At 42.6% G+C, this 576,716-nt stretch overlaps 2 protein-coding genes and 1 long non-coding RNA gene across 4 annotated transcripts; 2 read left to right on the top strand and 1 right to left on the bottom strand.

Annotated features, from left to right (window-relative positions):
• Nucleotides 1–158,754: 158,754 nt before the first annotated feature.
• Nucleotides 158,755–450,206, top strand: HPCAL1 (hippocalcin like 1). Of its 2 annotated transcripts, XM_030198870.1 has the most exons (5): nt 158,755–159,353; nt 409,025–409,239; nt 414,668–415,066; nt 438,341–438,446; nt 448,969–450,206. In XM_030198870.1, the coding sequence occupies exons 2-5, from the start codon at nt 409,237–409,239 to the stop codon at nt 449,064–449,066; spliced, it is 606 nt and encodes a 201-aa protein (XP_030054730.1). In that variant the 5' UTR covers nt 158,755–159,353; nt 409,025–409,236; the 3' UTR covers nt 449,067–450,206. The 2 variants fall into 2 exon arrangements, with proteins under 2 accessions (XP_030054730.1, XP_030054731.1); XM_030198871.1 differs by lacking the exon at nt 409,025–409,239.
• Nucleotides 450,207–514,802: 64,596 nt separating this feature from the next.
• On the bottom strand, nt 514,803–548,224 carry LOC115467148. The gene is made up of 2 exons (XR_003941650.1): nt 548,151–548,224; nt 514,803–514,977 (listed from the first exon to the last, which is right to left on the bottom strand). It is a non-coding gene; the product is annotated as an uncharacterized LOC115467148 (long non-coding RNA).
• Nucleotides 548,212–576,071, top strand: LOC115467147 (zinc finger protein 2-like). The gene is given in 6 exon segments (XM_030198869.1): nt 548,212–548,294; nt 553,030–553,156; nt 562,969–563,082; nt 573,252–573,380; nt 575,211–575,881; nt 575,883–576,071. Coding segments are annotated over 6 exon segments (1,152 nt in total). The 5' UTR covers nt 548,212–548,282; the 3' UTR covers nt 575,982–576,071.
• The last annotated feature ends 645 nt before the right edge of the window (nt 576,072–576,716 follow it).

Below are 576,716 nucleotides of genomic sequence, written 5' to 3'. Positions count from 1 at the left end.
TAAAGAAGACAAAACTTCAGAGGGCAGCTGGGCCGTTGGCCATACGAACTTCAGGTCACCATCTTACCACTCTCCCATCAATAGCATTTATTACTTCTGCACTTGCACCAAAAGCTCCCAATAATGTGTCATACCAAGCTCGTTTAACTCTACATTTGGGCAGTTGAGGAAAAGTAATATTTAAATGAATAACATTCTTCTGATGATTCATAGCAATATTTATACAGGTAGAAGGTACACGGACTAGGTTGTTAGTGTGTACGCCTGGATTTGAGTCAAGTATAGTAACATAATCAACCCACCAAGTACGGTTCTTGATAGGTGTAGCATTTACACAAAAAAACGTATAGACATTTGCTAATGATACATTAGTAGTATAAATGTCCAGAATGCTTGCAATTTTAGGACAACCAATAATCAAAAATAGCTCCCCAAGATAATCCCTCTGGAACACGTAAATCAAAAGAATAATACCAGAGTACTTTCAGGAGATAATTGAGTGCAAGGATTGACCTGGTCCTGCTCTGGGTGACCAAAACTATATTTGTTTAGTAGAGAAGTTCTCAGAGTGGTAGACTCACCCAAAAACCAGGCGCCACACAAAGTAGCACCTCTAAGGGTGGATAAGTTTCTCTATCATAGAACTTCTCGCTATTATGCAATTTTAGGACAGCACTGTTGTTTTGTCTGTCTCTGGTTTGAGCGAAACTTAGCTGTGCAAGTCATATTAAATTGTCAACACAGGATCTGGGTGCTATTAGTAACCCAAGCAGAAAGTAATTGTTTATTTTGCGGTTGAACATAAGCTCGATCATATGGCTGAACTCCTTTCCATAATTGTATCTTTGTTCCTGTGAAAACCATAGTTACCACAGAGCATGCTCGATAAGCCGCACATGTGTAATTGTCTTGTTTTCGGATTTCACTCTGACTCTTCCATTGCCAAATCAGCTTGCCTTGTCTTTCGGTGGTAAGATGTAGTCGTCCACCCGGGGTAATGGCAATACCCAAAGGTACCATAAGAGGGAGCTGACTCTTACAAGGATCTATAAATGAAACATGTCAACAGATTAGTTACTCTCTAAGATGACATTTATTTGCTGGAACATAAGTCCATTTTTCTCGCCCAGATCGAAGGATCAAGACAGTGTTATCTGCCCCCTGGGCAATAATTTCAGCAGGCTGTGGGGGCCCATTTTCTTGGGTAACACACACCTTTGCACCTGCAGACAAATTAGGGGATATGAAAAATCCAATATATATTATGGTCTGAAGCGTATTGTTGTACTACTTGACCCCTAAAATGGGAACCATAATCTGTCTGAATTTGGAGGGGAATATAACAGTAAAGGGATATCAGTTCTAAAGTTTTGATGGTATTAATCTGGGTAACTCATCTGCAAGGATATGCAATTACATATCCAAAATAAGTATCTACTGCTGTGCATACATATTGACATCCCTGTGAATTGGGTAAAGGTCCTATATAATCCATTTGCCAAATCTGTCCAGGTAACTTTCCCCTTTGTAATTGCCCCTTAGTCACTTGGGGAACAGATCGCCTAGTCTGATGTTGACAGACTGGACATTTTGCAATGACAGTTTTAATAACATCCATAGTTAAACTAATGCCACGATCTGTTGCCCACCTGTAAGTGGCTTTTTCTCCCAAATGTCCACATTTCTGGGGCACCATGTCGCCAAACCTGAGCAATTATCCGGTTCTTCCAAAGTTTCCACCTTGAGAGGTGAAATTTTGCTTTGTTCATCAGCCACTGCGTTGTAAAGGCGTTCTAGAGTATCACCCCTGCAATGAGCATCTACATGAAAAACAGCAACATTAGTATTCTGTACATAATTCCAAATGTCTTGCCACAATTCTTTACCCTACAAATTTTTGGTATTAATCTTCCAATTGTTCTTGTACCAGGTAGGTAGCTACGTGGCTAATCCATTTGCCACAGACCATAAGTCAGTATAAATGTAACATTGTCCTAAATGTTCTGTTTTCAAAGCCATATAAGTAGCATACAACTCTGCATATTGACTACTTGCTCCTTCCCTACTGTATTCCAGTGAACGTTTTATTTTGGGATTATAAGCTACTGCTTTCCACATCCTCTTTCCTCCAACATACTTAGCAGAACCATCAGTAAGCCAAGCATGCTGCTGCTCTTCATTAGTTAATTAATCATAGGCTTTTCCCCACCTAACTGGGTTCTCCACCCATTCCAGGGGTTCTAGCCCAGTTTGTTCTGTTTCTGGAAGTGCTGCGACTTTTTCATGCAATAAGAGAATTCCTCCAATTCCTGATTTCGTTCTCTCCTGAATATACCATTTCCACTTAATTATGCTGACTTCCTGTGCATGCCCTATCCTATGGGTTTTCGGGGAACTATGGATCCATTGCATTATTGGTATTTCAGGTCTCAGGACAACTACATGTCCTATAGTTAACTGCTCAGTATCTACTAGAGCCCAATAACATGCTAATAACTATTTTGCAAAAGGAGTATATTTAATTCCTGCCTCTGGTAACTTGCGACTCCAAAATCCTAATGGCACTCGAGTCTTTTGTTTCTGCCAAAGGTTCCAATTAGCATAATTTTCATTCACTAAGACACTGAGCTCTACCCCTCCTGGCTGCACTGGCCACAAATCTAAGGCAGTCTGTATTGCCTGCTGTGCTGCTTCAAAAGCCTGTTGTTCTTTTTCTCCCCGCTCAAAATCATATTTGTTCCTAGTCATTCTATATAATGGCGCTAAAATTTGCCCCAGGTGGGGTATGTGTTGTCTCCAAAAGCCAAATAATCCAATAAAACTTTGTGTCTCCTTTTTATTACAAGGAGGAACAAATTCCAAAATTTTCTGTTTAGTTTTTGGCAAAATTTCCCTCAGACTGTTATGCCACTGAATGCCTAGAAATGTCACTGTTTGGGATGGCCCTTGTATCTTATCAGGATTTATTTCCCATCCTTTGTCCTTTAAATGTAAAATTAACAACTCCAATTGAGTCTGAACATCTTCCTGTGTTTTCCCTTGAATCATAATATCATCAATATAATGCACAATTTGCATATGATCAGCTAGAGGAAACTCATCTAAATGATCTGCCACCGTCCAGTGACAGATAGTGGGGCTATGAATCCAGCCCTGTGGTAGTCAGGTGAATGTATATTGCCTGCCCTGCCAACTGAAAGCAAATTGATTCCAATATTTCTCATTGACTGGTATTGTAAAAAAAAAGGCATTAGCCAAATCTATTATAGCATACCATCTGCCAGAATGTGTCTGTATTTTCTCTATGAGAGTAATAGTATCTGGGACTGCAGCAGTTAAAGCGGGTGTAACTTTGTTTTGTTTAGTTCCCGATAATCCATGGTCAAACGCCAGGAACCGTCACTTTTTCGGACTGGCCAGACCGGATTATTTCAATTATTACCCAATATATTACCCAATATTCTTCTGTTATTACTAATTGTATACTTTCTCATGTATTCTCATTATTCATGATGTATTGTAAGCCACATTGAGCCCGCAAAGAGGTGGGAAAATGTGGGATACAAATGCAACAAATAAATAAATAGATCTGTGGTGGTAGTTTTAATCACCCCCTTCTCCATTAACTCTTTTATAGTTTTACTATCTCAAGGTGCCCCCCTGGTATTCTATACTGTTTCCCGTGTGGCTGGGGGAATCTCTATTGGGGTCATTTTCACCTTTCCTATAGTAATTGAACGAGATTGGATGTAAGGTTTAACTCCAAATTGCTATCTCCCATCAGGAGTGGCCTAGTGGTTAGGGTGGTGGACTTTGGTCCTGGGGAACTGAGGAACTGAGTTTGATTCCCACCACAGGCAGCTCCTTGTGACTCTGGGCAAATCACTTAACCCTCCATTGCCTGCCACATAGAGCCTGCCATGAGTGGGGAAAGCATGGGATACAAATGTATCAAAAAATATATAATGTTAATATCAATCCTTTTAATATATCTATATCCAGTACATGCACAGGCACAACCATAACTTTGTATTCCCTTTTAGGTAAATTTCCAATTTTTAATTCCAACCCGGTAATGACAGCTCTCTGACCCTTAAATTTACGTGGATTTCCATATAATAAAGTGGCCTCAGCTCCAGTATCCACTAGAGCACGCACTTTTTGACAGGACCTATTTTTCCAACAAATTTCTATATTTACATGGGGCCACAAATCTAAACGTGCTAAGTGGGTGGAAGCCTGGTCATTCTGTCAATCATATTTTCCAGTTTGTTTTTTTTTAAAGATGCTACACTTTTTTCCAGGGGTACAAATCCTCATAGCCCTGCCATTCCTCTTCCTCTTGTGGGGGCGTGCTGGTACTAACTCTAGCACTAGGGGTTCCAGCCTCAGGGTGAGGAGGAACTGATCTGTTAATATTTACCTGAGCTCGCTGACTGCGTACTAGCTTGCCCCCATTTAATCCCCGCTTTTTAACTTTCCCTTTCTGCTTTTTGTATTTATACTGTGCCACCCTTACTGCAGCACACTCTGCAATGGTCTGATATGTATCCAGCTTATCAGCTAACAATTTATTTTGACAATTAAGCATTACATTTTGACTACGCAAGTCACACATTTGTCACTCTAATTCTGCAATTTTCCTATACTGTTCATCACGGTTCTGATGGATTTTCCGATAAGCGGTAAACAGAATCCATCTACGCCTTCTGACAGAATATTGTTCCTTCCCCCATTCTATCATAATTTTTTGCATACATCTAACCACATCTAACGGTTCCAACCCCTTTAAACAGGAGTCCCATTCCTCACACAAACCTGCACATTTTGACCACTCAGTGGCTATTATATCATACTAGGAAAAAAGCCTGTTTCTGTGAGAAATTAAACGGGCGCTAGCAAGGTTTTCCTCAGAGTGTATGTGTGTGTGAGAGATGGAGTGTGTATGTCAGAGAGAGAGAGAGACAGAGTGTGTGTGTGTTTGTGTGTGTGTGTGTGAGAGACAGTGTGTATGTGTGTGTCTGTGTCTGTGTGTGTGTCTGTGAGACTGAGCCGTGGGGGAAGGGGAAGAGGAAGTCTGCACTTATACCTGAAGCGGGGCAGAAGCAGCTCATCTGAATATGGAAGTAATTGTGAGAAAAGTGTGTGTGACCATGTGTGTGAGCAAAATGCATTCTTTTATGACCGAGAGAGAATAATTGTATGAATCTGTAAATGTATGGATGGGTGACCAAGCGTATGAGTAAATTATTTCAGCAGCTCGACAGGGTGAGGCGCATCCCAATTTCCAGACCGGGCTGACTGCGCATGCGCAGCATCCTGACAGGAAGACGCAAGGCCGAAGCTGGCCACTGGACACTCACTCACTGACACGCAGGGGCTGGAGCTGGTGGTAGGGGTGGGAGATCGCTGCACCGTTTCCACAGCCATCTAGCTGCTCGGCGTCTCGGGACTTGCATTCTCTATTTCCGCTGCCAGTCACGACTCGGAAGCTCCACGTTCCACCGTTGTTGGCCCTGGTGGCAACGAGGACTCTTTCCTCCCTATCCCGCCAGCAGTGAGAGATGACGTGGGGGAGGGGCGTCAGGGCTTGGGTGATGCGCCGTAGGGGAGGGGGAGGGGGAGGGGCTTGGTTGATGCGGCGGGGGGGCGGTGGTGAGAGCTGCTTCGTAGGCAGGGGGAGGAGTAGGGAAACACGCTCCGCATGTTTCCCTACTCCCTACTCCTCCCCCTGCATTGACGCCAGCTGAGGCTTTACTCCTCCCCTGCAGTGACGTCAGCTGAGGCTTCGGAGACCCAGTAAGTTACGGACACAGGCAGCCAGGTTTTAGAACGTTGGAGGTGAGAATTATTATATAGGATGGTACTGCATCCCATCCAGGGATCTCAATAACACTCTCCGCTTTATTTTTCCCAATTTTTTGCTTAAAAAATTCCATTCCCCTCTACGAATCCTGCTCACAAGCGCCAACTACTGTATTGCTTCGGTATTGCAGCCTGCTCACTTGATCACCACAGACTGCTCAAAGACTAAAATACTACAGATTCTTTTAGATTCTTATTGGGTAAATTAAACTCTTTATTTGCACTTTAAGTGGAGAGTGTATAAGCCATTATAGTTCCAACCAGGGGCATAGCCAGATACCCAATTTTTGGTGGGCCTGTACCTAAGATGGGTGGGCAGAAGAACCCCGTCCCATCCCACAGGTGATTTGGTCTCTCCTCCTCTCACCTGCATGCCATATGATCTCCCAAACTTCCTCCCTCTCCCGCATACCTTTTAAATAGCAGATTTTTACCGGCAGCGAGCAGCAACTAATACACACTGCTCATGTTGGCCTCACAACCTTCCCTCTGATGCAACTTCCTGTTTCCACATAGGCGGGAATACATCAGAAGGAAGGCTGTGTGGGGCTTGTGTGAGCAGTATGTATCAGTTGCTGCTTGCGAAGATCTGCTATTTACAAGGTATGCAGGAGGGACAGTTCTTGGGAGTTTTTGGCTGGTGGGGCTTGGGAATCCCCGCCAGCCATATCATAGGTGTGCTGCTACTAGGTGGGCCTGAGCTCAAAGAGGGTGGTCCTGGGCCCACCTGAGCCCACCCTTGGCTACGCCACTGGTTCCAACTACACAACGATTTAAGAAATACACACACTAATTAAGTACATTACTAAAGGAAGGCTATAGAAAAGTAAAATAAGAAAGATATATATATACATACACATCATCACTGGTCAGGAATTACATCATTCAGGCCCTTATCTCATCAGCTGAGGGGCCCATTGCAGTGAAAGCCCAAAGTTTCCGTATGACCAGGAACAAGTCTTTTCTGCACAATGCGTCCATCCACAGAATGAGCCCCAAAGCTCTGCTGCAAAAAGCTCCCTTTTTATTAAGCTAAAACTTATCCAAGAATGTACATGAGGTTTCAGTCATATGCTCTCAGTTCAGGTAAACAAACCACTGGCCAGGTGGCTTATCTCTCGAACCTCAAACATACCCCGCCTCCCTCCTGCACAAGCTGGCTTCAGAGGCATTCCAACCTGTTCTTGAGAGGTGCCTTATCTCATAATTTGTTCTTTGAGATATACCAGGAAAGTCACTTTTGGGTCTAAGACAGGGGATTTTAAAAATGTATTATTGATTACAGCAAGACTGAAAAGCAATTTTTAATATTTTCCATCACACTGAGCCTCCCAAAACCCACTACCCACCACTGTACACCACTACCATAGCCCTTATGGGTGAAGGGGGGCACCTAGATGTGGGTACAGTGGGTTTCTGGTGGGTTCTGGAGGGCTCACATTTACCACCACATGTGAAACAGGTAGGGGGGGATGGGCCTGGATCCGCCTGCCGAAGTGCACTTCACCCACTAAAACTGCTCCAGGGACCTGCATACTTCTGAGATGGACCTGAATATGACATTTGAGGCCAACACAAAAGATTTTTAGGGTGGGAGGGGGTTAGTGACCACTGGGGGAGTAAGGGGAGGTGATCCCCGATTCTCTCCAGTGGTCATCTGGTCAGTTCGGGCACCTTTTTGTGGCTTGGTCATAAGAAAAACAGGACCAGGTAAAATTGTCCAAGTGCTCGTCAGGGGCGCCCTTTTTTCCATTATGGGTCAAGGACGCCCATGTGTTAGGCACGCCCAAGTCCCGCCTTCGCTACACCTCTGACACGCCCCCGTGAACTTTGGTAGTCCCCGCGATGGAAAGCAGTTGGGGATGCCCAAAATTGGCTTTCGATTATGCCGACTTGGGCAACCCTGTGAGAAGGACACCCATCTTCCAATTTGTGTCAAAAGATGGGCATCCTTCTCTTTTGAAAATAAGCCTGAATGAGTTGGAGAGTGGAGAGGTGGAAGTGGTCATTTGTGAGAAATAGTGGAGAGTTGCTGAGTGTTTTGTTACCTTTGTCTGTTTTTTCCCAGTCTGAACCTTTTGACCTTTACATTTACATAGTAGATGATGGCAGATAAAGACCTGTACGGTCCATCCAGTCTGCCCAACATAAACTCATAGCATAAGGTATGATGTGTTAGTACCTATGTATACTTCATCTTGATTTGTCCTTCCCATTTTCAGGGCACAGACTGTAGAAGTCTGCCCAGCACTGGCCTTGTTCTCTAGCTACTGAAACTAAATCTCTCCAGGCATACCTGTCGATATCTGCTAGCCCCCCCAGCCACACTCATCCCTTCCTCTGTATCTTGCCCCCTTACCTCATCCAAACCTCCACACCTTCCATTTTACATGCCTACCTGCTTATCTACTGTCTCTCATTCATTCTTTCTCTGTCCAGTCCCAGTTTATCACTGTGCTATGTGCTGCTGCTGTTTGTATGAGGACAGTGTGCTGTTCCTGGGAGAGTGAGTGCTTTGTGCTACTGTGTGTGAGGACTGTTTGATGGTGCAGAGAAAGTGATTGCTTAGTGATGCAGCTGTGTGCGTTTGGATTGTTATTTTGTGGTGGGAGAGTGAGTGTTTTGGGCAGCTGGTATGTGTCTCATGACTGTGTCCTGATGTGGAGGCTAATGCTGAGTCTCACAAGGTGCAGAAGGTGGAGGTATGGTGCGTCTGGAGTCAGTGGGTTGCATCTGTGGTGGTGGTGGGATACCTGCACGCCAACCATGGATGTGCTGAATGATTTGGTGGCTCACACCTTGCTGGAGATGGATGAGAGTTTGGAGGGGAGGCCCCAGAAGAAATATCCCTATCAGAGAGTCTTCAGGCTCCACACCCACTTCCTGGACCTCACTGTCCAGGAATGCCTGATTAGGTTCCGCTTCAACGGGGCTGCCAGACAGCACCTCTGTGACCAACTACAACCCTTCCTTATGCCCTGGACATGCAGGAATAATCCTGTGCCAGTCCACTTGAAGGTCACTGCCTCCCTCAACTTTCTGGCCACAAGCACCTTCCAGTCCAGTCAGTGCTAGCAGTGAATGCAAGTTTCACTCAGCTTGTCATCTCCCACTGCCTTGCCAAGTTCCTTGACGTCTTCCTCATCCACACCTCTGACTATATTACCTTCCCCACTACAGCCCAGGCACTTCAGAACAACATGGCTCAGTTCTAAGCCATAGACTGCTTTCCCCTTGGTCATAGATGTGATCAACTGCACACATGTCATACTGAGCCCCCCTCCTCCCCAAGGCACACGAAGAAACCTATAGAAATAGAAAATCATTTCACTCTATGAACATGCAGGTCATGTGTGAGGCACAGGGGGAGATTATAGATGTGTGTACCCAGGCTCCACCCATGATGTCTACATCCTTAATCTTTCAGGTATCTACCACAGGTTTGACCGAAGGGAGATCAATGGCAGCTGGCTCCTAGGTAAGCAGTACAGGGATTCCCAAGCTACATAACCTCTTCCCTCCTAACCTTCAACACACTCCCTCACTCTAGATGCCCCCACAACCCCAAACCATTACTCCACCTCCACAAGGTCACCATACCAGCCAATATACACACATGTCTGTGATTCTGCTTTCCACAAAGGTAACAGAGGCTACCCTCAGTAAACCTGCCTCATGACTCCCATAGTCCATCCCCAAAATGAGGCGGAGGAGGAGGAGTACGACACGAGGCATAAGAGCACCAACACTGTCATAGAACATACCTTTGTATTTCGATGTCTGGACTGTTCCAGAGGAGAGCTCCTCTATAGCTCTGAAAAGGTGGCCAAAATATTCATGGCCTGCCTCATGCTGCAAAACCTAGCTCTCCAAAGAAGACAGGCCCTGCCAGAGGAAAGTCAGCAAACAAGCAGCAGCTGCCAGAAGATGAGGAGCCCCGCTACCCCTCACCCCTGCATACAGATCTGAGCGTGAAGTAAACGTAAGTGTTCAATTTATTTTGCGTAACACCTCTAATATCCCCACCACTCCTCTCCCCTGCACACACAGCCCCCACCCCCTTCCTCTGCATACACACACACACACTCCCCCCAGCACACATCTCCACAGCATGGCAATTAGGTTGCTTACAGCCTTACTTCCCTTTCCTCCTCCCCATCTCCATCCCCACTGGGATCCACCTCTCCCACCCCATTCACACTGGGATCCACCTCTCTCACCCCATCCACGAGCTGCTGGCGATGCCCAGGCCTAGCAAGAACAGAAAGTGTATCAGTCCTCCCCTGTGAGGCTCTCACTGTCATCACAGTCATCACTCCATCCTCCTGCCTCTGCTGTACCCTAAAAATCAGGCCACCTGATTGGTCAGGTGTCAAATCTATTGCTGGGCCCAGCACCCAGCAAGAGAGTGTGTGCTGACACTGAGGGACCTGGCCTCTCAGTTGTCCTACTGGCTTGGGGTGCTGTGGGTCCCATCCTTGGACATTTTGAAGGTGATGGCAGCTCAGCAGCTGAGGCAGGTGCAGTGAAGCTTGGCTGACCTGTGTGGCCACTGGTGGCACTTGCAGCTGGTGTGGAGGGTGTTGGTGCAGGACTAGTGGCCTCACTGGTTCCAGATGGAGGCTCAGGTGCTTGCTGTGTTGGCAGTCTGCTTGACAAGGCTGCCATGTGGTCCTGGAGATCTCGCCAGATCCCCAGAAGCTGCTGCCTTATATTCTGGGCAGCCTCCCAGCTCTCCTGCTGCATGCTCCGCAGCAGCTGTGTGCATTCTCTGTGGGCTTTGACCCTCTCCTGCAGCAGCTGTAGTTTCTGCTGCCAGTAGTCCACCAGCTGCAAATTCTGTGCCAGCAGTTTGTTCGCAAGCCGCAGCACCTGCTGCCTGTGACAGTAGGGTCCTCTACGGACCAGCTATGGCTCCTCATCAGCCTCCTCTGCCTCTATTGGACCATCTATAAATGCCGTAGGGGTGGGTGTTGCACCACTGTAATGGAAGATGTAAAGGATTGCTTTTCAACCCTGCTTTGATCAATAATGAACTCTGAAATCTTCTGTCTTTGACCGAAAGTAATTTTTCTTGTAAATACAAAAACAAGTTGGAATGCAGAAGATAAGACACAGCTCTAATTAATTTATTATGTGAAGGGAAAGATGGCTCTTGTTTTCAGAAGTTCAGCCTGGCCACCTAGACTTGGAAAACATGTGACCACGTTCCCACAGTATGACTTGTTTACCTAGACAGAGAAGTATTCTGTAATTTCTGTAGCTCTGAACATGAGTTCTGAGCCTAATAAAAAGAGGAGTTTCTTTCAGTGAAATCGGGAGCTCATCTGTGAGTAACATACGTACTGCGCAGAGGATCTGTTCCTGGTCTAAAAAGCTCCTGGTTTTCGCTGTAACGGCCCCCCCCCCCCCCAGCTGATGATAAGAGCCTGGATAATGTAAGGACCAGTGATGTTGTATGTATGTATTATTGCTTCTTTTCCTGGTCTAAAAACTCTTAGCATTGTTTAGATGTAGAGACCAGTGATGTAATGATTGTTTAGCTAATCATTGTATATGTCTTAACCATTGTATATATATACCTTAATCATTGTAGAATTTAGCACCTCTAATAAAGGTTTCATTTATCTAATACGAATCCAAAAGAATCCACGGTAATTATTGAGTAGTCTGTGTCAGTGAGACAGGCTGTAAATCCATAGCAGTACAACCACTAATTGTTTCTGCTCTTCATACCTGCAGGCAACTTTTGGTTGGTATCCTTTGGGTGGTCTTCCTCTCCCATGGTGCTCTCCTGTGAGCCCTCAGCTGCCGACTGACCCTCCTCCTCCTCCTGATTGTCATGACTTGGGGTTGGTGAGCCCTAAGGCCGCAGTCAGGTTTACACTGCCCACCCAACCTGAAGGCCAGGCAGACCCCGACTGGCGGCAAGCGAGTCATGGCCCAGCTAAGGCTGGACTGGAAGGTGGATCTTAGAAGAGCACTTGAGGGCTGGCCTGGCTGAATGAAGGATAGGGAATGGCTCTGAGAAGTGGGGGTGCCCAGGCATGTCTGGGTGGGTGGTGGCTCTTAAATGAGCCCTTTGAGGCTGCCCGAAGAAGTTGAGGCCAGGGAGTAGTTGAAACAGTACTAGAACAGGACTAGAATACAGGCTAGAACAAAGGCTGGAACAGGACTGGAACAGAGGCTGGAACAAAGCTGAAACAAGGCTGCAACACACACTAGACCAGGCTAGATGACCTGTTGCAAAGGCACTGCCTGGGAGTCATGAACTTCTTTATATATTACCAGACAGGAAGTGATGACATCAGCCAGCACCCTACTGCAGGGCTATAAAGGAAGTGCAGGGTTTCCAGGAAGTAAAACAGATTCTTCTTGGCATGGAATGCTACTGGAGACCATGGAAAACAGGCGAGGGGCGTGACACTGATGTGGCTGCCCTGCCTGCTAGCTACTGTTCCAGGCTCACCAACAGACTCATGTCCTCGCCTGCATAGGGAATGTGTCTGTTGCACTAGCTAACCTGGCAGTCTGCTGCAGCCTTCCTGAACATACCCCTCCATGTGCACTTCTCAAACATAGCTGTTGAGGAATGGCATTGTCAGACAACCCAAAGGTGTATGCCTCTACATCCAAAACTAGTTAAATCAGTTTAATTACGGTCCACAATAACTTAGTAGTGGGGGTAAAATTACACATTAAAATAACCAAATACTGTAAACCACTCGGATTGCAACAAATTGTGTACTATGCCCAGACTGTTAACAAGTCAACTAGTTCAACTGGTGGAAACGTTCATCTCTGAACATGTAGGAGGTTTTTGATATGTCCTTTTTCAAAAGGTTTCCAATATTTTCAAATACTGGAAAACTTTTAGGAGTTTACTAAGGTGTGCTAATGGATTTTTACATGCGTTAAATTTTACATCATTAATTTTTTACTCATATTTTAAAAATGTTTTTAAAAATCTGAAAATGATCTGATAAGCAGAAATATCTTGTGCATTTTCCAACTTCAAAGTCAGAATGATAATTTGATGGGAGCTTAAAAAGATTTCCTTCCACATAACAGGCAAAAGGAATTCATGTCTTCTATGAGGTAAAAGCTGCTTCAGCTTCTAACGTTTTACTTTAGAAAATAAAGTTTTAAAACGAAAATGAGGATGGAGATTATTCTTCTTCTGTTAGTTAAACTTCAATAAGGGCAATACAGAACTGCTCATTAGTAATCACATTTCTCACATTCAGTGATAACGCTATGACTCTGAAGAACTGAATAAATGTGTAGATATCATGGAAGTTTTATCATTTTAAGGTTTGTTTTGATTTTATTGCTGCATAATTGGGTTTCTGTTAGCAACCATTTGAAGTACGGGGCACTTGGAAAACCATAAAATTGAACTTAATTTTTCAGTATTAAATGTGAACATTAAGTAAGAAAACTAATTAATTAAAACTTCCCTGACATTTGATGAGCTAACACTCAGAATGTCAGATTCTGTTAGGTAAAAGTGATTCATGCTTGAAGGCCTACAAATTAGGACCAGACAGAACTTAGCTGCCAAAGAAACCATGAAATATATTTAAACACACAGGGCTCCTTTTATGAAGCAGCGCTACCAATTAGCGTGTACTGAATGTGAAGAAGCTCATTCAATTCCCGTGTAGCACCGCTTTGTAAAAGGAGCCCATAAATCCCAAAGCTATTGTGACCTCAACAAATACGAACTTCGAGCTTCTTGGATTTGCCAATAGGCACATTAGATCTGTGCGTAAAGCAGCAGAAATCTGGGAATGGTAGGCAAGGTGAAAATTTACCACCTCCCAGCTACACTGTCAGTGCCACATCTCCCCCTCCTCATATGGTTCACAGATACTAAAGTCTGCACCACACAGCCTAGGGTTTTAGATTCAGCAACCATTCTCTCTGACTTCCCTATTCCCTGTGGTGATATTCCGCAACCTAATACAATCAATGGTACTAAGCCATGCAGACTACTGCAATGGAATTTATGCGGGATGCAAAGAGCAACTCATAAAGAAACTACAGACCGCTCAAAACACAGCAGCCAGGCTTATATTTGGAAAATCAAGATTCGAAAGCGCCAGACCCCTCCGAGAAAAACTGCATTGGCTCCCAATCAAAGAACGTATAACTTTCAAAATCTGCTGACGTGGTTTGCACAGAAAGGTGGTCTGGTTGCATCAAGCTCCCAGGAAGAGAAGGAAGGTCAACTAACATGCAGGGGCAGCAGCAAAGATGCCAAGGGTAGACCATACCAAAGAGGGAGATTTATTGCCCCAGAGAGTGAGAATTTTCAAATGGTGTGTCCATAATATAAATCAAGAAAACTTGCATATGCAACATCAAGAGAATTTCAACAGCAGTTTGTGCTGTTTTGAATTCTCTTGGCTGTGTACAGTTCACTTAATCCATTAAGTTAGTGTATCCATTGGTGGCCTATGGCAGCCCTGACAGCCCATAAGAAGGAAGAGACTTCCTGCAGTTTATTCCAGTTCTCATCTCTAGGCTTCTATCCCTGATTAGATAGACAGCTTGGAGCCAGCTTCAGTTATGAGCAACCTATTGCTTTTTTTCCAGTGTCTGCATCTGCTAGGAAATCACATGTTCACACTAGAAGCTTCCAGAGAGGGTAGAAGCCTCTGGAAACTGAAGGAAAGGTAGGAGGGTTTATGATAATTTGAGGAAGAGTCTGGTGGCAGCAGTTACCTCCCCCCTATGTGTTATAAGCTTCCTGCTTACCTGTCAAATTTGTCTTGGGTTCCATCTCTCACCTTTGACCCATGCCAAGAGGGAGATCCCTCCTGTCCTGCCTGAATCAGAAATCCTGAAAGCAGAATCAACCTGCCCCGACACCCGGTTGCTGGCTTGTTTTAGTGGGGAGGCATAGTGAACCTTCCCACCCCTGTTTAGTCCTGGGGAAAAGAAGAGATGATTTATTCAGAGTACCTGTTTTGGTCGCATCCTGCCATTTCATCCATAGCAGGCAGGAGGAGAAAAGAAGTATTTACCATCTGATAATATCATCACTGCAGAGCCACAGTGTCTAGCCATCCAGGAGCCTTTAAGTGTTTACCAGCTAATTAAATCTTGATCATAGTTAACATCTGCTTAAGTGTGCCAGCAAGTGAATTGTGCAAAGCCAAGCCAAGCCCTCACCAAACCAGTGTGTGGTTAAGTAACAAGAATAAGGAGAAGCAGATGGGTAATTTCTGTGCTTGATTGGAGGAGAAGAGAAAGCTATTGTAAATAGTTGGCCATCTGTGTTGAAGTGGTTGAAGTTGTATCCTCATCAGCTTAAGGACAGTAAAGGTTCTGGTTTTCCATCAAAAGAACAGGTGTGATCTCCATCATTGTGTGAAATGTAAAATCCAATGGAAAGCTTGCCCTGCCTCCTAGGTACATCTTAGTCCCACCCTGATCCCAACAAATAAATAATAGTGTGCACCCCTCTTGTCCAACTATCCCAGGCATAGTCTAGGCAGCCACCTATACCACCTTATATAGGGGGTTACATATTTCTCTGCAAAAGCATAAATATCAGCTTTCATTTGGGCTCTTGAAATCAGATGGAGTGGAAGCATAGAAGACAATTTGAAAAGTAATTTTCATAGGTAACTAAGCAGTTATCTGGATAAACTCTCTAAACTGAAACCTCCCCACTCATAAGTACATAAGTACATAAGTACATAAGTAGTGCCATACTGGGAAAGACCAAAGGTCCATCTAGCCCAGCATCCTGTCACCGACAGTGGCCAATCCAGGTCAAGGGCACCTGGCACGCTCCCCAAACGTAAAAACATTCCAGACAAGTTGTACCTAAAAATGAGGAATTTTTCCAGTCCATTTAATAGCGGTCTATGGACTTGTCCTTTAGGAATCTATCTAACCCCTTTTTAAACTCCGTCAAGCTAACCGCCCGTACCACGTTCTCCGGCAATGAATTCCAGAGTCTAATTACACGTTGGGTGAAGAAAAATTTTCTCCGATTCGTTTTAAATTTACCACACTGTAGCTTCAACTCATGCCCTCTAGTCCTAGTATTTTTGGATAGCGTGAACAGTCGCTTCACATCCACCCGATCCATTCCACTCATTATTTTATACACTTCTATCATATCTCCCCTCAGCCGTCTCTTCTCCAAGCTGAAAAGCCCTAGCCTTCTCAGCCTCTCTTCATAGGAAAGTCGTCCCATCCCCACTATCATTTTCGTCGCCCTTCGCTGTACCTTTTCCAATTCTACTATATCTTTTTTGAGATACGGAGACCAGTACTGAACACAATACTCCAGGTGCGGTCGCACCATGGAGCGATACAACGGCATTATAACATCATATCAGTCTATCCAATCTGCCCAACAGTCACACTCATTAGCAATTCATGATTAAATCAACAATGAATATGATGTAAAATACTTGATCGTGGTCTTTCTGTGTCATTTCTGGGACACAGATCATAAAGTCTGCTTGGCCCTATCCTTTCTTTCCAACTACTGGAGTTGCTGTCAAAGTCTACTCCAGCCTATCCATCATGTCATCCACAGAGGCAAACCTTACCAGATAGCCCTTCACCAATGTTACCACTACGATCTGTCACCTTCTGCTTAACCAGTTTCTAATCCTGTTAGTCACTTTAGGACCCATACTGAGGGAACTCAGTTTATTTATAAGTCATCTATGTGGAACTGTGTCAAAGGCTTTGCTAAAATCTAGGTACACCACATCTAGTACTCTCCCTCAATCCAACTCTCTGGTCACCCCAGTCAAAGAAATTAATCAAATTTGTCTGGCAAGAACTGCCTCTAGTTAAACCATGCTGCTTTGGGTTCTGCAGTCCATTGGATTCCAGAAACTTCTCTATTCTCTGTTGTAGAAGTGTTTCTATTAACTTATTAACCACGGAGGTCAAACTAACTAGCTTGTAATTCCCAACCTTCTCTTTACTTCCGCTTTTGTGGAGAGGATCCACATCTGCCCTTCTCCAGTCCTCCACCAGACTCTAAAGAAGCATTAAAGCATGAGTGAGACTTGGCATCTCTGCGGCAATACATTCTCTTCCCCAGGAGCATGGGAGTTATGGAGGCATGTTCATACTGGAATTGGCGAACACCTTTACGGTACTATCTAAGCCAAATTGAGCCTGCAAATAGGTGGGAAAATATGGGATACAAATGTAACAAATAAATAAATAGGTGAGATATGATGCCTAGCATGAGTACCAGGATGACTTGGCTACATTCCCAGCTAAGTGGATAGATAGGATAAGAATCTTTTAAAGGGAGTCAGGCTTTCATGTCCCATGGCTGGGAAACATCCTAAGTACAGTGATACCGGTATAATCAAGGGTGAGAGTATTATGTACAGTCTGGTTTTTACAGCTAAAAGCTGAAAGATATCCTTTAATATCCATATCTGCAATTTTTACATCTACTATGAGGCTTATTGATAAGTCTCTCAGTTGTTAGCAAGTTTGTATTTTGACATTTTCCTTAAATACATTGGCTCAGCTTTTCTCAGTAATTTTAAATAATAAATGAACCAGACCTACTATGTAATGAAAGGAAATGGCAAAGTGAAAGTACTAAAACAAATCAATAGGCCATTAGCACATAACAACATTCTTTCAAATTCCTTTCCTTTGTTGATGTATAAGGACACAAATCAATTAACTAATTAACTCAAAACTTCTTCTTGCAACTTTTCCCTCCATTTTTTCTTCATTGAAACAGTATTTGGTGAACTTCATTAAAAACAAATCCCTTATTCTAAGTCAGTTTGTATATCTGAGGCTATTGTTTAAATTCTGCAAGTCTGGGTCGATGCAGCACCCCCGTCCTTGGACGCGTGGAAGAATAGCATGAGTGAAATGGCAATGTGGGTACTCGAAGCGCAACAATTTGCTGTCTCTCGGGGCAAGCGGCAGTATCGAGACATATGGGGAAAGGTGCTCTCCTTGTTCTCTAAAACAGGGTCTTGAACCAGGAATCCGGGATAGAAGGTGGGCTGGGGGGAAGCGGGAGGGAGGGGAGGGGAAAGGTGGAGAACCGGGAGGGGGGGGGCTATTATACGGGGGTAGGGGAATAAAAGGAAAACGTTATGACACTCAATATAGGGCTTTGAGATGCATTATAATTTGTTTGGATTTCAATGTTGGAATATCAAGTTTTTTTCTCTTATATGTTGTAATATGATTTCTGATTGACTTCATACAATAATAAAGAAATTTTTAAAAAAAAATAGATTTGGTACTGATATTAGCCAGCCCTAGGGATTTGCAGCTAGTTCAGATCTTTGGAAACCCTTTCCTCTCCCCCCACAACTGCATAGGGTGCCATTAGGGCTAAGGCCTAAATAACAATGCTAGCATGCATGCCAATACCCATTAGAGGGCAACGTTAAAAAGCTGATTACCTGGATAAATCGGCTTTTGGAAATTGCTTACCCTTTCCATTCATAAATATATGCATGAGGATTAATAACCTGCAGGAAAGTAAGCAGGCTTACAGGGAGAGTAAGGACAAGGGAGGCAATAATGCAGATTGTTTTGTGTTTTCAAAAGAGTGGTGGTCATTTTGAAGGGGGAAAGTGCAACAGAAAAAGAATACAGGTGCAAATTTCTGTAGATACTTTCTCCCTAGGCAAATTTGAAAAAAGAAAATATGAGCATACAGGCCAGAAGTAGGACTGCAGAAGACCAGCACAATTAGGAATGGAGGGGAGGTAGTCCCTAAACAATTTTTAAAGGACTGTGTTCGTGAGGAGCTGGCTAAACTAAAGGTGGACAAAGCGATGAGGCCGGATGGCATACATCTGTGGGTACTGAAGGAACTTAGGGAGGTTATAGCTGCTGCTCTGGCTGACCTTTTCAATGGCTCTCTAGAGTCAGGAGTAGTCTCAGAGGACTGGAGAAGAGCAGATGTGATCCCTCTCCACAAAAGCAGAAGTAAGGAAGAGGTTGGGAACTACAGGTCAGTAATTCTGACTTCTGTGGTAAGTAAATTAATGGAAGCACTTTTAAAACAGAGAACAGTAAAGTTTTTTTAATCCAATGGATTACAGGACCCGAGGCAACATGGTTTCACTTAAGGCAGGTCTTTTCAGACAAACCTGATTAATTCTTTTGAGTGGGTGACCAGAGACTTGGATTGAGGGAGACTGCTAGATGTAGTGTATTTAAATTTTAGCAAAGCTCTTTGACATAGTTCCGCATAGACAACTAATAAATAAACTGACTGCACAGCATGGGCCTTAAAGTGACCGACTGGCTGAGTGGAAAGTGACAGAGAATAGTGATAAATGGCGCTCACCCTGAGGAAAGGGATGTTACAAGCAGTGTGCTGCAAGGTTTGTTTCTTGGGCCAGTTCTTTAACATTTTTGTAAGAGATGTTGCTGAAGGGCTGTCTGCTAAGGTTTGCCTCTTTGCGGATGATTCCAAACTCTGCAATAGATAGATACCCCTGATGGTGTGGATAACATGAGCAGGGACCTAATGAAGTTTGAAGAATGGTCCAGCGTTTGGCTGTTAAGATTTAATGCTAAAAAATGCAGGGTCATTCATTTGGGCTGCAAGAACCCAAGGAAATGGAGCAGATTTGGGGATTAAAAAAAACTTTTGTGCATAAATAAGGATCAGGGTTTCGGTGTGATTATATATGATGATCTTAAGGTAACCAAACAGGTAGAAAAGGTGAAGACAAAAGCTAGAAGGATGCTTGGGTGCGCAGGGAGAGGAATGGCCAGCAGGAAAGAAGTGATACTGCCTCTACATAAGACTCTGGTGAGACCTCATTTAGAATACTGTGTACAATTCTGGAGACTACATGTTCATAAATATATAAATAAGATGGAGCTGATCCAGAGGGCAGCTACTAAAATAGTCAGTGGTCTTCACCATAAAGCTTATGAGGACTTTGGAAGAAAGGCGGGAGGTATGATAGAGACAAATGAATACTTGTGTGCATAAATGCAAAAATGCTGCTTGCCAAGCTGAATATTGGGGGGAAACTGTCCAAATCCCCCCTCCTCTGGTATTTTTTATTTATTTATTTTGTTACATTTGTACCCCGTGCTTTCCCACTCATGGCAGGCTCAATGTGGCTTACATATTGTATACAGGTACTTATTTGTACTTGGGGCAATGGAGGGTTAAGTGATTTGCCCAGAGTCACAAGCTGCCTGTGCCTGAAGCGGGAAATGAACTCAGTTCCTCAGGACCAAAGTCCACCAGCCTAACCACTAGGCCACTCCTCCTCTTAATCTGCTTTTCTTCTTTCCTTTCTTTTTCTTCTACTTTTCTGCTTTGTCCTGTTTCCTTTTCCTCTTTTCTTGTCCTTCAGCTGTTTATATGTTGTTGTTTGCTTGTTTTGTTTGTTTTTTTGTAAACTGCTTAGCAGCAGCAATGCACTACAACTGGCACTATATCAAATATTGTCAAATGATAAATAATCTTGCAATCAATTTCTCAAACTGCATTATTCTGCTCCTTGGGAGCACTCGACCTCTAGTAGAATTGCAGGCACCATTTTAAACTTGGTACTGGCAGAAGCAGGTCAGACTGGGGATTTCCTTTGCCCCAGGAACTCAGACCACCAACAATTATTTCCAGTATGCCCAGGGAGGATTACGGTGGGGTGTCCAAGGGAATCCTTCTAAATTGATACATAATTAAGAGTTCTGGGAGTATCTTCGGTCACAGGTTTTGCTGTGAGAAGGAGGGAGGAGGAGGAGGGGGGTCATCTGAACCATGCATCATTTTTACCATGCTAGTCATTTTAAGATCACAGCACAAAAGAAAAGTGGGAAATGGACCAATGACTCCAGGAGAATGGGAGATAAATTTTAAGATGCCACCTGAAAGCATCAGACCATGTGCTAGCGGACCAAAGTTCCCAGGCAAGAAAAACGCAGCTTGTGAAGTTCAATATATCTGGATAATGAACAGCGCTGAACATAAATGGATGGGGGTGACCTCATTATTCTACAGATAGTGGTGATTCTTTTACCTCAATAGTTGTGTGGGCATGTTTACATGTGTTTTGTATTTGTGCTGCAGCATATAAGCATGATAGAGTTCTCCAGTCACTAGAAGGCCTGTTAAGTTCAGGCTTCAGCCCAAGCTATGAAGGTTGAATGAAAAGTAATGCCTCCATCTCTATAACTTGTGTTTAAATGAAAATATTGTAATGAATAACAAATTAAAATAATGCTGGAAACTTGCTCTTTTATTACATATGTTTACTTTTCTACATAGTTGCCGCCATTCGCTACACATTTCTGCCAACACTGGACAAGTTTTTGAAAGCTCTTGTGGAAGAACTACACATCTTGTCTCTTCAAACAATTGCCGACAGTCCTTTCCACCACACCATTCAAGTTGAACTGATACCATAAATAACCTGCATACAGTGGTAAATTTAAATTGGAGGGACTCGAACAGTCAGAAATTCTATCAAGGCATTTTGCTGAAATCACAGCAAGTGCTCAGTGCATGCTTCCATTTCACAAGCCATAGCAAAACTGCCTCTTCACACTACTACTACTACTACTACTTATCACTTCTATAGCGCTACAAGCAGGCATTTCTCTCCAACTGAGGTGAAGGAACAGATTTCAAAGAGCAAGTGAACATGTGTAGTATATCAGGGCTACCATCTGTTGATAAATTATGGAGGTAGAGGCATTGTTTCCATTCAAGCTTCCTACACACTCTGGTAAATCCTTATTGGTAAATCCACTTCCCCCTAGCCTTATGTGTATTCTTTGCACCCCTCCATGCAGTTCAGAATTCTCCATCCTGGGCTCAGAGAGCAAGCAGTCCACAGCCTTTCCACACCCTCTCCACCCCATGAAAACACATCCTCCTTTTATCTGAAGCCCAAGAGCTTTCTCCTTAAAGTTAACCATCCATCATTCTCTGAAGCTCAATATCCAGCCATTCAGTCACTCAACATCCCTCTCTCACTGTTTTCAACATCTATCCATTCAGAGATCCAAAGTTCATCTACTACTACTATTACTACTTATCATTTCTATGGGTCTACTAGATGTACGTAGCGCTGTACACTGAACATATAAGAGATAATCCTTGTTCAACAGAGCTTACAATGTAATCAAGACAGACAAACAGGACATATAAGGGATAAGGGAATTACTTAAAGTGTAGCAGTCTGTTAGCCAATTGATCAGTTTCTATATTCAACTGCTCATCTTGTTTGGGCAGAACTCTTGGTTCAGATATCTGCAAGTAGTAATTTTTTTGTTGTTGTTACTTATTTGTAATAAACAGTTGGAAATCAAGAAAAGTGAATTTTCCTATTGGATGCTGAGCAGGTTTAGCAAACTATTTAGTAATGCATCAAATACAAATTTGGATAACAGTAAAGTGATATTCAGCTACAATCTGTATAGGTATGCCAGTTAAGGGCTCCTTTTACAAAGCTGCGCTAGCAATTCTGGCATGGCAAAGGAGATTAAGCCCATTCAATTCCTATGAGCTTCATCTCATTTACTGTGCTGGAATCACTAGTGCTGCTTTGTAAGAGAAGCCCTAATAGGGTTACCATATGTCCAGATTTACCCGGACATGTCCTCTTTTTGAGGGCATGTCTGGCAACCAGGTGGGTTTTGCCAATCTGCCCATTTGTCCCGATTTCTGGACAAACAGGCAGGCTGGTGGGCGAACGGCCCACCCGCCAGCCTGCCCATTTGTCCAGAAATCCGGACAAACGGGCAGATTGTTAGCCTTCCCTCCCCTTACTTACTAGTGCCCTGGTGGTCTAGTGACCTCTTCCGCCTTCGGGGCAGGAAAGAGCCCCCTCTTTCCTGCCCGGAGCACTGCCCTACATGCATCCTTCCTGTTGGTGATCCTCGGTGCCGATTAAAAATGGCCGCTGAGAGTTGAAATGACCTCGCGAGACTTCAACTCTCGGTGGCCATTTTGAATCAGCACCAAGGATCACCAACAGGAAGGATGCATGCAGGGCAGCGCTCCAGGCAGGAAAGAGGGGGCTCTTTCCTGCCCCGAAGAGGTCACTAGACCACCAGGGCAGTAGTAAGGTAAGGGGAGGGGTGACGGGGAAGGGGGGTGACGGGGTATGTGACAGGGGGGAGGGGAAAATGTGACGGGGCGGAGCGAGGGTGTGACAGGGGGTGGAGCGAGGGCGTGAAAGGGGTGGGGTGTGAAAGGGGCGGGGCATGTGTCCTCCTTTTGGGGGGACAAAATATGGTAACCCTAAGCCCTAAGAGGACAGCCTTTTTGCTGACCTAAATTAATCTGCATGAATAACAGATAGTACCTGAATATCACCAGCTATCCACAGAGTTAAGCAGAATTCCCACACTCCACTATCGGTCCACACCAGCACTATCCAGATAGTGCACCTATCTATACTGGGCTTAATTCTATATATGGCGCCTGAAAACTCCACACCGAAAAAAATACGCCTAGACATATTTTCTAAAGTATGCCTACATTAAGTGTACTTTATAGAATAAGTTTCAGTGTGGATTATAGAATACACCGAGCATCCGTTCATGTGACTAAATTTAGTCAGAGCAGTTATGGCAAGTAAAACTTGGTGTAAATCCCAACGCCTAAATTAGGTGTGGACCAGGTGTATTCTAAAACAACGTGCATAAATTTGAGATATGTCCATGACCTGCTCATTCCATGCCTATGGCCACATCCCCTTTCAACTATGCAACTTAGAATTAACACAGATAATGTTGTAGAATATGCTTAGACAGTTGTGCGCGTAATTCTAATTAATTTCAGTCGGCGCTGATTGGCTTGTTAACAAATTAAGTTGTTGTACAAATCGACTGGATAAGTCACGCTATGTAGAATCTGAGGGATAATGGTTGCATCTCTATGGCTAAGTGCTTCTGAATATCAGGCCTTTAGTTATCAGCAAGTTCATAACAGTACAACAAGAAAAGAAAAACATGCTGAGGGCAATTAAATATAAGCAGTCTTAACCATTTTTACCCTAGACCTCTGAAACAAAAGAGTTCCTAGTTAAACAGTATAAAGAAAGGTAAGATTCCAAAGGGCTCATAGATTACAGAAAAGTCTCCCAGCTTTTCCAGTACTGGTATTTTGAACTTAAGTGTATTCATGTATTTGTCCGTTAGAACAAAGTCATATTGTTACCTCCAGAGAGAAACTTTGATTCCAGTTTATAGCCATGCATTTTTGAACAGTTAGCAAGATAGGAAAAAGATATTACGCTTTATAAATATTTAAATTAAGACTAGGTTCCCATAAAAGTGGGTACAATGCTGGAGTTCAGAATTCAGGATGGAATTCCAAACTAGGCAGGTAGATATGTGAGAAGAGACTAGAAAACGTAAATATGTATACCCTAGGAGAGAGGAGGCACAAGGGAAATATGCTACAGATGTTTAAACACTTAAAAGGTATTAATGGACAAATGAATTGTTTCCAAAGAAGGGGAAGCTATAGAACCAGAGAATATTAAATGAAGCTACAAGAAGATGAAGTTAAACGCAGCATCAGGAAATACTGGTTAAGGGAAAGGGTGGTGGATTCCTGGAATGTCTTCCCAGTAGAGGTGATGGGGAAAAATCTGTTATAGAATTCTAAATATCAGAGATATATAGAGAAAATCCATAAATGGCAAAAGGTTGGAATCCAAGTGAAGAGCATTTACACTCAAAGCAAAAGGGAAATGACATTTGGACTTACAAAGATTATGGGGAAGGATTATTAACATTATAACATCCACATTTTTGTTTTCCATTTCTTTCCTAATAATACCTAACATTCTATTTGCTTTCTTAGCCGCAGCAGCACACTGAGCAGATGGTTTCAACGTATCATCGACGACGACACCTAGATCCCTTTCATGGTCTGTGGACTCCTACTGTGGAACCTTGCATGGCATAGCTATAATTCAGGTTCCTCTTACCCACATGCATCACTTTGCACTTGCTCACATCAAACGTCATCTGCCATTTAGACGCCCAGTCTCCCAGTCTCGTAAGGTCCTCTAATTTTTCACAATCCTCCCAAGAGTTAACAACTTTGAAAAACTTTATGTCATCCGTAAATTTAATTACCTCACTAGTTACTCCCATCTCTAGGTCATTTATAAATATGTTAAAAAGTAGCGGTCCCAGCACAGAGCCCTGGGGAACCCCACTAACTACCCTTCTCCACTGAGCATACTGACCATTTAACCCTACTCTTTGTTTTCTATCTTTTAACCGGTTTTTAATCCACAATAGAACACTACCTCCTATCCCATGACTCTCCAATTTCCTCTGGAGTCTTTCATCAGGTATTTTGTCAAACGCCTTCTGAAAATCCAGAAACACAATTTCAACTGGCTCACCTTTATCCACATGTTTATTCATCCCTTCAAAGAAATGTAATACATTGATGAGGAAAGATTTCCCTTCACTAAATTCATGTTGACTTTGTCTCATTAAACCATGCTTTTGAATATGCTCTGTAATTTTGTTCTTTATAGTAGTCTCTACCATTTTGCCCAGCACAGACATCAGACTCACCGGTCTATAATTTCCCAGATCTCCTCTGGAATCTTTTTAAAAAATCGGCGTTAAATTGGCCACCCTCCAATCTTCCGGTACCATGCTAGATTTTAAGGATAAATTATATATTACTAAAAATAGCTCTGCAAGTTCATTTTTCAGTTCTATCAGTACTCTGGGATGAATACCATCCGGTCCAGGAGATTTGCTACTCTTCAATTTGTAGAACTGCCCATTACATCCTCCAGGTTTACAGAGAATTCATTCAGTTTCTCTGACTCGTCAGCTTCGAATACCATTTGTGGCACCGGTATCTCTCCCAAATCTTCCTCAGTGAAGACTGAAGCAAAGAATTCATTTAATCTGTCCGCTATGGCTTTGTTTTCCCTGATCACCCCTTTTACCCCTCGGTCATCTAGTGGTCCAACCGATTCTTTTGCCAGCTTCCTGCTTTTAATATACCTAAAAATAAATTTACTATCGGGCTCATTTTCGAAAGAGAAGGACGTCCATCTTTCAACATAAATCAGAAGATGGACGTCCTTCTCCCAGAGACATCCAAATTGATATAATCGAAACCCGATTTTGGACGTCTCCAACTGCAGTCCGTCGCAAGGACGTCTAAATTTCAAGGGGGTGTGCCGGAGGCATAGCGAAGGAGGGACTTGGGCGTGCCTAACACTTGGACGTCTTTGACCCATGATCGAAAAAAGCAAGGACATCCCTGACGAACACATGGACGTTTTCACCTGGACGTGTTTTTTTAATGAATAAGGCTAATAATGGATAACAGTGTTGCTGACTAAAGAAAATAAAATTATTAGTGAAGACATAATTTCTCTTTCAGTTCAAATCACCTCCACTGGGAGTCCTTTCCACAAATTTCCCACCCTTTCCCACTCTTTCTGAGCCACCTTTCAGTTGAGAGAGACTTCTCCTGTGATTTTATGCCACGGAGGTATTTAAACATCTCTGTCATATCTTCCCTCTCCCATCTTTCTTCCAAGTATACATATTGAGATCTTTGTCTGTCCCCATATGCTTTATGATGAAGACCACTGATCATTTTAGTAGCTGCTCTCTGGATCAATTCCATCCTGTTTGTCTTTTTGAAGGTGCTCAAGGTGACTTACAACAGTAAAGCAGGAGATTAAGTAATAAGCCATAATACAAACAGCATATTATGATATTAATATATAATTCAATACAAAATATAACTCTACCCCTAAAAACATTTCTCAAATCCCCAGCAACTCCATACCACACCAGAAATTACAATGCCTCATAATCTGTAGGTTCCTATCACCAAGCACCTAGCCGAGACCAAATGCTTGTTGCCATAGCCATGCCTTCTTTAGTTTATAAAAGTGCTAATAGGCTGTAGCTTAAGAGCGGGAGGTGGTGGAGATGAAAACGGTAACGGAATTCAAACATGCGTGGGATATACATAAAGGAATCCTGTGCAGAAGGAATGGATCCTCAGAAGCTTAGCCAAAATTGGGTGGCGGAGCAGGTGGGGGGAAGAGGGGTTGGTGTTTGGGAGGCGAAGATAGTGGTGGGCAGACTTATACGGTCTGTGCCAGATCCGGTGGTGGGAGGCGAGACTGGTGGTTGGGAGGCGGGGAATAGTGCTGGGCAGACTTATACAGTCTGTGCCAGAGCCGGTGGTGGGAGGCGGGGCTGGTGGTTGGGAGGAGGGGATAGTGCTGGACAGACTTATACGGTCTGTGCCCTGAAAAAGGCAGGTACAAATCAAGGTAAGGTATACACATGAGTTCATCTTGTTGGGCAGACTGGATGGACCGTGCAGGTCTTTTTCTGCCGTCATCTACTATGTAAAATGACCAGATGACCACTGGAGAGAATCAGGTATGACCTCCCGTTACTCCCCCAGTAGTCACTAACCCCCTCCCACCCTCAAAAAGCATCTTTAAAAATATTTTGTGCCAGCCTCAGATGTCATACTCAGGTCCATGAGCACGTATGAAGGTCCCAGGAGCAGTTTTAGTGGGTACTGCAGTGCACTTCAGACAGGCAGACCCAGGCCCATACCCCCTCTACCTGTTGCATTTCTGGAGAAAATAGCAAGCTCTCCAAAACCCACCGTACCCATATATAGGTGCCCCCCTTCACCCGTAAGGGCTATGATAGTGGTGTACAGTTGTGGGTAGTGGGTTTTGGGGGGGCTCAGCACACACGGTAAGGGAGCTATATTCCTGGGAGCATTTTATTAAGTCCACAGCAGTGCCCCCTAGGGTGCCTGGTTGGTGTCCTGGCATGTCAGAGGGACCAGTGCACTACAAATGCTGGCTCCTCCCATGTCCAAATGGTTTGCATTTGGACGTTTTTGACATGGACGTCTTTGGTTTCGAAAATCGCTGAAAGTCAAAAATGTCCAGATCCAAGGACGTCCAAATTTAAGGATTTGGACATTTCTGACGGTATTTTTGAAACAAAAGATGGACGTCCATCTTTTTTCGAAAATACGGGTTTCCCCGCCACTGGATTTAGATGTTTTGCAAAGATGTCCAAATCACAATTTGGACATTTCTTCCAAAAATGCCCCTCCACGTGATTTTGCCTCCAACTCAATCTTTTTTTTTAAGTCCCTCTTAGCCTTCCTTATCAGCACTTTGCATTTGACTTGACATTACTTATGCTGTTTCTTATTATTATCAGTCAGTTCCTTCCATTTTCTGAAGGATTTTCTTTTAGCTCTAATAGCTTCCTTCACCTCACTTTTTAACAATGCCGGCTGTAGTTTGGTCTTCCGTCCCCCTTTTTAAATGCATGGAATATATTTGGCCTGGGCTTCCAGGATGGTGTTTTTGATAAGGGAAATACTTGAATGATAAAACATACGTGGGTACTGAATAAGTGAATAGGAGTTAGGAGTTAAAGCATCCTCAAAAAGATAGGCTTTTAGCCTAGATTTGAAGACTGTCAAAGATGGAGCTTGACGTTCTAGCTCAGGAAATCTATTCCAGGCATATGGTGCAGCAAGATAAAAGGAATGGTCTGGAATTATCAGTGGAGGAGAAGAGTACAGATAAGAGAGATTTACCCAATGAACAGAGTTCCTGGTGAGGAGTGTAGGGAGAGATAAGAGTGGACAGGTACTGAGGAGCTGCAGAGTGAATGCACTTGTAAGTCAATAAGAGGAGTTTGAACTGCATGTGGAAATAGATAGGGAGCATAGCGACACTGGTGGAATATAAGCCGTGCCATGTAATTTTGAACAGATTGGATGTTTATGACGCATGCATTTGGCACATAAACATCCATCTCCTAGTATTTTAGAACAGGCTCTTCATCAGCAGATTCTGTTCTAAAATACAGGTGAAAATTGAGATGCCTTGACCTGTATGTCTGAATTCCTACTTCTATGGCCTATCTAAAATGAGGCTGAATATGTATTTTATTTGGGTTTAGGATCAAATTGAATATTATTCTGGCATGATGCTGAATGTGCTCTCAGAGTTCTATCCTGGCCATTGATATATGAAATTAGCAGTGCAGGAGTGAATTCTTGATAAATATGTGAGCATCAGCTTTAGGCTGTGCATGATATTTATCTTGTTTGAGGAAATGATGCAACAGATCATCAATTTTAGCAACCATTCTCTAGTACAAAAAACCCCAGCTGGGATGGAGAGAACCAAGTATGTAGCTTCATGCCCCACCCCCTATTTGCTAATGTACATTAGTCACTTAAGTACTATTTTGCGATATTTCTTCTGACCTTTCTCAAGAAAATGCTTAATTTTATCAGTGATTAATTATATCAGTTGCTCGTTTCCATCTGGTGTTATAATTTTAGCATTAGGGGAAAGATCAAAATCTGTGATTTTGGCAGGATTATTTCTTATATCTACAGTTCCTTTGACATCTCAGTGTGCATGACTCAGAAAACAGCATGGAAATTTAATCTAACAGGTAGGAAACAATTATTGCTTTCCTTTTCTTTTAGAAAGTACAGGGGCTTTTCTCTGGGAGTTCAAGTTAGTGTGTAGTAAGAATGTTCTTGCAGTAGTGTTTGCTGTGTCGATTCCCTAAGCTATTTTGTAATTATGAGAAAGAAGAGAAAGACTACAGCTTGAACTTACCTGCAGGTTTGAGCTCTACTCCAAAGCTGGTACAGATGATGCTCCATGCAATTGGTGTTCCTCGCCTGAAGGCAGCGACAACTACCTAGGTGGGTATCCAGTCTTCCTCAGCAGACTTTAGTGCTGAAGGGACTTCCCTTAGCCCAGAAGATAGGCGGGCTCACTCAAGACCTAGGAGCAGAGCGCCAATGCCTGCAGGTCTTGAGCCGGAGCAAGGTCTGATTCCGGCCTCCCCGGCAGGAGGGAAGCTATTGCAAGGCTGTATTCCCATTGGGGTGAACCAAGAGGAGTCAACAGGAGCTTTGTAACTGTAGTAGAGAATCTTGAGTCTATGCAATTAAACATGCAGTTTGGGAAGTTACAAAAGCTAGCCAAAGTTGATTTGTACATCCTTTGGGAAGCTAGAAGGATCTGGATGTGTCTCTTCAACAAACTGTTCAGGTACGTTTTGAAAATTCTGGCCAAATGAGGGCAAAGGTAGAAGTCCAGGTTGAGGACCTATCTAAACAAAAGGAACAACTTGTTAATATGGAATCTCAAACTGGTGATATTAACAGAACAGAATTGGCTGCAGTAAAGGAAAGGGAGGTTATGCTACATACAATTGAACATTTAGAAAATCAATCATGATGGAACAATTTGAAATTCATATATTTCTATAGATCACCACTGATATCTCTCCTGAAAATGGTTTAGAAAATATCTGCGAAAGTTCTGCAATTTTCCAATGAAACTATACCACCTACACTGAATGCACAATATGGACTAAATTAATGAGCGCTAAGCGCCATCCTATAAATGGGGCTCTAATTTGGGTGACGTTTATAGAATAGCATTTGGTACCAGGATCCGCGGGCATGAGGATTTACACCAACTGAAACCTGGTGTAAATCCTCACGCCTAAATTAGGCGAAGATCTGCTTAATCCTGTAACACTGCATGCAAATTTCAGTAACACCCCTGACCTACCCAGGTCCCTCCCATGGCCATGCTCCCTTTGTGCATCTACGCATAAAAATGTATGTGCACGTCTTTATAGAATAGTGACTAAAAGAGGCTCACATAAATTTTAATTATTGCCAATTAGCAGCAATAATTGTTAGTACCCAATTACTGGTGCTAATTGGTTCACTATGTAATTAAATTTCATGCACAAATTGGTGCATGCCCAAATTTGCACACACAGTTTTTTAGCACCATATATAGAATTGGGGAGGGGGGGGGGGGTATTTGTCCATTGGAGCTAGAGCTGGAAGGTCAACCCCAATACGTCTAGGTCAGGATATGGGAGATTTGGATGTGATGGCTCCTTGGAAATAGTAACTGCTAGAACTACCATGATAGTCACCTTTGCTCTTGAGCCAGATAGGAATATGGTGTTTAGACTGTACTTTAGGAATATTCAAGAGCAATTTTTAGGCTACTCTATATAAATACCTAGTGTGCGGCAACGGCCAAAAAAGCAAACAGGATGCTAGGAATTATTAGGAAAGGGATGCAAAATAAGACCTCACTTTGAGTATTGCGTTCAATTCAGGTCACCATATCAAAAAAAGATATAGCAGAATTAGAAAAGGTTCAAAGAAGAGCAACCAAAATGATAAAGGGGATGGAACTCCGCCCTACATGAGGAAATGCTAAAGAGGTTAGGGCTCTTCAGCTTGGAAAACAGATGGCTAAAGGGTGATATGAATGAGGTCAATACAATTCTGAGTGGTGTAGAACAGTTAGAAGTGAATCAATTTTCACTCTTTCAAAAAGTACAAAAGCAGGGGACACTCAATGAAATTACATGGAAATACTTTAAAAACATATAGGAAGAAATATTTTTTCACTTAAGGAATAGTTAAGCTCTGGAACTCGTTGCCAAAGGATTTGGTAATAGCGGTTAGCGTATCTGGGTTAAAAAAGAGGTTTGGACAAGTTTCTGGAGGAAAAGTTTATAGTCTGCTATTGAGACAGACATGAGGAAGCAACTACTTGCCCTGGGATTGGTAGCATGGAATGGTGCTACTAATTGAGTTTCTGCCAAGTACTTGTGACCTGGATTGGCCACTGTTGGAAGCAGGATACTGGGCTAGATGGACCATTAGTCTGACCCAGTATGGCAATTCTTATGTTCTTATTTCCTGATTTATCTCAAATGACTCAAAAGCACCATAAAGATTTTCTGGGTTTGCGAAAGAGAGCCTTGGCACTTCAGGCGTCACAGATTTTGAAGTTTGCTGTGATGTGTATTGGATTTAGTGATAATAATTGTGACGTCCATGTACTAAGCTGCAGTAAGTCCTAATGCTTGCTTACCACAGGTTAAAATATACTACCACGAGGAGTGCTCAGGCATCCCTCGGTAGTTTTTACATGTGTGTATGCTATCCAGGTGCTAAAAAATACTGGCCACGTGTTAATGAGAAAATTATTGCATGGCCATTATTGCCAAAATAGAAAAATTGCCCATTTCCCAGCAGTACTAAACGTGGCCTTAGCGTGTGGGAAAGACCCACGCTGGGGATAATGCTGGTCACATTTTAGTGCTGCTTAGTAAAATGGCCCTTATGGCTTGATTTGTTTTGGTTGCTCAAGGAGGAGGTCCCACTTCACTTGTAGTTCCCTTGGGATAGCACAAAACTGGCTGTAGTTACCAATGTCACTCTGTCCAGTTAGTTTTTTTCTAATTTCTGTTCAGATAGAAATTAATACTATTTCAATCTGTTATTATTTATCTTGAACTTCTCGATATTGTGGGCTAACAAATATGTTTATTAGGGGGCGTTCTATTTTTTTTCAAGTGAATTTTCTTTTCTGGTTTCCTATATTCAAGTATGTATCCCTTGAATGTAATTTTGAATCTATAAATATAAATAAAGTAAAAAAAAAAAAAAAGTACAGTACTAAGGGGGCACGAAAAATATGTAAAGACATGTTGGTATAGTTGACTAATTATTTGTGTAATATTAATACATCAATTCACTCATTCTATGAGCAATTTTCAAAGCCATATATACAATACAATACAGTATGGGTACTTATTATCCTCGTCTTACCCGAAGCTTTAGTGCAAATTACAAAAGAAATCTCAGAGAAAAGACATCTCTTATAGTAACAAAAATGGAAAGAAAAAAATTTGAAGCCAGAAATGTTTTCAACAATTTCCTGAATCTAAGATAAGAATATTCCGACTTTATATCATGATGCAAATAATTCCAGTGTTTAATAGCCTGATATGCCAAAGAGGCTGAAAAATGCTTTTTATATCTGACTTTATAAACCGATAGAAAATGAAGTAATAAAACAATTCCTAGTATGGGAACCTCTCTTGGGGGTCCTTTTACAAAGGCGCACTGAAAAATAGCCTGAAGTAGTGTAGACACGTATTTTGGGTTTGCGCAGAATCATTTTTCAGCATACTTGTAAAAAAATGCATTTTTAAAATTTTTGCCGAAAATGGACGTGCGGCAAAATGAAAAATTGTCACACATCCATTTTGGGTCTGAGACCTTACCACCAGTCATTGACCTAGCAGTAAAGTCTCACATGGTAACCGAGCACTAATGACCTACGTGCAGCCAATGCCACTTGGCGCGCGTCCGATATGCGCATCCGAAAATAAAAATTATTTTTCAGATGCGCGTATCAGACGCACATCAAAAATGAAATTATCGCAAGAGCCACGCTGTAGCTGGGCGGGAACTCCATTTGGTGCGCATTGGGCATGCGTAGAGGCTTACGCGGCTTAGTAAAAGGGCCCCTTAAGGAGAGAAGAAGCCAATTGCAAGTCCATGAATTATTCTAAAACCACAGTGCAAATTTTGAAAAACAATGTGCATGAACAGGTAGCCAGTGAAATCTATTTAAGAGTGGAGTAGTCCTTGTCACATCTTGAGAAATAACAATTTCCCTGAGTAAATTTGCCTCGTTGAAACATGCTCTCTTGGAACAGAAGTACACTGAGGGCTATATTTGGAGTGTTTATTTAGTCTATTGTCCCCAATATTGATGAGTATTGTAAAGGGGGGGTCCGCTTCCTCTTCTTGGGTGGAGCCAGCAAGCCTGCGGGGCGCCCAGAGTTCCAGGACAGAATACTGCTGATACTGGGACTCAGGCCCAAAGTATTTTATTATCAAGGCAATTTCATACCAAAAATCATAATTATATTCTTCAAAACAAAAGGTACAGCCCTCTTATGCAAAAGAAAAAGGTACAGTCCTCATAAGATAAGATAATCTTCAAAAGAAAGGTACAGTCCAGGTCCCAAAATCCCTCAGCAAACGCTCAGCTCCTCAAAACCACAGGTCTTCTATTAGGGCATTAGCTTTCCCTTCCCCCTCCTTCAGAAGGGTTTAGTAAGAGTTCAGCACACTTCCAATATAGCACAACAGTTCAGAACAAATCTTCATGGACAGTCTTTGCACATCAAACCAATACCACAAATCACCTGCCTTTTCACAGCACAGAGGGAACCCTGTAAGGAGCAGGGTTGGCAGTTTCTCCCATCTCTCAGCACCATGCCCGGTGTGGCCTCCTCCACTGCCTTCATGTGCTGGGCAGGGCAACCTTTGAATTCTCCCACTCCATGGTAGCCTGCTCCTCTCCCTTGGGCAGCTCTAGTGGCAGACTTCGTCCTTCCTCCATATACTCCATGGATTCTCTCTCTCCCTGCGTCTCTCCTCTCTCCTGCAGGCAGATGATCAAAAGCAAACGCCGGTGCTAGAGGCTGTTAGCGCCATACTAGCGCCGGCGTTTGCTACCGCCCCATGATCAGAGCCCTTGAGCGCGTGAAACAATGCGCTCGAGGGCTCTTAGCGCAAGTAGCATGCAAATGAATGCTAAACAGGGCTCTTAGCACAAGTAGCTTGCAAATGCATGCTAATCAGTGCTTAACGCATTCATCCCCAATGATCAGTGTCCAGCGCGCCAAAGATTGGGTCGCTGGCCGCGACAAACCCTACGCCAGCTCACATTTGCATAAATGGTCGCACGTAAATTTAGTCATGGGTCATGGGCATTAGGCATATTCTATAACCCATGTTTAACAATAGGTATGGGTTATAAAATAGTTCTATATGTGGTTTTTTTCTGTGTCAATTTTTTCGGCATCATATATAGAATCTAGTCCAATAAGCTTTGAATGAGATTTGTCCTTTAAAAACAATGAGGGGCATAATCGAACGCAAATGCCCATGTGTAAGAACGTCCATCTCCAAGAACGGGTCCATGAAGGGGTGGGCCGAATCGTATTTTCGAAAAAGATGGATGTTTATCTTTAGTTTCCACAATACAGTTTGTGCCAGGCAAGTGCATTGGATGTGGGCGTTTTTGAGATGTGGGCGTTTGTTTGAGCTGGGCGTTTTCGTTTTTCAGCGATAATCGAAACCGAAGCGTCCCAGCTCAAAAACGACCAAATCCAAGGCTTTGTGTTGTGGGAGGGGCCAGGATTCGTAGTGCACTGGTCCCCCTCACATGCCAGGACACCAACCGGGCACACTTTTAAAAAATAGGAACAAACATTAAATTATCTCCCAAGTGCATAGCTCCTTTACCTTGGGTGCTGAGACCCCCAAATCCCCCCCAAAACCCACTTCCTACAACTCAACACCATTACCATAGCACTTAATGGTGAAGGGGAGCACCTACATGTGGGTACAGTGGGTTCTGGGAGAGGGTTAGAGGGCTCCCATTTACCACCACAAGTGGTACAGGTAGGGGGGGATGGGCCTGGGTCCGCCTGCCTGAAGTGCACTGCATTACTCACTAAAACTGCTCCAGGGACAGGACTTGTTGCTACTGTATAACCTTGGCACAGCAGTTCACACCATAAGACTAATCTCGCTGAAAACGTCCTTTATTTCAATAACCGTGTTTACTCACAGTTAACTGCAAATCAGAGGTTGTGCCCCACTGGCAACGAGTCTCCCTGGTACTGAGATTAGCAGTAGCTCAGAGCTGGCAGAATGGTGTATAATGCCCTCTTTCAGCAACATTCAAGGTAAGAACTAAGTTATGTAACGAGGCTAACACACGAATGGGATCTAAAACGGACTTACAAATATGGCCACTACCTCGTGGACTACCGGAAACAAAACAGGGCACACTCTGACCCAGGTCAGCAGAGGGAAAAGCACCATGGGAGAAGAGCCTACCAACTACCAACATCGTGAGACTGTAACACAAGCTAGTGAAATCACAGAGCCCAATACCCTACACACACCACAATGCAATGCTGATGTGACCCTGCAGTGCACCCGAGAGCCACATCTGACCCAGGGAAATGTGAGAGGATCGAACACATTCTGCAGTCATGGAGGTGGGTACGGAATTTGAGGGTGGCATAGAGGCTGGGAAATAAGGTGTTTGCAAGTGGGTTTTTTTTGGTGGGATGGGGTTAGTGACCACTGGGGGAGTCAGGGGAGGTGATTCCCGATTCCCTCCGGTGGTCATCTGGTCATTTAGGGCACTTTTTTTGGGACCTGTTCGTGAGAAAAAAGGGTCCAAAAAAGTGTCCTAAATTCTCGCTAAAAACGCCTTTCTTTTTTCCATTATCAGCTGAGCGCGCCCATCTCTGCTCGGCCGATAACCACACCCCAGTCCTGCCTTCACCACGCCTCCGACACCCCCCCCCCCCCGTCAACTTTATTCGTTCCTGCAACGGAGTGCAGTTGAATACGACCAAAATCGATTATACCAATTTGGCCGCCCACGGGAAACGGACGCCCATCTCTTCAACATGGGCGTTTTTCTCCTTTCGAAAATAAGCAGGAATCTGTCCTAAGAAAGGGAATCATGTTTCATGGTTTACCAGTAGACTGAAGGAAGAATGACTATATGCATGCCAAAATGAAAGATGGTGGCGTAAATCATGATCAACTGAGTCCTAGATGTATTTATTTAATTAGTTATTAGAATTTACTTATTGCCTCTTTGAAGAAATTCACTCAAGGCAGTATACAGCAAGAAAAGTTAAACATAGGCAATAGACAATTACAGCAATAGATGAGGAAATATCAAATCGCCTTGTTAGTAGTAAACTTAGAACATTGCTCTCTCCTGTCAAACATTTAAATCAAAACAATGTTAGATCTAACCAGTGCATTTTTTCCAGCAAAAAAGGTGCCGGTACTCAAATGCTAGGTCACCCTTCAGGGGTGGGGTGATCACTGAAGGACCCACTCCACAATAAAAAGAAAAACAAAAAAGGCAACAGTCTACTTGCTACATAAAAGTCTGTTATAAAAAGTAGACCGATACACATATATAAAAACAAAGAAATAATTTATTCAAACCAAGATAAAAGCAGTACCCGCCGTGGCCACGTTTCGCCCTCAGGCTGCGTCAGGGGTAAAACTAAAAATCAGGGGTGATCAACATACCCCTTCAAAAAAAGCTGTGCTTGTTAACAGACACTGCTCTGGATCAAAGTGCAACAGCACGTCGGGTACTGCTTTTATCTTGGTTTGAATAAATTATTTCTTTGTTTTTATATATGTGTATCGGCCTACTCCACAATAGCCAGGCCTTCTGCAACCAGTCACAGAATATATGACAAGGCAAAATTGGCATGCAGGGCCTAAGCTCTTTCATTAAAACTTGGGGTTCCTGGGTCAATTTTAGCAGACAGTGGAAAAGGTGCCGGTACTCAGTACCCCCAAGTACCTCCTCAAAAAAAGCCCTGGATCTAGCATTCCCATCTTCAATTGGAGTCAAGATTTTGCCTGATACTTTTCAAAGAAAAATTAATCTGACCTGCTACAACTGATGTCTGTAACTTATCTTCAAACTGTGAGGAGGCCGATATTTAGTGGTAAATTTTTTATCTTATCTCAAACAATTAAATTTTGAAAGCTTCAACAGCAAAGAATAATACTTCTTGCCTACTGAATCAGTCTTCCAACTGAGTCATGAAATCCATGAAAGATAAAATTAGCATCCTAGTTGCTACTATTGGGAATGTATTTTTGTCTCAAGGTGCCTGCTAATGCGGTTAAAACAAACTTGTATCAGAACTACAGTGTTATAATAAAACTAGTTTAGACACTTCTGATTTCATTAACTATCGACCGATATCTCCTCTTGCTTTCTTGGCAAAGATAATTGAGAAAGTGGTTGTAAATCAACTGTAGGAGTTTATTACTACTTATGACATCCTTGATCAATTCCAATTCAGTTTTCAGCCTTTACGGAGTGTTGAAGCCATATTATTTTCCAGTTTGGATATAATACAGTACATTATGGCTTTGATTCTGGCACAAGTTTTGTGCTTGTATTACTTGATGACCTTGTTTGATATCAGAAATAATGTTATTATATGATTTCACAATTTGCGGAGTTGAGCATTGCTATAACTGTATTGTGATAATGATTATATCATTTCTTCATAGTTCCAACTAAGCATAAGACCCCTAAAGGATCTGTTTAATGTCATTTTATTTACTGTCTACCTAAGACCGATTTGCAAGTTGTTTTCCTCATTGGATGTTAGTTATCATCTATATGCTGATGGCATACAGTTTTTGTATATCTATCTAATACATCTATAATACATTTCACCATATATTTCATTGTATTCATTTAGTTGGATACTGAATGACCTCCAATACACTAGTATTGTGGGGGTGATTCTATAAAGAAGGTGCTAACATTTGTGCAGCAAATTTATGTGTCAATAACCAGAATGCTGGTGTATACACACGTATGTATGCACATACCCCCACAAATGCTGCAAATCTGGCTGCATGCTATTCTATAACTATATAAGAACTTAAGCGTTGCCATATTGGGACAGAATGAAAGTCCATCAAGCCAAGTATCCTGTTTCCAACAGTGGTCAATCCAGGTCACAAGTACCTGGCAAAATCCAAGAACAGTAAAACAAATTTCATGCTGCTTATCCTAGAAATAAGCAGTGGATTTTCCCAAGTCTATCTTAATAATGGTTTGTGGACTTTTCTTTTAGGAAATTAGCCAAACCTTTTTTTAAACCCTGCTAAGCTAACTGCTTTAACCACATTCTCTGGCAACAAATAGCAGAGTTTAATTACACATTGAGTAAAGAAATATTTTCTCTGGTTTGTTTTAAATTTACTACTTAGTAGCTTCATTATGTGACCCCCTAGTCCTAGTATTTTTGGAAAGCATAAACAAGAGTCGAAGCAATTCATGTCTACCTGTTCCTCTCCACTCAGTATTTTATAGACCTATATCATATCTCCCCTCAACTGTCTGTTCTCCAAGCTGAAGAGCCCTAGCTGCGTTCCTCATAGGGAAGTGGTCCCATTCCCTTTATCATTTTCGTTGCCCTTCTCTGTACCTTTTCTAATTGTACTATATCTGTTTTGAGATGCAGTGACCACAGTTGCACACATTATTTGAGATGCAGCCCCACAATGGAGCGATACAAAGGCATTATAACATTCTAATTTTTGTTTTCCATTCTAACCTAATAATTTCTAACATTCTACTTACTTTCTTAGATATCGCTGTACACTGAGCAGAGGGTTTCAACGTATTACCAACGATGACACCTAGATCTATTTCCTGGGCAGAGACTCCTAATATGAAACTTTGCAACATGTAGCTATAGTTTGGGATCCTCTTTCCCACATGCATCACCTTGCACTTGTTCACATTAAACATCATCTGGCATTTGGATGCCCAGTCTCACAGTCTCGTGTTCTCTTGCAATTTTTTACAATTCTCTTGTGATTTAACAACTTTGTGTTATAAGCAAATTTAATTACATCACGAGTTATTCCCATTTCTAGATCACTTATAAATATGTTAAGAAGCAGCAGTCCCAGCACATACCCCTGAGGAACCCCACTATCTAGTTTTCTTCATTGTGAATAATGACTATTTAACTTCACTCTCTGTTTTCTACATACATAGCTTTGATAGCACAGGGCTCACAAATGGGCATTGACTAGGCAGAGACTAGGTGGAGCATGGGCAGGGTTCTCACAAACATAACTTGTAGAATACTATCCATTCTAAGTCATCCGGCTAAGATATCTAGATATCAGACTGCTCTATCTGGATAAGTTCAAGGTCTGCACTGACTCCATCTAGGCTCTACCCTGGCACTGCCCATCTAGTACAAGGGGGTCTGTAAGAATATTCAGGGGCACTATCTGGATAATGCCTCTGAATATCCTGGTCTGCAGCACTTCTCCGAATAGCAGAAGTTGTTTATCTAGATAAGTGCTTTTGAATATTGATTCCTCTGGGAATAATTCTATAAAGCAGGTGCCAACATGTATGCATCAAATAGGCATATAAATGATTATAATACTGACATATATACATGTGTGTGCACAATGCAGTAAATTCCCCTAAATCTGGTAATATGTCATTCAATAACCATACACATATCTTTGACAGTGTCATGCCAAATTTTAAAACCAATTAAATGGCACTTAACCAGCTATCTGGCAATATTCAATGGGAGATAGCCTGCTATCTCCCGCTGAATATCGCCGATTAGCAATTGTGGACAGCCGGTTGTATCACATGATATTCAGTTCATCGCTGGCTAAAGACCCTGTTTACAAAGGGGTGTTAGTGTTTTTATCATGCTAATGATTAGCGCACGCTAACCGTGTATATGCCTATAATATTACTATGGGCGTCTACACGGTTAGCACACACTAATTTTTAACTAGCGCTAAAAACACTAGCGTGCCTTTGTAAACAGGGCCCTAAGTTTGGAAGCCAAATTAAGCCACCTAAATAGTTGGAATATCGTTGACCAGTTTAAACATAACCGGCTAATGCTGAATATTGGCTTGACCAGTTAAATTTAAACATAAGTACATAAGTACATAAGTAGTGCCATACTGGGAAAGACCAAAGGTCCATCTAGCCCAGCATCCTGTCACCGACAGTGGCCAATCCAGGTCAAGGGCACCTGGCACGCTCCCCAAACGTAAAAACATTCCAGACAAGTTATACCTAAAAATGCGGAATTTTTCCAAGTCCATTTAATAGCGGTCTATGGACTTGTCCTTTAGGAATCTATCTAACCCCTTTTTAAACTCCGTCAAGCTAACCGCCCGTACCACGTTCTCCGGCAACGAATTCCAGAGTCTAATTACACGTTGGGTGAAGAAAAATTTTCTCCGATTCGTTTTAAATTTACCACACTGTAGCTTCAACTCATGCCCTCTAGTCCTAGTATTTTTGGATAGCGTGAACAGTCGCTTCACATCCACCCGATCCATTCCACTCATTATTTTATACACTTCTATCATATCTCCCCTCAGCCGTCTCTTCTCCAAGCTGAAAAGCCCTAGCCTTCTCAGCCTCTCTTCATAGGAAAGTCGTCCCATCCCCACTATCATTTTCGTCGCCCTTCGCTGTACCTTTTCCAATTCTACTATATCTTTTTTGAGATACGGAGACCAGTACTGAACACAATACTCCAGGTGCGGTCGCACCATGGAGCGATACAACGGCATTATAACATCCGCACACCTGGACTCCATACCCTTCCTAATAACACCCAACATTCTATTCGCTTTCCTAGCCGCAGCAGCACACTGAGCAGAAGGTTTCAGCGTATCATCGACGACGACACCCAGATCCCTTTCTTGATCCGTAACTCCTAACGTGGAACCTTGCAAGACGTAGCTATAATTCGGGTTCCTCTTACCCACATGCATCACTTTGCACTTGTCAACATTGAACTTCATCTGCCACTTGCACGCCCATTCTCCCAGTCTCGCAAGGTCCTCCTGTAATCGTTCACATTCCTCCTGCGACTTGACGACCCTGAATAATTTTGTGTCATCGGCGAATTTAATTACCTCACTAGTTATTCCCATCTCTAGGTCATTTATAAATACATTAAAAAGCAACGGACCCAGCACAGACCCCTGCGGGACCCCACTAACTACCCTCCTCCACTGAGAATACTGGCCACGCAATCCTACTCTCTGCTTCCTATCTTTCAACCAGTTCTTAATCCATAATAATACCCTACCTCCGATTCCATGACTCTGCAATTTCTTCAGGAGTCTTTCGTGCGGCACTTTGTCAAACGCCTTCTGAAAATCCAGATATACAATATCAACCGGCTCCCCACAAACCAGCCACAAACACCCAGATATTCAATGCTGGTCACCATAAATGGCCCGGCATTGAATATTCAAGCTCAGCACTGTCCAAAGGAGGCAGCCCGGCTACCTTCCATGGTCTGAATATTGGCCCCAGTGTATTTTACAAGTAAGCATGCATGTGGGCAGGACTCACATTTAATTATTTATTTCTTTATCTTTCTATTTATTTTATTAGCTCACACCTTTTTTAGTAGTAGGTATGGTAGGTATTTCCCTGTCTCCAGAGGGCTTGCAATCTAAGGTGTCCTTCTATGAAGCTGCAGCAAAAGGAGGCCTGCGCTGGCGTCAGGCCCCCTTTTCCACAGCAGGTAAAAGTCAGCAAAAGTGCTGGCCAAAACTAGCAAAACTTGCATGGGGGATCTTGTGCATTCCTGCTACCAGCACGTCTTCTGAGAGAACATCTTCTATTGTGTGAAGGACTGTGGAATTAAGGAAAACTAGACTGAATCCTGAGATTGTTGATGACTTACTATTCATCCACTGATTAAAATCATATCAGCATTTTAATTAAATTTCTTGTGTTTCTGGGTCTTATTCTAAACACTCACACATGTGATCAGCACATAAATGATAATACCTCTGTTATAGAATTATCCCCGTTATGTTGAAGAGAGAACTGAGTCAAACTTATTATAAGCTCTACAGGAAACAGCACCATCAAATCTTTATGGACAGAAATTCCATGTATGACGGGAGAGGGGTATTCCACCATCTACCTAGCCAGAATGAACAAATGATTAATGAAATGTTAACACAAATTAGGAAACTTATATGTGACCCAATTATTGTTTGGGCAAATTATGTCAAGACATGCTAAAAAGGTAAAGTTCCTAGATGAAATAAATGCCTGCTTCATGGAACAGCTGGTTCATGCAGGGGAGCCATTTCAGTCCTAGTCTGCATGAAATGCAGGATTTGTTAAAAGAGGTAAAGATGTTGGAGCTATTTGGCAATAGAGATAATAAAGTCATCAAATATAACTTATTAACTGGAGGGAGGACACTGAGGAATCTACAGAACCACTTGCAAAGGTTAAGATTTAACATTACAGTAGGTGTGGGTGTTTTCAAAAAATACCATCTTGGAAGCCAAGACCAGATGTATTCCACAAGTAACCTGGGTCTCACCCTTTTACCTTTACTAGCTCAGGTCCACAAAACCCCAGACCCAGGTCATGGGGAAAACTTATTTCTCTCTCAGTGCTCTATTCTGTCACCACTTGTTCATCACTCATATCATCACAGCTTCCATCCTATGAACTTGGGAGTGGGTCAGTGGTCCAGGTTGGAGATCTGGGGTTTGAGAAGGCTAGGAGAGACTCACTTTGGCGCTTATCTCAGTCCACGCGCAGGTGTGTTCACTCTCTCTCCAAAACTCAATCTGCACTCCCAGACTTTGTAGAATGTAAATAACTTTACTCAAACTTCTGCAACCAGCAGGCAAACTCTTCAGAACTCTTTATATACAATGTCCATCTGAGATTATTGGTGATAATCTTAGCCACCCCACATTATTCTTTGGAGATACTCAACATTATACATATTTACACAGACTCCTGTCCTTTACCCATCCCATTGTACCAAAAATAAATCCAAGACTGTTTTTGTTATTCCTGATACCAATCCAGCTCCTTCAGGCACAGACCCTTTAGGCTGCTCTCCTTCCACTAGTGTACCTCGCAGGCCTACAACCCGGCCTTGAACAGGCTTCCCTGGATCCCACTTCCAGGCTGGACTCCCCTTATCCACCTGAAGCTCTATCTCCTTCTCAGTTGCCACTTAGAGGGGCAGCAACTACTCCTGTAATCAGCCTGTTGTTTCTTTTATTCCAGGATCCCCCAATGGTCTTGGTGGGGATACAGGCAACCAAAAAGCTCATGCGACTCACTCCAGACTCTTTTCTTACTTTCCAAACTGCAGCCCTGCTGTCACTCTCTACACAGATTCACTGCAACTTCTCTGCCAACCCCTCCCCTGGGCAGGCCTCCAAATTCACACTCCAGTCCATTGGCAGGCCCTCCCTCCCCCCAGGGAAAAATCTAACACAACTTCTAGTAATACCTATAGCATGAGGTATTACACACATATTAGAAAAGATAGAAGGAAATGGCAAACAACAGCCAACATGGTCAAAGGGTGAGGTAAAAGAGACAATTCTAGCCAAAAGAACATCTTTCATAACTGGAAAAAGGATCTGAATGAAGAAAACAGGAAACAGCAAAAGTACTGGCAAATTAAATGCAAAGAACTGATAAGGAATGCAAAAATAGAATTTGAAAAGAAGCTTTCCATAGAGGCAAAAATTACATAACAAAAACATTTTCATGTATATTTGAAGCAGGAAATCTGTGAGGGAAACTGTTGGACCATTAGATGACCCTTAACTGTTCTAGGCTCATATTCTATAAAAAGCGTGCCTAATTTCATAATTAGCATCTAACTTTAGGCACCAGTTTATAGAATGAGGGGGATAGTCTAAGCTTTATCTCTTTCCACATTAGTTCCTTTGCTCTCTGTTCATTGAGTCATGGTTCTGTCATCGCCTCTCTGTGACCTTTGCAGGCCACACTGTCAGTTTCAATTTCCAGTATGATTATACTGTCAAATAAAGCCACTGGAGACCGAATAATTCACCGAGCAAGATTTAAATTGTTTCCCAAATCATTTCATATAATGGAAGCAATGCATGCAAATATATCATAAGCACGCTCGTTGTGAATATCCTAAAAACCTGACCAGTGGGGGGTAGGGGAGCAATCTGAAGGCAGGTTCGGGAACTATAATAAACGACAACTGATTCATCAAGGCTCTGTTCAATAGGCACAGGACAGGGAGAAAAATCTCAATTCATCTGATCCTTAATATTGGGATTAATGTGCTGGGATTAATATTTATTAGACTAATATAATTCACTTTAGCTCACATCATTAAATGCTCACTTTGTACAGATTCTCATACTTATGTATAGATTGGTAAATTCCAATCTGAATTAACATGTAGGAAATGTGTAGGTGTTAAAATTGTTAGTTTCCATTACAATTCATGTTTTATTGCTTGGTTAAAGTACACACTTCATTTCTTCTTCTGTAATCATAATTTTAGCTAGTGGGTTTCCATATTTAAGAATCCCTGAGTACTGCTGAGATTTTTATGTTAATCATTTTAAACTAGACCATAAATAACACTAAAATACTGTTTTCACTAAGCTGTGGACCTTTTTAGATTTGCTTATTGTACATAATTTTCTCCTGCCTTTCTCCTTGCATTTTGAGACTTCATTATTTATCACTGGTTCCAGGTGGTGCTGAGAAGGTAAGGCATGCTTGCACTGCTAATTAATTATTTTGTCTTGCCTGTCAGTGTCATATATGGCTCACTTTGCTTTGTTCTGTTTAGGGTAATGGGTGCTTTTCTCTTGCTGCTTCTGTTTGATTTGACATCCTTGGCCAAGCATTCAAACTTTCTTATTATGATAAGCAATCCTGTGTTATTTTGCCCAGCTGGCTTTAAGTAGACATATTAAGCTCTAAATTCAGGTCCCCTTTGTCTGTTCTTTCATATGTGCTGTTTGCTTCGGGCTATTCCTTTTGCAGTCAATGTATTGACTTGCACCTCAGATGGAACATGTGAGTCATATTACACAACCAGGATAGGGACATCTGGTTCCAAGGTAAAGGACTGCTTTATGCCCCAAAGGTCAACATGCTGACAAAAACATTCCAAGAACCCAATTCCATCAAGTAGGTGATCGCTTTGTTCATTTACTGTAAAAACAAAAAAACAAAAAACAATGTTGTATTAATCCCCACTTATTCTCGTTCCCCTATATGATGTAACTATTTTTTTCAATGCCAGTAACTGATTATTTCTTAACAGTGCAGATGCCCCCATTCAAGAGCTTTTCCATAATGCTAATTGGCCTTATCAGATAAACCAGCTGATGCCTGGCTGTGTAAAATTAATTTCTAGTTTGTTGTCCATTTAGATGTCTGGCTTTTTCTGACTCACATATTCCTAAACCCTCCTGTTATATTTTTAATTGCTTATTTATTTTTGGTCTCTAATTTTATGACTTCACACTTGTCAAAAAATTAATTTTTGTTTTCACCTGGCAGTTTCCTTCTGCTTATGTGAGTTTCTAGCTCGACTGGAACTAACCTACCAGGAATGCAGCATCACAAATCTTCTTTTGCAACTACTTTGCAGAGGATGGGGGAAGAAGGGATGAGAGAAGGAACACTAATTTTTTAATCTCCGTCAAGGCAAGTCATCACAGCAACAATCCACCATCAAGGGCAATAGATCACAGCTCACTTCGAAAGCCAATATGTATTAGGAACGGGCTGTCATTTGCAACAAAATATTGTTCACCAATAATAGTGGGCACTCAAAGAGTGCACACTATGTGCAAAGAGGGCACACTCTTTTCCAATAGTGTGCATATGATATGCCTCATACATGTTTGTACGTGCACGATGGTTCACACATACATGCACTATTGGGAAAAAGCGTGCCCTCATAAGTATATAAGTACATAAGTATTGCCATACTGGGAAAGACCAGAGGTCCATCGAGCCCAGCATCCTGTTTCCAACAGTGGCCAATCCAGGTCACAAATACCCGGCAAGATCCCAAAAATGTTCAAAACATTTTATACTGCTTATCCCAGAAATAGTGGATTTTCCCCAAGTCCATTTAATAACGGTCTATGGACTTTTCCTTTAGGAAGCCGTCCAAACCTTTTTAAACTCCACTAAGCTAACCGCCTTTACAACATTCTCTGGCAACGAATTCCAGAGTTTAATTACATGTTGAGTGAAGAAAAACTTTCTCCAATTCGTTTTAAATTTACTACATTGTAGCTACATTTTTGGAAAGCGTGAACAGATGCTTCACGTCTACCCGTTCAACTCCACTCATTCTTTTATAGACCTCTATCATATCTCCCCTCAGCCGCCTTTTCTCCAAGCTGAAGAGCCCTAGCCACTTTAGGCTTTCCTCATAGGGAAGTCGTCCCATCCCCTTTATCATTTTCGTCGCCCTTCTCTGCACCTTTTCTAATTCCACTATATGTTTTTTGAGATGCGGTGACCAGAATTGAACACAATATTCGAGGTGCGGTCGCACCATGTAGCGATACAAAGGCATTATAACATCCTCCTCCCCCCCCCCAAATAGCCAAATACATTTCTAGTATTGCTCATCGAATTAAAAAGTAACATCCAATACATGTGGAGCTGCATTTTCAATATGACGTCTAAATCCAATTTTTGACAGTTTGTGAAAAACACCCCAAAATCTTGTAGAGAACATGGCCATTTTCAAACCAGAAAAATGTCCAACTTTTTGTTTTGTAAATAGCCATTTGCTAGATGTTGTTGTGCTCAGTCTGTCTATCTTTTAGGACCATTTAAAAAAAAAAAAAAAAAGTCCAAAGGAAAAACGTACAAAAAGAAGCCATTGGGATGTATGGGGGGGCAGTATTCTTAGTAGACTAGCCACACAGACATCCTGGCAGAACAGTTGGGCACCCTGGGGGCACTGCAATGGACTTCACATAAAAGGTTCCAGATACATATCTCACCGCTACCCCCTTAAACAGTATGGTTGGCCCTCCAAAACCCACCAAAACCTACTGTACCCAATTGTACACCATTACAATAGCCCTTATGCCTGCAGGTGTCACCTATATGTAGGTACAGTAGGCCTTTGGTGAGTTTTGGAGGGTTCACACTTTCCATCTAAGTGTACCAGTTAGAATGAGAAATGGGCCTGGGTCTCCTTCTCTACAGTCCACTGCAACAACCACTAGGCTACTCCAAGGATCTACTTGCTGCTCTAATAGGCCTGGCCATTACATCCGAGGCTGTCATAAAGGCTGGTATGTAATGTTTCTTTCACATCTTTGGGGGCCTGGGAGGGGATCAGTGACCACTTGAGTAAGGGGTTGGGTCATGCCTTAATCTCCCCAGTGGTCACCTCATTATTTAGGGCAGCGTTTTGTGACTTAGGCGTGATTGAAACAGTTGTAGACCAAAACATCTAACTTTTAGCCTTGGACATTTTTGCTTTGTTCCCTTATGGTAGAAAAAAAATAGAAGTTTTAGGAACGCTCAGATCCCACCTCCAACAGGCCCCCTTATGATTTGGATGCATTGCAGAAAAAACCATCTCTAATCTGAGTTTTAAAAATAGCGATTTGGACGTTTTTCTATGAAAAACATCCAAATGCCACTTTTTGCTGTGTTTGAGATGTTTTTCTATTTTGAAAATTAGCCTCATAGTGTAAAAAATTCACTTTCTCAGAGCTCCATGAATTTTGAAGTGCTCTATTTAATTCTACCTGAAACTTGGCAAGATGTAGACACTTGGATATGTGTGTTGGCTCTTTGTATGTCTGTGACCTGTAAAGTAGAGAAAAGGAGAAAGGCAGTTTAAAAGGAGCAATTCCATGACTATTATGTTTCAGTATATCAATGTTTCTATGCTGCAGAAACTGGAACTACTTTTGCCATAGAAATTCATTAGGCCATTTGGGGGTAAACCTTTTTTTTAATTTTTTCATCCCTTTGCCTGATCTGGACCATTTTCAAGATCAGTGTAGCTTTTCACTGGTTTCCCCCTCCTTCCCAAATTCAGTCCCATTTTGTTAAATTTTTATATGGTTATTTTGCCAGCTTGAGTGAAGGCATCCCTCAGAGCAGGGATTAGTGTTTATGTTTTACTCATTTTTATTAAAGTTAACATAATCAGCTGTAACATTTCACATTGCATAATTAAGTTCCAAAGCAACAATTGGCATATCTTCATATTTTGTATTTTTATTAATTCCCCCCCCCCTAAACTACTCCCCCTTCCCTCCCCAAAGCCCCCCCCCCCCCTTTTCTGTGTCCAATAACAAGCAGAGGTTACAGGAGCAGCAGCAGCAACGGGGATTATAGGTTCAATATGCTCCGGGCCATTGGGGTCAAGGTTTCCCAAAAGGGTGCCCATCTGTGTTCGAATTGTTGTCTTCTTAGGGATTAGTGTTTATATGCACACTTTATTTAAAAATAAATCGACATTTGTGTGTAAACTAAACCTGTAATATTGTATAATTTAAGCAGCAGGTATAAACGTGCATGTGCTTTCAGTGAGGTGATTTTTCAAACCTTTTTAAAATTAGTGTATTATGTGCTTACCTGCTACTCACGTTAGGCAGCCTGTTATAAGATTACCCTCTAAAACATCCTGGCAATCTTATCTGACACTGCGCTACCATTAAAGTTCCTTTCTGTTTAGGAATGTAGATACTGCTGGGCCTTAATCAGTTCTCAGATGCTCTTGCATGATTTACTGTTCCTCAAAATAGCTACAAAATTAGCTTTGTCATCACCATAAAACTAAATAAATGGAGGAACCTTTTCGCATGTCAGAGTATCTAATCAATACATTTTGAAAACTGTGTTTAAATCAGCATAAATGACTGCTAAATATATTAGATGATGGTAATTCAGATGCACTGTCATCCCATAGCCAACTGTGTCTGCATTTAAAATCAGAATTTCTTCTCTCGGATCTCAGAAAAGGTAATCCCTCCGTGAAACATATCTCCCTTCTTACATGAATCCTTGCGGTACTCACCTCAAGTGCTGTCCTTAGAACTGCAGAGCAGTTATTCAGTTTGAACAATGGATGACACATTCTTTCAAATAAGATACTATCAAAGTTTCCTGAAACTTGTACATTTCCACAGTACGTCTGTAGTCTGTTATTTGGTGGTGATGATGGACTATCTATTTATTTATTGCATTTGTAGCCCACATTTTCCCACCTCTTTGCAGGCTCAATGTGGCTTATTAATGATGCAACATGATTTTATCAGAGAAAAATCATATCACGTAAATATGATCAATTTTGTTGGTTAATCAAAGAATTAGAGGAGGAACACATGCTGAATGTGATGGATATAGATTTAAATTTAGACACACTGAGGGGCATTTTCGATATGACGTTTAAGTCTGACTTCAGATGTTTTGCACAAAACGTCCAAAATTTGAATAGGAAAAGAGGTCTTTTTCAAAAAAGAAAAATGTCTATTTTTTTTTTTTTTTCAAAAATACTGTTTTGAACAAGGTTTTGTGCATTAGACGTTTTATTTTTTGGTCCATTTTCGAAAAAAAAAAAAAACCCTGAATAAGTGCAAAACGTAGAGATTCATGCTATTGGGACATATGAGCCAGCAGTTTTAGTAGACTGGTCCCCCAAACATCCCAGGAGAGCAATGGGGCACCCTAAGGGGCACTTCTGTGCACTTCATGAAAATGCTGCCAGGTGCACATCTAGTCTTTGCTCCCTTACTTTGTCCCCTGAGTCATCCCAAACCTACCCAAACCACACTGTCCCTCACTACAATAGCCTTTATGAGTGAAGGAGGCACCCATATGTGGGTACAGTAGGCTTTTAGTGACTTTGGGAGGGGTCACAGTTTCCATCACAAGTGTAACAGGTAGAGGAGATAGGGGCCTGGGTCTCCCACGCCATAGTGCACTGCAGTGACCTACATGCTGCTCTAATAGACCTGACTTTAACATCTGAGGCTGTCATAGAGGCTGGTAAGTCATATTTTTATTCACATTTTTGGGGGTGGGAGGGGGGTCAGTGATCACTGGGGGGGGGTATTGGTAGGTCACTCTTGATTACCCCAGTGGTCTTCTGGTCATTTAGGGCACCTTTTTATGCCTTATTTGTTCTGAAACAGGTCTAGACCAAAACATCTTAGTTTTAGTCCTGTTTTGTTCCATTACAGCTGTAAAACATCCAAGTGGTAGGCATGCCCTAATCTCGCCTTTGAAATGACCCCGACGTGCTCCCTTGTGATTTGGACAGACTGCAGACGAATTGCATAGATAAACATCTGCAAAATAGGTTTCAAAACACCAATTTGGACATTTTTAGAAGAAAAACATCCAAATGGTGCTTTATGACAATTTTTGGACATTTTTCTCTTTTGAAACTGATCTCCACTGTCCACAGCAAAAGCTCACAAATAAACTGAGCAGCCTGAGTGCATTTCTGCAGCCTAATTTTGAAACCTACCCATCACTCTGCTTTCTTTTATCTTGTCCCTTCACTCTGGAACTCGCTGCCTTAACATGTGGTAACAGCAGTTAGCATATCTGGGTTTAAAAAAGGTTTGGACAAGTTCCTGGAGGAAACGTTTATAGTCTGTTATTGAGATGTTTATGGGGGAAGTCACTGCCTACCCTTGGTTTGGTGGTATGGAATATTGCTACTAATTGGGTTTCTACCAAGTGCTTGTGGCCACTGTTGGAAGCAGGATACCAGGCTAGATGGACCATTGATCTGTCCCAGTATGGCTATTTTTATGTTATGTTCTTAACTTGGTCTTCAAGACCCACAACCCAGCTGGGTTTTCAGGATTTCTATAATGAACATGGATGAGATCTATTTGCATACCTTGACTCTAGGACTTGTGCATATTCATTGTGGAAATCCTGAAAACCCAATCTCTTTACAGCCCTGAAAAATGGAGGTTGCATACCCCTACTTGCAGCCAAATATTGCAGATACAGTTAACTGCGTCTCTGGACTGTTTTGCATTAAGGGGTAATTCCATAATTGTGTGCATATATATCTAGGCTCCCAGATGATGCCTGATTGGCATATATATATATATATATATATATATATATATAGTGAGATTGCAGGTGAAAGGGGATCCGGGAAGGTGTGAAGAAAGGGGGTACAGGGAGCCGGGGAATCCCAACGGGGCAGATTTCATGTGCACAACACCCACATTCAGAAAGCTGGGCTACCGGAGGCAGAGAGGTTGGCTGGGTTAAGGAAGAAGGGGAGGAACTACCAGTCCCAGAATCCTTCTCTTCCCCACCCGGCTGTGCAAGAGTTAGGGGAGGAGATAAAAGATTGGGAAATGGTCTCTGAGGAAGGTGATGAGGGCCAGCTGGAGAGATTGGGGGGTGGGGGAAGTTGGAGAGGAGGATAAAATGGAGATTACTGAAGGGCTAGAGGAGGAACAGATGGAGATTGGAGCCCTGGCTCAAACCCAAAAAGCTGCTGTAAGAGGGTGGCTAGCTGTACCTTGGAGAGACTGGTGGAAGACCGGAGGAGAGAGGCTGAGGCACTGGGGGAACTCTCTACTAAAGAGGAAACAGGTGCAGTCTGTGGGAGAGAAAGAGAGCTGGGCACAATTGAAACCCCAGCCTGAACCAGGTGGGAATAAAGCTATGTAATCGTGCTGTAAGAAGGTGCAAGAAAGACTGTTGCATACTAAAAAGGTCTGGGCTGCAACCTACTAAGCTATTGGGTTTTTCCCTCTGATAATGTACTGTTCCCTAAGTGTCGTAATCTGAGCTAAAGTGAAGTGAAGTTATATGGACTGTTTTTGAACCTGAATTTGAAGTTATGTGGACTGTTTTGAACCTGAATTTGACTGTGTTGAACCTGAATTGTGCTCTGGGCTGCTGGCCTAACAACCTGGAGTGAAGGATGTTTTGTTTGATTTGAAGCAAGAAAATAAAAGCTCTTACTTATAAACATTGGGCTTTGAATGTGCCTCTGTGAAAGGAACGGAGGGAGGAGGAAGTCCTGGGAGTTCGCAAGGCCTGGAGCCAAGGCTCAGAGGAGCCAGGTTGCTGTGGAGTGAAGGCAACAGTCGTGTGGAGGAAGAGGCAGCTAAGCAGGGTCAAGCCTGGCTGGGTCCTGGATGGGTGACCCAGCTACAATATATATATATATATATATATATATATATATATATGTTAGGACTCTTATGGCCCGATATTCAGCACTATTTAACCAGCCAGGTCAGCTCCTGTCCAGTTAAATAGCGCTTAGCTGGTGAAGTGCTAATATTCAGCACAAGACAGTCAGTTATCTCCAATGAATATTAACATTTAGGACATAGGATTAGATTCTATATATCATGCCTAAAAAATCGGCACTGAAAAAATTATGCCTAGGCGCATTCTATAAAGTATGCCTACATTTAGACATATTTTATAGAATACACCTAAAGGTTCACACAGTTTGTAGAATACGCTGAACACCTACCCACGCAACTAAATTTAGATTGCGGACAAGTATGACAAATAAAACGGTGTAAATGCTGATGCCTAAATTAGGCGTGGACCAGGTATATTCTATAACAACGCGCATAGATTTTAGAAACACCCAGAATACGCTTAGACAGCTGTGCATGTAAATTCTAATTAATACCAATTAGAGTCAAATATTACTTGTTTGCAATTATCGGTGCTCATTGGCTTGTTAACTAATTAAGTTGCTTGCACAAATCCAGTATATGACTGGATTTGCACACGCTATATAGAATCTGGGGGATAGCAGCTAACTGGCTATATCACATGATATAGCCTGCTATCTGTGAATATTCAAGCGCTGGCCGGCTAAGTTTAGCGGTAAAATTGGACCGTATAAATAGCAGTCCTATCTTTGTCCAGTATTAACGTAACCAGCCAGTGCTGAATATTCACATACCTGGTTATATTTGAACCGGCCAAAAAAAAACCCTGGATATTTAATGTGGGTCACTGGAAACGACCTGACATTGAATAGCCAGGGTCAGCGCTGGCGGCAGCTGAATTCCTGGGCGTAAATATTTAGCTGGCATATAAATGTTAGTACAGAAATAAATTAAAAGGAGGGACTACTATTATGTACTATTCCACCAAAGTTATATAGCAAAAAATCAATTAAGAATAGATATATATTTTTTTATCCAAAATTGCTATTTATTAGTTTGCTATTTTTTATCTAGCTCATATGAGATTACAAACAAACATATACAAAATGTTTCTTCGCTAAACAATGGTTATTATATTACTATTACAATTCTTATCCAATCAATATAATATAAACCATAGTCTGTACTCTGAAATCCCAACAGTCTAAGAGTAATACAAAAGTTCATGTATTTCAAGAATGATGTTGATTCCGTTATACCGTTATACGGTGTTGATTCCTTCCAATTATATCCTTGTTCATTCAATTGCCAATAACATTGGCTGAATGATTAATTGAAACTGATGTTCTCAATTTCTCTTGAATTCTCTGTGTACAAAACAAATTTTTTTCTTGCAGCTCTACACAGTGCTGTGTTTCGCCATTGGTGTCCTCGGGAGCTGTTTAAAGGTCGCTATAATATAGCGGTATATAAGCATGATTTATCCGTTGTACATATTTATCAACTGTGGTAGCTGTAAATGTAATATAGTATTAATCTCATATCAACTGATTTACTTTTCTAAACTTCTGTATCAAACATTTGTCTTTACTTACAATTACATGATATTCATCCTATTCCCCTCCCCCCTTTCAGCAACTCATAAGCTGCATAATTTGAGGACTTGTGTTGTTTTAATATTAAATTTTTAAGTTGAATTTGTTATGTGCATAAAACTCAATAATATTGTAAGTTATATATATATATTTTTTTTTTTTTTTAAAGAGCATTGGCGACACCGACCCCCGCCCCCGCCCACCATTGCCGACACCTCCAAGAATTTTGGACCCCCCCGCCGATGACCCTCTCGACCCCCTGCCCGCCGTCGCTGTTGCCTACCTTTGCTGGCAGAGGACCCCAACCCCCGCCAGCCGAAGTCTTCTTCCTTCGATCTGCAGGGCTTCGTTCTGTTTCTGTGAGTCTGACGTCCTGCACGTTGTACGTGCAGGACGTCACACTCAGTCAGAAACCAAACGAAGGAAGAAAACTTCAGCTGGCGGGGGTTGGGGGTCCCCTGCCAGCAAAGGTAGCAGGCAGCGGGTTGAGAGGGTCACCGGCAGGGGGGTCCAGGGCCAAATCTACGGGGGCCCAGGCCCCCGTGGCCCCATAGCAGCTACGCCCCTGTTTCACAGTGCCTGTTTTCATGTGCTAATTGACTTAATGCCCTTTAGTAACAGGGCCCCATAATAAGGAGCATAAATCTTTTGAATACTGAGCCTAAAATGTTGCTATATTCCTATATTTAGGAGCATAAAAAGTGCTATGCAACAGGGATGGCTTTAGAGCAGGAGAAAAACGTTAAGAGCTTAGCAGTGATTTTCAGCACTAGGCTTATACAGGGGCATAGCTACCATTGAGCAAGCATGGAGTCACCCACTGGTAGAGCTACCCTGCTGTTGCACTGGTGCCTTCCTCTCAGGCTCACTGCTCCCTATCCCGAAAGTCTAGCAGCTCTCTCTTTCCTTTACTTCCCTTCCCTACCCATGGATCTAACATCTCTTCCTCCACACCCCACACCCCATTGTGGGTCTGGCATCTCTTCCTCCCTCAGCCACTCATAGTCCTTCAAACACATGTGAGTCACCAGCAGCAGCAGCAGCTATAATAATAATAATAAATAATAAAACTTTATTTGTAACCCACTATATCTATAAAAGTCTAAGTGGGGAACAAATCACATACAAAATATAAAAGGACAGAACAATAAACATTTACACAACTATACAAAATAAAACATGGAAAAGAAAATAAGATGATACCTTTTTTATTGGACATAACTTAATACATTTCTTGATTAGCTTTCGAAGGTTGCCCTTCTTCGTCAGATCGGAAATAAGCAAATGTGCTAGCTGACAGTGTATATAAGTGGAAATTACTACGCTACTCCAAAATTAAAACACACAGCAGATTAAAATGTACATGGTATTAAAATAATATCATACATCAGAGGAAGCAAAAGCCATGAAGACAGGATGCCTCTAGCAACAGACCTTTTCTCTGCCCTGTCCCACTTCCTCTAATGCAACTTCTGTAGGTGGAATGTAGGAGAGAGATGGCCACAGGGCAGGCCTGAAGAAACCTGTTTTCCATGGCTGCCACTGACGATGACCCATATGAGTTTGGAGGACCATGAGGGACAGTGAAAGGGAGAGATATGGAACCCATGGTAGGGGACTGGGAGAAGAAGAGATGTCAGACACATGGTGAGGGGTGACAAGAGAAATGTAGGACCACCCAGGGGAGGAGAGAGAAATTCTGAATCACCATGGGGGAGGGAGAGATCAGATCAGATGTGGAGGAAGAGACTGGATCAAGGGGACGAGATAGAGAGAAGCAGTGGTGATCCTAGGTCGGCTGCCACCCTGGGCGGATCGCCACTGCGCACCCTCCCCCCGGCGCAATGACACCCCCTCCCCGGCGCATCAAGCCCCCCCCCCCCCCCCCGAGTGCATTCTTGGCTGCTAGAGGGTGCAGAGAGCAGCCGCGCGGCTCCACTGGCTCCCTGCTCCCTCTGTCCCAGAACAGGAAGTAACCTGTTCCTGGGCAGAGGGAGCAGGGAACCAGCAGAGCCAACAGGCGCGCAGCTGCTCTCTGCACCCTCCAGCAGCGTGCATCCAGGGCGGACCGCCCCCACCGCCCCGCCCTTCCTACATCACTGGAGGGAAGAGAAAGAGAGAGACTAGAGGGAGAAGCAGGGAGAGAGACCCTAGAATGAGGAAGGGGGAGAGAGAGAGAAAGATTCTGTACTGCAGGGGGAGGGGACGCAGAGAGGAGAAAGAGAGAAGATCATCCTGGGGGTGGGGGTTGGGGGAGGAAGGGAAGAGAGAGGAGGGAAGCTGGACATAGGGAGAGACAGACACACGGAAAAGAGATGCTGGATACAGGAGAAGGGATAGGGACACTGAAGGGAAATACTGGCCAGTACAAGATAAGGACACAGAGAGGAGATGTAGACAGGATGGATAGAGATGTAGAGGAAAGATGACTGGTGGACATGGAACGTGAAGAAATGTAAAATGGACAGGATACTTTGCGAAGACAGAAAGGGACAGAGAAAAGCAGAAAAGAAACACTGGGACCAAAGCAAATGGAAAAATAAAAAGTTCAGGCATCAAAGATAGAAAGAATATTTTATTCTAAATGTTTTAATTGTAATATGTCAGCTTTGGGAAGTGTGCATATCTTATATCTTGCATTTTAGTTTTTATTTTTCTAGTATTTATGTAAGTGCAGTTTGACTTCTTGAAGTTTGCAGTTCAGTTTTTTGCCTTCATATCTCTGTTACTGATCTTTGTTTCATATTTGCTGAGGGTCTGTCTGTTTTGTGCATGTGTGACCACATTGTGGTATTCTAGCATGCAGTTTCTGTGTAGAGATCTATAGCAGTCCTATTTGTTCTGTTTTAGGCTCAGTGTAATATTCACAGTACTGCTTTTTCATGGATAAGGTTGTTGCTCTGAGTCCTGGGAGGACTATTATAGTATGGTAAACACTGATCCCTCTGAGGTGAGAGTGGGAGTCCTCCACCCACAATCCTGCCAGTGGGGGGGGGGGGGGGGGGTTGTTTCACTATGACTTTTTCAATAGTGAGGGGGAGGGGGAGGACAGCTCTGCAGGACTCCAGGGAACCTGCCTGTTCCTAGTGATTGAAAACACAATAATGAAGCACTACCCCCTGCCCCATCCCCCGGGCAGCAATGCAGTTGGAGTACTCCTGCGCCACTTAGAGGGAACTGTGAAGGTAAAGTTCTGAATGTGTTTTAGCACAAATTTGTGCATAGTGTTTTACAGAGGAGGGATTGTGTGTTGGCATTACTGAGGTGACATCTAGGGTGCTGCCTTTTATAGATAGGGATTTTGCTATTTGAGTCTTGGACATTAGTGCTGTGTTATTATGACAGGTTTTCTATGTAGGTCTGGAATGTGTCAGCATATTCCATGTCAAGTTGAGGAAATAAACATTTTCATTGATCACCTTGGAGATTGTGGTTGGCATCTTCCACTCTTGTGTGTCACCAAAAAGGGAAATAAACAGGCCTGTTTCCTCACAGTCTTTCACCCTCAGTAAAGTCTCTTAACCATAATCCTGGAACCTTGTCCCTGAAAGGTTCCATTACTTTTCCCTCTTGGTACAAGTTTCTTGCACATTGTCCCAGACACAGGCTTCACAGTCACTTCTTCTTAACTTAGGCTCTTGTAATCTCTCTCTTATACACTCCACAGGGCTAGTTAACATTCATTCTCTTAGCTCTGAGGTTCAAGGAAACTTCTTCTACCTCACTGAAACTTGACCTGCTGGCAATTACAGGATTCTGGGAGTGGTCTGCACTCAGGTTCCCACTCTCATTCTCTCTGTCTTGGAAACCTCTGTATTGAGGCCTTCCCCTCTCTCATTGATTCGGGGCAATTAACTCCCTTCTGGCCTGAGCCCTGCCCCTCTGACTCCTCAGTATCAGCAGACTATCATCACCTGCTGAAAGGAGGCTGAACTATATCCTCAGTGAGGAAGTGTTTCTTGGGACGCCTGCTACTATGTCACTCACTCCCTCACACAAGGGAAGAGCCCAGATAGTGTAGAAAAGATGGCATGATCTTAGAAGGCATAAGGATTGATCATGAGTTTGACAACTAGATTTTAATGGGGAGAAAATATACAGCATCCTCAAATTGAGACAGGAGATTCTAGTAAGCAATGTATAACGAAAGTCGAGGGACAAGGTACACATGTACATTAAAGCAAGAGAGAACTGATGGTTTTAAAGTTGCAAAACAAGTGTGACAAGTCAGTGGTGAGATACTAAAGCAAGGGTGAGAAACCATGGTCCTCGAGGGCCACAATCCAGTTCGGTTTTCTTTTCTTTTTTTTATTGCATTTTAAGGAAACAACAGGAATCCATCCAGTTTGGTTTTCAAGATTTACATAATAATTATGCATGAGATTGATTTGCATGTACTGCTTCCATTGTATTAAGACTTTATTTCAAAAACATTCGGCCAGAGTTTAAAGGAAATAAAGTTTCAATATTTCCAGATATTTCCAGATGGACACAACAGAGGAGAAAAAAGTTTTTGGATATGAAGCAAGAACTAATCGAGTTAAAAGCGCGTTTTCAACTGAGATTTCCTTGCAAGTGTTTGTTAACATTTAATGATAAGTGATATGGTTTTTTTTTTAACCAGAACAACTAAGAAATTTTCTAAATATGCAGAGCAACAAGGAACAGTCCTAGATAGAGTGGTTTAATATAGGGGTAACCTCCTGCTCGTTTCCTTTTGATTTTGTATGAATGTTTAAACCATCTTCCAATGGTATAATTCTTAATATCTTGGTATCTCTCCCCCCTTTTTTGTGGACTGTATAAACCAATTTTAAAAGAAGAAATTATTAATTATTTCTTTCTTTCTCCTCTTTTCAGTTTTTACCTGTGTTACTTTATTCAAAATTGGTGTATCTATTCAAAGATTGTATCTTTGTAATAAATGAAAACTCAATAAATATAAATTAAAAAAAAAAAAAGAATTCATGAGAACATAAGAATAGCCATACTGGGTCAGACCAATGGTCCACCTAGCCCAGTATCCTGTTTCCAACAGTGGCCAATCCAGGTCACAAGTACCTGGCAGAAACCCAAATAGTAGCAACATATCAAGCTACCAATCCTAGGGCAAGCAGTGGCTTCCCCCATAAAAACTACTACTACTACTATTTAGCATTTCTATAGCGCTACGAAGCGTACGCAGTGCTAAGAACATAAGAAAAGCCATACTGGGTCAGACCAAATGATCCATCTAGCTCAGTATCCTGCTTCCAACAGTGGCCAATCCAAGTCACAAGTACCTGGCAGAATCCCAAAAAGTAAAATGATTCCAGAACCTTAAAGAGTAACAAGGTTCCAGAATCCTAAAGCGTAACAAGATTCTGGAATCCCAGTTAGTAACAACATTCTATGCTACCAATCTCAGAGCAAGCAGTGGCTTCCTCCATGTCCATCTCAATAACAGACTATGGACTTTCATCCAGGAACTTGTCCAACCCTTTTTAAACCCACATACACTAACTGCTGTTACTACATCTTCCAGCAAAGAGTTCCAGAGCTTTACTATTCATTGAGTGAAAAAATATTTCCTGCTATTTGTTTTTAAAGTATTTCCATGTAATTTCATTGAGTGTCCCATGGTCGTTGTACTTTTTGAAAGAGTGAAAAATTGATTCACTTCTACTCATTCTACACCACTGACCACTCAGGATTTTATAGACCTCAATCATATCCCCCTCAGCTGTCTCTTTTCCATGCTGAAGAGCCCTAACCTCTTTAGCCTTTCCTCATTTGGGAGGAATTTCATTCCCAAAGCATTTCACATTTTTTTGCTGGAAGACTTGTATTTAAACGCAAGAAACAGGCACCAATGTGTGCTTTCACTTTTGGGTTTGCTCTGACTTGCACAAATTCGACTCTCACTACCAGCATTTAGGGACTTATTCGGGCTTCTTTCTGCTTCCTAATTATATAAAAACTGGCAGATTTTAAAGAAAGAATCATGAGAAATCCTCTCTTCAAACCCCTTAACTCCGGCTTCAACTTGGCATTATTGTTTTTCAATGGTAAGGGTGGTGTTGTTTGTGTGCTGTTCTCTGAGCATTGGGAGGGAATAGGAACTGACCTCATTAATATCTATTTGACTATATTTGCATGCTACTTATGCTATCTTTCATGCGCACATCATCTCCTATGCTAGAACCCTCTGAGCATTCTGTGATCACTAACATGTCTATCTCAATAACAGGGAGTGCCAGGGAAATAAAATTCCTAGCTGTATTAAATGACTGCTTCTTGGAGTAACTGGTGCAGGAACTGACAAGAGGGGAAGTCATTTTCTATCTAGTCCTTAGTGAAATGCAGGACATTGTATGAGAGGTAACGGTATTGGATCTGCTGTGAAACAGTGATCATAACATGATCAAGTTTGAACTACTATCTAGAGTGAAGCCACAAAGGAAATCTAATGTAGCAGCATTTAATTTTCGAAAGGGTGACTATGATAAAATGAGGAAAATGGTTAAAAAGGCGCTAAAAGGATCAGCTGCAAAGGTGAAAACATTAAGGGCCCTTTTTCTAAAGGGCAGCAGGGCTGCCGCTGCATTGACATGTGGCAAATTGGGCCTACCGCCGGGCTACTGCATGAGCCCAGCGGTAGTCCAGGCCTCTGCTGCATAACAACTACGATGCTAGAAAATGCATTTTTATATTCTAGAGAATATATGCATTTTCTAGCACCAGCGGCCGGTGCTAGAAAATGCATTTCTATTTTCTAAAGAAGGGGGTTTATCCAGTGGCACTGCCTGGTTACCGCCAAGGTAGTGCAGCAGCCCTTATCTCCTCCTAAATGGGTGGTGGTTAATGACTCCCCCAGAAAATGGACATGTGGCAAGTGGTTCGCTTACTGCAGGGCCATTTTCCTTTAAAAAAAAAAAGCCTTTTACCTATTGCGGTAAAATGGGGCTTTGGTGCATGGCGAATCTAAATGCCAATACTACTGCAGGGCCCCTTTTACCACAGCTTCGTACTATATCAGAAATGGACTGTTTAAAAAAAACCATCTTGGAAGACCAGACCAGATGCATTCCATGTATTTTTCAAAGATGGAAACATGAGAAAATCACAGCCAACAAGGTTTTAAAGGTGAAATGAAAGAGGCTATTAGAGCCAAAAGAACATCCTTCAAAGAATGGAAAAAGGACCCAAATTAAGAAAATAAGTAACATAAGCACTGACAAGTTAGATGCAAAGCATTGATAAAGAAAGCTAAAAGAGAATTTGAAGAGAAACTTGCTGCAGAGGTAAAATCTCACAGTAACAACGTTTTCAGGTACATCTGAAGCAAAAAGCCTGCGAGGGAATCCATGGGACCATTAGATCATAAAGGAGCAAAAGGGGTTCTCAAGAAGAACAAGGCCGTAGTGGAGAGACTGAATTAATTTTTTGCTCAGTCTTTACAAAAGAAGATGTAAGAGATCTACCTGTACCAGAAATGTTTTTCAAGGGTGATGATGCAGAAGAACTGAAAGAAATCTTGGTGAACCTGGAAGACGTGCCTGAGCCAAATCAACAAATTAAAGAGTAATACTTCACCTGGAATGGATGGCATGCATCCAAGGGTACAGAAAGAAGTCAAACATGAAACTGTTGATCTGCTGTTAGTACTCTGTAACCTGTCATTAAAATCATCCATAGTACCTGAAGATTGGAGGGTGACCAATGTAACACTGAATTTTAAAAAGGGTTCCAGAGGTGATCCATGAAATTACAGACCTGTAAGCTTGACATCAGTGCCGGATGAAATAGTGGAAACTATAATAAATAATAAAATTATGGAGCACATAGATAAACATGGTTTAATGGGACAGAGTCATCATGCAGAGTGGAGGAGTGACTTAGTGGTTAGAGTACCAGTCTTGCAATCCAGAGGTGGCCAGTTCAAATCCCACTGCTGCTCCTTGTGATCTTGGGCAAGTCACTTAACCCTCCATTGCCTCAGGTACAAACTTAGATTGTGAGCCCTCCTGAGACAGAGAAATATCCAGTGTACCTGAATGTACTCACCTTGAGCTACTACTGAAAAAGGTGTGAGCAAAATCTAAATAAATAAATGGTTTCAGCCAAGGGAAGTCTTGAGTCACCAATTTGCTTCATTTCTTTGAAGTTGTGAATAGCACGTTGGTAAAGGTGAGCCTGTTGACGTAGTGTATCTAGATTTTTAGAAAGCTTTTTGCAAAGTTCTTCATAAGAGACGCCTGAGAAAATTAGAATCATTGTATAGGAGGCAATGTTCTGTTGTGGATTAGGAACTGGTTATTGGACAGAAAACAGAGGGTAGGGTTAAATGGCCATTTCTCTCAAAGGAGGAAGATGAATAGTGGAGTGCCACAGAGATCTGTACTGGGACTGGTACTATTTAACATATTTATAAATGATCTGGAAATTGGAACGACATGTGAGGTGATTAAATTTGCAGATTACACAAAACTATTCAAGGTTGTTAAAACAAATGCAGACTGTGAAAAACTGCAGGAAGAGCTTAACTATTCTTTGAGTGAAAAAAGATTTCCTCCTATTTGTTTTAAAATTATTTCCATGTAATTTAATTCAGTGTCCCCTGGTCTTTGTACCCGTTCTACACCTGTCCAAATGTTGTAGATCCCAATCATATCCACCACCCCCCCACCACCCCCCCTCAGCTGTCTCTTTTCCAAGCTGAAGAGCCCCAATCTTTTCAGCCTTTCCTAATATGAGAGGCATTCCATCCCCTTTATCATTTTGTTCACATTTCTTTGAACCTTTTCTAATTCTGCTATATCTTTTCTGAGATACGGTGCCCAGAACTAAACGCAATACTCAAGGTGAGATCGCACCATGGAGCAATACAGAGGCATTATATTGTTCTTGGTCTTATTTACCATCCATTTCCTAATAATTCCTAGCATCCTGTTTGCTTTTTTGACCACCTCTATACACTGCACAGAAGATTTCAGCATATTGTCTACAACAACACCTAGATCTTTTCCTTGGGTTCTTACTCCCAAAGTGGACCCTAGCATCAGGCCACTATGATATGGATTGTTCTTCCCAATGTGCATCACTTGCATTAAATTTCATCTGTTATTTGGATGCCCAGTCTTCCAGTTTCCTAAGGTCTTCCTGCAATTTTTCACAGTCCGCATGTGTTTTGACAACTTTGAATAGTTTATTGCATGAAAGCAAAAATAAACTAGAGGTCAGATTGTGTGTTATTGCAGTGGGAAAATAGGTAAATTTGAAGGGCCTTGCAATCTTTATCTGTCCTCATAAATTATATTTTTATAATGTTTATTAATCCTCATTTCTTCAGGGTTATAGATAAAACTAGAACAGGCTTGTCAAAGTTCAGTCCTCGAGGGCTGCAAGCATACCAGGTTTTCAGGATATCCCTAATGAATATGATGCGTGAGAGAGATCTGCATTCAATGGATGTAGTGGGCACGCAAATCTTTCTCATGCATCTAAATCTGATTTTGGACGTTTTATGAAAAACCTCCAAAAATCCAGTATTGAACATGACCAGTTTCAAACCAGAAAAGCATCCAACATTTTGTTTTGAAAATGGCCATTTTTGCTAGATTCGTTTGTGCTCAGTGCATCTATTTTTCTGGACAATCAAAGAAAAAGTCCAAAGGAAAAATACATAACAACTAGCCTTTGGAATATATGGGGGGCCAGCATTCTTACTAGACTGGTCACACAGACATCCCAGCAGAGCAGTGGGGCACCTAGGGCGCCCTGCAGGAGACTTAACATAAAAGATCCCTGGTACACATTTCACCATTACCCCCTTATATTGTACAGTGAGCCCTCCAAAACCCACCAAAGACCTACTGTACACCACTATAATATGCCTGCAGTTGTCACCTATGTGTAGATACAGTAGGTTTTTAGTGGGTTTTAGAGGGCTCACACTATCCACCACAAGTGTACCTGTTAGAGTGAGAAATGGGCCTGGGTCTCTTTCTCTACAATACACTGCACCAACCACTAGGCTACTCCGTGGACCTACTTGCTGCTCTAATAGGCCTGGCCATTACACCTGAAGTTGTCATAGAGGCTGGTATGTACTGTTTCTTTCACACCCTTGGGGGGTGGGAGGGGGTCAGTAACCACTGGATTAAGGGGAGGGTCATGCCTTAATCTCTTCATGGTCATCTCATCATTTAGGGCACCTTTTTGTGACTTAAGTGTGATTGAAACAGGTCTAGTCCAAAACATCTAACTTTAAAAAAAACAAAAACAAATGCAATCCAGCCTGTGAAACTTGTACTCCCCAGATCAGAAGTCCTCAGCAAGGATAATACTAGTTTTTTGGATATTGAAATAAATATTCGTACACACCTGCATACACAGCTCTAACACAAGTCATTCCACAGCTTTGCTACCCTGGAAATCAGGCTTATTTGAAGCTCTCGAGCTAATACTACTACTACTATTTATCATTTCTATAGCGCTACAGCTAATACCCACCATTTTTCAGAGAAAAATGTCCAAATGCCACTTTATGCCATTTTTGAGGCATTTTTCTCTTCTGAAAATGAGCTCCATAAGATGCTAAACAATCATAATCTGTTAATAGCTGTAATCTCCCTTCAGTTTTTGCAAGCATGGCATATTGTTGTAGTAATGTGACCTGGCAAGGAGGCAGGGGGCCCTCATTAAATACAGCCAGTCAGAGAATTGCAAGTAAACAAGTTTATTTAAACTCAATGAGTTCCCAAGTCTGTTCTCTCCACAGGCTGGACACTTTAACCATACAATCATTTGGAGCTTTACTATAAGTCCCTGGAGCACTGTCCCCACCAGGCTCCACAGGATAAATATACAGTCACTTCATAACTCTGGTTTTTGTGGTTTCTTTCTGACACAGCTTCACAGGGTTAGTCAACAGTCACTCTCTTAACTTTGAGGTTTCAAGGAAACTTTTCTTTCCCCACTGAAGCCTTTGCTTCTGGCAATTACAGGGTAGCAATCTCTGCTGAGAGTTGCTCCTTTTCCCCTGATCTGTTCAACCTCAGGGCATTTAACTCTAATCTGGTTTGAGCCCCACCCCTCTGACTCAGCCTCAGCAGTCTAGCGCCACCTGTTGTAAGGTGGCTGAACTGCACCAGTGAGGGAGTGCTCTTCACTATCCCATCAACTCCCTCACAGTTGTACTTCTGTAGAAGTGCTGTTTTGAGTCTTCAGACCCTTAAATTTTGCAGAAAGAAATTTTCTCTTCTCTATAACATCCCCCAGTTTGTTGCAGATCTTTATGACAGAAATCTCTAGACACAGCCAGTCCTAAGCATTTACATGTGTAAGAGCTTAGAGGGGCCTGGCATAATTCTGCTCATAGCTAAACTAATCATTTACCAAAAAAATAATGTAAAGATTTTCCTTTCAGGTTCCAGTGCATCAAAGACCTTACTGACATGAAACATGACTATTACAAGTATGCACTGATAAACAGAATGAAAATAATTTCCTTGAATTTTCCATATTCCTTGAAAGAAAAAAAATGATGGCCAATCCTGTCATCATTTCTGAACATCACTGACAACTAACAGAACATGATCATTAAAAGGGAAATGAGGAGAGGTGATTATTGTACCCCAAGGTTCACGATCTGGGAGTTCATGGCCAATCTGAACATTCTGGATTATACGCTGTTTTGGATTATGATATTGACCTGGTATTCTTTTAATTCAAAAGTGCATCTTGAAAAATCAGCCCCCAGCTGAATAAGCCAAAATGGAAAGCTGCCACACCAGATTAAAAAGATGAGGAAGACATCCAAAGTATAAGTTTCAAAACCACTTCCATGAGTAAAACTATTTCCCTTCGTAAACTGGGTGAAATTTGCCCTCTTTCAATATAGCTAAAAGTATGGGGATTATTGCAGATTAGGGGAAGAGAAGTGTGTGCATATAGATTACATTTTTCCAATTGTATTATCCTCAGAAAAAGACTTGCCTATTCTTCACCTGCATTACGTTTCAAAGGAATAAACTATGCACACAATTTCTCTTTGAAATTTGACGCAAAGCCAGCAGGTACAGAATACATGTGCACTTATTCCAGTGCACACAATCTGAAAATTGTTACCTTCTTCCTGGAATGCTTCCTGCTCGTTCCCAGGAAGAAGAAAACCAATCATCCCTTGAAAAAGCAACAGCACGAAACAGGCCCTGTCGGGACATTAAGGCTCCTGGACGCTCTATTATATCCATTACATCTAAGAACTGATAAGTGTTGTAACTCTTAAATTTGGGGCTACAACAGAAGTTTTTAATTGATATCTTCCACATATTTTGTACATTGCACTTAATCACAAGGCATTGAAAGTAAAACTAATAAATAAAAATACGGATGGTAGGGGGTTGTCAATGATTAATACCACGTCACAAGAATAAGGCAAAAAGAAACACGCCAGTGTGTGAGCCTGAAGTGACTATATGAGACTTCCCCATTATCATTACCAATTATGATATGTGTGCAAATGTTTCTACTTTGAGTTTCCTTATTGCGTCTTATGAACGTTGAAGTAGAAAGCCACTTATTTTTGACAGTATCCTAGAAATAAGCAGTGGATTTTCCCCAAGTCCATCTTAATAATGGTTTGTGTACTTTTCTTTTAGGAAATCATCCAAACCTTTTTTTTAACCCTGCAAAACTAACTTCTTTTACCGCATTCTCTGTCAATGAATTGCAGAGTTTAATTACACATTGAGGGAAGAAATATTTTCTCCTGTTTGTTTTAAATTTACTACTTCATTGTATGCCCCCTAGTCCTAGTATTTTTGGAAAGATTAAACAAGCGATTCACGTCTACCCATTCCACTCCACTCATTATTTTATAGACCTCTATCATACCTCCCCTCAGCCATCTCTTCTCCAAGCTGAAGAACCCTAGCCGCTTTAACCTTTCCTCATAGGAAAGTCTTTCCATCCCCTTTATCATTTTCGTTGCTCTTCTCTGTACTTTTTCTAATCCTGCTATACCTTTTTTGAGATGCGTTGACCAGAACTACACAGAGTATTCAAGGTGTGATCGCACCATGGAGCAATACAAAAACATTAAAACATTCTCATTTTTGTTTTCCATTCCTTTCCTAATAATTCCTAACATTCTATTTGCTTTCTTAGCCACTGCTACAAATGAACAGGGTTTCAACATATCATCAATGATGACACCTAGATCCTTTTCTTGGGCGGTGACTCCTAATGTGGAATGCATTAAAACATTCTCATTTTTGTTTTCCATTCCTTTCCTAATAATTCCTAACATTCTATTTGCTTTCTTAGCCACTGCTACAAATTAACAGGGTTTCAACGTATCATCAATGATGACACCTAGATCCTTTTCTTGGGCGGTGACTCCTAATGTGGAACCTTGCATCACGTAGAAGCAATAGTTTGGGTTCCTCTTTCCCACTTGCATCACTTTCTTCTTGCAGGGGTGGCCGAATGCAATTGGCCGCCTAAGGCAGGGATGAGATGCCATCCCAACCCCATCCAGCAAGGGTCTGGTATTGTCCCCCTTCCTTCCCTCATTTTATCTTCTTTTTTCTTTTCCAAAGGGCTGCAGTGGCAGCGATTCCCATGGGCTGCCCTGCAGCCGACACCAGCCTCTTCGTTCTCTACTGCATCCCACCCAAGAAACAGGAAGTTACATCAAGAGGTGAGCCACGGTAGGGAAGAAAGGCTGGTGCTGGTGGCAGGGTAGCCTATGGAAATCGCTACCACTGCCATCTTTTGGAAAAGAAAAAAGAATGTAAACACTGGGAAGAGGATTGAAGAGGGGAGATGCTGCTCCATGGAGAGTGCCACCTGAGGCCCCTGCCTCAATTGGCCTAATAGTAGAGCCGCCACTGCCATTTGGTCACATTAAAAATCATCTGCCATTTGGATGCCCAGTCTCCCAGTGTTATAAGGTCCTCTTGCAATTTTTCACAATCCTCTTGCGATTTAACAACTTTGAAAAACTTTATGTCATCAGCACATTTAGGAGAACTTTTTCTAAAAATTAGCTCAAGTTATCTGCAGTAGGGCCCATAGGAATAAAATGGGCCCTACTGCAGATAACTTGAGCTAATCTTTAGTAAAAGACCCCCTTAATTATCTCACTAGTTATTCCCATTTCTAGATAATTTATAAATATGTTAAAAAGCAGCAGTTCCAGCACAACCCCTGGGGAACCCTACTATCTACCTTTCTCCACTGAGAATACTGACCATTTAACTCTACTCTCTGTTTCTATCTTTTAACCAGTTTTTAATTCACAGCTCTAGCACAAACTGGATATTGCCAGAGCTGTCCGAATATTCAGCAACACTAGCCAGGTATGTGCTGCTGAATATCCGGGCTTGCCAGGTCAGTCTGATTTAACCAGGCAGGAGCTTCTCCTGAACAGACAAATTGCTTTGAATATCAACTTCTGGCTTTTTAGCAATTTTATCCATATATTAAGTGAAAATATACAGCAAATCATTTGTTAGTCACCTGTTGGGAAACATAATTTACTTTCAATATCAGCCCCGCTGTTTTATTTTGTTATAAATTTACTGGATTGTTTGAAATATTTACTTTTATTTCATACAACCTGAGCATGCCTGTATTAAGGCAGGAGAGAAAATGAAGTGAAAACATAGCGTACAAGTTCTTTCCAGTAAGTTCTAGAACTGTTTTACTTTCAGGTGACTTTTCTTTTCACTCTAGTTACTTTTTGCCTCTGAAGTAAACACAAATAAGAGAGACAGACAAACTAGAGAGAAAAAGTTGCTTATCCCAAACGTCCAATCTACTTTTCATAGTCTAGTAAATTGCCCTTTAATTGTGCTCCTTACCATTTTAATTGCTCATTTCTCTGTGCAAACACAGGTGGGAAAGGCAAGATCTATGGTTTCCTTTTCAGTTCCCAAGGGTTCCTCTCTGCTTGTAAATAGAGCGCTTTAAATAAACTCCTCATGCAGCTGCAAATTAACATGGTATTGAATTTGCCTGGCATCCAAAAGAAAAAAAAAGCAAACATCCTTTAAATTACATGCCAGTATCTTCATGCTCTCCCCACGCTGTACCCCCTAGTCCATATTTCCCAGGTTCCATTGCCTTTAAACTCTATTTATAAGATAAAAATATCCAGGAATGGTCGCACCTGGTTTTTGTTAGCAGAGTCCTGGCAAACACTGAGTTCTTTATGGGTTATGTTCTCCATGTACTATCGACCAACAGAACAATTACTGTACACCAAGACGCAGCAACTGAAAAAAAACAAGACCTGCTTGACCCTGAAAGATATGTACATCATTTTCTTTGACTGAAGGCGTAACATAGTGGTTAGTGCAGCAGACTTTGATCCTAGGGAACTGGCTTTGATTCTCACTGCAGCTTCTTGTGACTCTGGGCAAGTAACTTAACCCTCCATTGCCCCAGGTACAAAGTACCTGTATATATTATGTAAACTGCTTTGAATGTAGTTGCAAAAACCACAGAAAGGCAGTCTATCAAGTCCCAAACCCTTTCCCCTTCTTTGGATAAACCTATTAGTCTAGAACAGGGGTTCTCAACCCATTACCTGGGACACACCAAGCCAATCTGACTTTCAAGATAACCTCAATGAATATGCATGAGATAAGTCTTCATACAGTGCCTGCATTCATATTTTTGTAGGTATCCTGAAAACTGGAGAATAATAGAGAGTTGAGGATGCCACAGTAGTGCTACACATCAATCAGCAATTATGAATGCCCTTGATCCAGCTCCCTGACAAAGCCATGGGGCCGCAATGGGATCATCCCATAATTTTGAGGGAGCTCAGAGAGGTTCTGGCAGGTCTTCTCAAAGATTTGTTTAATAAATCTTTGGAGACAGAGGTTCTGCAGAATTGGAGAAGAGCGGATGTGGTCCCTCTTCACAAAAGTGGAGACGGAGAAGAAGTAGGAAATTATAGGCCGGTAAGACTTACGTCAGTGGTTGGAAAGCTAATGAAGGTGCTGCTTAACGAAAAGATAGTGAGTTTCATAGAATCCAATGGGTTACAAGATCTGAAGCAACCTGGTTTCACTGAAGGAAAATTATGCCAAGGAAATTGAGGACATGCACTGGATGTAGTATATTTGGATTTCAGTAAGGCTTTTGACAGTGTCCCTTGTAGGAGGCTCAGAAATAAACTCAGTGAACTAAAGTTAGGACATAAAGTGGTGAACTGGATTGTGAACTGGTTGACTGACAGACAGCAGCGGGTGGTGGTAAATGGAGTCTACTCAGAGGATTGAAATGTAAGTAGTGGAATGCCTCAGGGATTGCTACTAGGGCTGATTCTATTCAACATATTTGTGAGTGGCATTTCTGAAGGGTTAGAAGGAAAAGTTAGCCTTTTTGCAGATGATACCAAGATTTTCAACAGAGTGGATTCCCTGGAGGGAGCTGACACCTTGAGAAGACATCTACAAAAATTAGAAGAATAGTCAAATATCTGGCAGTTAAAATTTAATACAAAGAAGTGCACAGTGATGCACTTGGGGTGTAGAAATCCAAAAGAGCGGTCCTGTGCTAGGGGATGAGAGATTGACACACACGGATCAGGAGAGAGACCTTGGGGTGACAGTGTCTGAAGATCTTAAGGTGGCAAAACAATGTGACAAGGCGATTGCTGTTGTCTAAAGAATGCTAGGCTGCATACAGAAAAGCATAACCAGTAGAAGAAAGAAAGTGTTGATTCCTCTGTACAAGTCATTGGGGAGGCCCAACTTGGAGTATCATGTCCAGTTTTGGAGGCAATATCTCTTCAAGGATGTAAGACTTGAGGCGGTTCAGAGGAAGGCAATAAAATGGTACAGGGATTGTGCCATACAATGTATAAGAAAAGACTGGAGGACTTGAATATGTATACACTAGAGAAAAGGAGAGAGAGAGGTGATATAATACAGACATTTAAGTACTTGCAAGGTATTAATATAAAAACAAATCTCTTCCAGAGACATAGGGGCTGTAGAACTAAAGGTTGCAGGGAGGTAGACTTAGGAGTAATGTCAGGAAATACCTTTTCACTGAGAGGGTAACAGATGCATGAACACCCTTCCAGGAGAGGTGGTCGAGTCAAAAATACATGGGATAGACACCGGAGATGCCTAAATACAAAGAGGATGGAAATGCAATATGGCTGAGGTATTATGATGGGCAAGAGTAGAGGGAATTAAGGCCAATGCCAGACAGACTTCTACGGTCTGTGTCCCGGAAATGGCAAAAGCCAGGTGACGCTTCAGTAATTCCAGTGTTGTAGATAACTTTGTCACATGCTGTGAGTGATGGTGCTGTGCAGCTCAGGTGGGGGGAGGGGAAGGCATCTTGACTGGTAAGTTTAATACTGTCAGTAATACTTGGGGATGATGTGTGGTTATAACCAAGACTCCATCATGTTTGACTGCCTATATGGTTGGCATGGTGGAGACTTGATAACCAGTGTTTAAACATGGGTAACGGGAGCTCGCACAGAATGGCGGGCACAGTTCTGGCCACCTTGTTAGGCAGACTGGATAGACTGTGCGAGTCTTTATCTGCCATCATTTCATTCCATTTAAATGAAATAAAGGCCTCCATTGGGTGATGATAGAAAATTATTGAATAAAGCTGAATAGAGTCTTTTTGGCTTTCTCAGCAATTGCTTGGAATTTCAAAGTAAAATTGTATAACTTTATTTGTTCTTACTGTCTACATTTATGTGCCAAATAGAATGAGATTACCTTTAAACACTGCAAAGTTACAGATTTTTTAACGTAACCACCCAGTGATTTTGTTGAAAATCACTGGGTGGTTACGCTAAAAAATCTGTGTTCAAAAATGTTTGCACTGTAAAACTACCATTATTTGAAGAAAAAAAAAAAGGGGGTACCAGCTTACTGTTAATGGTATCACAGTAATATGGACTTTTGTCTGGGGAGCAATGTTGGAGGCCTATCATAAGCTCCACCCAATGCCACAATCGCTGAACTCAAGGAAGCACTACTGCCAATCAGGTATGGCCTGCCACAGGGACTGATCTACAAGGCTGTTAAGAACTTCCCAAATTGACTGAAAGCTTGTGGTAAAGCTGGGAGTGGACAATTTGAGCATTCACAATGACTGCAAAGTTCTGACACATTGTTAATTGTATCGTTTGAATGACATTTTTTTATTATGTTTTAGCTCAAACATTTTTACACACAAACATTTCTAGTTGGTAAAGCTATAATGTCAGTAACATCAACAAAGCTTATGATAATTAAATATTGTTTAATAGTAAAACATATGTATGATAAATAAGTACGTAAAATTTCTCATTGAAATTTAAAGCAGTTACTGAGAAAACGGCAAAAAGCTCTAGGGGGTTACTTTATTTTTGCCTCACCCTATGTATCTGAGAAGTTTTGATAATAAGTATTAATAAGAGGTGTTTCTGGACCAATGAATGAAACAGAAAAATTTGCCTACTATTATATTTGAGAAGGCTTAAATTCAGAGATCCTTTTTTGCTTCATCATTATTTAGAATGTTGTGAGAAAGTGTGAGATTATATTGACAATATTTTTGGTGGCATTACATTACTGCAAAGCTTATAACTAACGGCAGTTTATACATCTTTGCCTACCTTTTCTTTGGTTGCACAAGTTAATTGTAACTGGTCCATCTGATGTCTGGTCAGGCCACAGTAAAGTGAATTAGAATATTCTGGAGATCAGGAGCAGGTGAGTATATAACAATAGGAACTCTGGGACAATGAAGAGCTAAAGAAGCTTGTCTTGGGGAGAAAAGGGTTTAAATTAACTCTTTTTTTCTGATCTGGTTAACTATTGTGACTCACCTTCAGTCTGCATGTTGAGCCTGGTAATTGGCAACAGATTCCAGGATTTGGGATCTTGGGAAGTATTTCCCATCTGCATCTAGAAATGCTGGTTGTGAGTTAGCTCTTTGATCCCAAATAAGCACAAGTGTTGCGACTTCTTCATTTGAATTATTGAGATGGAAGTGATGGAAACTGCTCTGTGTTGAGGAAAACTATAGTATATTTGCTCTGAGTCAACTTAGCCCTACAGGGCTGAGGCTAAAGGGAACTCTGATTCCTGTTCACAATTAATCATAGTTCATCCAGAAATTGTTCCCCAAGTGCCATTAATACTATTAATCCACAAAGAACAAGAGGGAAGAGGAGTGTAGACAGGAGCTCTAGGTACAAGGATTTTGATAATGATCCAACATTATGATATGTTTTGTTGGCCTGAAGAAAGGAGTGTAGTTACTTTGGGGCCGATAATTAGCCTGTGGAGGTCAGGCTGAATATCTGACTGGTGCAGCTGTCTGGGAAGCAGCAATATTCAGACCACTAACTAGATAGTTAGGACAGCCTTTTTGCTGGGGTAAATATTGAAAGAATTGTATTTGAGTTTTTAATATGAATAATATTGCTGAAGTAATTGATATGGTGATAATGATTAGACTGTATGAGAGATTCAGTGCTGGCTTGTATCCAGATGCTGGCATTGACTATTCAGGGTTATTTTATCCATTGCAGTCATCAATTTAAAATACCCTGACCTCCACAGGCTAAATATTGGCCTCAAAGTAACTACACTATTTCTTCAGGCAAAACAAAACAAACTATAATGTTGGATCATTATCAAAATCCTTGTACCTTGTATATCAAGAGTTGAATTGTAATTAAAGATATTCACTTGCTCTCCTCCCCAAGAGTGCCAGGGTAAATCAATCATCTAAAGTATAATAAGTTACTCCCTGCCTGGGAGGTTGAGGTTGCACTTTGGTATCAGGTCCCCTTCCATTGCAGCATCAAATCAAGTTCAGAGCAGGAATGTGCCGGAGTATAAGGTCCTTCCTGCAACTATGAGTGTGAAGGTGCCTTTTTGTCTCTTTCCCCAACAGATGGTTACTTCTCTTTTGGTACCTTGGCTCCTTTGTTACCATTTCTTCCTCCTCTTCACAGATGTCACTTCCCTCCAATTGAAAGAGGGGACTCCTCCTTCAGGGCTATTTTTGAGGGGGTATTGAATACTGGCACCTTTTCCATTGTCTGCTAAAATTGAACCATGAAAGAGCTCAGGCTCTACACACCAATTCTGCCTTGTCATAGATTCTGTGACTGGTTGCAGGGTGCCTGGCTATTGTGGGGTGGGTCCCTCAGTCATCACACCACCCCTGAAGGGTGGCCTACCATTTGAGTACCGGCACCTTGTTTGCTAGAAACAATGCACTGTTCCTCTTACCCTAGGAGTGACAGGAAAAGTCCATCCTCCATTACCTCAGATTTCTAGCTGGGTTTAACTTAGAAGCTGGGTCTCCAAAATGCTCCTCTTTCTGGGCATAGGGGCACAGTTCTGAGGCCTCCACTACATATAAATCAGCTCAGTCTATTTTACTTTATCTTTACCTTATTCTCTGTTTAGGAAAATTCACAGGAAAGCTTTCTCTTTGGCCTCTCTTTACAAGATTTCTTCCCTTTGATATTCACAGCAGTATTTTCCTTGGTATTCCTTTCTTCTTCAAGTTGTGGTGTTTCAAGGAAACTGCAATTTCAGTTCAAGTCTTGACAATGTACAACGCCAGAGAGAAGGTGATTTTTTTTTTGTTTTTGCTCTGTTTACTTTGACTACATGATTCCATTTTAATTTATGTTTAATTCATTATTGACCTGAACAACCTGTTCTGGGCAGAAGTATAAAATAAACATGGCATTACTCTACACTATTCTAATTTACACTATAAATGTTTCTCCCAGAGATAAAGGCAAAAGAGAGGAGCTGATGTGTGAAATTTCAATAAAATAAACTATTTCAAGGAAATGATGATTAAAATGAAATTTTGCAAGATAATCAGGTAAATTAAACAACCAAGCAGAAATGTATAGGAATAAACCAGCAAATGAGTTTCAAACTGTTTACAGAATTAATCAAGAGCAAATATTAACCATTTATATAAATTGTTGATATTTATTTTCTTTCTAGGAACTGTTCCTTGATTATGCTTGCCTGAAGATAAGTAATCTTTTTCTCTGAGTCTAATTAAGATGCCTATCACTAAGGTGTGTTAGCTGCTTAATGCAAGAATTAATGTGGCTAACAGTGTGGCACTATGAGGCAGATGCAGCAACCAAACGTAAAAAAATCTAAATCGTTAAAGTCCCTAACGATTTTAAAATAACGAAAAATGCACCAAAAAAAAAAGTCACACATGCTGAGATCGGTAGTGAAACGTACAATGTATCAAAGAATCACAATACACATCGGTCTGGACCTCTCGTTAGGACAGCTCCGTGGCAGGAAAAAGTGTTAAGTGAAAAAATAAACAAACTTTGAGCCAATCCCAGCGCATTAGCAGAGCTAAAAGCGCTGTGATTGGTCCAAAGGACCTCAGAAAACACATAAAAAAATAAAAATAAAAAAAGGATCGGGAGGGGGCAAGGGCGCTCATCAGGAGCGTCCTGTACGGACGGCCTTGCCCCCCCCCCGCTGCTCCCCACTTTCCGCTGCTCCCCCCACCCCGAAAAAGCAAACTTGTAGAAGCCCCTGCCCCCCTCCCTTCCTCACTACTCTCAGCTCCGCCTCCCGACATCCTCCGTCTGTGCCCCGCCCCCTTTGGGGATCGTCGCCGCCATTCCCCTTCTCCATCGGGCCCCCCTCCCTCTTACCGGGCCCGTGCAGCGCCTCTCTCCTCTGTCCGAAGGCGCTGCACGGGCAAGAAGAACGCAGAATCAGCTGATGCCTGCCTTCGCGATGGCATCGATAGAGCGTCTTTCTCCTCCTGGGCCCGCCCCTGTCTGACGTCAGTAACCTACGTAGGTTACTGACGTCAGACAGGGGCGGGCCCAGGAGGAGAAAGACGCTCTATCGCGAAGGCAGGCATCAGCTGATTCAGCGTTCTTCTTGCCCGTGCAGCGCCTTCGGACAGAGGCGCTGCACGGGCCCGGTAAGAGGGAGGGGGGCCCGATGGAGAAGGGGAATGGCGGCGACGATCCCCAAAGGGGGCGGGGCACAGACGGAGGATGTCGGGAGGCGGAGCTGAGAGTAGTGAGGAAGGGAGGGGGGCAGGGGCTTCTACAAGTTTGCTTTTTCGGGGTGGGGGGAGCAGCGGAAAGTGGGGAGCAGCGGGGGGGGGGGCAAGGCCGTCCGTACAGGACGCTCCTGATGAGCGCCCTTGCCCCCTCCCGATCCTTTTTTTATTTTTATTTTTTTATGTGTTTTCTGAGGTCCTTTGGACCAATCACAGCGCTTTTAGCTCTGCTAATGCGCTGGGATTGGCTCAAAGTTTGTTTATTTTTTCACTTAACACTTTTTCCTGCCACGGAGCTGTCCTAACGAGAGGTCCAGACCTCTCGTTAGTTTTCCTGCCTTTTTCCTGCGTAAAGGCAATCGGAAAAGGTTAGTGCATGTCGTTTCAATGGGGTTTTCACACTAATTGCTCATCTCCATTCCGTTTTCGTTAGCTGCTACTACCGTCGAAAAATAGGCTTTAGTGCATGGAAAGGATCGGAAATTCTTCCCCGAGGGCTCATTTAACGATGAAAAACGTTTAGTGCATCTGCCTCTATGTTAGCTGTTAGAAAGCTAATTGCCAGATTAAACAGTGATGAGGAAAACACATTGTGGGAATGGAATGGGCAGTTAACATGGAGGTCATTACTATGACTTAATTGTTAACGGGGAAGCTAATATGTTGCAGTTAGCTATGCATTCCACATGATCTGCCATGCAATTAACACACAATATTGAATTAGTTTTATGTTCACTAGACGGTAGCATTCCCAAAAATCCTGGAAATATCCCCAACGAGTAACGCAGGTTTTGCACTTAATGTACCTTAACTTTTACCATTTGCATGCTTTAGGTATAATATCTTAGAGGGTCTTTTACTAAGCCGCAGTAGCGTTTTTAGCTCACGGTAGAAATTTGCTGGTGGTAAACGCCAAGACACCCATTATTTTCTTATAGGCATCTCGATGTTTGCCGCCAGCTGATTTCTAACACGGCTTAGTAAAAGACCCCTTTAGTAAATAGACCTCAAAACCTCTTGTTCTTTATAGGTTTATGACCTAACTTTTTAATGTTTTTTTTCTAAGTATATTCAAGGTTTTCCCAAATCATTTAAGTGATAAGCTTACTTCTGCAAAATATGTAGTTCTTTACTATTAACACTATAGTAATTGTGCCTTTCTGAAAATTCTCTGTACTTGTTGCAGGTGCAGTTTTCTCAACCGATGTTCAGATAAGTAAATTTCAATTCTTTAATATTTGCTGTGCTGTACTTCTTTGATTGCACTGTTGCCTACATTCAGTGGTATGCTGGTAAATGTTTAACAACAGGCTCTCTCCCCGGTTCCCCTCTGCGCCCCCTCCCCAAATTGCAGAGCTGGCTATAGCCGGGGAGAGAGCCTGGGGGGGGGGGGCAATGCATTACTCCAGGAAAAAAAAATTAAATGATCCCAGGTTCCAATCTAATTCATGTTTAATGCGTGATAAAATGCCGTAAATAAATATAAACTTTTAATGTTGAGCACCTGATTCTCAAAGTGAACATATTCCAAACACTATAATGAAAATAAAATGATTTTTTTCTACCTTTGTTGTCTGGTGACTGTTTTTCTGATCATGCTGGCCCAGTATCTGATTCTGCTGCTATCTGTCCTCTTAACTCTATTTCCAGGGCTTCCTTTCCATTTATTTATTTCCTTTCTTCCTTTCTTCTTCATTTCTGGTCCTCAGCTTCTGCCTATTTTCTTCATCCATGTGCAGTTTTTCTCCACTCTTCCGTTTCCCTCATCTCATCTCCTTCCTCACTCTTCCCTCCCCTCCATCCATGTCCAGCATTTCTTCTCTCTCCCCTCCTCTCCCCTGCCCTCCATCCACCCATACCCAGTGACCCTCCTTTCCCCTGCCCTCCATCCACCCATGTCCAACAGTGACCCTCCTCTACCCTGCCCTGCATGCACCCATACCCAGCGACCCTTCTCTCCCCTCCATCCACAAATGCCCAGTGACTCCCTTCTCTCCCCTGCCACCCCCTCCCGAGTTGTTCGGCGAATTCTCCTCCCTCCCTCCGGATCCGGTCCCTCACGTCACCAACCTGACTCTTCGAATTCTTCAGGGCAGGCAGTTTTGCCTGCCCGCTGCCAGCGCTGACTCTCCCCCACTGGCGCTGCCGGTTTGCACTTCAAAATGGCCGCTTCTGGAAGTCTCGGTGGCCATTTTTAAAGCGCAAACCAGCAGCACCAGTGGGGCAGAGTCAGCGCTGCCTGCCCCGAAGAATTCGAAGAGTCAGGTCGGTGACGTGAGGGACCAGATCCGGAGGGAAGGAGAGAGGGAGGGAGGAGAGCCACCTCGCAAGTCGAAAGAAAAGTTAACAACCGGCTCTTGTGAGCCGGTGCGAGCCAGCTCCAGCACACCACTGCCTACATTTTTGTCTGCAGCTTTGCACAGAATGAAGACAAGTCTATAAAGGGAAGCTTATATTTATGGTGCCTATGCGGAGCCTATTAGATACAGGAAAGTAAGGGGTCCTTTTACTAAGGCACACTGAAAAATGGTGGGAGGGGACCAGAGCCCGAGGTGGGGGGCACATTTTGGTCTGCCGCCCCCCCCCCCCCCACTGCTGCCGCCTCACCGCTCTCCACCACCGCAATTCAATACCTTGGCTAGCGGGGGTCCCCAACCCCCTCCAGCCGAAGCCTTCATCCAGCACCGGTCTCGGCGCCACCATGTTGCCTGCCCTGCTCGCTCTTCCCCTCACATCCTGCATGCTCAGTTTCATTAAAAGGAGTGTACTGACTTGAGGGGAAGAGCGAGCAGGGTTGGCAACGTGGCAGCACCGAGACTGGCGCTGGATGAAGGCTTCAGCTGGTAGGGGTTGGGGACCCCTACCAGCAAAATCAGGGGCCCAGAAGAAATTGGAGGGCCCAGGCCCCACATAGCTACACCACTGAATCAGACACTACAGTATAGGCTGTGGTCTGGCATTGTAAGGTCTCATAGTCATGTGCTGCTGCCAGCGAAGCACTTCTCCTTTATTCAGGCCAACCAAACATGCACTGGCCCATCCCCCTTGCCTGGAGCTGCAGCTAAGTGTCTGTGCTCAGAAGCACGCTCTCTCTTCAAGAGGGGGTTTTTTTGTGCCCCAGTCCAAGGGTAAGACTAGCAATGTTAGGAGGAGGAGAAGGCGAAGACAGACAGAGGACTCACCACACAGAGACCCAGGATGGGCTAATGCAAGCCAACAAGGATCCTGAGACTCTCATTACCCAGTTCCAAGCCCACCAAAGATGGCCATAGGCCAACCCTTGTCAAAGGGCTCTGATTCCCACTGCTCAATTTGACAAGGTCCATGGATCGACCTTGAAAGCTATCAAGTTACCAGGTCTCACAGAGAGGGGCATGAGCCATGGACCAAGCCTCTAAGAATCAGACCTCATAGCCTTACCCTTCCAGACTACAACCACTTGCTGGAGGCAAAAAAACAAACAAACAAACAAACAAACAAATTGGAGTCTTACAGGACTGCATCAGTCCTTATAGTAGTGGTGATGTAACTGAAGTTCAGTATTCTCTGCCTCCATCTGCTGGTTGGGGACACAACTGGCTAGTCTGGACTGATCTAGCAGGAGGAAAATGAAAAAAAGGTTTTCATGACTTTACAAAATACCAAGTAGGAAGATTCATTCCTCAAATTGTCCTTTAATGTGTTCTAGAATGCTCTACAAGAAGAGGCAATAGAAGGAGACTTCAAGGAGCTACTCAGAAGCAACATCCAAAAATATTTCTTCATGGAAAAAGTAATGAGTCCATGAAATGGACTCCCAAGCAAAGTTTTAAAAAGCATGGGGATAAATACAGAAGCTCTTTACATGCAAAGAAGTAGATGTGGCTGTTGCTTGATGATTGGGAATCCTTTCCCACAGAGACTGAGAACCCTGCTTCTGCAAGATCCCCAGCATTCATTTAGATTTCTAGAAACAGAGTATTTTGACAATCACACACTTTGTTATGTGCTGGTTCCTAAAGTACAGTGTAGCTAATCAAAGAGCTATATTGGCAAAACCTTCCATACATTATAATTATAGAAAGACTCAAGAGTATTACAAAAATATGTGCAGTGCAAACAGATAAAACAAACAAAAAAAGAATTTATCATCAGTAGGTTACAGCATAAAGTTCTTTTGATTTTACTTTTTCCAATCAGGTTGCCTTCTACTCTTATCTGTGCGCCAAGTCTAAAGAGATGATATCTGGCCAGCCTCGGACATTTGCTCCTTCCTGTATCATGTTAGCCGTTGTCAGATCTCACTCATCAGATTACTGTATTATGAGTAGGGGAAGCGTGAGAAACACCAACACTGAACATTCACAAAAGATGCTGGCTCTTAATCCCCCTGAAATGGATTTTCTCTTCCTGATATCCATGAGCTGAGCATCGTCCTGCAACATAAAAGGGAGCGTCATTCCCCGCAGAGCACTCTTGGAGCCTTTCACCACCAAAACAGTAATAGGCCCGAATCCCTACAACAGAGCTCTAACCCGGGGGGGGGGGGGGGGGGGGTCTCAAGATGAAGCAGCCAAATTCAAATTAAGTAAAAGAACTGTAAGCAGAGAGTAAAATAAGCCAGGAAATGTTTGTAGGTTGAGCGGGGGGGGGGGGGGGGGGGGGACACAGCCAGAAAAGAGCAGAGAAAGACTGTGAAACTTACAGCACCGTTTTAGAAAGGATATAAAAATTGGAAACGAGATGTTCAGGTCGAGATGGCTCAAATTTCAATACTATTTTTTCCATTTATTTACTGTGTGCAATTCCAGTCACCACATCTCAAAAAAGATATAATGGAATTAGACAAGGAACAGAGAAGAGTGACGAAAATAATAAAGGGGATGGGACGACTTCCCTATGAGGAAAGACTGAATTGGCTTGGGCTCTTCAGCTTGGCTGAGGGGAGATTTGATAGAGGTGTATAAAATACTGAGTGGAGTGAAACGGGTAGACATGAATCACTTGTTTACTCTTTCCAAAAATACTAGGACTAGGGGGCACGCAATGAAGCTACAAAGTAGTAAATTTAAAATGAATTGGAGAAAATATTTCTTCACTCAACATGTAATTAAACTCTGGAATTAGTTGCCAGAGAATGTGGTAAATGCAGTTAGCTTAGCAGGGTTTAAAAAAGGTTTCGCTAGCTTCCTAAATGAAAAGTCCATATGCCATTATTAAAATGGACTTGGGGAAAATCCACTGCTTATTTCTGGGATAAGCAGCATAAAATGTATTGTACTGTTTTGGGGTCTTGCCAGGTACTTGTGACCTGGATTGGCCACTGTTGGAAACAGGATACTGGGCTTGATGGACCTTCAGTCTGTCCCAGTATGGCAACACTTATGTACAATATTATTACAAGATTTCTCTTTAACCAGAAATATAGATTAATAATAACACCATAGGCAAATCCAGTCAGAAGTATATAGTAATCTTCCATAGACCACATAAGAGAAACCCATAAGAAATATAGGAGTGCAAAAATGAAAGTAACAAATCAGAAAGCAAGGCTTAACAGAAAATACCTCGCGTATAAATCAAAACAAGCAAAATTAGATCTTTATCAGGTCCAAGAAAGAATGAAGCTATACAGGGGCAAAGAAAACATACTTCAATTAACCATATATAATTTTACATTTACATGGACATGCTAACAGAAAAGATACACCCAAGTCTTTCACTTCTTGACGCACTGCAAGAAAAGCCTTTCTCCTTTCTTGGGTAATTTTTGCAATTCGATATATCCATACTTTAGACCACCACCCCCCCCCCCCCCCCCCGAAAAAAAATCTTGAGAGTGTCTAAAATACTGTTTCATAATAGAATTCAAATGTCAATACTATTTTAGAATAGGATCTGCTTACAGTACATGCTGAAATGGATGTTTAAGTGCCATTTACGTGCAGCAGGAGAATCCATTTTAAAATCATAAACATCTATAATATGAACAAGGAACCATGGCATATAAACATTTATGTTATGAAATGGAGTAAAAGTTTATGTGCCAGAATATTATTAGAAACAAACATTTATTTTCCTCGAAGCTGTCATAGAGCTTGGTATCTGTTGCCTGTTTCACTTTCGGGGGGGGGGGGGGGGGGAGTTATGTCAAGCACTGGAGGAATTAAAAGGGCAACCTTTCCTAATCCCTTCAATGGAGCACTGCTCAATAGGAGCACTTTTCTGGAACCTAGATGTCCTGATAGCAGTTGTAAATCCTGACATCAACCTTTTTGGACAAATACACGCATTCCTCTTCTGAAATGGGGTTGATATATATGTTTATTTTTCTATTCCCTCCACAACATGCTCAGACCATGCCTCCTTACCCTATGCACATTTTAGATTTTTAGACTTGTATATCCGACTTTGTAAAATCAGGATTTAGAGGTTTAAACAATATAAACATCTAAATGCCAGTTTATACACATCTAAAACCCACACAGTGCTTCTCAAATAAGCATCAATATGTGGATAGGTAGGTGAAAAATCATTTTGTCACTATTAACTGATCATAAGGAATTTGAGAATTATTAACCAGTCAATAATCAGTTAATTTAAAAACATTTAGAGGATAAATTTTAAATGACTGATTTGGGTAAAATGCATGTGATTCACATAATCACAATTCCCTTTGTACGTTGATGGTATATCACCATGAGGGGCATAATCGAACGTGAACGCCCATCTCCATGGGCATCTATCTTCAAGGATGGGTCCGCAAAGGGGTGGGCCAGACCGTATTTTTGAAAAAGATGGGCGTCCATCTTTTGTTTCGATAATACGGTTGGTGCCGGGCAAATGCATCGGATTTGGGCAGATTTGAGCTGGGCGGTATCGGTTTTCAGCAATAATGGAAACCAAAGGCACCCAGCTCAAAAACGAACAAATCCAAGGCATTTGGTCATGGGAGAGGCCAGGATTCGTAGTGCACTGGTCCCCCTCACATGCCAGGACACCAACCGGTGTATAAAAGGATGCCGCCACTTTTGTAGAGAAGGCCAGACGAATTTCATATTTAATATAAACAGTTTACTCATTTGTTTAGTGTACAAGCTGATTACCATCAATAGGGGTAGTCAGGAAGCATTTCTACTCAAAACATATCTACACACACAAGCAATATACAGCAAGCTTAAGGCAAATCAAAAATGCTCTAGACAGACAAAGAAAAATTCAAAATGCTTGCTTATTTCTTTGTTCCACTCTCCTTATAATCTTCTCCTGATATCACGTGATTGCAGGCTGTACCATACCATAAATCCTACAGCAGAACATATGCTGCATCTGGTTCCCATTATCCCACAGACTTTCTGGAGCCTGCCTTTGGCTGATGTGGGCCTCATGTCTCAGGAGATTTAGTTTAGTGTTGAAACAGCTTGTTCTGCATGATCTTTGAAGCTTTCCACTTCTATTATTTTATGCTTTTATTCAACATTTTTATGCTTTTATTCAACATCCTCCCTTTGAGGACTGATATTCCAGGCCTCAACACATCTGTTTCAGCTCCAATCTGTTTCCTTACCTCCCTTCTAAATCTCCTCCCCCTTGTTATTTATGATATGCTGTGCCTGCAAGCTCTGCCTTCTCATCATCTTTATACATCTTTCAATATTTCTGCTGACATATTAACGTTCTATTCATTCCTGATTTCAGTTACCATTATCATTTTAAAAGCATCCTGGCACATCTTTGCAAACATGCTAATACATGTTGCATTAAACAGATTCAATTGTACTAGGGTACAAAATTTATATCTCTTTTGAATACAGACAGTGAGTTTCATCAAAGGGAAGTACACTGTCATTCTTATGTTCCATATAAGAACAATTATAAGGATAATGCCCAATTGCATTAGTTAATGTGGCATTAAAAATTACACAAATTAAAAGCATAACATTCATTGAATCAGTTGTTACAACATTCTGCATGTAAGTGCACTTTATCAGGGGAATGTGTTCAGTTGTCATACTATTAATCAGACACCAAAATGATGTCTGTGGATACTTGTCCGTAAGCAAGGCTTGCTTATAAATAGTCTCATTTGTCCAATGAAGTCCCTTACACAGGTATTATTGGGATAACAGACATGATTTTATCATTGTAGTCCCATATATCATAGCTGGCAAGGACAAGGATGATGTCAGTCAGTGGGCACATATGATACAATCAGTCAAATTCAACATTTTGGCCACTGTAACAAGTCTATTCTCATATGTGTTCATTGTCCATTAACAAACACCAACAGTCCAATACCATCATGTTTAGGGACATGATGTTTGTTTATTCTTTGTCCATTTCAATGTTATTAATTCGTCGAATATCTGCTAAATGTATCCAAGAAGTATGACCTTCCAGACGGGCAGCAGTCTGAGTAAGGGCCGTGATAGCAAAAGGTCCTACATACACAGGATCCTTCCATGTTTTATGTGTAAAGTTCTTTCGTAGTACTAAATCACCTACTTTAAAAGCACAAACATCATTAGTAGTCCCTGCCTGTGATGCTACATTTGTTCGGATCATATCACTTGTCAGGTTCAACATAGGTTGTAGCTTTTGCCAGTACTGAGCTGTGCTATATACCATTCTTTTGCTGGGCCTTCTGGTATTGGAAGTGTCCCAGGCGATATTTTAGGACCTCGTTTAGGTATGTTAATATTACATACCATGCAATTCTGCACAACCTGTTGAATCAAGTTATCAATTTTCAAGGTCCAAAACCTTTGTTCAAACTGTTGCCTCATTGTTTCCTTATTCCAATGCATGGTTGCATGCCAACCAGCCAATACCTTAATCGCCTGGCTCATTGGCATACAAGGTAATCCTTCTTCTGCATTAAACCATTCACTTCCCAATTTTATACATCCTCTCTTCAACCATTTTTCACTTTCCTGTCCCTCTGGCTGCCACATTTCAATCTTATCTACATTCGTAAGTGGCCCTTCCTGTGTCTGTCTAGTATTATACAAAATCTTTTCACTTTGCTTAACCACCTCCGTTGCTGCTGCATCAGCCATTGCATTACCTAGTGCCTCAAAGGTTGGCCTTTCAGTGTGGGCCGGGGTCCACACAACTGCAGTTTTTCTACCTTCACGTTCCCTTTTTGCCAAAATTTCAAACAGCAATTTCCAATATGTGTAATGTTGTAAATTTTTACCTGCACTGGTTATCATCCCCCTACGCTGCCATTTTAATATATGATACTGTAGTGAACTTGCAACGTAACCACTATCAGTATATATAGTGACATTTTGAGTCATATCAGTGTGTTGTAAGGCTGTAATAACGGCTAAAAGTTCAGCATGCTGTGCAGTATGATCAGGAGGGGTTTTATATTGTACTTGCATTATCTTTCTTAGATTCTCATCTACCTGCACGCAGGCAAAGCCTGCAACAGTCCTTTCACAAGCTCCATCTGTAAACCATATTAACCCATCAGATAAGGGTTCAAAAGTAAGACAATGAAATGTAGGGATTTCTATAGTATCAATCTCACCCTCTAAATTGACAGGAAAAAGCAGATCTATCGTATTTCTCTGTTCTTTAGTTAATGGTATTATTCTTATATCTTGTCCTAAAAGTACTGCTTGATATTTTCCAAATCTAGTGGCTGTCAATGCCGTCTGGCTAGGGCTCAACAGCGTTTTAATCGTGTGGTTGGTATGTATTACAATAGGAACAAAAGGCATTTGTGCTCTCCATTTACCTACTGCAGCCACTATAGCTGTCAGTAACTTTGGTATTTCTTTCATTCCCTTCTCCACATGATTAAAAGAGCCTGACAAAAAAGCTACTGGTGCATTTACTTCATTGTTTTGATTAATCATAGCTGCCCAACTATTTCCCATGTCTTTTACCCACAAATGCACAGGTGATTGGATATCTATTACTGCTAACGGTCCTGGAGATAATAAATCCCTCACAATCTTAGCCAATACCATCTTATCCTGTTCTTCCAATACAATTAGTGTATTCTTTGGTGTGGCTGCGGGCAGTTTCAAATGTTTATAAAGTCTCATTACTTTTTGTGTATAATTTGGTATCCATTGTCTGCAGTAATTTAACATTCCCAAAACAGCACGTAACTGGGTAACTGTTTGCGGTACCGGGGTTTCATTTAAAATAGATATAACTTCCGGTATAATGACCTTATGTTCTGCTGAAACATTTTGTCCTAAAAAGGTGACAGTAGACTGAGCTATAACACATTTTTCCCTGTTACATTTATATCCTAACTCTCCTAATAACAAAAATAATTTTCTAGTCCAATCTAGGCATTCTGCTTCAGTCTCAGCAGACAGTAGAATATCATCTACATAGACAAACAATGACACCGTGTCAGGCAATTGACTCCTGAAATCCTTTAAATCCATCATTAGTTGTTTTGAGAATACCGATGGACTATCAGTAAAGCCTTGAGGCATCCTAGTCCACCTGTATGCCTCATTCTGTACTATAAATGACGTCAAATCCCTAGACTCTGGATGAAGAGGTATTGAAAAGAATGCATTAGACAAGTCAATAACAGTGTTATATGCATATATATTCTGAGTGTGCAGAAGTGTAGCAGGATTTGCACAAATCGGAAATTGATTTTTTGTAACCTCATTTAGCTCTCTTAAATCATGTACTATCCTTACATTGTTTTCCCCTTTCGGGACAGGAAACAATGGGGTATTGTACGGGGATACTGAAGGTTCAATAATACCACATTTCAATAATTTATCAATGTGTTCCAAGGTTTTGGATACTAATTTAGGTCGTATGGGGTAAGGGTCTTGCTTCGGCCCCTTTGCCCCTTCTATTAATTCTATCTTATGGGGTTTTGCATTTATGGCTAGTCCATATGGTGAATCACTTGTACTCCAAATATGTTGTGGTAATTCTTCCATAACCCTTACTTTATTTTCATTATTCAACTGTTGAACCATGGTGAGCAAACTTGGTATTTCTTTATTTCCAAAATCTAAACACAATCCTAATTGAGACAATAAGTCTCTACCACACAAATTTACTGGGCAATCAGGTGCCACTAAAAAGGGTACCACAGCCTCCCTTGAACCGTGCGGTTGGCATTCCAAGCACACCAGAGTGGGTTCTGTTAGCCTTTTTCTTTGTTCTATCCCCGTAAATCCCACTGTTGTTCTATACTGATTTGAAAGTTTAACTCCCTGTGGTTTTGCACACAACACAGAGGTACTCGCCCCTGTATCTATCAAAAATCTCACAGGAGTTCCATATTTGCCAATTGTCAATGTAATAAAGGGCTCCCTTGTGTCTAATCTGAAAATCATTCCCTCTTCCTGACACTGGTCTGCTTCCAGTCAATAGCATTGGTCTGGAGTATTCTGCCAAGTTGGAAAAGCATTTACAGTACCCTGTCTCTGTACTGCCGCTCCTGGTCCCTGTGATTGCGTCGCTGGCTGCTGTATTGCAGTCTGCGGGGCACTCGCAGGTATCCCTACTACTTGTGGCATTAATCCTTGCTGCGTCTGCATTTGTACTTGGGGCATTCCTGCATTCTGATAACATTCTGAGGCATAGTGACCATATTGCTGACAAATCATATTGTTCAGATGTTATTAAAGATTTTAAATCACCTCTTCTATTAAACCTACACACAGAACTAGCTAGTGACTAATTCAAACCAGATGATCTCTTAACACTGCAGGAATCTCACTTAAAAAAGAGTCAAACAAAGTTAAATTGCAAAGACATTCCACATAGAGAACTAGAAACAGAATAACACATATTTTAAAATAAACAGAGATCAGAATTCCCTATAAGACAAAGAACTTATTTAAATCTAATCTAAAACAATCTTTGAAAAGGAACAAAACAAATTTCAGTTCTTCCTGACCTTTCTAAATCAAAACCAGATGACATTCCTCAACCTTCAGGCTGAACCAAAGGCTGCTTTTTTTTTCTACATCTGCATTCTAAGCTTTTCTTCTTCTTTTTATTTTGTTGTAAGTATTCCAAGAGAGATAATAATTTTGGACGATCAAACGATCCATCCTGAGACCAGCTCAAAACAGAATCTTTTGCATCATATTTGATCCATTTCTCATGTATCTTTTCAATCTGTTTTTTTTCTAATGGGAATAATTCTATGACATGCTGCAAAGGGGTGCATTTTTTTGAACTATCTAAATCTAAATACATAGCATATACAGGGGGCTTTTCTTTCTTATCTGCTCCTTTCCCTTTCATTTTATTCTGACTATTACAATTTCTCCTATAGAGCCACAACCTACAAAAATATACTAATGCACTTAAACAAAGAAAATATACAAAAAAGAAAACTACAAAGCTAAACAAATATATCGGTAATAAGGCCACAGTGTAAGCTTACTCACGCGTCTTCTTATTTCTCTTTTTAGCAAGCCCAGGAGTTATCACCTGTATGTCCACGTCAGTAGTTTGATCAATCCCACATCAGTGGAGCACAGAAATCATCAGGTTTAAACAACGCTTGCTTTACTTTCAATCCTGTAAAAAACTTCATTAACAACAACTTAATTTGTCCTTCGTCTCGCCTTCTCTTTTCCGTGTGCGGCCTACTCCTGGCTGGCTCGCCACTTTTGTATAAAAGGATGCCGCCACTTTTGTAGAGAAGGCCAGACGAATTTCATATTTAATATAAACAGTTTACTCATTTGTTTAGTGTACAAGCTGATTACCATCAATAGGGGTAGTCAGGAAGCATTTCTACTCAAAACATATCTACACACACAAGCAATATACAGCAAGCTTAAGGCAAATCAAAAATGCTCTAGACAGACAAAGAAAAATTCAAAATGCTTGCTTATTTCTTTGTTCCACTCTCCTTATAATCTTCTCCTGATATCACGTGCTTGCAGGCTGTACCATACCATAAATCCTACAGCAGAACATATGCTGCATCTGGTTCCCATTATCCCACAGACTTTCTGGAGCCTGCCTTTGGCTGATGTGGGCCTCATGTCTCAGGAGATTTAGTTTAGTGTTGAAACAGCTTGTTCTGCATGATCTTTGAAGCTTTCCACTTCTATTATTTTATGCTTTTATTCAACATTTTTATGCTTTTATTCAACACCGGGCACCCTAGGGGGCACTTGTAACAATTAAAAAAAATTAAAATACCTCCCAAGTCCATAGCTCCCTTACCTTGGGTGCTGAGCCCCCCAAATTCCCCCCAAAACCTACTCCCCAGAACTCTACACCATTATCATAGCACTTATGGCTGAAGGGGGGCACCTAGATGTGGGTACATGGGTTTTGGGGGCAGTTTGGAGGGCTCCCATTTACCAGCACAAGTGTAACAGGTAGGGGGGGATGGGCCTGGGTCCACCTGCCTGAAGTCCACTGCACCCACTAACAACTGCTCCAGGGACCTGCATACTGCTGTGATGGAGCTGGGTATGAGGGTGGCATACAGGCTGGCAAAAAAAAGTTTTTAAAGTTCTTTTTATTTGGTGGGAGGGGGTTAGTGACCACTGGGGGAGTCAGGGGAGGTCATCCCCGATTCCCTCCGATGGTCATCTGGGCAGTTGGGGCACTTTTTGGGGACTTGTTTGTGAAAAAAAAGGTCCAGAAAAAGTGACCCAAATTCTCACTTCTGGTGCCCTTCTTTTTTCCATGATCGGCCAAACACGCCCATCTCTCCTCGGCCGATAAACACGCCCCAGTCCCGCCTTCACCACGCCTCCGACACGCCCCGTCAACTTTGTTTGTTCCTGCGACAGACTGCAGTTGGAGGCGCCCAAAATAGGCTTTCGATTATACTGATTTGGGCACCCATGAGAGAAAGGCGCCCATCTCCCAATTTGGGTCAAAATATGGGCGTCTTTCTCTTTCGAAAATAAGCTGGCATGGGTGACTGTAATGAGACTAGTGCAGCAGTACAGCTGCTGGTGGCTAGCTTCTGTTAGGTAAATGAAGCCAAGTGCTTAAATCTTCCTGGTCAGATCATAGCCTGTCCACCACTAAGACAGCTGTGTTGCCTCTTACATAGAAACACAGCAACATAGAAAATGACAGCAGGTAAAAATCATATGGCTTATCTAGTCTGCCCATGCCTACCATCTACTAATCTCTATCTCTTCTTCTTCCTAGAGATCCTCTGTGCTTGCCTCATTTATTTTATTTACATTTGTACCCCATGCTTTCCCACTCATGGCAGGCTCAATGCAGCAGGCAATGGAGGGTTAAGTGACTTGCCCAGAGTCACAAGGAGCTGCCTGTGCTGGGAATTGAACTCAGTTCCTCAGTTCCCCAGGACCAAAGTCCACCACCCTAACCACTAGGCCACTCCTCATGCTTTCCCTAATTCAGATACAATTCTCATCTCCACCACCTGTGCTGAGAGACTGTTCCCCACGTTCCCCACCCTCTTCTTAAAGAAATATTTCCATAGATTTATCCTGAGTCTATGCCCTTTTATCTTTATCCAATGCTCTCTCATTCCACAGCTTCCTTTCAATTGGAAGGATTTACAAGGGATCATAAACTACTGCTTCCACCCAACCCTTGTCCTTTTTTCATCATTACTGGAAGCTCCAATAACAACAGAGCTTGGGATCATAACATGCATAGATCAGTAGACCTGTCACTTATTTTTCAAGTACTGCAGACCGTGTTCATGTTATACTGTCTACCAACGTCAAACCCTTAACCCAATCCTAATCTCCAATGAGAGGCATTGAAGATTAGCAAATACGGGAGATATGTGTTCTCTCCATGCAACATAGGTGAGTAACCATGTAGCTGCATTCTGTATAATGTGCAGCTTTCTCATCAATTCTTTTGGAACACCTAAAAACAGAACATTACAGTAAGCTAATTGTGAAATTACTACTGCATGTAAAACAGATGTGTGTAACCCTGGTCTCACCAAAAGTTCCAGGCACCAGATAGCTCTTTGGGTCTGGTACCCAAACCAGGACCATAAACAAAAGTTTTATATTTTTCTGAGCTAGGTACAGGCCAGGTCCGGGCTTGATCCCAGTAGGCCGTAGGGTTTTAAGCCATTCTCTTTATTACTTCTTGACCAGTCTTAGAGTAAATTGATTTCACTCTCACTTGAATGAAACTCTCCAGGTTTTATGTTAAATGTAAAACACAACTTTACTGGAATGCTGCAACAGGCAGATATCCAAACTTCATACTCTTCTTGTAACAAATAGTTCCCGTTGTATCAAAACAGTTCACTTTGCTGAAAGAGGTTTTTGTGCCAATCCAGTTCCAATTACTAAATTAATAGTCTCATTATAAATCCTAGGGTTTACATATTTACAGGATTCCTCTATGCATATCCCATGCATGTTTGAACGGTAACGGAGTTCAAACATGCATGGGATATGCATAGAGGAATCCTGTGCAGAAGGAATGGATCCTCAGAAGCTTAGCTGAAATTGGGTGGCGGAGCAGGTGGTGGGAAGAGGGGGTGGTGGTTGGGAAGCAAGGATAGGGGAGGGCAGACTTATACGGTCTGTACCAGAGCCGGTGATGGGAGGCGGGACTGGTGGTTGGGAGGCGGGAAATACTACTGGGCAGACTTATATGGTCTGTGCCCTGAAAAGGACAGGTACAAATTCAATTCAAGGTAAGGTATACACATATGAGTTTGTCTTGGGCAGACTGGATGGACCATGCAGGTCTTTTTCTGCCGTCATCTACTATGTTACTATGTTACTATTTACAGTATCCACCAGTCCTCCAATATCCATCCTTTCTGGCAGAACAATCCATGGCTGTGTATTCCTGTTTCTTCCACAGCAAGCTGTACCGCTGGGCTTTTACCCAGCTGCTGGACTCACTCAGGACCAGACCTCCCTGTCTGTCCTTCCTCCAGAGATGCACTTCCACAAGCATCTGCCTTGGCACTGAACAGACTCTTTCTGTTCTACTCCTTGGGGGGGGGGGGGGGTTAACCCACATGGAGCTCTCCTCACATTTACTACTCTTGTTAGCAGAAACTCTCTTTGGTCAGCCATAGGTTATTGGGCCTGATCAGGATACTCCCTCTCTTTACGGGTCTTCACAGGGGTGAAGGCAATCAAAGACCCTGTGCTCACTAATCCTGTCACTTATATAATCTTCCAACTGCACCCCAACTGTGACAAGAATTGTCAATTATCTACTATAATAAAACTCACCCTCAACGTCCTGAGGACACTGACGTCAGTGAAGCCAAGCCCTGACTTCCTTCAAAAAGGTTCGAAGGTTCGTGGTGGTGAAGCCACCAAAATCGCTCCGGGCCCCGCCCTCGAGGGCGGAGCAATGGCAGAACAACGAAGGGGTTGGCAGGGAGGGAGGCAGGGAGGTGGGAAATCGCTCCGGGCCCCGCCCTCGCGTCAAACGTCATGACATTGGGGGCGGAGCAATGGCAGAACAACGAAGGGGTTGGCCAGGGAGGGGGAGGTGTTGGCGACAAAAACCTTGCTAGCGCCCGTTTCATTTGCTCAGAAATGGGCCTCTTTTACTAGTTATCTACTAATCCTCCCTTTGGGCTGGGCTTCTCGCCTTCCCACTCATGTTGCTCTCCCTCCCTCCCCCCCCCCCCCCCCGGAATCTGGAGAGTCCTACACCAACTCCAGTGATCCCCTGGGAAAATTCTCAAAGCCAAATTACCAGGGGATTGCAGATGCAAACCTCTTCTGGTCAAGAAAGGACTGGAGCAAATGCAATTGTTTCAAGTGAAAATAACACTTACCAAGCACTTCCTATATTGATCCTCTGCAATTAATCCAGTATCTAGCAAGTTTAAAAAAAAGGTTTGGATAATTTCCTAAAAGAAAAGTCAATAAGCCATTATTAAGGTGGACTTGGGAAAATCCACTGCTTATTTCTAGGATAAGCAGCATAAAATCTGTTTTACTGTTCTGGAATCTTCCAGGTACTTGTGACCTGAATTGGCCACTGTTAGAAATAGGATACTGGGCTTGATAGATCTTCAATCTGTCCCAGTATGGCAACATTTATGTTCTTATGTAACAGTGAAAATGCTCTAGATTTTCAGCCATAATAAATTAAACAAACTTCATCTAATAACTCAATCTGAACTAAATGACTAGGATAGTGAAGTACACATTTTAGCTAAACCCTGCAGAACAAATATTGCAAGGTTATATTCTGATTCAGGATTATAAATTCTACTAGTTAACCCACATTTGTTGAAATTTGTTCTCCAGTGTAATCCATGTCAGATAAAATTATTGAAATTGCATTAATACCATCTTCTCAAGGATCTTACCTAGAAATGGTAGGTGGGACACAGGTTAGTGATTGTTCAAAGCTTCAGGATTCAGTCTGGGCTATTTCAATACTGGCCTAACTACTGCACTTTTCAGCACTACAAGGAAATCTAGAGGTGGTGGAGATGAAAATGGTAGTTAATAAACCAAAAGGAACAGACAGTCTTAATATATGATCATCACAAAAAAACTCTCTCTCTCTTTGTATAGATTGCAATGTACTTAGTATACTACTATGTTCCTGTGAAGTGCAAAAAGGAGATTTATGGGAAAGGGAAAAAGCCTCTGTACCCAAACCTCCACCCACTATAAATCTCAAAAGGGTGAAAAGGAATTACCATGGGTCACTTTTCTTCATCGGCATAAAAAACCCTTATCTTTTATACTCCATATTGCTGAAATCTTCACAGGAATAATTTTTTGAAAGTGACTGACTTATTCTGCAGGTTTGTGTCTACTTGATTTGGAAATTTAAGCTAAGTATTTTTTCACTTTCAAAAAATTGTTTTTGGATCCAGGAGTTTGCTATTCCTGTGAAGATTTTAGCAATATGGAGTATAAGAGATAAGGGTTTTTTATGCCGATGAAGAAAAGTGACCCATGGTAATTCCATGGGCGTAGATTGACTGTTTCATTTGGGGGGGCATATTAGTATATATATATATATATATGCAAATTAATATGCTAATATGGAGGAAGGGAGAAAGAGCTGGCTTTCTTGGGAATAACCATAATGAATATGTATGAGATATCTCATACATATACATTATGGTTATTCCCAAAAAAGTCAGCTTTTTCTCCCTTCCTTCCTCCTTACCCAGCACTCCCTCTTCCTCTCCAGTAGTATTTTCCTACCCCCTTTCCCATACTATGCCAGTGTAGACCTTAGAGATGCATAAGGTCTATATGTAGATCATTCAAGACGTAGTGTGTCATGAATTAGGCTCTAAAACCGTTTCTGATGTTTTGATGCCACCTCAGTAAGTCCAACACACAATCACTCCACTGCAAAACACTATACACAAACTTGTGCAAAAACACATTCATTACCTTACCAAACCATAACAGCACTAATTCCAAGGACAGGACAAGCTACAACCTTATGGGTGGAAAGGCAGCACTGTAATTACACCAGGCTCTAAAACACCAGTACACTACCTAGTGAAAACAAAAAAGGCTGCAAATACTACACACTAGCAGAATACTGCATCTTGATCACACATGAAAAACACACGACACAACAGATATGAAGGCAAAATACTGAACTGGAAAGTTACCTCAAGAAGTCAGACTCAGCATGCAGCAATACTAGAAAAATTGAAACTTGCATGCAAAATATCACAGATGCACATTTCCAAAAGCTGACATATTCCAATTAATAAATTCTGAATTAAAAAATGTTTTCTACCTTTGCTGTCTGATCATTGTTTTTCTATTAGCGTTGGTCCCAGTGTCTTCTGTTTTATGCAGTGTCTTCTTTCCATTTGATATTTTTTCTCTCACCATGTCCACCATTCTTCTGTCCCCTTATGCGTCCTGTCTACCATCTGTAGCCCTGTCCCTTTCCTTTCTTCAGTTTCAACAGCTGCCCTCAAAGTGTTCCGATCCAGCCCTTAAATTCAGCAATTTCCCCTCCATCCATATCCAGCATTTCTCCTCACTCCACTCCCCTCCATCCATATGCATGTACTTCCTCTGTTTTCCCTTCCCTCCATCCATGTCCAGCATTTCTGCTCTCTCCCTTCCACTCCATCCATGTGCATCTTTCCTTTCTTCCCTGCCCTCCATTCCATCCATGTCCAACAACTCTCCATTCTCCCCTGCCCTCTCCTCCATTCATCCATATCCAGCAAATTTCCTCTCTCCCCTGCCCCCATTCATCCATCCATGTCCAGCAATTCTCCTCTCCTCTGCCCTCCCCTCCATCCATCCATGTCCAGCAACTCTCCATTCTCCCCTGCCCTCTCCTCCATCCATCTCCATCAATTCTCCTCTCTCCCCTGCCCTCCCCTCCATCCACCCATGGCCAGCAATTCTCCCTTGTTTCTTCCTACATTGCAGTATCTATCCCTCTCCCTCTTTCCCTCCTGAACGCAGTGGCTATCCCTCTCCCAGTGGCAGGAATATTGCACTAATAATGAACAACATAAGGAGATTCCAATTTTAATCTGGAACTCATCCAAGGCAGACCTGCGGGGTGCTATTATCTCTTACATTAGTGCCCGCAATAAAAAAAAATTACCTCCAGTATTAACTTGGAGGGGGTGCTCTGCGGGGCTTATGCTAGGGCCCCCACTGTAGCTAATAAGAAACATTATTTGGCCACTCAAGCAACCCTCAATTCTTTAATTCATGCTAAAACACAGAAAGGAATGGTAACATATAAATACCATTATCATAGATTTGGCAATAAACCTAGTAAACTGTTAGCTTCCTTGCATAAGACCTGGCAGAGACGACAGCCTGTGTTTACTATTAGGAGGGCAGATGGAACCAGGACTTCCCAGATTGAGGAGCTCATTCAGATTTTTGTTAACCATTTTGAAGACATGTATGGGGCTGAAGCTGAATTTTCCCAAGAACTGGATGATTATTTTACCCAATCGGACATGCCCCGTCTCCCTGAGGACTAAAAAATAGGACATCCCTGGGTATAGATGGGTTTTCCAATGAATTTTATAAAATTTTCAGGGTGGGGCTGGTAGCACCTCTTTGGAGTATTATCAGACAGTGATAGATGCAGGAGCATTGCCCCGCTATGCCAACATAGCTTTGATCTCTCTCTCCTCAAGCCTGGTAAACATGGCAATGATCCTGGTTCTTACCGACCTATCTCCATCCCTAATGTGAATGTGAAGCTGCTCACCGATATTTTAGCAACTCACCTTTTGAAGTATTTACCCTCAGTGATAAGGGGAGACCAGTCTGTTTATAATGTCCAAAAAGCATTGTTAGTGATGGCGCATTGCCAACATGCCAACACCCAGGGCACACTCCGTATTTTAAAGAGATAGGTCATGTGATCTGCAAAACCGCTTGTCATTGGAGAATGTATCTGTGCTCCTATCCAATGGGAACGAATGCATCAGAATTCAAAAAGAGTAATAGAAGATCAAAAGATTACAAACACAGCCTATAATAAAGGTCACATTAAAAAAAGCTACAAAAAGATTCTAAATAAGTTCACAAAAAAGCCTACCATTCCACCTCATGATTCAGTCTTGAGGGTGCCGTGGAGGGGCATAATCGAACGGGGCCAGCCATCTATAAGGGCGGCCATCTTCAAGGCTGTCCCTGTAAAGCGGCGTCCCAACCGTATTATCGAAACAAGATGGCCGGCCATCTTTCGTTTCGATAATACGGTCAGAGAGCCAGCCAAATCTCAACATTTGGGCTGGCTTTAGAAATGGCCAGCACTGGTTTTCAGTGATAATGGAAACTAATGGTGGCCATCTCAAACCCGGCCAAATCCAAGGCATTTGGTCTTAGAAGAGCCAGCATTTGTAGTGCACTGGTCCCCCTCACATGCCAGGACACCAACTGGGCACCCTAGGGGGCACTGCAGTGGACTTCAAAAATTGCTCCCAGGTGCATATCTCCCTTACCTTGTGTGCTGAGCCCCCAAATCCCCACCAAAACCCACTCCCTACAACTGTACACCACTACTATAGCCCTTAGGGATGAAGGAGGGCACCTACATGTGGGTACAGTGGATTTTTTGGGGGGGGGTTTGGAGGGCTCCCATTTACCAGCACAACTGTAACAGGTAGGGGGGATGGGCCTGGGTCCACCTGCCCGACGTGCACTGCACCCACTAAAAACTGCTCCAGGGACCTGGGTATGACATTTGAGGCTGGCATAGAGGCTGGCAAAAAAATGTTTTTTAATTTTTTGGGGGTGGGAGGGGGTTGGTGACCACTGGGGGAGTAAGGGGAGGTCATTCCCGATTCCCTCTGGTGGTCATCTGGTCAGTTGGGGCACCTTTTTGAGGCTGGGTCGTGAACAAAAAGGGACCAAGTAAAGTCGGCCAAATGCTCGTCAGGGCTGGCTTTCTTTTTTCCATTATCGGGCGAAGCCGGCCATCTCGTAACCACGCCCCGTCCCGCCTTCTATACCCTGCCGACACGCCCCCTTGAAGTTTTCCCGGCTCCGCGACGGAAAGCAGTTGAAGCCGGCCAAAATCGGCTTTTCATTATACCGATTTGGCTGGGTTTAGGAGATGGCCGGCCATCTCCCAATTTGTGTCGGAAGATGGCCGGCCTTCTCGTTCGAAAGTAAGCAGGATAGTGCACCAACAGTAAATTCACTTCTGTTCCCCACAAGAACTGCATAAGATTTCCTCCTCTAGGTAAACAAGGGCCTCAAGGACTACAAAATGGAGATTTGCTATCTTTGTGTCTTTTGTCCATCTATTGTACGAGTGGAATTTTGGTAACAGCTCTGAGGATGTGGCTCAGATGATCAGCTATCCTTATGGGGATTGGATCCTCGTGCCACCTATAAACACCAAGGGACATGGACAAAAAAATAAGGTAAATCACACCACTAGAGCCACATTGTGTGTATGGTAATTAAAATTTGATAAGATGACGACTCAGGAGATCTGTTGATCTGTAGTAGCCTCTCCACCACATAAGCACACTTGCCAACAATTTATAGAACAATGTTTCGGCCTACATGTGTTGGTATAATATTATATACTGTTAGAAGAGGATTGTGGGCTTGAAATCTTCAGGCAGACCCAGGCTGATTTTCTCCAGACATCTTTACTACAAAAAGAGTTTCTAAAAATCAGTTGAACATCAAAAGAAATACCTCTGGTCTGAATGCTTCTTTTCGAGGTTAGGCCAAGCCTAGGGTTACCATATGGCTCCAGAAAAAGGAGGACGGATTGAGCCAGCCATATGGTAACCCTAGCCAAGCCAGTCTAGCAGACTTCTCCATCATCAAGAGAGGCAGTTCCCTAATGTTTCTTAGCAGCCTTTAACCTGGTAAGGGCTATAATTGTTCACTTAGACCCCCTCCCCCCCCCCCCCCCCAAAAAAAAACCCCAGACCCAAATCAACAGGGCCTTTTATATTTCCATCCAAAACACACAGAAAATATCAACTGTCTTTGGTGAACACCTAGTCCCACCCTCCACTGTGGTTCACAATATTTTATGATCCTGCTAGCATAAAATAAGGATGTGTTTATAAAGATTTAATACATTGAAGGTTCACCGTTTTTTTTTAGTTCAAATCTTTTTTATTAATTTTTTAAAGTAACAAAAACATGTATACAAATTGATGTTTCATCAGAGAAATACATTACATGCTCAAATGAATAGAACTATAAAATAACAATTATGGAAATAAACAACTGTTTTTGATTGATTTGCTTCTCTTTCTACCTAACATTTACTTCTAGAAGATGCCTAGAAACGCAACTGGTATCAGTTAGTTCTCTCTTTAAAAGTGTCTATGAATTTTTAGAGACCACGCTTGCCTACATGCCTGATTACACTCGGTATTTTTTCACTTTTTAAGAGAGAAGGAAAGTCTACAGAAACATTCGCTAAAGCAGGGGCAGGCTATTCCAGTCCTCGAGAGCCCTAGGCTGGTCAGATTTTCAGTATATCCACAATGAATATTGTGACACCTTTGGGGTGTCATCAGTGCCGCCATGAGCCAGTTAAATAGTGTAAGGTAGCAACGTGGGGGAAGAGTCAATTAATAAGAAAACCCCCATAGCTACATAGATGGTTGAAAAGAATATAAGAACATAAGCACTGCCATACTAGGACAGACCAAAGGTCCATCAAGCCCAGTATCCTGTTTCCATAGTGGCCAATTCAGGCCACAAGTACCTGGCAAGATCCCAGAACATTTTATGCTGCTTATCCTAGAAATAAGTAGTGGGTTTTCCAAAGTCCATCTTAACAATGGTTTAAGGACTTTTCTTTTAGTAAGTTATCCAAACCTTTTTAAAACCCTGCTAAGCTAACTGCTTTTACCACATTCTCTGGAAATGAATTCCAGAGTTCAATTACATACTGAGTGAAGAAATATTTTCTCCAATTTGTTTTTAATTTACTACTTAATAGCTTAATTGTGTGCCCCCTAGTCCTAGTATTTTTGTAAAGAGTAATCAAGCAATTCATATACACCCATTCCGCTCAATATTTTATAGACCTCTATGATATCTCTCCCGTCTCTTCTCCACGCTGAAAAGCCCTAGCTGCTTTAGCCATCCCATTCCCTTTATCATTTCTGTCTCCCTTCTCTGTATGTTTTCTGATTCCACTATATCTTTTTTGAGATGTGATGACAGGATTGCACACAATATTCAAGGTGCAGTCGCACCGTGGAGCAATACAAAGGCATTATAACATTCTCATTTTTTTCCATTCCTTTCCTAATAATACCTAACATTCTATTTGCTTTCTTAACTGCTGCACTCTGAACAGAGGTTTTCAAAGTATCATCAGTGATGACACCTAGATCCTTTTCCTGGTCGGTGACAGCTAGGGAGGTCCTCAGACCTAATGTCTTAAGATAGGAGTATAGCTAAGGGGAGCCTCGGGGGCACAGGCCCCCCAATCTTCTATCAGGCCCCCCATCCAGTGTACAGCATAGGTGCCCGGTATACAACTTTGCTTGTCTTGTGTCTTCCTTCTCCCCCTCCCTAAGCTTACCAGCCAGCATACAGAAGCTTTCTATCTTTGCTTTCCATCAGTGCCAGCCCCCCCCCCCCCCCCCCCGAACTACAAAGCTGACAGCTTCGGGAGATTGCGGCTCTTTCCATGCTGTGGCTGCTTCCTTACAGCCAGCCCCACTTACTCTAAAAGAGGAAGTTGTATCAGAGGAGGTGGAGCCAGCCTGCAGGATGTAGACACAGTGTGCAGACTGCAGAGAACCACGATTCCCCCGCAGCTGTGCTTTGTAAATATCATCGCAGCCGGCATCAATGGCAGCCAGAGGGAAGGATAGAAAACAGTTGCATGCTAGTTGGGGGGGCTTTGGAGGAGGGAGAGAGACAGGAGTAATGGCAGGGGAGCAGGGAGAGAGTCAGAAGCAATGCTGGGGGTGGGGGTGAAACAAAAGCAATGACCAGGGCGAGAGCAGGAGCAATGCGGAGGGTGCAAGGAGAGAGATGGGAGTGAGGAGGTTAGATTGAGAACAGGAGATGGCATGAGCCTAAAGCCAGTAGGTGGACATTGCCACCATTTTCGCTGAGCCAAAACAACAGCAAAAGATTATAACAGACTGCCTATGCATAGTCCATCTGTAAAAAGTCAAAAGCTGTTCCAGTTGGATAGGCAGTGCCTTAAAAAGTAGAGGTCAAAAGATTTTTTTTTTACTTGGCAGCTTTTTAATTTATTTGAAAACTTCCCATATGTAGATATAAATATCATAAAAAATTGATTACTACTAATTATAGCTGGTAGAAACAGCAGTTATAAACTCTAAATTTTGTGCTCATTTTTCTACACTGTTCTATATAATACAGATGGCCAAATGTCAGTGAGGATATCCTGTTTTTTGATGGGAACTTTATCTTAACTGTTATTGTAATTTGCCTTGAGAAGCCTGGTGTTATAAAGATGGAATATATTGAAATCAAATGGAAATAAAATTAAACTCTCCTTTCACTGGGCAACATAGAATCAAATCTTCACTTCATCTGTTTTGTTGAAATTTACATTTTAGATACACAAATGGATTATTCTGTTTTGAGCATGTTTCAGGGTCAAGTGCTTTATTTAATCAAACACATTATCTGTACTGTTTTGTCTCTGCATATTTTATTATAACAGAGGTTTGGCTATGATAAACTGTGCTGCCAAGGGTATAGGGGCAGATTCTATATATGGCATCTAAAAAAAATCAGCGCTGAAATCAGTGCCAACTAAGTGTATACTATAATCTGTACCTAGATTTAGGTGCCAATTATAGAATATCTTTAGCTATCTCATGGAGTATTTTACTAAGGCACGCTGGCGTTTTTAGCGCACACTAAAAATAGGCATGTGCTGAATGCTAGCGCTGCCAATGTATTCCTATGGGCATCTCTAGCGTTTAGTGCATGCCTATTTTTAGCGTGTGCTAAAAAAGCCAGCATGCCTTAGTAAAAGACCCCCTCAGTGCCTAAAACTACGTGCTTCCATAAACTCCATTGAAAACATGGCATAAATTCCAGTGCGTAGATTTAGGTGCACTGTGCCACATTCTATAACTAAGCGGGTAAATTTCAGAATGCCCATGAAATGCCCATTTCCCTGCCCATAACCATGCCCCTTTTGAACTGCGCACATTAGAAGTTTGGTGCACTTCATTACAGAATATTCTTAGTGAGTTGTGTGCGTAAATTCTAATCAATGCCAATGCTTGTTAAGTGCCGCTATTAGTGCTCATTAGCTTGTTAAGCTTAGTGACATTCATTGTTATAGAATCCGCACCAATTTCAGTGCATTTATCTAGGCGTGCTATATAGAATTCAGCAGATAATGTGGAGCGAAGTAGTGTTAATCACAAAAGATGAAGTCTGAATCCCTACCAGGTTTGGTCTTACCATTGAGCAACTTTGGTTTTTGCACATGCCCTGCTTTTCAGCTTCTACTGGCATATAAATGAGACCCTGCAATGCATCAGTCCACATTGCCCCAAATAGTTCCTCATTGGCCATCATCCCTGGTCTCTACTTCTGCTCTTCTGACAGTCTAGTCCAGGGTACCTTAAGGTGTAATGCAAAGGCAGAAGAATCAGACTTAGCAACAACTTATCACATAAGAACATAAGTGCTGCCATACTGGGACCGAAGATCCATCAAGCCCAGCATCCTGTTTCCAACAGTGGCCAATCCAGGTTACAAGTAACTGGCAAGATCCCAAAACAGTACAATACATTTTATGCTGCTTATCCTAGAATTAAGCAGTGGATTTTCCCCAAGTCCATCCTAATAATGGTCTATGGACTTCTTTTTTAGGAAGCTAGCCAAACCTTTTTTAAACCCCACTAAGCTAACTGTTTTTACTACATTCTCTGGCAATTCCAGAGTTTAATTACATGCTTAGTGAAGAAATATTTTCTCTGATTTATTTTAAATTTACTGCTTTGTAGCTTTATTTTGTGCCTTCTAGTCCTAGTATTTTTGGAAAGAGTAAACAAGCGATTCACCTCTACTCATTCCACTCCACTCAATATTTTGTAGACCTCTATCATATCTCCCTTCAGCCATTTCTGCCCCAAACTAAAGAGCCCTAGCTGCTTTAGCCTTTCCTCATATGAAAGTCATACCTTCCCCTTTTTCGTCGCCCTTCTTTGTACCTTTTCTAATTTCACTATATCTTTTTGAAGATGCGTTGATCAGAATTGCACTCAGTATTCAAGGTGTGATCACTCCCCACCCTTTCATATAAAACTTTTGTATTTGGACCTGCCATTCTATGAAGGGCAATAACATTTATAAAATTGTTCCTGAGACTTTTTGTTGTTGTTAGTGAACATGTATGTTTATGGACTTCAATAAAATCTTTACAACTAAAATATATAAATACCTTGCACACACCAGGTTCCTGTAACAGGGCTTTATTACTGCCCCCAATCAATGCATTCCAAGTGCTTCTCTGTGAGTCAAAGTATAGCCCCAAGCAGTGAAAAGCAGAAGCAAGATTTGTGTGTGTGTTTTAAACAGGAGGATTGCATTATATTTTGCCACTGAAAAATATTTAATTGCTCCTTGATAGCACTATGCCTACACAACCACAAAGTATTACCCAACTGAAAATATTTTTCCTAATTCTAAACTGCTCTTTTATAGGCTTGGATGATACAAATATGTATTACTCAAGCCTCACTGCTGCCTTCTGCTAGTTTTTAATCTTTCCTTTTATCAGACTAGAAAGCTAGCCAAAAAAACGCTTTAGAGTTCTCTTCTCGGTACAATCAAAATCATTTCAGCACATAGCAATGCCTGCAGCTGTTGCTGCGTGAACAATTTTTTTGGGACTGATTCAGCAGTAAACTCATTTTCACAGGGAAAACCAGTCACGGATGAATTACTACTGTCTGCTTAATGTTCTAAAGAATTAGAGTACAAGGCTCCCACATCTATTTTCAGGCCATAAACAAACATCTTTTTAAATTTTTACATGAATGCTTCTTAATTGATAAAGATGTAGCTGCTCCCACAACTCATTTTACTTCACTTGCTAATTAAGAGGATAATTTTATAACAGATTGTCTAGGTAGGAAGTCCAAGTATTTGCCTAATTTAGGGATTTGTCTTTACAAAATAGCTTCACAAACCTCCAACAATCATGCCCACATAAATTTACACCTGCTTTGCAAATTGGTATAAATATATGCATGTATGTGTTAGAGGTGAGCATCCGTTAAAGGTATATTTTTATCATCAGTTAAATGTATCTTTCTTTGCTTTTTCTGCCACATACTTCTGTTTGTAAAACCACTGGTGCTTAACAGGCTTCATCTATTTCCATATAACTATAGTCCTGCTAGTGGTATGCATTTCATTGTGGAATTGTAATAGTCTCTTTATTTTTTTATTTATTTTGTCTATGCATTCTTGTATCCCACTATTATTCAAAAACAAATTTTGGTTCAAAGTGGCTTACATTTACATTTTGGTGGAGTTACAATATGTTGTGTTATGTTGACAGGACATCTATAGTTCATGTGGTTATTCAAAGAGCTATTGAAGAGATAGATTTGAAGTGGAAAAGGTAGTGATAGCTTTTGTATTCAGTTGTAGAGTTTTAGTGATATTTGCTCATATAGTTTTTGAAGACGAAGATTTAAAAGGCGGTGAATCTTTGTGATTAGCTGTACAATTGTTTTTGTTTCCACTGTTATGAAATCTTAAGTTATCACTTTTTACCTATTAAGTTCTAGTCATTTAGTATAATCATGTAGTCATGGATTTTGTTATATCTCTTTACATCTGTTCATTTTTAACATTTTAATTGCTGGACATATTTTTAAATTTGTCTTTTTACATGTCAGGGTCCAACATGTAACATAACATTAACGTTTAGGGACCTGTTTACTAAGCCGCGCTGCAGGCATGCTAACTTTTTAGCACACGCTAACGCTAGAGACACCCATAGGAATATATGGGTGTCTCTAGCATTAGCACACACTAAAAGGTTAGCACGCCTACAGCACGGCTTAGTAAACAGGGCCCTTAGGTTTTATGGCCATGGTATTCTAATTCCTTCGACCCGTTTGTGTACGTCCTCCTCTTATGGGGTCGGCCTCTTTCTTTCTGTTTAGTTTCCTGTGTCATTTGTAGTTTTTGTTTTGTTTCTTTTAAATTTTCATTTTGGGGCAAATGTTGCTAATAGTGCACACTATCTGGCTCATTTTCGAAAGAGGACGTCCATCTTTCAACATAAATCGGAAGATGGACATCCATCTCCCAGAGTCGTCCAAATCGGTATAATCGAAACCCGATTTTGTATGTCTCCAACTGCAGTCCATCGCAAGGATGTCCAAATTTCAAGGGGGCGTGTTGGAGGCATAGCGAAGGCGGGACTTGGGCGTGCCTAACACTTGGACGTCTTTGACCCATAATCGAAAAAAGCAAGGATGTCCCTGACGAACACATGGACGTTTTCACCTGGCCATGTTTTTTTTTACGAATAAGGCACAAAAAGGTGCCTAAAATGACCAGATGACCACCAGAGAGAATCAGGGATGACCTTCCATTACTCCCCCAGTGGTCACTAACCCCCTCCCACCCTCAAAAAATCTTTTAAAATATTTCGTACCAGCCTCAGGTGTTATACTCAGGTCCATGACAGCGCATGAAGATCCCAGGAGCAGTTTTAGTGGGTACTGCAGTGCACTTCAGACAGGTGGACCCAGGCCCATACCCCCCCACCTGTTACATTTGTGGAGGAAACATTGAGCTCTCCAAAACCCACCATAAACCCACTGTACCCACATCTAGGTGCCCCCCCTTCACCTGTAACGGCTATGGTAGTGGTGTACAGTTGGGGGTAGTGGGTTTTGGGGGGTTATGGGGGGCTCAGCACACAAGGTAAGGGAGCTATGTTCCTGGGAGCATTTTATAAAGTCCACTGTAGTGCCCCCCCAGGGTGCCCGGCTGGTGTCCTGGCATGTCAGAGGGACCAGTGCACTACAAATGCTGGCTCCTCCCATGTCCAAATGGCTTGCATTTGGATGTTTTTGGTTTCAAAAGAAATATTTAAAAGTAAACAAATTTGGGAAATATTTAAAAGGAAATTGTTGGATTTCTGAAGGTGTATTTTGTGATTTAAAACTGATTTGATGATCTTTGTGACTGAAAGAAACATCATATGCTGACAGATAAAGTATATTCTCTTCAGTTTTGTAGCAGTACTAATTCATGTTTGCTGAATATGAAAAGTTGAGATTATATTGGATATAAAATTTATTCAGCTTGCTGATGAGACCTTCAGAGGGTTGTTATTTGCTTTGCCTGATCTGAAGTTGTGAATTTTTGTGTAGCAGTGCTGAACTGAATTTTTGCTGTTCTTTATTAAAGATCTTGGGCCCTGTTTACTAAGCCATGCTAAGGGCACACTAGCATTTTTTTTTTTTGTTACATTTGTACCCCGCGCTTTCCCACTCATGGCAGGCTCAATGCGGCTTACATATTGTATACAGGTACTTATTTGTACCTGGGGCAATGGAGGGTTAAGTGACTTGCCCAGAGTCACAAGGAAGTGCCTGTGCTTGAAGTGGGAATCGAACTCAGTTCCCCAGGACCAAAGTCCACCACCCTAACCACTAGGCCACTCCTCCGTGCATGCTAATGATTAGCATATTCTAAATGCTACGTCGCCCAAAGGAACATATGGGCAACTCCAGCATTTAGTGTGCGCTAAAAACGCTAGCGCACCTTAGTAAACAGGGCCCCTTGTTTAGCTGGGATGTTAATATTTTTCAAGAAAAGAACAGGGGCCTGCTATGTAGTTCACTGCTGTGCTGAATTTGTGTAGTTTAGTTCCAATGTTTATTCTGCTGTAAATTTCAAAACTGAGGATTCTTAACTGAACTATAAACTTAGCAGTGCTGAACTGTTTATCAGTGCTAATGTTAATACTAGCAGCATTAGAATTTTCACAAGCTTTAAGTGGAAAAGCTGAGTGCTCAGTTTGAGGGAGAGTGCTTTTGGAATTTGTGAGCTGATAACGAAAATATTTTCTGTAAATGGAGGCCTTGCTTAGGGATACTGGCTTATCTGTTGTTTTTTTTTTAAACTAGCTAGCTATACATGGCTTTAGCTTAAGAAGACACTGATTTAGCTTCCATACACAGGAAGATTAGGGTTTTGTTTCATTTTGTTTTGTTTTAAGATAGTGCAGTAGCTCACAGTCGATTCATCAAAGAAGTTGCTGGCTCCAGACTAAGAACAAAGTTACACTTTATTGGTACCTAATGCAAGAAAGCAGCAACGTCACCAGTGAAGAACAGGTTGAAAGTTTAATATTTTTGTTGTATGCACACATATTTTACATCTGTTTGCATAATTATTTTTTTAATTAGAAGTGGACAGTGATACTGGGGTTTAGTAATCACTTGGTCAAAATGTTTATCTTTGAACTTGGGAATCCTTGTTAATCCTGAGGGAGAGAGTTCTGAGGCCCTGTTTACTAAGCCCTGCTGTAGGCTCACTAGTGTGCGCACCCATAAGTGTCTCTAGAGCTAGTGCAAGCTAAATTTTAGTGCAAACTAAAAAGGCTAGCATGCCTTAGTACAGAGCCCCTGGTTAGTTGCAACCTGTGAAAAGAACATAGTTTTAGGAAAGAACCAATTTCACAAGTGTGTAATCTTGGAAATTTTTGGTAAAAATATTAATTAGAAATTCTTATCTGATCCTATGGAGAAAGTATGTTCTGAAGCTGTTGATACTGGTAGTCTGAAAATTGGTTTCAAGCTGAAAATATAAAATACTTGAAAACTGATATTTGGTACATATCTCTGCGCGAACAATAACATTTTGATTACTCTTGAATAATAATTTTAATGTGTTATTCTAAAGTTAAAAATGTAACTGATTTCCATCTGAATTGTTGCAACATCTAACTATATAAATGAGAGGTGACCGACTCACCCGCAAATGCGCAGTAGACAGCAGCTGTCATCAACGTTCCGCGCATGCGTTGGACTCATAGAACATTATTTTAAAATGTTAAACAGAATCAAGTCCATTTCAAGTTTTCACTCTTTCAAACGTTTCAGTACCAGCATTAAATTCAAAGCTCTCTCAAACAGCTTCAGCTACAGCCTGTTCATATACAGTCTAAAACTCATAACACCTCAGAAATTAATAGCTATTGATCAAATTCTGACCCAGATACTTCTCACAGATTCTCAGCTGCCATTTTTCCCCACAGCCATCCGTTTCTTCAGCATATCTCAACACCCAATGCTTTTCTTAATCCAAAAAGTACTTCTCTCTCACTGCTACACTCATGCACCTGCACACAATTCTAGAATACTATCTGCCTCCCCTAAGCAGCATTTACTTTGCAGCATTACAAATTAAACTTCGCCAATTATCTCAACCCATTTCTCAAAAATTGAAATATCTTTCTTTATTAAAAGCACACATTAACACTGTCAGCCTTGTTACGCAGTCATCCTTTTACATGCACACATTCCAACACTACTCCCTTTTAAATCGATCATCCCAGCAGCAACTTAAAGCCAGCAAAATCCCACCATACGTAAAATACATTGCCAAAAGCTTGTACCACACACAGTAGCACTTTCCATATTTAAAACATCACCAACCAATTTACACAAGACACCTGCTTTCTCCAAATCATTCACACCACTATCATGAAACGTCCTCAAACTTTCATCTCCCAACTTCTGTTCTCACCCTCACTGCAATTTCCAGTTTGTTCAGACCAGTGGCTTAGCCAGACCGCTACATGGATGGGGTCCAGAGCTCAAAATGAGGGGCACATTTTGGCCCACCTCCCCGCTGCCCTCCCCTGCCGCCACCACTTCCTTCTCCTCACATACCTTGGCTGGTGGGGGTCCCCAACCCCCACCAGCTGAAGAGTTTGTCCAGCGCTGGTCTCCGTCGCATTGCCTGCCCTGCTTTTCATCTCATGTTGCGTGCGTGCTCGTTTTAGTGAAACTGAGCATGCGTGATACTTTGCGCGTGCTCAATTTCATTAAAACGAGCATGCACGCAATGTGAGGGGAAAAGCAGGGCAGGCAATGTGACGGAGACCAGTGCTGGACAAACGCTTCAGCTGGTAGGGGTCCCCAACCCCCACCCGCCAAACTAGGGGCCCAGAGCCCTGGTTCAGACCCAAATAAGCTCAGAGTTCCTCAAAAATTCAGCCACAAATTATTCATGACTACCATGCCCCCACGATTTGCAGCTCCTGGTCTGTGCATGAGCTTCTCACCTGCTGCACATCTGTAGAATTTCCAGCCTATTACTATCTCACTGCTGGCCCCCTTCTTTCTTCAAACTTCAGGCTCTCCTAACCAATCAGGGAACTGTCTCCAGGGTCCATTTTGCACCAGACATTTGCAAATTTTCTTGAGCGCATCTCATACCTCATCCGGGCACCTCTCTCTCTCCATGAATGTGAAAACTCACTCACTGCGCATGCACAGCATCAGGCCCCATGTTCCCGCAGTACTATGGCACTTATGAGTGCTGCAGCACCAGTGCCACACCAGCATTCCTGATGCAGCCACTGCTGCCATCGTCCACAGCCCCCAGGCACTGAGCAGTCCTCAGCCAGCACACCCTGAGTTCACAGCCAACATTGTCACACCCCGGAGCTCCTTACTACTCTGCACCAGAGCACTTCCAGGTCTGTGAGTAGTCTCAGCCCCGCCCCCAGACCAACTCCGTAGTGAGTACTTTTAAAAAACATTTTTATACCCGCTTACAATAAGAACACAATAAGGACTCTATCTAGGAACACTCAACACAATAAATATTGCAGCTGGATCTAGAACATCAATATGCCTTTTGAGGAACAGAACAAGCTGAAATATTACGGATGCATAAATAGAAACTCGATGCAGTATCTGGACTCGGTCACAAAAAACACAAATAGACCCTTGCCAAGTACAGAATAAGTGACCACAACCTTAAACTATGAATACATAGACAAAAATTAAATATAAATCCCAAGAAGTCACACTCTGCATGCAGTGTGACTCTATAGAAATAGAAACAGCACCCTGCATTCTGCAAAATATAAAGAATTCCGTGCAAATTTCTTGTAAAACTGACACTTTTCATTTATTGAATTAAAAATAAAATTCCTCTTTCTATCTTTGCTGTCTGGTTGTTTAGTTTTCTCTGATCATGTTTGTCCAAGTCTCCAGTTTCTGCTTTCCTCTGTCTTTCCTTAACTTTCTTTCCAAGGTCTCCAGTCCATCTGCAACTTCTCTCTCTTCCTGTCTTCACTTCCTCTCCTACATAGTGGCATAGCAACGGTGGCTGCCACCCGGGGCTCTTCGCCGTTGCACCCCCCCCCCCCCCCCGGAGTGCATTTTAATCGCCGTTGCACCCCCCCCCCCCCCCCCCCCAGAGTGCATTTTAACTGTTGGGAGGCTCCACGCCCCTTCTCCCATCTGTTCCCCCTTCTGAGTCCCCCCCCCCCCCCGTGCCTACCCTCAGCTCCATCCAAAGTCCTCTTCTTCCTGCCAGCTCCCACACCCTACCTTTACAAGGAAATCTCGGAAGCCGAGGCGCAGCACCTCGCGTCTGCATGTAAAAGAAGTGTGGATCGTCTCTTTGGGCCTTCCCTCACTCTGTCTGTCCCGCCCTTGCGGAAATAGGAAGTTGCATCAGCGGAGGGCGGGACAGACAGAATGAGGGAAGGCCCGAAGAGACGATCCACACTTCTTTTACATGCAGACGCGAGGCGCTGCGCCTCGGCTTCCGAGATTTCTTTGTAAAGGTAGTAGGGTGCGGGAGCTGGCAGGAAGAAGAGGACTTTGGGAGCACCCCCCTTGAGCTGACACCCGGGGCGGACCGCCCCCACCACCCCGCCCTTGCTATGCCACTGCTCCTACATCCACCTTTTACTGATCTTTTCCTTTCAGCTTTCCTCCATTCATTTTTTTTCTATCTGCTCAGACTTCATTCATTCTTACTATTCATCTTTAATCTTCCTTTTTAAAAAAATTGCATCTACCTACAACTTTCTATCTTCCTTATTCCAGCCCTCTCATTCTTCATCCTATTATTCCCCAGTTTTTTGCTAACTCCCCCTCTCTTCCAGCACCTTCTCTTTTCCCCTTTCCCTTTTCTCCCCTCTATTTTCACTTTTCTGACCAATATCTTCTCTCTTTTCTCTTGCTCCCTCTATCCAGCACATCCTCCTTCCCCCACCTACATCCAGCATCTCTCCCCATCCCTCTCCCTATTCTCCCCTTGTATCAAGCATCCCTCCATGTCCCTCTCCCTATTCCTCCCATGTCAAGCATACTCTCTTCTATGTCCCATCCCTGTCCAATGTTCAGCACCTCCTTTTGTCTTCTTACTCCCCCCATGTCTACCATCTCCACTTTTTCTTCCTATTTACCTCATGTCCAGTATTTTCCTTCACTCTATAACCCCCCCCCCCCCCCCCATGCATACTCCCATATCCCTGTTTCCTCCTTACCTAATCTAGCAGCTCCTCTTTCTTTCCTCTTCCTGGAAGCCAGCATATTCCCCATTTCATTCCAGTACTTCCCCTCTTCCCCCCCCCCCATCCTACCCAGTATCTCCTTTCTGTCACTCTACCCCCTCCCCCCCAGCCATGTCTACTAATTCCACTTCTCATCCCCTTTCTTATCTGAGCATTTTATTTTTCTAATCGGGTTGGTCCCAGTCTGTTTTCTGCTTTCCTTGTGTTAGTCTTCTCCTAAATTCTTTACCAGGTTGGCCTTTCCATTTCTTTCTCTCTCCACTTGTCTTCTTCCTTTCCTTCTGTACATCTGTCTGGCACTGATCTTCCTTTTTTATGTTTTTTTCCACTTTTATCTTTTCTCTGTTTATATCAGTCCATTTGATTTTACCCTCATTCTCGCTTTCTCTCACCCTCTAGTCCTTAGCCTCCTCCTTTTTCATATCCTATTTCCCTCTCATCCCTCCAGCACCCCCACTGCCCTCTTTGTCTCCCCCCAGTCCCCCATTTCCATCTTCTGTACTCACGCTCTGTCCTAACCTACTCTCCACCGTCTTTTACCCACCTCCAGTCCCCCATTTCCATCATCTGTACTCACCCTCTCAGCCCTAACTTACCCGCCTTTCATCTCCTCACAAGCCCCAACTCCATCCTTGTCTCTCCTTCCTTTGCCTCCAGGCCATTCGTCTCTTACCTTGTACCCCATCTACTATTGCCTCTTGTTTACCTTCTTTTTAGCCCCATTTCTGCCTTCACTCAACCCCTTCGGAAATCTATCCTCTTCCTCTCCTATCCCTCCCAATTACCCCCATTTCTTTTCAGTGTCACTCATCCTCTCTCCATTCTTTCAGATCATTCACACTAGCATTTCTTTTTTCCATCCCCACCTCCCAAGGCCCAGTTTATTTCTCCCTTCCCTCCACCCCGTGGTCTGGAGTCTCTCTCACTTCCCTCCCTGCCCCCCTCCTTCTGCTGCAGTTCTCAGATCTTTCGGTGGCATTAGCTCCATAGGCAGTCAGTGGCTCAGCTGTTGGGGAGGCTAAAGTGGGCAGGACCAGGAGCTGAGCCCAAGTCTACAATCATCTGGCAACATGCAGAAAGAAAGGTCAGTAAAATATGTGTAACAAATGCCAAAGAATAAAATGGCACTAAAATTAAACAGTGCAAACTTCAGTAGATATAAATAGGTCTCTTACTGAAAAAAAGTGTTTGTAGATTATGCCTACACTACCATTGAGGCCTGCAGCTACTCTGCCTCTCTTCTCACTTATAATTCCCAGTTGCCCTCAGCCAACACACCTATTAAAACAATTCAACTGTATTTAAAGATCCCTCAAGAGGCAGTGTGTCATAATTTAAACCATAAAACCCTGCACAATGTTATGACAAACTAAAATTCTAAAATTATATTAAAGTTTTCACTGATTTGCCATAATATAATATGTTACTATGCCACCTCAGTAAGGCCAACACACAATCCCTCCACTGCAAACACTGTACACAAGCTTGTGCAAAAACACATTCAGAACTTTACCATACCACAATAGAACTAACTCCTGAGACTCAAAAGCAACAACCTTACTTGCAAAAAGGCAGAACTGTAAATATTACTCCAGGCCGTAAAACATCAATACACTACCCAAGAAAGGGGCTGCTCAACAAAAAAGGTCATTCTTGCTGCTGGGGAGGGCCTCTTATACAGAGCGCCTATGGTTAACTCTCAAGGCAGCCTTGTCTCTTGCTGGCTCCAGAAGCTTTCTCTCTGCAGCATCCCACCTATGCAGGAACAGGAAGTTGTGCAGAGAGATAGCTTATGGGGCTGGCAAGAGCTAACCATAGGCGCCCTGTATAAGACACCCTCCCCAGCAGCAAGAATGACCTTTTTTGTTGAGCAGCCCCTGTCTTGGGTTGCCATCAGCTTCCCTTCTTTCCCTCCTTCCTGCTCCCCACTAGTGCTGCTAACCTGCATTATTCACTGCCATTAGAGGCACCACAGTAACTGAGCAATGAAACACGGAGGTTTAATGACAGGAGTCTGTATGTCAAAAAGTTGAAGCCCCCCCCCCCCCCCCCCCGCCCAGTTGCCGCTGTATTGGCCAGAATAAAATAATTGCTATCGCTACTGAAAACAATAGCAAACTAGTAAAGTTTTATTAAACTTCCTAGGTTTTGCATTCTCTCTCTTAGGAGGGGGATCAGGGCAGGGGATGTAAGGGGAGTTGGAGAATTTGAGGGGTCTGTGAAAGGGGGGGAGGGTTATATTCAAAATGTATTTGTCAGTGCTTCAGAGCTTGCTTTGTTACTTGCAGTGCTGTATTGTGGATTTCAGTGCTGTGCTATATGCCTTTATTTTTTTCTTATGATGACAATAAAGATATTTCTATATAAAAAGAAAAAAAAAAACGTCCAGCAGGAAGTTGCAGAGTAGGCGGGACGCGCCTGAGAAGAAGCTCTGACGACGTGCGCTGGACGTGGTAGAAGGCTGGCTATGATCGCCGGTGCTGGATTGGAGGGAGAACGCACTTCAGGTCAGTGCAGGGGGCTGTCACGGGCGGGGCGGTCGCGGGTGGACACACAATGTGGTGGTGGCGGCGGCGGCGGCGGGCGGGCGGGCGGGCGGTGGACGGTGGAGAGGAAAGAGGTCTGTGCCCACCCAGTCCACCTCCAGGCCCACCCAAAAATTAATCGCTGGCTACGCTACTGCACTACCAGCAGCGAACAATGCAGGTTAGCAGCACCAGCGGGTCATGTGGAGCAGGAGGAAGTGAGAGAAGCTGGAACTGCGGGAGGTAGGCAGGGGGAGAAATGGACATGCCGGCAAGAAGGAGGGACACAGAGGTGTTTGACTCAGGGAAGGAGAACTAAGGGTTGCTTTGCTTCACAGGTTGTTACAGGAGGGAGGGATAGATAGACAGGAAAAGGTGCTGAACTGGAAGGAGGGAGAGGAGGTTAAATTCTGGACCAGCTTGGGGGGGGGAGGTGGAAGGAAGAGAGAGAGACTGGGGGAGGGGAAGAAAGGGGGAAATATGCTGGATGGACAAGAGGGGGAACGACACTGCAGACCCAGGAGGGAGTCATACTGAACTGTGAGAAGGGGAGAAGAGAAAGGATACTGGCCCCAGGCTGGGGGTGGGGAGTGTGGGAAGAGAGAGTGGAGGCACAAGGAGACAGAGAAGAGGTGCTGGGCTTGGTGGGAGAAAGGATAGAGGCACACAGGGGCAATGCTGGACTTGAGGGGGTAGGGACACAGAAGGGCCATGCTGGACACAAGGGGGTAGGGACACAGAAGGGTTATGCTGGACATGGGGGGGGGGGTAGGCACAGAAGGGCAATACTGTACAGGGCAAGACAGAGATACAGGGGGAAACATGCTGAATATAAGGGCTGGATTAGGCCACTCAGATGGCAGATGCTGACGCTAGAGGAAGGATAGAGCAGGAACACAGAAGGGAGATGTTGGATAGGACGGATAAGGATACAGAAGAAGGATGGTGGACATGGAGAGAGAAGAAATGTCAAACGGATAGGAGATGTTGCAAAGACAAGAAAAAAACAGAGAAATGCAGAAAAGAGACACTGGGACCAAAGTGAATAGAAAAATAAAATACTCAAGACAATAAAGGTAGAAAAACATATTTATTCTGAATTTATTAATTGGAATATATCAGCTTTTGGAAATGCGCATTTCTGATATTTTCAATTTCAGTTCTCTTGTATTGCTGTATGCTGAGTCTGACATCTTGAGGTTTCCAGTTCAGTTTTTGTCTTTATATCTGTTATTGATCTCTGGTCCCTTGTGTCATGTGTTTTCATGTGTCACCAAGGTGCAGTATTCTGCTAGCATGTACAGTCTGTGTAGAGATCTGGCTTCAGTCCTGTTTTTCTTTTCAAAAAAGGTCACTCTTGTTGCTGGTGAGAGCCTGTTATACAGGGCACCTATGGTTAGCTCTCAAGGCAGCCTCGCTCCTTGCCAGCCCCGGAAGCTTTCTCTCTGCACAACTTCCTGTTCCTGCATAGGTGGAATAATGCAGAGAAAAAGCTTCTGGAGCCAGCAAGAGACAAGGCTGGCTTGAGAATTAACCATAGGCGCTCTGTATAAGAGTCCCTCCCCAGCAGCAAGAATGACCTTTTTTGTTGAGCAGCCTGTCCTGGGTAGCATATTGATGTTTTACAGCCTGGAGTAATATTTACCACTATTTAACATACAGTACTGCCTTTTTACAAGTAAAGTTGTTGCTTTTGAGTCCCTGGAGTTAGTGCTATTATGGTATAGTAAGGTTCTGAATGTGTTTTTGCACAAGCTTGTGTACAGTGTTTGCAGTGTTGGCTTTACTGAGGTGGCATAGTAACATATTATGGCAAATCAATGAAAACTTTAATATAATTTTAGAATTTTAGTTTGTCATAACATAATGTAGGGTTTTATGGTTTAAATTATGAGACATTGTCTCTTGAGGGATCTTTAAATATAGTTGAATTGTTTTAAAAGGTGTGTTGACTGAGGGCAACTGGGAATTGTAAGCGAGAAGACAGGCAGAGTAGCTGCCGGAAGGGCTGAAAACTGCAGTGGTGGCAGTGGCAGTGGCAGTGGGGGGAGGGAGTGAAATATGCGGACCACAGGTAGGAGGGATGGGAGAGCGAAACCAGTCTGCAAAGGTTGTGGGGTGGGGAGATGCCAGACAAGATACGTACAGACACTAGGGGGCCTGGGCCCCCAAAGCCCTCCTTATGGCTACACACCTGCCATCAACAAATCTCATCCCTGACACACACCAGGAGTTCAGGGGGCAACAGAAACAGGATCGATCTTCAAAATGGTGCCGCTGACCCCTAGCGGTAGCCTCTCAGTACTACCACTAGGGATTTGAGGGTTTAGCGGTGTGACATTTTGAGGACGGTGGCTGGCAAAGCAGGAGTGAGAGAGGATTGTACCTGTCCCCGTCACATCTGGGACCCTTGAGGTGAGTCAGGGTTCTAAGGAGATTCTCGGGTGGGGGGTTGAAGAGCCTTGGCCATGGAACCCACTGGACTACCGGGGATTTGAGGTCCTCCCCCAAGGGAGGGGATTCTGGGGGACCTTGGTTTCCTTGTGTGCCAGGGGTGTAGATGGAGGATGTAGGGGGTGGTTCTGAAGTGGTTTCTGCATCTAGGCATTCCTCTGAGATGCAGTGTGTCTTTGGTAGGAAGGGCACACATGCATCAGACGCTGGGCACTCCCAAGCAGCCTCTGAATCCCAGCCCGGCTATTGTGCCTGCTTCTGCCTAATTAACTTAATATAAACTATGGTAAACCAGGCTGGTGATATTCAGGGGTGGGCAGTTTGGTGCCTTTTATTGCTGGTGCCATGAGCCAGTGCCTCACCTGGTCCATAGTTAAGACAGCCCTGCAATAGGCTCTCACTGCATGGCATCAGGGTGCCTAAATAGAGGTGCTCACTTATAGTTTACCTGTATGTACCTGGCTAATCAGTTCTTTTTTCCACGCTGTGTGGCGGACATTGCTCCTCATGGAAAGGGAAAAGCATCTCTTCAGACCTTATCTTGTTGGGCAGACTGGATGGACCATGCAGGTCTTTATCTGCCGTAATTTACTATGTAATCAGTTGAGTCAGGTTCTAGTTCTACCCAGAGAAGTGCTTAATACACATTTCCTGGGTGGCGTCCTCTGGAGAAGGAAACACTGAAGAACTCCTGTGTGGCTTTGATCATGGAAAATCAAGGGGGTGAGGCCACTTCTGGTACCCTGTGCTCCTAAGATCAAGCTCAGATAGTACAGGGGAAAATAGTCAATCAGTGGCCTCTGGGTGCACCTTTCTTTCCTGTTTATATCAAGGTAATCAGCTGAGAGGGCTCAGAAGAGCCTGGAGGGAAAGGAGTGAGGGGTTCAGCTGGTGGAAAAGGGTGGGGGGGGGGGGGGGGAGTTCAAATACACATTCCAAGAACATAAGATTTAAAGCAGTGGTTCACAAACCAGTCCTTAGGACACTTCTAGTTAGTCAGGTGTTCAGAATATCCACAACAAATATACATGAGAGAGACTGCCATACAATGGAATTAGTGCATGCAAATTTCTCATTCATAATCATCATGTCACATGTGTATCCTTGAAAACCTGTCTGGCTGGGTGTGTCCTGAGGACTAAAGCTGAGAACCCTTGGATTGAAGGGAAGGGATTTTTGGATATAGTTCATGCCTTTAAGGTGAATTAAATTTAGGTACAGTAGGTATATTGTTGTCCTCAAAGAGCTTACAATCTGTTTGTACCTGAGGGGGAACCGGGAGTGCCCTGTTCCATTGTCACTTCTATCCTGAATGGCCAGAAACGTGTATGATGCAGACAAACAAAAATCAGGGCAATAAAGCAGCAATGTTTGCCTTTGCTTAGATCTCTTTTTACCAGGATCTGCTAAGTATGTCCTCCTGTCCTGATCAGCAGAAAATGGAGAGGGGCTGGGAGACTGCAGTGTTTATCACTAAGGAGCACAGCCTATTCTTCTGGTTTTGCTGCAGCTATTTGTTTGGATGTTGAATGTAGAGATGCAGCTTGGAGAGTTTGAGTGATAAGGGAAAGAAAAAAAGCAGCCAGCAGCTGCTAGTGGCGCATCCAGTAGCAGGAGCAGGGATCTGCCAGCTGCTTTATTTTGGCCCAAACACAATCACGATTAAACAAATCACAGTTAGGATGGGGGTTATTTTGTGCTACTGTACAAAGATGTGCCAAAAATATAGGAGCACATCTAGGTAAAAACTAGTAAAACAAACAAACAAAAATCCCTAGCTCTGTTTCATTACCCCACAACCTCCTGCCAACAAAATGTTGCTCTTATTTTTATTTGGTAGGAGCAATGAGCTGATTCTCAAACCATGGTGAATATTTTGAAATGTAGATTTATGGAATGACTTCCTGTTTCAGAAAACATACTAGAACTGGGATGGTGGTGTGAGAGCTTTCATACTCAAGAACTCATTTGACTTATTTTTCTTCCTTTGAATCTTTGAATACCAGCCAAAAGAAGGGATAAATTAAAGATTTATCCAATGAGGCTTCAGTGCTGGCTTTGATCTGATGGAACGTTTTAGATTTTGCAGTCGGTGGTTTGCAGTGTGTATCTGGGATCCAAATGAATTATCATCTATCTCCTTTTGTAAACAGTAAGTGGTGATTTAGGCACCTATTATAAGCCTATTTTATAAAGGTGACAGAAGTGCCCATGTGCCTTTATAAAAATCTCCCAAGTTCTTCCCTATAGTGCATACGTTTATACCTGCTCCAAAAAAGATGGAAACGTGTGCATGTACATGTGAATATAAGATACACAGGTAGACTGCAACACCAGCTCTACCCTGCCCAAATTACATTGCTGGGAATTCCTATCTGCTGATTGCTTGCATATGCAGTTGCACAATTTTATAAAAGTCTTTTTTCACAAAAAAACAAGTTTTACATGCAGAAAAAAATCTTTATAAAATAGCCTCCTGTAGGATCACGTGATGCTTGGCTAGAGAGAAGCTGTCGCCGGGCTGAGCTCCTGCCTCCCCCGACCAAATATTCACCCATACTTCTTTTTATTTTTATTTTGAAGTAAACAAACAACTCTGAATAGCTTACCTGCTAGGTAAGTGCCTAGACAGATTGGAGCCTCTTGCTGGCTGGGAATGGCGTCTAAGCAGGCGAAGAAAGACGGGACTCGGAGTCGCGTAGCGGAATTCAAGATGGCCGAAGGTTAAAGTGCAAGCCCGAAATCGGTGGGCTCCGCGTGGGCCGCGGAGGTGGCTGGAGGTCTCCCTGATGTTGGAAGCTTTAGTAGACCTCAAATTGCAAAGGATTACAGACCAAATGGTGGGAATTGATGACAAACTGGGCACTATCCAATCGGAATTTTCCCTCTACAAGCAGTGTTTGTCAGATGTGGAGGACAAGGTACAGCAACAGGAGGGGACACAACAGTCTCTGCAGCGTAGAGTGGAACAGTTGGAGGCCAAACTGGAGGATCTCGAGAACCGGACATGGAGGAGTAACAAACGGATGGTGGGGCTCCCTGAGTCGGTGAAAGAATTGGAGCTGCGAGAGGTTTTGGAAGGCTGGCTTCCTAAAGTGTTGAAGTTACAACGTTCGACGGGCCCTTTACAGGTAGAGCACGCCCATCGGTTGGGGCCTGGAAAAAACAACGACCTGCGCCCTCGGGTGGTGATCTTCAAGGTACTAAACTTTGCTCATAAACAGGACATCTTTCGTGCACTTCGGCAGACAGGGCTGTTGCAGTATGAAAATTCCACGATTCGCTGCTTCCAGGACTTTTCCGCTGGGGTGTCCACGCAGCAACGGGCGTTCTGAGAAGTTTGCAATTTGCTGTTCTCCAGAAAGGTCCAATTCGCTCTTTTGCATCCTGCTCGTCTAAAGATCTGGTATAAGGGAACACAGAAATTCTTTACTACGGCGGATGAGGCTTTAAAGTTTGCAAGACAAGAAGTGGGCATTTTGGAACAGATATGACCTGCTGTGTAGAAGACAGCAAGATCTGTACTTGCCTAACTGCTATAATCTTCATGGGGGAAAAATTTTGGTACTCTGATATTGTGTGGTAAGCTGGTGATATATGGACGTTTTGGGGTTTTTTTGTGTGCATGCATGTGTTGTGTAAAACCTGCCGGATGGAGCAGTAGAGGAAGATGCCATGAAGACAGCGAGTCTGCTTGTGTCTGACTGTGGCAGTTTTTGCTCAGATGAGTTTATAAATATCCAGACATATTCATTATAGAAACGGGCTGAGAGTCCTAAGGATGTGAACCTTCTATATGTGTTGTTTCTTCATGGAACAGTCTCTTGGTGGATTTTGATCCGGCAGAAGAGGATGTTCCTTTTCTCCCAGGAATGACAGCTGTCGCTTAGTGGCATAGAAGTCGTTATGTTGGCAATACAGTTTTTTTTATGTGGGACTGGTTTGGGGGGGGGGGTTGTGTGCTCCCCATGGAGCATTTCACACTGTTAGTCCTGTATTAATAAGGGGGGCTACTTGGGTGATAGGGGGATTACTGTATGCATGGGGGTTTATTTTTTTTGTATGTCTGTGTTGTGTGGAACTTGCCAGATGGAGCAGTGGAGGAAGATGTCATGAAGTCAGCGAGACTGCTTGTGTCTGACTGTGATAGACTCTTAGCTTGGATGAGCTTATAAATATCGAGACACATTCATTACAGAAACTGGCTGAGAGTCCTAAGGATGTGAATCTTCTATGTGTGTTGTTTCTTCGTGGAGCCGTCCCTTGGTGGATTTTAATCCGGCAGAAGAAGATGTTCCTTTCCTCCCAGGGATGACAGATGCTGCTCAGTGACATAGAAGTAGTTATGTTGGCAATAATAATATTGAATGTTTTAACATGTCCTATTCAATTCTTATGTACCTGTTATGAATCATTTACCTATTTCTCCCAATTCATTCGATGTTTATTATATCTAATATATGCAATATTTTCATGTACCTTGATTGTAACGCCTTTTTGCATTTATCATTCTGTTAATGGTGATCACCATTGCTGCATAATGTAAGCCACATTGAGCCTGCAAATAGATGGGAAAATGTGGGATACAAATGCAGCAAATAAATAAATAAATACAGTTTTTCTTTAAGTGGGACTGGTTTTGGGGGGTTTGTGTGCTCCCCATGGAGTAAGTGCATGCATTTAACACTGTTGTCCTGTATTAATTAATTAATTTATTTATAGCATTTATATCCCACAATATTCCCACCCATGGGCAGGCTCAATGTGGCGTACAGCAGTCTATAAAAACATACAACCATTCAGCAAACAAACAATCAATGTCGTAAGAGAAAAGGGAAATAGCAAGGAGGGAAAAGGGGAAAGAGTAGCGGTGATCAGTATGTCGCTACGACAGTTGTAAGCCAGAAGGAAGAGATGCCAGGTGGGTTTGGAGCGAATGCTCTACCAAAAAGGAAGGTCTTGAGGCGCTTCTTGAAAGTTGGGTGATCAGGAGTAAGTTTGACCAATTGAGGCAGCCCATTCCACATTTGAGTGCTAAGACAGGAGAAGGTGGATGCATAGGTGGTCTTATACTTGAGGCCACAAAAAACCAGGTAATGGAGATTTAAGTACGAACGAGCTGATTTGTGAGAGTTCCTAGGCGGCAGGTTAATTAGGGTGTCCATATAAGCAGGGGCCTCACCGTAGATGATTTTGTGCACCAGAGTGCAAATTTTAAAAGCGATTCGGTCCTTCACAGGAATCTCAATTTTCCAAAGATGAGCCTAGCCGCTGTGTTCTGGGTAGTTTGTAGTTTTTTTAGGAGCATATCTGTGCACCCCCCATAAATACCACTGCAATAATCAAGGCGGTATATACTACTAATATGGTGGGTGGGGAGGGAAAGGGGGGGTTTAACAATGGTACAAATTGATGACAGATATATTCTGTATATTTCTTATCTTTGTACAAATGTTTATTTTGTCTTGTCAATAAAAAGTGTTCAAACCTAAAAATAGCCCCCTGTATGGGGAGTCTGGGTAAGGCTTGATTTTTCCAAGTGTATTTAAAATGTGATATATCACCCATATAACAATCAGGAATGAAAAAAACTCAATTTACAATAACATAGAAAATCGGAAGAGGAAGATAAAAAAAGAGATTAAAAATGTGTCAGCTGATGCGGGATGACCAATCCAAGCGCACATCTGGGCTTAGCAGAGCGGGGAAGACAGAGGGAAGTTAGCTGCTGAAGGCAGCTGTATATATATATATATATATTGTAACAGGGGGGTCCGCTTCCTCCTCTTGGGTGGAGCCAGCAAGCCTGCGGGGCTCTCAGGGTTCCTGGACAGAATACTGCTGATACTGGGACTCAGGCCCAAAGTATTTTATTGTCAAAGCAATTTCATACCAAAAATCATAATTAATTCTTCATAACAAAAGGTACAGCCCTCTTAATATAGTCTTCAAAAGAAAAAGGTACACTCCTCATAAGATAATCTTCAAAAGAAAGGTACAGTCCAGGTCCCAAAATCCCTCAGCAAACGCTCAGCTCCTCAAGACCACAGGTCTTCTATTAGGGCATTAGCTTTCCCTTCCCCCTCCTTCAGAAGGGTTTAGTAAGAGTTCAGCACACTTCCAATATAGCACAACAGTTCAGAAGAAATCTTCATGGACAGTCTTTGCACATCAAACCAATACCACAAATCACCTGCCTTTTCACAGCATAGAGGGAACCCTGTAAGGAGCAGGGCTGGCAGTTTCTCCCACCTCTCAGCACCACGCCCGGTGTGGCCTCCTCCACTGCCTCAAGTGCTGGGCAGGGCAACCTTTGAATTCTCCCACTCCATGGTAGCTGGCTCCTCTCCCTTAGGCAGCTCTAGTGGCAGGCTACTTCCTTCCTCCACATACTCCATGAAATCTCTCTCGCCATTCATCTCCCCTCTCTCCTGGTGACTGAGAGCCTCCAGGAAATCTGCTCTCACCTTCTCACAGCTGGGGGAATTATATACTGATGGTGAAGCCAGAGAAACTGAGCTTCATCCTTCCCTCACCTTCTAGTGGGGAAGGGAGTAACAGGCTCACCCTGCCTTGAGCCACTGCTCTCCCTGCTGGGACTGGGAATCCATTCCATCTTTTTAGGACTACTCTCCTCACTCATCCTTGAAAGGACTTCTGGGACCCGTAGTTCTGGGCTCAACTGCTTCACTGGGGAATCTCTGGGGCTTGACTTGTCACTATATATATATATATATTTTTTTTTATTTTGTTTGTCACATTTATATCCCATATTATCCCAAACAAGATTGAGTTCATGTGGCTTACAATAAACAGAACATGGCAAATGATAAAAAAATATCCTTTTTAGGAGGCACTAAGGGCTCCCGCATTAAGCACGCTTTTAGCATGCTAACTAGTTTATGCTTTCAGGTCTATTCTTCTCCCATGACACGTCCCAGGTCAAAGGCTAAAGTTAGATCAAGAGACACAATTACCATAGATTGACATCTGTCCAGGGCATAACTAATCGTGGAGGGCTAGAAGGAGAGTTTCGGTACTGTGGCCATCTCTAACGCTGGCCTGAAATGGATGCAGAATGTTGGAATGTTCAAAGACAGAATCTAACTGGGATAAGACAAACACATCCAGAATATTACTAAAAAAAGGGGAGGTTAGAGATGGGACGAAAGTTAGGTGGAAGAGTTGAATGTGAGGCATTTAAAGAAGAGGTGTGACCAGAGCATGTTTCCAGGGAGACGGCATGATCCCAAGTGAGAGGCTTGACTTTCAAACATGGACTCTGAATCTGGCCACTAGGTGCCACCCTTTAGCAATGACCAGGACAGACTCTTTCCCGCCTGAGGGCTCTGAACGCTGACTGAGCAGCATCCCTCCTTGGTACGCCTGACAAAGATATATGGAAATTCTAAACATGAATCTAGGAGAATTAGCAATATTATATTATTCTCTGTACAGATGGAAGCAGGGATGAACTTCCTTAAGCCAGAGGTTCTTAACCTTCTGTGCCATGGACCCATTCTTAGAAAGAGACAGAGAAGGGGAAAAGACTTCATGGTGAACAAACATAATGGAGTCCATTGAATGGGCTCTTCCTAGGATCATAGGTTTAATGGTTTGGATGAAAATTTAGCTAAAAACAAACATTTGAAATGCAAACTATATTGATCATGATCAATTACATGCTTTCAGGGAAAAAAGTACTTCATACAACCAAATTTATTCAGGTTTCAATTTTTATTGAATGTTAGATAGTGAGCTTTAGCTAAATTTCAGTTGGAGATTAGTGAAAAAAAAAGTCATTTTTTTCCTATCCAAGTTCACAGACCCCCTGAAATCTATTTATGGACCTCTTGGGGGGGGAGGGGGAATCTGTGGACTTCAGGTTAAGAATCTCTGCTTTAAGCTGACTTCTGCCTGTAGCTGAGGCATAATCTACTAGGGTGAATTTCTGTTTGAAATCAAGCATGGCAATTAAAGAGGACCTAAAGGAAGTATTGTCCATTACTGCTCTAATTTTGGGGCAGAACATAAGGATCGAGGCCCCAGTTAATGGCCTTTATCATTATTTTCTCCCTGTGCCTGTCTAATTTGATAAGGATTAATTCTAGCTAGTTAAATGATCAGCTCATTAGTTTTCAGCCATTTAGTTGACATTAATGCCATTTCTTTGCCAGCAGCAGCCTTTTGTTCAGCTCATTGATTAGGACTGACTGCACCATTTACTTGCATGTAATCTAGCTTGCTGAATTACAGTTCAGGTAATGTTTTTCACTCTATATGAAATGATATCTATTTAGATGTATTTTTTTGACTACCTTGAATTTTTATGCTTTCCAACATAAAAGAACTATATAAAAGGGAGTGGTGTTAATCTCTCTGTCCATTTTGATTGTCCTCTCTAAGGTCCTCTCGAGGAGTATCTGTAACCATACCTTCTGCAAAAAATATCAACTGATGTGACACCCACCAACCAAAGACTTCTCAGGAGTACCCCCCATGCTCTGGATTGCACTCCCTGAAAGGCTTCACTCAACACAAAGACTCTCTACTTCAGGAAGTAGATGAAAGCTTGGCTCTTCTCCCAAGCATTTAATGGAAGAAGCAACTAACTAGCTAGTTTCACTCACACAAGGACTAACCCCAGCTGCAAATACTGTAGCAGCAGGACTTGCTTAACCACTCCTACCCTAGCTGAGATTGTTTTCATGTACCTTTTGTACTCCACATGCAACTTCCTTTAAGTTAGTCCCCTATTATCTATCTAAGTGCTGTTACTCTATCCAGTGGCGTACCAAGGGGGGGCGGGGGGGGGCGGTCCGCCCGGGGTGCACGCCGCTGGGGGGGGGGGGGCCACGCGCCAGTCAGCGTTGTTTGTTTCCATGCTTCCTCTGCCCCGGAACAAGTTACTTCCTGTTCCGTGGCAGAGGGAGCATGGAAACGAACGACGCTGACTGGCGCGCGACACCCCCCCTAGCGGTGTGCACCCGGGGGGGGAGGGGGTTCTTTCGTCGGGTTGGGGGGGTGTCGCGCTGCACGGGGGGGGGCGCTGCACCCAGGAGGGCGGGGCGCATCAGCGATCCGCCCCGGGTGTCAGCGCCCCTAGGAACGCCACTGACTCTATCATATCTCTCTATATACTCCACCTTCACTTATACCCCTAAGCTGTTTATTCAGTTGTCTTATTGTGTATTGTGTTAACATTGTAAGTAGCATAGTGTGCCATAATATGTACTGTAACAATATTCTTTCTGTTGATATTGTCTGTTGCCTGTGTCTAGATTAATCTTGCTACCTATCACCTTGGGTGAATTTCTTCAAAAAGGTGATAAATCCTAATAAATAAATACCTTCACAAACCTGTTCCCCTATTTCACATATGATCATATACTGAACACATTTCTATATACAAAACATTCTCTTACACTCACACCGTCACATACAGTCCAACTATACACAGTCCCCCATGCAGGTCCAGAAATTTCTACATCAACCACAGAACTCCATGCTCTTTCATACATAAACTATTACTCCCACAAACATCCATACCCCTGTGCTGCTCAAGACATAGCTCCACCACAAACCATGCCATATCCAAACAGCCTCTTCTACAAATTTTTATTGGAAAGAATTTCCAAAGCAATGCATATGCATGCTTTTCATATTTGTTTATTTTCTATATGCCTGAAACTCTGCTTTCTCTTGTCCAAAAACTGAATTAATGAGTGCTTTGAGAGAACTGTCTCAGAGCATCTGTGCTTCAGAAGGTTTGAAAAGACTTAATAAGACTCTAATAATGCTACTTAATGCAAGTAATATTTTTTCATGGTGGCTAGAAGGCCTCAGTAGAATTTCAGTGTAACTGAATTGTGAACAGTGATATCTACAAATTTAGAAGTGCTAAGATTTTTGTAACTATATAGTTTTTACACATCCATATATTTCACTCCCTTGTTTCCACTCTCTTTCAAGATACATAGACATGCCTAGTGAAAAAAGTGGTATCTGTCTTGAATCTGATATGTTCTTCTAGGATAATAATTCTAGAATTCTCTCTGCCTAAATTGTGGCTTCTGTATGTAAGGATTTACTCACATACAGTACATAGATGAAACCTGAGAGGTACACAAAGGACCTGTGAAGAAACATGTTTTAAGCCTGTAAAATGTATCGGATATTTTCCTGCATTAATTATGTCTTGAAATGTATTTCTCCTATTTGGCCAGCAGGTGGTGTTTCTCTGTTGTAAGCTGTTACAGAAAAAAAAATGAATGTTCTCTCTTTAGTTTAACACAAACAGGAAGCAAGAAGCAGTATATTTTTGAAATTTTCTTGTTCTGGGCTCTGATTGGCCCAGGAGCTTATTCTCATTTGGAGAGTGCTGGCTTTTGCTCCAGTCATAGCCAGGGAGAAAATAAAGCCAGATATCTTTGCTGAAGCACAGTGAATTATATGTCCTGATCTTCCCAGGTATTTTTTTAGAAAGTAAAACAAATGTTTAGTTTGTATTATAATTGATCCACATTTCAGTTACTTGTTATTATTTGCTGATTGCACTTCTTTTTGTTAAATTATTCAATATTTTTAACACAATAAATAAGTTTCAGTTTATTGCCTCTTTGTCTGGACTAATAAAGAATCCTGGAGGTTTGTGTGTTGGGTCTAAGAGTGCTTTCTAGGAACTGTGGGACCACTGTGAGTGTGGCTCCAGTAACCTAGAAATCACTGTGGATAATTTGAGACTTGCCCAGAGGCAGCTGGAACCCAGTACGTGGAAGTAGGGTGCTAGTGTAGAGCACAAGCAGCAGGTGCAGGCAGACCTGAGCTGTGGGGATAGACACTCTAAATGGCCATGGGGTAACCCCAGGCGGGTGAGCTAGGCGTTTCGTGATAGGCCCTAATGCAATAAATCATCAGCTAAATGTGTTCAAAAATGCATCAACAGATGGTGCAGTAAACTAAGGGAATGTCAATTGATTTGACTCTAAATAACATAGAAAATGAAACATCACATTAAAAACATGATTAAAGTCTAATATGTATGTTAAAAACAAATATAATACAAAAAAAGTGTGCTAAGAACACATATAAAGTGAGAAAGGTGCTGCACACTGCTACCTCCGATGTGATTGGTGGGACTTGCTTTCCTTCCTGGTTTTGAACATATTTCCTAGATGGAGTAATATTTGACAGCGTTGTACATAAGTAATGCCACACTGGGAAAAGACCATCAAGCCCAGCATCCTGTCCACGACAGCGGCCAATCCAGGCCAAGGGCACCTGGCAAGCTTCCCAAACATACAAACATTCTATACATGTTATTCCTGGAATTGTGGATTTTTCCCAAGTCCATTTAGTAGTGGTTTATGGACTTGTCATTTAGGAAACAGTCTAACCCCTTTTTAAACTCTGCCAAGCTAACCGCCTTCACCACGTTCTCTGGCAACAAATTCCAGAGTTTAATTATGTGTTGGGTGAAGAAACATTTTCTCCGATTTGTTTTAAATTTACTACACTGTAGTTTCATTGCATGCCCCCTAGTCCTAGTATTTTTGGAAAGCATGAACAGATGCTTCACATCCACCTGTTCCACTCCACTCATTATTTTATATACCTCTGTCATGTCTCCCCTCAGCTGTCTCTTCTCCAAGCTGAAAAGCCCTAGCCTCCTTAGTCTTTCTTCATAGGGAAGTCGTCCCATCCCCGCTATCATTTTAGTCGCCCTTCGCTGCACCTTTTCCAATTCTACTATATCTTTCTTGAGATGCGGCGACCAGAATTGAACACAATACTCAAGGTGCGGTCGTAACATGGAGCGATACAACGGCATTATAACATCCTCAAACCTGTTTTCCATACCTTTCCTACTAATACCCAACATTCTATTCTCTTTCCTAGCCGCAGCAGCACACTGAGCAGAAGGTTTCAGTGTATTATCGACAACGACAACACCCAGATCCCTTTCTTGGTCCGTAACTCTAACGTGGAACCTTGCATGACGTAGCTATAATTCGGGTTCTTTTTTCCCACATGCATCACCTTACACTTGCTCACATTAAACGTCATCTGCCATTTAGCTGCCAGTCTCCCAGTCTCGTAAGGTCCTTCTGTAATTTTTCACAATCCTGTTGTGAGTTAAAGACTTTGAATAACTTTGTGTCATCTGCAAATTTAATTACCTCGCTAGATACTTCCATCTCTAAATCATTTATAAATATATTAAAAAGCAGCGGTCCTAGCACAGACCCCTGAGGAACCCCACTAACTACCCTTCTCCATTGTGAATACTGCCCATTTAACCCACTCTCTGTTTCCTATCCTTCCTCTGTAGCCTTTCATGAGGTACCTTGTCAAATGCCTTTTGAAAATCAAGATACACAATATCAACTGGCTCCCCTTTATCCACATGTTTGTTTACTCCTTCAAAGAATTGAAGTAAATTGGTCAGGCAAGATTTCCCCACACAAAAGCCGTGCTGACTCAGTAATCCATGTCCTTGGATGTGCTCTGTAATTTTGTTTTGGATAATAGCCTCTACCATATTCCCCGGCACCGACGTCAGACTCACTGGTCTATAATTTCCCAGATCTCCCCTGGAACCTTTTTTAAAATCGGCGTTACATTGGCCACCCTCCAATCTTCCGGTACCAGGCTCGATTTTAAGGATAAATTGCATATCGCTAACAGTAGCTCCGCAAGCTCATTTTTCAGTTCTATCAGTACTCTAGGATGAATACCATCCGGTCCAGGAGATTTGCTACTCTTCAGTTTGCTGAACTGCCCCATTACGTCCTCCAGGTTTACCGTGAAGTCAGTAAGTTTCTCCGACTCGTCCGCTTGAAATATCATTTCCGACACCGGTATCCCACCTAAATCTTCCTCGGTGAAGACCGAAGCAAAGAATTCATTCAATCTCTCCACTACGTCTTTATCTTCCTTGATCGCCCCTTTTACCCCTCAGTCATCCAGCGGCCCCAACTGATTCTTTTGCTGGCTTCCTGCTTTTAATATACCGAAAAAAAATTTGCTATGTTTTTTTGCCTCTAATGCTATCTTTTTTTTCGTAATCCCTCTTGGCCTTCTTTATCTGCACCTTGCATTTGCTTTGACACTCCTTATGCTGCTTCTTGTTATTTTCAGATGGTTCCTTCTTCCATTTTCTGAAGGCGTTTCTTTTAACCCTAATAGCTTCCTTCACCTCACTTTTCAACCATGCTGGCTGTCTTTTGGATTTCCGTCTTTTCTAATTTGCGGAATATGTTTGGCCTGGGCCTCCAGGATGGTATTTTTGAACAGCATCCATGCCTATTGTACAGTTTTTACCCTCTCAGTTGCCCCCCTAAGTTTTTTTTTAACCGTTCTTCACATTTTATCATAATCTCCTTTTTTAAAGTTAAATGCTAACATATTTGACTTCCTGTGTATAGTTACTTCAAGGTTGATATCAAAACTGATATTATGATCATTGTTATCAAGCGGCCCCAGTACCATAACATCCCTCACCAGATCATGCGCTCCACTAAGGACCAAGACTAGAATTTTTCCTTCTCTCGTCGGCTCCTGCACCAGCTGCCCCATAAAGCTGTCCTTGATTTCATCAAGGAATTGTACCTTTCTAGCGTGTCCCGATGTGTAGGGTCATTTTATTAGTGCTGTGAGGTATTAGTACAGTTTTGGGCAGAGATATTGAAGGATTTGAGCAGAGAAGGGTAGTTTTTACATTGCTGTCTCTTTTCTTGTTTGATCTTGCTATTTCCCATCATTTTCCTATCCTTGAATCTTCTGTATTCATGGGTGAATCTGTTGAGTGGAAGTATGCTTTTCAGTCTCCTGCATTATCCACTTCACTGTTGTAGGTTCATGAAAGAATGGAATAGGTATTTCTGACTGACATAAGTATGAAGCCTAAGCGAGAGAGTATAAATCTGGGAATGGACGAAAATACCAGGTAGGTGAGTAGAGAAGTGTAGTGGGTAAGTCAGAAGAGCGAAAGAGGGGCATATGTGAGCAGGAGGAAAGAATAAAGAGGAAGGGAAGGAAGTGCTCAGACGTGTTGGAGCAGGAGGAGGGATAGGGTAGGATTAGATCTGGGAGTGGGAGCAGAGGTCTGGTAGTTAAAGACCCAAACTATCATCTGGGAGTGATGATCATGTGTTCCAGCAGAAGACTATGAGTGCATATGAGATGTATGCTTTGCAGTGGAAGAAGGGGCAACTTCTGATTGGACAAGTGTGTGAGAACCACAGTGTATTCTTTACTTTGAAGTCAGCAAAGATTTCATCAAGAGCCAAGAGGATGATTTGGGCCACCATTGCTACATCCAAGTCTAAGGAGTCATAGACACGACAATCCTCAGTCTAAGGTTCCCAGGTGCATCCGGAATCCTCGATACAGCCTTAACTTTATGAAAGCTATCCAAGCTATCCAATTAGGTCCTTGTTTCACTTTTCAGCTAAACATAAGAATAGCCATACTGGGTCAGACCAATGGTCCATCTAGCCCAGTATCCTGTTTCCAATAGTGGCCACTCCAGGTCACAAGTACCTGGCAGAAACCCAATTAATAGTAACATTCCATGCTACAAATCCCAGGGCAAGCAGTGACTTCCTGCACGCCTATCTCAATAACAGACTATGGACTTTTCCTCCAGAAAGTTGTCCTAACCTTTTTTAAACCCAGATACACAACTCTCTGGCAGTGCATTCCAGAACTTAACTATTCTTTGAGTGAAAAATATTTCCTCCTATTACTTTTAATTTCCATGTTGTTTCATCGACGCTCCCCTAGTCTTCGAATTTTTTTGAATGAGGGAAAAATTGATTCACTTTTACCCATTCTATACTACTCAGGATTTTATAGAGCTCAAACATATCCCTCCTCAGATGTCTCTTTTCCAAGCTGAAGAGCCCTAACCTCTTTAAGCTTCTCCTCATATGGGAGAAGTTCCATCCCCTTTTGAACCTTTTCTAATTTTGCTTCATCTTTTTTGAGCTACGGCAACCAGAATTGGATGCAATACTCAGGTCATACCATGGAGTGATACAGAGGCATTACAATATTCTTGGTCTTATTTTGCATCCCTTTCCTAATAATTCCTAGCATTCTGTTTGCTTTTTTGGCTGCCGCTGCACACTGGGCAGAAGATGTCAGCGTAAAAAAATCTACTGTTCTTTGCAAGCCCTGTAATAAGTTATGAAATCCAAAAATGGAAACCCTGTCTCTAAATCTGTTTCAAATGAATCTGCCAGATGGGAGCTCAGTTCTCAATAAAGAGATCTGTTGTAGGATATGACTATAATGTCGCTCCTGTAGATAGGCATAACAATCCTTCGATTCCAAGGCAAATGTCTGCCTCAGATGTTGGAAAGAACAAATTACATCATGCCTGTTAACCACTTATGCCAGTTCTGTACTTCCTTTCCTTGTCAAAAGACCTTGAACTGCAACTCTAGTAAAAAGTCACTATTACCCTGTACAGCAAGAACCTGACTCCTCTGGTGCATGTCACTATTGAGTGCTTAAATAGCATCAAACATATCTTAATGGGAAATTAATGTGCTCTGCTTAAACACAGCAAGGAATGCGTTTTGCTGGACATTCAAAGACTAAAAGGGTGAACCAGATTCTGCTTAATCTCTAAAGGGGTAAATTCGGTTGTGTGATATAACCAATCTTTTAAGTGTTGCAGTATGCAGGCTAGATTCTATTTTTCCAAATCTGAAAAGCCCACTCCCCTCTGCTGTCATATACATTTTATGGTCAGGAAAGGGATCTGCACACATATTCATCCCATGGCCCCCCTCAAAAAAATATGTGTAGTGAATGCTTTATAACAGCAATATCTTAAGTAGGTGCAGTGGGAGGATCTGAAGCAAGTGTAACCGTTTTGGAAACGATCATCTTAAAAGCATCCACTCTACCCAACAAACACAGGTGGAGATGCTGCCAGAATTCAAGCTTCTCTCTTAAACCTTAATTAAACAGAACGACATTAGTTTTTATATAGCAAGGATAAGTCTGCTGGCAAGTCAGGAAAGAAACCTCTCTCTCCAGAGGGAGGGCTTCAGACCACAAAATGAGCCAATAGCTATAATTCATTAGGCATTGCAGTGAGCTGATTGGCTCAGTCATGAGTACTAGGAAAATGTCAGTGAATGCGACTTACTTAAACACTTGGGAACCCAAAATGAACCCCCTAAATCCTTCTTAACATCATCATCAGTATCGTTATCAATTTTATACCATCTTTTGAACCAGGTTCATTCAAGATGGTTTTTACAACAATATAAACTATGAAAGCAGGAAAAGCAGAACAAAAAGGACAGAATAAAATCACCCTCACCCACCCAACTGAACCTTAATTATTTAGTAGTGAGGAAAGAAGAATTTGTCTTTAATCCTTTCCTAAATGATAATAAAGTATTCAGTTCTTGCAGTTCTTTAGATAGTTTATTCCAGTACTCAGGACCCATAATAGGAAAAACATATTTCCACCATCTACATCTTGGACAAAAAGCTTTCAATTGAGTTTCTAATAGTTTATGTGAAGAGGATTTAAGAGTACAGGTATGAACATACCGATAGAATCTCCTTAACAAATATACTGGTCCAGTAAGTTCAATGGGAGAAGAAACAACAAAGGTAAGAGAGGATGACACTGCAGTATATCTCTTTGTAAAGGAAAGTCCTTCCTTCAAGAGCCAGCTACCATCACTGAGGCTTTAAGGGAGAAATAAAGTAATCAGTGTGCTATTCTAGGCAAAGTATAATGTAGCTTTAACAGCCAGCTAAGCCATCCCCAATTAGAAGCTTTAGCAGTAGACTCTCAATTCTTAAGCAACAGTTCAGTTGCGTGGAAGAGAATTGTTGTTTTCTGCACATAGTCTATCTAGCAACCTCAGAGGCAGGGAGATGGCCAGAACCTCAGCCACATTGGGAGGAAAAGCTGTAATACTCAAAGGGGAATAAGGGGGAGTAACTCAGGGGAAAATGAAAAGGGAATGACTTGGGGAGATGGTGAAAATTCTTGATGGAATTATAGTAAATTAAGAGGGATCAGTCCTTAGAACAGCTGCTGATCACCAAGGCAAGCTAGCAAGACTAGGATTCTCTCACACATTCCCCGGGGGCAGAGAGGGAGGGCTGGCCCTAGCTCAAAACCAAGACCAATAGGGAAAGCTCACAAGGAGTCAATCAAGGATACTGCAAACTATAGGAAAGCAGCCCTAAAAACACAGAGCTAACTTACACAGACAATGCAATTGAATACAAATATTACTCATACTAAATATACATAACCATTAGTATGGGGGCAGAACAATGGAATCTTGAAGACGGTGCTGAGAGAGGACCTGCTGAGGGGACGAAAATTTCAATGGCGAGTATCATACCTGCGAGAAATTGTAAACTTGGGGTTAAAAATTTAAATGTCTCCTTCCATTGTTCTGTTTATTTAGCAAAGTCAGTTTAGACAATAGTGTAGTCTATAATTCTCTGTTTGGAACTGATATATAAAAACTGTTTTAGTGTCTAGTTTAGTATTTTAGGTTGCATTTTAGAGTTTACCGTAACATCAGTTTAGAGCACAGCTAGTAGTTGAAGGAAGTCTCTGTTTTACAGCAGGGGTTCTCAGGACACATCTAGCCATCAGGTTTTCAGGATACCCACAATGAATATGCAGAGAGAGGTTGCACAAAATGAAGGTAGTGCATTCAAGTTATCTGGCTAGGTGTGGCCCGAGGACTGGGTTGAGAACCCCTGGTCTACAGCACAGCTAAGCACTAAAAATAATAGGAATCTCTATTATAAAACTAGAAGCAAGTTAGGCTCAATTTGTGTATATCTATTTGAAATTATTTGCTAGAGAAAGTAACCCTCAAGTAGATGGCCTCACTACAAAGAGATGAATGCCCACATCATGCCGTGGTGTCCTCAGCCTCAGCCCTTCAGTTTTGAGGTTTGACTTTGGGTGGGCCGAGAACATGCAATGCTGATTTCTTGTTGTGGAGAGGTGAACCCTGACATGGTTGAGCTGAGGGGGAGGGTATGTGAGGGAGTCTATAGGAAGCTGACACTTCCCACAATGTCAGGGCCACCTTAAAACCCCTACCCCGTCCAAGGGGAAGTGACATGGGAGATATGAACCAGAAGGGCATGACCCAGGAAGTATAAAAGCCTGGGGCCAAAGCTAGGTTAACGGAGTCCAGAGGAAAGCAGCAATGGCCACTGCAGATGCCTTCACCTGAAGCTAAGGAACTGCAACCACTATGTTCAGGTAGGCCAAGCTCAGCTTGGAACCTTGAAGAGTTTGGTTTTGACCTGGCCGGCTGTAGGCTAGGCTGTGTGGCTGCTAGAGACTATGATGGTAACTTTGGATCTAGAACTAGGCCAGAGACTAATAAGAAGTGCTGCTGAGGAAAAGACATTTATGTATGTGTGACCCTGCTGTGCTTACAGAATTATCTTGGATATTGTTTCTCCCCCTTGCGAAGTAAACAGAAGCCCTTCCTGGATACCTTTTATATAAATATTATTTGTTTTTCACCATCACTTGTGGACTGTGTGTGACTTGTCTTATTGGGCTCCGCGGTCCGCCCTCACTCACTGTACACAGGGGTATGTGATTTCTGGGGTTAAGTACCTTTTTTTATTGATAAACGGTTCTCATTTTTTAAAAAAGACATAATTAGTCCATAACTGAAGCTGAAATAATTTGCAGAATTATGCAGTTCATACCCCTCTATTTTGTTGGCATAAATAATTCACCTACCCACTTTTGGTATGTTTTCACTCAGCAGTCCCATATGCTCATAAATTAGTAAAGGTAAACAATCTAATTTGTTACAAGTAAAATGACTCCTGTGATAGTTCTCGTGTTAATTCAGACCCCAACATGGTCATGTATAATAGGGATGTGCATTCATTTGACCATCAACAATACAAGCCAGGGTTATTTTAGAACTTTCTCAGAAAAACCAAAGGGTATAGAGAGCTTTGTATACAATTATGTAAACAAAAATATAAATGTTTGTGTGGAAAAGAGAAATTCTCAGAGTTAGGACTCACCCAAGTGGAATGCCACCATAACGCTATTCCTAGAGGGTGGATGGTTTTCTCTTTCATTGAAAATCTCCCAGGTGCTCAAATGAACAACAGTGAGCAAATAAGTGCTCCCAATGCCAATAAAGTGACAATCACAACAAAAGATGTGACAACAATTTTACCTATATTATAAACTGAAGCTCTCTATTTATATCCTAATATATAAAGTATTAGCTCTCACATACATACATTCACTTACACAAGCGTTCACCCCTCATTCACCCATTTCTTTTTTCATTTTTTCATGCTATAGTCAAGGTAACGGTACTTTTGTCACAGTCATGTTGCATTTATATTACTCAAGGCTAAAGTGAAATATAAATTTAAGATGTTAACTTGTACTCATATTTGTATCATAAAAATGTTGTTCCTACAATACTCATGTTCATTTACTTATCTACTTATTTAGATACAATTTGGAAGCAATAATGCCTATAACTATAGACCAATAAACTCCTGTGACCTCAAACACTGATTGCCTTACAAGGCTGGTCTCTATATGTATCCACTACTAATTCTATAAGAAGCGTGCTATAAATTATATGAGAGGGAAAGAACTCATATATGAGAGTATTCTAAAGGAAAGGCGCACTTATCTCAATGCCGTCAAGTGTGTGCACTACACCCGACAGCTACTGCTTTTCCAGGCATCGTGATATTTTCTTCGCTGCTGTTCTCAATACTGTAGCTGGCAGAGTCTGTCTGTGTCCAACACTGAAGGGTTTCAAGATGACCTTCGTCAGGGACCCAGATCAAAACTGCCACTATCTGTAAACAAATATATACTGCGCCAAACTTTTTGTGGAAATAAAAAGCATGTCTGAGCTTAAAAAGTTCTTATTTATATGCTCCCATGGCTGGAAGTGACAAAGCATATGCAATGGGAACGTCTGACGTCATCTCAAAGCCGGAAAAAATCCCGGCAACAACCCTGGCTTGTATTGTTGATTGATTGATTGTTACCAGTGATATAGTGGGGGATTACATATTAAAATTTTTCATTCATTTGACATGGCATGGGAAATGTCAACATGTCCCATATAGTTTCATTCAATCTTTAGCCTTAAATGAAAGAAAAAAGCTAGAAATTTCAGGTTTTTCCTTTGTGATGTGGAGGGGCATTTTCGAAAGAAACGTCCAAGTTGCAATTTGGACGTCTTTGCAAAACGTCGAAATCCAGGGGCGGGGAAAACCGTTTTCAAAAAAAGATGGACGTCCATCTTTCGTTTCGAAAATACCGTCAGAGATGTCCAAATCCTTAAATTTGGACATCCCTAGATTTAGAGGTTTCTGACTTTCAGCGATTTACCTTCACTCCAACAGCGAAGTTTCAAGGAACAAAAGCAATTTTTACCTTCTTTCAAGTAAACTAGCAGTCTGTGTTGGAATAACAACTACAGGATGATTTTCAGTAAAACTCAGTTTATGACACTTTCCTACAAATAACCTTTCAGAAAGTGGAGGTATATTCTCCTTTATTTCCAACAAGTCTTACAAACCCCAGACTAGCAATGGGTTTTCTGAATTCTTTCTTCCTTTTAACTTCAGCCCAAATTTGCTACAGAAGTTTAACTTCAGGACTCTGATGAACTCAGTGGCATAACCAGACAACCAATTTTGGGTGGGCCTGAGCACAAAGTGGGTGGGCACAAAATTCTCTCTCTCCCCCCACACTTCCCAACTCAAAATATAAATACTATAGCTGATGGGGATCCCCAATCTCTGTCAGCTGGGGACCTCCACTAGAGATGGTTGGGGCTCCTCTCCGCCAAGCCCGGCACGCAACAGCAACTCCTCGAGCCACTGATGCCAGCACCCCATACACGCTTAGTTGTTAGTGGCTCCAGGATGCTGCCCCCATCTGCCGGGCTTGGTGGGGGGCAGCTCTGGCCAGCTTCGGCGGGGATCCCCAGCTGGTAGGGCTTGAGGATCCCCACTAGCTACAGCAAGGGTCAGGGCTGCTGTTAAACATGCTGGTGACCAGGGCAGAAAATAAGCCCCTCCCCCAATTCCCTCTCCTCTCCAATCTCTTCATCTGCTGTTACAGTCACACTGACAGACCCTCACAAATTACAGAACAAGGGATCACAAATTAGAAATAAAAATATATAGACAAAATTGAACTGGGAACCTCAGCATGCACTGCAACACTGGAGAAAAAACAAAAGTGCATTTCCTTTTCTACTTAACACGATAAGAAGACATCCACTATGCACATTTCCCAAAGCTAACATATTCCAATTAAAACATTAAAAATAAAATGATTTTTCTACCTTTATTGTCTGGACATTTTATTTTCCATCGTTTCCAATTTCTCTTTCCTGTCTGTCTTCTGCTAATTCTTCAAGCGGCTGTCCATTTGTCTTTTTTCTCCTGTCATTTCATTTCCTTACTACACCTGCCTCTGAAATATTGATCTTTCCATTTTAGCTCTTTCCTTTCTTTCTTTTCTGCCTATGTACACTGAAATTTCATCCTCTTTCTAAATCTTTTCCTTCTTTTTACTTTTCAGATATCTATCACATTTCCATTTCCTTTCACCAATTAGCTCTCCCATTCCCCATCTCTCTCTTTCCCAACCTATCATTCCTTTCCATCTTCAATCTATGCACCATTACCATATTTCTACCCCTGTAATCACTGTTCTCTCATTTATTTTCTTGCCATCTCCACTCCCTGGGCCTCTCCCCCATACTTTCCACCATTCCCAATCTCCCTCCCTCCACCCTTCCAGCCCAGCATCTGTTCCCTCTTTCTCCCATCCTCACCCTCGTAGCCTGATATCTCCCTATCCATTTTACCTCCCACCACCAGCATCTTCCTGTCCCATCTCTCGCCTCCCCCATTGTTCAGCATTTTCCCCTCTCTCTTCCCTACCATCCATTGTCCATCTTCTCTCCCTGGAGCCATCATACCTCTCTCCCCTCCCCCGCTTGTGCATCTCTCCTTTCCTTTCCTCTCCTCCACCTTCATGTCCAACTTTTCTCCCTCTCCCTGCCTTGAGCCCCTGGTCTAGCATCTCACTCCCCCCCCCCCCCCACCCACCCACCCCACAGTATCTCTCCAAATGCCATGTTCCAACATTTCCCCTCCTTTTCTTCCAATTCCATGTCCAACACTTTTTTTTTCCTCTCTGGTCCTTTACCACTCCTATGCAGCCTTTCCCTCCCTCTCCCCATCCCATCCCATCCATATCCAACAATTCTCCCTCTCTTTCCCCTTGCAGCATCTCTCCATCCCTCCCCCCACATCAAGCAATTATTCCTCCACCCCACCTAGCACTACCCTGTCTCACTCCCTCATCCCAACAGTGCTCCTGTCTCTCCCTCTCTCCTTGACCCCCTCAAGCCACCTGCCAGCATGCTGTAGGTTTTTTTCTCTCCCTTCCCCTCCCCCCAGCCACACGCTGACATGCTGCATTTTCCCTGCTCCCCACCCTCTCGCTAGCCACCCGCTGACATGCTGCACATTTTTCCCCTCTCCCCCCCCCCCCAGCCACTCGCAGAGCGCTGACATGCTGCACATTTTTCCCCGCTCTCTCCCCCCTCCTCCACCAGCCACCCGCTGCAGTTTGCTGTCTCCCACCTCCCAGTCACCCAACGGCGTGCTGCAGGCCTTCTTTCCCCTCCATCCTCTTCCACCTCCTTCGAGCGGCGCTGCAGTCTAGCTCTGCACGTCTGCAGCTCCGCTACGTGACTGCTTCGTTCCTTCTTCGGCCGGCTTCACATTTTCTGGCGTGCTGCGGGGCCAATGCAGAGGAAGCATTCCTAGCAGCGCTGCGTGCAGACGGCCCTGGTGCAGCGCGGCTCTGCTGGTGATAACAGCCTGACAGGGGAGGGAGCAGGGAGGGAACAAATCCTGCGGCGTTCGGTTGGGTGGCTGGGAGGAGGGAAAACTGAAGTGAGCGGCAGCTGAGCAGCAAAGAAAAAGTCGCGGTTTGACTTTGGACTTTTTTGAGGTGCACCGTTGCTGGGCGGGCCTGAGCCCAAAGTGGGTGGGCCCAGGCCCATCCAGGCCCACCCGTGGCTACGCCCCTGGATGAACTGAGAATTTTACTCCATTAAAGATCTCACTTATATCTTGCATTCACTCTGAAGCTCCTCGGTACCTCTCCACTCTCATCTCTCCCTACACTCCTCCCCAGGAACTCCATTCACTCGGTAAATCTCTCTTATCTGCACTCTTCTCCTCCACCGCTAACTCCAAACTCCATTCCTTTTATCTTGCTGCACCATATGCCTGGAATAGACTTCCTGAGCTGGTACATCAAGCTCCATCTTTGGCCATCTTCAAATCTAGGCTAAAAGCCCACCTTTTTGATGCTGCTTTTAACTCCTAACCCTTACTCACTTGTTCAGTACCCTTATTTTATCATTCCCACCTTAGTAATTCCCTTATCTCTTATTTCTCCGTCCTAATTAGATTGTAAGCTCTGTCAAGCAGGGACTGTCTCTTCAAGTTCAAGTGTACAGCTCTGCGTACGTCTAGTAGCACTATAGAAATGATAAGTAGTAGTAGTAAGATATTCATTTCGATTATTCCTGGAACATTTGTAGATTCTTTAGTGTCCACAGTCTGTACTATAAATATGCATTTAGAAGTAAATGTTTGACCTAAACATTCAACATCTGCTTTGATACAACCCCGTATGGGAATTCTTAATCCATTAGCTGCAGTTAACTTTATCCAACGTGCGTTTTATTTCTCTATATGTTGAAAATTTTGTACAAAATGTACTTCAGAAATCGTTGACACGTCAGAACCAGTGTCTAGTATACTACAAATTTTTACTTCAATGACTGGGCTTTGCCTAATTACATCATGATTACTTCTCTTTACTGCTAACTTAGGGTTCCTTTTACAAAGCCGTGGTAAAAAGTGGCCTGTGGTAGTGTGGGCGCGACTTTTGGGCGTGCGCTGGGCCACTTTCTACCATGGCTGGAAAAAAGGCCATTTCTTAATGGGCTGGGAAATGGGCGTGTGCAAAAATTAAAACTAACACATACCTATTTATGGCCATTGACTTAGCAATAACCATTCTGTGCGCGCCAATGTGGCCGTGCTGCTGATTACCACCAGAAACGCCCCCTGTGGTAGAAAATAGCAAAATATTTTCCACTGTGGGATTTGGCGTATGCCAAACTCAGAATTACCGCTAGGTGCATGCGCTACCCCAGCGGTAGTGCCGATTTGGCGCATACTACCCACACGTTAGCCTTCCCACACCTTTGAAAAGCCCTTCAGCCTTTTGAATTTGAACCTCAGGTATTGAGGAAGTGTTTTCACTAAGAGTTTCTTTTCTCATTAACGCAGTGCCTGATTTTGTTGTAAATTTAGTTAAGCTGGATGGGCCTTCTCCAGGATCATCTTTCTTATCCACAACTTTACTCTTAGACGTGGTCTTCCTTTCACTCAAACATTCTCGTTGCACTTGAAGCATACCACTTCAGCTATTTCTCTTTCTTTTCTCCGCTGGAGATTTCCGTAAACCAAACTCTAGTTTAGATTCTCTTCTGAAATAATCTTCCATACACTGTTCCATTCTTTCAAGCATCTTAGCCACATTCATTAACCCTGAAACCACTGAACTACTTGGTTCTTTCTTATGCAAAGCTTCAGTCACTCGGACATTCACCTCTGAATTACTCTAATCTACTACTACTACTATTTAACACTTCTAAAGTGCTACTAGGGTTACGCAGCGCTGGGCAGTTTAACAAAGAAGGACAGTCCCTGCTCAAAGGAACTTACAATCTAATGGACAAAATGTGCAGTCAAACAAATTGGGGCAGTCTAGATTTCCTGAATAGAGGTATAATGGTTAGGTGCCGAAGGCGACATTGAAGAGGTGGGCTTTCAGCAAGGAATTGAAGATGGGCAGGGAGGGGGCTTGGCGTATGGGCTCAGGAAGTTTATTCCAAGCATAGGGAGAGGCGAGGCAGAAAGGGCAGAGCCTGGAATTGGCAGTGGTGGAGAAGAGTACAGAGAGGAGGGATTTGTCCTGTGAGCGGAGGTTTCGGGTAGGAGCGTAAGGGGAGATAAGGGTAGAGAGGTATCCTACTCTACAGGCCGCCAGGTAACTGGCAAGACACTCAAACACACCTTATGGACTTCATCTCAAATACTGCATCTCTACTTCAAACCTTATCATAATAGGCGACATTAACCTGCACCTAGAAGACCTTACCTCATCAAGCACCCAAGATTGCAAAGAATTCCTACAATTATGGGATCTTCACATACCAAATATACAACCAACACACACCAAAGTACATACACTAGACATCATTGCATATAAATTCGACCCAGACTTCAACCTTACACTAACAGACACAAAATGGATACCCACACCGTGGTGAGATCACTACAAATCATACATCTCCCTCCAATAGCGAACGAAAACCACAATCAAAAAACAAGTACGAAAAACCTACACCACAAGAGGAACAATAGACCCGGTAATATTCTGGCAACAGATCTACCACAACGGATGGACAATAAAGGCAGACACAATCGAATTCCTCCTAGACTGGGACGATAGATGCAGAACAATACTAGACAACATCGCCCCAATGCAAACTAGAACTTCACACAGAAAGAATTCAATACCATGGTTCAATGAAGAACTGAAAAAACTCAAAACACAAGTTAGGAAATTAGAACGTACATGGAAAAAAAAAGACAATCTCACACTTAATGAATGGAAACAGCTCAGAAGGAAATATAAATACACCATAAGACAAACCAAAAGACTATACTACGAAACTGAAATTGGACCAAATTACAAGGACACACACAAACTTTTCCAACTCGTGAATAAACTACTAGACACCACATCAGTCACGAATAACAGCAAAGATACACCAGGAGCCGAAAGCCTCGCGAAATACTTCAAAGAGAAAATAGTACAAATACCTACCAGCACCATCGAATGCGCTGTACTCCTAGACTGTCTAGACCCAAACCCAGGAGCATACCCAGCAGATAGTATTTGGAATAAATTTGAGATACTATCGGAAGATCTCATCTCCCAAATGCTTAAAAGATTCGCCAAATCTCATTGCAAACTAGATATATGCCCTAATAACCTTATGAAATCGGCCCCCTAACACTTCATAACAGATCTAACGAAACACGTGAATTTTATGCTACAAAAAGGACTCTTCGCAAAGGAGAGAGGAAACATTCTACTCACCCCCATACCCAAAGATGCAAAGAAAAATGCAAGTGAATTAACCAACTACAGACCAGTAGCATCCATTCCCTTAATAACCAAAATAACAGAAGGATTGGTAACCAAACAACTCACAGACTATCTAAGCAAATTTTCAATACTACACGACTCCCAGTCAGGATTTCGTTCCAATCACAGTACTGAAACAGTATTAGTCACGCTCATGACGAAATTCAAACAAACGATTGCTACCGGCAAGAACATATTACTTTTACAATTTGACATGTCAAGCGCCTTCGACATGGTAGATCATGGAATCCTACTACACATCCTTGAATACTTCGGCATCGCAGGCAATGTTCTTAACTGGTTTAAAGGATTCCTAACCACATGCTCATATCAAGTGACATCAAATTCGGTTACATCAACCGCATGGACACCTGAATGCAGAGTTCCACAGGGATCCCCCCTTTCACCGACTATATTCAACCTAATGATGACACCCCTGGCCAAATTACTATCTAACCAAAACCTCAACCCATACATTTACACCGATGATGTAATGATCTACATACCATTCAATCAATACTTAAAAGAAATTTCTAATGAGATCAACCAAAGTCTATATATCATGCACTCCTGGGCAGATGCCTTTCAGTTAAAACTCAATGCAGAAAAAACCCAATGCCTAGTACTTACCTCTCAACATAACACGAACAAATTCACCACCAGCAACACACCAAAATTAAACCTACCAATTTTGGATACCTTGAAAATCCTTGGAGTTACCATCGACCAGCACCTAACACTTGAGAATCACGCGAAAAACACAACCAAAATGATGTTCCAATCAATGTGGAAACTAAAAGAGTAAGACCATTCTTCCCAAGGACTGTCTTCCACAATCTAGTACAATCATTAGTACTTAATCATTTAGATTACTGCAACTCACTCTACGCTGGCTGCAAAGAGCAAATTCTCAAAAAACTCCAAACAGCCCAGAACACGGCAGCCAGACTCATATTTGGGAAATCAAAATACAAGAGTGCAAAACCCCTACGAGAGAAGCTATACTGGCTCCCACTCAAAGAACGCATCATGTTCAAAGTATGTACCCTAGTACATAAAATCATCCATGGCGAAGCCCCAGCCTATATGTCAGACCTGATAGACCTACCATCCAGGAATGCTAAAAAATCTTCTCACACATTCCTTAATCTTCATTTCCCCAACTGTAAAGGTCTAAAGTACAAATTAATGCACGCATCAACCTTTTCTTATATGAGCGCACAGTTCTGGAACGCACTACCACGTAACCTGAAAGCGACCTATGAACTGACCAACTTCCGTAAAGTACTAAAGACCTAGCTCTTTGACAAGATATACCACAAAGACTAAAGTATGTGACATTCTCACACATATCCAGAAATGTAAATTAATGCCTTCTGTTTTATTAATATCATGTATTCCAACACCATGTAACCCAAAATCCTTCTATAATACCAAATGTCTACTCTTTTCTAAATTCCACTATCCATGATGTATTGTAAGCCACATTGAGCCTGCAAAGAGGTGGGATAATGTGGGGTACAAATGCAATAAATAAATAAATAAATAATTAGGGGCTGCAGATTGAGTGCATTTGTAGGTTAGTAGGAGAAGCTTGAACTGTATGCGGTACCTGATCAGAAGCTAGTGAAGTGACTTGAGGAGAGGGGTGATATGAGCATATCGGTCCAGGAGGAAGATAAGACGTGCAGCAGAGTTCTGAATGGATTGAAGGGGGGATAGATGGCTAAGTGGGAGGCCAGCGAGGAGTAGGTTGAAGTAATCAAGGCGAGAGGTAATGAGAGAGTGGACGAGAGTTCGGGTGGTGTGCTCAGAGAGGAAAGGGCGAATTTTGTTGATGTTATAGAGAAAGAAGCGACAGGTCTTGGCTATCTGTTGGATATGCGCAGAGAAGGAGAGGGAGGAGTCGAAGATGACTCTGAGGTTGCGGGCAGATGAGACGGGGAGGATGAGGGTGCCATCGACTGAGATAGCGAGTGGAGAGAGAGGAGAAGTGGGTTTGGGTGGAAAGACAATAAGCTCTGTCTTGGCCATGTTCAGATTCAGGTGGCGGTTGGACATCCAGGCAGCAATGTCGGATAAGCAGGCCGATACTTTGGCCTGGGTTTCCGCAGTGATGTCTGGTGTGGAGAGATAAAGCTGGGTGTCATCAGCATAGAGATGATATTGGAAACCATGAGATAAGATCAGCGAGCCCAGGGAAGAGATGTAGATTGAAAAAAAGAAGGGGTCCAAGGACAGATCTCCTTCTTTGTGACAATCTAGAAACAGGCTCTTCCAAGTTCCAACAATGGCATTTGATTCTCTTCCACCCATTTTACTGCAGCTTGTAGCAAGTCTGGGAAAACCATTTCAGGTGATTCTTCTATATGTTTCTTCATTTCTCTCCTGAGAACAACTTCTCTTAATCCATTCACAAATCTCTCGTTCAAGATTTTCTCTGTATTTCGAGTGTAGGAATTATCTCTGGCCAATATTTTTGTTAGCTTATCTTGTAAAACATAAGTATAATCCCTAATGAACTCTTTATACAACTATGTAAGGTTGTAAAACTCTTTTAATCGTTCAGTAATTGGAACTTGATCTCCATAACTCTGGTCAAGAGTTCAAAAATGTCTTCCAAAGTTCTCGATTCTGTGATCAACTTAAATTTAACTATTCCTTTAGATTGTCCTTTTAAATGGTCTTACAATTTCTACTTGATCTTCAGGTGGAATTCGGATTAAATAGACTGAAGCTGCTTTGAAAATCCTTAGGATTTTCAAAGCAGCTTCAGTCTATTTAATCCATTCTTCCACAACTGGATCACCCTATCTCATTAGGGTACCATAAAAATCAAAGATCTTCTTATTTCTAGGAATATATAGAGTTGATTTGTGTTGGTATCACTGGATTTGAGCCTGACTCTTGAATTCTTGCAGCTTCCTGTGATCTTTCAGAGAAGCAGCCTATCAGTCCCATAGCTTGGGCAAAAGCTTCTCTCTGCTCCTGAAATTGAGCCTCCTGGGTTCTCAGCTTTTCATTTAAAGCTTTCAATTCTTCCATTTTATCTTCAGGTATCAGCTTTTGAAACCAGAGAATGAGTGTTGTGCACACAAAAGGAAAAACACGTATTCTCTTCCCAGTGCTTTCTTTTGTTGGCTGGCGTCTTCACTCCAGACGGGATCGTCACATCAGGTACAGGAACTGGATCCAGGAACCTTGGGAACTCCGGTGTCAGCTTCTGGTACCTACCTAACCTAACTTTTAAATAAGTCAAAAAGAGAAAACTATCTCCCTTATGTATGCAGTATGTGTAATTCCTCTTCAACGGGAACCTTAGTGAAGTTAACTTTTTTTTCAAAATAAAAAAAGTTAACTTCACCTCTTTGTATCGCCTCCTCCCCAGGGTCAAACATTCAACATCCACTTTGATACAACACTGTACGGGAATTCTTAATCCATTAGCTGCAGTTAACTTTATCCAATGTGCTTTTTGTGTAAAGGGGTGTTAAAAATAATTTGTTTAAAAAAAAGTAGTTGTAAATTTACCATGGAAGTTATTATTTTTTTTGCAAATATGTGAAAGTAAATGTAGTACAGAGACTGAAATGTTGTGGATGTCACACATGCTTGCTAAGTCTTCTCCTGTTGCACTGGTAACCCATGGTAAACATTCTAATGCAGTCCTTTGTAGACAGTTGGAAGGGAAGTAACTGAGTGAGTGGACATGTACACCTTGAGGTCTCCTGACAAGCATCCAAAGAGTTTTAAATTTGATTGTAATTGCAACATAGGTTGGCAGGAGGTACCAAGGAACTGGTATGAGTGTGAGTAAGTTTTAGTTTAGCAGTTCCAATCTGGTAAGAGCATAAGAAGAGCAGCCATAGCTGCATGAGACTGTGGAGAGCCCCACGGCGGTTTAGTGAGCTCTCAAGCGGTTGTGTATGAGAGAAAAAAAAGCCCTGACAACTTTCACACTCCAGGGAAAATTTTGTTATAGAGATATTACTACTACTACTACTATTTAACATTTCTAAAGCGCTACCAGGGTTATGCAGCGCTGTACAATCTAACAAAGAAGGACACTCCCTGCTCAAAGGAGCTTACAATCTAAAGGACAAAAAAGTGCAGATATTAGCCCAGAAGTTCTCTGAAGGATTTCTGACCTTCAGAAGGTCCTTATTGGGGCTGAACTGGGAAAGGGGATATACTGAGGGAATCCCAATCTCAGAGTGTTTGTGGAGAAATATTTTTAAAGAAGCAGATTAGAAAAAATAGTTAAATCAGTGTGGGAACCTTACAGAAAAGGTTGATGGCCATTTTGCTACACCAGCTTTTGAGCTGTGGGATGAGGCGGCTCATGTACACTGCTGCTGTCTGAGACTAGGTATTAAGAACACTGGTGCTGATGGTTATGCTGTATTAAAGGGACCTCAGCACGGTGGTTATTTTTCTAGCAGAGAATTACTGTATCTCTGCCAAGGTTTTAATAAATTGACTAACAATTGGTGAAACTGTTGTGTGAGAATAGCCAGACTGTGGTTTGAAAGTGTGGATGTCCAAATATGAAAAATTGGGAGGATTAATTAGGGAACCAATCATCCTTTCTTTTCCTTAAGCTAGACAGGGACTTTATAGAGCAGGGAAGAGAGTCTGACACATCTGAAGCCAGGAATTAAACAAAGCTGAGGTATAGGAATAGACAAATAAGGTCTTCTTTCTTTGGGATGTTCCAGTTAGGAAGTAGGTGCTGCGGGAGCGGAGAATCACAGCTGTGGACAAAGGATGCTGGATTCAGAGGAAGGAGAGGGCTAGCCAACGCAAGAGAGTTTCGAGTCTGCCAAAGCCAAGTAACTACCAGAGACTGTGTTTGTGGGGAGGGACAACAATTTAGATACAATGACACAATCACAAGTAGAGGACCGACACAAGTTTATACTTACCTGGGGTGGGTTGGAACCTGTTTTGTCTGGTGATCCTGAAGTTTCTTGCCTGAGAAGAGAAAACAGATTTAAGAAAAGAATCATTTCTATATAGTTAGTGAGAAACTAGTGTGAGAAACATAGATTGAAACTTATCTGATAGCTGACATTCCTAGTAGTAGCCCAGAAGAGTTGTCTGTGAACGGAGATGCAAAGAATGTTATCCGATTTGAGCCTGATACTGTTGTCACATTTGTGATAACACTGACACAGCTGTTTATATATTAATTGTAAGAAATTTCACTAGTAAAACCTGTTTTACTTAGTTAGGGATCTCTATAGTTTAGTCCGTTTATCAGCTAAAATAAATAATTCTTAAACATCAAAGATGTTGTACTTTCTCCAACCAACTAATCACTGGGATTGGGACACAGAAGTAAATATTCCAACACAAGTATTCCTCTTTGTGAGCATCTAACTGGTGTGAATTCAGTTCAAAACCTGAACCACCCCAGATGTGACATAAACAGTAAAAAATAAGCAAAGGTACACTTCCTTCTTCCACCACTAGGGGCTCACATTATGTTCTATAAGTTAGTGGTGGTATGGTAAAGTAGATTAGGTCCCGAGTAATTTGTTGTAGATTTTGTATTGTAAGTATTTCACAATAAACTTGGAACTGGAGAGGGTTTATGCTTTTATTGAGATGACACCAAAATTAGATTTTTTTTTTAATATGGAGGAGTTCCTGGGGAAATGCCCTTTTCTGCTTTACGTAAGAACATACAACACAATACAAAAAACAAACAGGGAAATAAAGTTAAACCAAAATCATATATGTAAATTACACAGTGTTTGAACAGGGCTGCCGAGAAACTGCGCTGGGCCTGGGGCAGAGCCACCGCTACCAGGCCTGGAGCAGGGCTGCCACCCCCCCCCCCCCCCCCCCCCCCCCCCCCCCCAGAGGATCATTGCCACCGCCTCCACTCCCAGGATCACTGACCACGGCCTGCCCGCCCTAACTGCAAGTACCTTGGCTGGCAGGGATCCCGAGGCCCCGCCAGCAGAAGTCTTGCTCCAGGTAGTGCTGTTCTTTCCTCTGCCGGCTGCCACATTGCCTGCCCCTGCTTTTCTCTCAGGTTCCGCATTCTCGGTTTCAAAACTGAACATGCGCAGCCTGAGGACCCAGGAGCTGCTTGGAGGCAATGCAAGGGGGGTCCCGTGCTGGAGTTTTTCTCTCTTCTGCTCTCCTGTTGGGACGCGATCACCTGGGTCTGTCAGGAGCAGGAGAGAGAGGCCCGGGCCTGGGGACTTTTGATCCCCCCCCCCCTGCTCCCGCTCAGCAGCCCTGTATATGAAGGAATAGAGAAGACCAGAGAAAACACCTCAGAAATAAACTCACCCATGTAGCTTGCCAGAATATGGCTGCTAAAGAGGGTGGATAAGCTTTCTTATCACTGGGTCTCCATACTGCCATCTCTAAGCCCTTGATCTTAGCTAGCGCTCCTCATGGCACCTGTACAAGAATATTTAAACAACAATTTTCTACACACTGTGCACTTCAACACATGCATCTTTTACCCAGAATGCCGACTCTACCTGCCGTTTGCCAAGGTTATTGTGTAGTTTGAAGCACTTCGGTTCACGGGGGCACTCAGGGGAGGGGAGCAATACATCTCCATCCTTTAAATGAATAGGCTGCAGGTCAGAAAGTTTGTTCTTACTGTTGTAAGCGACAAATTGCTTGGGACAGGGTGAGGAGGACTCAGACTGGTGGGGAGGAAAAACGGACAGCAGCTGTTCAGTTGTCCCTCTCTCATTCTCTAATACCCTCTTCCCTAACAATTTCAGTACAAGGGAGGTTCAAAACCTGGTGGGAACAAGGTAAAGAGAAAGTATTGGGGTCAGGCTGGAAATGTGTGTTAATTACATGTTGAGTGAAAGAAACATTTTTCCCGGTTATTTTAAATTTACTACTTAATAGCTAAACATAAGAATAGCCCATACTGGGTCAGACCAATGGTCCATCTAGTCCCGTATCCTGTTTCCAACAGTGACCAATCCAGGACATAAGTACCTGGCAGAAAACCCAAATAGTAGCAAACATTTCATGCTACCAACCCCCAGGGCAAGCAGTGGCTTCCCCATGTCTGTCTCAATAGCAGACTATGGATTTTTCCTCCAGGAACTTGTCCACACCTTTTCTAAACCTAGATAAACTAACCACTGTACTACATCCTCCAGCAAGGAGTTACAGAGCTTAACTATTTGTGAGTGAAAAAATATTTCCTCCTATTGTTTTAAAAGTATTTCCATGTAACTTCATTGAGTGTCCCCTAGTCCTTTGTTGAAAGAGTAAAAATCAATTCACTTCTACTCGTTCTACACCACTCAGGGTTTTGTAGACCTTCAATCATATGTCCCCTAGCCCATCTCTTTTCCACGCTGAAGAGCCCTAACCTCTTTAGCCATTTCCTCATATGAGAGGAGTTCCCATCCCTTTCATCATTTTAGTCGCTCTTCTTTGAATCTCTTCGAATTCTCACTATATTTTTTCTGAGCGACATGATACTGAAAGAACTCAAACATGAAATTGCTGGTTGTTAGTGATTTGTAACCTGACGTTAAAATCATACATAGTACTTGAAGATTGGAGGGTGGCCCAATGTAACATCAATTTTTGTTTTAAGAGTTCCAGGGTGATCTGTGGAATTACAGACCAATAAGCCTGATTTCAGTGCTGGTTAAAAATAGTGGAAACTATTATAAAGAATAAAATAAGGAACACGTAAACATACATGGTTTAATGGGACAGATTCAGCATGGGTTCAGTCAAGAGAAATCTTTCCTCACCAATTTGCTTGAAAGCATAAATAAACATGTGGATAAAGGTGAGCTGGTTGATGTAGTGTATCTGGATTTTCCCAGAAGCTTTTGACAAATTTCATCATGAAAGACTCTTGAGAAAATTAAAAAGTCAGGGGATAGGAGGCAATGTTCTGTTGTGGATTAGGAATGGTTATTGGACAGAAAACAGAAGGTGGGGGTTAAAATGGACATGGGTGCCCCGAATGATCGCATGGAATGTGTTACTAATTGGGTTTCCATCAGGTACTTGTGACCTGGGATGGCCATTGTGTAAGTAGAATACGGGGCCTAGATGGACCGTTGGTCTATGAAAAAAAAAACCCAAAACACTTAACAGCACACTAAAAGTAGAGACGACAGAGGTTTGTTTTATATCACCTGCTTTTATTCAGTTTCCTGCTCAACACTAGACACATCACCAGCAGAAACCTTGAAAATGATGTTATGGCACTTTTAAAGCGTTCAAGGAATCCATTGGAACATTTCCATTCACTAATCCCATCTCTTTAGCCAGATGTTCAGAAATCTCTGTAAGTATCAGTTCACTTACTGGAAGTTGTGCAGCATGGGTCTGTTTATTTAACAATGCCTCTTCAATGTCCGTGTACAGGGTAGTCCGCATGTGCCGACAGCTTGCTGCTGTTAGTGATGAATGAAAATCTTTTAGTATTTGTCCCACTTGTTAGCTCAGTTTTCACAGAGAGGAAATCCCAAAATCAAACTTTTCAGCGATGTCTTTGTACTTGAAGTTATCTAGCATCTTTATAATCTCCATTTTTTAATTTAAGTCCAAATCGACACACTTACGCTTAGCTGCCATTTTAACATGCATGGGTAGACCGACGCATCACTACTAATCGTAGTCTGCGTGAAGCTGCAACTGAACTAGAATCTGTCACGTGATAAAGAAGAGCACTGTGATTGGCTGTTTAGTGGCATGGCTCCTCACTTGTTATATTAAGTGGTAGATTTTGAATCTCCAAGCGGCTAAATTCTGACATGAACCAATATGTGACATTGCGCGGAGGTGCCAATAGGCGGAATAAGTCCTTGTAGTTACAATGGGCACTGACAAGAGGATAAAAAATGCTTTGAAATTATGTGGGGTGTGATATTAACCAAAGTGACATTAAACAGGTTTGACTATATTTTATTCTCCTTGAAGCCCACTCATCTCTCTGCTCACTTCGTAGTAGTCAGTGACCACAAAAAAGCGCTGTGAAAGCCAAGGAGTCAGAAATCAACAGACAACAAGACAGTATGGTAGATAATACATTATTGAAGTACAGCCCAACGCAACCATGTTTCAGCAATTGTCTGCAACAGGGACACTTCAGTCACATTTATAAAACAATAAGGGCCCTGTTTACTAAGCCATGCTATAGTGTTAATGTGCACTAAAAGCTTGAGTCGAGTTTTTCACTGTGTAACTTGGAATAAAGGTTTGATTTACAATATATATCTTCCCCGGTTTCTTGGAGAAGCCTTCCCTTCCTACTTCCTGCTGTGTGCATTTCCTTGCGTAGGATCCTAGTGTACCTCCACCTTCTTGGTGGCATTTTCCTCCTAGATAACGCTGAAACATGAAAATGATATACACCATACTGCACAATGAAAGACATACATAATTTTTTTATCATAAATATTTCAAAGATTCAGTGGACATACCCTGAAAATGTGAGTCAGGACTTAACAACCTTGCTCAGATATAAATGTGTGCTGAAGACACACTGAATGTCAAACTTTTGCTTCAAAATTCTAAAAACACAAAAATAAATGTCAACATACTGTACATTGCCCATCAAAACACATTTCAAAATGTACATTATTGAAAGAAAGTATAGCTTATAACAATGTCCTTTTCATGCTATACATATTTAAAATGAATTTAGTAAAACAGCCCTATTGCTAGTGTATGTACTATCTCTAGCAAAATAATAGGCCTTTTACTAAGCTGTGTTAGGCACTAATGCACACAAGATGGGGTACTGTGGTACAGCATAATGCGGTAATCTTAAACTCTGAGTGTGCTAACTGCACGCTAAAAAGTATCTTTTTTTAAAGGGGCATGTCAGGAGCAGAGAATAGGCATTCCTGTGCTAACCAGTTAGTACAGCTACATTACCTTATACTAACTGGATAGCACACAGATGTGGTGTGAGCCCTTATCACCAACAAAATGGGCGGCGGTAAGTGATCACACAGTAATTTAAAAGATGCCAGAGCGCTAATGGCAACATTCGTGGATGCTAAAGACCAAAACTTGTCCATCAAAACGAGACTACTGCCAGGTACATGCACACCTAGTGGTAATTTCGGATTATGGCATGATGTGCCATAACACTCTGGACAATTATTTTTATAATTCTCTTACCACATGCGGCGATTCGGTGTTAATCAGAAATTGGCGAGTGCCAATCCGGTCACCAGCATGAGCTCTACCGCTAGATCAATGGGTGGCGTTAAGGCCTCACGAAAGTAACTAGGCGCGCACTGGTTTTAATTGTACTCAGGCCTTTTCCCAACCCATGAAAATAAGCCCTTTTCCCACACGCGGTAAAAACTGGCCCCAGTGTGTGCCCAACAAGACATGCTTGCACTACTGCAGGCCACTTTTAACCATGGCCTTAGTAAAAGGACCCCCTAAGAGGAACACTTTAAGAAAAGGCCTCAGAAGTCTGTGGTATGCAGTACTTCATACAGCTCCCTACAGACAATAAGCAAAAATAACAGACACCAAATACTACCCTCCCCCCCCCCCCCCCCCCGTTTACTAAGCCACACACTAATGCCAACACACCCATTCACTTTGAATGGGCTGTGTCGGCATTGCTACACGGCAGCTGCTAGCACAGCTTAGTAAACGAGGGTAAGTGAAACACTAGGAAAAAAGCTTTTGAAGAGAGGAAAAGGCCTCAGAAGCCAGTGGTACACAGTACTTCATAGAGCACCCTACAGGCAATATTTCTATCATCAGCCAGAAAAACCTCTCTTCTATTCTTTAATTTTCAAACTGTTTTCCATCACATTTAATCTATGTTTGATATCATAAAAACTGCACACTTGTCTTCTTTTGAACTTCCCAATGGGAACCTGTTTCACTCCACAGCTTCTTCAGGGGTTAATGTGTGCGTAATTATTTGCCGCTGCTTTTTTTCACAGCAAAAATTTAAAAAGCAGCGGCAAATAATTGTGCACACATTAACCCCTAAAGCAGCTGTTGGCATTAGTGTGTGGCTTAGTAATGGGGGGGGGGGGGTGGGGGGAGGAAGGGTAGTTTCTTGGTGTCTGCTATTTTTGGTTGAACATTAGTGGATGGCTGTTAATGTGAAAAATAATTGGAAAAAAAAAGTAATTTTTACAGCTGCAGTAAAACAGCCTTACCATGGGAAAACCTATGTAAGGGTTGCTAAGGCCACTTTACTGTAGCTTTGCAACAATAGGCTGAATAAAAATTGGGCAATAACGGCTCTTATAACAAGAGCAATAATTCAGAGAGCAATTTCTAAAATAAAATGGCCTTACAGTGGTGTAGGACATTAATCTTATTGTCACACAACATTCAATTTAAGAATAAAACTTAAGAAGTGCCTATGTAAGTTCTACAATGTAAACAAAAAAAGGGCTAAACCCATAAAAAAAAATAGGCATATAAGTTCCGCATCTCCCTTCTGGCTGTATTCCCAGCAAACCATCCTTAGGTTTTAAACTAAGCAGAACTTCTCAGAGATAGGCTTTTTCAAGGAGGGGAAGGGTGTCTGAATCAAAGAGACTACAATGTGTTCCCAAGGTTCACTGAGCAAAATTATCACTTTACCACTTCCTTAATTGTGCCAAACAAGTGACTACCTGAAAGTATACAGCCCCTAAAATGACAAACCGTCTGTAGCTCTCTCTTTAGATGCTGAGAAAGCTTTTGACAGAGTGGAGTGGAGATATTTGTTTCAGGTTTAACTGGTTTGCTTTCTGTCCAAATTTCATACAAATGATAAAATTATTATAGCTCAATCCCAAAGCTAAAATTTTTGTTAATGATCAATTCTCTTCATCCTTCTCCGTTTATCGTGGCACAAGACAGGGATGCCCTCTCTCGCCCCTTTTATTAATTTAGCCATTGAACCTTTAGCTATGTCCATTTGACAAAGCACACAAATTAATGGTCTGAGAATTTGTGATTTTGAAGTTAAACTTTCACTATATGCTGATGATCTTCTACCTTATATTTCCACCTCCTCAATCGCAAATGTTTTTTCAACTATTGATTCTTTTTCAAAATTCTCTGGCTATAAAATAAATTGGGAAAAAACAAAAGTGTCTCCCTTTACAACAACACATCACACATCAAGAACTTTCTAACGTTCCCTTCAAAACACAAACTCAGTTTATTAAATATTTGGGAATATACCTAGATAGGACAAGTCAGGAAACTATAGATAAAAATATCAATCACACTAGATAGACTCTTAAGAAATCAATTTCTGGCTGGTCTCCTCTATTCTTAACTTGGTGGGGAAGATTAAAGACAATAAAGATGACTCTTGCTCCTAAAATTAATCATATGCTCAGTATGTTTCCTATTGCCTTATCTCAGTCTTTCTTCAAACACAGAGACAAAATTTTATCACAATTTCTTTGGAAATCTAAACCACCTTGGATTGCATTAATAATTCTAAAATTACCTAAAACTTCTGGGGGTGTTAAGTTCCCAGATTTCACACACTATCACTCTGCCTTTATCTTAAATAAAGGTTATCATTGGTATAATTTGAATTCCTCCACTCATAACTCTACACGGTTTTTGTTTGAAAAGGAACTTTATACACATTTACCTCTCTATATCTTGTCCAATACCAATAGTAGAGCTAAGTATTGGGATCATTTATCCCCTGTCATTTCAGCCACAATTTCCTCTTTCAACAAACTTTGCTGCACTATTCCTGGGCATCTGCTGGAATCATTTGATGAAATACTTTGGATTAATGCTGACGTTCTAATAGATAAAAAAAAATCCAATAAACTGGCAGAAATGGCAGAATTGTGGTATTTGGTCTCTAAGCCAGCACATTCACAGTGGTACTCTTAAAACTTTTTCTCAGTTACAGAAAGATTTTCATCTTCCAAATTCTCAGTTTCTACAATGGACTCAATTGTCACATGCTCTTAAACCCACCAAATGGATCTTTAACAAGATTGGTAAAACCAATCACCAGATACTGTTCAGTTGCACATAATGCATCTGTATTCTAAGTCCTTCTTATGTACCAAAAGAAACTATAGTTTTCAAACATAAAAAGTATGGAACTTGACATTCAAGATAATTTATCTGATTATCTTTGTAAATTGGTTGGTCAAAGGCCCACAGGCCATGCTGTCCTCATCCATCTCCCAATCCTTGTTTTTCCTGCTTCATCGCTCCTTATGGACACCAAGAAACCTAAGCTTTTTGGATCTACTTCTTCAGATTTACGTTGGTCCTACATATGGTTACCATATTTACTCCCCCCAATAAAGAGGACACATGCCCTGCCCCGCCCCATCACACCCCCTAAAGGTATCCTATCCTCCCCTCTCCTCACTGTACTGCTCTGGTGGTCTAGTGACCTCTTCGGGGCAGGAAAGAGCCCCCTCTTTCCTACCCAGAACAGCTGCAGACTGTCTTGCTGCCTCCCATACCGGCGTCAATTCAAATGGCCGCTTGAGAGTGACCCTGAACTCTCGGCGGCCATTTTGAATTGGCGCTGGACCGGAGGCAGCAAGAGGACAGTCTGCAGCCGCTCCAGGCAGGAAAGAGAGGGCTCTTTCCTGCCCCAAAGAGGTCACTATACCACCAGGGCAGTACAGTAAGGTAAGGAGAGGATAGGACACCCCTAGGTCTGCCCGCCTGCCCGGCCGTGTCCTCAAAAAGAGGATATGTCTGGGTAAAACTGAATGTATGGTAACTCTACTCAGAACCTAACAGATCCCTATTCAGACACTTGGCCTTGCAGTCACACATGCAGAACAGAAATAGCCCCTCTTCAAATTCTTCAAAAATAACCTGAAATCCTAAGAAGCTAGACTCTGCATGCAGCACAATACCAGAAAAACAGAAAAAAAAAACACATTGCTATACATTGCTAAATAAGACAGCAGATGTAAATTCTCAAGTTGGACATATTCCAAACATTAAAATGAAAATAAAATGATTTTTTCTACTTTTGTTGTCTGGTGACTTTGTTTTTATGATCATGTTGGTCCCACTCTCTGATTCTGCTGCTCTCTATCTGTTCTCTTAACACCATTTCCAGGGCTTCCTTTCCATTTATTTCTTTACTTTCCTCCTTTCTTCTTCATTTCTTGCCCTACATCCATAGGTAAAAGCTGGGTCCTCCATGGAGTTGACTGGAGGAGGTATAGAATGGACCCAGCTTTTGCCTATTTTCTTCATCCATGTGTAGTTTTTCTCCTCTTTTTCCCTTTCCCTCATCTCCGTCAGTATGCATCTCCTTCCTCTCTTCCCTCTCCTCCATCCATGTCCAGCATTTTTCCTCTTCTCCCTCCATCCATCCATATCCAGCATTTCTCCTCTCTCTTCCTTTCCATCCATGTTCATCTCACTTCCTTTCTCTTCCCTCCCCTCCATCTATGTCCAGAATTTCTCTTCTCCCCTCCATCCATGTGCATCTCCTCCTCTGTCTTCCCTACCCTCCATCCATGTCCAGCATTTATCCTTTCCCCTCCCCTCCATCCATATGCATCTCTTTCCTGTCTTTTCTCCCCTCCATCCATGTCCAGAATGTCCCTTCTCTCCCCTCCATCCATGTGCATCTCCTCCTCTGTCTTCCCTCCCCTCCATCCATGTCCAGCATGTCTCCTTTCCCCTCCCCCCATCCATATGCATTTTTCCTGTCTTTTCTCCCCTCCATCCATGTCCAGAATTTTCCTTCTCGCCCCTCCATCCATGTGCATCTCTTCTTCTGTCTTCCCTCTCCTTCATCCATGTCCAACATTTCTCCTCTCCTCTCCATCTATGTGCATCTACTTCCTCTGTCTTACCTCCCCTCCATCCATCTATATCCAGCATGTCTCCTCACTCCCTTCCCCTCCATCCATGTGCAACTCTCCTCTCCCCCCTCCATCCATCCATGTCCAGCAATTCTGCTCTCTCCTCCCACCCATGTCCAGCGATTTCTCCTCTCTTCCCTGCCCTCCCTCCATGTCCAGCGACTTGCCCACCTACCTGCCCTCTTCTCCCACAACATCCCTCTTTTCCTTCCTGATGCCCTGTGTTTAAATCTTTTATTTTACCTCAAGTAGCGGCAGCAGTGAAGGCAGCAGGCTCGCCTCCAGCCTTCCCTTCCCTCCTCTGATTTAATTTTCTGTTTCTGTGAGAGCGGGACATTGAGAGGGAAGGGAAGGCTGGTGTTGAGTCTGCTGCTTTCACTGCTGCCGCCACCGCTGCGACATGAGGTAAAAGTTTTAAACACAGGACAGCAGGAAGGAAGTCACGCTGGCCCTATCCGTGCTGTTGCCGTGCAGGTCACTTGACCGAACTGGGAAACTCAGACAAATAATGAAAAGTGGGAAACCCGTCCGGACTCTCAACGGTGCCCTGAAAAAGAGGACATGTCCAGCGAAACCCGGACATACAGTAACCCTAGCTATAAATCATCAATTGGAACCTTAGCTTATCTCATCTTTGAATGCCCAAATCTTAGTTTATATTGCTCAGACAACAGGAATGAACTTTCACAAATCTTCAAACTTCATGAATAGCTTTAAAACACCTAGGGCTATTTACTAAGGCACATACCTATATATTCCTATGGGTGTCTCTAGTGTTAGTGCACGCTTTTTAACAGACGCTAAAAACTTTAGTGCGCCTACAGTGCGGCTTAGCAAACAGGGCTACTAGTTTGGAAATCTTTAGCCTTAGCAACTGATCTTACAGATGAAGACAAAGCTTTATTTGACTTTTTGTTTTGTTATCCAGTGCTTTGAAAGTGATTATCGATCACTGGAAAGGCCAACACTAATCTCACAGTGTACATTTGGTGGAATTGGGTTACTCTGTTTAAGAAATATGAACAAGCATATTTGTTTATCAAGCATCCCTCTTCCAAAAAATTTGGAATTTGAAAGTCCTTTGATGCTTACTTGAAATCTTCTGCTTCGTGTACTTATTTACTAGTAATGCATGGCCATTTCTGCACTGTTTGTATTAATATGTTATTATAACTTTATGATATACTATTGCATAGATATCCTGATGTTTGTTTTCTTACATATTTGAAACAATAAAAACATTATTAAAAAAAGACAACCCGTCTGTACTTAGTAATATTTAAAAACTCCCTATGTGCTCAGTCAGAAGTCAGGAGAGAAACTTTAAAAACATATAGAAAGAAGTAGGTGTGCCTGTGGACGCCAAAGTGAAGCTGGCAACCGCTACGAGAGGGGCTATTGGAGCACCAGAATGAGGCTTGAAATGCACAATAAGACTGGCAGAAAACCAGGACGGATACCGCCTCCAAAACCTTATAGTGCACTGCACACTACAAAAAAAGTATCCAACTCCTCCCCAAATAAAACAGTAACTCGCCAGCACCAAACTTTCTTACCGCCGGCCTCCAATAGTAGTCTAGTTTGGCAGAAAACCCGCCCAACTAGCAACACGGCGCCGGTTCTTGGTGTCCGGGAGCGGCAAAGAGGCGGGGCGAAGGGAGGGCAGGGGAACTTGCTATGGAAAAGGAGCGACAGTAAAAGCAAAGTTGCTGGGTTTTTTTCCCCCTAGTTTTGTTTTCTATTTGCTTAGTGCACGTTCCTGGTTTCCTCTTGGGGTTGCTTGCAGGACCTCTCGAGGAGCTGTTGCCGTCACCTCCCCAGCTCCTAACAACGAGCAGAAGGAGCCCCCAGCGGCCGTTGCACCGCTGCTTGTCTCACTCTCTGCCTCTACTAAGCCTCTTACTGGCGCGCGCACAGACAGCCGTGTGCAATAAGCCACTGGCGTGCTCCCCTCCCCTTTCCTATCAATAAAGCTCTCTAACGCGCGCGCACTTCGCTTCCTGTCATAAAGCTCTTTGCTCGCAGGCACCCTTCTATAGCGCGCTCTTCTAGTGAAACACCCAGTTTTTCTGTTGGTGGGTGCAGTCAAGCTCCCCGTGGTATCATTTCCTCTTGAGGTTTTTTTTTTCTACTCTTGCCTCTTTTCACGACTACTGTTGTTTTTTTTGCCCGGAGACTATGAACATTGAAACCGAGCCCTAGAGGTAAGAGGTAGACTGGCAGTTTCAGAGAAAAAAAGAAGAAGAAAAAAAGCTGTAAGTTGGGACAAGAGGAGCCGGTGGAGAGGAGAGTAGAGGAGGCTCGGTGAGTATGCTTTCCCCCCCCCCCCCTTTCCCCCGGTACCTCGGAAGGCTCAGGGGTTGGTTGGTCATTTTTCGCCATCACTTGCGCACTCTCAACAGGATTGTTCAGGTCCTAAGATACGCAGCTGAAAGAATACTTGAGCTTTTCTTAACGGTGCATTTTTATGTGGGAGAGGAATGGGGTTGTTGTTTTTTGTTTCTTTCGGCGAGTACACGGGGTTCTCTTGTTACTTTCTTCTTAGGTTACGAAAAGCAGTAGGGGTGGTAGATGTGCTTTCTGAATGGTTTGCGTTATCTGTATAAACCCAAAACTGTTCCTTTCCTTATCTTGCTTTCGCTGTAGGTGAATTGTTTAAAGGCGGATTATTGCAGCTGTTTAGCTTTTCACATGTTGTGATATGTTTAAAGTGCTGTTTTTTTTTTTTTTTTTGCTTGCGGAGATTTCCTTGATCCTATTTTGCTGTCGAATGAAATGCAGAATTGTATTACAAAACAAACTAGAATCGTACTTTTTTTCCTGGATTCTCAAACTTTGCTTGATTTCGGGCTTCAGAGCGGAAAAGCCAATTATTAAAATGTGGGATAGATTCGGACTAGAACATAGTAGTTGAATGTTTAACTGCTATTTGCATTATTAACATAACTTTTGTCAGTGAATGTATTTAAGTATACTCCTAAAGTAATATCCGAGGCAAAACGTTAATTTCATAAAACTTTTTTTTTAACGTTGATAGATTTTGTCTTCAGGAGATATATTTTACAATGGCAGCTTTGGCGTTAGGGAGAGATCCTGTTTCATGCATATAGTATTTTAGGTTACATGGTATCCATAAATACGGTATTGCTGTTAATTATGTTTGTTTTGGTCTGTGTTCTCTGATTCAGACATAAAAACCTTTTTAAAGGTGTCTGTAAACTTTTTTTTTTCCCCTTCAGACAACCGTGTCTTGCGCAAAAACCTAAAATTGCTAGACAGAGATGAATTTGTTTTAGATGAAGGCATATGTTCTTTACAGTCATTATTCAGTTGAAATTCACTTACTCACACTCTTGATCTTAATTACAAATCCTACCAGATAGACAAATGTTTCATGTGACCATTCCTAGCAGCTTCAGCGCTAGGTGTATTGTGAAAAATAAAGCTACATAAAAAGACCAGTTAATGTCTTGATTCTGTAAGTGATATGCAGGGAATTGCACTTAGCTATCTGAATTCTTAGGTACATCCCTCCCAATTTGTGGTGTGTTCTATTGTTTTGTTTTTTTTAGGTTGTTGCATACCACAGATTTTTAATTAGGATAGGTACATAGCTAATAATTTTAATGTAGGTTAAGAGCAAAACCTGGGAGGTGGGGGGAGCACATATATAAAAAACCAAACACCTGTTTTTTTTTCTAAAGCTTAAGTGGAGGAGTAGTATCCTAGTGGTTAGCACAGTGGTGGAACCGGGTTTGATTCCCTCTACAGCTCCTTGTGACTTTGGGCAAGTCACTTACTTCTCCACTACCTCAGATACAAAACAAGTACCTGTATATAATTTGTAAACTGCTTTGATTGTAACCACAAATAGGTATATCGATGGAATCCTAACAAGCAAGGTAGTAATAAACATTTGCAGTTATATGTTAGCTACAAAAATTAATGTGGTAATTGCTGAGCCTTTGCATTAACTGTAAAGTGCGCCTCCAAACATCTGCCCATACAGTTAATGCAGAGAAAAAAAAATCTTTACTGTGCATTAGATGGCATTAAATACATCCTTTCATCTGTGTTATCTACTGTAGTAAGCTAGTGCAAGCTAATGGCAAGGGGCAGTCTGTATCCATTCCCTGCTCATTTCCTGCCCCTTTCCAGGCTATGAATTAGTGTGCCAAGCCAGCAAGGTAACAGCATGTTTAATTAATGCTTTTAAGTGCTTTACTTTTTACTCCCCCCCTCACCCACACACACTATATACTCTCCTCTACCTGCTCTGGAACTTGTTTACTTCCAGCACTGTATTGTTTTCAGAGTGTTTTGAGTTGCCTGATGCTCACAAAACTAGCACAATAGTTTTGGCATGAGAGTTTGGGTCCTACACTGTCATAAATAACTGAGGCTTGAGATGGCAAAACAGAATAGTTCTTCTGGAGATGATGCTGACTGCAGACCTCTATAGAAGTGTAAAGGATGTTTCTATTATGCCCTCTTTAGGATTTAGGTCCTAAAGACTCATCTCCTAGGGCTCTGGTACAGACTCCTCAGCATTTTGGTTTCCTAATCTCCTATCCTTTTGAGATTTGGCCACCAGAATTTGAACAGTGTATGGCTAAGTAAGATCTCACCTGTACAGGGATATTATCATCTTTTTCTGTTGGTTATGCATAGACACTATAGGTCAGGCATTAACTAATTTCCCTTAGAAATCAAACAAAATAAAACATGGAAAAGAAAATAAGATGATACCTTTTTTTATTGGACATAACTTAATACATTTCTTGATTAGCTTTCGAAGGTTGCCCTTTTTCGTCAGATGACCTTAAGAGTGGACTAACACGGCTACCACACTCTAATTTCCCTTGAATTTAGGAGCTAGCAGCTGAGGCTCCCCACTCCCCCCATGTTCACAGACATTGAGGAGTGGGGATGAAAGGTGCAGAGATGTCTTCTGAGGTTTACTGCAGCTCCTTTTAGAACCTGATTTTACAAAGGCTGTTTTTTCCATTCTATGTTGGGGGAGTGGGGAGCTTAGTAAAGCTGGCTCTTCGTGCACACCTGCAGGTCACTGGTAGAAATGCACAGCCAGCCAGCCACCCCTCCCCCTAACCTCAGATTGGCCCCCCCTCCCCCCCCAGTCTTCATCTAGTTTCTCCCCTCATCATGTTATCACTTAGTCCCCATCCTCCTCTAAAATTGGCCACCTCCAGCCCTATCTCATCTAATCCTCACAGTGAGTGCCCCCCCAATAAACCAGTTACACCTCTCAGCCATTCCTCCACACCTGCAAATTAGTTAGCTTCCCCCAAGCTTATCTTCTTCCCCTCTAAAGTCGCCCAGCCCCTAACCCTTCCCCTGCAAGACAATTAGCCACTCCCCATGCCAACTAGCAACCCCCCTTCAATTCAGTCTCTCTCCTTTCCCCTCCCCCCCCCCCAAAAAAAAAGATAGTTAGCTTTTCCATTCCTCACCTGGATGTCTGTGACCACTGCTGGAGCATGGATAGCCTCTTCTGTTTTACATCCACATATGCAATCACCACAGGAGTGTGAGCTGCTTCAGTGCTGCACTGCATGAATTTGTGCGAGACTTGAGCCATTGGTACAGGGACTAGCACGATGATCTCACAAATAACCCGAGGTCCTGTACTGTATGGCTCAGACTCGCACAGTTGTGTGGTGCAGCAAGGAAGAAACTCCTTCTCTGGCAGTGATCGGAGCAGCAGCTGTAAGGAAAAAAAAAAGCCATGAAGAGCCCATGAACCAGAAGAAAATATCTAGTCGTTTTGGTGACCTGGTGCGTGGGATTTGTTGATGCCTACTAGGGAGTTAATTCTGTACAACAGGTACTAAACAGTTAAATGCACCTATTAACACACGTATCTACAATAATGGCATTTACTCGCTTGTGTGTAAATCTGCACTTATAGGGCTAGATTCTATATATGGCACCATAAAAAAAATTGGTGCTGAAAAAAATAAGCCTAGGCATATTCTATAAACCGTGCCTAAATAAGGCCTGGTTTATAACTTACGCCTAGGCCCCGTCCATATGACTGAACCTAGTTGCGGGAATGTACGTTTGGCCTAAGTGCTGGTGACTAAGGCACAGAGAGTGTATTCTGTAACAGTGCGCATAATTTTTAGTAACTTCCAAGATCCTGTCCATAGCCACGCCCCCTTCTTGGCAGTGAGCATTAAAATTTACACGCATCAGCTTATAGAATGTTTAGCAAATTGTGCGTGTAAATTCTAATTAAAGCCAATTAGTGTCGGTAATTGCCTGGCAATTATTGGTGCTGATTGGCTTAATATAATTAAGTTGCATGTTCAGTACAGAATACAACTTGAATTGTGTATGCAGTTCGTCACAATATATAGAATCTGGGGGATAGTATGTGTCGCGAAACACCTGGCCACTCACCTGGGCTTCCCTTCAGCCACTTAGAGGGTCTATTCCCAGCACAGTTGAGGTCCGCCTGCACCTTCTGCTTGTGCTCTATACTAGCACCCTCCTCCCATCGACTGGGTCCCAACCGCCTCTGGGCGAGTCTCCTGCTCTCAAGGTGTTCCCCACTGATTTCTAGGTTACTGGGGCCACACTCACAGTGGTCCCACAGTTCCTAGAAAGCACCCACAGATCCAACACAAAAACCACCAGGATTCTTAGTCCAGACAAGCAGAGGCAATAAACTGAATGTTTGTCATGAAAAAATATCTGTGTTAACTAAAGAGGAAACAGTCATTTCTCGGTAACTGCTTTACATATAAACATACACCACCTGCTGCCCAGACTAGAGAAACACACTTCAAGAAATAATACAGTTTTACAGGCTTAGAAACCTACTGTTTTGTCACAGTGTGTATCTGTAAGGATCCATACATATGGGCAGGGCTCCTACCTATATGGATAAGTAACAGAACACTATAAGCTACATGGTTATCTCCGACACTTTTAGGTGCAAACGCATACATCACCTCTATGGTTGGTGTAAGTACTCATGACTAATTGGCATGTGCATATCTACCTGGTTATGTTGGTATTCTATAAAGGAAAGTAGACACCAAGTTTTTTAATGGAATAAGCTTCTACCCTCCTGCCCCCCCCCCAAAAAAAAAAACCAAACAAACTTGCTAACACCATCGCAACAGCTCTGACCAAGCTATGGGGAAGACTTGAGGGTGAGATCAATCCTAGCTGCTTCTGCATCAGACTAGTAATCCTAATTCATTCTTGGATTGGATTGGGGGGTGGGGTGCATTTGTTTCAGTTGTATGCCCTATAGTATATAGCTACTTTATGCTGAGATCTCGGACTACTTTTTGCTCATCCACATTAGGCCGACTGAGGTGGGGGGCCTCAGGCTGTACTGTTTATGGAGTGGCATCTCTCACCTTCCTTCCTTCCTTCCTTCCTTCCTTCCTCAATTCCCATCCCCGAGCCTGCCTACCTATTTTTTGTTGTTTTCTAAAAGTTGGTGGTAGCAGCAATCCCTATATGCTGCCCTGCTGCCAGCACCAGCTTCTCCTCTGTACTGCAGCCCGCCTCTCTTATGTAAGCTGTTTCTTCGGATGTGGGTATCAGTTCAGAGGAGAAGCTAATGCTGGCGGCAGGGTAGTGTGTAGGGATCGATGCTGCAGCCACTTTTTGAAAAAGAAGGTAGGCTTGGGGAGGGGGGGTTGAGGAAGGAAGGGGAGAGATGCCAAACTGCGACTGGGGGGGGGCGGGGTAGGGAGTTGGCAGAGTGTGGAAAGATGTTGGACTTGGGGGGGGGGGGGGGGTGATGCCAGGGTGGCTGGGGCACCATTTAATCCCTGCCTCAGGTGGCAGATTGCGTTGGGTTGGCCCTGCACACATGATGTTTCTTTGGCTTTGTGACCAGTTAAGCCAGAATTAAAGCACTTCATTTTGCAGCATACCTCTACAGGTGTAGCTCTCTCCTTCTGGTGCCATATTTGATTTTTCTTAGATTAGTTTTCTTACCAGACACATACTACTTTTTGTAGTCTGTGATGGAGAGGTCTGTTCTAAGAATGATTTTTTTTTTTTTTTTTTTGAAAGCTGTTATAAAATTACAAGATGCCTAAGGGAAAGTAAAAAAAAAAAAAAAAAAGCACCTGTATATCTTTTAAAAATAGACTCCTATAGTATGTAAATGCTGACACACACATTTTATACCTGCATTGGAGCAGGTGCAGTTTGTGTTTCCTTGCATGCATGCAGAAACACTTTTATAAAATTATGTCCTTGTAGGATATAATTCTACAGAGGGTCTCTAGAATAAAAGGGTAAGCAGGTGCCTATTTTATACAGAACTCTAGTTCAGGTGGCAGAAATTGCAGTTCGTGATCACAGACACCAGTCCTATAGTTGGTGTAGATTTCTGTGCATAGATCTTAGCCAGAATGGACTAGATTCTATAAACGGTGCTGAAAAAAATAGCGCTGTTCTATAAACCGTGCCTAATTGTAAGTGTGGTTTTAGAGTAATGCTTAGTGCCAGGAACTGTGACTACATTTAGGCGTGACCATTTACGCTAATGAAAACCTGGCATAAATCCCCACATGTAAATTAGGCACAAATCCCCCTAATCCTTAACGTGCATAAATTTTAGGAATGCCCCCTTTTTGGATCCACGCAACAGAATTTACACACACCTCTTTAAAAAGATATATGCCTAAATTCTAAATTTTGCCAATTAGTGCTGATAATTGCTTGTTACTGCCCAATTATCAGTGCTGATTGGTTCATTATTCAGTGAGCCAGTCTGTTATTGAGATGGACATGAGGGAAGCAACTGTTTGCCTTGTGATTGGTAGCATGGAATGTTGCCACTAACTGGGCACTTGTGACCTGGATTGACCACTACTGGAAACAGTATGGCTACTCTAATGTTCTTATGCAAATTAGACATGCACCCAAATTTGCATGTGCAACTCAAAGCATCGTATATAGAATCTTGGGGGGGAAATATGGGTAAATTTTATAGTGTTTATGTGCTTCTTTGCATGCTCTGCCCATATGCACACCTATTGGCAAAGCACACAGCACGAAAACGTGGCACATCCTTTTCCATTACATAAGTACATAAGTATTGCCATACTGGGAAAAGACCAAAGGTCTCTCAAGCCCAGCATCCTGTTTCCAACAGTGGCCAATCTAGGTCACAAATACCTGGCAAGATCCCCCAAAAAGTACAAAACATTTTATACTGATTATCCCAGAAATAGTGGATTTTCCCCAAGTCCATTTAATAATGGTCTATGGACTTTTAGGAAGCTGTCCAAATCTTTTTTTAAACTCTGCTAAGCTAACGCCTTTACCACATTCTCTGGCAATTCTCTGGCATTCCAGAGTTTAATTACACAGAGTGAAGAAAAAGTTTTTCCGATTCGTTTTAAATTTACTACATTGTAGCTTCATCGCATGCCCCCTAGTCCTAGTATTTTTGGAAAGCGTGAACAGACGCTTCACATCTACCCCAACTCCACTCATTATTTTGTAGACCACTATCATATCTCCCCTCAGCCGCCTTTTCTCCAAGCTGAAGAGCCCTAGCCGCTTTAGCCTTTCCTCATAGGGAAATTGTCCCATCCCCTTTATAATTTTCGTTGGTATTCTAGTTATTTATTATTTATGCATATTTATATCCCCCTTTTTTCCACATATATGCAGACTCAAAGTGGCTTACAATGTACTGATAAGGCTGTCGCCAGACCAGTTGTTATACAATTACAATTACATGAAATAGGATAGAAGGAACAGGGTAAGAAGAAAAAGGGAAAGGATAAGAGAGACTGAAAAAGGTCTATGGACATGTTATTAGGAAGGACTGTAGGTAATATGTGGAATTTCTGAAGTTGGCTTTCCGAGTTAGGCTGGACTCAGGTAGATTCCAGATGCTGAGATGATTCAGAGTGGTGTGAACAGCTATCGGCAAGGCAATCCATGATGGGGAGTGGTTGTAATACCCATCCAGACCAGGAGAAAAAAGCATGGCATGATTAGAACTGTTTGAGACAGGAAGAGATGTGAAGTGGCCAGACTGGCCATGCCAAAATAGCATGTTGCAAATGGTGCTACTGCCTAAAATTAGTGGCTCCTTTATAGAATTATCCACCGAGCTTTAGGTATAGTTTATATATACTAGATATACCACATATACCAGACTTGTGGATCCAAGTGGTGTACGATATTTAAAAAAAATATTATGACAAGAACCCCACTGAAAATAAAGGATAGCAGCCATACAAACCAAAGAATACATCTTATCATGCTACAGGACCCACCAGCTGATCCCGAGAGTGCCACTACCCTCTTAACCAAGTGCAGGTAAAAAAAAAAAAAAAAAAATTAATTAGTGACTTAAATTTTGTAAATGACTGTGTGTGCCCCATATATTTGGGGGTAGGTTATTCCAAGTCTTAGGTGATAGAAAGTAAAAAAAAACACACAACTGCCATGTAGATTCCAAAAGTGCCTGCCTAGGATTGGATATTCTAAGTGGGGAGACATGGTCACATTTATTGGCTTTGCAGAGGAGTTGAACTGCACAATTTTTGAAACATTTGAAGTTGCAAGAAGGCACGTAAATGGTGGCATGCTAATCATTTATCTGTGTAAATGGGTACTTAACTTGCACAAGTGACCTCTTATAAACAGAGAAAAAATATAGGGGGTCTTTAACTAAAGATTAACTCGTGTCATCTGCAGCAAGGCCCATTTTATTCCTGTGGGCCCTGCTGCAAGTAACTCGAGCTAACCTTTAGTAAAAGACTCCCATATAGAATATAGACTAGTGGAAAAGGACACAACATGCTTTGATGGAGCATACTTTGCTGATTGGTGTGTGCATGGGTGGAGTTTGGGCTGGGTGCACATGTATGCATGAATATTATAGAATATTGTAAGTTGCATGCATACTTCTAGGCATGGGCATATACACCAGTGATGGGGCTAGTGTAAGTGTTTGTGTCTAGACGTACATGTGTTGTCTGATACTTGTACGAGTCTTCTGTGAAGAAAAGTAGGTGCCTACTTTCCTTTATAGAATAGGCTTTAATAGACACCCTGTTATACCTCCAGATTCTATATGGGTCGCCCAAATTTGGGCGAACAGGACAGGTGGGCTTGCACACTAATGAGCCAGTTAACACCGATTTATTGGCACTAATTTGGACTTTCACATGCATCTGTCTATATGCTATCCTATAACGCTGCTACCTAAAGTCTCGTGTGCAACCCAAAAGGGGGCATGGCCATGGATGGGTCAGGGTTGTTCCAAAAATGTAGGCGCAGCGTTAAGTCTGGGGTTTCGTGCCAGGATTTACAACATATTTCAGCATGTGCAAATCCTCGCGCCCACAGTTGGTTGTGGAAGCGGCACTAAGCATTTTTCTATAAACGGCGGTTGATGTGGAGAGCCTTTTTATAGAATGAGTTTCGTGCATATCTTTCCAGTGCCTAAATTTGGGTGCCATTTTACTGAATCCAGCCCATAGTTTACCCCTCTGGCGTGCAGGTCTCTTTTTGGCTATATTGTATATAAGATCAGCTCAGACTTCTTTCTTCCTTCCATTTTATGACATTTCTGATCTTGTTAGCTGAATTCCTTATCTTTCACATAAAGGTTGCCTTTTGCTCTTGTTCAGAGCTCTGTTTTAACTGCAAAAATAACTTATTTGTATGTTTCTTTTAAAAAATCGTAGATGCAACCACTGCTGTATTCTGTCTTTTAACTTGCTGTTAGACTTGTAAACAGCTAAGATGCTGTACTAAATCAGTGGTATATCGAGACTAATTCCACAGCTTGTGTAGATTTTTAGGGTCATGGATTTTATGTTGGGATATGTGGGATATAAATGTTCTAAATAAATATATACTGCTTTTCTGAGGTACAACCAAAGTGGTTTATTGGGGAGGGTGGGGAAGCTTGCATTAGCAGAACAAATCCACCTAAGGTTAAGAAAGCAGGTTTGAGATCTGCATGAAGGATTTAAGGTGTTCACATACTGTATGATAGGTTTACCATTAGATTAACACTGAAAATCTGATGTCTTTTAGAAACAAAACCTTAACATTTGGAAAGTGTAGCACTAGTAAAGTGTACTTGTTTTTTTTTTTTTTTCTTTTTTTATCAACTGCCATTTTAGACTTCAATTTGAGATATGCTGCATTTTAAAATACAGGTGCACTGTGCTTTATTTTCAGCACATAAAACTTAAAGAAAATCTGTACTGCTATTAGAGTTAAACTGAACATTTTCAGACAGAGCTTGGCTTATCTGCAGCTTTTCAGAGCCTGAAGTATGATGTCCGTGTAAATTAATGGTAATGCCCCCACTAAGTCCAAGCCATTTTACTGATAAAAGCATGAACCTCCTTGGCCTTTTAGTATTTGCAAAAAAAATTGTCAGAAAACAACAAGGCAGGTGATCGGCCAGATCCAACGTGGAAGATAAAAACTATTCAGATCTTGTAAAAAGCATGTACCTGGAGGCATTTGGAAAGAGCTAAAACGCCTCAAGGTACATGCTTCCAGGTACATAGAAACATGACAGCAGATAAAGGCCATATGACCCATCCAGTCTGCCCATCCTCTGTAATCCCTTATTCTTCCTGTTCCTAAGCGATACTTATCCCATGCCTTTTTAAATTCTGGAACAGTGCTCGACTCCACCACCTCCACCGGGAGGCCATTCCACGCCTCCACCATCCTTTCTGTGAAATACTTCCTTAGGTTACTCCTAAGCCTATTCCCTCTTAACTTTGTCGTATGCCCTCTCATTCCAGAGCTCTCCTTCATTTGAAAAAGGCTCTCTTCCTATACATAAATGCCCTTGAGATATTTAAACTTTTCTATCATGTCTCCTCTCTCCCTCCTCTCTTCCAGTGTATACATGTTGAGGTTCATAAGCCTGTCCCTATAATTTTTGCATTCAAGACCGCTTACTAATTTCGTAGCCGCCCTCTGGACCAACTCCATCCTGTTTATATCTTTTCGTAGGTGCGGTCTCCAGAACTGCACGCAGTACTCTAAATGAGGCCTCACCAGAGACTTATACAACGGCACTATCACCTCCTTTTTCCTGCTGGTCATGCCTCCTTTTTATGCACCCAAGCATCCTTCTGGCTTTGGCCGTTGCTTTTTCTACCTGTTTGAAAGCTTTAAAGTCATCAAGACACAATCACCTCCAAGCATTGTATACTCTGGACCAGACTAGGTGATGGGTACTGCTTTCACCAGCTGGTTGTTCTGCCCCTGACGCAACCAATATTTCTGGTGAAACATGGCCATGTCAGGCATAGATGATTGTTAACCTGGGAGCCTTTTTAACTGAATAAAAGACACTGCTTTGTAAACAGGATACTAATGAAATTTGTCTTGAGCCACCAATGGAAAGGCATGAGCTAAATATAAATAATGAAGGTAATCTCTTTTCCTGTATTGCTGTCATAACAAGATATATTCTGTGGCTTTTCTCAATTACAATACCATGCTAGTCATTTCTGGTTCTGCAGTGTTGGCACTAAAATTTAATACCAACACTGCAGAACTAGTTCTGTTCATAGTTACCCGTCTTATTTAATGTAATTTTTAAAAGAATGTCTTCTAGTTCAGCAACTTGATTTAACATGCCCTGTATATTTAGCATAACATTTTAATAAAATGCTTTTAGCACAGATTCTAAACTACAAGTTCCTACCGAGGTTGCATATTTTTTTTTATTACTTAAGAATTTTGGTCTTTTTCACTGTTGCCTTTGGTGCAGGAAAAATAAAAAAGGTCTTCATCATTATTAAATTTTCACATGAGCTGTATATTGACGGTACAGCATTCAGTCTTTGCCTTTTGTTTGAACAGCCAGCAGATTATTGAATGCATGTTCATATAGTGGCACTTAGGAATATTTATTGGATGATTACTTGCTGCAGATTGCAGTATGACAGATCACTTGATGTACAGGTGTAGCTGTCAAAGGGGTCTGATTAGTTTGCCAAGGTGGTGGATTGGCTGTACAATCTGATTGGTCAGTTCTCCTTTGGATGATATTTATTTGTAATAAATGAGATGTCCACATTCACTGATTTCAGAATGAGCCTTTCCTGCAACAGATAAACCTGCAGCATTCATATAAGAGGAAGCAACATTTTGTGACGTATGATTACCACGAGGTGTAAAACTCGGGCTTCTTCCTTTTGCTATTGTATTTTTACACAGATTGATGCGATCTTGAAAGCAAAAGTTGCACATTTAGATTATTAGAAAGATACATCTGAATGCAAATTCTCTTGGCCCAGATGTTGCTGTTGCTTGTGGGTTTCCAGCTCATTCAGATACTCCCGCTATGCGTATTACATCATGACCCTTCATTTGCTACCCTTTTGGGTTTTTCCATTCATTTTATTGTCTGTCGTCTTAATTTTAAAAGCCATGGTCATTGATATAAGCCACAGTGACCCTGGACATCGCTTGATCAGCTCCTCGATCCCTGCCTGGGGTGGCTCCTGTGTTTTGCCAGTAGAGCGGGGATGTTGTGGCTGGTGGTGCCCACTTTGAAGGCATACTTGGTTTTGTTCCCTGTCCCTGCCTTACCCCATTCCCCCTCCTCTCAGAGTCCCTCATTTGCTGCCTGCCTCCAACTTCCCTCACAGTGTAAAAAAAAAAAAAAAAAGGGTGCGCTTATTCAGTGTTGCTGTTCTGAGGCTTTCTCCAGAGATTCTGGTTCTGTGCAGCCTGACCGGAGCTCGTTGACTCGGTCTTCCGAGGTGAGAGTGGTGCCCAGCTCCTCCGGGGAGGTTCCCGCAGAGAGCGTCCTGTGCGGGGTAAGTTGGTGCGAGGCCGCCATTTTCTTTCTATATTTCCGTCTTGTCGGGAGATGGCTGCTGAAACAGTTAAGCGCTACTCCCGCTGTGGTAAATGCAGGTCAGCAGCGGGGCTTTGCAGTACGTGCTCCTTGGATGCTCGTGCTAGTACGGGCATGGCAAGCGGTGATTCTTCCCGCTCGATGGAACTGGCAGCGGGTGCCATTTTGGAAACGCCGCGTGGCTCGACCCTTGCTGTTGCGGAGGAGTCTCAGTGCGGGGGGACGCCTCGTTCCGAGGCTGCTAGAGGAGCTCCTTCCCCCGCTTCTCCTAATTTGGGGGCGGAGGGCCAAGGTGAGTTTTTCTCCTCTAATTTGTGCTGTTGATGCATAAGGCCTTTATGTTAAAAAGAGCTATGTCAGAGGCGTCTGACACTACGATTGCCTGTGAGTTTTGCTGAGTGCTTCTGAATCAGTATTGCTACATCCACTGCAAAGTTTTTTTTTTTTTTTTTTTTTTTTTTTTTTTAATGATACAATCATCAGGGTAAGCACTTTTGGTACGTTGCAACAGTAACAATTTTAACTGATGTTTTTATATCCACCCATTCAGACAACAGTAATGAGTGGCTGGATTGCCTGATTAGTGCGTCTGAATCAGTTTTTTTCATGGTCACTGTGAGGTTCTTTTAATAATTTCTTTTTAATGATATCATCAGGGTATATGTGATTGTCACAGAACAGTGTGATGTTTTTAGTTAGTGTTTACACTAAAGTTAATTTTTATTAATTTCTGTTGATTTGAGTTGCTATCTGTTAGAAATAGAAACCCACTGATTCTTACTTTTTAACAAAAAATTACTAAATATTAAGAATATTAATTTCAATATTTTTAGATCATTGTGCATAAGAGACAGCAATTGAGGCTAAGCATTGTGAGATTTTATTTTGCATTTTTTAGGTGGTTGTATGACTACTTTTAGGGGTTCACTCTGCTTTTTACCCCTACTAGGTAGCTGATATTTAGTATGTACGGTCTCTCAGTTATTTTAGTGTTGTATATCTCCACCTATTTGTCTTATGCAGTTTTGTTGATATATATTTTGTGTTGATATTTTTTATCTTATGTCTTGTATTAAAATTTATTGCATGCATATTTAATCTGAATGTTTTTAACTGATATTGATTTGATATTACATTTTATTGTATTATGTTTTTAGATTTGATCTGTTTTTCTTATGATTTGATTGTGGTTTGATATGTTTTATTATAAAATATACAATGTGATGTTTGTTTTATTCATTATGTATTTTTATTTTGTAGCTTTTGTACCCCTGACGTAGCCTGAGGGCGAAATGTGGCCACGTCGGGTAACTTGTAATAAACCACTTCTTCTGTTACCCTCCTGTTCCATTTTTTTGTCTTTTTTTATCTGTTTTTTTTTTCTTTTGGTTTGCTGACGCTAAACATAGACTGGTAAATTCTCCGTCTGAGAGTGGCGCATCTCCCTTTTCCCCCCTGTGGTCAGGATATGGGGAGTCTGACGGGTCTGGCAGGCCCTCATGGATGGATGGTCCAGATGAGGGTTCCTGTTTGCCACAGGACTTGGATGACCCTAAAGCAGTATGGATTTTTCACCGCGATGATCTGCCAGCTCTCATTTCGGATGCCTTGCAGGCCCTTTCTATTGAAGATCCTGCCGAGGGTGAGGCCTCCTCTATTAATCCCAGGATGGCTAGTACTATGAAGCCTTCTAGGGCTTTTCCTGTGCATGACTCTATCCAAGAGCTTATTTCAGCTCAATGGTCTGACCCTGATGGGCCTTGTGGTGGTTTGGCTTGCGGGCCTTTGAAGGTAGCCAGGGCTATGGGTCAGCTTTACCCTCTGAATGAGGATCACTTGGCCCTGTTTGGGATGCCTAAAGTGGATGCGTTGGTCATGGCCGTGACTAAAAATACCACTCTTGGAGGGAGGGGTCGCGTTGAAGGATATGCAGGACCGGCGGCTAGAATCCGCGCTGAAGCGGTCCTTTGAAATCTCAGGCCTTTCCTTAAAGGCAGCTATTTGCAGTTCCTATGCAGCCCGGGCTTGCCTGTCCTGGTTACAGCAGGCCGTCGATAGCCCGAGGATGGTGCGGGTGCCCTCTCTGAGGTTGGCCTGTGTATGGAGTCTGCCCTGTCCTTTTTGGCTGATGCCCTTTATGATCTGGTCAGAGCTTCGGCTAAGCAGATGTCTGGCGGTTTCTGCCTGACGTCTTCTTTGGCTGCGGCATTGGCGGCTGACATGGCCTGTAAGCAAAGGCTGGTGAGGGTACCCTTTCAGGGCCTTCTGTATTTGGAGAGGAATTGGAGAAGATTGTTAAAGATCTAGGGGACTCTAAATCCCAACGGTTACCTGAGGATAGGCCATGACCTTCTTCCAAAAATCCTGTTTTCCCCTCCTCGTCCAGGCCACATTCCCACGAAGCTCTTAGGTATCGCCCGGGAGCTCTGCTGGGTTTTCTCAATGTGCCCGTTTTCAGCAGAGAACTCCTTTCGCTTGGACAAACGTTCCGCAGTGGCCGGCCAACGGCCAGGAGTTCAGGGGTGTTCTCCGCAATGACGGGACGCTGGTCCACTCGTCGATTCCTGTAGTAGGGGGTCGTCTTTCCCTCTTCCTCGGAGTGGACCAAGATTTCTTCGGATCAGTGGGTCCTAGACCTGATCAGAGAAGGCTACCGATTGGAATTCGGTGCCCCGGTGAGAGACGCTTTTATGGAGTCCTGATGTGGCACTGCCGTCGAACGGGCGGCAGTAGAGGAGACCTTGCAAGTCTTGCTGTGTTACGCTCTGCTACACTTCTCCAGGATGGTTTGGTTTCTGTTTCCTAACCTAGCAGCTGTCATCGGTTTGGATCATGGACAGCAGCCATCTTGGCTAGCTCAGGAGGGGGCAGCCATCTTGGAGTAATGAGGTCAGGAAGGAAGCCCATATTTGGATGTAGGCACCTCTGCTGATGGGGGCAGCCATCTTGGAACAGCTGCTCATGGTTGAGCCTAATTCCTGCTCTATTTAAAGCCCTGTTTCCAGTCCTTCCATGCTTCGGCTTCTATTCACTTAGAGGTTGTGGTCTTCATCTGTTCCAGTGTTTTCCTGTGTTCCTGACCTTGGATTGTTTACTGACCATGCATTGTGTTGCTGCCTGCCCAGACTTTCGGATTGCTCTCTGTTTTGCTGCTTCACTGACTCTTTGCTCCTGGACTTTGCCTGCCTGCCAGCCTGGTCAGCGGTTGTGCAACCCCGCCGGTTCCAGAAGTCCTGGTGGCCGCCTGCACCTGGGGGCTCAACTCCCAGGGAATGGTGGTCGCTCCCCAGGTGAAGCTAGGGGTTGTCTGGCTGCCTGATCGAGTGCGGTGCCACTTCATCTTCGCCGTGCTCAGTCGGGGCACAAGGGCTCACATTCACCAGGTCATAACATGCTGCAACTTGGAGCAGTGGTTCCAGTGCCTCCCGCTGAACGCGGCTGCAGTCGCTACTCTATTTACTTTGTGGTCCCTCAAAAAGGCAGATCTTTCAGACCGATCCTCGACTTGCAAAGAGTCAACGAGGCCCTAAGAGTGCGACACTTTCACATGGAGACCCTGCACTCCGTCATTGCAGCGGTTCAGCCAGGAGAGTTTCTCAGGTCTCTGGACCTCAAGGAAGTTTACTTGCACATTCCTATTTGGCCCCTGCATCAGGGTTTCTCCGGTTTGCAGTGTTGGGCCCAACATTTCCAGTTTCGGGCCTTGCCTTTCGGCCTAGCCACAGCTCCCCGTACCTTTTTCCAAGGTGATGGTGGTGGTAGTTGCCTTTCTCAGGCGAGAGGGTATCAGAGTTCACCCGTATCTTGATGACTGGCTCGTCAGGGTGGATTTGGCAGACGAGAGCCGACTCGCCACGACCAGAGTTATAATGGTTCTTCAGACTCTGGGCTGGGTGATCAATTTGCCCAAAAGTCACCTGACCCCCCCCCCCCTCTGTCTCTCGAGTATTTGGGGGTCTGGTTCGACATGGGCCTCGGGGTTCGTCTTTCTCTCCGACCACAGGCGATGCAAGCTTCAGACTCAGGTCCGTCTGCTCCTGTGGATGCCTCGCCCTCGAGCTTGGGACTTTGTTCAGCTCCTGGGGTGGATGACGGCACCATGGAGGTGGTTCCCTTGGCGAGAGTTCACAAGAGGCCACTGCAGAGTGCTCTGCTGTAGCAATGGTCTCCAAATCTCCCAGGAATACCAACGCAGACTAACGTGGCTCCCTGCGGCCTGGCACAGTATGGATTGGTGGCTCTCCGACAGGATGCTGTGACAGGGAATGCCGCTCGTGCTCCCCTCTTGGTGGCTGGGGAGCTCATTGCCAGGGCACCTATGCTCAGGGTCAGTGGACGCCCGTGGAAGCGGGGTGGTCTATCAATCGCTTGGAACCGAGAACGATATTCCAGGCTCTTCTGGCCTTTCACAAGACTCTGAAGTGACTTCCTGTCCGAGTTCTGTCAGACAACACGACAGCGGTGGCCTACATCAATCGCCAGCGCGGCACGCAGTGCAGGGCCCTGGCCGCGGAGGCTGCTCATATTTTCCTCTGGGCCGAGCTCCACTTGCCTCTGCTATCCGCAGCTCACATAGCAGGTCAGAGCAACGTGCAAGCCAATTTCTTCAGCAGACATCAGATCGACCTGGCAGAATGGGAATCTGGCAGAAGTTTTTCTTCAGATTTGTGCTAAATGGGGGACTCCCGGATTGGATCTAATGGCGTCAAGTTCAAATGCCAAAGTACCTCGCTTTTTCAGCAGAAGGAGAGAGTCTCGCTCGGTGGGGTTGGATGCACTGGCTCAACCCTGGCCCTCTGGCCTCCTGTATGTGTTCCCTCCTTGGCCCTTGATAGGGCGAGTCCTACTGCGGATTCGACTGCACCGAGGATTGGTGATTCTCATCGCTCTGGATTGGCGAAGGCGTCCATGGTACGCGGATCTCCATCGGATGCTGGTGGAGGCTCCACTTCCTTTGCCTCTGGTGCCAAACCTCCTGGTCAGGTCTGGTGACTATGCAGGATCCCTGCCAATTGGTCTTACGGCCTGGCTCTTGAGAGGGCGCAATTGAGACAAGGGCTACTCTAACAAGGTCATTTCCACTCTTGCAGGCCCACAAGCAGTCTACCTCCGCAGCTTATGCTCGGATCTGGCGCAAGTTTGAGGCGTGGTGTGTTTCAAGCGATCACACCAACGCGGGCTTCAGTTGTGCTTTTTTGCAGGAGGGCTTACAAAAAGGCCTGGCTTACAATTCCCTTCGGGTTCAAGTAGCAGCATTGGCATGCTTCTGAGGGAAGGTCTCTTGCTTGTCCCTTGCTGCTCAGCCGGACATTGCCCGATTTCTCAGAGGGGCGCTTTGGCTCCGTCCTCCCGTGCGGGTCGCCGTGTCCGGCCTGGAACCTGGGGCTAGTGTTGAAGGCTGTTCAGCGTTCGCCTTTCAAGTCGCTTAAGCGAGCTTCTGAGAGGATGTGACTCTCAAGACAGGCTTTTTGGTGACCATGACATCGGCTAGACGCGTGTCCTGAGCTTCAGGCGCTTTCCTGTCAGGACCCTTTTCTACAGTTCTCAGAGTCCAGGGTAACGGTACGTACAGTGCCTTCCTTTCTGCCTAAGGTGGTTTCAGCGTTTCACCTGAACCAGCCCATTTTTCTACCTTCCTTTTCTAGGGAGGACTTTCTGGATTCCTTTAGGCAATTGCGTCTTTTGGATGTACGCAGGGCTCTGTTCCATTATCTACAGATGTCAAATGACTCAGGACTTCCGATCATCTTTTTGTATTGACAGGTCCGCGATGTGGGGGTCCGGCGGTCTAAGGCCACTATAGCCTGTTGGCTCAGGGAAGTCATTTTTCTGCGTATCTGCTTTCAGGACGGTCTCCTCCTGAAGCATTAAAAGCGCATTCCACAAGAGCGAGTTCCTCCTCGTGGGCTGAGACGTGTGTACTTTCTCGTGGAGTTGCCTGTTCCCACCCTACGTAGGGAATGTTTTTGTACATCCTATCAGTTAATGGATTCATCTGCTGTTGATGACAAGGAAGGGAAAATTAGATTCTTGCCTTGGTAATTTTCTTTCCTTTAGTCACAGCAGATGAATCCATGATCCCTCCCTGTCTGACTTTTTTTGTTCAGATCTTTCATGCAGATATTGTAGCTCCTCGGGAGGAGTTGAAGACAAGTTCTCAGAGTTTCTACATGCTGTTGTATTGCAGGAGGTTGAGATCGTCCCTCCTTTGTTTGGTTATTGTTCTGGTTCTGGGGCATTTGTTCACTGTGAGGAAAGTTTACGATGCTTTACCTTTCTTATTTACTCTGCTTTGGAAGTTTCATATACTGAAGGCAGGAGGAGCTAGACGTCCAGGGTCACTGTGGCTTTTCAGTGTTCTCTATCTCCACCTGCTGGTAGGCGGATACAACCCATCAGTTAATGGATTCATCTGCTGTAACTATAGGAAAGAAAATTACCAAGGTAAGAACCTAATTTTCCATCTAGGGAGCTTACAAAAAGCACACTTTTAAAGTATACAAAACTCCAAATCAATAAAAATCAAAATTGACTATGCTAAATAACAATAAGCTTCCTGGAAAAAGAATGCTTTCAGTTGCTTTTGAAAGTAAGCAGTGACTGATTCATGCATAAACCGAGGCAATGTGTTCCAAAGCTTTGGACCAGTGGTGTGCTGGTAAATGTTTAACAGGCTCACCCCCGCCCCCCCCCCCCCCCCCCCCCCCCCAAAAAAAAAGAACAAACAAACAAAAAACTGATGCACCTAGAGCATTGCTACCCTTCCTTTATTGTGCTTAGCAGGAAGGAAACCCTGAGAATCCCCCACCCCATGGCACTCAGACCCTTTTGTCTGCCCCCAGACCCTATATTCAAACTCACCCCTTTTGATGTCTATGTATCACGTAATTTCATGTGGTGGACCTTAGCCCTTCTTCTGAGGAGCCTGTTGCAGCTGTGTCCTACTCCTGCCATCCACCATCCTTCAAGTCAGCACTTTCTTCCTCATCTGCTCCCCCTCACCCTGTGTTTACCTGTAAAGGCATTTTTCCCTCCAGAGCCAGTAGCATTTCATACACCAAGACCAGCACCAGTCCCAAGCCTACCCACTGCCGCAGTCTGTTCCTGTCACATAATTTCCTCTTCCCGCAGGGGTTGAATGCAGTGGTGGGAAGGCTTCGGGGGTGCCAGCAGCGGCCTGTGTGAAACACTACTTTTAGCGGCGACCTCTGAAGGGGAGAAATTCCTTTACAACAAGTAAACATGGGGGAGGGGGAGGGCTTAGCCACCGGACCACAAGTGGGTGTGAGAGAGGGATATACGCTCTCTTCCCCTCCCCCAATGGCAAGGAGGAATGACTTGCTGCACAAAAGGTCACTTATCACTTCTGTGCCCACAGTCAATAATGGCCCATCTGAATGCTGGAAATTTTACCATAGCAATGCTGGAGATTGAAGGCCAAATGAGGGAGATTTTTTCTGATGATCCCTAGCCATGTCTAAAACTAGTTCTGGCAGATGCACATTTCAAAAACTGACATATTCCAATCAATAAATAGAAATTAAAATTCTTTTTTCTACCTTTGTTGTCAGAGATGTGAAGGGTGGCCCATCCAGAAGAGTGATATGTACCACCCCAATAAGTGAAATTGAAGGTCAATGAGTGAGGTTTTTCCTCGCAGTGCATTCAGGGCCAGATGCACTAAACTTAACGAGCCAGCAACGTGGTTTTTAAACTAATTCTAGCCAGTTTAGCGTGCAAGAAGTAAACCGGAAACATGCACAAAAGGGTTCTCTGAGCCATTTTCCTGTCACGGTTAGCAGCTAACAAAAATGGAATGCAAAGCTATTGTAATGTGCATGCATTGCGATGCACTGCCGTTTCCGACCCCATGTGCAAAAGCAGTCCCTACCTTCACCGTGGAAATTTTTAACAGGAGGTCTGGACCTGCTGGTTCTTCAGTATCGCAAGTAGGAGAAGGGAGAAGAAACAAGGCAGAGACGATGGAGCACACAAAAAAAAAAAAGTACACCGGCTTACACACAGCTTCTTTGTGTGTATGAAAGCCGTGCCATAATTCTTTTCTCAAATGACATTTTACTGGCAATAAATGGGGTTTGGGGGGGGCAGTAAATGTAAAGCATAAAAGTAATGGTGACTTACCAAAATGCAAGGAAGACAAGGGTCCATCAAGAAACAGCGCTTGTAGGAAACGGCCTTGGTTCCACCCCCAGCTGTTCCTCTGCTTTCCTTATTGGCCGGCCGACATCCTAGAATGCCCATATCCCTGAAGATGGACTCTCATTGTCTGGCTGCTGTCCCAACTCCTCCTCCCTGCAGTGCTTCCTGATGACATCACTTCAGAGCTGTGAATTGATTGGATCCAAACTTCCTGGTGTCCCCCTCCACAGAGAGGGGCTAAACCAATTGGACAGCATCAGCCTGGGATGTCCTGGCCACTCACTACTGGAGGGAGACACCAGGAAGTTCAGATCCAATCAGTTCACAGCTCTAAAGTGATGCCATCAGGGAAGTCTGCAGGGAGGAGGAGTTGGGACAGCAGCCAGACAATGAGAGTCCATCTTCAGGAGATGGGCGTCAGCCAATAGAAGGAAGCAGCAGGAACAGCTGGGGGTGGAACCAAGCCCTGATGCTGCTGATTCTTTCACAGAAGAGCAGAGAGCAGCAGAGAGGTTTTTCCCACTTTTTCCCAGCAGCGGGAGGCAGGGAGCTGCAATACAGGTATGCCCATCCAAAAAGAAGCGTTTTTGTGCTTGCATAAAAAAAAAAGGTTAAATCTACTGCTTTATACACGCAGCTTGTCTGCGTCTATGAGAGCCGTCTGTAGCCTGCGCTGAACAGCCATGCATAGCGATTGTTCTGCGCAGGCTCAGCTCACCGACTGCTTACCCCATAATGCATGCAAATGAGCTGGGTCGCAAAAGCAACAAGCAGCTCATTTGAATGCGATTTTCTTTGTGAATCCCTCTGTTTCTAAATCGGTAAATTCTTACCGATTTGGAAACGCAGACAGATCCTTAACAGAACCTTTGTGCATCTGGCTCTCAGTCTATAAATTTGAAATGGTAGTGGAGGGACTGAAGTCCCAAGGCAGGGCTGCTGGCTACATTTATTGAAAAATATTGCCTTCATATGTCGTCATGGATGACATGTTACATATTTTAAACACAATTATTCAACACACAACACTAACCACATAGAAACCTATGGAAACAGTTCAGCTGTATCCTAAGGATCCCTCATCTGGCAGTGTCTCATGATTTAAATTTGATCACACACGTCTGCTATAAGACAACTACCTCAACACACAACAGATTCTGCAACATTTTCTAAAACCCTGTCAGATGTTATGACAAACTAAATTAGATTGAAGTTTTGGTGTCACCTCAGTAAGGCCAGCAAACAATCCCTCAACTATAAAACACTATACAGAAACTTTAGTTAAAAAGACATGCAGAACCTTACCATTCCTTAACAGCACTAACTCCCACTGCACATCAATGTAAATATTTTTACCATGCCCTAAAGCATCTATTGGAAAAAAAACCCCACAAAGCAAACATAACTGCAACAAGATCTCTACACAGGTACTACATGCTAGCAGAGTACCACACTTTATTCCAGTGAACTGGGTTCTGCTGAACCCTAGGGATCCTCCAACTGTCTTCCATAAGAAATTAGATTGTACAATCTTGTATGAATTTATGCATGTTACATAGATTGAGGGTTCTTCAGTGTATGAAAAAATATTTTAGGGGTTCTGCCTTAATAAAATGTTTGGGAATCACTTCTTTAGTTGGACACAAAAAAAACCAGATAGACCCTCAACAATATGAAACAAGGGACCACACATAGTAATAGAGGTATGAAGGCATGAGACTGAACTGGAAACCTCAGGAAGTCAGACTCTACACACAATAATAGAGAGAGAGAAACTAAAGTGCAAAATACCAGAGAGAGGCATTTTTCAAAAGCTGACACCTTCCAATTAATAAATAAATTCAGAATAGAATACTTTTTTCTACCTTTGTTTGTCTGATCATTTTATTTTTCTATTTGTGTTGGTCCCGGTGTTTTCTCTTCTTCCTTTTTTTCCCCCCCTGTCTTGTATAAGGTGGGAGAAAAGATTAAACTCCCCCTGCCCCCACAAAAAAAATGCCTTTTAACAACTAAACAGACGGCATAAAAATTAAATATATACCACAGAACTGGGAAAATGTTGACATATTTAGAACATAACTCTGGACTTCTGCATGAAGGTAGCTCTGTCCTCATTATTCAAATTCTCTTTTAGGGCCCTGTTTACTAAGCCGCTTTATAGGCGCTTTAGTGTTTTTAACACACGTTAACCTTGTACGAGCCTACAAAATCCCTATAGGTACCTATATGGTTAGCACGCATGCTAATTGTAGGTGCTTTAAAAATGCTAACGCGCCTTAGTAAACAGGGCCCTTAAATGGTAATAACAATATTAAGAGCATTTTTTTAAAAATATACCACTGCGTTCCACAATACAAAAAGAGCTAGTTTCCCACAAACTATATCTTTTTTTTTTTTTTTTTTTTTTTTTTTTTTTTTTGGATCTAGGCACAGGAAAAAAAAATTTCTAAATGCTCCCAGGTTTCAACCCAATTCATGTTTTACATGGAACATAAATTTCGTAAATAAGTAAACAGAAACTCTGGAATGTTGAGCATCTGATTCTCATAACATTGGTTGTCTGTTTTAGTGCCCTTTAGCAGGAGAAAAAAAACTCTCTGGCATACTATAACATGCCAGGGGTTGTCCCTATAACTAGCCCCTCCAAATGACACACCAATTACAATTTATAACAAATTTACTACTCTACCTATGAAAGGTTATTTCTGTTGTTATACTTCTGTGTACATCTGTATACTGCACAAGCTGGCATGTTTGAAAATATAATTGAGATTATATAAAAATGCTACCAGCAATAAAGAATGACAACACAGATGCAGCAGCTCATGTTTGCTTTGATTTGAGTGTACAGTATGGCCAGGGGGAAGGCTGCGTTCAGGGAGGGGAAGCACAGACTAACCTCCATGGTTTCAGCTTTTTGACGTGCCATCCTGTTCTCAATTTAACCTCAGTGGCTACCATTGAATCACCTTGGCTTTGGGCCTTCCGTGTAACGCGACCCACCCTCGCAGAGCAGGAAGTTGTCATTGAGGGCGGGATGCGTCATTATGGGAGATCCAAAGCCCCGAGGCAGGCTGATTCAGTGGAAGCAGTGCTGCTGCCGGGTCTGACGCTAAGGAAAAGTTATAGAGCGGGGTGGGGGTGGAGATACGACAGACGCTGGAACCAAGGGGGTTGGAGAAGGACAGATGCTGGTTTCGGGGGGGGGGGGGGGGTGGGGGGGGCCGTTAGGGAGGAAGAAAGGGAGAGGATACTGGATACCGGGTGCTTGCCTATGCCAGACGCCAGAAGTTTCCTCCTCTCAATGCGTGAGAGGAGGGGGCTTTGGCATTGTGAGCTGGAGTTGGGGACCCAATGGTGTGTGACTTGGTATGTCTGTGTGCCGACTAGACACGACTGTTTATGTGAACTGTGGGATCACAGTTCACATAAACAGGTCTAAGCTGGTGCAGGAGGAGGAAGTGACCTGCTGTAACCTCTTTGCTGCATGAGCTGTGCTGTGGAGGGCTCAACAACTGGTTCGCAAAATTCACTAAATAACGCGAAGGGGCTCCAGCACACCACTGCTTTGTACCCAAGACCATAAAATATGTGTATTCCTCTAATCCAGTGGTTCTCAGCCCAATCCTCGGGACATACCAAGCCAGTCAGGTTTTCAGGATAGCTATAATACTCATGAGAGAAATCTGCATGCACTACCTCTTTGTATGCAGATCTATTGATAAAGTTCTTCCTCATGCTCATCAGCTACCTGAATAGAATCAATCCAGCTCTCATTTTACCTGTCTTCCTCTGTTGTGCTACATATTCCAGTTCTCTGTGCTGATTTGCTTTATTAAAGTTTAAATAGAGCAAGCAATAAAAACTATCCTGTTAATTGCATTTACTGTACTACAAACCAAATTTTTAATAAGCAACGCTATTATTTCTTTCTTGGTTCATATGTGTAATGCATACGCACAAGTGATACCGCTGGAAGGTTGCCAGGATGGATGTGTGGTCCTAAAGCCCAGAAAAACTACTACTGGCCACATGCAGGGGCTCCTATGCTCCGTGCAGTTGTGCTGTGTCTTATTTTGGTACTGGAGAAACCAGCTAAAGTGGGGAAAACAGCAGGGACTGGATCCACATTATTCTGCTGTCCCTAGAGAATCCTGTTACAGGTAAAACAACTCAACTTACATCAACAAGCAGGATGAAGGCAGCTACACAAGTGGTGACTACAGTTGCCCCCTGCTGGTGGATAAGTTGGTCAAGACCGCTCTCTGAGTCAAACTCAGGACCTTCCTTGTATCCCCAGTCCTAGGAAGACACTTCTAGAAGCATACTCCCGACACGGTAAAATGATTGGCAAGGTTTAATTCCAGGCAGTCATTCATAACTTCTCTGAATTGAGCAATATTAGCTTACTTCCAAAAATTGTATTTACTGTTTAATGTTCTGAGGGCTTGGCTTTGCATGGGTGCTCAGTCTAATTCAATAAAAATGTAGTCTGTGTCAGCCCAGTTATACCTTGCTGGTTAAAGTCCAAAACCTCAAAAGAAAATTTTACCCTGTTCCTGCTCCATAGGGCTGATTCATTACTCAGCTTTAATTCAGTTCCAGCCAGTCAGCCACAGGCTTTTAGTCTTCCTGTGGTTAGTCTTAATTTTTCTCTCACTCCAAATCTCAGTACTTTACCAAGCTTTTGTACATAAACTCTGATAGTTGCAGCCCCTATTAAACCTCTTGTCCCTTCAAGGCAACAAAATTTAGGGATGTGAGGGAGGTCTCCACCCAATCCTTTACTCATAGCACCATCCCCACAACCTCCTGGCTGCAACAAACAACTCAGCAGGCCCAAATCCTGCCCTGCTTTAAAAAACAAGACTTAAAACACAAAATCTAACAGGCTGTTTCACTTCCTCAAAACTAGAAAAAAAACCATCCCAAAATCCAGCCTGTACAGTTCTAAGCCTCTGGCTTCTTATAAATCCATATTCTCCCCCCCCCCCCCCCCCCCCCCCCCTGTTTTTCACAGAACTAAGCAGGCCCAAACACTGCCTCTCAGGTTCAGTCTAAACCAAGGAGGTGTTTGACGGGAGATGGCTTGAGCCTGTCTGGCCCATTCTGTGGGTTGAAGCCCACACACATAGGCAGTCATAAATCTCACAAGTTTGCTGTTTTCAATAGCGTCTGCGAATATTTGGGGGTTACACAGTGTGGTGGCTATGCGGGAGAGATGGCTTCAACTTTTTGAAGTCATCCTTGGTTTAAAAACTCCCCATAAATTCAGTGCAGGATTCCATTTCCATTCGCTCTTGGATCTGTGACATTTTCAGGCCCTAAGCCCCAGCCCATGTGGGCTCTCAGCAACTCCCCATACAATCACATGAGGATTACATCGGAGTTTCCTGCCCCTCATTGATTCCTAGCCTTCCCACTACTCACTCTCCCAAGAGTGTCTTGCTTGCCTGCCTGCCTCAGGGCTTCCCCTGCATGTAAGAGTCAGCTTGTTACCCATCTCTCTCCCTCTTCAGAAATGGAAATCATTAATTCTCCTTTTTAGGCCAGCTATTTCCTGCTTTTTTCTGGGTGGGGTTTTTGTAATTCTCTGACCCTTTTAACAGCAGGGACTTCTTCAAAAGACTTGTGACTAATCATTAATTCTTCTAGTCCTGTGCCTTGTTTCCATTTCGTGAGACCTTCTTGAGAGATCACACTATGAGCTAGCTGTGACTCCCAAATCATTCAGCCACAGAAAACATGTGACCCCCCCCCCCCCCAAGGGCAATGAAGGACCATGATTTCCTATGAGGTGCTGACCTCAAATGCAGGGGGTCCTAACTCAGTTTGGGAAAGTTCTGAGCTAAGGGCTGCCTGCTCTGAGTTGGATGTTTTAAAGCACCCCTTGCAGAAAGTTTGGGGCTTGATTGTAAAAACTTGCTTGCATTAGAAACTTTGTAGAAGACTGTCCTAAACATCCATCCTATCTTCAGAAAACTTGTCAAGATATTAGTTCCGTGCAATGTTGCTTCTATTTTTTTTCCTGTATATTTGCACTGGCATTTTATTGTGTACCTTATAAGCTGAGTCCAAATGTGTGCTATGAGCCAAGTGTACCTCAAGTATAATGCAAATAATTAACACTTGAAATCTCAATGTTAATTGTAATAAAGTAAATCCAGATTGTTTTAACATGTTCCTAAAATGACAGTGGTTTCAGCAAAGGAGACGTTAAGAAATATCTTTGGGACATTTTGAATGTTCTAGAATCTGGTACAAGTTTATTTGTCCTATAAGAGAAGAAAATTAAGATCAAAGTTACGGGTTGGGAGATGTGGAGGCTGAGAGAGTGAATATTACATATTTACTTAACTTCAGATTCTGAGCTATGCTGTTCGCCATTTTGGTGGAGAATGGCTGCTCAGATTGTTCTTTAGGAATTGAAGAAAGTATTAATGAATCAAATGCTTCCTTATGTAGCAAGGGAGATGCAGAAGAGGTGGAGACAGTTCCTGTTCTGTTACAGGGCAGCATTTTATTCTCAAGTTTCCCTGTAACTGTGTGTAATTTTGAATCTGTTGGGGGTTTTTTTTTTTTTTTTTACATCTTATTTTGACTGTGTGTCTGGTCACTAAGAGGGGCTTCTAGCTCTTATGATAATTCAAATGAGAGCTGAACGGCTTACTATATTCTCTCTAATAATGGCCCACCCCTCTGTTTCAGCATCAAAACCATATAAATTCATCTTCAAAGCCAATTTAGATTCTCAAAATAGCTCACTCCCCCCCCCCCCCCCCCCCCCCCCCCCCCCCCAGAATTTACAGTAACCAGCATTGCTCTCTTCCATTCTCCACCCATCTCCTCCACTCCCACAACGACCAGGTCCTTCTTACTTCTCTCATGGTTTTGGCACTGGGTCAGTGCAGGGCCTTGAGAATGTACCAATGCTCAAGGCCCCACACCAGCCAAGCGCCTTAACTGTGAGGAGAAGTAAGCAGACATCAAGTCATTGTTGGGTGGGGGGGGGGGAGAGTGGAGGAGAGCAATAGTGCCTCCATTAAAAACCCACCTTAGACTTCAGAAAAACCCATTGTTGCTAATAACCCGGCTGATTATTAGGGAGAATATGGTGTATTTCTTTAGACTTTACATAACATAAGAGTAGCCATACTGAATCAGACCAATGGCCTATCTTGCTTAGTATCCTGTTTTCCAAACAGTGGCCAGTCCAGGTCACAAGTACCTGGCAGAAACCCAAATCATGGCAACACTCCACACTACAAATCCCAGGGCAAGCAGTGCCTCAGTAGCAGACTATGGACTTTCCTCCAGGAATTTGTCTAAACCTTTTTTAAACCAGACACACTAACCGCTGTTCTGTTATCACATCCTCTGGCAAAGAGTTCCAGAGCTTAACTATTCGTTGAGTGAAAAAATGTTTCCTCCTATTTCTTTTAAAAGTAGTCTTTGTACTTTTTAGAAGGAGTAAAAAATCAGTTTATTTTACTTGTTCTACACTATACAGGATTTTGTAGACCTCAGTCGTATCTCCCCTCATCTGTCTCTTTTCCAAGCTGAAGAGCCCTAACCTCTTTAGCCTTTCTTCATACGAGAGGAGTTCATCCCCATTATTTTGGTCGCTCTTCTTTGAACCTTTTTTAATTCTGCTATATCTTTTTTGAGATATGGCAACCAAAACTGAACACAATACTCAAGGTGTGGTCGCACCATTGGAGGAATACAAAGGCATTATAGTATTTACGGTCTTATTCACCATTCCTTTCCTAATAATCCCTAGCATCCTGTTCGCTTTTTTGGCCACCGCCGCACACTGAGCAGAAGATTTCAGTGTATTATCTACAGTGACACACATTTTTCTTGATTGCTGACCCCCAACGTGGACCCTAGCATCATGTAACAATTATTTGGATTATTCTTTCTAATGTGCATCACCTTGCATTTGTTCACATTTTATTTTATTTTATTTTTTGTTACATTTGTACCCCGCGCTTCCCACTCATGGCAGGCTTACATGGGGCAATGGAGGGTTAAGTGACTTGCCCAGAGGTCACAAGGAGCTGCCTGTGCCTGAAGCGGGAATTGAAACCTCAGTTCCTCAGTTCCCCCAGGACCAAAGTCCACCACCCTAACCACTAGGCCACTCCTCTTAAAGTTCATCTCCCATCCGGATGCCTAGTCTTCCAGTTGCCTAAGGTCTTCCTGCAATATTTCACAGTCCGCATATGTTTTAACAACCTGAATCATCTGAAAATTTAATCACCTCACTTGTTCCGATTTCCATATCATTTATAAATATGTTAAATAGTACCGGTCCCAGTACAGATCCCTGTGGCACTCCACTGTTCACCCTCCTCCATTGAGAGAAATAACCATTTAACCCTACCCTCTGTTTCTGCCCAATAACCAATTCCTAATCCACACCAGAACCTTGCCTCCTATCCCCTTTTTCTCAGGAGTTTCTCCTGAGGAACTTTATCAAAAGCTTTCTGAAAATCTAGATAAACTACATCAATCAACTCACCTTTATCCACGTGTTTATTCATGCCTTCAAAGGAATGAAGCAAATTGGTGAGGCAAGACTTCCCTCTGCTGAACCTATGCTGACTCTGTCCCATTAAACCATGTTTATCTACATATTCTGTAATTTTATTCTTTACAATAGTTTCCACTCATTTTGGATTCTGTGTGTGAACTTTAGCCATGAATGTTTGGATTTATTCTTTTGATATTTTATAATTGCCTTTTAGTTCTATTTTCATGACTGACTTTTGAGTTTTGAAATTTGAAGTTTGCATACTTAAAAATTGTTTTTAGCATATTTGTTTTAAGTAACTAGAAAATATCAGCTGCTAAGGTCAGGCAGATACAGATAACTTGTTTCTCTGTGTTGCTTCATGTCAGCTAAGTTTGTGTGTGTGTTTCTATTCCACATAGGAGCTATGCGATCACAACTGTGCATGCAATAAAATAACTCCATGCATAAACCAATCTTAAATAGAACATTCAAATACTTAAAAACATAAAATAAGTATTCAAAAGTCTCGGTTAAAAATCACAAAACCGGGGAATAAAAAGTATAGCCCCTAGCTTTTAAGGCTACTGAGCCATGGTAACTCTGATATAAATGCTACCTAATATGCTTAGTCAAAAACTTGCATTAAACAAAATTGCTTAGACATTTTTTAAAGTATGCTGTCTGCCATGGTCCTAAGCTAGGCCTAATGCATTGTCCTGGCCCTGCCAAAGGAAAAAAAACTTCTGCAACCGCAGGAATAGAAAGATGCTGTGAGTCAGTGGACCTGAGAGATCTGGCAGGTTTCTAAATTTTCAAGACCGATATTGAAATAGGCTGCAGACTATAGCGCTTTTGTGAATGACAGAGAGAATTTTATACCTTAGCCAGAAAACCATAGGCAGCCAATGAAATGTCATGTGAGCGGATTTAACATACCTTCACTGTCAATTATACTAGCGTTCTGCTCTGGGAAGAAGGTGTAAGCTGTAAAAACAGTGATAGTCACTTCCAGCCCAAAAGCGATACAGGCTTTTTTTTTTCAGGATATCCATGGGAGATTTGCATGCATACTGCACCAATTATATGCAATCCCTCATGCATCTTCATTACAGATCCTAAACCCAACACGTTTTGGGTTTTCGAGGACTATTGGTGAATACCACTTCACTAAAAGGTTAAATATTTTTCTTACATTCTTGGAGGAATATTGTGGATCTGTATTGCTAGAAAAGGTCTGCTTGGCAAGGTTTGCCTCTTTGACACCAAAAGTTTTCAATAGGAGTCACGTGCAAAAATGTTTAGAAACGGTTTTTGCACATATGTGCACACCTATGAGTAAATGCTAGCATGGCACCTAAGTACTATTGTGCAAATATTCGCTTAATTTGCATAGCACATATTTGCAAAGGGGGGGCACACACCAGTGTGGAGCATAAGCAAGGCTCCCATTTACCTGCACGCCTGGGTTCGTTGCGGTGGCCCCGTTGCGGAGGTGGCCTTCTCCATCAAAGTGGAGGGACGGTCGGTCCGCTGCTGCTCGGGATTTGGACTATTAGAAGCCGTTTGCCCTGCTTGCCCTGATTCATGACTGGCTGATAGTTGTGCCCGTTGTGTGGAGTTGGCTGTTCCTGGGCTAGAGGGCCTGGCCAGTTGAGGCTTGAAGAGGGGGAGCGTTTGATCTGCACCAGCCACTCCGCTTCAGCGGGATCAAGACCAGCCCATCAGCTCAGCCGTTTTATTGGATGCAGTAGTCAGTTCTCTGAAACTAATTATTTTTCTTAGTTTCTCCTGCCTTCCGTTGAGCCAACGTCAGCTGTTCCTGAGTTGGAGGACCCAACTGGCTGCGGCTTGTAGAGGAGGAGCATTCAGTCCTGCTCCAATAAGACTCCCTCCCCAATCATCTGGTCTTAGTTTCTCCTTCCTGCGACAATCCGTGATCTCCCGTTATAAAGCATACCAAGTAAACCTATGCCCTGCATTGGCCGGATTGCACAAAAACTGGTTAACTCCACCTTTGAAGGATAGCACAGCTACCGTTACCAAAGTCAAGCTTGCTCCGCTTTGGATTCTGGATTGTTCTACTGTTGTCCCTGCCATGCTCACCTCTAATATCCTCTCTACTCTCTATTTTGTGACACTCATCCGTTCCTCACTCTCTGCAGTCTTGTCTGACTGCAGTTCCATTCCCGTACTATTCTCCAATCAGAAATTGTCAAGCCTCTCCAATTGTAGCCCTGCGGATATGCTCCCAGGCCTCCATTCAAGTGCTGTTCATCAGCACACTTAATGCAGCAGTACCTCCAAGCATCATTACCTTAAATACATCCTCTGCTTTGAGAGCCAACGAGACCCATATCAAAACGTTAAAGTGGGCTACACTAATGCTAGATCTGTGGTCAACAAGACCGAAACTATCTCTGACTGGCTCACGAATGACAGACTTGACCTCTTCATCACTGAAACGTGGATACGTGACTCTAAAGACCCAATTCTCTTAGACCTTTGCCCCCCTGGTTTCAAAATTATGCACTGGCCTAGACAAGGGAAAGGAGCTGGGGGGGCTAGCCTTGATTTATCACTTGGACCTCAAAGTTGAGACTATAGCTGAATCCATATTGTCCTATCTGGAAATCACTTCAATCAAGGTCCACAGCAGATCTCTTCATGATTGTCTATGTTGTATTCTGTTCTATAGACCACCGAAGAATTGGGCTGACACACCCATTTCATGGACTTTATCTCCACCTCCTGCACCAATTTCTCCAATGTCCTCATCTTTGGTGACCTGAACCTTCATTTAGAAAATCAACACTCTTAATGCTTGTCAGTGCCTGAGTTTCCTCCAACTACTGATCTTCCCGATATGCATCTGATACACATAAAAGGCCACACCCTTGATCTCCTTACTTACAAGTTCCGCATTGATACTATCCTTTGGCTAATACTAAATAGTCTGGCGCTCCATGGACAGACCACTACAAGTTGAACTTTATGATCAACTGGCGGAAGTCTAGCCAGCCACTCCCTGATGAGCCTACCTCTTTCTATACGCGAGGGGAAGTTGACCTGGCATCTTTTTGGAAGCAAATTATAGGTGTGACTGGCAACCAAAAACAGACTCCTTTGATTACCTTACGCGTTGGGATAGCAGATGTCACTGCATCTTGGATGACCTGGCTCCTTTACAACTAAGTCCTCCCACAGTCGCAATCTAAAGCTTGGTTCACTCAAGACCTGAAACACTAAAACCTCCAAACTAGAAGACTGGAAAGAGCTTGGTTAAAGTCAAAAAGTAACTACACATTTAACAGCTTGGAAACAATCTCACCGGAAGTACAAATACGCAATCAAGCAAGCCAAAGAACTTTCTTTCAGAAACTAGTTCAAATGGTTATAAAGGATGCCAGAAAGCTCTACCGGCAACTGAACTCTCTCCTTGACACTTCCCCGATTACGTCACCAAATGCTGACATGCCGTCAGCGGTTCAGTTGGCAAACTATTTTAGGGAAAAAATCCTATCACTTTGCAACTCACTGCCCTTGTGCACCTCTGGCATAGATGAATTTCTCACCAACCTTGCGCCTCCATATGGCCAAGTCCAGCTGACCGCTTTTGGACTACCTTTGCCCAGGTCTCAACTGAGAATGTCTCCCTTGCCATCCGCAAATTTTCTAAAACGCACTGCAAGCAAGACAGCTGTCCAAACTGCCTGCTACAATCAGCGCCAGAGTGTTTTATTGCTGACTTCGCCTCCTATCTGAACTTCATGCTCCAACAAGGGTGCTTCCCCATCGGTCACGGTAGCATTCTCCTTACACCAATCCCTAAGGACCCAAAAGTCAAGCCTAGCATAATAACTTAACTACCACCCTGTTGCAACTATCCCGCTACTAGTCAAGTCTATGGAGAGCTTGGTCAATTCACAGCTCACTGATTATCTGGATAAATACTCTATTCTCCATGCCTCCCAATCCAGGTTCCGGTCTCACCACAGTACCGAGACAGTACTGGTCACACTCCTTTCCAACTTTAAGAAGGAAATATCAATTGGGAAAAACATCTTGCTTCTACAATTTGATCTGTCCAGTGCATTCGACATGGTGGACCACAACCTCTTCTATCTTTACTATCTGAATTTGGCATTGGTGGTTATGTCTTGGAATGGTTTAGAGAATTTCTATCATATCGATCCTATCAGGTCAAAGTCCATTCCTTTATTTCACCACCTTGGAGATCCCACGGTGGAGTTTCTCAGGGCTCCCCCCCTGTCACCAACCCTATTTAATATTATGATGTCTCCACTTGCTACGGCCCTATCCAACCATGGCCTGCACCCGTACATATATGCAGATGATGTAACTATCTACATTCCCTTCCGATCTTCTTCTTTAACTGAAATCTCTGACACAATGCAGAACAGTTTTGCCATCATGGCCAATTGGGCAAATGCTAAATATGGAAAAAACCCAATGCTTCATTTTCTCCTCCTAGCTCAATAAATCTATCCCAGGCATAATTTCTACGCTGAACTACTCCATCCCTATTGCAGATAATTTGAAGCTCCTTGGTGTCATTTTGGATTCGCACCTGACCCTCGATCTTCAGGTTTCAGCTATTATGAAAAGAATGTTCCTCTCCATGCGGTCACTAAAACGTATCAAGCAGTTCCTTCCGTTTGACTTGTTCCAGACTCTAATCCACTTTCTAGTATTGAGCCATTTCGACTAGTGCAATGGGATTACACCGGATGCAAAGAACAAACCCTAAAGAAGCTCTAGTCGGTGCAAACATGGCGGCAAGATTGCTATTTGGTAAATCTCGGTTTGAAGCAGCAAAACCTCTGAGAGAAGCTGCACTGGCTCCCGATAAAGCATATCAAATTCAAAATCTGTGCTTTAACCCACGAGATCGTATACGGGGATGCTCCAGTTTATATGTTCAGCCTGATTGACCTCCCTCCCAAAAATTCCAAGAAGCCGCCCCGTACTTATCTTAATCTCCACTATCCTAACTTCAAGAATCTAAGGTACAAATTGCTCTTCGCCGCCTCTTTTTGCTTTGTGAGTCCTCATTACTGGAAAGCTCTGCCATCAGCATTAAAAGAGACTACCGACCACACTGTTCAGGAAACTCCTCAAGACTTATCTATGTGATAAACTTACTCCTCTGTTCCTTAACTTCTTGCTGTCCCTCATTGTTTCCCCTGTTGTGCCCCCCCCCCCCCCCCCACAAGATGTTCCTTCTTCTCTGTTCCACCCTTGCCTTTGTTTGATGTTCTTGCTTTAAATATTGTTAGCCACATAGAGCCTGCTATGTTGGGAATATGTGGGATATAAATGTTCTAAATAAATAACTTACAATATTCTATAAATTACACATGTCTAAACCACACTTAGATGCGTTAATATCCTGTTACATTTGTATTCTAGAACTGAAAATAGGCGTTTACTGAAGAGACATCCACAGTGTGATCTATGGATGTTTAATTCAAGGAACCCAGTAATAGAACTATTGTACTTTTTTGGGGATCTTGCCAGGTACGTGTGATCTGGATTGACCACTGTTAGAAACAGGATTCTGTTTTGGCACTTAGAGAGGAGACACGAAGTTTGGGGGCTAAATTTCTTCTTTCTTATCCCTGTAAATGCTTAGTAAATTACCTTGATAAGAAATATGTTTTCTTTGAACCAGTGCAACTGAAAGAATTTTTGCAAATGAAAAAAGTAACCAGTTAGTATTCTAAGAAGTAAAAACTTGGATTTATTATGTTAATCCGTGGATATCTCCAGGCCTTCTTTGTTGTTCTATTTCTTTTTTAAAATACATACCACCGATGTTTCTTAACGTCCCCATTTTTATTTTCTTCTTTTTTGTGTTGTTTGATCTAGGTGGTCTAAGAAAGAGTTATATATCTTCATGTTGATTTCTTTAAATATTACCTACTCTGAATTTCTGTTGCAAGATGTAAATGCTTGTATTTAAATTGTGAAATTTAAAATAAATAATTAAAAAAAAGAAACAGGATTCTGGGCTTGATGAGCCTTCAGTCTGTCCTAGAATGGCAATACATATATACTTATGTAAATGCACAGGAGGAGTTCCTCTTTCAATTGAAAAGGAGCTCTGTAATGGGTGAGGGGAGAGGGAGAGGGTCATAATGTGAAGATTGAAGGGGATAGATTCAGGAATAATCTAGTTAAATGTTTCTCTACTGAAAAGATGGTGGATGCATTATTTTGTTTACATATGCTATACCACCTTATTCTGGTAAAATAGGTCAAATGATTTGTACAATAACTATCGGAAGAAGGAAAAGAAATCCTGTTAACTGATTTGAAAAGGAATACAAGCAATCTAAGTCATCCTATTAAATTTATAAAATTAATACATTTTTGAAACATAATCAGAATAAGTAACATTAATAAATGACAGATTAAAGACCTAAATGGGCCATCCAGTCTGCACAACTGTCACATTTATTATCAATTAATGTGTAACCGGGGTCTCGCTGCCACTAGCTCAGTCCCCAGGATTCGAACACAAAACCCCGCAGACCCTGGCCACAAACCAAATTCAGTCTCTCAGTTTTTCTCTAACAGTCACCGGTATCGTCATTTGAGCTTGGGTGTAGGTTAGAAGTGGAGTAGACGTCCGGAGAGTAATGGGGAATTAAGTTAAGTTTCTCAAGGGTACTTTACCAGTCTGGGGCTTGGCGGGGTTACAGGCAACCAAAGACCCTGTGCTCCCTTCTATAATCCCTTTTATTAACTCTCACTCCTCCCCAACTATCAATAATCCCTAAAACACTTTTCCTCTGCAAATTACCCAGTAACCCACCCCTTGGGCTGGATCCCCACTCCCCTCATGACTCCTCCAATCCCCCCTCCCAGTAACTTTGGAAAGTTGTAAATCCCCATTATAACGGGGGATTACACTCCTTCCCCCCCCCCCCCTTGTTAAGAAAAAGATGATTTCCCTGATTGCATCACAGGGAATCATCTTTCCCTTGTCCTCAAGGGCCAGACCTTCTAGGTTTTGTTCTCCTTCCCTTGAAGCAACAGCCCCACACTCACATCATTTATCAGCTTTTTATTTAAACCATATTTATTGTTCCCTTGAAACAACACATCCTTTTTTTTTTTTTTTTTTCAAAAGCACTTAACCACGTTTTCCTTCTAAATGCCCTTGATATTTTCACCCCATTTTCTCGCCAACAGCTATTTTGTATACCTTTACTTTTCTCATGTTCAAGTAAATGTATCATTTTCCCCTCTTTTTTTCCTTTTATACTCGCAATCCATTCCACCCACCATTTTGTATGTGCTCTCACTGATTTTCCTTCCTATTTTGAGTGGTGAACCAGAATTTCCTCCTTTAGGTAACGCTCTCAACACCCCTTCTCTGTAATTTTCTCTTTCATCTCTTCTGTTAGTTCAGACAGGACACCCAGATAACTGCAGGGTGGCAGCCTGGTTAAATATATTTTTTTTTAATCTTTTAAGCATGAGTCAGGATACTCAGATGATCCAAGGGTGGCAACCTGCTCAGCCTCCCCCAATAACACAAAGCACATTTCAGCATTTCCCCCAACTGCTTTTAACCTTCTTCCTTACACATTTTCTTTTCTCCCCACCACCAACAGTTAGTAAGGAAACTACAAACAAACCTGCCCGTATAATTTAGCAACATGTACTTCAATAACATTCCTGCTCTGAGAATGCTAACATAATTTCTTCAGGGTTACTGCAATAAGTCAATGCAATAGTGTTAACTGTTTTGTTCTTAATTGTTCCATGGGAAAAATACCCTTTGGGGAAACTTCCCCAGATGCACATTTCAACCATACCAGCTAGGGTCATGCTTCCACAGGAGCACTCCCCCATGAGCAAATCTGTCCACCCTGAGGAATTGGGCCTGGTAGTAGGAATCCACCGCCTCCACATGGTGTAGTCTGATGGAGCGGCCCACAGTCCAGTCTCTGTATTTCAAGTCAGTGCACTTACTCATACAAGGGTTCTCCATTTCAATAGGGTAGCTGGGATCATGTCTCATTCTCCTAAAAATCTCATCTTGAGCCCATACTTCCTGCTGATCATCCACCAAGCACATAGCTGAGGCCCTCTGGTGGCTGCTGTCCAGGCTCTCCATCCATCCTCACTGGCCCTTGACTTCTCAGCAGCTTGTACAGATGCATGCACTTCCTGCTCTCTGCCCAGCCTCACTGACAGTCACTAGCACACACCAACCTCTATATCCTGGGCTCCTTCCTTACTCAGGGTGACTGCTCTGCCCTGCCTTCCTCCTGCTGGAAATCCTTCCCTGTTATGTCCAGTATGCCCCGGTCACTCCTCTAGTTCCTGGGCAATGACTCACTGCACTTGTCCAGGGACTCTAAGTAGGATTCTCCAGACTTCACAAATATGCAAATAAGGGAGTCATCATATGCAAATTCACTTTATTAGTTCAGTCCTGTGGGGAACAAGTTCTTTCACACTCATCCTTTAACTTGTGCTGCTCCACTAAGCCCCCTTACTTGGGGAGACCTGGGTCTCAGTATCAAACAGCCACCTTAGTGTACAAGTCTCGGCCCCCTGTCCTGAAGGGCTGCAGTAGTCTTTTGAAAATCCTTCCTTTTCAAGTCAGTAGCAAGATCAGTACTTGCCTCTCAGCAGGATTTTCTCCCCCTCTCCAAACAAGTCTTTCAAATTCCACAGAGGTTTCCCACATAATCAGGGTAAGCTTTTGGGGAACCAGGTTTGTAATTCTTCCAGCAACCTCCTCCAACAGTCAGGGTTTCTCCACAGCAAACAGGTCTCACCCAAAAGAAAACAGGCTTCTTCTCTCTTTAAGCAGGTTTCAATCAAAATAACTTTCAAAACAATATGGATTTTCAAACCTTCAGGTGCTGCTCTCCCCAGGCTGTCAAGCTCCCATTCCATTCTGGTTTCTTCTCCCTGCTCAGCCTGATTAACCCCCTCTTCCATCCAATCCATCCAGTCCTCCTCCTTCTCACCCCACCCCTCCCTATTACAGGTGGGCAGCATGATATACTGATTGCGGGTCCCGGGGAACTGGCCTCTTTTATTCTCCCTCCCTCTTGTGGTCAGAGACTGTATATGGCCAGCTAGCCTATCCCCTGGGCTCTCACTGCTGGGACTGGAAATGCATTCTGGGAGATGTAGTTTAGGGTTTTGCTGCTTCATTCTATACATCTGAGGTGTAGCCTTGTCACAACACGGATATTGTAACCCCCACATGTTCCGTTTCAGTTTCTTTGATACTGGTTCACTGTGCTCATTGACCCTTCTGGCTCAATCCAGGGCTCCTCCAACAACTCTGCAGGCACCAACAATGAATGTGAAATAAAATACTTGATCACGGTCTTTGTGGCATTTCTGGGACATAGGTTGTAGAAGTCCACCCACCACTGTCCTTATGTCCCAACTACTGGAGTTGCTGTCAAAGCCCACTCCAGCCTATCCGAATTGTCTTGTCATTTGTAGGACACAGACGGTAGAAGTCTGCCTGGCATAGTCCTCACATTCTAGATTCTGAAGTTGCTGTTGAAGGTCTTTCCAGCCCATCCTAAACTGGAAATAAACATTGGAGAAGGAGGTTTTTCAGAGAGACGTATAAGAGAAGAGACAGGGCAAAGGATGATGGATGGTTGTGTAGAGGGTGAGGGACAAAGGAAGGGGACAAATCTTTGAAGGAGGTGAGAGAGGATGGAAATAAAGTTAAAGGGGAAATGGAATCCTGAATAAGGGACTGGAGCTGGAGAGGGGATGAGTGATGTGGAAGGAGCTGGAGGTTGGGTAAGGGGTGAGAGGCAGAGAAGATGAGCTGGGGAGGCAATAAATACAGAAAAATGAAAATGGGCATTTTGAAAGTGTGTGAAATACTGGAAATAGAGAGGAAGAATAAGACTAAGGTAGGAATGGAAGAACTAGGGAGGTAAGTGCAAGAAGTAAAAAAAAAACTGGTACAGACAGAGGCTTAGGATTGGGGGGAGGAGGAATAAAATTTAGCTACCTGTAGGTTTAAAAAAAAAGAGGAAAAAAGATGGATCAAAGTTTAAAAAAAAAAAAAAAAATAGATATGATGGACAGTGAAAAGCAGAAAATGGAAATTAAATCCTGACAATGGAATCGGGAGAAACCCAACAAGAGGCTATAGTAAGGAAAGACCAGGACCAACCCAAGTGAAAAAACAAAATGGTCAGACAACAAAGGTAGAAAAATGTGATTTTCACTATTTAGAGAAATGAGATGTCTGCTTTGAAAATGTGGATGTCTTGTACACTGTTTTGTACAGGTGGAAATGAATTTTTCTTCTTTTCTCAGTTTTCCCACTGCTCATACTCTGGTTTCTTGGGTTTTCAGATTCATTTTTTGTCTAGGTATTTGTTTCTAATCTGTAGCTTCTCCTAGTAGGTGTAATTACAGAGAGAGATTCTTTAAGATGTAGATTCTGCTGGTGTGTTTTGTTTTGGTTTTTTGAGCTGGAGGTGTTTTGGTGTTCCAGAATATTAGTTGTGCTGGCTTTTTGTAGGTAGGATTAGTGCAGTTCATGTCTGTTTGCAAGGTTTTGTGTTCTTAGTGTCTGATAGTGGAGGGGTTTGTGTTTTCTCTTATTGATGTGACATCAGAGTTTGAATAGAATGTTTTTGTAATTGTACTTCTGCTCTTTGCCGCTGTAAATTTTATTGGTTGATTTGGGAATGCTGTATGTAAATGAATAATTATACTCCTATGGGGGGAAATTCTGTAGCTGGAGTTGGGATAGACAGTTTGCGCGGTTCTTTCTGGGTGGGAAAATTTCAAATTCACTGGGTCTGATTCTTTCTGTGAACTGAAATATTTGTAAAAAATTTGTAATTCTTGGTCAGAATTTCTTCCAACTTTAAACCTATTGCTCCACATTACAGGCACCATTTTGTGTAACCCGGATCTTGATACCACTAGCTCAGTCCCAAGGGTTCAGTCACAACTCCCCACAGACCTGGACCATAAACCAAATTCAGTCTTTCTCAGATTTTCTCCAATTCGCACAGGTATCTCAATTTGAGCTTGGATTTAAGTTAGGGCCAAAATAGAGATCCAGAGAGCAATGGGGAATTAAGTTGGGTTTCTACAGTCCAGGGAGCAAGCATCCTCACTCCCATACTAAAGGATCACACGGTACCAAGAATGTTTGTCTTTATGCAAACTCAACTTTACTGAACTTTTTTTCTGCAACAGGCAGGTAAACCATTTATAGTCATCAATTTGTCTCGGCATTACTCCTTTCTATTTACGATTGTAGATTACAACCTCAACAGCTTCACCAACTTGGTTCACTCGATGTCCCTCCAGTATTTATATATTTACATTGCTTCCTGTCCTTTGCCCATCCATTTGAGCTAACAGTAATCAAAGGCTGCTCCTGATAATTTAGATCAGTCCGGTTCTCCTTCAGCCATAGACCCTTTTGGCTGCCTTCTTACAGTGATGTATTTCTCAGAACTGCACCCTGGCCTTGAACAGGCTTCCCCTGCTCTAGTTCCTACTCTCTGCCTGAGCTCCCCTTACCCACCTGGAGCTCCTCACTCCACTGCTACCTTTAGGGGCAGCAACTACTCCTGAATTCAGCCTTAGCTTATTCTGCCACTCCAGAACTCACCCTCTCCTCAAAGAGTTTTGGCAGGGTTACAGGCAACCAAAGACCCAGTTCTCCCTTCTGTAACTTACTACTACTTAATATTTCTAGAGCGTTACTAGGGTTACGCATAGGGTTACCAAATGGCTCCAGAAAAAGGAGGACGGATTGAGCCAGCCGGGTTTTACTTCCATTGCTTTCAATGGAAGTAATTGACCCAGCCGGGTTTTACTTCCATTGCTTTCAATGGAAAGCAATGGAAGTAAAACCCGGCTGGCTCAATCCGTCCTCCTTTTTCTGGAGCCATATGGTAACCCTAGTTACGCAGCGCTGTACAGTTTAACAAAAAGGACAGTCCCTGCTCAAAAGAGCTTACAATCTAATGGGTAAAATGTCAAGTTGGAGCAGTCTAGATTTCCTGAATAGAGGTATGGTGGTTAGGTGCCGAAGGCGACATTGAAGAGGTGGGCTTTGAGCAAGGCTTTGAAGATGGGTAGGGAGGGGGCCTGGCCTATGGGCTCAGGGAGTTTATTCCAGGCATGGGGTGAGGCGAGGCAGAACGGGCGGAGCCTGGAGTTGGCGGTGATGGAGAAGGGTACTGAAAGGAGGGATTTGTCTTGAGAGCGGAGGTTACGGGTAGGAACGTAGGGGGAGATGAGGGTAGAGAGGTAAGGAGGGGCTGCAGATCGAGTGCATTTGTAGGTTAATAGGAAAAGCTTTACCTGTATGCGGTACCTGATTGGAAGCCAGTGAAGTGACTTGAGGAGAGGGGTGATATGAGTATATCGGTCCAGGCGGAAGATAAGGCATGTGGCAGAGTTCTGAACGGACTGAAGGGGGGATAGATGGCAAAGTGGGAGGCCAGTGAGGAGTAGGTTGCAGTAGTCAAGGCGAGAGGTGATGAGAGAGTGGATGAGAGTTCGGGTGGTGTAATCCCATTTATTAACTCTTCCCCAACTATCAATCATCCCCCAAACGATTTTCCTCTCTAAATTACCTAGCAACCCACCCCGACTCCAAGACCTCCCCCCCCCCCCCCCCCCCCCCCAAGTAACTCTGGAGAATTCTACATACCATACTCTAGTAATCTCCATTGTAATGGGGGATTCTTAGAGGACAAGTGGGCTTCTGTATTCTCACAAGTGGGTGATGCCAATCTGTGTTGCCCAGTCCGGTATTTACCAAGCTAAATGAGAGCTGTTTTGGAGCTCGAGCACCTTCTCGCCCGTTGTATGCAGTCTCCTCAGTTCTTCTTTTTCCATGTGAGGAGAAGGTGTTTGTCATGTCCTCTCCTCATTCGCTCAGTCTAGACAGCTATTTTGTGTGCCTTATGGCTATTTTTTCATCTTAAGTGAACTCTTGTTGGAATTTATTTTACCTTTCCTTTATTTTCTTTAGTTGTTTTGCCCAGTTTCAAGTTTTATTGTTTTCCATCATGATTGGGCAGCTTTTAGGCCCTGACTTCTGCCTGACTTTTTCCGTCTCTTGCCCCTTTTTCAGACATTGCGCCATTTAATTTAGCCAACAAAGTTTTTCTGTCCATGTCCACAAAGGTTCCCAGTAGCTTCAAGCATTGTACCTGGTGCAATCGGACAATCTTGGGGAAGGACACCCATTCTTGGTGTCTGCAGTGGCTTGGGCTCGACCATAGCCCCGCTAATTGTGTTCTCTGTCTTCGCGTGAAAAAGAGGACCCAGTTTTCTCGAGAGGTTCAACGGAAAAGGATTTTTGGAGCAAAGTCTTGTTCCTCAACATCGGGAATCGCACTGTTAATGGGAGCGTTAGTAAGCATGGCTACTACTAGACCTGTAGACACTGGGAGCAGTGAAACATCAAGTGGGTCTCCACCTGTTTCAAGGCCTCCTGCTGTGCAGGGCCCTCTGGACTGTCCATCGTCGGACCCGACCCCGAGGCAATACGAGGATTTGATGTTGTCCTCGTCAGCACCGAGGAGCCTTAGTGACATGCTTTGGGTGAAGGCCAAGAAGCATTGTCATCGGTCACCCTCGATACATGGTTCCAGGAGCTCTGGGGCATCGAAGGACTCTGCACCCAAGAAACGTCTGTGCCGGGAGGACCTCTCCCCCTCTATACAGGAGGTGCTGATGTGCACGTCTTCTAGTAGCCGAGATCCAGCTCCTGCATCGACCCCAGTGGTTCTGCAACTTGCACCTGATCCAGCATCCCAGCTTTTCCCGGTGTTGGCCCTCAGTGAGCACATCCAGGCCTTGCTTCTTGAGCTGCTGGATGGCCTTGTACAATAGTGTACATCGGCATCAGGGTGCTTGCGCCTACCCTGCTTCCTGTTGCGGCTCCACTTGGCCCTCAGCCTGTGGTGTGGCCTCTGGCGCCACCTATGGCACTGGTGTCCACTGCCACCCAAGCCAACATTCCCTCGACATTGGTAGAGGAAGCTTCACCAGAGTCGAAACAGGAGTTGGCTTCTCAGTGCCACTCTCTAGGACATGGTCCCTCGACATCGAGGCAGGTTCAGTCTTGACAATCTCTTTGAATCCCATGAGTGCTCTTCTTCGGTGTCACAGTATCTCTCAATCTGCTGGAGCTGCGGGCGATCTGGAATGCTGCTGCTACTACTACTACTTATCATTTCTATAGCACTATTAGACGTATGCAGCACTGTACACTTGAACATGAAGAGACAGTCCCTGCTCGACAGAGCTTACAATCTTAATATTCCCTTATCTCTTGTTTGTCCTGTTTCTCCTAATTAAAGTGAGGATGATAAAATAAGGGTTCTGAACAAGTGAATAAAGGTTAGGAGTTAAAAGCAGCATCAAAAAGTGGGCTTTTAGCTTAGATTTGTAGACGGCCAGAGATAGAGCTTGACATACTGACTTAGGAAGTCTATTCCAGGCATATGGTGCAGCAAGATAAAAGGAATGGAGTTAGCAGTGGAGAAGAAGAGTGCAGATAAGAGAGATTTACCCAGTGAAAGGAGTTCCTGGGGAGAGATGAGAATGGAGAGGTACTGAGGAGTTCCTGGGGAGAGATGAGAGTGGAGAGGTACTGAGGAGCACTTATAGGCCAATAAAAGGAGTTTGAACTGTATGTGGAAACGGATAGGAAGCCAGTGAAGTGACTTGAGGAGAGGGCTAATATGAGCATGACTACACTGGCGGAATATTAGTCGTGCAGCAGAATTTTGAACAGATTGAAGAGGAGAGAGATGGCTAAGTGGGAGGCCTGTGAGAAGCAAGTTGCAATAGTCTAAGCGAGAGGTGATAAGAGTGTGGATGAGGGTTCTGGTAGTGTGCTCAGAAAGGAAAGTGCGAATTTTGGTGATATTACAGAGAGAAACGACAGGTTTTAGCAGTCTGCTGAATATGTTCAGAGAAGGAGAGGGAGGAGTCGAAGATGATCCCAAGGTTACGAGCTGATGAGACAGGAAGGATGAGAGTGTTATCCACAGAAATAGAGAATGGGGGAGGAGGAGAGGTTGGTTTAGGGGGAAAGATAAGAAGCTCAGTCTTGGTCATGTTTAGTTTTGGATGGCGCTGAGACATCCAGGCAGCAATGTAAGACAGGCTGTTGCTGTTGAAGGTCTTTCCAGCCCATCCTAAACTGGAAATAAACATTGGAGAAGGAGGTTTTTCAGAGAAAGACGTATAAGAGAAGAGACAGGGCAAAGGATGATGGATGGTTGTGTAGAGGGTGAGGGACAAAGGAAGGGGACAGATCTTTGAAGGAGGTGAGAGAGGATGGAAATAAAGTTAAAGGGGAATGGAATCCTGAATAAGGGACTGGAGCTGGAGAGGGGATGAGTGATGTGGAAGGAGCTGGAGGTTGGGTAAGGGTGAGAGGCAGAGAAGATGAGCTGGGGAGGCAATAAATACAGAAAAATGAAAATGGGCATTTTGAAAGTGTGTGAAATACTGGAAATAGAGAGGAAGAATAAGACTAAGGTAGGAATGGAAGAACTAGGGAGGCAAGTGCAAGAAGTAAAAAAAAACTGGTACAGACAGAGGCTTAGGATTGGGGGGAGGAGGAATAAAATTTAGCTACCTGTAGGTTTAAAAAAAAAAGAGGAAAAAAGATGGATCAAAGTTAAAAAAAAAAAAAAAAAAAAAAAAAAAATATGATGGACAGTGAAAAGCAGAAAATGGAAATTAAATCCTGACAATGGAATCGGGAGAAACCCAACAAGAGGCTATAGTAAGGAAAGACCAGGACCAACCCAAGTGAAAAAACAAAATGGTCAGACAACAAAGGTAGAAAAATGTGATTTTCACTATTTAGAGAAATGAGATGTCTGCTTTGAAAATGTGGATGTCTTGTACACTGTTTTGTACAGGTGGAAATGAATTTTTCTTCTTTTCTCAGTTTTCCCACTGCTCATACTCTGGTTTCTTGGGTTTTCAGTTTCATTTTTTGTCTAGGTATTTGTTTCTAATCTGTAGCTTCTCCTAGTAGGTGACAGGGTGTGTGTTTTTCCTTTTGTAATTACAGAGAGAGATTCTTTAAGATGTAGATTCTGCTGGTGTGTTTTGTTTTGGTTTTTTGAGCTGGAGGTGTTTTGGTGTTCCAGAATATTAGTTGTGCTGGCTTTTTGTAGGTAGGATTAGTGCAGTTCGTCTGTTTGCAAGGTTTTGTGTTCTTAGTGTCTGATAGTGGAGGGGTTTGTGTTTTCTCTTATTGATGTGACATCAGAGTTTGAATAGAATGTTTTTGTAATTGTACTTCTGCTCTTTGCCGCTGTAAATTTTATTGGTTGATTTGGGAATGCTGTATGTAAATAAATAATTATACTCCTATGGGGGGAAATTCTGTAGCTGGATGCCACAATTTGGATGTGCTAAAGTTGCATGCCAAGTGCCAGTTCTTGGCACATAAATGCCATTAGGCTAAGTCGGTATTGATTCAGCTAAATGTAGGCACTTTACGCCAGGTCTATAGCAGGCATAACTGTTAGCATATAATTTATTACGTGTACACCCCTTGCACGTATGTGCTAAGTGACTGGTGTGTGTAAATTATAGAATAGTGCGTTAGCACTTATGCACATAAGTATGCATTATAAAGCGTGTAAGTGCTAGTATTCTGTAACAATATATACACAAATAGTGCCTAAGTTTAGCACCCTGTTATAGAATTAGTATGGATATGATTTACATAAAATTGACTAAATGTAAATTGGTGTTGGAATTGAAGGTGAAATTATGGGTGGAGCTAGGATCTTCCCCCCCCCCCCCCCCCCCAAAAGATAAAAGCATTCTGCTGCCCCGGGGAGGGAAGAGAGAAGGTGCTAGTTTGAGGGAGGGGGGGGTAGGGTTGGGAGGAGAAGAGGAGATGCTAGACTTGTAGGAGGCACCAGAAACCCTAGCACCGGCGCTAGTTTTTAACCCCTGTACAGTTGGAAGAAGTAGATGTTTACAACAGAAAATTTTCTCTTTACAGCCCTTTATTTTGAGTACCATAGTGCTTTGCTTTACTTCATGACTGCTGACCACAAAGCTTCAGTTCTGTGATCTTAGGTAATGCACAGGAAGCTAGTTATTTGCCCTTTTGATCTAATCTCTCAATTGTGTGTCTGCTTGAGTATTTTTCTTTTCTGGAGGATAAATGTGCTATATTTAGTCATAGATTTTGTAGCTGAAAAATATGGTTGAGAAATTTTTGCTAATGACGACCACATCAGTCTCTTGTGACCCATTGCTCATAACATTCTGGTTCATAAATCTCATTACTTTCTTCTTTGAATCCTAAGTAGCTGGTCCAAGTAAATTCTGTGCATATCCACGTAACAACTTTTAACTAAGAGATGAAATAGAAGCATGTGTGGAAGATGAATATAGAACAGATTCTCTCATTGTTAAACAAAGGAAGGGACTAGAGAGAGACCATAGCTGGCAGAAATACATAATGTAGAGGAATGCTAGTCGACTTAGCTGAGGGTTTGCACAGAACTGGCAAAACTGAAAATGTGCAAAGTTGTAAAGCTAAGTGGCATATGTTATGAGAGCCTAGAGAGGATTTTGTAGCTCCATTGAACTTTATCGTTCAGGATTGTAGGGATGAAAGTCTTTTGCGTGCACTCACCTACAGGAGTGGTTTTGAAGGACTGAAGTGACAACTCGCACCCTCCCCCTTCATAAAAGTAGGAAGTAGGCAGGAGGCTGGTAGCTGGTTCAGTTAAGCTGATTTCAGTATTGGTTAGCATACTCAATATCCTCTCAATAACGCTATGATTATTCTGAGTCTAGTGGCAGAATCCAAGGCAGCATAACTTTGCCTTAAGGACTCTGAAAAGTCATTGGAGGGCAGGGGTTGTCACTTAAGTGGTACATTTAAATTGAATATATCTTATAAGCACCTGCTTAACAGAAAATACTGTTAAATTGCCCTGGGGCATACACAGTGTGCATTCTGAGCAACTGAAGAATGGGTGGACTGGGGCAGTATTATTTATGCTGATTGTCTACCGGCACATGAACAAGCTGTTTTACAAAGGCACATACGTTGTTTTCAAATAGGCATGATATATGTACCTATGGTGTTCTAAAGAGAAAAACGTCCAAAAAGTGTCATAAAGCACAATTTTGACGTTTTTCTTAAAATGTCCAAACCAGTATTTTTGAAACCTATTTTGCAGACGTTTATCTATGCAATTCGTCTGCAGTATGTCCAAATCACAAGGGGGCATGTCTGGGGGGTTCTTTTGAAGGCGCCATTAGTGCATGCCTGACTCTTGTACATTTGTTTCACAGCCATAATGGAACAAAACAAAAACGTCCTGGACGAAAACCAATTTTGATCTAGACCTGTTTTTAGAACGAATAAGGCACAAAAAGGCGCCCTAAATGACCAGATGACCACTGGAGGAAATAGAGGGTGACCCCCTCCCTCAAAATGTAAATAAAAATATGACTTACCAGCCTCTGACAGCCTCGGATGTTAGGTCTGTTAAAGCAGCATGCAGATCCCTGGAGTAGTTTAGTGGTCGGTTCAGTGCATTATGGAGTGGGGGACTCAGGTTCATATCTCCCTCTACCTGTCACATTTGTAGGAGAAAATGTGACCCCTCCCAAAGTCACCAAAACTCTACTGTAACCCCATATAGGTGCCCCCTTCACCCATAAGGGCTATTGTAGTGGGGGACAGTATGTTTTGGGTGGGTTTTGGAGGGCTCAGGGGACGATACGGAAGCAAAAGTAAGCTGTGCACCTGGGAACATTTTTATGAAGTGTTCATAAAAATGTTCCCAGGTGCACAGCTTACTTTTGTTGTACAAGTGTTGTCCTGGCGATCTCTTGGGAACCAGTCTACTAAAAATGTTGCCACCTCCTACATCCCAATGGCATCTCTGTTTTGCACTTGTTTTTTTTTTCTTCCAAAAATGGACCAAATAACAAAACGTCCAAAGCACAAAACCTTGTTCGAGTGTTTTTGAAAAAAGACAGGGTTTTTTTTTCTTTTTCAAAAATGACCACCTTTCTTATTCTTATTTGTGCAAAATGTTCAAAATTGGACTTGTACGTCATATCGAAAATGCCCCTCCACATGTGTGTTTCTGCTTGGACATCTTGTTATAGATTGCTAGTTCTATAACATTGTGCATGCATGTTTATATAAATAATGGAGATAATGACACCATATTGTATAGCATTAGTTCTGTTTTTCATATGCAAGTAAAATAAAGCTAACCAGCTTGGCTGTAACGTTCTTTCATAATCTTAAATCAGAATCTTACCAACTACAGTCTTTTTCACTTCAGCATTACTATAAATGAAATCTAGTTAGCAGCAAAGGTGCCATTTGTCCCTTTCAGGAGCCTAATTGTTTTTCAACTATCATTTCTCAGGCCTTCACTAACTTAACAGCAATGGAGCTCTGACCTCCACTTTTTTTTTGTTTTTGGCAGCTAATCTTAATAGCAGGTTGTCTCTTTTGCTTTCCCAGAACCCATTCCCCATCCATCCTAGCAGAAAGTTTTGGATTTAGTCCAGACATACCACAGATGTTTTCAGTTTTCTTTTAACGTACCCACATTCCATCACAGGTGGCAAAAAAATCCTTTCTGCAATTAACATTGACTTCAACAAATATGTTTGGCCACCCATTTCATAGCTTAAAAGGGATCAGATGTAACTGCATTTTCTACACCCTCAGTTGACTAAGGGTGTAGAAAATGAACAGAGACATGCACACTTTTATTCCTCTGTTGCTCTTGCCCTTGGTCAAGGAGCTATCACGAATGTCTACATGGGATAATTGTTTTAACAATTCATCTATGAGCAGCTCATGAACCTGAGAATGCAACCCCTCCCAATAGCTTATGCCAAAGAGACTTTCAGCTGGCAAGGTCTTAGCATGGTGTTCTAGAAAGTCTCTCCCATCCCTTCCTGAAACTTATTTTGGACGTTTATTTTTCCTTTTTGTTGCAAGGAAAATAAATTCTTCCATGCCCTCCATCTTGAAGTACATTTTTCTATGTTCTCCAATAGTTTTTAACTTTAGGCCCCAAACTCAGCTCTAAATACATAGATACAATATATATAATATATGCAGCTCACTAGTATGGGTAGAGAATCCAACACTATTCCAATCCAATTTAAAGAAAAGGTGGAAATAGTGAAACTGCTGCAGATAACCTTACCCCCACAATTCACATGGGGAAGGAAGAAACAGTGACAGGTGTCTTCCTCATAAACACCATAAGATGCACCTCATAAACATATTTCACCCCCAACCATTTGACAAAAACATTTACACAGAAAAATTTACCAAAACTGAGGACTAAGCTGCAGGACTCAGGGTCTGCTTTTTAGAGATCCTATGTATTGTCCCAAGCTTTCTTGAATTCAGATAGTCTCTCTCTCTCACCATCTTTTCTGTGAAGTATTTCCATAGGTTACTCTTAAGTCTGTCCCTTTTCACGTTCATACTTTGCCCTCTCATTCCAGAGCTTCCTTCCAATTGAGAGACTCGCCTTCAGTGCATTTATGCAGCTGAGTTAATTAAATATCCACATATTTCCCCCTCCCACCTTTCTTCCAAATTATACATATTCAGATCTTTAAATCTGTCACCATACACTTTGATGATACTGACGACTTTAGTAGCCAGTCCTCTGGACTGCTTCCATTCTGTTTTTAGTTTTCTTAAAGGTTCTTTCTCAAGAATTTTACACAGTATAAGAACATACAGTGGGGGAAATAAGTATTTGATCCCTTGCTGATTTTGTAAGTTTGCCCACTGACAAAGACATGAGCAGCCCATAATTGAAGGGTAGGTTATTGGTAACAGTGAGAGATAGCACATCACAAATTAAATCCGGAAAATCACATTGTGGAAAGTATATGAATTTATTTGCATTCTGCAGAGGGAAATAAGTATTTAATCCCTCTGGCAAACAAGACCTAATACTTGGTGGCAAAACCCTTGTTGGCAAGCACAGCGGTCAGACGTCTTCTGTAGTTGATGAGGTTTGCACACATGTCAGGAGGAATTTTGGTCCACTCCTCTTTGCAGATCATCTCTAAATCATTAAGAGTTCTGGGCTGTCGCTTGGCAACTCGCAGCTTCAGCTCCCTCCATAAGTTTTCAATGGGATTAAGGTCTGGTGACTGGCTAGGCCACTCCATGACCCTAATGTGCTTCTTCCTGAGCCACTCCTTTGTTGCCTTGGCTGTATGTTTTGGGTCATTGTCGTGCTGGAAGACCCAGCCACGACCCATTTTTAAGGCCCTGGCGGAGGGAAGGAGGTTGTCACTCAGAATTGTACGGTACATGGCCCCATCCATTCTCCCATTGATGCGGTGAAGTAGTCCTGTGCCCTTAGCAGAGAAACACCCCCAAAACATAACATTTCCACCTCCATGCTTGACAGTGGGGACGGTGTTCTTTGGGTCATAGGCAGCATTTCTCTTCCTCCAAACACGGCGAGTTGAGTTCATGCCAAAGAGCTCAATTTTTGTCTCATCTGACCACAGCACCTTCTCCCAATCACTCTCGGCATCATCCAGGTGTTCACTGGCAAACTTCAGACGGGCCGTCACATGTGCCTTCCGGAGCAGGGGGACCTTGCGGGCACTGCAGGATTGCAATCCGTTATGTCGTAATGTGTTACCAATGGTTTTCGTGGTGACAGTGGTCCCAGCTGCCTTGAGATCATTGACAAGTTCCCCCCTTGTAGTTGTAGGCTGATTTCTAACCTTCCTCATGATCAAGGATACCCCACGAGGTGAGATTTTGCGTGGAGCCCCAGATCTTTGTCGATTGACAGTCATTTTGTACTTCTTCCATTTTCTTACTATGGCACCAACAGTTGTCTCCTTCTCGCCCAGCGTCTTACTGATGGTTTTGTAGCCCATTCCAGCCTTGTGCAGGTGTATGATCTTGTCCCTGACATCCTTAGACAGCTCCTTGCTCTTGGCCATTTTGTAGAGGTTAGAGTCTGACTGATTCACTGAGTCTGTGGACAGGTGTCTTTCATACAGGTGACCATTGCCGACAGCTGTCTGTCATGCAGGTAACGAGTTGATTTGGAGCATCTACCTGGTCTGTAGGGGCCAGATCTCTTACTGGTTGGTGGGGGATCAAATACTTATTTCCCTCTGCAGAATGCAAATAAATTCATATACTTTCCACAATGTGATTTTCCGGATTTAATTTGTGATGTGCTATCTCTCACTGTTACCAATAACCTACCCTTCAATTATGGGCTGCTCATGTCTTTGTCAGTGGGCAAACTTACAAAATCAGCAAGGGATCAAATACTTATTTCCCCCACTGTAAGCATTGCCATCCTGGGACAGACCAAAGGTCCATCAAACCCAGTATCCTGTTTCCAATAGTGGCCAATCCAGGTCACAAGTACCTGGCAAGATCCCAAAAGAGAAAAACAGATTTTATGCTGCTTTATGCTTGAAATAAGCAGTGGATTTTCCCAATTCCATCTTAATAATGCCTTTGGACTTTTCTTTTAGGAAATTATCCAATCCTTTTTTAAAACCCTGCTAAGCTAGCTGCTCTTACCAGCAGTGAATTCCACAGTTTAATTACATGTTCAATGACGAAATATATCTCTGGTTTGTTTTAAATTTACTACTTAGTAGCTTCATTGCGTGCCCCCTACAATTTTTGGAAAGATTATTCACGCCTACCTGTTCCACTCCACTCGGTATTTTATAGATGTGTTTCATTTTTCCCCTCGGCCCTCTCATCTCTATGCTGAAGAGCCCTAGCCACTAGCCATTTCTCTCCCTGTGCACACAAGCATCCTTCTGGCTTTGGCTGCCACCTTTCCTGCCTGTTTGTCTACTTTAGGATTATTATACACAATCACCCCAAGTCACGTTCCGCTTTCATATACAGAAATACCTCGCCCCCAAAACTGTACTACTCCCTTGTTTTGTTTTTTTTAAGCCCAAATGCTTGATCCTGCATTTTTTAGTATTGAATCTGGTTGTATTTCTCCATTATTTCTTTTTGATTAGTACTCTCCCCCCACCCCCTACACACACACCAGCAACTTTTATGAAAAGGCAACTTTTTTTTTTTAATGATGGACCATTGCACTTCATCATCCCCTCTTTAAGCAACTTTTAGTATTATTCACAGCCTTCATGTCACTTATACAGTCTGTGTGCATTCCTTTTGATTACATTAGTGATGATTCATTTTTAATTATGTCCACTTACCTTAAGCAAGTCAACTTATAGCTCCCTCTCTTCCTTCAACTGAATTTCTATAATACAAGTATTGCTTTGGGGGCATTCAGTGACTCTTTAATAGTGATACTTTATGGCCTCCTACTCTTCAATTTATCATGAATATGTCTGTGTGAGACATTCGTGATTCTGACAGCTCATGATAATTTTAACTAGGAGTTCTTGTATATTAATCATTGAGGGGCTGTTTTTGAATATTCATGAATTTTTAATCTGCAAAAAAAATTCAGAGATGTTTAAATATTAACTGTTTAGAAGTATTAAGTCTGTACATAATAAATTGTTTAATGATCAATAGCTAATGGCTGACTTGTGGGTTTCTCTTGCCTGGCATGAGCTAAATCCCTCCAGGCTGGGTTTCTATTGGCCAGCCTGGGGGGGGGGGGGGGGGGATAGGTTAGGGAACTCACAATGTGTCAGGTGGGGGCTGCTAGGGAGTATGGTGGCAGGCAGGGGACATGCTTCAATTGTCCCCCATCTTTGCAACTGAAGGTGCCTCTTGTAAATCATTCAAGTAACTAAACTTTAGTGAGGTTGCTTTATATTTCTCCTAATTGTTTTAATTCTTTTATCAAGCTTACAGATTTATGGAACAATGTTGCAGAATTCTGAAATATGATTTACACACAGTTGCTTTAGAAGTGCTAGGCACCATACTGCAATTACCGCAATGGTAGATAACCATACCAAACCCAATGAAAGACTTCCTGTTTCAATCACTGTAATTTCAAATCGCTCTCTAAGGATATCTCCATGAACAGCTAAGGAGCTTATCTCTTCCATTTGCACATAGTAGACAAGAAGATAGAGGAGTGTAGTAGTTGCTTATGAGGTAGCCTTCAGTGGGCTGATCAATTCCTGGTAGCTATCTTTGCAGCTTACATGGTGGGAGTTCCAGGGGGTAGTTGGGGGTACTGAGTACCAGCACCTTTTCCATTGTCTGCTAAAATTGACCCATGGACCCCAAGTTTTAATGAAAGAGCTCAGGCTCTATACACCAATTCAGTCTTGTCATAGATTCTGTGACTGGTTGCAGAGGGCCTGCCTATTATGGGGTGGGTCAATCAGTGATCACCACACTCCTGAAGGGTGGTCTAGCATTTGAGTACCGAGGACCCACCAGAACCTCTCTGAGCTCCTTCAGTATCCTGGGTTGGATCCCGTCCGGTCCCATGGCTTTGTCCGCCTCTAGATTTTCAAGTTGTTCGTACACACTCTTCCGTGAACGGTGCTATATCCACTCCATTCTCATATGTACTTTTGCCAGTCAATCGTGGTCCTCCTCCATGATTTTCTTCTATGAAAACAGAACAAAAGTATCTATTTAGCAAATTTGCTTTTTCTTCATCATTATCTAGATAGTGGTTCGCAGCATCTTTCAGTCTCACAATTCCCTTTTTAGTCTTCCTCCTTTTACTAATATACCTGAAGAAATTTTTGTCACCCCTCACATTTCTAGCCATTTGTTCTTCCGCTTGCGCTTTCGCCAGACGTATCTCTCTTGGTTTCTTTCAGAAGATGTTACCATTCTGTTTCATGCTTAAGATCCATTTCGGTGGCATGCACTAGGGTTTGGAGAGTTTGAGTCTGTTTCAGAGTGGGGTGTCTCCATTTTGATCATTCATTTCGCTGATTCTTTCCTTCATGCAAGAAGGCCATAAAGGTTTGGTGGTCAGCTCCTAAAATTTCAGGTGGCAGTATTGGCATGCTATTTAGTCTTGAGGCAAATAAATCACCAGAGCTGGAAACTCATAAATACAAAAACACCTAAGTTTCCAAAAAACAGACTACAGTCACTCTCTTACTGTATATAAAGGAGGTTAAAGCATTTATCAAAAAGTGTAGAGGAAGATCTGTGAATAGCCCGTGCTCCTCACTAACATATAGAGCCAGAGGTGACAGCCATCAGCAGTCAAAAAATCTCCACAGTCACAGAAAGCAGTAACTGGAGTGAAAACTGTAGTCATAAACAGGAGTAATTCGTAAAGCTGCAGAGACAAATAGAACAAAAAAAAAAGCAAATCTTACCTGTTCATTCTCCACAAAATGCTCTGCAGTCAATCAACAGACACCCTGTTTCGCATAGCTGCATCAGGGGATGAACTCCTGCATTCTGACCTCCACTACTTCAAAATGGCAAATCAGCAACAGACACCAACCTCTTGTGTAAGAAAGCAGGAAACCCTGCCTTCAAAAATATCCAATAGCTGTCAATACACCAAGCAATCACAAAAAAACATTTAAAAAATCAAGAAAACCATCAAAAAAATGCCGCTCATTCAATGCAGCAATGCATAAGTATCGTGTCTCTGGTAACATCCAAAAATGAACAAAATAAACCAGGACCTTAGCCACCAAATATTAAACTAAAGTCTCAGCTAACACCAATGCACTAGTCCACTCATCCAATATTTATAATGCAATGCACACCCATGAGTAGCAAGGGAACCCTCAGATGATTTTCCCACTCCTCATGCAGTCAAGGATACTGCTATGAAATGGTACCCAATGAAAGAAACGCTATACCATTTCATAGCAGTATCCTTGACTGCATGAGGAGTGGGAAAATCATCTGAGGGTTCCCTTGCTACTCATGGGTGTGCATTGCATTATAAATATTGGATGAGTGGACTAGTGCATTGGTGTTAGCTGAGACTTTAATATTTGGTGGCTAAGGTCCTGGTTTATTTTGCTCATTCAATGCAGTCATTCAGACCAGCAGGTTCCACTGTGTTGAAAAAATAAATCCTCCTTTGCTCATATTGACGTAGATACCATCCAAAATCTCTTCTTCTGGTAGAACGCGCAACCTATTCAATAACAATACAACGCAGCATATCAAACTCATGCCCATTTGATCTACAATGTGCCACTAAAGGAACCTCCATTTTGCCCAGCTGAATGCATGAGCAATGTTCAATAAGGCGCACTTTCAGGCTCCTAGAAGTTTGTCCAGCATAAAGCAACTATAGATAACATAATTGGCCACACTTCCTGTGACCACGGTCCTCTCCTGTGGATCCCAACTTTTGTCCAGATGTGATTGTGGTATAGATGATCTCCCAAATTTATTATGTTGAAATGAGAATATGATCTTAGTATTCTCAAAGCATTTGTTTCCCTTCAAAAAAGAAAACAAATTTGCACAAAGCCTTTGAAGAAGCAGTATATTTCATCACATATGCCAGAATGTCACTATCCTGTCTTTAGACTTGTATTGTAATAAGGCTTCTGGCTTCTCTTGGAGTATAAAAAGCCTTTCTAGCTCGGCTTCTCTTGGATTATAAAAAGCCTTTCTAGCTGCCCGATGTATCAGTCTGTTAATATAACCTCTACAAGCAAACGTAGCATCTAGATTCTGTGCCTGATCACAATAATCCGTCCTCTTACTGCATATCCGTCTATGATGCAAAAATTGTGCAAAAAGCAAGTTGTTTCTAAGATAATATGGGATGCATACTTTTGAAACATTGCCCCATGCCGCATTGAGCCTGCCATGAGTGGGAAAGTGCTGGGGGAAAAATATAACAAAATAAAAAAAAATAAAAATGTAATGGAGAATTCCTGTCTATAGGTTTAGAATAAATTGTAATAATATACTACATTTTTCACAAAATAGAATGATGTAAAGAAGCAGTATACTGTTAGAATATAATAAGGAGGAAAAAAGAGCCTCACAGAGCTCCTAGACAATATAACCATCTATTGGAGCTAAGACGGATCTAAATCTGATCCTCTGTTCATCACTGGCTCTAAAAAAAAAACCTCCAAAAATACAAAAAGAGCACTTATCTTTGATACTAGAAGACTTCAACCACAGTTCTTCTATCGCTCCAAGCCAACGGTGGCCAGCGTTTCGAAAAAACTGCTTCAGGGCTTAGGTAGCGTCAGTCTTCTGTCAGAAAAAGATTCAAAGTGTTAAACACTGCAAAAATCCAACCATAATATACTGATCATTAATGAACTCACCCACTCACTAGAAGAACGCTCTGACGGTAGTCTCCTGTGCTCTATATTGTATTGCTCACAAAATGGCTCCGGTTTATAATACATGACGTCAGACGCCATGTCATCTATTAGCCAATCACAGTGAAGCATTACTAGGAGCTTTAAAATACAGGTCACACCGCACAACAGTTTAAAAGAAATGGCACCATTCAGTTCTTGAATTGAGCCCCAAAGGTTCCAAAAAATGCAATCGATAGATCCACTTCTGCTCAAATTGTAGCAACATCTGTCGAATATCCCCTCCTCTCGGAGGCTTCCGCACTGTTTGCAGAATCACACATTTGAGATCCTTAAATACGTGTAACTTCTCATTGCAATGCAAAACCAATGGTGAGCCAATTTTTTCAATATGTATAGCACTTCTATGCTCAGTTAACCATGTGGTTAACATACGGGATGTCTGTCCCACGTAGATCTTATTACATGGACATCTTATAATATATATTACATTTTCGGACGTGCATGTTGATAAAGATGTTAGCTTACAAGTCTTGTTGTCAACAGGATTAACGAAAATTGTACTTTCATCCATAATGTCGCAAAAATTGCAATTACCGCGTTTAAAGTGCCCATGCATACTAGATGTCTGAAACGAATCTTGAATTGGGAGCACTGCAGGGCATAAAGATTCTTTAAATTTTTTGCCTCTACTATATGCTACTCGTACACGAGAGCCCTGGAACATAGAATGGGATTGAATTATAGGCCAGTATTTCTTGATACTTCTAACCACTTGGTGTGCTAGAGGTATATTGTGTCACAAAAGTGAAAACATCTTCATCAACATTTGTAGGAGTAATTCTCGGTGTTAAAAGCAATTCTCTATGATTAAATTTAGCTCTGCGGTATGCTGTATGTATAACTCGTTTAGGGTATCCTCGTCGGAGTAATCTAGCTGTCAAATCTTTCGATTGACGTCGAAATTCTTGATCGTCTGAACAGACCCTACGGTATCTTAAAAACTGTGAAAAGGGTAAACTGTTCTTGTGTACTGGGATGGCAGCTGCCGTAGGCTAAAAATGTGTTCCTATCTGTTGACTAACGCTGGCCACCGTTGGCTTGGAACGATAGAAGAACTGTGGTTGAAGTCTTCTAGTATCAAAGATAAGTGCTCTTTTTGTATTTTTGGAGTTTTTTTTTAGAGCCAGTGATGAACAGAGGATCAGGTTTAGATCCGTTTTAGCTCCAATAGATGGTTATATTGTCTAGGAGCTCTGTGAGGCTCTTTTTTCCTCCTTATTATATTCTAACAGTATACTGCTTCTTTACATCATTCTATTTTGTGGAAAATGTAGTATATTATTATGATTTATTTGAAGTAAATTTTTCCATACCTTTTTGACTGATTTTAATAGGTTTAGAATACACATTTGTAACCACCACTTTATGTACAATAAGGCGGAGTGACTGGTAGTCTGTTTTTGGAAACTTGGGTGGTTTTTTTGAGTCTTAGCATGCATCAGGGGGAAAGTGGAGAAGTCGTCTTTAGCCTATCATTCAGATGTGGCCCTTTTCCTTAAGGGTGTGAAACCCTTAAGGGCTTCAGTTCATTGGAATCTGTCTAGTAGTTTGTGCTCTTAGGCGAGCACTTTTTTTCAGTCTCTGAAAAAGGCAGCTAAAGAAGGATTTGACATCAAATAGCGTATTTTTTCATCATTTGAGTTACAGGTTTTATTCTTGGGTTATACTGAAGTGGGGGTTTCTTTTTGTACAGGGCCTTCCTCTTTGTCAAAGTTAGTATCGGTTTTTCTATCGTCCTTTTGAGAGAGAAATGTGCAGATTAGATTTCAAGTTTTAATATTTTTTTTTAGGTACTTGGAGGTTACTAATGAGTTCAGAAGATCTGATATTTGTGTGTTAGTTGCAGGTGTTAAAAGGGTTTGGCAGCTTCTAAGGCTACCATTGCTTGGTATTTTGTTTATTTACTGCAAGATTAGGTGCTTCCAAATGTTTAAGGGCTCATTCAGCAAGGGGTATGGTGGCCTCTTGGGTGGATCTCATGGAGTTTTGCCAGACCTCATTTGTAGAGCCACAACTTTGTCTATTCGCCATACTTTTGCAATGCAGTGCCGGTTAGACGTGGGTGCCAAGAAAGAGGCACGTTTTGGTTTGGTAATACTCAAGGAATTCATATTCCATCTACAATAAGAGCTCTCAAGCTTCCCATTGGTTCTGGACTAGTCTTGTAAAAACAAGGAAGCTGAAATGATCATACTGTTAATTTCCTTTCCTTGAGTCCAGGTTTCTTCCTTGATCTGTGTATTGCTGTTTTTCATATTGTTTTGAAGATGAGTTATTTCTTATATTTTTGGCCTAAGTTCTTAGACCATGAACTTTCAGGGACTTTATTTTTTTTTTTTGTTTGACTTTGGTTTGACATGGTACTGATCAGCTGTGCCTGCACAGTTTGCTCTCATTCTCTCTCTCCTCTGTGACTGAAAGAAAATAAATTTTACAGGGATGACAAAATTTCACCTTATTGTATTGAATTCAGAAGGGTTTTTCTGTGTCGTATTTTTGTGAAGCTACTAGGTACTACAGTGTGATAATTTACAGCCTTTGGATGGCTATCATCCCCCTTTTTGTTTCTAATACAGTTGGAAAATTGTTTCTGGGGGCAAAAGTAACTGTCAAAACTAAATGAAATGGGATCCAATTTAGCATTTGGAGGGCGGGGAGGAAGTGAAAGGACAGTTCACTTGGGGCCATTTTTGAACTGAGGCTCCAGAGAAGTAAGCATACCAAAAAATACCTAAACTTTTTTTTTCTATGGGGGAAGTAGTTCCAGCTCCTGCAGCATAGAAAAATGTGGCGTATATATGTTTTAATCTAAGTTTTATTTATTATGATTTTTAAAATCTTTGAAAGAAAACACCAAGTTTCAAAAGAAAACGTTACAATGAAAAGTATAAAATTAACAATAAGCATTTGATTACTTGGTTAATTAGACCACAATTTAAAGGATCCTTGAATTTAGTCCAAAGGAAGTTAGATACAGGAAATATTATGAAAAATTATAGGTGGTGTACCCCTTTAATTGTTTAGAGCAGCTAAACATTTGGTTATTCTCCCTTGCTACCCTGAGAGTTCAAAAAAACTGCACAATTGTCTTTATCAGGGCATAGACCGTATAAGTCTGCCCAGCACTAACCCCGCCTCCCAACCACCAGCCCCACCTCTGCCACCCAATCTCCACTAAGTTCCTGAGGATCCCTTCTTTCCGAACAGGATTCCTTTTTGTTTATCCCACGCATGTTTGAATTCCGTTAACCGTTTTCATCTCCATCCCGCGGGAGGTGGTGGAGATGAAAACGGTAACGGAATTCAAACATGCGTGGGATAAACATAAAGGAATCCTGTTCGGAAAGAAGGGATCCTCAGGAGCTTAGCGGAGATTGAATGGCAGAGGCGTGGCTGGTGGTTGGGAGGCGGAGTTAGTGCTGGGCAGACTTATACGGTCTGTGCCCTGAAAGACAGATACAAATCAAGGTAAGGTATACACAAAAAGTAGCACATATGAGTTATCTTGTTGGGCAAACTGGATGGACCGTGCAGGTCTTTTTCTGCCGTCATCTACTATGTTACTGTGTTATATTTAAAGAATAAATTAACATTTACAGGGAAATTGCAACTGAAAATAAGCATTGTCTCATTTCTAAGAATTTCTTTCTCCTTGGTTGAGTCCACTTCGAAATGTCAGGAAAAATTAACACTTTCCCACCTAAAAATTCAGTTTGGGTTTTTTGAAAATATAGTCTCAGTAAGTCTTCTTTATCCTGTAGAAAAACAAAAGAGAAGTGTAGCTCTAGTTTTAACTTCTTTAGATTGTTCTAGAAAAGTAGAAATATCTAATACATCCATAGATGTTGCATTTGATCCTCCTGTCTCAACCGATTATCCTGTAACTTCAAGATAGTAGACAAGTAGTATAACTTCTGGACAGGTGGAAAAGAATGCTCTGGATATTTAAAGTTTTCTTTTAGAAATTTATGAAACATTTCTCTTGGTGATATGAGTTTTGAGTATGGAAAATTAAGTATTGGAAGATTTAAATTCCTCGTTATGTTCTCTAAATTTTCAATTTTACGGTATAGAAGTAGTCTATCTCCCGCAACCTGAGCTTGACTCTCTTGGATTTTAACCATGGCCGTTTCCAGTTTAGATTGTCTAGCGAAAAAAAGTTCAATATTTTTCTTAACTTCTCTTTCTTGTACAGTTATTTAAGCAAACTGATACAAAGGAAGAACAAACCTTATGCAGGGTTTCAAGGGCAGTCCAAATCGATTCCAGCAATATTTCTTGTGGTCTTTTTAATGGCTGAATCGCCGAGGCACACAGTGAAATCTCCTCTTGAGCGTAATTAGTTGAAACAACTTCCAGTGTTGCCTCACCCGTCACCATATTCAGAGACCGCTGGCTATCTTCCACTGGTAACTGAGGATTCAAAACCTCAGAGATATTCTCTTTAACACTTCCCTGATTGAGGCACACCTCCCCTTCGAAGCTACACTTTCAGGTAGTCTCGGCACAATTGCCTCGTCTGGTAGTGGAGGAATAGCTGGTCCCGCCAGGCTGAGCGATAAATTGCTCTCTAATCCGGGGCTCTTCCTAGCCCCGGAAACAAACTCCGAAAATCAGGGTTGATACCAAAAAGGCTGAAATTGAAGCTTGACTAGGTGGAAAGGCTTCGGGAGAGGAGGTCCCTTAGCTTCCCCTTCCTCTTCGGCATGCTCCTTGAAAAAACACAGGTAACAATTCAGAGGAAAATTCTGTTCTTAGTGAGAGAGCGTTCTCACAGCCTTCCTATTTCGCCGCCATCTTGGATCCCAACACAACGGGGAATTCCTCTTATTTTTTTTTTCAAAATGCTCCTGTATTCTTTCCCAACCCTTAAATTTTCACTCCACAACTATTCCCAACTGCTAGAACTACCCCTTCCATTTTCTCTCCCCTCTTCCCCTTACCCCCCTCAATTATTATTATTATTTTTTTTTTTTTTTTTTATCATGGATAGAGGCTGCTTTCTGGTAGCATATTTTTCTCCTCATTTTATAACAGGTTGCCCACATTTAAGTGTCATTTGCTCAATTAAATGTATAGAACACTGCCATCCATACAGGTAAGTGTACACAATCCCCATGATCCTATAAAGGCTGCTAAAAAATGTGTGCGCAAATGTAGGCGTGCTCCCAATTTGCACGTGCAATTTAATAGAACAATGAGCCAATTAGTGCTAATTGGCTTTTTAACAAGTAATTATTAGCAGTAATTAGATTTACTTGGGAGTTAATCACAAAGTTAGGCGCATGATCCATGTCTGAAATTTACATGTGGCTCAAAGTGGGTGCGGAAATGGGAGGCTCATGGACGTTTTGGGGTGGATCAGGAGCTTGGTTTTGAGTTACCTTCATAATTGTAGAATAACGGTGCTCCACGCATAAATTTTAGGCACAGGTATTTGCACCATGTTTTTCATTGGTGCAGATGGCTGCACCCTAAATTTATGTGCAACCTCTCTGCTTATGCATTATTCCATAAACCATGCTGAATTTTAGGCACAGCTTATAGAATACCACTTACACAGGGGTTTTTTTTGGCACCAATTTTTTAGGCCCCATATATAGAATCTAGCCCAATGTGCATAAATAGCCAGAGTGTGGTTAACTTCTATTCCATAAACAGGCATACAAATGATAGAGCATGTAAATTCAAGGGGACATTCAATGAGGAAGAATATCTACAGGCTATAGGCATGTCTTAACTGTTGAGCAGGCAACTTATGCGTGTAATGGTGTTATGTAAATGCATTTAGGTGCACTTGTTTACACCATTTATAGACCTGGTGTAAATGTGCAATCCTGCATTTAGATGGGCTGATGCTGAGTTAAACTATAAGGACTCATGCATCACCATTTTTAAAAAAATATAATACCCATATTAGGGCAACTAAATGGGAGTGCCCAGTTGTAGAATTGCCTTTTTTTTTTCTTGTTTTGTTAATGTATGTGCAGACGTATGCTGGTATTCTGTAAAGGAATTTTGATTGAGGATATGCAGTTATACAACTGGTGCTTAGCGTACTTATCCGGCTGCTAACTTTGACCTCCATAGAATTGTTCTCTATATGTATTTATATTTTTATTGGTTTTAAGTAATTTTATTATGGGTGTGGTTTTGTTTGGTTGTTCCTTGCCCAGAACTCTGGGTATTTGGGGTAACATTTGAAATAAAACTTCTCCTGTACTGCTATCCCCTTTTTCTTCTGTCAGACACACAGACAGACAGACAACATGCACATACAAGAATGCTGGCAGGAATTCCATAAGCCATTTGTCATGCGTTTCCCACTTTTGCTTTCCAAACCCTAATGTATACTCAACAGTGTGAACTCCACTTAGCAGTGGCTTCTTATTAGCAGCATTCATGTGCTTGTGCTTTAGTTCTGTAGCTCTCCAGGATACCCTGTCTCCCCCCCCCCCCCCCCCCCCCCAATCTTCGGAAACATTCAACTGGTTGAAAAGGTCAGTTTTCAACTTGTCTGATTAAAGCATGTTTAAATGCCGTAGAGCAGTTTTTGATGTTACAAGTCTGGCATATGGTGCGGCCTCATTGCTATCCACTTCATATTATGTTACTGATATTCATTTTTAGATTACCTCTGTCTAGATTTCTGTTTGATGTCTATGTGTGTGTCAAATTCTGTTACTTGTATTTGATATTTTTTTACTTCATTTTATTCTTTATTGTGAACTACCTTGTGTGAAATGAAAATGAAGTGCCAGTCAGCTACTGAAATCCTGTAATGTATGCAATCTAGACATAAGGGGGGGGGGGGGGGTTAACTTCTCTGCTTTTTTTTTCACTGTAGTTGACACTTTTGCTAGCACAGTTGAGACTTCATCCAGCTATTCATGGTTTTGCTAAGTCTCCTAGCCAGATTCCACATTCTGGTAGAAATATTGGCTGTTGGGGTGGGTTACAAGTCCATTTTTGTACTTGGGATGACTTGAGTAGTGTTAAGTTAATACAGATTAAAATCTATCCTTGTACATCTTTTGGTTTTACTGGCCAGAGGTAATAGGATTTACTGTTTTTATAAAAATCAATATGGACGTAAAGTTCATGATAATATGGACGGGAAGGATAATCCATTAAGGCTCTCTTTTCTGTAGTGCTCTTCTGAAATGTTGGGCTGCTTGCCCAGCTAAGAACAGATGAAAGCCCTGCAGGTTGCTTACAGATCAGGTGACTTTACAACAGAAGAGAGATTCTCAAATCTTTACGTGCAGAAAAATATATCACACTATACTGTACACTTAGCTTAATAGTGATCATGCTGCTAACTTTTGCAGTGCTAATGGATGTAAGTGGTGCTACGTAAATACACAAGGTAGAGCTTAGTCTAATTAAGATAAATAGGGGTAGGGAGGCACAGAGCCAAATGTGTATTTAATGATCAAGATATGGTCTTTAGTTCCATCTCGCCATGACAAATGTAGCTGCTGTTTGGCAAGAAGAACAGCAGAAATGGTAGTTGAGGAAAATGTTAAACGTGCACATTGTGTTTCATTATCACTATTGTGGCTATTTAGTACAGCTATGTCATGCTGATGTTCTAGCCTTATAATTTCCTTTATTCTGGTGGCTATAAATAATGCCTTCTAGTTTAGGCGTGGCCTTAGTTGGTGTTTACACTAACATATCTAGAGTCTGTATATGTAGTTACAGTCTGCATTAAACATAATTTCAGCAAACACCTCTTGACTTTTGAGCAGTTCTTTCAAGTTTTTAAGACCTCACAAGAAATTTTGCTGGGGGGAGAATAACTGTATGACTTGGATTGTTCATGACTTAAATTTTTAGAATGTTTCAAGTGGATCAACCATGTATATTGCAGTGCGTCCCAAACCTGGTCCTGGAGGCACCCCAGCCAGTTAGGTTTTCAGGATATTCACAATGAATATTCATGACAGGGATTTGCATGCACTGCTTCACTAAAAACAAGCATGCGGGAAAGCAGGGCAGGCAGCATGGTAGCGAATATTGCCACAGGAAAGCTGCTGCTGGTAGGGCTTGAGGACCCCCACCAGCCCAGGTATGTGGGGTTACGGGGGGGGGGGGGGTCGAGAGCAATGGGGAGGTGTGGTAAAATGTGCCCCCCCATATACTTTGGGCTCATGCCCCCTCCCAAATCAAGGTCTGGCTACGCCTCTGATGTAGGGCCTGGGGCAGGGGACTGGATCTGAGATAGAAACAGGCCCAGTGCTCAATGGTAGGTATGTGTGTTTTTAGGGAGGGGGGGTTAAATGCTGATGGAAACTGAGTGGAGGATTGAATACCGGGGGGGGGGGGCAGCAAGCATAAAAGTTGATTTGCGGAAGCTGAATGCCTGGGAGCGTGTGGCATAGGGGACACACTGTATCACAGTGCTTCTACTGGTGGCTAGGGTTGGAGGGAGGATCAGAAGGACAAGCCAGGCTGTATCGAGGGTATGGTTTAAGGAACAGGAGACCAAACCTAGAATAGGAAACAAGGACCAGATATATGGGGGTGGGAGCTCTAGGGAGAAGGAACACTGGCTAGAGGGCGATGGGAAAGAGGATCAGGTATTGTGTGGATAGAGGTAGAAATGACCCATAATGAGGGTGAACAGGAAACTGCTGGATTTGTAGAGGAGGAAGAACTTGTGGAGGAGATGGTGCAAAAAATATGTAAGAGTTAAAACGGGAAGAAAAGAAAATAGATTAACATTTGAATTTGAAGGAAAGAGGCAAAGAAGGAAGGATAACATAAAAATGAATAAAAATCTGAATTCAGCAAATGAGAAACAGAAAAGCAAGCAAGACACTGGTTGGATATTAATGATCAAGTAATACCACTTTAAACCTTATGTTGAATAGGGACTCTCTCTAGTCGACGACCTAATGTACGTTACAATCCAATCTGTTACTCAGGAACCTTAACGCAATACCATAATGTATTCTTCTTTACCACGTATGTATGCACATGATGTACGTATACACCATGATCTGTTCCATTTATGTTATGTTACATGTCTGTTACCATGTATGTATACACCTTAACGCAATACTATTTGTAATACTGTTACCAGGAAATGGCAACCGCCATTACGGCAAATGTAAGCCTGCAAATTGGTGGGAAACTGTGGGATACAAATGCTACAAACGCCCAGTTTAATCTGCTCCTTTTGGCTTCCCTCTGACTGGAGGAAAGCAGTAACATAGTAACATACTTGTGTGTGTGCTGGTTTCAGTCTCTGAACAGGTGGGACTAACGAGTCCTGTGCGGTGTTAAAATGTCGCACATTCAGACATGGTATTGCAGCCAGTAGAACGAATCATTCTCTGGTAAGATGAGCTGTTCTTTTCAGCTGGTAAGAGATGGGGATATGAGGACTATACAAAATATTGTGACCTAAAGGACTAAACAATCGTGAAAATATGAAACCAGTCAAGAGCAGGATAGAGAACTACATCATGTCTCTGGAAATGAACTATGAAAGCTTTCCATCCCAGTATGAAATGATATCTGGATCCTGCTGGTCTATGGGAGAAATTGCTTTCCCAGAGCTCAAACAAATTCTCCTGAAAACTTTTTTTGATTATATTTAAATTGCCTTCTGATATTTTGTCCTGTTACCAGACTCTTCTGAGTCACTGCCTTTGTTTACCATTGCAATTGTCTCTCTTTCAGCAGTGATGCACAGATGCAGCTTACAGCCAGATTGCTGCTCAAAGAGAGAGAAAGTTGCAATAGTGAACAAAAGGCAGTGACTCTGAGTTTGATATTAAGTTGAAATGGGGCTCACTTTCAAAAGAGAACAATGTCCAAAAAGTGGCATGAACTGGCAGATGGACATTTTTCTCACAAAACATCCAAATAGTTTTGTTTTACTTTTCCATGCTGTTTTGTTTTCAGTGTCCATATCAGAAAGGGGCATGTCATGGGTGTGTTAAGGGTGGGATTTGAGCGTTCCTGACACTTGGATGTTTTGGTCTAGACTTGTTTTAATAATGAGTAAGCCACAAAAAAAGTGCCCAAATGACCAGATGACCACTGGAGGAATAAAGGAACGACACCCTCTTACTCCCCCAGTGGTCACTGCCCCCTCCCCCAAAGATGTAAATAAAACAGTATATACCACCCTCTGACAGCATCAGATGTTATGGCCAGTCCTATTAGAGCAGCAAGCAGGTCCCTGGAGTAGTCCAGTGGTCGGTGCAGCATACAGAAGAGAACCCAGGCCCATATACCACTCTGCTACACTGTGGTGGAAAGTGTGAGCCCTTCAAATCCCACTAAAAACCTACTGTGCCCACAAAAATATTAGAAATCATTCCTTAGCGTCCCTCCGGACCGGCCCAGATTGAGACTGATGGGGTTGTGCATGCCTTCCAGCAGGTGACTCTTCAGTGAGAGCCAATAAGAGCCCCTGCCTGACACAGAATGATCCAGCAATCTCAGTCTCCAGCAGGTTGGAAGGTGGTGAGCCCTTTAGTCTCTTACTTAATATTTCTGGTATTTATTTCTTTTTTATGATTTTTTTTCTGTGTTTTCTCCCTCTGTGCATTGGTTGTATCCTAATTGTTAGAGGCTGAGATCCGCGGGGGTCTATTTACAGCCTTGGGGGTGTTACACCCGGGTGGCCGGGGTCCCTTGTCCCCCCATCCTCCCAATTCCAGCGTATTTTGCGGAGTTATTTCTGCTTAGGACTCTTTAAGATAAAAGGCTGCCTCTCCCAGCCTAGCTGCCCTTAAGTTGAAAAAAAGAGGGTTTACACAGCTTTCAGCGCTATTGTTAGTCTCTCTGAAGCATTTTGTGTTCGGCTGTTTCTCTCTCTCTCTCTCTCTCTCTCTCTCTTCCTCTCTCCCTCCCTCCCTCCCATTAACAGCAAGAGTGACAAAGGGAGGTTTTGTTTGGATGTTTTGAAGGATTTTGTAGTCGGCTCCTCTCCCCCTTTGCTCTCTGTACTCATGCTGAGTGTCAGGAGTTTAAAAATAAAAACGCGTGGAACGTGTGTTCGGCTGCAGACATGGCAGAAAAGCTCTGTCAGCATCGTGGTGTAGGAGTGAATGGGGCTTGTAAATTTTGTACAGCGGTACGGGATTCCTCTGAGGGAGCTCCCTCGACCTCGTCGGCGCCAGTTTCTGCTGCAGGGGGTAAAGATTCAGCACCCAGTGCTGCTAAATCGGCGGCCCCGGTTTTGGCGGGAAATGCCACCATTTGGAATAGTGCAACGAATTCGGTGGTCAATCTGGCTTTTCTGCAAACATCTTCATAACAGGCTTCTGCTTCCTCCTCTGGCACTGTGTGTGTGTGTGGGGGGGGGGGGTTCCTCCAGAATTTGTACTTCAAATGTACAAAGTGTTTTTATTGCAGCAATCTCATCCTCCTCTGGTAGCTTCAGGGAAAAAAATGTCTGAGGGGCAGCTGGGGTCTGCCCAGAGAGTCTGGGGATAGGGTAGCGGACCCTGATCTTGATCTGGATTTACCTTCCCTGCGGGAGCAGCCTTTTTCTCAGGCTGATTTTGAGGATGCGGGTTCTGTCCTTGGGGAGGCAGAAGCAGAGCCCTTAATTCCTGGGGAGGATTCTTCAGTACTGAGGATTTTTCATAAGGAGGACTTACAGAATCTGATTTCCTTGGTTTCCGCCACTCTCTGTTTTAAGGATACTCCGTCGCGTAAGATGGATCTTCTTATTAAAGGAGTCTGTAATCCAGGTAAGACGTTCCCTATGCATCAGGATATCAGGGACGTCATTTACGCTCGGTGGGATGTCCCTGATCCTGTTTTTTTGGCCTGCTAAGGCTATGGTGCGTCTTTATCCAGTCCCTGAGGTAGACAAATTTCTTTTAAAGCCCCTGTAGTGGACGCAGTGGTCTCTGCGGTTACTAAGCGGAATACAGTACCTGTAGATGGGAGCACCGCACTCAAGGATGTTCAAGACCGCCAGATGGAATCCCTTTTGAAGAGTAGTTTCAATGAGTCTGCTCTGGTAGTTCATGCAGCTATCTGCGGGTCCTTGGTAGCCAGGGCTTGTTTTCGGTGGTCAGAAAGGGTGTTGGATAGGTCTTCAGACGATTTTTCTTCTGTAGATTCGGAGGTGGCCAAGCTAGAAATGGGCTCTGCCTTTTTGGCAGACACTTTGCATGACTTATTGCGAGCTTCAGCCAAGTCCATGGCCTTGAGTGTAGCGGCTAGGCATTCCCTTTGGCTTAGAGGTTGGTCGGCAGATGCGGCTTCTAAGTCTAAGCTTTAGTAAATTTACCTTCAAGGGTTCCTTGTTTGGCGAGGAATTGAACAAGCTGGTTCGCAGTTTAAGGGAGTCTAAGGTTCCACGGCTTCCTGAAGATAGACCAAAGCCAGCAGGACATGGTATGTTTTTTGGTCGGGGACGGGATTTTCATCATTTTCGGCCTGGTAAGGTAACTCCGGTTCAGCGTTCCAGATTTTTCCAGAGGAATCAGTCCTTTTGAGGCTCTTGCAGAGGAGGCAGGGACTCAGGAGCCTCTTTCCAATCCCCAGCTTGTCCGGCACAATGAAGGTGCACGGACACAGCTTCTGATTCCAGTTGGAGCGCGTTTGACGCAGTTTTACCAGATGTGGGTCCAGATTACCTTGGACCAGTAGGTTCTCGAGGTTATTCGAGAAGGGTACGCTTTAGAATTTGTGCGACCTCTCTCCGACGCTTTCTTGGAGTCTCCTTGTCGTTCTCGCAGAAAAGCGCTCGTTGTCAAGGGCACTCTGGAGCACCTTATCTGTCTACAGGCAGGGTCGTTACTCGATCTACTTTGTAGTTCCCAAAAAGGAGGGTTCTTTCAGACCAATTCTGGATCTCAAGACCGTCAACAGGTCTCAAGGTTTCCCCCTTTCGCAAGGAGGTTCTTTGCTCAGTTATTGTGGCGGTCAGAACGGGGGAATTTCTAACGGCCCTCGATGATTCCGAGGCCTATCTTCACGTCCCTATTCAGCCACTTCAGCGTTTTCTGCGTTTTGCAATTCTGGGCAGGCATTACCAGTTTCGAGCGTTGCCGTTGAGTCTAGCCATGGCCCCTCGCACATTCACCAAAGTAATGGTGGTCGTAGCTGCAGCTCTCAAGAGAGAAGGAATTCTGGTTCACCCTTATCTCGACGATTGGCTCATCAGGGCAAAGTCGTATCAAGAGAGCCTCCAGGTCACGGACTGGGTGGTTCAGTTCTTGCAGTTGTTGGGATGGGTGATCAACTTGAAAAAGAGTAGTCTTCAGCCATCTCAGTCCCTGGATTATCTGGGAGTCTTTTTCGATACTCACAAAGGTCGAGTATTTCTGACAAAAGCTCTAATTCTAAAATTGCAGTTCCTGATTCGTCAATTTCTGCGCTCGGTGTTTTCGGATTGAGGGACTACCTTCAGATCCTGGGGTCCATGGCTGCTACAATAGAGGTGGTGCCATGGGCCACAGCGCACATGAGGCCGCTGCAGTGGTCTCTTCTCTCCAGGTGGTCAGCACAAACAGACTCCCTGCTCCAGAATTTACCACTGCCTGCACAGGTGAGGCGCAGTCTTCGTTGGTGGCTCCGCACGCCCAATCTATCCTCAGGGATGCCACTGGATGCTCCCTGGTGGATTGTACTCACGACGGATGCCAGTTTACGGGGTTGGGGAGCCCACTGTCAGAAGCAGTATGCTCAGGGATGTTGGTTAGCAGAGGACTCCTCCTGTCCGATAAACCTCTTGGAGTTGAGGGCAATCCATCTGGCGCTTCAGGCGTTTGGCCCTCTGCTGCAAGGCATGTCAGTTCGGGTCATGTCGGACAACGCCACTGCAGTGGCCTATGTCAATTGTCAAGGAGGAACAAGAAGTTTTCAGTTGGAGCAGGAGGCGGCAATTCTCATGGCCTGGGCAGAGTCTCGTGTGGTGGCTCTCTCGACGGCTCACGTAGCGGAAGTAGAAAATGTCCACGTGGACTTCCTCAGTCGCACCACTTTGGATCCAGGGGAGTGGTCTCTACGACGGTGCGTTTCAGATGGTAGTGGATCGCTGGGGACTTCCCATCATCGATCTCCTTGCCTCGGCTCGCAACGCAAAAGTTCCCATTTTCAGTCACAGGAAGGAACCAGCAGCGCAGGGGGTGGATGTGCTTCTGCAGCCCTGGCCAAAGGGCCTTCTGTATGCCTTTCCACCATGGCCTCTCATAGGACGTCTCCTGCACAGGATAGAGAGTCATCGAGGACAAGTGATCTTACTGGCTCCAGACTGGCCCCACAGACCTTGGTATGCCGATCTCCTATGTCTCCTGGTCAAGTCACCTCTCAAGTTTCCAGAGCATCCCGGCTTGCTAGTTCAGGGGCCAGTGCTTCATCCAGATCCAGCTCGATTTTGTTTTACAGCCTGGCTATTGAAAGGACGTGGCTAACTATGAGAGGTTATTCGGCAAATGTAGTTTCCACTATGCTTCAGTCACGACGTCGCTCTACTTCTCTTAATTACGTGAGAACATGGCGAGTGTTTGAGGCATGGTGTGAGGAATCCGGTGTCTCTCCTCTTCGGGCTTCAGTGGCCAATGTGTTGGCAGTTTTTGCAGCAGGGTCTCAAAGGGTCTGTCTCTATCGTTCAGGTGGCAGCTCTCATTTTCAAGGGTGCGTGCAGGGGAGATCATTGGCGGCGCATTTGGATGTCGTTCGTTTTTTACGAGGAGCGGGGTTTGTATGCCCTCCGGTTCGGGCAATTTTTTCCTTTGTGGGATCTTAATTTGGTTCTCCCTGCTTTGTCTCAGCCCCTCTTTGAACCTTTATCTACCTGCACTTTGAAGGATTTGACGCTTAAGGTAGTCTTCCTAGTGGCTATTGCTTCAGCTAGAAGGGTGTCAGAGTTACAGGCCCTGTCCTGTCGGTCTCCATTTTTTGGAATTTGCTAAGGATAGAGTTGTGTTGCGTCTGGTCCCATCGTTCATTCCCAAAGTTTTGTCCAGATTTCTTTTGTTTCAGACTGTCATTCTGCCAGTGCTGGGTTCTTCTTCTGGTTCGGAGGAACAGCGTCTCCTCAAGTGTTTGGATGTTAGGCGGACGCTTACCTGTGTGTTAGGAAGACTTCCGGCAGACGGATCATCTTTTTGTTTTGATTGGGGGTTCTCGGAAAGGTTTGGCGGCTTCTAAGCCCACTCTGTCTAGGTGGTTGAAGGAAATGATAGTTTCCGCTAATCTTTTAGCGCGCAAGCCCATTCCGGAGGGAGTGAAGGCTCATTCTAACAGAGCTCAGGCTGCTTCTTTTGGTGAGCGTTTTTTGGTGCCACCTTTGGACATTTGTAAGGCGGCCACTTAGTCATCTTTACATTCTTTTTTGAAGCATTACAGATTGGATGTGCAGTGTAGGCAAGATGCATTTTTTAGTGCACGTGTCCTCACAGCGGGTTTGTTGGGGTCCCTGCTTTGTTACTTCCCATCAGTGTCAGTCTGGGCCAGTCCGGAGGGACGCTAAGGAAGGAGAAATTAGACCTTACCTGCTAAGTTGCTTTCCTTTAGTCCCTCCGGACTGGCCCAGAACCCTCCTGTGAATTTTACAATGTCTGTTGTTGTTTTGGGTTATGAAAGCTGTGTTGCTCTATTTTACAGTTTTTGGTTTAAAAAGTTATATTTCAAGTCAGTCTTCTCACGTTCTTGCAGTTTTGCAGTGCCTAAGTCAGTAGGCACAGAGGACAAGTTGCACGAGCCCAGAGTAGGTTCGATGCACATGGCTGCTCAGGTTTCAGATGCACAGATCGAGGTCTTTATTTGTTGCTTTGGTACAGTTTACTGGAGCATTCTATGTCAGGCAGGGGCTCTTATTGGATCTCACTGAAGAGTCAGTTCTCAGTCTCCACCTGCTGGAAGGCGTGCACAACCCCATCAGTCTCAATCTGGGCCAGTCCAGAGGGACTAAAGGAAAGCAAATTAGAAGGTAAGGTCTAATTTCTCCTTCTCAACAAGCATCTGACCCTTGAAGACCAAGTTGCTTCAATCACATCAAAAAAGCTTCAAAACACAATGGAAACTGAGAAGTATTGGAAACTGTTTCCACAGACAGTAAATTCCGTCTTAAAGTACAGACACTGATATTGTCCCAGCTAGACTACTGTAATGCAGCATGCATAGGCTGCAAAGAAAACTACTATGATGGTTTCAGACTGTCCAAAACATAGCAGCAAGACTGATATTCAAAAAGTTGAAGTATGATAGATTAACCCCACTACTCATAATGCTACATTGGCTCCTAATCAAGGCCAGATAATTATTTTAAAACTAGTCCAGTCATCTTCAATATACTGTTTGGCATGTATGCTAGACATGATCAAACTATCACCAAGAAATGAAAACCCAGGAACCAGAGGTTGCCCACTACTTCATCTGCCTAACTGCAAAAACATAATTCCACCAACACTGCAGGATTTAGGTACCTGGGCTCAAAATGATGGAACTCAATTCCCATAGTCCTAAGAAGCATCACGAACTATCTCCAGTTCAGAAAAGACCTAAAGACCTACCTCTTCATAAAATTCTATGAATAAAATATGCACTAATCATTCTGGAACAATAATGCACAATACACGACATAACCTCTAACTGTAACGCATCTTTTTATTTAAGAAAAGAACTAAGACATAGCTTTCTCAAGAAACCCAATGAGTATTCCATATGCACTAATACTTATCTTGCCAACCACTGTAAAACACAGCATCATACAACCTTGTAAATGTAATTGAATCAATATAATCTCTAACAGCTGTTAAATGTAAGCCACATTGAACTGAAACTTGTTTTTGGATAACTGTGGGATACAAGTTTGAATAAATAAAATATAGGTGACATCTGCAGGCATAAGGACTACTGTAGTGGTGTATACCTGGTTACAGTAGGTTTTTGGTGGGTTTTGAAGGGCTCCCCATACAATATAAGGGGGTATTGGTGAGATGTGTACCTAGGAGTTTTTATATGAAGTCCACTGTAGAGAAAGGGACCCAGACCCATAATCCACTCTGTTATACTTGTGGTTGAAAGTGTCAGCGCTCCAAAACACACCAAAAACCTACGGCTGAGAGGGGATATGATTGAGGTCTATAAAATACTGAGTGGTGTAGAACGGGATAGTGTTATCGTTTTTTCACTTTCAAAAAGTAGAAAGACCAGGTTGGCACTCAATGAAATTACATGGAAATACTTTAAAAACAAATAGGAGGAGATATTTTTTACTGAAAGAATGGTTAAGCTCTGGAACTTGCTGCCAGAGGATGTGGTAACAGCAGTTAGCATATTTGAGGTTTTTTTCATATATATTCATTTTTATTCAAATTATATATTACACAACTCTTAGATAATACAAGAAATTGGAAAATCTTAACATAAATATTCAATGTTATCAATAACAGAAATCTTTTCCCCACTTTCGACCACTAAAAGGTAAATTAGATCCAAGAGTTTAAATAAACCTATTAATCCAGGAAATCAATTTATAATTATTGCTACCCAGCTAGTTTACTCCAAGCAATCATACAGTGTACCATGTGTGACTAGACTATAACATTAACCTCTTCTTTAGACAGCAAAAATTCTTCTAACTGCTTGGGATCAAAGAATTAAAATTCCTTGCATACGTCGAGTATTATATCAGTCTAAACAATTTCAAGTACAAAATTTGCACCTAATGCCAAAGTCCTTGGGCGTAGAGACAAAAAGGCTTTTTATGCCTTTTCTGTGTTTCTTTAGCCAAATCAGGATAAATTCTTATTTTAGATCCCAGGAAGAGAGTCTAAATGACGAAAAGAAAGTTTCAGCACAGCATCTCGATCCATCTCCAAAGCAAAGGAAACCACCACAGTTGTCCTCTGGGTAACCTCTAGTGAGGATTCCAAGAAAGATGTGAGGTTCATATTATCTCCTACTTTGGGGTTGAGAAATTCCAGATGAAGGTTTTACATTACTCTGCAAATACTGTGCCCGAGTTATGGGAGGTAATGAGTCCCCAGACATTCCTAAAATTTCCACCAAATATTTTTTTAACCATTTCTATCGGTGTAATCAAAGGTGATCTGGGAAAATTGGTCAGCCTCGGTTTTAATCTAGATTGATTCTCTTAAGAATTCCAATCTATGAAATGTAAAATTTCTCTCCCTAATTGAGACTTGGGCCAAAAGATTCCAGTTTTTGAATTTTTTCATCTAGAAGTTTCACTTCTGAGGTTTGCTGAGCAGTTGCTTGTGCCTGGATAAGGACTGCTTCAGACTATACCTTAATTTCAATAATTTTTTTGGTTATAAATAGTTGAAAAGAAGACTATAAGTTAAATGTCAAGTCCCAGAGTGACTCCATTGTCACTATGACTGGTTTTTCCAAAAGCCCCAAAGAAAAAGCAGGAAGGGGAGCCTTTAATGTCTGGTTTAAAGTACTCACTATCTGTGATGGCAATGGCTGTGCTGCAATTTGTTCATCTAGCTGACTGCTCCTAATCGATTCTCCCCGCGTAGGCAAGTTCCCTCCCTGCGCGTTTGTCTCCTCTACATTGGGAGATTGAGCTGCAGGATTTGACTCCATGCTGTTCCTTCCTGGTTGTGGGGGAGCCGCACGTAGGATGGGGCTCAAGGAGACCCCGTCGACAATGCTGGCCAGCGCTGACACATTGGATCCGACTGCGAGAGAAAAAGCTTGCCTGGGACCGGACTTCAGCCCGAACTACTCTAAAGTTGTCTGCTGATAAAGGTGGGTCCCGGTGGGGGTTGAGGGGTTCTCCCGCACCTTCCCTCTCCTTTTCTCCATTATCCACGGAGTTCCGGAGCCATTCACAGCAGTAGTTGAGGAGAGTATCTGAGCGCATCTGATGCAGTAAAACGCTACGATGCCATCTTGGATCTGCCCATGAAAGCTGCTTTTCCATATTAAAAAAGGTTTGAACAAGTTCATGGAGAAAGTCCATAGTTTGTTATTGAGATGGACATGGGGAAGCCACTGCTTGCCCTGGGATTGGTAGCATGGAATGTTGCTGTTAATTGGGTTTCTGCCAGGTACTTGTGACTGGTCTTGGCCACTATTGGAAGCAGAATACTGGGCTACATGGACCATTGGTCTGACCTAGTATGGCATATTCTTAGATAGCCCTTTTGGCTGCAGGTATCACCTGTTGCAGTGATGTATATTTGGGTACAGTATGGTTTTGGAGGGCACACTATACAATATAAGGGGGTAATGGTGAGATATGTACGTGGGACCTTTTATGTGAAGCCTTCTGCAATGCCCCCAAGGGCGCCCCACTGCTTTGCAGGGATATCTGTGTGGCAAGTCTATTAAGAATGCTGGCTCCTCCTACATCCCAATGGCTTGATTTTGTGTATTTTTCACTGGGGAAGTTTTTTTTTTTTTTTTCCAAAAATGGTCAAAAAGATAGGTGCTAGCTGGTAAGCCTTACCAGTTGGCCCTTCAGCAATATTGCTTATAAAAATGTTAAAAAGAACCAAACCTCGGAGCACACCACTGGTAATATTCCCTTCCTCAGCATGAGCTCCATTTACTTCTTGATACCCAAAGAAACACGTCCTTTATAGGCAAGTTTCTATTAAACTCACAAAAATGTAGGAACCCTGTGCAAAACTATCATGGCTGGCAGATATCTCACCAGTAGAAAAATATGCACTGGGAAAAGCTGAATTGGTTAACCAAATTAAGTTTTCTGGCATTTCCTTAATAATGTTATGCTGTCTCCTTAACTCAGCAGAATTGCTAAATCCTCTCTAGGAGGTGCACACAGTGATATTTTTTATTTTATTTTATTTTTTATTTTCTGCATTTGTACCCCACATTTTCCAACCTAATGATCGGTTCAGTGTGCCTTACAGTTGTCTAAAAGTACAAATTGGTTACAGTTAAGGTTCAGTGAGGTATACTGTTGTCGTTTAGTTACCAGGTTACCATTTTCTTAGTTACACAGTATGGTTTACATTTAACTTTTGTCAGTCTGTACTGCCATTTGAGGTGTCGGAGGATTATTTCAGTTTTGTCCATTTTCGTGATTGTGGAGCTTTTTCTCCGGTTTGCTTTGCTAAGTCGGTTCTTAAGAAAGGAATTTTCTGAATAAGTGAGCTTTCAAGTGTTTTTGAAATAGTAGGTAATTGTTCATAAATGAGTTTTTTGGTAGTGTGTTTGAGTTTGGTGCAGACATCAGAAGCTGGCAGCCACAAAATACGCACGTGCAAACTGCCTGCTAGATAAATACCCCAACCTCATGATGAAAAACCCACCTGACTGGTTCACTGAATGTTTTACCGAACGCATCACATACATGCTTTCTAATGGTCGGTTCACATCAGACAAGGGAGACATTGTTCTCACTCCAATACCTAAAAACACCACCAGCAAGATCAGCGACCTCACAAACTACAGGCCAGTGGCTCCACTACTGACCAGAGGGTCTGGTGGCACAACAACTAATGGAATATCTGACACAATTCTCAGTCCTTCATAACTTGCAATCAAGTTTCAAACCACTGCACGGTACTGAGATGGTTTTCACAACTCTGATAACAAAGTTCAGAAGCCTAATATGCCAAGGACAGAAAATGTTACTATTACAATTCGATATGTCATGTGCGTTCAACCTAGTAGACCATACAATACTAATGACCCTGCTTGACAACATGGGAATTTGCGGTGCATGAGGGTATGATTCAGTGGTTTTCTACGGATCAGATCTTTTATTGTAAAAATGTCGAACCAAATGTCACTCCTGGATCTCTGAGTGTGGAGTGCCACAAGGGTCTCCAATATCACTCATACTACTCAGTCATAATGACTCCACTCAGCAAAAATCTGGCTTCAACCCATTCATCTACACTGATGATGTCACCATTTGCATACCTTTCAATAACAACATCACAGAAATACTGGATAAGGTTAAAACATGTCTTAACCTTATGGAAAACTGGGCCACAACCTTCAAACTTGAGCTCAATAAAGAGAAAAACTAAATTCCTAGTAAGTCTGCATAATCTCTACACCCAACAACAATTCACAGTAAGCTAGCAAACACTCAAAAATTGAATCACAATTAAAAATACTGGGAATCATTCTAGATAAACATCTATCTCAAGAATCATTCTAAATAAACATCTATCTCCGGAAAGCCAAGTATCAGCAGTCCAAAAATGTTTCAGAACACTATGAAAACTGAGAAGGATCAGTGACTACTTCCCCAGACAATCATTCTGGATAATAGTACAATCATTGATAATGTCACAACTAGATTATTGCAATGTGGCATATGTAGGGTACAAAGAAAACACACTAAAATCATTGCAAACTGTTCAAAGTACGGCAGCAAGACTGATGTTTAAAAAAATCGACATACGAAAGAGCCACTTCACTGCTTCAAATGCTACACTGGCTTCCAATCAAGGCAAGACTGTTTTTCAAAACTAGCACCCTAATTTTCAAAATATTATTTGGAGTGGCTCCTGAATGCATGCTAAAACTATCCCCAAGAAACACAAGCCCTGAAACCAGAAGTTACTTCTTCATCTACTCAACTGCAGAAGCATAACTTACAAAACCAACTACACAGCAGGTGGAACTCAATATCCAAGGCCACAAGAAGCGTAACTATCTTCAGTTCAGAAAAGAACTGAAGGACTTACCTGTTCAAAAAATTCTATAGCTAAACACATAGGATAATGGTGTCACATTTCATTTTGTAACTATAAAACACCACTGTAATTTTGCTCCTATGACTGCAATATAATACTGTTTGGACAGCTTCCTAAAGGAAAAGTCCATAGACCATTATTAAATTGGACGGGGAAAATTCACTAGTTCTGGGATAAGCAGCATAAAATGTTTTGTACTTTTTGGGGGATCTTGCCAGGTATTTGTGACCTGGATTGGCCACTGTTGGAAACAGGATGCTGGACTTGATGGACCTTTGGTCTGTCCCAGTATGGCAATACTTATGTACTAATTGTATGTTGTAAGCGACATTGAACTGGAACCTGGTTTTCGATAATAGTGGGATACAAGAATACATAAATTTGTATTTTAAGCCTTGACATTAATCTAGGGAAGTGGAGGGTTAGGTAGGATCTCTTGCCCCTGGTTATGTTACAGATTGGTAGGTCTATTAGGCTGGTTATATAGCTCAGCGAGAGACCAAAAATTATTCTGTAGACCAGGGAGCAGATCTTGAAGGCTATGCTTGCTTTAATGGCTAGCCAATGTAATTTTTGGGGAAGAGTTCTAGCGCTTGTCTTGCTGCTGTATTTTCAGATTTTTGTAATTTCTTTAAGATTTGTTCCTTAGATCCTGCGTAAATTCCATTGCAGTAATCAGCGTGGGCAAGTACCATGGATTGGACAAGGTTTCGGAATATAGTTCTTGGAAAGTAGTGTTTTATACGTTTGAGTTTCCACATTGTGTGGAACATTTTCTTTGTATTGTCTGCTGCCTGGCAGTCAAGGGATGGGTTGCAATCTATAGTGATTCTTACAATTTTCAGTTTGTCTGCTACTGGGAGAGGTGATCCCATGGTGTTGAAGGTTGTAAAACATTTGGTATTTTGAGGAGATGAGAATGTCAGGCAGTGTGTTTTATGCTGTTTGTGATTCTGGATGTGATTTCAGTTAGGCCCCCCCTTTGAAGGGGATAAAGATACATACATCATCAGCATAGATCAAGGGGTTGAAGCCTTGTTTGGATAGAGATCTGGATAGGGGTATCATCATTAGGTTGAATAGTATTGAAGAGAATGGTGAGCCCTGGGAGACTCTGCATTCCAGGGGGAGACATTTCCGAGTTTGACGTCACCTGGTAAGATCTGGTGGTCGGGAAACCCACGATACATGTAATTACCTTCCCTCTGATTCCAAATTTGTTGAGTATTCTTTGTAGGATTTGGTGATCAACCATGTTGAATACACTAGACTTGCCAAACTGAAAGGGGAGGATATTTTTTTCTTATTGAGATCTCCTGTTTGAATTTAGCCAGAACTATAATCGGCACTGTTTCTGTGCTGTAGTGGGTCCTAAAGCCTGATTGGGATTCATGTATTATGGAGAATTTGCAGTGCACTTTTTCTAGCAAAAAAAGGTACTGGTACTTAATGCCAGGCCACCCTTCAGGGGTGGGGTGATCACTGAGGGATCCACCCCACAATAGCCAGACCCCCTGCAACCAGTCACAGAATCTACGACAAGGCAGAATTGGTGTGTAGAGCCTGAGCTCTTTCATTAAAACTTGGGAACCATGGGTCAATTTTAGCAGACAATGGAAAAGGTGCCGATACTCAGTACCCCCCTCAAAAAAAGCCCTGAGAATTTAATTAATTGGTTGGCCACAATGCCTTTCATTATTTTTTTCATTAGTGGTATGTATGCTGCTGGCCAGTAGTTTGAGATTTCTTTGGTGTTTTTCTTGATGTCTTTTGGGATTGGTGTGAGCTGTCCATTGAGAATCGACCTTCCTGGAACATGAAGTTCAAGTGAGATGCGAGTTGGTCGATTAAGTGGTTGGGGGGAATTTTCATGATGTAATTGGGGCATGTGTCTAGTATGCAGTGGAAAATTTCCTTAGTGCTTTTGCTACTATTTCGTTGGTGAGCTGGGTGAAGGTTGTCCATGTCCTGTCCGCTGGGGATACTTCTGGGGGTTAGCCTAGTTCATCTATGAAAGTTTCAGGATTAGTATCATCGTGAGGTAGGTTTTTCCTTAAATTGATGATTTTTCTTAGAAGTATTTGGCCAGTTCGGTTGTCATTGTTCGTTGTCACCACTGAATTGGTGTCAAGTAGGTTGTTTACAAGCATGTATAATTTCTTTGTGTCTTTATAATCCAAACCTATTTGTAGAACTTCCTTTTTGCTGATCTTATTTTGATTTTGTGCTACTTTCCATGCGGTTTCTGTGGATTCATTTTTGTTTTTCTTCCAAGCTCATTCTTGTCTTCTGCAGTGGACTTTTTACTCTTTCAATTCCTCATCATACCATGGGACTGTCTTCTGTTTTTGAGAGGTTTTGGTTAGCATGGGGGCTATTTCATCTAGTACTGTAGTGCATCTTTTGTCCCATTCGGAAAAGAATTATCTATAGTCAGTTGGTGGTGACCACTGATTTTGTATATGGACGGCCAGAATTTATTTGCATCAACCTTTCCTCGTGATTTGTACGAGGTTCTTATGTGTTGATTGGTCCCTTGTTCTTTCCAGTATAGGGTCATGTCTAGCCTGAAGTGGTCAGACCAAGGGGTTTCTGTCCATCTCTGGTTCTGTATTTTGAAGTTCTGATTCATTGTGAATCTGTATGCTAGTAGGTCTAGTACGTGACCCTTTACATGGGTTGTGTTTACTGGTGGTCATTGGAAGTCCCATAGTTGGAGGAATTCGTTGCACACGCTGGTATTTTCAGTCTTCTGGTCTTCTAGATGTAGATTGATGTCTCCTATTATCGTTGTGTTTGGGTTTGATACATAAGTGTTTGGGCCTCGCTCTGTTTCCTGGTGGCCCATAGAATAGTATGCAGCATAGATGGTTGTGCAGGGATTTATCTTTTTATTCTGAATGAGGCAATTTCCAGTTGTGGTGGTATGGATTCCACTATGGTTTCCACTGTGAAGGAGGATTTGTAGATTAATGCAGTGCCTCCTCTTTTTCCTGTTTTCAGTCCAGTTCAGAATTGTATAGCTTGGGGACAGAGGTCTAAGATTATAGGGTCTCCTTTGTCATGGATCCATGTTTCATTGGGGGAGACCAGTCCCAAGTCTTCGTCCAGTATCCAGTCTTTTATTATTTTAGTTTTATTTACTGCACATCTGGCGTTGATGTATCCCACTGGTATTGGTAGATATTTGTCAGCGATACTTTGGGAATTTTCACTATTTGGTGTTCGCTTGGTTTTTTGTGTTGGTTGGATCCCTTTTTTTGTCATCTGCTTTGTTTGGACTGTTGAGTCTCCATCTATTTAGTTGTGTTCTATCCTGTTGGAGAATTGCTGTGCTAGAATTGGCTTGTGGGGTACATTTTGTTACATTGATCTTTTTCAGCAGCGATAGGCAGAAAATAGTTTGATAGTAAATTTTTCCACCCTTTCACTTTTTCTGCCTTTTTTTTCTTTAGATTGTTTTGGTTTAGCTGCTCTTTTCTGCTTCAGTTTTTTTTCTCCTTTGCCCAGTGATTATTTTGCATTCCTCTCACTGCTCCTGTCATTCTTCATATAGTGTTTTTATTTTCCTTTCATATCAGTTTTCTTGTTTGATATCTGTAAATAGGTTTGGAGATATCAAACCCATGTGGAGAAAGAAATGCACCTTGTGGTTGAGACAGTCTGGATATGATCTGTCCTTCAAAAGTCAGTGCTGTTAACATTGCATTATGCCAAAGTCACTACCCCCCCCCCCCCCCCCCCCCACACACACACACATACTTTCTGGTTGGCGCTTGTAAAATATGTTACCTATAGGCAATAAGGAGAGCTTGGAAGTTAATTAGGCTAGGCTAGTGGCATCCACAGTGATTGCTGGTATGTTTTTGTCATGTTTACCTAGTCTAATTTAATTCCTTAGTACTAGAGGACCTTTTCCTGCATAGTACAGAATAGTATCTTGGTACTGATAATTTAATATTAATACCGTTTCTTGCTTTTCTCTCTACCACTGTGATAGCATTAAGCATTTTATTTCAAGTTGTATTTACTTGGGGCATTCTCATACTATTTGCTATAATTCTGTCTAGGGTGGTGATACCCCAGGTTTCTAGCATGCAATGTTGATTTTTCCAGTGGGTTAGTAATTACTTTATTGTACCTTTTTGTATAATGCTTTCTGACATCGACACTATGCAGAACCTATCTTTGAGCAGTTTGGCTTATCCAGTGAGGGGCTGAATATGAACTGGCTGTGTTAGCCGGCTCAAAAAAAGATAGATATTCAATTCTAAGTTCAGACAGGGCCCAACATTGAATATCTGAGAATGCCGATGGCAGCCGGCAAAATGCTCACTGCTGCCAGCTGAATATCAGCTGGCATATCTTTAACAATTCCTGTGTTAGGTCTTCATTCATTCATTCATTCAAGTATTTATATGCTGCTTGGACCTAAGTGGTTTACAGTTTCATTTTACAGGTACATTTTAAGTAGTACATTGTACTACTATTGTACCTGTGGCAATGGAGAGTTAAGTGACTTGCCCAGAGTCACATGGAGCTGCAGAGGGAATTGAACCGTGTTCCCCAGGTCCACAACCTGCTACATTAACCATTAGGCTATGTCTCTACTCTAAGTTTTGATCTATTTATTGTTGCTGAAGTAAAGTAACTTCACATTTGTGCAGGTTACGTGCTTTGCTTATCCAGATAAAAGTCAAGGTAAGGTATACACAAAAAGTAGCACATATGAGTTTATCTTGTTGGGCAGACTGGATGGACTGTGCAGGTCTTTTTCTGCCGTCATCTACTATGTTACTATGTTACTCTTGTTTTGCAAATTCTGTTGCATGTACTGGAGGTGTTTGTGAATTCCTTTTTATTCAGAAGACTCCAGTGGTTGATGGAAATAGTGAATGTTCATTTTCACAGTTCATCTACCATTATCGCTGTATGTGTGTAATATATTTCTGCAACACCCAACATTTGGCATATAGTTTTGGTATGCATAGTTTAGCTGGTGGGCATGAGTCTTCCTCTAATTGCCTACTGGTTTGAGGTGATTCACAAGCTGTGTAAAAGCACAGGGATGACAATTTGGTTGATGGATTGTATTCTTCTATCCTGTTGTAATTATTTTTTTTATTTTTTTATTTTTACCTGGGCTCCCAGAGATTGTTGGTGGTCAGTGCTGTGACTCCAGAAGCAGTTCTGGACTTCATGCATAGAGCTGTGCTGTCTGCGGCTTGCCCCAATGCTCTGAGTGTTGGCTAAAAGTCTGTAAATGTATTTAGATGTGTGTTTGTTTAAACATGTGAAAGGTACACTGTATGTATAGTTTGATGGCACCAATGATTTTGAGATATTTTGATCTGATTGTATAGAAATTTTATGGGGTTTTGTCTATAAGTATAGCTTTTCTATTATTTCCTATGGAAAGTTATTTTCCAAAATAGAGCTTGTGAAATGTTAGTGTCCATGAGGCAAAAACACCCTGTGTTCTGACACCTTATTGGCCAGCAGAGGTCAGCTGGTGATTCAGAGACCCAGTGTCCCTTGGCAACAGCTTGCAGGAAGTGGAGGAGGGGCTGAAGACACTGAAGCACTGTTGCCAGGTCTGTGGGTCTCCCGCCCAATTGGGCGGCTTTCCGTGACCCGTTGCGGGCAATTTTTGCCAGCTGCGGGAAATTGGGCGGCTTTTAAAAAGGCGCGTTGTGGATTTGGGCGGTTTTCTGGGGCTTCTATTGGTCCAATTTGGTCCAATAGAAGCCCCTCAGAGGCTGGGTTAACGACATCGGGGGCGGGGTTAGTGACATCGGCTATGTTGGGGCGGGGTTGATGACGGGGGCGGGGTTTACCCTTTGTGCGGGTTTTGGGTGGGGAAAATATTTTCAAAAAAATAAAGCTCTAGTGGCAACTTGTGTGCTTGTACAAAAAATGAAGAAAAAGCCCTCAGAAACCGTGGGTAAAATATCCAGGGTTTAGTGCGCGGTTATATTGCTCTTATAACCTACGCCACAGTTCTATCATTGGACAAAAAACTTCATTTTAAATTAAGCTTGCAATTTTTATAGCTTTTAAACTTACAATTCTATAGTATAAAATATATTTTTTCATTCTTTTTCCAAATATGTTTTTTTTCTTTTCTCTAACAACCAGTGTTAAACAATAAGGCATAGAATAGTGCACTTAGCTTTTAAAGTTGGGCACTCTTCATTATCTGTTCTACGGGAACCCGTTTCGCCTAGAAACGCGGCTTCTTCGGGAACGGAGTGCTTTAAAAGTGTTTGGTGAAAGCATAAAGCATTTCAAAAATATGGCGCTGTTTGGTCTTAAAAAAATTTTTTCAACTTGGCAACGCTGAAGTGAAAAGGAAAGATGTGTTTGGGAGAGCTCTGAGTGCATGACGGGATTTCTAGGCAGAAGTGTGTGAAAGTAAGTTTTGTTTGTTTTTTTTCTGTGAGCTTTAAATTCCTGAATACAGGTGAAGAGAGTTGAAGGTGAAAAGTGTTGGATTTGAGCAGAGAAAGAAAGTTCTAAAACTGATGTTTTTTTGTGTACTGTTTAAGTATCTGAAAGGGAATTTCTCTGCCAGTGTTTAGTGCTGAAACACTGGATGCAGGCAAAGTGTGCTGAAGGTGAAAGGGGTTGGATTTGAACAAGAGAAAGAGCTAAACTTTTTTTTTTTTGTTTGTTTGTTTGTGTGCTGTTTAAAAGTTTTACAGTTAAGACTGTGGTGGAGAGACCCTGGGCAAGGTTGTGTAAGACAGGTTTATGCAAGTGGATTAATCCCAGTTAAGCCACTAGGAAAACTGGTCTCCAAGCTTAAGGTTGGGCTTGCAGTATGTGTGTTCACATGCTGGTGCACTAGAGTGGAAGACTGCATGAATTTGGAGAGACAAAGATGCTGAGAGCTATGAAGACTGCCCTTGCTTAGTTACGGAATTCAGTACAAGAACAGAGAAACTATTTAAGGTTATACAATTATTATTTATTTTGTTAGTTAGCTAGCCACAGTTATCCCTGAATCCCAGCTAGTGCTGTTTATGCTGTTAGGAAGGAAGGTTTTTTTGTTGTTGTTGATTTCATTTAAAGGGTGAGGCAGTAGATTCCTGTACTGAAAGAGAAGATCCTGAGCTCCAACATACAAGGGGGAAGAACAAAGAAGCTCCAAGAAGGGCCAAAGATAAGTCTTCACTCCTATGCAAAAGGACACTGAAAGGTCATAGTTTAATCTGACTTACCTGTTGTAGAGACTGAATCTGGGTGTTCACACCTAAAAGACAAAGTAATTCAAAATAATTGATTCTTGAGACACACAATATAAAGGAAATTTATAGATTGAGAGAGAACAAATAAGATACTTTGGTTAATACTTGTCTGTTGGTTCCACTGTTGTTGTTGTTGTTCTACTGCTGCACCTGTAAGAAAACAATTATGCTATTTATGTATAAATGTATTTTTGTGTTACAAAAGAACCTAATGTGTTAAGAACATCACTTTTTCCATACCCCAAATTGGATTTAAATAAACTAGTAACTTGTACTTACCATCTGTCTGGTTACTGGGTCTTAAAATCCTTTTAGTTTTCTTTCCCTTCCATGGTCTAGGACTTTGGAGGCGAGGTGAACTGCAGGCTTGAGGTATTCTGCCACGGGTAATAGTAGAGCTTGCAGGGCCTTCTGAGACAAGGAAGCTACACTGTTAAAAGCTGTTTATTTTTCAGTGTTTTGTCTTCTGTTCTAGTCTTTATTGATCTTTTCTCAAGTTTTATGTGCTGGATTGTTGCATCTGTAATTCTTCCTGTTTAAGTTTTTGCAAGCCTTCAGTTAATGCAATATTTGGCTTGGGTTAGATTTTCACCAGTGAGTGTTGTGGGCTCTTTTTGTGTTTCCTGCTGCAATGAATCCATGAACAAGCTCACCATGGCACATAATGGCAGGGATCCATTTCACTCCAAACCTTTTCCCTCAGTAGCACTGCCAGTGGTAATCCTTTTCTTGGGGAAAGGATGAATGAGAGTGATGCATGGCAAATCCATTCCTGCCCAGTGATTGCAAAAGTGAATTGGTCTCCGTTATTCCCTTAGGTAATTAGGAAGAGGAAGATGCTGAACGCAGCCCTGGCAGTGAAGAGGTTGGGTTCTGTAGCCTTGGCACCATTGCATGCAGTGGAGGCAGTGCATGCAAGTCTCCCATGAGTATGATTGTGTGTATCCTGAAAACCAGACTGACTAGGGTGCCTCCATGACCAGGTTTGGGAACCACGCGTCTAGAATCTAAAGCAGCGATTCACAAACCTGTCCTGGGGGAACCCTAGCCAATCAGGTTTTCAGGATATCCACAATGAATATTCATTAGATTTGATTTACACATGCTGCCTCTTCGGTATGCACATCTCTCATTCACATTCATTGTGGATATCCTGAAAGTCTGACTAGCTGGGGTTCCCCCAGGACAAGTTTGGGAACCAAAGTGTAAAGTGCAGTAATTGCTAATACATGAAAACCAGGCTCTAGCCCTGACAGTTGTAAACAGCACTAATGTTCTCTAAGAACACCTCTGTAAGGAGAAAAGCCCTCAGAAACCAAAGACACAGTCTTTTGGTTTTAAACACTGTTACATGAATGTTAAAATGTAACAAGTATTTGGTTTCAATCATAGGGCATAAAAACTAAGTATCTCAGTTCTATAGTTTCACGAGCAATGCTGAGTTTATCTCAGTGATTTTTCTGCTCTAAAGTTAAGTTGTTTAGGCTCTGTGTATCTCTTCCCATAGGTAAATAAGGAAGTGATAGAAATTGCACTTAGCTTAAAGCTCCAGCAGAGATTTATCAAGGGTGCCACCAGTTTCACACATCAAAGGCTTCCTCAGGAACTGGTGCTGGTGTCTGTGCGTTTGAGACTACATTTCCATCACTGAGGTGTTCTTAGAGAACATTAGTGCTGTTTACAACTGTCAGGGCTAGAGCCTGGTTTTCATGTACAAGTTTGGGAACCCCTGGTCTAAAGTGCAGCTGACAGCTGGCACACATGATATGGCACTTGAAAAGTGAGTAGCGATAGTCCTTGTACACAAGTTTAATAAAATTTACTTGCAGCTGTAGTTGCCCAGAGAGTCCTGAAACACGATTATGATGGATGGCAGCAAGATTTCTGCCTTTCATATTAATGCAAAGGTTATATTGACCCAAATTTGAAAATTTTACTGAGGTAGAAATAGCGGCATATGCTAAGGGTTAAGGTCGGACAAGCTATTCTTTTTTCTCATTCACTACCAAAACACACAGCAGTTTCAAAGTGGATCAGAAATCCTCTGGAGATTGGTATTTGCAGCTGCAGGTTTTATTTACTAAGTTCTAATTATGTTAGATCTGTAGCACATTCATTCTTGTGCAGAAGTAGTGTTGATTTGAGGTTGTATGTTGATGCACACTTGCACAGCATGCTGAATATATAAGGGCTAGAAAGGAAGAAATCAAAACCTGTAATTAGCTGGAAGGTGTACAATAGCTAACTGGTTTCAGAATTTGCATCTGCTAATGCAATCAGTAAAACTTTCTCAGTATTTCCTGACAGTTTCTTACAGTAACATATGCTGTCAATGTTTTAATTGGCACATCACAGAAAAACTTAATTACCTATGTAGTAAGCATTCCAGATTTAGAAGATGGCATCGCCAAAGAATGACACCTGGAGCCAAACTGTATCTTGGTGAGGCAAGTTTTGTGTACTAAAACAAGCAAGCCAAAGGGTGTGCAGTTTTGTGTATGTGCTTAACCACAATTGATAACACATTTTTGAATAACTTAGGGTCACATTCTTTATATTGAAAGCTTTCATACAAAATAAATGCTCCCATCTCTATTTAATTAACAGACACGCATGCACACAAGTTGATCGGGGAGGGGGGTGCGGGTTAAATTACAATTTCCTTAGCATAAACAGCAGATGAATCCAGGAACTGGTGTGTTGTATCCGCCTACCAGCAGGTGGAGATAGAGAACACTGAACAGAAAGCGGTGACACTGGATGCCCAACTCCTTGTCTCCTCAGTATATCTCTATCTCCAGCAGGTGGTGGACAGATTTCTTCCAGCTCCTGGATTCTTGGGGAGCTCCTTGGCTGTTTGGCCAGTTGAGTGTGGGGGCATGTAGCTGAGGGTGTCAGACTTGAGGACATACTTGTGCTGCAGGTCCCTGTCCTACCCTTTTCCTCCCCCAGCTCTCTGTAGTCTTCCTTTCCTAGCTGTCTTTTGGGGGGGGGGGGGGTGAAGTTCTAGTCTCCTCACAACGTTTTGTTGAAAGCCAAGGCGAAACAGAGAATTTATTTTTATTTTCTTGGTAAACTGCCTGTCTGGTATTCAGTTTGCTGCTAGGCTGAGTGGAGGACGAGAGTGCCGTTTAGACTCCCTCAGAGAGTGACCGCCCCATTTTTTTTACCTTCCCTGCAGTGCCGGTGAGTGCTTTTAAGCTTGTTTTTTTGTTGGAGGGTGCTGCGGCGGGTGGTTTGCGATGGCAGCGGAGGCGGTCAAAAGATGTTCCTGCTGTGGCTTGCGCTGTTCTGCAGTGGGGGCCTGTTTGGCCCGCTGCTCAGACATGGCGGCAGAGACGTTAGAGCCGGCGGGTGACTGTTCCTGCGATTTTGACCATGCAGTTCGCGTTTCTTCAGTGGTTTCTGATGCGCCTTTGGAGCCAGCGTCTTTTGCTTCCCCTGAGTCTTCCCACCTTCCCGGTTCAGCGGGTGTGGAGAACGGCAGTGCTGGGGCGGATCCTGGGTATGTTTTTAGTTTGGGACATCCTTCTGGATCTGATATGGAGTTCTCTCCGGATTTTATTTTATTGCTTCACCAGGCTTATTTACTTAAGAAAGGGATCCCTGCGGGGCCTTCTCCTTTTCCTCAGCCTGGTTTGGAAACCGGAAAGTCCCTTTCTGCTCAGGGAGATGTTGGGCCTGTCTTTTACTCGGATGATATGGTTGCTAAGCGCAGACGCTTATCTTCTTTCCCTGAGGGGGTTGGCTGTTGGCCCAATTTCTTCTCCTCCTTCTGTGATGCTGGGATCTGGGAATCTTCTAGACCTTCCAAAGATTTTGAGGAGGGGGAGCCCTTGCTTGGAGAGCAGGATGATACTTCTGTGGTGCAGATTTTTTTATTGTGAGGAGCTCCTTTCTTTTATTTCTGAAGCCTTAGCTGCAGTAAATATTTCAGATCCTGAGGATCTTGCAGCTGCTTCTGTAAACCCTAAGATGGCTAGTGCTAGGAAGCAGTCAAAGGCTTTCCCGATCCACGAGTCCATTCAGGAGCTCATTTCTGATCAGTGGACAGACCCTGAAGGTACTTTAAAAGTACCTAGAGCCATGACTCGACTCTATCCAGTGTCTCCGGCTACCTTAGAGATCTTTTCCTTGCCTAAGGTTGATGCTTTGGTGACAGCGTTCACTAAGAAGACCACTCTCCTTGTAGAAGGTGTCGCCCTTAAAGATATGCAAGACAGGCGTCTTGATGCCTCCCTTAAGCGTTCCTTTGAAGTGGCCACGTTGGCTTTACAGGCTTCTATTTGTAGTTCTTATGCAGCCAGAGCTTCCCTTTCCTTGTTTCAGCAGTCTGTGGAGCAGGAACATGACTCAGCTTCAGGAGTTTTGGTTGGTACTCCGTTGGAGTTGGCTCTTGCCTATTTGGCAAATGCCCTCTATGACTTGGTCAGAGCTTCAGCCAAGCAGATGGCTTTGGCTGTTTCTGCTCATCGGTTGCTTTGGTTATGCCACTGGGCTGCTGGTATGGCTTCTAAACAGCATCTCGCTAGGCTTCCCTTTCAGGGGAAGTTGCTTTTTGGTGAGGATCTGGAAAAGATAGTTAAGGATTTAGGGGATTCTAAGTCCCAGCGTCTTCCAGAGGACAGGTCTAGATGTGGTCCTAAATCTGATTCTGCTAGGCCTTGTTTTCGAGAGGTTGTAATACTTCCTTTCAGCGTTCCAGATTCCAGCAGAAGTCTTCCTTTTGGAACAACAAGAGAGCATCAGGAGCCTCAAGTAGGTCTCAAGTTCCCAATTGCCCTGACCAATGATGGGGTGGGGGTCCGTACCCCGGTCCTTTCCATAGGAGGTCGATTATCTCTTTCTTGGGGTGTGGATCACCATAACTTCAGACCAGTGGGTCTTGGATATTAGACGGTTACAGGTTAGAGTTTGCTATTCCCGTTGGAGATGGATTTTTGGAATCACTTTGTGCCACGGTGTCCAGAAAGCAGGCTGTTCTGGCTACGTTGCAGACGTTACTGGATCTCGGAGCGGTGGTGCCCGTTCCTCGAACCGAATGGCACACAGGCCGTTATTCAGTCTACTTCATCGTTCCTCAAAAAGGAGGCTCTTTCAGGCCCATTCTCGAACTCAGGAAAGTGAGCAAGTGTCCAAGTTTGTCACTTCCACATGGAGACGGTGCGGTCAGTAATCGCCTCTGTTCAGCCAGGGGAGTTTCTCACAGCTTTGGACTTGGAGACATACTTACATATTCCCATTTGGCCTGCTCATCAAAAGTATCTTCGTTTTGCTGTCTTGGGGCACCTCGTTCAGCTCTGTGCACTTCCTTTCAGCCTCGCCACAGCGCCTCGTACCTTTTCCAAGGTAATGGTAGTTGTGGCAGACTCAGGAAGGAGGGAATCAAAGTTCATCTGAATCTTGATGATTGGTTTATTCGGGCGGATTCTGCTCAGGAAAGCATTACGGCCACATCTCAGGTCCTGGAGTTTCTGCAGTCCCTCAGGGGTGATCCAAATTTACCAAAAGCTCTGACTCCCCTCCTAGACTTTGGAATACCTGGGAGTTCTGCTCGATACAGCTCAGGGACGTGTTTTCTTACTGGAAAGCAGAAGGCTCAAACTTTGCTCTGATTCACAGCCTGTTGCATTCCCCTTGTCCTCAGGCCTGGGATTACGTCCAGGTCCTGGGGTTGATGACAGCCACTCCAAGAGCTCACATACTCCCCCTTCAACGCGCCTTGCTGAGTAGCTGGTCTCCAGTGTCCCAGAATTATTGTTGCTGTCTGGCATGGCTTCCGTTGGCGAGAGACAGCATGCGCTGGTGGCTGTGTGCCGACAACCTTCGGAAGGGGATGTCTTTGGCATCCACTTTCTGGATAATTATAGTGACAGATGCCAGACTCTCGGGATGGGGAGCCCGTTGTCTTCAATGGGTGGCTCAGGGCCAGTGGTCTCTGACTGAGGCGAAGTGGTCCATCAACCGTTTGGAGTTGAGGGCAGTCAGTCTGGCTCTCAAGAAGCTTCAGGACCTTCTGGAGGGGCAAGCAGTTCAAGTTCTTTCGGACAACACCACAGTGGTAGTGTACATCAATCGCCAGGGCAGCACTCAGAGTGCGGCCTTGGCTTTGGAAGCAACCAACCTTCTGCAATGGGCGGAGACTAATCTTCTTTGTCTCTCAGTGGCTCACTTTGCAGGGCAGAGCACTGTGCAGGCCGATTTTCTTAGCTGTCATCACCTGGATTTGGTGGAGGGGGAATTGGCGACGGAGGCCTTCAATCAAATCTGTCTGCAGTGGGGCGCTCCGGTTATGGATCTGATGGCGACCAGGCAAAATGCAAAAGTACGAAGGTTCTTCAGCAGGAGGCGGAATCTGCAGGTCTAGATGCCCTGTTACAGTCTTGGCCAATGGTCTGTCTTTTTGTCTTCCTGCCTTGGCCCCTAATCGGGTGTCTGCTGCGTCGGATCAGACTTCATCGAGGTCTCATGGTAATGGTAGCCCCAGACTGGCCATGTCAACCATGGTATGCAGATAGTGCAACTTCTTGAAGAGCCCCTTCTTCGACTTCAGGTCTTTCCCGGGCTACTTCATCAAGGCCCGGTACAAATGGAGGAGGTCTCCCGCTTTAGTCTTATGGCCTGGCTCTTGAGAGGGCAAAGTTGAGGAAGAAGGGTTATGAAGATTCTGTGATTGCCACCTTGCTTTGGGCTCATAAGCGTTCCACAACCTCTACTTATGCCAGGGTCTAATGTAAGTTTGAGGCGTGGTTCGCTGAGTGTGCCTGGTCTCCCTTTAAGGCTTCTGTTTCTCAGATTTTGGCCTTTCTGCAGGAGGGTCTTCAAAGAGGGTTGTCTTTTAACTCTCTTCAGGTGCAGGTCGCAGCTCTTGCCTGTTTTCAGGGGTGTCTATAGCTGGTGCTTTCCTCGCTGCCCATTCGGATGTGGTGTATTTTTTGAGAGGTTCCCTGCATCTTCGTCCTCCCCTTCGGCGTTCTTGCCCATCTTGGAAGTTGAATTTGGTCCTTAGTGCATTGCAAATCCTCCTTTTGAACCGTTGCGTTCTGCTTTGGTTAAAGATCTCATGCTGAAGACTGTTTCTGATGGCTATTTCCTCTGGACGCAGAGTTTCGGAATTGCAGGCCCTGTCGTGTCGAGAGCCTTTTCTTCAGTTCTCTGAATCTGGTGTCCTTCATTTTTGCTCAAGGTGGTGTTTGCTTTTCATTTAACTCAGCCTCTTTTTCTTCCTTCCTTTTGGAGCGTGTACTTTCCTGAAAATTTTGCATGTCTGCATCTTTTAGATGTCCGCCGTTCTCTGCTCCAGTATTTTCACGTGATTAATGAGTTCCGCGTGTCTGATCATCTGTACTGTTTGCTGGTCCTAGACGGGGTTGTGCAGCATCCAAAGCGATCATTCTCGTCAGATTAAGGAGGCCATTTCCTCTGCGTACCTGGTGAAGGGTTCTGTTCCTCCGGAGGGTTTGTGAGTTCATTCGACTCGGGCTCAGGCTGCTTCTTGGGCAGAGACAGGAGTGCTTTCCTTGGATAACATTTGTCGAGCGGCTACCTGGGCCTCTCGCCATTCGTTTGTTAAACACTACAGGTTTGATATGGAGGCGAGACAGGATGCACATTTTGGGGCTACGCTTCTCTCTCAGGGAGTAGCGGCTTCCCACCCTATTTAATGGATTGCTTTTATGCATCCCACCAGTTTCTGGATTCATCTGCTGCTTATGCTAAGGAAGGTAAAATTATGTCCCACCTGATAATTTTCTTTCCTTTAGTAGCAGCAGATGAATCCAGGATCCCTCCCATAGTCTTTTGGTAGCCGGACTTCTCGCCTTATTTCCTGATCTTTGCAGAGGATCCTTTAAGAAACCAAGAGGATTTTATTTTTACAAATTGGTGAATTCCGATGTTTGACTCCTTTATTTTATGAAGTCATTATTGTTCGAGTTTCAAGTTATTTCCTTGGCTGTTCACTTGTTGTGAGGAGAGTATTTTCTTCTCTTTGTGACTCCTTTAATCTGCTTTGGAATACGATCTGTACTGAGGAGACAATTTGCTAGGTGTCCAGTGTCACTGCTTTCTGTTCAGTGTTCTCTATCTTCACCTGCGGATACAACCCACCAGTTCCTGGATTCATCTGCTGCTACTAAAGGAAAGAAAATTATCAGGTAGGACATAATTTTACCTTTTGTAACTCGGGAGGGAGAGGTATGGTTTTATTGCACACTTTATTCAAGACCCTTTATCTGGAAACTGGAATCAGTGGTATATGGGGGAGGGAAAAGGGGTCTCATTATAGTGTTTAAAGCGCTGAGAGAGCAAGAGATTGAAATGCTAAAGCATCTGGCATCTATATTTTCTTTTTTCTCTTTACTCCTCTGAGCTGCGAGCTTCATCAAGGTTCGGATCAAGCACTATCAGCCTTCATTTGCAACCACCCAGTTATTTCCCCCTTATTATTTTGGCTCAGTCATTTGAAGGACCTTGTATCAGGGATCCCTCTAGAATGCATGGGTGCTGAATCCAGACACCGGATGTTGCCATGCATTTGGTAAGATTATGCTGCACTGTTCAAGCCCTGCCTGACTCAGGGGGCAGAAGACCTGAGTCAGTAATCCCTCACAGGTTGCCACACACAGTAATAGACATTGCCACTAAGACAGTGGAACATCCTCACATACCTTCTGTATGATTTAATTTTGGTTTAAAAAGTCTATGCTGACAGTTAAGCTGTAGACTGGGATTTCTTCCACTTATGCCAACTTGGCTTTAGCTGACAAGCTGCACATGTGAAACCAGTTATGAATGCACTGTTGAGTAAAAGAACATAAGAGTAGCCGTACTGGGTCAGACCAGTGGTCCGTCTAACTCAGTATCCTGTTTCCAGCCGTGGCCAAGCCAGGTCACAAGTACCTGGCAGAAACCCAAATCATGGTAACATTCCATGCTAGAAAGCCTAGAAAATATAGTTTGAAAATAAATTTTTACAGTGCTGTCACCTGTTCAATAGGAAACACCTTTAAAGTAACTTCAAACAAACATGATCTCAAATCACCTGATAGGGACCAATGCTAAAAATAGTAAGATATTCCACTATCATGAATGGGAGTCAGGTAATATCATTGGTCAATTTGGAGGATGAAAATTGGCACAAAAAAGTCCCAATCCAGGGAGAAAAATTACTGATGCCAAGAAAACCCTTTCCACATCATAAATAAGAACAAAGTGAAGGCACGTGCAAAAATATAAAATATCTAATATTCAAAATAGTGTATGTAAATACATCCTTAAAAAAACCCAATTTAGCCCAAAAAGAGGAACCCCAACTATGGCAGCAAGTGTACTGCCTAAGAAAAGGATAAAAAAATATCCATGGGCAACACAAATAATCCCATCATCCCACAAAGAGTTACTTGGCTAGAAAGGACATCGCTCCTCTTTACATCGACCATCCTCAATATGACTGCAGCAGGAAGATATTTCTCCAAAATAATCTGTTCATCTATTCCAGCAGTATTATGCAATGCACTGTCAATTTCTCTTGGACATAAGCATATCAGGAAACAAACAGTTCTTCCTTAACAGTTCTTCCTTGTTTCGCAAATAATTGCTGCTTCAGGAATAGAAGACCAGAGAAAAACTACACACCATCAAGTAAAGCTCCGAAAGATGATGGCATGATGCCATGATGCATATAATGTGTACAGTGCTGCGCACATCTAGTAGCGCTATAGAAATTAGTAGTAGTAGATACACTAACCGCTGTTACTACATCCTCCGGCAAAGAGTTCCAGAGCTTAACTATTCATTGAGCGAAAAAATATTTCCTCCTATTTGTTTTAAAAGTACTTTCATATATCTTCTTGAGTATCCCCTAGTCTTTGTAGTTTAGGAACAAGTAAAAAATTGATTTACTTCTACTCGTTATACTCAAGTCAGGATTTTGTAGACTTCAAATCATATCTCTCCTCGAACGTCTTTTTCAAGCTGAGGAGCCCTAACTTCTTTAGCCTTTCCTCATATGAGAGGAGTTCCATCCCCTTTATCATTTTGGTCGCTCTTCTTTGAACCTTTTCTAATTCCAAGCCTGACAACGCATCCACAAATAACTTATCTGTGCACCCAAATTTCTTTACTAGATTGCTAGAACTGAAAAAAAAAGAAAGGTCTATAAAAACACATGATCCATATTTTAGAAGGGATCTTGTTCTCATGTAACATTGGTTATTTTTTCCTTAAAGGGTATACTTGGTGCAGAGCAGATGTTGTACATTGGATTTGCCTCTATTTTTAATTTAAAACTGTACCAGTGCATCAATATATAGAAGTAGTATGCTACTTGTATAGGAGGATCACCCTTTTGGTCATGATATTCCCCTACTTTTAATTAGTAGTGTTGATAGGATGTCAGGATTGAAGGTCTATATCGCTTTAAGCAGGCATTAAAATCAGATCTGGCTTCAAAAGGAATTTCTGTATGAAGGGATGGGTGAAAGTAAAAGTGTTTGGTGGATAAAATGCCAGTGAACATCACCAAGTTGCTTTATTACTTGCTGACTGGCCATATTATGCATTCGGAAAGTATATATACTACGCCCTGACTTCTACAGCCTTATACAGTGGTACCAGGTTCCCAAATTCCTTTCTGTGCTAAGGGCTGGAAAGAATATTTAGAAAACTTGGATACAAGCCAAAATTTTAGGAGTTAGTAATATAATTTCTTTAAAATATAAAGGCTATTTTTTGGTCTGGTATCAACTTTTCAAAACATTTTTTTTCTGTTCCCTTTAAGCCTCTTGTTTCACTTCATGGCAGCTATGTTGTCCTGGTTGCACAACAGCACTGGGGACTCCTTGTTGGGCAGCCTGTTTGGGAGTTTTCAAAAATCAGTTTTTATGCTGTGTTGCCGCTTTTTCATTTAGAACACAAAAGTCGAGGGTGGAAAAGTCAGTTTTCACTATACATAAAACGAAAAAGATTGTGAAGAGACATAAATGGACTGCAGTTAAAGGACAAAGGGGAAACTGGAACCCCAGGTGAAGTTCCGATGTATTTATTTGCACTTATAATTACTTTGCTGACACACACAACCCACGAGTAGGAAACATGAATTTGAAAGACTTAGGTTATTCTCAAAAGTTTGTAATCTGTAAAGCAGATGATGATCAACATGGCCCAGCCACCCAGTAAAGTTGTTAGGGTTGTAATTGCTTCCTTAGAGGTTAATCCCTTTCCCTATGCTTGCTTTGAAGTGCAAGTCATTTAACTCGGCCTGGCTTCCATTCTGTTACCAGGTAGGAATCTTCGTTATGCATCCCAGTCCTCTTTTAATTCAGTCACTACTTTTATCTCTATCTCCTCTAAGAGGGCATTCCAGAACCTACCATTTCCTGACATTTTTTTTTGAGTCTCCCTCCTTGCGCTTCATAGCACATGCTCGAGTTCTACAGCTTCTCCTTTAGAAGATTTGTTCACTAATAACAGATATGTAAATACTTTCCTGTCCATCCTCTAGAGTATTAATATTAGGTCCTCCTGTTTCATGTCTTCTGGCACATACATATTATTTTTTTTGTCACCTTTCTCTGGAGCACTATAAGTACAGGGATATTTATTTGACTTTAGCTCACATTTGTTTTCAGTAGTAGCTCAAGGTGAATTACATTTAGATACAGTAGATATTTTCCTATCCCAGGAGGGATTACAATCTGAGTTTATACCTGAGACACTGGAGAGTTCAATGACTTGTCCGAGCTCACAAGGAGCAGCAGCAGGATTTGAACCGTGGCTTCCCTTGTCAGCCTGGTGCTCTAATCACTAGCCTACTCCTCTATCTACTGATTGAGTAGAAACATAAAAAACATGACTGCAGATAGAGGCCATTTGGCCCATCCTCTGTAATCTCTAACTCTTCATTTTCCTAATGGATCCCACATGCTTATCCCATGCCTTTTTAAATTCTGACACAGTCCTAGACTCCACAACCTCCACCGGGAGGCCATTCCATGCCTCCATCACCCTTTCTGTGAAATAATACTTTCTTAGATTACTCATAAGCCTATTCCCTCTTAACTTCATCTTATGCCCTCTCGTTCCAGAGCTCTCCTTCAGTTGAAAAAGGCTCACTTCCTGTACATAAATGCCCTTGAGATATTTAAACATCTCTATCATGTTTCCTCTCTCCCTCCTCTCTTCCAGTATATACATGTTGAAGTTCATAAGCGTGTCCCTATATTTTTTGTGTTCAAGACCGCTTACTAATTTTGTAGCCACCTTCTGGACAGACTCCATCCTGTTTATCTTTTCGTAGGTGCGGTCTCCAGAACTGCACACAACACTATAAATGGGGCCTCACCAGAGACTTGTACAGTGCCATACCTTCCCTGCACAGAGGGCCGAATCCTATTCTTTTTATTTTAATTCTTAAATATCTAACTGGATCAAAAGACGGTTAAATATTTAACATCTAGACCCTCTAACCGTGTTTTAGAGACTCCTCCCTTCTCTGAAAGTGAAACTAACAGGTCTATGATTGTTTCAGGAGGGAAAACAAGTCAAGCTGAAGTCAAAACTGGTTTTGTTAAATACCTATTAATGTGCGTCTAATACCATCCACTTCAGATTTGAATTTTCAAACTATCATGCATGTTTGGTATTAAGAGATGCCTAATTTGGATTCCTGTGATTAAAAGAAGATACGCTGCTCAGCTACCTATTGTGCCACTACTGTCTCTGTTAGGGCTGGGCTTCCTCTTGGTGAATAAGTTATTGTATGCTTTTCCTAATCCAGTCTAATATTGTCATTTCTGTTCTGCTTAACCAAACCCTCTGGGTCAAGGTGGATCACAGACTTAAAAGAAGCTGGCAAACATCCCAGCAATACATTAAAAATTTTAAATCTCTAGCATTCAAAATAGATTATTCCCTCAATAAAAAATAATCAAATATGTTTTCAAATGATATCTAAAAGCATAGTAACTATGGGGCTCATTTTCAAAAAGGGAAAAACCATCTAAAAAGTGGCATAAAGCAGCATTTGGATGTTTTCCTCACAAAAAGGTCCAAATCAGTATTTTCAAAACCTATTTTTAGACGTTTTTCTATTAAGTCCAGCAGAAGTGCATTCAAATCACAAGGAGATGTGTTTGGCGTTTCAAAGGTGGGATTAGGGCATGCCTAACACTTGGATGTTTTACATCCATAATGGAACAAAAGAAAAATGTCCAGGATTAAAACCAAGACGTTTTGGTCTAGACATGTTTTCAGAACATATAAGGCACAAAATGTGCCCTAAATGACCAGTGGTGGGAATCGGGTGACCCCCCCCCCCCCAAAAAAAAAGTAAATAAAAATATGACTTACCAGTCTCTGACGGCTGCAGATGTTAAACACAGGTCTAGTAGAGCAGCATTCAGGTCCCTGGAGTAGTATAGTGGTCGGTGAAGTACACAGTGGGGGACTCGGGTCCTTATCTCCCTCTGCAACACTTGTGGTGGAAACTGTGACCCCCCCCCCCCCCAGGTCACCAAAACCCTACAGTACCCATATATATAATATATATATATATATATATATATATATATATATATATATATATATATATATATATATATATATATATATACACACACACGCACCCTTCACCCTCAGGGCTATTGTAGTGGTGTACAGTGGGAGACGGTGGGTTTTGGAGGACTCAGGGGACAAGTTAAGGGAGCAAATGTGAGATGTGTACCGAGCATTTTTATGAAGTGCTCTCTAGGGTGCCCCATTGCTCTCCCGGGATGTCTGATGGACCAGTTTACTAAAATAATTCTGGTTCCTCTTACGTATGAATCTCTGTTTTGCACCTATTCTTTTTTTTTTTTTTTTTTTCCCCCAAAACTGGACAAAAAAAAACAAAAAGTCCAAATCACAAAACCTTGTTTGGATTTTGAATGTTATGTAGAAAACGTCCAATAGATCTGTTCCACGTTGAAATTTTCTTCATTGGAGATTGGATGGAATGGTCAGCTTAATCTCTTGAGAGGAATATAAAGACCTTCCAGCAGAGTAAAGTGAGATAATTTTACATAGGTTATCAAGGAACCAAACCATATAAAATTTTGAAAAAAAAAAAAAAAACCCCAAAAGTTTAAAATGGATTCTGACCATCACTGGGAGCCAATGCAGCCTTCTAAGTCCTGGTGGAGGTGGTGGTTGAGGACTGTTCCAGAATTTAAAAAGGCATGGGATAAGCATGTGGGATCGCTTAGGAACAGGAAGAATTAGGGGTTACAGAGGATGGGCAGACTGGATGGGTCATATGGCCTTTATCTGCCGTCATGTTTCTATGAATTTCACTTCTGTGTTCTATACTATTTGCAATCTTCGAATTTGTGAATCTGGTAAACTCAACAGCATGTTACAATAATCTAGTTGACTCTTTTCAATAGTAGACAATGAAATTATATTTGAGGACAGCCAAGAATGGTTCTATTCTATGATCTAATTTTAACTTTACAAAGGCTTTTCTGACAAGGTCATTTAAATGTTTCCAGATTTAGGTTTGAATCTAATATGTCTCTAAAAATCTTAATTTCTGACTGAAAAGGCACATCTGACATATCTAAGTTCAAATTTGGCATATCTAATTTATTTTCTCCTACCCATAAAATATTAGTTTTATCTGGGTTGAGTTTCAACCCATTAAGAAGCATCCAGTTATGGATTTCATCAAATATCCTAGTCATTAAAGTGAATGTTTCTTGTAAGGTCTCTTTACAGGAAACAGAGTTGTAATATTTGCATAGTGTACCACTTGAAGAGGTCTTGGATTATCCTTCTCCGCCTGCTGAGGTTCCAACGGCCCCTTTGCGTAATACGCTCAGGGAAGTACTTATGCAAAATTGTTTGTTCCCTCTTTCTAATCCAGTGGTCCCCCAAAACTCCGAGTCCCAGTACAGAGTCCATGGAGAACCTGTAATGGTGAAGGCCCAACTTCCTCACGATTCCATGGTGGTGGACTCTGCTCTCAGAAGAGCCAAAAGACTATGCCTCGGCGCCCCCAGGCAGAGAGTCTAGGACCTTGGATTCTTTTGGGAGGAAAATGTATCAGGCTGATATGCTCGCCGCCAAGATCCAAACTTACCAGCTCTATACGAGCATCCACTTGCGGAACTCAGTGAGGCAACTGTCTAGTTTGGTTGAAGCGCTTCCTCCGGAGCTCGCCGAACCTTTTCACCAGGTGGTCAGGCAGCAGAAGGCGTGTCGCAAATTCCTGATCAGGGGTACTTACGACACTTTTGATGTGGCATCCCGAGTAGCTGCTCAAGGTATAGTGATGCGCAGACTCTCATGGCTGCATGTCTCGGACCTGGATCATAAGACCCAGCAGCACATGGTGGATGTTCCTTGCTGGGGGGATAATCTTTTTGGAGAAAAAGTAGAGGACATGGTCGATCATATCAAAAAGCACCATGATGCTATGAATTCTCTCTCCCGCCGGGCATCTTCTGCTACCACCTCCTCATCCAGGAGGTTTTTTGGAGGGAAGAGGAGTGCTCCCTATTCTTACAACAGGCGTAGGTACACTTCTGCTTCTTGGCAGCCTGTCCAAGCTTAGTCCCAGCATGCTCGTTCCCGTCAACGGCATGTGCCTAAGGCCCCTAGGGCTCCCCAACAAAAGCAAGGGACGGGTTTTTGACTGGCTCCAGTGCAGCATAGCCTTGGAAAAAGTGTCCGTGCCGGACGGCTTGCCGGTTGGGGGGAGGTTGGTATTTTTTCACCAAAGGTGGTTGTAACCTCCGACAGGTGGGTTCTTCAAATAGTCCGGTTAGGATACACTCTCAATCTGGAATCCAGGCCTCCAAATTGCCCACCAGGAGCTCAGTCCTTCAGCTCCCAGCATAAACAGGTACTCGCAGAGGAACTCTCTGCCCTTCTAAAGGCCAATGCGGTCGAACCCGTTCCACCAGGGGAAGAAGGGCTGGGATTCTATTCCAGGTACTTGCTTGTGCAAAAGAAAACAGGGGGGATGCATCCCATCCTAGACCTAAGAGCCCTGAACAAATTCCTTGTCTGAGAAAAGTTCAGGATGGGTTTCCTAGGCACCCTTCTTCCCATGATTCACGAAAACGATTGGCCATGCTCTCAGAACTTAAAGGACGCCTATACCCACATCTCGATACTCCCAGCTCACAGGAAGTATCTTCAATTTCGGTTGGGAATTCGGCACTTTTAATATTGTGTACTGCCCTTTGGTCTCGGCATCTGCGCCCAGGGTTTTCACAAAGTGCCTGGCAGTTGTCGCAGCATCGCTATGCAGACTGGTAGTGCATGTGTTCCCTTATCTCGACGATTGGCTGGTGAAGAGCACCTCAGAGGCAGGGGCTCTACAATCCATGCGGATGACTATTCGGGTGCTGGAACTTCTGGGCTTCGTGATCAATTATCCCAAGTCCCGTCTTGTCCTGGTTCAAAAATTGGAGTTCATTGGAGCTCTGTTGGACACACAGACGTCTCGAGCTTATCTTCCCCAGGCAAGAGCAGACAATCTCCTGGCCCTAGTCTCCTTGGCTCGAGCATCTCAACAGTTCTCAGCTCGGCAGATGTTGAGACTCTTAGGGCACATGGCTTCCACAGTTCATGTTACTCCCATGGCATGCCTACATATGAGATCAGCTCAATGGACCCTAGCTTCCCAGTGGTGTCAGGCCACAGGGGGTCTAGAGGATGTGATCCATCTCTCCACCGACTTTTGAAGTTCCCTTCAGTGGTGGACCATTCAATCCAGTCTGACATTAGGACGTCCATTCCAAATTCCTTAGCCGCAAAAAGTGCTGACAACGGATGCATCCCTCCTGGGGTGGGGAGCTCATGTAGATGGGCTTCACACTCAAGGAGCTTGGTCCTTTAAGGAAAAAGATCTTCAGATCAACCTCCTGGAATTACGAGCGATCTGGAATGTCCTCAAGGCTTTCAGAGATCGGCTGTCCAACCAAATCATTTTAATTCAGACAGACAATCAGGTTGCAATGTATTACACAACAAGCAGGGGGGCACCGGATCTCGTCCTCTGTCAGGAAGCCATCCGGATGTGGCTTTGGGCTCACCACCATGGCATGTATCTGGCGGGTGTAAACAACAGTCTGGCCGACAGGTTGAGCAGGATCATGCAACCTCACGAGTGGCCACTGAACATGGACGTTGTCCGCATGATCTTCCGAGCGTGGGGCACCCCCTCGGTGGATCTTTTTGCCACTCAGATCAATCACAAGGTCTCTCAATTCTGTTCCAGGCTTCAGGCCCACAACAAACTAGCATCAGATGCCTTTCTCCTTCATTGGGGGACAGGCCTTCTGTATGCGTATCCTCCCATACCTCTAGTAGGGAAGACTTTACTGAACCTCAAACAAGACCGAGGAACCATGATTCTGATTGGCCCTTTTGGCCCCATGGATCTGGTTCCCTCTTCTTTTGGAGTTGTCCTCCGAAGAACCCTGGAGATTGGAATGTTCTCCGACCCTCATCACCCAGAATGAGGGGTCGCTTCTACATTCCAACCTCTAGTCTCTGGCTCTCACAGCCTGAATGTTGAGAGCTTAGAAGTTTTCCTCCTTAAGTCTTTCGGAGGGTGTCTCCCGAGTCTTGCTTCCAGGAAAGATTCCACGAAAAAGTGTTATTCTTTCAAGCAGAGGAGGCTTGCCGTCTGGTATGATAGCAAGGCCCTAGATCCTTTTTCTTGTCCTACACGGACCCTGCTTGAATACCTTCTACAGTTAGAGTCTGGTCTCAAGACCAACTCTGTAAGGGTTCACCTTAGTGCAATTAGTGCTTACCATCAGCGTGTAGAAGGTCAGCCTATCTCTGGACAGCCTTTAGTAGTTCGTTTCATGAGAGGTTTGCTTTTGTCAAAGCCCCCCAGTCAAACCTCCACCAGTGTCGTGGGATCTCAATGTCGTCCTCACCCAGCTGATGAAAGCTCCTTTTGAACCACTGAATTCCTGCTATCTGAAGTACTTGATCTGGAAGGTTATTTTCTTGGTGGCTGTTACTTCAGCTCGTAGAGTCAGTGAGCTCCAAGCCCTGGTAGTGCATGCACCTTATATCAAGTTTCATCATAACAGAGTAGTCCTCCGCACTCGCCCTAAGTTCTTGCCAAAGGTGGTGTCTGAGTTCCATCTGAACCAGTCAATTGTCTTGCCAACATTCTTTCCCCATCCTCATTCTCTCCCTGGTGAAGACAAGTTGCACACCTTGGACTGTAACTACTACTACTATTTAGCATTTCTGTAGCGCTACAAGGCGTACGCAGCGCTGCACAAACATAGAAGAAAGACAGTCCCTGCTCAAAGAACTTACAATCTAATAGAGCATTGGCCTTTTACGTGGAGCGGACGAAGCCCTATAGACAGTCTGCCCAGTTGTTTGTTTCTTTTGATCCCAACAGGAGGGGAGTCGCCATCGGAAAACGCACAATCTCCAATTGGCTAGCAGATTGCATATCCTTCACTTATGCCCAAGCTGGGCTGACTCTGGAGGGCCATGTCACGGTTCACAATGTTAGAGCCATGGCGGCGTCAGTGGCTCACTTAAAGCCAGCCTCCATTGAGGAGATTTGCAAGGCTGCAACGTGGTCATCTGTCCACACATTCACATCTCACTACTGCCTTCAGCAGGATACCCGACGTGACAGTCGGTTTGGGCAGTCGGTGCTGCAGAACCTGTTCAGGGTTTAGAATCCAACTCCACCCTCCTAGGCCCATTTCTGTTCTGTTCCAGGCTGCACTCTCACCTAGTTGTTTTTCTTTTCAGGTCAATCTCTGTCATGTCCTCGCCGTTGCGAGGCCCAGTTGACCAATGTTCATTGTTTTGAGTGAGCCTGGGGGCTAGGGATACCCCAATAGTGAGAATTATCAGCCTGCTTGTCCTCGGAGAAAATGAAGATACATACCTGTAGCAGGTATTCTCCGAGGACAGCAGGCTGATTATTCTCACATACCCACCCACCTCCCCTTTGGAGTTGTTTCTGGTTTGCTTTTTTTTTTTTTTTTAATTAAACTGAGGGACTCATACTCATATCGCATGCGGGAAGCTGTTCGCGCATGTGCGGTGCACTCAGCCCACGCGATGGAGCGTTCCAGAGACTTCCTCATTTGCTCTCAAGGTTTTTCTGGTCTCCTGGGCCATCGTGGATGACGACCCAATAGTGAGAATAATCAGCCTGCTGTCCTCGGAGAATACCTGCTACAGGTATGTATCTTCATTTTGTGGAGCATAGGACCTTCTTTAGAGGGGCCATTTTTTTTTCTAATCCCATTGCTAAGTGTGCATTCCAGATATCAACCTGTTCTGACACAGTGATCATTTTTTCATCCACATGGGGGTAGGACAAGGCCTCTAGGAAGTTTTCAGCATTCAAATTTCTCATGTCTCGGATTTCCTTCCAAGCTTTGTTTGGGGCCATCTGTTTTATGTAGTCCTTAATAGAAAATTTGATTATGTAAGTACTGTGCACAAATATACAAGCAGCATGTGAGGTTTTTGTTATATTATTTAGCATTGAGACATTGATGTGGGGCACAAGTAAAGGCAGCTAGGCACGTAAATAACTATAACGTGCTTAATTTCTGAGAGTTCCCCTGACCTGCCCATGCCCCTCCCATGGCCGTGCCCCTTTTGAGTTGTGCACTATAAAATTTAGGTGCACATTTTATAGCACAGGGCAGATCCAGGCGTAAACCCAAATGAGTGCCAATTAACACCATTTGTTTAATGGCTGATTAACTACCTAGTTTACACACACCTGTGATATGTGCCCAAATTTTGGTGACCTATATAGAATCTAGGGTCAAGTGTCTCTTAAGTTTTATTCAGAGACAATTAAGGTCTAATTTGATAGTTGCTTACGCTGGGCAATACAAGAGTCGTCTGTTTTCACCCATCTCCCAGTGGGTTGATAGCATGCTAGTGCTGTGTTTTCCTCAGTGGATATGCCAGTCTGCAAAGCACAGACAGTTCAAGCCTCCTTCCTTTTCTTCTTCCTCTTGGAAGAATGTACCATAGTCTCTACCCAGGATTGTGGCATTAGTGAAACATGTGGAAAACTCTACTTCTGTCTAGCTGCACATACCTATATGTTCCCATACTCTCGCACTTACGTACACAGAACCCATAAGACTGCTCAAACACATTGGTGTTGGTCACTCATTACAGGGCACCAACATATTTAAGAAAAATGAAAACATTTTAAAATGCTAATTTTACATTTAGGGATTTCCTGACTCATTCCATAGAAGAGGGGTTGCTGAGTTCTTGATGCTGTTTTATGGGGGAAAGGGGAACGTTAAAAGGTGCCCTTCAGTAGAAAGACCTCTCCTTCCATGCAGAAAAGCCATGTACAGATCTGTGCATGCAGTTTCAAAGGGAAAGCACATATTTTCTCTATTGAGAATGGTATAGAGTTCACAAGTGCAAACAGCAGTCGTTGTACCTTGTACTGTTTTTAATGATTCCTAGATCAATGCTTTTCAATCTTTTCCTGGAGGCACAAGTAGTCACTTGGGTTTTCAGGATTACCATAATTATGGATGTTGCACATCAGATGCCTATTATATGAAATTTCTCATGCATATTCATTGTGGTGGTTTTGCAAGTGTGCTTGCAGAAAGGTTTAAGAAGTTCTACCCTAGATGATTATGGAGTAAATAGATACATGGTCTTCATTACAGAGGAAGTGGGTGATACATCTGTATGCCCAAACATATATTGTGGAACTGCTTGTAAGGTTTTATAATAGTAGAGAAGACCTCAAAATCACGATCACACTAGTTAACTAGTCCAGAGCAAGTAAAAAAAAAATCTCCACTACAATTTTCCAAAAGTGTTATATTTTTGATAACTTTGTAAAAAATATATTTATCAGCAGTGCCCACAACAATTGGGGGGGGGGGGGGGGCAGAAATGCTGTAACAGAAGCATCTCATCACATAGTATACATGTCATAACAATTGCACTTAGAGAATATGGAATTACTAGTAAAAAAAGGCCCGTTTCGTAAACAAATGAAACAGGCGCTAGCAAGGCTATAGTGAGAGTGTGTATATGTATGTGTGTGTGTGTGTGACACAGAAAGTGTGTATGTGTGTTTCTGTGTGAAAGAGAGTGTGCACAGGTAGGGTGAAAATGAAGAGACAGCAGTGAAATTATACATAGGACAGCTGAACCATTTGAGGCGCGTTTGTGTGTCTTTGTGAGAGAGTGTGTATATGTGTGTGGGTGCGTGTGTGGGTGAGATACAGACAGTGTAAGTGTGTGCGTGTATGTGAAAGTGAGTGTGAAAGGGTAGGGTCAAAATGAATAGACAGCATTATAATTGTACATAGCACAGCACAAACATTTGAGGCAGTTCTTGCCTTATCTCCCTTGCCGCCCCCTCCATACCCAACAATTCGTTCCTTGTCTTCCATCCCCTCTGTGTATGTGTGTGTGTGAGAGAGAGAGGTGCTAGCAGCCCCTGTGATAGTGGCAGGTCAGTTGCTCATTATAGCCAGTTAAGAGTGAGAGTGTGTGTGTATGTGCTGGGTTTTTTTCCTTCCTATTACTACTACTACTACTTGACATTTCTAAAGCGCTACTAGGGTTACGCAGCGCTGTACAATTTAACATAGAAGGACAGTCCCTGCTCAAAGGAGCTTACAATCTAAAGGACAAATCTTGCAGACTAATATATCTGGCATAACAATTCATAAAAAGGGCAGCCTTGTGCCATGATAGTCAGCAGGGGGGAGCTTCAAGCAGCTTGTTCAGTGCTAGTAAGATCAGCTGGTCTCAACTTGGTCCTCAAGCCCACCCAGCAGAGTCCCTCATATGCCCTCCGTGTCCGTTTGTGTGGAGAGCAGAGATCTATATGGTCCTTTTAGCGTTTCTGTTGACGTCGCGTAGCAACTGTGTGCTGCTGGTTTTCATTGTTCAGCGATGTGTCTTATGTCACATTCCGTCTCTTAGTAACGGGTTCGCAATGCGATTGGTTGAGTGTCATTGCTCCGCCCTCGACGTCATGACGTTTTATGTGGGGGGGCAGGGCCAACACGCATGGGCGAATTCCTGGTTTCACCACCATGCATTTAGAACGTTGGGACTTGTGGAGGCTTCAGAACGTTGGAGGTGCATTTTATATATAGAGAGAGAAGCTGAGTCATCTGACTTCCACAATCCTATGGGGTCTCTCCAGTGATTTATCCCAACAGATCCCTGTTTTGCAAAGAAAAGAGGCTGCTTCAGGTGAGAAACTGCATCTCTGAATCATGGCTCATCAGTGCTCAAAATGGCTGGGGAAACTAAATCTCACACTTATTAAATACTCCAGTGCTGGTCAACTAGGAAAACCATTCTAACTCTGACATGTGCATGCTCGAAGTGCTCTATTTGATAGCTATATTTAACCCATTATGCTCCATTGCATTCAGTGTGAGTATCCACCGTTGCTTTATGTGCCTCACTATTCTGCAGATGTTGCCGTGCTAAAAAGATGTATTCAACTGCTCCCAACAGCACACATTAAAAATCTTCAAAATTATGTCATTTGTTGATACAGTGTAAAACCAAAGGCTCCTGCAGCTTCTGTGTCTTAATACAATGTCTGTGCGCAATCAATCTGGTCTTCAACATTCTAGATGTTTTGTCTAACATACTACAACCCTCATGTACAATCAATAAGTTATATAACATTCTATGATTGACAAGTTGTGATCTAAAAGAAAAAAAATCTGTCTCTGAATTCTGTGGCTTACAACATAACAGCGCACACAGTGCAATGTCCACATTTCTGATGTCCAGCTGCTCCTGTTGACAAACCTGTTAAGGGTGACCATGGGGCTCATTTTTGAAACAGAAAAAAGACAATGTGGCAGATGGAAGTTTTTCTTGCAAAAATGTCCAATCTCTATTTTAAAACAGCCAAAAACTTGATCCAAAATACCATGCTTGACCCATTTGACTGTGAAATGTTTTTCTGAAAAATATGGATCCAGATTTTGAAAGCAAACTGCAGGGTATTTATGTAAAATGACACATGAGGTAATTATGGCTTATGGGTACCCCTGCAGGAGCGGTATTGCAGCCTGTGCTTCCATTCTGGGTTTGCAGGGATTCAGAAGCAGAGGAACCTTACATGGTGGCCATGCTGTTCATGTTTGTCCTGTTTTAATTTTATGCCTACTGTGTCTTAGAAGAAAATCCTAATTCATCTCCCAGACAGCTTTGTTAGTAAGTGGCCTTAGCCCCAGGCAGCACATTGTAACACACCTGGAATAATTTGAACTATTGGCTTTAATTTAAACTTTGTGTTGAACCGTGCTATTGAATTGCTGTTCTCACTAGGTACTAAAAGCAAAGGTAACTAAGCAGAAAAATTGACAACTTCCTTAACAATGCACCTCCCAGGCATTTACTATATTAATATATATGAAGTTAATATAGTGAAACTCAAACTGGTGAGCCCTTTAAGCCATTCATTTCTTCCGTACTTGCACACTAATCTTTCTAATTAAATACTGCATATATTAAATGTATCTGTGGTTTGTGTGCTACTTGCAGACTTTTCTTCCCTCTAATTAGATAAAATGTCAAGTGTGCACCATAAGCTAAGCAAGATGTGTGCAGGAGATGGGGAGAATCTCTGGCTACCTAAAACTTTTATACCCTGTGCCTACCACCTAACTTATATAATGGTTTCTGCTTCCCTTCTTAACAGTGGAAAAACAAATGTTGCTCTTGCTGTCCAGCTGCTGAGCCAAAGATTTTATAGCTGTCTCCTTGTGCAGGGTCTCCTGCTGGACTATAGTGATGGAAAATGCCACACACAAGCTTGGTGTGACGTGATCTCTGCCTGCAGGCCAGAGAGAAGAGCTGCTGCTTCAGCCTGTTGAAATGTGGTGATAGGATGAGGGACACAGTGGAGCATTGAGACTGAATGAATTGTGACTTTCAAGAGCATGGAAGAGTGAAGCACAAAGGTGAACAAAAGAGGAAATGTTTGTCATTGGAAACTTTCTTATCTAAAAACATTGGTGGGCTCTTTGTGTGTGTGTACACGTGCAATAGGAGGAGGGAGATCCTGAGTTTGAGGTACACTGCACCTGACGGGCAGAGTAAAATATAAACTGAAGTCAACTTTGAAAAGGTTTTTAAATATCTGAGCACTGCTGTGATTATACTTCTCTTATTATACATGTCTTTAGAATAAAGCAGTATAAAAAAGCTATGGTTAGAACTGAGGGGGAAAGGTAGAAAGAAATGGTGTTAACAAATCTTACAAGTACTTAACATGAAATTCAGGTTTTCATTATTTAATAAATGTTGTGCAGTGTAGCTCTTAAAATGAAAAAACTATTGAGTAAATTCTTGCCTAATGATGATTTCTAATTTGCAAAGCAATTTTTTAAGATTTGTTTTATTAGCAATTATAATATGTAATACAGCACATAAGCAGTGGGCCAAAAACTGAAAAAACCCCTCAGCTTAATTAAAAAGCCACAAAATGAGTTCTAGAATTTATTTATCCTCTCTCTCCCTCTATCATATACTTGAAAGAGCCCTTAGGTAATAAAATGCAGCTTCCATTAATTCATTTCAGTAAACTAGAGTTATTCTGCGGTCACTGAACTGATGGTGCTCAATGAGGGATGTTCTCAGATTTTGCAGTCTTGTTAAAAATGAACTTGGCAAACTCTGAAGGCTCCCAAAAATATAACTCACATTTTTTATAACAAATCAACCCTCATATCTAAGAAGGTCTTTGTTTAACTTTTCATCCATAAAATATCTGATAAAAGACTAATCCAACAACTACATCTTTAATGTTTACAATTCCTGCCACATATTTATCTCCCCTCTACCCATGATCTTAAAACGAGCTTTGTGCCAGAAGTAATCAATGGTGGGATACTCAAGATGGATTATTTTACTACAACTCATGATATTTTAGCACAGATCCCATTTTATGTAATGAGACTTGGTTAATAACCCGTGTTCAATGTAAAATAACCTGTTTTAACAATAGCCTATGTTGATAACTCCCCCCTCCCCTGCCCCCTTAAATAGAAAGCTAGTTTTCCCAAAAGCTATATTGATAGGAACCAAAGTATCTTTAACATCAGTCCAGTAACATATAACCTTTCTACAACCATACAGGCACTGATGTTCCAAAGTTCAAGCTGTCATCCAACTCAAGCCTGGACTACTTGCTAACTCCTGCTCCTTGGCTCACAGAAACTTGATTGGAGATGTGTTGGATCCTGCCGGCTCTTCGGAATATCTCTAGTGTCAGCAGCAGCAGTTCTTTCCAGCCCCTGAAACCAAAGCACATGTATCTCCAAATCCTGGTTTTGAAGCTACAGCACTCATAAGTTCCACCAGGTTGCCAGCAGACACTGCCCTGTTAGGTTTCAGATGGACAAAGCTGTTTATTACAGGCTCTGCTGGATCTTTGGAGAAGTAAAGCTTGGAGCTCATTTATGTTTAGATAACAAAGCAATATTTCTATGGTTCGGTAGACATCTACTAAAGGATACAAAGACTAAGGGGAAACACCATGAAGTTACAAAGTAGTACATTTAAAATAGGCAATTTTTTTCACTCTGATGGATCTAGAATGTTTTGCCTGATAATGTGATAAAAGCAGTTAGTATAGCTGGGTTCAAAATAGGTATGGACACATGGATGGTCTTGTGGATTTATTTATTTATTTATTTACGGTTCATTTCTATCCCACATTTTCCCACAAATGCAGACACAATGTGGCTTCCATGAATTACAAAAGTTAAAAGATACAACACATGAATTTAGCAGTAGAATAAGGATAAAACGTTAGCAGCAATTAGGATGGCTAAACAGCAGAATTACTAATGGAATACACTTGTTCAAAAAGGTACGTTTTCAGCAGCTTCTTGAAAAGAAGGTGGTCTGCTTGCGATTTTAGGTACAGGGGAAGAGAGTTCCAAGTCTTCGGGCTGGAGTAGTGGAAAGTAGAGGCAAAAAGAAGCTTGTATTTAACACCCCTGCAAGATGTAGTTGTAAAAAGGTGTGTGCTGTTGTGATGGCATTTCTAGGTGGGAGATCTATTAGAGGAATCATGTATTCCGGAGCTAAGCCGTAGATTATTTTATGTATCAGAGTGCAGATCTTGAATGCGATTCATTCTCTCACAGGTAGCCAGTGTAGATTGAAATGTAGGGGCTGCACAGAAACCAAGCGCGGTTTGCCTAAGATGAGTCTTGCAGCAGTATTCTTGGCAGTCTGGAATTTCCTCAGTAGACGCTCCTGGCAGCCTGCATAAATCCCACTGCAGTAGTCCAGGTGAGACAGAACTAATCAGTGAACGAGAGTGCGGAAGAGCTCTCGGGTGAGACAAAACCTAACATGCCGCAGCCTCCACATTGCATAGAACATCCGCTTGGTGACCGCTCGCACTTGCGGATCCAGGTGCAGGTGAGGGTCCAGCTCAACACCCAGAAGTCTAAGGCTCTGTGAAATAGGGAGGGGCTGGTCTTTAATGACAAGGGAGTTGGTGGAAAATCTGGCATGGACGGACGAAAGCACAAGACACTGAGTTTTTGTCTTTGTTGATCTTAAACCGGCCTTAACTGCCCATGTGGCCAGTGGGAATAGCATGTTTAATCACGTGAAAATCTGCAAAATATTTTGGCTTTTAGCTTCAGTTCACTTTTCTGTAGGTAAATATTGATTTCTTGATTCACTAGATCTAAAAAGCCACAAATTAGCAAAACTGAGGGTTAACCCACTTGTCCATAGGACGATCCACAGTATAAAGAAAATTATCAAACCATTAAGATAGACTTGGGGAAAATTGCTGTCTATGCCTGAGGGTAATTAGCATGGCCACACTTTACTTTTGAGGATCCTGCCAAGTATTTGAATGTGTTAACCACTGTTGGAATCACTGGGCTTGATGGACCTTTTGGGTTGACTCTGTATGGCAGTTATGTTCTTAACAGGTAAAATTCAGCAACTAGTGAATTTTTCCTACTTTGTTCTCGGTCAGAAAAGCTAATATTTACAGATGATAATATTATTGTATGGCTTTTTGTAGCATGTTGGTGGCATTTCAGTTAATCCCTTCAGAAGGGGGATTGTGTTAACTGGAAAATTAAGAGTCAAGGGTTTTTATCAAGATTATTTTGCATTGAAAGTGTTCTATTCTAACCTAGTTTGCTAATATTTTCAGTGCAGCCTCATGGCTTTTCTGTGATTGTTATGAAGAAGCCCAAGTACAGAACTTAGCAGGTGATTTCTAGAACTACAGGAAAGCATAGCACTGAGGTTTGGCAACCACATCCCCCGGATTCTATATATGGTGCCTGAAAATCTACGTGGAAACGGAAGCGTATTCTATAACAATGCATATAACTAAATTGGCTAACTAATCAGTTCTGTTAATTGGATGTCAAGCAATTATTAACACTTATTGGCTTTAATTGAGATTTACTTGCACCTCTTGTTAACTGTATTCTATAACGATGTGTGCCTAAATTCTAAGTCGCACGGTTGAAAAGGGAGCATGGCCATAGACGGGGTGTGGACATTTCTAAAATCTATGCACATTATTATAGAATATACCTTATCTGCGCCTAATTTAGGCATTGGGATTTACACCAAGTAAAAGTGGCCTAAATGGATGCAACCAAATTTAGTCGCGTGGACCCAGAGGGTTGCCCTCTGCCGCAGCAGATTGCAGCCCTCCCTAGTCCTACCTTAAAGGGCCTGGTGGGTCTAGTGAACTCTGCGGGGACAGGAAAGAATTCCACTCTTTCCTGCCTGCTGCCACTACTCTGCATGGCAGTGCCAGAGCCGTTGTGTTTCAAGAATGGCTGCTGAGACCTGTGAGACTACCTCGGTAAATCTTGGCAGCCAGGAAAGAATCCTACTCTGCCGTCTGAGAAGTGTTGGGGAAGACTCCAACTCTCTGTCAAAATCTTATCTCTTTTATAGCCCCAGGTCCCAATACAAGTCAATTGTGAGGTACCTTTTTTTCTAATATTTCTCAATTTCTGAGATCATACTTTCGTATCCGGCCAGATGTTCATCTGTACCCATTTCTTTTCCGTTCTATCTATTTCTAGAGATTGCCACACTTCCGTCAATGTCAACATGTTTTTGGAACAAGTTGTTTTTCTCGTTTACTAAAATATCTTTATATTAAGATATCCGTTTCACATCTTCCTTTTGTAATACCTTTCATAACATCTTATGATCTGTGTGCCATCTTATGGAAAATAAGTCCCATTTTAAGAACATCATTTTATTCCTTTTACCCATTATTTTTTCATTATAGGTGCTATATCCAATTAGAAAGTTGTACCTGGTTGTGTTAAGACTCATTGTTCAGACCTGCTTTTTTGCAGATTCTCAAATATGACATCATTAGCTTGTTATTTGGCCTAGTCAGTACTTTTTCAGTTGCCTTAGGCTGTGTAGCTTAGCCCACCACTATTCCAGTGGTAGGTCTGAAGCCAGGCCACATATTAACACTGCCCACTGCTGCTACTCTGCATGGCCACGTTGGTGCTGCTCTGTTTCAAAAATGGCTGCTGAGACCTGCGAGACTACCATGGTAAGTCTCTGCAGCTATTTTAGAAAGCACACCACTGCTGCCGGGCACTAGCAATAGTAGGCAAGAAAGAGTGGGTTTTTTTTCTTGCTCCTGAAGAAGCCACTAGACCACCAGGCCCTTCAAGGTAGGACCGGGGAGGATGCGGGGGGTGGGGGGGGGGGAGCCCAATGACCTTCACTCTCCGGGGGCCCTGACCATTTTCAGTTCACCCCTGCCACATGATTTATGAAGGGTGTTGTGCAAAGAACTGATGTCCGCTTACTGACACATTCTTTCATAGGGCTATTTATTATTAATTTTTTTTTCTTAATTTTCGTTCTATCTTTTCTTTATAACTAATGTTTCTAGTATCTCCTATACCAGGATCCTTAAAATTCAAGGAAACGTATTTTGATATGATTCACATCAGTTTGCTCAACAGAGTGCATCTGTTTCATCTTGCTTCCTCAGGAGTCAAACCGCTTGAGGTTCGCGTTTTGTGTTCTGGTATTTAGTTCTGTGTCTTATAACACACAATTTCTAGAACACAATCTTAGCTTAAAATGTTTCACAAGTGCTTGGCCAATTCAAATTGTTATCCAATCCCTATGCTTTAGAAAGCTATCTTCACATTATTTTTGTTATTTTGACATTGCTTTGACATATAACAAAGTTAAGAACAATAATATAACCTGTGAATGGTAGCTTTCACAGGAAAAAATTCTATAGAGCTGCTTTTATCAAAAATGTGATTTTTCTGACTTTTTTTTGTTGAATGCCCTTCATATGTATACAACATATAGGCATTCCCTGGAACATAGTTGTGGTATTTGGAAATGTGGGGTACATGTATGGGGGTTTTCATTTTTTTTTTTTTTTTTAATATCTGAGTACATGCATATTTATACCTTCCTCTATGTAGGTATAAACGTGTAAATGAGCATTTGTGTGTTGCCTTATGTAAATAGGTACCATTTTGCATTTCTCATTTAGATGTCCTGCTATAAAACCAGACCCTTATTTTATTCTTTGGTGAAAGGGATGCTGAAGGTCTTAATGATTCTTGTTCCCTAAGTAATGAGTGAAAGCTGTGCTAAAGGTAGGGCTTTATGGCTAGTAGTATTTTAAAATGTCAACATTTTGGAGTAGCATGTATGTTCTGTGTCACAGGACTTCATGGTAGACTGATTAATATTCAGCTCTTACCAGAAAGGATGGCACAAATGCCAACAATTTATTACATCCCAAACGTGTGGAGAAGTGGTTCCACAGTATACAAATGTGAAATGTAATTTCTTTTTCTTGTAAGAAGCTTCAGATAACATGGGGGTACAAAAGTGATAAAAATACTAAAAAGTGGCAAAATAAACCAATGAAAGACCTAGAGGAAAGGGGGAAAGAAAAAAGGATAGGGTGGGAGAATGAGTCAGAGGAAAGGAAATATATATTGTAGGATGGGGGAGGGGCCTAAAACTGGCTTAGAAAAATGGTAAACCTATATCATTTATACCCTACCAAGGTCATACTTGAGCACAGAAATTAGCCTGTCATCCTTTCCTCACACATTTACAAGTTTCCCTTCATTTACAAATGGTTCAAAACAAAACATTAACAAGAATAGAGTGATAGTTCATGGTCTTGGGATTTATGGTAAGGTTCTGAGCTGGTTTAAATCTTATTCGGACCATCAGTGCTGTTCAAACTTGGGGGTGATACTTCAAATTGGCTGTCTACATCTAAAGGAATTCCGCAATGGCCATCTATCAGCCATCTTGGTTCAGTCAGTTTTTTGTGTTATGCTATTAAGCAGGAGTGTGACTTTGTTTATGCTGATAGTTATACATAGTGGGCCACATTCTATATAAGTCGCCTGAAAAATTCACACGGTAAATGTTTCTGCCTAAGTATATTCTATAAGCAGCACCTAGATTTAGGCACTATTTATTTATTTGTAGCACTTGTATCCCACATTTTCCCACCTATTTGCAGGCTCAATGTGGCTTACATTATGCCGTAATGGCGATGGCAAATATAGAATATGCTTAGTTGATATCACAGCGCCTAAAATGACGCATCCATTTACACCAACGAAAGTAGTTTTATGCACAGTGGGCCATATTCTATAACAGTGCTTGTAAATTTTGGAACACTCACGAAATGCCCATTTCCCCACCCATAACCCCTTTTTGCCTGCACTCATTAAAAGTTAGGTGCTGTGCATTACAGAATATATACAGGAATTTGTGCATATGAATTCTAATTATTGCCAATTAGTGTGCATTATTGCTTAAGTGCTGTTAATGCTAAATAACTTTTTAGCCAATTAAGTTACGTGCTGTTAGAGAATACATATAGGTTTTGGCACGGAACACTAAACTCACTATTTAGAATCCGGTGGAGTATGTCTGTGAGCTCTTGACTCTGATTTAAAACTGCCCAATTGAGCAAGTCTGTTCTGATTGATTGGCTACTGACCAATGGATTAAGTGTAAATTATTTTAAAACACAAATACTGATGATATCTAGATCTAAGAATATTGGTACCTCTATGATGGTGAGCGTTAGAAATGAATGTACTGAGATAAAGCACAAAGTGAAGTACATATTGTTGACCTTCTGCTGTTATTCAGCAGATTATGATCAGAGCTGTGCTTGTTGCGGAAATTGAAATGCTATCTTTCTGAATACTGTTTGTACAATGTTTTATAGACCTTATTAATTTTATCACCTGTTGATTACACCAGTAGTTCTTAAAGCTCTACAACTGGCGTAGAGTTATGCTGCATAGTGTGTACATTGGCAGCCCATGCAATAGTGAGTCAAATTTAAGGTGTTCATGCTAATTTTTAATGTGTTGCAGTTAGATTAGTCTTTACCACCATAAGAACCTTTCGTTCTCCATTAGGCTCTGATGACCTTATGTTCTCAAGGACAGAATTTGCTGTGTATTCTGTGTTTTAGTTGCTAAGGTGTGCTAGCAGAAATCATTCTATCTCAATTCATGGTCCAGGATTATGGAATATTTCGTTATCTGATGTACGTTCAGAAATATTGTAAACAGTTTAGAAAGAAACTTAAAATGTTCCTTTTTTTTCCTAAAAGTATACAATATGGTAGGAACAGCTGTTTTGTAACAATTGTAATTGTCTAGTTTTATCTCTTGTGGTGATGTTTATTGTAAACTGCCAGTGTTTATTTTGAGATTGGCAGCATACAAAAAAAGAAGAGGGCAGAAAGCAAGAAAAGAATAAGAGGGGGGAAAACATAGAGCATATACATTATAACTTGAAGACTTAATCAAAAAATAATTGGAGCTCTTTTAAGAAAATTCACAATCGAAGGCTTCCCACAATGACAAATTTGTTAGCTATTGTTTGCTAATATTCTATATTGGTTCTCCAAGGTCAAAACACTATGAGGAATGTTTTTATGACCAGCTCTGGAAAAGAAACAGAAAAGCAAAGAATGAATACATTTTAAAAGAAAAAAAAATCCCTGCCAAACGTCTTACTCCCAAATGTCTTACTGTGTATAATTACACAAGATTGGTGCATGGTGACTAACAGTCCTACAACAAATAAAAAATACTGTGTGCTGAAGTATATTTTAAAAAATGTTGCACCAGGGGGGAACAAGAGGGTATAGCTACATCACCTGAATTATGACAATCATAAATGGGAAAACAGAAAAAATAAGGAAAAATACATCTTGCATAAGCTTTCAAGTGATGATTAAATGGTAGCAGTATCTGCGCTTTTTTGTTTAAGCAAAGCGCAGGAACAGTTAAGTATGCACAAAAATATGGCAGCATATCCCTGTTACACAGGACCTGCTTAAAGGGCAAGTCAGTGAGTCACTGGCTCAAGATGCCAAAGATTACAAGTTTAGAGATGAAAAGTGTGGGTCTGCATATGAAAGTCAGGTTATTGAGGCTGGATGGTGCCTTGTATTATGTTCCCATATATCTTTGTTATATAGGAACACACATGTAGTGCTGGTTTTGCTCCTACTGGTACTTAACACATTTGTAATACTTGAGGTCTTAAAAAAAGAAATTGCTGTCTTCTTTTCTGGGTTGGATGAGAAACATCAGGTAACACCTGAACTTTTACAATTCGGAAATAGGCCCTCTATTAGGAATAAAAGCTTTAAAACCTAATCCCTATCAGGTTCAAGCATAAAGCTGGTTATTAAAGTAGCCAGAGCAGTAGACTCGTCACTTTTTTTTTTTTCAATCAACTGAGTTATGTTCAGAGAGTCAGAAGGGATATCGGGACCCATTGCCTCCTGCCGTCCATCTTTCTTCACAAAGATGAAATATAATAAATCCTTGAAAGCGAGGAGCAAGACTGCTCGTGTAATTTAAGCATTTCAATTTTTTTTTTAAGTCAAAGTAGGGGCCACCGATAGGACCTTTGGAAAGTTTATAAATCGTAAAGTGTTCTTGGCGGACCATGTTTTCTAAGTTTTCCAGTTTTCAATGTAGCAAACCAGAGTCATTAGCACATATTGCTGATAGTGTTTTAACAGTAGTTTCCAACGGTGCAATTTTATGCTTACAACCAGCAACTCTTTGCTCTAAGTTCACATTACGGTTACAAACTGTGTTGAAGCAATCAAAGATTCAAATTTGCTGGAAGTTGAGAGCTCAAACATGGCAAAAGCCTCCCGGAATGCATCTAGCATAACCAAAGACGGTTTAGTTGCAAAGATATTCTCACCAGAGTTCAACCTCCCGCTTCTTCCAGCCTGGAACCGCAAACATTCTCTTCACCTCAGCCAACCTTACAGAGATGGATCCCGCTGTTCTTCTGTCGCATGCAGAGCTCCTGCCACTGGGAGACCACCAACTCCTTCAGCATGGGGCACCCTGGGAAGTGGGTCCGGTCACAGGATCTTCAGGGTTGCTGTTCTGCTCAGACTCAAGGTGACATCTCCCATATGCAAAGACGCTGACTCGCCCTCTCTCAGCATCTCTTAAAGCACAGCCTCCAGTCTGGGAGCTGCATGTGGTGACAGTGGCCTATCAGCCCAGCTGCGGGAGGGACAGACTCAGCTGCAGGGTAGTCCAAAGTCTTCCGTTGTGTTTTACCATTAGGAACTTTGAAAGAAATACAATTAAGAGGAAACATCCATAGTAACATAGTAGATGACGGCAGAAAAAGACCTGCACGGTCCATCCAGTCTGCCCAACAAGATAACTCATATTTGCTGCTTTTTGTGTATACCCTACTTTGATTTGTACCTGTGCTCTTCAGGGCACAGACCGTATAAGTCTGCCCCGCACTATCCCCGCCTCCCAACCACCAGCCCCACCTCCCAACCACCGGCTCTGGCACAGGCACAGACTGTATAAGTCTGCCCAGCACTATCCTCATCTCCCCACCACCAGCCTTGCCTCCCAACCACCGGCTCTGGCACAGACCGTACAAGTCTGTCCAGCACTATCCCCGCCTCCCAACCACCAGTCCCGCTTCCCACCACCGACTCTGGTACAGACTGTATAAGTCTGCCCCGCCTCCCGATCTTGACTAAGCTCCTGTGGATCCATTCCTTCGGCACAGTAGCCGGAGAGAGGACTTCTCACCTTCACCTTCAAGGAGCTATCTTGCCCTACCACCACTCTCCAGGGGATCATTCCTTTTCATCCTGCCACACCAGTTAGTTGGATTGTGTCCCTTCCCATCCAGCAGATGGAATTAGAAAAACTGAGTCAATCCAATTACATCTGATTGGTATAAGGGCTGGCACAGACTGACTGTAGTAGGTCCAGTTCCCCAGAGTGCAATCCGTAGTCTGCATCAGTTGAAGTTTTAGTCCCATTGGGCCTCAGCACCTGGGGTTCGGGCTACAGTCCATATTCCTGGTTTAGGCAGGGTGATTTGTGCCTTCTTAGCCCTGATCTCCAATCTGCAGACCTCAGCTCATTGAGGCAATTTGGCAGAGGTCCTAGCACTGGAAAACCATTTCATAAAAAGAACAATTATTGGGCTCACTGGTTGCCCTATTCTCTGCTGAGTGAATAAAGGTTTTTTTGAAGAAATATTTAGGAACAGATTGAGTGTAGCACAGCTCAGGACATCTGTAGCCAGTGTGGCTTCCAGAGGGAAGGAAGCAGACAGCCCTGAGTCTGGCAGGGTGAGTCTGGATCTGGGAGTGGAGGGGGTTACATGCAGTTGTTGTGGTATGCTAGTGGACAGGAAGTGTAGTGCTTGCAGGAGCCATTAGATTATTACTGCAGCTTGCCCCCTCTGCTCTGCATGTGATCAGTTCAGCCTGATGCTTATTACATGCTTGGTGGATGGCATGGGGGGAGGGGTACATGAGTGAGAGGAAAAACTGGATAAAGGTGGGAGAAGGGGGTACATGAGAAAAACTGGATAAAGGCTGGGGAAGGGGCTATGTGAGAGAAACTGAATAAAGGCTAGGGAGGAGAAGAGGGTGCTTGAAAGAGAAAAAAACTGGGTACATGAGAAAAAGAGAGAGAGTGGAACAGGTAGACTAGGGGGCACACAATGAAGCTACAAAGTAGTACATTTGAAATGAATCGGAGAAAATATTTCTTCACTTAATGTGTAATTAAACTCTGAAATTTGTTGCCAGAGAATGTGGTAAAAACAGTTAGCTTAGTGGGGTTTTAAAAAGGTTTTGGATAGCTTCCTAAAAAAAGTTAAAATGGACTTGGGGATAATACACTGTTCCTTAGCGTACCTCCGAACCGTCCCAGAATGGCTGATGGGTTGTGCATGCCTGCCAGCAGGTGGAAACTGAGAAGACTGATTTTGAGGCAGCCACTAAGAGCCGTGCTCAGCCCCTCGGAAACCTCAGTATTCTCAGTCTCCAGCAGATGGTAGATGTGGTGAGCCCCTTGATCTCAAAATGTGTATTCTAATTTCTGTTAGCTCAGGTACATGTACTTATTTCTTTCTCAGTCTAATAAGTTTGAAGTTTTCTTTTCTCTTAACCAACGGCGCACAGATGTATGTCTGCGTGGGGGTGCTACACTTGGGTGGCCGGGTTCCTTTCCCGCTCCTATCCCTGAGCTTTCCCTGTATGCCTGAGGGCACAGGGTGGACTGTGGTCCGATGCTGGCCTCAACCTCTTCGAGGGAAGGGAGTTTGCAGAACCACATGGAACAGCCACTATTATATTAAAAAAAAAGCAGGCAGGTGCAATGGCTTTATCCTGCTGTCATGGCTGGCTGTCTGCAGGGTCTTGGGCTTGGGAGCATGTTATAGTTCCTCTGCTGTTCTGGTTTGGCTTCAAGCACCAGGTGATTAGTTCACTTTAAAAAAAAAAAAAAAAAAAAAAAAGGAACCGCGGGTTTCCATAAAAAAAACAAACAAAAAAAAAACAGTGGGGGTATAAGGACTTCTCGGTTTAGCGAAGCAAAGCTGATTTTCAGTATGGCGTCAGCGGCCCTCTACACCGCTTGGGTATTTGGCGGGAAACTCTGTTGTTGCTGTGGAGGAGCAGCGCAGACCTTTCTGACAGCAGTCAGCTATCGTTCCGGAGGTCTCTTCGGTAGTACTATGAGGTCTCATCTGGAGGGGGGAAGATTTTCTCTTCCTTTTGCACTGTTAATTTGAAGGACAAACATCCATTGCAGAACGAGAGGTTTGAGTGTGCGGGGGCAGACTCTCTCTCTAATTTTTTTTTTTTTTTTTTTTTAGCTGCTTTATGGTGAAACAATCTAGAGTGCAGACTGCCATGTTTTGTGTTTGTCTGGAGCGGGAGGCTCTGGTACTCTGTCCTGTGGTTTCCCTTTCCTTGCATCAAAGCTGCCAGAGTCTGATACTATACGAGTGTAAATAAAACTATCTCTGGTGGTAAGGATTCTTTTCTGACGACCAGATTCTTGGTGTTGCAAGGACACAATATACTATTTTCACTGGCATCTAAATGGGGCACAGTAACTGTCTGTACTTCTCCACAGTTTGTATGGTGCATGGTCAATATCTAATTTTTTTTTTCTAGAATTGTGAAGCTGCAATGACACAACCTATTTTTTTTTACTCATTTGCCTGGGGGAGGGGGGGTTCCAGAGGGCTGTCTGACTAGTGAGTTGTGCTCTTTTGGTTTGGGCACCTGTCTTTGTGGGTTCAGTATGCTCTCTTGGAAGATCCTTACTATTGGAAGATCTCCTTACTTTCCCTGGACTGCTACATTAGGTGCTCATCTCCTCTCATCCCTGAATTAGGTACATTCCCCATAGTACAGTGGATGGTTTGGGGATGATTCTCCTATTCTGTCACATTCTTAAAAAAAAAAAAAAAAAGACTTTTACACTTTAGAAAAGGCACAATGTATGTCCACCAGAGATTGTGCAAACATGTCAGTGTCAGTTTCTTGTATTTTTGTGTTTCTGGGGGTCTGTTCTCAGGGGGACCTTCCTTTAGCCTTGTGGGGGTTTCTCCTTAAGTATTCCAGACGTCAAGGAATTTCTGTAATGTTCGTTACTTGTTATGTGCATTTTGCATTGACAGTTTTCTATCCAAATGATCCTACTGAGATCATAGTTTACAGTTTGTTTCTTTACATACCTAGTGTATCGATGGTCTTTTCCTCAGTCGTTCGCAGAGATTTATAACTGTCATTTTGAGCCAAAGCATTTTTTTGTGGGCTCATGGTTTCCACTTTGTTTGTCTCCATACTTCATATATCAGTATCCTTTTCCCAGATGTTGGTACAAGTTTGCTAGCTATCACAGCTTGCGTATATTGCCATTAGTGGACTTTGATTCACTTTCTCTTGCTTCTTTATTATCTTTTCTCCTTTGTGATCTCAGTTCTCCTTGGTGACCTCATTTCTATCACCATTTGAAGCAGCTAGCTGCCTTGTTCTTCCTCTCTGAGATCCTCAAACTCTCAATTATTCAAAGGCTGGCTTAACAGTGCCTTTCCCAGCATGCTGCCTGCAGCCCTCACTATCTCCTATGGTGGTTGTTGCGTCTCGCATGGCTTAGCCTCGTCAGGGGTTGCTATCTTCAGCATTTCTCTTACATCCTTCCTCTGCTCTGTTTTAATCCTGTCTAGCTGAGATCCTACAGCACAGGAATGGTGCACCAGGACTAACTGTTCCATCTCATTCCCTCAGTCAGACACGTTTTTGGTGGATATTCTTGATCATTCGTCTTTTTTTCTGACTCCTTACAAGTTTCCTGGTGGTTTCTTAATGAGTTGGGAACTCCCCAACAGGCATTTCTGCAGATTGCCTCCTGTTGGATTCGCAGAGTAGTCAGCTGTTTTTTTTTTTCCTTTTCTGTGGAGTCCGGTTTGCTTCCTGTATCTGTTATTTTCCAGGAGTTAAGAGTCTAAGGATGGCTTTGCTCCTGAGATCTCGTCTGTTTTCACTCCAACAGCTCTATCATTACTGAGCAGTTGTTGGGATGGGAGGGCGTTCCATCTAGCCCTCACAGTCTTCCTTACTTGGTTATGCTTCCCATCTTGGCTGCTCGGTTGACAGTGGGAATTTTCTGGAGCTCATTTTTCTCTCTGCTGCCAGTCTCTTACCTTGGCTAGGTGGGATGGCGGTGGTTGTTCCAGGATTGCTGGGCAGACTTCTACGGTCTGTGCCCTGAAAAATGGCAGTTAAAAATCAAGGTATACACAAAAAGTAGCACATATCAGTTTATCTTGTTGGGCAGACTGGATGGACCGTGCAGGTCTTTTTCTGCCATCATCTACTATGTTACTATGATCTGTGTGGGGTTTTGCAGGCACTTCATTCCTCGAGAAGGTTGGCAGGGCAGTCTGTGTAGTAACTGCCTCTGTGTGATAGGGGGAGAGTGCTTAGTTCTGGATTTATCTTGCGCGCCATTGTTTGATGTTTTGACAGGTCTTTTTCTGCTGTCTTGGTGCACAGTTTTTCTTCTTTCTCGTTCTGAAAGGATTCAGGTGTCCAATTGACAGGAGAATTCTTTGGTGACTGTGACGAGGCATATTCTAGGTTTCGCTATTTTAGTGCTCAGATCAGCTCATGAGTTTGACAAAATTGCATCTGGTTGCTTTTTTAGCGGCCCATGTGGCAGGAACTGAACTCTAGTGTTCAGGTGTCTTGGACATCGTTACTCATTGGCATTCCTAGGGGGGGCTGACACCCGGGGCGGATCGCCGATGCCCCCCCCCCCCCGGAACAGCGCAACGACCCCCCCCCCCCCCGGGTGCACGCCGCTGGGGGGGGGGGGTGCCGCGCGCCTGCCGGCTCTTCGTTGTCATGCTCCCTTTGCCCCGGAACAGGTTACTTCCAGAGGGAGCATGACAATGAAGAGCCGGCAGGCGCGCAGCACCCCCCTCCCCCAGCAGCGTGCACCCAGGGCGGACCGCCCCCACCGCCCCCCCTTGGTACGCCACTGTCGTTACTTGTTTGATATAGTGATGTCCAGATGCGTCGTGTCTGTGTTTTTGTTTACCGGGATCTGGCAGTGGTTCTAGTTTGGTCCTCCCGTGGCTTACTGCTCTGGTACTTCCCATCAGTCATTTTGGGCTGGTCTGGAGGGACGCTAAGGGAGGAGAAATTAGGTCCTGCCTGCTAATTTGCGGCCCAGATCCCTCCCTATCCGGTATTCGATTTGTTCTTGGAGATAGTTTTGTGCTGGTGTTACTTTCGCTCTTGTCTCTGTGGGGAGCTGTTTGATTTTAAAAAAAATAATAATAAATTTTTCAAAAAAAATTTAACTATATTTATGGATATATCTATATTCGCAAAGAGACCAGTTATTCAACCGTTTCCACGCAGTTGCACATAGGCACATTACTGATCTTGCGGACTCATTTTGGAGTAGTCGAAATTTTTCGATAATAGCCAGCAAGGTCTCTTTGTTGGTAGTTGGTTGTATGATCCGACTGACATACAGATGTTTAGTGTCTCTTTCCATTTGCTTTGCTATTCGAATACTGAGGTCTCCAAGGGGCTGAGCATAGCTTATTGGCTGTCTTTAAATTAGTCTTCTCGGTCTCTACCTGCTGGTAAGTGTGCACAATCCGTCAGTCATTCTGGGCCGGTCTGGGGGGAACTAAAGGAAAGCAAATTAGCAGATAGTACCTAATTTCTCCCTTCCTTCTTAGGATAAGCAGCATAAAATGTACTTTGAGATTTTGCCAGGTACTTGTAACCTGGATTGGCCACTATCGGAAACAGGATGCTGGGCTTGATGGACCTTCAGTCTTTCCCAGTATGGCAATACTTATTTACTTATATACTTATAAGTGCTTAAGCATCAACATCTAAACCCACTCAGAAGTTCCACTGTAAAGCGTGCACATGAGGAACATTAAACACTAATTCAGTAATCTGGTCTGTTGCAACAGTTTTCTGTTCCACATATACGTATATCAACCACAATAACTTCTAATCTGTATCGCAAGATATTTTCAGCAGTTTACAATCCCCCATCCATCCCCCTCCCAGTGGCTCCTAGATTTAATAAAAATTTGTAGAGGCCTGTTATAATATGATTGGATTTATATGTTCAGCGCTGCGTGCGTCTGGTAGCGCTATACAAATGCTAATAATAATAATATGTGAACCATCTTGAGTGACATTTATTGTCAAGGAGGGAGTATATAAATTTTTATAAATTTATACAGGCACACAAAACAAAAACTTGAAAAAACATGAACAGAATTATAATTGTATGAAAACAAGAAATAATAAAAACATAGTAAATTCAACACTCTAAACATAAAAGGGAGAAGATGTGAGAGCTCATTTTCAAAGCACTTAGACTTATGAAGTTACATGGGGAGGGGGTTATTTTCAATATGATAAGTCAGACTTTGGTTGTTTTGCATTAAATGGCCCAGATCCAAATAGCAAATGTAACCAGTTTCAAAAAAAAAGAAAAACATCTTTTTTTTTTTTTTTTTTTAAATAACATTTTGAACAAGGTTTTGTGCTTTGTGTATTTAGCTGCTGCTTCTGGCGCGGGTCGAGAAGAAACAGGTAATGGGCAGAAAACTGATTTACTAGTAATGCCTTTAGCGATGTTAGAGAAACCCTCTGAGGTAACTCTTGATTAATTGTGGGACCTGGTCGCACAAATGGTTAAATACCAACTTCAACAATCTAATGCATTAGCTCAAAAAGTAAATGCTGTTGAAAAAACAGTGAAGAAAAATGAAACTGAATTTAAACGGCCTTCTGAAAGGACGGATAAGATAGAAGAAAAAGTTACAAACTTGGAGAATATCCAAACTGTTATATTGAAAGACATTACAAACTTCAGGAATAAAATGGAAATTTATGAGAACCATATGCATAGATATAATTCGAGATTTATAAACTTTCCAAGAATTAAAATGATAAAGCCATTGGAGATGTTACAACGATAACTTAAGGAAGTTGTGGAGATAACAGACAAATTTCCCACCTTTAATTCAGGTTTATTATGTGCCTCCAAAATTGCAAGAGCAACCACAGCAACAGCAAGAATCTTTAAATGTTACACATTTTCTAGAAACATCTGATTTTGAACAAGCAACTGCGACAACTTTGGTAGCCACAGTGGTTGTTTTCAAATGTATTTTAAACATAAGGATAAAGAGTTTTGGGGACTAAAAATTTTATTATTTCCAGATGTTTCGAAAGAAACACAAAAAAAACAAACAATTTTTGATATTGAAACCAGAAGTATTGCGGCTAGGTGCTACATTTTACCTTCGATTTCCTTGTAAATGTATGTTATAAGTCACAAAAATATGTTTTCATGGACCCATCACAATTAACATCGTTTATAACATCTAAAAGAAATGAAGTGAAATAGAATTAACCTTGTTTAAATGTCTCCTAGATATTTTCCTTAATCCTCCCATGTAAAGAATGTCTCTCTTTAAAGTGGACTTGAGTGTTGTAATATGTTAAACCTATACTATTTTTGTTCTTTAGTTTGAGAAAATAACACTTATTAATCAAGTGTAATTCCTTGAAATAACTGTATTTGTATAAAAATTTAAAAAAACAGGTCTGGAGCAAAACTTTGAAGTTTTCACCCTAGGTGTTGGTTTTGTTCCATTATGACTGTAAAATGTCCAAGTGTTAGCATGTCTTAATCCCACCTTCAAAATGACTCCAAAATAGGTTTTGAAAATACTAGTTTGGACTTTTGAGAAGAAATTAGTCCAAGCTGCTTTGACACGTTTTTTGGACATTTTTCTCTTTTGGAAACGAGCCCCTTAATAACCTGTGTAACTGTGTAAGTCTGTGTATTTTTGAACATGAGCCTCTAGTGTGTTTCAGCTCAAGTAGCTTGATGAGTACCCAAATCTTAATTGTAATGCCTTCTCAATGGAACCTTTGTGTCAGTGAATAGTATCTTGTCAAAACATCAAAACAGGCCATCGTGAGTAACTTGACTGTATTTGTCTCAGTCAGGTTTGTAACAACTTTCTCTGTAATGAAAGTATTACCAAGGGATCTATCCCTTGTGAATAAAGCAGGTTGATACCAAAACACATTTACCTGGTTACCTTAGAAACAAGTGTCAGGGCTAATGTCTCTAGAGGTCAGAGCAACAATGCAAGTGAAATATTAGCCACAGAACAGATTTTACATCTTACCATTACACCATGCAATTCGTTTTTGTTAGCTTTGGAAGACAGTTTAGGATGATAAGTTCTTTGAATTGAAGCTGCCTGAAGATAGACTGCTCAGGTTTGCTTCCCACTGTCAGCCCTTCAACTATTCAAAACAGCAAATAATGTTCACAGTGCTGCAGTACTGGTGAGTTTTTGGGACGCTGTTAAAAGAGCAACACTGTCAAAACAAGTATATCAGAGCATAGGATGTCAGCTTTGTTTTGTAGAAGGTCAGATTTTAAAAAATATTGTAGGTTGTGCTTCTATGTGTAAGGTCTCAATTTTTAATTTTTTTTTCTTGAAGTTCACAAAAGGAGAAATAAAACTGATGCCTAGACTTGGCTTGTTCGATTATTGGCTTTTTTAATCAGTGCATAACTTACAGCATTTATCATTATAAAGGCATTCAAAATTTAATCATTTAGCATATAAGGTATAAAATATTTGGGATCATGTTGTACTTGCATGGGGTCCTTAGATTACCTTTTAACTTTCTGATGCTGCTTGAGATTCTTCATGGTATCTGCTGACCCTGATACTTTAAAATGTAAGAACAATGGAGCGTCACCGGATGGTTGGAGGGGCCCACACACAAGTTAATTGGAGCACAGATGTTAACAACCATGTATATATTTTATCATCTGCTATTCTTAAATATAAACTTATATGAATTAGATTAGTAGGACTTGTGGACACAGTAAATATATGCAGATGGTCACTTAATCTATCAGCAAACCCGTGGATACAGAAATCATTTTGTATGTCATCTGCTCTTCAATCATTTTTATGTTCCCAAACACAGGGTATAGAACATTGAAGGACTTGGACAAAAAAAATGTTCTTAACTCTCCCTTTCCATGAAAAGTGTGTCAATAAATGGTATGTTGCTACTGTTTACATGCTTCCTGGCATATTTTTTTAGTTTTAATTAAATGTTAGTGCTGATATTGGTATACCTGTGATAAGATGGATCGAAGCTGCTATTGTTGGGTAGGTGAGGAGTAGTCATTTCATGTTAACAAATCAAAAATCAATGCACATAGTTATAGCTGCTCCCTTCAATCTGAGGGGCCTGTTTTGATTCTTGGAAAGTCATGTACATCTTTGGATAAGTCTTATGTTGACTCAATAATAGGAATTACAAATTTCTTTAGACTGTAGTCTAATCAGCTCAAAGGGTGCATGCACATTGAAGTTCACAAAATTTTCAAAGGTGTTCTTTATATTGGCATCTAGCTTTTTAAAAACGTCACTGTTGTCAGCATTCGTTGCCTAGGGATGGTCCCGGGTCTAGTTCACAGAGGCAGTAGGTTCAGTTCACAGAGGTAGTGGGTTCCCAAAGAATACACAATTTACATGGGTTTGGATATATATAGAAAGTATATTGCAGGGCTGTGGAGTCGGAGTCTCGGAGTCGGCAGCAATTTTGGGTACATTGAGTCGGAGTCTCGGAGTCGGCAGCAATTTTGGGTACATTGAGTCGGAGTTGGAGTCGGCAAAAAATGTACTGACTCCGACTCCTCATACATTTGAATAAAGTACTTCTCTGCTGTGAATAAAGCTTAGTACCTAGTTCCACTAGTGTGAAGTCCAGCTGAACTATTTTGCTGGAGAGCTTCCCTCTGCTCAATCTCCCTTTGCATTTACTGACCTGCTGTAGAGCACCTCCTCTCTGACCCCACAGTGAACTTAAGCTCCAAGAGAAGATCATTCAGCACACACAGATAAGGCAGCAGAGAGACTCCACCCAACTTCCTCTCTCTCTGCAAGAAGAGCTTTATATTTTAGTGGAAGTGGCACACCATTCACAATGGCAAAAAGAATGTCAGGAAACATGACAAAGTCTGCTGTTCATGAACACTTTGCAATATCAACAGATGGGAAACATTATGTATGTCAATGTATTATAGAAGATGATGATGGTGAAAAAGCATGTGATGCAAAAATTAGCAGTTTCAGTGGTTATGAAAAAAATGCACCTACAAGAGCATCAAATTTAAAAAGACACTTGCAGCGTTTCCATCCTAAAGTGTTAGAAGCTGTGAATGAGAGAGATTGCAATGAAAACATTCCTTCCTTGTCATCAAGCAGATGAAGCCATTACGTATGGGTTATGTCCATCAACCAGCAGGGGAGATAGAGAGCACTCAAACTTTCACAGTGCCCTCTTGGCCAGCTAGCTCCACTGCCTCTTCAGTATTCTCTATCTCCCTTAGCAGGGTGGCTGCAGCTTGTTCGAGCTCCAGAAAAATCTGCCGGGAGGTGGTTCCTGGCTTGCCAGTTGTTAACCGGGGTGTTGGAGGCTATAGCAGCTTCACTTTAAAGGCACATAGGTTAGCCCTTTCCCTGCCTTACCCATACCTCTGTGGATGTGGACATATTGCCTTGCTTTCCCTGTCCTTACCCACCAACAGTGGATGTGTTGCAGGAATGGATGCATGAATTTGTGGTACTTCAGGAGTCAGACAGCACACCAGAATGAGAGAGAAATCTTCTTTATTTGCCAGCAAACAAAGTAGAACATCAGCATTAAGTCTCTTCTTCTCTTTCTCAGCTCTCTGTGTCTTTGTGGCTTCTGTCTCAGCTGCTTCTCTCCTTCTGCTGTCTGTCTCTCCCTCTGTCTGTTCTTTCTGCTCTCTTTCTTTTGTCTGTTCCTTCTGACGTAAGCTGCTTCTACTCCCTCTTATATACAGTTCTAAGCCCCCTCCTAGCCTAGCCCCCCTTACTCTCCAATTGGTTAAGGAATAGATTGATTACCTTGCCTCAACCAATCAGCTCTATACAAATATCAGTTACATAGGTTCCAGACATCCTAAACTGACCTGTGACCTGGGCCCCTCACACCAGACATTTGGGCTCCAGTCTCTTACATTTTATTATGATTAATTTCTCATATTCCTAGTACTAACTGCTAACTAAACTCTGGCATTCATTAAAGGGGTCAAGGGCCAATCTTACTTAATGGCATACATATCAGTTATTACTTTCAAGACCATTCCTACATTTTACCTATAATTAATCAAGGAGAAGAGAGCTGACTAGTCCTGACCTCTTTTCACCTATCAGCTCCATACATCAAACCAGCCAGAACTGCAGATAATTCAAAACACATGTTTAACCTCTTAAACAGCAGACAAAGAGTAATACAGAATTTAACAGACATTCTACACAGAAACAAAACTTATTAATTTACACAGAATACAGCATATTCTAAAGTAAGCAGAATCAGTATCCCTTATAAGCCATATCTACATATTAAGAACTTCTAAAATCTAACTCATTTATATCTAGAATTATTTAGAATCTAACTAAACAGCATTTCAGCCTAATCCTTTTAAATTGCCTGCAATATGCCTGGCTTATAATAGTATACAGATGTGGTAGCTAGCATTGGCAATCCATCAATCACAAGGGACAGAGTTTCATTTCTCACTGACCTTTCTAACCTTTAGCTCGGCAAGCTAGACTTTTGAGTAAAGTAAATCCAGCTGACATTCCTTCACTTGCAGGGTGAAAGTTGCAATAGAATTTGACCACGCTTTTAAACCCTGGATTTTTAAACCAGAATTAACACTTAATATGATTTCTTATATATATAATTATGCCTATGGCTGCCTCAGATGCAGGCATATAGGTTCGCCCTTTCCCTGCCTTTCCCACTCATCTGAGCCTCCGGAGTCTTCAATTCCTCTGCTTTCCTCACAGCTTAAAAAAAAAAAAAAAAAAGTCGCATCGCGTTTTTAAACGCAGAGACACTGGAACAGAGGTTTTTGACCTGATTTTCAGCAGGATCATAGTTGTACACTAGATCCTTTGAGGTAAGAGTGTTTTCCAACTCCTCCGGGGTGGGCCCGCGATCGGGGCGATTTTGGCGCGAACCGCCATTTTGGATTTTACCGCCGTTTTTCGGCGATGGCTGCGGACAATGTAAAGCGCTGTTCCACTTGTGGCAAGCGCAAATCAGCAGCAGGGCTCTGTAAATCATGCTGTATTGGCGTAGGAGCCGGCCCGAGCATGGCGAGCGATGTTTCTTCCCGCTCTGAGCTGGCAGCGGGCACCATTTTGCTTACACCGCATGGCGTGACCTCCGTGGACACGGAGAGACCTGAGCCGAGTGGGGCACCTCGAGATGAGGTTATTTCAGGATGGCTAGCACCGGACAGGATTTGGGTGCCCAGGGTGAGATTTTCTCCCCGGATTTTGTGCTTTTGCTGCATAAAGCATACATGATGAAAAGAGCCCTTCCTCAAGGGTCGCCTGAGGCTCCTCTGATTGCCCCCCCCCCCCCCCCCCCCCGATGGATTCTGGCCTGGGACTGCCCAGTGAGGCTTTTTTCCCGGATGCTTGGCCTAAAGATAAGCGCAGAAGGGTTAATTCCCCTTCAGATTGTGGTGCACCTTTTTCCCCCCCGTGGTCGGGGTGTGAGGATTCGGAGAACTCTGACAGACGTTCTTGGTCTGAGGAACCAGAGTCAGGTGTGGATTTACCACAGGATCTGGATGATCCCTCCGCGGTGAGGATTTTCCACAGTGATGAGCTGCCAGCGCTTATTTCAGATACCCTGCAGGCCCTCTTGATTGAAGATCCTGACAGTGGCATGGCCTCCTCGGGTAATCCCAGGATGGCTAGTACCAAGAAAGCTGCTCGGGCCTTCCCTTTGCATGACTCCATCCTAGAGCTTGTTTCGGCTCAGTGGGCTGACCCCGAGGGACCTTTGAGAGTTTCCAGGGCTATGGGGCAGTTATACCCTCTGCGTGAGGGACATATGGCTCGTTTTCAAATGCCTACAGTGGACGCCCTAGTCACTGCGGTGACAAAGAGAACTACCCTCCCTGTTGAAGGAGGTGTTGCCCTGAAGGATGTTCAAGACCGTAGGCTGGAAACAGCGTTGAAACGGTCCTTTGAAATTGCAGGTCTCACTGTTCGGGCATCTGCATGCAGCTGTTATGCTGTGAGAGCCTGCCTAGCTTGGCTGCAACAGGCAGTGGCTCAGCCCGGAGATGGAGCGGAGCCCTTCTTGGATGTGGCTCCGCGGATGGAGGTGGCCTTGTCCTTTCTGGCTGATGCCCTTTATGACCTTGTCAGAGCTTCGGCTAAACAAATGGCAGTAGCAGTGGCGGCTCACCGTCGTCTGTGGCTACGACACTGGGCAGCGGACATGGCCTCTAAGCAAAGGTTGGTGAAGTTGCCTTTTCAAGGACTTCTCCTATTTGGTGAGGAGTTAGAGAAAATTGTGAAAGGCCTGGGTGATCCAAAACCCCAGCGCTTGCCCGAAGATAGGCAGAGGCCTTCCTCTAAGGGCCAGGCGGTCCACTCCTCGTACAGACCTCGCTTCCGTGAAGCTAGAAGGTACCGCCCGGGGCGTTCTGCTGGGTTCACTTCTCGTGCCCGTGGTCAGCAGAGGAACTCCTTTCGCTCGGACAAGCGTTCCGCAGCTGGTGGCTCAAGACCAAGAGTTCAGGGGCGACCCTCTCAATGATGGTGCGTCGGCCCTCTCCTCGATGCCTGTCATCGGAGGACGGCTTTCCCTCTTTGTCGAGGAGTGGGCCAAGATTTCCTCAGATCAGTGAGTTCTGGACCTGATCAGAGATAGATACAGAATAGAATTCAACGCCCCAGTAAGAGACGTGTTTGTGTAGTCCCGATGCGGTTCTGCCGTCAAACGAGCGGCGGTGGAGGAGACTTTACAAGGTCTGATTCAGTTAGGGGCAGTAACCCCGGTGCCTCCCGACGAGCAAGGCTGCGGCCGATACTCCATCTACTTTGTGGTGCCGCGAAAAGGTGGGTCCTTTCGCCCTATTCTGGACTTAAAAGAAGTGAACAAGTCCCTGAGAGTGCGGCATTTCCACATGGAATCCCTGCGCTCCGTCATTGCGGCGGTTCAGCCAGGAGAGTTTCTCACGTCTCTAGACCTGAAAGAAGCTTACTTGCACATACCGATTTGACCCCGCACCAGAAGTTTCTGAGGTTTGCGGTGTTGGGAAAACATTTCCAGTTCAGGGCCTTGCCTTTTGGCCTCGCCACAGCTCCCCGAACCTTTTTGAAGGTAATGGTGGTAGTAGCTGCTTTTCTCAGGTGAGAAGGTATCAGGGTTCACCCGTACCTAGACGACTGGCTCATCAGAGCAGACTCTGCAACAGAGAGCTTACAAGCTACAGCCAGAGTGGTCTCAGTACTGCAATCTCTAGGCTGGGTCATCAATATGGCCAAAAGTCACCTGTCCCCTTCACAATCTCTAGAGTTTTTGGGGGCCAGGATCGACACAGTCTCGGGCTATGTGTTCCTACCCGAGCCAAGCTTCAGAATCAGGTCCGTCTGCTCCTGAGGATGCCCCGCCCGCGAGCTTGGGACATTGTCCAGCTGCTGGGATCGATGACAGCCACGATGGAAGTGGTACCCTGGGCGAGAGCGCACCTGAGACCTCTACAGTATTCCCTACTCCGGAGATGGTCTCCTGTTTCTCAGGATTACCAATGCAGACTTACTTGGCTCCCTGCAGCCCGTCTCAGCATGGAGTGGTGGCTCTCAGCATGCTGCGGCGAGGAATGCCGCTGACGCTCCCCGTTTGGTGCCTAGTGGTAACAGATGCCAGCCTGAAGGGCTGGGGCGCACACTGCAAGGGGAAGCATGCCCAGGGTCTATGGACACCCGAGGAGTCGGAGTGGTCCATCAACCGCCTAGAGTTGAAAGCGGTGTTTCAGGTGCTTCTGGCCTTTCAAGTGACCCTGGAAGGATTGGCTGTCAGAGTGATGTCGGACAACACGACAACGGTGGCCTATATAAATCGACAAGGCGGAACAAGGTGCAGAGCACTAGCCGCGCAGGCCGAACTGATTTGCCACTGGGCCGAGCTGCATCTTCAGTGTCTGTCGGCTACTCATATTGCAGGTCAGAGCAATGTGCAGGCCGATTATCTGAGCAGGCATCAGATCGATCCAGCAGAATGGAATCTGGCAGACGAAGTATTCCTGCAGATCTGTGCCAAATGGGGCAAGCTCGTGATGGATCTAATGGCGACAAGTGCCAATACCAAAGTCCCGTGCTTCTTCAGCAGACGGAGAGATCCTCGCTCGGCGGGGTTGGATGCCTTGGCTCAACACTGGCCTCCGGGTCTACTTTGTGTTTCCCCCATGGCCCTTGATAGGGCGCCTGCTCTTGCGGATTCAGCTGCACCCAGGAGAAGTGGTCCTCATCGCCCCGGATTGGCCAAGGAGACCTTGGTATGCAGACCTCCGACAGATGCTCCTGGAGGCTCCTCTGCCGTTACCTCTGGTACCGAACCTGTTGACTCAGGGACCGGTAGCCATGGAGGACGCCGGCCACTTTGGTCTTACGGCATGGCTATTGAGAGGGCGCAATTGAGGGATAAAGGTTATTCCAATAAAGTTATTTCCACTCTCCTGCAAGCCTGCAAGCGGTCCACTTCCGTGGCTTATGCCAGGATTTGGTGCCTGTTTGAGTCTTGGTGTGCTTCCAGAGCCATTGTTCCAATGCGGGCTCCTGTCTCGCCGATTCTGGACTTTTTGCAGGAAGGTGTACAAAAAGGCTTGGCCTATAATTCCCTGCGGGTGCAGGTGGCAGCGTTGGCTTCCCTTCGTGGTAAGGTGGAAGGCGTGTCTTTGGCTGCTCACCCAGATGTGGCACGGTTTCTTAGAGGGGTGCTTCGGCTCCGACCTCAAGTGCGAGCACCCTGTCCAGCTTGGAACCTGGGGCTAGTTTTGAAAACCCTGCAGGCATCTTCTTTTGAGCCGCTTCGGCGAGCATCGGAGAAAGACTTGACACTGAAGTTTGTTTTTCTGGTGGCCATAACCTCGGCGAGACGGGTGTCAGAGCTCCAGGCGCTGTCCTGTAGAGACCCATTTCTGCAATTTTCAGAGTCTGGAGTCACGGTTCGGACCGTGCCTTCCTTTATGCCTAAGGTGGTTCCAGCCTTTCACTTAAACCAGCCTATTTTCTTGCCCTCTTTTTCAGAGGAAGAGTTTCCAGAATCTTTTGGGCAGCTGCACCTTTTGGATGTGCGCAGGACTCTGCTGCAGTATCTGTGAGTTAGTAATTCTTTCAGGACTTCTGATCATCTGTTTGTTTTGCTATCCGGTTCTCGCAGAGGGTCTCCAGCGTCTAAGGCCACTATTGCCCGCTGGCTCAAAGAAACTATCTTTTCAGCTTATCTGCTGGCCGGCAGGGTTCCGCCTGTAGCCTTTAAGGCACATTCTCCTAGAGCGATTTCTTCCTCTTGGGCTGAAACTGGAGCACTCTCTCTTCAAGAGATATGCAGTGCAGCAACATGGGCTTCTAAGCTCTCCTTTGCCCGACATTACAGGCTGGATGTGGCTGCCAGGAGGGATGCGCGTTTTGGTGCACAGGTGCTAGCGCGTGGTGTGGCTTGTTCCCACCCTATCTAGGGATTGCTTTGTTACATCCCATACGTAATGGCTTCATCTGCTTGATGACAAGGAAGGGAAAATTAGGTTCTTACCTTGGTAATTTTCTTTCCTTTAGTCATAGCAGATGAAGCCATGAGCCCTCCCTGTATGATTGTCTGTATGCTGTGTATCTGTTTTTCAGGTTCTGTTCTAATTTCCTGAAGTTCCTTCCTTGGGAGAAAGTTGGAAAACAATCTTCAGGATTCATGTTCAGTTTAAATTTAGGAGGATGTGTTCATTCCCTCCAGCATGTTTTTTTGGAGAATGTGTTGATTCTCTCCAGGAGGCGCGTGTGTTCCCCTCCAGTTCTATAAATAGGAGGATGAGTTCATTCCCTCCAGTGTGTTGGGAGGATGTGTGATTCCCTCCAGGAGGCGCGTGTGTTCCCCTCCACTTATACAATAAGGAGGATGAGTTTATTCCCTCCAGGAGGATGTGCATTCCCTCCTTTGAGTTCATGCCCTTGTGATGGGCCATCGTTCGCTGTGAGGAAAGCTCTTGTGATTCCCATTGCGGTTTGCCATACTGCTTTGGAAGCTTCAAATACTGAAGAGGCAGTGGAGCTAGCTGGCCAAGAAGGCACTGTGAAAGTTTGAGTGCTCTCTATCTCCCCTGCTGGTTGATGGACATAACCCATACGTAATGGCTTCATCTGCTATGACTAAAGGAAAGAAAATTACCAAGGTAAGAACCTAATTTTCCCATCTACTTCAGGGTCAATAAAAGATCAGAAATCTACTGGAGGCCAGACACAACTATCAAGATTTTTTACAGCTGACAAAGTTACTATAACAATGACACCAGAAAAATTCAAAAACCACATCATTGAAATGGCAGTAAAGAATAGTATACCACTATCTTTTTTTTTTTTTTTTTCACAACCAGCCGTTTTAGGCTTAAATGGAGAAATGGCTAAAAAGCTTGGAGTTTTTCTCTGGACCGAGAAAGTATAAGGAAACTTATACTTGAAGAGGCCAAATGTAAGAAGGAAGAACTAAGAAAAAGTCTGAAGGGACATTTTGTCTTTATTAAAATGGATGCATGCACATGTCACAGAGTCAATTATTTTGCAATTAATGTTAGATTTGCTGATGAAAAAAAAATAAATAACCCGGACATTAGGAGTAAAGGACACTCAGGCACATCATAACAGTGAGTATCTGCAGAAGTTAGTTGAAGATGTTTTAGAAGATTTTGAAATTAAAAAGGAACACATTCTATGTATTGTAACTGATAATGCTTCAAATATGTTAAGCACAATTGAAAAATGAAGGAAGTTGATGAAGAAAGCAGCATACAAGCAGCATACAAATATCAGAAGATGACAGTTCTGCAATTCAAGAAAGCTGTGAAAGTTTGGATGATATTGCTGAAGAAGCATCTAAGCTTGTTACCATTCAACATATGCGTTGTGCTGTTCATACTCTGCAACTAGCAATAAGAGAGGGATTGAAGGATCGTCATGCGGCTACACTAATTAGCAAGTTGAGGCAAGTAGCTGTTGCAGCCAGGATCCCTAAAACAGATGCTATTCTGAAGAGACGTGCTGGAAAAGGAGCCATTTTGGATCAAGCAACGCGCTGGGGAAGCACTTACTTGATGATAAAGCGTTTGCTTGAACTAAAATACTTTCTTGAAGAACTGGACAATGTAAATCTATATATATAAAAGGCTTGAGGCGCCCGAGATATCCGGTTTGGCCTGTAGGCTCCAGTCACTGTAGCTCCGCCCTCGTGTCAAAACGCGATGATGTTGAGGGCGGGGTGGCCCTCGTGTCAAAACGCGATGACGTTGATGGCGGGGCGGCCCTCGCAACCACGTCACTGAGGGACGAAGAGGAGAGGTGTGCAACTCGGAACGGAGGCACAGAGGGGGTGTCTGCAACTCGGGAGGGAGGGAGGACGGGGGGGGGGGGATTACCCTGCTAGCGCCCGTTTCATTTTTGCCAGAAACGGGCATTTCTTACTAGTGTTTCATTAAAAGAAAACCAGTGGGCTCAAGTTATAGAATTAGGCTACTTTCTTACCCTTTTGCTGTTACCAAGAAGCAATGGAATGGAAGGGCTTGATATATAACCTTAACAAAAGTGGGGGGTTAATTGCTGATGGCATTGTATCTTCAATGAGGAAAAGAGAGGAGCTCTTGCTGGATAATCAAATTCTCTTAGCTGCTATTTATGTTGATCCAATGAGCCGAATTTTGTTGAGCAGTGACCAAATTGCTACAGGAAAACAGGCACTCTATGACATAGCAGTTCGCATGAAAGATAAACCACTGGATGAAGCTAAAGCTATAAATACTGGTGGTAATGGTAACTCAGGTTCATCCTCTTCAAATGAAGAAGAGAATTTTCAAGCCTATTTTGACAAAATGGAAGCTTCAAAAGCAAAGCGATGTCAGTTAAGCATGGAAAAGCAACCTGTAAATATCCATATAAAGAAATTCATGTAAGAGTTTTTTAAAGGATTAAAAGAAGTGGAAACATTTGACCGCTCATCAAAACTGACTATAGAAGAAGCCATCATTGTTTATCCAGAGATTGTCAGTGATGCAGCTAGAACTGTAACAGCAATGCCACCACCCAAGTCAGTGTTGAAAGACTGTTTTCAGCACTGAAAATAATCAAATCAGATTTAAGGGCTTCTATGAAGGAGGATCTGGCAGAAGCAATTCTGTTTCTAAGAACAATATATTAGTTAATTTTGGATTATGTTTAACAGCTATTCTACAGCTATATATGCCAAGTTTAAATAATATATAAGTTTTAGGTTTTCCAAATGTTTTTGGTTTATGTAGGTTAACTTTGATTTTGTTAGAATTTCCAAAGGATGTGGTTGTTTCAGATTTTGATACTTTGCTAATGCTATGATGACTTTATACTTGATAAAAAAAAACAATAAACATAACCTTGTTTTTTTGTTTAAACTTTAGGATTAATGAATATTTATAGTTTCTTTAATAAATAAAATAAAAAGTCACAATGACATAGATTTTAAACCCAAACATTAACATGCAGCCTTGCATGCTGCACTCTTTCAGTCAACATGCAAAAAAAATACATATTAAAAACTGAGGAGTCAGTCGAAGGATTTTTGTACCGACTCCACAGCCCTGGTATATTGTATGTACATATATAGGTTTACAGCACTTAGTACAGGGAAATAGTACAATGCTGTATCTGTGTGTGTGTTTAGATGGGAATCAATGAGAGGTAAGAATGGAGGGGGGTGCAGAGAAAGAGAGAGAAGTGCCTAAGAAAGCAGAGCCATGTGCTCTGGGAAAGAAAGCTTTGGGGTAGAGCTGGGGAAGAAAGGGGGGCCAGAGCTGGGGCTCTAGTGGCTGGAGGATGAGTATGTGCAGAGAGAAAGACAGAGATAGAAGTGGCCTGAGCAGAGCTGTGTGCTTCTGCTTTATACCTCAGGAACGGAAAGAGATCAAAAACGTATTTTCTTCCCAGCCTTTGATTTCAGGTCTTTCCTTTACCAACTCCAGTTTGCTTTCTGAAGTCAGGAAGGTGACCATTTTCACAGGTTCTCCTCTTTCAAGTCCCTAATTCTGGAGCCTATCTGTCTGGCTTTCTTTTGTTCTCACCGTGAGCACTGTTCCCAGATGCCCAGAGAGGACATAGGTATGCTAATCAGGAGTAATCGAGAAACAACAGGGCAATCAGCCAGCTGGGCAACATTTGGTCCATTTGCTATCCTCAGTGATTCCTGAGGGAGGGGGGAGTTATCAGAAGTCAGAAGCTGGTTTAATATTAATTTAAGTATGTCCTGCAATCCTAGTTAGTTTCATAGCAATCCTGACCTCCAGCAATCCTGACAACTGTCAGTCATTGTCCGTCGCATTTTAGTGATCCTGCAGGGGTGTGGGTGGGAGGATGGGAGAAAGAAAGGATTGTAGGGCTGTTGGTTTTTAGTAGTTTCTCTGATGTGGATCTAATGAAGAATGGTTGTTTCAAACTCTGAACCATGCTTGATATCATTTTATATATTTTGATTGATTTCTAACTCTTCCTTTGGAGTTAAAACTGATAGAATCTTATTTACATTTTCATAAAATGTTAAAAGCGTATTTTTTCATTTACTTAATTTTTGGTGATTATTGTTTTAGAGGTAAATATGACTGATTAAGTTGATTATAGTTTGTATTTTTTTGATTAGTGATGGCCTAGATTTTTGCTTAAATTGTTATCCGCATTGATCCTAGTTGGTACATAGTGGAATAAAAATTTTGTATTGTATAACCTGCTGAGAATGTTTCTTGAATTGGTGAGCTATAAAAAGGTTTTCAAATAAATCTAGGTTGGGAAAATCTGGAGGGCTGGATAGTTGGAATAGGGGAAGGAACAAAGATCTGGACTGGGGAGAAAGCAATGTCCCTTCTCTAGCTCCAGTCATGGTACTCTTATCCTCCAGCCTCTAATTTTCTTTTTCAAATATCCTTGTTTCTTTTGTACCTGCTCCTGAGTTCCTCACCCCCTGCAACCAACTCTCCTCCCCTTTGCTGCTGATCAAGCCAGGAGGAGGAGAGAAAACTAGTGCAGTGGACTGATAGTCTTCTGCCACAAAGGGCCCAGCTAGCATTATAACCCTTGCTGTTTAAGGCATCAATCAAGTCTTAATGGAGGAAGATGTGGCCCATTGCATGGCCACTCTTCTCCTTCTAGTCCAGTCGATGGCAAAGGGAATGAGTAGGGTTTTCAAATAAGTTCCAGTCTTTGGCTGTGCATGTAACTATTTTTTTCTCATCCATGATCTCTTTTCCAAGGTATGACATCAGAACTGACCATAGTGTCCTAGATGAGCTCTTATCAGTGACATGTATGTGGCTTGTATTGACTTCCGTCTTATTTTTCCTTTAGGCATCAAAGCTTGCTGTTAACGTTTTCTCAGTTTGGTCACACTGAGTAGCAACCTTCAGCTTGCCTGAAATGATTTGTCTACATCTCTTCCTGTTCTGTAATTGCTAGTTCTTGTCCTACCAATTCATAAGTGGTTATTCCATAGCGTCCCACAGATCAATCCCACCCTTTTTTTTTTCTACTCAGGAGAGAAACGCAACACCCAATCAGGCCCACAGCCCTGGGTGACAGAGGAAAAGGTAGGGAGAAGACGGGACCTGGCACCACCAGGTGTACACCAGAAGCTACAAACAGCCACTCAACCCCTGCCTGTGCTAAACTAGACCCAAAGGACACCAGTAGCCAGATCAAACCAGAGCTCCACAGAGATGTCCCTCCACCTGCTAGAGAGAGAGAGAATACATACTGAGGTTTGCTTGGCTGCACAGGTCCACATATAGCAAACCTCGGAGGTTCTCTCTCTCTACCTGCTGGTAGAGGGATACAGCCCACAAGTCTCTGGATTGATCTGTTGGGACTAATGGAATGAAAATTATCAGTTAAGAATTAATTTTTCCATGAGCATTTGTACCTCAAATGGCCTGTTCAGAGTCAGTACCAGGAAAAAAAATAAACTTAACATCTGAGTCTTAACAGGTCCTTCGCTTGTTTTCTCCCCAAGTTAGTTTGTGTGTGTGTGTGTGTAGGGGGGGGGGGGGGGGGGGGGGGGGGGGTTGCTTTTACCCTTTCTTCTCCAGAAGCTTAAATTTAGGTCAGCATGCAGTACTGTGGGCTAATAACAGCACTCCTGCAGTAATAGACATTTACTAAATGGGTTGTTCTTTGTCTCTTGCCTGAGGGAAGAAAGTGATCTGAAATCTAGTACTAAGGTGTTTTGTATCTGGTTCGGGGTAAATAACATTACACATTTGATTTTAGAGCTCCTTATTGTTTAATCGGGAAGAAATAGTGTTTCACCACATATTGTAACATATTAAGGGCCCTGTTTACTAAGGTGCACTAGTGTTTTTAGCGTGTGCTAAAATGTAGTATGCCTTAAACATGCAAACGCCCGTAGGAATATTAAGAGCATCTACATGGTTAGTGTGTTCTAAAAACACTAGTGCACCTCTAACGTGGCTTAGTAAACATGGCCCTAAGTACTTTGTCAGTACAAGAAATGAAATTTATTTACATTACATAAGGAGGTTAATGGTTGTCCTATGCAGATCATGTGGAATGGATATTTTTTTGACCAACTTACAATCAATATACTTGGTCTGTGAAGGGAAAAATCAGAAGGCAGGAATAAATATCCCAATGGGAGTCAGGAATAACTCTCAGAACTTAACTGGCTCATTGAGCACCCTGGGACAAACTCTGATTTGGATTGGCCACTGTGAAAGCAGGATACTGGCCTAAGTGGACCATTGGTCTGACCCAGTATGGCTATTATGTTCCTAAATAACTGCTTAATGGACTTTCTGTATATACTTGCATGTAAGTCCATCTGATTATGAACTGAAAACATTTTCCCCTCCCCTTTTTAGGGGAAAAAATGTTAACTCAAATACAAACCAAAGGTTTATATTCCAGTATTCCTCCCCTTCCATTCTTCTTCTCTCGCCTGTGGTGTACAGCATTCCCATCCCTCACTCTCTCCCACCCCTCTGGTGTCCCTCCCTCCTTCACTTCTGCTACCACCAGCCCTCTAAACCTGCAGAGTTCTTGCTGACCCCCTCCCTCCCTCCCTCAAACAGGCACAGCTTGCACTTAGTTCCTTCCTCCCCCAGATGACCCCCCCCCCCCCCGGCCTACCATACTTGTCTAGTGGCATGTTGGGGCAGGAGCAAATCCCATTCACTCCTGGCCATTCGGTCTCTGATGCTGGATGAGGCGGCAGCCATTTTTACCACAATCTTGCAAAACCAGTCAAGGACATTCAAGCCCTGAGGGCCCCATCCCCTTTCTTGAAAAGCCACTAGCTTCATTTATGGCGTCCATGGGTATTAAAATTATGTATGCTTTATCTGTCCACTTTCAGGAAATCTGGCTGATTTGGGAACTCGCCTTCCTAGGATTCTTCTGCACTGTCCAATACAAGCACTTGGGTGACCTTAGCCACTTGAGTATTGTAGCTTCCCTGCCCTACAGGTGGACTTTTCTCTTCTGGTCCATCTCTCCTGGAATATAACTCATATTTACAAGTTGTTGGGGAAGTGCGACGTTAGGAACTTATGTGCTTCTATGGGAGAAAAAAGCTTCCTGACCCTTCCACTACATCTGTAACTTTTCTGAATATAACATGGTTTGTGGCACTTTGGCAAGGAAAAAGATGCTTCAGCCTGGATACAGACACGCTTTGAGACCAGAAGTCTTGATAGAATAATAATTTAACATTATTTTAAATAAGTCTTAGAAGCCTTGTACGCCGTTTGAAGGAGAAGTTCCTCATCTGTAGTTAAAAAGGTTTAATATGATTCATTGTTAATAATGTAGTTTAATTGTCACAGGGGCACATGGTGTGTCCTATCCAGTACAGTTTATATAAAGTAATAAAACGAATCCCAACTAAATATATGTTGGTGAAGAAGACTGAATTAAATAAGGAGGGATTTTTCAGTTAACCAAGTCACTTCCATGGACTACATCTGTTTCCTCCTAGTGACAGTAAATTTTATTTATGTGATAGTGCAAATATGTCTTTCACCAACTTATAAACTGAACCACTTATTTCAACACAGCCAGACAATTTTTAAAGAAGTCATTGTATTCAATGTTTATCTTCTGTTTGCTGACTGAATTGTCTAATAGAGTACCCCATTTTGGTGATTCCGTCTGCGGGGACAATTGTTATGCAGCGACACCATTCTCCAAGGTCTATGCTTTTTAAACAAATCTTGGCGTGTAACCTAAAGGCTTCAGCAAGCACCTCATCTCTGTATTTGTGGTGGTGTTTTTGCTATGTCCCAAGGCATCAACCTTATACATTCAAGACCTGGTGGATGCCAGCACTTGAGGTTTCAGCTCAAGTGGAAGAGCTGCTTCTGGAGAAAGTCCTCATTCCAGTAGCAGGGGTGCCCTGTCCTACAGTAGTTCTTCCCTCATCCCAGAACTTTAGCTGGCTTCCAATCCCAGGGAGCCTCCCTTTCTTTCCAATACAGTGCCACTTGAAAGCTCAGTCTGAGAGAACCTCCTATATTAGATTATTGGCAAAGGTCTCCATTGAACCCACTTCAAAACCCTCAGGCACTTCTACCACTAGTCTTAGGTTGTTTCTTCAAGAACAATTCTCTAAAGTCCCTGATCTTCATTAGCAGCTTTTGAAAGCATGAATGGCTTGCACTTCCTTTCTCAGGTTGTCAGGATTATCCTTAACCATTGAAATTCTCCGCTGTTTGCTTAACCTGTTCTACCACCTTGTGTATCTCTGCTTTGACTGCTTCCAGGTCTGCCTGGATCCAGTTGAGCCGCTTTTTAGTACATTGCCAGTTTGGATTTCAGGCTAAATCTTTGTTTGCAATGAGCAGGATGCACTCATGCTCAGAGAGGAGTTTCTGCTCATCGTGGATGTCCCATGGCCATTTTGAAAAGCCAATACATACCAATATGGTTTGCTGTTTGCCAGTTTTATTTTTTACACACAGTTACTGTATGGGCTGATTTTTTTTTTTTTTTTTTTTTCTTGTGATTTGGGTTTATTTAATAAACATCAACTATCCACAGTTCTAGGCAGTGTACAATGAATACATACATATGAAGTTAGTACCAGAAATCAGCAACAGTACAGGATGCACTATATCCAGGACCAGGCCAAGGGTAAGTGACACCTTGGGTATCTCAAGACCCTCCCCTACACCACTCGTGCTCAACATCTCCTCTCCACTTCTCTACCCTTCTGTAGTTACTATTAGAGAATGACACAGTTACCATCACCATGGATATACCACAGTAAACTGTAGTAAATCCATGGTAACGGCAACAATCTAATGAATCACAGGAGTAAAAAATCCTTTCTTCCTTCCCCATCCTCCTCCCCTCAGGTCTCACTTACATTTTACTGCAGCTGGCAGCAATTCACAGGCTGGCTCCATGGCCTGCCTCTTGCCACACCCCAACCTCTGTACTGCAACTTCCTGTTTAGTGTCAAAACAGGAAGCTGCAACAGAGAGGGCAGGATGCGGGCCAAAGAGCCGGCCTATGTGAATTGCTGCTGGCTGCAGGAAAATATAAGTGACAACCCACAGGGAGGAGGGAGGAAAGGGAGAAAAGTGTTGGCTGGACCCATGGGAGGAGGGGGGCTGGCTGGCTGGATCCAGGGAAGAAAGAGGGGGGCTGGTGGGAAAGGAGAGAGGTGATGGCTGGACCCAGCGGAAGAAGGGGCTAGAGGGAAACAGAGTTGCTGGCTGGACCCAGTGGAGGAGGAAGGAGGCTCGAGGGAACCAGGGAGAGGAGGAGGGGGATGGAGGGAAAGGAGAGGTGCTGGCTGGACCCAGGAGGTGGACTGGAGGGAAAGGAGAGAGGTGCTGGCTGGACCAGGGGGAGGAGGGGGGGGGGGCTGGAGGGAAAGGAGAGAGGGGCTTGCTGACTTCCGCCTAGATTGATATGCTCATCACCCCTCTCCTCAAGTCACTTCACTGGCTTCCGATCAGGTACCGCATACAGTTCCAGCTTCTCTTATTAACCTACAAATGCACTCAATCTGCAGCCCCTCATTACCTCTCTACCCTCATCTCTCCTTACGCTCCTACCCGTGATCTCCGCTCACAGGACAAATCCCTCCTCTCAGTACCCTTCTCCACCACCGCCAACTCCAGGCTCCGCCCTTTCTGCCTCGCCTCACCCTATGCTTGGAATAAACTCCCTGAGCCCATACTCCAAGCCCCCTCCCTGCCCATCTTCAAATCCTTGCTCAAAAGCCCACCTCTTCAATGTCGCTTTCGGCACCTAACCATTATTCATCTATTCAGGAAATCTAGACTGCCCCAATTTGATTGACTGCACTTTTTTGTCCTTTAGATTGTAAGCTCCTTCAAGCAGCGACTGTCCTCTGGGTTAAATTGTACAGCGCTGCGTAACCCTGGTAGCGTTTTATAAATGTTTAGTAGTAGTAGTAGAGGAAGGGTGGGGGGGAGAAGAAGGGTGGAAAGAAAAGGGAGAGGTGCTTGCTGGACCCATGGGAAGAGGAGGGGGAGGAGGAGGGTAGAAGAAAAGGGAAGAGGTGCTGACTGGGCCCATTGGGGGGAAAGAGGAAGAGAAGTGCTGGCTGGACTCATTTGGGGGAGGTAAAAGGAGGAGGTGGTGCTGTCTGGACCCATGTAGAAGGGGGAGGAGGTGGTGCTGTCTGGACCCATGAGGGAGGAAGAGATGGTGCTGACTGGATCCATGGGGGGAGGAGGAGGAGGAGGGGTTGGAGGAAAAGAAGAGAGGTTCTGGCTGGATCCAGGAGAGGAAGGGAGGGGCTGGTGGGAAAAGTGATGGCTGGACCCAGGGGGAGGGGAGCTGGAGGGAAAGGAAAGAGGTGCTGGCTGGACCTATGCAAGGAGGAGGGGTGCTGGAGGGAAAGGTGCTGGCTGGATCCAGGAGGAAGAGGAGGGGGGCTGGAAGGAAAGGAGGGAGTTGCTGACTGGACTAATAGGGGGAGGAGGGGGCTGGAGGGAAAGGAGAAGGGTTGACTGGATTAATAGGGGGAGGAGGGAGCTGGAGGGAAAGGAGAAGGGTTGGCTGGACCCATGGGGGGAGGAGGAGGAGGTGCTGGCTGGCTGGACTCATGGGGGAGGAAGAGGTGGTGCTTGCTGGATCCATGGGGGGAGGAGGCAGTGGCGCTGGTAGGAAATGTGCTGGCTGGACCCATGGGGGAAGGAGGAGGGGGCTGAAGGGAAAGGTGAGAAGTGCTGGCTGGACCCATGGGAGGAGGGGGAGGGACTAGATGGAAAGGGTTGAAGGAAGAGGGACTCAAATACTGAACCCACAGCAGGAAGGAGAAAGGGATAGAGGGCTGGAAGTAGTAGGGGAAGAGAAAGAGAAGCTGGGTTGGGTTGGAGAGGTGCGAGACCTTGGTGTGGAAGGGGAGAGAAGCTGTACTCAGAGTGGTAACAGAAACAGAGGAGACATGATGTGCATGGAGGAGGGACAGGGACACAAAGGAGAGATGCTGCAACGGGATGGTATATGAACACAGAAGGACAATGCTAGACACAGTAGGAAAATGTTTTTCAACATAGGGATAGAGGATAGGGAGATATAGAGAGGTGATGATGGATGCAGGGATATGAACACAGGGGAGATACTGGACAGGGAATTATAGAGACAGAGAAGGGAGATGCTGAACATGGGGAACAATAGGAAGAGAAATGGATGATGGTCATGGAGAGAGAAGAAATGTCAAATGGACAGGAGAAACCTGGTGAGTGAATTAAGAGAAGACACAGATGCAGAAACCAGAGTGTGAGACCAACGTGATTTTTAAAATAAAATGAACAGACAACAAAATATTTTTTTTTTAAAAATTTATATTTTGTGATTAGAGTATGTCCAGTTTGAAATGTACATCTTGCCAGAGATAGTGTTAGACATGGTTGGGACCAAGAGCAGAAATTTGGAAGGGGAACCCCAAGCCCACTACCAGGTTGCACTTTCTTCATCTTCCAGCAGGCTTGGGACTCTGGTTGGGTGCCAAAGGCAGTTGCTCTAGTCGCACTCCCTAGCACCATCCCTGGCATGTACATAAGTCTTATATCAGTTAATACATAGATTCAAATATTAGTGATGATAAAGTGCTCAGTTCATACCCATTCCTACCATTGTATCCCCAAGGGAACATGTGGCAGTGTATACGTAAATATTGAGGTTTACTTCCCTTAGAGATGTCTCCCATGTGTCCGTGCTCTTGTGAACACACTCTGTTTTCATTCACTCACACAACCTCGCTCAATATTTACGTATACTAATTAGATTACATTGTATTTGGCAGCTGGTATATCCTGTGTTTATATTCAATTTCAAATATCGTATGCATGAATATGGGGATTTTTATTGAGGGGTGTCACAGTGGGCTTATATGAGCCAGCCTTAGGTTACCATCTGAACATTAATAGCATTAGGTGTTATACCACTTATAGGAAGCCATTGAAGAAAAGCTGAAATGTTACAATTTTCTGCAAACACTTTATTGTATGAGAGCCATCTAGTAAATGTTTCTTTGCTATTATAAATGAATAAGATTAGTGCACAGAACTGGTAAACAGTGAAAGTGAATGCAGGCATAAGTGGTAAACTACAGTGCCATGGAAGGCTAAAGTGTATGTACATACATGATATGGGATTTGGAATGCCTAATGTGCGATGATGGCTTCATCTGTGACACTGCCACATGTTCCTTTGGGGTTAAAATGGTAGGAATGGGTATGAACTGAACACATCATTAGTATTAATATTTGAATCTGTGTTAAGATATGACTGAGGTTTTTTTTATGAATTTTAGGAATTGACTCAGTAGGTATACAATAGATATTCTTCCAGAGAGGATTTAATAGATGTACATTAGTGTTGCCATACTGGGGACAGACCAAAGGTCCATCAAGCCAAGCATCCTGTTTCTAACAATCCAGGTTACAAGTACCTGGCAAGATCCCAGAACAGTACAATACATTTTATGCTGCTTATCCTAGAAATAAGCAGTGGATTTTCCCAAAGTCCATCTTAATAATGGTTTATGGACTTTTCTTTTTAGAAGCTATCCAAACCTTTTTTTTAAACCCTGTTAACTGCTTTTTACCATTCTCTGGCAACGAATTCCAGAGTTAAATTACATGTTGACTGAAGAAATATTTTCTCTGATTTGTTTTAAATTTACTACTTTGCAGCTTCATTGTGTGCCCTCTAGTCCTAGTATTTTTGGAAAGAGTAAACAAGTGATTCATATCTACCCTTTTTACTCCACTCTGTCATATCTCCCCTCAGCCATCTTTTCTCCAAGCTGAAGAGCCCTAGCCACTTTAGCCTTTCCTAATAAGGAAGTTGTCCCATCCCCTTTATCATTTTTGTTGCCCTTCACTGTACCTTTTCTAATTCCACTATATCTTTTTTTTTTTTTTTTTTTTTTTTTTAGACGCGGTGACCAGAATTGCACACAGTGTTTGAAGTGCGATTGCACCACAGAGTGATAAAAAGGCATTGTAACATCCTCCTTTTTGTTTTCCATTCCTTTCCTAATAATACCTGACATTCTATTTGCTTTCTTAGCCGCCGCCGCCGCACCCTGAGCAGAGGGTTGCAACGTATCATCAAGGATAACACCTAGATCCCTTTCCTGGTCAGTGACTGCTAATATGGAACCTTGCATCACATAACTATGATTCGGGTTTCTCTTTCCCACGTGCATCACTTTGCACTTGCTCACATTAAACATCTGCTATTTGGATGCCCAGTCTCGGAAGGTCCTGTTGTAATTTTTCACAATTCTCTTGCAATTTAAAAACTTTGAATAACTTTGTGTTGTCAGCAAATTTAATTACCTCACTAGTTACTCCCATCTCTAGATCATTTATAAATGTTTAAAAAGCAGCGGTCCTAGCACAGACTCCTGGGGAACCCCACTACCTACCCTTCTCTATTGAGAATACTCACCATTTAACCCTACTCTCTGTTTTCTTTTAACCAGTTTTTAATTCACAGTAGAACACTAACTCTGTCACATGACGCTTCAGTTTCTTCATGAGGTACTTTGTCAAATGCCTTTTGACATTCCAGATACACAATATCTACCAGCTCAACTTTATCCACATGTTTGTTCACCCCTTCAAAGAAATGTAGTAGATTGGTGAGGCAAGATTTCCCTTCACTAAATCCATGTTGGTTTTGTCTCATTAATCCATGCTTTTGAATATGCTCTGTAATTTTGTTCTTTATAATAGTCTCTACCATTTTGCCCAGCACTGACATCATGTGCCAAACAGCATGCAGGAATGGGATGGGGACAAACTTTGTCCCCATGTCATTCCATAGTTAGTATCTCACTTTCTCACTCCCTCCCCCCTTCCTTATTTCCTCCAGGGCATAGGCGGTCGGTGGCCCAACTGTTTGGGGAGGCTAAAGGGGGTGGGGCCAGAGGCGGGGCTTACATCCATAATTGTCTGACAACAGAAAAAAAATAAGTAAAAATGAAGTCACAATACCTTTTATTAAATTTAGATATTAAATATGTATCATATGTCAAAGAATAAAGTGGTTGCTCAAAGCATGTACTAACCACAATTGCTCAACTGCAAAACAGTATGCACAAATTTGTGCAAAAATACACTCGTAAACCTTACTGTACCATAACACTGGGCAGACCCTAATAAACCAATATACCACCCATATGGAAAATGCAGACCGTCAACAATATGAAACAAGGGATCATAATATCACAATTCTCATGTAGAGCCACAAAACACCCTTTTAGGGTGGAAAGTGTTCACAATGAGTTCCTTTTATGAACGACTATATGTAGATCCTTCAAGAGGTAGTGTGTCATGATTTAGGCTCTAAAACCCTTTCTGATGATTTGGTGCCACCTCAGTAAGGCCAATACACAATCTCTCCACTGCAAAACACTATACATAATCTTGTGCAAAAACACACTCATATAGCCTTACCAAACCATAACAGTACTAATTCCAAGGACAGGACGAGCTAAACCTTATGCGTGGAAAGGCAGTACTGTAATTACACGGGGCTCTAAAACTCCAGTGCACAACCTAGTGAAACAAAAAAAAAAACCCAAAAAGGGCTGAAAATACTACACGCTAGCAGAATACTGCACCTTGATCACACATGAAAAACACATGACACAACAGATATGAAGGCAAAATACTGAACTGGAAAGTTACCTCAAGAAGTCAGACTCAGCATGCAGCAATACTAGAAAAATTGAAATTTACATGCAAAACATCACAGATGCACATTTCCAAAAGCTGACTTATTCCGGTTAATAAATTCTGAATAAAATACTTTTTTCTACCTTTGTTGTCTGATCATTTAGTTTTTCTATTCGCGTTGGTCCCAGTGTCTTCTGTTTTATGCAGTGTCTTCTTTCCATTTGATATTTTTTCTCTCACCATGTCCACCATCCTCCTGTGTCCTTATGCGTCCTGTCTACCATCTGTAGCCCTGTCCCTATCCTTCAGTATCCCGATCCAGCTCTTAAATTCAACAGTTTCCCCTCCATCCATATCCAGCATTTCTCCTCACTACCCTCCATCCATGTGCATATACTTCCCTTCCCTCCATCCATGTCCAGCACCTTCCTTCTTTCTCTCCTACCCTTCCATCCAGTGTCATCCCTCTTTCTCTCTCCATCCTTCCACCCATTACCCTCTCCCAATCCTTCTGTCCATTGTCTCCCTCTATCTCCCCTTCCTTCTAGACAGTTCTCTCTCTTGACCCTTTTCCATTCAGCATGTCCTCTCTCACCCCATCCGTCCAGTGTCTTTCCTCTGTCCCTCCCTACCAGCGTCTTCCCTCATTCTTCCCCCTCCTTCCAGCATTTTTCCTCTTTCTCCCTCCTTTCATCCAGCCAGCATTTCTCAGTCTGACAGTTAGGGTCTCCCCCAGTTTCTCCCCAGCAGCTTCTCTCTCTCTCTCTCTCCTGCCCATGTCCCCTCTTTCTCTCCCCATCTCTTTCTGGCTCTCCCCTGCTTTTTTTCCATGTCCCTGGCTCTCCTCTTTTCCATTGCCCCTCGTTCTCTCCCCATCTCTTTCTGGCTCTCCCCTGCTCTTTTCCATGGCCCCTCTTTCTCTCCCCATCTCTTTCTGGCTCTCCACTGCTTTTTTTCCATGTCCCTGGCTCTCCCCTGCTCTTTTCCATGGCCCCTCTTTCTCTCCCCATCTCTTTCTGGCTCTCCCCTGCTTTTTTTCCATGTCCCTGGCTCTCCCCTGCTTGTTTCCATGTCCCCTCTTTCTCTCCCTATTGCTCTCTGGCTCTCCACTGCACTGGCCATGTCCCCTGGCTCTCCCCTGCTCTCCTTCTCTCTCCTACTGTTTCCAGCCAGTGGCCACGTTCTCTTCTCTTCCTCCGGCCCGGGCCTCTTTAGCTGACAGAAGAAGAAAAAGAAGCGCGGGGCTGCAGCAGCGTTCAGACATGCGCTGTCGGCTCTGCCGGTCCTGCCGGTCCTCTGCCCCCAGAACGGGAAATTGACGTCACGGGGCAGAGACCGGCAGAGCCGACAGCGCATGTCTGAACGCTGCTGCAGCCCCGCGCTTCTTTTTCTTATGCTGGCTCTGAGAGAAGCGGCGGCAGCGGATCAGCTGCATAGATGTCGTTCCTGGCTGCCGCTGCGCTGCTCAATAGAAGCGGTGGCAGCAGAAGATTTCGTCAGGAGTCTCGGCAGGGCCGCGGGGAAGGTCAGAGCTGGGCTGGGGAGGCTTAGCCTCCCCAAGCCTCTTATACGGGGGCGCCTATGCTCCAGGGCAACACAGATGCAGCAGTTAGCATGCCTACCTAACACTTATTGCAACTGTTGCAGAGCTTTGAGCATGCATAGATGTTGAAGGCCCTGTACCAGTCTGTGGTACTCTTCATGCATATACTGATGGCAGCATCAGCCCCTTCCTAGGCAGTTTGGTAGTTTATCTAGTAGTCGGGCCAGCCCTGACTGTATCATGTATTCTCCACCAGTGGAGAGCCTTTACAGTCAGGAGGATGGCAGCTCAGCTAGGTATATCTGCCTTTGTCAGGCTACCATGTGACCCCTTCCCCCATTATCTTTAGACCTGATGGAGTTTCTGATCTTAGAAACTTCAAGAAAGGTTAGCCCAATTTAATAAATGGTTGTCTTACAGCTTGTTTTGCAAAGTGGATGAGACTGAAACAACATCATTGGTTTGAAATTGACACGCACAATTAGAGCACCTGCCAAGTGTCATACGTAAATAGGCTTGGTGCTAGTAATGCAATATAAAGCTGGTAGAGGCCCTTCTGGCCACCAATTAACCTGAGCAAATCAGTCTAGGACTGAATCACACCCAAGTGGGTGCTCAGTGTGTGGCGGTGGTGGCTAAGAAAATTGCTGTTTAGGAATTACTAGGAGAGAAATAAAGAAAATCATAATGCCTCTGTATCCATCTTGTGCAGCAGCCTCTTGAATATTGTGTGCAATTTCACCGTATCTCAAGAAGATGTATAGGAAATAGAAAAAGGGCAGAGAAGGGTGACCAAAATGATGAAGGGGATGGAACCGCTCTCTTGTGAGAAAAGACTAAAGCGGTTAGGGCTCTTCAGCTTGGAGAAGAGCAGGCAAATGCAGATTGTTTGCTCTTTCAAAAAAATAAAGGCTCGGTATAATGCCAAAAGTTACTAAACAGTGCATTTAAAACAATTTGTGGAAAATTAAGCTCCATAATCTTTTGCTGGAGGATATGGTAACAATTAACATAACAGGGCTTAAAGAATATATTGGAGGCACAGTCCTTTAAAACACTAAGAAACATAGCTGCACTTCTTGCTAAAGGAGTAAGGATAGTCCTGGAAGTGCTGCACAAAAGAAAAGGGTACTGGCAAATCAGAAAATAAGGGGAAACACAAGGCAAATTTGCAGAGAGAGATAGAGAGGGGAGTCTGGGGTGGGAGAGGATAAAACCTCAGCCTAAGCTGAAGTGTGAAAAGAAGTACAAAAATGTACTTCAAGACCAGCAGACACCAGTTGTACTACAACAGGAACAAAAAAACTAGCACCTTTTATTGGTGATTCCTCTGTCCCTTTCCCTATAAAAAAAAAAAAAAAAGTATTTATAGTCTATGAGAGGGTAAAACTAATAGGAAAATCAAAGGGACTTAAATGATCTTTACCCCGTGTCTTCTCATGATTCAACAGCAGAGGAACCTGTTCCTGAGCTAGTGAGGCAGGCTGTAGACACCCTTAAGCTTCAGCACCTTGAGCCAGCTGGCCCTCACCTGCATTGTCATCTTCACATCTAGTTAATTTATACATGAGATTAAAAAAAAGCACCAATCTCAGTATGATTTCTAGTAGTAATTAGTACTAGTAGTAGTGGGGCGCTGAGTAGTAGCCTGTCTCCATTTAACATATAGCCCATTTAATCTTACTGTTTCCTATCTTTTAGACCAGTTCCTGTTCCCTAATAGGATGTTACTTCATGTCCCATAACTTTTTTTTCTTTTTCCTCAAGTCTCTCATGAGGGACATAGTTTCAGAGTGTAAATCACACACATCAACTGACTCTTATTGTTTAACTGTTTATTCATACCTTCAAAAAATGTAGTTGATTTAGCCAAGAAGTCTTGTTCACCAATGTTGCCTCTGTCCTGTTAAAACATTAGTAATTTTGTTCTTTAGAATAGCTTCTACCATTTTGCCCAGCAGTGGTGATACACTCACTGGTCTACAGTCTATTACCCTAGAGCATGAAAAAAGTGTTATGGCCACCTGCTAATTCTGTATTTCCCAATTTGGTCCTGGAGTACCCCCTTGCCAGTCAGGATTTCAGGATATCCACAATGAATATGCATGAAAGAGATTTGTATACACTGAGGCCCAATGTACTTGTCTTGCTAAAATTTACCAAAGAGTTAATCCTGTCTGGTCCAAACTAATTTAGTAAGGTGGATCCGAGAAGGATGTCAAGTAGTCTTTATTAGAAACAACTAATAAAGACTACTTGACATCCTCCTCGGATCTACTTCACTATTTTATTTGTAGCTCACAGTTACGTGAGGTTTGTTTCTCCTTATTGTTCTAAACTAATTTAGGCCTTTCTAACAGTAAGCAGCTTACCTATACACTTTGCCTTAGATTTGCATTTAAACTTAAATTTATTGTCAGAGTATATAATATGACAGCAGATAAAGACCGTTTGACCTATCCAGTCTTGCTATCTATACCAGCTACTAATCTGTACTATTCCTTCCTCTCCCTTAGATCTTCTGTTTTTGCCCCATGTCCTCTTGATTTTGGATGCAGCCCTTATCTCCTTTACCCATTATTCATTTCACTGTGGCTTGAAATAACACTCCCCATGAAGCATATAACTGAATATTATTGTACATTATGCTAATGAATACCAAACTACCTAATTGTAAGAGTAAGTAAAATAAGCATGATTAAAATCACCAAGCTGTAATCAGAATTACAAAATCACCCCTTCCTTTTTCTTCCTCTCTCTCATCACTACTTCTCATTCACCAGTTATGAAATCATAAAACAAAGATTAACAAGCAAGTGCTTGATGATGCCCAGTTATTTAAACTAACTTAATGAATATGTAGTTAGCAGTCCATAAATCTGAAAAACCTTTAAAATAAATTTTTGAAACTCCTTTCTGAGAGGACTGATGTGTCAACCATATCTTGTGAAATTAACCACAAATTAGTACATGTCGCGAGCCCGCCCATGCGGGACGCGCTCTCGAGGTCCTTTGCATACCTTCAGGCTTCTTCCCCGGGAGCGCGGGGTTTGTGAGTCCTTTAAGGCAAAATCACCCTCCAGGTAGAGAGGAGACAAAACTGGACCGGAACTCCGGACTGGATTTCTACACCGGAACACTCGGAACTGGAACGCACCGGACAGGTGCGCACTGGAGTGGGGCCCGCTGGACTGGACACACTGGAGTGGCCCCACTGGACAGGAACATACAGGAGTGAAACCCGCTGGACTGGAACACACAGGAACGGAACTGGAACACCCTGGACCTCGGCTTCACCTACACTTGACTGCCTCCCCCTCGGGTTGAGCCCTCAGGTTCTGGCAGCCGGTAGGACTTACAGGAACAACAGGAAGGAAGGTCCAGGGGTGCACCTAGGCGAAGGCAAGGCAGACAAGCAGGAACTGTCCGGGTTCTGGCAGTCAGCAGGAATCAACACAATGACTAGTAGACTGTACCCAGGCTAATAGGAACGCTATACCCAGGCAACCAGTCATACACAGGTACATACACAGAGCAAAACTCAGGAGACTAGAACAGCTATAAACCAGCTAACAACAAGCTGTGCCCAAGCTAACAAGTCATGCACTGGAAACATACACAGAACAAACTCAGGAGACTTAGTAAAGCTATACACCAGCTAACAACAAAGCTGTGCCCAAGCTAACAAGTCATACACTGGAAACATGCACAGAGCAAACTCAGGGGACTTAGTAAAGCTATACACCAGCTAACCACAAAGCTGTGCCCAAGCTAACAAGTCATACACTGGAAACAAACACAGAGAACTAGCAGAGCTAGGCACAGGCTACAAACCAGACGGAGCTAAGCTGGCTAATCTAACACTAGGAACAAACACAGAGAGCTAGCAGAGCTAGACACAGAAGGGTAGGAAACCCATAGAGCAAAAAACACAGAAGGGCTGAAACCCTACAGAGCTATACACACAGAAGGGCTGGAAACCCACAAGCGATAAACACAGAAGGGCTAAAACCCTACAGAGCTATAAACACAGAAGGGCTGAAACCCTACAGAGCTATAAACACAGAAGGGCTGAAACCCTACAGAGCTATAAACACAGAAGGGCTGGAAACCCACAAGCGATAAACACAGAAGGGCTGGAAACCCACAAGCGATAAACACAGAAGGGCTAAAACCCTACAGAGCTATAAACACAGAAGGGCTGGAAACCCACAGAACAATAAACACAGAAGGGCAGAAAACCCACAGAGCACAAGACAAGGAAAGCAAACAGTGCTAACAGCACACTAACCTCGGGACCTAAGGCACTGCGGAGGAAATGGCAATGCAAAGGCCAGGACTGTAGTTTCCAAGTCACTAATAAAGCCCCTCAACACCAGAGCCACAGGTGCAGCAATCACCTTGCAACCAAACAGAGGCTTGACACTCAGAGCAGGCATCCCATAGAAAGTAACAGCGGGAGCCATCTTGGAAACTGGCAGAGACGAAGAGGCGGCAGCCATCTTGGAAGAGGCAAAGCCCACACAGGTGAGATTCAGTAGGGCAATCAGCACACAGAGCCAGAGAGAAACTAAGACAGAGACAGACACAGAGACAAGCCGAAGCCAGCACAGCCACTGACTCCCAGAAACAGGGTAAGTATGAGGGTGGTCACGGCCACAGACGTGACAGTACAGCAGAAGAGTGATGGCGATACTGTGTGCCAGTGATCCTGCATTGCTGTGAAACACATGCCAATGGTAGGTAACAGACTGCAGGTAGATTTCATTCAGGGCAGTGGCGTCGGAAGCAATTTGGGGGGGGGGGGGGGGGGGGAATCAGAGTCATTAAAAATGTACTGACACTGGTTCCGGCTTCAAGATATAACATTTGATAAATTTATCGCTTTTTAACTTTTGTCCTGAATCTAAAGTACTGGTAAATATAAATTATATTTGTCCAAAGCAAACAAAAAAAAAAAAGTAAAGCCTCATATCTAAGTCGACAGTAGGAAAATTGTGTTTGGAGCCGAAGGTTTGGTGTGCTGAGTCCATAGCCTTTACTTTATATAACTTTCACAATCAAGACGTGACTTTAAGAAATCACCCAACACTATGGTTGAAGTATCTTGAGGTAAAATAGTGGAGAGGAAGTCTGAGCAGGAAGGCAGGAAGAAATTGCAGTTGGCAAACACAAACAATAGCAAACTGTAAAAATAGCACAGTCTGACGTACATTTTATATATGCATCAGGCAAAATTTTTTACTGACCTAAATACTTCCTTTGGGTGGGGTGGTGAATTAGGAAAATTAAACTGTACTTAACTTTAGGAAGCACTGTTGTGGTGCAGGGTCGTGTACTTGTTGGTTTATTTTAGAAATTGTGTACTAAAATGTTGCATTTGAGTGGCATTGTTTAGGCTACCTTGCACAATACTTGCTGTGATGGTTTGACCTGAATACTTTAGGTCAAACCATGAAACAAAGGATGCAGTGTCTGTTACTCTTCTCCCTCCTTCACACCTCTGTTCTCCCCATAGTCCTTTTAGACCCATTTTTTAAAAAAGCCACATTTGCTGACACAACTCCTGCATTAGCAAGGCCGAATTGAAACAGAGCCGTGGTGACAGACAACTCACAAGCTCTCTGATGTGAAAATTATGGGTCTGTCCTAGGGTTAGAGTCATTAATGCTGGTTGATCCACTTCTGGAGCTCTGGTATCTATTGCATTCAAGGACTTGTCTTGCTTTTCTTAAGGAATGCAATGGGGAAATGAGAACTAAGGGGGTCTTTTACAAAGGCACAGTAGCATTTTTAGTGCGCACTAAAGGCTGTGATGCCCATAGGAATATATGGGGGTCTCTAGCATTTAGCACACGCTTATTTTTAGCTCGCACTAAAAACGTTAACATACCTTTGTAAAAGGACCTCTAAAAGTCACTGCATGCAATGGGGTAAACCCAGCACTGAATCAGCCCAGTTGGGCAAATCAGAATCTAGTAGGCAACTATATATCAGACAGCAAAATGAGACTAGCTCTTGAGAATTTTGCTCCTTTTGTTTCATACGCTACAAAATGAAACTGACATTCCCCAAATAAGAAACCTCTTATTTCTATGTTAGGTGGACTAGCTGGCAAAATTGAATTTGAACTTCTGAAGAACTCAGCAGTAATGTAGTATAATTAGGTTTCTGATTTTAGATTTTATCTGATAAACACCAGTAAAATACCCATGATGCAAAATATTTTAAATTTATGTTGGATAAACATTATAAAAATAACACTTCCTCTAGTATCCTCATCCCCTTCCCCTGTTTGTGTTGCATCCTCTGTTCAGTTTTTGTGCCTTTTTCTGAGTGGATGCTTAAGTTCATGCATATTTGATTCCACTGGAAAAAGTATCTGTGATTCAATAACACAGATAAAACAGATTTTCTTATCCTCAAAGAATGCTAATTTATCTGTGAAATACCTACATTTTCAATTTATATAAGAATAGAGGATTAAGTATAATTGAGCAAAACCTGCCTGATTTTAATAAGTATCTTCTTATATTTCTTTAAAAAAAAAAAAAAGAGAGAGAGAGAGGATAAATGCCTTTGCAATGGACAGCCATCAATAATACTAGCAACCTGATACTATGTTACAAGCAGGAGAAGGACAAAATGGTCAGGTCTTTAACGCCCACAAATGGAGAGCACTGGCATTGGCACCATACACCAATGAAAAGGATAACTTCCCTATGGAGTCACAGCCACAGAAAACAAAGGAGTAGGGAAGGTGACGTAGGCCAACCAAATCAATGTTCCTTAGCGTTCCTCTGGACCGGCCCAGGATTGGACTGATGGGTTGTGCACTCCTTCCAGCAGGTGGAGACTGAGAAGTTCTGAGTCTGAGAGCCAATAAGAGCCTGGCCATGTGACCCCAGACCCAGTATTCTCAGTCTCCAGCAGGTGGAAGGAGGTGAGCCCTCAGTTTCCTCTCTATTCTTTTCTCTCATTCTGGCTTAAAAAAAAAAAAAGATTTATACCTATTCATCCTCTGTGCACCGGGTCTCTCTGTGTTTGAGGGGTGTTACACTTGGGGTGCTGGGTCCCTCCCCCTCCTTCCTCCCCCTTGATGCTCCTGCGGTCTTAGCTGCTCCTCTGGTTTGCAGGGAAGAGCTGTTCCTCTTCGGAGGAAGGGTGTTTCAGCTTGGGGAGAGACAGCCACGTTGAAAATAATTTATTCAAAACGAGAGCAGCTGTTTTCTCCCCGGGTGCAAATTAGCAGAGCAGCTCCGTGTTGCCTCAGACAGCTGCGCCAACACTGCCTCTGGCGGTCTCGCAAATTAATTAAATAAAGCCGCGATGTTGGAGAAATTTTGTCGGTGTCTCATTTGTCAGCGTCTGGGGGTAGGTGCATCCGGGACATGCAAGTTCACAGCTGTAGATTTGCTGGCAATTCCCTCTCTGTCATCTTCAGCGTCTTCTTTACCCGCGGCAGAACCAGGCAATGCTCCTTCCTCTGTGGGAAAGCCGCCATTTTGTCCAGCTGTGCTTCTGTTTAGTTTGGGACAGCCCTGCACCATCTCAGATAGCGGAGAGCTCTGCTGCTGTTCTGCCTTAGATGCCAGCACCTCAGCAGGGAGGATTTCCCCCTGAGTTTGTTTTGCAAATACTACTATTACTACTATTTAGCATTTCTATAGCGCTACAAAGCATACGCAGCGCTGCACAAACATAGAAGAAAGACAGTCCCTGCTCAAAGAGCTTACAATCTAATAGACAAAAAATAAAGTAATCAAATCAATTAATGTGAACGGGAAGGAAGAGAGGAGGGTAGGTGGAGGCGAGTGGTTACGAGTCAAAAGCAATGTTAGAGGTGGGCTTTCAGTCTAGATTTAAAGGTGGCCAAGGATGGGGCAAGACGTAGGGGCTCAGGAAGTTTATTCCAGGCGTAGGGTGCAGCGAGACAAAAGGCGCGAAGTCTGGAGTTGGCAGTAGTGGAGAAGGGAACAGATAAGAAGGATTTATCCATGGAGCGGAGTGCACGGGAAGGGGTGTAGGGATGGACGAGTGTGGAGAGATACTGGGGAGCAGCAGAGTGAGTACATTTATAGGTTAGTAGAAGAAGTTTGAACAGGGTGTGAAAACGGATAGGGAGCCAGTGAAGGGTCTTGAGGAGAGGGGTAGTATGAGTAAAGCGACCCTGGCGGAAGATGAGACGGGCAGCAGAGTTTTGAACCGACTGGAGAGGGGAGAGGTGACTAAATGGGAGGCCAGCAAGAAGCAGATTGCAGTAGTCTAAACGAGAGGTGACAAGGGTGTGGATGAGGGTTTTGGTAGAGTGCTCGGAAAGAAAGGGGCGGATTTTACGGATGTTGTACAGAAAGAAACGACAGGTCTTGGCAATCTGCTGGATATGAGCAGAGAAGGAGAGAGAAGAGTCAAAGATGACCCCAAGGTTTTGAGCTGAGGAGACAGGGAGAATGAGAGAGCCATCAACAGAAATAGAAAACGGGGGGAGCGGGGAGGTGGGTTTGTGGGGGGAAATGAGAAGCTCGGTTTTGGTCATATTTAATTTCAGTATCTGGCCATTTTATAAAAAAAAAATAAGGCACTGAATCTTCTTCAGAGTAGACGGTCCCTCTAATAGGCAGCACCAGCCAAGAGAGCTCGAGGGTCCTGGGATCTTCAGGGAGAACAGCTCTCTGACACAGAGTTAGATTTACCTTCCTTAGGGGACTTGGAAGGTCTGGGAGAACATCAGTTAGCGGACTCTTTATCAGCTGAAACAGATGCTGATTCTTTACCTATGGGGGAAGATCCGATCCATTCGTGGTTAGGATCGTCCATAAGGAGGACCTTCAAGAGCTTATTAGATTGTAAGCTCTTTGAGCAGGGACTGTCTTTCTTCTATGTTTGTACAGCGCTGCGTATGCCTTGTAGCGCTATAGAAATGCTAAATAGTAGTAGTAGTAGTAGTTATCTCTTTGGTAGCGTCCATAAGGTGGATTTGCTGGTCAAGGGCATTCAACGCTCAGGGAAAACCTTTCCAATGCACCAAGATATCAGGGACATTATTCAGGCGCAGTGTGAAGTGCTGGATTCTCCTTTTCGCTTAGCCAGGGCTATGGTGCGCCTTTATCTGGTTCCGGAGGAGAAGTCTCTTCTTAAAATTCTCATGGTGAACGCAGTGGGTGTTAGTGGTCACTAATACAGTTCCAGTCGATAGACGACTCTTCAGGATATCCAGGACCAAAGGGTAGAGGCTCTTTTGAAGAGTAGCTTTGACGTTTCTTCCTTGGCGGTTCAGACAGCTATTTCTCCGAGGACAAGCAGGCTGCTTGTTCTCACGACTGGGTGACGTCCATGGCAGCCCCAGGAATGGAAATCTCCCTAGCAACAAAAAGCTTGCTAGAGCCTTCGAGCACGCGGGCGCAGCCATCTTCCCGCTCGTCGCACGAGAGCCACGATCAGTTCTTTCTTTTTCCGTGGTAAAGGGTGGCTGCTTGTCGGTCTCCCTCCACAGCCCTGTGAAAGAGCCTTCAGTTTTTTGCATTTTTTCGCGATTTCGCAATCCAGCTTTCCACAGATTTTCATAATTCCCTTCAATGATGAACAGTTCGATCCAATTTGACCTTGGGACATCCTTTTCAAATTCCTCAGCCTCAAAATGTGCTGACAACGGATGCATCCCTCCTAGGGTGGGGAGCCCATGTCGATGGGCTTCACACTCAAGGACTTTGGTCCCTCCAGGAAACAAGTCTTCAGATCAATCTTCTGGAGTTGCAAGCGGTGTGGAACGCCCTAAAGGCTTTCAGAGATCGGCTGTCCAATCATATCATCCAAATTCAGACAGGCAATCAGGTTGCGATGTATTACATCAACAAGCAGGGGGAAACCGGATCTCGCCCCCTGTGTCGGGAAGCCTCCTAGATGTGGCTTTGGGCTCACCATCATGGCATGTTCCTCCAAGCCACGTATCTGGCAGGCGTAAACAACAGTCTGGCTGACAGGTTGAGTAGGATTATGCAACCTCACGAGTGGTCGCTCAACTCAGGCGTGGTTCACAAGATCTTCCGAGAGTGGGGCACCCCCTTGCTTTTTGCCGCTCAGATCAATCACAAGGTCCCTCCGTACTGTTCCAGACTTCAGGCCTACGACAGACTAGCATTGGATGCCTTTCTCCTTCATTGGGGGAAGGGCCTTCTGTATGCATATCCTCCCATACCTCTGGTGGGGAAGACTTTGCTGAAACTCAAGCAAGACCGCGGAACCATGATTCTGATAGCTCCCTTCTGGCCGCGTCAGATTTGGTTTCCTCTTCTTCTCGAGTTGTCCTCCGAAGAACCGTGGAGATTGGAGTGTTTTCCAACCCTCATCACTCAGAACGAGGGGACGCTTCTACATCCCAGCCTCCAGTCTCTGGCTCTCACGGCCTGGATGTTGAGAGCGTAGAATTCGCTTCCTTGGGTCTCTCTGAGGGTGTCTCCCGAGTCTTGCTTCCAGGAAAGATTCCACGAAGCGGTGTTACTCTTGCAAGTGGAGGAGGTTTGCTGTCTGGTGTGATAGCAAGGCCTTAGATCCTCACTCTTGTCCTACACAGACCCTTCTTGAATACCTTCTACACTTATCAGAGTCTGGTCTTAAAACCAACTCAGTAAGGGTTCATCTTAGCACAATTACTGCTTATCGCCATGTAGAAGGTAAGCCCATCTCTGGATAGCCTTTAGTTGTTCGCTTCATGAGAGGTTTGCTTTTGTCAAAACCCCCTGTCAAACCTCCACCAGTGTCATGGGATCTCAACGTCGTTCTTACTCAGCTGATAAAGCCTCCTTTTGAGCCGCTGAATACCTGCCATCTGAAGTACGTGACCTGGAAGGCCATTTTCTTGGTGGCTGTTACTTCAGCTCGTAGGGTCAGTGAGCTCCAAGCCTTAGTAGTGCACGCTCCTTACCTCAAATTTCATCATAACAGAGTGGTCCTCTGCACTCACCCTAAGTTCTTGCCGAAGGTGGTGTCGGAGTTCCATTGGAACCAGTCAATTGTCTTGCCAACATTTTTTTCCCCGTCCTCATACCCGCCCTGCTGAATGTCAGTTGTACACCTTGGACTGCAAGAGAGCATTGGCCTTTTATGTGGAGTGGACAAGCCCCTTCAGACAGTCCGCCCACCCAAATGTTTGTTTCTTTTGATACCAACAGAAGGGGAGTTGCTGACGGAAAATGGACCATTTCTAATTGGCTAGCAGATTGCATTTCCTTCACTTATGCCCAGGCTGGGCTGAATCTTGAGGGTCATGTCACGGCTCGTAGTGTTAGAGCCATGGCAGCGTCGGTGGCTCACTTGAAGTCAGCCGCTATAGAAGAGATTTGCAAGGCTGTGACGTGGTCTTCTATCCACACATTCACATCTCATTACTGCCTTTAGCAGGATTCCCGACGTGACAGTCGGTTTGGGCAGTCTGTGCTGCAGAATCTGTTCGGGGTTTAGAATCCAACTCCCCCCCCCCCCCCCTCCCAGCCCTTTTTTTGTTCTGTTCCAGGCTGCACTCTCAGATATTTCTTCATAGGTCAATCCTTGTTATGTCCTCACCGTTGCGAGACTCAGTTGACCTTTCTTTGTTGTTTTGAGTGAGCCTGGGGGCTAGGGATACCCTCAGTCGTGAGAAAAGCAGCCTGCTTGTCCTTGGAGAAAATGAAGATACATACCTGTAGCAGGTATTCTCCAAGGACAGCAGGTTGATTGTTCTCACATACCCGCCGACCTCCCCTTTAGAGTTGTCCTTCTCCGTTATTGCTTTATCGAACTGATCGGGGCTCTCGCATGACGGGTGGGAAGATGGCTGCGCATGCTCGAAGGCTCTAGCAAGCTTTTTGTTACTAGGGAGATTTCCGTTCCTGGGGCTGCCGTGGACGTCACCCAGTAATGAGAACAATCAGCCTGCTGTCCTCGGAGAATACCTGCTTCAGGTATGTATCTTCATTTTGTGGTTTCTTGGTTGCGTGAGCCTGCTTCCTCTGGGCTGAAAGAGTTTAGGGAGTCGGATGATCTGTCTTCCATCGATGCGGAAGTGGCCAAAGTTGAGATGGGTTCAGCTGTCTTAGCAGATGCCTTGTACGACTTATTGAGAGCTTCTGTCAAGTCCATGGCTCTGGGGGGTATCAGCGCACCTATCCCTTTGGTTGCGGGGTAGCCTAGGGGATACTAAAGTGCCTCGTCATTCGGAGGATAGGCCTAGAGTTACTGGTCGAGGTTCTGCAGTTAGCAGAGGGCGAGTTTGTGACTTGAGCCATTTTTGGTCTGGGAGAGGTCCTCAGTCTTAGAAATCTAGGTTCTTTCAGCGATCTCAGTCCTTTCGAGGCTCCCGTCATGCCGGCTCATCAATCCCAATGAGGGTGCGCGGGACCCTCCTCTGATTCTGGTGGGAGCTCGGCGCTCTCATTTTGTTAAGAGGTGGGCCCAAATCACCACCATCAGTGGGTATTAGAGGTTATTCGAGATGGGTACGCCTTAGAATGTGATCAGCCCCTCTGACACCTTTCTAGAGTCTTCCTGTCGGTCTCATCTCAAAGCAAAGCCCGTGCGGACCACTCTTCTGAGGCTTTTAGACGTGTAGGCTATTTGTCCCATGCCAACCTCAGAAGTCAGACGGGAACGCTATTCAATTTACTTTGTAGTCCCAAAGAAGGAAGGTTCGTTTCAACCTATTTTGGATCTCAAGGCGGTCAACCGTGCCATCAAGGTTTCCAGTTTTTGGATGGAAACTCTTCCGTTATTGTCGCCGTCGGGACAGGAGAATTTCTGATGGCTTTGGATTTGACGGAGGCCTATTTGCACATTCCAATTTGGCCCATTCACCAGAGGTTTCTTTGCTTTGCGGTCTTGGGCCATCACTTTCAGTTTTGAGCTCTTCTGTTTGGTTTAGCCACGGCTCCTCGCACTTTCACCAAGGTGATGGTTGTGGTGGCAGCTGCCCTCAGGAAGGAGGGCATTTTGGTTCATCCTTACCTGGACAACTGGTTCATCTGAGTGAAGTCGTACCAAGAGAGTGTGAGGGTCACGGCTCGGGTGGTCCAGTTCCTGCAGTCCCTTGGTTGGGTAATCAACTTCACCAAGAGCCGTCTCATTCCCTCTCAGTCTCTGGATTATCTGGGAGTGTCCTACATCACAGCACAAGGTCGGATGTTTCTCCCTCCAAACAGAATTCTGAAGTTGCGGTCACAGATTCAGGCTTTGATACACATGCCCGCTCCCTCTGCTCAAGTCTGTCTACAGGTCCTGGTATCTATGACGGTGTCGATAAAAGTAGTTCCTTGGGCAAGGGCCATGAGACCTCTTCAGAACTCTCTTCTGTCCAGGTGATCTCCTCAGATGGATTCTTTGGAGAAGAAGTTGCCTCTTTGGGCCTTGGAGCGTGGCAGTCTCTTCTGGTGGATGCGGATGTGCAATCTGAGCAAGGGGATGTCGCTGGATCAGCCCCAGTGGATAGTAGTAAGATGGATGCCAGTCTCAGAGGCTGGGGAACCACTGCATGGGACAGTGTGCTCAGGGTCTGTGGTCATCCCAGGAAGCTTCCCTGTCGATCAACCTGTTGGAAACCAGAGCGATTCGGCTGGCGCTGGAAGCCTTTTGTTTGCTGCTAGAGGGAGCGGCGGTATGCATTCTCGCCATCAATGCAACAGCAGTGGCTCATGTCAATCGACAAGGAGGGACCAGGAGTCGGCTCTTCTCATGAACTGGGTGGAATTTCATTTGTCAGCGCTCTCAGCCTCGCATGTAGCAGGAGTGGAGAACATTCAGACGGATTTTCTCAGCTGTTACACTCTCGATCTGGGAGAGTGGTCCCTCAGTCGACAAGTGTTTCCAATGATCACGGATTGTTAGGGGATTCCTCCCTTGGATCTGTTTGCCTCAAGCCTCAACACAAAAGTTTCTTGCATCTTCAGTCACAGAAAGGATGTCAAGGCAGAAGGCATAGATGCTGCTCTCCAGCATTGGCCTCGGGATCTTCTCTAAGCGTTCTCTCCATGGCCCCTCCTGGGATGTCTTATTCAAAGAATCGAAATGAACAGGAGGCTGGTGATTTGGTTGGTGCTGGATTGGCCTCACAGGCCGTGGTATGCAGATCTAGTGTGTCTTCAATCGGTTCCTCTGCTCCGCCTCCTGGAGCAAGTAGGTCTTCTGGTCCAGGGTCCCATTCTTCATCCAGACCCGACTCTATTCTGTCTTACAGCCTGGCTCTTGAACAGGCACATTTTGATGAAGAAGGGTTACTCTTCACAAGTCATTTCCACCATGCTCCAGTCACGTCGTAGGTCGACATACTTGAATTATGTTAGGACTTGGCGTATCTTTGAGGACTGGTGTTCTAAGCAGGGTCTCGCTCCCCTTCAGGCTTCAATAGCAGAAATGTTGGACTTTTTACAGCAGGGTTTTGATAAGGGATTGGCTTTAGCATCACTGAAAGTACTTGTGGCTGCGTTATCCTGCTTTTGGGGTAAAGTCCAAGGTGTAAGTCTTTAGCTAGTCATCCAGCTCTGTTCCACTTTTTGAAGGGAGTTGGTCTCATTCGACCTCCAGTCAGGGACATCTTTCCAGCCTGGGATTTGAATTTGGTGCTTTCTGTCCTTACAGGATCCCCTTTTGAACCTTTGTTGTCATGTTCCCTGAAGGACTTAACTCTCAAGCCAGTGTTTTTCTGGTAGCCATAGCATCGGCTAGACTGGTATCAGAATTGCAGGCCCTTTCCTATAGGTCTCCTTTTTTGGAAATTTCAAAGGCGCGAGCAATTTTATGTCCAGTCCCTTCGTTTCTTCCTAAAGTTGTCTCGCGTTTTCATCTGGCTCAATCGGTGTTTTGCCAGTTTTGGGCTCCTCCTCTGGTACAGAGGAGCAGCGCAAGTTGCAGATACTGGATGTTAGAAGGGTACTCGGGCATTATCTAAAAGTCACATAGGATTTCAGGCGTTCTGACCGCCCATTTCTCCTCTTTGGAGGCCCTCTTAAGGGCTTAGCAGCTTCCAAATCCTCCATTTCGAAGTGGCTTAAACAGATAGCTTCAGCTTACCTCTTGGCAGGGAATCAGGTCTCAGAAAAGCTTAAAGCCCACCTTACGAGGGGTCAAGCAACATCTTGGGCGGAGAGGTTTCTTGTACCGCCAGTGGGCATTTGTAAAGCTGCGATGTGGGCTTCATTGCATTCCTTTTCTAAACATTACAGGCTTGACGTTCAATGTCGTCAGGAAGTGATCTTTGGAACTCGGGTCCTTATGGCGGGTTTACTAGGGTCCCTCCTTTAAGGGCACTGCTTTGTTACTTCCCATCAGTCCAATCCTGAGCCGGTCCAGAGGAACGCTAAGGAAGGAGAAATTAGACCTTACCTGCTATTTTGCTTTCCTTTAGTCCCTCCAGACTGGCCCAGGTCCCTCCCGTGTTCTCGGCTCTGTATTTTCTTAGTTCTGAGGAGTACTTCCTTTGTTTTGCTAGTTTGTTGGTTATGCTCCGGGTTGGAGTTTCTTTGGGTGTTTTCACTTCCATGGTTAAAAAAAATAAATAAAAATTTACACTTGTTAAAGACAGACAAGTTCAGGAATTTTGATACCCTGAGTCTCAAACATCTTCCCCAGGGCGCAGGTCATGTTTGCTCTTATGAAGCGCAGAGCTATGGTGTCTGTTTCAAGCATGTTGTTCTCAGTGCTAGCGTGGCTGCTCAGGTTCTCTGTGTCACAGACGATGAGCTTTTTTCGTTCCTGCTTTGTTATTCAAATACTGGGTCTGGGGTCACATGGCCAGGGCTCTTGTTGGCTCTCAAACTCAGAACTTCAGTCTCCACCTGCTGGAAGGAGTGCACAACCCATCGGTACAATCTTGGGCCAGTCCGGAGGGACTAAAGGGAAGCAAATTAGCAGGTAAGGTCTAATTTCTCCATGTGATCCAGAGGTGGGTTGCATCAAATTTATTAAGCAGTGCGTAATTTGTGCTAGTGGTTTGGCTCAGTGAAAAAAGATACTGACTCCTGAGGCATGCATTTCTGTTGCTGAAAACATGGTTCTGTGTTAAATCTGTATGTATTTTGATATCTGCTTAATAAATTTGTTGCAACCCTCCTCTGGATCACATCATTGATTTGGTTGGCCTATATCCCTTCCCTACTCCTTTGTTTTCTGGAGCTCTGGTATTAGAGCAAAAATTAAACATTCAGTGCATATTTATACTCGCACACATTAACCAGTAATTCTGCCCCCACCTTAAGAGACCACAGATGAAGTCACACTGACTGCTAGTTCTGATGTACAGTCAGTTTTGTTTTTGAAATGAAAAATTACTGTCCCTGTTTTGACTGACTAGAGGTATAAAAAATAACCTGGCCTCAAAACATGCAGGTCCTTAAAAGCATTGGACTAAAACCTTGATCTGCACAGCTCTTGCCTGTATTTTTGAGCTATAACTTTTTTTTTTTTTTTTTGGTCTGACCTCACTCTATTTTTCCTCTTCTCTTTCCTGTCAGTAGCTTGATGGTGTTTTCCCCTTTGTTTTTATGTAAACCGCTTTGATCGGTAGGCCCTGAAAGGCAATATATCAAGAAACCTATTTTAGGCAAAGTAATTTGAATTATAACTTTGTTACTGTTTATCCTTTCCTGATGGTTTTTTGGTTCTTGTACACCACCTTGCAGTCTGGATCAAAAGTAGTTAAACAAATTAAGTATTAAGCATATGGCCAACTATGAAAAAAAAATAGATTCTGAATTTCACACATTGGCTCTGAAGGTGAAAATGATTGTGTGTACTGCTTTGTCCTTCTACTCAAGGACTTATGTGAGCTTCCATGAAAAAAAAAAAAAAGCCCACATTTTAGTAGAACACACACAGCTGTATGTTGCGATGTATGCTTGTGTTGAACTGAATTCCAATTAAAATCCCTTCATTGTAATAAAGAATTGCAATGACTTAAATGCAATAAAATGGAAATATCTGTAGGGTATAGCAGTTTGAGAAATATTTTATTAGAAGTACAAAGTTGTTTTTTTCACATAATGTACTGAGAAGGATTAATTCCAGTGTAGCAGACATTTCTCTTTAAAGTGAGAAAATTGGAATTGATACACCACTGCCTCTCCATCACCCCCCCCCCCCCTCCAATTTTTTTATTTTATTCTTTGGGGGGGGGGTTAAGTTTTTTAGAAGGGCAATTTTGATTATAGCTTAACTGAGGTCATGCCTGCACTAGAGAAATTTTTGATGTTTAGGGCTCTGAATTATACACAGTTTAAGTCTATTTAAGATCAAAGTTGTTGAACTCATCAGATATTTGACTGGGAGATGAACGGTTTGGTGGTTACTGGGCTCAGATTTTTAGTCAAATTGTTCTATCTCCCCTTTTAGATCTCCCAGCTTAATATAAGTACATAAGTACATAAGTAGTGCCATACTGGGAAAGACCAAAGGTCCATCTAGCCCAGCATCCTGTCACCGACAGTGGCCAATCCAGGTCAAGGGCACCTGGCACGCTCCCCAAACGTAAAAACATTCCAGACAAGTTATACCTAAAAATGCGGAATTTTTCCAAGTCCATTTAATAGCGGTCTATGGACTTGTCCTTTAGGAATCTATCTAACCCCTTTTTAAACTCCGTCAAGCTAACCGCCCGTACCACGTTCTCCGGCAACGAATTCCAGAGTCTAATTACACGTTGGGTGAAGAAAAATTTTCTCCGATTCGTTTTAAATTTACCACACTGTAGCTTCAACTCATGCCCTCTAGTCCTAGTATTTTTGGATAGCGTGAACAGTCGCTTCACATCCACCCGATCCATTCCACTCATTATTTTATACACTTCTATCATATCTCCCCTCAGCCGTCTCTTCTCCAAGCTGAAAAGCCCTAGCCTTCTCAGCCTCTCTTCATAGGAAAGTCGTCCCATCCCCACTATCATTTTCGTCGCCCTTCGCTGTACCTTTTCCAATTCTACTATATCTTTTTTGAGATACGGAGACCAGTACTGAACACAATACTCCAGGTGCGGTCGCACCATGGAGCGATACAACGGCATTATAACATCCGCACACCTGGACTCCATACCCTTCCTAATAACACCCAACATTCTATTCGCTTTCCTAGCCGCAGCAGCACACTGAGCAGAAGGTTTCAGCGTATCATCGACGACAACACCCAGATCCCTTTCTTGATCCGATTATTGTTTATTCCTGTTGATGTGCCAAATATCCTACTACTAAACTTAAATAGTAATTTCAGCCATAAAGATGAAGCACCTGCTTGAGAGGGTTGAACTGTAATGGCTGTGAGCATGCACATTTTATCTCCTCTTGCAGCTTTCCCATGTAGCAGCTCTGGTCTAATTGCTGCCTCTAGTAGACTAATTAAAATGTAAAATGTTTGCATGACCATCACTTAGCATTTTGTCTGTTTGAAAATGTTTGTGCTTTTCCTGTTAGGGTCATCAGTGCTTTGCATGCTTGAAAGACTTCACATTTTCATTGCACACACCATGTGGCTCGAACCAGAAGGGACAGATTGAGCTCCCTAAGGCTTTTATACTGGCACTTGTGCTGTACAGGGCATTAACTGATAAACTGGAAATGCTACTTGTGCTATGTAAAAACTTACTGATGTGTAGTGGAGGGTTGGAATATGTATTTCAGAAACTGATGTACTGTATTCCATCTGTACAGCAGTATGCAGGGTGAAGACTTAACACATTTTTTCATATTCTGCTATCTAAATACAATTCATATTGCATTACATTAAGGTTTTTTCACTTATTTATACAAAATACAATGCAATTTCAGTGTGGAAAAACAATTACAGAAATATTCAAAAAGTATAAGAAGCCAAAAAGTCTTAAACAAAAGTAGCCATACTGGACAGACAAAGGTCCATCTAGCCCAGTATCCTGCTTCTAACAGTGGCCAAGTCAGTTCATAATCTGTCAGAATACCTTAGTGGTTTATGGACTTTACCTCCAGAAATTTGTCCAAACCTTTTTCAAACACAGGTATACTAAATGCTTTTACCACATCCTCTGGACTGTGGAACTTCATGGAGTGTCTCCTAGTCTTTGTACTTTCTCAAAGAGTAAACAATCAATTCCCACTACCCATTCTACTCCCCTCAAAATTTTGTAGACCTTTATCATATTCCTTCCCCCCAGCCATTTCTTCTGCAAGCCAAAGAGTCCTAACCTCTTTATCCTTTCCTCATATGAGAGTTCTTTCGTCCTCTTAATCATTAATCATTTTGTCACCCTTTTCTAATAAATATATATATATATATATATATATATATATATATATATATATATATATAAATCTTCAAGATAACCTATCCAAATGATCCAACCTAACCAAAACCTGCCAATCTGATTCTTATTGACAATAGTCCTATTCTGACCATGTTCCCCATTATCCTTCTTGCCACTTGATATCCATCCCTTTCCATCTTCTACGCCACCTCCTAATGCTTATTTCCTTATGAACCCAATTCCTCCTATGTTTAACTTACTTTCCGTTAACCCCATCAGTTTCTGCGTTTACCACAAACTGTATATTCATATTCAACTTTGTATGTAAGCCGCATTGAGCCTGCCATGTGTGGCAAACCAGTGCGCGTTCTCTAAGACAGTTGTATAGTTGTATATCTGGACCCTTGATACTCCTTCCTTTTTAAGTAGATGCTGAAATCTCACTTTGAATGTGACAAATTCCTCAGAGTTCGCTGAGTGCTTTTCCCCAGCAATGTAGAGCTTCCTTAATCCATAGCTTTTTTTCCAACCAATGATCAAGCCACCTGATACTAGCAATGAAATCGGGGTCACCTTCATTGAATTTCTTTCCAAAAAACAGGACTTTCTCTTTCAATATAGCCCCTGATATAGGTATGCCCTTACCCTTTTTCTATGTGAACCACAGGAATAAGGTTCACTGACATTCTCATTTTCCCATTTTCATAGTTTTTCTAGTGTCCAATGCAAAATGTAGAAGCACAATTTGAGGCCCATTTCTTCAGCTCACCGTGTTGCCTTTTCCAGAACAGTTGCTCTCCCCATTCCTGGTTCTGTTGCAATTTGTCTATTCTTTTTATTTATTTTTTTTTTATTACAATTTAAATTATCAATCAAGTAAACACTTGTACAGAAAGGTATACTATTTCAAATACCGTGTTTCCTCGAAAATAAGACACTGTCTTATATTAATTTTTGCCCCCCAAAATGCGCTAGGTTTTATTTTCAGGGGCTGTCTTATTTTTCGGGGAAACATCGGAGTTGGCCCGCCCTCCATCGCTCCCAGAACTAACCGTAAACGCCTCCTTTCACCTTCGCAGCAGCAGGGCAGGTCACTCCTTCCTTCCGTGACCCGCCCTCGCCTGACGTAACGTCCGCGAGGGCGGGGCACGAAAGGAAGGAGAGGTCTGCCCTGCTGCTGCTTGCTGCGAAGGTGAAAGGAGGCATTTAAGGTTAGTTCCGGGAGCGATGGGGGGCGGGCCAACCCCGATGTTGCAATTGTTTTTTTTTTTGTTGTTTTTTTTTTTTTGTAACTACCCTTCTAAGGCTATAGAAATTTGTGGTTTGACATTTGGCCTGTGCTAACTTGGCCAATGCTAACTTGTGATAAGTTGCTTGTCAGCAACCAAGAGCCAGAGATTCCTATGACTAAGTACACCTGCAGCATCCAGATACACAATCAACAGGAGAAGTAAGTGGGTTTGGGTGAAATTGTAGCTTCCGCAAGAGGGTGTGGGCACTATCATGGTGACTATGCATAACTGGGACATAGGTCCACCATTATCTAATGATGGCATATGCTTATGTACGTGACAGGCTCTAACTGACCATGCAATGAGGGAATAAATGATAGGAGTTAGAAGATGGTAGAAAGTGCTGGAACAGGATTCACCATAAAAGGAAATAGAATGTTCTGGAAAGATACATATTCATTAGGTAGGAAGGGTAATTAAGATAATAAAGAAAGGAAGAAAAGGTATATAAGATGAAACAGAACTGAGGATGAGGAGCCTCAGTGTCTACACTAGCAAGTGGACATATTAACAGCTCCCAGGGAAAACTCTGTTTATTAGCTACGTATTATACTCTGTTGAGGTTTTTATTTTCTTTAATATCTGAATAATTGCTTATTGGCTTCTTTATATTGGCTTCTTTGAATAAACATTTATTAAGTCTAATACTTATTAGTAGAGTGTTTTTCTTGCCTGGGATTCTGCCTGGGGGGGTGGGGGGGCGAGATTACTCGAGGGTCCACCCTCCAGGAGACCTCCAGAAGGCTACTCCTGTCTCGGCGACAAGGACAGGAGTGCAAGAATACTCTTAGCAGGTAGCGTAAATTCAAATTAATACCAGTTAGTGCTGATAATTGCTTGCTAACATCCAATTTATCTGTGCTGATTAGCTTGTTAACTAAGTTATGCGCATTGTTATAGAATACACTTTGATTTCCGCACAGAAATCTTGGCATAATAATCTGGGGATTGTGTAAAACTCCATAGATTTTTTTTTTTTTTTTTTTTTTTGGAAGATGTGTATCTTGACTTTAAAGGTGTTCAGCACATTGAAATGAAAATAGAAAGGTCATCACAGGTTCAACAAGCTTCATACTCCTATAATACGTTCCTGATAATGCTGTTTTCAGAACTCAGTGAGACTCGTACACTGTTTGACAGAAGGTGATACTGGAGTCACAAATACTGTTGCATTAACTGATATAGAAAAGGTTGAAATAGATGACCATTGTCGCAAGCTGAAAGGAGTATAATATGAAAAACTGAGACGTTTTGTTCTTCTATAGAAAATTCCTGTAATTGTTGCTATGACAAATAACTGCTTCCCTATATCCTAAAAGTCTTCATGCAAAATTGACAGTGCACCAAAGTGATTTAATTACTCTCAGTAGCTGAAGGGCATCATGAGCACTACCAGTAATAGAGAGCCAAGCTAGATTTAGGTTATGATCAAAACTGAGCACCAAAGGAATAGAAATATTAGGCATTATCCCAGAATGTAAATAGGAAGACACAGCCCCTTTTCAGTGTTAATTCTTTTTTGTAAAGGTCACTACACATCAAGCAGATTCCCCTCCCCTCCTTCCTGAATTGAGCCTCATTGTTCCAGGAGAGGGTGTGGACATTACTAGGAAAGGTTAACTAACTGTTGAATGCCAAATTGGTGAACCTACTGTCACTCAATTTGGTTACAAATTAGCATTTTCTATATCAATTAAACAAAAAAAACCCAGAAAAGAAACCTCAATCCACTTTGAACATTTAAAACAGTTCTGTAAGGGGGTGTGTACTGTAAGTGGTAGTATAAACTAACTTTGGGATATTTAAATCATTTACACACAGATTTAGTAACTTACAGATACAAATGACCCCTTACATCATACAAACTGGTTGAAAAGTATATGCTATGACATGATGGTGTATACTTGCTAATGGGTATGCACAGGGGTGAAGTTTGAGCAGAGTGCATACATATTAATAAAATGGTATAATTTTACACGTGTTCATGAAAACATTGGCATGAACATTTTAGACCTAAGAACATAAGCACTGCCATGCTGGGAAAAGACCAATGGTCCATCAAGCCCAGCATCCTGTCTCCGACAGCAGCCAATCCAGGCTTCAAGAACCCAGCAACCCCCCCACCCCACCCCCCAAAAATTAATAATATTCCATGGACTTTTCCCTCAGGAATCTGTCCAAACCCCCTTTAAACTCCGTAAGGCCAGCTGCTGTCACTACATTCTCCGGCAACAAATTCCAGAGTCCAACTACACGCTGAGTAAAGAAAAACTTCCTGTTTGTTTTAAATCTACCATATTCTAGCTTCATCTTGTGTCCCCTGGTTCTGTTGTTGTTTGAAAGTGTAAACAAACGCTTCACATCTGTCCGCACTACTCCGCTCATTATCTTATAGACTTCTGTCATATCACCCCTCAGCCGCCTTTTCTCCAAGCTGAAAAGCCCTAACCTTCTCCTCATAGGGAAGTCGTTCCATCCCTTTTATCATTTTCGTTGCCCTTCTCTGCACCTTCTCCAATTCCTTTGTCTTTTTTTTTTTTTTTTTTGAGATGCGGCGGCCAGAATTGGACACAATATTCGAGGTGCGGTCGCACCATGGAGTGATACAACGGCATTATAACATCCTTGGGTTTGTTTTCCATCCCTTTCCTAATAATACCCAACATTCTGTGTGCTTTCTTAACCGCCGCAGCACACTGAGCAGAAGTTTTTAACGTCTTATCCACGTTGACTCCCAGATCCCTTTCTAGATCTGTGACTCCTAACTCCTAACCTTCCCTAAGGCTAATGTAAATGTCCTTAATTACTACGTGATTATGCATCGGGCAGGTCTGGGTAGATTCAGGGAGGGAAGGGTGTATACAAGAAAAACCATCCTTGATATTTTAGTAGTGTTGGGGTCAGGTTCATTAGATGACCAGAGATGGTCAGGCAGGCAAGTTAGGTCAAGCTAGGAGTGGGAGTCTGCTAAGAATGGGGCTGATTATTATTATTATTATTATTAGCATTTGTATAGCGCTACCAGACGCACGCAGTGCTGAATACCTGACACAGAGAGACAATTCCTGATGCAGACCTGTGTCCGCTTTTAAATGTCACCCTCCAGTCAGTGCATGAGCCAGTCACCGCTCATGTACTGACAGGGAAGGGGACATTTTGACAATGAAATTTGCATGCTTATTTCATACTGCAATATTTTTTTTTCTTACTAATTCACAGTAGAAGCTCACTGAGCTAGCTCGACTATGTGGCTTTCTGCATTGACCCGTGTGTCACCCAGCAGACTAAAGACATACCAAAATCTTCTCCCTGTTTAGTGATTCCAGTCGTTCATCTGCCATCAGGAAGTCACCCTTCTCCAGCTTTCATGCAGTGGTAAATCTGCTCTTCTCATCAATGATTAAGGTGTTTAGTTATACATCAGTTACTTTTTTTTTTTTTTACCTTGGATTTATGCTGTTTGACCCTAGATTAGGTACTTTTCATTTTGACCCTCTTTTTATATGAATGGGTTAGGGTATGTGCCTCTTTTTCTGTTATGCTTGTGAAATTTTACTGTAGCCACTCCCTAAATAATAGAGACATGCACATAAATTGATTGTAAATTTAAGGTGTGCTAAGAAATGCACATCTCTATGAAATACTTGTGCATGTCCCTATTATTTAGGGAGTGGCTACAGTAAAATTTCATAAGCGTAATAGAAAAAGAGGAACAGACCCTAACCCATTCATATAAAAAGAGGGTCAAAATGAAAAGTACCAAATCCAGGACCAGACAGCATAAATCCAAGAAAAGAAAGAGGGGGGAAAAAAGGTAACTGATGTGTCAACCAACAGAACAAAAGAAAAACAGATTTACCATAGGGACCAGATATAAGTTAAAAATCCAGAATACTTTTGCCATATCAGTATACATTTTTTCCTATCTTTTATTAATCCTTTTACAATAGTTGGATAAAATATTCACCATTCAGCTCTGTTTTGAGAATGCTGTTGACTTTCGTGGAATAAGACAGATGGTTTCAAATAGCAACATTTTTTATATCTGCTATGATTCTCACTGGGTCATTGAGTGAAACGGTGGGCATTAGTTCTGTGTTCCTAGATAATTGCCTTGGGCTGAACCATTCAGGAGATATTTTTACTTCAAGAAAATTCATTCTTGCTGAGAGAGCTTTCATTCTTAGACAGCTAGTATGGCCATAGTATGTCTAGCCATACAATCTTTATGCTTCCATCCTCTGCTTTGTGGTGTTTTTAATATAGATCTAGTTTATTTCATGGTAAGAAAACATCAAAGGAAATCTGGTAAATTATTCTATATTTGCAAACCATTTCACTTGTTTGCATGCAGGTTACTTGGCTGCACTGAATAATTTTCCATTCTCCATCAGGGAGACAAATCCATCCTGTTTCAAAGTTCAGATTTAATAGTGTTTTAAAGGGCCATTCTAGGCACCTTCATTTACCCGCCTGTTGGACATGTAAATTTATAGATTACTAGTACTTGGCATGTAAGTGTACGATTATGTGTGTGAAAGTTTGCCTTGGTGCTGTTCCACAATGGCACACATAAGTGGCATAGTGCATAAATGTAAGGGGGTGTGTATAGACTTCAGGACATGGGTGGGGCTCCCACTTATGCATGTAGTGTACACATTGCTGTCAAGTTGTGCACTTCCCTGCTACATTTATGCAACCAATAGAGACCATAGTAGACAAGGTATCTTTAAATAAAAAGCAGACAAAAGATTGCAAATTAACACTATCAACTGCTGAGAAAGATGTAAATAGGAACAACAAACATAGTTTAAAATGTCTATATGCAAATGCCAGAAGCTAAAGAAAAAGAGGCGCTAGAATATTTTGCACTAAATGAAAAAACTAGATATAATAGGCATCTCTGAGACCTGGTGGAAGGAGGATAACCAGTGGGACACTGTCATACCAGGGTACAAATTACAGTGGGGGAAATAAGTATTTGATCCCTTGCTGATTTTGTAAGTTTGCCCACTGACAAAGACATGAGCAGCCCATAATTGAAGGGTAGGTTATTGGTAACAGTGAGAGATAGCACATCACAAATTAAATCCGGAAAATCACATTGTGGAAAGTATATGAATTTATTTGCATTCTGCAGAGGGAAATAAGTATTTAATCCCTCTGGCAAACAAGACCTAATACTTGGTGGCAAAACCCTTGTTGGCAAGCACAGCGGTCAGACGTCTTCTGTAGTTGATGATGAGGTTTGCACACATGTCAGGAGGAATTTTGGTCCACTCCTCTTTGCAGATCATCTCTAAATCATTAAGAGTTCTGGGCTGTCGCTTGGCAACTCGCAGCTTCAGCTCCCTCCATAAGTTTTCAATGGGATTAAGGTCTGGTGACTGGCTAGGCCACTCCATGACCCTAATGTGCTTCTTCCTGAGCCACTCCTTTGTTGCCTTGGCTGTATGTTTTGGGTCATTGTCGTGCTGGAAGACCCAGCCACGACCCATTTTTAAGGCCCTGGCGGAGGGAAGGAGGTTGTCACTCAGAATTGTACGGTATATGGCCCCATCCATTCTCCCATTGATGCGGTGAAGTAGTCCTGTGCCCTTAGCAGAGAAACACCCCCAAAACATAACATTTCCACCTCCATGCTTGACAGTGGGGACGGTGTTCTTTGGGTCATAGGCAGCATTTCTCTTCCTCCAAACACGGCGAGTTGAGTTCATGCCAAAGAGCTCAATTTTTGTCTCATCTGACCACAGCACCTTCTCCCAATCACTCTCGGCATCATCCAGGTGTTCACTGGCAAACTTCAGACGGGCCGTCACATGTGCCTTCCGGAGCAGGGGGACCTTGCGGGCACTGCAGGATTGCAATCCATTATGTCGTAATGTGTTACCAATGGTTTTCGTGGTGACAGTGGTCCCAGCTGCCTTGAGATCATTGACAAGTTCCCCCCTTGTAGTTGTAGGCTGATTTCTAACCTTCCTCATGATCAAGGATACCCCTCGAGGTGAGATTTTGCGTGGAGCCCCAGATCTTTGTCGATTGACAGTCATTTTGTACTTCTTCCATTTTCTTACTATGGCACCAACAGTTGTCTCCTTCTCGCCCAGCGTCTTACTGATGGTTTTGTAGCCCATTCCAGCCTTGTGCAGGTGTATGATCTTGTCCCTGACATCCTTAGACAGCTCCTTGCTCTTGGCCATTTTGTAGAGGTTAGAGTCTGACTGATTCACTGAGTCTGTGGACAGGTGTCTTTCATACAGGTGACCATTGCCGACAGCTGTCTGTCATGCAGGTAACGAGTTGATTTGGAGCATCTACCTGGTCTGTAGGGGCCAGATCTCTTACTGGTTGGTGGGGGATCAAATACTTATTTCCCTCTGCAGAATGCAAATAAATTCATATACTTTCCACAATGTGATTTTCCGGATTTAATTTGTGATGTGCTATCTCTCACTGTTACCAATAACCTACCCTTCAATTATGGGCTGCTCATGTCTTTGTCAGTGGGCAAACTTACAAAATCAGCAAGGGATCAAATACTTATTTCCCCCACTGTATATCGTAGTGATAGGGTGGATCAAATTGGTGGAGGGGTAGCATTGTAATAGCATTCAAATAGATTGAAAATTCTGCAGGACACAAAACACATCTTGGAATCCCTATGGATTGACATTCCATGTGTAAAGGGGAAAATGATAGTGATAGGATTGTACTACTTACTGCCCACCTGGCCAGGATGAATAGATGGATGCAGAAATGTTATCAGAAATTAGGGATTTTAATAAACTGGGGAACACAGTAATAATGGGTGATTTGAATTACCCCAATACTGACTGGGTAAATATAACATCAGGGCACGCTAGGGAGGTAAAATTGCTCAACAAAATCAAGGGCTGCTTTATGGAGCAGCTGGTACAGGAGCCAACAAGAGGAGGAAAAATTCTAGACCTAGTCCTTAGTGGAGCACATGATCTGGTGCAGGAGATAATGGTGATGGGGCTGCTTGGTAACAGTGATCATAATATGATCAGGTTTGATATCTGCTTTGGAGGAAATACACACAGGAAATCCAATACGTTAGCATTTAACTTTCAAAAGGAGACTATGATAAAATGAGAACAAAGGTGAAAAAAAAGCTCAGAGGAGCGGCTGCGAAGGTCAAAAATTTACATCAGGCATGGATACTGTTCAAAAATACCATCCTGAAAGCCCAGGACAAATATAATCCATGTATTAAAAAAGGAGGAAGGAAGACCAAACGAGAACTGGCATGGTTAAAAAATGAGGTGAAGGAAATTATTAGAGCTAAAAGAAAATCCTTCAGAAACTGGAAGAAGTATCCGACTGGAATTAATAAACAGCTTAATGAATGGCAAGTCAAATGCAAAGCACTGATAAGGAAGACAAAGAGGGACTTTGAAAAAAGATTGCGTTGGAGGCAAAAACACGTAGTAAAAATTCTTTGAGGTATATTAAAAGCAAGAAGCTGGCAAAAGAATCAGTTGGACCGCTAGATGACCGAGGGGTAAAAGGAGCACTCAGGGAAGACAAAGCCATAGTGGAGAGACTAAATGACTTCTTTGCTTCAGTCTTCACCAAGAAAGATTTGGTAGAGATACCGGTGCCAGAAAAGATATTCAAATGACTAGTCATAGAAACTGAATGAAATCTCTATAAACCTGGAAGATATGGTTCAATTTGACAAATTGAAGAGTTAGCAAACGCCTGGACTGGATGGTATTCATTCCAGAGTACTGATAGAACTGGAAAATGAACTTACAGAACTGTTAGTAATAGTAATTTATCTTTAAAATCAAGCATGGTACCGGAAGATTGGAGGGTGGCCAATGTAACGCTGATTTTTTTTTTTTAAGGTTCCAGAGGTGATCCAGGAAATTATAAGCGTTGTCTGATGTCAGTGCTGGGCAAAATGATAGAGACTATTATAAAGAACAAAATTACAGAGCATATTCAAAAGCATGGATTAATGAGACAAAGCCAACATGGATTTAGTGAAGGGAAATCTTGCCTCACCAGTTGACTGTTTCTTAGCAAGGATGAACAAACATGTGGATAAAGGTGAGCCATTCGATTGTGTATCTGGATTTTCAAAACACACTTGACAAGCACCTCATTAAAGACTCCAGAAGAAATTGGAGAGTCATGGGATAGGAGGTGGTCTATTATGGATTAAAAGCTGGTTAAAAGATAGAAAACATAGTAGAATTAAATGGTCAGTATTCTCGATAGAGAAGGGTAGATAGTGGGGTTACCTGGGGTCTGTGCTGGGAACATTGCTTTTTAACATACTTATAAATGATCTCTAGATGGGAATAACTAGTTAGGTAATTACATTTGCTGCCAACACAAAGTTATTCAAAGTTGTTAAATTGTGAGATTATTGTGAAAAATTACAAGAGGACCTTACGAGACTGGAAGACTGGGCCTACAATACGATTGATGTGAGCAAGTGCAAAGTGGTGCATGTGTGAAAAAGGAACCTGAACTATACCTACGTAATACAAGGTTCCACATTAGGAGTCACCAACCAGGAAAGAGATCTAGGTATTATCACTGATGATACGTTGAAACCCTCTGCTCAGTGTGCAGTGGCAGCTAAGGTAGCAAATAGAATGTTAGGTATTATTAGGAAAGGAATGAAAACAAAAATGAGGACGTTATAATGCCTTTGTTTCGCCCCATGGTGCGACCACACCTTGAATATTGTGTGCAGTTTTGGTCACTGCATCTCAAAAAGATGTGGTGGAAGTAGAAAAGGTACAGGAAAGGCAACAAAAATGATAGAGGATGGGACGGCTTCCCTATGAGGAAAGACTAAAGTGGCTAGGGCTGTTCGGCATGGAGAAGAGACGGCTGAGAGGAGATGTGATAGAGGTCTATAAAATATTGAGTGGAATGGATTGTTTACTCTTTCCAAAAATACTAGGACTAGGGGGCATGCAACGAAGTTACAAAGTAGTAAATTTAAAACTAATCGGAGAAAATATTTCTTCACTCAACATGTAATTAAACTCTGAAATTCGTTGCAAGAGAATATGGGAAAAGCAGTTAGCTTAGCGGGGTTTGACAAAGGTTTGGATAGCTTCCTAAAAGAAAAGTCCATAAGCCATTATTAAATAGTACTTGGGGAAAATCCACTGCTTATTTCTAGGATATAACAAAATATTTAAACACACATGAATACAAGTGTATTGCTTCTTCAGCTTATTGAGAGTGGAGTAGTCTCATATATAACACACGATAAAGATTATTTGATTTTTCACCCAATGACTGGGTGTATTATCTGTGTGTATTGTCTAATCATTGACTTAACCTCCACCACCCTTTGCTAATCTTATATATGAAAATATATTTCTGTTTATCAATATGCTATCATCTAATTTTATGCAGCACTTAGCTTGAACAAGTTGGTGCTCTTAAAACCCCTAGGATAAGCAGCATAAAATGTATTGTACTGTTTTGGGAGTTTGCCAGGTACTTGTGACTTGGATTGGCCACAGTTGGAAACAGGATGTTGGGCTCGATGGACCTTCAGTCTGTCCCAGTATGGCAATCCTTATGTACTTATGTACAGTTAAGCCAGGTCTATGACTGGTGTAACTGTAGATGTGTAAATGGGAGGTACAATGATTGGTTATGCTAGTATTCTATATCTGCTTTTTTTTTTCTCCACCTTGCTGGTAGTCTTTTTTTTTTTTTTTTTTTTCTCTAACTCCATCTCTCCTTTCTTTTATTGTGTGGAATGTATCTTCTTTGTTAGCTGCTTAGCAGCACTGAATATGTAATTGGCACTATATCAAGCCTTTGTAAGTTGAGTAGGAGGTTGCATGGTGTTGCCATTTCTTAATTTTTGTATAATATGGAAAGATGACATAGATGATGATCATCCGGTTAGCTGCACTTATAAATAAGTTTGCCGTGCTACAGTACCCTTCTGTTTTTCCATTATGTGTACTCAAGTACTGTACTTTTATTATACACACAACAGTGAAAGTCCCTGGATGGTGTTTTTTAAACACTTGGAGGAAGAAGAGGATGTTCTACTAAACATATGGCAAGCAAGAGAAACTGTTAGGGGATCTTAATGGGTGATTTCTAGGCCTGATGTCATTTCAGAACAGGGTGTATCTGCTGTATTCCTTGGTAATCATATGTCAGTACGAGTGTTTTATGTTTTTAAGCTTCATATACAGTGGAGCTGACATCCTGAACAAAAATACAGTGTGTGTGTGTGCGCGCGCAATCAGTGTAAACTGGATTGAATATTGATATCAAGTTCCATGGTGCAAGAGAACTACTTGACTGTGTAGCCAGCCTTGCTGAAGGTGGCTAGGAACTATGGACACCAAATAAGTAGGAAACACACACACAAAAGAAGAAACGGGGGATTAATTTTTCTGATTACCTTGATCAGTGATTTACAATCTTAAACTTCTTTTCCGTGCAATGGGATTTTCAGAGTTTGTAACCACTTTACTTAGCTGCAACACTCAAGAATAGAATGAGTACGATAAACTTAACATATTGTGCCTTACTAATACATTCTGTAGAGCTCTTTCTTATCTGAGATATCAGTCTGTTCTGTAGTAGCTGCTGCTGCTAACAAAAACGTGCATAGCAATCTCCAAAATAGGGTAATTGCTTTACTGACAGGAAAATGAGAACTAAAACCTATGAGCTGTACTACTATTGGACTAGAAAATTTCTTTCAAAATCCTGTAGGTTTGTAGCTGTGTCCTAGCTACCATGTAACACTGTATGAACCTCTAGAACCAAAGAGGGGATGCACCATTATGCAGAAAATAAACTTTTATTTCAGGCAATGAACACCAACAGATATTGAATCATACCTGAACTGGTCCAAAGCCATTGTTGAACAAACTTGATCTGTAAAACAATATATTGTCCCTCCCATGACCCCTTTCCACCCCCTCCTTTGTATATTTCCCCTCACAACTCGCAACCCACAAAATAAGACTCTTCCCCCATACACTCTCAAGTTTCTACTCCATGAATAGCCGGGTTAATTCAGCAAGTAGTATCCATCAAAAAGATGGGTACAATTAAACATACAATACAAATGGAAACGTATTTTCTGCACACTTGCCGTAAGATTTAGGGTAGATTACAATAAAATCATTTAAGGGAAAACTCAACCACGAATTCACATTGCTAGTTAAATAGCAAATCAAACATAGTGTCAGGGGCCCAGACCTCTTCAAATTGGGTGGTCTTATGTTTTACAAGCACAGTGAGTTTGTCATAACGCATCATCTCCCTCGCCTTCTCCAGCCACTCTCTCTACCAAGGGCCTTCTGCACACTTCCAGTTATGAGCTACCACTCTCACAGCCAGGAGCATTAACCCCACCAAAACCAGTAATCCTTGTCCCTCCCATTAAGAAACCCACCAGTAGAAAATGCAGTGGGTCAACTTGCAACTCCCCACCACTGCAGTGTAGTGTAGTACAACACCTTCTTACAGAACCCACAGACTATCCCACTTTCCCACCATAGGTGAAAGAAGAATCTTCATTTTTTTAAGCGCCTCCAGCAATCACTCTGTCCCCCTTGACTACCAGCCAATGTCACCAGGGTAGTTTAGGCCCAGTGAATAATCTTGTATTGAACCTTGCCTATAAGACACTGCAACTGAGCAGTGACATCTGTATTCATATATCACTTTCCAATCGACTTTCTCTAAATAGCTATCAAATAGCCAGTTATTCCAGGCCTTCACATGTGGAGGTTCAGCCCTACCTTTAGATACCCAATTCCCGATACATTTTTGAGAGCAAACCCTTATCCCTCTTGCCTAAGCAAATTAGTCCTTCTATTTCATGCATTTGTAATTCAATACCCCTTCAAACTGCAGCCTTCAGCAAAAAAAAGTCACAACTAGAAATACTGGGGAAAAGCTACCCATACCCCCCATAACACCTGTAATTGAGTGAGCGACATCACTACTTCTATTCTGTAAAAGGTCAGTAAAGAAATCCCCTTATCTGCCCCCTTCAAATCCCTTTGATGCAAATGAGAGAAAATTGTTTTTGTTAATCCATTAATCCCAGTCCCATCCCTTCCTTTTGTAGACTTTTCCACACTCTTATTAGGGAATTCAAGAAAATGTGCTCCACCCCACCCCTCCGGCCAACATTTATTTCACAGATGAAGGTGCTATTAAATTCTTTTTCATCCTTAACCAGGGGCCAGTTATAGTGTAGCCTGCTTCATAATATCTAGTTATTTTTGGATATCTCAGACCGCCCTCTTCCCTAGCCCTTGCCAGCAAGAGTGACTGGGCTCAAAATGAATGTGGACAAAACAGTAATGTTAAGGAGCCATCCCTCGGAGATAATAAATTCTATCCCCTTTAAGAAGGAAATATTTTTTTCACTCAGAATAATTGCTCTGGAAGGTTTGGACAAGTTTCTGGAGGAAAAGGCCATAGCCTATTATTGAGGCAGACATGGGGAAGTCACTGCTTGCCCCAGGATTAATAGCATGGAATGTTACTACTAGTGGGTTTCTGCCAGGTACTTGTGACCTGAATTGGCCACTGTTGGAAAGAAGGATACTGGGCTAGATGGTCCATTGGTCTGGCCCAGTATGGCTATTCTTATGTTCATATGGTAAATTATGGGTTATGTTACTTGGGGGGGGTGAGGATTTGGACCAGGTGGACTGGTTTTCCCAGCTGAACCATCCCTCTGTTAAAGTGTACAGTGCTGGAGCTGGATAGGTAGCAAAGGCTAGTGAAAAGCTGGATCGGTCGTATTACATTGCTGAACAATGATGGTAGTACAATGTTTAACACTCTGCAGATTTGCATTCCCAAGACTTGGAGACGTGCTTATATGACTGTGGGATTAAAAAAAAAAAAATCAGTGGTAACTAATGAAAGTAGAATAAATTTGTACAGTGCACCTACCTTTGACTGTAAGGACCCCCACCCCCTCAAAAAATAGTGTTTATTTCTTTTCTTGTCTGTCTTTAATAGATTATAAACTTTGAGAAGCAGAAACGTGCCATTTGTGTGTGCAAAAGCATTGCCTATATTTGGAAGTGCTATACAAACTTATAGTAGGCAAGAGAAAACAGGTCAACTGAATTTCTATCTCCACTAAGTGTCTTTTGCTTAGGGATTAAAGTGCTAATTGCTGGACTTAAAATATTTCTTACCAAGAAGCAATGGTAAGAAGTTGGGTAAGGAGAAATAGGGCTGGTTTTTGTTTGCACTTTGAGGTCAAGATGGCTTAGAATAGGACCTAGTGAACTATGCAGCTATTCCTATTGTGGCCATGGTAATAAAATATGGTCTGCTGCCCTTTCTTATTCATCTCCCCTTCATCACATCCCTTGAAAGTGAGACACTTCTCCAGTTAAGTTTTGCTTAGAGTATGAGAGAGAAAGAGGCTGAGGCTGGTAGTAATATCAGATGGTATCATTTTCACATAAAATTAAACTATTGAAGGTGCCAAATTGATGCTGGCATTGTAACTAGAATAGCATATTTTACTTTATAATATTTCCATATGGTGGCATGGTGTAAAAAAAAAATCCATTTTTTTCTGTTTTGTTTTTTTTTTAATATACCAATGCACTACATTTTTTTCTAGCTTTTTTCATATGCAGTACTTTCACAGAACAGCTTTTTTACAAATCCGTTCACGCCAAAGCCGCCTAATAAATAAGGTATTCTGTATTCCTGAGATTTCTCTAAGAGAGGAAGATACTCTTCCTCCAGCAACATGAGACATTTGCCTCTGCCTGTCTTTTCCTCCAGTCACCTCTGAATTCCTCCCAGTTTTCTTTGGGGGGGTCTTTTACTGAAGCTTAGCTCGAGTTATCTGCAGCAGGGTCCATGTTGTTCCTATGGGCCCAGCTGCAGATAACTCGAGCTAAGCTTTATTAAAAGACTCCCTTTATAGTTCCATTGATTTGTAGTGAGTGGATTCTCAAGTTTATCCTATTGACCCCATAGCTAGTCAGGATTTCCAGATATCCACTACGAATATGTACAAACTATATTTGCATATGGGGAGGTCTACATGCATATTCATGGTGGATATACTAAAAATCCAGCTGGCTGTGTGGTCACAGTTCAGGTTTGAGAACCCTTGTCAGAGAGCATACAAAACATTTTTGTATAAACATTCTGAGATGTTTTCAAATAATTGTGCACTTGTAAGCACTTCAGATGTGAAGACTGATGTCAAAAGGACACCATCTTTTAGATTGCCCATTGGGTAATAAGGGGGAGTAGAGGACATAGGAAATATTAACTTTGGGGTCCTTTTACAAAGCTGCGGTAAAATGTGGCCCATGGTAGTGTGTGCGTGTCTTTTAGGCTTGTATAGGGCCCTTTTACCACAGCTGGGAAAAAGGCTATTTTTTATTGGGCCTGCTTTAATATTAAAACTAGCACACACCTATTTACGGCCTGAGCCCTTACCGACACCCATTGACCTAGTGGTAAGGTCTCATGTGCTACCAACATGGTAACCATGCAGCATGTGCTAATGTGGGCATGCTGCTGGTTACCGCCAGGAACACCCCCGTGATAGAAAATTATTTTCTTCCGTGCACGTGCTGAACTCTGAATTACCACTGACACACATGCAACCCCGGTGGTAGTGCCGATTGGGCGTGTGCTCCCCATGCGTTAGCCCTCTCACACCTTTGTAAAAAGGCCCCTAAATCAGAGATTTCTCTACATTACTTTTATGCTTCTAATACAACTTAAAGGTTCCAGTGGTAGGTTTAACAACTTGAAGAGTGAATTTAACTTGTACCTTGATTAAGGAGAGCTAGCGAGTATGTTTTGAAGGTTAGTGAGGCTCAATTTCAGGGCTATGAAGTCAGAGTTGGAAGCAATTTTGGGTAGAGTTGGTCAGTAGAAATATACAGACTGTGACTCCAGCTTCAAAATAAAAACTTAGAACAGTGTATTGCATATATTTATCAGCATTTTATTTGTTCAGATTCTTTGTTCAAAGATCAAATAAATATTTTATGGTCTTAGTCCTAATTTTGAACATAAAGAAATATACTTTCTGTAACTTAAATATCTCCTAGATTTGCTATATATAGTAGGAGTCAGAGTCAAAGAAAAAAAATAGTGCCTCTTAGGGCCCTGTTTACTAAGGTGTGCTAATGTTTTTAGCGTGTGCTAATGCTAGAGACACCCATAAGAATATATGGGTTAGCATTCCTACAGCGCGGCTTAGTGAACAAGGCCCTTAGTTTGTCATGTCTTGATGGGTGGCCATCCAGCTACTGCTGTGTATTCTAGCAAACTGGACCAATGCATAATAACAGTATAGCAGGGAATCAGCAGAAAATAAATTTTCTGCTTGTCATCCTATCTGAAACTAGTTAGTTGTGCAGGTTGAAATGCCTGCACGTTTCCTGGATTGCTGGTAGATGGCTAATACATTTGAAAATCTAGCCCAAAATGAAATAGATTGAATAATATTATGAATGCTCTGCACTGTAACACTCCTAATTTTACAAGGGAGCTAATTTTATACAATTAATGTTAAAACAAGACCTTGAGAGTTGTCAAACTGGGAAAAACCAAAGGTAGGTCTGGCCATATCCTGTGACATAGGCCTGGCCTATCATGGTTTTAAGGATTTCACAGCTTACTAGATCAAACACAAGCTATGTAATATATTGCCACTTTCTTGTTCAATCCCCTGTTGAGCACAGCTAAATGATTTTTCTCCACATCTGTGGCAATGAGTTTCTCAACTTTTCTATGCATTTGTGGCAAATGTTTCCCTACTCTAAATACTTATTAGTCAGGAAGACCAGGCTGGCTTTTTTTTTTTTTTTTTTTTTTTAAACAGCAAGTAGTTGATACAGCATAAAACACTCAACTACTTAGTGGTAAAAATTTACAGTAATGTATCTTTTGTTAATCAGCTATATAATTTGCAAAGTTTATAACTACACAAAGTATCACTCCTTTTCTGTACAGTATCACTAATACATGTGGTAATTTCACGGTATATTACCATTCAAAAGAAGAAATATTGAAACATGATGTATGCTTGAATGGAACAGAACCTATCAGCCGTATAATCTTTCCTAGATTTTCAAATGTAAATAAATTGTAATACTGCAGAGTTTATTGTTAGCATAGTCTATTAACGCTCCTTGCATTGAATATACTTTGCTACGTTTATTAACTGCAGCATGTTTGTGCAGCCTTAATGGAGCTCTCCCATTGGCTGTGTATTCCAGGAAACTAAGCCTTAAATAAACTTTGTGCTGGCGGTCTATTGTTTGTACCAGATGTCCTTTGAGAAGGTCAAGATTTACTGAATTAGCTTAGTTCTTTAAAAAAAAAACATGTTTCTGTTCATTGTGTTCATTGTAGTGTTATTTCTCTCTCAATATGATAGGAGAATAACATCTGGAATTATTTATTGATCTGCACGGTCTTTAAGACATTTGCAGAAAAATGACAAATGTGATATTTCAATTTGAAATGGACACATTAGAATAATACTAAATAGTGAGTTGTACAACATTGTGTATGTGTGTTAGAAGGAGGCCTTGGTATGCGGACCTCCGACAGATGCTCGTAGAGGATCCCCTTCAGTTACCTCTGGATCCCAGCCTGTTGTCACAGGGTCCAGTGACCATGGAGGACGCCGGCCGATTTGGTCTTATGGCCTGGCGATTGAGAGGGCGCAATTGAGAGGCAGAGGCTAGTCCAATAAAGTAATTACCACTCTCCTGCAAGCCCGCAAGCGTTCCACTTCCTGCCAGTTATGCCAGGATTTGGCGCCAGTTTGAAGTCTGGTGTGCTTCCAAAGAAATCACACCCCTGCGGGCACCTGTCTCGCCGATTCTGGACTTTTTGCAGGATGGTGTACAAAAAGGCTTGACCTATAATACCCTGCGGGTGCAAGTGGCAGCGTTGGCTTCCCTGCGTGGCAAGGTTGAAGGCGTGTCTTTAGCTGCTCATCCGGATGTGGCACGGTTTCTTAGAGGGGTGCTTCGGCTTCCTCCTCCCGTGCGTGCACCTTGTCCAGTTTGGAACCTGGGGCTAGTGCTGAAGGCCCTTCAGGGTGCTCCCTTTGAACCGCTTCGGCGTGCTTTAGAGAGAGATTTGACACTGAAGGCCATCTTTTTAGTGGCCATTACTTTGGTGAGACAGGTGTCAGAGCTCCAGGCGCTGTCCTGTAGAGACCCTTTTCTGCAGTTTTCAGAGTCCGGGGTCACAGTTCGGACCGTGCCTTCCTTCTTGCCTGAGGTGGTTTCAGCGTTTCACTTAAACCAACCTATTTTCTTGCCCTCCTTTGTCAAGGAGGAGTTTCAAGAATCTTTTGGGCAATTGCACCTGTTGGACTTGCGCAGGACTCTGCTGCAGTATCTGCGAGTTACTAACTCTTTCAGGACCTCTGATCATCTGTTTGTTTTGCTATCAGGTCCTCGCAGAGGGTCTCCAGCGTCTAAAGCCACTATTGCCCGCTGGCTTAAAGAATCTATCTTTTCAGCTTATTTGCTTGCCGGTCGGCCTCCGCCTGATGCCTTTAAGGCGCATTCCACTAGAGGAATTTCCTCTTCTTGGGCTGAAACTGGAGCACTCTCCAAGAGATTTGTAGTGCAGCAACATGGGCTTCTAAGCTCCCTTTTACCCGACATTACTGGCTGGATGTGGCTGCCAGGAGGGACGCACATTTTGGAGCGCAAGTGCTGGCACGTGGTGTGGCTTGTTTCCACCCTATCTAGGGATTGCTTTGATACATCCCATCTGTAATGGCTGCATCTGCTTGATGACAAGGAAGGGAAAATTAGGTTCTTACCGTGATAATTTTCTTTCCTTTAGTCATAGCAGATGCAGCCATGATCCCTCCCTTTCTGAATGCTATCTGCTGTAAATCTATTTCAGGTTCTGCTCATGTTTCCTGGAGATTCCGTCCTTGGGAGAAAGTCGGAAAACAGTCTTCAGGATTCTTGTTCAATTAAAGGAGGATGACTTAATTCCCTCCAGTTTCATGTTTTGGAGGATGAGTTTATTCCCTCCGGGAGGATGTTTCATTCCCTCCATTCTGAGTTAATGCCCTTTGTTGTAGGGCCATCGTTGGCTGTGGGGAAAGCTCATGTTATTCCCATTGTGGTTTGCCATACTGCTTTGGAAGCTTCAAATACTGAAGAGAGGCAGTGGAGCAAGCTGGTATGAGGCACTGAAAAAAGTGTGCTCTCTATCTCCCTCTGCTGGTTGATGGACACAACCCATCTGTAATGGCTGCATCTGAAATGACTAAAGGAAAGAAAATTATCACGGTAAGAACCTAATTTTCCCTTATCTCCTCTGGCTCGATGGACTCGTATCTGCAGAAAGTTCAGAATTCGATATCGTCGGTGAGCGGTCCGCAGGCTCAGCTCAGGCCTGGAGACCATGAGCAGAACCTTGGACTGGAAGTTTCATTAAGCCCTGATGGAAGGACTCCTCCTCCTCAGCCTGTGGGAAGCAGCTCTCCGTTGGCAGCGTCTTGGCTATATCGGAGGAATTGGGAGGTTAGTTAACCCCCATTTTGTCTGCAGACACGGCAGAAAAATCTCAGGAGAAAAAACCAGGGACAGCTGAAGGTGAGAAACGCATACTACAAGGAGAAAAAGAGGATACTTCATTTGCAAAACTTTTTCAGAAACCAGTAGAAGTGACATTAGATAATTTGTCGTTGCTGATTGCTGAACTGGGGAAAGCTTTATGCCCCCAGATGAAAAAACTGAGTGAAGAAGTTGTGATATTAGATGGGAAAGTAAAAGAAATGGAGAATGAGCTGAAATCAGTGAGAGTAGAACTTGGTAAACAGGAGAGAGATTTCTCACAGATGCAGATATTGCAAATGATTATGTTGAAAGACGTGACTACACTTAGGAGAAAATCAGAAATGTTGGAAAATAGTTCAAGAAGTAATAATCTGCATTTTATTAATTTTCCTCGACAACCTTTAATTTCCCCAAGAGAAATGCTGAAGAATTACTTTAAAGAAGTAGAGAGAGGAGATAGTGACATACCCCCCTTTTCACAGGTTTTTTATATCCCTGTGAGAGGAGAGGAAAATCAACAGAAACAAAACATTCAAGGTAATCAAACACTGGATGTCTCAGCACTACTTGAAATGTCGGATACAGAGCAAATAATGGCAACCACTTTACTGGCTACAGTAGTGTTGCCCTCAGACAAGGTCTGGATTTTAAAGAAGTTCTTCCAGAAAAAAGAAAAAGCCTTTCGAGGTTTACAAACGCGGGTTTTTCCTGACCTTGCGAGGGAAACGCAAAAACGAAGACAGAAGTTTTTGCAAATGAAGCAGGAGGTACTTTAAATAGGAGCATCATTCTACCTAAAATATCCGTGTAAATGTTTGATTTCCTACCAATCAGTGAAATATGTGTATTTTGACCCTGCTCAACTGTCTTCTTTTTATAACAGCTAAAAGAGTACCTATTTAAAGATAATTGAACTGGAACATGTCTTTATCTCAATTTAATTTGAAATAGTTTATTGCCTTCTTTTTTTCTCTCCAGTAAATAGGAATAATGGACTCCATTTATGGACTTGTATGAAGCTATGGGAAAGTGTTAATTCCTGTTTTGATTATTTTCCTTAAAATTTAAATGTAAACAGCTGAATTTTTCTTTTACAAGTGATTTACTTGTGTAGTTTGATGTAATAATGATTAATAATAATAAACTAAAAAGTCAAAAGATCCTAACCTGATCTGGCTAGAATGTTACAGAGCCATCACTGATGCTAACTCACCTGATGGTTTTGAAATACCTGAATATATTTAAAAAGTACTGGGAAAATAGAACTGGTCTACACAATACTATTTACATTAAAATTGTGTGGTACTGCCTGCTGCTGTTTGAATGTCTTTTTGCAAAGTGGGAAAACTCACTGATAGCCTTAAAATTTCTGCATATATTTTTTTTTTTTTTTAAGTACTTACAAAATGGAGTGAAGAGCTGGTCCACACAATGCTCTTTACATTAATGCTCAGCGGCACTAACTACTGCTATTTTAACATCTTTCTACAAAGCGGGAAAACGTGTGCATGCTCATTGCTAATTTCAAACTCAGGTATACATAAAGTATCACATACCATGTAAGATGAGTTTATCTTGTTGGGCAGACTGAATGGGGCCGTACAGGTCTTTATCTGCTGTCATTTACTATGTTCTTTAAAAAGGGCCATCAACAGTGCAGTTCAGCATGCACGTGCTCATTACAGATGATGTGGATTTTAAAAAAGCGTTAAGTAGATTCAACATGTGCAGCCATAAATCGAGAACTGATAACAAGTACAATTATATTAAAACCAAAAGGCTTTCCCCAGCATAAGTACATAAGAATTAAACCCAGATCCTGTTTCCAACAGTGGCCAATCCAGGTCACAAATACCTGGCAGGTTCCCGAAAAGTTCAATACATTTTATGCTGCTTATCCTAGAAATAGCAGTGGATTTTCCCCAAGTCAATTTAATAATGGTCTATGGACTTTTCCTTTAGGAAGCCACCCAGACCTTTTTTAAACCCTGCTAAGCTAACTGCCTTTACCGATTCTCTGCCAACTAATTCAAGAATTTAATTACATGTTGAGTGAAGAAACATTTTCTCAGATTCGTTTTCAATTTACTACATTGCAGTTTCATCGCATGCCCCCTAGTCCTAGTATTTTTGGAAAGAGTAAACAAATGATTCATGTCTACCCATTCCACTTCACTCATTATTTTATAGACCTCTGTCATATCTCCCCTCAGCCATCTTTTCTCCAAGCTGAAGAGCCCTAGACGCTTCAACCTTCCCTCATAGGGAAGTCGTCCCATCCCCTTTATAATTTTCATCGCCCTTCTTTGTGCCTTTTCTAATTCCACTATATCTTTTTTGAGATGCGGTGACCAGAATTGAACACAATATGCAAGGTTTGGTCACACCATGGACCGATACAAAGGCATTATAACATCCTCGCTTTTGTTTTCCATTCCTTTCCTAATAACACCTAACATTCTATTTGCCTTCTTACCTGCCACAGCACACTGAGCAGAGGGCTTCAACGTATCATCAACAACGACACCGAGATCCCTTTTGTGGTCGGTGACGCCTAACGTGGAACCTTGTGTTACATAGCTATAGTTAGAGTTCCTCTTTCTCGCATTCATTACTTTGTACTTGCTCACATTAAACATCATCTGCCATTTAGACGCCCAGTCTCGTAAGGTCCTCTTGTAATTTTTCACAATCCTCTCGTGATTTAACAACTTTGAATAACTTTGTGTCATCAGCATATTTAATTACATCACTAGTTACTCCCATCTCTAGATCTTTTATAAATATGTTAAAAAGCAGCGGTCCCAGCACAGACCCCTGGGGAACCCCACTATCTACCCTTTTCCATTAAGAATACTGACCATTTAACCCTACTCTGTTTTCTATCCTTTAACCAGTTTTTAATCCACAATAGGACACAACCTTCTATCCCATGACTCTCTATTTTCTTCTGGAGTCTTTCATGAGGTACTTGGTCAAACGCCTTTTGAAAATCCAGATACACAATTTCAGCTGGCTTGCCTTTATCCACATGTTTCTTCACCCTTTCAAAGAAATGTAATAGATTGGTGAGTCAAGATTTCCCTTCACTAAATCCATGTTGGCTTTCTCATTAATCCATGCTTTTGAATATGCTCTGTAATTTTGTTGTTTACAATAGTCTCTACCATTTTCCCCAGCACTGATGTCAGGCTTACCGGTCTATAATTTCTCAGATCCCCTCTGGAACATTTTTTTTTTTTTTTTAAATAACGGTGTTACATGGGTTACCCTCCAATCTTCCGGTACCACACTCGATTTTAAAGATAAATTACATATTACTAACAATAGTACTGCCAGTTTATTTTTCAATTCTATCAGTACTCTGGGATGAGGAGATTTGCTGCTCTTTAGTTTGTCAAATTGCCCCATTACATCCTCTGGGTTTATAGAGATTTCATTGTTTCTCTGACTCGTCAGCTTTGAATACCATTTCTGGCAGTGGTATATCTCCCAAATCTTCCTCGGTGAAGACCGAAGCAAAGAATTCATTTAATTTGTCTGCTACAGCTTTGTCTTCCCTGATTGCCCCTTTTACCCCTCAGTCATCTAGCGCTCCAACTGATTCTTGTGCTGGCTTCTTGCTTTTAATATATCTAAAAAAAAATTTCTATGTTTTTGCCTCCAACACAATCTTTTTTTTTTTTTTTTTTTTTTTTTTTTTTAGCAAAGTTCCTCTTTGCCTTCCTTATCAGTACTTTGCATTTGACTTGACATTCCTTATGCTGCTTCTTGTTAATTTCAGTCGATTCCTTCCTCCATTTTCTGAAGGATTTTCTTTTAGTTCTAATAGCTTCCTTCATCTCACTTTTTAACCATGTCTGCTGTCGTTTGGTCTTCCTCCCTCCTTTTTTAATACACAGAATATATTTGTCCTGGGCTTCCAGGATGGTATTTTTAAACAGCATCCACGCCTAATGTAAACTTTTGACCACTCGCAGCTGGTCCCCTAAGTTTTTTTTTGTTTTTTGTTTTGTTTTTTTGTCACCGTTGTCATTTTATCATAGTCTCCTTTTTGAAAGTTAAACGCTAACATATTGGATTTCCTGTTTATACTTAATTTATTACCTGCATTAACTTATTGGATGGTGAGAATCAATAATTGTATTGTTGAAAAATGGAAGAAGGTAGTAGGTTTGTTGGTATTATACCGATCCATTGCCCTAAGATTAACAAAACAAATGTGAATTACATGAATGCATAACAATGAATTGCATAAACTAATTGAATATAAACTTTGTATGGAATGAGTCAGTACAAACAGTCTTGTATCAAAAAAGTGGAAGAAAGCAGAAGGAGATAATTTGGAGAATAAAATTAAAAGGAATAACGCTAAACTAAAACAGCAGAAATCAAAGAAAGGGACGAAAATCTTGATTAAGGCCCATAGGTTCAACAGTGTCAAATTCATAAATCAACCTCTGTTCTTCTCTTAACTGTCACACTCATTATCAATTCATGATTAAATCAACAATGAATGTGATATAAAATACTTGATCATGGTCTTTGGCATTTCTGGGACATAGACCATAGAAGTCTGCCTCGCGCTATCCTTACGTTCCAACTACTGGAGTTGCTGTCGAAGCCCACTCCAGCCTATCTATTTTGTCTTTGCAGGACACAGACCGTAAAAGACTGCCCAGCACTGTCCTCATGTTCCAGCCACTGATGTAGTTGTATAAACCCTTTCCAGCCCAACCTAAACCGGATTGTCATATACGGGACACAGTCCATACAAGTTACCGCATGCTAATTCACATGCAAACTGTGTAGCACGCTTTTAATAAAAAGGTCCTATGGTCTTTTTTAGAATTTGCCTCCTTTTGAAGGGGTTATACGGTACAAATGCAAAATAGTGTACTATGAGCATACAGAATTGTTTACTATTTAATAAATTAGTCTTTTACCAGAATGCTCAAAGCAATGACCTTCAATTAAAAAAAAATCAATACAGCAAATAAGTCGGACACACACACACAAACAATACAAAAATATTGCTTTACAAGTGCTTTTTAAATCTCTTTCTGATGATGCTAATAGTAAGAGCCTAATTGTGGTTAGTTTTTCTTTTGAATGATATAGACAGCTTAATAGCAATTAGAATAAAACAGCAGCATAAATATTGCAGTGGGCCCTAGAACATCTGCACATCTACTGGGAAAATTGAAAAGGCCTGTTTTACTGTAGATCTCGACATGGAAACGCCTTGCTGATAGAATACGTGGTCTCGGTCATACATACTGAATCCAGATTTATCATCACCAGGTACAGAATAAATTACCACAAACTAAAAATAAATATATGCAGACAAAAGCTTTACAGAAATGCTAAGAAGCCACAAGTAGCACAAGCATTTTATAGATCCAAAAACGGTCAAAATAAGTTTTATTTTGTATGTAAAAAGCTAAATAAGGCTATAGAGATGTGGCTTCCTTCAGCAGCTGGTTACTAAGCTGAAGACCAATACAGTTAAAAGGCACTCTTCTAAATGGTCTTTTTATTGAAATATTTCACCAATTTACATCAAGCAAATTTAGTAAAAAAGAAAAAAAACAAATCACATCATTATATCAATGCAGATCGTGGAAGAATTAAATAGAAAATTGGATCTGGATCTTATTTATAGAACACATTATGAAGAAAGAAAAAATTAAACACAAAAAAAGGAAAATTGTATCGTACATAACAGAACACATGGATGGGGATAATCGAACGGGGGCGCCCATCTCTGAGGACGTCCCTGCGAAGAGGCATCCCGTATTATCGAAACAAGATGGGCGTCCATCTTTCGTTTCGATAATACGGTCGGGGACACCCAAATCTCAACATTTAGGTTGACCTAAGAGATGGTCGACCTAAATGTTGAGATGGGCGACCTCGGTTTTCGGCAATAATGGAAACCGAGGACGGCCATCTCAAAAATGACCAAATCCAAGGCATTTGGTCGTGGGAGGAGCCAGCATTCGTAGTGCACTGGTCCCGACATGCCAGGACACCTAGGGGGCACTGCAGTGGACTTCTCAAATTGCTCACAGGTACATAACTCCCTTACCTTCGGTGCTGAGCCCCCCCCACCCAAAACCCACTCCCCACAACTGCACACCACTACCATAGCCCTTAGGGATGAAGAGGGGCACCTACATGTGGGTACAGTGAGTTTTGGAGGGCTCACATTTAAGACCACAAGTGTAACAGGTGGGGGTGGGGGAATGGGCCTGAGTCCGCCTGCCTGAAGTGCACTGCACCCACTAAAAACTGCTCTAGGGACCTGCATACTGCTGTGATGGAGCTGGGTATGACATTTGAGGCTGGAAAAAATGTTTTTAATTTTTTTTTTTTAGGGTGGGGGGGTTGGTGACCACTGGGGGAGTAAGGGGAGGTCATCCCCGATTCCCTCCGGTGGTCATCTGGTCAGTTCAGGCACCTTTTTGAGACTTGGTCCTGAAAAAAAGGGACCAAGTAAAGTCGGCCAAATGCTAATCAGGGACGTCCTTCTTTTTTTTCCATTATCAGCCGAGGACGCCTATCTGTTAAGCCTTCCCCTGTCCCACCTTCAGTACACTGCTGACACGCCCCCGTGAACTTTGGTCATCCCCGTGACAGAAAGCGGTTGAGGACGCCAAAAATCAGTTTTTGATTATGCCGATTTGGGCGACCCTGAGAGAAGGACGCCCATCTCCTGATTTGTGTCGGAAGATGGGCGCCCTTCTCTTTCGAAAATGCCCCTGATAACAAACCAATCTTTATTAAACCTCGACTTCCAAACTAAATACAGTGGCATGGTTCTACATTTATTATTTCTACACTTTTACCTGGAACAAAAGGTTGTAGCTGAATAGGATCCACAAAGGGAAGCTGTTCCCCTTACAGGAAATCTTAAAAAAAAAAAAAAAGTTACATCCAAGGCCAACACTTTGAACTTCAATTAGAGGAAACGCTTTCTCTGGGCTTGGGCCTGTGTAGCCTTGGATACATCGGGGAACAGAAAAACCTTTTGACCCCCAAATGTTTTTTCTTACAAAAATAAGCCTTCAATAAAGCAATTCTATCGTATTCAGAGGAGAAAAAACTTTTTTTTTTTTAATCTCCAGCCTGTCAGATACTACTGCATAATACCTGTCCTCCCTGAACCTGAAGTCTGGGAACATAATATACCATCTACAGGGAACTCCTTTTCCCCAAAGTACTTCCAATAGTTATTCTTGGGGACATCCAGAATACCTTGGTTCTCAACTCATGCTTTCTCAGCAATCTCAAACTGACTGACTAAGGATCATTAAATTGTCCTAATCTGAGGTTTTATTTTAGAAATACAAGTTCCCTCCTGAGCAAGCTTCCTGTCTTGATCTTTCTCCAGTGTGTTCAAACCTTCTCAGAGAATTCATCCAAATGAGTGCCAAAGACTTGAAGCAGGGATTCAGTACATGACACAACTTTGTGCAACAGAGATATATTCTCCCCCCACTAATGGTTCCAAGGCCCTTTTATGTGGTTGGCAGAAGAGGGACCATCCTTGGAGAGGCACTCGAAGGTAACGGAGGTGGTTTTATTTCTTCTTGACATGTCACCATTAACAAAAGAACAGTCTCCTAAAAGTGGAAGGGAGGAGTTCTTAACTTCAACCTAAGACATTCCAGAGGAAACTAGAGGTTTAGCCAGCTGAGTAGCCTTTTGAGGAACAGGATGAAGATGACAATGTGCGTGAACCACCACTAGGGCACCAGTACCATAAGGCCGGGACTTAAATCTTCCTCTTCTCAGTCACCTGAGGGGCATTCCTTTTTGGTCATGCTATCTTCTGGTATGTGCCTATAGTTGTGCACATGCAATCACATGCTGCAACTGTTGGGCACAGGCCAGTGATCTCACTAGTGGGGGCTGTCATAGTGTCTTGATCTCCATCCTGTCCACTTACACTTGACCCTTCAATCTCAAAGACAGACAAATGCTTCAACACCTTCATGGCTCTCACTATGGGCTCCAAGCAGGTTAGTTCTCTCCCCTTATTTTAAGTTGTCTTCAATTTGGCTGCTTCAAGGAAGGGGTTTGGCAATGATGGGCAGTAGTTAATTACTTTTCAGTAATTAATCCAAAAACTACTCAGATAGTTGGTAGTTGCCCAGTAGTTAAACTACATTTTAAGTAGTTAACAAAAAAAATCTCAGTTGTGTTTTTAAGTTCTTCTGCTTGCTTGCTTGCTTGCTTACTGACTTACACCCCAGATAGTGCACTACTCTTGTGATGTGGAGGGGCACTTTCAATATGATGTCTATATCCAACTTTGGATGTTTTGCTGAAAATGTCCAAAAATTAAGTGGCAGACACAAACTTTTTCAGGTTCAAAAAAAGGTCCTTTTTGTTTCGAAAATGGCCATTTCCTAGATGTGTTTATACATTTTGTGCTCATTGCATTTTTCTTTTGACCATTTTTGAAAAAGAAAATCCCAGGGGAAAAGCAATCAGTTGTGACGTATGGGGTGCCAGCATTCTTAGTAGACTGGCCACACAAACATCATAAGTACATAAGTAATGCCATACTGGGAAAAGACCAAGGGTCCATCGAGCCCAGCATCTTGTCCACGACAGCGGCCAATCCAGGCCAAGGGCACCTGGCAAGCTTCCCAAACGTACAAACATTCTATACATATTATTCCTGGGATTTTGGATTTTTCCAAGTCCGTTTAGTAGCGGTTTATGGACTTGTCCTTTAGGAAACCGTCCAACCCCTTTTTAAACTCTGCTAAGCTAACCGCCTTCACCACATTTTCCGGCAATGAATTCCAGAGCTTAATTACACGTTGGATGAAGAAAACTTTTCTCCGATTTGTTTTAAATTTACTACACTGTAGTTTCATCGCATGCCCCCTAGTCCTAGTATTTTTGGAAAGCGTGAACAGACACTTCACATCCACCTGTTCCACTCCACTCATTATTTTATATACCTCTATCATGTCTCCCCTCAGCCGTCTCTTCTCCAAGCTGAATAGCCCTAGCTTCCTTAGTCTTTCTTCATAGGGAAGTCGTCCCATCCCCGCTATCATTTGTCGCCCTTCGCTGCACCTTTTCCAATTGTACTATATCTTTCTTGAGATGCGGCGACCAGAATTGAACACAATACTCAAGGTGCGGTCGCACCATGGAGCGATACAACGGCATTATAACATCCTCACACCTGTTTTCCATATCTTTCCTAATAATACCCAACATTCTATTCGCTTTCCTAGCCGCAGCAGCACACTGAGCAGAAGGTTTGTGTGTTATCGACGACGACACCAAGATCCCTTTCTTGGTCCGTAACTCCTAACGTGGAACCTTGCATGACATAGCTATAATTCGGGTTCTTTTTTCCCACATGCATCACCTTGCACTTGCTCACATTAAACGTCATCTGCCATTTAGCCGCCCAGTCTCCCAGTCTCGTAAGGTCCTCTTGTAATTTTTCACATTCCTGTCGCAGAGCAGTTGGGCATCCTAGGAGGCGCTGCAGTGGATTTCACATAAAGTCCAGTCCCAGGTACACATCTCACCATTATATTGTATGAGGAGCCCTCCAAGACCAAATAAAAACCTACTGCACCCAACTGTACACCACTACAGTAGCCCTTATGCCTGCAGGTGTCACCTGTATGTGGGTACAGTAGGTTTTGGTGGGTTTTTGAAGGGCTCACACTTTCCACCACAAGTGTAACAGTCGTTTTGAGTTCCCTTCTTTACAGTGCACTTCACTAACCACTGTGTGCTACTCCAGGAACCTGCTTGCTGCTCTAATAGGACTGTCCATAATATCTGACATGTTATAAAGGCTGGTATGTACTGTTTTTCATATCTTTTTTGGGGGGGGAGAGGGTCAGTGACCACTGGGGGAGTAAAGTCATGCCTTAATTTCTCCAGTTGTCATCTGGTCACTTTGGGAACCTTTTTACAACTTAGTCATGATTGAAACAGGTCCAGACCAAAACATCCTACTTTTAGCCCTGGATGTTTTTGCTTTATTTATTTATTTGTTTGTTTGTTTGTTTGTTTGTTTGTTGCATTTGTACCCCACATTTCCCCACCTATTTGCAGGCTCAATGTGGCTTACATAGCACCATAAGGCATAAGCCACCTCCGGTGATGAAACAAATACAGAGTGATGTGGTAGAGAATGAGATGTATGTGTTACAGACACATAATAGAATCGAGAGAAGAGTTATATGTTTGTTGCAGGTTATGGTTTTGTTGTGTTGCTGAGTCCAGGCACTTAAGTTGGATCAGTAAGGTATGCCTTCTCGAACAGGTCGGTCTTTAGTGATTTCCAGAAGTTGAGGTGGTCGTGTGTTGTCTTTGTCTTTTGGTAATGCATTCCATAGTTGCGTGCTTATATAGGAGAAGCTGGATCCGTGGATTGATTTAAACTTGAGTCCCTTGCAGCTGGGGTGGTGAAGATTTAGGTATGATCGTGATGATCCAATTGTGTTTCTTTTTGGTAGGTCTATAAGGTCAGACGTATAACCCGGTGCCTAGCCATAGATAATCTTATGGACCAGGATGCAGATTTTGAAAATATGTTCTTTGATTGGGAGCCAGTGCAGTTTTTCTCGTAGTGGTTTGGCGCTGTTGAATCGCAATTTTCCAAATATGAACCTGGCTGCTGTGTTTTGAGCAGTCTGTAGTTTCTTTGAGTTGTTCTTTGCATCCCGTCTAATTAGTGCAATGTGTGGTGACAGAAAAACATCCTAATTGTGGGAATGCCCAAATCCCACTCCTAACACTGCATATTAAAGGCTTGAAATTGTGTTTTGTAAATAGCAATTTGGATGTTTTTTGCAAGAAAAACATTCTTCTGCCACTTTGCCAGTTTTTGGACATTTTTCTGTTTCAAAATGAGCCCCATAATATCGGTTCTGGAGCAAGTGATTGGATGGATAGGAAGGAAGTTCTGTGATTGGATAAAATGGAAAAAAATGTCCCCAATGCAGTTTTTCTTTTGTGTTATGGCATAGCTAGTGTTTGTTGATTTTTGCATTTGGCATTAACTGCATTTGGCATATATGGTGCTGGTTTAACAGGTTAAAATGTAGTTGTAGCCCACATTTTAGCAACTGCTGCAATTTGTTAAAATGCTGTTGTGCTTTATCAGTATCTGACAAGTGATTTTTTTTTTAAATCTAAGTTGTAATTCAGTTATAAAAATTAAAAAATGAAATTTAAAATTACTTACTCTCCTTTAATTGCATTCTTACATTTATGCATTTTATTCTCTTCACTGAGACTAACTTTGATAAATTAACTTATGTGCAAAACATTGCGTTAAAACAGGAACATCATTCTAGTCATGTAAGGTTCAAGACCATACAATCGACAGCAGCAACAAAGAATGCAAGAAGTGGAGTGCTGAAGGAGGTAATCGATCCAAGCAACAAGAGCCACCAGCGAAAAAAATGTATCCAGGTTCCACCCAACAGCTCTCTGCCCAGACAAACTATTTCACAGAAAGTTTGATCAAGAAGTATTGATGGCAGAAGTTCTGCCAGCGATGTATGCCTGCTGTCCAACTTCCAAGTAGATAATAACATGAAGCTTAAACTGTATGACATTCACAAGAACTTATTACAGAATTACAACCAGTGGAATATGTTTCTGTAACAGCAGGTCTTTGGCGTAGCCACAAGTGTAGTTTTCTTGGAATAATCTTTTCACTACATAACAGCACAAAGAGGGTTCAAAGTACAGAGCAAAGCCCAAAGAGCAAAAAAAAATAAAAAATCAAGAGCCTTCAAAATTGGAACACAATTCCTTCAATTGTATAGCTCAAACATTCTTCTATAAATGGCCTGACACGGGCCGTGTTTTGGCACACAGCGCCCATGTCAGGGATCAGCTGTGTTATGACATCTAATTAGTGCAATGTGCGGTGACAGGGACTTTCTTTCTTACACATATATTCGGAGCACAGTCTGTCCCTTTGTGATGAAGTCAGTGAAACAAAGGGACCGTCTGTGCTCCAAATATGTGTAAGGGTGACAAAAATGATAAAGGGGATGGGACAACTTCCCTATGAGGAAAGGCTAAAGTGGTTAGGGCTCTTCAGCTTGGGGAAAAGACAGCTGAGGGGAGATATGATAAAGGTCTATAAAATAATGAGTGGAGTTGAACGGGTAGATGTGAAGCGTCTGTTCACGCTTTCCAAAAATACTAGGACTAGGGGGCATGCGATGAAGCTACAATGTAGTAACTTTAAAACGAAGTTAAGAAAATGTTTCTTCACTCAACATATAATTAAACTCTGGAATTCGTTGCCAGAGAATGTAGTAACAGCGGTTAGCATAGCGGAGTTTAAAAAAGGTTTGGACGGCTTCCTAAACGAAAAGTCCATAGACCGTTATTAAATGGACTTGGGGAAAATTCACTATTTCTGGGATAAGCAGTATAAAATGTTTTGTACTTTTAGGGTATCTTGCCAGGTATTTGTGATCTGGATTGGCCACTGTTGAAAACAGGATGCTGGGCTTGATGGACCTTTGGTCTTTCCCAATATGGCTGTACTTATGTACCTGGAATGCTCCGACACTTCCACAAACAGCTTGCATTTCCAAAAGTGGAAACAACTTTATCCAGTTCAATGCTGCACTTCCCAGCAGTGCAGCAGTAGAATGGTTTAGTTGTTCAGGACAAATTTTAGTGCCACGATGATGCTCTCTTAGTGACAGTAACTTGCAGTATAAACTGAATTGACAGATTGAGAATTCTGAGACTTTAAATGTAAAGGAGAGTAAACATAAAGTATTTCAAGTAAAAAATGAAATTTAAAATTACTTACTCTCCTTTAATTGCATTCCTACATTTATGCATTTTATTCTCTTCACTGCGACTAACTTTGATAAATTAACTTATGTGCAGAACATTGTGTTAAAACAGGAACATCATTCTAGTCATTCCAAAAGTGGAAACAATTAGTTAATTAGAGATTTGCTGAGAATTTGTCAACTCTGTTTTTAAACATTAAACACAAGAAAATGCAGTTAACAGATAGTTAAACTACTTTTTTGGTAAACTAACTATAGTTTAAGTAGTTGGCACCCAGCACTGAGGTGGGGGAAGAGTGGTTCTGTTTAAGTAGAAATCTCTCAGAATTCAACAAGCCAGGTTGTCTTTCTGATATGAAAAAATGAGGAGAATTAGTACTTAAATGTTCTACATATTTTGTGGGGTGGGAGGGACTCGTAGTTTCTTCCAGCTTACGCTTCTAATTCTATTAGTTATGGCCAGAATCAGTCATCATAAGCCTTCATTTGCAACTACCTTCAGATTATTCTTCCTTTTTTACTTTACCAGTTCCTCCCAGTTGTTGCATTAGCCTTCAGCCAGGAGCCAAAACGCTTTCCAGAACCCTGCAATCAGGGGTCCTAAATCCAGCCAGTAGGTGTCACTGTTGCACAATGACTGACTTCTCCTCCCAACATCAGAGAGCACTGCCTCTGCAGCACCTCCAGCTCCAGTCAGACCGAAGAGCAGAAAGCCTGACCTGGCACTTCAAGCCAGATCCTCTGTATGACCGTGCATCATTAGGTTTGGCCATTTTTTTTTGTCTTTTTCTGAAGAGCTTTTTGTTATCCCAAAGCATCCTTGCACCTCCCTTTTGAAATTGTGTTTCACCTGGAGCTTTGCATTCCTTGACGTGAGATGTTGTAATGGGTCAAACTTTGTTCTCTAAGCATGTTTTATGCTTATTCAATTCATCTGTTCATTGTTGCCACTTTGGTTTAAGCGGGGTACACACATTTTAAAAAATAAATCTGTGAGACTGATCTTGCAGGCAGGGATTAACATGTAGAGGGAAAAATCCAAAAAACAAAGCAACAAATTTTAAAGAAGTCAAGACAGTTACCATAGCAGCAGAGGACTAAGGCGTTTCTTTCTCAGTTTGTGGCTTTAGATTCCACCTCTGCTATAATCCTGCCACTGGGACCTGGTATCTGCCACAGAACAGAGCTCAGGAACAGCAGGAAGGAAAAGAGGCTGGAGATTTATCTCATCCTCCTAAACTGCATAGACAGCAAGAGGAGTCTTAGACTGGAAGCTTGCAAAAGCTCATATACTGTTGCTTTAGAGACCAGGCTTACCCTGTAGGCTAAGGGGAGCTGCCAGTGCTACATCTGTTAGGATATAGGCCAAGGGTAGTAGCAACCTCTTTGAATCTCCACAGAGAGCATGAACTGGTGACAGGAGAAGCAACTGAGAAAGTTGAGCCGGATCCAGAACTAAAACCAGGGAGAAAGGGAGCAGAAACATGGAGCAGCTGGAAAGAAGTCTGAGAAAATAAGAAATAATAACACAACGGCAGATAAAGACCTGTATGGTCCATCTAGCCAGGGATAAGGTATGCCAGCACTAGTCGGCTGGGTCTATTCTTATACTACATGCTTTTAAAAAGAGAAGTCATGTTTGGTATTGGGTTACTAGTAAATTATTTATTGCATTGCATAGAGCAAGAACAGTCACCAGTAGGTTTTTTTTTATGCCAATGAGGTAACCCCCCCCCCCCCCCCCCCATTTCCATAGCATCCCACAGATCAATCCAGAGACGAGTGGGTTATGTCCCTCTCAGCAGGTGGATGGACATATCCTGTGCAGCTCTCTGGATTGGGATTTGATCCTAGCCTGTTCTGTCAGGTTTAGTTGAGCTATGGGGTCATGGCTGTGCTTAGCCAGCACAGGGTACACCTGGTGGTGTCAGGTTTCTTCCCTACCCCTCCCCTGCCTCCAGGCCCTTTTAGCATTCCAAAGCTCAGATCCTCTGCATCTGCTTCATGAAACTCCTGCCTCTTCCAAAAAAAAAAAAAAAAAGAGAAATACATAAAAGCATTGCTACACTGGGACAGACCAAAGGTCCATCAAGCCCTGCATCCTGTTTCCAACAGTGGCCAATCCAGGTCACCAACACCTGGCAAGACCTGAAAAAGTTCATTAGATTTTATGCTGCTTCTCCCAGAAATAGCAGTGGATTTTCCCCAAGTCAATTTAATAATGGTCTATGGACTTTTCCTTTAGGAAGCCGTCCAGGCCTTTTTTTAAACCCCCTTGACCACATTCTCTGGCAATGAATTCCAGAGTTTAATTACCGATTTGAGTGAAGAAAAGTTTCTCCGATTCGTATTAAATTTACTGCTTTGTAGCTTCATCGCATGCCCCCTAGTCCTAGTAGTTTTGGAAAGAGTAAACAAACTATTCACGTCTACCTTTTCCACTCCACTCATTATTTTACAGACCTCTATCATATCTCCCCCTCAGCTGTCTTTTCTCCAAGCTGAAGAGCCCTAGACGCTTCAGCCTTTCCTCATAAAGAAGTCCTTGAGCAGGGACTGTCCTTCCCCTTGTCTAAACTTGTACAGCGCTGCGTAACCCTGGCAGCACTATAGAAATGCTAAGTAGTAGTAGTAAGTCGTCCGATCCCCTTTATCATTTTCGTCGCCCACTATATCTTTTTTGAGATGCGGTGACCAGAATTGAACACAATATTCGAGGTGCAGTCACACCAAAAGCATTATAACATTCTCACTTTTGTTTTCCATTCCTTTCCTAATAATACCTAGCATTCTGTTTGCTTTTTTAGCTGCCACAGCACACTGAGCAGAGGGTTTCAACGTGTAATCAACAATGACGCTGAGATCCCTTTCTTGGTCGGTGATAACATGGAACCTTGCATTACATAGTTCGGGTTCCTCTTTCCCACATGCATCACTTTGCACTTGTTCACATTAAACATCTGCCATTTAGATGCCCAGTCTCGTAAGGTCCTCTTGTCATTTTTCACGACCCATAATCGAAAAAAAGGCCGTCCCTGATGAGCACTTGGACAACTTTACTTGGTCCTTTTTTTGTTATGACCAAACCACAAAAGGTGCTCGAACTGACCAGATGACCACTGGAGAGAATCGGGGATGACCTCCCCTTACTCCCCCAGTGGTTACTAACCCCCTCCCACCCAAAAAAAAATAGTATGAAAATATTTTGTGCCATCCTCTGCTAGCCTTAAATGTCATACTGTGGTCCATCGCAGCAGTATGCAGGTCCCTGGAGCAGTTTTAGTGGGTGCAGTGCATTTCAGGCAGGCAGACCCAGGCCAACCCCCCCCCCCCCCCCCCCACCTGTTACACTTGTGGTGGTAAATATGAGCCCTCCAAACCCCACCAAAAACCCACTGTACCCATGTGTAGGTGCCCCCCTTCACCTGTAAGGGCTATGGTAGTGGTGTACAGTTGTGGGTAGTGGGGTTTGGGGGGGGGGCTCAGCACACAAGGTATGGGAGCTATGTACCTGGGAGTTTTTTCTGGGCGTCCTTAGTTTCCATTATTGCCGAAAATCAGAAACGACCAACTCTAAGGACGACCATCTCTAGGGATGACCTAAATGTCAAGATTTGGGCATCCCCGACTGTATTATCGAAATGAAATATGGACGCCCATCTTGCCCCTTCGCCGGGACGTCCTGCAAGGACGTCCTCAGGAAAACTTGGGCGCCCCTTTTCGATTATACCCCTCATGGTCTCTTTACTGCTTTGGTATTGAACGTACTGAAAGTGAGGCTGTTGCATAGTATCCTTTATGACAGAGCTCTATCTCTATCTCACCTGCTGATAGAGGGACGTAACCCACTCGTCTCTGGATTGATCTGTTGGGACTAATGGAAAGAAAGTTATCAGATAAGGACTAATTTTATCTTAAATCCTACCTTTCCTGTAAAGGAGGTAGGGCTTTGAGGCTTTTTCCTCCTGCGTTTACATTTTTATCGTCTGTCTCTGTTTAAAAGTTTTTGTGAAATATTTTGCAAATTGTTTTTCCTGTTCTCCTGTTGATTGAGAATGTAGACGTTTTGAGGACAATTAGATCTTTTTATATGATAAAGAAAATAGGTGTGTTCATGGCACAAACTGTACTTTTAAGACATTTTTGTTTGAATTCAATTTTGAAATGCTTCTATTTTTTTTTTTTTTTAAGTAGGGTTACATAGTAACATACATAGTAACATACATAGTAAATGACGGCAGAAAAAGACCTGCATGGCCCATCCAGTCTGCCCAACAAGATAAACTCATATGTGCTACTTTTTGTGTATACCCTACTTTGATTTGTACCTGTCCTCTTCAGGGCACAGACCGTATAAGTCTGCCCAGCACTATCCCCGCCTCCCGCCACCGGCTCTGCCACCCAATCTCGGCTAAGCTCCTTAGGATCCATTCCTTCTGAACAGGATTCCTTTATGTTTATACCACGCGTGTTTGAATTCTGTTACCATTTTCGTTTCCACCACCTCCTGCGGGAGGGCATTCCAAGCATCCACTACTCTCTCCGAGAAAAAATACTTCCTGACATTTTTCTTGAGTCTGCCCCCCTTCAATCTCATTTCATGTCCTCTCGTTCTACCGCCTTCGCACCTCCGGGAAAAGGTTCGTTTGCGGATTAATACTTTTCAAATATTTGAACGTCTGTATATCACCCCTGTTTCTCCTTTCTTCCAGAGTATACATGTTCAGGTCATCAAGTCTCTCCTCATACGTCTTGTAACGCAAATCCCTTACCATTCTCGTAGCTTTTCTTTGCGCCGCTTCAATTCTTTTTACATCCTTCGCAAGGTACGGCCTCCAAAACTGAACACAATACTCTAGGTGGGGCCTCACCAACGACTTATACAGGGGCATCAACACCTCCTTTCTTCTGCTGGTCACACCTCTCTCTATACAGCCTAACAACCTTCTAGCTACGGCCACCGCCTTGTCACACTGTTTCGTCGCCTTCAGATCCTCAGATACTATCACCCCAAGATCCCTCTCCCCGTCCGTACCTATCAGATTCTCCCCGCCTAGGGAATGAGTGACAGAGAGGCAGGAAACACTCCCTCACTGGTGCAGTTCAGCCCCCTTTCAGCAGATGACACTAATCTACCGAGGCATGATAGTAGATAGACCAATCAGCCCATTCAGTCTGCCCAGTTATTCTTGTCCATCCTTCAAGAATATATCACAGCTGCCTGCACTGGAAGCTTAATCACGTGTAGAATATTACTCTCTCTATGCAGCCAGATTTTGTAGATTTTCTTTTTGGTTATCTGCCATCCTAAGCATATGAACATGCAGGTTCTCACACTTTAATCCAGCATCCATCTGCTCACTTTTCCCTTTCCCCACAGATCTCCCACTAAGCTTTTGTTTCATAAGCAGTTATGAAAACAGAGAGGTGGTTGCCTGAACATGTGACTGCCTAGTTTCTCTGACCCATGGCCTGCTGTTTTATCAGGTCATGCTTCTCAGGAGTGGAGGAGTAGCGTAGTGGTTAGTGCAGTGGACTTTGATCCTGGGGAACTGAGTTCGATTCCCACTGTAGCTCCTTGTGACTCTGGGCAAGTCACTTAACCCTCCATTGCCCCTGGTACAAAATAAGTACCTGAATATATGTAAACCGCTTTGAATGTAGTTGCAAAAAAAACCTCAGGCGGTATATCGAGTCCCATTTCCCTTTCCCGTTCCCTTAAGCTATCAACTTACTGAATGATACCTGGCCACCACTAACCCCTGGTATCAACCTGCTTGGTCATTAGGAAGTTGTGGACTACTGGTTCTAACCACTGTTCCATAGCTGAGCAGGAGTCCTATATCTACAGTCCTGCCAGTGGGAGGTGCTGTTTCACTATCACACTTTCAATAGTGAGGTACAGGCAAGCTCTACAGGACTCCAGAGAACCTGCCTGTCTCTATCCATTGAAAACACAATATTGAAACACCACCCCTGCCCCCACTGGCCACAGTGCAGTTGAAGGACTCCTCAGCTTAGAGGGAACAGTGGTTCCAACCAGGATACCCAGTGGCTTGTGGTGTTGCTAGGTAATGATTCTTGTATATTTTTACCTTACTCCCATCTTCTGCTCCGAAGTGGAGAGAGGATGGTTTGAAATCCTTAATGTAGCCTCCCAACTCTATAGTCATCTTTTCTGTTGCATAACTTTACACTTCTCCACATTAATATGGTTTGCATCATAATTCAGTGGATAATGTTTTTTTGCACATGAGTATATAATCTCTTTCTAAATTTAATGGGACCAATATTCAAAGTGATTTAAGCAGGCAGGAGCCTCTCCTGACCACTTAAATCGCTTCCCTCTGCGTAAATGGGGATATTATTCAGCAGCACTTAACCAGGGAATGCAGCTGAGTATCTCCACAGACTGCCCAAACAAAAAGTGGGTAGGTCATGGGTAGCACTGTGGAGGAGCCTGAGGTTATGCGAGTGCTGGCAATATTCAGCGCCGGCATTTGCGTAGCTAACAGAAACTAGGACCGCTCAAAAGCTGTCCTAAATAAGGCCGTTTAGCTATGTGGGTGCAGGCCTCCTCCAACCTGTGGCAACAATCCCCCCGCCCCCTAGCCATCCAGGTAGCCCCCCAGGCCCCCTCAGGCTTACCTGTATCCCTGGTGGTCCAGCGGGTTTGGGGGAGCCAGGAGCGCAACCCCCTCACTCCTGCCCCTTGCGGCAGTTCTCTAAAATGGCTGCTGTGACCTCTCGCAGCAGCTTGCGGTACTTTGTGTAGTACTGTGAGCTTCCACAAGAGGTCGAAGCAGCTATTTTGCAGAGGTGCCACTAGGGGGGATGTACTCTTGCCCCCAACAACCCTGCTGGACCACCAGGGGTACAGTTGGGCTCCAGGGGCCTACCTGGATGGTTGGGGGAACAGAGGGTTCTTGCCGCATACTTGGAGGGGGCTCGAGGGCTCTTTTTTTTTTTTCTTTTTTTTTTTGAACTTTGTAATTAATAGAGTGCATGTGAGGGTTCGGGGAATGGAGGGAGGGTAGCTAAGGGGAGGAGGGGTAGGAAGTAGGGAGGGTTGGTCATGGGGGAGAGGGGGTGGAGAAACCAAGATATGGATAAATGATGAGGGAGGGGAATTATATAGAGAACACCTGTATTAGGAAAAATGAGATTGTTTTTTCTCTTGTTTGTTGTTGTTTGAAAACTTCTTTAAGTAGTAGATATATAAGTTAGGAATTGGAACTTTGTCTTAATGTCACTGAACAGTTGATATTTTGTAATGCTTTTCTGAGCTCTCATTAAAAATTGAAAGTAAAAAAAAAGTTATGTGGGCCACGGCCCAATATTTAGCTGGGGCTGCATAACTCTTTGCAGGCCCCAGCTGAATTTCGGCCAGGCCCACATAAGTTCCAGTGCCCCCCCTCCCCCGATATTCAGTGCCAGTGTCCGGATGTGGCCTGGCACTGAATATCGGGTATTAATTTAGGCCGATGACAATCAGTGTTTTTTAAAAGAAAAAAAAAAGCTGACTACTGCCAGCTGAATATCGGTGGGGGGCGGGGAGGGGGATGTGTAAATTAGTGAGTTACATGCTGTAAAATGTTCCCTCTCCCCGTAAGTGATTACAACACTCTCACTGTTTTATCTAATTCCAATAGTTACCTGGTATTTCTGGTTCTTTTTGGATTTCTGTTTTTTTTTTGTTTGTTTTCAGGAACTGGTATTCACTACCCCATTCTATAAATGTAAGCGCCATTTGCGTGCTCAGGTATAGAATACTAGCACTTACATGTGTGGATATTACAGGATTTACATGTAAAATTGGTTGGACGCTAAGCAGTATTCTATCATCTTGGCATGCAACTCATCTAGCAGGCAAATGCAATGAGGGTGTTCACATGGGCAGGGGATAAACGTCTCCCACAATTATGCACATATGTTATAGAATAGTGTCATTTGTACACTAATGTGCCACGTTTAGGCATGCACATTTACCCCTGCCATAGCCATGAAGTAAGTGGGCATTCCTAAATGTTGGTGCTTAAATTCAGAAACAAGAACGAAAAACTTTTACCACCAGAGGTCACATCGATCCAACAATATTCTGGCATCAGTTCTACAATATTGACTGGTCAACTCAAATAGAGTCCAATCAATACCTTCTTAACTGGGACACGAGATGCAAGAATATACTTGATTCAATAGCACCAATACAAACAAGATCATCACGAAGAAACAAATCACTTCCTTGGTTTAATGATGACCTGAAAAAATTAGAAACCCAAACAAGAAGACTTGAACGTGCATGGAATAAGAAGAAAGATGATCAAACTTTCACTGCATGGAAACCAATGTTAAGAAAATATAAATATTCTATCAGACAATATAAAAGGTCGTATTACAACTCCAAAATAGAGCAAAACAATAAGCACCTACATAAATTATTTCAATTTGTACATAACCTTTTAGATGTTACACCAGTTACCTTATCTAACATTGATACCCCATCAGCAGACGATCTAGGCACTTTAATGAGAAACTCATCAAACTAAGATCCACCTTGCCAACTAATTCCTCCAACTATGTAAAATTCATCGACTATTTAGATCCGACAGCCAATGAATATCCAGCAGATAGAATATGGACAAATTTCCATTTATTAACGGAAGACATTGTCGCCCAAATGATTAACAAATTCTCCAAATCCCATTGCAAACTGGATGCATGCCCCAGCTACTTAATAAAATCTGCCCCTCAGCGTTTCATAACAGATCTCACCTATTACTTAAATCACATGCTTCAACATGGTCTCTTTCCCACAGATAAAGGTAATATCCTACCGACACCAATTCCTAAAGATCAGAAGAAAAAGCTAAATGATATAACTATCGTCTAGTGGCATCCATCCCTCTAGTAGTCAAGTTAATGGAAAGTCTGGTAACTAAACAACCTACAGACTACTTGAACAACTTCTCAGTACTACACTCTTCCCAATCTGGATTCCGTGCTAATCACAGCACAGAAACCGTTCTAATAATACTCATGACCAAATTCAAACATATTATTGCAGCTGGTAATAATGTCCTTCTGTTACAATTCAACATGTCCAGCGCGTTTGACATGGTTAACCATGATATTCTATTGAACATTCTAGAATATTTCGGAATAGGAAGAAATGTATTGAATTGGTTTCATAGTTTTCTAACAAGAACATACCAGGTAATATCTAAATCGAGCATATCATCACCATGGAGACTGGAATATGGTGTGCCTCAGGGATCTCCGCTTTCACCGATTCTCTTCAATCTAATGATGTTACCTTTGGCGAAAGCATTGTCTAACCAAGACCTAAATCCATATATTTATGCCGATGATGTGACGATATATATTCCATTCAAAAAGGATTTATCAGAAATTGCAGACAAAATAAAATTGCAGCTTCCAAATTATGAACTCATGGGCAGACGCTTTCCAACTAAAGCTGAATACAGAAAAGACACAATGCCTAATATTAGCATCGCAATATAACAAAATCAACTATTCCAACATAAACACGCCAAACCATACTCTCCCTGTTGCAGACACCCTGAAACTCCTAAGCGTAACAATTGATCGCAATCTTAATCTAGTCTGCCATGTAAAAAATATCATAAAGAAAATGTTCTATGCAATGTGGAGGCTCAGAAGAGTAAGATCTTTCTTCCCAAGAGAGACATTTCGCGTATTGGTGCAATCGTTGGTTCTGAGCCAGTTGGACTACTGTAATTCCTTATACGTGGGATGCAAGGCACAAACCATCAAGAAACTCCAGACAGCCCAGAACACCGCAGCCAGATTAATATTCAGCAAGGCAAAATATGAAAGTGCCAGACCCCTTAGAGAGAGCCTGCATTGGCTCCCACTGAAGGACCGTATTGCATTCAAGATATGTACCATTTATGGAGATGCCCCATCATACATGTCAGACCTAATTGATTTACCAGAGAGAAACAATAAACGTTCATCACGCACCCGCTTAAACCTTCATTATCCCAATTGCAGAGGACTTAAATACAAGTCTGTACATACATCTAGTTTCTCATACACCTGCACGCAACTATGGAATGAATTACCGATTGCCATAAAAACAACACACGACCTGACAACCTTCCGAAAGTTATTAAAGACCTACTTATTCATAAGGGCGTACAATAAAGATTCCCCATAACGATCTGACTTCCTAATTATTCCAGTCACAACTATTAAGGAACCCTCCTATCTGTCCATCCTAATTACACCCTCACGACTCTTGTCCTGATATCATTATGTTATGTTATGTTGATCTTTCAATTCACTTCCAATCCAATATGATTTACTTATGTACTCTTATTTGTAATAATTGTAAAATTATTATTCCGTTAATATGATTGCTTTGATATTCTATGTACCCATCTGTATCTATATTTTGAAATTCTTATCCTATAATGTGTACATGTTGCTATAACATTTTGTAAGCCACATTGAGCCTGTAAATAGGTGGGAAAATGTGGGATACAAGTGCAGCAAATAAAATAAATGCTGACCTACATTAATCTGTAACGGAATCTGGGCATCCAGATCTCATTATAGCATTTGTACTTAACACCTACATTTTGGCACACTTTATAGACTTGCACCCTATATCTAATAGGATGGACATTTAGGAGAATTAAAAACCAAGTGGTATGTTTACTAAGGTGTGTTAACGTTTTTACCGTGCACCTAAAATTAGCGTTCACTAACCGTGTAGGTGCCCATAAGGATAGTATGTGCACATACATGGTTAGCATGTGTTATAGCGCTGCTCAGTAAACAGGGCCGCAGATGTGCCTTAGCCCAACCCATGACAGTCCAAAGTTGTGTGATAACCACCTTCAGTTTCTAGATTTCAGATAGGGGTAAGTACCATGAAGCCCATTCTAGTCTGACCCTTTCCAGTATTTATACCATGTGTCTCTCCAGCTTTGGGTTTTACATTACATCCTATAGACCTATCCAGGCTTTTTTGAACAGTCAGTTTGGTTTTCCACTGCTACCTCTGGGATCCACCACCCTTTTTATAAAGACACATTAAATCCTGAATGTATATAATATCCCTTGTTTCTCTATGCAGCTATCTGAAGGAAGGAATTCGCTTAAATGTCTTCCAAGTCAACTGTTAAACAAAAATTTCTGCTTCCTGTTTAATGTGTGCTATACTTAATCTATATAAACATCCGACTCCTTTGATCTTCCTCAGTAGCTTCAGCTGCAGTTCTGTTTCGGAAAGTTGCTGTCATTCTGCTGTTTTGTGACTCTCTGCATGGTCAAACGTAGGAAAATAACTTTTTTACACTGTAAAACAATCCTAGGGTAACTGCATTTTTGAAATGTGTAATATGAGTTGCCTTAAATCTTTGCCACGAGCCTATGACTATAGAAAAGTGAATTCTGTTATTCCTAGCCCCTGTTTTTATACAAATGCAAGATTGATTTGTAATTAGGTGAATGTGACTAGAGATGGGGTGGTGGAATCGCAACCGGGGTTTGTGTTCTTGGTAGAAACATGGTTAAGATCTGAGAATTATCCTTTAATTTTAGACTTTTGTCTGTTAGGCTATAAGCTGGTACAATGGCCCCATCTAAATCGAAAAACGGATTGTTTGGCCATCAATATGTGTTTTGTTTCTCTGGTTCTCTTCAGATTCCTAGGTTGGAGATCATAATCTGTGAGATTTCTGACACCACTTCACAGGATAAGTTGGGTACTGTATTTGTTTGTCGACCCATGGGAATTGATCTGTCATCAGAGAGTCTCTGTATGAGTTTATTGCATCTTGTTTAGTAAAACATTAACTCCTCTCTTACTTTAGGTGATATTAACCTACCTTTAGAATCTCTCTTAGATTGAAGGGCTAAGGACTTTAGGGAGTTTTTAGAAATGTGGGGACTGACTTTTTATGATGTTTATTAGTCACACTCCATGGGTCATCAACTTGATTTTCTAGCTTTTCCAGGGGGAAGTTCAGGTTACATAAGTGTCGCTAATTCAGTTTGGTCTCCAATTATATGGGCAGACCTTTACTTGTTGGAATTTTTAGTATATTGGGCAATGGAAAGAATAAATTGGATTCTGTGGGTAGATAGAGCTTCAAATCTAGGGAAAAGATTGACCCCAGTTTATTTAGGAATCTGCTTACTCCTAATTTAGAGAGACAAGGAGATTTGGAACAGTATTTTGATAGGTGGAAGGAATTAATGATGGGTATACTTGATAAAGTAGTTCCCTTGTCGGTCAGAACACGATTCCCAAGGGTGCAGGCTCCCTGGTTTAATTCACCAACTGGAGCATAGCTGGTCTAAAACTCAGGATGTGTTAGTAAGCAAAATGGAGGAAAGTGATTGGAAATTATAAGGCCAGTATTGCAAAACATGATTGTGATAATTCTTTAATTGCCACTTCAACCTCAAATACTAGACAATTGTTTCAAATTGTTAACTCATTAGTTAAGCCAGAACCATCCTCAGTCCTATGATTGGATCCCTCTTTTGAACCAATTGCCATTGATTTCACAAGTTTTTTCCAGGAGAAAATAATGCTGCTCCTGGAGCAATTAACACCTATTTCAGAAGAGTTCTTGAAAACAGTTATAGATTCATCTACAGAGGCAACTGTACCAGTTGATCGAGTTTGGTCAAATTTTGTGGAGCCAAGTCTGAAGGAGTTTTTAATCTTATAATGTTGCAAGTTAGATATTTGCCCAAAACTGTTACTATGTCCCCCTGCTCTATCTAAGATATGGCTTTATTCCACAATAGTTGATCATTTGGCTATAGGCCAATTCCTGTGTAGTTTGGGTAACATTTTATTAAAGCCTATTTTGAAGTCTCCTAACTTATATCCAACGCAAGTTTGTAACTATCGTCCTGTAGCAAATATTATTTGCAAAAATCATGGAAGGCCTAGTGACCAGACAGTTGGTAGGCTATTTAGACCAAATAACTTGCTTTTACAAACCCAGTTTGGTTTCAGGCAGGGTTTTATTACCGAGACATTGCTTAATTCCTTTTTGGCTCAGATCAGATTAGCGATGTCTCGGGGCCACCAGGTCATTTTGCTGCAGTTTGACTTATCTGCAGCATTTGACCTGGTGGACCATTCCATCATGTTAGAAAGTCTGAATAGGTTTACAGTAACAGGTCCAGTCCTCCAATGGTTTGAGGGTTTCCTTAGGAGGAGGGTTTATTGAGTGGAGTAGACTTCCTGAGCAAGTACGTCAAGCTCCATCTCTGGCCATCTTCAAATCTTGGCTAAAAGCCCACCTTTTTGATGCTGCTTTTAACTCCTAACAATTACTTGTTCAGTACCCTTATTTTATCACCCCCACCTTAGTAATTCCCTTATCTCTTATTTGTCCTGTTTGTCCTGATTAGATTGTAAGCTCTGTCGAGCAGGGACAGTCTCTTCATGTTCAAGTGTACAGCGCTGCGTACATCTAGTAGCGCTATAGAAATAAGTAGTAGTAGGATATGGATGGTCAGGAAATCTACCTCTTGGACATCACCAGTTGATGTGCCCCAGGGTCCCCTTGTCCACTATACTTTCTAATGTTTTAATGACAACCCTGGGGAAGTGTTTTGATCTAGCCAAGGATCAGGTAACATCTTTGTACAGATGATATTATGATAATTTTTCAATTACCTACTTCTATAAAGGCAGGAATAAAAGTAGCAGCAAGATGATTTAATTTAATGGAAGTGTAGGCTACCTAGTATAAATTGAAACTTAAGACAAAGATTCAGTGGTCCCCCCCCCCAACTACAATAGAACCAGTTATTAAATCCTTATCTATTATGGATTCTCAGTTTGTATTTGAAGACTCTCTTAGGGTGTTAGAGATTCTTTTAGGTAGCCAGTTGACTATGAAGTATCAAATTACTCAGGTTGTAAGAAAGGTGTTTATCAAGCTGAGACAGTTACAGCGCCTAAAGAGCGTTTCCGCGCCTAAAGAGCGTTTCCAGGATGTAGTTCGTGCACTGCTATTGTCTCAGCTTGATTATTGTAATTCTTTATATCTTGGCTGTTCTAAATCATTGATCTGGCATTTACAGATCTTGCAAAATGTGGCAGCAAAATTTATTTTTAATAAGCAAAGAATAGATCATGTTTCTCCATTACTGAAATTCTTCCACTGGCTTCCATTGCAGGCTTGCTATCAGTTTAATTTACATTTTTATACATAAGGCATTTTATGGCCTTATGGTGGATATTTTATTATCTGTAAGGTCGGCTCGATCTTCCAGATTGCGGGACCAAGGATTATTACAGTTTCATACTCCCAAAGCAGTCAGATTTAAATCATTACATGCCATGGGCTTAGCATATATCTCAGCACAGTGCTATAATTCATTGCCCATGGAATTGAGATTGACTGTAATTTGCGCGTTCTCAAGTTATTGAAAACTTACTTGTTTTGACAATATTTGTAGAAGCTATGATGGGAGTTCTTTTAAGTATTATTGCCTATTTGTTAAATTGATGTCCTCTTCCTAGGGTTGCCTAGTTTCGTTTACATACCAGTAATGGTATGTAGCGGAATTATAAATTTTTTAGTGTACACTTGACAAGACTTAATTTTGATAGAGCTGCCAAAAAAAGTTAAAACAATAAAAGTAGACCACATAATTCTCATATCTTAATATTTACTGATACTGGAACTTGAAAGTAAGTACTTATATAATAGACAGCCCACTCCCTTCTCTGCATAATGTTGTGTGGTTTCATTGTCTGTTGTGTATACGAGAGCTAAATTGATAAGAGTATAGGCCATTGCAAAAGCACCACTTTATTGGATAAATTCTTGGGGCCCTGTTTTCTAAGCTGAGTTATAGGCTAATGCACCTTAGTAAACAGGTCCCTTGTTCTCACAGACAGTCATCACTGATACTATTGATATCCTGGTAAACTGGTGTGCGCTTAATTTTTACTTCTACATTTTGACACCATTTCAACATTGGGCCAGTTTTCTTCGCCTCAAGAGACACATTTGCAAGTTTGTCAGCTGTCTTAAATGTAAATGTTGTGACTGGTTCCTTCCAGGTATTTGGAGAAAATTGATAGATGTTATTTACAGGAAAATGTGATTAGGTTTTATGCATCAAATACCTTTTACAGGGACTGGTACTATTGCTTCAAAAAAATAAGATTCATGAGCACACTTCTACATCTTTGCCAGCTTCGTCTTACCAGTAGAAGCACATCTAACCATGCAAATTTTGAGGATCACCATAATGAATATACGTGAGATAAATTTGCATTAATTGAATAATTGTATACAAATCTTCCTCGTGCATATTCATTGTGGGATCTAGGAAATCTTACGGGTTTAGCTATGTCCCTAGGAGAGGATTGAGAAACACTGAACTAAGCAACTTTATGCTTTTCAAATTAAGCTCTTGTCAGTGTTAAGTAGTAATACACAGCAAGACTGTACTCGCTCAAACCACCCACTTCTCATTCAGTTATATTTACGTAGCTACAATATAAAAACAGCATAATTCAGTATAAACATTTAAAATACATCCCAGTACTACAATTCATTCCAACATATAGTATACAATCAAATTCTCTTAAAGAACCAAGATTTTACCAATTTGTGATACATCAGGGAACAAGATTCATGTTTTTTGTTTTTTTTTTTGCTAAAATATTTTTTATTTTGGGGAGGGGGGGTTGCAATGTGGTGGCAAACTAAAAATCCTCAAACAATCATTTGGGTGGGTAGAACGGAGTTGCAGGCATTCACTAATAACCCCTCCCCATCTCCTTTTTTCCTTGCACCAAACATCTAGTAACCTTAGAGGGATGCAAAGTATAACATTTGAGCAAGTTGCACATTCTTTATTGCATATTGTCTATAAAGCTACACAACAAGAAATCAAGCCTTACAATATCAATGACAAATGGGGTAAGATGTTCAATCTCAGTAAAGGAAACAAAGTTAAAAGAAAAATGTTAATGGTCTCTTCCTTCTTTCAGGAAATGCCACAACTTCTGGGTTCTGTTTGGATGTTTGGGCATTGGATGTCATTTACCTCTTAATATCAGTTGTAATGGTACCCACTATGGCTATCCCTCTGTTGTGCCTTCCCAACAACAGTATATGGGGTGGTGCATGGGAGGCACATTTAAAATAGATCAGTGCTGTGAGAATGACATAGCTTTGTAAAAACCCAAATTTCATTCCTATAGCTACTTCCTCAAACAGGAAAACCAAAATGAGGTCTGGAGGCAGATAATTGAATAAACTTCTCTTGCCAAGCTTTTCAGAGTGCCTTCATACATTGACCGCATCATACAACTTATAGACCAGTTCTTAGCTAAGTGACTACTACTATTGAAGCATGTAAGAAATGGAGCCAAGATGGCGGCATGCTGGGTGTCTTGAGAGCGGTTGGCATCTGAGCTCAGTTTAATTTTATGCCTCACAAACAGAAGGGGAAAGTGAAAGCCCATCTGCACTTGGGCCTGACGCCTCCTGCATCAGCAGCATCTCAGCTGAAAATTGAGGGATTTTTCACCCAGCCGCAAGTGGGTGATGGTTACATGGTAACATAGATGATAGCAGATAAAGACCTGTATAGTCCATCCAGTCTTCCCAACAAGATAAACTCATACCATAAGGTATGATGCAATACTACATATGCATGCTTGATCTTGATTTGTCTTTGCCATTTTCAGGGCAAAGACCATAGAAGTTTGCCTGCCACTGACAGTGTTTTTCAACTACTGAAGCTGTCGTTGAAGCCCCACTCCAGCCCATCCAAATCTGTCCAACCATAATCAGGGTACAGACCATAGAAGTCCGACCAGCACTGGCTTTGTTTCCCAAGTACTGGAGTTGCCATCTAGTCACCACTAAATTTGTTTGGGTCCATTCTTTCTATACAGGAGTCCTTTGAATTTATCCCACACATTTTTGAATTCCGTTACTGTCTTCATCTCCATCACTTCCCACGAGAGGGCATTCCAGATATCTACCACCCATTCTGTGAAGAAGTACTTCCTGATGTTATTCCTGAGTCTACCCCCCTGCAACCTAAATTCATGTCCTCTAGTTCTGCCACCTTCCCGTCTCTGGAAAAAGTTAGTATATTTGCATGTTTGTATCATATCAGCCCTGTCTCTCCTTTCTTCCAGGGTATACATCTTCAGGTCATCAAGTCTCTCCTCATATACAGTAGCTTGTGCCACAAACTCTACCATTTTCGTCGCTTCTCTTTTTTTTATATATATATTTTTATTAAAGGTTTTTTCAAACAGAGAATGCAAAAGTAAACACGAAATCAAACAAAAACAACAATCCCCGGTAAATAAACATAAAGAAAGATCAGAGTAACATTATCATCGTTCCATGGCAATACCTGGAGACAAATAGCATGGATACACAAGGTCAATTAGTGCTATGTTGTTCCTGACAAAAGAGGTCTAAGCTTCTCTTAACCTCTTACACCCATAGCAATATATAGCCTACAAAATTGAACACAATACTGCCAAGTGCGGTCTCACCAACGACTTGTAAAGGGGCATCAACACCTCAGCCAGTTCCCTGCTGTACACAGTATGGATGGAAACTTGGAGCCCCAGTGAGCACTCAGTACCAGCATGGTTAACTGTGCTTCATGGATTTGAAGGAATGGCTGCCATTCCAATAGGAATAGAGGTGCCTAGCTTGAGTGTGGATTTGAGACCTTACTTGAACCAGATTGATTCACAGTATCCTGCGGGGCTGGCCGTTTCGGATATCCCAGCAGATAGGCAAGTGGTGCCATTGATCTGTGTTTGGATTCTCCAATTTATTGGTGGAGAACCAAACTGAGAAACCCTCAAAATTGAACCAGGCCAGTTGACTGAAGAGGTAGCTCTTGGTGTTGTATGGGGACTTCTCACCAAATTATAGTCTACAACTGTAAGTTGCTGTTCTGATATTGCCACTCTTAAACAGTCTTGTGGAACTTTGGCTGAAAGTAGATCGTTTGAAACCTGAAAATATGGAAAAATCATTAAAGGATAATTTAGAGGTGGTGCAAATATTAAAGACAAAGTTGTATATATTTTTTTTTTACTAAATTTCAGAAACCAAAACCTACCTTTAGGTTGGGACAGTATACAACTGTAATAATATGCTACTAAGGAAGGAAGTTTTTGCCTCCAAATACTAGTCAAAAAATGTAAAAAGTTAGTCCAATAAAAATGTTTCACTTATTTTCTGATTTTATTTTATTTGTTGTTAATTAATGTAGCAATTGGAATATATACATTTTTGAAATTTACATCTGCTCTCTTTATATTTTGCACAGTACAAAGGGATGTCTGTTTCTGTTTCTTTGGTTTTGCTCTGTATGCAGGGTATGGCTTCTCAGGGGTTCAGTTTAAATTTTATTTACATATTTCTATTTTTTGTTTGTGGTTACTTATTCTACATTTCATGAGGGGCTACCTCTGTTCATGTGTGAAAAATGCTGGGTATTCTGTTAGCGTCAAGTGTTTGTGTTGAACTAATCTGTACTAATCCAGCTTTTGTTTTCCAATAGGTGTATTAATGTTCTTTTGCCACTGCAATGCTCAAGTTGGCTTCTTCTTTTTTTTTTTCTAGGAAGGACTTTGTATGAGACCCCCTGGAAATTTGCTTGTAAATGTACTAGATTCAGTGGCCCAACTTGTTAAGAATGCTTTTTACTTTGTAGTAAAAAAGTAGTTTTAAGAGCTGTACTTTATTACTTTTACTTGATTATTTTTTTTTAATAAGAATTTCTACTATTATTTCACTACTTGTAAAGCCCGTACTTTTACTTTTTACTTAAGTACTTTTAAAAAGTAACAAACTCATCTCTGGCTCTTTTTTGGATTTGAAGTTCATACCAGGTCAAGTCTCCCAGCCTTCTTAGCTGTTTAGTGAGTGTTCTTAGAAAAGTATCCCGTTTTGTCATGCCAGTGCCTTGATTTTTTTCCTTCATTAATTTCTACTTTCATATGTTAAATCCACATTATTTCTTTCCTTCTCCCCTCTCTTTGACTTGTGGTCTAAAGTATCTGTTTTAGGTAATATTCTTTTTTCCTTAGTTTATATTTCTTATAATTATTTCTTATCTTATGGTGGATTGTATTTCTGAATCAAGTGCATGCTTGTAAGTTAATGTTTAATAAAAATAAAATTAAAAGTAAAATTAAAGCATGAAAGAAACTCATTCTTGGCTGCATGTCGACCAGAATCAGTTCTCACCCTTAACCTGAGCACTAGTGATGGTGGCAGTAGTGCCAAGGCCACATCTGTGGTGTAGCTGTAGGCCATTGTGAACCTATTCACAGATGTGGTGCAGCAGGAGACAAACCATAGGAACTAATGAAAATGTTGAGGATGACCTACAGTTTTTTCACCATGATACATATGTGATCATATTAACTCTAATATCTATTGAAACAGCTTGTAGGTTTTAGGTAGGCAAGGTTACTGGTCAGTTGATTTGGATACAGTTAGTTGGGACTCCCTTTGCTAGGTGAAGTGTTCTTCCGACATTACCAGCATCAACAGATCCAAAAACACCAAAAGTGCTTTAATATGAAAATAGACAAACATTCTAAAGATCAGAAGGAATGAGTGAAAAATTCATCAACAGATGTGGGGAAAGAAGCAGCAGATTTGGAAAACAAGAGAAATACTTTGCAAGAATTGGACCAGCAACCAAGGAAAAATAATTGGGACAAGGACAACGGGAAATGCGACTAATTTGAGCAATGCAAGTGGATCAAAATGTGACACAAGAATGATTGAAAGGAGCTTAAAGATGAGATATTGATAACTGCATACAAGACAGTGGATTATGAGTAAGGTATCCACAGCCAACATAGAAATAGCTGGTGAAATAAATGCAAGTTCTTTGAATCAGAACTGGAAACTGTCACACACCTGGTTGATGGATGTGACATTCTGTTGTCAGCCATATACAGACAGGAGTAGGAAAAAAGCATGGCTTAACCACTGGAAAATGTATATATACTTTGGTAACGGCACTGTACCAGAAAACACTGGGTTCATGATAGAAGTTCCAGTTGATATAAAATTGTAGTGAATGAAGTTGTCATCACCTGGGACTTTCCATCCAGCAGATTTTTAAAAGATGCAACAAAATCAGACATTGTGGTAAACAAAAGAATGTCATTGCTAACAGAATAACCATGTAGTCAAGGATGCAATGAGAGACTAATGAAACATCGCAGAAAGATAGACATTATCCCAATTCCATGGTGTCCCACAGATCAATCCAGAGACTTGTGGGTTATGTCCCTCTACCAGCAGGTGGAGATAGAGAGAACCTCTGAGGATTGCTATATGTGGACCTGTGCAGCCAGCTGAACCTCAGTATTCTCTCTATCTAGCAGGTGGAAGGACATCTCTAAGCAGCTCTGGTTTCATCTGACTACTGGTGTCCTTTGGGCCTAGTTTAACACAGACAGGGGTTGAGTGGCTATTTGCAGCTTGTGGTGTACACCTGGTGGTGCCAGGTCCATCCCGGTCTCCCCCTACCTTTCCTCTGTCGCCTGGGGATGTTGGCCTGATAGGGTGTTTCCTTCCTCTCCTGACTTTAAAAAAAAAAGGTAAGAGACTTTGTTTTTGTTTAATCATACGGAGGAACAAGACGTTCTGCCGAGTCAGTTTTGGGGCAGGCTTTTGTGGAGCATGTCAGTGCCTTCTGAGGCGGCTAAGTGCTGCTCCCAGTGTGGGGGCCGGAGAGCAGCATCGGGGGAGTGTGAGTCCTGCCGCCGTCAGCCCGCAGCGGGTGTTCAGCACGACGGGGATTCCCCTCAGGCGTCCGGTGAGTCAAAAGCGCAGGGAATAGTTTCTGCGGTTTCCTCAGGGCAGTTAGTGCAGCGCGCGTTGGCGGGTGCCATTTTTTCCACTCAGGCGCGACCCGCTCTGCATGTGGCGGTTGATAGAGGCGCAGCGCTCTTCTGTGGCACAGGCTCCGATGGAGGGAAGCAATGTACAGGGAGCAGAGGAGTCCCTTGCAGTTCCTTTTTCCCTGGATTTTGTTTTATTAATGCACAATGCCTTTCTTTTGAAGAAGTCAGGAGCTTCTCTTCAGGCAGCCCTGTCTCTTCCTTAGCAAGCTTTGGTTGCTGCAGCCTCTGTCTTTCCTGCTAGAACGTCCCTGGTGGAGATTTTGGATCCCGAGGAGCTGACACAGGTGGCCCGGTTTTGTCTCCGGGCTCTCCCTCAGAATCTTTTGGATTTGACAGGTGCGGTCACCCTGCCCTCTGAGGAGGGGGATGATCTGATGGCTGCTCACCTTTTTCACAGGGAAGAGTTTCCCTCCCTGATTGTTAGGGCTTTTGAGGTTTTGCCCATTTCCCCCTTGAATCAACAGGAGGGAACAGGTCCGGTGCCCTCTATTATGTCTGGCACCAAATACCCACCGTGTTCCTTTCATGTGCATAAGGCCATGAAGATCCTTATTTCGGCGCAGTGGGATATGCCGGACAGTGGGCTTAAGGTTGCTTAGAGCTATGTCGCGTCTTTACACGCTACTTGCTCCTGACTTAGACTTGCTGAAGATCCCTACGGTGGAGTCCTTAATCACAGCAGTCACTAAGAAAACCACTCTCCATGTGGAGGGTGGCACGGCGCTCAAGGACCCTCAGGATCGTAAGTTGGAGACTTGCTTGAAGCTGTCCTTTGAAGTAGCGGCCCTTTCCCTGCAGGCCTCAGTTTGTTGCTCCTATGCAGCGCAATCCAATAAATATAGTATCACTTCTTCATAGAGGGGGGGGGTTCCAAGGATATATCTCATATAATACCCAGCTCTCACAACTATTCAACACATTTTCAACAGTGATAAAGGGTATTCATATATTGTATAGGATCCCTCAGGTGTCTCTGTCACCACCACACAGGCTTAATAACATGAGCCAGGCACTTTTATGGTGGGCAGATATTCCTCATTTGATCCATTTTACTATCAAAACACTCTTTAATATAAATTCTTCATTTCTTAAATATATATCCTTTTCACTTTTTATTCTTTCTCTATTTTCCAAATGTATTCAAAACAGAAGCACTTAGCTTTTAAAACGTGGTCTCAATATATACTCCTTCATCTTCATTTCAAAACTGGTCATTCATCTTGGAGAGCATATTACCGACATGAATTCACGTTTCGCAACTAGTGCTGTATCAAGGTCTATCTCCTCAATCGAGCCTGGAAACAACTTCCTACTTTCTTTTTCATGTTTCTGGAAAATGTGTTGAATAGTTGTGAGAGCTGGGTATTATATGAGATATATCCTATGCGGCGCAGGCATGCTTATCATGGGTACAGAAAGCCTCCTGTCCGGAAGACCTCGTGGCTGTTTTGTCGGCCTTGGAGTCCAGTTTAGCCTTCCTTGTGGATCTTCTTTATGATCTTTTGAGGGCTCCGGCGAAGAAGGTTTCCCTAGTGGTCACAGCGAGTCGCTGGCTGTGGTTGCAGCATTGGGCTGCAGATGTGGCCTCTGTCTCATTTAGCAAGGCTTCCTTTTATGGGAAAGCTTTTGTTTGGGACAGACTTGGAACAGATTGTGAAGGACCTCAGTGACTCTAAGGGCCAGCGCCTCCCGGAGGACAGGTCCAAGTTTGTACGACCAGCAGGACCTAGACCTAAGTTTAGGGATACACTGCATTACCATCCAGGTCGTGGGGCCTCTTTTCAGAGAGCAAGGTCTTCTCAGAGGCCTCAGCCCTTTCGAGGTGACAGGCGGACCTTCCTTTCCAGTTACAGAAACCAGCCCGCAGCCAAGTCCGCCCAATGATGGGGGCCCTGGTCCATATCCAGCCGGTTATTGGAGGCAGACTGTCCCTATTCCTGGTGGAGTGGACCGGGGTAACATCCGACGAATGGGTCTTGGAGGTTATCCGAGACAGCCACAAGTTAGAATTGGCTCGTCCGATAGTAGACTCTTTTCTGGAATCTCCTTGCAAATGTCCCGCCAAGGTGCAGGCCGTTCAACACACCCTCCTCAACTTACAAAGACTAGGTGCCATCCAGCCTGTACCTCCAGCAGAAAGAAGGTGCGGTCGATACTCCATTTATTTTGTGGTGCCAAAAAAGGGCGGTTCTTGGCGACCCGTCTTAGATCTCAAGTGCGTCAACAGGTCCTTACGAGTTCAGCTTTTCTGCATGGAAACCCTCCAATCGGTGATCACAGCGGTACAGCCAGGGGAGTTTTTGACGTGTCTCAATCGCAGAGGCTTATTTACACATTCCAATCTGGCCTCCCCACAGGTGCTTTCTTCGCTTTGCAGTTCTCGGTCGTCATTTTCAATTCAAAGTGATGCCCTTCGGCCTAGCCACAGCGCCTCAAACTTTTTCCAAGGTCCTGGTAGTAGTGGCGACCCATCTCAGGAAGGAAGGGATTCAGGTCCATCCCTATCTAGACTGGCTTGTGCGGGCGTCTTCTTTCGAGGAGAGTCGGCGGGCAACCGACAAAGTGGTCGGGTTGCTTCAGGTGCTTGGTTGGGTGATCAACTTCCCGAAGTGCAGCCTAACGCTTTCCCAAACGCTGGAATACTTGGGGGTGTGCTTCGATACCCAAACAGGGATAGTTTCTCTTCCTTCAGCTCGAGCACAGTGGTTACAGGCTCAGTTACAAGCGCTGTTTCAAACTCTGAACCCGTGGGCTTGGAACTATGTACAAGTTCTAGGTTCCATGGCCTCCACCTTGGACGTGGTAAAGTGGGCCCGAGCTCGCATGTGCCCCCTCCAGTGGCACCTTCTGAGCCGTTGGTCTCCGCTGTCTGAGGATTACGAGGTTCGGGTGCCATGTTTGGCCTGTCTTCACACAGTTATGCACTGGTGGTTCATTCAACAGAATCTGGTGTCGGGCGTTCCTCTGGCAACCCCGGACTGGAAGATAGTGACCACAGATGTGTCACTGTCTGGCTGGGGGGCTCATTGCCTGAAACAGATGGCCCAGGGCATTTGGACTTCGATGGAGGCGTCATGGTCCATCAACCGCTTGGAGTTACGGGCGACTCGTCTGGTCCATCGGGAGTCTGTCTCTTCTCCACGGTTGCCCAGTTCGAGTTCTTTTGAACAATGTGACAGCAATCGCCTACGTAAACAGGGGGACACCAGGAGTGCACCCCTAGCGCGCGAGGCGGCTCTGATCTGCCGTTGGGCAGAGACTCATCTCTCTTTCTTGACAGCGGCTCATATAGCAGGGTCACAGAATGTGCAAGCGGACTTTCTCAGTCGCCATCAGTTGGAGCCGGGGGAGTGGACGCTCTCCCCTCTGGCCTTCGATCAGATAACTGCCCATTGTGGGATGCCAGAGATGGACTTAATGGCCACCGCATTCAATGCGAGGGTTCCCTGTTTCTTCAGCAGGTGACAAGAGCTGGGCTCAGAAGGCATTGATGCCCTTCTTCAAACTTGGCCCAGGAGCCTGCTCTGTCTTTCCCCCGTGGCCAATGGTGGGCAGGTTACTGACTCGCATTTCCAGTCATCCCGGTCGAGTGATCCTAGTGGCCCCGGATTGGCCCAGACAACCCCGGTACGCAGATGTGATCAGGCTCTGTTTGATCGTCCTTTTCTGATACCGGCGCAGGACAGACTCCTGCTGCAGGGACCAGTCACGATGGAGGATCCCAACCCCCTTTGGTCTTGCGGCCTGGCCCTTGAAAGGGCGAGATTGAAAAGAAAAGGGTATCCGGACGCGGTTATCGCTACGATGCTGTAGGCTCAGAAAAGATCCACCTCAATAGTTTATGCTAGGGTGTGGCATACCTTCGATTCATAGTGTGCGAGTTCGGGATTGTCAGCGGCTTCGGCTTCAGTATCGCTTCTTCAGGAGGCTGTACAAAAATCACTCTCGTTGAATTTTCTTAAGGTGCAGGTGGCACCTCTGGCATGTTTTAGAGACCGGCTTCAGGGGGCGTCCATCGCCTCCCACCTGGATGTGGTTCATTTTCTTGAGGGGCGTAAATCGTTTGCACCCTCCTCACGTGCCAGTTCTGCTATCCTGGAACCTTAATCTAGTTCTCAAAGCGCTTCAGTGTCCTCCTTTCAAACCCTTATCGGGGATTGCGATTAAGGATCTCACCTGGAAGGCAATATTCCTAGTAGTCATTATTTCCGCTCGGAGAATTTCAGAGTTGCAGGCCCTTTCTTGCAGAGAACCTTCCTGCGTTTTACGGAGGCGGGGGTATCGATTAGGACAGTTCCTTCGTTTTTGCCCAAGGTGGTTTTTCGTTTCCGCTTGGGGCAGTCCCTGCATTTGCCAGCCTTCCGCCGGGAAGATTACCCTGAGCAATTCTGGGCTCTTCGCCTCGACGTGAGACGAGCTCTTCTCAGGTATTTGGAGGTGACGAATGAATTTCGTCTTTCTGACCATCTCTTCGTCCTTTTTGGAGTGAGTTAGAAGGGTCCTATGGCATCCAAGGACACCATAACCTGTTGGTCGCGGGAGGTCTTCTCTTTGGCATACGTGGTATTGGGCAAGCAAGCCCCTTTGCAAGTTTGTGCTCATTCTACGCGAGCTCAAGCTTCCTCCTGTGCAGAGTCCCGTTTGGTTTCTCTGGAAGATATCTGCGGGGCAGCTACATGAGCTTCGGTCCATACATTCACTCGTCATTATTGGGTGGATGTGGAAGCTCGTCAAGATGCGGTGTATGGCTTGTCCGTGATTTCTGACGGGTTGGGGGTGTCCCGCCCTACTTGAAGACTGCTTGGTTACATCCCCCAAATCTCTGGATTGACCTGTGGGACGCCATGGAAGGAAAAATTAATTCTTACCTGATAATTTTCTTTCCATTAGTCCCAACATATCAATCCAGAGGCCCCCCCGGGTTTACTATCAGCGGTTTTGTTACGGTTGGTTAGTTTTTTCGGGTTCCGTTGTTCTGAATGTTTCTTCGGTTGATTAAAAAATAAAATAAATATAAAAGTGGTGGAAGTATGTTGGACAATTGGTTTGACAATATCAGGAGACTTTTCTATTGTTTCCATTCCACTGCTTTGGTATCATTCATACTGAGGTTCAGCTGGCTGCACAGGTCCACATATAGCAAACCTTGGAGGTTCTCTCTATCTGCACCTGCTGGTAGAGGGACACAACCCACAAGTCTCTGGATTGATCTGTTGGGACTAATAGAAAATTATCAGGTAAGAATTAATTTTTCCTTAGGTCGGGTGCTACTGGGTAGATCTGAAAAGCTTCCAAGTGAATCTTGATGTATTATCTGTACATTGTATACCCTCTGAGCACCAGAAGGAAGCTGTTTGGCATAATGCAAGTACGAAATGAATATAACTTGGCCTATAAGAGCCTTATTCCTTTCGTGCTATGTGCAAAACCAACTCATTTGGAAACATTACCCTGAGAGGAAACTAAAAATACTGCTAGCAATTTAAAATTGCTAATGCAATTAGTCAACTAAGGGGGAAAACATAGTATGATGCCTCACATTTATAGTTACCATATAACTTTAAACATTCTTACAAGATCTTTTAGTGAGACAGGACATACTGGGGCATGATTGCAGGCAGCAGTAGTACCTCTGTGCCTGCTCAGAACCAGAGGTGTGGGCTAGTGTGGTCTCTGGAGTTCACATTAGAGGCACCTGTCAGCAAAGTCTGAGTATATCGCACATTTCGAGCAGATCCATGTGTCTTGATCAGCAGGCTGTTGGATGGGGAAAGGGAGGTAGGTGACAATCTAAATATTCCAGACCCAGAAATTGCCAATTTGCTTTCTTCAGTGAAGGGGTGGGAGGGAGGTGGCAGAGTAGCAGTGGCAGGAATTCTCTGGAACCTAGTTATCTGGCATGTCATCTGTGGGTGTTGTTCACCACCCCCCACACCCCTGGATAGCCCAGGGCATTGACGTGATGCCAGATATGTCAATCAGTACTGGCTGCCATCCCTCAGAAACCAGCTGAGCAAACAGAGCTGCCATCCTGCTGGTTACTGTTACTATGAATGATGCCTTGGTTACAGCAACTCTGTAGTCTGTTCATGTGAAAACAAAATTATGGTGTCAGAGCAGGTGCCAATTTATTTTTTAGACCTTAGATGTATAGTGAACATATATAACTGAGGTTACCTGAATTCTATCTTAAGCAAGTTATAAAATTAAAAAATAAACTAAAATGGAACTTTCAGGAAAAATGTTTATAAACAGAGGTTGTCAGCATGTGTACTGAAAGGACAGTCTTCAGGGTTCTTTCCAACCCAACTGTAGTAGTAAGGGGTTGGGGGAAAAATAACTCTCTGAAAATTGTAACAGAATGGGATGAGATTTGGCATTGGTGGAAAACCAGTTAAGAGACTGAATTCAAAAATGGGCCAGATTGGATTGAGGTTCCTAGAGAAATAAGCCCCCCCCCCCCCCCCCCCAAAAAAAAAAGACCAGTGCATTTCTATGAGAAGCAGTTCACCACGTTCATGCAGTATAAGAGCTTGAGTACAGGAAAGCCTAGCAGTTAGGGAATTGTTCTTTCAAACTGACTGTCCCCTGTTCTCTTCTCTCCCAGTCACATCCACTCCCCCACCATGCCTTCTAATACCTGTACTTCAGAAAGTAGGTGAAAGCTGTTAATATATGGCCTGGCTTTGGATCTACCACTGGAATAGTGAAGGCCAAAGCTATGAAGCCTAAAATAACTGAAGAAGTACTGACTAGGCCAAATAACAAGTACATGATTTAATATTTGAGAATCAGTAAAAAGCGGTTCTGAATAATGAGTCCTGCCACAAATTGGTACAATTTTTAATTCAAATACAGCTCCTGTAATGGGGAAAACAAAAACAAAAAGGATGGTTCAGATGAACAAAATGGAGCCTATTACATAGTTCTTAAGATGAACAAAATGGAGCCTATTACAGAGTTCTTAAGATGGTGTGAAAAGTATGTGAAAACTATTGCAACAGGGAACAGGTGTCTCAGAAAAGAACTTGTTCCCAAAACATACTGATAAGAGCGCGTGAGAACGTATCATCTCAGGAATTGAGAGCTAGGTTTCCCACCATTGATTTCTATGGGGAGGTTGTGTATAAAAGAGGGAAAATTGTGCCTTAGAGGGGAGTCTTCTCAGAGGGCGAAGCTCTGTCCGGTTGTACTCAGAATCTCTCTGCTGAATGTACCTGATTAAAGTCTGATGTCTGTACTTGTACCAACTTGAAGACTTGTCTTTGGGTAAGAAATAAAATGTATCTATTTATTCAAATCTATCTCTGTCTTTATTCTATCTTCTCTTTACCTTACATTTAGTTTACAAGGCAGATTACATACACTCAGTCTCTGGAGAAACTTAGACAGATTTTTATTAGGCATTATCTGGGAACATAAATGGCCCAGAGTATACCTAGATCCAGGAAGACAGAAAGCAGTAGTTATGGGAATTAGAATTCGATTACAGCCCCTAATGCAAACCCAGAGCAGACCTCCTTGTGATTGGGTGACAATGGAGGTTGGAGAAACCATACAGAACCTGTTAGGAAAAATAGGTATCTTTAGTCCCCCGTGTGATCTGGAGTCAGAAAGAGGTCCAAGAGGGGGAAATTAAAACAAAGCCTGGATCCTCCCAAGCTTTTAATACATTGGGTGACTGACTGACTATACGCTCATTCTGCACGTGGACTAGCTTGCTACACACACTGTAATTTAGAACAGTTCCTTCTCTCTTTCTTAACTATACTACGAACTTGCCTTGAGTTTAAGCGTCAAACTTTCATGACTCTGTACCACTCTTCTTGTTCCCATCATATATCTGCTCTTGGTCCCTCAGCTATATGGTAAGCCGTATTATAGAAAATCTTTAGCATCATATCTGTTAGTTGAATGTTCTAATGTATGCTTATTAGGTTTATCATTAGTATATTATGCTAACATTGCAGTACATCTCTGATATTTGAATTCCAGTGCTGTTAAATGTGTATATTTTTGATCCTGTTTCACGGTAGTTCTCTTAGGTTTCAGTTTACTGTTTTCAAGTTTACCTTGTTTATTGTATTTGTTTATTCTTGGTTATTTTATTATTGTTATGCTGTTAATAAAATTATAAGTTTTAAACTGTACACGGTTAATAAGCCCCAATAAATCAATAAAACTGTCCCCAAAAGTACTAAACCACCCCATTCAAAGCATGTGCATGTATAGTCACCATGCACATGAATGAGCTACTGGCACACCCAGAACTAGACTCTGCATTGTTCTTTTTTTTTTTTTTTTTTTTGGGGGGGGGGGGGGGAGTCCAACAGTCACCTCTCTGCTCTCTCTGTCAGATAGAGAACGGGTGGGGGGGGGGGGTTGGAAAGAATCCATGACCTTTCCCCGCATGGTTTTGTTACCCTGAGAAATTTTACTAATAAACTTGCTATCAGGGTAAGCTTTTTTGAGGGGAAGGAAGTTGTGGTTTAGTGATTAAAGGTCAGAACTGGGCCTGAGAACTTCAGTTGTTTTTTTTGTTTTTGTTTTTTTTACTGCGTTTGCATAATATAAGGGGGAGCTTGCCTTTAGTACTTTGTCCCCTTAGTCAATTACTTTAGACAGAGCATAGCAATTCTATAATTTGGTACTTCAGTTTAGGCACCCTAATACCATGTTCTTACTACCAATTTTATGGATAATATCCTGGCACCAAGATTTTGTTTTTAGAATAAGTGTAAATCAGCATTGGCGTGACTTCTTATGCAATGTCAATGGCAGACATAAGTTGATGTGCCTAAGTGCACCAAGTGATGCATGTAATTTTATATATAATATAGATATGGGGAAGCCACTGCTTGCCCTGTTATTGGCAGCATGGACTGTTGCTACTAATTGAGTTTCTGCTAGGTACTTGTGACCCAGATTGGCCACTGTTGGAAACAGGATACTGGGCTAGGTGGACCATTTGTCTAACCCAGCATATGTTATATAAACCGTGCGTAACTAGAACACATGCCCATGGCCTACCCATGCTTCACCCGTGTGTATGTCTCCCTTGCAATTATGCGCTATGGCACTTAGGTGCTAACTTCTAGCATAGTGCAGGTGTGGGCAACCATGGTCCTCAAGGACCACAGCCCACTTGGGTTTTCAAGGTTTCCACAATGAATATGCATGAGATTGGTTTGCATACAGTGGAAGCAGTACATACAAATCGATCTCATGCATATTCATTGTGGAAATCTTGAAAACCTGATTGGGTTTTGACCCTCTAGGACCATGGTTTCTCACCCCTGGAATAGTGCCTAGTGTGCATAGGTACCAAACTGTTATTTAATAGTGCCTTTAATGTGTATAAATGGCACATACTTCTAGGCATCAGTTTATAGAATTCTCTTCATAGAGTCCAAGTCAAGAGCTCTTAAGCACGTAATAGTATTTTATATAAATGTGACACCTAAAAATTTGTATTGTATGACCAGGATCACAAACATAATGTCCAAGAAAAATAACCATCTCATTTCAAATTCAGTCAACCTTAAAATTGAATAAGGATAACAAAAATAACCTGCCCAAGCCAGGCTGACTGTAGAGGGCCATGTCACGGCTTACAGTGTTAGAGCCATGGCTCCATCAGTGGCTCACTTAGTCAGCCTCCATTGAGGAGATTTGCAAGGCTACAACGTGGTCATCAGTCCACACATTCACATCTCACTACTGCCTCCAGCAGGATACCCGACGTGACAGTCAGTTTGGGCAGTCGGTGCTGCAGAATCTGTTCGGGGTTTAGACTCCAACACCCCCAACCCCCCCAAGGCCCATTTTTGTTCTGTTCCAGGCTATACTCTCACTTAGTTGTTTATGGTTTCAGGTCAATCTGTGTTATGTCCTTGACGTTGTGAGGCCCAATTGACCAATGTTCATTGTTTTGAGTGAGTCTGGGTGCTAGGGATACACCACATGTGAGAACAAGCAGCCTGCTTGTCCTCGGAGAAAGCGAAGATACATACCTGTAGCAGGTATTCTCCGAGGACAGCAGGCTGATTGTTCTCACAAACCCACCCACCTCCCCTTTCAAGTTCTTCTTGTATTTGCCTTTTGATTTAACTAAGCGGGAATGCTCACGCGACAGGCGCGAGGATGGCTGCACATGTGCGGTGTGCGCTGCTCGTGCGCCAGAAGACTCCAGAAAGATTTTTTTCAGATTTTGTTTGCAACATTGCCTCCGATCCCCGGGCCGACGCGGACGTCGACCCACATGTGAGAACAATCAGCCTGCTGTCCTCGGAGAATACCTGCTACAGGTATGTATCTTTGCTTTTTCAGGGCACAGACTGTAGAAGTCTGCCCAGTACTAACCCCGCCTCTCAACCACCGGGGCTGCCACACAATCTCCGCTAAGCTTATGAGGATCCATTCCTTCTGAACAGGATTCCTTTGTTTGTCCCACACATTTTAAATTCTGTTGTCATTTTCATCTCCCCCCACCTCTCACCTAAAAAGGTGTGGGATGAACACAGAGGATCTCTAATTAGAAAAATGGGATGATATAAAAAAAAAGAACCTTAGATTTTGCTCACACCTTTTTCAGTAGTAGCTCAAGGTGAGTTACATTCAGGTGCACTGGATAGTTCTCTGTCCCAAGAGGGATCACAATCTAAGTTTGTACCTGAGACAATGGAGGGTTAAGTGACTTGCCCAAGATCACAAGGAGCAGCAGCGGGATTTCAGCCGGCCACCTCTGGGATTACAAGACCGGTACTGTAACCTAGCCACTCCTCCACTGTAGGGGTACAGTTGTGAAGTTCCTGCCAAACAAAGTTGAAATGGAATAAAGCACAAAAAAATTGTGGGCTCTCCAGCACAGCTGCTGTTAAAGGAAGAACTGAGTGGTGAAAACCTTTAGCACTGTATGTCCTTTGTCACAACTGTGAAATAGAAGCATTCTCACATTTCTGCACTTGATATAATTTGATCTCCTCACCACCAAATAAGTTACACAGATGACCCATAGGTTCTCCAGTACCCACTGCAAACTGGACATCTGCCCCAGCCACCTACTTAAATCCGCCCCTGAGCGCTTCATACTAGACGTCCCATCCCACCTAAACTTACATGCTCCAAGAAGGTCTCTTCCCTGAGGAACATAGCAACATCTTACTCACCCCAATACCAAAAGACACCAAGAAAAAAAACAAACGACCTTGCCAATTACCGCCCAGTTGCATCTATCCCACTAGTAGTCAACTGATGGAGAGCCTGGTGACCAAACAGCTTACGCGGACAAGTTCTCCTTACTACATGAATCACAATCAGGATTCCGCCCCCATCCATAGTACTGAAACGGTGCTAGTCACTCTCCTGACCAAATTCAAGCAGGAAATAGCTACAGGAAAAAGTATACTTCTCCAATTCGATATGTCGAGCATATTCAACATTCCAGAACTTGGTGCAATCCACAGTACTTACACACGCAGACTACTGTAACAGTATTTTCTTAGGCTGCAAGAACCATATTCTGAAAAAAAAAACTTCAGACTGCCCAAAATACAGCAGCCAGACTCATTTTTGGCAAACCACGATTTGAAAGTGCAACACCTCTTCGAAAAAAAACTTCATTGGCTCCCTATCAAAGAACAAATCAGTTTCAAAGTCCAGACGCTAATCCACAAGATCATCCACGGTGAATCTCCAAGCTATATGCTCAACCTGATTGACCTCCCCCCAGGAACATGACTACAACATCACGAACTTACCTCAACCTACATTACCCCAATTGCAAAGGACTCAAGTACAAAACTATTATGGATCCAACTTCTCCTTCCTAGGCGACCAACTCTGGAATGCCCTCCCCAGACCAATCCGATCACTCAATGATCATCTGCCCTTCCGGAAATCACTAAAAACCCATCTGTTCAGGCAAGCCTACCCAAATGACCCAGATTTTATTTTTTTTATTTTTCCTACATTTGTACCCCGCGCTTTCCCACTCATAGCAGGTTCAATGCGGCTTACATATTATATACAGGTACTTATTTGTACCTGGGGCAATGGAGGGTTAAGTTAATTCCTATAAACCTCTATCCATCACATATCCAGGAGACAACAATAATGACCTAGACTACATTTCCTGCCACATTCTCCCCTACCTATCCCTTGCTCTATCCCCTCATCTACCCCTCCAATTGCTCGCTTACCCTTGCCCATCCTTATACTACTCCCCTCATCTTTGCATCTCTACTTTCTTACTTCTTTTATTACTCGGATAACATCCAACTTATTTCTCTTCGTCAATACTTTGTAATCCCAATTACTATGTAAGACGCATTGAACCTGCCTTGAGTGGGAAAGCGCGGGGTACAAATGTAATAAATAAATATACTACTAAGACTCCTAGACCATTTCGGGATTGGTGGAAATGTACTTAACTGGATTAAGGGCTTCCTAACCACCAGAACATACCAAGTAAGGTCTAATTCAAACATATCACCGCCATGGAAAGCAGACTGTGGAGTACCTCAAGGATCACCACTATCACCTATACTCTTCAACATAATGATGATCCCATTGGCCAAGGCCTTATCCAATGAAGACCTCAACCCGTTCATCTATGCAGACGATGTCACAATTTACATCCCCTTCAGACACGACCTGTCAGAAATCGCTAATGAAATCAAGCTCTGCTTGCACACCATGGACCCATGGGCAAACTCATTTCAACTGAAACTAAATGCTGAAAAAACACACTGCCTCATCCTCTCATCTCAACACAATAAGTACAAACCCACAACCATAAATATCCCAAACCACACCCTCCCTATCTCAGACAGCCTAAAAATACTTGGCGTCACAATCAACCGTTACCTTACTCTTGAGAGCCAAGTATACTCAGTGGTGTGCTGGAGCCGGCTCGCACCGGCTCGCAAGTGCCGGTTGTTAAATTTTGTTCCAACTTGCGAGCCAGTTGTTAATAAGCGTGAGCTGGCTCTCCTCCCTCCCTCCGGATCTGGTCCCTCACCGACCTGACTCTGAGTCACCCTGCCTGGTCCATTGAATTCTTCAGGGCAGGCAGTCTTGCCTGCCTGCTGCTGGCGCTGACCCTCCACCGCTGCCGGTTCTCTCTTTAAAAATGGTCGCCAAGACTTCCAGAGGTGGCCTCGTGAGACTTCTGCTGCAGTCTTCGAGGCCGCCCTTGTAAGTCTCGGCGGCCATTTTGAAACGCGATCCGGCAGCGGGGGAGAGTCAGCGCTGGCAGCGGGCATGGGTGGATTGAGGGCAGGGGAGATGAGGGTCGCTGGACATGGGTGGATGGAGGGCAGGGGAGAGGAGGGTCGCTGGGTATGGGTGCATGGAGGGCAGGGGAGAGGAGGGTTGCTGGATATGGGTGCATGCATTCAGGGCAGGGGGAGAGAAGGGTTGTTGGACATGGGTGGATGGAGGGCAGGGGAGATGAGGGTCGCTGGACATGGGTGGATGGAGGGCAGGGGAAGGAGGATCGCTGGGTATGGGTGCATGGAGGGCAGGGGAGAGGAGGGTCGCTGGATATGGGTGCAGGCATGCAGGGCAGGGGGAGAGAAGGGTTGCTGGTCATGGGTGGATGGAGGGCAGGGGGAGAGAAGGGTCGCTGGTCATGGGTGGATGGAGGGCAGGGGAGAAGAGGGGAGAGAGAAGAAATGCTGGACATGGATGGAGGGCAGGGAAGAGTGAGGAAGGAGATGAGATGAGGGAAAAGGAAGAGAGGAGAAAAACAGCACATGAATGAAGAAAATAGGCAGAAGCTGGGATGAAGAAAATAGGCAGAAGCTGGATCCACTGGAGAGTCAAGTCTGCGGAGGACCAGAAATGAAGAAAGGAGGAAAGGAAATAAATAAATGGAAAGGAAGCCCTGGAAACGGAGTTAAGAGGACAGCAGCAGAATCGGATACTGGGCCAGCATGATAAGAAAAACAGTCACCAGACAACAAAGTTAGAAAAAAATCATTTTATTTTCATTATAGTGTTTGGAATATGTTCACTTAGTGAATCAGGTGCTCAACATTAAAAGTTTATATTTATTTACTTATTTATGGCATTTTATCGCACATTAAACATGAATTAGATTGGAACCTGGGATCATTTAATTTTATTTTCCTGGAGTAATGCATTGCCTCCCACCCCCAGGCTCTCTCCCCTAGCCAGCTCTGCAATTGGGGGGGGGGGGCGCAGAGGGGGACCGGGGAGAAAGCCCGTTGTTAAACATTTACCAGCACACCACTGAGTATACTCCACTACAAAGAAAATGTTCCACTCAATGTGGAAACTTAAACGTGTAAAACCTTTCTTCCCGAGGGAAATATTTTGTAATCTAATACAATCAATGGTACTAAGCCATGCAGACTACTGCAGCGGAATCTATGCGGGATGTAAAGAACAACTCATAAAAAAACTCCAGACCGCCCAAAACACAGCAGCCAGACTGATATTTGGCAAAACACGATTCGAAAGTGCCAAACCCCTCCGAGAAAAGAACATATCACCTTCAAAATCTGCACCCTGGTCCACAAAATTATCTACGGCAATGTCCCAGGATACATGATAGACCTCATAGATCTACCAACCAGAAACAGAACCGGGTCATCATGAACATACCTAAGCCTCCACTACCCAAACTGCAAAGGACTCAAATACAAAACAACCTATGCATCTAGCTTCTCCCATATAAGCACACAACTATGGAACGCACTACCAAAAGCTGTCAAAACAATCTATGACCATCTAAACTTCAGGAAATCACTAAAAACCAACCTGTTCAAAAAGGCATACCTTACTGACCCAACATAAATGCCTATATTCTGCAACACAGCATAACCAACGATCGTACTGGACATTATATAATCTTCCCTCTGTTCGAACCCCTTTGTGCCTGACTCTAATGTACCCTATTCGACCACAACATCACCTGTATTCATTTCTCTGCTGGACTGGCTAACGCCTTAAGGCACTATGTAAGCCACATTGAGACTGCAAATAGGTGGGAAAATGTGGGATACAAATGTAACAAATAAATAGCAGCCAGTAGACTTTCTATTCTTGGAAGCATTTAGCTCTGATTTATCAATATTAGTTCTTCTCTTCCTTGACTGATTATGTTAGAGAAATTGAGCTATCAGTTTTAAACATACAATTCCAGGCATACTCGAAATTGCATTATTTTACCAATCTGGCTAGACTGGTATTAAGGATGCACCAGCACATTCTTTTTTTTTGTTTGTTTAAATAAAAAATAAAAATAACTTCCCAGCTAAGGTACTGAGTGGCTTAGTGATAGCAACCTTAATAGTGATAGCAACCAAAGGTCTAAACACATTAATTTTCCATAAGTTTTCTTAGTTTTGTTCTGCAGTCAATCTGAGGTCATGAGATGCATATATTTAAAATCAGAATTTTCTCTGAAGCTCTGTACTATAGCAGCTTTATTGGAAGGTGAAGTCGCCTTGATTAAAAAAATAATAATAAAAGGGTAGAGAAAATATTGAAGTTCTCAGTAGACAGGGCTTTGTAACCAACTCATCACACATCAGCAATGCAACATAAGTCATGACAACTTAATTTCATCTTTGTAACTTACAACAGCAAGTCCAATTTTGCCATTTTATAGGACCCCCTTAAGACATAGGGAAGGTGCAAGGTTATGGAAACGTTTAACATCAGTATATCCTCTGCAGTGAAAGCCACGGAGACCAAATTGTAATCTAACAGACATACATATATAGAGAGAGAAGAAAGAGATGCAATGAGAGGCTGCAGCACAGTAGCAACCAGTAGTAGTAGATAAAACCTTTATTCAAAAAGCAACCTTTTGTAAAATGGTGTAGATCACAATATCAGTAGTTTGGATGTGAAATGTTATACCTGGAGGCATATTTTCAAAGCACTTAGCCTCCCAAAGTTCCATAGAAACCTATGGAACTTAGCCTCCCAAAGTGCTTTGAAAATATGCCTCCTGATGTGTTTTGGCATATATAATGCCTGCATCAGGAGCAAATTAATAATTTTCCTAGGGTACAGATCACACCTAAAAACATGAACAGGGACATATGAACATATATAAGCCTTTAAGTACCAGCCTGTAAAATATAAATTTATATCCAAAATCATATTCCTGGCTTCTTTGCCATCAAAATATAGTCTGACTTCCTCTGCTGATAGGAGGACATAACTGTCAGTCTGAACTGGTCTAGCAGGACCCAAGCAAAGAAAATTCAGGTAAAGGTAAATTTCTCCACAGTGTCTGTAATGAAAACGAATGTGAATGATTGTTTTCAAAAAGCACATGCACAGCAAGATGTCATCCACTGGTCATTTTTTGGTTGTGCCTGTCATAAATAATGTAAAACTTCCTTTAGCAGAGGGATGTGTATGTAGTGGTAACCAGAGCTAAGTGATTAAATACCAAAGATGTTTGGGAAGGTTTGGTTTTTTTATTCAAACATGAATAGTTAGTAAAAATGAAAAACATGTTGATCTGCATGTAAACAGTAAAAATGCATGAGCATACCTATTTTAATGAAATCTATACTGGCCAATGATTTGGTTTCTTGGCTTGGAAATAATGAAACATTGACACAAGTGTACATTTTGGGCATATTCCCCATTCATCTCCCACGCAGCCTTCAGTCAGTGGAGTATCTCTTTGTAAAACACCAACTTACTTGGCTTCCCAATTAGAGAAGAGTTGGCAGAAACCGCTGTGCCTCACAAATGCTCTTGCATGTATTAAATGGTGGCAAAGTATCACATTAAAAGTAAGTTTTAGTCTCAAATCTTGCCTTAGAGCGCCTGAAGTCAATTCTATACATTAGGTATCAAAGTAAAAAGTTTAAATTGTTGAAACTGACAAAAAAAAATCAAACAGGTGCTCTAAACTAAAGAATTAGAATGTATAAGCACAGGTGTAAATAGACAAACCTAAAATTGAAGGTAAGGTTGACACCTCAAGTCTGACTTTAACACTAGCTGGAATCAGCACCACATGTGTTGTATACGGTATATAAATATATCTCGCTGATTGTTGCATGTGAAGCATGATAACTGTTCAGATTAGTACCCTATATTTAACTGTACATAAGTATTGCCATACTGGGGCAGACCAAAGGTCCATCAAGCCCAGCATCCTGTTTCCAACAGTGGCCAATCCAGGTCACAAATACCTGGCAAGATCCCAAAAAAGTACAAAACATTTTATACTGCTTATCCCAGAAATAGTGGATTTTCCCCAAGTCCATTTAATAATGGGCTATGGACTTTTCCTTTAGGAAGCTGTCCAAACCTTTTTTAAACTCTGCTAAGCTAACCGCTTTTACCACATTCTCTGGCAACGAATTCCAGAGTTTAATTACACGATGTGAAGACAAATTTTCCGATTCTTTTTAAATTTACTACGTTGTAGCTTCATTGCATGCTTCCTAGACCTAGTATTTTTGGAAAATGTATACAGACACTTTACATCTACCCGTTCAACTCCACTCGTTATTTTATAGACCTCTATCATATCTCCCCTCAGCCGCCTTTTCTCCAAGATGAAGAGCCCTAGCCGCTTTAGCCTTTCCTCACAGGGAAGTCATCCCATCCCCTTTATCATTTTCGTCGCCCTTCTCTGTACCTTTTCTGCTTTAACACTTATTTACATTGATTAGGAAAGCTGGAAAATTGGGTAACCCTAAAATGGATGATTTCAATTACCCTGATATTGACTGGATAAATGTTACATGAGGGAGTGCCAGGGACATAAAATTTCTAGATTTAATAAACGATTGCTTCTTGGAGCAACTGGTCCAGGAGCCAACGGGGGGGGGAGCCATTTTGGATCAGGACCTTGGTGGCGTGCAGGGCATAGTGCGAGAGGTGGGGGCGGTGTTGTGTCCACTGGGAAACAGTGATCATAACATGATCGTTTGAGTTACTATCTGGGATGAACCCGCAAAGGAAATCTTCTGTAGCTACACCTAATTTTTTGAAAGGGTGACTATAATAAAATGAGGAAAATGGTTAAAAAGAAACTAAAAGGATTGACTGCTAAGGTTAGGACACTAAATCAGGCGTGGATGTTATTCAGAAATACCATATTGGAAGCCCAGTCCAGATGTATTCCATGTATTTGCAAAGGTGGAAAGAAGCGAAAATGACAGCATGGTTAAAAGCAGGGGCGTATCTGGACTCTGGCAGTAGGGGGGGCCAGAGGGAGGGGGCACATTTAGCCCCCCCCCCCCCCGGCACCACCGACCCCCCCCCCGCCATTGCCAGAGCCCCCCCTGCCACCAACGACTCCCCCCCCCCCCGCCATTGCCAGAGCCCCCCCCTGCCACCAACGATTCTCTCCACCTCCTCTCCCGCCGCCAACCCTCCCCCGCTGATGCTGTTTACCTTTGCTGGCGGGGACCCGAACCCCCGCCAGCCGAGGTCCGCTTCCGCCTGCTTTTAAAAATAATTCTTCAGCTGGCGGGGGACCCCAACCCCCGCCAGCCGCCGAGGTCTTCAAAGTTCTTGTTCGTCATCCTCCTCCGTGGCCATGCTGTACGCTGCTGATTCGGAGTCTGTCTGACGTCGCACCACGTTGTACGCGCGTACAACATGGTGCGACGTCAGACAGACTCCGAATCAACAGGGTACAGCATGGCCACGGAGGACGACGAACAAGAACTTTGAAGATCTCGGCGGCTGGCGGGGGTTGGGGTCCCCCGCCAGCAAAGGTAAACAACAGTAGTGGGGGAGGGGGGCCAGGGCGAAATCCGCGGGGGCCCAGGCCCCTGTGGCCCCATGCAGATACGCCCCTGGTTAAAAGGTGAAGTAAAAGAGGCTATCACAGCCAAAAGATTGTCCTTCAAAGAATGAAAAAAGGATCCAAATGAAGAAAATAAGAAGCAACATAAGCACGGGCAAGTGAGATGCAAAGCAGTAATAAAGAAGGCTAAAAGAGAATAGGAAGAGACACTTGCCACAGAGGTACATCAGAAGCAGAAAGCCTGTGAGGAAATCCATGGGACTGTTAGATCACGAAGGAGCAAAAGGGGTGCTCAGGGAAACTGAATGAATTCTTTCCATTGGTCTTTATGGAAGAAGATGTAAGAGATCTGCCTGTACTGGAAATAGTTTTCAAGGGTGATGATGTGGAGTAGCTGAAAGAAATCTTGGTGAACCTGGAAGATGTACTGAGTCAAATTGACAAATTAAAGAGTAATAAATCACCTGAACTGGATGGCATATATCCAAGGGTACTCAAAAGAACTCTTGTATGAATTTTCTGAGCTGCTGTTAGTAATATGTAACCTGTCATTAAAATCGTCCATAGTACCTGAAGATTGGAGGGTGGCCAAAGTGACACCGATTTTTAAAAAGGGATGGTCAGGGAAGAAGTTAGACTGGTAAGCCTGATGTTGGTATTGGGCAAAATAGTGGAAACTATTATAAAGAATAATATTACAGAACACAACATGGTTTTAATAAGACAGCATGGGTTCAGCTGAGGGAAGTCTTGTCTCAACCAATTTGCTTCATTTCTTTGAAGATGTGAATTAACATGTGGATAAAGGTGAGCCGGTTGATGTAGTGTATCTAGATTATCAGAAAGCTTTTGATAAAGTTCCTTATGAGAGACTGCTGAGATTTTACTTTAATTCTTATCACATATTCCATCTGAATACTGCTATTTCTGCTTGGTTTGGCTTGGTTTTGTATTTTGCAAGAAAATTTCAATCATGAGATTTAAAAAAAAGGGGGGGGGGGGAACCTTCCCTTTAAAACCATAAGAGAGGACTCCTACCTGGTTACTGGCAGGTGATTCCATCCTCCAAGTTAAATTGCCGGACAGTCATGTATGTTTAAATCTTTTTATTAGTAATCCAATACATATATTGCAGGTAGATATCACAACACAAAATCAACACATATGTGCTTCAAGATGCCATGTGCTTAAGGATTACAACAAATTTGCATTCCCTCTTTCCTCCCTCCCCCCCCCCCCCCCCCCCCTCTCCCCTGTACCGGCAACCAAACAACTAAACAAGTAAAACTTTAAGAAAACCATTTACACTTTGTAAGTCAATGACTAGTGTTCCGCACGTAGACCAGAGGCTTTGATTCTTATAGCCTCCAGCCCACTTCCCCAATCACTTAGCGTGGGGATGAGACCTTCTCAATGATCAAACCAGATGTATACTCCCCTGATGTCAGACCCAGTCTTCCCCTCTCTTACAGTACACTAATAGGTACAGCACAGAAACCCATCCCCTCTATCCCCTCCCACCCAACTCCCTCCCTCCCTACCCACCCTCCCTTCATGCGTGCTAATTAAATGTTAAGATGGTTAAATGTTTAGGATGTAACTTCTCCCTTTAGGTGGCAAGGCGCTCCACACTGGTTCCCACATTTCTCTAAACCTGGTGCCTGGGACACTGTCCATGTTTTGCACCCCACACCTATCTATTCTCATTTGGTGAATTAACTGTAATCTCCACCTCCAGATGTGAGGGCCCTGCGGCATCATCCAGGCTGTCAAGATGGCATGAATGCCGCAAAAAATTGCTAATTGTACAAATCTCTTGAACCCCGCCGGAGGTTGTGTTGTAAATTTAAAGCTATTAAATAGCAGCAAGGGGTCACAAGTGAGAGTGCATCCCCACCATAAGTCTATAATCTGTAGCACTGCCCCCCAGAAGCGCTGTACCTCCGGGCAGAGCCAGAACATGTGCCCTAAGGAGGCCATAACCGCCCCACACTTTGGACAGACCCCGGAATTGGAAATTTTTGCCCTGAATGCCCGCAGGGGAGAGATGTGCAGTCTTAACAAGAATCTATATAGTTTTTCGCGCTGTAGTACTGACAAACGCCGCGCATATAATTGTTTTAAATATGCTTTGCACATCTCCTCCGTCACCTCACAATTTAAATCTTTGGACCAGTCTGTTGCCAAGGATGCATACTGCAGCTCTACAGTCGTGTCCTTCAACTGCTGGTGATGAAATCTTAATGGCACACACAGCTGGGCACCCAACGTATAGGCCTCTGAGAGAATGTCGGACACATCCTCCGTCAAGTCCGTCCAGGGTAAAGTCTGTACATAATGTCTTAATTGGAGATACGCAAAGAAATGCCTCCTTGAGATCCCATATTGCTGTTGCAAGGTGGCAAAAGGCCGTATCTTACCTTCCTCATCTATGATGTGCACCAAATATATTATGCCCTTCTTTTCCCATTGTTTAAACACACTATTTCCCTGACCTGGTGGGAAATCCGGATTATTACAGATTGAAAGGTAGGGCGTTACTTTAGCGGAAAGCTGATGGCGACGGCAAAGCCACCTCCAAGTCGCTCGCAGGGATCCCAGCAATGGATGGCGTTTCAGCGCCGCCTGAGGTAATTTACCCCCAGTATGTAACAAGTGACTAAATTGAATCTCCGGGAAAACCGAGGTCTCTATAGCCGTCAGGGAGAAGTCCGAGGATCCTCGGAACCAATCACTTATGTGACGCATAGAGCATGCTACCGTTAACGATCGAAGGTTCAACATTCCCATACCCCCATACTCCCTGGGTGTCCAGATCATTGAGAGCCTTAGTCTTGGGCGTTTCCCTTTCCATAAATATGTTTGCAACATTTTCCCCAGTTTATTCTCATCCTTTCTTTTTAGAAATAGCGGGAGCTGCTGAAAAACGTATACCCATTTCGGCACTATCAGCATGTTAAACAGCGCTATCCTTCCCCACAAAGATAAAGGGAGGGCCTGCCAGAGCAGCAACTGTTTTTTCGTCATCTCCATGAGTATTCTGACATTTTGTTCATATAGGAGTGCTAAATCTCTAGGTATTAGGATCCCCAAGTATTTTAGTGCTACCTCTTCCCGGCGCAGTGGGAATTGACCTCTCCACTCACGGAACGTGTCATCATCCGGTGCCATTGCACATGACTTGGAGATTAAGGGAAAACCCTGACACCTCACCATATTGTTCCACTACCTGTAAAACGTATTCTAGAGAGGCTTGGGGGTCCGCGAGCAAAAGCATGATGTCATCCGCATACGCCAGCGCACGAAGCTCCTCCCCCCCTACATTAATGCCCTGTATCTTACTTGTCTTAAGTATCCGCAGCAAGGGTTCTAGAGAAAGGTCAAACAAGAGCGGGGACAATGGGCAGCCCTGCCTCGTACCGCGTTGTACTTCAAATGGTGCCGACCTACTCCCATTCGCTACAATCTGCGCCATCATACCTGAGTAGAGTGCTTTGACTGCTTTCAAAAACCCCTCAGGGAGCCCCACCCATTCCAACACATGAAACAAATATCTCCAGTCCACCTGGTCAAAAGCCCTAGCAGCATCTAAGCTTGCCACTAGTAACGGTGTCTGAGAACATTTGCTCTGTGCCATAGCCAGTAGGATTCTGCGGACATGCAATACTGATTGTCTTCGAGGAATAAAGCCCACCTGTGCCACATCCACCAACTCTGCAATCCGGGTAGCCAGTCTATTGGCCATTACCTTTGCAAGGAGTTTGATATCCACATTGATCAAAGAGATAGGCCTATACGATGTCGGATCTTCGGGCGGCCTACCCGGTTTTAATATGAGTGAAATGAGGGCTGTATTTTCTCTACCCGGGATTGTGCCCTCCTGTATGATGGCCTGCAGATAATCAAGCAATGCTCCCCCCATTGGTGCCTGCATCAATTTAAAGAACTCTCCCGAGAAGCCATCTTCACCTGGTGCTGTTAACGGCCGCAATCCCTTAATTGCTTTCTGTAGCTCTCTCATCTGTAGCGGCATGTCCAACTCCATTACCGCTTGGTCTGACAATCTGGGCATGCCCGCCCGATTTAATAGGTCATTCATTGAATTCCTATCTGCCCGGTCTCCCTCTCTATACACTGCCTGGAAGTGATCTTGCAATATCTGCAGTAAACGCTCTGGTCGGTTTACCACCACTCCTGTACTGTCTTTCAAAGCCATGATAGTCCGCGTGCCCCGTTTACTCTTAACTAGATGAGCTAATAGCCCGCCTGTGCGGTTCCCAAATCTATGAAAGCGGAACTTTTGAAATAACCACCTACGCTGTGTGTGCTCATGCAGTATAGTATTAATAGACACTTGCAGTGCTACATATGCATCCCTATTAGCTTGGGTCGGGGAGTGAAGACTTAAGAGTTTGGCTTTTCTCAATTGTCGTTGTAAATTTACAAGGCTCGCGGCCGTCTTCTTTCGACGAGCCGCTGTATATGATATTATCTCCCCTCTCAGTCGGACAGTCATGTATAAAAGCATGCATTCCTGAAAACTTCTCTGTTATCACCTAGAGAGCACATTGTGGTGATCTGTTCTATACAGAAAAAAAATAGGAAATTGAGACATCTCCGGTCCTAGTTAAATACAATGCAGTGAAATGATTTTAGATGATTCCCACCCTATATTTTCAAAAGAATACAGGTTAGGGAAGAATATAGTATTGCTTCTGTACATACAGATAGAGAATGACATGGGGGCGGGGACAGAGCCTATGGGTATGCGGGCAGAGCCTGTGGGGACAGGGGCAGAGCCCACAGGGACGTGGACAAGCTTTGTCCCCATATCATTCTCTACTGTGAAGGCAGTTAATAAATTGGACAGTTATTTATGTTCGAGTGATGCAGACAACAAATGGTTTGGGGGTTTTTTTTTTTGGTGGTTGTTTTTTTTTTGGTTGGTTTGTTGTTTTGGAAAAACAAGCAGAGTGCTGGCCACAACTAGCAAAACTTGCACAGGGTCCTGTACATTACTTCTGAGAGGATATTTTCTATTGCAGGAAGGACTGTGGAAAACAGGAGAGCTAGACTGAATCCTGAGATTCTTGATTTATTATTCATCCACAGATTTAAAAATTAATCAAAAGAGTGCTTCATAGGGCATATTTCTCCCCAAATAGGGCAGAGCGGGTTGTATTTTGTACCCTTTTAGTTTTGTATACTTTAACAAGGTGGATGGGGGGTTATTATAGGTGCTCAATGGGGAGTTATTATAGTTGCTCATTGTTATTGTCTTCTATTTGTGATGTATAAACAATTGCACAGAATATTGTTCCTTTTTATACTTTAATAAAAATGATTTAAATATAAAATCATAAAGTGTTCGAGGCTTCTACAGATGAGGACAGGGCCTACAGGGATGGAGGCAGAACCCACAGGGCTGGGACTGGACAGAGCCCATGGAATAGGGACAAACTTTGTCACCGTGCCATTCTCTATATACAGAATGAAATAAGAATAGATTGTGATGGAACTGATGCTTTAAGAATATTGTAAAGTTAGTGTTTGCAAACTCTCTAGTATATAAAAGTAGCATTTATGATTAGGGTGCCTGATTTTCTGATGCTATTTGTGGGGCAGTTTGGAACCTGTTTAGCATTGAGTGGCATGTCATTAAAGCATTGTTGCAATGCACTAGACTGGATGACTTTTTTCTTTTACAGCACATTTGAACAAAAATGGGAGCCTGCCAACAGCACAGCAGTTGGCCACACTGCTTTTGCCTTTGCTTCACTCCTTGTAAACTTATGTTTAAGTGGAGGATGGCCGTTTGCTCCAAGAATGAAGAGTGAGAGAGTTAAGAAAACTCGTTTCAACAGTTCAGCTCTGCTCAACTGTATCACATCAAGGGCATTGGAAACGCATCAAAATAGGCATGGTGGGCTGGTTTGGTTTTTTGCTCTGTTCTTTTCATCTACGAATGTCTGTTCCAGAAAAAAACAAAGACATTTAATAGCATAAACCTGACATTTTCCAGGGAGGGAGATTATAGCTTTTCTCTGCAACATCTTTGCAGGTGTGCAGCTGTAAATTTTCTACCCAGTGGTCGTGGGAAATAGAGCTTTTTAATTTCCTGCTCAAATGTGTGGGGTTTATTTTTATTGTTATTGAAAGGCAGCTGGTTGTGTATATGTGCAGAAGCATTTTGAAGCCGCAAAGAATATCTAGTGGTTGTGTTGAGAGAATTGAATTCTACAACAGTTGGTAACGTTGAGTGTACTTTAAAAAACACAAAAAGAGCAGAAGGATGATGCATTTTAATTGTTAGTGACAGTTGTCTGTAGTTGTAATAATTTTCTCATCTTCCACTTACAGAACAGGAGCTTTTCATCAGTTCTATGTACCATTTATTTCAGATGTATGGCCTACTACATGCTTAAAACAGTCTAACAGTCTTGTTACAGGAACATTTTATTCCCGTTTTATATCTCCAACCCCCTGTGTATATATTTATTTCATTTATACACCACATGAACCCAATAGATCAGGTTCAATGTGGCAAACAACTTATTGTAATTAACAGTTCAAAAAGTGATGTGGGACAGCATACATTAAGTAGTAATAAGGTAAATGGGGATTGAGTATTAGTATGGAATATGGAAATGAATGCTAGATTCAAAAAGTTAACAATTTATAGTCCATGTATAATAACAGAATGGAACTAAGAAATTGGAATAATTGTACAATTAGGGTTTAAATTAATGATCATCTGTGAGAAATTAAACAGAGAGGCTTTAAGGTATTTCTGGAATATCAAATAATCAGGTTCCCATCTGATGAATTTCGGGAATTTCTCAGCAGCTTTTGACACTGTGGATCATGATATCTTGCTAGCACGACTGACAGAAACAGGTATCAATGGAACAGTACTTGCCTGGTTCAGATTCTATCTATCAGACAGGCAACAATCCATAATGATTGGCAGCAATGCATCACCACCATGGACACTGACCTGCGGGGTACCACAAGGATCAATACTGTCACCTATTCTATTCAATATCTACCTCAAACCACTAGCTGAGCTGATTCGGTCAATGGACACTCAGTTCTACATCTATGCGGATGATGTGCAGCTACTCATACCCATTGAACCTGACTTACCTACAGCCTTGAATAAACTGATCACTTGTCTAACATCAATTCAAGAATGGGCTACACACAATAAACTTTGCCTGAACCCAAGTAAAACTGAGATTCTCTGGGTCCCTAACACACGTGGATACATACCTGACATTTATTTATTTGTTTGTTTGTTTCATTTGTATCCCACATTTTCCCACCTATTTGCAGGCTCAATGTGGCTTACATAGTATCAGAGAAGAGTTAGCAGTCTCCGGTGTGAACAAATACAAAGTGATATTATGGAAAGATACTACTACTACTACTTATTTCTAAAGCGCTACTAGATGTACGCAGCGCTGTACACTTGAACATGAAGAGACAGTCCCTGCTCGACAGAGCTTACAATCTGATTAGGACGGACAAACGAGATAAGGGAATATTAAAGTGAGGATGATAAAATAAGGGTTTGTGTGGCACAGTATGAACTCCCCCTCAAATCACAAGTCAGGAACCTTGGAATAATACAGTTAGATTCAACACTTACTCTGATTCCCCAAATCCAAGCAACCTTCAAGAGCTACAGACACATTTGTGAATCATAGAGAGGAAAAATTGCATTATGTCCATTACTAGCTTTAGTTTCCTTGTGTAGCAGGGTTCAAGCATTTAAGTTGGGTCATTAGGGTATGCCTTTTTGAATAGGTTAGTTTTTAGTGATTTCCTGAAGTTTAGGTGGTCATATGTTGTTTTCACAGCTTTTGGTAGTGTGTTCCACAGTTGTGTGCTTATGTAGGAAAAGCTGGTTGCATAAGTTGTTTTGTATTTGAGTCCTTTGCAGCTTGGGTAGTGGAGATTTAGGTATGTTCTTGTTGATCCAATTGTTTTTCTGATTGATAGGTCTATGAGATCTGTCATGTATCCCGGGGCTTCACCGTAGATAACTTTGTGAACCATGGTGCAGATTTTGAAGGCAATGCATTCTTTGATTGGGAGCCAGTGCAGTTTTTCTCTGAGGGGTTTGGCGCTTTCAGAACGCGTTTTTCCAAATATAAGCCTGGCTGCAGTGTTTTGTGCAGTCTGTAGTTTCTTTATGAGTTGTGCTTTGCATCCTGCATAGATACCTTTACAGTGATCTACATGGCTTAATACCATTTATTGTATCCGGTTGCGATATGTTTCTCGCGGGAAGAGTGGTTTCACCCGTTTGACTTTCCACACTGAGTGGAACGTTTTCTTTGTTGTAGATTTCACTTGGCTCTCTAGGGTCAGGTTTCGGTCGATTGTAACTCCGAGGATTTTCAAGCTGTCTGAGATAGGGAGGATGTAGTCTGGGGTGTTTATATTTGTGGGTTTGTTTGGATTGTATTGGGATGTGAGGATGAGACAGTGTGTTTTTTCCGTATTGAGTTTTAATTGAAATGCATTTGCCCATGTGTCCATGATGTTCAAGCTTAGATTAATTTCGTTGGTGATTTCTGTTGGATCGTGTTTGTAAGGAATGTATATTGTGACATCATCGGTATAGATGAAAGGGTTGAGGCCTTGGCTGGCTAAGGATTTGGCTAATGGGGTCATCATTAAGTTGAAGAGAATCAGTGATAGTGGTGATCCTTGAGGTACTCCACAGTCTGCTTTCCATGGTGAGGATATGTTTGTATTTGATTTCACTTGATATGTTCTAGTGGTTAGGAAACCCTTGATCCAACTAATTATTTTTCCACCAATCCCGATATAATCCAAAAGTCTTAGTAATATATCATGGTTTACCATGTGGAATGCACTAGACATGTCAAATTGGAGAAGTATGCTTTTTCCTGTTGCTATTTCCTGTTTGAATTTGGCTAGGAGAGTAATTAATACAGTTTCGGTGCTGTGGAGGGGGCGAAATCCTGATTGTGATTCATGTAATATTGAGAATTTGTTTATGTAATCAGTGAGTTGTTTGGTTACCATACTTTCCATTAGTTTGACTACCAGTGGAATAGATGCTACTGGGCGGTAGTTTGAGATTTTGTTTGTTTTCTTCTTGGTGTCTTTTGGTATTGGGGCGAGTAAGATATTGCCATTTTCCTTAGGGAAGAGACCTTATTGGAGCATGTGGTTTAGGTGGGATGTGAGGTCGGCTATGAAGCGGTCGGGGGCGGATTTTATTAAGTAGCTGGGGCAGGTGTCCAGTTTACAGTGAGTGTCAGAGAACCTATTAATCACCTGGGCAACTGTTTCGGCGGTGAGGAGGGCGAAGTTTGTCCAGGTTCGATCCGCTGGGTATTCTCCAAGGGTTGGGTCCAGACCATTGATGAAGTATTCGATATTAGTGGTGTTCTGAGGTAACATGTTGCGTAGGTTTACAATTTTTTCATTGAAGTATTTGGCAAGTTTGTCTGCTGATGGGATGTCTGTGTTGGTTGTGGTGACCGGGGTGGTGTGTAGTAGTTTGTTCACGAGGTGGTATAGTTTCTTTGCGTCTTTGTAATCTGGCCCTATTTTAGTTTTGTAGTATGATCTTTTGGTCTGTCTTATTGCGTATTTATATTTTCTTTGTATTTGTTTCCAGTTGTTGAGTAAGTGCTGCTCAAATGAGTTACCTTTGGCTATTACGTGCATAAATTGTAGTATTTTTTAATCTATATGTATGCTTGTATGCTCCACCCAAATTCCACTCATGTCCATACCCACTGACAAAGTACATGCCATCATATCATGGTACATACTTTCCAACTAGTCAGCATTCTGTAAGTGGTTATTTACACTTGTATGTTGCCACATTTGCATGTAAATGATTAAAATACCCCAAAGCGGCCATATCCTTTACCGCTTAAAATATGCTGTCTCTTATAGACTTACCCCTAAGTGACCAAAGTTACCTGTTTTGGAGCATTATGAATGGGGGTGGTCTGGGTGTTAAGGCTAAAAAAAAAAAAAATCCATTGAGCAGTGTTTCAGCTGCTGATGGCATATCTTATCCAAGTCGTACTGCACAGATAAGCAGAATAAAGTTAAATGGGTAAGTTATCCATTTAAAATTCAGTGTTATTTTTAGCGAAGCTACGTGAATTGCTGAAAATCTGCACAAACTTAAATGGATAATATTCAGCAAACCAGTAGCAGTGGGCTGTTCTTCTAAAAACTGATCTTTGTATTACTCTTAACAACACATTTACAAACTGTCATACCAGTAAATTTCCTGAATATGAGAAAAGCACCAAAGATTGAAAGAGAGATAATAGCATTGGTGGGGGGGGGGGGGGGGGGGGTCAGGGAGAGGGGCTAGAAGCACCAGTGGTGCCCTCCCAATCCCTCCTCACCCAAGGATGACCCTGCACCTAAGTACCCAGCACATTTCTAGAAAACAAGCTCCAACTTTTTTTATATGTTCAGAAGTAATGTAACTTGATTAAAACTGTCTTTGATGTGTATATTAATGATGTGTACCAGTTCATGTTGTATATAAAATTCTCATTGTTCAAACTTCTCTAATGCTTTATTAGCTGCAAAAAAAAAACCTGCATCATGTATTTCATTTGGTTGATTTTGATGCACACACCCGTAACTTGGAGATGAAAGCCATAAAGGATTCTAAGTAAGGTTATTATCCTTTTGATTCTAACATGCAAGATGATTCATTGATATTTTGATATACTGTTTAAAAGCTTTCAATTATCTTGGCTCTTTCTGCCAGAGCCTCTAATTATCTTCAGGATAGAATTAGTGCAGTACTATGGTAGGTAATGAAAGAGCTTTTATTGTTACTGTTGTGTTGACATTGTAGTTGGACTGTAGCTCACATTAACAGTGCAATGCTAAAACACATTTCTTTCTTGCTCTCAGTGAGTATGGCTGAGGTCAGTAAGAATCCCTGAAAATTCTAAATGTAAACAGATAAAATTATTTTTAGTATTTTGGTTTATGTAAAAAAAAAAAAACCCCAAAAACTATAAATACCATTCTAATATCAATCCATAGTCCACACGCAGAAGAGGGCTCAACATGTCAACAAGGACCCTAAGCATGCAAATATAAGACACTAATAAATCTTCTGTTTATTCCATAGACCCTTCAAATAACCCCAAATGACTAGTATTTATGTAACTAATTACTACAAATATGTTCTGCAGAACAAGGCAACCTTTTAGTGACACCAGGGCACTTCAGAATGTTCAGAAATGGACGGTGTTAATTATCTGAGAGAATGATTACAGGGCTGTTAGAAAACACTATTAACAAAGTGTAATTTCACTTTTCAGATTTTAATTCCGAAGAGCAGGATGGGGAAGCAGAACAGCAAGCTCCGTCCTGAGGTGCTGCAGGACCTTAGAGAAAACACCGAATTCACAGACCATGAGCTCCAAGAGTGGTATAAAGGCTTTCTGAAAGATTGCCCAACTGGCCATTTAACTGTAGAAGAATTCAAAAAGATATATGCAAATTTCTTCCCTTATGGAGATGCCTCAAAGTTTGCAGAGCATGTGTTTCGCACTTTTGATACCAATGGTGATGGGACTATTGACTTCCGGGAGTTTATAATTGCATTGAGCGTTACTTCCCGAGGAAAGCTTGAACAGAAGCTGAAGTGGGCATTTAGCATGTATGACCTTGATGGGAATGGCTACATAAGTCGTGGTGAAATGCTAGAAATTGTGCAAGTAAGAATTTTTTTTTATTCCTTTTTAAGAAATCTTGACACTGGTGTATTCCTCAAGATATTGACGGTCTGCAGTAAGGGTGGGCAGCCATTGTCTTCAAGGGCCACAACACAGTCGGGTGTTCAAGATTTCCACCATAAATATGCATGAGATTGATTTGCATGTACTGCTTCCATTGTATACAAATTGATCTCATGCATATTCATGGTGGAAACCTTAAAAACCCAGCTGGGTTGTGGACCTCAAGGACCATGGTTACCCACCCCTGGCACGTACAGGTGGAAACTCATGGTTTAATTTTATACTGTAACTGCACAATTAAGCCTAGTCCCCTAAAAAGGAACAAACTCACATAGCTAGTGACATTTGTTTTATTGGATGAAGACCAATGCAGAGATGAAAATATCTTGTCAGTTAGGAGAGATCTAAGGTAGGGGTACCTAATTTGTGACTTGATAGCCACATGTTTCTGTTCCATTTTCAAAATGCTGCTGTTGCCATCGATAAGAGCAGAGTTCTAAAATCTCAAAATGGTTTTGGGGCGGTATAGAGATGGTGGTGAGAATGTAGTGCTAGAGGTGTGAAAGATGGAAAGGGAGAGGTTTGATAGAAACACAGAGAGAGGATGGGATTTGAGAGCCAGAAATGGTGATGGCAGAGAATATAAGAGACTGGGTGAGAAGCAGGGAGAAGAAATGAACTTGGGAGATCAAGAGGATACTGCACTTACCATGTTTTTTAGGGGGTTATGATATTGGGATAGCCAAGCCCCCGTTGTTTTTGTGAAAGAGAGGTATGTTGAGGCTGCTGGCTCTTGTAGGGGATGAGAGGTTTTATGGGCAGAAGATTGGGGTAGACTAGCAGAGAGCATGAGACCCTAGCCAGAGCCTGGGAGGTGGAAAGACACACATTGGACAGAGCACGGAGGAAGGGGGACAAGCTAAGCAAAGAATGCTGGGGATAGGATGAGAGGACTGAGACTAAAATGTGTGGGGGGGAGGGAGGGAACCCTCCTTGAAAATGAGGTTTTCAGCTATTTTCTTCTGATTCCATAACACTTGACACATGAAATGTTAACTAGTCCTGATTTTAGGTATTAAAGGTTTCTAAGATATTGCTGAACATTCAGTAAGCAAATCAGGCGTGGGAATGGGAACAGATGTGTGGCACAAGGGAGCCACTAAACACTAAAAGATAGTGAAACACTATCCCAGAAGTGACTTATTACACTTTTAAACGCGTTTATGAAATTTGAATAACAAAGAAGTCACCCCCTTTCACCCCATAAATCAGACCCCTCGGAACACAACTCCTCAAATTGAGAGCACAGAACAGATAATTATGCTGAAACCAATGAACAAAACTTGTCCATCGGGGCCCAAACCTTTCAGTGGAATATAGCACTTTTTTTTTATAGCATCAACTTCTTCATACTTACACACAAGGCATACATCAGACCACCAATCATTCAGTGATAATGCAGACATTTTTTGAGAACACAGATAAAGCTTGCTATAGTGTAAGATGTTGGTCTACAGATCCTATGACTGGGATACATGGAATTGAAACGTACGCTTCTGTGATCTTGAGACTAACTCTAGCATACCATATTTTTAATGCTTTTATAATATCCTACATCCTATACCTACAGCATTTTGAATATAATGTATATAGATAATTTTCTACATTGTAACATAGTAGATAACAGGTCCATCCAATCTACCCAACAAAATAAACTCAGACCAGCTGATATTCAAAAGTATTTAACCGGCCAGGAGCGACACCTGGCTGGTTAAATACCCTCAAGCCAGCTAGCCACTGATATTCAGCGGGAGATAACCGGCAATCTCCTGCTGAATATCCCGGTCAGTGGCTAAATTGCTTAACATAACCAGTTACCACCAATTTTCATCGGCTGACCAGTTAAGTTTAGCGGCCAAATAGACCTGCATAAATAGCAGATCTGTTTTTGGCCGCTATAACAGCCGATCAGCCAATGAATATCTGTTTAACTGGCTATGTTTGTGGCGCCCCCCAAAAAAGCCGGAAATTCAGTGTTGGTGACTGGATACGCCCCCAGCATTGAATTTCCAGGTTCGTCGATGACCACAGGAGTTAGCCTGTCCTTGGCCATTTTCAGGGTATAGACTGTAAGTCCAAAGGCAACTCCAGTAGCTGAAAATTAAGCTAGTGCCAGGCAAAGCTCGCTCCAGCCCAATGAGATCTGTCTATCCACAATTGGGACTGACTAGAAGTCTGCCCAGCACTAGCCTTACTTCTCAACTACTATATTTGCTGCCTAAGCACAGCTAAGTTTTGTTTTTATTCCATTCACCTTCTATATAGGAATTCTTTGCGTTTATCCCACACATTCTTGAATTCCATACTGTTTTCATCTCCCATGGGAGGACATTCCAGGCATCCACCATTCTTTTTGTAAAAAGTACTTCCTGACATTCCAACATAAGCAGTCTCTTATGTAAAAGACAAAATCTAATCTGCCCAGTAAAATAGGTAGAATTTTAACTGCTTTCATGTGTTATGTATGTTAAAATAGGGTTACCATATGGCTTCAGAAAAAGGAGGACGGATTGAGCCAGTCTGGGTTTTACTTCCATTGCTTTCAATGGAAGCAAAACACAGACTGGATCAGTGTCCTCCTTTTTCTGGAGCCATGTAGTAACCCTATGTATGTACACCCACCCCCTAATGCCTTAAGAAGTATAAATTAGAGAGCTGCACAGGAATTAGGGATTGCAGGATTCTCACGAGGTTGGAATAAGTTGCCATGGGATTTCTGCGGGAGTGTTGTCAAAATCTGACTCCAGAATGAGGCTTGGAATGTACTATGACAGGCAATTGGAGTACCAGAATGAGGCTTGGAATTTACAGAGGCAGTTGGAGCACCAGAACGAGGCTTGGAATGCCCAGAGAGGCAGCTGGAACACCAGACTGAAGCTTGGAACACTCATTGGTTAAACAGTAAATGCCATCCAAGAAATGACAGTAGGCTGTTGGGTTTTAGGGGAAGCAGAGCTGCGGGCAAGTCAATAATAGCATCAACTCCTGCAGGTATGGGTGGAGATGGAGGAGATTAATTGTGGGGATGGAATGGATCTTAGCAGGTACGGGTGGGTATGGGTTAGATTCCATTGGGGATGGGTGAAAGTTCTGTTCCATGCAACTCTAGTGTAAATCATTTCCTTCCATGGCATCCCACAGATCAATCCAGAGACTTGTGGAGGTAGAGAGAACCTCCGAGGTTTGCTTTTTGTGGACCCATGCAGCCAGCTGAACCTCAGTATTTCTCTCTTATCTAGCAGGTGGAGGGACATCTCTGTGCAGCTCTGGTTTGATCTGGCTACTGGTATACCTTGGGCCTAGTTTAGCACAGTCATCCTGGAAGCCCAGGCCAGATATATTCCGCGTATTAAAAAAGGAGGATGGAAGACCAAACGACAGCCGGCGTTGTTAAAAAGTGAGGTGAAGGAAGCTATTAGAGCTGAAAGAAAATCCTTCAGAAAATGGAAGAAGGAACCGACTGAAAATAATAAGAAACGGCATAAGGAATGTAAAGTCAAATGCAAAGCGCTGATAAGGAAGGCTAAGAGGGACTTCGAAAAAAAGATTGTGTTGGAGGCAAAAACACATAGTAAAAAATTTTTTAGGTATATTAAAAGCAGTAAGCCGGCAAAAGAATCGGTTGGACCGCTAGATGACCGAGGATTAAAAGGGGCAATCAGGGAAGACAAAGCCGTAGCGGAGAGAGTAAATGAATTCTTTGCTTTTGTCTTCACCAAGGAAGATTTGGGAGTGATACCGGTGCCGGAAATGGTATTCGAAGCTGACGAGTCGGAGAAAGTTAATGAATTCTCTGTAAACCTGGAGGATGTAATGGAGCAGTTCTACAAACTGAAGAGTAGCAAATCTGGACCGGATGGTATTCATCCCAGAGTACTGATAGAACTGAAAAATGAGCTTGCAGAGCTATTGTTAGAAATATGTAATTTATCCTTAAAATCGAGTGTGGTACCGGAAGACTGGAGGGTGGCCAATGTAACGCCGATTTTTAAAAAAGGTTCCAGAGGAGATCCGGGAAATTATAGACCGGTGAGTCTGATGTCAGTGCCGGGCAAAATGGTAGAGACTATTATAAAGAAGAAAATTACAGAGCATATTCAAAAGCATGCATTGAGACAATCAACATGGATTTAGTGAAGGGAAATCTTGCCTCACCAATCTACTACATTTCTTTGAAGGGGTGAACAAACATGTGGATAAAGGGGAGCCGGTTGTTATTGTGTATCTGAATTTTCAGAAGGCGTTTGACAAAGTACCTCATGAAAGACTCCAGAGGAAATTGGAGAGTCATGGGATAGGAGGTAGTGTTCTGTTGTGGATTAAAAACTGGTTAAAAGATAGAAAACAGAGAGTAGGGTTAAATGGTCATTATTCTCAATGGAGAAGGGTAGTTAGTGGGGTTCCCCAGGGGTCTGTGCTGGGACCGCTGCTTTTTAACATATTTATAAATGACCTAGAGATGGGAGTAACTAGTGAGGTAATTAAATTTGCTGATAACACAAAGTTATTCAAAGTGGTTAAATTGCGGGAGGATTGTGAAAAATTACAAGAGGACCTTATGAGACTGGGAAACTGGGTGTCTAAATGGCAGATGATGTTTAATGTGAGCAAATGCAAAGTGATGCATGTGGGAAAGAGAAACCCGAATTATAGCTATATCATGCAAGGTTCCACGTTAGGAGTCACGGACCAAGAAAGGGATCTAGGTGTCGTCGTGGATGATACGTTGAAACCTTCTGCTCAGTGTGCTCCTGCGGCTAAGAAAGCAAATAGAATGTTAGATATTATTAGGAAAGGAATGGAAAACAAAAATGTGGATGTTATAATGCCTTTGTATCGCTCCATGGTGCGACCGTACCTCGAATATTGTGTTCAATTCTGGTTGCCGTATCTCAAAAAAGATATAGTGGAATTAGAAAAGGTGCAGAGAAGGGCGACGAAAATGATAAAGGGGATGGGACGACTTCCCTATGAGGAAAGGCTAAAGCGGCTAGGGCTCTTCAGCTTGGAGAACAGGTGGCTCAGGGGAGATATGATAGAGGTCTATAAAATGAGTGGCGTTGAACGGGTAGATGTGAAGCGTCTGTTCACGCTTTCCAAAAATACTAGGAGTAGGGAGCATGCGATGAAGCTACAATGTAGTAAATTTAAAACGAATCGGAGAAACTTTTTCTTCACTCCACGTGTAATTAAACTCTGGAATTCGTTGGCAGAGAATGTGGTAAAGGCGGTTAGCTTAGCGTAGTTTAAAAAAGGTTTGGACGGCTTCCTAAAGGAAACGTCCATAGACCGTTATTAAATGGACTTGGGGAAAATCCACTATTTCTGGGATAAGCAGTATGAAATGTTTTGTACTTTTTGGGATCTTGCCAGGTATTTGTGATCTGGATTGGTCACTGTTGGAAACAGGATGCTGGGCTTGATGGACCTTTGGTCTTTCCCAGTATGGCAATACTTATGTACTTATGAGAGACCAGAGCAAGGCCTCACCCGGGGCCCCACCCCCGAGGTTGTCATCGCCGCCGCCCCCCCCCCCCCCCCCAGGCCACCACGCCACAGTCCCCACCCACCCCCGGGCCGGGCCCCCTGCGTTGAAATCATCACAGCGCTTCACCTGTCACCTCGCTCTATGACTGAAAGCGCAACCAGCAGCGGCAGATCGGATTCACCTCCCTTCGGGCCTTCCCTCCTTGTGTCCCACCCTCGCGGAAGTTGCGTCAGACGAGGGCGGGACACAGGGAGGGAATGCCCGAAGGGAAACGAATTCAATCTGCCACTGCTGGCTGCGCTTTCAGTCACGACCGAGTTGACAGGTGAGGCGCTGTGATGCTTTCAATGCGGGGGGCCCAGCCCAGTGGCGGACTGTCGATGGAGCCGAGGGTGGGTGAGATCGGGGACTGCGGTGCCGCCCCCCCCCCCCCCCCCTCTCGACAGCCCTGAGCACAGTCAGGGGTTGAGTGACTGTTTTTAGCTTCTGGTGTACACCTGGTGGTGCCAGGTCCCTCCCGGTCTCCCCCTACCTTTCCTCCGTCACCAGGGGCTGTTGGCCTGATCGGGTGTTTCCTTTCTCTCCTGACTAAAAAAAAAAAAAGGTAAGAGACTTTGTTTTTGTTTGATTGTATGGAGGAACTAGACGTTCTGCCGAGTCAGTTTTTAGGGCAGGCGTTTGTGGAGCATGTCAGTGCCTTCTGAGGTGGCTAAGCGCTGCTCCCGGTGTGGGGGCCGGAGAACAGCATCGGGGGAGTGTGAGTCCTGCCGCCGTCAGCCCGCAGCGGGTGTTCAGCGTGACAGGAGTTCCCCTCAGGCGTCCGGAGAGTCGGAAGCGCAGGGAATAGTTTAGGCGGTTTCCTCAGGGCAGTTAGTGCAGTGCGCGTTGGCGGGCGCCATTTTTTCCTCTCAGGCGCAACCCACTCCGCACGTGGTAGTTGATAGACAAGAGGCGCAGCGCGCTTCTCTGGCACATGCTCTGATGGAGGGAAGCAATGTACAGAGAGCAGGGGAGTCCCTTGCAGTTCCTTTTTCCTTGGATTTTGTTCTATTAATGCACAATGACTTTCTTTTGAGGAAGTCAGGAGCTTCTCTTCAGGCAGCCCCATCTCTTCCTAACCAAACTTCGGTTGCTGCAGCCTCTCAGTCTTTCCTGCCAAAACATCCCTGGGTGGAGATTTTGGATCCCGAGGAGCTATCTGACACAGATTGCCTGGTTTTGTCTCCATGCTCTCCCTCAGAATCTTTTGGATTTGGCAGATGAGGTCACCCTGCCCTCTGAGGAGGGGGATGATCTGATGGCTGCCCACATTTTTCACAGGGAAGAGCTTCCCTCCCTGATAGGGTTTTTGAGGTTTTGGCCATTTCGCCCCTGAATCGTCAGGGGGAACAGGTCCGGTGCCCTCTATTATGTCTGGCACCAAATGTTCACCTCGTTCCTTTCATGTGCATGAGGCCATGAAGATCCTTATTTCAGCGCAGTGGGATACGCCGGACAGTGGGCTTAAGGTTGCTTAGAGCTACAGTGGGGGAAATAAGTATTTGATCCCTTGCTGATTTTGTAAGTTTGCCCACTGACAAAGACATGAGCAGCCCATAATTGAAGGGTAGGTTATTGGTAACAGTGAGAGATAGCACATCACAAATTAAATCCGGAAAATCACATTGTGGAAAGTATATGAATTTATTTGCATTCTGCAGAGGGCAATAAGTATTTGATCCCCCACCAACCAGTAAGAGATCTGGCCCCTACAGACCAGGTAGATGCTCCAAATCAACTCGTTACCTGCATGACAGACAGCTGTCGGCAATGGTCACCTGTATGAAAGACACCTGTCCACAGACTCAGTGAATCAGTCAGACTCTAACCTCTACAAAATGGCCAAGAGCAAGGAGCTGTCTAAGGATGTCAGGGACAAGATCATACACCTGCACAAGGCTGGAATGGGCTACAAAACCATCAGTAAGACGCTGGGCGAGAAGGAGACAACTGTTGGTGCCATAGTAAGAAAATGGAAGAAGTACAAAATGACTGTCAATCGACAAAGATCTGGGGCTCCACGCAAAATCTCACCTCGTGGGGTATCCTTGATCATGAGGAAGGTTAGAAATCAGCCTACAACTACAAGGGGGGAACTTGTCAATGATCTCAAGGCAGCTGGGACCAATGTCACCACGAAAACCATTGGTAACACATTACGACATAACGGATTGCAATCCTGCAGTGCCCGCAAGGTCCCCCTGCTCCGGAAGGCACATGTGACGGCCCATCTGAAGTTTGCCAGTGAACACCTGGATGATGCCGAGAGTGATTGGGAGAAGGTGCTGTGGTCAGATGAGACAAAAATTGAGCTCTTTGGCATGAACTCAACTCGCCGTGTTTGGAGGAAGAGAAATGCTGCCTATGACCCAAAGAACACCGTCCCCACTGTCAAGCATGGAGGTGGAAATGTTATGTTTTGGGGGTGTTTCTCTGCTAAGGGCACAGGACTACTTCACCGCATCAATGGGAGAATGGATGGGGCCATGTACCGTACAATTCTGAGTGACAACCTCCTTCCCTCCGCCAGGGCCTTAAAAATGGGTCGTGGCTGGGTCTTCCAGCACGACAATGACCCAAAACATACAGCCAAGGCAACAAAGGAGTGGCTCAGGAAGAAGCACATTAGGGTCATGGAGTGGCCTAGCCAGTCACCAGACCTTAATCCCATTGAAAACTTATGGAGGGAGCTGAAGCTGCGAGTTGCCAAGCGACAGCCCAGAACTCTTAATGATTTAGAGATGATCTGCAAAGAGGAGTGGACCAAAATTCCTCCTGACATGTGTGCAAACCTCATCATCAACTACAGAAGACGTCTGACCGCTGTGCTTGCCAACAAGGGTTTTGCCACCAAGTATTAGGTCTTGTTTGCCAGAGGGATTAAATACTTATTTCCCTCTGCAGAATGCAAATAAATTCATATACTTTCCACAATGTGATTTTCCGGATTTAATTTGTGATGTGCTATCTCTCACTGTTACCAATAACCTACCCTTCAATTATGGGCTGCTCATGTCTTTGTCAGTGGGCAAACTTACAAAATCAGCAAGGGATCAAATACTTATTTCCCCCACTGTATGTCGTGTCTTTACGCGCTACCTGCTCCTGACTTAGACTTGCTAAAGGTCCCTACAGTGGATTCCTTAATCACAGCGGTCACTAAGAAAACCACTGTCCATGTGGAGGGTGGGACGGCGCTCAAGGACCCTCAGGATTGTAAGTTGGAGACATCAGAGACGGCTACAAGTTAGAATTGGCCCTTGTAAGGGCAAGGTTGAGAAGAAATGGCTATCCGGACATGGTTATTGCTACGATGCTGTAGTCTTGGAAAAGATCCACCTCAATAGCTTATGCTAGGGGTGTGGCGTACCTTCGATTCGTGGTGTGCGAGTTTGGCAATGTCAGCGGCTTCGGTATCAGTTATCCTCTTGTTTCTTCAGGAGGCTGTACAAAAATCACTCTCGTTGAGTTCTCTTAAGGTGCAGGTGGCAGCTCTGGCATGTTTTAGAGGCTGGCTTCAGAGGCGTCCATTGCCTCCCACCTGGATGTGGTTAGTTTCTTGAGGGGCGTAAATCATTCGCGCCCTCCTCACGTGCCAGTTCTGCCACCCTGGAACCTTAATCTACTTCTAAAAGCACTTCAGCATTCTCCTTTCGAACCCTTATTGGGGATTACGATTAAGGATCTCACCTTGAAGGTGATTTTCCTAGTAGCCATTACTTCCGCTCGGAGAATTTCAGAGTTGCAGACCCGTTCTTACAGAGACCCCTTCCTGCGTTTTATGGAGGCGGGGGTGTATCGATCAGGACAGTTTCTTTGTTTTTGCCCAAGGTGGTTTCTCGTTTCCACTTGGGACAGTCCCTGCATTTGCCGGCCTTCCGCCGGGAAGATTACCCTGAGCAATTCCAGGCTCTTTGCTGCCTCGACATGAGACGGGCTCTTCTCAGGTATTTGGAGGTGATGAATGAATTTTGTCTTTGTGACCATCTCTTCGTCCTTTTTGGAGTGAGTAAGAAGGGTCGTATGGCGTCCAAGGACACCATAGCCTGTTGGTCGCGGGAGGCCTTCTCTTCGGCATACATGGCATTGGGCAAGCAAGCCCCTTTGCAAGTTCGTGCTCATTCTATGCGAGCTCAAGCTTCCTCCTGTGCAGAGTCCCGTTTGGTTTCTCTGGAAGATATCTGCGGGGCAGCTACATGGGCTTCGCTCCATACATTCACTCGTCATTATTGGGTGGATGTGGAAGCTCGTCAAGATGCGGTGTATGGCTTGTCTGTGATTTCTGCCGGGTTGGGGGTGTCCCGCCCTACTTGAGGACTGCTTGGGTACATCCCCCAAGTCTCTGGATTGATCTGTGGGACGCCATGGAAGGAAAAATTAATTTTTACCTGATAAATTTCTTTCTATTAGTCCCAACAGATCAATCCAGAGACACCCCCCCCCCCCCCCCCCCCCCCCCCCCCGGGTGTACTGTCTGCGGTTTTGTTGTGGTTGGTTAGTTTTTTTCGGGTTTCCGTTCTGAATGTTCCTTCGTTTGATTATAAAATAGAAGTGGTGGAAGTATGTTGGGCAAGTGGTCTGACAATGTCAGGAGAGTTTTCTATTGTTTCCATTCCACTGCTTTGGTATCGTTCATACTGAGGTTCAGCTGGCTGCACAAGTCCACATATAGCAAACCTCGGAGGTTCTCTCTATCTCCACCTGCTGGTAGAGGGACACAACCCACAAGTCTCTGGATTGATCTGTTTGGACTAATGGAAATCAGGTAAGAATTAATTTTTCCATGTTGTTTTGAGGAGAGGTGCTTGACTGAGATTGAATACTGTTAAAATGAGGGCTAATACCCTGTCTTGCAACCCCCCCCCCCCCCCCCCCCCCGTGAACATGATGATGTAGTGACCATAACTAAAACAGGAGGACTGAATTGGCTTCTTAAACAATAACACTTGAAAGTAGTAGCAGTGATAATTCATTAACATACTGCAGCAGCTCAGATACAGAAAAGGTGCTCCTATTCAGCTGTATCACCATTCTTTTTGCTAAGGAACCTTTTTATCCAGAGAAACGGACTAGTTTCTTCCTCAGATATAATAGGCAACCTTTCCATGGCATTTGGTTTTAATTTTGCCTGTGACAGTATGACTAAATAGATCTCGTTTGCTCTAAATACTCAGTTGCTGTGTTCATGAAGATTGTTCTTTGTGAGAAATAAAATATTGCAATGAGGCAGACTGAGTTAAGCTCATCATAACTTCCCAAAATAGATAGAACCACTGCAAGGAGGTTATTCTCGCTGCTGCTAGATTTTTGTGGGTGAACTGAAAAAAAACATGCCTGGGTGGGAGTAAGCACACATTTTTCTTTTTTTTTTTTTTTTTTTTCTTTTGCAAAATTATAGTTTATTTTACAAGTAAATACTTGTTAAGCAAAACAGACATATATTTTCTGTATTTTAACAGCAGTTAAGGAAAAAGGATAATAAAAAAAAACATTATTAATCTTCTTTAGACCACGAAAATAAGGGAGGAATTTCAGGAGAAAAACTTAGGGATAGGTTCATAAGTGGATATTGCTTTGCACATTTTTGCTCAGACCTTATAAATCTTAATCTCAGACGTCAAGTTGTTACTAATTTCTTAGATTCTACAAAAGTTCTTAATTGTTCTGGATAGAAAAAGATATATTTAAGATCTAGATATTTTATTACACATTTACAAGGATAATTAAGATAAAATGAAGCACCTAGTGCCAAAACATCCTTCCTAATAGCAAGAAAAGCTCTTCTTCTATCCTGAGTTTGTCTGGTTAAATCCATATACGTTCACCATAGAATAAGGATTGAGAATTTCTGAAGAATAAGTGTTTAACCGCTTCTAAATCTTGTTCAAATACGAAGGAAACAATTAGTCATACACTCAGAACTTTCTGACATAGAAAGTTCTAACATTTCAGTCACATTCAAATTTTCTAGGTCTTTTCTTTGTATTTGAGTATTCACATCCAAATCTGCATCCATTTTTTTTATTTGGAATATAGTATATTTGATTAATTGCAGGAATATGTTCAGAAGAATATTTCAAAACTTCAAGGTATTTCTTAAATGCATCCAGAGGACTGATCCCCAAGGATTTAGGAAAATTTAAAAAACGTAGGTTTAGTCTTCCGATTATAGTTTTCCATCTGTTCTATTTTTCTGTGAATCAGGTTTTTAACTTTTATAGTCGTGGAAAATTCTTGTAGTTTTTTTTACCTCTTACTTAAGCTCAGTCATTTGGTTATTTGATTCTTTTTTAATTCCATCTAAAGATTTAGAAAATATTTCAATAGTACTCACTAATGTGGCGATCTCTTCAGTTGAATTAGTCAGCTTGGTGTCTAGTTGTTGGAGAGCAGTCCAAATGCTCTCAAGCGTTACCGTCTCCGGTTTTAATAACAAAGCTCTAGGCTGAGTTTGAAGATCAACAGGATCCAAACCTCTGCTGGCTCGATTCTCCTCAGTGCCTTCTTGGGTTCCCCCTGCATCGACTTCCGATAGAGGTATTCCCACCTGAGAGAGAGGCCCAGCGGGTGGATTGAGCTCCGGGGGTAATAAGGTGATATTCAGCCCTAAGTCTCGAAGGTCTCCTCTCAACGAAACAGCAGGGCCCCTCTTGGTGTGTAAGCACACATTTCAATCCATGTACTATGCTACCCTAAGAATTTTTATAGCATAATTCTTTTTTCTTTTCCGAAGGATTTTTTTTTTTTTCATTTAACTTCACTGTATCCATCTTTCTACCCAGCTTGAAGTTCTTCATTCTGCTTTCAAAATTCTACCAGACCATTCCTGAACTATCATTGTAGACTATTCAAAGATTTGGCTTTTTATCCAAGGGTTCTTGGATTAAGTTGCAGCAAATTATGTTTGGAAGCATTTTAAGTTCCATAAATGCAAGAGAATTTGCATAATCACTGGAAGGGTAATTTTTTGCCATTGGCCAGATGGGCTTCTACAGTCTCTAACCCACAAATGACAAAAGACCAAAAGATGATTCGGCAACTCCAGCATTGGAAGAACTGAAGCGGATGCCTGACAGACTTCTACAATCTGTATCGCACAAATGGCAAAAAGACAGGTGACGTTTCAACAACTTTGTTGTAGATCACTTTGTCACATGCTGTGCAGCTCAGGGGGGAGGGGAAGACACCTTGACTGTAAGTTGAATACTGTCAGTAATACTTGGGCATGAAATATGGGTAAAATCAAGACTACATCATGTTTGGCTACCTATATGGTTGGCATGGTGGAGACTTGACAACTAGCAATGAAGCATGTGTGACTGGGGCCCGCACAGATTGGTGGACACAACTCTGACCACCTTGTTGGACAGACTGGATGGACCATGCAGGTCTTTACCTGCTGTCATTTACTGTGTGTGTTACTTTGTTTTTAAAAAGCATTTCCATAAAGAAAGCATTTTAGAAAATGTGCCCCCTCCAGTGTATAGGTAAAAACGTGCATTTTAGTCTGCATATATGCACTTTTTACCTGCATTTGGGAGAGGTGGGGGACAGGAGAATATGGACAGAGTTCTTACTTTATACACATTCTGTTGGATTGTTAAAAACTACCTACACCAAATAAGTGGTGTAAGTTTGCTGTGAACTTCTGTGCACATAAAGAAGGCTGAAAGAACATGAAGACAAACTTGCCACAGGGGCTAAAACTCACAGTAACAACTTTTTCAGGTACATCATAAGCAGAAAGCCTGCGAGGGAATCCGTGGGATCATTAGATCACGAAGGAGCAAAAGGGATGCTCAGGGAGGACAAGGCCATACTGGAGAAACTGAATGAATTCTTTGCTTCAGTCTTTACGGAAGATGATGTAAGAGATCTGCCTTTATCAGAAATGGTTTTCAAGGGTGATAATGCAGAGGAACTTAAAGAAATCTCAGTGAACCTGGAAGATGTGCTGAGCCAGATTGACAAATTAAAGATTAGTAAATCACATGGACTGGATGGCATACATCAAGGGTATTCAAATCAATCATGATATGGCTGATCTACTGTTAGAAATATGTAACCTGTCGTTAAAATTGTCCGTAATACCTGAAGATTGGAGGGTGGCCAATGTGACGCTGATTTTTTTTTTTTTAAGGTTCTAGTGGTGATCTGGGAAATTACAGACCGGTAAGCCTGACGTCGGTGCCGGGCAATAAAGAATACAATTACAGAACACATAGACAAACATGGTTAAATGGGACAGAGTCAGCGTGGGTTCAGCCAAGGGAAGTCTTACCTCATCAATTTGCTTCATTTCTTTGAAGGCGTGAATAAACATTTGGATAAAGGTGAGCCTGTTGAATGTAGTATATCTAAATTTTCAGAAAGCTTTTGATACAAGTTCTTCATGGGAGACTCCTGAAAAAATTAAAGTCATGGGATAGGAGGCAAGGTTCTGATATGGATTAGGAATTGGTTATTGGACAGAAAACAGAGGGTAGGGTTAAATGGTCATTTCAGTGGAGGAGGGTGTAGTGCCGCAGGGATCTGTATTGGGACCGTTGCTATTAAGTATATTTATAAATGATATGGAAATCAGGACGACAAGTGAGGTGATCAAATTTGCAGATGATACAAAACTATCAAGGTTGTTAAAACACGTGTGGACTGTGAAATATTACAGGAAGACCTTATGAAATTGGAAGACTGGGCATCCAAATGGCAGATGAAATTTAATGTGGACAAATGCAAGGTGATGCACATTGAAAAGAATAATCTGAATTATAGTTACCTGATGCTAGGGTCCACCTTGGGAGTCAGCACTCAAGAAAAAGATCTGGGTGTCGTTGTAGATAATACACTGAAATCTTCTGCTCAGTGTGCAGCAATGGCCAAAAAAACACAGGATACTAGGAATGATTAGGAAAGGGATGGTGAATAAGACTGAAAATACTATAATGCCTTTTTGTCGCTCTATTGTGTAACTACACCTTGAGTATTGCATTCAATTCTGGTTGCCATATCTCAAAAAGATATAGGGGAATTATAAAGAGTTTAAAGAAGAGTGACCAAAATGATAAAGGGGATGGAACTCCTCTCATATGAGGAAAGGTAAAGAGGTTAGGGCTCTTCAGCTTGGAAAAGAGACGGATAAGGGGAGATATGATTGAGGTCTACAAAATCCTGAGTGATGTAGAATGAGTAGAAGTAAATCAATTTTTTAGACTAGGGAACACTCGAGGAAGTTGCATGGAAATACTTTTAAAACAAATAGAAGGAAATATTTTTTCACTCAACAAATAGTTGAGTAAAACTCTGGAACTCATTGCTAGAGGATGTAGTAACAGCAGTTAGCATATCTGGATTTTTAAAAGGTTTGGATAAATTCCTGGAGGAAAGTCTATAGTCTGCTATTGAGACAGACATGGGGAAGCAACTGCTTGCCCCAGGATTGGTAGCATGGAGTGTAGCTATTAATTGGGTTTCTGCCAGGTGCTTGTGTCCTGGATTGGCCAGTGTTTGGAAAACAGGATACTGGTCTAGATTGACCATTGGTCTGAGCCAGTATGGCTACTCTTATTTCCACTTCTGTTTGTAATGGCAAATATATAAATTCTGTTAGAAAATTAGTTATCCCAAAAAGCTTTCAAATTTATGGACTAGGATTTAGGGCTACTCCTTGAATGATAGTTAGATAATCCAGTATGGGTGTCCAGGTTGGTTGCTCATCATGGTGTTTGTTCTTACAGTCTTCTGTAGTATAAATAGTCCTACTGGTTCAGACAGATGGTCCATTTAACCCAGTATTCTGCTTCCAACACTGGCCAATGTAGATCACGAGTACCTGGCAGACTTTTAAAGAGTAGCAAGGTTCCATGCTACCAACCCACTATTATGTAATCGCTTTCCCCATATCTACCTTAATAGCAGATTCTGGATGTTTCCTCCAGGAGCTTTTTAAACCTATATATTTATTTATAACAGCATTATATCCCACATTATCCAGAGAAGTGTGGTTCAATGTGGCTTACAAAGATAGATGGTTACAATGTCACAAAGATGGCAGTGCCATGAATAGATGGTTACAAGGTCACAGACATGGCAGTGCCATGAGGAGATGGTTACAAGGTCACAGACATGGCAGTACCATGAGGAGATGGTTACGGGGTTATAGAGATGTCAGTTCCATTAGGTGATATTATATATAAGGTGACATTGTATAATGAAAATCATACAGGAAAAGATGAAGTATACAAAGGAAGACTTTGTTGAAGATGATGATTGGACTCAATGGGCAGATGTTGATTAAGGCTTAGTGGTGAAGGATGAAATATATCTAGGACATAGGTAGATGGTATTCAGTGTTTATGATCATAATGGTGCACTGTATGGGTGTGTGGATAGGTCTTGAGTTGTTTGCAGAAGTTTGTGTAGGTATTCAGTGTTCTGATGGTTTGGGGTGAAAGTTAAAATGGAAAACATGATTTTGTCCCTCATGGAAAGCCATCTGCAGAGTACCCCAAGGCTCTCCCATCTTGCCTATACTGATCAACATCATGATGACACCATTGGCCAGACTGCTACTGGTAGATAGACATGGCTTAAACCCATTCATCTATGTTGATGATGTGTTCATTATTTCACAATGAACTGAATGACATAATCGATAGAATCACAATATCACGGAAGCATGGGCCTCAGCATTCAAGCTGAATAGAGACAAAACACAATTCTACACTGGCTCCTGATCAAAATAATATGACTGACCTGATCTACCACTTCGAAGCACAAAAACTAGAGCTAGAATCTTCCTAACACTAACACTCCATTACCCTAAATGTCAAAAACTCATTTGCAAATTGGTATACTCATTTACAAATCTATATATGTGGTAGATTGATCAGGTCAGTCATATATTCTGGGATGTCACTGAAGATTATTTGGAAAACCATGCTACATAGTTTGAAAGCTATTAAGCTTTTGATCAGGAGCCAGTGTAGAATTGTGTTTTGTCTCTATTCAGCTTGAGCTTGAATGTTGAGGCCCATGCGTCAATGGTATTTAATCCTATTGTGATTCTATCCATTGTCATTCAGTTCATTGTCAAATAATCATGTCTATCTAGCAGTCTGGCCAATGGTGTCGTCATGGTGTTGATCAGTATAGGTGAGATGGGAGAGCCTTGGGGTACTCCGCAGATGGCTTTCCATGAGGGACGAAATCATGTTTTCCATTTTAACTTTAAGACCGAAGTACGGTTTGATGGTCTATGATGTCGAATGCCGACGACATGTCAAATTGTAGGAATCGGATTTTTTTCCCCTACTAATTTATTTTGGTATTTATGTCCCACATTTTCCAATAAATGTTGTTTAAACGTGGCTTACACAAATAATAAAGTACTTATAAGAGGGCTGAGTGTGTTCTTTCCTAAAGCTGGCAATGAGTGTAGTTAAGACCATTTCGGTGCTGTATTGTGGTCTGAAGCCTGATTGAGAGTTGTGACGTATTGAGAACTTGGACAGGTGTTCCATGAGTTGCTTGGCATCACTTCTTACATAGTAACATAGTAAATGATGGCAGATAAAGACCTGTACAGTCCATCCAGTCTGCCCAACAAGATAAACTCATTTTACATGGTATGTGATACTTTATATGTATACCAGAGTTTGATTTGTCTTTGCCATTCTCAGGGCACAGACCGTAGAAGTATGCCTAGCACTCTTTTTGTACTAAAAGTTCTGAAGCTAATGTTGAAGCCCCTTAAAATTTACACTCGAGCCCATCCATATCTATTCAGTCATGATCAGGGCGTAGACCGTAGAAGTCTGCCCAACACTGGTTTTGCTTCCTAATTACCGGCGTCGCCACCCGATCTCCGCTAAGATTCCATGGATCCATTCCTTCTAAACAGGATTCCATTGTGTTTTTCCCACACACATTTGAATTCCATTACCGTTTCATCTCCACCACCTCCCACGGGAGGATATTCCATGTATCCACCACCCTCTCTGTGAAAAAATACTTCCTAACATTACTCCTGAGTCTGCCCCCTTCAACCTCAATTCAAGTTCTCTAGTTCTACTGCCTTCCCGCCTCCGAAAAAAGGTTTGTTTGCGGATTAATACCTTTCAAATATGTGACCGTCTGTATCATGTCACCCCTATTTCTCCTTTCCTCCAAGGTATACATGTTTCAAGTCGGCAAGACTCTCATACGGTTTGCAACACAAATCCATACCAATTTTGTAGCTTTTCTTTGCACCGCTTCCAGTCTTTTTACATCTTTAGCAAGATACGGCCTTCAAAACTGAACACAGTACCCAAAGTGGGGCCTCACCAACGACTTGTAGAGGGGCATCAACAGTTTTTCTTCTGCTGGTTATACCCCTTTCTATTTGCGTTGTCACATTGCTTCATCGCTTTCAGATCCTCTACACTTGGCATTAAATTTTAAGTAATAATCCACTCAAGCTTTGAAATTAAAGGAAACTCCAAACACAGCTTCACACACACTGCATGCACAAATGCTGAATACTCCCGCTGTCACCCAACTAGCCACACAGAACTACACTTCGTTTTTCGATACAGCAGATTGGACACAGGATTGTAATCTCTGATGTAGCGTTGTAACCCCTGATGCTGCGGAAGGGAAACGGGGATTCCCTGTTGGGTAGACCAGCTGGTGGTATTAAGGACAGCAGAACATTGCAGCGATTGGACTAAAGGCTAAGTTTATGGCTGGATCACCAGTATTGAACTGATATAAACTGGACTAATAGAATTGAAAGCAATTGATTTGAACTATATTCTGTGTTCTGTAAGCATATATACACGTTTGTTACCCCATTAGTTGATGTGAGAGAGGTAGTCAACATTTATTTAGACACACTAAGGAGTACCAAGTGGAGTTTTTTTGAGCCAGATGATGGTACACCGGGCCCACGCCTTATAGTCCAAAGTTTGGGGCTGGCTGGGTGGCGTTACTGAGGCTTTTTTTCTCCATTGCTAAATGCTTAGTTCTGTGTGGCTGGTTGGGTGACAGCGGGAGTATTCAGCATTTGTGCACGCAGTGTGTGTGAAGCTGTGTTTGGAGAATCCATTAAATTTTAACTGCCAGACCCTCAACCATTCTTCTAAAAGTTGGAGATCCCTTCTCATTGTTTCTACTCACTCCAGGGTATTGCTATTTTCATGTCATCCACAAAACGACAAGCCTTTCCTTCAAACCCTTCAGCAATATCTCCCACAAATATATTAAACAGAATAGGCCCCAGCACCAACCCCTGAGGAACTCCACTGCTCACCTTCCTTTATTCCGAGTGGATTCCATTTACCACCACCCTCTGCCACCTGTCATTCAACAAGTTTCCTATCCAGTTCACCACTTTCAGTCTTAAGTTCTACCCTTTCAGCTTATTCACGAGTCTTCTGTGGTGGACCATATCAAAGGCTTTACTGAAATCCAGGTAGATTACATCTAGCACACATCTTTCATCCAGTTCTTTGGTCATCCAGTCAAAGAAGTCAATAATATTTGTTTGGCAGGATTTTCCTTTGGTAAAGCCATGTTGCCTCAGGTTCTGTAACCCGTTGGCTTCTAGAAAGTTAACTATCCTTTCTTTCAGCAGCAACTCCATTATTTTTCCTACCACCGATGTGATACTTACCGGTCTGTAGTTTCCCACTTCTTCCCTGTCTCTACGTTTGTGAAAAGGGACCACATCCGCTCACCTCCAATCCCATGGAACCTCTCCTGTCTCTAAAGATCTATTACATAAATCTTTGATGTCCTGCCAGAACCTCTCAGAGCTCCTTCAGTATCCTGGGATGTATCCCTTTAGGCCCCATAGCTTTGTCCACCTTCAGATTCTGAAGCTGTTTTTGGCTATGGGGGGTATGGATTCTACCAGCCTATAGTTTTAGATATCGTTTTTATTTTGTTTTGCATTTTTAGGTATTGGTGTTAGGATGATATTACCTTTCATTTTGGGGAAGATGCCTTCTGATAGCATAGCTATTATATATGCTGTGAGTCAGGGGCGTATCTGGAATCCGGCGGTAGGGGGGGGCCAGAGCCAGAGAGGGGGGGCACATTTTTGCCTCCCTCCCCCCCCCCCCGCCGCCGCCGCCTCTCTCCACCCCCTCCCTGCCGTCAACCCTCCCCCGTTGCTTACTTTTGCTGGCGGGGGGCCCCAACCCCCGCCAGCCGAGGTCCGACCCGCAATCTCCATATTTCGTCTTCCTCCGTGGCCATGTGCTTCAAGGAAGTAACGCTGCAGTGCTGATTGGTTGATTCAACCAATCAGCACTGCAGCGTTACTTCCTTGAAGCACATGGCCACGGAGGAAGACGAAATATGGAGATTGCGGGTCGGACCTCGGCTGGCGGGGGTTGGGACCCCCCGCCAGCAAAAGTAAGCAGCGGGGGAGGGTTGACGGCGGGGAGGGGGGGCCAGGGCGAAATCTGCGGGGGCCCAGGCCCCTGTGGCCCCACGCAGATACGCCCCTGCTGTGAGTTATTCAATGAATTTTGTCGGTGCTTCTTTCAGTAGGTAGTTTGGCCATGTGTACAGTGTGCTTTGGTGAATTTTGTTAGCATTTGACTGTTGACTGCTTTATGGAGCAGCTGGTACAGGAGCCAACAAGAGGAGGAAAAATTCTAGACCTAGTCCTTTTAAAGATGATTTTAATTCTCCAAGGAAGGCTCTAATAGCTTCCTTCACCTCACTTTTTAATCATGCTGGCTGTGGTTTGGCCTTCCTTTCTCCTTTTTTTATACATGGAATATAACTGGCCTGGGCTTTCAGGATGGTATTTTTGAACAGCATCCACGCATGATGTAAATTTTTGACCTTTGCAGCTGCTCCGCCAAGTTTGGTTATTTTTTTTCACTGTTCTCATTTTTTCATAGTCTCTTTTTGAACGTTAAATGCTAACATATTGGATTTCCTGTGTGTACTTCAGAGTTGATGTGAAATCTGATCATATTACAGTCACTGTTATCCAGGGGCCCCAGCACAATTACCTTCTGTACCATGTCATGTGCTCCGCTAAGGACTAGGTCTAGAATAAAGCAGTCCTTGATTTCATCAAATAATATTACCTCTCTAGCATGTCCCAATGCTACATTTACCCAGTCAATATCTAGGTAATTGAAATTACCCATTATTATTATGTTCCCAAGTTTGTTAGTCTCCCTAATTTCTTTCTGGAATAAGCTCCCTCTTCCCCAGAATGTTGCCTAGTTCCTAACAAATCTAAAACCCTCCTCCCTGCACACATCGCCTCATCCATGCATTGAGACTCCAGAGTTCTGCATGTCTCTTGAGTCCTACCCATGGAATGGGAAGCACTTCTGAAAATGCTACCCTAGAGGTTTTGGGTTTCAGCTTTCTACCTAAGATCCTAAATTTGGTTTCCAGAACCTCCCTCCCACATTTCCTATGTCATTGGTACCATGTACCAAGACAGCCAGCTCCTCCCCAGAACTATCTAAAATTATTATTATTAGCATTTGTATAGTGCTACCAGACGCATGCAGTGCTGAACACCTGATACAAAGAGACAGTCCCTGCTCAAAAGAGCTTACAATCTAAATAATACAGACAGACAGTTACGGATGAGGGAAGGTACTGGGTGACGCGTGAGGTCTGCCACCTTTCTCACCACGCAGGCAAGTGACCAGGCAAACCTTGCGTCCACCAGCCACTCAGCTATCTATATGCCTGAAAATCAAATCACCAACTAAAACAGCCATCCTAACTCTTCACTCCGGGGCAGAAGCTCCTGGAGACACATCCTTGGTGCGAGAGGAATTTGCATTCCCTAGCAGTCTGGTCTTGGCTACAGGATTACTTCCAGCTTCACCAGGGTGATGCTGTCCTTTTAGGAGTCCTCCTTCCTCCAAGTCAGCACAGGGGCTGCCAGACCGGAGGTGATACTTCTCTACAATATCCCTGTAGGTCTCCTCTATGTACCTCTGTCTCCCTCAGCTCCTCCAAGTCTGCTACTCTAGCTTCAAGAGAACAGACTCGTTCTCAGAGTTTGGAGCTCTTCGCATCGAGCACACACAGAAGCTAATTACATATAATTAAAACTCTAATGAAAGCTGTCCTCTTGTCCTAATTAGAATAATTGACCCTAAATGAAGAGTTGAGCTAGGGGGTGGGTGGGAGCTGGGGAGGGAGGTGGGCATGAAGACTGAACTAGGCCCTGCTGTTGGCAGAAAATTCAAGTTTTAAAACTAGGGTATGGAGACTAATTAATGAAGTGTGCTTCTTTGTTGTTGTTTTTTTATTCTGTGTTTATCAATAACCTACAATTCCTCTTTTAAACCCAGTCTTTAAGTTACCAAGCACAGAGCAAAATAATTTCACTTACCCAGAGAAATGTCCTCTTCTCTCAGAATGTCTCAGAAAGTTAATGCTTAGAGGTAGAGCTAGAGCTGTGTTTCCCAAGTCCTGGAATATCACTTTGCCAGTCAGGTTTTCAGGATATCCACAATGAATATGCATGAAATATTTGCATAGAATGGAGGCAGTGTATGCATATCAAATTCATGCATATTCATTGTGGATATCCTGAAAACCTGACTGGCAAGGGGGTACTCCAGGATCAACTTGGAAAACACTGAGTTAGAGGATATAGAACAGGTGAATAGACACTGTGAGGGATGGGAAGGGAAAGCTGGGTGCTAATCTTTCCAGGGGAGAAGAAAAAATACAAGCTGTGAGAACTGAGGAAGGTGGAAACTGAGGATGGAAACGGCTATCGACGGTGGAGGATGCAGATTTCCTACTTGAGTCAGCCCTTTATACTGGGGAAATTCTGCTCAAGAAAATTACAATTAATAAGCAGAATGTTTCAGGGTTTTTTGCACACAATTTCTCCAGTAAGTATGGAGTGTTGCATTCTGCTGAACTCTGAACTAAAAACAGTAAGCAAGGCAGAACAATCATAACTCAAGCAAAGATTAATGAGAGCAAAACAGACTGGTCATTCAAAATGCAATGCATTTTGTATGGCTAAGCTCTTTTTGATGAGTAAGCATGTGAAGGGCAGTTCTGTAATCTAGGTGTTTACATTTACATGCCCCTTGCATTCATAAATGCAAATGCACCTAAGTATACATGTAACTTGCAGAAGCACTGGCAGAGCACCTAAGTGCTATTCTGTAAATACATGTAAATGGTAGAATGTAACTTTCATGGGCCTTATATATGGCAAGGCTCCCACTTAAGTGCATAATTTACAGAATGCTGTAAGTTGCATAAGTCCCTTTCACATGTGCAAACACACAGTTATGGCATATCAATGGCTGGTGTAACTGTGGGCATGTAAATTTAAGAAGCACTGATACTGGGTTACGCTAGTGTTCTAGAACAGAATCTGGATGCACAGATGGCATTATAGAATAGACCAGTGCAGTGGTTCCCAAACCTGGTCCTGGAGGCACCCTGTCCAGTCAGGTTTTCAGGATATCCACAATGAATATGCATGAGAGAGATTTGCATGCACTGCCTCCTTGGAATAGACTCTCACCACTCATCTCAAGGCACCTAAATGAAGACGCCCAGTTGTAGAATTGCCTCTATTCTGAAATGACCTTTTCTCAGCTCTGATCCTTAATATTTTTAGATCTTTTCGGTTATAACTTGCCTTCATGCTGCTTTTCCTCCAGGCAATATACAAAATGGTGTCATCGGTGATGAAAATGCCAGAGGATGAATCCACTCCGGAAAAGCGGACAGACAAAATTTTCAGACAAATGGACACAAACAATGACGGTATGATATGTAGAAAGGTGGCAGCTAAAGAAGATTTCTTGAATAATGTTACCTTGTATTTGTCTTTTTTTGTGGGGGGGGGGGGAGGAGATAGAAGGGATTAATTCTGCTCAAACATTTTGTCATGTGCTTCAAATGTGAAACACAAAGAACATATCATACCTATGCTATTTCATTGATGTTTACAATTCGGCTTACCTTATTACATTGTTTTTGTACTAAAACTCAATAAACATGATTTAAAAATAGAAAGGGATTAATTTTTTTTTCATCTAATGAAATTGAATGGTAGTTGATAAACACTGTCAGTTAAACATTGGTGGTAGAAGTTGGTCAGAAAAGCTTTTCAGTTATGATTATGCACTGAAAATTAACATTTGACTGTAGTAGGAAATAGTTTCACTGTTTGATGTAAATCAGGAATGCATTTAATTCAGTAACTTCCTGATGTTCAAAATTAGTACCTTCAGTAAAATTCAAAGTAAATGAGTATCAGGTGAGCAGGCAGTAAAAGTGTGGGGACTGCTGAAAACAGGGACAAAAATTAATAAATAACAAAAAAATCTTTCTAGAAGTCCAGATAAAATGCAAAAGGATGGCTGCGTTGAGACCTATTAGCTGTCGTACATAATACAGTGCATGATAGGTGTTTCAGCCATCTTATCTTCATAGGCTTATATTCTTTACAGAGTTAGAATATGCATGATCAAATTTTACTTAAAACTCATGTAAAGTTTGTTTTCTTGGTTTAGTAACTTAAGAGATTTATTTTACTTATAGTACGGATCTTAGTCACCCACGCAAATAGTAGTAATACGCATTGGCAGGTTAGTACAATATATTTTCAGTGCATTATGAGCGTTGCCTTCAGTAGAGATAAAAGGAAAACTTTGTTGTCAGAGAGAGCAGTCACTTCTGTTCATGTTAAATGATGATGCAACATGAGCAGGTCTAAGGGAGCATTCCAATTGGTTGAGAGTATGGTTTACTCCATTTGTCAAAAAACAAACCAGTAATCAAAATAACCAAACCTTTTTTTATGGACGTGACGGTAGCTATTTTTTTTTTTAGCAGACTATAAAATGTGGGTGAAAAACACACCCTACATCTCTCAAAAGTTTTTGCAAAAAAAAAAAAAATTGCCACTCCGTGATTTTTGAAATGCAGAGTAGGGCAGCTGAACTGCAGCGGCTACTCTTTTTAATTTCAATTTGTGGGGTGGAGTGTTTTGTACTGATTTAGCAATCTTTATAAAGTTGAAACCTATAACTTTCAAATGATCGATGTGCCTGTAGGTTAAAGGAGAAGGTAGTCATGGCCAATGGTTAAGGTAATGGATTAGAAATCCTTTGTCTCCCTGTACAGTCTCAAATCCTGCTGATTAAGGTGCTGGTCGTTCATTTTTTAGATTTTTTGAGGTATTTGTGACCTGGATTGACCATAGTTAGAAACAGGACACTGAGCTAGATGGACCTTTTGTCTGACCCAGTATATCAATTTTAATGTTATGTTCTTGAAGGAATCCCTTTTCAGCCTGATTTAAAAAAAAACAAACTGTTCAGGTTCTCTTACAGTAGTGGACCAGAAGAATAGCATGAGTTTCCCTGATCCTGACAAACATGAGGCCTAAAACCCTTTAAAAATATTATCTTTAACTGAATTTTCATGAAATTCAATGAACTGATTTTCTGTTTGGTGGTGTTAATGTTCATAAATTAGTCAATGGTTATACTAAACTATATGGCTTTGATGGCTACCTACATTGCAATGTTTCAGCGCCCTGCAGTCCAACACTAACGAAAAAGGCAACCTGCAGGATAGGGATAAGCAGAGGTTGAGGGTGGATGATATGAAGGGAAGTAAGAATAAAGAAACAGGAGGTAATGGTGGCATTGATACTGCTACAGTGATGTGAAAAATTCCCCCCCCCCCCCCCCACACACACACCTTCTGATTTCCCCTATTATTGCATATATATCACACTGAATGGTTTCTAATCTTTAACAAAATATAATATTAGACAAAGGGAGAAGGACAGCCAGCAGGAAAAAGGTGATAGTGCTTCTGTATAGATCTCTAGCGAGACCTCATTTAAGGGCCCTTTTACAAAGGCGCACTGAAAAATGGCCTGCGGTAGTATAGGCGCGTGTTTTGGGTGCGCGCAGAATCATTTTTCAGCACACCTGTAAATAAAAATGCCCTTTTTAAATTTTTACCAAAAGTGGACATGGGCAAAATGAAAATTGTCTATTTTGGGTCTGAGTCCTTACCGCCAGCCATTGACCTAGCAGTAATGATCTATACGCGTATAACATAGTAAATGATGGCAGAAAAAGACCTGAACGGTTCATCCAGTCTGCGTAAAATGCCAATTACCGCCCGGTTACAACCCGCGCACCAGAAAATAAAAACATTTTCCGGCGCGCGTAGCAGACACATGTCAAAAATGAAATTACCACAAGGGCCACACGGTAGCCGGGCAGTAACTCAAAATTGACGCACATTGGGCGCACGTAGGCGCCTACGCGGTTTAGTGAAAGGGCCCCTTAAAGACCACAGCTTTCAAAAGAATAGGATGAGGGTGGCTAATAAAATGATCAGTGGTCTTCATTATAAAACTTATGGGAACAGACTTAAACATCATTATATATACTTTTGAAGAAAGGAGGGAGAGATAATAGAGATGTTTAAATTCCTTGATGGCATTAATGCACAGGGGGTGAGCCTTTCAATTGAAAGGAAGTTCTGGAATGAGGGGGCATAGGATGAATATAAAAGAGAACAGACTCGGAAGAACCAGCAGCCCTTTATTAGGGGGTGCACACATTTCCTCCTTCCCCCAAGTGTGTTAAATATTGTGCCTTTGCTGGTGAGGATGTTTAAGCCCTGCCATCCAAAGAAATGTCTGTCCAAGCCACACCCTTCTTCATCGTGCTGCCTCAGAAGTGAGGAAGTCAGTAACGTGCCTCTGACCACTGATGCTGGCACTCTTAAGCATGCTCAGTTCAAACCAATAGTGGCTGGAAACACATTGCTAATGTCCTCATTCATGAAGCAGCACAAGGGAGGAAGAGGTGGCTTCAGCAGCGGATCGCTTTAGCTGGTGGGGCTTCGGCATCCCCGCCAGCCATTGAACAGGTGCTGCAGCTGCAGCCCTCATGACTTTTCCACTGAACCCAGTGAAATACCTCTTCACAGAAAGGGTGATGAATGCATGGAATGGCCTCATTGTGGAGACAGACTTATCAGGCATATTTTCAAAAGAGGACACCCATCTTTCGACACAAATCGCAAGATGGGCATCCTTCTCACAGGGTTGCCCAAATCGGAAAGCCGATTTTGGGCGTCCCCAACTGCTTTCCGTTGCGGGGACAACCAAAGTTCTCGGGGGCGTGTCGGAGGTATAGTGAAGGCGGGACTTGGGCGTGCCGAAAAAGGGTGTCCCTAACGAACACTTGGACGACTTTACCTGGTCCTTTTTTTCTTACGACCAAGCCACAAAAAGGTGCTTGAACTGACCAGATGACCACCGGAGGGAAACAGGGATGACCTCCCTTTACTCCCTAAGTGGTCACTAACCCCCTCCCAACCTCAAAAAAAATTTTTGAAAAATATTTTTTGCCAGCCTCAAATATCATACCCAGCTCTATGACAGCTGTATGCAGGTCCCTGGAGCAGTTTTAGTGGGTGCAGTGCACTTCAGGCAGGCAGACCCAGGCCCATCCCCCCCTACCTGTTACACTTGTGATGGTAAATGTGAACCCTTCAAAACCCACTGTACCCACATTTAGGTGCCCCCCTTCACCCATAAGAGCTGTGGTAGTGGTATACAGTTGTGGGGAATGGGTTTTGGGGGGGGGGGGGTTGGGGGGCTCAGCACACAAGGTAAGGGAGCTGTATACCTGGGAGCTTTTTCTGAAGTCCACTGCAGTTCCCCCTAGGGTGCCCGGTTGATGTCCTGGCATGTCAGGGGAACCAGTGCACTACGAATGCTAGCTCCTCCCATGACCAAAGGGCTTGCATTTGGTCGTTTCTGAGATGGGCGTCCTTAGTTTCCATTATCGCCGAAAATCAGAAACGACCCTAAGAATGGCCATCTCTGGGGATGACCTAAATGTTAAGATTTGGGCGTCCCCGACCGTATTATCGAAATGAAAGATGGATGCCCATCTTGTTTCGATAATACAGGTTTCCCCGCCCCTTTGCTGGGACGTCCTGCAAGGACGTCCTCAGGAAAACTTGGGCGCCCCTTTTGATTATGCCCCTCCACATGTGAATTCAAAATAGCTTGGGACAAATACATAGAATCTCTAAGGAAGAGGAAGGAATGAAATAGTGGTATGGATGAGCAGACTGAATAGACGTGGAGGGGCATTTTCGATATGATGTCTAAAGCTGACTTTGGACGTTTTGCAAAAAACATCTAAAATCTGAATAAAAAAGGTCATTTACAAAAAACAAAAACATCTATATTTTGTTTTCAAAAATAGAAGGTTTTATGATTTGAACGTTTTATTTTTTGGTCCATTTAAAAAAGTTCAAGTGCAAAATGCACAAAATCAAGCCATTGGGATGTTGGTGGAGCCAGCATTTTTAGTACACTGGCCTCCCTGACATCCCAGGAAAGTAATAGGGCACCCTAGGGGGCACTGCCATGGACTTCATAAAATGCTCCCAGTTACACTTCTGACCATTGCTCCCTTACCTTGTCTGCTGAGCCTCCCCCCCCCCCCCAAAACCCACCACTCCCACCTGTACACCACTACCACAGCCCTTATTTATTTATTTGTAGCATTTGTATCCCACATTTTCCCACCTATTTGCAGGCTCAATGTGGCTTACATTTTCCACAATGGTGATCACTAATTCCAGAAGAGAAATACATATTTAAGGTGAAGGAGACAGAGAGGATTAGGTGTACAGTTACAGTTATGGGTGAAGGGGGCACCTAAAAGTGGGTACAGTGGGTTTCTGGTGAGTTTTGGAGGGCTCACGGTTTCCTCCGCAAGTGTAACAGGTGGGGGGGGGGGGGGGGTAAGAAGCCTGGGTCCACCTGTCTGCAGTGCACTGCATCTACCACTAGACTACTCCAGGGACCTGCATTCCCTGAGTATAACATCTGAGGCTGGCACAGAGGCTGGCAAGTAATGTTTTTCATCACATTTTTGGGGGGTGGCGGGAGGTTAGTGACCACTGGGGGAATAAGGGGAAGTCATCCCTGATTCCCTCCAGTGGTCATCTGGTTATTTAGGGCACCTTTTTGTGCCTTATTCATTATAAAAACAGGTCTACCTCGAAACATCTTAGTTTTAGTCTTGGACATTTTTGTTTTCTTCCATTATGGCTGAAAAACGTCTAAGTTTGAGGAACGCCCAATTCCCGTCCTGAACCACACCAGTGGCATAGCCAGACCTTGGTGGGGGGGGGGGGACAGATTTTAGGCCACACACCCCCCACCGCCATCGCAAGGTACCTTTGCTAGCGGGGGTCCCCAAACCCCCACCAGCCAAAGTCTTCAGCGCCAGTCTCCGGCACGCCGCGTTCACTGCTGATCTGTGCTTTCTTGAGTTCTGGCGGGGGTTGGGCCTGGACTAAATCTGTGGGGGGCCCAGGCACCGTGGCACCACCTAGCTACGCCCCTGGAGCACACCACTGATACGCCCCCTTGAGATTTGGACGCATTTCTGACTGACTTCAAAGAAAAAAAGTCTAAAAATAGGTTTAGAAAACACTGATTTGGACGTTTTTGTGAGAAAAACGTCCCAATGCTGCTTTGTGCCACTTTTTAGACGTTTTTCTGTTTTGAAAATGAGCCCAATAGTAACATAATAGATGATGGCAGATAAAGACCTGTATGGTCCATCCAGTCTGCCCAACAAGATAAACTCATTGTATGAGCTATTTTATATGTATACCTGACCTTGATTTCTCCTTTCCATTTTCAGGGCACAGATTGTAGAAGTCTGCCCAGCACTAGCTTTGCTTCCCAATTACCAGTGTTGCCACCCAATTTCCACTAAACTCTTTGGATTCATTCCTTCTGAACAGGATTCCTTAACAGGATTCCTTTGTGTTTATCCCATGCATTTTTTAATTCCCCTACCGTTTTCATTCCCACCACCTCCAGTGGGAGGGCATTCCAAGTATTCACCACCCTGTCTGTGAAAAAAAAAATCCTGACAGTTTTCCTCAGTCTGCCCCCCTTCAATTTCAATTCATGTCCTCTAGTTCTACCACTTTCCTATCTCCGGAAAAGATTTGTTTGCGGATTAATACCTTTCAAATATTTGAACGTCTGTATCATATCACCCCTGTCTCTCCTTTCCTCCAGGGTATGCGTATTCAGGTGTCAGTAAGTTTCTCCTTGTATGTCTTATAATGCAAATCCCATACCATTTTTGTAGTTTTTCTTTGCACCGCTTCATGTCTTTATCTGCCTTCATTTTTCTATGTTTCTGAAGGGAACTTGAGTAAACATGCAAGTTTTTACATTGTCATTTATTTAAGGAGCAAAGGTTCCTTTTGTCTAATATTACATTTTGTTTAAAGATCAGAAACCATACAGTGTGACACATGCAAAAATAGGGGACATGAGGTGGAGGAGCAACAACTTTTTTACATCACTGTAAATAGCAAAATCTGGTTAATTAGGAAATATTACGACTCTTTGTACATAAGTTAAGAGACAGAGGAATCATTCCTAGTGTCTGGCTAAGCAACAGGTGGACTGATTGTGTTTTGTGCATTTTTTTATATGGCATCAGTCCAATTGAAGTCAGTAGAGGTGGTCTCTATAACGGGGGTTCCTTAACAGAATTCAGAAAAAAGGCCCAGTGCTAATATTAACATTTCTTCTTGAATCTTTAATAGTTTATTACACATTTTTCTGGAATATCACAGACCGACCAACATGGCTATGTTTCGTATCTGCTTCAGGGGCAATCCTAAAATGCAATACACACATTTAACTTCTCTAATATTTACAAATAATTGAAATATAAATTCTTACTATAATACAAAAAAGCTTTTAACATAGTCTAAGTACTCGCGTCAAAACATGATTCTCATTTCTTAGTCACAATACTCTTAAAATTGCACTCAAAGTGGAGAAGATAATGACCAAGCATGAGAATCAACTTCTAGAGCTAATGCCGTATTTTTAGCCAACAAGAAACAGGGAGGCTATCAGCATGAAGCAAAACAGGTAACCTATGAGAAACAACAAGAAGTGCTGAACTACGAGTTGAATTTTATACCATTGATTCCATATGATGCATTTAAAACTCAGATAGCGTTATACAGATCTTTTTGGAAATTAGAACTAAGATTACATTTTGAAAACTCTGAATATGGAGGGGATACTTCTTCTGTATCATCTTGGACACCACCTGGGGTTATGGACCATTCTTCACAAACGTTTCAGCATTTGATCTTAAAGGATTTGGATAATTTTGAACAGTCTAAACAGCACTACATTACCAGAAATTAAAATTTAGCTTTGTCAAAATTACAATCTAATTTGAATTTGGTAATTTTGAAAGTGGATAAAGGTGGAGCCACAACTGTACAAACAACTACTAACTATATGATCGAGGCAGAGAGGCAATTATCTGATAGAAATGCTTATAGAAAGTTATATCTGCAATAAATACCCAGTTACTCCTAGAATTTATTTTGTACCTAAAGTTCAGAAAAATATTGAATATTCAATTTCCACCAGACCGTCCAATACTTTCCATGTGACACTCGGTTTTAGAGCCTTTGAGTAAATTTGTGGACTTATTTTTGAAACCTAAAGCTATATCTTTAAGATCTTATTTACAGGATACAACCCATTTATTGAGGGAATTGCAAGAGATAACTTTTTCTTCTGATACTACATCCGATGACACCAGAATGATATCATTACACACTATGATACCACAAAAGGAAGCTTTAACAGTTATTGCCCAATCACTAAAAGAACCTCTTGAACCTAAGAGGATATCATCTGATATTTTATTTTAATGTAAGTTAGCTGAACTTGTGATCTGTAAAAATTATTTTTGGTTTTGGGGAACATATATTGTGCCCTGAAGAGGACGGGTACAAATCAAGGTAGGGTATACACAGAAAGTAGCACATATGAGTTTATCTTGTTGGGCAGACTGGATGGACCGTGCAGGTCTTTTTCTGCCGTCATCTACTATGTTACTATGTTACTATCTTATGAACATTTTATGAACAACTTCATTTTATGGGTGCATCTCTTGCTCCTTTAGTAGCCACCTTGTTGTGGCAAAATTTGAGGAAGAATTTTTTATATGGGTCCCGATGGTTTCAGCATATAATATTCTAGAAATGTTTTCTGGATGACATTTTGTTTATCTGGAAAGGAACTATAGATTCTCTGTAGCAGTTTCATGAGTGGCTTAATTCCTTAAATCCCTCTCTACAGTTCACCTTGACATTTGATAGTAATTCCATTGACTTTTTTTGTTGTTGTTGTTGTCTGTTCATATCTATAAAGAAATTGGAAGGTTACATACTACACTGTATAGAAAGGCAAGAGCTAGAAACACCTTTCTCCATTTTAAGAGTTTCCACCTTTACATCCTACGTAAGAGTTTGCCCATTAGTCAGTTCTTAAGGGTTCGCCATATCTGTTCTACAGAATCAGAATTCATGTATCATGCAAAGCTATTAAGTCAAAGGTATTTGGCTCAAGGTTATCTTAACACTATAGTGAGAAAAGCTTTCCTTAGAGCTAAATTTGCACAGAGGGAGGCATTACTTTCTTAGAAAACTGATACAGTTCAAAATAGGATAGTGGCCATTTTTCCATTTGACCTATGTTACTGCCATAGTATCACTGATTTTCAAATATTGGTCAGTATTGTCCCTGCATGCTTGTTTTCGTGAGCAGGGTAAAACTATTGGGGAAATGTTGACCTATAAGAGATTAGATTATGTTCAACATCAAAATGATACTGGCATGCATGGCCATGATAGGTGTGACCAATGTCAATGGTGCATTACTACTCTTGAAGGTTTAGATTAGAAAATTCTAACTAATGGCCAATGATTGTTGGCACACCATAATACTACTTGTAATTTTGACAACATATATGTAATACAATGTCCTTGTGAGCTATTGTTATTGTATGTGGGGTGTTGAATGAGCACAAATCTAGGATTAAAAATGGTGTGATGGCAGCTCTGTTGGTTGCTCACTGGCTTGGAAAAAAGCATAGAGTTACTGATTTTAAATGGCAAATATTGGACAGGATTACGGTGGGTTGGGAGGGTGGTGACTTTAATGCATTATTAAATTAAAGGAGCAATGGTGGATTTTCAAATTACATACTATTTTTCTAGCTGGTTTGAACATGGAACTAGATTGGGGATCACTATTGTAAACATGATTGGTCCAAATAATCAGCTCAGCCTATAAATGTTGGCATTATTACACCAGCGCCATTTTGAGAGCATTGTGACTAAGAATGAGAATCATGCTTTGACTTGAGTACTTAGCATATTTTGAAGTCTTTTTTGTATTATAGTAAGAATTTTGTATTTCAATTATTTGTAAATTTTAGAGAAGTTAAATGTGTGTTTTGCATTTTAGGACCATCCCTGAAGCAGATACGAAACATGGCCTTGTCTGTTGGTCTGTGATATTTCCAGAAAAACTTGTAAAACTATTAAAGATTCAAGAAGAAATGTTTCTATTAGTGCTTGTATCTATTTATAGCATAGCACAATTGTTTTCAGCCTTCAAGTCTGAGATTTGTACATCCCACAAGATTGAAGCCTCTTTGAGAGGATGAAGTATAAGATGCAGAGCAGCTTGACCATATGACTGTAACATTTTTCAAATCTAAATCAGCTGTTTCATCTAAAGATTTGAGTGGTTTGGGCTGGGAATGGACATTTGCTTCTGTGTTGGTCTTGTAAGCATCCTACAGTTCAATGGTGTCAACCCAGAAATGCCTAAGAAAGCACAAAGGCAGACGGTCTGCAAACTCCAAGATGCAAAATGAACGGAGCAGATCGTTAAAAGACAAACGTAGTTTATTGATAAAAACCAATTAAAATATATACACACAGAGATATGAGACCGTTAGATTGACTTCGTCAGTATTCTTTTTGGCATCTCTGACTGAGCTGTTTTTTTCTTCTGTACATTTTCTTTCAGCACATATCCAATATATATCCATTACGCTTGACAGTAAAGGATTGTGTAGCCCCTGAAGCAGCCCTGTTGGGCGAAACACGGCCTGTGTCAGGCTGTTTGTGTGTGTGTATATATTTTAATTGGTTTTTATCAATAAACTACGTTTGTCTTTTAACGATCTGCTCCGTTCATTTTCCAACCCAGAAATGCCTGAAATATGCTGTTTTTATAGAGTGCACAGTGTTGTGTTTAACACAGAACATTGTTTAAAGCTGTAGTTATCTAGTTCTAGCTTTTTGCCTGCCTTTTTTTGCTTAATTGAAAAATCGATTTGCCATCATTGCTTTTTTTTTTTCTCCTTCCCAGGTAAACTTTCCCTTGAAGAATTTATTAAAGGTGCCAAGAGTGATCCCTCAATTGTGAGACTGTTACAATGTGATCCAAGCAGCGCGAGTCAGTTCTAATTAAGTTCATCTGTCTGGACAGTTGCAATGGAACACTGGCTTGTCATTCAAGCTTTGCTTGCAAATGGATGCCTTCTTAATCATTCCTCAACTGTTAGTGGATAATATCCCATCGCTAGATTGTTTTCTATATGTCTGAGCAAAGACAACCTTCTCATTATATTCAATGTAACATTCCTTTTATTCGCAATTGCTTTCCAATCTGTTGACTCATTCTGCACACCTGACATAATTTAAAAGATATGTTTACATTCATATACAGAATTAAAGTTGCTAGTGACTCATGAAATCATATGATTAAAGCACAGGATATGTGAGATTCTAGTGACCCCCAGGAAGATGCTAGATGGAAGTTCAGGAGACTTGGCGAATAGCAGATGGCCCTTTTTGGATGAGAGGATTGTATATATAGACACATGGACTAAAATGAAAATGGAAAAGATTTTTTTTCAGTTAAGGAAACTTGCTTGCACTTATCTGATTTTGTCACTTTCAATGTATCTGATAGTTGTAAAGCCTCCTTTTTTCCAGGTGTCTGAAACTTATTCAAACCTTGATTGAAATTTTTTTGTGATATTTATGCATTTAGCAAATATCTGTATAAGAAAAAATGCATGATTAGCAATTTGTATGGATATTTCACTCAGTTTATTGAATGCAAGCATTTGTTTTTAAAGTTTATTTTTTACAGTTGGTTTGGTTTCATTTACTGTGTTAAAATTTAAATAAAAGGGTTAATCTTATTTTTCTGTACAGGTCCACTAGGGTAGTTGCAACATTTAATGACTACTGATTAAAATAAACTAATTGGATAATTGTTATAACTGTTATAACCTTTGCTATAATCCCTACCTTTTGCCGTCAATATGTTAATACATCTTGTGCATTCCAGTGTTATTTAACCTCTGCCTAATGCCAAGAAATATTAATTGAAATAAAACTTTTCTCCTTCTCAGAATCTTGATATAATTTTGATGAGTGAAGCAAGATAAAAGTGAAGTTGAATTCTGTACTTTTATCATGGAAGAACCCAAAACTACTATTCAGAAATATGAGGAAAATGGATTGTAAAATTATGTATCCTATTCATTAATAATAAATATTGCATCTTCAGTGGGCACTGAGTTTCCTAGATGAAGAGATTGGAATGTGCAGTGTTCTGCTTGAAACTGATGCTCAATTCATTTAATCTGTGCAGAGCTGTCTACGCATAATTCTATCAAATGTGTTTATTAGGATTTATTTGCCACCTTTTGAAGAAGCTCACCCAAAACAGTGTGCAGCAAGAAAAGCTTATACATGGGCAGTATGCAATTAAAGAAGTTTAAAAAAAATCAGATAACATTATACACTAGTAAACAAAGGCCCATTTCTAAGAGCAATGAAACGGGCGCTAGCAAGGGTTTCATGGTAGTCTGTATGTTTGGGAGAGTGTGTGTGTGAGTGACTGTGTGAGAGAGACAGAGTGAATGCGGTAGTGTGTGTGGTTGTTTGGCATAGCATGAGTCTGTGTGTGTGTGAGAATGAGAGTGTGTGGCAGGGTTCCCCCTCCTTCCTTTTCCTCCCTGTGTTCCCACCTCCGTCATTCCCCCCCTTTCCTCCCCTCACCCCTTCCCTGCCTGAGGGTGGTGAGTCCCATTCCCTCAGCCTTTCAGGGTCATCCGTCGCATTGTGTTGTTCAATCTGGCTCCCTCCCTGCTGCCACTGCCAGCATGATGCATCTGGCTCCCTCCCTTCTTCCCTTGCACCACGTTGAGGCTGGCTGGCTGCCTGCTCGCCTGCCTCCCTCTGACCTTTTGGATGTCTCCGTTTCAGGGGGAAGATATGTTTGTTTTTTGCAGGAGCGGGGTCATGTTGTTTGTGAGTTTCGTGTGTGGCGGGGGGAGGGGGCAAGACTGTCATCGGCGCCGCTGTTGTTCCTTGGGGGGGGCCCAACGTGGTTCTGGCGGTGGGTGGCTCATTTCTGGTGAGGGGCAGGAGCGACACGGTTTGTTAGCCCTGCATGGCTCGTCGCGCTTTTACCTGGTTCGTGCGTGCGCCGCTGTTTCCGTTGTAGCTCTGTGTGGTTGGCGGTTTTCGTGTCCCGCCCTCGACGTCATTGCGTTTTGACGCGAGGGCGGAGCAGAGCTACAGTGTGGAAATCTGGAGTTTGTGGCCTGAGTAGAACATTGGAGGTGAGAATCTGCTCCGCCCTCAATGTCATAACGTTTGACGTGAGGGCAGGGCCCAGAGACTGATTTTCGTGGCTTCAGAGCTTCGAACTTACGAACCTTGGCTTCAGTGAAGTCAGACAATAGAACATTGAGGGTGAGTTTTATATATATAGATTATAACATAGTATGCTACTTCCAGTGTCAGTTCAACACACATTAAAATATCTTAATAGCTGACATAGTGTAAGTGAGATATAGAGTAACAGAAGTTTGATAAGCATGACTAATTTAAGGAAAAAAATTGAACATGGAGTCATAAACCCCTTAAAGGTCACTAAAATTGCATGTGCAAATATAGGTGCAGTCCCGAGTTGCACATGCAATTTAATAAGATAATGAGCCAATTTATTTTTATTTATTTGTTGCATTTGTATCCCACATTTTCCCACCTCTTTGCAGGCTCAATGTGGCTTACAATACATCATGAATAATGGAATTACATGAGAAGGTATACATTTAGTAATAACAGGAGAATTTTGGGTAACAAGGTAGTGGTAAAACATGATAATGTTTTAACAAGCTAAACATAGTAATAAATGTTTAAAAAGACATCTAAGAATTATATAAGAAAATATACATTTAGTAATTGCAGAAGGGTCTAGGTTAGATTGGTAGCGAAAAACATGATCGTAGTTTGTCATCAAATATTGTAGAGGTAATTCTGGATATGCATATGGGAGTTCATATTTGTTGATCGTTGTATGCTTTGTTAAAGAGATGGGTCTTCAGTAGACTTCGGAAGTTAGCTACTTCATAGATCGTTTTTAGATTGCGCGGCAACGCATTCCAGAATTGTGTGCTCAGGTATGAGAAGGTTGACGCATGCGTTAGTTTGTATTTAAGACCTTTACAATTTGGGAAGTGAAGATTAAGGAATGTGCGTGATGATTTTTTTTAGCATTCCTGGATGGTAGGTCTAGTGACTAATTGGCTGTTTAACAAACAATTATTGGCACTAATTAGATTTAATTGGGTGTTATGCGCATAAAGTTAGGTGTAGGATCCGTGCCTAAACTTTACGTGTGGCCCAAAAAAGGGGCTTAGAAAGGGGACCATGGGCACGGCTTTGAGTAAGCATTCTATAAACCGCACTGAACTATAGGCATGGCTTAACACTTAAATGAGTTTTTTTTCGGCGCCAATTTCTTTTTTTACTCCGTTTACTGAATCTACCCTAAAGTGTATGTGTTGTAAGCAAGTTCTGCTGTAGTATAATGTTATTCTTTGTGTCTGATGGTTGCCAGGAGCGGACTAACCCCTAACTGGGCCCCTAACTACCTATCAGATTAAACTAGATAGAAGGTAGGGGAGAATGACCCCCTGCTGGTTTAGGCCCTCTGGCACTGCCCTATTGTCCCAATGGTCAGTCTGCCCCTGTTATTTGCTGCTGCTGCTGCTGCTGCTGCTGCTGCTGCTGCTGCTGCTGCTGCTGCTTCCATCAAAGATTTGGGAGAAAAGCCAGGGTTTTACCATCTTCTTGAAGTAGATATAGTTTTGCGATAGTGAAGCCTTTCAGGTAATGTGTTTGAGTTTTGGGGCTATTCCAGAGAAGGCTTATTGACAAGTATCATTGTATGTGATGAGGTTGTAGTTAGGAATATTCTTTGAAAGGCCCTTAACAACCTTGGAGGTGCATAGAGGGAGATCCTGTCCTTAAGGGCCTTTAAATTTAGCCCTGTATTGTACTAGTAACCAGTGGAGTTTTTGCAGAAATGGTGTGATGTGATCACTTCACTTACAGCCTTCTATCAGTCATGCTGCAGCATTCTGAATCAACTGGAGCTGGAGCAAGCACTTTGTAGCTAGACCAATGTAGAGTACATTACAATAATCCAGCTTTGATATCACAGTGTGAACTGCTGTGGCAAGACTTGTCTTCTCAATGTCCGGTGAGAGACGACATAGTTGACGCTGATGAGAGGCAGCTCTTGAAAGTTGCTTCTCTTTGAGGGATCTGTGTAACTGTTTAGTCCAGCCATACCCCCAATGTTCTGGACCTGTGATTTAAGGAGACGTTTGTGGTTCCCAAAAGGTATTTTGATATTGGGTACGTGACTGCCTGTGAAGATCCACACAGGAGCTCTGTTTTACTTGGGTTCAGACAAAGGTTTTTGTTTTTAGCCCATTCTTGGATTGCTGTAAGATAGCCAGTAAGTTTATTTCGGGCTGTAGATAAGTCTGGTTAAGGTGGTCTGAGAAGCTGCATGTCATCTGCACAGATGTAGTACTGAGTGTACATTGACCAAATTAGCTCATCTAGTGGATTGAGGTAAATGTTAAACAGGCAATATGAATGTTTGAGGTACCCTGTATGTCAGCACCCAAGGTGGCAATGAGATGCTGCCAAATAGGATAGGATCTGAATCAGGCAAATACTGTGCCACTGATAACTTTTTCTACCTGTCAAGCTAGCATGATATTGTACTCGATAGTGTCAAAAGCTCTGAGAAATCCAGCAGTACTAACATCAAGACAAATCTATCATGGTTTCTGTAAAGATCATCTGACTGGAATATGACTGTCTCCATTCCATAACTGGGCTGAATCCAGACTGATGTGGATCTAGCCAGTTTCTATCATCTAGCCAATCAATGAGCTAAATGCAGTCTATTTTTTTCTATAAGTTATCTTAGAAATGGGATGTAGATACTGGCTAGTAATTTTTGAACTCATTTTGGTCAAGGCTATTTTTTAGCAGAGGGCACACCACTACCCTTTTTAATGCTGTTGGTAGTTTTCCATTAGAAAGTGAAGCGTTCATAATTTTTGTGTCCCCACACTAGGGGTCAAGGGAGCAGATGTTTTGGTCAGAGGCCTCAGAATTTTGTCAAGGCTATCCTTCTGTCTGTAGGTCTTGGTAAAGATTTTAATTTCATTAACAAAGTATGCAGCAGTCATTGCAGTTCATTTTTCACTGAGCAAGCTGGTTCTGTTGTGGGGATTGCAGTAGGCCATTTACTGTGCTATATAGGTGCTTAGTTGAATTGGCAGCTTGTTCAATGCACTGAGAGAGAGATTGTGTTTTAGCTGCTGTTAAGGCCTGGTGGTACTTTGTCACGTGTTTGCTATACCTTAACTTGTCCTCATCCAGTTGAGACTTGCACCATCTCTTTTCCAGATTCAGTCTTTAGTGCTTAAGGGGCTGAACTTCTGGAGAGAACCAAGGAGAGAGAGTTGAGCGTAAGACCCCCCCTTTTTTTTTTTAAGTGGTGCAGTTATCTGTAGGGCTTTAGCTAAGTTTATTTCCTTAGCATCCTCATCAGACCAGACCTAAGATGGACCCTAGCATCAGGTAACTGTGATTTAGATTATTTTTCCCAATGTGTATTACTTTGCATTTGGCCACATTAAATTTCTGCCATTTGGATGCCTAGTCTTCCAGTTTCCTAAGGTCTTCCTGCAATTTTTCACAATCCACATGTGTTTTGACAACTTGAATAGTTTTGTGTCATCTGCAAATTTAGTCACCTCACTCGTCACTCTGATTTCCAGATCATTTATAAATATGTTAAATAACACTGATCCTAGTACAGATCCCCATGGCACGCCAATATTCTCCCTCCTCCATTGAGGAAAATGGCCATTTAACCTCACCCTCTGTCTTCTGTCCTATAACCAATTCCCGATCCACAGAAAAACATTGCTTCCTATCCCATGACTCTCTAATTTTCTCAGGAGTCTCTCATAAGGAACTTTGTCAAAAGGTTTCTGAAAATCTAGATTCACTACATCAGCAGGCTCACCTTTATCGACATATTTGTTTATGCCTTCAAAGAAATGAAGCAACTTGGTGAGGCAAGACTTCACTCAGTTGAACCCATTCTGACTCTGTCCCATTAAACCATTTTTGTCAGTCATATGATCGCCGTGCTAGGGAGCAGCAGCCATAACAGAGATCCTGGATCTCCCTTGCCTAAATCAGCATATTATCTGCGTATCTCACCTTACCCAGAGCTGGGACACGGTAAAATAGGTCCAGATTTTACATAGAACACGCACACAGGGTGCAGTTCCCATCGGCTTTGTGGAATGGCCTCAAAATAGCTCAGGAGAGACCTGGATATCCACGACCGGGAGAAGTCAAGATGGCTGACCAGTTCAATCCACCAAGTCCCTCAGCTCTGCCTGGACGGCCGAGATAACAGCAGAGGTGAAAGCAATGGTGGAGGCGGCATTAGATGCTGAGGTCCAACAACTGATTGGGCGGAGGAAGCTCATGAGTGCTTCGATAGCATCAGCTTGGAGCTTGACAGGGGCCTGCAACAAACCTCCGCCCTGGAGAAGCATATGCGCTCGATGGTGTCTGAGCAAGAATAGCTACAAAAGAAGGTTGTGGAGCTAGAAGGCAAATTGGGTGATTTGGAGAATCATTCAAAACGCAATAATTTGCATTTTGTGAGACTGCCTGAATCGCTTTTGGAGCAAGACCTGCCTGGGTTTTTGGAGATGTGGTTGCTTTCCACTTTAAACTTCGGAACCCAATTACAACATTTTCATGTGGAGCGGGCTCATCGGCTGGGGCTGGTTCAATCTGCAGCGGTTAGGCCTTGAATAGTGATCCTGAGAGCGCTAAACTATGTACATAAACATTTTATCTTGCAATACCTTCATAGGGGATGAAAGCCTTTGCCCCTGTCTGTACCCAGATTTCTAAAGTGCACATTTGTTTTGCATTAATGTACCCTGCCAAACTTAGAATTTCTCATGACGGGCGGACCCATCTTTTCAATCAGCCTGGGGCCACGTGCACATTTCTGGAATCTTTACCATAGTTCTCGGTCCAGCCGACAACATCTTCGCAGATTCCAATGGACACATGAGATTTAGGAGCAGCTTGCTGGGTTTTGCAGGAATACAGGGTGTGAGTAGCCTATGGCTCATTTGATGTGTAATTAATATTGTACTACCCCTTCTTTGAATATTGGAAATATGAAGACATGGAAAAATTGGATTTGGTTTGATTCTGCTGTGTGCTGATGGGACTGTCTGTCTTTGGCTTCACTTGCCTTCATGGGGGCCTTAGCATCAGCTTTGGCTCCTTAATATTTGTGTGGGGGGGTTGTTTTTTTTTGGGAGGGGGTTGTTGTAACTGCAAAGCAAGCTTACAACTCTGGAACATGTCATTTTTGTAGACAGTCTGATTTCAGCTATTGGGACATTGGGCACTTAGCTCATATGGACACTAGTGACTTTTTTTTTTTTTTTGCGACTGAATTGGAAGCCTGCAACCCTGGAATATTTTATTCATATAAATGGTTTACTTTCAGCTATTGGGGAATCAGGCACTTACTTTTTTAAAGACAGACAGGGGAAGAGAACAACAGTTTGTTCCCCCACTGCCACCACAAACTTCCTATATGATGAGTATGTTGTTTAGTTGGTTTGTTACCATTTTACTTCACTCTGTAGGCAGGGTGGAGGTTATCATTAAAGAGGGAGGGTGATATATATATAACAGTCCTGGATGAAGACACCATGGGTTTTGTGGGTGGGAATAGTGAGAGTTGTTTGGGTTGGGAGGGCTGAGAAGGCTAGGGCTTTTCAGCTTGGAGAAGAGACGGCTGAGGGGAGATATGATAGAAGTGTATAAAATAATGAGTGGAATGGATCGGGTGGATGTGAAGCGACTGTTCACGCTATCCAAAAATACTAGGACTAGAGGGCATGAGTTGAAGCTACAGTGTGGTAAATTTAAAACGAATCGGAGAAAATTTTTCTTCACCCAACGTGTAATTAGACTCTGGAATTCATTGCCGGAGAACGTGGTACGGGCGGTTAGCTTGACGGAGTTTTAAAAAGGGGTTAGATAGATTCCTAAAGGACAAGTCCATAGACCGCTATTAAATGGACTGGAAAAATTCCTCATTTTTAGGTATAACTTGTCTGGAATGTTTTTACGTTTGGGGAGCGTGCCAGGTGCCCTTGACCTGGATTGGCCACTGTCGGTGACAGGATGCTGGGCTAGATGGACCTTTGGTCTTTCACAGTATGGCACTACTTATGTACTTATGTACTTATGATTGGTTGTTGGATTGAGGAGGATTGGAGGGGGGAGAGGTTGGTAATCTTTGGGTCTGGGAAAATGGGATATTTGTGCTTTTCCTTAAGATGTCTGTCTCAAGCTTTATTGATTGATGGACATATCAATGGGGAGGCGGGTGATAGCAGAACATAGTAACATAGTAGATGACGGCAGAAAAAGACCTGCACGGTCCATCCAGTCTGCCCAACAAGATAAACTCCTATGTGCTACTTTCTGTGTATACCTTACCTTGATTTGTATCTGTCATTTTCAGGGCACAGACCGTAGAAGTCTGCCCAGCACTACCCCCGCCTCCCAACCACCAGCCCCGCCTCCCATCACCGGCTCTGCCACCCAATCTCGGCTAAGATTCTGAGGATCCATTCCTTCTGAACAGGATTCCTCTAAAAGGGATGGGACGACTTCCCTATGAGGAAAGGTTAAGACGGCTAGGGCTCTTCAGCTTGGAGAAAAGGCAGCTGAGGGGAGATATGATAGAGGTCTACAAAATAATGAGTGGAGTGGAGTGGAGCGGACAGATGTGAAGGGAAAATTAGGAGGGAGCTCTGTTGTTGGTTTTGGGATTAGGGGAAGAAGGTTTCTGGGGAACTGTGATTTTCTGGTTTATTGGGGGGGGGGCTGTAGACTGGGAAAGTCTGTATTTTATAATGCAGTGTGAGTGCCTTGGGACTGTCACTCATTTGGCATTGGCTGTAATGTGAAGGTGGTGAGTTGGAATGTGGGAGGTATAAACTCCCATATTAAACATTCAAAATTTTGCAGCAGTTGCAATGCCATAGAGCTGAAAATTGTACTGTTGCAGGAAATGCACATCAATGCAGAGGAAAGTGCAAAGCTTAAAAGGCAGTGGGTTTGGGAATGTGTAACAGCCCCAGCTAGGGGGGAAAAAGGGAAGGTGTTGCTTTGTTGGCCAGGAGAGAGGTGGTAGATAAAATCAATATTCTAGACACCGACCCTGAGGGATGCTTTCTTATCTGCAAAGTCACTGTAGCAAGGCAAATCCTGGTGTTGGCTAATATCTATGCCCCGGACCATTTAGGAGTTTTGTTTTGTTCCAAAAATGTGACCACTCATTGGTTTATAATGAATACCCCTTTCTAGTGGCAGGTGATTTTAACATTGTATGGGACCCTGCCCTTGATTGATCTCAGAATCCTAGAGGGGAAACTTAAGTTAACTAGGGGTCTGCCTAATTTTTGTCAGCAGCTTGGCTTGGTTGATATATGGAGGGTTCTTCATCCTACAGAAAGAGATTACACACATCTTTCTAGGGCCTATTTGACACAATTACGAATAGATTACCTCTTGTTTTTCATGGTCACTTGGGTAGACATAGGACCTTATGCAATCTCAGATCATGCATGGGTTTGGGCAGGTTGGTGCCCTAAAAGGTCCAGGGTGAGGAAATCTCACTAGGTATTTCCCTTGATATTACAATGATGCCAAGTTTCAGGAGCATCTGTTACACTGGTGGAGTTAAGTATAAAACACACAATAGGGCAACGCAGCTGACCCCCCCTTGTTTATTGGGAGGTGGTAAAAACTGTCGGAGAAATTATAAGCTATACTAATCATGTACATATCACACGACAGAGAGGTTTTGAGACTAGAAAAACGCCTTTGCATTGCTTGTCACTTGTTTGGCAGACTGCATTATCAACAGGTTTTGGAGCTTCAGATAGGGCTGAATGAATGACTGCACCTCAGGGCAAAAAATCTATGATTTATTACAAGTATTGACTCTACAAATATGGTAACAAGGGGGGGGAAACAACTGGCTAGGCTGATTGCTTATAGAGGGGGCCTGAAAAGGATCTTGGCACTCGTAAAGGACAGGGTTGTCAGGTCACTGAGGATGAGGCAATCTAAGGTTTTTCAGGACTATTATAGCAAGCTCTATGCAGCACCTGAGGATGTAGGACTTCCAGACAGAGTATGTATCTGGAAAATATTTCTTTACCTCAGTTGGGTCCGGCAGCTTTGAATCTTTTGAATGCTCTTATTTGACCAGAGGAGGTGTATTGAGTAATCTGACAAAGTCCTTTGTTGACAGCACCAGGGGAAGGTGGTATGAGAATAGAATTTTATAAGTTGTTGAAGGAGGAAATAGGGGTCCCATTGGCTAAGATTATTTAATGGTGGAGGCAGAGGCTATACCACAGGCCTTGAATATGGCACAACTGGTGATGCTCCTGAAGCCGGGTAAGGATCCGTCCCTCCCTGAATCGTATCATATCCTATCCGATTTTGCTTTTAAATGCGGAGGTCAAAATATTGGCTAAGAGTCTGGCAAATCATCTAGCTAGATTCATGCTGGCTTTGATTCATGATGCTCAGGTGGGGTTTATACAAGTGTGAACGATCACGAAAAATCTCCAAAATATTTTGATTTCTTCAGAACAATGTCAGTGGGAATGTGCCTCATCTTTTATTGATCAGCTTTGATGCGGAGAAAGCGTTAGATCAGGTGCATTGGGATTTTATGTTTGCTAGCTGTGGGTTTACAGGATGCTTTGTATCGGCAATCAGAACTTTATATTCATCGCCTTTTGCAAAAATCTTAGTTAATGGTCTAGAATCGGATGTTGTTCTGATTCAGCATGGTATTCATCAAGGTTGCCTTTACTATTTATACTGACTTTAGATCCTTTGATCCGTGATATTCATGGGTCCCCAGATAGTCAGGGGGTACAGATTGGCTCGCATTGTTTTAAGGTGCCGGGTTCAAAAATGATATTTTAGTACATATTACTAATACTAAGATTTCTTTGGCAGCTTTGTTGGAGACCTTTGCTGACTACAGGGATTATTAGGGATGTTGTCTGAATTGGCCAAATCAGAGGCCTTACCTTCTTTCATGGAACTGCAATACCCTTGGGGAGCCAGATTCCCCCTTAGATGGGCAAACACTTTTTTAAAATATTGGCAATGGATGTTGCTTCTTTGTATGGGATAAATGTGACTAGATCAATGGCTAAAACTAAAGGTTGTTTGGAGGGCTGGAAATACCTGCCTATGTCTTTGCTTGGGAGAATTAGTCTGATCAAAATGGTAATATTACCTCAGTGGTTTTATCTCCTTCAAATGATTCCGCTTTATTAAGAACAGACTTACAAAGACTTGTTTTCCAGATTTTGCTGGTCAGCTAAAAAGCCAAAATTAAAATTTAATTGGTTACTTGGGAATTGGAGTTGGGGCACAGATTAGGTTGCCTAACATACAATTATATATTAAAGCCTGTTCATTGTGCCATGTTCGGGATTGGGTTTTGTCCAGGTCCCATTTTAATCCATTGGAGCTGGAACAGGCCTATTATGCTCCCCATAGTTTTTTTTTTCTCTTTATTACATCATCTGGGGTCACTACTCCCAAGGACATTGAAAGGCAGCATGCTTCTCTGCCCTTTATGGTTTGTATGGAAGTTGCTCAGGGGACTGGGGGGAAACACCTTCATTAGAGTTGTTATCTCTTAGAGGTAATATGGCATTTGAACCAGGTATGGATAAGGCTTTTGTAGACTGGGAGCAAGCTGGGTGGACTTTGCTTGGGCATCTTTTGGATGGAGAGGGACACCTCCCTTTTAAGGAGCTTCAGAGGCAGCTTGGTGGCGAGTGGGGGCATTGATATGCTTATAGTCAACTCAAACATTATGTGGCTTCCCTAGAGGTGGCTCAGCTTAGGCTTAAAATGGGGACACGGGTCAGAGAGTTTTTAGATGCCATCTCTGAAAGATCTATTTGTGTTTTGGGGCCCATAAAGCTCTCCTTTTAAAAATCAAAAGTTCCTGAGGTCATCAGAGCATTCTGAGAGAGAGAGAGCTAGGGGTAGATCTTATTGGTTGGGATTTGTCAGTCAATATTAGTGGTATTCCCTCAATCACTACTTGTGCCTAGCTGAGGGAATACTATTATAGAGGGTTGCTTAGTTTATGGCTTACAATCAGTTATTTAAAGTGGGTGGCCTTTCGACACCCATTAGCTTGAAGTGCACTAGGGAACATAATACATTTACGCATGCTCTGTGGCATTGTTCTGAGGTGCAGAGGTTTTGGCTCATGTTGACCCATTTTATCACTCACACTCTAGGACTGGAAGGGGTTGGATCGGTAGGCCAGTTACTGCTAGATTAGCCAGATGTTGTCAGGGGAAGGGTACCATTCTTTTACTCAGAAAAAGTACATTTGTTGTGAGAAAATGTGTAATGCATTATTTGGTGTCCCAGGATGCTTCAACTTATTGGCACTGGAGGAATATGTTTCACCTTTTAGCACAGTTGGAGGCCACGAATGCTTGGGGTTCCCCTAAGTGAAAGAAACAGTTTCTCTGAATCTGGGAGGGAAGCTTTATCTATGTAGCTTACATCACTGAGGTCAAAGTCTTTTGCTCAAAACTTTGATCTTTGTCTGGTGGGGAGGGTATTACCCAGGAAGGGAGGTTTGAGGGTGGGAGGTTGGGATTAACCTGAGGCAATTTTGTTTATATTTACAAAATGATGACTTTTCTTGTATGCAGTTTTCTTTATCTGTTCTCAATAAAAATGTTTAAACATAAACCATGTTTGTGTAAGGGTTCTGTAATTTTCTTCTTTATAATAGTTTCCACTATTTTGCCTGGCACTGAAGTTAGGCTTACTCGTCTGTAATTTCACGGATCACCCCGAAACCCTTTTCAAAAATCTTCAGGTACTACGGACAATTTTAATGACAGGTTACAGATCAGCAGTTTCATGTTTGAGTTCTTTCAGTACCCTGGGGTGTGTAACATCCAATCCAGGTGATTTATCACTCTTTAAGTTGTCAATTTGGCTCAGTACGTTTTCCTGATTCACCGAGATTTCTTTTAGTTACAGGTAGATCTTACATCTTCTTCTGCATGAAGCAAAGAATTAAATCTCTCTGCTACGGCCTTATCCTTCCTGAGTACCCCTTTTGCGCCTTCATGATCTAACAGTCCCACAGATTCCCTTTCAGGCTTTCTGTTTCTGATGTACCTGAAAAAGATGGTGTGGTGGTCTGAGTTTTTTTCTCCATAGCAAGTTTTTCTTCATATTCTCTTTTAGCCTTCTTTATCATGCTTTGCATCTAGCTTGACACTGCTTATGTTGCTTCTTATTTTCTTCATTCAGATCCTTTTTCCATTCTTTGAAGGATGTTCTGTGGGCTCTAATTCATCTTTTAACCATGCTGGCTGTCATTTGCTCTTCTTTCCACCTTTGTTAATGTGTAGAATACATCTGGTCTGGACTTCCACGGTGGTATTTTTAAACAACATCCATGCCTGATCTAAAGTGCCTAACCTTGCTTATTCTTCACTGGTAAGTCTGTATGTATACTCCATGAATGATGAGAGAATCTTTCTTAGTGCTGCTTTCCCAAGGGAGCTCGTGTTTCAGCCAGTCTTTGTCACTGGCAGTAACTTATTTTTATTTTTGAATTCCTCTGCAACCATTTGGACTGCAACATTGGGCTAACTGTATTACAAGTTTGACCCCCTGAGATAAACTCTTTTCTGGCAGAAGTTCCGTATCTTCTCAGTGTTGCTTTAGCAGCTTACAGAAGCGGTTTATATGTTTCCGGTTTTAGCACTTCACTTCTTGACAGATGTTTGGCTCGTGTACAGGACTGACAGATCTCACATTTTGCTGAATGGGACTGTCTGGTTGAAGAGAGAACCATTGAAAGGGCAGGAAAATGTTCTTGGTACTAAAGTGTAATTTTTACCTCGGAAAGCTCAGCTGTAATGCTACCCCTCCTCCAATAAGAACAGTCATATTGGGTCAGACCAATGGTCCATCTAGCCCAGTATCCTACTTATGACTTGGATTGGCCACTGTTGAAAGTACTTCGTAGAAACCCAAATAGTAGAATAGGATACAGGAGAAACATCCTTCACCTGAAGGCTCCTAATTTTGGAAGTTAATGGAGAAGGCATTCTTGTCTGTTTCATAAATCTTTGCTGCTCCTGCAAGCTTCTGTTTCTAAACTCCTGAGAAATAGAAGCTTGCGGGAGCTCAATCTTTTTAAACATGCTGGACTTCAGCAGAATTGTTTTCAGTTAAGGCACTAGGGCTTGTTTTCAACATGGCTGTATCTCTGTGGCAGAGTTTTTCAGTCCAATTTGTGGGGAGATCTCTTTGAGAGGAGGGCATATCCCTGGTTATATCTTTCTGGTTCATTGCCTACTTCATCTTCTGTGAATCAGTTCTATGTGCTTGTAATGCAAGGTAAGCTGAAGGTTGTATTATATTTTTTAAAAAGTATGAACTTTAAATCAGTTACTTTTTTTTTTTTTTTTAACTATTGCTGTAGCATTCAATTGGTTTCAGTCTTCCTATTGTAGAGATGGGCTCTTCTGTCTTGTAGATTTGGTAGCGGAGCTTGGCAAGCCTATGGTTATACAGTGTACTCAGAACCAGTGAAGCTTGCAAGTACTCTACTTATGCTGCTGCTTATGGTGTTATTTATCCCTTCCTAACCTCAGGCACACTTCTACAATTTGCAGCTTCTAGCTTCAGTGGATGTTTGGCATTCTTACTCGGAGGGTCTTAGGAGCCTTTATAGAAATGTTAAGTAGTAGTAGTAGTAGTAGTTATTTTTCTACAGTGGTATCATTACCACTGTCATTTGTGAAGAGGTTTCAATTTGGCATACTGCTGCATTCTGGAAAAGCTGATTTTAAGCATTACCTATAAAGGCTTTGTCTACTTTTTATTTTGAGGCAGTCTAAATTTTAAAATTTCTCCCTGATGCAGGTGCTGCAATGCTGTAACATCTTGGGTTTATTATTTATGATCTTTCAACGTCTAAGGAAGAGCGACCAAAATAGTGAAGGGGCTGGAACTCCACTCATATGAGGAAAGGCTGAAGAGGTTAGGGCTCTTCAACTTGGAAAAGAGAGCTGAGGGGAGATATGATTGAGGTCTACACAATCCTGAGTGGCGTAGCATGAGTAACAGTGAATTGATTTTTTTTTTTTACCACTTTCAAAAAGATTATGGGACATGCACTATAGTTAAATACTTTTAAAAACAAATAGGAGGAAATATTTTTTCACTCGAGTAGTTATGCTCTGTTACTCTTTGCTGGAGCATGTACTAACAGCAGAGTTTAAAAAATAAGTGTGGGGGGGGGGGGGGGAAAGCATTCCACAACAAAATAATAGCAGAGGATACAGGTGTGAATAGCACATGGCAGCAATATAACAACACCCACTTTGGACTAGTTTCTATATATCATGCCTAAAAATTCAGCACCGAAATGAAATTCATCTAAGTACATTCTATAAAGTATGCCTTAATTTAGGCATACTTTAAAGAATAAGCCTAAATTTCTGCACGGTATATAGAATACGTAGAGCGGCCATGACAGTACCTAACTCTAGCCCATGTACGCCAAGTAAAACTTGGTGTAAATACCTGCACAGAGCATGTGTATTCTACAACTGTGTGTAGTGTTCCGGAATGCCCATGATCTACCCATAGCCACGCCCCCTTAGCCCGCATTAAAATTTACATGCACTGCTTAGCATTGCGTAGTATGTGTAAATTCTAATTAATGCCAATCAGTGCTGCTAATTAACATCCAATTATCAGTTCTGATTAGCTTGTTAACCAATTCTGTGCATGGTTATAGAATATGCTTTGATTTCTGTGCAGAAATCTTAGCACAATATACAGAATCCAGGGGTTTATGTGCATTGAGTCACAGAAACCTTATATCTCAACCTTAGGCTGATTTAGATATATAATTTTGGAGACAAAGAGGCATCATCTATTACTGTGTAATAGGCTATTGGATCTCCTAGAGTGCACAGCTATTGCATACAAGAAGCTCTCCAGTGGATATTAATAATCTGCCTCAAATGTATTTTTTTGAAACACAAGACAGCAACCACTTCATTTATCTGATAATGCAGATCACAGCGCTGTAGGAACTTGGCCCACCCAATGCCCACAACAATCTCAATGGTGTTTTGGTCTGAATGACCTGCTTCCAGGGTAATCAAACAAAAATCGCTGGACAAATCAAAAGCTGTTAACAGCACACCACCATCTTCAAGGATGCTGATTTGTCCGGCGACTATTGCTCAGTACTGTGCTCATTGTTCCAGCACACCTCCCCCTCAGTTCGTTACACCAATGTTAGTTACAGAACCTAGAAAAAAGTTATAGGGTCTTATATGCTGGTAATAAATAGAAGGAACAGGCATGAAATCCTCACTAATGCTGATGGCAGAAGAATAAGTATTGCCTCTTTGGACCTTGTGTTAAAGCCCTGACATTGATCTCACCTTTTTGGGCTCTTCTTTGCCTCTGCACTGAATAGATAATAACTTCATTATCATTAATATTTAGGTCTGTCTCAGTTTTGTCTAGGCTTCACATGCTCCAAAATCTAACTATGGTTATTTTTGGCAAAAAATAAATTTTGACAGTAACTCAATTACTCATTGAATTTAAATTGGTATGTGTGCATCTTTTAAAACCATCCATGTAGTCCTTGTTCTATGTCAGATTTTCTAGCCATTCAGAGAACTTAATCATTCTCAATCAAAAGTGAACTTCACTTCCATTGGATACTAGCATTAAGAATGAAAAATATCAACTAGTCGATAACTATTTTCTGAGGTTGCCCCAATTACATTGAATTCTTTACTGATAGTGTTGAGGACAGAATATGATTACTTTTTACTTGAGGAAGCCATGCAAAACTTGCCTTTTTTGGTTGTTTCATCATTGGATATTGTCATAGCCTTGATTATTATTGGCCAGTGTTTTCTGTTTTAATCATTTTTACTGGAGAGATAGTCTCAAGAATCAAAAGGGAGATGCTGCTTGCTGGCAACATCAGTCTATGCCATGATTACAAAGAGTAGAAGAGTAACCTTGAAACTAGATCGAAAGTGAGCTACAGTCGGATTTCCCTTAAAGTACTGTTAAAACGGAGCATATGCTACCTTCAGAGGATATGATAAAATCTGGGGATTTCAGTGTAGACAAATATGAATGTTGCCAATGACCTGAATCAAGTGCTAGCAATAATGCTACATCATATAGCACTAATAAAGACACAGATGTAATAGCCATATCTAAGACCAAGTGAAATAAGTATAGCCAATGGGCCACTGCTATCCAAACACAAAATCTAGCAACACAGGGTAGATTGATCTGGGTTGGTGGTCTGTGGAAGATGGCATTGCAAAACTTATCCTAACCGCATTCTTTTTAACCTTATGAATGGAAATTCATGCATGATATAGAGCAGTATAGCAGTAGAGAGAGTCTGGTCAGGCAGACAGTAGTATAAGAAGACTGAAATACTAGTAGATTACAAAGGCAAATAAAATTGGCAATGCAATAATGAAGTACTGGTTGGGGGAATGTCTAATCAGGGCATGCTAATTACCAAAAGTCTTTTTTACTGAGCAGCTGGTCCTTGAGCTGGCAAGACCGGGAACTACTTTAGTTCTAGCGTTGTGGATTGTAAAACCTGATGCAAGGCATAATGATGGTGGAGTCACTTGGCAGTAGCCTTAGGGACCCTGTTACTTAAGCTTAACACATGCTAAGAAACATTAACAGATGCTGCCATGTGGCCCTTTGGTATAAAATACAGAGCACAGCATTTAGTGTGCACTAATGTCCATTAACATGTGTTAAGCTTTAGTAAAAGTAATGATGTAGCCATGGGGGGGCTTGGGCCCCCCAATTTGTGTTCAGGGCCCCCAACATCTGCTGGTTTAGCTGGTGGGGGTCCCCAAGCCCTGCCAACAGACGCTTTCCTGCAGTGATATTTGCTGCCGCACTGCCTGCCCTGTTTTTCTCCTCTTCCGTGCACATGCGTGTCATGCGTTCTCAATTTCACTAAAAATGAGCATGCGCGCCAGGGTCAAAAACAGGGCATGCAGTGCGGCAGCAAATAGGGCTTTGGAGACCCCTGCCAGCCCAGGTATGTGGGGGTTACAGCGGTGTCAAGCAATGTGGGCAGGCAGGGCAAAATGTGCCCCCCTCCAACTTTGTGCTCATGCCCCCCACATTGGTCTCATGCTCCCCCCCCCCCCCCCCCCCTCCACACACACACACACACACACACACATCTAGGTCTGTTTACACCTCTGAAAAAGGGCCTCTTAATGCAATGAAATTTCATCTAATCATTGCAGAGAGGATTTTTTTAAATAGAAAAATTACTGCACTAGTGTTCAGCTTTAAAAGAGAGGCTAATAAAATGAGAAAATTAGGCAGAAAGGAATTAGAAGATGAAAAGCTTGCATGAGCCATTGACATTTTGTTTGGACTTCAAGAAGATATTTTAAACAGATAAAATGTATTCCATACATTTAAAAAGGTCAAAGAAAGAATAAATGGTGCTGTGAAAGTGGACATTAACTCCAAAAAGCCATCTGTTAAAAATGGAAAGCAAATCCAAATAAGATGAATAGTATAGAGCATAAGGAGGCAAGTTAAAGAATTTGAGAATCCTGACATAAATGTATTTGAAAATGTTATTAGTTTTTGCATCAAAATCAAGAAGCTAATGTGGAAGTCTGTTGGACTACTAAAAGGTAAGGGTATAAAAGGGGGGGGTACTCGGGTGAAGAAAAAGCCATCATAGAAAAAACTAAATGAATGCTTCCATTTTTAGGAGAAGGAATGAGTCAAAGGCACTGAAGCAAATGACTGTGAAGCTGGAGGCTGTGTTAGAGACATCTGACAGGCTAACTAAAAGGAAAGCAAAGCGCCAGGAATTAATTCTCACCTCCATAATCCTAATATAATTTGCTTATGGTAATCTATAGCAAATTCTTAATCTGCCCCACTGTACAAGGCAACTAGAGGGCAACCATTAAACACAGTGTAATACCCTCTTGTGGGTGTCCCTGGGTTCCGGGCTGACCTGGCTGAAGTCTCCTTTCAGCAGGCTCTGTCAGGCCCTGGAATGATTGGCACCTGGTGCCTCCACCTGGGGAAGAAAGGTGTTTGTGGGATTTCCCTCCTCCCCCCAGTAAATTCAAAAAGACCACTGTGAACAAGGCTGGCTGAAATAACAAACAGTTTATTGAACTATTTACAACGTATACTATATAAAAGCATTAAAACATTTGTGAAAATCAACTTAAGGGCCCTGAATACCAAGACATGCCAGCATTTTTAGCATGTGCTAATACTAGAAACACCCATATATTCCTATGGGTGTGTCTAGTGTTAGCGCATGCTAATTTTTAGCATGCACTAAAAATGTTAGCACACCTACAGCGTGGCTTAGTAAACAGGGCCCTAGGTCTTGTAAGTGAATGGTGTTAAATAAGCAGCCTACTAAATAACCTTTACACTGTTGTTGTTTTTTTTTTTTGGAACCAGTTAATGTCTTCTGGCAGCTTTAAGTATGCCTCCCTGTTCCCTTATTAAGTCTTTTTTATTAGAGTGACAGTATTATCTATGCCCCCTTGCTCTTTCACCAAGTTTTTCCCTTTGTTAATACTCACCAGGTCCCCCAGATCTCACCCTCCTGCTAGAGCACTGTGGACAAGTGACCGCTGGATGACCAATGAGGGCCTGAGTCAGTCTGTTTTGGCCAGTCTCTGCTGCCAGGCTTCAAGTGCCAATTCTGCTCCCAGGAGCCTCTGCTGGGCTCTGAGTCCCAGTCGTGTGCTCCCAGAGGCCTCTGCCTGTGCTGTCTCTGTTAGTTGATTGTGCCCCCAGAAGTCTTTCTGCTGCTGGCTGATTGACCCTCAGAGGATTTCTGCCATTCCCTGAGCTTGTTCTCAAGTGCTACTCTGCCACAGGGCTTCAGGTCTTTTATTTTTCTAATTCTGAGCCTGCTGGGCCCCCTCGTCTCCCTGGGCTGCTGTCTGCTGTTTTCATGAAGAGCTTCTCAGGGGTTTCCTCTCCTTGTCTGGTCCACTGCTTCTAGCTCTTGAGAGCCTGCGGCCTGCAGTTCCAGAATTTCCGAATAGAGGAAAACTTCTCCTCTTAGCCAAAAATGCCAAGAGAGATTCTAGACAGAATTAATTGCTGGAGTGGAGGAGTAGTCAAATATTTAGTGAAGTGGTCAGAGAACCAGGGGAACCAGGTTCAATTCATACTGCAGTTCCTTGTAACTCTAGGCAAGTCACTTAACCCTCCATTGCCCCAGATACAAAATAGGTACTTATATGTAAACCATTTTGATTCTAACCACAGAAAAGTGGTATATCAAATACCACCCCTTTCCCTTTATATTGGAAGAATTGATTCTGGGTCAAAAAGTATATGGAGGACACAGCTAGACTGACCCAAATATATTCTGGTGAGGAGTTTTCCTGACCCCCTTAACCAGCTTTGTTACATTTATATAATCCCCCATTGTATCGGGATTACTGAGTGATGGCAGCTTTTCCCTAGAGACACGGGGGGGGGGGGGGGGGGGGAGGAGCATGGGATGTCAGTGGGTGGGAAGGAAGCCCAGCCCAAGGGGTGTGTTACTGGAATAAACTGCAGAAAGAAAGTGGGTTTCTTAGTTGATTGACAAGGGAGGTGGAGCTGGAAGTATTAAAGATACCTGCTTGGGGGGGTGGGGGAGATCTTTAATTGCCTGTATCTCCTCTGGGTAGAAAACAAGCCCCGCTGCCTTTTCTTCCAGTGAGCAAATTACAGGTTGTGATGTTCACCTACCTCGCTACCAATTCCTGCACGGCAAATGAGAAGAAGCCCATTCAATTCATAACATAAGATCTTAAGAGTAGCTATACTGGTCCATCTAGCCCAGAATCCTGTTTCCAACAGTGGCCAAGCCAGGTTACAAGTACCTGGCAGAAACCCAAATCATGGCAACATTCCGTGCTACAAAACCCAGGGCAAGCAGTTGCTTTCCATGTCTGTCTCAATAGCAGCCTACGAACTTTTACTCCAGGAACTTGTCCAAACCTTTTTTAAAACCTGGGTACGCTAACTGCTGTTACCACACCCTCCGGCAAAGAGTTCCAGAGCTTAACTATTCTTTGAGTAAAAAAATATTTCCTCCTATTTGTTTTAAAAGTATTTCCATGTAACTTCCTTGAGTGTCCCCTTGTCTTTGCACTTTTGGAACGAGTAAAAAAATCAATTTACTTCTACTCGTTCTACACCACAGGATTTTGTAGACCCTCATCTGTCTCTTTTCCAAGCTGAAGAGTCCTGACTTCATTAGCCTTTCCTCATATGAGAGGCGTCCCATCCCCTTTATCATTTTGGCTGCTCTTCTTTGAACCTTTTCTAATTTTGCTATATCTTTTTTGAAATACAGCCACCAGAACTGAACGCAATACTCAAGGTGCTAGGGCAGCTTTGTCAAAGAAGCCCTGAATGTATCAAAATGTTTCTTTTTCCAGAAGGCTGCTGTGAGCAGCACAGAATGTGTCAGTCAGAAAGCTTTCTCTTTCAAACAATTCACCTCAACCAAGGAGAACATAAATCTGCCTTTCAAAATCACTTTTGACTAGAGATTTCTTCTTTTCTGTAAAGTGTGTGTGGGGGGGGGGGGGGGGGGGGGGGGGAGTTCAACAGTCTTTAAAAAAAAAAAAAAAAAAAGAAGGGGGAAGGATCTACAAAAATACAGATCAATGTAGCTTGATCTCAGTTTTCTGCAACATGGTTAAGATTATCGGGCTCAATATTCAAAAGGATTTAGTTAGAGCAGCCCTAGAAGATTTTGGAGTCACCAGCAATATTCAGTGCTAATGCCTGTGTATCTAATTAGCCAAGTAGAACCTCATAAATCTATATATGTGTGGTACCATTTATTGGCCGTACTCACGTAACTTCCAGGTATCACCACTGACCTAGATATTCAATACTGCTGCCTGGAAATGACTCAGTACTGAACATCCATGTCTAATTTAGTTGATGAAAGTAAGCATTTAAAAAATATGCTCAGTGTCATTGGATGAAAATTGGCCTGTGAGTTACTAAGCATGCATATGTAGACCTGATTTTAGCAAGCAGAAATTGCTGCTAGATTCTATCTGTTAATGCTGTGGTACTAAGTGGAAAAGACTATGGAGATTAGTTGATAAAATTTGCTTTTTATATTTTTAGTTTGCCTAACACTAACCTACAATTCCTCCTTTAAACCCCAATCTTTAAGTTCCCAAAGCACAAAGCAAAATAGCATTCACTTACCAGAGAAATGTCCTCTTCTCTCAGAACTTCTTAGAACTTCTACCATTAATATGACAAAAATCATATAAAATGTTAAGAATTTACTTAATAATTGGTCTCCCATCGTGGTTTGGCAGACTTGATACAATAAAAATTATGATAGCCCCAAAAATAACATACATTTTGAGTATGCTTCTAATTTCATTTCCAAAAATATTTTATCATATGATGGAACGTCTCCTAGTAAAATTTTTATGGACTAACAAAACATCTAGGACTGCAACTGATAAATTAAAACTCCCCAAATCAGCAGGTGGAGATCTTTTTTTCTTATCATAAGGCATATACCTTAAGACAAGTGAAACATGCAATAACATCGGCACCCCAACATAATAGCCCTGACAAAATAACCCTGACAAAAAAGCCCTGAAAAAACAGCCTGGTAACAAAATAGCCCTTGACAAATGAGCCTCTAATAAAATAGTCCTTTACAAAATGGCCCCTCCCACAAAATAACCCTTGACAAAATAGCCCCCTTAACAAAATAGCCCCCTAGAAAAAAATGCTGTGCCATATTCTGAGCAGCCTGATCAGGCCCTTTTGTCAGGGGGCTAATTTGTCAAGGGCTATATTGTTGGCAGGCTGTTTTGACAATGGCTGTTATGTCTGGAGTTTTTTTGTTGGGGCCATTTTGTCGGGGCTGTTTTGACCAGGTACCAATAAGGTCTTCTATCCCTCTTTATAGATTTCTTTGGTTCAAAAATACCAAAATATGTGTTGGAGAATCCTATTTTACAATGTACCTGCAATATTTTATCTTCTTTGGATAAATCTCTCCAACATCCATTAACATCTACTCTTTATCTTCCTTTATGGAATAACCCCAAGGTAAAGATTAATAAGTCAACAGTGAATTGGAAATCCTGGCAGGAATTAGAAATTTGGGATATAAATGCATTTTTGCAAGAAGATGATAAATCCTCTTGGTTAACCTTTTCTTAATTTCAATGTAAATTTTCTTTACCTGATTCTCAATTTTATAGATCTCTTTGATATTTTTCTTTATTGCTGATTTTAGCTTCTCTTTCTCTAGCAATATTCCATCTATAAAACCTTTTCTGAATTCACTGAAGAGGAAACTGTTCATTTTCTTTCCTCCTCCAAACTGACTACCTGTTCCCACCAATCTACTTAGCACTATCTCTCCTACTGTCATCCCTTCTATCTGTCATATCCACAGTCTTTCACTTTCCACTGAAACTGTTCTGATGCCTTCAAACATGCCATAGTTACACCACTCCTTAAAAAACCTTCATTGGACCCTACCTGTCCTTCCAACTATCGCCCCACCTCCCTCCTTCCTTTCCTGTCTAAGCTACTTGAACATTCTATTCATTGCCGTTGTCTTGACTTTGCTTCATCTCAAGCCAGGGGCATAGCTAGGTGGGGCCACAGGGGCATGGGCCCGCACAGATTAAGCCCTGGCCCCCTTTACTTTTGACCCCCCCTCCCCCGCTGCCGCTCCCCCACCACCACCACTGACCCTACCTTGTCACCGCCACCATGTACCTTTGCTGGCGGGGGTCCCCAACTCCCGCCAGCTGAAGTCTTCTTCAGCGCCGGTCAACTCCGGCACCTTCGCTGTTGATCTGTTTCTGACTCCTGACATCCTCCGTGCACGTCCTGTATGTAGCCCTATGCAGGACATCAGGAGTCAGAAAGAGATCATCAGCGAAGACGCTGGAGTCAACCGGCGCTGAAGAAGACTTCAGCTGGCGGGGGATGGGGACCCCCGCCAGCAAAGGTACCTAGCGGCGACGGGAGAGGGTTGGTGGTGGTAGCTGGCGGGCAGGGGGTCCAAAGTGGGGGGGGGCTAAACTGTGCCCCCCCCTCCTGCTGAGGTCTGGCTACACCCCTTTCTCAAGCTATTCTTGATCCACTTCAATTTGGATTTCACCCTCTTCATTCTACTGAAATAGCCCTTGCTAAAGTCTCCAATGACCTGTTCCTGGCTAGATCTAAAAGTCTCTATTCTATCCTCATCGTTCTTGATCTATCTGCTGCTTTTGACACTGTTGATCACCACCTACTCCTTGATATGCTGTGCTCACTTGGATTTCAGGGCTCTGTTCTTTCCTGGTTTCCCTCTTATTTCTCCCATAGCACTTTTAGTGTATGCTCTGGTAGATCCTACTTCACTTCTATCCCACTATCAGCTGGTGTAACTCAGGGCTTTGTCTTGGGACGTTTTTCACTATCACCTTTATGCTGATGACTCCCAGATCTACCTCTCCACACCATAAATTTCAGCAGGAATCCAGACCCAAGTATCAGCCTGCCTGTCTGACATTGTGCCTGGATGTCTCACTGCCATCTGAAACTAAACATGACCAAGACAAAGCTTCTTATCTTCCCCCCTAAGCCCACCTCTCCTCTTCCCCCATTCTCTATCTCTGTGGATAACACTCTCATCTTCCCTGTCTCATCAGCTCGTAAACTCTCTTTTTCTCTGCACATATCCAACATTTCTTTCTCTATAATATTGCCAAAATTTGTCCCTTCCTTTCTGAGCTCACTACCAAAACCTTTATCCACACTCTAATCACTTCTCACTTAGACTAAACTTGCTTCTCACAGGTCTCCCACTAAACCATCTCTCTCCCCTTCAATTGGTTCAAAATTCTACTGCATGACTTATATTCCACCAGTATCACTATGCTCATATTAGCCCTCTCCTCAAATCACTTCATTGGTTTCCCATCCATTTCCCCATACAGTTCAAACTCCTTTCATTGACTTACAAGTGTATTCACTCTGCAGCTCCTCAGTACCTCTCCACTCTTATCTCTCCCTTCACTCCTCCCCAAGAAATACATTCATTGGGTAAATCTCTCTTATCTGTACTCGCACTGCCAACTCCAGACTCCGTTCTTTCATCTTGCTGCACCATACACCTGGAATAGACTTCCTGAGCGCCAGTATGTCAAGCTCCATCTCTTGCTGTCTTCAAATGTGTAGGCTAAAAACCCACCTTTTTGAAGCTACTTTTAACTCCTAACCCCTATTCACTTGTTCAGTACCCATATCTATTTATCATTCCCACCTTAAGTAATTCCCTTATCCCTTTTTGTCCTGTTTTTCCTGATTAGATTGTAAACTCTGTCGAGCAGGGACTGTCCATTCATGTTCAAGTGTACCGCGCTACGTACGTCTAGTAGTACTATAGAAATAAGTAGTAGTAGTATCTTTATGCACTAATGTATTAATTTCAGGTCACACCACATCCGAATTCTATTCTAATCTTCTAAAACTGATTTGGCCTGTACTATACATGAAAATGAATGGAAATTATTATGGTATAATATATTTAATATCTTAAGAATTTTCACTGGGGTATCTCTCTCTTCTGGTTTCAATGTTATGGTGAATACTTTATTTAAGAAAACGTTGTCCTGTATGTATGTTTTCTATTTTTATTAGTTTTTTTTATGCTGTGACTTCTGTGTATTTTGTTAATTTGTGTAGCTTATTATTTGTGAGTGCTCAGTAAAACCTGTTGCTGAGGCTGGACTCTTTGAAAGCAACATATCATGCAAACATCATTGCACTCAACGCCCTTAACGTTGACTGCAATGATGTTTGCATGATATGTTGCTTTCAAAGAGTCCAGCCTCAGCAACAGGTTATAATATATTTAATGCCTTTCGTTCCTCTTCTATTACCCAGTCTGTTTATTTCTTTCATCATAGAACTCCGCTCAGATCCCATTTCATAAATACCACATTTACCACAAATGTGTTGATCTTGTAATGCAACACTTGGCAATCCTAAATATCTAATCTTTGGTTGTAAACTCTTAAAACCTTACTGGAATTTGGCATGCAACACTCCTTGTACCATATTTCATTTGAAAAACGGTCATTCTAAAAGCCGATTCTATTGAAGGTTTCTCATCAGCTGAAGATTGCATTTTATTTAACACTCTAATCTCACTTGCTATTAAAATAATCATTGGTGCCCCCCTGGACCTTGTGATCCAATTGTATCCACATTTCAACAGTTAGTAATAAGAGAGTTGGAAGGATTAGAACAAAATCAAAATAAGAAATTTTCACATAACTTATCTAGACCGCACTATACTGCACTGAATCAACTAAAAGATGATCCGACACTAGTAATAAGTAGTGCAGGTAAGGGGGAGGGGTAGTGGTCATGGACAATGTGATGTATCATATGGAAGCTGAAAGACAGTTACAAGACGGTAGATATTATCGGAGGTTACCAGATGACCCCTCAGTGATTTATAAAGAACAAGTGGTATCACTAATCACTCAGGCACTTGCTATTAATACACTGTCACCGAAAGAAGCAAAGTACTTATACAAAGATAGAGCAAGGATCACTATTATATACTTTACTCCAAAAATTCACAAGTGCTCCACTAACCCCCTGGGGTGCCCCATAGTATCAGAGATAGGATCTTTATTTGAACCACTGTCGCAGTATGTGAATTTTCATTTGCAAGATTTTGTTCCTCAAATCCCCTCATATATTCGTGATTCGACACATCTAATACGTATATTAAATCAAATCCAAGTTCCCAAAGAAACATCAGTGATTCTGGCGTCTCTTCATGTGAATGCTTTATATACCAACATACCCCAGCAGGGATCTAAAAGAGTAGTAGCAGAGTACATAGAACGTACATCATTAACTACATCCCACAAACAATTGATAATGGACGTGACTACCCTGATTATAGAGAATGTTTTTAAATACAACGAATCATACTATTTACAGGTGAAAGGAGTATCAATGGGGGCCACGGTAGCCCCGGCCATAGCTTGCTTGTACATGGCTCGATATGAGAATACGTTTCTACTCCGTTCCCGTTATGCACAATACATTTTGAGCTGGAAGCAATTTATTCATGACATCCTACTCATTTGGAAAGGTACCAACCAACAGTTCAGGGAATTTCTAAATTACATCAATAATTGTGATGAAAATATTACATTTCACATGGAGAGTGATTACATTTTTTGGACATATCCATATATGTATGGGATGGTAAATTTAAGACGTCTCTGTACAGAAAAGAAACGGACAGAAACTCCATGTTACACCTTGCAAGTTATCATCCTAAGCAATTAAGAGAAAGTATCCCCACTGGGCAGTTCCTTAGAGTGAAGAGACTTTGTTCAGAGCAACAAAGCTTCCAGCAACATGATAAAATAATGATGCATCGATTTGCGCAAAGACACTATCCTAGGAAAGTGATTAGTAGAGCATACAAATGAGTGAAGTATGCTAATCGGGACTGGTTAATTCAAGATACAGAAAAAATGGATGATCAACAGTCCTTAGTGTGTGTATTATATTCAGAGCAAATCATGCAATTACGAAATGTAATAATGAAGTACTGGGACATATTAAACATTTGCCCGGTTTTTGAAGAATGTCCCAAATTTGCATACCGCAGGAACAGGAATTTAGGAGAATTGATGTCAGTAAACAATCAAGCAAGATGAATACCAATAAGGGAGGTGGGATTTACTTCTTGCTCATCATGTTGCTATTGTGGTCAGGTGATTGTGGGGGATGCAATATACAACCAGCAATTGCACAAAACATTTTATTTGAGAAGTTCAGGCGATTGTAACACAGAAGGAGTAATCTATGTAATCACTTGCCCCTGCATGTTGTGGAATGTTGGCCAAACAAGTAGAAAACTAAAAGTTAGAATCAGGGAACACTTAAGTAACATCAGACGGGGGAATGTGGAAGCACCCCTAGTGTATCATTGGATGGAGAAAAATCACACATTACAAGATCTTAAATTTTCAATGTTAGTTAAAATAGATATGGGAGGCAGGGGTGGCAATGTGACTGAGAAATTGTTAAACATTGAACAACGTACCATATTCGCCTGGAGGACCTTTCATTTTTATGGATTGAATAAGGAGGTAGAATGGTCAGAAATAATGTGAAAACAATTACCAATGGGATTGACAATTAAGTACTAGTGCAACTAGCAGTGACGATGCACAGCAGAGTAGGAGGGTCTTAAAATACAGAGGATCCCCACTGCGCAAGTGTCAGCATCCCAGATAGTTCGAGTGTGGTGAAGGACAGTTCAACCTGAACGGTCTCCCGTCTGAGGGATTGCACACAAAAGTAAAATGATGAAAAGTAACAAAATGTAAGTGAGATTAAATTAGTCATAATTTGTATAGAGGTTTTTGACTAAGTAAGTATGGATTGTAAAGAGTGTTGTGATTGTGTTATAATTTACAGCCACGTTACAGCGGAATGAGAGGCAGTTGCTCTTACTTTTTTTGAATATTGAAAATCGCTGGTTTACAGCGATAAATGAACAGCTCCTGAAGGCGCCAAAGGCATAGAGCTGAAAGAATTGTTGAACAGAGCTAAGAGAATTGTTGAATAAAAGATCTTTATTGGATAATACAAAGGAAATACAATCATCAGTTGAACTACATACTGCCAGTTTTGACTGTGATTGAGAATTGTGGACACAGATCAACAAGGATTTTTCACTCAATTCTCCACAAGGACTTTAAACGCTAAGTACAATGCTTTTTGATAATATAAGGAGATATAAAAAATAACAACATAGTGGGATGGTATATACCCAATCTGAGGCCACATCTCTGATAGTAGATTCTCATCAGTATTGTGGAGAATGATGTTGTTAGAATTTCTATAAAATGCAAATATCACAGTAATAGAGATGTATAATATTCTATTCTTATGAAGTAAGATATTAAAATAATCATAACAGATTGGATATATGATAGTGATATTTGATAAATGGTGGACTTTGGTTTTCCAGATTTACAAATATGAAGTTTATTTGGCTAAATGCAAAAACATGTTACACAAGTTCAATGTTTATGTTTACTAAAACTTATTATACCACCTATTCCGGTCTAGGTGGTGTAAAATAAAAAGCTAAGCATATGAAACATAAAAGAAAAAGAACGCCAATGGTATATAGGAGGGAAGACATACACCCACACAACAGAGGCTCACCATATAATATTTACACAGGTTCAGGAAGCTGATTCCAGCCCGGTGCACATCCCTCAACCAAATGCCTACTGGAAGAAAGAAAGAAAGAAATATACACAGAGAGAGAGAGAAATATATATGATACAAATTGTGTTGTTTATTAGCAGCATACTTTATTGCTGCTGAATAATAGTCTCTCTTTGCAAGTCGTACAGTTGTAAGATATTCTTGGTATTTAGTCTTAAAGTGGGAGCAGGCTGAAGAGGAGTGGCACTTGTACCATTTCTTCTCTTCCGTTCGAACTTGAATTTTGAGGCCAAACAGACCCATTCTCCCTCTTCATTCTATAAGTGGAGATGGAAGAAAAAGAGGGTCCTGGGCTGGAAACAACAAACAGGAGAATAGAAAAAGAAGCAGGTAGAAATAAGAATGTACCAGGCCACAGAGCACAAAGAATGTTAGGTAGAGGAGCTTAAAGTGGATATATAATAGAACAGAGCTAGAGAATAGCATGGAGAGGAGAAGTGAAGTGTTTGAACTTGGGTAAATATAAGATAATATGGCAGAGTTTTGAAACACCTGAAGTACTTTGACAGAAAAGATGAAAAGGTCAGTGAGTTAAATTACAGTAGCTCAGATATTTTTTGCTATCACCAGTCATTTTGCAATAGGGACAGAAAGAAATTCTCTCATCCGTGAAATGCTGAGGCAATTTATTTACTTATTTGCTATTTGATATACTGCCCTTCACCAAAAATTACATTAAAGTGGTTTACAGTCCAAATCAGTGCTGGGGAGCAGTAGAGAAAAACCTTAAGTTAAAAAAAATAATACATCACATACAGAAGTCAGGAAGAAGGGATAAATAGTTGCACAACAATTTAAAAATACCTTAAACATTGCACAAGTGTTTCTACTCGTGGGTGGGCACTGTAACCTCTAAGCGGAGTGGGTATACCCCAACTACATTGCTACCAGAAGGGGGTGGTGTTTCAATATTATGTTTTCAATTAGAGAGTTGCACATGGACAGAAATCTTACCCATCCCCACCCATCCCTGCAAGAATGTAAACTGTCCTCACCCATCCCCACAAGAATTTAATGGTACATTAAAAAATATTCTGGTCAACTCCCTTAGTCTCTCTCTGGGTTCGAGCCGCAGCACTGCAGGCAAGGAAGGAACAGAAGTTGGAACTTGGAACACTCTGGTGCACACATGTAAGACTTGTCTCTGATTTGCTGGCACTGTGTGCTGAGAGATCGCCACATGAACGCCAGTAGGTCAGGTGACTTCTGATGCTTTTGCCTGTGTCAGAGCTGAGGTTTGCGCATCAGCCTGGGAGCAGAGAAGATTAATAGTAACGTAGTAAGTGACAGCAGATAAAAACCTGAACGGTCCAGTCTGCCCAATAATCACGCTCATTATCAATTCATAATTAAATCAACAATAAACATGATATACCTCCTTATGTTCCAACTGCTGGAGTTGTCGTTGAAGCCCACTCCAGACTATTTGTCTTCTCATTTGTGGGACACAGACTGTAAAAGTCTGTCTAGTACTGTCCTCATGTTCCAGCCACTAACGCTGCTGTCTAAGCCCTTGCCAGCCCATCCTCAACCATACTGCCATATATGAGACATAGACCATACAAGTCTGCCCGGTATTGACCCTAGATCATCACAGCCAGTCACCATCTAAGCGTCACTCGACACATCCACACACATGCAGCCATTTAAGTTTAGGTTGTTTATAACTTCTTCTAATTAGAGATCCTCTGTGTTCATCCCATGCCTTTTTAAATTCCGTCACCATTTGTGTCTCTACCATCTCCTTAATGGATGAGGAGAGATATAATTGAGGTCTACAAAATCCTGAGTGGTGTAGAAGTAAATCGATTTTTTACTTGTTCCAAAAGACTAGGGTACACTCGAGAAAGTTACATGGAAATACTTTTAAAACAAATAGGAGGAAATATTTTTTCACTCAACAAATAGTTAAGCTCTGGAACTCTTTGCCGGAGGATGTGGTAACAATGGTTAGCGTAACTGGGTTTAAAAAAGGTTTGGACAAATTCCTGGAGTAAAAGTCCACAGTCTGCTAGGCAGACATGGGAAGCAACTGCTTGCCCTGGGATTTGTAGTATGGACTGTTGTCACGATTTGGGTTTCTTCCAGGTATTTGTGACCTGGCTTGACCACTGTTTGGAAAACAGGATACTGGGCTAGATGGACCACTAGTCTGACCCAGTATGCCTACTCTTATGTTCTTATGACTTTCCGCATCTGTGCTATTAAAGCAAAGAGGTGGAGCAGACAGCATTCAAACAACTTGGTACTCGATAAGTGAAAGGCTGGCGCAAGTACAGCATACACTTCTAAGGGAACCCTGCAGGAATTGTTTCTGTCCCCATGGGAATCCTGCAGGAACAGCTTCCATCCCCACGGTAACCCCGCGGGAACAGCTTCTGTTCCCACGGGAACCCTGCAGAACTGCTTCCATCACTGCGGGGTTCCCACGAACCCCGTTCCCATGCAAGTCTCTATTTTCAATCTCTAGGGACAGGCAAGTTCCCTGGGGTCCTGCAGAACTTGCCTGTCCCTCACTATTGAAAATGTGATAGTGAAACAACACCACCCATTGGCAGAACTGCTCAGCTTAGAGTGAACAGTGGACATGGCCATGTCTCCCACTTATATGCATAACTTAAAGAATGCTATAAGTTATGTGCATTGCATGTTGCACTTAGGCATGCCCGTTTATATCTACTATTTATTTATTTATTGCATTTGTATCCCACATTTTCCCACCTATTTGCAGGCTCAATGTGGCTTACACAGCCCTGTTATGGCATTGCCATTCCAGGGTAAAAGATACAATTGGTGTTATAAAAGATCAGGATAACAAAAAGAACTAGTCAAACAGTTATAAAAAGAAGATTTTCAGGGAAGGGTGGGGTGGTGAAGTGTTGCAATTAAGCTATGGATTCTCGGGGTAGGCTTTGTTGAAGAGGCATTTACTTGACATAAGTGGGAATGCCTAACTTTAGGCCTCAATGCGGGTTTATATCAGTATTTTATAATGCAATCTGGGTACCCAGATGTTGTTATAGAATAGGCATTTTGCCAGGCAGCACCCTGTTATACAATTGCTCCCATAGTACATTATTGCACACAGAAGCACAAGAGTGACTAACACCTATTTGGTTGGGTCGGGGGAATTAGATAAGCCTCTTTGATGGCTCTACTCCTTAACAACTTGAATTTTTTTTTTTTGCCATACGATAGCACATAGGGGCAGATGCACTAAAGCTAAATGAGCCTTTAATGACTCTCCAACGAGGAAAATTTGATCCGTTGCATGCATCAAAGGGCTTTTACCGAGGAAGCCAGCAGCTAACGAAAACGGAATGGAGATGAGCAATTAGTGTGAAAACCCCATTGAAACGACATGCACTAACCTTTTCCGATTGCCTTTACGCAGGAAAAAGGCAGGAAAACTAACGACAGGTCTGGACCACTCATTAGGACAGCTCTGTGCCAGAAAAAATCATTAAGAGAAAAAATAAACAAACTTTGAGCCAATCCCAGCGCATTAGCAGACCTAAAAGCGCTGTGATTGGTCCAAAGGACGTCAGAAAAACATAAATAAATAAAAATTAAAAAAAAGGGTCGGGAGGGGGCAAGGGCGCTCATCAGGAGCGTCCTGTACGGACGGCCTTGCCCCCCCCCTGCTGCTCCCCACTTTCCGCCGCTCCCCCCACCCTGAAAAAGCAAAATTCGAGCAGCCCCTGCCTCCCGCCCTTCCTCACTACTCTCTCACCTCAGCTCCGCCTCCTGACATCCTCCGTCCTGTGCCCCGCCCCCTTTTGGGGTCGTCGCCGCCATTCCCCTCCTCCATCGGGCCCCCTCCCTCTTACCGGGCCCGTGCAGCGCCTCTCTCCTCTGTCCGAAGGCGCTGCACGGGCAAGAAGAAAGCCTGATGCCTGCCTTCGCCCAGCTTCGATGGCGCGTCTTTCTCCTGCTGGGCCCGCCCCTGTCTGATGTCGGTTACCTACGTAGGTTACTGACGTCAGACAGGGGCGGGCCCAGCAGAAGAAAGACGCGCCATCGAAGCTGGGCGAAGGCAGGCATCAGGCTTTCTTCTTGCCCGTGCAGCGCCTTCGGACAGAGGAGAGAGGCGCTGCACGGGCCCGGTAAGAGGGAGGGGGGCCCGATGGAGGAGGGGAATGGCGGCGACGACCCCAAAAGGGGGCGGGGCACAGGACGGAGGATGTCGGGAGGCGGAGCTGAGGTGAGAGAGTAGTGAGGAAGGGAGGGGGGCAGGAGCTGCTCGAATTTTGCTTTTTCGGGGTGGGGGGAGCGGCGGAAAGTGGGGAGCAGGGCTGCTTGAATTTTGCTTTTTCGGGGTGGGGGGAGCGGCGGAAAGTGGGGAGCAGCGGGGGGGGGCAAGGCCGTCTGTACAGGACGCTCCTGATGAGCGCCCTTGCCCCCTCCCGACCCTTTTTTTTTCTTTTTGTTTTGATTTGGGAGCCATGTGCTTGTGATTTGACTGTGTTTTGACTGTTTGTGGCATGCGCAGAGCAGCTAACATAACGCTTGGCTGCTCTGCGCATGATTTGGGGGCCGATTAACGATGTGTATTGTGATTCTTTGATACATTGTACGTTTCTATACCGATCTGAGCATGTGTGACTTTTTTTTTTGGTGCATTCTTCGTTTTTTAAAAATCGTTAGGGCCTTTAACGATTTTGATTTTTTTACGTTTGCTTGATGCATCTACCCCATAGTCAGGAAAATCCTTTATTTTTTTCACTATTTGCTCATTGGAGGCCCCAAAATAACAGAGACTGAAACTGAGCACTTCACACTTTCAAGTTTGGATTGTCTGAATTACTCTGACTTAATCTGTTTAAACAGACGTAAAGCAAATACTCCAGATGAGAAGGAAAAGAATGCAATCGAAAGTGAAAAATAGAAGCAAGTCAAGTGTAACATAAGTAATGCACCAATAATTCAAGATATTCAGAAGAGCGAAGCAATCCAATTATACACTGAAAAAGTGTAGGATTTATTTGATTTGTTTTCATTTTTCATATTTATTACCCTCCCCTCTAAAAATAAAAAAAGACTATAAGGCATATTGTGCTAGATTACATCTTTGTTCCTCATATCTAAGGCAAAAGCCGTGTCATTTATAAAGAAGAATAGATGCATAGCCTAGCACTTAGAACAGATATGGTTCAAATGCTGCTTTTCCCACTGGTGCTCCTTGTGAACTTGGAGAAGTCACTTCACCGTCCATTGCCTCAGGTACAGTAAGTATTTTCCTATCTGTAGAGGATGTAGAATTACCTTTGAAACCCACCTAAAGGGAGGGGTTTTGAGACACAGAAGGAGAGGAAGAAATCTCTCATCAAAATGATTTTGAAAGGCAAATTTATTCTGTATGGCTGAGGTGAATTAAGTACATAACTGCGTAAGTATTGCCACACTAGGACAGGCCAAAGGTCCATCAAGCCCAGCATCCTGTTTCCAACAGTGGCAAATCCAGGTCACGGCAAGATCCCAAAAAAGCTCAAAACATTTTATGCTGCTTATCCCAGAAATAAGCAGTGGACTTTCCCCAAGTCAATTTAATAACGGTCTATGGACTTTTCCTTTAGGAAGCCGCCTAGACACTTTTTAAACCCCACTAAACTAACCGCCTTTACCACATTCTATGGTAATGAATTCCAGAGTTTAATTACACATTGAGTGAAGAAATATTTTCTCCAATTCGTATTAAATTTACTACTTTGTAGCTTCATCGCATGCCCCCTAGTCCTAGTATTTTTGGAAAGAGTAAACAAATGATTCATGTCTACCCATTCCATTCCACTCCACTCATTATTTTATAGACCTCTATCATATCTCCCCTCAGCCATCTATTCTCCAAGCTGAAGAGCCCTGGACACTTCAGCCTTTCCTCATAGGAAAGTTATCCCACCCCCTTTATCATCGCCCTTCTCTGTACCTTTTCTAATTCCACTATATCTTTTTTTAGATGCGGCAACTAGAATTGAACACAATATTAAAGGTATGGTCACACCATGGACCGATACAAAGGCATTATAACATCCTCACTATAGTTTTCCATTCTTTTCCTAATAATACCTAACATTCTATTTGCTTTCTTAGCTGCAGCAGCACACTGAGCAGAGGGTTTCAACATATCATCAACAACGACGCCGAGATCCCTTTCTTAGTTAGTGACTCCTAGCGTGGAACCATGCAATACATAGCTATAGTTCAGGTTCCTCTTTTCCACATGCATCACTTTGCACTTGCTCACGTTAAACACCATCTGCCATTTAGATGCCCAGTCTCCCAGTCTCGTAAGGTCCTCTTGTAAAATTTCACAATCCTCTTCCAATTTAACAAGTTTGAATAACTCTGTGTCGTCAGCAAATTTAATTACCTCACTAGTTAATCCCATCTTTAGATCATTTAAAAATATGTTAAAAAGCAGCGGTCTCAGCACTCCTGAGGAACCCCACTATCTACCCTTCTCCATTTAACCCTACTCTCTCTATCCTTTAACCAGTTTTTAATCCACAATAGGACACTACCTCCTATCCTCCTGTGGAAGAGTGGCCTAGTGGTTAGGGTGGTGGACCTTGGTCCTGAGGAACTGAGTTCAATTCCCACTTCAGGCACAGGTAGCTCCTTGTGGCTGATTTTCTGCATTAACAGTCACGCGCTAATGTCATTGGCAAGTGGCTGGCTATTAGCAGGTAGGCCCTTATTGCTACCCATTTTAAAGGTGGTAAGGGCTCACACACTAAGCACATGCTAATTAGCATGCAGCAATGTGGCTATGCTGATTAGTGCAGACATGCCCCTGTGGGGAAAAATACATTTTATTTTTCAGCATGCCGTTGACGTGCACATGTCACAAGTACTCCGGGATGCCTCAGTGTACTACTACTACTTATCATTTCTATAGCACTACAAGTCATACACAGCGCTGTACACCAAACACAAAAAGACAGTCCCTGCTCAAAGAGCTTACAATCTAGATAAGACAGGCAGACAGACAGGAACAATTAAGGGTAAAGGAATAAAGAGGTGAGGATAAAAGGACAGGGCAAGTGAGCAGTGATTAGGAGTCAAAAACAGTGGTAAAGAGGTGGGCTTTAAATTTGGACTTGAAAACAGACAAAGAGGGGGCTAGACGTACAGGCTTGGGAAGTCTATTCCAGGCGTGAGGTGCAGCAAGATAAAAGGAATGGAGTCTGGAATTAGCAGTAGAGGAGAAGGGGACAGATATGAGAGATTTATCAACAGAATGGAGTACCCGACGGGGGGGGGGGGGCGGCGTAGGGAGAGACAAGAGTGGAGAGGTACTGGGGAGCGGCAGAGTGAATGCATTTATAGGTCAGTAAGAGAAGTTTGAACTGAATGCGGAAACGGATAGGGAGCCAGTGAAGTGACTTGAGGAGAGGGCTAATGTGGGCATAGTGACTTTGGCGGAAAATGAGTTGTGCAGCAGAATTTTGGACTGATTGAAGAGGAGAGAGATGGCTAAGTGGGAGGCCGGTGAGAAGCAGGTTGCAGTAATCTAGGCGAGAGGTGATAAGGGTGTGGATAAGGGTTCTGGTAGAGTGCTCAATACACCATTTAAGCTGCAGTAAGCACACATTAGTGCTTACCACAACTTGGTAAAAGGGCCCCTAAAAGACATAAAGCCTCCTATGAAGGAAGGTTTGACTGTGGAGGCAGTATTTAAAGACAAATCTACAATGGATCGCATTCTACTCCTCCACACCTCCAGTGTCTATACTATTTGATTTTATTGTAAACGCTGTACTGCTGCCCTGCGAGCATTTAGATATACCATGGCCTCACTTTAGGGGTGTGCTGGTAAATTTTTAGCAACAGGCTCTTTCTCCGGGCGTAGCCAGCTCTGCAGTTGGAAGGGCCAGGGGTGGCCGGGGGGAGGGGGTGGAGAGCAAAACTTGCCTCTCTTTCCTCCCTCCCTTCGTGCGGGAACGCTAGGCATACCTTTGCTGGCAGCCAATAAATGGACTGCCACCACTCCCAACATCTTGCTCTGAGCAGCATGCTGGAACTTCTTTCACATGCTCGAGAAGTCCCAGCCTGCTTGGCTGGCAGGGCTCAGCATCCCCACCAGTAAAGTAAAAGAGAATTCAGCAGGGGGCACAAGCCCACATTTTGGGAGCCAGTTGTTAAAGTAGCCATGGAGGGCCCTACTTTAACAACCGGCTCCCAAAATTCTTAAAAACTTAACAACCGGCTCTTGCGAGCCTGCTCCAGCACTCCACTGCCTCACTTGCACTTTGGCTAAGCAAGTATACGAGATCATCGTATGCCATTTTCCATCTGGCTGCCCGTGTACTTTATTCTTGTTCAGGAGGACAGATCAATTAACAATTATTAGTCACATGGACTTGAATGTTTCTACCCCTTACTTCAGGAATGGGACTTTGTTCTTAGGATCTGATGGCTATTTCTAAGTGATATGGACTAGCCACTATCAAATATAGGAGGCTGAGTCAACGGACCCTGGCCTGACCTAGCATGGCACATCTTATGTTCTTTGTATTGTTCTAAGTACATAAGTGTTGCCATACTGGGACAGGTCGAAGGTCCATCAACCCCAGCATCCTGTTTCCAACAGTGGCCAATCCAGGTTACAAGTACCTGGCAGGATCCCAAAACAGTACAATTAATTTTATGCTGCTTATCTTAGAAATAACTATAAATTGATTCAAGACTGACACTCTGTCCCATATAGTACAATATCAAAAAAACCACAGAGTATGTGCATGCAAATATGGTAGTCTTAGATAATTCTAGACTAAAGTGAAGGAGAGTCTCATATACAATACTCAGTAATATTGCTTTCACTCAATAGGTGAATACATTACATGTGTTCATGTTATAATCATGGACTCGACCTCCACCAACCCAATTACAATAACAGAAAAGACTTGCTCTGCTTTTTTTATAATTGTGTATTCTCCAAACACACTGCACTTATCTTAGGCAGATTGGTGCGCTCTTGAAACTCTTAGAAATAAGCAGTGGATTTTCCCCAAGTCCATCTTAATAATGGCTTATAAACTTTTCTATTAGGAAGGTATCCCAACCTTGTTTAAACCCCGCTAAGTTAACTGCTTAACCTTCCAGAGTTTAATTACACATTGAGTGAAGAAATATTTTCTCTGATTTGTTTTAAATTTACTACTTTGTAGCTTCATTGCATGCTCCCTAGTCATAGTATTTTTGGAAAGATTAAACAAGCGATTCACGTCTACCCATTCAACTCCACTCATTATTTTATAGACCTCTATCACATCTCCCCTCAGCCGTCTTTTCTCCAAGCTGAAGAGCCCTAGCCACTTTAACTTTTTCTCATAGGGAAGTCGTCTCAACCCCTTTATCATTTATGTTGCCCTTCTATGTACCTTTTCTAATTCCTCTATATCTTTTTTGAGTTGCGATGACCAGAATTGCACACAGTACTCGAGGTGCGGTCACACCATGGAGCGATACAAAGGCATTATAATATCCTCATTTTTGTTTTCCATTCCTTTCCTAATAATATCTAACATTCTATTTGCTTTCTTAGCCACCACTGCACACTGAGCAAAGGGTTTCAACGTATCATCAATGATGACACCTAGATCCCTTTCCTGGTCAGTGACTCCTAATGTGGAGCCTTTCATCACGTAACTATATTTCAGGTTCCTCTTTCCTACATGCATAAGTTTGCACTTGCTCACATTAAATGTCATCTGCTATTTGGATGCCCAGTCTTCCAGTCTTGTAAGGTCCTCTTGTAATTTTTCACAATCCTCTCGTGATTTAACAACTTTGAATAACTTTATGTCATCAGCAAATTTAATAACCTCACTTGTTATTCCCATCTCTAGAACATCTACTATAATAAAACTCACCCTCAACATTCTGAAGACAACGTTCTGAAGTCACTCAGTCACTCCCTGAAGGGTTCGTCAGTTCATGGTGGTGAAGCCACAACACTGACCATGTCTCTCTGCCCTGCCCTCGCATGACGGACCAATCAGAAAAAACACCCTCAATGTTCTGAAACACAAAGGACCATCACAAAACCATTCCCAGGCAACGCTAGGCGACGTAAGGACCGCCCTATCAGAGGAAACTACGTGGCAATAAGGGAGGAGCATTCACCAGCAGAATGGCTCATTATCTGTGCAGCACGGAAAGCACAGAACCACCGCTTGAACGAGAGAAGAATATTCCTGCTGTGGGTATGTGCAAAAATAGACCGGGGGGGGGGGGGGGGGGGGAGAGAGAAATTTTTAAATGCCTAATGCCGGTACTGAAGAGTGCCGGAGGGCCTATAGCACAGACTATATTTGGATTCGCTTGACGTGGAGTCGGTGGAGCCGGAGAACAGCGTGCCCCTCACCATCTGGGATGTGGGCAAACAGGACAAGCTGCTGCCCAGCTGGAAGGATTACCCGCGACCCAGCCAGCAGCAAACAGTGACCAATAAGGGGGAGGAGTACCTACTCCTTCCCTGCCTAGGAATCGCTGGAGACTGGCTGCCAAACTAACAAAACAACCGCACACCGACGCACCACCTCCATCATTCGAAAGGCATCCACTCTTTCTTCAACAGAAATGCAAACTAATAATACAAAACAAACAAAGAATACCCGGTTTCTCATACGGCTGCAGGTAACTCCCCACCCCCTTCCTCTTCCCCTTTTGCTGAAGCGGCCAAGGACGTGCCCAACCATCCCCAGCCTCAGGCAAGCCGTCTCCCACCTTGGAGATTCCCCGAACACCCGGAAAAAGACGGCGCTGCTTCCCGCAGCGCATAAATGTTCCAGCATTCCCCTGCAGCCAGCATGAAATGGACCGAACATACCGGATCACCCCCCCCCCCCCCCCGATGGCCCGAGACCGTGCTCCTCTCCCTTCCGCCAACTTAAAACAACCATCCCCATCCTCAGGCAAGCCATCTCCCACCTCCAGGATGCCCAGAACCCCAGCCCAACGGAAAAAGACAGCGCTGCTTCCCACAGCACTTTTCTCTTCCAGCATTCCCCTACAGCAGCCCTGAAACGACCAAAAAATACCGACAGACCAAGAATGTGCGCCTCTACCTTCCGCCCATCTAAAACAATACTGCTGCCTCAGCACAACACAAAAAAAAAAACCGGAAAAAACAATCCACCACTCAGCAAAGGCTGACCCCCCTACAACCACATTTACATTTCACCAACAGAAAGACCCCCCCTCCACAAACCTCCTTGACAGACAAATCCACACACACACAATACAACAGAAACACACCCTCAAAGCCACACACCAATCAGCACGGATTTAGTGAAGGGAAGTCTTGCCTCACCAATCTAATGCATTTTTTTGAGGGGGTAAGCAAACATGTGGACAATGGGGAGCCGGTTGATATTGTATATCTGGATTTTCAGAAGGCGTTTGACAAAGTGCCGCACGAAAGACTCCTGAAGAAATTGCAGAGTCATGGAATCGGAGGTAGGGTATTATTATGGATTAAGAACTGGTTGAAAGATAGGAAGCAGAGAGTAGGATTGCGTGGCCAGTATTCTCAGTGGAGGAGGGTAGTTAGTGGGGTCCCGCAGGGGTCTGTGCTGGGTCCGTTGCTTTTTAATGTATTTATAAATGACCTAGAGATGGGAATAACTAGTGAGGTAATTAAATTCGCCGATGACACAAAATTATTCAGGGTCGTCAAGTCGCAGGAGGAATGTGAACGATTACAGGAGGACCTTGCGAGACTGGGAGAATGGGCGTGCAAGTGGCAGATGAAGTTCAATGTTGACAAGTGCAAAGTGATGCATGTGGGTAAGAGGAATCCGAATTATAGCTACGTCTTGCAAGGTTCCGCGTTAGGAGTTACGGATCAAGAAAGGGATCTGGGTGTCGTCGTCGATGATACGCTGAAACCTTCTGCTCAGTGTGCTGCTGCGGCTAGGAAAGCGAATAGAATGTTGGGTGTTATTAGGAAGGGTATGGAGTCCAGGTGTGCGGATGTTATAATGCCGTTGTATCGCTTCATGGTGCGACCGCACCTGGAGTATTGTGTTCAGTACTGGTCTCCGTATCTCAAAAAAGATATAGTAGAATTGGAAAAGGTACAGCGAAGGGCGACGAAAATGATAGTGGGGATGGGACGACTTTCCTATGAAGAGAGGCTGAGAAGGCTAGGGCTTTTCAGCTTGGAGAAGAGACGGCTGAGGGGAGATATGATAGAAGTGTATAAAATAATGAGTAGAATGGATCGGGTGGATGTGAAGCGACTGTTCACGCTATCCAAAAATACTAGGACTAGAGGGCATGAGTTGAAGCTACAGTGTGGTAAATTTAAAACGAATCGGAGAAAATTTTTCTTCACCCAACGTGTAATTAGACTCTGGAATTCGTTGCCGGAGAACGTGGTACGGGCGGTTAGCTTGACGGAGTTTAAAAAGGGGTTAGATAGATTCCTAAAGGACAAGTCCATAGACCGCTATTAAATGGACTTGGAAAAATTCCGCATTTTTAGGTATAACTTGTCTGGAATGTTTTTACGTTTGGGGAGCGTGCCAGGTGCCCTTGACCTGGATTGGCCACTGTCGGTGACAGGATGCTGGGCTAGATGGACCTTTGGTCTTTCCCAGTATGGCACTACTTATGTACTTATGTACTTATGTAATCCATCCCACTTTGCCAGCACAACACAGCACATCCCCCAACCCTCCAAGCAAAAAACAAAACAAAAAAAAAGACACACATCAACAACCTGCACACACACCCCACCCTCACACACTCACACTTACACACACAAAAAAGCCACATGCTAGCGCCCGTTTCATTGGTTTCGGAAACGGGCCTTTTTTACTAGTTTATAAATATGTTAAAAAGCAGTGGTCCCAGCACAGACCCCTGGATAACCCCACTATCTACCTTTCTCTATTGAGAATACTGACCATTTAACCCTACTCTCTGTTTTCTATCTTTTAACCAGTTTTTAATCCACAATGGAACACCTCCTCCTCTCCCATGACTCTCAAATTTCCTCTGAAGTCTTTGTCAAATGCCTTTTGAAAATCCAGATACACAATATCAACCGGCTCACCTTTATTTACATGTTTGTTCACCCCTTCAAAGAAATATAGTAGATTGGTGAGGCAAGATTTCCCTTCACTAAATCCATATTGGCTTTTGTCTCATAAATCCATGCTTTTGAATATGCTTTGTAATTTTGTTCTTAATAATAGTCTCTACCATTTTGCCCAGCACCAACCTCAGGCTCACCAGTCTATAATTTCACAGATCACCTCTGGAACCTTTTTTAAAAATTGGCGTTAGATTGGCCACCCTCCAATCTTCCAGTGCCATGCTTGATTTTAATAGATAAAATACATATTACTAACAATAGTTCTGCAAGTTCATTTTTCAATTCTATCAGTACTCTGGATGAATACCATCTAGTCCAGGTGATTTTCTGCTCTTCAATTTGTCAAATAGTACCATTACATCCTCCAGGTTTATATAGATTTCATTCAATTTCTTTGGCTCATCAGCTCTGAATACAATTTCTGGCACCAGTATCTCTCCCAAATCTTCCTCAGTGAAGCCCGAAGCAAAGAATTTGTTTAAGCTCTCCGCTATGGCTAAACAGCCAGATTAAACCATCCCCAAGTAGAAGCTTTACCAGCAGACTCTCAATTCTTAAGCAAATCTTCTTTATTGTAACATTCATAATAAATAAAGAAATTTACAGTTCAGTTGCTTCAAGGAGAATTGTTTCCCTCTGCACATAGAGTCTGTGTCTAGTTACCCCAGAGACAAGGAGATGGCCAGAGCCTCAGCCCAGAGGAAAAGCTGTAACTCTCAAAGGAGTAAAAGGGGGAGAAACTCTGAGAAAATAAAGGGGGAATGATTTAGGGAGATGGTGAAAAATCTTGATGGAATTAAGGTAGATTAAGGAGGGATCAGCCCTAGTACAGCTGCTGAACACAAAGCTTGCTAGAAAGACTGGGATCTCTCACACAGCCTGCAGGGGCAGAGAGGGAGGGCTGACCATAGCTCAGAGCTAACAGCCAATAGGGAAAGTTCACAAGAAGTCAATCACAGGATACTGCAAACTATATGCACAGTGCTATTACAAAATGCCATTGAATACAAATAATACTCATATTAACTATACATAACAAAGCACCCTGAAGATTCTTTTCTGTCTGTTTGATATTACAATCCCTCCCCACAATCACACACCAGCCATCACTATACCCAGAGGAAAATCTACTTATGACTTTCAGAAAATTGAAATGGCAGTGGGACACTTACATGAATTTAAATAGTCCTGTCCCAGAATTGTATTGTAAGTACAACATGTACTCTGTAGATAAATTGAATTTGCAATCTCTGAAAGGCTGTTAAAGCAGGGCACAACAGAAAAGCAATACCTGTTTTCTATTTAAACTGTCAGTATCTGTTTTCTAAACTGTTGCTTCCCTGGATGTTTCTCACACCATACATACTAATGACCAAAACAATCTTAAATGCATTTTGGATTATTTTTAAAGCATCATTCTTTCCTTTATCCATAGAAAGGAAAACAATGCTATGATAAAAATTTGTATGTAATTACATGTAATCTCACAGCTATTGATACATAGTTGTGCACTAGGCACAAATTTCTCCCCCCCCCCCCCCCCCCAATAAAATTACCCTTGCCACATGTTCAAAGTTTTCAAGCAATGGCTATGTGCTTTGCAAGCAGTAATTTGCTAATCAATGAAAGTGAAATCAACTCTGTCTGCACTACAATGCACAATAATGAGAAAGAGGAAAGTGAAATTTAAAAAGGCATTTTTTTACAGGTGCACTGATAAATGATTCTGCACACGCCCAAAACACATATCTACACTACCACAGGCCATTTTTCAGCATACCTTTGTAAAAGGGCCCCATATGAGTCTTACCATCCTGAAAAAAAAAATTAAATTCAATGTCAGTTTGTTCTGAATTTCCTGCATTGCTGAAGTCTAGGGAATGAATTAGGTGTGAAACTGTATGTCAGTTTGTTATTACCCTTTAGTGAGAGAATGCGCACTGTAATATATGCTGTTTAAAAATTTAATCAGAGAATTTAGAAGTCATTTTCTAAAACATAAAAAGCTCTACTTTGCATACTTTGCATACTATCAGGCTCATTTTCGAAAGAGAAGGACGCCCATCTTTCGACACAAATTGGAAGATGGGCATCCTTCTCACAGGGTCGCCCAATTCGGTATATCATACTCAGGTCCATCACAGCAGTATGCAGGTCCCTGGAGCAGTTTTAGTGGGTGCAGTGCACTTCATGCAGGCAGACCCAGGCCCATCCCCCCACCCCACCTGTTACACTTGTGGTGGTAAATGTGAGCCCTCCAAAACCCACCAGAAACCTACTGTGTCCACATCTAGGTGCTCCCCTTCACCCGTAAGGGCTATAGTAGTGGTGTACAGTTGTGGGTAGTGGGTTTTGGGGGGCTCAGCACACAAGGTAAGGGAGCTATGTACCTGGGAGCAATTTATGAAGTCCACTGCAGTGCCCCCTTGAGTGCCCGATTGCTATCCTGGCATGTCAGGGGGACCAGTGCACTACGAATGCTGGTTCCTCCCACGACCATTTGGTTGTTTCTGAGATGGGTGTCCTTTGTTTCCATTATCACCGAAAATCAGAAACGACCAAGTCTAGGGACGACCATCTCTAAGGAAAACCTGAATTTCAAGATTTGGGCGTTCCCAACCGTATTATCGAAACGAAAGATGGACGACCATCTTGTTCCGATAATACGGGTTTCCACGCCCCTCCATCGGGACGTTTTGCGAGGATGTCCTTAGCTAAACTAGGGCGTCCCTTTCGATTATGCCCCTCCATATCTTTCCCTGCTTTCCCAGGCAGATATGAAACTCCTATCCCAGGCTTGGAGCATTAGTCACTGCAGTGCTTGTGGGCTTCAGAGGCTGACATACTAATCAGACTGGCTAGATCTGACACTATTGCACTCAAATAAAACTGTCTTCTCAATATATATTCTAATTTAAAGTACTGTTCAGTCACAGATTATTTCCAATTCTCATTGCAATGAATATAAATTAATGCTAGTTCTGAAAGTTGCCATTGAAAAACAGAACTCAATTTAGGTAGCATTTTTTTAAATATATGCAGTCAGTAGTTGAAATGGTTGTTAACAGGAAGTGACCTAAATCTTTTTTTAATTTATTTTATTGTAGAAAACCTAGCGCTTTGCATTTTCATGATCTGAAAATAAGTGTAATTTTGGCTAGCCAGACTGAAGTGAATTAACCACCAATCACTTTGTGAGATCAGTTAACGTTTCCTTAATATCTAAAATTGCTATGCTTTATGTTCAAAATTTGAATTTGCATTTGAATTATGGTGCTGGAGATGAATGTTATGCATCCCACAGACAGCCAAAATAACAAACCAAGCAGTTCTGGAACGTTTGAACCAAAAATCTCTCTGGAGGCCAAAGGTAACAAAACAAAAGCTCTCCTATTTTGGTCACGTCCCTTGAAAAAGACAACATGCTTGGAATGGTTAGTGGCAAAAGAAAAAGAGGCCACCCAAGAATTTGCTGGATAGATACTATCAAGGAAGATACTGGAATGCACATAGTAGAACAGAAAGAAGCTGTGAGAGATTGGAAGACATGGCAAACACTGATACGTAGTGACCTAGAGCCATACTCGACTGATCAGATAAAGAAGGAAGGAATGTTTAGAAGACACCCAACCTTATATGCAGCAGCAGTGATCCAACTAGCAGGTGCTGCCACCAAGATAAGTGCTCCTGACCTGGGCCATACCCAGATTTCCAGCACCTTTACCTAGATAATGCTCCTGAAACTCTCTACAGACTACCCTGGTGCTATCCATACAGTCTGGGGGCAGAGTATGGACAGGCCTGAGAGTTACCCAGAGACCATCAATATTCAGTGCCAGTATCCGGATAACCTAAGGCAGAAAAAAAGCTATTCTGAATTATACAGGTGGCTTTCTGGATAACAGCACTGAATATCACTGTTGCCCAGATAATTGGAGCTCTGTCCATTGTACCCAGATATTCGGCACCATCTGACACCCTGATATTGGTACTGAATATCTGGGTACAATGTCACTGCAGCAGACAGCTTTTAAAATAAATGCTGAGTGCCACAAGTGAATATCAGGCCAACCATTTCTCTGTCCTGGCCAGTGAAAGATAGACGGAGGGAGACTGAGGACTGGAGAGTTAGAGAAGTGGAAACAGAAAGTAAAATTTAACTGAGTGGGTACATTAATGGATAAAGAGAAAAAAGGTGAAAGTAAAGATCAATGTCAGGGACCACGGTTTTCCACAGACCTCCAGGTGGTTCCTCTGGTGCAGTAGGTTACCAGTACTGCTGCGTCCGGCCGACACCAGCTTCCTTAGGTGCTCACTTGTGCACTGTGAGCCTTTATTTAAGGGAGCCAGCAATGGGAGGATCATCAGGATGTCTAATGATGATGTCATGAGCTGGGGCTTTTATAAGGGTTCCTGGGACTCTTCTGCACTGTTTGCAACAAGTCTCCCAGCTTTTGCCTGGTGTATGTTGCTATGTGTGGTTCCTGTGCCTGTTCTTGTTCCCGATCATGTCTCCAGCCAGCCTGCTATTATTGCTGTCCTTGTCTCCAATCAGCCTGCCCTTGTTCCTGACCGTGTCTCCCGCCAGCCTGCTCTTGTTTCTGTCTGTGTCTCCAGCCAGCCTGCCCTTGTTCCTGCTCCCTACCTTGGATTGACTTCTTGACTTTGACCCCAGTTGATTCCTTCACTCCTCTGGACCGCCACCTGCCATGATGCTTTCTTGCCTAATCATGCCTTGACTGTGGCCAGCCCTGACCTCTGATATTGCTTGGACTACCCTGGACATTTCCTCTGGCAGTGTTATTTAGACTTTCTTGGGCCTCTTCACTACCATTGTTGGTAGCCGACCCTGCTCACCTGCTGTTGACCTCCACTCAGTACTTCCTACTCTTAGTCATCCTTACATTCTACTGAACCTGCCTAGCCTCCAGGTTATTTAGGCAGCTTAAACTTGGCTGCGGCCCAAGGGCTTACCCTCCCTGATTCATGACAATACCCATCATAGCTAACAAAAAACCTTTCCTTTTCAAATTACCCAACAAAATGTGCAAAAAAATTCAAAATCCATATAAAGCACCACTGCAGTACCCCATTTATTGCCACAACTGTTCAACCAGTGGAGTGGAGGAGTAGCTTAATGGTTAGTGCAGCAGGCTTTGATCCTGGCAACCTGGGTTCAATTCCCACTGCAGTTCCTTGTGACCTTGGGCAATTCACTTAACTCTCCACTGCCCCACGTACAAAAAACTTAGATTGTGAGTCCCCTAGGGACAGAGAAAATACCTGTATATAATGTGTACAGTGCTGTGTACATCTACTAGCACTATAGAAATGATTAGTAGTAACAAGTCCTAAATGTCTTACAGAAAAATATAAAATGGAACCTTATATCTGCTGCAGAATTTTGGTGAACCTCTGCTAGATTCATTCAGCACCCAAAGTGCAGATGTGATTGGAAGAGTCAAAAAAGGAAAGGACAACCCATGCTGTGACTCTCTCTCTTTAGTTTTTAGCTCACACATTTCCAGTCATCATTACTACTACTTACTACTACTACTTAACATTTCTAGAGTGCTACTAGGGTTACGCAGCGCTGTACAAATTAACAAAGAAGGACGGTCCCTGCTCAAAGGAGAATTAAATTCAGATACAGTAGGGCGGGCATTCTATAAATGGCACCAAGATTTTCATGCTAGAAAAAAATCAGTGTGGAGCGCTATTCTATAAACAGCACTTTGGGGTGAGCATCATTTATAGTATAACACTTAGAGCCCATTTCCATGCCAAACGTTGGGTGCTGGTACTTGCGTCAGCTGAAACCTGGTGCAAATACCGACGCCCAACTCTGGGCATTTTGGCGCAACATTTAGGAACACCTCTGCCACTCCCTTGGTCATGCCCCATTTTGAGTTGTAGACTTGAAGTGTGCAAATTTCAATTATTCCCAATTAACTGTAATAATTGTTAACATCAATTAATTGCAATTAATCGGCTTGTAAGCTAATTAATTTGCATGCGAATATTTGATCCGTGCATAAATTTCTGCACCAAACTCCCAGCACCATATGTCGAATCTGGGGGTAGGTGTATTGAGAGAGAGAGCGAGAGCAAGGTGGGGAAGAGGGTGGTGGCAGAAGTTTGGAAAGGTGTTATTGCTTATATTTTTTTCCTAGTGGTTTCTTATTATCCAGTGATTCCCTCCTTGCCACCAGGTCATGGTGATTTGCATGTTCTTAGCACAAAATGTTATTTTCTTTTGCCCTTAATGTTAGGCTAGTTTAAAGTTCATATACCTGTATTTTGTTTTTGTTTTTACTTTAAAGCTTGCTTCATAAAGCTGTTTGTTAATTTTTTGGATTTAGCTTGTGCTTTTTCAGTGGTAGCTTAAGTTGCATTACATTCTGGTATAGAATGTATTTCCCTGTCCCCTGTCCCTAAGGTCTTATGCCTAACTCATGGCATTTTGGCATGTAAATGGCACAATTCTATTTAGCTAATGCTTTTTCAATGGTAGCTTAAGTTGTATTACATTCTGGTATAGAATGTATTTCCCTGTTCCCTGTCCTCTGTCCTGTGTCCCTAAGGTCTTACATCTAACTCATTACATTTTGGCGCATAAATGGTGCAATTCTATAACACTGTGCATATGCACAAATATCTGGATAACCCCAGACCCAACCATACCATTTCCTTGGCCATGCCCCTTTTGAGTTGTGCACTATGGGATTTAGGCGCTTGGTATTATAGAATAGCGGGCAGGCAGATGCGCATGCAAATCCAAATTAGTGCCAATTAACATCAACAATTGAGTGTTAAGGCCAATTAATTCATAGTTAATAGCTCATTAAGTAATTTAGTTGCCCCCGCATCTTGGATCCGTTCCAAGATTTTCATGCCATATATAAAATTAAGGGTTTATAGTCTAAGGGCTTTCTATGTTTCTATGTTTTACTGGTGTGCTATCATTTTAGCGAATGCTATTAGTAACGAGGCCCTATTGCCTAAAATGGGACTGCTCATAAATATCATTCATTAAGACATGTTAGTGACTTTAATAAATGGACCCCTAAGCTTGTACCTTGGACAATAGAAGATGAAGTGACTTGCTCAGAGTTACTAAGGCATCAGCAGGCTTTGAACCCAACCTTCCCTATTTTTCAGCCTGCTGATCTGACCACCAGGCTACTCCTCTGTGTTAGACTGTGAATAGAGTTTAGGGAATGACTAGGGCCTCTACCTTCCTGCCTCAAAGTGACAAAAATGATATAAGAGAGTTTGCTAACACTGCAAGACCTCAAGCAAATAAAAGGAAATAATTGCTACATAGCAAATGCCTGTTATTCCAACAAGAATATGGAAAGCAATTTACAAAAATACATATAAACAAAACTCTCCAAGGTCACATAACCAATGTCAATTTCTTTTTTTTTTAATTTCATTTTCATTTCACTAATTTATTTATATCCTGACAATCAAAATTAAATGGTTATCCTTTGCTTTCTCCCTCTTTGCTACACAGCAAAGCTAGGCTGTGGGGAGGAATATATGTTATGTTATGTTATGTTATGTTACGTCAATTCTATTCCGCCACAACCTTAACAGTTCAGGGTGGATTACAGAAAAGGAAAACGAACCAATACATTGAGGAATTACACTGTATTAAAACTACAAAACCATGTAATATAATAAACTAATAATACACTGCTTAATGATTCATACTATCAAAAATCAAAAGTTTGAAAGACCTCACTAAACAAAAAACTCTTTCAGACATTTTCATAAACTCAAAGTGTCTACAAGCCCTAAGTGATAGAGTTAACCCATTCCATATTGATGTCATTTGATACTGTACAGAAGAAGAATGATGTTTACTTAACTTCAACTTAGTTGCTTCCTGAAAATGTAGTAAAAACTAGTCCCTAGTATTATATCTCAAAGTGGCACCATGAAGCAATGTTAACAATTGCATCATATAGGCAGGAACCTCACGAGTCAAGATTTTGAAAATCATAACACACAATTTGTAATCAATCCTTTGCCTTAATCAGCAGTTAATGTAAGAGGGAACAATATCTAGTTAAACCATAGATCAATCTAACTGCAGTATTCTGAGCGATCTGTAATCAATTAAGTAAGGCTTTAGAGCAGCCGATAAAGGCAAGGTTACAACAATTAAAACGAAACAGCAATAATGACTGAACAAGTATCTGAAACAAATCCGCTATAAAATACTTCTTTATAGATCTCAACTTCATAAGGATATAGAAAGTAGATTTCATCACAGCATTTATCTGAAACTGCATAGTTAGTAAATTGTCCAGTTCAACCCCCAAAATTTTAGAATGCAAATCCAATGAAAAAGTATTATGCTCAGTATTAAAATAAGTAATACATTTAGGATCATTGCTAGGTCTTAACCTCAAAAACATCTGTTTTTTCCTTACTAATTTTAAGTCGGTGGACTGAAATACAATTTTCTATTATGCTCATTCACTCTTGAATATTTTTCAAAGTCTCTGCCCAACACAGAGACAAAGGCAGAAAAACCATGATGTTGTCTACATAAATGAAATTTGTGAAAACTTAATAGTAAAGAACTTTGCCAAGCAATTTTATACGTATATTGAATAACAATGGTGAAAGGAGTGACCCCTGTGGGACTCCATAAAAAGCCTTCCACTTTGATGACAAAATGCCATCTTTTCTGACCATGTAAGAACAATTCTCAAAGAAACCCTGTAACCAGCTCAACACCTGGTCCTGAATGCCACAATTATAAAAAAAATATATAGGGGCCCTTTTACTAAGCCGTGTAAGCGTCTGCGTGTGCCCAACACGTGCCAAAATGGAGTTACTGCCTGGCTACCGCGTGGCTCTTGCGGTAATTTCATTTTTGGCACATGTCCGATCATTTTTATTTTCAGATGCGCATATTCGATGTGCGCCAAGTGGCATTTGGCACACGTTGGTCATTACCGCCCGGTAACTGCGTGAGACTTTAACCCTAGGTCAATGGCTGGCGGTAACATCTCAGACCTAAAATGGATGAGTGCCGCACGTCCATTTTTGGCAAAAAATTTTTAAAAGGCATTTTTTACAGGTGTACTGAAAAATGATTCTGCGTGCGCCCAAAACACACATCTACACTACCGCAGGACATTTTTCAGCATGCCTTTGTAAAAGGGCCCGTATATATTTGTCATTAAATCCCAATCAACTTAATCAAAAGAACTAGACAAATTAAATTGCAAAATAATTGTACATTGGCCCTTACACAAAAGATGTTTGCTGCAGGCTATCAAGGAACCCATTACTGTCTCCAAGCTATGATTCTTTCTAAAGCTCGATTGGGAATTATGGAGAAGATTGTGCTGAATAAGATATAAATTCAGAGAACTGTACCAGTTTCTATGTTCCAGGACTTCATAACTATCTCCAAGTATCACAAAGCAAGCCTGACCCTACTCCCAACACATAACTGCAGTGGCTGCTTCAGCCCCTGTAGGCCACATTGGGGTAGGGGTGGGGATACAAGAAGTTGAACTCTTCAGCCTCCAGATTCACTGCCCCCTTCTTCAATCCTCCAGTACACTTAGACTTCTCATACACATAATCCATCCCCCAGATTTCCCCTATACATGTGATCCCTCAAATGCAGTACTTCTCCAATACAACTATACACACATACACTATGCAGTGCACAATGTATGCATAGAAGCATCATTCACAGCTCCCCAGCCCCAAAGGTTGCCAAGTCACCCCATATCAACCAAACAGGTTGATCCAGTTCTAGTTTTACAGTGTGGAAGGAGACATAGTAACATAGTAACATAGTAGATGACGGCAGAAAAAGACCTGACGGTCCATCCAGTCTGCCCAACAAGATAACTCATATGTGCTACTTTTTGTGTATACCTTACCTTGATTTGTATCTGTCTTTTTCAGGGCACAGACCGTATAAGTCTGCCCAGCACAACCCCGCCTTCCAACTACCAGCCCCGCCTCCGCCATCCAATCTCCGCCAAGCTCCCGATGATCCCCTCCTTCCGAACAGGACTCCCCCATGCCCATCCCATGCACGCTTGAACTCCGCCACCATCCTCATCTCCACCACCTCCCGCGGGATGAAGATGAAAACGGTTAACAGAATTCAAACATGCATGGGACAAACACAAAGGAATCCCGCTCGGAAAGAAGGGATCCCCAGGAGCCCAGCGGAGACGGGATGGCAGAGGCGGGGCTGGTGGCCGGGAGGCGGGGCCAGTGCTGGGCAGACCCATATGGTCTGTGCCCTGAAAAAGACAATGTGTGTTCTATGAACCTCTTCAATCGTGCAGTTTTTTGAACTCTCAGGGTAGCAAGGGAGAAGAACCAAATGTTTAGCTGCTCTAAACAATTAAAGGGGTAGACCACCTATAATTTTTCATAATATTTCCTGTATCCAACTTCCTTTGCACTAATTCAAGGATCCTTTAAATTGTGGTCTAATTAACCAAGTAATCAAATGGTTATTGTTAATGTTATACTTTTCATTGTAACGTCTTCTTTTGAAACTTGGTGTTTTCTTTCAAAGATTTTAAAAATCATAATAAATAAAACTTAGATAAAAACATATATATGCCACATTTTTCTATGCTGCAGGAGCTGGAACTACTTCCCCCATAGAAAAGAATTTAGGTATTTTTTGGTATACTTACTTCTCTGGAGCCTCAGTTCAAAAATGGCCCCAAGTGAACTGTCCTTTCACTTCCTCCCCGCCCTCCAAATGCTAAATTGGATCCCATTTCATTTAGTTTTGACAGTTAATTTTGCCCCCAGAAACAATTTTCCAACTGTATTAGAAACAAAAAGGGGGATGATAGCCATCCAAAGGCTGTAAATTATCACACTGTAGTACCTAGTAGCTTCACAAAAATATGACACAGAAAAGCCCTTCTGAATTCAATACAATAAGGTGAAATTTTGGCATCCCTGTAAAATTTATTTTCTTTCAGTCACAGAGGAGAGAGAGAATGAGAATGAGAGCAAACTGTGCAGGCACAGTTGATCAGTCAATAGAGAATCCACAAAGCGTGGAGAACTCAAAGAAGACCCACGGATACTTTGTAAAACAAACAGAAAAGTGGGCACAAAACCAGGAGTCCCAGAGACTGGATCACAGTAAAGCTAAAACTAAATTTTATTAATTAGTATATTGATCAGTACCATGTCAAACCAAAGTCAAACAAAAAAATAAAAATAAAGTCCCTGAAAGTTCATGGTCTAAGAACTTAGGCCAGAAATATAAGAAATAACTCATCTTCAAAACAATATGAAAAACAGCAATACAGATCAAGGAAGAAACCTGGACTCAAGGAAAGGAAATTAACAGTATGACCATTTCAGCTTCCTTGTTTTTACTAGTCCAGAACCAATGGGAAGCTTGAGAGCTCTTATTGTAGGTGGAATATGAATTCCTTGTCTTGAGTATTACCATACCAAAAGGTGCCTCTTTCTTGGCACCCACGTCTAACCGGCACTGCATTGCAAAAGTATGGAGAATAGACAAAGTTGTGTCTCTACAAATGAGGTCTGGCAAAACTCCATGAGATCCACCCAAGAGGCCACCATACCCCTTGCTGAATGAGCCCTTAAACATTTGGAAGCACCTAATCTTGCAGTAAACAAAATACCAAGCAATGGTAGCCTTAGAAGCTGCCAAACCCTTTTAACACCTGCAACTAACACACACAAATAAATATCAGATCTTCTGAACTGAAAAGAAGAGAAGATGGTTTGAATACTTACCTGAGCTAGTATTTGCATATAACAGTAACATCTATGCTGCGATAGGATATTCACTATATTTCCTATTATTTGGTAGAGATGCCTGATTACCATGGGATTTTCACACTAAGATTACAGAGGGAGATGCAGGAAGTTTGAACGAGTGGATACAAGATCACCTAATGAAACTGCAGATAGCATGCAAAATTTCAGTAGAGGCATTGCGCAAGTCTGAAGCCATCCCAAACAAAATATTTGACCAGCAACAGAGAGGTGTGCTTATTGTGGAGGTAGACTCAGGAGTAACATCAGGAAATGCTTTTTCACAAAACAAATATAATTGGTGGTGTGGAGATAAGAACAAATTCTAAATACAGAAACTTCCACCCAATACAAAATTACAAAATTACAATAGTATATGGGGAAAAGCCTCAAAGAGCTCCCAGATCCAATATCGATCTGTCGGAGCTAAAATAGACCAACTGGTCTTCTCTTCATCATAGGCAAAAACCCCTTTTAGGCAGCCCTAGGTAAATTTCTTCTGGGACCGCAGTAAATTTTCTAAATTTTTTGCTTCTTCAAGGTCTCAGGTAATTACTATGGGATACAAACACAAGAATTAATATAATGCAGCTTAAACTGTTTGACAAAAAATTTCTTACTATAAAGCCATCAGCATAGTACTTGGAACTCGTTACACGGCATTTCAAATGCAGCATGTCTGACCTCGGGAGACATTGCTCAGCTGGTATAAGTAAAATATCTGACGTCAGACGCTGACTAATGATTGTCCCATCAGGGATTCAAAGAAATACTCCTATTGGATATTCTAAAAGAAATAGCGCCAATCCAATCGTGAATTTAGACCTCGCGGTTCTAAAGAATGTAATTTAAAAATCCAACGTTGTTCAGCTTGTAGTAATTGTCTTTGATGATCGCCTCCTCGCGTAGATTTTAAAATTTCTTGTAGGACAAAGCATTTCAAATCTTTAAAATCATGCATTAGATCAATACAATGTTTGACCAAAGGTAGACCTATTTTATGTGAACTTATGGCGCTTTTATGTTCAATTATGCGCACATGTCTTTTGGTCCTTAAAGATTTTGAAAAATTAGAAAAAGCTAGATATATAAATAACAAAAATCTAACAAGAGATGAATTTAAGGCTATAGAATCCTTACAAGCTAATAATAACATTGTAATAAGAAGAGCCGATAAAGGGGGTGCCATCGTAATTCAAGATAGAGCACAGTATGTATCGGAAGTAAATAGACAACTGCAGAAGGTTACTGACTACAAACCATTAACAATAGACCCAACTCCAAGGTTGAAAGAATGTATTTTTGGATTGACCAGTGGAGCTTACGCCAATGGTATGATTACTCAGAAAGAGTTTCATTTTCTGAATACACTGTCACCTAAGATACCAGTTCTGTACACACTGCCTAAAATTCACAAATCAACTATAGACCCCCCAGGAAGACCGATTATTTCCAGTAGAGGGTCTATTTTAGAACCACTATCTATTTTTGTTGATTGCTTTTTGCAACCTTTAGTGGTTCAAGGTAAATCTTATCTCAAAGATACTACTCATTTCTTACGTCTATTAACAGCTAAAGGTAATTTAGCGTGTACTTCGACAATGGTCACACTAGATGTGGTATCTTTATACACTGTAATACCACAAGAGGAAGCTCTAGAAGTGATACAATATTATCTACAATCAAGGTCAGACGTTCGAGTATCCACCACTTTTTTAGTGTCTTTAGCGAAAGTTGCTATGAAAAATAATTTTTTTCTTTTTGAAGACAAGATTTACCAACAAATCTCAGGAGTTGTGATGGGTGCAACGATGGCCCCCTCCATTGCAAATCTCTTTATGCGAGCTTTTGAGGAAAGATTTGTGTATCCATCAAGATATCATAAGAACATTGGTGTATGGACCAGGTTCATAGATGACGTTTTTATGCTATGGACTGGGAATGTTCAAGAGCTGAATTCATTTATAATTGATTTGAATACGTATCATCCACGTATTAAATTCACTTCACACATACATACAACAGAAATAACGTTTCTAGATGTATTAATCAGAAATGAAGGCAATAGTTTTGCTACGACCGTGTTTCATAAAATTACAGATAAAAACACGTTTTTGGACTATGAAAGCAGTCATCCGATTGCTCTAAAAAATAGTCTACCTTTATCTCAATTTTTGAGATATCGTCGGATATGCTCAGATGATTCAGACTTTAAAAATCAATCCAGAACGCTGTTTAATAAACTGAAAGTTCGAGGTTACCCTAAATCGGTGATTAAGCATGCATACAGAAGAGCACGTTACAATCATAGAGAACACCTCTTAAATGCGAACACCTCAGAGGTGAGAGAAAAACATGATCAACCAACTTTCACTTATGTTACACAGTTTAATTCTACATCGCCTTCGAATTTCAGCTATTTTGAGGAAACATTGGAAGCTTATTCAAACTCATCCACAATTCGTAGATGCCCAGCTCCGACTAGCATATAGTAGAAATAAAAATTTAAAAGAGCTCCTTAGTCCAGCTGTACCATTGAGTAGAGTTCCTTTGCCTATTTGGACTGGTCACATTAAATGCAACAGTTGTTCAGTATGCTCCATCATGTTGGAGACTTCCACCTTCGTTAACCCTGTGGATCAGAAGACATATGAACTCAAGATAAACACCACATGTAGATCGAGTTCAGTAATATATTGTCTACTCTGCCCATGCAAGAAGTTATATGTAGGACAAACTTCCAGGCCTTTACATGTGCACATAATTGAACATAAAAGCGCCATAAGTTCACATAAAATAGGTCTACCTTTGGTCAAACATTGTATTGATCTAATGCATGATTTTAAAGATTTGAAATGCTTTGTCCTACAAGAAATTTTAAAATCTACGTGAGGAGGCGATCATCAAAGACAATTACTACAAGCTGAACAATGTTGGATTTTTAAATTACACTCTTTAGAACCGCGAGGTCTAAATTCACGATTGGATTGGCGCTATTTCTTTTAGAATATCCAATAGGAGTATTTCTTTGAATCCCTGATGGGACAATCATTAGTCAGCGTCTGACGTCAGATATTTTACTTATACCAGCCGAGCAATGTCTCCCGAGGTCAGACATGCTGCATTTGAAATGCCGTGTAACGAGTTCCAAGTACTATGCTGATGGCTTTATAGTAAGAAATTTTTTGTCAAACAGTTTAAGCTGCATTATATTAATTCTTGTGTTTGTATCCCATAGTAATTACCCGAGACCTTGAAGAAGCAGCGAAACGCTGGCCAAACTCGGCTCGGGGCAACTCAACAGGGAACAGCGCAGCATGAAGCAGTAGTAGCACTGAATATCAAGCAATAAAAAAGCTAAGTGCATTGCAATATAACATGTTTTTTCTTCAAAAAATTCTTATTTTCGTAAAACAAAAAATTTAGAAAATTTACTGCGGTCCCAGAAGAAATTTACCTAGGGCTGCCTAAAAGGGTTTTTTGCCTATGATGAAGAGAAGACCAGTTGGTCTATTTTAGCTCCAACAGATCGATATTGGATCTGGGAGCTCTTTGAGGCTTTTCCCCATATACTATTGTAATTTTGTATTGGGTGGAAGTTTCTGTATTTAGAATGCTTTTTCACAGACAGGGTAGTGGACACCTAGAAAACCCAGGAGAAGTGGTAGAGTAAAAAATGGTGAGAGAATTACAAAAATGCATGGGATAGACACAGGGAATGCCTAAATAGAAAGAAGATGGAAAACAATATAGTTGTTGAGGTGTTATGTGGGACAAGAGTAGTGGGATCTATGACTGAAGCCAAACAGACTTCTATAGTCTGTGCAGTGCTTTTTTTGTGCCGGTATGTGCTGGTACGGCGTACCGACAACTTTTTTTCTCAGGGCTGGCTCATCTGCCCGCCCTCAGCTCCCCGACTTTCCGTTCGTGCCACCCTGCATTAAAATCTTTTATTTTACCTCAAGTAGCAGCGGTGAAGCAGCAGTGAAAGCAGCAGGCAGGCTTACCTCCAGCCGTCCCTTCCCTCTGTGTCCCGCCTTCCTCTGATGTAATTTCTTTTCCGCGAGGGTGGGACACTGAGGGAAGGGAAGCGAGGAGGCGAGCCTGCCTGCTTCCTTCAATGCCGCTGCCACTGTGATTTGAAGTAAAATCAAAGATTTCAACACAGGGCAGGCAGGAGCTGAGGGCGGGCAGGTGGGCTGGGGCGAGTCACTGAATATGGATGGGAGGGGAGGATAGGGGGCAAAGGAGAATCAGTGGACATGGAGGGGAGGGCAGAGGAGAATTGCTGGGCATGAATGGGAGGGAAAGATAGGGGCGAAGGAGAATCGCTGGACATGGATGGTTAGGGGAGAGCAGAGGAGAATCGCTGGACATGGATGGGAGGGGAGGGCAGGGGAGAGAGGAGAGTTGCTGGACATGGATGGATGGAGGGGCGGGCAGGAGAAATGCTGGACATGGATGGAGGAGAGGGAAGATAGGAAGGAGATGCAAATGGATGGAGGGGAGAGAGGAGAAATGCTGGACATGGATGGAGGAGAGGGGAGACAGAGGAAGTAGATACACATGGATGGAGTGGAGGGGGGAGAAGAGAAATGCTGGACATGAATGGAGGGGAGGGAAGAAAGAGGAGGAGATGCACCCAGATTTAGGGGAGAGAGGAGAAATTCTGGACACGGAATTGCACATGGAATTGAAATGCTGGACATGGATGGAGAGGAGGAAAGAGAGAGGAAGTCAGATGAACATGGATGGAGGGGAGGGGGAGAGGAGAAATGCTGGACATGGATGGAGGGGAGGGAAGAAAGAGGAGGAGATGCACATGGATTTAGGGGAGAAATTCTGGACACTCATGGAGGGGAGAGAGTTAAAATGCTGGACATGGATGGATGGAGGGGAGAGAAGTTTGAGAAAGTGAGATGAACATGGATGGATGGAAGGTCAGAGGAGAAATGCTGGACATAGATGGAGGGAAGAGGAAAAATGCTGGACATGGATGAATGAGAGGGAAGAGAGAGGAAGGAGATGCATACCGATGGAGATGAGGGAAAGGGAAAAGAGGAGAAAAACTGCACATGGATGGAGAAAATAGGCAAAAGCTGGATACACTCTATACCTCCTCCAGTCAAGTCTGCAGAGGACCCAGCTTTTACCTATGGATGTACGGCAAGAAATGAAGAAAGGAGGAAAGTAAAGAAATAAATGGAAAGGAATCCCTGGAAACGGAGTTAAGGGAACAGATAGAGAGCAGCAGAATCAGAGACTGGGACCAACATGATCAGAAAAACAAGGTCACCAGACAACAAAGGTAGAAAAATCATTTTATTTTCATTTAAGTGTTTGGAATACATCCAATTTGAGAATTTTAATAAACCACTTCTTTTTTATTCACTCGTTTCTGTGGTTTTTAAGTAATCTGCTCTTATCTTGTTGATTGATCAATTTGAGAATTTACATCTTCTGTCTTATTTTGCACTGGGTATACTGGAGCTGTAACAGCTTACAGAAATTATATATAATGAAAAAAAATCAAGTTATTTTTTTCTCCTATACTGGTATAGTATTTTCAATGATACCTGTTTATATGCGCCATGGCTGGTAGAAGGGGTGTGGCTACCATAGGGGCAGAGCCATAGATGGTGACCCCACCCATAATGAGTACCGGTACCTTTTTTCCTACAAATAAAGCACTGGGTCTGTGTCCCTCAAATGGCAAAAGACTGAAGAAGATTCAACAAATCTAGCATGGGGAACTAAGGCCAATGCTGTACAGACTTCTATGGTCTATGTCCCGCAAATGGCAAAAGACTGGTGAAGATTTGGTAACTCCAGCATTAGGGGAACCAAGGCCAATGATGGAGAGACTTCTATCGTCTGTGTCCCACAAATGGCACATGAAGCTTCAACAACCCCAGTGCTATAGATCACTTTATTGTCACATACTATTAATGAGGGTGCTGTGCAGTTCAGGGGGGAAGGGGAAGACATCTTGACTGGTAAGTCGAATACTATCAGCAATATTTGGGGGTGATATATGGTTATAACAGACTCCATCAAGGTTGGCATAGGGGAGACTTGCCAACCAGTGCTTAAACCTGGGTGACTGTGGCCCACACAGAGTGGCAGATTCAACTCTGGCCACCTCATTGGTCAGATTGGATAGACTATCGGGCTCATTTTCAAAGCACTTAGCCTCCCAAAGTTCCATAGAAACCTATGGAACTTAGCCTCCCAAAGTGCTTTGAAAATATGCCTCTATGTGTGTCTTTATCTGCTTTCATTTACTGTGTTACTGTGTAATAATACTGTTTTGGAGGGAGACACAAAATCTAGAATGTGTGGGAATCAGAACCATATGTTGTGATAAAAGCATTTGAAACAGACAGAAAAAAATTATGTAATTAAGTCACCAGCTGGTCATACTAAAGTGGTATACCAAAATGAAATAAAGTTAGTTACTTTTCCTTTAGAAGAGGAGATAATGCAAGAAACAGTTGAACCTGAACCAGGTTTGGTTGAGGACATGTCAGATGAGACAAATTCAGAGTCATCTGAAACTGAGAGAGATATTTTTTGGGTTACCCTGGCATATGTTCATACCAATAACAATGTTCCCAAACCCATTTCCCATGAAAATGAAGTTGAAGTATTTGGTTTTGAAGAAAATACTGAGGAAGATGCCATTAGTGAAACTAATGTGTCAGTCAGATGTGAAAAGCACGCTTTCAGACATTCTATTAGGTCTACAAGAGGGTTAATGCCTGGGTATATCTGGGAAAATTATAAAACTTATAGACAATGAAATTGATTATTTCATATCCTCTATTGTGGATAATTGCACAGTTTTCAAAATGTATAGTTTTTAAGAAACCTGTTACCTCTCACTTGTACTTGTTCTGAGTTAGTAGAATACTGTGAAATGTAAATATATCTGAATACAGTATAATACTGTGATACAGCACCCAAACTGAGAGAAGAGATTTGGAAAAGTGATGTCCAAATCTGAGTGGGGAGTGATAATAATTAGCTGTGATTGTTAACAATCTGCAAATATTATTGTTGGTTGATTGTGGTGAGCATATAAATATTATAACTCACCGGCTTTTGTCAAAACTAATTTGCTTATTTTGACAGGTCAGCCAATCAGAAGTGAAGACATACCCACACCCCACCCACTCTAACTCTACCCTGCCCACTCCCTGCCCCGCCCCATCCCCACTGATGACATCACCAGATATAATATCATAGCCCAGCTCACAACCCACCCTTTTATATAACCCCACCCCTAGCCCCTCTTCTTTTGTGTGATCCTACCCCTACCCTCAACTTAATTACATAGCCCTGCCCCAAAACCCACCCCATTTGGTGATATCACAGGAAGTGATCTCTCTACACCTCTTTTCTAAGATGGTGGTGACTGCTGGACACATCTTGTCACTTCCTGTTTCACACTACTCGCCACCATCTTGAATATGTCATGTGACAGGAAATGACATTCAAATGCCTCCTCTGACACCGCCTCCTATAGTCCTACAGGAGCATGCACAGTTTGTTTTATCCCTGTCCTTAAACCAGTTGTTTGTTTATAATTCCATTCACTCCCTCCTCCCCCCCCCCCCCCTGTCTTCAATCCCTCTGTTTTTTCATACATGGCATCAGGCAGAAATACATTCACTTTTCTCTTTTCAGAAAAAATCAGCACACACAAAGTTGTTTTTAAGATAACTTTCACAAGAAACCATAAGAGGGGAGGGTTCTGGCACATCAGGCTTTCAATACATGCTAAACTGTAAACTTCTTTTTCTGAACAGTGCAGGAAAAAGGCTCAACCCCAGATCCCCCTCCTCCTGAATCCTGGTGTCAGACAGATTGTTTTTCTTTCAAGAAAGAAAAAAGGCATTTTTACCTGGTGAAGGAGAAAAAAAATTACATTTTAGGTTTTAAAGGACACATAGGCAAAATAACTAGTGTGAATGGTTAGTTTTGAATTTTCAGACAGAGATCAGCAGATTGCCTGCTTTAAACTCATCACTCATCCCTAATCCTTAATAGTTTATATTTTATTGTAAACCACTTAAATCATTTTTGCCAAGTGGTATATCAAATAAAGATGAAACTTGGACTTGATTTAGCGCGTATTAAGCTTTAGTAAAAGGGCCCCAAAGTCTGTTCTGACTGCTGTTTATGTTTCTTTCTTTGATAATTGTTATACCACCTTTCAAGCGAAGCCGTTAACAGAGCAATGATCTGATACACTGTGTTTGGACAAAGGTTAATGTCGTTGTACCCCCCTCGTTCCTCAGTGTAAAATGTCCCTGAGTACTTAAAATTACTATTAGTACCCAGAATCACCTCACCAAGGACGGAGAGGCCGACAGTTCACTAACCACGCCTCAAAATCTCAAAGAAAATGAGGGGAAAATAATCTAAATTTGGATTTGTCCTGCTTTTGAAATAACCAAACGGGAAAAATGCTTAATCAACAACAACAATATTTTAATTCAATTCAAATACTAAAAGAATAAATTATTAACTAACATACTTTAGCCCTAAATTTATAGAATTGGATTACAACAGTATATTTCCTTTTTCAATACCCCAATTTCCCTCTATTACAATAATATATTCACATGTATATTCTAGTGCAAAACAAATATACTTTACAATTGTATAATTTTTTTTTCCTCTTTTTCAGAATTTCCCTCTCTGGTATCGATACCAAGATTCTTGTCAGATAAGTATTAAGTGTAAATTTTTTCTTTCTGATTAACTTCTTTCTTAGCTCTCCCTTGTACCTCAACTTTAAAGAATTGATACTTTGTGTCCTTTTTCTCTTCCCTTTTCTTACAGGTCCTCGTAAGACAACCCCCGTGACCCAACTCAGGTAAGTAAGAATTATTTCTCTGTCCTGTCACTGTGTTGTCACTTAGCTGTGGTTTTTTTTTCTCTGATGCAGAATCCTTCACGGTCTTTCTTGCGTGGGAGCTCAGGTTTTCCAGACTTCTTTTCCACTGTCTTTGACACCGTCACCCTACACCTCACTCTTAATAAAAATAAATGGAAGGAAAACCCTATCTTCTTAACCAACCCCTTCCCACACTAAATGACTTAAATATATATAATTTATAACACTGGGCAACACTTAACTAAGAAAATTAAAATAACTATACCCTCACTAAACCCCCTAACCTTACTTATTTTTCCCTAAACTAATGAGCACAAACATATATACACCTCCTACACCTTTCACCAGAACAAAATTACAAAACACTTCCAACTCACCACTTTCCCCTCACACACTGCCCTCCTATCACCAAACTCAGTCAAAATCCCACTTCCAACCTTCTCAAAATCACTCCAAACTCACCACATTAGCCACACCACCAAACACACTTCCTTCCACCTCCACAGTCACCAGCGCTCTCCCAACTGTCCCACTGACCGTTTCCTAGGAGACGGCTGCTTGGCTTGGGATTCCGCCCTCAGCCAGCCAATCCCTAGTCCTGCTCAACATTCCAACTCTCCCTGCTGACAAGCGGAATGTTGAGCAGCACTGCTCAATCCCCATTTTAACTAAAAAATCCCCATAGAAATCAATGGGAAATTCTTCAATTAATATAAAACCCCTATAAATTTCCATCAAATTACCCCAAATTTCCCATGCCAATTAAACCTCCCATCCTCTATTAAACGGTGTTTTTAAAATTTAAATATCCCAACATTTAACCCCGCCACGCAACAATCTTCTAAAAACCCCTGAAAAAATTCCCAAAAAATTTAAAACCTATTTCAAAAATTTTAATATTCCCCTCTGAACCTACTCCGTCGAATTTAACCAGTTAACCCTTTCCTAACCCCTTAAAACTAGACCCCCCCCAAATGACCCCCTTAAATTATTCAAATTCAAAAACTAATATACCAGAAAAATCCCAAAAAATTCCCCGACCCCAAATCCAAAAACAGAATTTAAAAATCATTAACCGTTAAATTTCTAAAAATCAAAAACCGCATTAATACAATTTAAAAATAAACTAATTTAAATTCTGGGTTAAAAACCCCTTACCTGCTTTCCCGATTTTCCTCACACACGACCACTCCCATTGGATCCGGTCCCGGACGTCCTCAGTCAAAATCGGAGGCAAAAACAAAAAACCTCCGAAGCCGGCCCAAAATTTAGGCCCCGGCTTCGGCCTAGTCGCGGAAATGCGCGTTGCCGGTTCGTGCATGAGGCGCGCCGACGTCTTCTCCGGCCCTCTCTCCCCAGAACCGCTCTTCACTCCCGGGCCTCGCTCCTTCAGCCCGGGAGCAAAAAAACTTCAACGCTGCTTTATGCAGCGTCTCCACTACCGCCCCAGCGCTCTCCCCCTTCCGGTTTACATCTTCTGGCCCGGGAACGTGCTCCATCGCTCCCGGGCCCTAAAACTTGCCGTGCTGCCTCAAATCGGCCCGCACCCGGCCCAAACATGCCCCGGACCTCTTCTTCACTCCCGGGAACGTGCCAATCGTCCCGGGAGAAAAAAAACAAAACAAAATCGCGGCGCTTCCACAGCGCCTCACGGACCAGCCCCCCTCGGAGCCCAAAACAGACCCGGGGTAAGTTTTTATATTTAATTATTTATTCTTTAACCCCTAACCCCCTGTTACATTAACCATAGCTGGCTAAAAAGCTGGTTTTGTTCCTCACCAGAAAAGAAACAAAGGGTTTTACTAAAGGGTTGCTGTGCAGTAATGGGCTTGCCACATGGCGACCCGGAACTACTGCCAGCCCAATGCGGGTGCCAGCGGTAGTTCCACTCCCAGCGCGTGCTATGCCCAGCACTAGCGGAAATATTGAAAAATATCTCAACAAGGGGTTACCCAGAGGTGTTCAGGCAGCATCAATTGGTGGCCATAAGGGATCCCCCCAAAATGACTGCACAGCAAGTGCGAACTTACCACACAGCCATTTCATTTTTGGTTATTTTCATCCGCTGCAGTAAAAGAGGCCCTGGTGTGCGGCAAAAAAGAGCAGCCACCGCTAGCGCAGGGCTCCTTTTATTGCAGCTTAGTAAAAGGACCCCAAAGTGAGGTTGAACAACTGAAAGGGAAATTGTAGCAAATACCTTTCTGATTAACTCCACTGCTGGCTGATGTGAGGTGAAAAGTTTGGTTAGTGACAGAAATTCTCATTTTTACTGAAACCGCCCCTGACAGTGGTTTGAAATAATAGACAGAAATACGGATTAAAGTGTTTTAGGATTAGTTAAGAAAAAGTCAGGGATTGCATTTATTTTATTTTCTGAAATAGACACACCAGTGATCTTTTAGGCAATTTTGAATGAGACGCAGGGAGTGTTAATTATCTCGTTTTATTTTAGTTGCGTCATAGGTAGCAGGAATCAAGAGGCAGCTGTCAATCTTCTGTCATGATCTGCAAGAGGGTTCCAGATTCCAGAGGAGAGCAGATGCCAGCCAATGCATACAAGAATTGAATTTTTTTTCTTGAACTGAGATAAGTGACTGTATCTAAAAGAAATATAGAAGTATATAATTATTGCTTATTTCCTTTTTATTAATATAATTTATTTGAGAGAAAATGTCATTGCAAAAAGGTAAATTGCACACTTGCCTGAATGTTCCAAAAGTGGCTCTATAAAATGAAAGAATGTTTTAAATAAAGAAAGATTTACAGACATAAGATTAGTATTTTGAAAATTATAAGCTGCACCAGTTCAGTGAAATGTATCTGTTATTTGTGTTAGTAAAAGAAACCTGGGGAAAGAATGGTTGATTTAGCACTGTAATTAAAACATTATAGGACTGAACTAGTTTTCTTTGAAAGTTCTTAATATAAGGTACGGATGTAAGACTTACATGAATTAGTTGACAATACTGCATAGCTTGTTTTGCTTTTTTGTTGTTGTGGTGGTGATAAACCATATGGTAATCTCATTGCTTTAAAGTGTTAGAAATACACTAGAGGCACTTGTACACTTTTATTTTAATCTGTGCTATAACATCCAACCATTATATTACACAGTATTTTACCATTCAATATTGTAAATTTCTGCAGACTTTACATGCTACTATTTTATTGTAACATCTACCTTAGTGTTCTTTTCTCCTTACCTCTGGGGGCAACACTGCCATAGTGAATAAAATGCACTATTTCGGGAGATACAAAGGGGCCCTTTTATTAAGCAGTGACCTGCGCTATCCCCAGTGCAGGGCTTTCCCGCTCAGTAAGGCCATTTTTATTGCTGCTGGGAATTGGCCGATTTTTCTATCTCTACACTAACGGCCAAGCGCTAATTCTCCCATTAGCACATGACCATTACCGCCTGAGTACTTACCGACACCTATTTTGTAGGCGGTAAGAACTCGTGCACGGCAATGTTCCTGCACTAACTGATTAGTGCAGAACACGCCTATTCTCCGCCCCAGACCCACCTCCAGCACTAAAAAAGAAAAACTATTTTTTAGCATGTGGGTAACACGTGCATGTGCAAAAACTACCATGGGACACCTGAACGCACCCTGTTATGCGGCAATAAGTACACATTGGTGCTTACCACAGCTTAATAAAAGGACTCCTAAATATCATTGTTTTTTATGTGAACCCTAGTGGTGTCGCTACGTGGGGCCTCGGGGGCCTGGGCCCCCGTAGATTTAGCCCTGGACCCTCCCTGCCGATGACCCTCTCGACCCCCCCTCCTGCCGCCAACCCGCCGTCGCCATCACCTACCTTTGCTGGCGGGGGACCCCAACCCCCGCCAACCGAGGTCCTCTTCCTCTGGCGCAAGGCTTCGCTGGAAGAGGACCTCGGCTGGCAAGGGTTGGGGTCCCCCGCCAGCAAAGGTAGGCGACGGCGGGTTGGCGGCGGGATGGGGGTCGAGAGGGTCGGCGGTGGGGGGGGGGTCAAAGTTGTTGGTGGTGGTGGTGGTGGCAGCAGCGGCGGGGGGTCAGCAATGGTGGGGGCGGGTTGGTGGAGGCGGGGGGGGCTAAAATGTGCCCCCTCACCTCTGGACCCCCTCCCGCCGAATTCTGGCTACGCCCCTGGTGAACCCACTAGTTAACCTGTTGGATCAAGGTACTTGGCTATTGTGACACAATAATAAAAGGGGTATTGTAGAATTGACTGTTCAGGCAACAAAAGGCTGTTTACGATAGGTTTTCTAAAACAAAGATTCACTACACTCTCGTTAGCAAATACAAATATGTTTATAATTTTATAACTATCCCATAGCAAATAAATTTTACAAGTTAGACAAACCCCCAGTTCTAACCTAATGCCAAGTCCTGCTCCCACACCAGCTGTTCAGCTGCTGCTGCTGCTGCTAGCAACTTCCTCAAGGTAAGACATTCCCCCTCCCCCTCCCCTGCAGGCCTTGGATAACCTCAAACTCACCCTCTGTAGTTTTACTTTTGATCAGTTTTCTACCCCCTCCCTTCAGAACTCCAATAACTCCCACCTCCCCTCCCCCCCCCCCCCCCCCCACAGAAGGATGAACTTCCAATCACTTCTGCACCTCTGATAATTTCTGTAGCACTTTGCAACTACCACAGGACATCTGAACACGTCCCACGGTATGCAATTTTAAGCTGTATTAGGCGCACAATAGCACCTACGCAATTTAAGAAAAGTGCCCTTTACATTGGATATTGCAACATCTGGGACATGAGGCACTTGTGAGCTCTGGTTATAAATACTGGTTACAGCATGGAGCTGTGAACTGACAGGCCTCAGATCTAGCTACCATCAGGGCTGCTGAGAAACAGAGCCGGGCCCGGGGCAGGGCCGCCACAGCCATCCCCCCCCCCCCCCCCCCCCCTCACACACACACACACCGGGTCCCGACAGCAGCAGGAGAAAGACAGACCCTGGCGTCGGGACCCCTTGGAGACTGGGCCTAGGGAATTATGCCCCCTTCCCCCCTCTCTGCAGCTCTGGCTACCACTAGGCATTTTTGTGAACTTACGACTTACCTATATTCAAGCAAAATATTAAGGTCCTTCAGACAATGACTCAATAATCATCTGATTTACGATTCAGCACTGCATCAATTTCATTTAGTATTATCTCATGCAGAGAATGTTTTCATAAAAGCACAATTACAATACAAATTCTTTAATTGCTAGCATAGTTTTGAGGCTGTTTACAAAAGGCTTACTACACAAACAGGAACATTCTATTGTTATACCAAAGGGAATGTAGACACAGTATCCACATGCCATACTTTGCTTAATAGCAGTAATTATTGCTGCAAGGGTCTTCTGCAGTTCATACTTGCTGCTTAATCTCAGTTAATTCTTCCTGGGGAAAAGAAGAAGAAGGAAGCTAAGTTCAGCACAAGCCTTTTCATGAGAAGCTGCTGCCACCTACAGTACAACGAAGGGCAGTTTTTGACAGCTACTGAACACCCAACTCAATGCCATCCCTAATTCTATGATCTTGTGCACCCATTTTCATGCGTAACGTGCAGAACAGAGCCAGCTATGTGTGTCTTAATTGTTAAATTAGGTACTAATGGGTGCTATCAATAATTGCTATAATTGGAATCCACTGGCACTAATTTGCAGTTATATGCATAACTGCAACTAGTATTCATGCTAGCCACTTCACATCCACATTGAGCAAAGATATCAGCCTGTAAGAACCCGGATCATTCCCCGGTTTGCCAGGTTTTAAAAGTAATGTGATCAGGGCTTCATTGATGTGCCACAGAAGGCCCTCCCCTGCCCCCGCTCCTCATCACCACCTAAAAATACGCCAACAGGAGAACTATGAAGGTCACCCCCATCAACTTAACAAATTCAACAGAAAAACCATTGCATCCCGGGGCTGTCCCAGATTTCTACAAGAGATTGCAATCTGGAGTTCCTTAAGCAAAGAAAAGGCCTCCTCTGTAAAAAGCGGCAAGCCTGACCGCACCAAATAGTCTGCTGTCTGCTCCTGGGACAATTCCACTCTCGCCTTATACAGTGCTTCAAAATGCTAGACAAAAACTTGTACAAAAAGAAACTGCACCACAGTACACTCAAATTCCTTCAAACACAATACTGTGGAAATACACTTCCAATGCTCAAATTACTAAAAAAAAAAAAAAAATAGCAAGGAGGAAAAGACCTCAAATGGCTCAAAGTACACGGTGACCATATACCAAATGGTTTTAGTACTCACAGAGCCGTTACTTCATCATTGGTCAAAAACCTTCTGCACATTTTTATTTTCTTATAAATTTTTACTTAACATGTTGAATATCTTCAAACTGTTAGCAAAATGTTATGCAGGTATCATATATCAAACAGATACACTACATGAAAAGGCAATTAACTTTTCCACTCCCAACAGGGAGCCATTTCGCCCACCAGCTTTGTCAAGGGAAGATCAATATAGACATGCCCAAGTACATCTTGCACTCCATTTGCTGCCCGCTTTTGCACTTTCTTCAAGTAAAAATTTGTGTAATGTTCTCAACCTTGAGGTTCTTGAGCCATCTGGGCACTTAAGCGGAATATAGGCTGTTTTTGAGTTCTAGTGTGTAAAAGGGAATTCAAGGCAGCCTATGCTGCCACATAGGTCTCGTTGTGAGCAGCAGAAGGGGTTCACACATAAGCTGCACGCGCCTGACACAATGTTCTCTCCAAGGTGATTATTTGAGCGACAGTTCGCTTGTTTCTGGCACTAGTAAAGGCTATCACCTCCACACAGAGAACTGCATTAGCAGAGTCCCAGAATAGAATCAGATCGTCACAATGTTGATCATTGTGTTGGCAGAAAGCCTTCCACCTCCCCCAGAAGAAACTAAGTAACTGGGGAAGTGCCAGGCAAGCACCTTTTGATAATAAGATACCACCACAAGATCTAACGTAATGGGAGCGTGGTTGGATACCACTATCTCACTAATCTGTGCCTCCACCACCGCATGAAAGAAACCCAAAGACAACAAGAAATAATCTATCTGCAAAAAGTCCACATGGGTACGAGACAGGTGAATGTATTCACGAGACTCTGGATTCAGCAGCCTTTAAGGTTCCACCAAGTCCAAGGCCTGGCAAAAAGACGACAATCCCCTTCCCCTCTTCCCCCGGGGGACCTGCAGATCTGCAGACTGATCCATGGAGGGATCCGCAACAAGGCTGAAATCCCCAGCCACTAGGAAGGAGCAACCAATATTTGGGGCACACAGGCGGATCAATTGAGCAAAAAACTGAGCATCATAATTGTTAGGACCATATAAGCTTAATATGATAAGTTGTCGGCCTTAAAATTTAATTGGAGTGGTAAGTAACGACCCGCCAAGTCACTAATCAACAATGAAATGGAATAAATTAGAGATCTGAGAAATAGGATGACCGCTCCTCCATGCTCCCCCCCACCCCCCCAGAGGAGGTGGTGAACAACTCCCCCACCCACGAACACTTAAGTTTAAAATGTTCAGTGTTGTACGCTTTAAAGTCTCCTGCAAGCAGGCCACATCCATACCCAAGTGATTCAGCCAAGACAAGATCTTAGTGTGCTTAATGGGGGACGTGATACCACCTAGATTCTAGGAGATGAATTTCACCACCTGGACTGGCTAGGAGCAACATAAGAACATATAAGTATTTTGCAATACTGGGATAGACCGAAGGTCCATCAAGCCCATCATGCTTTCTCCAACAGTGGCCAACCTAGGTTACAAGTACCTGGCAAGATCCCAAAACAGTACAATACATTTTATGCTGCTTATCCTAGAAATACGCAATGTATTTTCCCCAAGTCCATTTTAATAATGGCTTATGGACTTTTCTTTAAGGAAACTATACAAACCTTTTTAAACCCCGCTAAGCTAACTGCTTTTACTACATTTGCTGGCAAAGAATTGCAGAGTTTAATTACATAGTCAGTTAAGAAATATTTTCTCTAATTTGTTTTAAATTTACTACTTTGTAGCTTCATTGCGTGCCCCCTAGTTCTAGAATTTTTGGAAAGAGAAAACAAGAGAGTTACGTCTACCTGTTCCACTCCACTCATTATTTTATAGACCTCTAACATATCTCCCCTCAGCCATCTTTTCTCCAAGTTGAAGAGCCCTAGCCACTTTACCCTTTCCTTATAGGTAAGTCAGCCCATTCTCTTTATCATTTTGTCGTACCTTTTCTAATAACACTATCAGGCTTATTTTCGAAAGAGAAGGACGCCCATCTTTCGACACAAATCACAAGATGGGCGTCCTTCTCACAGGGTCGCCCAAATCGGTATAATGGAAAGCCGATTTTGGGCGTCCCCAACTGCTTTCCGTCGCCGGGACAACCAAAGTTCCCTGGGGCGTGTCGGAGGCATAGCAAAGGCGGGTCTTGGGTGTGCCTAACTCATGGGCGTCCTCGACCCATAATTGAAAAAAAAAAAAAAAGGCGTCCCTGATGAACAGTTGGACGACTTTACCTGGTCCTTTTTTACTTACGACCAAGCCACAAAAAGGTGCTCGAACTGACCAGATGACCACCGGAGGGAATCGGGGATGACCTCCCCTTACTCCCCCAGTGGTCACTACACCCCTCCAACCCTCAAAAAAAATTTAAAAAAATATTTTTTGCCAGCCTCTATGCCAGCCTCAAATATCATACCCAGCTCCATGACAGCAATATGCAGGTACCTGCAGCAGTTTTAGTGGGTGCAGTGCACTTCAGGCAGGTGGACCCAGGCCCATCCCCCCCTACCTGTTACACTTGTGGTAGTAAATGTGAGCCCTTCAAAACCCACCAGAAACTCACTGTACCCACATCTAGGTGCCCCCCTTCACCCATAACGGCTATGGTAGTGGTGTACAGTTGTGGAGAGTGGGTTTGGGGGGGTTGAAGGCTCAGCACACAAGGTAAGAGAGCTATGTACCTGGGAGCTTTTTCTGAAGTCCACTGCAGTGCCCCCTAGGGCGCCCGGTTGGTGTCCTGGCATGTCAGGGGGACCAGTGCACTACAAATGCTGGCTCCTCCCATGACCAAAGGGCTTGCATTTGGTCATTTCTGAGATGGGCGTCCTTAGTTTCCATTATCGCCGAAAATCAGAAACGACCAAGTCTAAGGACGACCATCTCTAGGGATGACCTAAATGTTAAGATTTGGGCATCCCCGACCGTATTATCGAAACAAAAGATGGATGCCCATCTTGTTTCGATAATACGGGTTTCCCCGCCCCTTCGCCAGGACATCCTGCGAGGACGTCCTCAGGAAAACATGGGCACCCCTTTCGATTATGCCCCTCCACATCTTTTTTGAGATGTGGTGACCAGAATTGCACACAATATTCGAGCTGCAGTCACACCACGGAGTGAAACAAAGGAATTATAGCATTCCCATGTTTGTTTTCCATTCCTTTCCTAATAATGCCTAACATATTTGCTGTCTTAGCCACTGCTACATATTGAGCAGAGGGTTTCAACGTATCATCAATAATGACACCTAGATCCCTTTCCTGGTTGGTCACTCCAAATGTGGAACCTTGCATTATGTAGCTATAGTTTGGGTTCCTCTTTCCCATATGCATCACTTTGAACTTGCTTACATGAACGTCATCTGCCATTTGGATGCCCAGTCTCCCAGTCTCATAAGGTCCTCTTGTAATTTTTCACAATCCTCTTGAGATTTAACAACTTTGAATAACTTTGTGACATCAGCAAATGTAATTAACTCACTAGTTACTCTCATCTCTAGATCATTTTTAAGTTAAAAAGCAGCGGTCCCAGCACAGACCCCTGGGGAACCCCACTATCTACCCTTCTCCATTGAGAATACTGACCATTTAACCCTACTGTCTGTTTTCTATCCTTTAACCAGTTTTTAATCCACAATAGGACACTACCTCCTATCCCATGACAATCCAATTTCCTCTGGAGTCTTTCATGAGGTACTTTGTGAAATACCTTTTTAAAATCCAGATACACAATATCGAATGGCTTACCTTTATCCACATGTTTGTTCACCCTTTCATAAAAATTTAATAGATTAGTGAGGCAAGAATTGCTGGCTTCTTGCTTTTAATATATCTAAAAAAAACGTTTACTATGTGTTTTTGCCTCCAATGCAATCTTTTTCTAAAAGTCTCTCTTTGCTTTCCATATCAGTGCTTTGCATTTGACTTGCCATTCCTTATGCTGTTTCTTATTATTTTCAGTTGGATCCTTCTTCCATTTTCTGAAGGCTTTTCTTTTAACTCTAATAGCTTCCTTCACCTCACTTTTTAACCATGCCAGCTGTCGTTTGGTCTTCCTTCCTCCTTTTTTAATACATGGAATATATTTGGCCTGGGCTTCAGGGATGGTATTTTTGAACAGCATCCACGGCAGATTAAATTTTTTACCTTCACACCTGCTCCTCTAAGCTTTTTTGCACTGTTCTCTTTTTATCATAGTCTCCTTTTTGTTACATTTGTATCCCACATTTTCCCACCTATTTGCAGGCTCAATGTGGCTTACATAGTACTGCAGAGGCGTTTGCAGACTCCGGTGAACAAATACAAAATAATGTTGTGGTAAGATAAAGTTCATGTAGCACAGCCACATTAGGGAATCGTACAACGGAAGAGTTGAGTTATGTCCATTATGTACTTTAGTTTTGTTGTGTTGCAGAGAGCTCAGGCATTTAAGTTGGATCGGTAGGGTTCCCTTTTTGAAACAGGTTAGTCTTTAGTGATTTCCGGAAGTTTAGGTGGTCGTACGTAATTTTCAAGGCTTTTGGTAATGCATTCCAAAGTTGTGTGCTTATGTAGGAAAAACTAGATGCGTAAGTTGATTTGTATTTAAGACCTTTGCAGCTTGGGTAGTGCAGGTTTAGAAATGTTCGTGTTGATTCGGATAGGTTTCTGGTTGGTAAGTCAATCATGCTCAGTTTCACTTAAAGGAACGTGCAGGATATCAGGAGGAAGAAAGAGAACAGGGCAGCAAAACCAGGGGCCCGGATGAAATTTGGGGGGGCCCGGCTCCCATGGCCCCACCTAGCTATGCCACTAATGCACAGATGCCTGAAGTACTGCAGGGCACCTAACCACGCCCCACAGTAGTGCATTTTGGCACACGGGAAGCACACATTAGTGCTTACCACTGCTTAGTAAAAGGACCCCTAAATCCCATAGGGGTCCTTTCACTAAGCCGCATAAGGCTCTATGCGTGCCCAACGAACACCAAAATGGAATTACCGCCTGGCTACTGCATGGCTTTTGTGGTAATTTCAATTTTGGCGTGCATCCGATATGCACATCTGAAAATAATTTTTATTTTCGGCCACACATATCGGACACATACCAAGTGACATTTGATGTGCATAGGTCATTACTGCCCGGTTACCACGTGAGACTTTACCACTAGGTCAATGGCTCGTGGTAAGGTCTCAGACCCAAAATTGACATGCGGCAATTTTGATTTTGCCGCACGCCCTCAGCAAAAGACCTTTTTTACAGGCGCGCTGAAAAATGGACCTGGCGTGCCGAAAACCCGCACCTACACTACCGCAGGCCGTTTTTCAGCACATCTTAGTAAAAGGATCACATGGAGGGGCATAATCTAAAAGGGACGTCCTCATTTCAATTTGGATGTCCTCACAAAATGTCCCCATCCAGGGGCGGGGAAACCCGTATTTTCTAAACAAGATGGACGTCCATCTTTCATTTCGATAATACGGTCAGGGACGCCCAAATCCTGAAATTTGGTCGTCCTTAGAGATGGTTGTCCCTAGACTTGGTCGTTTCTGATTTTCAGTGATAATGGAAACCAAGGACGTCCATCTCAGAAATGACCAAATGCAAGCCATTTGGTCACGGGAGGAGCCAGCATTTGTAGTGCACCGGTCCCCCTGACATGCCAGGACACCAATCGGGCACCCTAGGGGGCACTGCAGTGGACTTCATAAATTGCTCCCAGGTACATAGCTCCCTTACCTTGTGTGCTGAGCCCCCAACCACCCCTAAAAAACCCACTACCCACAACTGTACACCACTATCATAGCCCTTACGGGTGAAGGGGGGCACCTAGATGTGGGTACAGTGGGTTTCTGGTGGGTTTTGGAGGGCTTGCTGTTTCTTCCACAAACGTAACAGGTAGGGTGGGGATGGGCCTGGGTCCGCCTGTCTGAAGTGCACTGCACCCACTAAAACTGTTCCAGGGACCTGCATACTGCTGTGATGGAGCTGAGTATGGCATCTGAGGCTGGCAATCAATATTTTTAAAGATGTTTTTTGAGGGTGGGAGAGGGTTAGTGACCACTGGGGTAGTAAGGGGAGGTCACCCCCAATTCTCTCCGGTGGTCATCTGGTCATTTCGGGCACCTTTTTGTGCCTTGGTCATAAGATAAACACGACCAGGTAAAGTCGTCCAAGTGTTCATCAGGGACGTCCTTGTTTCTTTCGATTATGGGTCGAGGACGTCCTAGTGTTAGGCACGCCCAAGTCCTGCCTTTGCTACGTCTCCGATACGCCCCCTTGAACTTTGGCCATCCCTGTGACGGAAAGCAGTTGGGGACGTCCAAAATCGGCTTTTGATTATACCGATTTGGACGACCCTGTGAGAAGGATGCCTATCTTGCAATTTATGTCAAAAGATGGGCGTCCTTCTCTTTCAAAAATGAGCCCAATAGTGACTTAAGCTAAACTGAAATATGGAGGGAAAAAGGTAAAGGGCTAGGATTAACTGGGATAGACAGGAGTAGTATCAGGCTTTTATTTAACTGGGTATTTTAAGTGTGAGTGGTGGTATTGAAATGGGTTGTTGGGAAGACCATGGTATATTAGGATTTTATGTTTGTGGAGAGGGTTGATAAGGAGGTTGGGGGTATTATGGTGGGGTAAATTGGGGATGGATTGGAATGATGGATGAAGGTGGCAGATTGGGAGGATTTTGTTGTGTTTTTTATGCGGTGAGGTGCATTAATAAGTCTTGGAAATAAAATAAATAAGAATGCCATTCAATCATCTTATACATCTTTATGAATTTGGAAAGAGGTTTCTCAGGAACACAAATAATGATGAATATGTTAAAAGAATTTATGCAAACTACCTTCTTCCTTCCATCCCCCAAGGGCACAAAATGCTTTATCTTCCTCAGTATTTTTCAGCCAAGCATGACTAATCTATGGAAATTTGTTTCCAGGGGATGTAGTCGAGGCAGGTAGTACACAATATTTGGGGAAGGGCCAAGACTGTTCTTAATGAGAGATGCTGAATTTTGAGATCCTAACTCTGGAATCAATTTCCATTTTTATTAACATTTCTATTTACTGTTGTGAAGGGGAAGTGCAACAGGCTAATTTTGGAGAAGCCCTTTGACTCTTTTAAGGTACTGGCGTTTTGCCAGGTGTTCATTCCAGACTCCAGAGCTCATGTCTTCTGTGTTCCTGATGTTAATTGGAAGAGTCTGTTGCTGAAACTGGAGGAAAACATCAAATTCTGGGATTGGGATCATCTCCATGATAGCAGTAACGAAAGCCACAGACTGGCTACTGCAATTACTTTAGACAGTATTTGGAACTTGCCTTTTGATAGCAAATTCAAAAGTTTCTTGGTCTGTTTTAACTTTGGATATATATTCCCAAAAATAGGCTCCGAAACTGAATTTGGTGAATCATTTGGAGAGAGTTGGGAAAGTGGAAACTACAGCACAGTTAACTGCTGCACAGCTGAGTCACATTCAAAGACAAAACTGTAGTTAATTGGGAATTAGAAAGGCTATAAAATGGTGAAATATTTAAGCCTAAGACATTATTTCTCCCTCTTCTCTCCTTTCCTTTTGAATATTTTATGAAAGTTTCAAAAATTCCAGAGGAACGGACAAGGGGGAATAGACTGATATTTTGTATATATCAGGCCTGTTTGGAAGCCCTGGGGATTAAAAATTTAGCAAGGAGATACTCCTGATTTCTTCTGCATTTCCACAAGATTGACACTCTGTCCTACACTTGTATTTTAGGAAACAGCAAGCTTTATTTTTGCCTTCAACCATTTGGATTTAGCCTGACTTGTATTGGGAGACTCAGGCCCTATGCCTTGCTGTTATTTGCTTCTTGTATTATCCATTTTCCATGTAAATATATATTTGTTTATGCTGGTATTAAATATAGTTTGTTTGTTTTGGGGTTTTTTTTTTTACTTTCTCACCTGAGGTTTGGCCTAGATACTAAAAAAGTTTGGAAGTTTGGATTATGGTACACATTGAAGTCGTAGTTGGGAGGGGAAGCTATGGCTCATTGACTGTTAGTAATTCTTGTCAGCGTGATGTGCCAGGTGTTACTAATTGTTTGAAGTGTGTCCCTACTATTAATAGGATTTGAGATTTGAAGATAGGGTACCTGAATGCTAAGTCATTTAAGAATAGAAATATGTTGCTCTTTGATTTATTATAGGTAGAAAAATATGATATTTTATATACAGCTGAATCATGGTTTGTTGCAATCAGATGTTGTCACCTTTAGGCAATGCTGTCCAACTGGTTACAAAAGAAAATAGGCATACGGGTATAGAAGACGAGGAGGTGGGATGGTGATTTGTTTTAGAGAAGTACTTGATTTTAAGCTGGTTAGCACTGAAGTGAATGAATGTGGTGAGTGTGTGGTGATTAAGAATGCTATGCTCGTGTTCTGTCTGGTTTATTTTCCTCTGGAAGTGATTGTGTCAGATTGTTCATTTTTGATACATTTTTAAAATCTGGATTAGTAATTGATTTTAGTAAATTGTGTATATTGTGGGATTTTTTAAAATGCTTTATTTATAAGTTTCAAATATACATTTACAATTAGCAAATGCAGGAAAATCAAGAAATACATAAACATAAAAGGAGACATTCCTCATCCTTACACATCAGGATCTTAAGACATATACTTTGTTACTTAGTCCTCATTGTATTTGATCAAGACACAAAGTAAATGATATCAGGAATAAAGAGTAATACTCAATATCTAACTTGAGAGGGTAGATCCCAACACTCTACCAGCAGTTTTAGCTATCTACGGGAGTTCCCACAGGCTCTTCACTGCCCCTTTCTTTAACAAGAATAAACTGTTTCAATTTTTATGGTTCAAAAAACACGTGGAGGGGCATAATCGAACGTCGCCAGTGAAATAGATTGCCGGCGATCTATGTTGGCGGCGGCGCTACAGCTGGCCGGAACCGTATTATCGAAAAAGATGGCCGGCCATCTTTTTTTCCGATAATACGGTTTATCCCGGCCAAATGCCTTGGATTTCACCGGGTTTGAGATGGCCGGTTTTGTTTTTCAGCGATAATGGAAAAAAATGCCGGCCATCTCCACCCTGGTGACAACCAAGGCATTTGGTCATGGAAAGAGCCAGCATTTGTAGTGCACTGGTCCCCCTCACATGCCAGGACACCAACTGGGCACCCTAGGGGTCAGTGCGGTGGACTTCAGAAAAACCTCCCACATGCATAGCTCCCTTACTTTGGGTGCTGAACCCCCCAACCCCCCCCCCAAAACCCACTACCCACAAATGTACACCACTACCGTAGCTCTTAGGGGTGAAGGGGGCAACTATATGTGGGTACAGTGGGTTTTGGAGGGCTTCCAATACCAGCACAAGTTACAGGTAGGGGGGATGGGCCTGGGTCCACCTGCCTTAAGTGCACTGCGGCACCCACTAAAAGTGCTCCAGGGACCTGCATACACTCAGGCCTCTAGGACTTGTTGCTGCTGTATAACCTTGGCACACCAGTTGACACCTGAAGACTAATCTCTTTGAAAAAGTCCTTTATTTAAATAAGCACGTTTACTCACAGTTAACTGCAGATCAGAGGTTGTGCCCCACTGGCAAAGAGTCTCCCTGGTACTGAGATTAGCAGTAGGTCAGAGCTGGCAGAATGGTGTACAATGCCCTCTTTCAGCCACATTCAAGGTAATAAGTAAGTTCTCTAACGTGGGTAACACATGAAAGGGATCTAAAACTGGCTTACAAAAATGGCCACTACCTCATGGACTACCGGAAAGAAACCAGGGCACACTCTGACCCACTTAGCAGGGGGGGAAAGCACCATGGGAGTAGAGTCCAGTACCCTACACCCACCACAATGCATTGCTGATATGATTCCGCAGTGCACCTAACAGAAAAAGTGTCACACTCACCTGAGAGCCACATCACAACCACAGAAAGCCTATCAGACGATACAACACATTCTGCTGTCATGGAGGTGGGTACGGCATTTGAGGCTGGCATACAGGCGGCAAAAAAAAAGGGTTTTCGTTTTATTTTTGGAGTATGGGAGGGGTTTGGTGACCACTGGGGGAGTATGGGGAGGTCATCCCCCATTCCCTCCAGTGGTTATCTGGTCAGTTGGGGCCCCTTTTTCAGACTTGGTCGTGAAAATAAAAGGGCCAAGTAAACCCGGCGAAATACTGCTTAACGCCGCTTTTTTTTCCATTATCCGCGAAAGCCGGCCATCTGGTAGCCACGCTCATGCCCGCCCATGTCCCGCCTTCGCTTAGCCAGCGACACGCCCCCTTGAACTTTCACCGGCGAGGCGACAGGAAAGCGGCGATGCTGTCAAAAAAGCAGCTTTCGATTATACCGATTTCGCCACTTTTCCGAAATCGCCGGCCATCTCCCGATTTATGTCGGGAAATGCCCGGCGATCACTTTCGAAAATGAGCTGGATAGTAAACCATGTTTAAGGAAATGATACATCTACATGCAAGTTTTAATTTAAAAGTGCCTCCTAGGGATAGAATCCGGGGCCTAAGCCCCAGAAACTCTCTCCTCCTTCTCTGAGTAGATTTACTAATGTCCGGGAACACTTGCATTTTCGATCCAAAAAGATTGAGATGAAATAAATCTAAAGTAAAGTCTAAATACATGATTCCTATCAGATTCAAATGCAAAGGTTGCAAGAAGAGTCGTGCGTTCCATTATTGTTTCTAAAGATGTTTCTAAAAATTGAGTTAAGTTCATGTCTGGAGCTTCCACAGAAGCTGTTTTGGCTCCGGTAATATAGTATGCCTTTACAATTGGTGGTAAAGCTTCCTTTGGTATCCCCAAAATTTCAATGAAATATTTTTTCAACATATCCGAAGGAGGAATCAAAGGAGTTTTGGGGAAGTTCAAAAATCTTAGGTTGCTACGCCTAAGTTGATTTTCAAAGAATTCAATCTTTCTCGAAGTAACATCTTTTTCTAGAACTATATTACCCATAGTAGTCTGAAGAGTCTGAATATTAAGTAAATTAGACTCACATTTATCCTCCTGAGCCTTTATCCTTGAATCCATATTCTGTTGTTGCAATTTCAGTTCCTTTACTTCAGAATTAAATGAGCTGGAAATTTGTAGAAGGGACGAGTTAAGAGTTTGGATCACTTCCCATAGGGCCTCACAGGTTACTACTGCCGGTTTCAAACTGCAAGCGGAGCTGCCTGGACAGGGGAGGGCAATGGATCCAAACCTCCCGCCCTCCTCTCTGATGTCACGGTGTCCGGCGTCGAATGACCAACAGGGCTGCCGCTAGCCTGCAGACCTTCCATCCGAGGCTCGCCTGTCGACTCCAATATTCCACCCAGTCTTGGCGGGGCAGCTTGATGAGGCAGACTTAAGTACGCCGCCTGTACGCTAAAATCCCCAAGCTGTTCTGGGGATCTAACTAAGGTAGGAGCTCGGGTTCCCGGTGTCTGAAGCGCGAAAGCCTCCAGAGTCGTCTGACGAAGCGTCTGGGTACCAGCGGGGCTCGGGGCGGCTTTAGCCCCCAATGGCGATCTGGTCTCTGGGAGCCTCAGACTGCACACCCTCCCACGGACGCCATCTTGATCATATATTGTGGGATTTTAATTTCCCTTTGGTGCCAGGGGATCCTGTTTTTATTACTTAGATTGTTTCAACTGATGACTGTGATTTCTTTAGATCGGATTATCACTTGGGCAATTCATGTGGCAGGACATGTGTTGGATATAGTATTTTTAGGGCAGGATGTAACGTGTGGTATGATTGGAGATTTGGGTATTGCACCAGTTGCCTGGTCTGATCATTTTTTTAATACTGTTTCAGTTATCTATCTGGGACATAGATAGTAATGCTGCATATGTAGAGAAAACAGTAGAGATTCAATCTTGATTTATAGAAGGAGTGGGCACCTAGATTGAAGTTTGATGAATTTGTGTCTCTTGATGAAGTGGTAGCCTTAGGAGCTGATAGCTTAGATCAATCGTTGGATATTCTCAATCCTAGGAGGGAAGTGAAAATTAGATCCAATTATAAATCATGCCCCTGGAAAATGGCTCCAGTGTTGCAAGTAAGACAGGGATTGAGACAATCAGAGAGAAAATAGAGGAGGTCTAAGGATACTGATGACTTTGACAGTTATAAATTGCGGTTGGCAGAATATTTGGAACTTTGTGAGGTGGAGAAAAATAAATATTTCAAATATAAAATAGATGTTGCTCTCAATAAACCAAAGGAATTATTTAAGATAGTGAATGTTTGCTTGAAGATTATAAACAAGTTAATGAGAATGAAGTTGTAGATGCTAATATGTTTTTGAAGTGTTTTGAGGTACCTTTCTGCACTTACAATCAAAATAGTTTACATGTTATATACAGGCACTTATTTTGTACCTGGAGCAATGGAGAGTTAAGTGATTTGCCCAGAGTCACAAGAAGCTGCAGTGTGAATTGAACCCAGTTCCCCTAAGTTCTCAGGCCACTGCACTAACCATTAGGCTACTCCTCCACTGACGATAGAATTATAAATGCTTAATGTTTTTTATTCCCTACAGAAAGGGACCATAGAATTGTGCACACTTCTGTTTTGCTAGATTAGCAAGTGTTATGGTGGGATTCAGTTTTGTGGACCACCTTTCATTATATCCCTTCTCCCTCCTATCTTTGTTTCACCTCACATAAGCAACCATGGTATCTTAGAAGCCTTTGGTTGCCAAAATAGTAAATAGGAGATAGAATGCCTGTGGGTTAAGCCCTGGACCTTCTGTTTTACTTTAGATATATAGGAAGTGTGAACAGTTGTGCTCCTTCAATCTGAAAGCTGCCAGGAAGATCTATATCAATTTGATTAATATTTCAACCCACCCTTTGAAAAAACAGTTTTCCTTAACACATTACGGAGTTGTTGATACTTTGGTTTGTATGTTTTCACTTCAACTCAAGTGCTCCTTAGAATCGATGCTATCAATTAATACTTCTATGGCACTGGTCAGAAAATATACGTGGGGAAGACAAAAAGAGCATTGAAAGTAAGAATGAGTGATCACAATCATAATTTAAAATTTAAAAAACGGGAAGCTCTCCTGGTACAACATAGTTTAGAAAGGGGTCATGCATTCATGGATTATAAATGTGTAGTAATTGATCATGTCCCCTTATCCATACGAGGAAGCGATAGAAATAGAAAATTGTTGCAAAAGGAACAATGTTGGATATATAGATTAGATGCCTTAAGTCCAACGGGATTGAACAACAAAATAGAGTGGAAAGTTTTCTTATAATATCTGTGAAAAGGAGGGGCATAAGAGTGAGGGAAGGGGGAGGTCCGTGAATGTTGATAGGCTTAGAGAAAGAAGAGCCAGTAGGGCGTCTGACGTAATAAAATCAGCTGATCGGCGCCATTTTTTGAGATATCCTCTAGCTGAGAGACGGAAAAGTCGAACAGTGAAATGAGATAACTGTGAGTACATGAGATGTTATATACAATATAAAATAAGAAGAAGTAAACACAGCCAGACATTGATTAAAGGTGTTTAATTGTAGGGCATGAGAAAGGTTTAGCTCCAGATGAAGAAGTTACGAAACAGAAGCGCTCTGTAGAGCAAACCAGAGAGAAAGCCTGGAAGATAAGATAAGTGTAAAACTGAGTGATATTAAAAAGGAATGAATAAGAAAAAAAGTGAATAAGTAAAAACCATTAATCTTGACTAATGAGGATTCCCGCTGTTATAACAAAGGTACAGCGGAGAGGTGAAGTTTATGAAGCAAATAATTAATAAACACACCGGAAATCTGAAGTCAAGATTATTATATTCTTTAAAACGTTTGTATGTTTTCAGCAAATGACTCTGATTATTATTTCTGCTCCAAAATTGAGTAGCTCCATATGAAGCAACTTAGGACAGCATCCAATCCTTCGCCACATATTTCTCCTCCCAGTTCTGTTTGTCCCACTTTAGCTACCTCAGCACCTTTGGTCTACTTTCCAAATCCTTTCACTGAGCTGTCTAATTCACTGGCATCAATGAGATTAACTACCGATAACTGCAACCTGTTCCATCCTTGTAGCTTAAATTACCTCTCCATGATCTTCTCCCATTGCCATTGTTGATGGTTAATCATAGCCTTTCCTTGTGGTTTATTTCCTCTCTGCAGAAAGTGAGAAAAACTGTGCTGAATCATATTCCATGCCCAATTATGCCCGGATGCAGTGTCGTCCCCCCCCCCCTGGATGCAGCACAACACCCCCCCCCCCCCCGGGTGCAGCATTCCCCCCCCCCCCCGGAGCATCACCACTACCCCTGTATAATTATACTACAGCAAGAGGCCCTCACTGGATGCCCACCGGAAGGGTGGAAGGCCAGATTTTAGGACTCAGGCTGTAAAAATACCAGCTAGGTTTAAAAATCTATGACTGGCTGAGCAAGGACTTGCATTTCCTGTAAGTTAATATGTGTCCCCGCTTGGGATCCATCCACTGGAATAGTGGTGGGTCAATTTACATACCTTAAACAGCCTAAACTGCTAAAAAGTACTGAAATGATTTAATATTTGAGAATCTGCAAAAAGCAGGTCTGAACAATGAGTCCTGCCACAAATTGGTACAATTTTTAATTCAAATATAGCACCTGTAATGAAAGATCAGATGAATAAAATGGAGCTTATTAGTTTTGGTATACAATGATACAGAGGTAATACAGAGTTCATGAAATGGTATGAAAGGTATGAATGGTATGAAAAGTATTGCAGCCGGAAGATGTGAAACTGTTATCTCAACGCTTCCCAAAACATGTTGATAATTAGCAGTAGCTGAGAACGGAAGGAGGTGGGCACATCCGACAGCAGACAGCATGGGAAAGTATGCTCTCAGAAATGCGAAATATTAGCTAGGTATCTCACCATTCACTTCTATGGAGAGGATAGAGTATAAAAGAAGGAAGATTTTGGCTTGGTTAGAGAGTCTTCTCCAAAGCTTCAGTCAGACGGCGAAGCCCTGTGCGGATGAAATCAGAATCTGATGTCTGTATTTGTATCAACTTGAAGACTTGTGTTTGGGTAAGAAATAAAATGTACCTATCTATCTAAACCTATTTCTGTCTTTATTTTTATTGATTCTATCTTCTCTTTACCTTACATTTAGTCTACAAGGTAGATCACATACGAGTGACACTCAGTCTTTGCAGAAACTTAGACAGATGTTTAATAAGATTTAGGTGGGAACATAAATGGCCCAGAATATACCTAGATCCAGAAAAACAGAAAGCAGTAATTATGGGAATTAGTTTTCAATTACGGCTCCTAATGCCACCCTAGAACAGACCCCCTTATGATTGGGTGACAATGGAGGTTAGAGAAACTATACAGAACCTGATATATGAAATAGGTACTATTAGTCCCCCGTGTGACGGAGTCAGAAAGAGGTCTATAAGAAGAGGCAAGTAAAAACAGTGGTGAGCCCTGAACGCTGACATTACTCGCTGACCTTCTTTATCTTCTTTTGAACGCAAGAGGGGATACTTCATTTTGTGCGTTCAAATGTTCTCTGTTTCTCTCTGTCACTTTATTTTCCTTCTCTCTTGTTTCTCTCATACTCACCTGCCTCTCCCTACCGCTACTTTCTGTCCTTCTGCCTCACAAGGACATTGGCCATTAGAGGGGTATTGGGCACCTATGTTCTGTCCGTTTTCCCCCCTACTTTAAATACTCTTCTATTCTTCTGTCTTTTTACTTTCTTCCCTGAATGTCTTACTGCCCTGCGCTGAACTAAATATTTGCGTTTCTATCTTTCAATATTCTGTTCTGTTTTTCTCACCCTCTTTTCTTTCTCCTATCCTGTCCATCTCTTTGATTTGCGTGATGTGCGCAAGACTGTGCTTGTTGTGTGAATGGTGCATAACAACGAATCCAGGCGACTGCGATTTGGGTTTTGCTGTAAGCTTATTTCAATGTTCAAAATCTTTGGATTGGTCTTTATGCTAGCAATTCTCGCTTAACAATCCTTAGAGATTGCGCATTTTCTGCTTCCAATTCCACCCTGTGTTCTGTCTTAATCCCTCCTTTTCAAATCCCTGTTCCCCTGTTCTTATTCTGTTCTTTCTTCTTCTGTCGACCTTACTTTCCTCCCCAATCCCTTTTCCTGTTCTCCTTCATCCTAACTTCTTCTACCTACCTCTTCCTATTAATCCCCTGGGTCTAATCCTGCTTTTTTCTCTTCTGTATGTTCCCGTATCGGGGGAAGTCCCTTTACTCTAGGAGAACAGCACGCTTTCAAATTGCTCTCTCCCTTAAAATCCTTTTGAATTCTCTGTTCTTATAACCACTACAGCCCCCACCTTTTCACATCTACTATTGCCTTCACTCTGTGTGTGCGACTCTATTCCTCCTCATTCTTTCTATTTGGACTTCCTACAACTTTCTTTTTTGCTGAAAACAGTAATTACGGTGTTCAACTTTGTAGCTGATTGCCGTCGTCCAATTGCTGTTTTTCCCCTTATCTCTCTAAGTATTCTTTCAGTCTTCTGCACTATGCTTTCCCTCTAACAGCCCACAGCCCCCCCTTCCTGTCCACACTTTTCTCGGCTCTTTTTCATAGTGCAGCATGAATAACTGCGTAGTATCTCTTATTTCGTTCTTTTTCCTTTTGTATCTTTGTGTGTGTCTTTGCACTCTGTCTGAATTGTATTTTTGTGTGAACTATCCTGTTCCGTCTCTGCTTTTCTTATTTCTCATTTCCACCTGTCAAAATCTTTATTATTTACTGCGTAGTTCAACTGATTGCTCTTTTTCACAGCTGCTCAGTCCTGTGCTCTCACCCCACCCCCAATCTGAATCCCTTCCTCCACAACATTTTGTTCTTGTCCCCCTTTTTCTGCCACAAGAATCCTCCCTGCCCTCCTCTCTGATGCTCTACCGACTCCTACACTATATGTCTGTGGTCCGTGTAAAATTTATAAGGGTGTGGCCCGCACGGTACCAATTGGGGTAACTTAATACCTTACAGACACCTTTTTAGCTTCTTGTGCAAACCAGAAATCATTTTTTTTTTTGGATTTCCTAGAAAACTTTTCTTTCTCCTTCTCAGTCCCATGTGGTGTGAGGTTTGATTCTCTTTCCGGATCAAAGCTTATTACATTACTAGTAACTGTCATATTTGATATATACTCCCTCTTGGGCTTCGATTCTGCCTTTGTAAATCTATTTAAATTCGTTCGAAGAGGTGTAAGTTCTAAACCCCTTTTTCTCACATTTTTTTTAATATCCTTATCCAGGCTTCCGTAACTGCCATTTCTTTCGGTAGTTTTTAAAGGTTTTCCCTAACAAGTGCTGTAATTTACTATCCCAAGGACATGAGAATCTGGGAAGATTGCCCACTTTAGCTGCCTTATCAGTCCAGTACTGCTTCGGCAGAGGAGGCTCTACAGTTTATTTTTAAAAGCTCAAAAGTGATTTTTTTTTTCCCCCCCTTTTCCGTTCGTTTTTGTCCCTGTTCTATGCTGAAGTGGTACAACAGTCTTTTACACAGGTATCTTTCAACTCCGGTTTCCCCTCAAAATTGGTTCCTTAAGCAGGCACCATAATTGTAAAATGACTTATCTTTTCATGCCTCATGCTGCCAAGTCCGTTGTAAGTGCACTTCTGAGCATGTAAGAATGTACGGATGTATTTCTTGGCTTTCACTGTATCTTAGTCTTACTCTGCATTCTCCTTTTATCAGGGCATACTTTTTTCTCCTCTTTTGTGTCATTTTATTAGGACGTTATCTCCCACTCCCCAATATTCACTGCTCATACTGCTTTGACTTTTGGGTGTTGCTCTCTATTTCATTCCATCTCCCTTAAACAAAGGCTTTCTCATTCTGTCTCTGAGTCATGATTTTAACCCCGAGACAGGTTTCTTTATTTTTGTACTGCAATTGACAGCTTGATAGACCTTATTGTGCTACACCATGTGCTTACAAAGTATTAAAAGGGTATCTTTCCTTTAAACATACATTACTTGACTTTCCCCTTTAAAAACCGGCTTTCTCCTTCTTTGTCCTAGTGGCCCCCCCATGACTTATACTGTAAATGGTATTACTCACTTCCTAGAGATATATCTTAATAGTCCACTATAATGTATTTCTTGCTGAATGCTTAACCAGCAGTATTTTAGGAAGGCTGTTGCATATTTTGTTTTATTGTTCTATTTAAATGATATCATATTGTGCTTGTGTTCTATGACACAGGGGTATAGCGTGGTTTCCAAGGCATATTAGATACAGACTTTTTCTTGTAAAAATATTCGTGCTCAAATCTTCATACCTTTTACTTCCGCGATGGCTGCGCTGGTCCGCTGCTCATCTATAATCTTTACATGTTTTTAACACTAATCTTATCAGCCATACAAGAAAACATTAAGCTACGTATACCTTCCTGTTCTGCTCTACCACCTTCAAGCTTTCCTTTCATAGTTTGCTGTGTGGCAACCTTAGTATACCCGGTAAAGTTAAGGTGCCTTACCCGAAGAGCTTTCTTGTTTCTTTTCCCTTTAATACAATTTTTTTCCTTGCTACTTCTGGATTAGGTTTCAGAGGTTCTTTCTAGGAACATGCCATATTTCTTATTCCCTTTTTCCTTTTTCCCTTCATTTCTTAAATTTATTTTATTAGTTTCTTCTACTAGTGTCATGCAATTAATTTTGATACCGATGTCTGGGACTTACATGCATTGAAGGGGATCCTTCAATGGATGACGACATCTTATTTATTAGGGGCAGACTTCCATTCCATTTTCGGAATGGCCTGCGGTTTCGGCATTATTGCCCACCTATGGGTTACCTGTATAGATGATCGCTGTGGCAATACAGGGACGCCTAAGACATTAGTTGAGATTGTATACAGGTTGACTAGGGCATTCAATATTTTTGAACGGCTAGTTGTAACAGAGAAAATTCATAGTCTTTCAATGTTCTAGTTGGATCAGTGGCAACAGAGAAAATTCCTCACCATAAATTTTTCAGTGTTTTGTTGTAAACGAGAAACATTCCAAACCACTGTAGGTCCAATAGAGGGGTTAGTGGTAAAAGAGAAGATTCCTAATCTGCGGAAATCTATTGGACCGCTGCTCTTCAACTCATAGGACCTTGTTCGCTGGTTTTTTTGAGTTTTTTTTGGGAGTGTTTGTAATGTCCCTTTTTGGGGGCTCTATCATGGGCTGGAGCTCATGGCCAATTGTAACCGGAATAATTCTTGGCAGGCAGTAGAAACCGAGATTTATTCCTGTCTTTAGAAGCACACTCTGGGGAGTAGTTTTTATTAATTTGGGATAGAGTAGTATAAATATATAATAGCTGACACTAATCACCTTCTGCTCTATTTTTCTTACACTCTCTTTGCACTTTTGCGACCTTCAATTGTCTGTTTACTTAACCTGCGGCAAAAGCATAGGGCTTTCCGCCAATTAGTAATTTATATTCTAGGTTCCGCCACTGGGACGCTCTTGAAGACACGTGAGTATAAAGGTGTTTTCTATACGCATGATGCATGTTTTCCTTTGAATGATCTTCCTTTGCACGTTTTTATATATATATATTTATAGAGGTACCTATTATAATTCTTTGAACTAGGATCCAACTTGAGATTTAATTTGCCATTTTACACTGCACACCTCCACCTATGTGGATTGCTTTCCCCTTATTCCTAATTCCATTATGTCCACTCAGTCCTCCACTAGCCCCCTGGAAAGAGTTCTCAACTTTTTTCCTGCTGATAAAAAAGAACTGTCCCGTTTATGTCAGACCTGGCATACCGTTTGGTCCGCCAAAAACCCGGGACTGGAATGGCCAACAAAGGGCTCATTTGATCAGGGCAAGCTCCAAGCCTTGGTCTGCTATAATGAATCCAACAAAACAGGAAAATCTAGGGAGAAGCATTTAGCTGCTATTAATAAATTTATACTTATTGCACAAAACCAGCATGACAGAGCCCTAGCGAAGTCTGATTGCGATCAAGCCCCTTGCCAAGAGGCAATAACACCTACGGCCCCTCCGCCTTATGATGCTGCAGGTACTACCAAGCTTCTACCATGTGCAGTGGGATATACACCAATACCCCCAGGATATTGTGATAAACCTCAGCTACAGATTTCTCAGGGATCTCAGACACAGACCCCCTTACCTCAGGGATCTCAGACAGTGATACCCTCGCTACCTGCGATATCTCCCGCGCCTATAAAATTTGATCCACCTACTACCGTACACATTGCCGGTGTAGTTGATCTATCTCTTCCCTCATCACAAAAGGACCCAATTCCAATATCTCAGGGGTCAGTACAAACTCAGACACCCCTAACCCCTCCAACAATCCCAGTGGCCACGACCACCGTCCAATTGCCTACTATTACTACTGCTCCAACGATGCAAGTAACAACCCAGACGCTAACCCCACCACCGCCTCATGTATATCGTACTACTGGAGGCTATGAGATTGAGATACCCCCACCCATTATTGAGCAATATCCTTGTGTCCCGAACCCATCGGTTCCGGCCACCATCCAGCACCCTACTAACAGTCAAATTGACGGTCATTATGCTGCTGAATGTCTTCAGACACAGCCATATAGATTTAGAAAACCGCAGGTCCGTCAAAATCCCCCAGAATGCCAGTCATTCCCTTTGTGGAACCCGGATCAACGCCGTCCGCAGTGACCACTGATCTAGGGATCAATATTGCCCACCCCATAATGACTAGACGGTACCCCGAACCCGATTTGATTTTGTTGCTCTCAGTTACTTATACTACTCAGCTCCTCATTTAGTATCCAGAAACCATTTCTCTGTATATGTATTGGTGTGATGTTTCTGTTTATATTACAGGTGACATGTCTTCATCTTATATTTTTCGAGGTTTAATTTCAAGTGTATATTTATGGTACCATACAAATGACCTAACTGAGTCAGCAAGTTATTTATTTATTTCTCTGCATACCTTCCCTGGGGAGTTCTTATCAACTGCAGGGATGAGTGATCCCCAGAGGATGTTCATTTTATGTTTTTTATATGTATACCTGAACTGACTTATTTATGCCATTTTACTTTATACGGGATCCCTTTTTAAATAAAAGCTGTATATTGCTCATTGTTAAAATGTTTTCTGCTTTAACTGTTGCGCTGCATACATTAATGTAACATTCACTTCTTTAGTTTTTTTCATGAATATAAAGCCTTCATTTTTGAAATCTCTCTATGGTATGTGTGATATCTGAAGGCTTTTCATTATTTCCTTGTCTAAGAAAGAAGAAATATTTAATAACCATTATCCGTTATATGGAATAAATGCGGAGAAATGTTCCCTTGAACTGGCCATTTGGGGGATCATTTTGCGCTGCTCATAGATTTTGTAGTATTCTTGAACTGGGAATTGGTGAGGCTTTCAGACATGAATAAGGAAAATTATGCACTCCACTTTCTGATTCCTTTCTATTCGAAACAGGAATGGCAACTATTGCTCTTTTTATCTCTCTGTCTTTCACGGTGAGTGATTGTGAGAAAAACTGATGTAGATTGTTTGTGTGTAATTTATGCTTTGTGTATTTAACTAACACCTTGCTTCAACTAACTCTTGCCACGTGGTGGATTTGTCTTGAAGCGATATGCTTCTTCCTACTTCTTTGTCTGATTGAAAAGGGTTACTTAAACTCTATGTGAAGGTCAATCACTGGTGTCTGCACTTTTGAATGTTTTTTTCATTTGTCTTTTTCAAGGAACCTTTTTCTGGCATTGCCTTCTGAATATGCCTTGCTGCAATTCAGATGTATCATATTTTGTTTTTTTTTTATTAAGCCTATTTTTATCTTACACCCTTCAGGGTGCTTTTTTAATTTTTTTAATTTTTTTAATTTTTTTAATTTTTTTAATTTTTTCCATTCTCAATGCTTTGTTTTTTTTCCATGCCTCCTTCCTGGACCCCATTTATACCCACGACCCGCCTCCTAGCATTCTGACTTCTTTCAATAACTTAACCACATAAATTGCACTACTGGTCTGTTTAAGTTTTGCCTTTCCCCAGATGGAGGAGACGACTGCTAGCAAAGAAGAGCTACCCGATAATGTATCTGATCTGAAGGCTATGTTGCAGCAAAGAATCGCTTAATTAAAAGACAGATGCACAGACCCCAACATTACCTGGTTTCATAACCGAGACATTATTTAACATGAGTTTCAACAGATGCATCAATTGGTCCATGAGCAAAAGAGATAGGCTCTCCACTTGCTGGAGTTACACAAAGCTTTGGCCTCTACCCTTCTTTCTGAATCATCTAACTCGTAAGTCCTGCTGGCCTCCTGCAGCTGAGGGCTCAACCCTTGGTGAATGGTAGTCATCGTAGGTGAAGATTCCATATCTATTGGCGATAAATGGCGACGCATTGCCCTCCATACATCAATAATTGAACATTTACCATCATCTCTAAATTTTAATTGTTTTTCTCTTTTGTTCCATATACTTTACCATTGTTATTTGATCATGTCTTTCTAAAAATTACCAATCTGTCTCGCACATTATGCAAGCCAGAAGTGGGGATATATTATGCAAATCCCAATTCCAAATCCCAATTCCAATTTTTTTTTATTTAATTTTAAGTTGATGGTAGAATAAAGACATGGAAAGATCCCAATTTGTACACCATAAGTACGTCTTTAAGGTCCAAATGATGTTAGATCCCCCAAGGTTGTGGCAATAATCTTTACACCTTGCAAACTACTGGACCACATGTGAAAGATATACGTGTTTACTCAGCCACAGAACCAGATGTTACCAGCCTAACCATCTCAAGACCGGCCACTTCCCAACCCTGTTGGATCTTCCAGAACTCCGTCCAGATTCTTCAACGCTTCCACCGCCTCGACCATGTTCGATGAAAGAAACTTTTGAACTGATACTTAATTTGAGAACTACTGTTGCTGTTTATGGACATTACAGATTCATATTTTGTTTTATTTTCAGTTTAGCAACAATCCTGTCTAGATATTGAAAAGGTTTTATTTTTATTTTCCTATTATTTCCTATTATTTCCTTTATTGTTCTAATTGTTTTTCTAAGAGTTTCCCCGTTATTTCTGTTTATGTAAAATCAAACCCTAATACTGGTTAAGATATCATAATGTAGATGTAAACTCTGTTAGTATCAACCTGTTATGCAATTGTTTAACTTTGGTGTAGGCTTACTTGAGCTGCATGTCTTTCTGTAGGTTTGACTAAGCTCCAAGTGGGGTAACGGATATATACAATGCTTCCCATACTTCCAGGTCATTATGCATATGTCAAGATCCATGCATGACCTTGGTTAATATAAATTTTCCTAGGATTGACCATTTTTGCTGTATGAGGCAACCTCATACTTGCTATCCACTTATTAGTGCTCATGATTGGATGCCAATGATGAGTACTAGTAAGGTCCAGGAATCCCGACCTGTATAAGGATTCTGAATACCTACAACAGCCTGCAATCTGAATACTAATCACATATTTGTTGAGCCCATAACAATGCTTAATCAAAACCACTGTTCCTTCCGAGGACCACTGAGATAGATACATTAGATTATCTCCCCATGTACTATGCAACAGATACAATAGAAGTCATAGCAAGACCTGAAAGTGTTTATTAGTATGATCCACCTGAAATTGCTATTACCCGCATACCTATATTTCATGGGATTTTGTAGATGAACTCATGGTTTTGTTCCAATCATAAAACCTCTCTCACTACAGGTTTGAGTACGCCTCAAGAGGGGTAACATCAAGATTAAGCCCAAGGGTTTGGGTAATATAAAGGAAATTCCATATGCCCAAAAATATACCACCTACGAATGAAGTTTTCTGTCTGGCATAATATCTGCTAGCAATGCATAAGAGCAAAACTCCCCCTCTCGTTTGATAGCTTGCCACCTTCTGGAATGGATGATGACGAGCTTGACGAGCTTTGTGTCACCCCTCTCCAGAGGGGGTGACAAGTGGGGAATGTATAATTATACTACAGCAAGAGGCCCTCACTGGATGCCCACCGGAAGGGTGGAAGGCCAGATTTTAGGACTCAGGCTGTAAAAATACCAGCTAGGTTTAAAAATCTATGACTGGCTGAGCAAGGACTTGCATTTCCTGTAAGTTAATATGTGTCCCCGCTTGGGATCCATCCACTGGAATAGTGGTGGGTCAATTTACATACCTTAAACAGCCTAAACTGCTAAAAAGTACTGAAATGATTTAATATTTGAGAATCTGCAAAAAGCAGGTCTGAACAATGAGTCCTGCCACAAATTGGTACAATTTTTAATTCAAATATAGCACCTGTAATGAAAGATCAGATGAATAAAATGGAGCTTATTAGTTTTGGTATACAATGATACAGAGGTAATACAGAGTTCATGAAATGGTATGAAAGGTATGAATGGTATGAAAAGTATTGCAGCCGGAAGATGTGAAACTGTTATCTCAACGCTTCCCAAAACATGTTGATAATTAGCAGTAGCTGAGAACGGAAGGAGGTGGGCACATCCGACAGCAGACAGCATGGGAAAGTATGCTCTCAGAAATGCGAAATATTAGCTAGGTATCTCACCATTCACTTCTATGGAGAGGATAGAGTATAAAAGAAGGAAGATTTTGGCTTGGTTAGAGAGTCTTCTCCAAAGCTTCAGTCAGACGGCGAAGCCCTGTGCGGATGAAATCAGAATCTGATGTCTGTATTTGTATCAACTTGAAGACTTGTGTTTGGGTAAGAAATAAAATGTACCTATCTATCTAAACCTATTTCTGTCTTTATTTTTATTGATTCTATCTTCTCTTTACCTTACATTTAGTCTACAAGGTAGATCACATACGAGTGACACTCAGTCTTTGCAGAAACTTAGACAGATGTTTAATAAGATTTAGGTGGGAACATAAATGGCCCAGAATATACCTAGATCCAGAAAAACAGAAAGCAGTAATTATGGGAATTAGTTTTCAATTACGGCTCCTAATGCCACCCTAGAACAGACCCCCTTATGATTGGGTGACAATGGAGGTTAGAGAAACTATACAGAACCTGATATATGAAATAGGTACTATTAGTCCCCCGTGTGACGGAGTCAGAAAGAGGTCTATAAGAAGAGGCAAGTAAAAACACCCCCCTGATGCATCACCTCCAAGCCCCCCCCCCCCCCGGGTGCATTCTTACTTGCTGGGGTGCTGGGAGCAGCTGCACATCTGTTGGCTCCGCTGGTTCCCTGCTCCCTCTGCCCTGGAACAGGAAGTAACAGCAGAGGGAGCAGGGAACCAGCGGAGCCAGCACCTGGGGCGGACTGCCCCCACCGCCCTGCCCTCGGTATGCCACTGTTATGGGCACAGAACATAGTCAAGCATGCAAATATGTACCATATTCTGATGATTTTGGCGCTGAAAAGTTGGGCGCATGATCGGGCGATATTTCATACTGCCCACCCTACAGTTAAGAGCCTTTTATAAAATACTCATTCAAGGCCAAAATTGCTTGGCTTAGGGAGGAGGACAGGAGTGGGAGAAAGGGATAGCAGGAAGAGACAGAGGTGGAGCAGGAATCGGCAATAAGAGCGTAGGCAGGTGTAGCAAGGACAGAATGTAGGTGAATTGGGTATAATGTAGGGCCTAAGCACTCACCAAAATTGTGACATATCGCCAGAAATGCAGTAGAGCATGCAACACAAATTCTGAGTCCCAAAAAATAAATACAACCAGACTTGGGCACTGTTTATTTGTAGAATAGAGTTCCTACGATGATTTTCACGACACACTCACGCTCCACCCACTCTCTGTCCCATCCCTGCCTCTTTTTTTGGCAAAGAAAAATAGGTGTGGTGGGTAAGTCACAGACCCAACTTGGACCTTTTAAGAATTGCACTTAGTGTGCTTCTCTCTTTTGGTGCAAAAATTGCCAATCAGCCCCTAAGTTTGGCACCAATGTTTTAATATCATTAAGGGGTAGTTGTCACCATACATAACAACTATTAAGAAACCTGTATAGATCAGTCACTAGTTTTCACAGTAAAATTTACAAGGAAAATGAACTTTTCTGACATCTGTTTCACTAAAGGCTAGTCCCCACCCCCCCTGCTGGAGTCGCTGGACTGGCCTTTAGTGAAACAGATGTCAGAAAAGTTCATTTTCCTTGTAAATTTTACTGTGAAAACTAGTGACTGATCTATACAGGTTTCTTGTAAATTTTAAATGTGGAGACACGAAGAGAGGAGCACTCAGAGATCCCCAGCCCCCTTCTCCTGATGAAGCTCCGAAATTCGCCTATGTTGTCTGTGTTGTATCTGATTCCTGAAGCAGACGGGTGTTCCTGCTTAAACACAGTCCATGTCGGATCTCTCGTTTGTGCCACAATAAAGAATTGTTTGACTTTCATGGAATTATTTCCCATTCATCTGCATGTGAATATGTCTGTGTTTTGTTTGTTTGTATGTGTGTGTGTTTGGGGGGGGGGGGTTGTGTTGTCTCTGTGGGTATTTATGACGGGGAGAGTAGAAAACAGGAAAAGAAGTAGTTTGAAAGGCGCAATTCCCTAATAGTTATGTTTCAGTAGGTCAGAATATCTATGCTACAGAAGCTGGGATTGCTGAGATACTTTGTCACTAATGAACTTTACCAGAACTGAACAAATCCGAACTCTCTATACATGAATGCTTATATACTTTCTTACTAATGAACTTTAACACAATACCACTTTATTTCTCATTCTGGTAATGAACTCTCCATACCTGACTGCTTAATTTACTCTATCACTTATGAACTTTAATGCAATACCACTTTGTATTTCTCATTCCGGAAATGGCAATCGCCATTACGGCATAACGTAAGCCACACTGAGCCTGCAAATAAGTGGGAAAATGTGGGATACAAATGCAACAAATAAATAAATACATAAATACTGCTTATCCCAGAAATAGTGGATTTTCCTCGTCCATTTAATAATGGTCTATGGACTTTTCCTTTAGGAAGCAGTCCAAACCTTTTTTAAACTCCGCTAAGCTAACCGCCTTTACCACATTCTCTGGCAATGAATTCCACAGTTTAATTACACGTTGAGTGAAGAAACATTTTCTCTGATTCGTTTTAAATTTACTACATTGTAGCTTCATCGCATGTCCCCTAGTCCTAGTCCTGGCTTTTTTGGGAATAACCATAATGAATATGTATATCTCATACATATTCATTATGGTTATTCCCAAAAAAGCCAGCTCTTTCTCCCTTTCTTCCTCCATATTAGCATATTCATTTACATATATATATATATATGCAAATGAATATGCTGATATGCCATGCCCCATCCTTTGCCCTCCCCCCCCCCAATGAAACAGTCAAACTATGCCCATGCTTAGAGGGAACATTACTTGCATGCAACCAAAGAAGACTACTGAGTCATTTCCTACTTCAAAGTAAGCATTTCTCCTGGAAGCGTGGGGGGTCCCTGCAGCATGTGCCTGGTACTTACCCTCTGCAAACATCTTAGAGACCCAGTAAAGCTCTGGGCCAGAGTTGTGAACCCAAGCGGTACTAGTCTGGGGGAAGCTGAGAGCTACATTAAGCCTGAAACAAGTTACAGAGTTGAAGAACTGGTGCTCAAGAGACAAAGGACCCAAAGCAGGTACTTTGCTAAAGTGAGATTACTACAAAGAAACTGAGTAGAAAGAAAAAGAACAATGTTGCATGCTGAGTGCCAATTCTATAATGACATGTGTGCCAAGATGCCATTATAGAATCCTAGAGTAAACCGGAATTGATGCACCCGAGTAGCTTATAAAATTCTATAAGTTGCATGTACATGTTGGAGACCTGCCCATGCTCCTCCATGCTCCATCCACTTGTACACCACCCCTTCAAGTCACATCCTATGGCACTTACGCACATTCTACACATATATGTAACTACATACACCCACTTATAGAATTATTGTGAGGGAATCTATAAGATGCTGCCACTTCTCCTTAAGGATACTCCCTCACAGTGTCACAACCACCTTAAAATTTATCATCCCAGTCAAGGGGGAAGTGACATGGGAGAGGTGGAGAAAAGAGGGCATGGTTCAGTAAGTATAAAAGCCCAGAGCACAGCTTCTTTGAGAAGTGGCGATTTTGGTGCCAAGGTGTCTTTGAGTGACTTATTTTGTCAAAGTCATCACAGAGCTGTTTTACTCCAGGTACTTAACACAGCTTTGCTGTTTTAAGTGGTGTATCTGACCCCTGAAGCAGGCGGGCGTTCCTGCCAAAACACAACCCATGTTGGGTCTTTCGTTTGTGACACAATAAAGACCTGTTGCCTGACACTCCCCATGTGGAAGTCAGTATGTTATCCTCTACTTTTCTGTTTGAATTTGATCGACAAATACAGAGGATTACTACAGGATGATAGACATGACCAGACGTAAGCCATGATTTCTCATATTGTAAAAGACAGTGAATTAGTACACATCAGAGACCAAGCAGAATGAACAGAATTGGCCAGATTCCATATTTCTCACTGAAAAAATTAGTGCCAATGTAAAAGAATCTACGTGTATTCTATAAACTGCACCTAAAGTTAGGCACAGTTTACAGAACACATGTAGCGCCATCCATGCAACTAAAATTTAGGTGCAGTCATTTATATCTAAATTCAAGAAAGCTTGGGACAAGTACATAGGGTCTCTAGGGGAGAGGAAGGGATAGTAGATGCCATGGATGGACAGAGTGGATAGGCCATATGGTCTTTACCTGCCTTCATTGTTCTCTGTTTTATATTTCTAATATGGCAGACACAGCCATAGAGGGGATTCCACTGGAATATAATGAACAATCTGGGGTTACAGAATTCTGATCCCTGGAACAGGTGAGGTGATCATAACCTAAAGGCTGTAGTTTGATGAGGCACCCTCATTGGACATCATAATTCCAAAGATCTCTGAGTGGATGTACCCTTAACCACTACAAACAACATGGACTAAGATGGACCTGCAGAGCAACTGGGCACTGCTAGAAATGCAAACTCATCTGAGATTGCAGAGTAACCAGATAAGGTGAGGAGGACAGTCCAGGTGATGTCAAGGAGTAAGAAGCTAAAGAGGAACCTGTACTCTGAAAGTGTGCCAACTTGACCTGGACAATGAAGACTGTACCAGCTCATAGATTCTCATGCAGCGTATGAATGAGGAATGGAAAAGCACTTTTTTATCTCTGGACTTCCGTAAAATCGGTAAAACTAGAAGTCCAGAGATAAAGCAGGTCCCTGACTGGTTCTTCCCGCAATGATGCTCTGCAGCTATGTGATATCTGCAAATCCACCTTTAGTAGGCGGACCTTCCTAGCTTGAATTGCAGGGAAGGCAAAGTCAGACTGGCAGCTGTGGAGCTGTGCGCATGCTCTGTGGACACGATGGCTCCTGTGCGCCGCCTTTCTTTCTAGTGCAGGGCTACAAAGAGCAGAAAAGCTTGGAAAGCAAAACAGAAACTTAAATCCCCACAAAGCAGAGAGGGAGAGATAGGATTTGATTTCATACCTTCAAGAATCAGCCCATCTTCCTCCTGTCTCTGATTCAATCATAATTCCCTGCATTTGCACAGGAAAGGGGATTACTCTAGTCTGAATCCATCCCTGCAGCTTCTGAACTGGGTGGGGAAACAGAAGGGAAATGTCTGTGCTGGTAAGACATTATTTTCTAATCCTTTCTATTCATAGCATCAGAGCTTAAAGGAGCAGGATTTCCGGTGCAGCTGTTCCATTTCTTCAAACCAAACAGCACACACAGTTCACGGTATTTAAGAAAACAGAGCTCTGTTTGTAACCTATTAGAGGTGTCTCGCAGAGGCCATATAAGCAGGGTCCCCTAGTCTCTGATGCCATGGTAAAGGGTGCATAATCCTGCCTTTACAACTGAATAGGGGCAGGGAGGACCCAGAGGAATCTAGGATCTAGGAGGTGGACCAAACAAGATTTTACAGTCTCTTCATGAAAACCTCTCTTGCCATGGTTTGATTCAGCAGCCAGAAGGAAAGAATTACTATGCCTTGGCCCCTTCTCTCTCTGCTGCTCGAGATCAGGCTGGTGTTTTGAATTGTTGCTGCAGTGAGGTGCCCCCCTCTCTGTGATTCAAAGCACCAGTGAGGACCTGAGCAGCATCCGACAAAGATACCTAAGACAGCAGTCTGGGGAATAGGGGAAAGTGAGGAGAATCTAGGTTTGTGGACTGTGGCAGTGAGGAGGGCACGGGAGAATCAGAGAGGAAAAACTAGTGGGAGCTGGGTATTGGTTGGAGAATGAGGAGGATTAGCTGGAAGTGAGAGTGATTAACTTGGAGGGGGGAGAGAAGGAGGTGTTTGAGGAACCACAGGGGATCAGGTTCAGGTTTCTTTTATACTGTTAAGGGTATATACCATCATAGCGGTTTACAACATTAATAACAGGAGACCCATAATAAGAAGGGAACTACAATATACATATAGGACAGTCAGAAAGGTATAGAGTGGGATGGGAGAAGAAAGAACACAGAGGGATTATTTCAGAAACAGGAATAAAGAAACATAGCTAGGCAGGGGAAGAGGAGCTGGGGGATGGGTTGGAAAGTGAGAAGTAAATGGAGAATACAACTAGGATAAGCTTATGGGTCTGAAGGGGCAGAGCTTCCCAAACTGGGAGTCTTGACCCCCAAATGATTCTTCATAGGTTCATCATTATTCTGCACCGCTAGAGGGTCAAAACAATTTTATTTGGCCGCTGTCATGGGGACATGGCCACAAAAAGATTGACAAACACTGGGTTTGGGGGGGGGGGGAAGAGCAATTCAGTTTTAAGAGGGACTGGCTAGGGGCATGTATGTGTGTGAGAGAGAAGAGATTTACAGAGCTAATGGCTGTTGGGCTTTGAGGGGTGAGTAAAGAGGGCAGAGATCCTCTTCTTCCTGTGTCTTTTCTCCACGTCTCCGGTTCTCATTCCACTCTCCTTCCCCTTGTAGTAGTGTGGCTCAGAGCTGGTTACAGGACCTCATAGAAATGTGACACACACACACACACACAGGTTGCAGGTAAAAGTCAAAATTACTTTATTTATGTACACCCAAAAGGCTGTAATCATCTCTCTAACATCACAGACTTAGTCCTTTTAAATAGAGACTCTTTATCTCTCTCTTAATTATTATTGTTACATTTGTACTCCACGCTTTCCCACTCATGGCAGGCTCAATGCAGCTTACATGGGGCAATGGAGGGTTAAGTGACTTGCCCAGAGTCACAAGGAGATGCCTGTGCCAGGAATCGAACTCAGTTCCCTCAGGACCAAAGTCCACCACCCTAACCACTAGGCCACTCCTCCACTTAATATAGTGTGGCCATACTCTTCATGGGACTGGCTCCTAGCCAGGCCTAAACACTGTGGCAAAAATGCCATCTCAGGTCACACATCAAATTTAGTAGTAGAAAGACAAGCAGACCAGCAGTCTGGAAAGATGTGCAGTTTTATTAAAACAATCACCTGACATGGTCACATTTTGTCCATAGGCTGCATCAGTGGTAGAAAGTAATATACAAAGAATTAAAATCATACAAATCATAAAAATTAACTTTAAAATTGAAAATTAAAAAACATAAAGAGGTATGTTTACTAAGGCACGTTAGCGTTTTCAGTGCACCTTTAAAGTTAAGGCGCGTTAAACGCTAACGTGCCAATACATTCCTATATGCGCGTTATCATTTAAAGCGCGTTAAAAATGCTAACGCATCTATAGCATGCCTCTGTTTACAAAGTGAATGGGCTGTGTCGGCAGTACCGTACCGCCAGCCTAAACCAAACAGATATATAATCATACTTAATGAGACAGTGATAACTATTGGAGCAAAGAATAAGTGAGAGTGTAAAAGCCACCAAAGTGGATCCACATATTTGAAGTTGTTTTACAGCAGTGAAACCAACTCTTAAAAGGAAATCATCAGTTTAGTGCACAGCATGTATTTCAACCACAATAGTGACAGTGTGCCATAATAAAAGCATAAAGAGAAGCACTGAAAGGAAGCACATACAGGACATGTAGTGCTGCATCGATTCCAACATTCATTTCTCAATTTTTATGTTTTAAAAAAAGATCATTTTTTTTGCAGGTTTTAGCATTTTTGGAATTGAGTCAAAAAGATTTATATATCATTGATTCTCTCATTTAAGCAGTCTTTTGATCTTTTTTTCAGCCTTTTTAAACAGGCTTTTACAGGTACTTTACTGTTAAACAAGGAAGTCTATTATTTATTTATTTTATTTCTTAACATTCGTATCCCACATTTTCCCACCTATTTGCAGGCTCAATGTGGCTTACATAGTACTGGAGAGGCGTTTGCAGACTCCGGTGAACAAATATAAAGTAATGTTGTGGTAAGATAAAGTTCATGTAGCACAGCCACATTAGGGAATCGTACAACGGAAGAGTTGAGTGATGTCCATTATGTACTCTAGTTTGGTTGTGTTGCAGAGCTCAGGCATTTAAGTTGGATCGGTAGGGTATGCCTTTTGAAACAGGTTAGTCTTTAGTGATTTCCGGAAGTTTAGGTGGTCGTACGTCGTTTTCAAGGCTTTTGGTAATGCGTTACACAGTTGTGTGCTTATGTAGGAAAAACTAGATGCGTAAGTTGATTTGTATTTAAGACCTTTGCAGCTTGGGTAGTGCAGGTTTAGAAATGTTCGTGTTGATTTGGATAGGTTTCTGGTTGGTAAGTCAATCAGGTCTGTCATGTATTCAGGGGCTTCACCTCCTTGCTGCTAAAAGCAACCTCATTGTTAGCTGACCTGTGACTCAAGAGGAAATAAATACAGCTTTAGTAAAACGGAAGCAGATTCAGTTTGGCCCCCTTTTACAGAGCTGTGCTAATGGCTGCCACACGGCAATGCCGACACAGCCCATTCAAAGTGAATGGGGCTGTGTCAGCATTACCACACCGACAGCCAAAGGGGGCCTTTGTTAACATGGTGAAATTGCTGTTGCTCTAAGGAAAGAGATGCTGCACTGTGAGTACCTTATATTTTTATTTTTGCAGTTTAATTGTTTTTTATTTCACTATTTTTTATTGCATTTCTTAGGCTGTTGGATTTGCTTTTAACTGTTAGGGGAAAGTCTGTTCTTTTCCCCAATAGGTATGTGATCCATTTTAGTGGCACAAATGAATTGTGATCCATTTTAGTGGCACAAATGAATTTTATACACTTCAGGAATATTAAGTATTGCCATACTGGGAAAGACCAAAGGTCCATCAACCCCAGCATCCTGTTTCCAACAGTGGCCAATCAAGGTCACAAATACCTGGCAAGATCCCAAAAAAGTGCAAAACATTTTATACCGCTTATCCCCAAAAATAGTGGATTTTCCTCAACTCCAATTTAATAATGGTCTATGGATTTTTCCGTAAGGAAGCCGTCCAAACCTTTTTTTAAACTCTGCTAAGCTAACCACCTTTACCACATTCTCTGGCAACGAATTCCAGAGTTGAATTACACGTTGAGCGAAGAAAATTTTCCCAATTCATTTTAATTTACTACTTTGTATCTTCATCGCATGCCCCCTGGGAGGGAGAGAGGGGGGCCTGGAGCTCGGATTGAGGTGGAGGGGGAACGAGGGAGGGGCACAGGGGAGGGGGAGAGGACGGGGACGGGGGGAGGGGGGAATGCACCACCTGTAGAAAAAAAATTTCAGCACCCTCAATCATTTTGAAAAGTTGGCTCCTATGCATGACGTAGTTATAATTCGGGTTCCTCTTCCCCACATGCATCACGTTGCACTTGCTCACATTAAATGTCATCTGCCAGGTGCTCTCCTATCCTGGCAGTCTTCTGTCCATGTGTCATTAACTTCTGGAGGCTGACCTGACTACTTAATTCCAACCCTAGGGGAACACTTAAGCTGTGGCTACTTCTGTTCCTTGCCACTCTATGAGACCTCTTCACTTGGGCCTCTCTGAATTGTTCTGCTATAGGGCATTTAACTCCTTCTCTGTGTGAACCCTGCCACCTGTTGTAAGGTGGTTCAACTTCAGCTTCTATGAGGAAGTGATCCTGTGGAAATCCAGCCATGTTCCACCCCTCCCTCACACCCCCATACAGGAAATTTCCACCTTGTGTTGATAGTTAAGGTCCCTTCTTTGCACCCCGAAAGCCTACTAAATAAATTATACAGACACACAGTTGGAAAACTGCTTTACTCTTATAAGGGGAAATGTGCACATTAATATGAAAAAGTTGTAGAAGTATGCATTTGTGTTCTAGTATTGCCTCTGAATTTCAAAAACACTGTCACAAAAATCTGCTCCTGAGCTGCCATGAGAAATTGGGAGCTGTGCATATCTTACACAGACAGTATAAAGAGGCTGAAAGGTGAGTGGCTGAATGCATCCTGTTTGCTGTTTCAGGCATCAGTCACATTCAGTGACGTTGCTGCTTATTTCCGGGAAATGGAGTGGGACATTCTAGAAAAATGGCAGAAGGAGCTGTACAAGAAGGTCATCAAGGAGATTCACAGCTTCCTGTTGTCACAAGGTAAAGGTGCCTTTTCTCTCATTTAGTACCTGTAGACTCTCTGTATCATCCATTTTTTGAGGGCTGGAAAAAATCCCAGTTGCCAGATTGCCTGCACACCTAAAACTAGGGAGATGACATAATTCCCAGTTCAAAAGGAACTGTTGCAACTGCTTAGGGCTTGAGCCCGGTCAAAATGGTCATAGTGGCTGTCACTGTTGGCCTGAATCCAGGGAGAAAGGCTGCTGGACAGAGAGATCAGGAGGAGGGGCAGAAAGGGCAGACAAAAACTGAAGGGAGATGAAAGGCAAAAATTAAATAATATAGAAAAAAAGGCACCACAAAAGTTTGACAAAACAAGAACATTTGCAAATTAAGTAAATTAAATTAAAAAAAGAAGAAAACTATGGATCAAACAAAATTAAAACAAAACTGTTCCACCTCTTAAAAAATGTTGCCTGGGGCCCTCTATTTCTGTTCTTGCATCCTAAGGTTGCCCCCTGGCTCCATGCTCTGAGAAACGGGTGAATCCAGTGCTAGTTTTACCCCTTTGTATGCAAAATATCTCAGGGCACATTTTCCCATTGATTTCCCTCAGAAAATCAGAGCTGTAAATCCCAGCATGCACTGGGTTAAAGCCAGCACTGGAGTGGCCTGTCCCAAACAGTGTGGCATCAGGTGGCAACCTTCTTTATTTTGAATTTAATGACTCTTTTATAAATAACAATTGGAGGTGGGGGTACAGAGCTCAGTCTTGAAGCCCTTTATTTCCCTCAATCTGAGTCTTCTGCAAGTCATTTAACCTTCCAGTAGCAGTGTAGGGAGCCCTGTAATATAAAGCTTGCACATGTTAAACTAGACACTTAATGCAATAGCAGTTGGGAGGTTTTTCTTTAAGAGCTATAGTGAGATACAGGAGGGATGATTTATTTCTCCGATTCCCACCTCAGAACCACAACTTCTGTGTAAGCGCTTGATGTGCTAACCCTGTATTCTCCAAAGACAAGCAGGCTGATATTCTCACAAGTGGGTGACGCCACGTCGGCCCCGGAGGATTTTAAAGCAAAATCTAAAAATCTCTTCTACGGCGTTCCGTCGCGCGAGCGAACGCACTGCGCATGTGCGCACACCTCTTCCCGCTCGCCGTGCGGACACGCCCCTCAGTTTTTCTTTTTCCGCGTCTGAGGAGACACGGAGTTTGTTAGTGCTTCGTGTTTTCTTCAGGTCCTCGGAGTAAAATCTCTTTTTTATTTTTTTATTTTACCCTTTTTGGGTGTTCTTTATTTTTTCATTTGATCCTTTCATGGCAGGCTCATTGTGGCTTATATATACAGGTACTTTTTTGTACCTGGGGCAAGGAAAAGTTAAGTAGTTGCCAGAGTCACAAGGGGCTGTGCCTGAAAGGAAAACAAAGCATTTAAGCTTCTCTTTTCTTATAAAAATGCTGGCATATTGTTATCTGTGGGCTCTCTCTCGCCAGCAAACTAAACAAGCCCACATTTTTAGGATCCATTTATTAAAACTTTACAAATGGCTTTCCAGAGCTGTGAGAACCTGCTCCAGCACACCACTGTCTTTAAGCCCCACAAGTGTGAAGGTGTATGTCACAGGAAAAACCAGGAACCTAAGCAGGTGCATCCCTGGTCAGCCACTGCATGGGCAACCTGGTGACACAATATCAGTGGTGTAACCTTTGAAGTGAGTCTCCACCCGCCTCGGCGCCTCCTGCTCTGCAGGTCATTCGGGCGCATCGGAGGATGTGTCTTGGGCCGGATCATCTCCCTGTGAAGCGCAAGTAGTGTCTCAAAGAAACGAGACGTATTCTACTCTGCCAGGGATGCCCAAAGGAGATCATTCTGGAGTCCGACAGAGACCGATGCACGCTGGGTATAGTTATGCATCGAATAGGTCTCCACCTGCCTCGGCGCCTCCTGCTTGGCAGGTCATTCGGGCGCATCGGCGGATGTGTCTTGGGCCGGATCATCTCCCTGTGAAGCGCAAGTAGTGTCTCAAAGAACCGAGACGTATTCTACTCTGCCAGGGATGCCCAAAGGAGATGCCCAGAGCTTTGCTCCCTCGGTTATGGAGGTATCCGGGCTTCAGACATCAGTCGGTGCCGAGAGCGTTGCTCCCTCTGTTATGGAGGTATCCTGGCATTGGACGTCGATGCACCGGTACATCGGTACCAGGTGTCATCGGTGCCGTGGATACCATCGGTGCCAGGTGTCATGGGTACCGTCGGTACCGAGGAGTATCGATACCAGGAACATTGGTACCATGGTCAGTGTCATGGGTCCCGTCGGTACCAGGTATCATCGGTACCATGGGTCCCGTCGGCACCGGGTATCATCGGTACCATGGGTGCCGTCGATGCCGAGTGTCATCGGTGCCATGGGTGCTGTCGGTACCGGGTATCATCGGTGCCATGAGTGCCGTCGGTACCGAGTATCATCGGTGCCATGGGTACTGTCGGTACCGAATATCATCGGTGCGTCGGTACCGAGGAGTATCGATACCAACTACATTGGTACCATGGTCGGTGTCATGGGTCCCGTCGGTACCGGGTATCATCGGTACCATGGGTCCCGTCGGCACCGGGTATCATCGGTACCATGGGTGCCGTCGATGCTGAGTGTCATCGGTGCCATGGGTGCTGTCGGTACCGGGAGTCATGGGCACCATCGGCACCAGGTATCATGGGCACCATCGACTATCAGTACCAGGTATCATCGCCCATCGGTACCGAGTATCATGACTGCCATCGGTACCATAGTATCAGGTATCGTCGGTACCGTGGATACATGGGTATCAGGTATCATGGATGCCGTCGGCACATGAGTACCATCGATACCAGATATCATGACCAGGTACCATCGGTGCCATGGGTGCCGTTGGTACCAGGTGTCATGAGCACCGTCGGTGCCATGTGTACCATCGGTACCGTCGGTGCTGTTGGTGCCGGATATCATGGGTACCATTGGTACCACATGTCATGGCTACCATCGGTACCAGGTATCATGGGTACCATCGATACCAGATACCATGACTATCATCGGTACCAAGTACCATGGGTACCATTGGTACCGGGGTCCATCGGTACCATGTGTATCATCGGTACCGTCGGTGCCATGGTCTAGCAGTCTGGTTTCGATTCCCTTGCATTTCCAGACTTTGTCCTTGGCTTCGGGACCATGGGTACCATTGGATGCCATGGGTGCTACCGCCTCCTGCGGCATCTGGCTTTTCACCTGGTCTCCTTCACCGATGCTGCCTCTGGTATGGGTGTTCGCACCCTACTGGAGCAACTTCTCGACCCATAGTAGCCTCCATATCGGACGCGTTTGGATCTGAGCTGCTCTGTTTGAGTAGTTAGTTCAGTTCAATGATGGTCATCTGACATTACAGTGGAGATTGTGAATCCCAATGCCCAGATGCTAGAGGTCCTGGACTACTATCTTCACCTGAGTCTTCTGCACTCAGAACAGATAGGAGTTCTAAGAACTTATTTCGGCGCCCCCGGGGCCAGAGCATACATCCTTAGCCTCTTTTGGAGAATGGCGTACCAGGCTGGCATGATCGCATCCCAAATCAAGTCTTGTCAGATCTTTACGAGCATACCCACCGGAGTAGGCTAAACCTTTTCACCAAGTGGTCAGGTAGCACACGGTGTGTCGCAGGTTCCTGTCCAAGGGCATTTTCGACACTTGTAATGTAACACCTAGATTTCTGCTCTAGGTACAGTGATGCGCAGACTCTCATGACTGTGTGCCTCTCTCCTGGAGGAGGAGACTCAGCAGAAAACTGTAGATATGCTCTGCATACACTTCCTCATCTTGGAAGTTCTTTAGAGAGAGGAGTAGTTTTCCTTGTGCCTTAAGGGGTCGTACCTATACTCCTACTTCTCGACAGCCGGTTCGGGCTATGCCTCAGCACGCTCGTTCTAGTCAGCGGCGTGCACCTAATCAGGCCCCTGCACCTATTCCCCAGGAAACAGAGGGGTTTTTGACTGGCTCCAATTCAGTATAGCCACTAAAAAAAAAAAAAAAAAAAAAATGTCCGTACCGGCCATTCTGCCTGTCGGGGGGGAAGTTTACATTTCTCCACCAAAGGTGACTTCTTTTATCCTCCAACCGGTGGGGTTTTTCAACTAGTCCGGTTAGGATACATTCTCAATCTGGAATCAAACCCTCCACATTGTTCATTGGAAGCTTAATCCTTTAGCTTCCATCAAAAGTGAGTACTTGCAGAGGAACTCTCTGCTTTTCTCAGCGCCAATGCAGTCGAGCCCGTTCCACCAGGGCAAGAAGGGTTGAGATTCTATTCCAGGTCTTTCTTTGTGGGTTGCGTCCCATCATAGACATAAGGGGCCTAAACAGATTTGGTTCAGGATGCTTTCCCTGGGCATCCTTCTTCCCATACTTCAGGAAAACGATTGGTTATGCTCTCTGGATTTACAGGATACTTATACTCTCTTTGCATCCAGAGTATGTTTTTTTCCTAGTGCCTGGCTGTTGTTGCAGCGTATCTTCATGGACTGGGAGTGCATGTGTTCCCTTAACACGATGATTGCCCGTCTCAACAGATTACAGCACAGTACATATTGAGACTTCTAGACACATGGCTTCCGCAGTTCATGTAACTCCCATGGCACTTTTGCACATGACATCCGCTCAGTGCATCCTAGCTTCCCAGTGGTATCAAGTTTAGGGTATCTAGAGGATGTAACCCGACTGTTCGCCAGTCTTCGGTATTCCCCTCAGAGGTAGTTAATTCTCTCTATTTTGATTCTGAGGCATCTTACTCAGTCAAAAGCTGCTGACGAAGGTTGCATCCCTCCTGGCTATCCAACCAAATTATTTTAATTCAACAAACAATCGGGTTGTGATGTACTCGATAACAAAGGAGTACTGGATCTTGCCCTCTGAGTTAGGATGCCATGCAGATGTAGCGGTGAGCCCGCAATGCGGCATGTTTTCTCCAAGCCACTTATCTAATTGGCGTAAACAGCAGTCTGGCCGACAGGCTGAGCAGGATAATGCTACAGTTGAGCATGCCTATAGTTCGAAAGACCCCTCAGTGGATCTTTTGCTACTTAGTCCAATCGCAAAGTCCCTCAGTTCTGTTCCAGGCTGCAGGTTCACAGCAGGCTACCATCGGATGCCTTTCTCCTTCTTTGGGAGACAGGTTTTCCGTATGCGTATCCTCCCATACATCTGGTGGAAAAGACTTTGCTGTTTCTCAAGCAAGATTGTGGAGCCATGATTCTGATTGCTCTTTTCTAGCTGCGTCAGATAGGATTCCCTCTTCTTCTGGAGTTGGAATGTTTTCCAGCTCTCATTACGCAGAACGAGGGGGCACTTCTACATCCCAACCTCCAATCTCTGGCTCACACGGTCTGGATGTTGAGAGTGGGGTTTCGTTGAGTTTTCCAGAGTGTCTCCCGACTCTTGCTTGCTTTCAGAAAAGATTTCACAAAGAGGTGTTATTCTTTTTCATGGAAGAGGTTTGCCGTCTAGTGTGACAGCAAGGCCCTAGATCCTGCATCTTGTCTTATACAGACCTTGCTTGAGTTCTTTCTACACCTATCTGAGTCTGGTCTCAAGACCAACTCTGTCAGTATTCATCTTCGTGCAATAAGAGCTTATCATCAACGTGTGAAAGGTCAGCCTTTAGCTGTCCACTTCACGAGAGGTTTATTTCTCCCCCAATATTGAGAAAATTCCTTGTATGTGTCTAAGGGAGATTATTTCTGTTGGGCTTAGCACCCACAATAATTTTGACAGTTGGCTCTTATGCTTCGGTCAGAGTTCCTATCACTCCTTATCCAGTATCTTGGGGTCCCAATGTCGTTTTCATCCAGCTGCTGCAAGCTCAATTCGGGCCACTGGATTCCTGCCATCTGAAGTATTGGACCTGGAAGGTCGTTTTCCTTAGTGGCTGTTCCTTCAACTCGTAAGGTCGGTGAGCTTCGGTCTCTAGTAGCTCAAGCGCCTTACCTTACTTCTCATCTTAACAGAGTATTTCTCCACATGCAGACAAAGTTCTTACTGGCGCTGGTATCGGAGTACCATCTGCTCCAGTCAGTTGTCTTGCCAACATTCTTTCTCCCTCATCTTACAAGCCCTGGCGAAAGCAAGCTCCGCACTTTTTGCGTGGAGCAGACGAGCTCCCTCGGACGGTCCGCCCAGTTGTTTATTTCTTTTAATGCCAGTTGCTGTCGGAAACCGCATAATTTCTTCTTGGCTAGCAGAGTGCGTCTCCTTCATTTTTGTCCAAGCTGGACTGACTCTAGAAGGCCATGTCACGGCTCACAAAATTAGAGCCATGGCTGAGTCGGTGGCTCATCTAAGATCAGTCACTATTGAAGAGATCTGCAAAGCTGCGGCGTGGTCATCAGTCCACACATTCACATCTTACTACTGCCTTCAGCAATAGCCGACTCGTCAGTCGGTTTGGGCAGTCGGGGCTGCAGAACTTCTTTGGGGTTTAGAATCCAACTCCAACCCTCCTAAGCCCATTTTTGTTCTGTTCCAGGCTACACTCATTTAGATGTTTCTTCTTTTCAGGTCAATTTTATTCTGGCCTCGCCATTGCGAGACTCAATTGACCACTGTTTGTTGTGTTGTGTAAGCCTGGAAGCTAGGGATACCCCACTTGTGAGAATATCAGCCTGCTTGTCTTTGGAGAAAGAGTAGTTACTTACCTGTAACAGGTGTTCTCCGAAGACAGCAGGCTGCATATTCTCACAAACCCTCCCACCTTCCCCTTTTGGAGTTGTCTCCTCCATCTTTTGGATTTAACTGAGGGGCGTGTCCGCACGGCGAGCGGGAAGAGGTGTGCGCACATGCGCAGTGCGTTCGCTCGCGCGACGGAACGCCGTAGAAGAGATTTTTAGATTTTGCTTTAAAATCCTCCGGGGCCGACGTGGCGTCACCCACTTGTGAGAATATGCAGCCTGCTGTCTTCGGAGAACACCTGTTACAGGTAAGTAACTACTCTTTACATAATTTATTGGATTTTGGATAATTATACTTAGGGTTTCTAATTTTTAGTTATAATCCGAAAACCCCAATAACCATCTCAATTGGGAAACAGAGATTTCTAGTTATAACTGAACCCACCCCCCCCCCCCAAAAAAAAAAAAAAAATCTGTCCTTGTAGCTAGATGATGTCATCAGTGTGAGCCACTGCCACTGGAGTCCCTTTCAAAAGCCGGAAGCATGTATGTTTGCTGCTGCCACTTTTTGCTGCTTCATCTGGCTCTTCTGCCAGCAATGGAGGATTTGAAATGTGAGAACATGCACAGTTCCCAACCCCTTCCTGATTCCCTTGGTGCCGGCAGAAGAGCTGGATGAAGCAGCACAGGGAAAGAAGAACTAAGACACAAGCCTCTGCTGTTCTGTTGAAGTTAGGAGGAAGTGCTGGATCTGGGACAGGGGAGGGGGGCTGGGGCTTAGAGAAGGGGAGGAGTGGGGCTGGAAAATTGTGGTTTGGGTTCATTGAATGGAATCCACCTAAAAAACCCCACAAAATATTTTTTCTTCTTCTTGTAAATACACCAATAAACCCCTGTTTTTCTGACCATTGGAAAGTACCTAATTATCTCAAAAATAAACCAGTGAAATTCCAAACGATCAGAATCCCTAATTAATACTATCCAACACATAGCACTTTTAGGCGGTAAATAGATTCCACAGGTCGTATCTTACCTTTCATCCTCTCACTGACCAGGATAACAGTTATCTTTATTGTATATCCTGAAAATGAGATTTCTGTATTGGATGTGCCTAACAAGATGCTGGGACACCTGCTCTCTCGTAGGGCACTTGGTTGCAAAGAAGATTGACACATTTAGCCTCCACCTAGGAGGGTTATGAACAGAAGTGATGTGTGCCTGGAAGCTTCCTATAACTAATCTTAACTTTAGTACTGTTTATATAGGTCTAAAGCTGTGAATCACACAAAGAGTATATAGGGCTGCTGACACAATTACCTCACCCCAGGTAGAGGGCAGGCAGTGAGAGGACAATGGAAAATATGAAAAGGTAGCACTCTGTGATTTAGTTTAGATGTAACAAACATCCCCCCAACTATCCTTTTTTTATTTTCGAAGGAGAAGGCCGGCCATCTTCCGACACAAATCGGGAGATGGCCGGCCTTCTCCTAAACCCGGCCAAATCGGTATAATCGAAAGCCAAATAGAGAAGGAGAAAGAATTATTGTGCAGATACACAGCTGCATGCTGTTTCTGGAAATATTCTGGATCAGAGGTTACAATTATCTCAGGAGGAACAGAAGGAACAGAGGAAAAGAAGACCAGTTGGCCAGTCTGGACTATTCAGATATTCCTGTTCATATCCAGCTTGTTGCCAAGCTAACTGGCACCCAGACAGTCTGGAAACAGTTCCCTTAGGATGACACAGCCAGCTAGCAAGCCAGGATCCTGTCAGATGTATCATGTGGCCTCAAAGAAGCAGCAATGACCACTGCAGTCACTGTATGGTGTGGCTGATAACCCACCCCTTCAGAAGGCATGCTGGTGAACCCAGTCTTTACTGACTTGGGCACTCCCTCTCTTAAACACCATTGTCAGTGGCTTTAAATGTCAGCCCTAGAGATGTAACCCTTGTAGGATCATTCCTTATCCAGTCAGTTTTTTATTATTTCTCCTTAATTTCTCTGCTCCTCCCACCCCCGGGGTTAATGAGCATATAGAATCCTCTATTTAATTCAAACACCCAGTGGTGTAAGCTCAAGTGAGGGGCTCCCCAAAAGTTAAATAAGGGAGAACATGACAGCTGAAAAGAAAAACAAGTGATGGCCACATTCCTCCACCGCTGTGCAGCGAAGTATGTTCCATTGCCAGGCCAAAGCCTCGTGATATCAGCATTGAAACCACGTGGTTGTAATTGTCAAAACCTTGACCCAACAGTAGGAGGGCGTATTTTTCTTAAAGACTGCACACTATGGGTTATATTATTTAAGTAGCGCCTAAAAATTGGCACTTAAAATTTAACACAATTAGCGCAATTCTATAAAGAGTATTCATCCTTTACAGAATCACGCTTAGTCATAAGCTGCGCAGCTTGGCCATATTCTAAATTGACACACAAAACATTTGGGAATGCCCCCAGAAACACCCCTATCCACACCCCCAAATATATACGCGCATTAGGATTTACGCGCACATTGTTATACGATATGTGAGTAAATCCTAATTATTGCCAATTAGTGCTGATAATTGGTTGTTATCACCAATTATCAGCGCTGATTGGCTCGTATGTGTAAAGAGGCTGTACTCTTCTTAAAAGAGTGTGCACTTTGTAGCAATAGTGCAAGCATGTGTGCACGCTCTCGCATGTGTGCATTGTTGGTAAATAGTGCACACTCTTTAAGAAGAGTATAGCCTCTTTGAATATAGTGCACAGTCTATAAGAAGAGTGCCACCTCTTTCCCATAGGAAGCCCTCTTTATACATAGTGCGCACTTTTGATGACATTCATTCCAGAATGGAAAAAAAACCTGAGAAAAAGTGACATGAAATGCTTTGGCTGCCCATTCCTAGTTCCTGTCACTGTCACTTTTAATGTGACAGCTGAAAGGAGTATTGGTGCCATCCATCCTTCTGCACCTCCCTCCTGGTGCAATGTCAGAGACCCCAAATGACCCTCAGCTTCCTCCTCAGGTCTTTGCCACCAGTCTTCTTTCTCAGGGGAATACTTTCATCCAGATACACTCTATGTACTCGCCTCCAGTGCTCCATTAGAACAGGAAACCTCCAGGGTTTCTATAAGAAAGAGTTTAAAATGTAATGATGCTGTTTTTATTGGCAGGTTATTCAATTCTAAATCCTGATGTCATATTCAAGATTAAAAGGGAAGATGAGAAATATTTAACTCAACGGTATGAGTGGGAGAGAAAAGAAAGCATTAACGACCCCTCCATTAGTAAGTAAATGTTTTTTGGATTTCAGGGACTTTCCATTTTCATATCACCAGATATGGGCTGTTCCCTCTAGATGGAACCATAAATTTAGTGTAGTTAAGTGCCTTTCTTTAGCTTTCTGGAATGCATCATCTCTACTACATTCTGCTACCAAAAGACCTCGTATCAATCAGTGACATAGCTCGGTTTGGGCCGGGGTGAACACAGGCTCACCCAGTTTTGGCTCGGGGCCACCCAGTGACGGCAGCACACTCTCCCCTCCTCCGCTGGCAACCCGGTATCTGCCCTGATCTCTGAATCTCCCCTCCCTGGTGTACCTCGGAGGCAACCACAACGATTCATTTTCACTGTCTGCCTCAGCCCAGCAGGCTTCTTTCTGCCACGTGTTGCTCTTGCTGACATCACTTCTGTTTCCTTACTGGCCTACAGGGGGAATTGCCAGTTCATAGGTGGGGGATTGGGGAGAGAGGGAGAGATGTTGGATGGGGGGGGGAAGCGAAGGAGCTGAGAGGAAGGTTTAAAAAAAACCCTATTTTATATATCTACCAGGGAGGGGAGGGACATGGAAGGGCCTATCCACATTAATTCTGGAGGACCCACCCAAAACAGGTCTAACTATGCCACTGGTATCAATAGTAAATGTACTTGTGCTTTTCTGTATTGACTATTGAAAATTCATATAGGACTGCCTCAGAGAATTTAGCAAAAAGGCAGTGCAAAATGAATGTATTATTTCAAGGAGAGGGGAAGAAGGGGAATGAGACCCCATGTTACCAGCATTAAAAAGCCTAGACTGACTTCCGTGAAATTCAGGTCTCAGTTTAAGATGTTACTGTTAACATGTAGAGCCTCTCATGCTTTTTGAGGGACAGATTGGTAAGGAATGCAGCTTTTTAGTCTGTCCTCGTTAAAGCACTAGGACGTGACCATCCTTTTGTGCTGCACTAGATTTATGGAACAAGATCTCTAAAGATGCTTAGCTGCACACAGATTTATTGGGCATCAGAAAACTAGTCAGGAATGAGTTGTTCCTGCAGCTTGTGGATGCTGTTGAATGTTGTTGTTGTTTTTTTTTTTTTGCTTTTGAGAGGTGATTTTATCATAGACTGTATGAATTTATATGTCATTATTTGAAGCATTTTAATTTTGTTAGTCATGTTTATTTTGTTCCCAATATGGGGTGAATTCTATATATGGCATGAAAAAAGTGCTATTCTATAAGCCGTGCTTATAGTTACTCACGGTTTATAGAATAGTGCTTATTTATTTATTGGGATTTTTGCCCGGGGCTCATGCTTAACTTAGGCGCAGCCATTTGCAGCAACTGAAACATGATGCATATAGATGCATCTAAATTAGGCGTGTATCTCTGTTATTCTAGAACAACGTGAGTAAATGCTAGGAACGTTCCCATTCCGTTCATGACCCTCCCATTTCAGCACCCCCTTTTTTTTTTACTCGCACTTAAGTTTAGACACGGAACCCATACCTAAATTTACATGTGTAAGTTCCAATTAAATCTAATTAGTGCCAACAATCGCTTGTTAAAATGCCAATTATTGGCACTAATTGGCTCGTTATTCAACTAAATTATATGTGCGGTTTTTGGTGACTTTTATAGAATTGGGAGTATGTGTGTTACTTGCTTATTAGGAGCATTTTATAAAAACATTTACTATTCTAGTTTTGCTTTGAGCTGCTTTTAAGCTTAGGGCTCTGTTTACTAACACGCGTCTAACATTAACGCGCATTAAACGCTAAAGTCACCCATATATTCCTATGGGTGTCTTTAACGTTTAGCACACGTTAATGTTTAACGCTCGTTAAAAACGCTAATGCGCCTTAGTAAACAGGGGCCTTAGGGTTTTTTTGTTCTCACTAATTTACAATTAAAATTGAAAAAGTGGATCATAAATTAAAAAAAAAAAAGTTTTGGACCCTAAAATTTGTTTCCAAATGTGTTATTGGCAGGTTGTCAGTGAATCATGATAAACATTTTTTGTCATGACAGACCATCCAGTTGTAACATCGGTGTTCTCACTGAGCCTTAAACAACAACAAGAACTACTGTTCATGGATCCTCATGAATCAAAGAAGATTGAACAGGTTCATCCTCCTGTAACAAGCAAGTACAAAATTCATCCGGGCACCTTTACTTTCTGTTAAAATATAAACTCTCTGGGCAAGTCTCTTTCAATTGAAGGGAGGCTCTGGAGTGAGGGTTCATAGGACAAAGGTGAAAGGGGAGAGATTCAGAAGTAACCTAAAAAAAATACTTCTTCACAGAATACAAATGAAGATAAAAACATGGAGGAAGGGAAGGAGAGGACAAAGAAAGCTGCGTATGGTCAGCATACAAATGATTGGAAAAGCCAAAAGAAGAAAGAGCAGGTACCACAGGAGGAAGTATGAAGAGGGAAAAGAAGAGCAGCTCATTCTATGCTAACAGTGAGACTGCCACCTTTTGGCACACGTGAATACATAGTAACATAGTAGATGACGGCAGAAAAAGACCTGCACGATCCATCCAGTCTGCCCAACAAGACAACTCATGTGTGCTACTTTTGTGTATACCCTACTTTGATTTGTACCTGTGCTCTTCAGGGCACAGACCGTATAAGTCTGCCCAGCACTAGCCCTGCCTCCCAACCACCAGCCCCGCCTCCCAACCACCGGCTCTGGCACAGACCGTATAAGTCCGCCCAGCACTATCCCCGCCTCCAACCACCGGCTCTGGCACAGACCGTATAAGTCTGCCCAGCGCAATCCCTGCCTCCCAACCTCCAGTCCCGCCTCCCACCACTGGCTCTGGCACAGACCGTATAAGTCTGCCCTGCACTATCCCCGCCTCCTAACCTCCAGCCCCGCCTCCCACTACCGGCTCTGCTATCCAATCTCGGTTAAGCTCCTGAGGATCCTTTCCTTCTGAACAGGATTCCTTTATGTTTATCCCACGCATGTTTGAATTCCGTTACCGTATTCCTCTCCACCACCTCCCGCGGGAGGGCATTCCAAGCATCCACCACTCTCTCCATGAAGAAATACTTCCTGACACTTTTCTTGAGTCTGCCCCCCTTCAATCTCATTTCATGTCCTCTCGTTCTACCGCCTTCGTATCTCCGGAAAAGGTTCGTTTGCGGATTAATTCCTTTCAAATATTTGAACGTCTGTATCATATCACCCCTGTTTCTCCTTTCCTCCAGGGTATACATGTTCAGGTCAGCAAGTCTCTCCTCATACGTCTTGTTACGCAAATCCCATACCATTCTCGTAGCTTTTCTTTGCACCGCTTTGATTCTTTTTACATCCTTAGCAAGATACGACCTCCAAAACTGAACACAATACTCTAGATGGGGCCTCACCAACGACTTATACAAGGGCATCAACACTTCCTTTCTTCTGCTGGTCACACCTCTCTCTATACTAGAGAGTTGCACGGGGACAGAAATCTTACCCATCCCCACCCGTCCCCGCTGGAATCTTACCCGTCCCCACCCATCCCCACTGGAATCTTACCCATCCCCACCCATCCCCGCAAAAATTTAAACCATCCCAACCCGTCCCCACCCGTCCCCGCAAGAATCTAACCCATCCCCACCCGTCCCCGTAAGAATTTAATAGTACATAAAAGAAAGTTCCAGTCAGCTCCCTCAGTCTCTCTCTGGATTTGAGCCACAGCACTGTAGGCAAGGAAGGAACGGAAGTTGGAACTTGGAACACTCTGGTGCGCACATGTAAGATTTGTCTCTGATTCACTGGCATTGTGTGCTGAGAGGTCGCCACATGCACGCACCAGTAGGTCAGGTGACATCTGATTCTCGTGCCTGTGTCAGAGCTGAGGTCTGTGCACCAGCCTGGGAGCAAAGAGGATTAATAGTAACAAAGTAAGTGACAGCAAATAGACCTGAACGGTCCATCCACTCTGCTAATAGTCACACTCATGATCAATTCATCATTAAATCAACGAGTGTGATATTATATACTTGATTATGGTCTTTCTTTCGTGTTTCTGGAACAAAGACCACAGAAGTCTATCTGGCCCCATCCTTATGTTCCAACTGCTGGAGTTGCCATCGAAGCCCACTCATTTGTGGGACACAGACCGTAAAAGTCTGTCCAGCACTGTCCTCATGTTCCAGCCACTGAAGTTGCTGTCTAAGCCCTTTCCAGCCCATCCTACACCAGATTGCCATGTATGAGACACAGACCATACAAGTCTGCCAGGTATCAGCCCTAGTTCATCACTGCCAGAGTCGCCATCTAAGCGTCACTTGACACATCCACACACATGCAGCCATTTAAGGTTAGCTTTTATATAACTTCCATTTTCTAATTAGAGATCCTCTGTGTTCATCCCAAGCCTTTTTGAATTCCGTCATCATTTGTGACTCTACCACCTCCTTAATGGAAAACTTTCCACATTTATGCTGTTAAAGCAAGGAAGAAGAGGAGGAAGAGACAGCACTCAAAGAAATTGGTATTCGGTAGATGAGAGGCTGTTGCAGGTGGAGCTTACAATTCCACGGGAAGCCCACAGAATTGGTTCCATCCCCGCGGGAACCCCGCAGGAACTGACTCCGTCCCCGCGGGAACCCCGCAGAACAGCTTCCGTCCCCGCGGGAACCCCGCAGGAACTGCCTCCGTCCCTGCGGGAATCCCGCGGGTTCCGCGGGATTCCCGCGGGGACGGAAGCCGTGCAGCTCTCTACTCTATACAGCCCAACAACCTTCTAGATACAGCCACCGCCTTGTCACACTGTTTCGTCGCCTTCAAATCCTCAGATACTATCACCCCAAGGTCCCTCTCCCCGTCCGAACCTATCAGACTTTCGCCACCTAACACATACGTCTCCCGTGGATTTCTATTCCCTAAGTGCATCACTTTGCATTTCTTCACATTGAATTTTAATTGCCAGACCTTAGACAATTGTTCTAGCTTCTTGAAATCCTTTTTCATGTTTTCCACTCCCTCCGGGGTGTCCACTGTGTTACTGATCTTAGTATCATCCGCAAATAGGCAAACTTTACCTTCTAACCCTTCGGCAAGGTCACTCACAAATATATTGAACAGAATCGGCCCCAGCACCGATCCTTGAGGCACTCCACTACTCACCTTTCCCTCCTCCGAGCTAACTCCATTCACCCCCACCCTCTGGCGTCTGTCCGTCAACCAGTTCCTAATCCAGTTCACCACTTTAGGTCCTATCTTCAGCCCATCCAGTTTATTTAAAAGCCTCCTGTGGGGAACCGTGTCAAAAGCTTTGCTGAAATCTAAGTAGATTACGTCCATAGCTCGTCCCTGATTCAATTCTCCTGTCACCCAATCAAAAAACTCAATGAGATTCGTTTGGCACGATTTCCCTTTGGTAAAACCATGTTGTCTCGGATCTTGCAACTTATTGGCTTCCAGGAAATTCACTATCCTTTCCTTCAGCATCACTTCCATTACTTTTCCAATAACCGAAGTGAGGCTTACCGGCCTGTAGTTTCCAGCTACTTCCCTATCACCACTTTTGTGAAGAGGGACCACCTCCGCCATTCTCCAATCCCTCGGAACCTCTCCCGTCTCCAAGGATTTATTAAACAAATCTTTAAGAGGACCCGCCAGAACCTCTCTGAGCTCCCTTAATATCCTGGGGTGGATCCCGTCCGGTTCCATGGCTTTGTGCACCTTTAGCTTTCCAAGTTGTTCATACACACTCTCTTCTGTAAATGATGCTGTATCCACTCCATTTTCATTTGTACTTTTTCCAGTCCATCGCGGTCCTGCTCCAGGATTTTCTTCTGTGAAAACAGAACAAAAGTATCTATTTAGCAAATTTGCTTTTTCTTCATCACTATCTACATAGCGGTTCGCAGTATCTTTTAGTCTCACAATTCCCATTTTAGTCATTCTCCTTTCACTAATATACCTGAAGAAAATTTTGTCGCCCCTCCTTACATTTCTAGCCATTAGTTCTTCCGCTTGCGCTTTCGCCAGACGTATCTCTCTCTTGGCTTCTTTCAGTTTCCTCCGGTATTCCTTCCCGTGTTCCTGTTCTTGAGTTTTTGTGTATTTCTGGAACGCCAACTCTTTAGCCTTTATTTTCTCAGCCACTTGTTTGGAGAACCATATCGGTTTCCTTTTTCTCTTGCTTTTATTTACTTTCCTTACATAAAGGTTCGTGGCCCTATTTATAGTTTCTTTCAGCCTGGACCACTGTATTTTTGTCTTTTAGCAGGTTCTTATCTTAGTATGTGATTTTAAGTAGTGCTTTCCACCCTCTCCGATTTTCTAGTTTTAGACCAAGGTGGTGAAATGGCTTGTGTACAACGCCTGAGTATATATCCTTGTTTTACAATCTCCTTGGTATCTGTTCAGGTGATGCATAAATATATATGCGTTTTATTTATTTAGGGCCTCTTTTACTAAGGTGCGCTAATATTTAGGGCATGCTAAACGTTAGAGACGTCCATAGGAATATATGGATCTCTCTAACGTTTAGCGCACCCTAAATATTAGCATGTGCTGAAAACGCTAGCGCGCCTTAGTAAAAAGATGTCCTCGTTATTCATTCATTTACACATTTTGGGCCTTACTTTATAAAGATTGTACTCCTAAAATTTATGCTTCTAAATTTATTCTTTTAAATTACGAGCATACTCTATGATCCAGTATAGATTATGCTCCTAATTTAGGAGCATAAATTATGCTCCTAAAGTAGGAGCATAAATTTAGGAGCATCACTTTTATAGAATAAGGCCCTTTATACTCATTTTGGATTAATTTGCTGTACATGTTGTGGTATTTTAGTATTAATATCTTATTATTTCTGACATATTTATGTTTTTATTTGTATTGCTCGTTGTCTATTTAGCATTATTTATTACTGTTTACTGGTATGTTTTTTGTTTTATTTGTTATTAGTTATCTTAGCACCTGTGTGGGCGAAACAGAGCCAGTGTTGGGCTCTTTTTTACTTATAGACCTCAGAAAAATATTTATCAAGGGACTTTTTTATTGTGTAATCTGCTCCTTTCGCACCGCTGATTTGGATCATTTTCCCTGCTGTTTTCCTGTACAGGGTTACTCCAGATGCCTAGTGGTGGAGTTTGAAGTCTTTGTGAATACTCGTGAGGGTGTCTGGCCATGATTGAAGGTTAGAGGGTTAGCTTTATTCAAATTCTGATTAGTCTAGTATACTTTGGATTCTGTTTGTCCATGTTAAGGGACAGGCGCAAAGAGCTCAGCCCTTTAGAGAAATGACAGTAGAATTTTTTTGGCGGGTGATTATGCATTTGAAAGAGACAGTTTTGTCTGGGATGATAGCTGTGTGACAAAATGGATCTTGACTTGAAATTGGACTCAACTGTGAAGAGCATTTCAGAGGTTGAAAAAGAGAGTTTCTGGGATATGGGACGTGTCTTCAAGGAAGGACAATACAGTCTTTTTACACTGAACAGTAAATTTAGAAAATGGAGTCAAAAATAAGAATTAAGACTGATTACACTTCTCAAATTTGACTCTGTTGACCCCTGTGATTTGTTTATTATTTTTACAAGTTATTAAGCAACCTGAAGGGGCCGTTCTCTCTATACATCTACCAACATTTGCTTATTTCTGATCTGATGAAGAAGGGCAACCTTCGAAAGCTAATAAAGAAATGTATTAAGTTATGTCTAATAAAAAAAGGTATCAACTTATTTTCTTTTCCATGTTTTATTTTGTTTTATTTCTATTGATTACCTTTAAAAGTGGACTAATACGGCTACCACACCTCTCTAATTAAATTCTGGAATTCATTGCCAGAGAATGTGGTTAAAGCAGTTAGCTTAGCAGGGTTTAAAAAAGGGTTGGAAAATTTCCTAAAAGGAAAGTCTATAAGCCTTTATTAAGATGGGAAAATCCACAGCTTATTTCTAGGAACTTGATTGGAAACAGGATACTGGGCTTGATGGAACTTCTGCCCGTCCCGATATGGCAAATCTTATGTTCTTATGCTGCTAATATTACATTGGTGATCAAGGCAAAGTGAAGATCTCATCCTTCAGACTTATTCCTAGGCAGATTTTGCCCTTATGACGATGTCATTTGGGGGGGTCTGTCTACACCAAATTTTCAAGGTGTGTAATTGAAGCCAAGAGGAATTGATCATGGATATATTTTTCCAAATCCAATTATTCCACAAAGTCATATGCACAATTATTGTCCTCTAATAACATTTTTGTTCTGTGTGTAGTCCAGTACAAATGTTAATGACTTGTCAGGAGGTTCCTAAGAATCATGGCAGGTATAATTCTGGGGGGTGCTAGGGATGGGTAGCCCCAACATTTTCATTTTGTTTCATTGCCTGTGTCATTTTCAGCATTGTTTCTTTTGTCTTGGTTAGTCTTTTATTTCCATTTTGAGGAAGAGTGCACCCTCTTTTAGAAATAGTTAACACTTTCAGAAAGAATGAGCACGTTTTCCCGATAGTGTGTGCATTCAAACAGTGTGCATTATTATCAGAAAACAAAAGGACACAAAGGAGGAAATTCTATAAATGGCGCTCAAGATTCAGCCCCAGAAAAAATAGGCACGAACCCCCAGATTTTATATATGGCGCTTAGATTCCATGCGGAGATACGTGTGTAACTTAATTGGAAGAACAAGGTAATCAGCATATTTAACAGGACTCAATCAGTAATGAGCACTATTTGGCAATAATTACAATTTATGTGTGGCAATCTCTAAGGGTATTCTATAAAGAACTGCACCTAAATTGCAAAGTGTGCAGTTCAAAATAAACTCACGTAGCTTAAAAGGGGCGTGTTTATGGGCATTTCGTGGGCGTTCCAGAATTTCAGTCCATAATTACAGAATACAGGTCAGTGCGCCTAAATCTACATGCATGGATTTACACTAGGTTTTTATTTGGCGTAAATGGGCGCGCGTAGATCTAGGTTCTACGGTATCGACTAAGCGTATTCTATACGCTGCACCTACCGCTAGGTCACTGGGTGGCGTTAAGGGCTCAGGCAGTAAGTAGCCGCGCACTACTATTAATTCTAGTGCATGGCCATTTACTTCCCCCATTAGAAAAAGCCTTTTTTTCCCCAGCCGCGGTACAAAATGGCCCAGCGCACACCAAAAATACATGCCGACAGTACCGCAGGCCACTTTTTATAGCGGCTTAGTAAAAGGACCCCTAGTAAAGTTAGGCACCATGCCTTATAGAAGAGTACACAGCCGGATGTGCGGGCAGATTTTAACGAGTGCCTTTTAAATTTGGTAATTGATTGTTAACACCCAATTATTGAAGGGTAAGGGTTCATTACTTAATTAATTTGCGCACTCAAACTTAGGCACCATATATAGAATCTGTGGAAAATGTTTTGTTTTTCATGCTTGTTTTCATTTAATGGCATACAGCGACATGGGATATGTTGTTGATGTGTGACCATCTCTGGGAAATGGTGACTAAAGTAGCAGATCCAAAATGTTACATATGGCCGATGAGCCCATAAGCAGTCTGAAAAAGTTACATGTTTGACCTTCTGTAACTTTTTCGGGGGGGGGGGCGGGGGGATGGGGTTTGGACAAATTGTTTGCTCCAACAGAATTCATTTTGTTTCTGGTGACTTTCCCAGAGATGGTCACATCATTGCAAACAGTAGCCCATGCCTACTGATAATACTTCTGAGGTCTCACCAGAGATTATATATTCTGGAGATCACGCCTTCAAAAGGATGGAGTCAGTCCAGAGTGGGGCTACTAAAATGGTCATATTGGACAGGCTTAAATAAATCAATATGCATACTTTTGAAGAAAGGCAAGAAAGGAGATATGGTATCTCCATGGTAAAAATACACAGGAGGCAAGTCTCTTTCACTTGAAAGGAAGCTCTGGAATGAGGGGTTGTAGTATGAAGAGGAAAGAAATAGACTTGGGAGTAATCTAAGGAAATATTTATATACAGAAAGGATGATGGATATGTGGAATAGCCTCCATGTGGAAGTGGTGGAGACGAGGACTGCATCTAGATTCAAGAAAGCATAGAAGTAGCACAGAGGATCTCTGAGGGAGGGGAAAGGATTGTAGAGCCGTTGGAGTTGATATGGATAGGCAATCTGAATCAGTTGTATGGTCTTTATCTATCATCATTTTCTACATTTCTGTATTCTATTATATCCATTTTTTTTTCATCTGGCAGGCTTCCCCGATGTCAAGCCTGACATTTTAATCCGATTTAGGCAAGAAGAATTCAGGACTGAGCCCCAAGCATCTGAGGAAAGAGGAAACATGCCCATCACAGGCACATGTGAGGCATTACGTGAAGCAGGTGATGTAGTATCGATTAGCAATTAGATGATCCAGATGTTTCTTATAAGAAAGATGCCAACTACTGTCCGGGCCCCCAACTTATTTTGGTTCCATTATTTCTCTTTTTTTCATTTAGCTTCAGGCCTCATTTTGTTTCTACTTTTAATTTTTTTCCTCTCATTTCCCCTCTCTCTTTTTCCCTTATTCTCTATAGCATTACTCTCTCTCTCTTCCTCTTCCTAAAAGCACCTCCTTGTCTCCCTTCTCCAATTTTTAAATTCCTCCCTTCTGTAATATATTTTCCTCTTTTTGTCCTTTTTTTATCCTCTTTGCTCCTGCTTTTCAATTTTTCCTTGCCTCGTTCCCTTAGTTTTCCTTTATCACTTTGTGTGTTTCTCTCATTCTTCCCTTCTCAACATCTAATTTCTTAATCCTTTTTTCATCTTTCTCACTTCATCTGCTTCAGTGCTGCTTTAGCCTTTAGTCTGTGCGCCATGATGCCTTGGCAGCAAGAGAGAGGCAGAATGCCTATTCCCCCCCCTCCCCCTTCCACCAGAAGCAAGATTACCTTCACTGCTTGCTTTAAGAGAGAGGCAGGGGGACTTAGGGAAGATAACAAGGTGATCCCTCACAGCAGAAGCAGGGATGCACAATGTAATAGATGGGAAAATGTGGGGTACAAATGCAACAAACTATCCTCTCCCCCCCCCCCCCCCCCCCCCCCGCCACACACACCTGAAATCCTCAGCAGTAGTGAAGATGATGATTCCACACTAAAGGGCATATTTTACAGCAGTTTTTATGGTCATGGTATTATGGGAAACTAGGTCACCTGACTGCAGGAGTTCATTTTTACAGCAATACTACCAAGAACTCTCTCTGAGATTTGTATCTTTTTTTCATTGGTTCATCTTTTCTTGATACTCTCATTCTTGGTTCCTTTAAATATTGTTTGCTTTTATATTGCAGCCTTATTGCTAGACTTGTGTGTGTGATATACAAGGCTGTTTGATTCCTGTATCAATATTCTGCCATACTGTTCATTTCTTTTTATATTTCTAAAAACAATAAAAATTATTTGAACTTTTAAAAAATCCTTGCGCCTAAAATTGGGCACGGATTCCAACGCCAAATACTATTCTGTAAACAGCGCTGTTTAAAGAATAGCGCTTAGCATTCATTTTTTTCAGCACCATATGCATAATCTAGCTCTTAACACACTTTGAGGCCTTTTCACTAAGCCACGTAGGTGCCTACACGCACCCAACATGCATCAGTTTGGAGTTACCGTCCATCTACTTTGTGGCACGTGTGGTCATTTCATTTTTGACGCACATCTGCTACGCGTGCTAGAAAATATATTTTATTTTGTGGCGTGCGGCAAAAATCAGGCGGTAACTCTGACTTGACGCATGTAGGTGATTACCGCATGGTTAACGCGGGACACCTTACTGCTAAGTCAATGGCTGGCTGTAAGGTCTCAGTCCCAAAATGGACGTATGGCAATTTTTATTTTAATGCACGTCCATTTTCGGCAAAAATGTTTTAAAAAGTCTTTTTTACAGGCACGCTGAAATGGATCTGCGCGTGCCCAAAACGCGCCTACACTAGCACAGCCCATTTTTCAGCGCACTTTAGTAAAAGGACCCCTCTCTCGGCATCTAAGTTTAAGTGTCTTGAAGTTAGGTGCCAAGAGAGTGTCTTTTTGAGAATTACCCCCTTACTGTTTTATGTCATGTGGAATATTAGCCAAGCAAAACCTTTAAAGAATCATATGGGGTCAATGTCCTGATATTTGTCTCTCTCCAAAGCTATAAAATTAATGAGTTTGCTCTCATTTTTTTTCCAGTAGATGGCGTGTTCAGGAACAAAGGAGAAATGGAGAAAATGGGAGACAGGCAGCAAAGTGGAGAATGGGAGTACAGAAACTGGGACAAAAAGAGCCCAGATTCTTGTGAGAGAGATGTTAGAAGAGCAACACCACCCAACGTAGAAGACAGAACTCAAGAAGGAGAGAGAACAAGCACATGGCCTGAACAAGACAGAAATTCCCAGCACTGCTCAAATCTGGTACAAACTCAGAGACCCAAAGAAGGAGAGAGATTGTTTCAAAGCACTGATACTGTGGAAAGCTACACCACCCATTCACAGTTTATTGAGCAACTAGAAATGATTGAGTGGGGGAATAAATTCATTAAAATGCCAAGTCGCAGATTGATCCAACAGTACGATAAAAAGGAGAAGCAATTTACTTGTACTGAAAAAGAGGGAAAAAACCACAAGGAAACAAACCTTATATTGCATAGTAAATTTGGCAAGCAGAAGAGCTTATTACAATGTTCCCAGTGTGAAAAAAGTGTTGCTTGCAAAGCTGAGCTTGAAAGGCATGTAAGAATTCACACAGGAGAGAGACCCTTTCAATGTAGTGACTGTGATAAAAAGTTTACTCTGAAATCAAACCTAACAGCACATAAAAAGCTTCACAGTGGAACCGAGCCTTTTAAATGTAGTGAATGTGAAAAATGTTTTAGATACAGGTCACAGCTTAAGATTCATCAAATATATCACACAGGAGAGAAATTATTTCAGTATTCTGATTGTGAGAAAAATGTTGGTCTGAACTCAAATCTTAGGACACATAAAAGGCTTCAAACAGGAAAGAAATTGCTCCCGAAAGAGAAATTTCTACAGTGCTCTCAATGTGAACAACAAGTTACATGTAGAGCTGAGCTTGAAAGGCATATAAGAATTCATACGGGAGAAAGACCATTTCAGTGTGCTGAATGTGGGAAAAGGTTTACTCTGAAATCAAACCTAACAGCACACAAAAAGATTCATAGTGGAATTGAGCCTTTTAAATGTACAGAATGTGAAAAGTGCTTTAGATACAGGTCACAACTTAAGATTCATCAAATATATCACAATGGAGAGAAATCATTTCAATATAATTGACTGAGCAACGGATGATCTGAGGTAACCATTTTTTTTTGCTTTGATATAAAGGTGGTACATCAAATGCTAAAACAAACATAAACAACAACAAGAAAACTTTACACAGAAATCAAATATTAAGATAAGCACTAGCAAATAACTTTGAGAGAGTGAGATCATATCCAAAATACTCTGGCTTACAACTGAGGTTTGTTGCTGTCACGCCATGGATAAGATTTAGCTATTTGGAGACATTACCCAAAATAGAAATCTCTAAAATATCAGTGTGAAAAATGCTTTGCTAAACATGAGAAAAGTAAGTTCAATGTCCTGAATATGAAAAAAGATCAATTCAAATAGTGAAGAGCTTTTCAGATGACATTGGGAAGACATTTGGCCTGAAGAAATATGCCAAGGCAATTTT

Source organism: Microcaecilia unicolor, chromosome 3 (assembly GCF_901765095.1).
Source record: "Microcaecilia unicolor chromosome 3, aMicUni1.1, whole genome shotgun sequence".
In the NCBI taxonomy this organism is placed as follows: Eukaryota; Metazoa; Chordata; class Amphibia; order Gymnophiona; family Siphonopidae; genus Microcaecilia; species Microcaecilia unicolor.
The sequence above is the reverse complement of the archived record's forward strand: the minus strand, read 5'-3'. Positions and strand labels throughout refer to the sequence as shown.

Coding starts and splice junctions, on each gene's coding strand:
- HPCAL1 (XM_030198870.1), top strand. Junction 415,067..438,340: donor AAATGCTAGAAATTGTGCAA/GTAAGAATTTTT, acceptor CTTTTCCTCCAG/GCAATATACAAAATGGTGTC. Junction 438,447..448,968: donor AATGGACACAAACAATGACG/GTATGATATGTA, acceptor TCTCCTTCCCAG/GTAAACTTTCCCTTGAAGAA.